Raw genomic sequence first — 544,574 nt, 5'->3', positions numbered from 1 at the left:
TCCCTCCAGCAGGGGGCCCCCAAACCACACTGGCGCCCCCCAGTGGCAAGTACTAGAAGGACACCCCTGAGGTGTCTCTTTCCCACGGCGCAGGGCCAGCGGCAGGGCGAGCTCCCCCACCCATGGGCATCACCTGTGACTCCGGGGGCCCTCCTAGGGTCAGTCTCCATGGCCGATCCAGCCTTGGGCTCCCCCGCTGCTGGCACCACCGAGCCCGGAGGAGCCGGACTGGGAGCTGCCATCTGTGGTGAGCTCTGAAGATGGAAAACCACTAAGCTGGGGGGTGGGGGGCTTCCAGTGCTAGGACTAGCTATGGGCAGCGAGAAACCGGAGTGGGGCTTGTTGGGGCAGAGAAACAGGGACACCTGCCGATGGGGAGGCAAGTGGGCGGACGGAGGGCAGCTCATTTCGCAGCTCGCGGCCGGTCCCTCCTAGACACTTGCGCTCAGCGGTGTCCCGCACATCCCGGCCCTGGTTTCTGGCCCAGGTCTCGAGAGCTGGGCTTGGCCGCTGCCAGCCTGAGCAGAATTCAAGGAGAGCCGTGCGGGCTGCAGGAACGCCCCCCCCCCAGCCCAGGTCACCCTTTCCAACGGCTTCCAGTGCTGACAGGCCGGGGGGGCGACTGGAACGGCCCATCTCAGCTCGTTCTCAGTGGCAGAGCTGGAGCAGGCTGGGAGTGCTGGGCGGTCTCTGGTTTGTTATTGTAGGGTCTCTCCAGGGTGCTGGGGCTTGGTGGTCTCTGGTTTGTTATTGTAGGGTCTCTCGGAAGTGCTGGGTGGTCTGGTTTGTTATTGTAGGGTTTCTCGGGGGTTCTGGGGCTGGGCGGTCTCTGGTTTGTGATTGTAGGGTCTCTTGGGAGTGCTGGGTGGTCTGGTTTGTTATTGTAGGGTCTCTCCAGGGTGCTGGGGCTGGGCGGTTTCTGGTTTGTTATTGTAGGGTCTCTCGGGGGTTCTGGGGCTGGGCGGTCTCTGGTTTGTTATTGTAGGGTGTCTCGGGAGTGCCGGGGCTGGGTGTCTGGTTATTGTAGGGTCTCTCAGGAGTGCTGGGTGGTCTGGTTTGTTATTGTAGGGTCTCTCGGGGGTTCTGGGGCTGGGCGGTCTCTGGTTTGTTATTGTAGGGTCTCGCGGGGGTTCTGGGGCTGGGCGGTCTCTGGTTTGTGATTGTAGGGTCTCTCGGAAGTGCTGGGTGGTCTGGTTTGTTATTGTAGGGTCTCTCGGGGGTTCTGGGGCTGGGCGGTCTCTGGTTTGTGATTGTAGGGTCTCTTGGGAGTGCTGGGTGGTCTGGTTTGTGATTGTAGGGTCCCGCAGGAATGCTGGGGCTGGGCAGTCCGGCTGTTATCCTACAGGAGATGCTGTGAGCCCAGACTCCTTGCCCTTTGTCTCATGCCTGGAAGGAGCTGGGGATACACACTGCGGGATCCCAGCATACAGAACCCCCAAACCTCGACTTTTTGTGACGATTCCCTCTGCCCCCGTGGAGGGGTTGGGGTGACCCCCCCCTGGCAGCGTCCCTCCCTGCTCGGCCGCTGTCTCCATGAGGCTGCATTGCAGTTTCCCGGCAGTGGGTTATAAATCCGTGCATGACAAACAGTGGCTAAATATAGCTGGCGCTGGAACCGTTTTCGACTGACACACACCTGCCTGGCCGGGGGCGTGCGGGTGGGGGGGGCGTGGCTTCCGGGGCCTGTGACGGCAGCCGGGGTGCTGAGGCAGCAAACACAGAGCTACTGACCCACTTCCAGCCTCGCCGGGGTTGTTCCAGGGGGAGAAAATAACCCCCACGCTCCCTGCCCAGAGGAGGTGAAGGGCAGGGCAGGGCTGGGAGGTGGACTCTGTCTCAGAAGCTCCTGCTGGAGCTGGGAGATGATCCCCACTGGGGGGTGGGGGGGCTGCGATTCCACCCCCCATCTCAGAGGAATTTATGGCACCGTAGTAGGGCTGGGTGAAAACGGGCACCGTTTGGGAGAAACCAAATCAGCCCTCACGAGATCCGACTGGGACCGGCCCACATGGCTCCTACCTAACCGGCCCGCTCCGGAGAAGGGGCTCCTGGCTGGGACCGGCCCAGCATGGCTCCTACCAGCCCAGATGGGGGAGGAGGCTCCCAAAGCCATGGGGGGGGGGCGTTAAATGCCCTCAGTGCTATTGGCTGGCTGGCTGAGTGTGGGGGCACTGTGGCCTGGGAGGTGCCCCCCCATCTTCCCTTCCACCCATCCCATTTCACTGCACCTTGTCCTGAACTCTCCACCCCCCCACACACACACGCCCTGCCCTGGCCTGTGGCTCTCGTGACGCCCATTGCTTCAGTCCTTGCAGGGGGAGAAAGGGGCAACCGGAGCCACCACCTTGAGCATGGGGCAGGAACCGTCCCACGGCCCCTCCATTGCCTGCCCCAATCTGTAACCCACAGGCCCCGTCCTGTGCCAGATCCCTGCGCCCTCATGGGCACTCGGCTCACACCACAAGAGCAGCCAAGGAGCGGGCTGGGGCAGGGAGGAGCCCGTCTGTCTCCAGCCTGGAACTGATTCCTCCCACGCTGGGGAATTGATCCTGCCCTGATGGGGGCTGAACCAGCATCTGGCCAGGCTGGTCCCATCTTCGATGACTATGAGTGACAAGGCAGGGCCGGAATCCCCACCCGGCCTGGCCCCCCGCAAAGGGGGTGCCGGGCCAGGGGGGCCCAGCAGCCAGCACCAGGGGAAAACACCAGCACCCTTCCCGGAGCGTGTCACGCCTCCAGGGAGCCTTTCCCGGTCACCAAAGCTGCATCTTTCGTCAAAAAAACCTTTGGATGGAAAGTTTTCAGAGTAGCAGCCGTGTTAGTCTGTATCCGCAAAAAGAACAGGAGTACTTGTGGCACCTTAAAGACTAACAAATTTATTGTAGCACTCCGAAGAAGTGAGCTGTAGCTCACGAAAGCTCATGCTACAATAAATTTGTTAGTCTTTAAGGTGCCACAAGTACTCCTGTTCTTTTTTGAATGGAAACTTCCTCTGTCAGCTGCCAGCCTGCGTGGTTCTGCACAGGGCCAGCAGCAGAACAGTGAGCCATGGGGGTGGGGGGGCAGCTCATGCTCCTAAAACTTCCCCTCCCAGGCCCCATGGCATCCAGTTGCTGTTTGCCCTTGACCCAGATAGAAACCCACCTGCCCCCTTTAGTGCCACCTCTAGTGCCCTTGGAGGTGGCTAGCTTTTCGGGGTGCCCCTAGCAGAGTGATCGTTGGGTACCCATCCCCCAGCGCCAAAGCCCTCCTCCCCCAGGCGCTGACCCAGCCAGCGGGCAAGGGCTGAAGGCTGGCGCTGATCCACCGGTTCGTTTTGGCTCCTCTTGCCATGACAACCGAGACTGGCCCGGTGTCCCTCAGCGAAGGCAAAAGTCTACTGCTGCTGCCAGCTAATGGAGTCACTCATGGGGCAGCGCCTTGGGACGTGGGTTCGAGCCGCACTGATGACCGATTGCGGGGAGGCTCCTCCAAACCCTTGGGGGAGAGGGTGACTGTGAGTGCTGGGGTGCACCACTCCCCGAGGGGGTGGGCAGCATGGTGGGTGTCCTGGGTGCTCAGCGGCCAGTCCGGTACCTGCTCCAAGCACTGAGCTGCCCAATGCCACCCGTTTGCTTTCATGCTAAGGGTAAAGCCACGTTCCTGCCACAGCCCCGAGGGGCAGCGCAGTGCAGGGCTGTAAAGGGAGCAGGCTCACTGGGAGGCCGTGCGGGCCACTGGCCAGATGATCCTGGACGGGGACTTGGGACCACTAGGTTCTATTCCCAGCTTTGACATTAGGGGACCTGGGGCAAGTCACGTCCCCGCTCGGTGCCTCAGTTTCCCCATCTGTAACATGGGGCTAAGGCGCCTGACCTCCGTTGTGACGTTCAGGGAGCCTGACTGATGAAAAGCGCTTTGTGGGTATTGTTCGGGTGACCCCTTCTGCCCTCTCTCCTCCTCCTGCAGGTACTGCCACCCCCTGCCCGGCCAGGGGGCCTCTTCCCAGCCCCCTGCAGCCTGGGGGGGCTCTTCCCCTGCCTGTTCCAGAGGGCTCACAGAGACCCCTGCTGGCTAGATGTGGAACTGGAGGGTAACACTGCTGCATTACACTACAGGAGTAGTGAAGCACCCAATAATCACTGGGCCCCAGCTGGCAGGTCAGAGCAAAGGCCCCTTCTTGGGATCCCGAGCAACTCATGGGCCAGCCCCTCAGCGGGTGCGAATGAGGGTCGCTGCCTTGGCTTGCATGATGCCGGCGGAGGAGTGAGCACAGTGCATTTAGGGGCACAGTTCCTGGGCAGCCCCAGCCCCCCACTCCCAACTCCCTGTCCTGTATCTAGACTGATGATAGGACACCATTTTGCAGGGGTTGGGCTGGCTGCGAACGGTCGGTTTTCTGGGGATATTCGCCAGGCGCGTTGTTTAGCCGCAATTGGGTCTGTACGTGTTACACGGCACCATTTCCGTTCCCTGATTGGCTGAGCCTGCATGACCCCGCCAGATTGAATTGATCTTTGAGTTTTGGCACAAATGTAAACGCAGGGAGTGCCTGCTGGTGACACACAAATCCTCGTGGGACACCAGTGCCTCAACGTGTGAGCACAGCCAGGGTGAACGGGAACAGAGTGCCTGCCAGCTGGGATCAGCCCAGAGACCCAGCCAGTCCTCTTACAGGGTTGCCACCTCTAAGGTCCAAAAGACTCAGTCGTCTGCCTGCCCTCCACCACATACACCCCTGGGTACCACGTATCCCCCGCCCCGGGCCCTGTCTCCCCATCCCACCTCCAGGAGAGGGCACCTGCCCTGCAAGATCCTGCTGCCCCCGGCACTAACCTCGCCAACCTGACTAAATCCACCCTGGCGGATAAAAGGAAGTTCTTCTTTCACGCCAGCAGTCAGCAACTTGTGAACTCCTTACTGAGGAGAGGTGTGAAGGCTAGGACTATAACAATGTTTAAAGGGGACTGGATAAATTCATGGTGGCTAAAGTCCATAAAATGGCCATAGCCAGATGGGTAAGAATGGGTGTCCTAGCCTCTGTTCGTCAGAGGAGGGATGGGGCTGGGAGAGGAGAGAGATCATGATCATTGCCTGTTAGGTTCCTCCACCTGGGGCACCTGGCATTGGCCACTGTCGGTAGACAGATACTGGGCTAGATGGACCTTTGGTCTGACCCGGTACGGCCTTTCTTATGTTCTTATGACCCACCCAGCATAGTGGTGACTGGGCGCTACCAGCCCGGAGCTCCCCCTGTCCTCTTTGCTACTGACCCATCCCCATGGCTCCCAGACACCCTGGAGCCAGAGGTGCCTCTGCACAGCACTGCTGCCCCACCGGCTACAGCCAGTGGGGGCTGGAGGAGCCACCTGGGGTGTAACTGACAGAACCCGGGACTTTTAAGGGCCTGGGCAGACATCCAGATTTCCCAGCACAGCTGTCTAAAAAAGAAGGGCCAATCCTGGGAAAATCTGAATGGGTGATAACCCTATTCCTGTGTCAGCACCCAGCACCAGCTGGTTCAGAGGAAGGTGCAAGAGCCGCCCCCTAGTGGAAAATTATGGCATAACACCCACACCCACCCCCACCCCCACACACACCCCGGGGCCTCCTCCATTGCTGAAGGCAGCACTGGAAAAACAACTCTCGGATCCAAATCCAGATGCAGCTGCTGCCTTTGCTCTGGGAGCATCGCTCTGTGCAAACAGCAAGCGCACCCGCGCCATCAAGCATCAAAGCGCCTTTCCAAGCCAGGGTCCTGGGAATGTCAGCGCTGACACCCAGGCTGGGGGATGCAAACCGGGAAGAGATGACGTCGGGGGGCAGCAGGAAGAGAATGACTAGCTGTGAGCAAAGCTTGCGCTCTGACAGTCACTGGGCGGATGCTGACGCTCGCAGGCAGAGTGAATGAGCAGTAAGGGGCAGAGAGCGCGAGAGAAGAAAAACTGGGCTCTAAGCTACCGTGGCTATTAACCCGTTGGTTGGCCGTTTCCCTCTGGGGGGGGTCCCTGCGTTTTGGTGCCCAGGTATCAGCTGCTGGAGGGGCAGAGCAGGGTGGAAAAGCATTTGCAGACAGGGGGCTCCAGTCTGAAGCCAGCCAGAGCTCGCTTTGCAGGGGGGGTGGGGCAGAGAGGGGTGTCTCTCGCTCCTGGGCCCTGGCCTGGTGTGTTCCCCAGCCGGGGCTCAGAGGTGGCTGGAGGCGGAGCCAGGGGTGACGCTCGGGGTTAAAGGGCAGCCCCTGATCTTTCCACTGCAGGAGGTGCCAGCTCCCCTCTGCCCCTGAATCCGGCTGACAAATGCAGGCACCAGATAAGCAGCCAATTCTTGGGATCCAGGGGAACTCGCCCGCAAGGACGTGGCGGAGTGGGTCCCGCCAGACCGGATGGCTCTCTAAAAGCTGGGCTCTAGCTCAGCCAGAAGAATTTTCTCAGTGGTTTATTGTGGGCTAAGGAGGTTGCTCGTTTATATCCCTGTAATTGACGTGCTGGCACCCAGCGGGAGCTCTCTGTACATTCCCATGAGTCGTCTGTGGGAGTAGGTTGCTACTCAACACAGGTAAAGGGGAGCAAATTGGGGCCCAGGGGGGTCAGATTTCTAGTGCCCAGCATCTCCCCGGTTGTCCAAATCCTGCAGCTTTCACTGTGAGACCCCAGGACTGGCTGGTCAAAGGAGCTCAGGTCTCAGCAAGCAGGATGGAGAATCCCCACGCCCCACAGAAGAGCGGGAGCGGCCAGAGGCTGAGAATCTCACAAATGCTTGCCAGGAACGTCTCGTTAAAAACCTCTTGTCTCGGGGATGACTGAATCGAGACAAGGGGCTCTGGTGCATTTTAATTCCCTGGGCTTTGAAGGATGGGACTACACAGCTCATCGTTATCATAAATCAGCCCTTTGCTCTGCACTGGGGGCAGTGACGCTTGTAAAACACGTCCTCATCCTGGAGCTGCGTCAAACCAGCCCTGGCTGAATCTGCCAGCCCTGCAACTAGAGGCGTGGGGAGGAGTAACCCTCATCTCAGTCGGCCTTGGGGTTCACCCCCAGGCAGCAACGCCAGCCCTCGGAATTCCCCCCGCCCGGCGATTAGTGTGTGGCATCCATGCTCCCCTGCCCTTTGCCCTTTTGATGGGCCGTGGAGCTTCAAAAGGCTGCCAGACAGGCAGCTTCTGGAGGGAGCGGTGTGATGTGGGACGCAATGGGAGGATTGCGTTTTCTGGTACCACCAGGCCTGCGTCGGCATGCGGCTGTGCTGGCCCTCCGCTGACAGGGCTCCGAACAGGCGGGAGCTTCTAGTGCAAAAGCTGCAGCCGATTTCGGTTGGGGAAGAACCGAGATGTGGCCGCATGCCTGTCTCCGCCAAAAAACACCAAATTCTGCTGGGGCAACTTTTCGAATAGCTACCAGGCCTTAGCCAAGCTGGGCATTGGTGAATTGGGAGTGACACCACTTTTGAGAGGGCTCCAGAGGGCTGGTCTACACTTCCAGGTTAGATCAACATAGCTCTGCTGCTGGGGGGGTGAAAAATTCACACACACACCCTGAGCTACACGGCTCTGCCAGCTTAACCCCCAGTGCAGCCACAGCTAGAGACAATACAGGCTGAGATGGGCATGAGGGTGAGCAGATCTCAGGCATCAGCTGATCAGCACCGACGCATTCTTCCGTCGACCTGTCTGTCTTCACTCTGCGAAGTGGAAAAACACCTTCCGGCACTGTAGGAAGCGGCTACACGCTGGCATTACAGCGGCACAGGTACAGCACCATAGTGCCTGGAGTATAGACCAGCCCGCAGGGCTGGGTGGAGGAGCAGAGGTAAATTCTGCACCAGCTCACGCCCCTCCCCAGGAAAGTCAATGAGAGTTAGGTGCTGACACAGCCTGCTGCCCCACGCTCCTCCCTCCTGCGCAGGGTGCCCAGCCGTGCAGGAACGGGCCTGCTGATCAGGGCAGCGAGCAGTGAGAGGCCGGCTAGGGCTTGTGTTCTGGGGCGGGGAAGGGGGAGCGAAGGAGGAAAGAGCTCATTGGTTTAACACATGGTCTCCTTGCATCGGTGTGGAGAACAACCCAGACCCAGTTTGTACTGAGCAGACCCTGGCTTCCCCTCGTGCCCCCGCCCATAGCCGATGCTGCAGGAGAAGGTGACCCCTCCCCCCGGCCCATTGTACAATGCTGTGAAGCAGTGGTTGGGGGAAATCCCCTCCTCCCCCCCGCCACCTCTGTGCTGATCAGCTAATCACAAAATGACCCAGACCTCCCTCTCGTCTTCAAAACCCAGCTGCAACATTTCAGCCTGGGGCCTCGTGAATTCTGCCCACTTGGGTGGCAACTCGGGCTGGGTGCGAGGAGCCGGGGGGGTGTCTCGTTCTGGCTCTATCACTGAGTCACAAACTGCTGGGGGAGGAGGGGCAGCTATTGCAGCTCCCTTCCAGCCCCTTTGCCCCTCAGCTGACCCTGTTGGGAATATGGGGCCGGCGATGCCGAGGGAGGCGAGCGCCAGGATCAGGGAAGGAAGCTCTCTGGGATGCTGGCCTGAAAGGCAAACCAGCAAAAGACAAGGGGGCTGGCTCCAGCCAGCATCTGGCTAGGTTAATATGCTGAGGCATGCTCAGTGGCTCACGCATGAGTAAAGATGGTGGGTAGCCGAGTAGGCCCAAGAATAGCTGGGGTGAAATCATCAGCAGTCTGATGCCACCGGCTTGAGCGAGAGAAGCATGTGGCCGGGGAGGGTGGGGGTGGGAGGAGAGCGAACGATGGGAAGGAGCCAGGAAAAACTGCTCGCGCTGAGCAGCCTTGTGCTCTGCACCGCACAGGGCCCTGCTCCCCGCCGGTCCCCCCATCAATCCAGCGGCTGCAGGCACACGCGGCAGCTGAGAACCTGACCGTGAGCTCATTGTTTGCATGTGTGAGCAGATGTCTGGGAGCTGGGCCTAGCAGGCAGCAGGCTGGGGGGGGGGGGGGGGGCCGGATGCGTGGCAGCATGCCAGAGAGGACCAGTGAGTGGGGCGCAGCGGAGAATGGGTCTTATTCTCGGGGGGGCTGATGGAAAACCACCCACCCGCAGGGGGATGTTAGCGCTCACTGACAGCAGGCAGAGAGGAAAATTCCACCTTAAAAAAGGGAAAATGCTTCCACATAACACCCCCCCACACACACACACACAAATCCACCCTACATGAAGGATCCTGCTTTGCAGCCTTTGCACTATTCCGCTGTGCAAGGCCGGGAGATTCCAACCGTGCGGGGCTGCACGAGGACCCAAGAACGTCGTGGGTGAGGGGAGATGGCGGGGTGGGGGGGGCAGCAGGATAGACTTGGGGATACCCCCGAAAAACCACCTGATCCCACAGAAGATACTGGCACCCCCTGGGGGCAGGGGCACTGGAACAATTTGTATGGGGTTGGGGTTGGGGTGCTGAGAGCCACTGAAGCCCAAAGTGTAACCCCTGGATACGATGGAAACCGCTTCTAGCCAGGGGGTGCGGCAGCACCCTCGCCCCCAGGGCTGCTCTGAAACTGACCAGCTCCCACGGTGCCCGAGTAACTTCCGAGCGGGGCTGGGGCCGGGGAGCGGAGGGGCCGCTCCGCCCCCTGCCGGGCAGCCAATGGGCAGGCGGCAATCGGCCCCCTCATTAGCATAGCCAAAGAACGAGCGAGGTTAATGAACTTCTCGTGAGGCGAAGGGGGCGGAGCCAGGCAGCCTCCTAAATCAAACGTGTGTCCCCCGCGCAGTGCCCGGCACTCTGCGTCCAGCGCCGAGCAGCCCGGCCGGGGCCCGCAGCGTGGAGACGGGCTCGGGGGGTGCCCGGGACAAGCCAGGGGCCGGGGTTTGCTACGCGTCTGGGGGGGGATTTATTGTACTCGAGTTAATATCAGGGGCGATCAAGAAGTTCGATTTCCAAGTGTGGACAGGGGGAGCCGGGGCTGCCCCCCCCTCCCCGGGAGCACCCAGGCGGGGGTTTATTCTTTTTCTGAAAACCAGAGAGGTCGGGGGGGGATCTTCCCCCTCCCTCCACATCTTGACCTATTTGCACCAGCATCATGACGGAGCTAACCGAAAAGGAGAATGACCCGCAAACCCCAGATGCCCAGCGGTCCCCGGGCACCATCTCCAGCCTCCACGAAACGAAGGTAACTCTGCGACCCATAGACCGGGGGGCACGTATGTCCCCACCCTCCTTTGAAAACATTCACTTGAAGTCCCCCCCCCTCAACGCGTCTTGAACGGGCGGGGTGTCAATGCGTCCCCCCCCCCAGCTCGATTTCCAAATGATGGATCCCCAGTGTCACCCTGCCCCAGCCGGCTGTGGGGATGAGCCGCCCTTTTCTGGGGCTCTGGGTGGCTTTCCCTGGCCAGATGTGAGCGCAACCTTGGAATTGGGCTGGAACCCCCCCCCCCCCCCCGGTTGTGCAACCCAAGGGCCAAGCAAATCAGATAAAAGCCGAGGCGGGCTGGCTGATTCCCACACGCGCGCGCTTGCTGCATAATTTGGCTTAAACTCTTCCGGGGGGGGGGGGGGGGAGATTGTTTTGCTTGAAATACAACTGGGTTGTAAAAACTGTCCGGGCGTCCAGGCTGGAGCCTGGATTTTCTCCTGACCTCAGCGATTTAAAAGGCAAATGGGATTTAAATAGAAAACAGCTGGGACTGCTCTGGTGTTTGTGGTTCTCTGCTTTCCCCTGGGTAGGGTGACCCGATGTCCCGATTTTATAGGGACAGTCCCAATTTGGGGGTCTTTTTCTTATATAGCTCCTATTACCCCCCCGCCCGATTTTTCATATTTGTTCTCTGGTCACCCTACCCCTGGATCATAGGTGGGCAGGTGGGTGCATGGGAGAGGGGGTGTCTCGCGTGGCAAGGGGGGTGCCACACATTTGAGGCTGGGGGAGGTGAGGCAGGGGTCCAGAGGGTTGCTGCGGTTTAGCGTGGGGATGTCTGGGAAGAGGCCATGTAGCTCCGTGTGTATCTGCAGCAATGTCACTTGTTCTCCCACCAGCTTAATTGCAGGCTTTGTTGGCATCATCTGTGCATGTTGAGCAGCCGGAGCAGAGAGGCGGGAGCCCCTTCCTTCACTTGGGATCAGAAGCGGTTTGGGGGGAAAGATGAGAACGGATTCAGCGGGAGATTTAAATGTGGGGGTTTGGGGTTCACACAGCTTCAAATTAAATCAATTCAAGCAAATACAGCAGCAGGGTGAGACCCAGAGCACAACCCGGGCCTCTGGATTCCCAATCTGATCCTCTTTGTACCCCCCCAGTTTTGCTTGACATAACTCCTTGGAGTTCAGTGGAGCCGGGTGTGATACTGGAGTAGTGTAATGGTGGGTTGACCCCTAGGGCTTACATCTGAGCTGCAGGGGAAAAGGGGGGTGCAGATTTTACAATGGCCCTTGGCTAGGGGAGCCCCAGTGCCGCCCTGGCATGAGCAGAGGATTGTAATGGGGAAAAGTTCAGGGTGTGATTTGTTTATTTAGCTCTCGCACTGGTATAAATCAGGAGTAGCTTCATTGATGCCAGTGGAGTGGCGCTGGTTTTGCACCCGTGTAAATGCGAACAGAATCAGGCCTCGTTTCCCTTTTGCAAAGGGTGCTGTCAGCAGCTTTGGCGTGTCATGCGATCCGTGGAGCAGCTGCAGGTTACGCTCGGCTCTGGAATCACGTCGGAGTAAAATGGATCGTGTGTGGTTGTGACTTGTAAGGGAGGCTGGGCACACAGCCTAGAGGCGGTGGGTTTGGGAGGGAGGCTGGGCGTGCAATCCAGAGGCGGTGGGTTTTGTGGCGGGCAGAGACGGACTCTAGAGCATAATTTTCATCTCTCAACACAGCAAACTCAGGATTGTGACTAGATCAGATGCCACAGAGATGGGTGCGTTGTTTGCATGGGGCAGGTGGATTCTGGAGCACTAACCTGGGGACTCCCCAGCACCATGGGGGTGGGGGGCAGGGAAGGGGGCGTGGGTGCAGAATCCCAGCAGATCTAGTTATTGCAGCAATGCTCCGTGGCGGGGTGGGGGGGGGTGAGGTCATCCCACTGCCCAGCAGGGGACCCCCAAATAAATGCTGGATTAGTGCTGAATAAATTCCAGCCCCCCACACCTTCAGCCTGGCATTGAATGGTGACCAGCATGGGGGAGCTGCCCTGGGGGATCGGTTTTGGGGTGGCCTGAGGGGCTGCAGTGCCGATGCCCCATGCTACGTTGTGCATAGGGCAGGGAATGGGGGGCAGGGTGGGGAGACACAATACTAAGGCCGGATCTGGGGAAGCCTGGCTCAGTGCAGTGGTGGGAACCCCAGGAAGCTGACCCCACAGTCCCATTGACTCTGCCCCGGCCTTTCCCCCAAGGAGGTGGGGGAGGGGAGGAGGGCCAAGGGATCCATTGGGATGGGGGGCTGGCAGGAAGTGGGCCCCCACCCCAGTGTAAATCCAGAGTAACCCCCCCTCCCCCGCCTTGGACCCCGATGTAAGTGGGAGCAGAGTTTTGCCAAAGGAGAACGACTGGGAAAAGGATCCAGGAATCTGGAGGCCAGTCAGGGGATGGGTCTGTGGGAGGGGGCCGGATGGGGGTGGTTAGAGGCCCTAGCAGAGACCCCTGGCACTTTCCTTTGGGGGCTGCTGGGCTTCTCCTCCCCCAAAGGGCCGGGTGCCTCCACGGGAGTCTGAGGAACTGGGCTCAATGGGCCTTGAAATTCCCGCCCCTTATCCCCAGGATCTCGCCCCCCCTCCTCCAGGCCAGGACTCCTCCAGGCTGCTAATCAGCTCACACAAGAGCTGATCAGTCCTGGGATCTCCGCCCTGATTGTCTCTCCCTTTTAAAATCTTGGATCTCCCCAGGGACCCAGCCGGGGGGGGGGGGCGGCTTCTGCAGCTGCTGCAGAAGGGGCAGGTGAGAGCAGGGTGTGGCAAGGAGCCGGTTGGGCCTTGGGGCTGCTGACCCCTGGGGGCGGGCGGGGGAGATTTCTGTAGCTTATCCCACTGCAGGGAAAGGGGGTTGGAGCTGCCAAATAAACTTTCTTGCCACTCGAATTCATTCTCCATTTAAAAACCTGTCTGTTGGCTTATAAAGATCAGACCAGCTGCCAGGCAGGGTCCCCCGCTCCTTTCCCTGACCCACTTCAGAGCAGACCCGGCTGTGCACGTAGGCAGCCTGGCAGCGTGTTTGGGGAATCCACGGGCCCGATCTCCGGCCACCCTGCACCACCTGCGACCAGAGCACAGAGCAGACACAAAGGCTGCCAGGTCATTTTGCCACTCGCTCTGTGCTGGTCCAGGGAGCGTGGGGACCCTGTGGCCATGTGCGGGCGTGGGGCAGCGGGGCCCCTGGGTCATGGTAGGGCATCAGGCTTCAGGACAGTGGGAATTGGGCCCTGAAATTAGGAAGGCCCAGTGACGAGGGGGGATTTCAATCAGAACCCTCAGTTGTGCACTGCGGACTCAGCTGGTGCCCCGTGCTCTCGGCATTTAGGCGGAGGGAGCTGGGGCAGGGGAGCGCAGGGAGGGCCGCCTGCAGCACGTAAGGGTGGGGGGGCAGCAGGCAGGGGAACTCCCCGCCCCAGCTCACCCCTGCCCTGCCTCCTCCCCGAGCACGCCGTGGCTGCTTCACTTCTCCTGCCTCCCAGGCTTGTGGCGCCAATCAGCTTAGGTGCCGCAAGCCTGGGAGGCTGAAAATGGCAGCCATGGCGTGCTCAGTGCTCATGCTCGTGTGCGGGCGGGGTGACCTGGGGCGGGGTGCCTCAGGGTGGAGGGTGGGGTTGGGGACCTGCCACAGGGGCGCCTCAGGGCGGAGGGGGGGAGCTGCCGTGGGGGGCGCCTCAGGATGGAGGGGAGAGTTGACGGAGGCGGGCAAGGTGGAAGTTTCGCCTAGGGCGCGAAACATCCTTGCACCAGCCCTGGGCCCATCCCCCCGCGGGGCTATGGTGCCCGGCCGCAGCGCGTTCCAGGATCCCTGGAGGGTGACGCCTGCAAATTCCCCCAGCAGCCCACGGAGCTCTGTGCCCCACGGAGGAGCGGGGCAATGGGAGAGGGAGCGAGCACCCAATGAGGGGGATAGAGGGAAGGTGATATTGCCAGAGCCCTGCCATGGGAGGGGGCCGTGCAGTGGGATTGGGATCCTGGCAGGATGCGGGAAGAGGAGGCGACTGACGCTAGGGAGGGGCAGGGCCAGGATCAGCCTCTTGGGGTCCCCTGGTGTCTCGGCCTCAGGATCCCCTGGGGCTTTCTCTGGTGCTGGTTCTGACCCAGATCAAACCTGGCAGCAAAGCTCAGCAGCTGGAGGGGGCCTGATCCTTCCCCTCTCCCTCACCACGGCTGCCAGCTGCCCCTGCCCTGCAGTGGGTGAATCTGCCCCGGGATGGACTGATTAACCCTCTCTGATCCAGGTGGTAAATGTCATGATGCAAAATCCAGTGCCCTGGTTCTGAGAGCTGGCACACGGTGAGGCACGGCGGGACATCCACCCCCTCTGCTGAGCTGAGGTAGCAGGAAAGGAGGGCTGCCCTGGTTCACACTCCTCTGGAGGAACTGGGGCTCCGTGGCGGGTGGGGGGAACGACGTGATGCAGCAAGTCGCATCAGTCTCAGTGCTTAAGAAGGGACCCAATCCGCAAAGCTGGCAGCAGGAGCCGGGTTTTGAACATCTCCCGACGTTTGGATCTGGGGTTTTTAGTCCATTCTGGGGTTGGGCGCCCAGCAGTGGAGTTTGGATCCAGGGCAGGGGTCTGATCCCGGCCTCATCTGGGCCAGGGCGGAGGGCTGGCTGGGGCCGGGTCTTGGCCCCGCAGCGCATCCAATGCCCCAGAAATGAGCTGAGCCGCCTGGAGACAGTCAGCCACAGAGAGCTGCCATTACAGATTTTGAGGGTTAACGGCTATTCCCCTGCCTCCCCCCTACCCCTGGCTAGCCAAGAATCCGGTTAATTTCTCGACGTCATGCAGCACTGGCTGGCTTGGGGCAGCTCCCTCTCCCCTCTGCTGGCTGCCCCAGCAACTGCAGCCAACTCCTACTTCCTCCCAGCCCAATGGGTTCCTCCTTCAGCTCCAGGGGCCGCTGACTCCAGTCCTGCTGGCACCTGGCTGTCTGGAGAACTGTGGGGTGGGGTGGGTGACGCCAGGTCTCTCAGAGGAGGGGCGTTCCCCTCACACCGGGGTACGGCTGCATCAGGGCTCATTGGCCCCCTCGAGTGGCAGGTTTGTGTGTCTGCGTCTCCCGCCAGCTCCCGCAGTAACGCCCCATGCACCAAGCTCTGGGGTTAGCCCCTGCAAGGGGCACGTGCCAGGCGTGGGGGGCAGTTATGTTTCAGGAGGGGAGAGGTTTTGGGAAGGCGTTTGAGGGGGCAGCGCTCTGGGCTCATCCCGTCTCCGAACTGCGGCACCTGCTGCCTTTTCAGCTGCTCTGTGCAGCGGCATCTAGGGCAGGTTAAAAATAGAGCTCGGGGTAGGGCCGGGTGTCAGCGAATATCGGGCTTTATAGCTCAGGGGAGCGGCTGAGGGATAAAAGCGAGAGCTGTGGATGGCTCCCAGCCCTTCCCTCCCTGCCACGGCCTCGGGAATGTCTCTCGCATCCTCAGATGGCGGCTTTGATTCTGGCTTTGCCAGCTTTTTCTGAGCATCCAATTAAAGGGGCACAGGCGGGTGAGGGAGGGATCACCTGGGGGAGGGGGGGTCTGTGTCCTCACTGTCATTTACTATCCTCCCCGAGACACCCACCTGCCCAGCATGGCACCCATGAGAGCAGCCCGACACGAAACAGCCCAGCACTCAGGAGCAACCCTACAATAAACAAAGCAGGGAACTGTGCCCAGCCCTCGCCAGCAACCCTACAATAACAAACCACCCCGCGACCCTGGCACAGTGCCCCCCCCCAATCGCAGCCCTAGGGCTCACCAGAGACTTACCCCCAATCCCCAAAGCACAGCCCAGTTCTGGGGGCGACCCGGCGCTGAGGGTGGGGGAGCTGGGATTGTAATGGACTCAGGGAGATTTCACCGCCCAGAGGTGGAGAAGCTGGGGGACACGCAGACAGTCCCAGCATCACAACCAGCCAGCTGTAGACACCCACATGTCCACGCAGATGTTAGGCGATTAAAGAAAGACTCTGGGGATTAGGGTTTTAACTGTGGGGGGGAGGGATGGAGGATCCGTTTAGTGCTACTGAAAGAGTGAAATTGGCCAGTCACCTGGGAGTGTAGGGGAGTGATTGGCTAACCCCTCCGCCCCCCCACACACACACCTGCGCTCTCAACCCCGTCCCCCTGCAGCTCTGCTGATGCCCCCTCAATCCCGACCTGCAGGGGAAGTCGGGGGGCTTTGGAAAGTGGGGGCAGATCCTGACTGGTGAGCTGCTGTTCCCCTTCCATCTGGGTGGAAATTGTCCTTTCATCAGTGCCGGCCCCTTACAGACCCAGCCCTGGAGCTTCTGGGGCTGATCTAAGAGGGGGCACAGGGTGGTGGGATGGGTGGGTGGGTGAATCTAGGATCCAGGCTGTGTGTGGGGATCCGGGCTGGGATAGATGCTCTCTGATAGGGGGTGGGGGCGTGGAGTAGGTGCCGTGGGCAGGGGGCAGAATCCTGTTTGGGTGCCTGTGACTGGCTGCTGAGCGGGTGGGAATGAGCCGGACTCCAGCGGGGTCTGTTCACACCAACTGCAGATCCAGTCCATGGTCCCATCAAACAGGCAGGCCCCAGAGGGGAGCAGGAAGGGGGGGTGCACGAGGGTTGGGACGGAGTGGCATCAGCAGAGCCTGGGGTTGGGGGAGGCAGGAGGCTTTCACCCCTCCCCTTCCCAGGCTGGCATCTCCCCTCGCTCCAGTCTAATTAAGATCTCTTGACGAGTCCCTGTGCTCATGGTTAATCACCTTTCGTTCCCCGAGGAAGGACCGGGATGCCAGCCAAGCGGCATGCCATTATCCTGCCTGAGAGCATCCTCCCGGGCACCCTGCCCGCTGCTGCCAACGCCCCCCTGAGTTGGGACCGGGTCCGTCTGGAGACAGTGACGGAGCGGACCCTCGGGCCTGCCCACCCGCCTCCCGTGGGCTGGCAGGGCCCTCTGACTCAGCTGGCACGCAGGCCACCTGCCCCCCCCAGCTGCTTTGCCCCCCGGGGAGGGGGAGGGAGATGGGTCGCACTGGAGCACAGAGCTCCAGCTAGCAGAGAGGGAGGGAGATGGGGAGAGTGAGGGGGGGGTCACTGCAGGGGAAAGAGAGACCCCCCCCATTTCAGCCAAGAGCTGCCCCCTGCCTTGTGCCCTTGCGGAGCTCCTGATCTGTCCCCAAAGCATATTGCCCGGGGGGGAGGGCTGTCCCTGCCCCCCCGGCATCCTGATATCTCTCAGCGTGTGAGCCCCCCCAGGGTGTACCCCAGGGCTGAGGGGGCTGGGAGTGCTGGGTGACCAGGGGCGGGGGCATGGCTGCCAGTGCAGAGGGTCTCTGTATGGCTATGATGTGGAGGGGGCTCAGCCCTAGGCCGGGGGTCTATACCAGCGGCTCTGTATGTACCCCCAGCACCTTCCATTTCCCCCTTCCCACCCATGCCAGGGGCTCTGTCTGCCCCCCTCTCCCATACCAGAATCCCCCAATCTCCCCCCCCCGGCAGGGGCCCTTTGTGCATGCCCCCAATCCATCCCCCCATGTGCCCCATTATGATTTGGGGGAGGGCCCGGGGTAAATCATTCAGGGTGTCAGCTCTTGGGAGGGGAGCCGAGCTGAGGTGTGTTATGAGGCGTTAGCAGCATCCTCAGCCAGTTCTTTGAGCTCCAGACCACCGCAGAGGCGCTTGTGTCTGTGCTCGTCAGGCGGCAGGAGCTCCATGTGTCCCCCACGGTCCCCCTTTCGGTTTTCTTCTGTCCCTCCAAACTCAGCAGGGGTCTGGCCACAGATGCCTAGAACATTGCCTGCGATTTTGGAATTGACCAGATGCAGCGGCCAAGAACTAGTGTGTGGCAGACGGAGAAATGCCACCAACTGAGTGCACGGCCCTGAAAACTCAGCCCATTGTTCCCATCTGCATGCTGGGTTCTGTGCCTCCCCCCAGGGGGCGGTGCCAGGATGAGGTATGGGGCATGTCCTGTCCGTTCCCAAGGGTGCCTTGCAAAGCTCCTCACTCGTCTCATGGATGGGGAAACTGAGGCACTGAGTGGGGGAAGGGACTTGTTCCAGATCCCCAGCAAAACAGCCATGGAGCTGGGACGTGAACCCAGAAGTCCTGCTGCCCTTTGCCTTGTTTTGACCAGGTGACGCAGCCCCTTATGTGGCTCTGGTGGTCATGGGAGGTGAGAGGGGACCCTCCCTCGCACAGCTGAGATTCGGTGAGCCGGGCTGGGGACTCCGGAATAGCCCAGAAATTGTGGCTGTGCCAGGTTAGCCTGGTGGCTCCCCGTCCCCCTGGGCATCCTGCGATCCTCGCGCCTTCCTGTCCCAAAACCTGGCCCCGCAGCTCCTTTGCAGTGGTGGTCACTGGCCTCCCCCTTGTTCCCAGCCCAATTCCCCCACCGAGCCGAGCACCCTGCCCTGCAGCCCTATGCTGGCCAGGGTGGGCAGAGAACAGCCCTGGGCCTGCCTCTGGGGGGTGACGGGCGCTGGGACCCCCTGGCCCAAAGATCCCTGCCACAGCACCCACGCACACAGCCTGGGAGCCCCAGCACCTCCTCTGCAGCAACCCCAGGGTCCCTGGGTGGCACGGCGGTGGGAGCGGGCGTGGCCGAGGCAGACGTGTGCTCTGGCGTCCACGGGGGCCATTGCAGCAGGGCTGCAGGGACTGTGCCAGACCTTGAATAAATGAAGGACAAGAGACCGCTCCGAGCCAGTGGCGGGATGGAGCTGGGTGCCAGGCTCATTCAAAGCTGGTCTGAAACCTCAGCCCCAGCGAGGGATTATTTCATGTCGCCCTTGCTTCAGCCACTGTGGCTGTGTCTGGCTTGTTATCCTGTGGCAGCAGGATAGGAAAGGGCCTGTCTATTATATTGAGCTCACAGTTGTGTCTGAGCCCCCAGTAACCCCCACCCGATAGGATCAGCACTGCTCAACCGCGTGTCACGAGCCCTGTACTGGCAGCAGCTCATGGGGATTCCCCCTTAGCTCAAATGGTGCAGGGCTCGGCTCATGGAGGGGTCTCCCCCGACACAGCACGCAGCAAGGCAACAGCATGACCCAGATCTGCGCCGACAGTGACATGATGCCCCTTGTGGCGCCTGCCTTGGGGTGCGGCCGGGGGTTCAAAGCAGGTGCGGTTAGCCTGCGAAGTCTGTGCTGTCACACAGATGGGGAAAGCAAGGCAGGGAGGGACGGTGCCGCAGGGCTAGCGCGTGTGTTATTCACACTGGCCGTTCCTTGGGCGGGAGTCCTGATTCCCAGTCCTGTGCTCCCCCCCCTCGCTGGCTGCTTGCACCCCAGATCCCGTGATGCTGTGGGCGAGCGGGTGATCTCCACACCGGGTCCCTCGATCCCCATTCAGACAGGGCCCTGGGAGCGAGGGCTCAGCCAGAACCGGATCAGCTGGATTCCCACCAGGCTTCCAGGCGATTAGCTCCGGAGCTGGGGCCTCAGCTGGCCGCCAGCAGCCCCGGGCTCTGTGTGTGTGTCAGGTCCTGTCCGTGGCTAATCGCCTTGTGCTTGGTGTCTCTCCCGGTTTATTATCCCGTGGGTTGGGGACCCATGTGCCACGTCCAGCAGCGCTGAGCCCGCCACATGTTCCACCTCCCCGGATTCAGAGCCATGGCTGGTGGTCGGTGCTGGGGGTGCCTGGGCTGGGACAGAGACACCCCCCAACCGTGCTGCTGCCCCCTGCTGTCAGGTGGGCTGGGGCCCGCATGGGGGGAGGCTCCAGGGCCCATTTCCAGTCCCCCACCCCAAGCCTGCTCCAGGCCATTCACAAACACCCTTGAGCGTTTACCAGCTGGGCAGCGACGCCCCTGGGGCCCGTTCCTGGGGGACCCTGGCTGGACGCAGCCCCGGGACGGGGGTTACAGAGAGAGGGAGCTGGGCTGAGATGCTGGGCTTAGGGTAGAGGGTGGGGTAGGGGGCAGCAGCCTGTGCTGCTCCCCCCGTGACGCTCCTCGGGGCTCTGCTCTGCTCCCCCCCCCACCCCCCCAGATGCAGAGGCTCAAGCGCTCGCTGTCCCTCAAGACCATCCTGCGTAGCAAGAGCGTGGAGAACTTCTTCCTGCGATCCAACAGCGAGCTCAAGCTCCCCTGCGAGGTGCTGCTCAGCCCCCCGACGCCCTTGCCGCCCCCGTCCCCCCCGCCGATGCCCACCGAGGCCGTCCTGCCCCGGGCCGAGCACTGCCATCGCCTGCCACCGGACCTGGCGCCCCTCAAGCCCATGCGGACGCACAGCTTCCAGGAGCACGTCTTCAAGAAGCACAGCCCGTGTGAGATGTGCCACCAGCTCATCGTAGGTGGGTGCCGCGGGGACCCCGTTCCCAGGGCAGGCGAACTAACCCAGGGACGCGCTGCTACTTCGGCCTCTGCCGATGCCCCCGATCGCAGCCCCCAGCCCCTGCTTTCCCAGCCTGGGCACCCCATCCCCACCCAGCTCTGCCCCCCGATCGCAGCCCCCAGCCCCCTGCTTTCCCAGCCTGGGCACCCCCATCCCCACCCAGCTCTGGCCCCGATCGCAGCCCCCAGCCCCCTGCTTTCCCAGCCTGGGCACCCCCAACCCCACCCAGCACTGCCCCCGATCGCAGCCCCTGCTTTCCCAGCCTGGGCACCCCATCCCCACCCAGCCCTGCCCCCAATCGCAGCCCCAGCCCCTGCTTTCCCAGCCTGGGCACCCCATCCCCACCCAGCCCTGCCCCCAATCGCAGCCCCAGCCCCTGCTTTCCCAGCCTGGGCACCCCATCCCCACCCAGCTCTGCCCCGATCGCAGCCCCAGTCCCTGCTTTCCCAGCCTGGGCGCCCCATCCCCACCCAGCTCTGCCCCCCCGATCGCAGCCCCCAGCCCCCAGCTTTCCCAGCCAGGGCGCCCCATCCCCACCCAGCTCTGCCCCGATCGCAGCCCCAGCCCCTGCTTTCCCAGCCTGGGCACCCCATCCCCACCCAGCTCTGCCCCGATCGCAGCCCCAGCCCCCTGCTTTCCCAGCCTGGGCGCCCCCATCCCCACCCAGCTCTGCCCCCCGATCTCAGCCCGCAGCCCCCTGCTTTCCCAGCCTGGGCACCCCCATCCCCACCCAGCTCTGCCCCCCCGATCGCAGCCCCCAGCCCCCTGCTTTCCCAGCCTGGGCCCCCCCCATCCCCATCCAGATCTGCTGATGCCCCTCAATCCTGCCCTGAAGCCCCCCTGCTATTCCAGCTCTGAGCTTCATTCCTCTCCCTCCTTGAGCTTGCAGAGGGGGTGCCCTCTGGGTGGGGCTGTTTCTGACGCCCCCCCTTCTCTGCCCCCCCACCCCACACACAATGTACAAAGGACTCTGATCCTGCCCTTTCCTGCCTGGGTCTCACCCCCAAGGTCTGGCTCTGCTCCAAATCCTGGTTGCTCTCATGCCTCTCCCACAGTGAGACCCCATGAGGGATTTTCTAAATCCTTCTCCTGCCCCATCCTCACCCCCCAGGCTGGGACCTCTCTCACCCACCCCCTGTGTGTGCTTGGTGTATTGCAGGCAATTCGAAGCAAGGCCTGCGGTGTAAAACGTGCAAGGTTAGCGTGCACCTGTGGTGCTCGGAGGAGGTCTCGCACCAGCAGTGTCCTGGCAAGACGGTAAGCGTCCGCCGAGCTGGTCCTGGGGGGGGCAGCATCACCCGCCTCTGTCCCTGGCGGGAGGGTAGGTGGGGGCACGTCACTGCCCTCTGCTGGCCGGAACATCACACACACGTGCGTGTCTGCAGACCTGGAACGCCACCACCCCCTGCTGGCAAGGACGGGGGTGCTGGGAGCTCAAGTCCTGACTCCTAGTCAAACTGTCGCCCCCATGTGCCTGGTTGTATCTGTCTGGCCCCTCGGGGGGCGGGGGGAAGTGAGGCTGGTCTGGAGGTGCCTCTGAGTCTGGGCTACCACAGCAGTGGGGTGGAGAGTGCCCCGCTGGCTATGGGGCCACAGGCAGACCGAGGGTCTTGTCTGCCACCCCAGTCACTGTTACATTTCTCTCCCTTTCCTTCCTCTCCTGCCAGGCCACCTCCTTCCGGCGCAACTTCAGCTCCCCCCTCCTGGTGCAGGACCATCAGCAGGGCAGCTCCAAGGAGTCACCCCCTGCAGGTGAGACCCCCCCCCCCATCCCTGTCCCACTGGAGTAGTTGTGGGAGGAGGTCCTGAGCCATACAAATCCTCAGGTTCCCTTTATCAGGATCTACCAAAAGCCCGCTGCAGCAGGGGTGTGTGACTGGCCCTGGGGAGGGGTCTCTGTGGGTGGTGCTGGAGCAGTAGGGGGGACCCCAGGGTTGTTCTTGGGCTACTGATCCCTTCGGGGGGGAAGGGAGGGGGATTACAGCGAGGGTGATCAGATAGCAAAGGTAAAAAATCGGGATGGGGGTGGAGGGGTAATAGGCACCTATATAAGACAAAGCCCCAAATATTGGAACTGCCCCTATGAAATCGGGACATCTGGTCACCCTAATTACAGCACTTGCAAGGAGAGAGGGTTAAAGGGATCCTAGGGCCATCGGCATTAAGCCCCACCCCTTATGTAGCAAGCCCCTCCCTCTTATGTAGTAAGCTCCTCCCCCTGGTGCAGGGTCTCCCAGCACATGGTTGGGTTACAGGCTGGCTTGGCATCCCTGACCCTCCCCCGTCTCTGCAGGCCCCAGCGGGAGGGTGGATCCCATCTACGAGACACTGCGCTACGGCACCTCGCTGGCCCACCTGAACCGCTCCAGCTTCAGCAGCACCTCGGAGTCACCCACCAGGAGCCTGGTATGTGCCAGGCCAGGGCGGGGGCACCGAGCCGAGCCCAGGCATGTCACGGAGCCCCCATGCGGCGCCACTGGGCAGCACAGGCTGGGAGCCAGAGAGACACGCAGGGTCTGTCTGCACCCAGCAGCCTCCAGAGAGAATCTGCCTCGGCCCTTGTTCCAGCCCATCCTGACCCAGCGCTGGTAGATCGTCCCAGTCCCCATCTCGGGCCCGGGTCATGAGACTGGGGTGGGCAAGGGCGACATGCATTCGGCTGGACCCTCTAGAGGAGGGCGGGGACGGCACCCGGGAATGGGAGATTCCTGGGGGAGAGGGGTGCAGCTGGCACTGGGGAGGAGCGGGGGCGGTGCTGGAACAGCCCATCCAGTCTCCGCCCAACCCCTGGTGTCTCCGTCTTCCCTAGAATGAGAGGGACGAGGCCGGGGAGGATGCAGACGGCAGCGCGGAGGAGAGCCACAGCGACAGCGGTAAGCGTGGGGAAGGTATGGGGCGGGGGGCTGCTGTCCCTTTAATAGCGCCCCCGCCCGGCTCCCCCACTCCACGGCCCTGGCCAGGGGGGCAGGGACGAGGGGCTGTCGGGGGAGCCCACGGGGCTGATTGTCTCCCTCTCTCTCAGTGTTCACAGCCCCCCCTGAGGCCGAAGGTCCCAGCTCAGAGGAGAAGAGTCCTGAGCAGCAGGTGAGCTGCGCCCCATGTCCCCCCACAGCTAACCCTGGCCACCTTCCCCCACAGTCGCTCCCCAGGCGCCTCCGCCGCCCCGAGCTGGCTCCCGTGTCCCCGCCGCCCCGTCCCACGTCCTCCCGCCGCCCCGAGCTGGCTCCCGTGTCCCCGCCGCCCCGTCCCACGTCCTCCCGCCGCCCCGAGCTGGCTCCCGTGTCGCTAGAGACCCCCCCCAAGGCCCACCAGCTGCAAGGAGCTGCCCCCCAGACCCTCCCCCCAGGGCCACGGCTGGCTCCTTCCCCTGACTCTGAGTCGGCTCTGCTCCTGTTCCTTGCAGCCCTGACTCCTTCCACTTGCCCCTGGGGTGGGGATCCCCTGGTTCCTTGAGGTGCCTTCGGACCCAAAAGGATGCCCCGACCAGCTTCCTGCCCCAGGGTGTGTGGGTGGGGATTGGGATGGAGCGCGGGCCCTAGGCAATGGGGCTGGAGTGCACAGGTGTAGGCGATGGGTCTGGGGCATGGGAGGCCGCGGGCGATGGGGCGAGAGGCCGCGGGCGATGGGGTGAGTGGGCGTGGGACATGGGGCGCGGGCCGTGGGGTGGGGCCCATGGGACATTGGCGATGGGGTGAGTGGCAATGGGCGCAGGCCGTGGGCGATGGGGTGAGTGGCCATGGGCGATGGGGTGAGTGGCAATGGGCGCGGGCCATGGGCAATGGGCGCGGGCCATGGGCAATGGGCGCAGGCCGTGGGCTATGGGGTAAGTGGCCATGGGCGATGGGGTGAGTGGCAATGGGCGCGGGCCATGGGCAATGGGCGCGGGCCGTGGGCGATGGGGTGAGTGGCAATGGGCGCGGGCCATGGGGCGCGGGCCATGGGGAACATGGGTCCAGCTCGGGCCTGTCCCTGGCTGGCTGTGACTCTGGGCTCGGGGCCCTCGCTCTCTGTCGCTGCAGGCTGCCGGGGGCTCCTCGCGGAAGGACGTCTCCCCCATGTACTCCTACGTGGCTCTCTACAAGTTCCTGCCCCAGGAGCACAACGACCTGCCCTTGCAGTAAGTGCCCGTCCCTTAGGGGGCAGCCATGAGCCTGGGGGCAGAGCGCACTGGCAGAGGTTCTTGCGAGGCAGGCGTCTTGGAGCTGGGGGGAGGGGGGCTGCCCTGAGTCCCCGTGGGCAGGTGTTGGCCCCTCACTGACTCTGAATGGGCTGGCGGGGGCGGTGGGGGGGTGGGTCAGGCCGATGCACCAGGGTCTCGCTCCAGGCCCAGCACAGCGAAACCCACCCTGGCTGCCCTGGGGGTGGTGCTGGTAGGGCACCCCCGGCCACGGGGCGGAGAGTGGGGGGGCACCTGTCTCCTCCCCAGCTGCCCTGTGTGGGCAGTGATGCGGGTGAGAGGAGGCTGTATGGGGCTGGCATATCCCCCCCCCCACACCCTGTCCTCGTATCTCTGTCCCCCCAGACCCGGAGACAGGATCATGCTGGTCGATGACTCCAATGAAGACTGGTGGAAGGTTAGTGAGAGCGCCTGGGGGCTGTGGGGAGTGTATGGGGGTCAGGAGGGGATGGGGGTGGGGGGTCGGGGAGGGTGCAAAGGGCTGGGGGACAGCAGGGAGCTGGGCAGGGAGGGCTCAGGGGTTTCTGGGGTCTTGGAGAAAAAGGCCAGAGATTTCAAAGAGGGGCCCCCCAAGGCCACATCAGCCCCCCCACCAAAGCAACTCCCTGCCCTGCCCCACCCCCCTGGCTGGCCCGGTGGGGAGCAGGGCGCCCGCATTTACTGCAGCAGTGAGGAGCGGCTGGGAAGGAAATAAATGGGGCCATAAACCTATCTCGGAAGCCAGCCAGCGAGATGCTGCAGCAGGCATGGGGTGGGGACTGCAACAGCCTCACATGCAGCCCCGGCACAGGGTGGAGGGCAGATTGAGTGGGGAGGGCGTGGGGAGGGGAAGATGGGGATGTGGTGGGTAGGGACAGATCAAGGGGTTATGGTGGGGAGGTGGAGGGGCAGATTGAGCAGGGGAGTGGAGGGGCAGATCGAGCAGGGGGGCTGGGAGTGGGGGGGGGAGGAGGGAGGGGCAGATCGAGTGGGGGGGAGGGGCAGATCAAGCAGGGGGCTGGGTGTGGGGGGGAGAGGCAGATCAGGGGGTGGGAGGAAGGGTTAACTCAGGACATGGTGACTGGGAACTGGGGTCTACACCCCCTTCACACTGGTGTCGCCTCCTGAACTCGGCTGCGGTCTCTGCCGCCATGGGCTTCACTGGGTGGGATCCCCCACATCGCCCTGGCAGGGCGCGTCCCCCCTGCTGTGCCACGTCCTCGGAGCAGGTGGGCAGGCGCCCGGCTCCATGCACCGGGCGCACGTTGGGCGGCCTCTCCCGGTTGCCATGGGGACGGACCCCCCCAGCTGACGTGGCGGCTCTGAGAGCGTGGGTGCGAGACGCGCGGCTGGGCCTGGCGGCCTGCCAGCAGGGTGGGGTCGGGGGCAAACCCCACAGGCCTCAGCTGGGTGTGCTGCTTCCCTGCCCTTCCTCGCCGGGCACGGCCGCCCCTCCAGCCCACGGGCGTGTTAACGGGTTACTGCGGGGGCAGGTGTGAGGCAGTGCCGGGGGTGTGTGTGTGTGTGTGTGTGTGTGTGTGTAATGGGTGGCACTGTGTGTGTGTGAGATGGGCAGCGCTCTGTGTGTGTGTGTGTGTGTGTGTGTGTGATGGGCAGTGCTGTGTGTGTGTGTGTGTGTGATGGGCAGTGCTGTGTGTGTGTGTGAGATGGGCAGTGGTGTGTGTGTGTGTGTGTGTGTTGGGTGGCACTAGTGTTGCGGTGTGTGTGTGTGTGAGATGCAGCTGAACTCTCCCAGGTGATGGAGCCGCAGTCTAACAACCCCCACATCTCCCCCCCCCGCCTGGGAAGCTCCTTCTCTGGCGCCTGCCCTCTGCATTCCCCCCGCTCCTCCTCCCCTGGTTAAACTGGCCATGTCCCCCTTGGCGGGTGATGCCAAGAGGGACCCGCCAGCGCGACCAGGCGATGGGGGGAGGGGGGGTAATGGGCCATGGAGTTGCTGACCGTGAGGGTGGGGTCCCAGCCTGGCTGGGAATTGGAGCTCAAAGCAATGCCAGCTGGAGCCCTGCCCCATAGGGGCACCGACCCATCCACCCCCCGGCTCCCTGCTCCGAGCCCAGCCAGAAGCTGCCGTCGTCTTGGGGCTCTGCGGTGGGTGGCACCCGCGTGCCACCAGCTCGCTGGCCGTCGGCCCTGTGCCCAGCGCAGGGGTCTCCACGTGGCGGGGCAGCGGGGGGCCGGTTGGCAGGCGCGGTCCGGGGGAGGCGTCGACCTCATGGCCCCAACTTGCCATTGCAGGGCAAGATCGGCGACCGGGTGGGCTTCTTCCCCGCCAACTTTGTGCAGAGAGTGCGCCCGGGCGAGAGCGTCTGGAGGTGCTGCCGGCCCTTCTACGGCAACAAGGAGCAGGGACAGATGAGCCTCAAGGAGAGCCAGGTATGGGGGAGGGGAGGTCTGGCCTGGCTGGGGGGGGCAGTGCGGGGGCCAGAGCAGGGGAGGTCTCGGCAGGGCAGTCTGTGCTGGCAGAGGGGGCTGGGCTACAGAATAAGGAAGGGGGCTGTGCTGGGGGGGGAGTCTGTGATGGGGGACAGAGTGGGATGGGGGTCTCTGTGCTGGGGGCATTGGGGAGGTCTGTACTGGGGGGACAGAGCAGGACAGGGGGGGTCTGTGCTGGGGGGGTGCGGGGTCCCTGCTGGGGGGCAGAGTGGTGGGGATCGGTGCGGTGGGGGGTGGAGGACCTGTGCTGCAGGGATGCAGGTGACCCCAGTGGAGAGGCCAGTGACGTGCTTACATGTCCCCGAGGTCAGTGGGTCTAGTCTCGCCACACACACACACACACACACACACACACACACACACACACACACACACACACACACACACACACACACACACACCAGGGCGCTGGCGCTCGAAGGAGGCTGCTATGGATCCAGGACTGGGACTCTCCATGTGCTCCGGCCTCTCCAGCTCCCGCGGCTGCGCGGGCGGTCGCCCTGCCTCTTCTCAGGGGGATATTGGAGCCGACCCCAGGCCGAGGCAGATCCCTGAGCCTCCCCAAAGGAGGGTGTGTCGCCTGTCCCCATGCGCCGCCTCCTGCTGCCGCCCAGAGGCAACAGCCAGCACAGCCCATCTCTGGCCGAGGTGCCTGCTCAGATGCACGCGGGGCTCAGAGTGTTTGGGCTGGAGACTTTGCCGAGAACTGCCGGGGGGGACAGACCCTTCGGACCGAGCCCTGGGCTGCAATCCAGCTCCGTGGCAGCTTCCCAGCTGATCTGCTGTGGTGGGGAGGGCTGCAGCGGGGCTGAACTCCAAGCCCCCAGGGCTCTTCCAGGCCCGACTGCCGGGACCCTAATAAGGATCCTGATCCCTTCCCCTGTCTGGAAAGGGGCTGCCCCCTCCCTCTGGTCAATGGAGTGAAGCCGATTTGCCCCAGCTGGGGAGCCGGGCCCGGAAAGCAACGCTGCCGGATCTCGTTTCGCTGTCGGGACCGAGTGGGCATTCAGAGCGGCTTGCTAGGGGGACGTTCCTGTCTCTGCCCAGCGCCCACAGCCCAGGGGATGGGCGATAGCCCAAAGCAAGATGTTTGCTGGGCTTTGAGAGCAGCAGCCTCGACCCTGCTGCATTCGTGTCTGAAGCTGTTACTTGGCAGCGGGGTCCTGGGCTTTGGTGGCACAAACTCGCCCGCGCTCAGCTCTTCGCTGGCGTCAGCCGCCTGCTCGCTCCGTTGCTGCAATGAATGAGTCAATCTTGCCAGGCCGGGGTGGGCGAGGGACAGTGTGTGTGTGCCGGGGGGAGTGTTCAAAAGACAGCTCAGAATTCAAAGCATTTCTTCTAGCAGATTCGCTTTATTGTGGTGCCTTCCTCCATTTACACCGCTGAGCGCGAGAGCGGAATTGGGCCCCGGTTACTCCATTTCTCCCCCTGGCATCTGATTGTAACACCCGCCCCTGGGACCTGAACTCCCGCCCTGCGGCGCTCAGAACAGCAATTAGCCTTTACAGCTTGCTCTAAGGACCAGCCCTTGCTGCTGGCTCCTGATCTCTGGATCAGGCACAGATGGGTGGGGGCGGGGGAGGCTGCATGCTACGGGCCAGCAGTGTACGTGGGCCCTGATCTGGCTCTGGCATGTGTCGAGTGTGTCCCGTTCTCAGCTGGCTTGTGCTGGATGCCTGGGTCCTGCTGGCGTCATGCCTGACACGCTCTCTCTCTCTCTCTCTCTCTCCCCCCCTCAGATCTGCGTTGGCGTGGGGAAAAGCAAGGAGAATGAGGGCTTCCTCAAGGTGACCAGTGGCAAGAAACGAGGCCTGGTGCCCGCCGATGCCCTGACGGAGATCTGAAAGGAGCAACTGAGTCGTCTGACCCTCTTTCTCCCGGCAGCGGGGACGGGGCCTCTGGAGCCCGCCCCAGCCCAGCACTCACTAGCCTGCCCCTTGCCACTTCCCTGTGCTAGGAGCACCTCGGCTAATATAGTTTCCGCACTGGACTCAGAGGGGTTTCTTCTGAGGGTGACTACTCCCAGGCTGGCACCAATGCCATCCTCTCTGCCATCTTGTTGGCCAGCAGAGGGCAGAAGCAGGTGGGGGATTAATTCCCACCCTCCTGTCTACGCTGAGCCTGCCTGATCCTCCCCCCTCCGGCTTTGTTTTTGTAGCAGGGGCGATGGATTCCCCAGCAGCATGTGTGTCAATAGCCCTGCAGTGCAGCAAGTGGCAGGAGATTCCCCCAGCTGCATCTAACCCTTCGCCCCATCCCTGTCTCTGTCTTTTCCCTGGCGGGCAGCACTCCCCGGACTGAGCCATGAGCCGGCTGCAGGAGGACAACTCCAGATCCAGCCGGCCGGGATGCCGCAGGGAGGGGGCCTTAATCACTCGTAGTGCCCCCCGGGCTCCTGGTAGGAGGACGCTGCTGCCCACGCCGTCCCGCATGCGTAGAATGTGTGGAAATCCAACGGCTCGGAGGGGCATGGGGACTGTGTGTAGCGTGTCTGTCTGTCTGTGCGTGTCTCCGTGGGTTAGTTTAATTGTGGGACCTCTTCGAAACCACGTGCGTTTGTCCTTTAACCACTCAGGGCTGGAATCGTCCGTGTCAAAGCAAAGGGGCAGGCCTGCGTTTTCTGTGGGACCGAGGGGGGGTGCGGAGGGGGGGCTTTCTCATGACTCGGCTCTGCCGCCCTGGAGGTTTCTTCGGCACTGGTGGCTCCTCCATGGACTCATTTACCCGACCTCAGGAATCTTCGGCCAGATCCACGGGAGGCTCAAAGCGCGAGGGACCCATCCCTCTCTCCAGGGCATTCCCTGCCCATTCAGGGTCATTACCAGCTCCTCCTCCCTCCCGCATGGGCTTTGCCATCCCTGCCCCGTGGCAGGCTGGGAGCACCGTCACCCATTTCCCTGGCCCGAGGCCAGCCCCCGTCTCTGCTCTGCACTCCTTCCATTAGTGCAGCCCCCCCACCCCCGGATCATCTCTGCAGCCCCCTCCCCAGGGCTGTCGTTCAGGTGGGTCGACAGCCCGGCCTCACGCTCCCCCCTGACTCTGGTTGTCGCTGGAGCACCGAGGGGGGCGTTGCAGAGCACGGGCATGGGGCAGAGCTTGTCTCCTGGGTGGGGTGACCCCTTCCCCAACTTGGGGCCATTCAGTGCTAGATTGCTGGGGAAGGGTTCCCAGGCACCGGCTCCAGGCAGATCCCTGGGATTCCCTCCATCCTGGTGCCCTGCGGGGCCCCCTTGGCAAGGTCCCCCGGCACCAGCCATGACCCCCCCCCTCCCATGTGCACACACAATCACTGCAGCCTGACGGGGGGAATTGGGGCAAAGCGGCCTCACTCCCGGATCAACTCACCTAAGCAATAATGTCCGGCGCCGGTCCAGACCCAGCGGCGCATCACCTGTACATAGAGGATGCATGAGAGCTCAGCCAGCGGCCTGGCCCACCTCATTCCACATTAAATGTTACTGTGTTGCATTCCCGGCTGCGTTGGGTGGTTTGTCTCTGTGCCAGTGGGGATGGCTTGCTGCAAAGGGACCCCCCTCTGCCCTGTCAGCCCATGAGCTTGGGACGTGCCCTTTGCCTGCCTACGGCAGCTGAGGCACCTCAGCCACCCTCCCCTCACCAGGGCACCCAGGCTGGGCGGGGAAGCTGAGGCATGGAGCGGCGAGACGGACGTGGGTGGCCATTAGAGCTGGCAACGGTCACTGCGGCTGGCTTGTCTTGCCTAAGAGCGTCAGCCTTCGGAATAGAACCCAGGCGTCCTGGTTTCTAGTCCCCTAGTCTCACCACAGAGCCATGCACCTTCCTAGCCCTGGGAAAAGATGGATTTTTTTCCTGCTTTAATCACTGTCCCAGGCTTTTTCCTGGAAGCTGGGCCTAGAACCCAGGAGTCCTGGCTCCCAGCACCTTGCTATAGCCACTAGCTCACACGCCCCTTAGCGTGTCCCATGCTCCTGTTCTAACCGCTAGACTATACTGCTGCCCAGGTCCTATGCGGCAAGCACCTGGGACTGCCTGGCCCTGGGAACTCTGTCGCACAGTTGTTTTATAGGTAGGGGGAGCAGCGGGTGCTGCAAACCAGGGACCCCAGCGCAGGACTGGCCCAGTGTGGACTGGGACTGGAGGGGCAGGACTGAGGAGCGTTGGGGGGGGGGGAAGAGCCTGAGTTCCAGTCACCTGCTCGAAACACAGATCCTGGGGTGGGAGTGGGGCCCTGGGCTGTGGGTGAGGGGCAGGGGTAGGGGGTGGTCCTTGGATGGGCCCAGGAGCGCGGCTCAGCCAGGAAGGGCCTGAACTCCTAACAAAGCCACGCCAGGGAAGGGCGAGCGAGGCAGGCGGCTGGGGTCAGAGGAGCGATGACTTAATTAGCCCAAGTAATTGGATCTGTTCCAGCAGGGACAGGCCAGCGATGCTACAAACACATGCCCTGGAGCCAGCCTGGGGGCTGCTGATGGGGCCGTGGGGACACCGGAATCCTTAATGGCCTTTGCCAGAGCCGCTGGGCAGCATCAGAAGCCAGTGCCAGCCCTGCTGGTGGGGATGGCGGGGGGCGGGTGGGATCCGCAGGCGGAGACCCCCCAGGGCCTCAAGCCAAAGACCCCCGAGCCCCGTCTCCTCCGTCCCACGGGGACGCTTGGCTCACACTCAGCCACACGTCCCTAGGTGGGTGAGAAGCCCTTTCCTGGCTCTGGTGCTTTGCGGTTCACAGCACTTTGTTACCAGCCATCCATCACTCTGTGATCCAGTGCCCCAGCCCGGCCACACCTGCCACGCTAGCCAGGGCTATAGCTCCCCCTCGAGCTAATCTAACCTAGCCAGCCAGCCCCACACACAGTCCTCTGGCCAGCCAGCCTCCCTCCCTCCACGCCCCTCTCCATCCATCCATCTACCCCCATGCACATCATCCATCCATTGCCCCCACACACACCTCTGGCCAGCCAGCCCCATACACACTCCTCTCTCCATCCGTCCACCCCCATACACATCATCCATCTGTATGCACATTATCCATCCAGCCATTTCCCCCCCCCCCAACACACACACACACACACTTTCCTCTCTGGCCATCCAGCCCCATCCCGCTAGCTAACCTGCCCATCACCCTGGTATCTGCCTGGCATTTGCGCTCACTCATTACCCAGCCCACACTGCTCCGGAGCACTGCTGTTTGCGCTGGCCCCCAGTGGCTGGGCAGGTGGTGGCAAGTCAGCTCTAACGCGCGCCCCATACTTCGGCAAGCCTGGGGGTTCCAGTGACCTCTCCCTTTGTAATGGCCCAGCGTGCCCCTCCCCACCTGGACCCCCCCCTCTGAACTGGGATGGCAGGGCGGGGGGGTTAAAACCCACCTTTGACATGTGCCGTTTGAATTTTCCAGCTGGGGAAACTGAGGCAGCATGCGGGCCAGAGCCCCTGTGACCTCAGGGCCAGGGGATGGGCAGCAACCCCCACAAGCCGTGTCCCAGTGATGCGTGATGATGCGCCCGAGCTGCCAGATGGCTTTGCACGCACAGGCAGGCCATTGGCGCCAGACTAGGGCTTGTGCCCTGTCGCAGTGGGTACCTCTCCCCTAAATGCCCTGCGCCCCACTGAAACCGGCCACCCGCTGAGCCATGGGGTAGGGACTGGGGGTGGGGAGGCTGATTAGCCTTTGGGACCAGCATGCTCGTCCCTGTGCTGCCCTTCTCCGCCCCCCCACACCAGGAAACCCACTGCCACAGCTGGGTGGAAAGGCCAAGGTGTGACTGGGTCGTTGTGCCTGGAGCACCTCCCAGAGGCTGGCGTGGGGCACTGCCCTGCCCTATGGCAAAGAGGCGCCCTTGGCGAGATTGCCTCAGTGAGCACTGCAGCCATACAAAGCGCCCCAAATAGTTCATAGCCCCAGCCCGCCCTGAGCAAAAGACATCCTGGCTCCCTCACTGACGGCTCTGAGGGGCCCTGGCTGGCTCCTTGACAGCAGAGAGCTCGTCTCACTGCGCTGTGACGTGAGCAGCACAGGCCTGGGCATGGGCAGCTCCTCTGGGCCGCAAGATAAAATGGGGCGGGGGGGGGAGCTGGCTGAGGCATGTGCCTGCAGTGGGTGGCACTGGGCATGTGCTGAGTGGCACTGGCCAGCATTCTCTGCCCACTGGGAATCTGTGGGTTTTCCTGATTGGGTCATGCAGGTATCCCAGCCTGGAGGCCAGCTGTGCACATCTGGTAATCACGGGTGTGCCTGCTGTGTGAGCATGGTACTCCTGGGGGTTCCAGCTGGGCACGTCTGCTAATCCTGGGCATTCCAGATGTGTGTGCATGGTAATCCCAGGTGTGCCTGCTGTGTGTGCATGGCAATCCTGGGCATTCCAGCTGTGCACAGATCGTAAACCTGGGCATTTGAACAATGTCCATCTGCCCCAGCTGGGTGTGTGATACACACACACATGGAGAGTGTGGCCTCCAGCCCAGCGGGCCTGATGTCGAGAAGTCTGGAGCCCACTTGCATAGGTGGCCTGTGTGCCGCAGCCCACCTGGGCCTGTATTATGCTCCTGGGGTGTCTGGCTCCCACTGCGGCATGTGGCGGGCTCTGATCCCTGCTGTGAGGAACACCCCGGCTCAGCACGTCCTTTGGGGTACGACTAAGGCACACACGTGTGCAAATGTACATATACAGACCTGCCCACCACACACACAGAGAAATACACCCGCTCCACACACTCAGACCCCCCCCCAGAAGCAGAGCGACCCCCCCCCACCACAAACACACCCACACATGCGATTTGTTTGGACTCAACGTGTCTGTGGCGAGGCCCCCCGTGTCCTTGTCCCTCTTTCCGGAAGCCGGGCGATACACCCCCACATTGTATTCCAGGGTTAACAATTCACCATCCCTTCCCTTTGGCTGTTAGGGCACCACAGGCCCGAGACCCAGATTCAGCTCTGGGTTCAGATTCCAGCCTCCCCGTGGGGTTCTGAGCCGGGCCTTGGACTGGGTAGGTCCCATGTCCCAGCTTAGCGGATTGTTACGAACCTCCCTCTCTAACCCAGTGAAAGCAGCAGGAACGGCTCCGTTTCCCAGCCATCAGCGCTGTGACTCACAGCAGGGAAATGAGCTCGGAGGAACGGACATCGCATTAAATCCGTCTCCGGGGAGTTCAGACACCACGTCCGTTTGCAGCCGCCTGGCCCTTCCCCTGGGCAGCGAGCACAGGGCAACAGGGGCACTGTCTGGGATGGATGCAGCTGGAGCGTGACCTGCTCCCACAGCCCCTTTTCCTCTACCCGCTGGAGGCTGTTGGAGCAGATCCTTCCCCCCTGGAGTCAATGAGATGGAAGCCAGCTCAGAGCCCAGGCAGCCACTTGGCAATTACACGCCACGTCTTTCCCGCTAACGAGGTCGACAGGGGCTGGGTAAACCCCTGAGAGGCTGACTGGCCTGAGAACAGGCACGTTCCTGCAAGGAAGGAGAAACCCCGATAGAGGAGACAGCGCCCCAATATAACAGCGAGTGACAGGCATCCTACAGCAACAAAGCACCAACCAACCATTGGCTCACCCTAGGAGGCAAGTCGGCATCAACATACCCCAGATGGGGAAACTGAGGCACAAAGGTGCCCACAGACACCTGGGAGGCAGGGCTCCCCGTCCACACGCAGTCCACCGGTGCTGATCCGTGCTAGGGTGAGCCAAGCCCAGGCACCGCCCGGGCGGGAGATCCCAGAGATCCACCCGCTCTGCGTACACTGGTGCAGATGGATGGAGACACAGCGCAGGCCTGTGGCTACTGGCCGAGCCTCATGTCAGAACAGGCCATACCCCCGTGCTGGTGTCATGGTGTTGAAGCAGGGGCACTGCTTGGCTGCCCAGGAAGGGGGGGGGGGGCGCTGCTGCCCCCTTTCACCACCCCGCCATGCTGAGCAGAGTGGGAGGGCAGAGACTAGAACTGCCTGCGTGGAAGTGCATTGTGCTGTCCGGAGAGCCAGCCCAGGTCAGGCCTCTGGGGACCCCGGCATCCTGGCCTCCAGCCCCCAGGCCAGGGGACGACATTCCTCCAGCAGCTGCTTTCCCAGCCCCCTGGCTTGCTGCCCTGGGCTGCTCGGCGGACAGCGTTCCCAGCGCCTGGCTGCAGCCAGCCACGACCTGCCCTGGCCCCATTACACCCCACGCCCCCGCCTCTGAGACCTCCTGCTGGCTCGTCTCCACCAGGGGCTGCGGCTGAGCCAGGAACCCCATAGGGGACTTGTGGCTGTTCCCACGGGCTCGCCCAGCCCAAACTCCGGGGGAGGCTTGGCTCTGGGGCAGCACCCAAGCCCTGTGCTTTGGCTAAACCAAGAGCCCCCAGCACAGAGGCCATAATGCCTCATTGCCCTCCACAGTGCCTCAGTTTCCCCAGGAGGCGGCACACATGCCCTGCTCTCTTTGGCCACGCAGCAGGTTTCCCTGCCCGCTCTTGCTTTCTCCTGGCTCTGGGGCTGGCTCGGCCCCTGACATCACCCCCCGCCCCGCCCCGCCCCGCCTCCGTTCTGGCTCCCAGCTTTGCTCACAGAAGCCAGGTGGCCGCTATCCCAGAGTGGGTGGCACATGGGCACCGTTCCCGGGAGTGCAGGGCCTGTTGGGTTGGCACGAGCCGTCCCACGCTACATGGAGAACCTTTGCGGCTCCAGTGGAGCCCAGCCACCCTCCCATCCCCCGGGGGTGGCTTCAGAGCTGGGGGGGGGACCCTCACGGGTGCCAGGCCAGGCGGCGGAGCTGAGGTGGGTGACCAGTAACAAGAGGCCAAGAGCGGGTCTGGCAGTGCCCGGGTGGCCCCTGAGAGCCGGGGGTGGCTTGTGTTTCTGCTGGGGCAGGCGCGTTCCCATGGGCAGAGCTGAGTCAGGGCTGGGTTATGGAAAAGTACCAGGAGCCAGGAGGCAGCAAGGGCCCATCAGGCTGCATTAGCGTCTCCGGCCTGGGCTAGGAATTTTCCATCGTCTCATGTGTCACGTCACATTGATATTTACTTCCACTCGTAGGCCGGGGGAGCAACGCCACAGGGAGGCTCAGGCTGTCTCAGCAGCAGCTCGGAGGGCAGCTCCCGGGGGGAGCAGGTCTGTGCTCCGCACGCCCCAGTGCTGAGGTGGGGACCGGGGTCTGGAGCTGGGCTGGAGCTCGGCAGCTACTCATCCCCGGGCTGCAGCATCCCCTGGTCGGCCATCGACCTGATGGAGCCAGGTGATCTTTGTAACTGTGCGGGAGGGGGGAGGCTGGGTCAGAGTCACTGGGCATGATACGCACTGCGCTGGGAGCCATCGATGTCCCCCAGAGACACGGGGCACTGTACGCACTGCGCTGGGAGCCATCGATGTCCCACAGAGACACGGGGCACTGTACGCACTGCGCTGGGAGCCATCCATGTCCCCCAGAGACACGGGGCACTGTATGCACTGCGCTGGGAGCCATCGATGTCCCCCAGAGACACAGGGCACTGTACGCACTGCGCTGGGAGCCATCAATCCCCCCCCAGTGACACTGCAGGGCACTGTACACACTGCGCTGGGAGCCATCAATCTCCCCGGCCCCAGTGACACTGCAGGGCACTGTACGCACTGCGCTGGGAGCCATCAATCCCCCCGGCCCCAGTGACACTGCAGGGCACTGTACGCACTGCGCTGGGAGCCATCAATGTCCCGTTCCCCCCCAGAGACGCAGGGCACTGTACCCACTGCGCTGGGAGCCATTGATGCCCCCAGTGACACAGGGCACTGTACACACTGCACTGGGAGCCATCAATGCTCCCCCCCCAGAGACACAGGGCACTGTACACACTGCACTGGGAGCCATCAATGTCCCCCAGGAACACTGGGTCCTGTTCACACTAGGGTGACCAGATGTCCTGATTTTACAGGGCCAGTGCCGATATTTGGGCCTTTGTCTTACATAGGCGCCTATAACCCCCCATCCCCTGCCCCGATTTTTCACACTTGCTGTCTGGTCACCCTAGTCCCACCCCCTGCCAGTGTCTCTCCAAGGCACACCCCGGACAGAGGCCAGAGCACAGTGCACTCTGCCTGGGGTACCCCACCGGGGTGAGACGTTTCAGGGAGAGATCCCAGCACTGCAAAAAGAAGCAGGACCAAGCGTGTGTGTGTCTCTCTCTCCCCCCCCCCGCCATTAACAGTGCAGATCACGAGGGACCATCTAGGGCTCTGGGTTTCCAGCCACACCTCAAAGAGCCGGGGGTTGGGATTTCAGGACAGTACATTGAGCACCAACAAAAGAGAGCTCGGCTCAGTTCTGTGCGCTCCACTGCAGGGAGAGGTCACTGGCAGATCCCGGCAGGCTGGCTCTCCGGCTATTAATAACATCTGTCGCTATGCAAGGCGGGGTCAGCTCACGGGGAAGCAGCTCTCAGGCAGCAGGGCACAAGGGGTCAGGAAGGAACTGATGCTCCGGCCATGTGCCCCGCTGTGCCTTTGGCCAGGTGCATTGTGGGTTGTTGTGGCAGAGAGAAGGGCAGCCTTCCACAGCAGCAGCAATTGCCTACTGCTGCAGTCTGGGGGAAGCAGAAGATGGGCCCATTGGGCTGAGCCAGAGCAGCAGGGATGGGGGATACCAGAGTAGATGGGCCCGTTGGTCGGCTCTGGGGCAGCAGGGGCAGGATACCGGGGTAGATGGGCCCGTTGGTCGGCTCTGGGGCAGGATACCGGGGTAGATGGGCCCGTTGGTCGGCTCCGGGGCAGCAGGGGCGGGATACCGGGGTAGATGGGCCCGTTGGTCGGCTCCGGGGCAGCAGGGGCGGGATACCGGGGTAGATGGGCCCGTTGGTCGGCTCTGGGGCAGGATACCGGGGTAGATGGGCCCGTTGGTCGGCTCCGGGGCAGGATACCGGGGTAGATGGGCCCGTTGGTCGGCTCCGGGGCAGGATACCGGGGTAGATGGGCCCGTTGGTTGGCTCCGGGGCAGCAGGGGTGGGATACCGGGGTAGATGGGCCCGTTGGTCGGCTCCGGGGCAGGATACCGGGGTAGATGGGCCCGTTGGTCGGCTCCGGGGCAGGATACCTGGGTAGATGGGCCCGTTGGTCGGCTCTGGGGCCGCAGGGGCACGTGCACGTTGGATCTTGCAAGGGCAGTGCTAGGAGGTAGCATAGCGAGTCCTTCGTTGCAGCACCGAGCGCATACCTGGTGCTCACCCCCTCACCAGCACCAGCCCACCAGCCCCCTGTGGTTTGGGCCCCTCTGCTCACCGGCCTCCCTGGCTGACAGATTGGGAGCAACTGTGGCTGGAGCTGGCCCTTGGCCAGGGCTCTGTGCTGTGCTGAGGCCCGGCTCTTACCTGGGGGCAGCTGGGAAGCGTCCCGAGCTGTCAGGATGGATCACACTCAGGGCTCCGGCCAGGCATGGACATGCACATCTGGGCTGGGCTCCAGCCAGGGGATGGGAACAGAAATCTCAGCCTCGTGCTGGGCTCAGAGGGGGGAGCCCTGGGGGTGGTGACAACCCCTGCCCTCATGGGGGGGGGGGCTTATCCATAGGGCAGGGCTGTACCCCCTCCTCCCAGCACCAGCCTGGAAAGGGCCCCGGATGGAGACAGCCCCCCTGGCTCTTTGGCACCTCGGCCCCACAAGCCACCACTGACTGGGAGGGGAGCGAGCCCCTAACCTGCTCCCTGCAGCACAGCGCCCCCTAGCACCCCACTGGGGCAAGTGGTGACCCCCCTTTCCCTCAGCACAGCACTGGCCTTAGGGCCCGCGCTGACTGCCAGGGGAGAGCGCCCCCTACTGAGCCCCCTGCACTGGGGCCAGCACTGACTGCCAGGGGAGAGCGCCCCCTACTGAGCCCCCTGCACTGGGGCCAGCGCTGACTGCCGGGAGAGGTTTTCCTTGGCGCTCTCCCCACCCAAGGACTCTCCGGGGCCCGTCCTGCTCCCGAGTTCAGCCCTGATCCCGGCCCGCAGCAGCAAACGCCCGGAGCTGGGCAAAACCACTTTAAAAGCCATAACAACCACCTGAAAGCGTCCAATTCCCAGCAGGCGCCGCCTTTAAAAGGAAAAAGAATCCGACCGTGAAAGCAAACAAAGGCTGGAGTAATTGCAGCGTGTTCCACTCCATACGGCGCACAGGGGCCTGCCCGGATCACCTGCCTTTGCATAATGGGGCTCGGGAGCGAATTCTCTTCTGCCCAGAGCCTCTCCGTTTGCTCACCGAGGGCAGGGGCTTCTGAGAGGGGCAAAACACCCCCCCATGCTGAGTGTTGTTACTCTTTGTATTACTGTAGGGCCCACAGGACCCCTGTGTGCTAGGCGTTGTACGTGGCCACGGGAAGGGTATGAGGGTTGTTTGGAGTTATGCGCTTGCCCTATGGATTTGGTGTTGGCTCCTAGGAGCCGTCCACACCGGGCAGACGCGCTGGCGGGCTAAAAATGGCAGCAGAACCCCGGGCAGCAGGTTGGGCTACCTGGCTGCACATGTACCCAGGGGGCTGGGGAGGTTGGTTCTCAGGTGCTAGGTCAGGTGGGACGCCCACACGCAGCTGCCGTGTAGACGTGCCCTTAGAGGCACAAGTGGAGTGAAGCCAGTGGGCTCAGCCCCGTTTCCTCACACCAACCCCGCAGGGCTGCGCAGCCGCCCGTCAGGGCTGAGGCGAGACACCCTGCTGCCTGCCAGTGGCAGCCCCGGCCCCGCCCAGCCAACGCACCTCGATCCTCGCCCGGCTGGAGCATGGCACCAGCGAAGGGTTAAATGGCAAGCCGGCCCCGCAGCCCCTAAAGCCAGAGCTGGGAAGGTGCCAGAGCGAGGGAGGGCGGGACCGTTTCCAAACCACTAGGCAAATGCCAGGCCCATTTGCATTAGTTGCAAAGTGCGGCCCCCCCCTCGGAGCTGCCCCGGCTCCTGCCAAGTGCTGCCCATCACAGGAGAGAGCAGCACTTCCCTGACACCGGGGGGGGGGGGTATGTGTGTGGATGTGCCCAGAAAGCAGCTCCAGCCCTCCCCCCTCCCCCCGCACCATTGCCCGGGGGAGCCACCGAGACCAGTGAACAGGGCAGAGGTGTTGCTACACAGCATGCACCCCTCAGCTCCTCATGCACCCTGCAACCCCCAGGGCCCCCTGCACCCCTAGCCAGCCATATGCACACACACCCCCCAATCTCCCATGCACCCTGCCATGCCCACTGCAACCCCCAGGGCCCCCTGCACCCCACAGCTCCTCATGCACCCTGCCAAGCCCCTTGTACCACCCCCATCTCCCATGCACCCCACAGCTCCTCATGCACCCTGCCATGCACACTGCAACCCCCAGGGTCCCCTGCACCCCTAGCCAGCCATATGCGCACACACACCCCAATCTCCCATGCACCCTGCCATGCCCACTGCAACCCCCAGGCCCCCTTGTACCCCCCCATCTCCCATGCACACCCCAGCCCCACCACATCCTCCCCACACACCTCTCACTGCCCCAGCCCCCTATGCACCCTCCCCAGCCTCCCCCACACTCTCAAACCACACCTGCATACCAGCCCCTGACAGACAAGTGCTCGTCTCTCATGCACAGCCTCCCTGGTCCCCAACCTAGCTCCCTCTCCATCCCCCTCTCACAGTACCCTTGCCCCCATACTCCCCCCTCAAGTCCCCAGCCTCTTATCCCCCTCCCCCAGCTCTTTCTGCTGGTGTGTGTCCAGGCTGTAAGGAGAGCAGGTGCTTGGCATTCACCCTTTCCCTGCACTGACACTACCAGCCCCTTCCATCCTGTCACACCCCACCCCCATTCCACTGCAAGCCCTGCCCCCAAACCCCCACCCACCAGATATGGCCATTCTTCACTTCCTGTCCCAAACAGCCAGGCACCATTGTTGTGCACTGTTTGCAAGCTGCCCTGCTCCAGCCCAGAGGGGGCTGCGTTTCAGCACTGAAGGGAAGCCATTTCTGTGTATCCAGCCCCCCATGGAGTGTTGTGAGGTTGGATCGGTGCCTCTAGAAGCATGCAACACCCTCCCCAGTACTGCCCCCTCAGGCTGGGCACTGCCATGGGGAATACTTCCCTGACACAAGCCCATGGGCCAATTCACATCCGTCCAAAGCCCTGGGGCCCAGCTCCAAGCTGAGAGCAGGCACTTGCTAAGAGCAGGGGGTAGGGGACAGCCCCATGCTGGAATACTAGAGGGCACAGCTGTGGGTCAGGCTGGAGGAGCATCAGCTCTGCACTTCTGCAGCTGTGAGCTGTACCAGGGGAGGGGGGAGAAGACCTCCTAGAGTGACCAGACAACCTCATAGAGGCACCTATACACGCCCCTGCCTCCCCCCAAAGTGTCCTGATTTCCCCACTTGCTCTCTGCTGGGGGGGGGAGTCTCACCCTAGGGGTAGCACTTTGTCCCCTGCCAAGGGGACGGGAAGAAGAGCAGTGCCCAGATACTGCAGAGCAGCTGGGCCTCTTGCTGCAGCAGCCTCCTGGCCCCAGATGGAGGTCAGGTCCCCTCCCTGCCAGAGCTGAGTCAGAGGCAGCCACCCCCACTGCACTGAGTCACCTGCCTTGGGGACTCTGGGGAGGGCAGGCAAGGGGAGCGAATGGACCAGGGCTCAGGGGGATGTGCCCACTGCCTCTTGCTCCAGGGAGCGGGGGTGGGGGGAGAACTCAGCCTACACCTACTGTCCCCCTGGCGCCGGACCCCTCTGTGCTGGAGCAGGCAGGAGGCTGCCCTGCAGCCAGAGCAGCACAAGCCGGATCGCAGACCCTTGCTACAGCAGGAGCAACAATGCCCCACAGGCACCTCCTCAAGGCAGCGCTGAGTCCTTCCCTGGGCCCCTCAGCTCGGCTGCCCTGTGGGGCCGAGCCCCAGCTTAATGGGGCTCCATGTTCACATCAAAGATGCCAGCCTGGCCCCCCCTTGCAGTGCCCAGTGAGGGGGAGTCCTGGGCTAGGCCAGGGAGGGGAGAGCTCGAAGGGGCTCCCAGGGAAGGCTCTGTCCAAGCCCGAGCATGGGGGCATCATTCAGCATCAGGCTCCTGCAATGCACTCGGCCCTCCCCAGCTGCAGAGCAATGCTGGGCATCCCACCCCTCCCCCCTTCCTGCCAACTCAGCTGATCCTACTCACTGCTCAGCAAATGAGCATTTAGGACAGAGCTGTTTGCTGGGCACTCCAGGGACTACCCACTTCAGCTCCCCTCCTCCCCAAGCCGGCCTGTATCTGTGCCTGGCTCCATGCACCAGAGCGGGCACAGGAGGTGGCATGAGACAGCTCACCCATGCTGCAGCCAGGGGCTGTTCCCCCCCCCCCCCCCGATTGCAGAATCCCACTCCCCAGGACCCGTACATGGCACTGGACAGGCAGGAGAGGTCTTGCTTCATGGTGTGTCACAGCTGGATCCACCACCATCCACACCCTCACTGCCACTCCACTGTGCAGCTGCAGCAGCCAGCCTGCCAGCCACTCCCTACCCCCAGAGCCCCTGCCCCGGGAGCTACCCCCTGCCCCAGCATAGGGTCCCACTTCCCCTGGGTGACCTATAGGGGGCTTTACCTGTGCAGCATGGCCCCTGCCTCCTCAGAGGGTGGAGCTGGAGACCCCCCCCCCCCCCAGAGGCTGGGGAGGTGCAGGGGAGTGGCAGGAGAGGTCAGTCTGTACCATTGACCAGAAATGGCTGCAGGTTCTAGCTCTGCTCCACGACCACCCCCCTCCCCAGGGTTTGGGGCTGGCTCTATCCATAGCAGCTCCTGGTAACACTGCCCAGGAAGAGCCCAAGGCAACCCCCCAGCCCTAGGAACACAGCTGGGGGTGTGGTTAGCACCTGGTGCCACCCCACCAGGCCCTGGGGGGGTAAGAGGAGGAAAGACCAGAGGAGACAAGGGCTCAGCTTTCCAGCAAGCGTTTATTGCCCACAGCAGCACCAGCTGGAAGCGCTTGGCCCACCCGTCACACCTGCAGGTGGGCACAGGCCAGGCACCCCCCAAACCCAGCCCGTCCTCGCAGGAAGAACCCCACACACTCACTGGGGTTGGGGACAGCCCTGCCCCCTGCTTAAACTCAAGAGACCCTCTACCAGGGGGAAAAACTCAACATAAAGGGGAGGTTTGTTTGCCCGGCTGGGCCAGTTCCTTCCTGCCCCAGGGAGCTTCCCCCTCCACCCATTCCAGGAGGGGATTAAGAGCTAAAGCAAATACCAGCCAAAAGCTGCGTATGGCCCAGCCTGTGAGCTCCAGGCCCCCTGCTCAGTGCCGGGCCAGGTGGGATGTTGGCTCTAAGCCGCCCCCTGTGGCCCGGTGGCCGGGGGCAGCTGGAAGAGGGCGCTGAGGTTCACCTCGGGCTCCACAGCATGGCGGCCGGGGCGCTCGTTGAAGAGCCCCGACAGGTCGCTCTCCAGCTTGGCCTTGACCCGCAGGAGCAGCATGTGGCCCAGGCGCCCGGGGCCGTCCTCCCTCGCCGGGAAGCCTGACCGGCTGCGCTTGAGCCGCACGTAGAGCTTCTGGCTGAAGAGCCGGCTCAGGTTCTCCTCCACTAGCACCCGCCGCCGGGCGCCCAGCCGCTGCTGGTTCTTCCTGCTGGGCCGGCAGCGCTGGGGCTGCAGAGAGATTAGTGGGGATCAGGGCCTTGTTCCCCCTCAGGCCTCAGGGGCTCCCCACCCCAGGCCCTGCTCCCCAGCTCAGCCACACCCCCCACCCTCTGCAACCCCTGCCTCTCCCCAACAAGCTTCTACTGCAAGTGCTGCCAGTGGAGCTGCAGCCCCAGAGTGCTCAGGGCAGATGCCCCCTGTGGCAGCTCCGATGGTGGTTTGATGCTAGAGGGTCTTTCCCAGCTAACCATGTTTGAGCAATGGGGGGGGTCACACCCCACTTCCCCACTGGGGTAGAAGGATGGAGGCCCCCCTCCTGTTTGGGACCAGACCCCAGCTTAAGTGAGATTTTGCTACTTCAGGAAGGGCCCGTGACTGACCCACTCTGGCATAGGCCAGTTACCTTCATTTTCTTCTTTGTGGGGTCATGGACTGTCAGGTGCCGGATTAGACTCTCCTGCCCAGGAAAGAGTGAGTCAGTCACCCAGCACAGACCCCTGCTCACCCCACTTAGAGACCCCCCCCCCATTCAAATACTTTAGGGGAGACTGGATAGTCTAGTGCAGTGCCTCATGGGAGTTTTAGTTCTATTTCCTCCTGATCCCTGTCTCCACTATGGGCCAGGGTCACCTGCTGAACTACATCTCCCATGAGGCAACTGCTCCCCTAATCTGAGGGGGGGGAAGCATCATGTCATGAAGTGTAGTCAGGAGCCCTGCCTATAGAGACCAATAGGAGCATGAGCATGAGAGACACAACTCCTACTGAGGCATTATCACATTTCCCATTAGGTTTATTTGTTTTTTGATTTTTTGAAAAAAAAAAAAAAAAAAAAAAACTTCCTAGAACTTTCCCATGGAAAAAAGCCCATTTTCCACCAGCTCCATATACAAACCATTCTGCTGTAGCTAGTAGAAATGCCTAGAGCCAGCTCTATGCCCCACAGCCCCCCCACCATCCAGCTCTATGCCCCGTGCCCCCCACCCCCAGTGCCTAGAGACCCCGCTGCTTCCTTACCCGCATGGCAAAGGCCTTCTCGCAGCCAGTGAAGTAGCAACGATATTTCAGCAGCTGCAGATGCACCTTCCGGATGTGGCTCTCCAGGTTGAAGATGGTGGTGAAAGAGGCCTGGCAGTCAGCTTTGGGGCACGCCCACGTTGGCTTCGTCAGTGCCCGCTTCTGCTGGCTGTGGAAGGACTTGTGCCGCCGCAGGCCGCCCGGCTTCTTAAAGCTCTTCGGACACAGCTGGCACTTGTACTCCACTGGGTGGGAGAGCACAGGCTGAGCTCCCAGACAGAACCAAACACCCCATCACCCTGGTGCTTCCTGGGAGTTCTAGGGATTCATACCCCCACCCCCTCCCCAGAGAGGAGGTGCAGGGAGAGGGTGACCAATTCCAGCTCACTCTCAGCAGAAGTTACTTGGGAGTTGAGGGATGGTTGGAGCCCATCTCTGATGGGACAAGTTCTACTGGCTGGAGTGACACAGGACTGCCCCAGGCCAGTGGAACCAATATCCGATGGGGCTCTGGATTCCCTGGGGGCCAAGGCAGGGCAGAGGCAGCAGCTGAAAGCCCTCACCTACCCCAGGAGGGCCACAGGTCAGAAGAGGATGGGCAGGTTGACTGAGTCCTAAGTCTGCCCTGCTGTGACTAATGGTCTCTGCTTGCCTGGGGGAGGCGGCCAATCCCGCTCTTAGCACCAGCCTCCAAAGCGAAGTGGAAGCCCCACCAGGAGAACACGGTACAAGGATGCCAGGTGCAGACAGACCGTCCAGGACTGATGGTCAGCAGGACACTGGGGTTTGACCTACCACCAGGTCCCCCATCATTTGGGTCCACTATGAGTCACCCCCACAAGCTACTCATGGCCCCCACCCCTACGGGTGATGCCCAGAGAAAGGGAGACCTTGATTAGGAGAGAAAGGAAGCCCTGAGCTTCTCAAGTCACACTGCATGGAGAAGGGAGACCTCCCCACCACCTGCAGGGGCTGGGAAGGTGACCTCCCGGCCTACTAATATTACAAACAAGTGATTGGTTTGGGATGCCACCCATTCAGTGCTTGCCCAGGGAAATGCAGGCAGACTGGTATCCAGTACCCAGATTGCTTGTGGGGAAGGGCTCCCCTACACACCTGCCTTACCAGGATGCTGCTGCAGGTGTTTCTGACGCTCCGTCCAGGTGGAGGAGACAGTCCCGCAGTCCTGCTTGGGGCACAGGTATCCTGGAAGATTGACATGGAGGAGGATCAGCATGTGCCGAGAGATGCTGAACTGGGCTGGAAGGAGCCACCCCAGGAGTTTCCAGGTGGCTGCTGAGCCTGGCTTGCGGCACTGGTGCCCTGTGCTCAGAGCCACACTCCAGCAGGGCACCTCCCACCATGGAGTTCAGCCCGGTGCTAGTTCTCCAGGCACTGCCACCCTGCAGCCAGGGGGTGGCTGCGCCAGTGAGAAGCAGGAGCTGGCAGGGATGTCCCCATCCCAGCCTGGGCAAGCTGGTGGCAAAGGTCCACAGTGGACAGGGAGCCACAGACAGTCAAGCCAGCAACCACAGCCTCCCATTCAGCAGGTCCCCAACATTCCCCCACCCACTCCAGGCAAAGCCGCTCACCAGCATGTTTCCTCTGGTGAGCTTTCCTCTTGGCAGCGCTGGCAAACTTCATGGTGCAGCCGGGCTCCTGGCACCTGAACAAAGCACACCCCACTCGTGAGGGGAGGGGGCAGGGCTCTCCCTGTGTCTGAAAGGACACGTCCCAGGCTAAGCCAGAGACCCAGCCAATGGGTGGCAGTGAATTGGGAAGGGGAAAGGCCAGTGGATAGGCTGTGCCATGCTGGAGAAGGCCAGTGGTCCAGCCAGCTTCAGTATCCGGCCCGGGACAGCGCCCAATACCAGATATGGCAAATCCTTGGCACTCAGCAGCCATTGGCACAGGCCAGCTCAGCCAGCCTCTTGCGTTGGGAGGTGCTTGAAGCCAGGGGGAGTCTCCTGTCACCAGCCACCCCCAACCTGAGGGGCACAGGAGACACTCACACAAACGGCAGCACTGTGGTGTGCTCGGTCCAATGGGCCCGGAGGGCCTTCTTTTTCCTGAAGGTGCTTTCACAGCCTTGGTAGCTGCACTGGAGGGGCAGGACAGACAAGTCAGCCAGACCCAGTACCCCCATGATGCACTTCAATCCCCCTCCCCTCCAGCCTCCCAGTGCTCCCCAGCCCAGGGTCTCTCATGCACCAGACCAAGCAGGTCTGGGTGGCTCTGGAAGGGTGTTAGCAGCATGGATGCCCCAGGGGTTGATCAGGGAGCTCTGAGCAGTTTAACAGGAGCCTGTCAACATTTGCAGCAGGGAATCAAACATCTGCCAGTGCCGTTTAGAGCAGCCAGCACAGCGGGGAGAATTTCTCCTCTCTCCACTAGCCATTTTCAGGCAGTTTGAGCCGACCAGTGGCCCTGCAAATGCCGACAGGCTGCAAGGCCAGGCAGGGTCAGAGAACAGACCCGCGGCTCCGGCCCATGCTGGGCTAGGCAGGGGTAACAAGCCAGGCTCGCTGGCCCTGGAAGGGCAGAGGGGAATCAATTCTCCAGGCCTACTGGATGGCCTCTGGGGAGGAGCATTTCACACTCCTGCCAGGGGCCTTTTCTGCAGAGCCTTCCCTTGGCATCTTACAGTGCAGCCAGAGCCATGACCTCTGGCGCCCTCGTGTGTTCACAGGGGGAACAGACTCCCCCAGCCTCAGGAGACCCAGAACCCAGTCCTGCCCCCAAGTCCCACTGTTCACAGCTTGGCTAGTGCTGAGGTCCGCCCCCCCAAGACCCATGCACCAGGAGAGGGGCACTGGGATGATCCCCACCCCCTCTCCCCTGGGGTAGCTCCCACTGCCAAGGCTCACACCCCATCAGGGTCACCCAGCAGATGAAGCCCCACCCCACAGGTGCTGCTCCCACTCACTGTTAGGAGAAGGGGAGTAAGCCCAGAGAAGGGACTTCATTGGCATCACACCTTGTGCCTAGGGGGCTATCTGGGCTACCAGGGCAATGGCCCTCCAGGCCCCTAGAGTGAAAGGGATGGCCCAGGCATCAGCACTGCACATCTCAGACCTGACAGGAGTCAGAGTCCAAGAGCCCATTGGAGCCACCTGTGACCAGAACACCTCCCCCCCACTACTCAGCGGTTCTCCCTGACCCCACCTCATTAACACCTTGCCACCAGCATCTACTACCTGGAAGGACTTCTCTGCACCATGCTGGGCCCTGCAGTGCTTTGGCAGATGGTTCTTGGGCACCAAGGCAGATTTGCAGTCCGCATCCAAGCAGCTGGAGAAATGTGGAGACACAGCTGATAGACAGGTGTTAGCACCAAGCCAGCTGGCATGAACCCAGCTTAGCACAGCCCAGGCCAGTTAGCCAAAGGAAAGGGGTGTGTAGTTAACACAAGGCAGGGATAGGTCGGGAGGGTGTTCTGGGTACTAGCTCAGCCCACAGCCTGGCCAGGTCAGTGGCAGGCAGCCCAGCCTAGTGGGTAGGGCACTGGACAGGGAGTCAGGAGACCATGTTCTACTCCCAGGTCTGCCACTGAGCTGCTGCATGACCTCAGGCAACTCCCTTCCCCATTGTGTGCCTCCGTTTCCCTCTTCCACCTTTGTCAGTCTTGTCATTTACACTTATCCCCTCCAGGGCAGGGATTCTCCCACTATGTGGGAGCGCAGCACCTGGCACCATGGGGCCCAGATCTCACATGGCACCAGGGCAATCCAACCTCCTGCTCCCCTCCCCAGGGGGCTCACCAGCAATGACAGGCTCATTCCTGCTCTGAGAGCCCCACTAGGCATCACCAAGGCCCATTAGACCCCCTTGGGGGGCCTGATCAACAGGAGGGAGGAGAGAGAAAGGACAAGCCACCATCCCCCTGCCCTACCTGTTCAGCCTGGCATCACCCTGCTGCAGCTTGGGCGTCTGCAGGGAGCTTCTGCGGCGGAATCCCTTGCCACGGCCGTCCTGGTCACTCAGCGGAGCCGTCTGCAGAGAGATGCCTTGGTGAGGGACCGCGCCAGCCTCCCCGGCCCCTTCACACTCAGGGACAGGCCACGTACAGCGTTACAATGATTGAGGTGGGGGGGATGAAAGAAGTCCCAGACCAACATGTGGCTGAGACAAGACACCCAATGCAGGAGGGCTGGTAGCCAGGCACTGGGGGTCATCCAACCATGGCTTTGCTACTCAGGAGTGCAACAGCCCAGGCTTACAAAGGGTTAATCAGCTTGTCCCCCCACCCCCCAGTCCCATTCTGAGACAGCTCCTCCACCTGCCTAGATCTTTCTTACTTCTAGGATGAAGAGAAGCAGCCAACCCACCTGCTCAGACAGGTCAGCCATGGGCTGACTCAGGCAGCTCCAGGGCTCCTTGCCACAAGGAGCCCAGGTAACAGGCTCTTGGGAACCACTGAGCAGGGCAGCCCTCTCCCCACCTTCCCAGGGGGGAGGGGATCCCCCTCTTACCTCCTGCACATGCACAGCAAGATGCTTCTGCAGCCGCCTCTCCTTGCCAAACACAGCACCACACTCCTTGTGGGGGCAGGTAAAGCGGACAGAGGCCAAAGCAACCCCAAGGGAGGTGCTGCTTCCCCCAGCCACCTCCTCCTGCAGCCTTGCTTCAGCCATGGGGTTGGGGTTTTGCAGCACCCCTCCCTCTGCCTGGAATACCCTATAGCCCCTCAGTTTGTTGCTGAGCTGCCATCTTTATACTCTCAGCCTCCCAGGGGGCTGCAGCTGACTCCCATCCCATCAATCGGGGGCTGAGCGGGGGAGCAGGGTTAATGTATTCACATCATTAGTGGAAAGCTGGCAGGGGTGGAGCCGGACTCGGCATCCCCTGCAGCAGGCTTGAAAGCAGAGGGCCTGGGGGAGCAGGGGTTTAGGTGGCTTGTTTCCATTTGCTTCAAGGAGAGTTAGGTGCTTTGCCTGCTTTTGAAAACTCCACGAGGGATCACGCTGCACCTATAGAAGCTCCTGTTGGGGGAGATGGGTCCGAAGCAGCACCCCCCAACCCCTCCTGCAAGTTGGTTCTGAGCAGCCCCACCACTGCAGGTGCACATAATCCAAACTCAGCTAGAGATCTAAATGGATCAAATCAACCCCCAGCACCTCCCTGTTCTACCTATTGGGTTTCCGCCCGCCCACTGCTAAAGGATCCCCCCCCTCCCCAGCCTAAGGGGAGGATCTACAGGACCTCAAACACCTCCCTGTTCTAGGGCTGGGGGTTGGACTCTGAGTCAGGAATTCTCAGCTTGGGCCCATCTGGTGTGATAAGGCAGCATGGCCCAGTGGTTAAGGTGACTCAGGACAGCTGCGTTCTATCCCCAGCTTTCAGAGTAGCAGCCATGTTAGTCTGTATCCGCAAAAAGAACAGGAGGACTTGTGGCACCTCAGAGACTAACAAACAAATTTATTTGAGCATAAGCTTTCGTGGGCTACAGCCCACTTCATCGGATGCACAGACCGGAACATACAGCAAGAAGATATTTATAGACACAGAGAACATGAAAAGGTGGGAGTAGCCCTACCATGAGCTGTCATCAGCAGGAGAAAAAAAACTTTTGACGTGATCATCGAGACGACCCATTAGCTTTGCCACTGGCCTGCTGGTGACTGTGCCTTCCCCACTCTGTGCCTCAGTTTCTCTCCCTATAAACCGATACTGACTTCCTTTGTACAGGGCTCCGAGCTACTGGCATGACAAGCCCTGCAGGTGTCGGGTAAATCCCTCTCCTGCTGTTTCTCTTCCTATCTGTTATCCAGCTGGATTGTAAGGCCCTGATCCTCAGAGGTATTTAGGTGCCTGACTCCTATGGATTTCAATGGGAATTAGGCACCTAAATACCTTTGGGGATCTCTGCTTGAGCTCTTGGGAGTCGAGCTGGGCTCTCCCTGCATCACCCAGCTCAACAGAGCTCCCCCCCAGCACCAGCACAGAGGACTCAAGGTGCTAATGTAATACACATCATAGAGAGAACCCTGGTTTTGCTATGGAGACAGCACCCTATGGGGAGGCTTGCCTGCCCCTTTGTGATGTCAGGCTGGGGGGGCAGGGGGAGGTTGTCTCCTGCTCTGCTGGCTGAGGATGAAGGAAGGAGCTGGGAAGCAGGTGCTTGGCAGTGAGAGTGGGAGAGGGACAGGGATTCTGATCTGCAGCAGCCCAGGGGTTAAAGGGACATGGATTGCAGTGCTCAGCGTTCGTCCCACCCTAGTGATCTGAGCACAGGCCCAGGAGTCAGGAACTCCTGGGTTCCATTCCTGCCTCTGACACTGATTCGCTGAGCGACTTGGGGGCTAGTAACACTGTGCCTCAGTTTCCCCACAGGGCTGGTAATGCTGACCTGCTGTGGGCATTAATTCGTTCATTAACGAACAGAGGTTTACAGATGCAAATGGCAGCACAAGTCCCCTTCTTTCTGCATTGAAAACATGCCAATTATTAGTGGGAGGGGATGGCTCAGGCACTAATGGGATCAGGAGATTATTTGCCACTGGATCACCAGCTTGGAACCAGGCCCAGAGCCTGCAAGCCGCCCCTTGTGGGTGGATTCCCGCACACACACAGAGCCCCAATCAAGGCATAACCTTCCCAGGGATCCTGCTGTGCTTGGCCATCGGTGAGTTGGGTGCGTGCTGGCCCAGTGGGCCAGCAGCCCCACCTCCAAAGCTGCCATCAGAATTGCCGCTAACTGGCCACCACCTCGGGACCCTCCACAGGGAGCCCCAAAATGGAATGAGCCTTGGAGACTGGGGCATGCTGCCCCCACGGCTCAGGGGATGGTGCCCCAGCCCCTTTCACTGATCCCAGTCCCTTCTGCAGAGTGAGGATATCGTCGTGGTCCTGGCGTGGAGCTGAGAATCCCGAGCACGTCGCGCTGGACCTCGTCACGGCTGGAGCCCGGCGCAGTGATACAGCCACCATGGAAGGGGAGCTGGTGAGGAGTTGCTTGGACTAAGCTGTGCAGTGGCCATGGAGCCACAGAGGATCCTGGGAGGGATGGAGGGAAGCAGGGGGGCCGTTTACTGACTAGGCCGAAGCCTGAGACTCAAGCATGGGTCGTGGGTCTCCTTTTGTTGGCCCCACTGCGCTGCATGGCCTGGGGTCAGACTCCTCCAAAGTCCCATCAGGCACTAGGCTGGCTACTTTCCTGGTGCCAGCTCCATGCGCCCACCTCCCAGGATTTCCAATACAGCCAGGGGCAGGGGGCAGAGAGGAGGAGGAGCTGGGGATCGCCCTCGTCCTACAGATGGGGAAACTGAGGAAAAGACCCGCCCGGGCCGAGTCAGCGCTGGAGGTGGGGCCGGAACCCTTGTCACGGCTCCCGCTTCTGACTTCGCCTCTCACATCTCTGATGTCAGAGGGCAAAGGTCGTGCCACGGTGGGCCTCAGTTCCGAAGCGTGGCAGCCCACGTAGCAGAGCGAACTTCCCAGCTGCCTCCCCTGCTAGTTCCTCGCCCATTCAGCCTCTCCAGAGTGCCTGGGTCTGAACCCCTTTCTCCATCGGCTTTGCCCCAGCTGAGGTGGAGTGGCCAGGACTAACCAGACGGCTCCAGCTCAGGCCACCACATTGATCCCTATCTTGGCTTTAGGATATTCTATGAGCTATTTCCTAGCCTGTTCCTCATGCCCTTCACATCCTGTTTGCATTCCCAGCTGCTGCTGTGTTTCCACTGAGTGATGTCCAGGTCACGGCCCAGCAATATGTATGAATGGCTCAGACTGGTCCTTCCAACGCTGAAGGTCACCCAGGCAGCTGGGAATTGCTCTTGCACTAGGTCTCAAATCCCCTGAGCTCCAGTGGAAGATGTGTGTGTGTGCACACACCTTGTGATCAGTCACTGGGGAAAGCAGCCATTTCTCTCTCTCTCTCTCTCTCTCTCTCTCTCTCTCTCTCTCACACTCACACACACACACACACACACACACACACTTTTGTGATCAGTCATAGAATCTCAGGGTTGGAAGGGACCTCAGGAGGTATCTAGTCCAACCCCCTGCTCAAAGCAGGACCAATCCCCAATTAAATCATCCCTGCCAAAGCTTTGTCAAGCCTGACCTTAAAAACCTCAAAGGAAGGAGATTCCACCACCAACCTAGGTAACCCATTCCAGTGCTTCACCACCCTCCTAGTGAAAAAGTTTTTCTAATATCCAACCTAAACCTCCCCCACTGGAACTTGAGACCATTGTTCCTTGTTCTGTCATCAGGTACCACTGAGAACAGTCTAGATCCATCCTCTTTGGAACCCCCTTTCAGGTAGTTGAAAGCAGCTATCAAATCCCCCCTCATTCTTCTCTTCTGCAGGCTAAACAATCCCAGTTCCCTCAGCCTCTCCTCATAAGTCATGTGCTCCAGCCCCCTAATCATTTTTGTTGCCCTCCGCTGGACTCTTTCCAATTTTTCCCCATCCTTCTTGTAATGTGGGGCCCAAAACTGGACACAGTACTCCAGATGAGACCTCACTGGGGAAAGCAGCCATTTAACACACACATACACACTCACACACACACACACCTTGTGATCAGTCACTGGGGAAAGCAGCCATTTAACACACGCGCACACACACACACCCTTCTGACACAATTGGGCCTTTAGTTGAGTTTATTTTCCTTGGCGTTCTCCAGGGGAGGCCTTTTCCTTGTATTTCATTGGCCATAACGCTGCCTATTTGTATAGCTTGGCTGGGTCCTGGAGTCCCCGCTCCACCTCCCCACTGGCCTAGAGAGGTTGGAAGCCCTAATGCTATCTCAGTTAACAGAGGTGAAGTCCTTTGTCTTTGGAAGGATAGATTCACTTGTGACTGGGATGTCTCCAGCCTGTAGCACAGACATCCCCGTCCCCTGACCTGTGCTACACACTCGACCCCCCTGCTTCTCCAAGCCCCGTGTCTCCTGACCTGACCTGGAGCTCTGCTCTGGTTTGTTCCTCTCCCTCAGGTCGTAGAAGATATCGAAGAGTTGGACATAGAAAAGGACAAACGCACGGAGATGACGTCAACTGACAGCCATGACGACGGCATTGGGGTGCTGATGCTAAACCTCAGCGGAGAGGAGGAGGAGGAGGCCTCACCCGAAGCAGGCCACCCCATGGTCCCAAAGGCTCCAGGGGAACATCTGACCTGGGTCCAGAATGATGACAGCCTGGAGCGCCTCGTGACGCTGATGTGCGACCTCTTGGATGTGGTGTGGACTTTCGGGGAGCAGACCAGAATCGTGGCCGCCAAGCAGAACGCCGGCTCTGACTCGCCAGCCAGCTGCCGGGGCTCGGAAGAGGGAGTCCCTGAGGCAAAGGGTGCAGAGCCGGCCACACGCTTGCCGTCTGGGACCTCAACCAAAGAGGCCCTGCTGGCCACAGAGGATGAAGCGCAAGCCAGCCTGGCAAAGACCCTAGAGCCCGGGGACCAGAGGAGCTACAACATCATCAGGTGCCTGATAGGGGGAAAGAGCCATTCCAGAGGTGAAGATGACACAGAGGGTGGGTATGAGCGGGACCAGCAGGGGGCGACAGCATCACCCGGCGTGGATAAGAAGATTTTGCCTGAGAACGATTTCAATCAGCCGAGAGAGGACGGGGACCTTCTGCTGCAGGAGGGATGGGGCAGCCTGTGGGTTAGAGACGAGGAGGTGCCACCCTCGTCAGGTAGGGCTTCCCGGTCCTTCCCTCCAAGAGGCATCACCTTCTCCTGGCTGACCGGCTCTCCCAGCTTGGATTTCCCTGGAGCACAGCAGTTCAATCCCTCATCTGAAACCTCTCACGAGACAAGGGCAGAGCCTGGGCCCAGCGGGTGGCTTCGTCCCAACCCTGCCTGTCAGCTCTGCAACGATGACACAATTCATCGCCTGGGGGGCTTCAGGAACTTCGGACCCCCTGACTTGAAGGGGCTGGAGGAGGAGCTAAGGCAGAAGCTCAGCAGCTGTCACAAGTGGGGAGCAGACACACAGGGGACCGTTTTCTCCAAGGCAAAGAGGGTGTTTTCTAATTATTGCCTCTGCCCTTCCGGGGACTCCAGGGCACAGGCCTTAGCAAGGAAGGTAAGGAAACCACTGGGAAGCTGTATGCTTTTCGGCAGCTGCATTTCGAATACGGCCATCACCGTAGAGTCTGGGCAGCCTGTACAAACGTAGCAGGACGTCATTCTCTCTCTACAAAGAACTCCTCTCCCTCCAGCTGTGTCAGGCCTTGGCTGTTGGCAGCTCTCATCCCTGACCAGTAAGAAGAGGCAAATCTATCCCCTGCTAGGGGAAAGGCTGGATTAGACAGCCTTGTGGTTTAGGCTGGGGATCTGGGTTCAGTTCTTGGCTCTGCCCCAGATTCCCTGTGTGAGCTTGGCCAAGTTGCTCAAGCATACTCCGTGCCTCAGTTTCCCCACTTGTAACATGGGGATAATAATCCTTCCTTTTATCCACTCTTTATCTTGTCTATTTAGCATGTGAACTCGTCAGGTCAGGCATTTCCTCTTACTCTATTTACGTACTGCGTCCAGCACAAAAGGATCCCCAGTTTGTGTGCCTCAGTTTCCCTATCTGTAAAATTGGGATAATAACTCTTCTTTTGTCTGTCTTGTCTATTTAGGTTGTGAGCTCTTCAGGGCAGAGATTGAGTCATAATATATGTCTGTGCAGCACCCACCACAACAGGGCCCCAGTCCTATATAAACAGTAACAATCCTCACAGCAGGCTGAAGAGGCTGGACTAGGAATAACATTTAGTGCTTTCATAGCACCACCCATCTAACAGGCTGGGAGCCCTTTGCAAACACTAATGGATTTCACCCACTGGGTCGGGGCTCAGAGATCAGCCCCATTGTACCCAAGGGGAAATTGAGTGCCTCACATAGAAAGTCAGTGATGGGACCAAAAATACAACCTAGACGTCTCCGCTCTGTCCTGCCGCTTCCAAAGTGAATGAAGCTAAATCAGGAAAAGGCATTTTTACTCCAGACTAGAGTCCCACGTGGGGAGCTATTGCGGAATAGTTATTCTGGAGTAGCTATGCCGGTCAATTTCCCCATGTAGACACGTCCTTAGGAGTCTGTCTTTCCTAGAGTCCCAGACTTTAAGGCCAGGAGGGACCATTTGGATCATCTAGCCTGACCTCAAGCCTAGCAGCAGGCACCTCCCTCAATGCATCAAGCCCAGATCTTGTGGTTGAGCTGCAGCATAATGATTAAAAAGGCATCCGGTCTTGGTGCGAAGGCTCCAAGTGATGGGGGAATCCACCACCTCTCTAGGCGAATTGTTCCAATGGTTAATCCCCCTCATTGTTAAAAATGCCTTATTTGTAGCCCAAACGTATCAGCTCCCAGAACCGGTTATGCCTCATCGGCTAAAGAGCCTATTTGACATCTTCTCCCCATGTAGGTGCTTGAGCCTCCTCTGGGACACACTAATAGTCTGATCTTCTTCAGGTCTGTGAGCAATTCAGCCTTCTGAGCTGTAACTGTCTTTCCTGTGGGACTTCTAGGCTGTTCTCCGGGAGATCGCAGTGGCTGCCCTTCAGAAGACGACGCTGGTCGGCACCATGCCCTCAGCCCACCTGAGATGCTCACCCGCCCTCCAGGCTACGACCTCTCAGCACAAGCATGGGGATTTCTTGCCATTGTTCCTCCAGTGGGCTCTCCAGAAGCTGAAGATGTTGGTTAAAAAGACAGCCCCCAAATCCTAGCTGAGACGCTCCTTCCCAAAGATGGCTGCCACCTCTATTAAAAGATCAGCCCCACCATTAAAGTGAATGATCTCCTATAGCATGGGCCTTTGAAGTCTTAGCTGCACTGATCACAGCAGCTGTGACATTAGATGAAATGTTCTCATTGGCTTTTTGCCTCCGGGCCACTAACAGCGGGGGGCGGGGGGAAAGAATCAGTGTGACCCACCCTATGCATGGTGCTTCAGGGTGCACAGAGCACCTAAAGGGGCTGAAGAAAAGTGGCTTTGCTGCTTTCATGTAGGCAACCTGAAATGTTATTTTATCGCCTTAGAAATGACCCTGTCCTGGTCAGTGGGAATCTCCTGTGCAGGATGCAGAGGGGTGGATGAGGAGCTCCCATAAACTTTCAGCAAGGGGAAGAATCTTTAAACACATGTAACTTTCTTCCCATGCTTCAGAGTTGAATGTTTAAAAACCTAATGCTGGGATGCTGAACTCCCGCAGCTTAGGAGTTGCAGGTGCTATAGGCACTGAACCTCCTCTGAAAAACAGGCCCAGAGTTTTATGGGCTGGAAAAAAATATCACTTCCTCCCCCAGTCACGTTTCACTTGTTGCTCTGGTTCTGTAATGCAATAATCCTCCATAGTCTTCCGAAAAGAACAGCGGACATGTGACCTGAATATTTAGTGGCAGGAAAACAGGCAGAGTTTAAACACCTCTCTTTCCCTTAGCTGGTCACCCCGGGGGCCATCTCTAGCAAGTCCAAAGCAACACCCTGGTCTTTGCCCCAGCTGCTTGGTCTCTAAAATGAAGGTCTCCGGCCCTGAAGCTCCTACAAGGGGAACTCCCATGAGTTTGCAAGAAACCCTGATGCCTGTTGTCTTACTAGACTGCACTGCAGAAAGAGGCAAAGATGGTTAATTATATTTGATCTCATCACACGCCCGCTCAGCTTTTCCTAGGGAGAAGTCTTGTTCCTTTGGAGCCTCAGGGAAATCTCTGGCCAGCTGCTGAGGAGCTGAAGTTGAAGCTGAACGGGTGTGGTTTTGAAGGCTACTATTTGGGATGCATACGATGGAAATCAAGGCTGGTGCACTGGGAAGTGCTTAGGCCCTTTCGCTTTCTTCACAGGGGAGGCGACCCAACCATGCAGTCATCGCAAGGAGGAGCTTGGCTGGCATATCCCATCTGCTCTGCATGGATAGCAGGGATCTCATGATGTGTTACTTGGGACTTTGCCCTAGTACCTTTTCCCAGCATTCCCTCCCCCACAGGGAGACACGGGAAACACCACTCTGTGCCATTTAGTCACTGCTTCCTTTTCTGGGACGCTTGGGATTCTACAGGGTGGAACATAGACTCTCCAGATGCCTGTGAAAGAGCATCACAGACTGCCTGGGTCAGAAATATGCAGAATTTTAAAAAAAGGGCCATAAATAGGCTGCAGAAGTGGTGTCATCTGCCGAGAGCTGGGCTGAGCTCAGACCCTGCTAGAATGGGCATTCTATGCACATTTAAAGCTCCTCACTCAAACTGTACCTCTGATTGCGGTCTCCCCCACACTGCCACGCTTTCACGGTCAGGTTAGGGTCCAGAGAGAAAGATGATCCTTTGCATCGCACTTTGACCCTAAAGTTCCAACCATGGCAGGCTGGGATTTCTACAGCTGTATTACTCTAGTGCTCACTAGATGGGCTGCATAGCCAGCCCTGCCAACGGACATGCTCCATTTATGCACAGAACAAGCTCCCACATGCTGCCCCGCTAGCTAGCGCCTAGAAGACATGAGAAGAGATTGTCCTTGGCCTCTAATGAGATTGTCAGTTGGGGCAATTTAGGACGTGGACCCTTCTCCATAGATCAAGACCTGATTTCAGACGGATCCTCACCCAGGAGATGGGGAGGTACATACCGATCTTGCTCAAACTTTTAGGAGTGTTTATGAAAAACATTAGGGTAGTTGCTTGGACCTTTCTCCCCTCCCCCCCCCGCCCCAAGAGACCAGCTCGCCCCCATTTCCTCCCTATATATGGCCAAGGGGGCAACTGCCCCCCATTGCACCTATAACACCCATCCCTGAACAGGGAGAAGGGAAGGAGCAACCCTAGGAGGGCCCTTAATTCCCATGGTTTGTTGTGGGCCTGGACTGCCTTCCCAGGATGATCTTCCCTCCTCCCCTGCAGCACGAGGGTCCGACAGGAGGCAAGCTGCAGCGAGTTAGTGGGGCACTGGATTCCCTGCCCAAGCTTCAGGCTGCATGTTGTGCACTAGCTGCCTGCGCAGACCATGCTGGTGCACTCTAGGTACCCAGAGCATGTTAACAGCCCAGCAGGGTCTACACGGGACTGAAGCTTGGGCAGGGAATTCCACAGCACACCAACTCCAAAGGCAATTGCTGCAGCTTGCCTCCTCTCAGACTCTCACCACGCAGTCTGAGCATGCCATGGGGGTGGTGGAACAGAACAGGCCCCCCATGGCCACAGTGCTATACGGGGTGTTCATCAGATCCAAGCAGTCATGACACTTATTTTGTGTCTACATACACATGCAAAATTAGCTTTGCTTTAAGCCTGAATTAGTAATTTTGGAATTACATGTAAACAAGCAGGATTACTGAAAATTTAGGGAGGCATCTCTGCATGTGTGGTTTTACCTAGACGTGTCCTGCTGCTTACCGAACACCAAATGCTCACAGGCCAAGTGCACATCTGAAGCAAGCCCATTTCCCCGTTCCTCAACAATCAGGTCTGTAACACTGTGGGTACAGATTCTTAACACTCTCCTTTTGTGTGTGTCCTTTACCAAAGTTTGGGGCTGTTACAGGTACCCATCCCCAGGCTTTGGACAAGCTGTATACGTTCAATGAAACATTTTCCCCCTTGGATCATACCATGGGTAATGAATAACTGCTTCCCCCCCGCCCCAGCAGGATTTCTGCACACAAAATCCCAGACTGACATTTGCTTAGGAAGGTGCCACTTGGCTCTAATTTTCTACCTGGTCTGAGATACTAACTACACTGCAGGGATGCAACATGTGCATGGAAGGACTGCTCACACTGGTTGATTCTACTGCATCTTGCCTGCAGGGTCATCTACAAAGGCTTCTCCTTGTAAGCCCATTCACCCCCAGCTCAATGATCTTCTGGCTGAGTGTCCCTTTGCCCTGTTCCTAAACCAGGAAGGAGTCTCTGTACTGACTAGATGCACCCCATAGCCTTGAAAAGTTAAGCATGCTGCCTCCCAACACTTTCAGTGCAAGTTATGAGCAACTTGTCCAGACCTGTATGATAGAAAGTTAAGTTTTACTGTATTGCAAGAGGCACTTGTACCCAGATGGCAAAAGCAACTCAGCACGCTGGAACCCTCAACTAGGAAAGGAAGTTAGACATAGGCCAAAGACTAGGTTTGGATGTGGAACGTTTATTAACACCCTTTGATGGAGAGCACTATGTACACAGAACAGCCACAGAAGGTTACTTCTTGGTTTCCTCCTCCTTGGAGAGAGTCTTGATGATCTCTTCCTTCTTGGCTTGCAGACGTTCTTCACGGCGCTTGCGGGCTTCCTTGGTCTTGGACCTGCGAGCTTCGGCCTGGTCACTGAAGATGAAAATAGGTTTCATGAACACACAGGATGTCAGCCTCCAGCAGCCCAGATAAACCCATGCAGCTTCTACCTGGGCATCATCCCCCACCTCTGACTATTTTTCTCCAGCCTTAGGAAGCCATTGTAGAGAGATGAGGAGCAAACACGCATTTCACAAATGCCTCATGCACCATCAACTGCTTTATAGCTGCTGTTAACCAGGTTACTATGCCCACACACCTCCCCACTAGCGCTTTTCAATGTAACAGTCTTAAGTGCAATTCAATATCTTGTTCAGTGACACGCCACTAACCTACTGAGTAATATAGGCAGGCATCAATGGGAGCTACCCTTGGCCAGGATTGGGACTGAAACAGGTCCTTGGCCCAAACGACAGCACAAGAACATGCTGCTGTCTTTACTCCATCTCCAAGGACACCACACAGCAAACTTGTTAGAGTGCGCCCTTGAGATCTTGACAAAACCGATCAGTCCAGTGATTGAAGTTAGAAAGGGAAAATAATGCATGATCTGCCAGAACCCATTTGTCCTTCAATTGTCTTAACTTCACCCCTTCTTGAGAATGGAGCCTTCAATGGCAAGGTCTTTGGACAACATTCAGCAAGGGAACCTGCCCATCCCCTGAAGATTTGAGTTATTTCCTGTTTGTGTCACGCAGAAGGGCAAAGCTTGTTTAAAGGGGGCATTCAAGTCATACTTGGATTTATTTACACCATTAAAACCAAGCCGTTAATATCCAGATCATTTGTCAACATTTATGAAGTATTATTTTGTATTCCACTCAGCCTTAGGCCTTGTCTACACATAGTAGAACCCACCTAATGTGAATGCAGTTGTGCTGATATACGAGAACTAACACTGTTCTAGTTTATGAGTTTGCACCCATACCAAACTTACCAGTATATAAGTAAATAATCACAGCCCTAACTGACAGAGCTATAGCAGCATAACTGACCAGGCTTGGATAGTAAAGAGATGCTAGTGAATTTCATTTGTTTCTAGTCAGTTTCACTTTACAGGATGCCACAATAGGGTTACAAAGACATTGGTTCTCTAAGTGCTGCAAGCTCACGGAATCACTTGAACTCATACTGAGCACTATAAAAAGCTCACTTGTGCAAAACTTAAGTCTTGGGCCTCTACTAAGCTCTCAGAATCGCTTTAATAATCAAACACTTACGCCAGGAGCTTCTTGCGAGCCTTGTCTGCCTTGAGTTTGTGAATGTGCTCCATCAGAATCCGCTTGTTCTTGAACACGTTACCCTTGACCTTCAGATACAGACTGTGATACCTAACAAAAGGGAAGGGACAGGGTGAAGTGAGAGCTCACTGTGTTGCAGGAAGCAACACTCGTTTGATGGCGCAAAAGAGGAAATACGAACTGTGCAGCTTCCAAGACACCTTGAGTGACAGCAGTTATGCCTTTTCTGCAGTGGACCACACCGTGACCTGTGTGTCCCAGAGTTTTAAAATGAATTTAACCATCGTGCAGCATCTTAATCTACCACCACACGACTCCCTTGTCCTGCCCTCCAATTTCAACAGAGGAGCTAGTCCCGAGAAGCTCACTAACACCAAGATCATCCTGTAGCAGCTTTCCAGTGCCCTTATCCACTGCAAGGGATTTATCATTTACATAAAAGGTGTGTTTAATCTCTCTTGGCTTTCCCCTTTGGCATCTGTGGGTTCAGGTCCAAGTTTATAGAGCCTGCTGCAAAAGCTTTGTGCAGCAGAGGCTGGTGTATCCAGGCGGATGGGCACCCTGTTCCCCACCCAGATACACCCACCGCCAAAGGAGAAGCAAAGCAGGATTCATTTGGCTCTCAGACTTACATATGGCGGTCGATCTTCTTGGACTCCCTGTATCTGCGAAGCAGACGTCTCAGAATTCTCATTCTCCTCATCCAGGTCACCTTCTCGGGCATACGGGCATTGGCTGTACCCTTTCTCTTACCTGGAGGCAAAGAGAAAGGTGTTACAGAGCTAGAACACAGCTAGTTACCAGTGAGCATCCTTGCCAGTGTGCTTAACACCTCTGCTTGCCTCAAAATCCAAGGAGTATGATTAACAACCCAGCTGCATTACAAGGCCCCTCCTTGGTACATAAGGCTGTCTATAAAGCCACCCTCAGCAAAGGTCTCTAGAACTTGACAGATGTTTAACCCCAGTTATCTAGAGTGAAGCCAGCCATCACTTACCGATGCCCATGTGCCTGCCCTTTCGGCGGGCCAAGGTGTTTTTCCTGCATCGGGCACGGGAGTGAACAGTCACAGGCTTGCGGATTATCAAACCATCTTTGATCAGTTTCCTGATCTGCTGACCTGGAAATCAGAAGAGATGTTCCATGTTGAAGACATCAAATGGAACAGAAAAAGGACAGTATGAGCGAGAGTCCAACACCAACAAATTTTCTTTTTCAAAAGGGGTTTTCAGGCTGGATTACAAATTCTAAGTCAGGGGTTCTCAAACTGGGGGTTGGGACCCCTCAGGGGGTCACGAGGTTATTACATGGGGGGTTGTGCGCTGTCAACCTCCACCCCAAACCCTGCTTTGCCTCCAGCTTTTATAAAGGTATTAAATATAGAAAAAGTATTTTTAATTTATAAGGGGGGGAGGTCACACTCAGAGGCTTGCTATGTGAAATGGGTCACCAGTAAAAAAGTTTGAGACACACTGGTCTAAGTCTAAAGGAATTTAAGAAGATTTTGACCTTCTTTACAGAGGCCCCTTAATTAAGTTTGTTTTCCTTAGGCAGTCCTGTTGCAGTCCAGCACAGGCCTGCATGGGAAACATTCTCCCAGTCACTGTTACTCCATTCAGGTCCACACTGCAAACTTTATAAAGATGTCCTTTGGGTCCAGCTTCTGTCTCCATTCTTTCTACCTGCTGGATCTGCCAGCTCAGTTAACACAAAAGGAAGCCTAGTCTGTGAGAAGGGACAAACTGTCTATTTTTCAGTATTTGTAGTGAACTCTCTCATGTTTTTCTGCTCTTCTAATTTTTCAATCCTGAATCATCTGTTCACCCCTAGATATCCCTGTGTTTGGTGTTTGACTAGAAAGTTGTAACTCCTGTCCCCACAAAGAACATCCACACTAGTAATCACATTCTTGTGTGAATTCTTCCAGTGTGGATTTAGCAGAATTCTAGAATTTGGTCATTTACTGCTTCCAGTTATCAAGGGAAGGCAATTGCTACATGCTTGTAAGTCAGCAAAACCTTTAAATAATCTTGAATATATAAAAAGCCTGTGGAGAAGGCAATTCGGTTTAGCTACTATTAAATTAATCTTTCTACCGAGCCTGTAACAAAGACAAACTGAGATCACTGCATCTTCTGCAATATTCAATAATTAGCTAGGCCCACAAATCATACCAGAAGACAGCACTAGCAAGTCACTGAATCGCCCAGTGCCCATGTTGAAGAGAAGTGGTTACTTACGAGAATTAGCATTGGCAATCTCATTGGTCTCATTAGGATCCAACCAAACTTTCTTCTTGCCACAGCGCAAGACGCTGGAGGCCAGCCTCTTCTGGAGCCTGAGCATACTGAACAAACCAACACACACGGCTTAGAACAGGCAGCCCCCAGTTTAGCGCAATGGCAAATCACAACATTTTTCACTGTTCCTGGAATGCTCAAAATGCAGCCTAGCTTTATTTAAATGTATAAAGGGTCTTTCATCGTAGAGATCACAAAGCCTAATGCAAGCTAATTACATATGGCACTGCTGAAATGTCATCACCTCTGAAGCGAAAGGCAGCAATCACGTGGAAAGCTGGCATGTGGCAAAACAGTGCGAGTGGAGAAATTGTGGCCAGTGACGTTGACCAGATTAAACTCTTATGAAGGAGGTTTTCATTTGTGGCGAAAGCTCAGAGCCGAAGGTGGCGGGTGACACGTTAAACAGAAGATGGGATGAAGTTTCAGTGATTCTGTAGAAGCAGCAAAGAATCCTGTGGCACCTTATAGACTAACAGATGTTTTGCAGCATGAGCTTTCGCTGGCCGCCCAAAAATCACCGGCCACTTTGGAAGTGAGGCCTAGCTCTCAAGTGCCGAGCCCAGCAGACTTGGGCTCCCTTTGCCCCTACCCCAGGGGCGGCTGGTTTCCAGACAGCGGGATCCCCGTGGGGTGGGAACGTCGGGGAGATCCAGCAGAGCGGGGACTTTACTGGGGGCGCCATATAGATCAGCCCCCCCCACCTGTGCCCAGCGCGCGCGCGCCCCCCGCTCCATTCCAGGCTCCCCGCCCGCAGCGCGCGCGCGCCCCCCGCTCCATTCCAGGCTCCCCGCCCCCAGGGCGCGCGCCCCCCCCCCGCTCCATTCCAGGCCCCAGCGCGCGCCCCCTCCATTCCAGGCCTCCCGCCCCCAGGGCGCGCGCCCCCTCCATTCCAGGCCCCCCGCCCCCAGGGCGCGCGCGCCCCCCCCCGCTCCATTCAAGGGGGGCCGCTACCGGATGGGGACAGGGGAAGCGGCTCCTCTCAGCCAGGCCCAGGCCCGGCCTCAGGCCCAGGCCCAGGCCCAGGCCCAGCCGCAGGCCCGGTGCCGGTCGCTCTCCGGAGCGGAGGCCCGGCAGCCCCAGCGTCCACCCCGCTCGGGTCCCGGGTCCCTTCAGGGGCCCAGGCGGCCCCTCCGGGCAGAACCCGACCCGCGGCTGGGCCCGCGCCCCGCTCACCTCATGGCGGCGGCGGCCCTAGCGCTGAAAGGAAAGGAGGCCGCAGCGCCGGCCGCTCCCACTATCAGCGCGGGGGGGGTGGGACGTACCATTCCACCCCTCCGCTCACAGCGCCGCCCCTACGCTCCGATCCCGGCTCGCTCCACTACGGAACAGGAAAGCGCTGAAGGGACCAGAACCCGGTTCCGAGGGAGAAAGTCCGGACGGAACCGGGAGTCTGAAACATATCTCTCCACCCCCCGCGTCTGGGAATGGTATGGTCCGGAGTACAGCGGCGCCTGCGCTATGATCACGTGGGAGTGTTGCCCGGACTAGCCCGGCAGAGGCTGCGCCTGCGCAATGGAGGGGAGCTGCTCAGTGTACCACGTGGAAGGGGGAGGGCTGAACGCATGGAGGAGAGGAAGGGCAGGCGTGGGGTAGTAGATGCTGGCTTAATGGGGGCCAGTAAGCTAGAGGCCTTGGGGCAGATCAGGGCTGGGGGGCAGTCATCATGGGATCAGTGGGGGAGTCCTGGGGCTTACAGTGGATCACAAATTGAATATAAGTCAACAACCTGAGGAGCTGGGGAAAAGGCCAGTATCATAGCGGGGTGTATTAACATGAATGCCCTATGTAAGTCCTGGGCGGTCATTGTCCCGCTCCGCTCGGCGCTGGGGAGGCCTCAGCTGGAGTACGGTGTCCCATTCCGGGCATCGCGCGTTAGGAAAGATGAGGACAAATTGGACTGAGCCCCAAGAAGAGAAGTAAAAATGACAAAAGGGTTAGAAACACTGACTTGCGGAGGAAGGTTAAAAAAATTGGGTATATTAGTCTTGAGAAAAGACTGATAAGGGTCTGCAGATAGGCTAAAGAGGCTGCTGATCAATTGTGCTCCATAGCCACTGAAGGTAAAGGGAGTTAAGCTGCAGCAAGGGCGATTTAGGTTAGACGTTAGGAAAAACTTTCTAACCATAAGGGTAGTTAAGCTCTGGAATAGCTTCCAAGGGATCTTGTGAAATCCCCATTGTTGGAGGTTTTTAAGAACAGGCTGGAGAAACACCTGTAAAGGATGCTGTAGGTTCACTTTGTCCTGCCATAGTGCAGGGGGGTGGATTTGATGACCTCTTGTAGTCTGGTCCAACCCTACATTTCTGACTCTATGCTAGGCTGGAGGAAAGCTATGTCAGATTGGAAGTTAGCCATGGGGTAGGAGGTAGGTTAATGGGGGACAGTAGAGAAGTTATGGGATAAGGTGTGCTATGCTGGGGCCCTGAGCCAGGTCAGGTGTGGGGGTAGCTATGGGATAGTCTATGCCAGGTTAAAGGCCAGCCATGAAACAGGAACTAAAGCTATGGGGCAGGCCATGGTCACAGCTTTGCAGGTAGCCATGGGTCCTGTACGTGCTTGTCCTTGAACTGTAGATGGTCACCACTAACCCAAACTCATACTGTGAATCAATGTTAGACCTAGGAATGGCACCCAGGAGTCCTGGCTCCCAATCGCCTCTTATCCCTGCATGCTGGCACTTTGCAAAAATAAATTAATCCTCACAGGCCTAATGTGAGGTTGGTAAGTATCAGTGTCACTGTTGATCAGCTAGGGAAACTGAGGCACAAAGGGGCCTAACTCCCCTCTCATGCCATGTCAACCAGGAGCATCTCCATGAAAAAAGGGGTAATGTACAACCAGAGTCAGTGAGGTCAGATTCAGGCCCAGAGAGAGCCACTGATTTACCCTATGTCCAAGAAAGTCTGATCCAGAAAGGGGCTGAAATCTGTGTGAATTTAGGCTGTTCAGAACTCCAGGATTTCAAAGCTTAAGAATCCTTGGAACAAGAGAGACTATCAAAAATATAAATGTATAAATGGTCCTGTTTCTTTAAACTATAACTGAAGCTCCACTTTTAAAGTGATACAAACTCCACTCAAGCCAAAATGTCACTTTTTTTTTTAATAAATGAGATGTCAAAAAGCACCCAAATCCACACTTTTTGCAGCGTTTAGGCATATTTCCTCCTTTGAAAGTCACGTCTGAAAATTGCAATTGGCTAGAAAATCAAACCAAAAACAAAGGCTGCTTGTTAAATACTCAGAGTAGATTCCATCTCATGGTTCATTTAGAGTCTGGCTGATGTAAATACAACATATGGTAGGAGAAGGAGGCCTGACAGGAACAGATTCTTGGTTCATTAAGCGAGAAAAACACAGATAAACACAGATTTAGGCTGTTTAAAAAACGAGTTGTTGTTTTCATAAAATAAACTCGAAACCTGGAAATACCTGCTACAGGAACGTGTGTTGGGAACTTGGCTCAGACCCACTGGCTCACCAGTTCCAGGATCCTGCCTCTGGCATTTGCCACGCAGCCTGATGTCAAAGAGAAAAGCAAATAAAAATATGCCCCCATAGCACATTTGGTCAGACCCTGGGTCTGTACAGGGGAGGGGAGATAGTTGCTTCCCAGCTCCTGTGGAAGAATCATGTTATGCCCTATGCTATCCAGGGGAATTCCCCTAAACAGGAGGAATTCCCAGGTGGGGAAACCCAGCTGTTTTCTCCCATGGTGCAAAAGCACCAGAATGAAGCCTAGAAATGGGGTTGCAGCATTTACAGAATGCTGTGGTGATGGTGGTGGTGATATTGTTTATGCCCTTATCTCTCCTAGGAAACAATGAAATCTGCCAGAGGGTCCTGTCTATGTGTTTTCAAATGTCTTCCTTAGCATCTTGCACTGGATTTTGTTTTCCAGTGGATCATTGCTCACCAAAGGGACTCTGCTCCGCCCCAGAGGTGGCTACATCTATTTGTAAAGAGCGCTATGGTGGGGAGGATATCATGTTGAGGTAACACCTTATATTGCTGGCATTTAGGATGGGCCTGAGGCCATCCCCTGCTGCCCCACATCAGCAATCCACCTAGGGGCACCACTGGCATTCCACAGTCTGCTCACAGTGTTTACTACTCAAATGTGGAGGTGGTGATTGAGCGTGCCTGGCGGGTGGAGAGGCTCTGGCCGTGTAAAGGGAGATCTGTAATTGCATTATACTCCCATGCAGCTGCCTGCTGTCTGTGTGTTCACCTTCCCTTCTCCAGCTCTTTCCTTTCTGCCCCCACAACCGTCTCCCTCTGCTCACCCATCATCTTTCTCCCCACCCCCACCTCCGCTCTCCTCTCCCTCCCACTCTTCCTGCCCAGCTTCTATTTACTGCCAGGGTCCCTGGGGGGGGATTACGATTGCTGGTGGGTTGTGGGGGGAGGGAAAGGGGGACAAGCTGGAAAAACAATATCCAGGAAACAGCTGCAGCTGTCCAAGATGCTCAGTGAATTGCTCCTCTCAGGACGGTTAGCTGGATGGTCTCTGCACAAACAGGCCGACATGGGAGCGGGAAGCCTCCAGGCTAACTGTCCTGGAGAGGCTGCGGCACTGAAGCCTCAGATAAGACCATCTCCTTGTCCTAGCTGGAAGCAGGATGTACAAAAAGTTTCTGGTCTAGAAAGGTCATTTCAAATCTGGCCTGGCATCCCCATGTCAGGAGAGAGGGATGGGTGGGAGTCACATCTGGATGAGGGGCTGTGCTGTCCCAGTGTGGGACTGCTTTGATATGGGGTTTTGGTCCAAGCCCATCTCTGGGGTCTAGTCTGGCAGAGAGGGGAGAGATGAGAACACAGCCTGCTCCATGCACTGGGAGGGTCATGTCCAGGGGGAGATGCTGAATGGGGGTGGGACTATGCATGCCCATGATCTCCAGCCTCCCTAACTCAGGATCCACCCACTGGTGTCTCATGACATCATGAACATCAGGGAAATGCTGGAACATTGGGATCCTTCTGCAGATGGGAAACCTTGGGAGAAGTCGAGCCCTCTGGGGACTCTAGGATTTTCTGCTTCCAGCTGGGACAAAAATCTCAGGAGAGCAGCCTCCCACCTCGTGGCCTGGATGCTTCGCGGCCAACTGGAAGCAGGAATGGGACGTGCGGTGTGATGGGTGGGGAGAAAACCAACCAACCTTGTATTGATTCAGGGCTTGGTTTGAGTTTGGGATTAAGAGGCCGGGACAGTTCTGATGTCACTGGGACTTGCTGGGCCCTTCCAGTCCCAAGTCTTCCCCATTCCATCTACCCTGAGTTCCTATCTACCAGGCACTCGGACTTTTCCCCTCTGGTTCGTCACCCCCGAAGGTGTGCAAAGAGCCCCCAGGTATCAGTTCACTTTGGTGGACACACTCCACACAGTTTGTGCAGCAGAGACCTGCTGGGTGCAAAAATAACCAAGAAGTTTATTTAATAGAAGAAAAAAAATCACAGATTCAAAGGCGAAACAGGAAGGAAAAGCAAATGCAGACAAGTCACACAGAAAATGAACAAAAAGATGCAACCCCAGGCTTTACACGCCTATATTAGACAAATCCCCTTTTCTAATAGAAGGTACCTGTGGCCTCAGAATGGTTTCCCAGGCCATCACAGAAGGACCCCGCGGGTCAGGGACAGCTTTGCACTTAAAGGCTTCCCCTCAATTTCTGGAAAAAAACCCTCAAACACAAGCTTGGTTTTAAAAGGCTTTTCTTTCCTGACTCATGGGTATTGAGAGTGGGGGAATTCCCAGTTGTCTCCATGTCTTTCCATTAACTCTAATGGTCCACCATTGTCTTTTCCTGGTTGGAGAATGGATGGCTACTTGAAGATGGTTTCCTGTAAACAACTGGCTTGGTGCCCCTCTCTGCCTGATCTTTTCACCACCTGTTGCAAGGCACTGCTGTGTAGTTGCACCACGGTTACAACGTTCTACACATATACACATGCGATGATGCGTAACTACCCTGCATGCAGCTCTGCTGATGCCCAGCAAGTTCAGAACATCACACGCTTTCTGAAAGACCTTCCTTGACTTACTCATCCACAACTACGTTGTATATGACCAGCTAATTCAATTGTGTGTTCTTTGGGGTTCAGACCCCCTTGGGATGTCTGGACCTGGATTGTCACAGTCATCCAGGCTGGATCCCCACCCTCCAAAACTGGGGGAAGGCAGCGTGGTCCTAGTGCAGCTAGAGCCTGACAGGACGGCTGGGTTCTATTCCTGGTTCTGCCACCAATTAGCTGTATGACCTTGGGTAAGTCATTTCTCTCTGTGCCTCATTTCTCCAGCCTGCAAAGTGGAGATTAAATATGATTCGGTGCTTGGGCACCGCAGTCATACCTCAGCCAGTCAGTGACAGATAGGTTCTAATCATGGAAAATCTCTCTTGCATCGGATGTCCAGTGGTCCTGGACAGTTTGTCTCCCAGCTGCACAGTCTGGGTCTGGAGGCCAGGAAGGAGCCAGCTCCCTGCAGCACCAGAGAGGTTAATTTTTAACCTTGTATGGCCTCCCCACAGCTTGGGACTGGACCTCAACCTCCACCCTGGCAGAGGGGATGTGGGATGAGCTGTCCCCTCAGATCCACCCCCTCGCTCTCCAAAAGCAAGCTGAATGAGACGGGATGCAAGGACCTTCAGCAGTCTGCTCAAATCCAGTCTTGGGCAGTTGCGGTTGAAGCCGATTACTGTCTAATTGCTGAGGTGAGATGAGGGCCATGGGTCTCGACTCAATTCTCATTGGACACACGGGCACCGGTCAGGCTCGGCGCTGGCGAGCTCAGCAGAGAAGACAGGCTCTGAATAGGTCCTTCATATGGAGTCAAGTCAAAGTTCCCCGGAGCTAGCGGCTCACTGAACTGATGTGACTAAGCCACGTCAGTTTCACAGCCAATGGTACCCAAGGGAACAGCCCATCTCACCACCTGATGGATCAGGTACCCGTTTTGAAGCTAGGTGAACTGGAGGCAGCTTTGCAGTGTGAGATCAAGGGAGACTTGCTCACCACTCAGCCACCACCACACCTTATAGGGAGGGTTGAGAGCCACAGACGGACCATGTGGCCAAGGGGAGGATTCAGGTTCTGGGGCTGCCCAGTGGGATCCTTTCATTGAGCTGGACACAAGGGTTTATTTGCTGCACTTTGGTTTCCAGAGCGCATGGCTGTGCGTGTTATCTGGGTAGCCAGCCCACCCCAGACCCATGTCCCTTGGGGGTCCCGAGGCTGCTGCCGCTCTCCAATCTGGTGCTGGTGCATGCCAATGCTCAGGACACCTGTCAAAGCAAAGCAGCCGCCCAATTAGGGGTGAGACAAGGGAGGGGGTGGCAAAGCGCAGACCCAGGTCCCCATGCTTCATTCCCACCAGATCCCACCAGCCGTGTGGATTTTCTCCCCTATCGTCTCAGGGACAGCGATGCAGCCCCGTTTGCTGCTTTGCACCTGCCATGGTGCTCCCTCTGTGCTGGGACATAGAGAGTGTACGGCACGCGGGGGACAGGGGGTGGACTCTGAGGATCATCAGGGCCTGTTGGGAGCCCCGGGGCAGGTGGGTTCTCAGGAAGGATCTGGTGGGGGATGGGGGTGAAAGGGGGCTGCAGAGTGAAGAGGGAGCGAGGTGAGAGGTGCAGGGCCTGGGAGGGGGCACAGGGCAGCGGTGTCCTCACCCCCAGAGCACACACGCTAGAGCCCCCTGGGCAGTGGGGAGGGGACTGATCGCTAGAGCTGCCTGCCCAGCCATCGCCGTGGACTGGGGGGGGCCCTGTGTGGGGCAGGGAGGCATGAGGCCACCCCCATCCAGTCCTTCACCCCCTGGGAGTCCCCACTGCAGGGGCGACCTCCCCTGGCATCTGCCCCCCCACCCCCGGCGCTGCTGGGCAGATGGGAATGGGGGGGGACACTCATGTCTCTATAGGGACTGGTTGGATCTGGGGGGTGTCTCTCCTCCTAGACGCCTGGACACCCGCTCAAGGCGCCGCCGCCTCCCTTCTCCAGCCCCCCACCAATCGCTCAGCCCCTCTGCGGGGGGGGGGCGCTCGGACCACACCCCTCCCCCCCAGGGCCGGCGAGCCCCCCCCTTCCGCCCGCCTCGCCTGCGCATTGTGTGGCCGCCGGGAGGGGCCGGCCGGCTGCCGCCCCCACACGCGCCCCCGCCCCGGGCTCCTCCTCCGCCGGGGCTGGCTTGGGACACGAGTCCGGTGCGAGCCAGGCCGGGAGCTCGATGGTTCGGGAGGGCGGCATGGCCAGGACACCCCGCAGCTCGACCCAGGAGATCCAGATGGACGTGTTCGAGAACCCCGGCCTGCAGGTGGGATAACTCCCCCGGGGGGGTCTGCTCCCTGCCACCGGGGGAGGGGGGGCTTTGTAGCCAGAAATAGCGGGGGCGGGGGTGGGGGGATGGATCCGATCGGAACCGGCGCACGGGTGGAGCCGGCCAATGACTCACTGGCCTCTGCTTTTCCCAGGGGTGGGGGGCAGGGTTGAGCGTTGCTGCCGGGGTGGGGGGGAATTGCCCCCCGGGGGAGGAATCTCAGCCTGGCTGCTGCTTTCCGCCCAGCCCAGCCCTCCCTTGGGATCAGCCCTTCCCAGCTGCCCTCAGGTTTCAGCCTTAGCACAAAAGCACCGGGCTCCTCCTCCCCCAGCCAGGCAAAGCGGGGTCCCCTCCCCCCCATGCCCTACATCCTGCAGGACTGGGGAGGGGTGCCCAGAGATCACAAGGGAGGCGAACCCCAAACTTTGTAATGGGTGCCAAAGCCAGCCGAGAGGAGAGCGGGGGAAGGGGGTCTGGGGTGCCTCCCCCGGAGCGGGAAGATACGGCCTCCAGGTTAGCGCAGGCAGGGGACGGGGCATAAGGCACCTGGGTTCTAGTCCCCGCTCTGCTGCTCGCTTGCTGTGTCACCTGTGTCTCCCCATCTGGAAAATGTGGGGAATAATCCTGAGGGGTTTGTGGGGCTGGATCAGTGCTGCTGCGTAGGGTGCCCTGGGCTGCTGCCATGAACGAACGGTCGCTAGCGAAGGGCAGGTGTCGCTCTGGGAAACTTTGGAACATACGGGATAATTTGGGAAACCCTCTCGGGAGTCACCACACCCCTTTACCTCCCCATCCTCTTGCCAGTTGGTACCAGGGGACTTTGCCTCTGCTGGAAACAGGCCATGAGCCAATGTAGCAGGAGGCAGGGAGGCCAGCACAGATGGGCCATTGCTCTGACTACTCAGGTGGGGATCCCAGTGGCAGGTTGGACCTGTTGGCCAGGGCTAGTGAGCGGGGCAGGGCAGGATGGGGAGTGGGGAAGGACGCAGCGGCAGGATGGACCCACGGCTCTGACCCAGCTCAGCGCATCCTCCCATTCACTTTGCTGGGTGTCATCCCCACACTGCCCCTTTTCTATGGCAGCCTGTCCCCCCAGCCCCAGGCGATTTGGAGCGGCAAGTGGGGAGGGGCGCCTGGTTGCACCCAGACCCCCTGGCAGTGCCAGGCCCTCAACACAGGGCTGGGAAACACCGACCCAGCTTCCGCCAGCTTAGGATCTGGCTCTGTAAATGGCCACGATTAATCCTTCCCCACCTGGAGAGCCACCAACCCAGTGCTTAACCCCTCTAGGCGTGGCAGTTTGTAGCCCCGGCCCCTCTGGGCTTGCAGCGTCAGTAAATGAATGTAACACAATTGCTTGCTCCCCGGCACCTCCTCCATTACAAATTAAGCCCTGCACCCGCCCCCTGGATGGGGGAGCCCAGCCACCCACGGAGGGTGCAGTGAATGTGACGGAGGGATGGGCCCTGATTGGAAAGATGGGGGTGGGGAAGAATCCTAAAAATATCAACTCCTGCCCTGCTCCGAGACCACGTGTCTGTGGGCTGGGCAGCAACTGGGCCCAGCTGTCCCTCTGAGATGCGCCTGGCTCATTCCGAGACCTGCCCCGACATGTCCCGACCGCTCGCCCTGTGCAGAAAGGCCTGGGGCTCGCTGGGAGCTTCGGGAGGAACCAGCTGGAAAAGGACTGACGCCCCGGGGCTGTGATGACCCTGCCCCCATCGGGGTGGAGGGGAGCCGGCCTGGGCCTTCAAGGACAGCAGCAGAAAGGTCCAGCAGCAATTGACCTTCTGTAGGGAGCGCTGGCTGCGGGTGGGGTGGAAATCTTAGCTACTCTAATCCCAGCCTCTGCCAGCAGGAGGTGCTGCAGAGCATGGGGCAGGAGTGCTGGCTGTGGGGAAGCTCCCAGCTGCTAGCACCTTCTATCTAAGTCTTTGCCACCAGCCGGGTATTTGGAGCATTTGCCGGGCTCTGAGCCGCTAGGTCATGGGATGACTCAGTAGCAGCAGGTGTGTTCGCTTGCTCCATGCGCGTGTGCATTTGCAGGGCTGCTGGGGCCTGCGTGGGTGTGAGGAAGGAGAGCATCAGAGTCTGCGCACTAGGGGGAGGAGTGGAGGTGAGTGCATGTGCCACTAGGGAGGTGTTTAGAGTGTGTGTGTGTAGTAAATCGGGTCTGTAGTAAGCTCCAATTCGTGGGGATGGGCGTGTGTATAGTAGGTTGTGTGTGTACAGCTCTGTGTGTGTGTGTGCACAGCTTGTTGCACGGAAGTAGGGGTGTATGTGTGTATATACACAGCTGTTGCACAGAGGTAGGGATGTGTATATACACAGCTCTCATATGGAGGTAGGGGTGTATATGTTCACAGCTCTTGTTGCACAGAGATAGGGGTGTGCGTGTGGGTGTATGCAGCTCTTGTTGCATGGAGGTATGGGTGTGTGTGGGGAGTATACACAGGTCTCATTGCACAGAGGGGGTGTGTGTGTACAGCTTGTTGCATGGAGGTAGGGGTGTGTGGGGGGCGGGATATACTCAGCTCTCATTGCACAGAGGTGGGGTGTGTGTGTGGACAACTTGTTGCACAGTGGTAGGGGTGCGTATGTACACAGCTGTCGTTGCACGGAGGTAGGGGTGTGAGTGTGTACAGCTTGTTGCATAGTGGTAAGGGTGTGTATGTACACAGCTCTCGTATGGAGGTAGGGGTGTATATGTACACAGTTCTTGTTGCACGGAAGTAGGGGTGTGCGTGTGTGGGGTATACTCTGCTCTCATTGCACAGAGGTGGGGTGTGTGCGTGTACAGCTCCTTGCACGGGGGTAGGAGTGTGTGTGTGGAGGGTGGGTGTATACAGCGCATTGCACGGGGTAGGGGTGTGTGTGTGGATCACAGCCCCACCCCCTTCACCTTTTGGCAGCTGGGGGCCTCCCCTGGAGGGTCCATGACCCTGAGACTGGAACCCCTTCCCTGGGCTCAGCCTCTGCCCCATGGATCCCACCCTGTCCCGGCACAGATGGGCCGGCTCTGGGCAGTAGCAGGGTGATCTCTGGAGCCCACACTGCCCCCTCCCTGGTTGTGGGGCCGGGAGGGAGTTGAGGGGGCACAGACTGGCTGCAAATCCAATCAGCCCCACATCCTCTCTCTCTCTCTCTCTCTCCATGACCACCAACCGGGCTAATTTAATCCCAGGCCCCTGAGGATGGCCCGAGAGCTGCTCCACGCTGAATCAGTCACCTTTGCTAGGCCCAGTGGAGGTGATGGGTTAAACACCCCCCTTCCACATACAGACTGAGCCCCGCCCTTACCTGGGCACGGGAGGGGTAGATTGGGGGGGGGCAGCTCTCTGGATCTCACTGGAGAACACAACTCAGCCCCCCACCCCCTGTACATCTGTCCAGACCTCGGCCGCAGCCCTGTAGCGCCCATGGGGACAGTTGGGCAGACACCTCATCCCGCCCGTTGACATGGGGCAGTAAAGCTGCTCCCAGGGTGTCCTCCCCACAGGGGCCTCTGACGGATAAGCCACTTCTCTCTTCTGTACCTTGATTTCCCCTTCTGCTAGCTGAGGATTTAGCTGCCGACTCCTCCCCTAGAATATGCCGTGTGATCTATGGTTACCCTATGAACATGCTGCTGTCTGTGGGGTAGGAGGGTGGGGTCCCCCCTTGCAACTCTTGATTCCTCCCCAGAGCAATATGGGGGGCCCGGGCAGCAGCTGGAATAAAGGCCCAGCCCGATCCAGTGCCATTTGCCCTCGACCGGCACACGCCTCCCTGTTTCTATCGGGGTGAGCTGACGTGCCCGGCGTTGCAATTAGCTCCCCCCGGTGATTAAGAGCCTGGCTGTGACGCTGTGCGGAGCCAGATTGGTTGGGAACCCAGTGAGGCTATTAAAGCCCCGGAGCTGCCTATTGATTGGCACCCGCATCAGGTGACTGTGCTGCTTCCCCGGAGAGCGACCCCTCCCTCCGGCCCTGCCTCCTGCACTCCCAGTGCTCCGTGTGAGTGCCAGGGACCTGTGGGTGTCACTGGCTCTTGTGGGGGACTCAGCAGCCCCATAGGGAAGGGGATCCCACAGCCAAGCCAGGCCCAGATGGGTGTTTAGATGGGGACATGTCCTAAGCGTCTGCGATCCAAGGGATTTTCACAGTGGAATAAACCATCTCAGACCAGCGGGATGTTTAGCCTGGGAACCATCTGTCCCCACTGTCCCCAGCTGTCAGCCACAGGGGAAGGCAGCCTCCTTATGGTGTGATATGCTACCGTGAAGGGAGAGATTCCTTCGTGGCCTCAGGAGCTGATGCCCTGATGCCCTGAAGCATTAGGCTTGTCATCCATATTCTAGCAGCTCGTGCTATTCGCAGCTATATGGATGTCTAGTGTGGTTATAGAACCGTTTATAGGCTCAGTTAGAGTGGGGCTCCTGGGTTCTGCTCTCCGCTTTCCCATTGACTTGCTGCATGGCCACGAGTAAAGCATTTTCCCTTTTGGTGCCTCGGTTTCCCCCAGCAGTACAATGGGCAATGATACTCGCTTGCTTCTCCGGGGCAGGAGAGGAATTAAGTTTAATTCATTTGTGCTTGTAAAGTACTTTGAGATCCTCTGATTGAAGGCGTGGCAAAGCAAATGTCAGGGTAACTCCTCCATTAGCTTTAGCAACGTCCTGCAGCAGGGAGTTCCACAGGTTTCTGGTACGCCATGCAGTTGTCTGCTCCCGCCCCTCTGTAAGATCCTGCATGCTCATTAACCAGGCTGTCCCTCCCTCCCCCAGGGGAAATACAGCAAGCGGAAGAGCAGGTTTAAACGCTCTGATGGCAGCACCTCCTCGGACACGACTTCCAACAGCTTCGTCAGACAGGTAAGGACAGCGAGGTGGGGAGCTCACATGGCCTCGGCATCCCGTGTTCGGGAGGGGGGACGGAGCCCCAGGGTTCCCTCGCCATGAGTTATGGGATTTAACTTGCTTTGCACCATTGAGTCGGCAGCTGGGAGTGTTGGAAGTAGATGTAATACAGCAGCATTGGGCAGGTGGTCCTATCGCCCCCTAGTGGCTAGCCCCAGTTGCTGTAACAGTCTCCTCCTTGCTCTCAGTTACTCCTTTAGCTTAAGCAGCAGGGTCTTGAGGGTTCTGGGTTCGATCCCTGCCCAGAGCCACAGCATCGTGTTCCCAGCTCTCGTGCTGTTCCATTTCCATCTGCCAAGTGCCGTGGCCGGCCCCTTTCAGTCTAACGCAGCTGCGGAGAGAGGAAAGGAACAAGAAAGAACTAACGTCAAGTGCCCACGGGAGAGAACGAGGTGTGTGCTTCACCCTTATCGCTGCAGGCCAGCAGAGAATCCACCCTCCCGCTCCCGAATCTACAGTTCGGTTTAATCTGCTGCATTTCTTTAAGGGCAGAAATGGCATCTTAGTAAGACCGATTTGCACTGAGTCTCCCTAGAGAGGGTGGGGTGAGCTCAGGACTGCGGCCCAGCATGGGGCGAGCTACCAGTTGCATTGTGATTGGGCCATGGCACGGGAAGGTGACTGCCTGGGGGAAATCAGTGGCTGATTAGTGGTAGGGGTGAGCGTTGGAGGGTGATGCCGCTGGGGACACAAGAATTGCACGGTTCCCTTCCCCTTTGGTACTCTGACTCTAGGCCTGTAGGAGAGGAGCCTGGGCATCTGGGGGGAGCCCCAGGTCAAACCTGCCTCCCCCCAGGAGCGGGGGAAAGGTCATGGGAGGGCTGGGATCAGAGCCCTGGCGGCTCTCTTCATCCTGGGGCTGATGTGAGCTGTATCTGTGCCCATGGCAACACAGCGTGGCCGTAACCCCTTTACTTCCAGGGGTGCTGCCCGCACACATCGGGTGCCCCTTCAAGGCAGCGTGGGGTGGCGTGGCAGGGCGTGCTTGGCTGGGAGGGGTGGGGCTGGCTGTAGCTGGCAGAGTCGGGAGGGAAGGGCTTAATGCGCCCCCTCTCCGCTATAAGCACCGCTCTGCTATGGCTCCTCTGATGCGTCTCCCATCCCGTTCCTTCTGCTCCTGCCCTGATCCCTGCAGCGCCCCCTGCTGGGAAGACCAGGGCTGGAGTCGCCAGGTGCTCCCCCCAATAGCCAGCCCTCCGGCCCTGCTTCCTACAGCGCCCCCCGCAGGCAGAGGCCGGGACTGGACCAGCTCTGGTTTTCTCCCCATATCCAAGATGCACAAAGGCAGCGCTTCTCCCCTTTCAGGGCAGGGAGAGGAGCTGGCCATCGATCCAGCAGTGTGAGTGGGGCTGGGTAGATCCTGCAGCGTTGTCTCCCCCACTCCCTTTCCTGTCACACCCCCCCATCCCAGCAGCCATCGCTTTGCGTTCCTTCCCCCCCCCCCCCCATCAAACAGCCCAGAAACATCTCCTCAGAGCTGGAAGCAACGTGGTCTCCATAGCAACCTCCTGTGGGGGCAGCGGGGGGGGGGCTGGAATAGACATTAAATAATGAAACAGCTGAGTCCCTGCGAGATGGATAGTTTGGGGGGCAGCATCCCGGGGCCAGGTCTGTCTAGAACCCAAGGGCTGCGTCTGGGCAGGCCCCCAAGGACCCAGCATCCAAAGCTCCAGCCCCTGGAGCTAACGGGGCGATCACCCGGGCAGCCCCCTTACCCGGTCCTGCCCTGCGGGGAGCCAGCCAGTGGGGGAGACTCCGAGATAAGGCACTAGCTGGGCTGGATGGGGCTCGATCTCAGGTGGGGGCGAGGTCCCCAGGGGATGGGACAAGGCCCCAGTGCTTGGGGATGTTAGATCTTGCCCTGGACTGAGCCCTACACTGGGGGGGTGGGGTGGGTTTGGCTTAATCCCCTCCAGCGCTGCCTCCCCCCCCCGCGTGAAGGGGATAAACAGCTGGAGAGAGGGGTTCTATGACCTGCCCCCCCAGTAGAGGGGGGGCGGGTGAATGGTTCCCATGGTGATGACATGGGAAGATGCTGGAGGTGGCAGTTACCGTGGAGAAGGTTCCTGGCGCGAGGCCCCCATGCAGAGAGAGGATTTAAAGGGCCAGCTTGCCTTGCATTGTCACCCTCCAGAGCGAGTGGGAGAAGGCTGGAGAGGTGCCTAGGGAAAGCTCCAGGCCTGGCCATTTCCCTGCTGACTCCAAGCCGGGGCTAACCCCCGTGGCGATGATGAGGCTGCTGGGGTCACAGACCCGGGGCCTGGGGGACACGCACCTGGGCTAGCAGGATTTTCCCCTTGCCCTGGGCTCATTCACAGGCTCCTGAAAGGCCCTCAACCCTCCATCTGCCCGAGGGAGGGCTCTGTGCCTGGAGATGGGCCGAAAGTGGAACCTTCCACCCAAAGAGACCGACCCAGTCCCCATCGCCCCTGAAATCAGGGGCTCAAATGGATCCCGGATCAGAGCCAGCCGAAACCCAACGGAGGCGCTTCTCAAATGCCCCAGGACTGGGTGGGCCCGTTCTCTGTGGTGCTATCACTCATGAGCCCACGCAGTGAGGCTGGGAGGGCTTCGCCCCAGGCTAGTGCAGGGTGGGGTGAGTGGCTGCATGGGGTGGCTCAGATCTGGAAGAGAGGTGGGAAGGGGCAGGAGGATCTCCAGCTCAGAGGTTGAGCCCGGTGGTACGTTATAGCCCCAGCCAGTGAGGCCATGAGGGTGAATCCAGGGGCTGCATGCCTAAGGGATATCAGATGGGATGAATCTCAGCCTGATTCCTGCATCTTGGGGTCCTGGGGGTGCAGGTCCCTGGGGAGAGGCCTTCCTAGCCTTGCCCAGCAGAGGGCAGTGTGGGCTCATTCATGGTAGTGGGGCTCTCAGCTGCCTGCCCCACGGAGCACTGCACCCTTATGTGCATCTAGGAACAAACCCAACCCAATGAGGAGGGAGAACCCCCTGCTGGCTGCGGGGCTGCCCACTGGCAGCTCCCCGGGGTGTAGGGCGCCTGTATAAGAAAAGGCCCCCAAAATCAGGACTGTCCCTATAAAATCGGGACATCTGGTCACCCTAAATGGGATGGAGGCTGGAATGGGGTCAGCTCAGCTGAGGTTTGGATGGGGGCGGGAGAGGATGGTACCTTATGGGGCCACCAAAGAATGTGGAACCGGGGTCCCCCCGCAAGCTCGCACTTGGTGGGGAGGCTGGGAATTGGGTGCAGGGACGGCGGAGGCCTGGGGCGGGGTCTAGCGGTATGTGGGTGTTAGTGGCTGGGTCATTCGTATCTGATCTCCCCAAAGGAGTGTTAATCGGGGGGTTCCCAGCCCCTCTCCCCCCCAAAGTGTGCGGGTGTATGTGCCTGCCGGGCAGTCGCACCTGAAGCTGTGCTGCCCTCTGCTGGCCTGGGCTGTGAATAGGGGTTACAGAGCTGTGCTCTGCAAACCCACCTTCTCCCCTCTCCCGGCTTTTCCTCGGGGCTGAGGTCTGTTCAGGTCATTGTCGGGGAGCCAGGACAGCCTGGTCTGGCCGCTGAGGGGATCAAGGATCCCATCCCAGAATTTGGCCTGGGTCAGAAAGCAGCCCCAGAGCCCTGCTCAGTGCCTCGGCCTCAGATGGGGGTCTGCAGGGATCGGGAGGGGTCTTGACCCTTTGGCAGCTTCCCCCCCCCCCCAAGAGGTGTGCCCTGCGTGTGCTTCTGCACCTCCTGCAGTGAGCGCCTGCACCCACGGGACTATGCAGAGTGCCCCTGACCCTCCAGCAGGCTAGTTTTGGGGTAGCAGGGGGAGGGCTGTGGGTCAGGATTGAGGGGCATCGGCACAGCTCGGCGAGGCCTGGAATAGCAGGGGGCTGAGGGGCACCAGCAGATGGGTGGGGGTGCTTGGCTGTTTTCAGTCCCCTTCTGATCCCCTGAGATCTCCCGTGAGCGGAGAACGTGTGCCCAGGGTGGCTAAACCCCACACCGAGCCCATCCCTGAGGCTGACCCTTGGCTCAGGCCAGCCCCCCTCGCTCGCCCGCCCCTTGCACTGGGCTAAATATACCCTGGCAGGTTGCGAATGTTGCACTGTTGGTGAAACCTGAGCCCCGGCAGCCCAGCAGAGCCGCCCCCGCTGCCCACTTGCGCCCAGGCGCAGCCAGCATGGAGACGCCCAGCAAAGAGCAGCGGCCCGTCTTGGTGAGCGTCACCCCACCCCACCCCACCCCTTGACAGCTCTCTCTCTCTGGGGGGCTGGGGTCCCCCTGGCTGCTCCCTCACCCTGACACTCTCTGGCAGGCTCACTGCCCTTCATCCCTTCCCTTGTGCCCTCCCACAAACACTTGGGACCCCCGGGTATGGGGACTCCCAGCCAGCCCCAACCACAGCGGTTCCAAGGCCAGCTGGGCTGGCAGGGGTTCCCCCAGCTGGTGGAATGTTGTGCCAGACCCTGCACCCCCCACAACCCCTTCCCCCCTACACCCCCTGCTTCTGCCATCCCCCCAGCCTTCCACCTCCTGCTTCCTCCTCGCTCCATTCCCAGCCCCTCAAGAACCTTGTTTCTACTGCAGCTCATGCCCCCCCAGCCCCTGCTTTTTTCCCACCCAGAATTCCCCATAACCTCTCTGCCCCACTCTCCCCGCAGATGCCCCTCTTCCCTCCCTTCCACATTCCTGTCCATCCATGATCTCAGTACAGAGAACCACCCACCCCCCGCACAGGGAGCCAAGGATCTGGGGGGGGGGGGTTCACCCCCCCCCCCAATACTTCTGGGAGGTAGGGGGCTGAGGCTCCAGGTATGGGAGGAGCAGGACGCGCCATGGCACGGGGAAGCGCTGGGGGGGATTCCTGGTTGTAGGGAGCAGGCTGGAGTTGTCCCTCCTCCCAGTGGGTTGCACAATGGTTAACTTGGGCATCAGGGAGTGAGAGAAGAGGGGGTGCTCTCCCTTCTGGGTCAGTGCTGACCCCAGTGCCCCAGGGTGGCACTAGGGGGGCGCCGTGCTCCGGGAGAGGGATGAGGGGGCTCAGTAGGGGCCATCCTGCCTTGGAATCAGTGCTGACCCCAGTATTCCAGCTCGGCACTAGGGGGCACTCTGCTGTTCGAGGGGCTGCGTCTGGAGCTGTAAAACCTAGGTCCTGCGCACGCACAGGGGTTCAGACTCCCCCGTTGCCTGTTCATTGCTGAGCGCTGTTAAACAGCTGCCTCGTCCCACTCCGAGGTGGCTGCATGGCGGGGGGCGGCACGGCTTATAGAGAGCTTGGGAAGCACATTGGGAATCTTGTGCTGTGTCAATGTATCAGTGACCCCCCCTGCCCCTATGAAATTCTGGTGATCTCTGAGGGACACAGCCGTGGGGGGGGTTCTGGTTGCAGATCCGCAACAGACTGTTTGCTGGCTACACATTTACAAAGGAATTAGTGGGGAGAGGGGAAAATTCTTGAAGGGCTGGGAAAGGAAAGGTAGGGATCAGGGTTGTGGTCTAGGCTTCAGGAGATTTGCGTTCGAATTCCGGCTCCGCCGCTGAATCTCTGCAAGACCTTGGGCCTGAATTTTCAGGGTGCAGCACCCACAATGAGGTGGGATTTTCCATAGGGCTACGCACTTGGAAATCTGGTCCTGTGGTGCTGCGCTGTGCCTCAGTTTCCCCCACTGGATCCTGAACCACCTCTTGGAGTTCATTAGCATGCGGCAGGGGCTTGAATAGTCTGCGTCGAGGGGCTGGAGAAGCAAATACGGGCCGCTGGGGAAGTCTGGATCCAGACAGTTCCCTCTCACTCCCCATCCCCTATTCCCATTCGTCTTGGCTCCGTGTGCTCCACGGCTGCGCAGCTCCAATCACAGCTCCTGTTGGCACGGCCAGGGCTGGGTGCCAGGGCTGGGTGCCATCCCCCAATCCAGTGCCTTTGCTCCGGGGCACATCCCAGCACAGTAACTGCTCGCTAAAACCCCGTGTGCCCAGAAATCCCTCTCAGCTGGGTGGGTTGTTCCCCTCCCCCCAGGGCAGGCCTCCCTCCCAGCCCCCCAAGCACCCCCCATTTCACTTTGCAGGGCTTCAGAACAGTGTCCTCGTTCTTAAAGGGCCGGCGATCCCCTGTACACGTACCCAGCTGGGCCACATGCCGGCTCCACTCATATATGACACTCGCTCGGTCGCTGAGCCAATCGCGTCCCGGCCCCCACGTCATCAGCTCCTGGCTCTTTCCAACTCCTGCCTGCCTGTGTCTCCGGTCCGGTCGGAGGTAGGGAAGCCGGGCAGCAGTTCCTCATGAGCTTGACTCTCCCAGCCCTGGGGCAGGGCAGATGGTACCTCTGAGAGATCAGCCCCAGGGCCTCCCACCCACCCCACCCCGGGGCGCCGATTCCCGCTCCCAAAACCCTTGATACTCAGCAAAACTGGGTTGTGGCTTCCCCTCCTTGCCTGCTAGCCTCGTCTCCCAAAGCCCTCGGCCCCTCTGACTGGGGCCCCCTCCCAGCCGGGCTCCCCCCCTCTTCTGTGCGTCCCCCGCTCACGGCAGGATGTATCTGTATTGGCTGGACGACTCAGAGGAGGTGAGTACACTGCAACCTTGGCTTCGAACCCCGTTGGTCTGGGTTAGCCCTGCCCCAGGGCTGTCTGGCCAGAGTTGGGGGGCCAAAAAGGGGAGATCAGAGGGGGGAGGGTTTGCATGTCTCTGCGGGGAGGTGGTCCCCTCGGATCCAGCTAAATCATCTCCACTCTTGACTGATGTTTGCCCAGGCTTGCAAAGATCCATCCATCCTCGCGCAGCACAGGCTGGCCCCCTCAGCAGGGCCCCCCCCCACATTGACTCTCTCTGGGGGGGCTCCTCAGAGGATGCATCTGTGTTTGATTGAGTGAATCCTGCTGGTGTGTTTAAACCCAGCTGGGAGCGAAGGGCACCTGGAACTGCCCTGAGAGGAGGCTGGCACGGTTGAGGGGGGGATGCTCTGTGGGGCCTCTGCAGCGCCCCCTCTGGTTGGCCTGAGAATAGCCCCCTGCCCTCAGCTCCCGGCCCTTCGGGGTCGTTCAGTTATTGGGGTTCCGGAGAAAGCAGCAGGTTTAATTTAGATCCCAAGTGGCTGAGTGCAGAGCCTGTGATTAAAGGGGAACCCCCGTCGGTTCCTCGATCCCCACTGAGCTGCCAGCCGGGGGTGCTGCTCCCCCCATTCCTGACACAGCCGGGGAGGTAGATGAACTCGCTGTGTGGGTTGAGAGCTGACTAATTAGCGCAGATGTTTCGGGGGCTCCAGCAGAGGCAGCTGCGTGGCTGAGGGCTGCCAGCTCTGCCCCCGGGGCCCGGAGACTTGGAAGCTGTCTGGGAACCCCAAGGCAGGACTGAAAGGGGAGGCGCCCCAAGAGAACACAGAGTCCCCGGGCCAGTCAGGGAAACGAGTTTGCTAGTCCTCCCCTTCCCCGAGGATCCCGATACCAACCCCTTTGGTGATGCAGGGTCATCAGCAGCCTCTGCTCCGCAGGGAGCTGGGTCGGGATTCAGGGCCATGGCAGAGCTGGGGGGCAGGAATTGGCATAGTGGGGCGGCTGAGGGTCGGGATTGAGGGGTAGGAGAACAGTGCAGGGGGCCTCTCTAAACTGCCCTTCACGGTTAACCCCCCTTGGATGCCCCGATTTCCTGAACCAACCCGGCCCCTGAGCCCAGTGCCCCATGGCAGCAGCTGGGATGCCTTCTCTCTGGGCGCCTGCTCCCACGTTCACTGCCCTGCCAGGGCTCTCTGGTGACTAGGAAGTGCCATTCATCACGGTCAGGGCCGAGAGCCTGTCCTGTCTCCTCTGCACTGATCCCCAGCGGGATGTGTGTCAGGGTCCACCAGAACGCAGGTGCCTGCCCCCACAAAGGACAGACGTCTCCCATCCCCATGTGGACTCTTCTCCTCCTCCCTCCCCTGAGTTCACTGCCAAGCTCGGGGCCTCAGTTTCCCAACCAGCATCGGGACCCTGGAAGCTGAGGCGCCGGGTGGGAGCAGAGCACTTTGACTGCTTCGTTACCAGGTCTCAGCCTGTGGGTAGGCGGCTCGTGCTGGGGATGTGAGACAGGCCAGGGACCCTATCCCCACTGGATCAGACACCCACTGGCCAGCACAGGGCATTGACCCTTTGGAAGCTGCAATCAGGGCTTCCTGGGAGCCTCAGAAATAGCATGGATGTGGCAGGGGATTTGCTAGGATCCCTTGCCCCAGCCCAGCTCCCTCCTCATTCCTTGCCCCCTCTCCTCCTGCCCCATGTGGCAGGCCCAGCGCGGGAAAGCTCAGCAGTACTCAGCCCTTTGGGTCTAGGAACAAGAGAACGGTCCCAGCCTGGCTCCAGGTGGCCCCTGGGTCTCACCCACCACCCCACTCCTTGTTGGTTCTCCTGCCCCTGCTCCATTAAGGATGTGGGTTTCCAGGCCCCTTACCCCAGGGAGACTGTCTGTTTCTAGGTGCCCCCCCAACTCCCAGCCTGTGGCCCTGTTTCTCTTGCCAGTGCCGGTGCTTTCATGGGGTCTGATGCCACCCCCCAGCCTGGCGCTGCCCTGTCCCATCCCCGCTATCACGTTCCATCCCAGAGCGGTGAGAACAGCTGCACCTCGTTCCCTGCCACTCAGCTTAACCCTCGCCACGCTAGGGGGAACCGAGGCACAGAGAGTCAGCGGCAGGGCTGGGAATGGAACCCAGGGGTCCTGACTCCTGCACTATAGCCACTATGTGGGACCCCGCTCCCCTTCCAGAGCCCCAGAGTCCTACAAACCCTCCTGCCCCACAGGGGCGTAAGGTCCCTTAGGGGCTTATCTCTCTAGCTCTCTAGTTTTACCCCGTGTGCCAGAGGTGGGGGTTGCTACAGCCCGGGACGGGCTGTGCTGGGCAATGGTTTGTTTCTAAAGTGCCCAGAGGCCACGGTGATGGGTGCATAATGAATGAAATCCAACCGCCTCCAGCACGGCGGGCTGCTGGGCCCAACTCCAGGCTGCCCGGCCGGCCCCTGTCCCCGCGGTTTCACAGGGTGATCAGTGCATGGGGAGGTGACAGCATCCCCCTGAGTATCTCCTGCCGCTCTAAATGGGCTCACTCGGCTGTGTGGCCATGGTGCCCCCTCCACAGGGGGGGCTGTGAAGCCCACCTCCTTCTGATGTGGGTTCTTGCTCCCCCAGGGCTCCGCGGATTCCTACACCAGCCGCCCCTCGGATTCAGATGTGTCCCTGGAGGAGGATCGCGAGGCACTGCGCAAGGAGGCCGAGCGCCAGGCCCTGGCGCAGCTGGAGAAGGCCAAGGTAGGTGCCACGGCGTGTGCTCGGGGGCGGGGAGGGGGGAGGTTCCTTCACTCTGGTTCTGTCTCTGAATCCCCTTGTGCAGGCTGCGGGGACCAGGGTCCCTGTCGGTATCCAGCCCACAGGGTGGGAGCTGATCGGACTGGGGGCCCACACAGGGAAACACGGGCTGTCCGGGAGCTTGTGGCTGGCACTTCGCCTTCCTACCTGCTGAGCCAGCGTTGGGGGGTTGGTTCAACTCCTTCTTCCCCAGCTGCGCCTCATCCCCACCCCCAGCGCCAAGCTGCCTGGTGCTAGGACATGAGCCCCCAGCTTTCTGGCCAGGCCCCTTTCCCGTCTGCGACGGAACAGGTTGCATTGCTGTGCCGGTGCCCTGACTCGCAACCCAGTTCCAGAGAGCCCCGCTCTGCAGGGGAAGCCGAGTGCCAGGGAACCCTGGCTGTTCCCTCCCTCCCCTCACCCAATGTACTAGCTGTTCTCGCTGCCGCTGGCCCCGGACCCAGCGCCGCCCATAAATCCCGCCGTCCAGGGACCCCATCAGCTAATTCATTTGGCTAATCTTGATGAAACGTCTCATTGACCTGGGCTGGGCTCGGGAGAGTGCTGGTGCCAAGAGACTGCGGGCTGGCGCTGCCCCGCCTGGCGGCATCCCAGCCCTTCCATTACTGCCCCCCCACAGGGGCTGGCTGCCAGCTAGCCCTGGCTGCCAAGTGGGGGAAGGGCCCCCCACCTCATCCAGGGGCTGCTGCTGTCCTGCCACAGGTTGGGGACAGGGGGATGCACCCTTGTAGCCATATCCACACGGGGGGGTGGGGGTGTTACACTCTCTTCCTCTGGCCAGAGGCCCTGGGATAGGCAGACCCTTTCCCAGCCTGCCCCCACTATCCTGTGGGTCACCCCACTGCCTGAGCTAGCAGGAAGACACCAGGCACCAAAATCACTTCCTGAGGCCTTCCCGGGGCTGGCACAATCAGGGCTGTGAAGCTGACCGCTCTGGGAGGGGAGTGTGGATTAGTGGTTACAGCAACTGGTGTTTGGGCATCAGGACTCCAGGGTTCTATTCCCTGCCTGACCTTGGGCACGTCTCACCTCCCCGTGCCTCAGTTTCCCCTCTGTACAATGAACATCAGGCTTCCCAGGGGCCTGCTGGGACTCTCCATCCCAGACTGAGCCTGGGCGGCCCCTTGGTGCTCACCTCTGCCCCCATGCTCTTCCCCAGCCTGAGCGCACACCTCTCCCCTGCCCCCAGCCAGGCTCCCTGGGAAGAGGGGAGCTGTCGGCCCTGCCCCAGCCCCTGCTCTCCAGGCAGCGCTCACTGGCTGCACGGTCCGGCTGCCATTAGCTAATGAGGCCCCTGTCTCTCCCCGCCCCCCCGGTGCAGTGGGTTTGCAGGCCGTGCAGCCGCAGCACCCCCTCGCTCTGCTGCTGGCAGCTGAGGTGTAATGTCCATTAGGAGACGTGCCAGCCCCTCTCCCAGGCAGGGCCAGCCCATTAGCGCAGCTCTGTGCGTGAGCAGAACCAGGGCTCCATGGAGCCGGGGACAAGGCCAGGGCCCTGTAAGACTCTAGTTACCAGATCTGCAGAGCAAAGGCCTCTGTTTATCACCCAACCAGGCAGGGTTTCCCCATCTCCCCTGGCGCTGGCAGGCCCCTCTGTAGGTGGGTCAGCTCGGTCGCCCAGGTCCTCTTTTGAGGCAGCCGTTGTGACCAAGAGCCCCCCAGCTCTTGGGGTGGGGGTCCACTCCGTTCCTTGGGGGAGGGACCCCTTCTCCTTGGTTCCTATGGTGGGAGGGGAGGAGAGAAAGTTGGCCGGGGCTGCTCCGTGTTCCTGGCTCAGGGGTGAGAATTTGGCCCTGGATTGCTAACTCCCTTCCTGGCTGGTCTCTGCAGCCGCTAGGTAACGGCGTTCTCTGAAATGCCAGAGCAACGCAACCTTCCGTCTGGGGGCTCCGGGCCCCTCCAGCGTCTCTCTCCCCCCTTCTTCTCCCCCCGCTAACCCATCTCCTGAACAGACCAAGCCGGTGGCATTTGCCGTGAGGACAAACGTGGGCTACAACCCGTCCCCCAATGATGACGTGCCGGTCCAGGGCATGGCCATCTCCTTCGAACCCAAGGACTTCCTGCATATCAAAGAGGTAGGGGCCGGGCCGGGCTGAGGCTCTGGGGACCGCAGCGGCAGGGGGACTGGAGCTCGGCACTGTGTTGATGGGCGTGGGTTTGGCATAGAGAGGACACGGGCCCAGCATGGCATTGATGGGACAGGCTCGGTGCAGGGGGGGATGGGCTTGGCGGCGGGGGACGGGGCTCGGCACCTTGTCTCAGGCCCCTCTTCTCTCCGTGCTGCAGAAATACAACAACGACTGGTGGATCGGGCGCCTGGTGAAGGAGGGCTGCGAGGTGGGGTTCATCCCCAGCCCCGTCAAGCTGGAGAACATGAGGATGCTGCAGGAGCAGAAGATGAGGCAAAACCGCCTGAGCTCAAGGTGGAGCAGTCGGGCGGAGAGGAGAGAGGGGGAATCGCGGCTCTTGGCTGTATCCGCATGCAGCCTGGAGCCCTGGGCACCAGAGGGGAAGGCCCCCCTGGGGATTGAGAGCAGTGGGTTATGGGTAACTGAGGCAGGCCCAGCTGTAGCCATCTGAGCAAATCTGCTCCAGTGAGAGACTGGGAGTGGAAGGAGGATCAACGTGCCCTTCCAGTGGGCTCATTACTGCGCACCTTGGGTCATCATTCCCTTTGCTCAGTGGTAAACTCCTGCACAAGGAGCCAGGCAGGGGAGAACCAGCTCCAGGATCAGCAGTGAGGATGCAAAAGGCCTTCCATCCCCATGCTTCAGGGCAGAACCCGAGCGCCGGCTGGGAAGGGGTCAGGAAGAACGTGCAGGAATAGGTGGACTCATTGGTCTGAACTGGCACAGTAGGGAGAATAGCTGGCTAGATGGGCCCTTGATCTGATCTGTTACATCACTGGGTGAGTGGGAGAGTGCTGGACTCTGGCCCCAGTGGTCTGATCCCAGCTGGAGGAGGGGTCTAGGACAGGCTAGATGGGCACATGGCATTGTCCTGGTGCTGCGGTTCCAGATGTAAGTCTCTCTCAGAATCTGGGCATGGAGGGCAATTCCCCCTTGCACAGGATTTGCTGTGGTAGGGCCCTCTGTTGCTTCCCAGACTGGTCCCCCCTGCCCTCCACCCCAGCTTCTCCCCCCACAGGAAATTCCCTATCTCCAGGCACTTTACTGCTCCTTCCCTTTCTGCCCCATGCAGCAAATCCGGGGACAACTCCAGCTCCAGCCTGGGAGATGTGGTGACGGGGACGCGCAGACCCACCCCACCTGCTAGTGGTAAGACCACCCCCTCCCTTCGCTCTTTGACAGTGGACAGTCCCCAGCTGGCAAAGTTCACTGCACCGCTAAGAGAGACTGATGGAGAGGGGCTGATTCTGGCTGTGGCCTTGGCGATAACAAAGGGCTGAGATGCCAGGTCTCTTCCCCCAGGTCTCTTCCCCCCATTTCCCCCAGTGGCAGAGAGACAAGGATGCCGGCCTGGAAGTGCCCAGCTTTCTTCTCAGCAATCCTACTGCAGCTCCTGGAATCTCCGTGCCCCCTGCAAACGCAGGCCAGGGCTGAGACACAGGCGCATACACGGGCGGGGGAGCACATGGCTGTGCCCAGGGTGTCCCACGCATGGGCAGCCGGGCTGATGAGCTCTCGCACTGGGCTGAGCGTGTGGGGCTCACCATACATGCTGGCACGCATATGGAGAGTCACGCACATGTGTGGATGAACAACTGGGCACAGGCAGAAGGACGTATACGCAGGAATGCTCCAGGTCTGCCCACCGGAGCACAGACATCCCCCGGACATGCCCACTTATGCCCACCTCCATGGCATGCAGAAGAAACCTGCTACCAGCTGCCCTGTCGCCCTCGCAGGTCGGGTACCTGATGGTTCTGCCCCCCACTCTGATCCCATCTACGTTGTCTACAGGGAAGCATCAGGTTTTTTCCCCCTCCTTTCATTTTTCTCTTTCGTTTGCTGAATCATTTTTTCCTCCTCCCTTTGGTACATTTTTTCATTCTTTTGTTCTTTTCAGCTGTTTCTTTTTATTTCTGTTTTACTTTTTCTTCCCTCCCTCCCTTCTTTCTTTCTTTCTTTCTTTCTTTCTTTCTTTCTTTTTCTCCCTCTCCCCCATTCTGCGCCCCCCAGGTACTCTGGACATGACTAATTTAGCTTATGACCTAGACGCCCTTGACTTAGAGCTGGAGGAGGCCGAGGGCCTGGAGAACCCCCGTTCCCCTAAGGCTAGCGTCAGCAGTGTCACCACGTCCCCCTCCAACGTCAAGCGCATCCCCTTCTTTAAGAAGGTAAAGGAGCCCAGAGTGGGGCTCTGCATCCACCTGCCGCACCCTCACTCACGCCTGCTGCTAATACCCGTGATTCACCCTGTGTGTGGGGCTCGCTGACCTGGTTGGGGAGCTTTGGATTGGGGGGCAGAAAGGGCCATGGTTTGGACGTGGTCCCATTGTCGTTCAGCCGCGGTGGGGCACACTATGGAGTAAGAGCATCATCTCACAGGCACCAGGGGACCTATAGCCGGGGCTGGATGTCCCCTTTGCAGGCTATTTTGGGTGTGTTCCCCATCACACCAGGAAACCCCATCTCCAGCATGGCCTGGAAGGGGGCAGCCATCGGGGTGCCCCCCATCTATCCCCCCCCCATACACAGATGTGCACATGAGGCATGGGAATGGTATGTTCCAGTGATCACACACATGGCCTATGAGTTAAGAGCATTTCTACCAGTTGACACCCTCCCCACATGAAGCATGGGAATGGAGCGGTCCAGCGCTGCCTTGCCCCTGTGAAACGCGGGAGTGGAACATTCCAGTGGTTCCAATGCCCCCAGCTTAAAGCATGGGAGTGGAATGTTCCAGCACTGCTCCTCCCCCATGAAACCTGGAGTGGAACATTCTGGCAGCTCCTCACACCATGTGAAGTCTGAAGCGCTGTCCCCCACCCCTCCATGTAAAGCATGGGAATGGAATGTTCCAGTGGTGGCCTCCCCTGTGAAATTTGGGAGTGGAACATTCTAATGGTTCTCCAAGCATGGGAATGGAATGTTCCAGTGCCCCTGCTGCCCCCCCAGAAAGTTGCGAGTGGGATGTTCTAGCGGTTCTCCAAGCATGGAATGTGCCAATGCTGTGCCCCCCATGTATACATGGGAGTGGTACATTCCAGTGCACACTCCCCCTCCCTGCCCCCCCCCGGAAACATGGGAGTGGTATTGTCTGTCCCATCCCATCCTACCCCCATTAGATGGTAGGGGGGCGGCTCCTGTTGGGCCCCTGTGGCCTGGAGGTTGCTGGGATGCTGCTTGTTGAGCAGCCCGGGGGGGGCACTAGAGTACACGGGCAGGGGCTGCATCACCCAGGGGTCCCCAGTGATCCACAGAGCTGGGGATCAGTTGGGGGGGGGGATTCAGTGTAGTGCAAGGGGGGCAGCCTGCGGGCAAGGGCCTGTGAGCCAAGGGTGCAAGGGAGGAGGGCATTGCTGCTGCCAAGGGGGGAGGGTGTTTGCAGTGCCAGGGTGTGTGGATACAGGGCCAGTGCAGGGGGGAGCTGCGTAGCACCTGGGGGGCACCTGGGGGAGCCAAGCCAAGCCATCCCCTCCATGTGGTCACACTCCCTCCCTTAGATCCTGCGCCACCCTCCCCCTGATTCCTTCTTGCAGTCTGAGCCAGGTTCCAGAGCCCCCTCCCCTGCCTGTCCCCATTTCCCACACACCGCCGGCTACAGAAACCTCCCCGCTGGCACTGCGTGTCTGCTGGCATGACCTGTCAATAACACGCATGCCTTGTTTATCTTCTCTCGCCTGCCCCCTCCCTGCCCCATTAATGGTGATCACTGGACATAGCCAAGCAGAAGCAGAAATCGGTGAGTAAAAGGGCTTTCCTTGACCTGCCTTTAAAGGGTGGGGGCGGGCCCGGGCCCCCATAATGATCCTTCCCCACCCAGCTTCTCCTCTGCCAGCGGTGATGGGCCGTGTCAGTGTACCAGAGCCAACAGCATGGGTGTTCCCATGCCACCAGCTCCCCTCTCCCGACACCCAGTGCCACCACCCGTGCTGGGCCATGATGGCAGAAAGGCAGAACCTCCCAGCATAGCCACCCAGCCCCCAAGCCAAGGGGGCATCAGCATGAGCTGGGTAGCCTGCGCCCAAGAAGGTGCCAGCTTTTCCCCTGCCCTGCAGGGCACTTGGGTTTTGTAGTGCCCCCATGGGGGTTGGGCCCCCTGGTCCGATGACCCCCTAGGCACACGTCACACCTTGTCTTTTGTCCTCTCCCGGCAGGCAGAGCATGTGCCGCCGTATGACGTGGTGCCCTCCATGCGGCCGATCATTCTTGTGGGGCCATCCTTGAAGGGGTACGAGGTGAGCCCGGGGCGAGTGCACGGGGCAGGGGGGCAGAGACTTGTGCTGCTGGGGGGCAGGCTGGGAAGGTGGAATGTTCAGCCCCTTCCTGGGGAGCAGGTGACCCTTGATCTCATTCACCCTGTTTCACCCATCCCCATCTGTGTCCATCCATCCATCCACTTGGCCATTCCCTCTTCCCCCTCCCCTCCCATCTCACCGATTCCCCCTCCAATCTTGCCCCACTCCACCTCTGCATCTGCCCGCACCCTCCTCTCTCCATCTCCGGGACCCATCTGCTCTGTCTCCCTCTCCACACTGGTAGTATCAGAGAGGGCTCTCTCCAGTGACCAAGCGTGAGGGCCTGTGCCAGGGAGAGCCAGTGGCATCTGACCTCTGAAATCACTGCCCACCCCTCCCATGTCCATTGCTCTCTCTTTTCTAACCCCTCTCCACATGCGCACACACCTTGATGCAGTGAATCCCGACTCCCCCTCCCTCCCGCCCCCCAGGTGTCTGACTCCAGCATCACCCTCTTTCCCCAGGTGACGGACATGATGCAGAAAGCCCTCTTCGATTTCCTGAAGCATCGCTTCGACGGCAGGTGTGGGGACTCCTCGGATAGATGCTGCCAACCCTCTCTCCCCCCACCCCCTCCCGTGGCCCTTTTTGGGCACTAGGGAAATGGTGTTTTACCCAAAATCCCGGTTTCCGGGAGTTGCCCCACGGCGATAGGCTCTGTCCGACAGAGAGAGATCCCAGCGTGTCAGACGCACGCTCTCGCTCCAGCCTAACGCAGGACACTCTGTCTGAGCTAGACTATCTCCCGTCCCATCCCCAGCCCTCTTCGTCAGAGGATCTCCAAGCACTCTGTAAGCACGAGAACCCAGGAGTCTGGCGCTCCCACCTTGCACCCCCTTGCTGGGCGGGCAGCAATGAGCAGCCCAGATGGGGTTGTTCCCCCTGTGGGGATCCTGTCCTCAAGGTGCCAGGGTTCACACCCTGACTTCTGCCCCCAGGGCTCCTTTGGGGTCCTGTTTTCTGGCCTGGTGGGGCAGGCACCCTGCTGGGGGCCACAGCAAGTGCCAGAGGCCCCCCTCCCCCTTTACGCTCTCTTCCTCTCTCTGTCCCTCTCAGAATCTCCATCACACGGGTGACGGCCGATATCTCCCTGGCCAAGCGCTCCGTGTTGAACAACCCCAGCAAACACACCATCATCGAGCGCTCCAGCACCCGCTCCAGCCTGGGTGAGACCATGGTGTCGGGGGGGGGGGGTTAAGGGCGGAGGGGAGCTGTGGATTTAACCCTTTCCCACACCCCGGCCCCGCTTGGTTACCCCGGGCCTGTTTTGGTTTTTGGCTGACTCTCACTTAGACCGACGGCCTGGTTCAGAGGTTGAACCCTTTCAAGCCTGGCTTGGATCTGTATCCACTGGGAGCTGCTCCAGCTTCCTGCGTCCTCCCCTCCCTCACCCCTGGATGGCCCTTGAATGCCCACCGTGCCCCAGGACATCTCTTCCCCTTGCCCTGTCTGGAGGGGCTCTCCTGGCCCATGCTCCCTGCCTCGCCTGCTCCTGGGCAGGGCTCCCTGCCTCGCCTGCTTGTGCTAGATGGAAAGAGAGGCCCTGTGGTGCTGCTCATGCCCCAAGGCATGCTGGGATGCTTGGCCACACCAAGCAGGGCCCCCCCAGTGCATGCTGGGATGCTTGGCCACACCAAGCAGGGCCCCCCCAGTGCATGCTGGGATGCTTGGCCACACCAAGCAGGCCCCCTCGCTACAGTGCATGCTGGGTTGTGACGTGCCTTGATGACTCCCATTCAGCAGGGCCGGGCCGTGTTTCCGGTCTCCTGGGCACTGGTGCTGTCGCGTAGTGGGGTGACTAACAGGGCTCGCGTGAGCTGCGGATGCTGACCCCGCTGGGCTGGGCTGGGGCGGGGCCTAACGCACTGACTCCTGGGATGATCAGTTCAATTCACTCCTTCTTTCCCTCCCCTTTTTTCTTTCCCCCCACTCCCTTCCCTCCGCGCTGCTTCCTTCCTCCCCTGCTCCTGGTACAGATGTCCTGGGTATGTAACCTTTAACCTCTCGGAGACCTGTCCAGACCACTCCCTACCATGCTGCCTAACCCTGTGGGATCCACAGGCGACCTAGGTGTGCTGGGAGCCGATGTGTTACCCCCTGCTCCTACCGCCATATGGACGCAGGGTCACTCCAGCAGGGGCCACGAGGTGGGCGGCGGAGCAAGATCGCTGCCCCGCCAATGCCCCCTGGCTCGGAGCTACAATGAGTTGGTCCGTGTGTGGGGCCGGAATCAGCCAGGGCAGGAGGCCCCTCCTCAGGGGTCTGTCCCCACACCCGGCCTGATATGAGGCCTTGGGATTGAAGATGAGCTCAGGACGCTCATCCCAGGGTCCAGGCACATTGGGGGTCTGGGTTTTGCTTTGTCCCCTGCTAGGCGAAAGGGGTGTGTGGGTCCCTCTTCCCCCACCCTACCGTGCCCCCAGCTCCAGACCCTGCCCCACCTCGTGGCTTGGTGCTGGATGATCTCTAGTCCATACTGGCTGTACGTCCAGCCCGGGCAGCGTTACACGTTGGGCACATGCCAGGCATGGGCTCCGCGGAGCGATCCCACTGCCCAGTGTGCAGCACGGCATGAAGGTACCCGACGTTGGGGATCCAGGAGACACGTCCCTCCCACCCATGTGTCTCGTGTGTGTCTGGGGGGGTGGGGTGGGGCACTGCCTTTGGAATGCAGAGACCCCAGTATGGCACCTCCCGGTGGCTGTTCCCCCACATAGACCCTCCATATCTCCCCCTTTCTCACCTCGCTTTCCCTGTTGCTATCCCTTCTGACAGCTCCCTCACTTATAACATTCTGTGCCAGGATCCTCCCCACCTGGCCCCTTCCCCCCAACCCCTACCCAGGCTCTGCCCCCCACTCCTGGCCCCCCACCTGATCCTTGTCCCCCATCTCTCACAGTCTCTCTGCCTGCCCGACTCCATCCCCTCCCCACAGTCTCCCACAGTTTTTCTGCCCCTGCCCCCCCCCACACCATCCCCTCCCCACAGTCTCTCACTGTCTCTCTGCTCCGACAGCTGAGGTGCAGAGCGAGATCGAGCGGATTTTCGAGCTGGCCCGGACACTTCAGCTTGTGGCCCTGGACGCCGACACCATCAATCACCCAGCCCAGCTGGCCAAGACTTCGCTGGCCCCCATCATCGTCTACATCAAGATCACCTCCCCCAAGGTGGGTGCGTTCCCCCCCGCAGGGGGGTGACCCAGCTCTTGTGTTGCAGCCTGGGGACTCGCTGCCCAGATCCTCCCATGCCGGGAACCCAGTGGGTACCAGAGAGGGGGGATGCCCCACAGACCTTTCCCCCGGGGCGCATGGTTGGGGTATGCGCTCTGCAGGGGCCGTGGGTGTGGTCTGGGTATGTAACCGTAAATCTCTTGGGGACCAGTCCAGACAGCTCCTTGCCATGCTGCCTAACCCCGCGGCATGGCCGGGGCCGATGTATAATCCCTTTCTACCGCCCCATGGCCGCAGGGTCACGCCAGCAGGCGCCATGGGTTGGGGGGAGCAGAACAAGATCGGTGCCCCACCGATGCCCCCGTGCTCAGAGTGGCTGGTGCTACAATCAGCTGCTCCGTGTGTAGGGCCGATGTGTGTGGGGACCCTGATCCATGTGTGGGGCCAAAGTCAGCCTGGACAGCTGTGTCCCCCACCCCCAGCCTGATACGAGATCTCAGGATTGAGGACAAGCTCAAGACGCTCATCCCGGATTCAAATGTCCCCAGGGTCCGGGCACATGGGATCTGGATTTTGGTTTGCCCCCTGGTCAGAGCAAGGTGGGGGGAGGGTTAGATCACAAGTGCAGTGAGTTGTAGGGTCTCAGCCTTGTCCTCTAACATTCAACACAGTAGTGGTTGCTTAAGAGAGGCCCAGGGCTGGGCTGGCAGGGGGCTGTGGCTCGGGATTGAGGGGCATCAGCAGAGCTGGGGGTTAGGGAACCCAGCATCTTAAAGGGACAGAGTTGCTTTCCTGTCTGAGCTCTGGGCCAAGCAGCAATGATACCTCATTCGCCCTGAGTCAGCCCCCCGTGCCCTGCCCCTCTCCTCGGCACTGGAGAAGAACAGAGGGCGGGGTATGCCCCGGGAACTCCTGATCCCTTCACCTGCGCTCACCTCCTGCCCCCTCCCCCTGCAGGTGCTCCAGAGGCTGGTCAAGTCCCGGGGGAAGTCCCAGGCCAAGCACCTGAACGTGCAGATGGTGGCGTCGGACAAGCTGGCCCAGTGCCCTCCGGTGAGTGCCTGCCCCACTCCCTACCCCCCCGTTCTCCCTGCCACACAACTGCCCCACGCCCCCAGCTCAGCCAGTGAGTACCCACCCCACCGCCTGTCCCACCCCACCCCCTCTGCTTGCCACAGCGCTGCCCCACACCTCCAGCTCGGCAGAATACCTGCCACGCCCCACTGCCCCATACTCGCAGCCTGGGCCAAGTCCCTGCCCCCCAGCCAATGAATATCCGTCCCACAGCCTGCCCTGGTCAGCCTGTACCCCCACTACCTGCCCCCGCGGCCTCTCACTGCTAGCTTGACCAAGTACCCTGCTTTGCCCTGCCCTTCCCCACTGCCCCAGCTTGGCCAAGGCCCCTCCCCACACCCCCAGCCGGGCCACCTCACGCCCCTCTCTCATTGCAGGAAATGTTTGACATCATCCTGGACGAGAACCAACTGGAAGACGCCTGCGAGCACCTGGCTGAGTACCTGGAAGCCTATTGGAAGGCCACGCACCCGCCCAGCAGCAACCCGCCCAATCCCCTCCTGAACCGCACCATGGCGACCGCCGCCCTGGCCGCCAGCCCCGCCCCCGTCTCCAACCTCCAGGTACAGGTGCTCACCTCCCTCAAGCGCAACCTGGGCTTCTGGGGCGGGAAGGGCAGCCTGGAGCAGGGGCTGAGCGCCCCGCCCAGGGTGGAGGAGCACGCGCTGTAGCTTTAAGAGGAGGAGGAGGAGGTGGCGCCTTCAATGAACATGAAGGAAGAAATCTTCATGGGAAACCCTGGCTGATTCCCCCCTGCCGCCTCTGCTGCTGCCCCCACGTCCCACTGCCCCGTGTTCTCTGCGGGTGGAGGGGTTCCCTCCGCCTGCCCAGCGTTGTTCTAAGGCTCATGAACTGGGGGCATCGCGTCCACAGGGGGAACACAAGCACTGTAGCTGCATCACAGGGAGCTGGGCTTTGCCCAGGAAGTGCCATGCTGCCATCAGCCTCCCCCACCCCGTCTGCCCCCCAGGCTTCTGCATAAAAGCCTGCTCTGGAGAGCTAGGTCGCCCCCGTCAGCCGACTCTAGCTCAAGATCCTGTTTGCATGGGGCTCCGTCCCGTCACCCCTCTAACGCGGGACCCGTAGCCCTGCTGGTCTCTGCCTTCGGCGCAGTGCATTCTGGGATTCCCAAAGCACCGTTCCCGGAGTGGGAGCAAAGGCCGCTGGGTGATTTCGGAACACGAGGCTCAGCAGTGCAGGATGGGGCAGTGCTGGGGCAGGGGGGTGACTCCCTTTCCACATCAGAGGGCAGCACCAGCGCAGCCAGACCTGAGCCAGAAACCCTTGCACGGCTGTGCGGAGCCAGGCATCCTCTCGGCCAACGGCTTGTCACAAGGCCTTCCCCGCTAGTATAGATGGGAGCCATTAGCGAGGAAGCGTCTGGCAGTTTCCTCACCCTGGCTAGGAAGCTGGGCTCCTCCCATCTCCTCCCCTCGTGCTGTCCCCTGAAGTCTCCCACCCACAAGGCATCCCAAGTCCTGCCTGCAGGCTGCCGCCCCTGGTCTCCGAGAGCACTGAGCTCAGAGGCCTCTGTTAAGGGCACCCCGACACACCATGTCTGTGCCCGTCCCTCGGGATCTGGCCTGCCTGGCTTCTCTGTCTGCTCCCGACTGCTGCCTTAGTGAGTGGCTGGTTCCCCCTGGGCACCACCCCATAAGTGCAAATGAAGATTCTCCAGCTGCCTGGCAACCTGCCCCCAGTCGTGCCCAGCCCTGGTGTGTGGGGTGGGGGGCGGTGAGGGCATGTTTGTGTCGTGGTGTCTGTAATGCTCGTTGGAAAGTGAAGAGCTGTGGCTCATGGCCTGCTCCTCATTCGGGCAGGCGGGAGCCAGGCCTGCTTCTCTCATTCACGCTCCGCCAGCGCCCCTCAATCGCACAGCCCCCCACTATGCCAGTCCAGGGCTCCCCATACACCGCCCTGCCAGCGCCCCTCAATCCCGCCCACAGCCCCCCACCCCCACTATTCCAGTCCAGGGCCTCCCCCCCCACAGCTCTGCTGTTGCCTCTCAGTCCTGGCCCTCAGCCCTTGCATCCCAGCCCTGAACTCCACCTTTGCAAACCATCCCACACACTCAGCATTACAGGTATAACCTCCCCAGGGGCTGGGCTGGGCTGAGACCCCATGCTTTCATCTCCCTTGTGGCCCAGACTGGGATTGGGGGCCAGGGCTCAGCAGGCCAGAGGCTGCTCTCGCTGTCGTGTGTATTAACCGGTACTGATCTGCCATTGTCGCCCCCTGGTGGGCAGACTAACTCTGCCTTGTCTTCTCCCGTTCGCATGGTTTGTCGCTGCTTCTCCTAACCAGGGACCCTACCTAGTGCATGGGGAGCAGACGCGTGAGGGGGAGCGCGCCAGCCTGCACGACTACTCGGGGGAGCTGGTCAACCGCGGCCAGGGGCGGCCAGGCCAGCAGCACGCTCGCCTGGCCAACCGCGGCCTGTCCCGCCAGGACACCTTCGACTCGGAGACCCAGGGCAGCCGTGACTCTGCCTACACCGAGCCGGGCGACTCCTGCATGGACATGGAGACGGACCCCTACGAGGAGCCCGAGCCCCGCGGCGGCACCCCCGGCGCCTACCCCCGGGGCCTGGGCCGCCACCACCTCCACCAGCGCCAGGGGTCCTGGGACGAGGCCGAGCCCGACCACCAGAACCACAACCGGCAGCTGCGGGGCCGGAGCAAAGGGCGCGACCGCTACTGCCCCAATGAGGAGGAGGCCATGAGCCGGAACAAGAACGACCTGGAGGGTTGGGGGCGGGACGTTTACATCCGCTAGGGGATGGGGTACCTGGCTGCCAGGGACCCCAGGGGGTGGGGTTTCGGTCAGCTAGGGGCCCCTGGGATGGGGCATTATCTACTGGGGGGAGGATCTCTCTCCTCAAGGAGCCTCTGAGCATAGCACTCCCCTGTGAGGCTGGGTTGGTTCATGCCCCCTAGCAGGGTTGGCCTGAGATTGTATGATGCTCTCCCCCCTCCATGGGGATCCCTTGCCAGCAGTGCCAGGGGGGCCCCTCTGCCAGTGGTGCTCCCCACTCATCTCCCATAAGATAGTGAAGATTCACTCCCACCGTAAACCCCTCAGGGGACCCGGGGGGAGGGGCAGCCCAGTGTTTCTTGGGGGGGAGGGATAGCTCAGTGGTTTGAGTATTGGCCTGCTCAACCCAGGGTCCTGAGTTCAGTCCTTGAGGGGGCTATTTAGGGAACTGGGGTAAAAATCTGTCTGGGGATTGGCCCTGCTTTGAGCAGGGGGTTGGACTAGATGACGACCTGAGGTCCCTTCCAACCCTAGTAGTCTGTGATTCTATGATTCTTTCCCTGTCCCCAAAGCTGACCAAACTGGGCCCCAGCTTGCTCCCCCCTCACATGCAGATGTGTGGCATGGGGCACCATGCCCCAAGGCTAGGGCACCTCCTCCCCCCAGCCCGGGGAGGAAAGCATGCTCAACCCTGGTATGTAACCGATCAGTCCTGGGGCTGCCTTGAAGCAGCCACCTCCTCCTCGCTCCCTGCCCTGGTTCTGATCCCCACTCACCCCCCCCCCCATCCCATTGTATTTCCATGGTGCTCTCAATGATCCAGCTGCCAGGGGAGTGGGACGCCCGGCGCCTCCGATTGCTGGAGAGAACCGGGGTCCCCGCCCAGTGCCAAGGAATCTCCTCTGCGGTCCAGTGCCTACAACAGAACCCAGCCCTTTGACCACATGGCTCTGTCCAGGCCCAGCCTGCAGCTCCCGCAGCTCGATTTCGCCTGCCAAGACAGAGCGGATGGGGCAGGGGGCGATGCATGCGTGTGGGGTGTGCACTGGGGCCTGTGCCCCGTAAGGGACCCGACGCGGGGGGGCTGTGCTGAATGCGTCCACCCTGCCTGCTGAGCCGGGCGGCATTCCCCGCATGTGAGTGCTGTGGGGTGGCCAGAAGGGGTGGGTTGAGCCCCTGATTTCTGAGAGCTAGGCGGCCCCTGGGCTGTAATGCCCCCCGCTCCCCAAAGCGGGGAAGGGCTGGAGGGGGTGGTGTCTCCCAGCTGGCTTGGGACGGGAGGTGTTAACAGCTTCTCGAGGCTCAGCTCTGGCCTGCCCTGTTCTCTTGCACCCACTTCTGGGGTGGGAACCAGGGCTCATGGCCCTGCCTGTTGGGGCCCTTCACTTCTGGGGTATTTTTAGCCTGGCCAGCGCCTGCAGCTCCCCAACAGGCTTCTACCCAAAGGCCCAGGCCCTTCCCTGCCCTCCCCACTGGGGCTCTGTTCCACCCCCTTCCCCCCCCACCCCGCTGCCTGGGATGGTGGAGGCTGAGAGGAGGGTGGGGTGAAAGGGATCTGGACGGATCCAGCCCAGACCTCTGACTTTCTGGGCAGTGCTGCTTCCCCCCTCCCCCACCCGGTGCCAAAACCTGGGCTGACATGAAACGGCCATGGCTGCCCAGCGCCCCTCCCCTGTCCTGTGCCGTGTCTTGCGTCCCTGTGGCTGTCTGATGTGTGTCCAGTCCTGTCTTGTCCGGCCATGGTGCGTCCGTGTGTGTGTGTGTGTGTGAGCATGTGTCTATCCCCCCCACTGCCACGCACCAGCTGGGACATGGGCAGGGCCTGGCTCTGCATAGCGCCTCTTGGATGTGAGTTCCCCTGGCGCTCTGCCCATCGGACACCCTCCACATCACGTGGGCGCCAGCCTCCCTGCCCTGCATGGCAGCTGTGGATCCAGCCCACCCCTGCTCCGCCTGAAGGGAATGTGAAGCTTTGCTCTTAGAGTCTGTAGGGGGTGGGGGCAACCCTCCCCCAGTGGGGTATCACTGGAAGCTTCACCGGGGAGCCCTGGGAGGCACTGCCTTAGACCAGACCCACATCTGGCATTCGCTGTAAACCCTGATTGTGCTGGTTTTGGTGGCCTCTTGAGGTTGATTGGCAGCTGTCTGATTCCTGCAGTGCCGCCTAGTGGTTAGGACAGGGACCTGGGGTGCCTCAGGTCCACACTTAGCTCTGCCATTTTGTCAGGCCACACTCCTTTTATGTGCCTCAGTTTCCCCTTTCTGTAAACGGGGGGATAACGAACCTCCACTAAGCGCTATGAAATCCGCAAGCTCTAGCCACATCAATGTATTGTAGATTCTGCACTTCATGGCTCTCCGTGCTACTGCTCATAGCTTCATGGTGGTAGCAGGCCTAGGACTCAGCACACAGGCCTCTACCATTTGAACCGCAGGAGAATCTCCTTTGGCAGTATGGGGCCTATGATACACTATTGAACCGAGTAGAGGGTGGCGGGGAGGTGTCTGTGAAATGTACACAGCCCAAATGTGAGCAAAGCCACTTAAAAGCAATGACCTGTCCTGTATTTATGTCATTTAACAAACTATTTTAAAAGCGTATTTTATTTATTTATTATTGTTCATTCGGGGAGGGGGTAACATTATCCCATTCGCTTGATTCTTTGTAATAAATATTTCATTGAGACCTCGAATGATGCTGCTGTGATGGGGTGTGTGGGAAGAACATTAGAGCCATGTGTTTATGAGTTTAATGCCAGATGACTCCCCTTCCACCGTTATCAGTTGGCTACCTCTACAGTTTAGTCCATTTTAGATTGTTTTTTTTTCTTATATGTGACAGATCAGACACGCTCCAATTGTCTCCTCCATCCCCTGTTGTATAATTCGATACTGCTGCTGTGAAAGCTCCAAAGACCCAGCCCCATTACAGAGTTTGTAAAATCAGCCTGCGCTCTTGTTACGTGCAACTCACACTGGCCCTTGGTGGTTCTGCAGGGAAGTGACTGGGAATCTGCAATTCTGGCCAGTCCCGAGCTTTTTGGGGATAAGTGATCAAATGTTTTAATAGCTTTTCTTCAGCCTCACTGGCGTCCTTTTTCAGGCTTAGGGAATCAGGGCTCCTGGGTTCTACTTCTCCCACTGGGAGGGCCCTATGATCTAATGATGAGCGTAGGGGAGTGGGACTCGGGACTCCTGGGTTCTATACTCAACCCTTCTGCGTTTGACATTGGCCCAGAGCCTTAGAGGTTCTCAAACAGCCAGGAAGTGAAGGTTTTGAGGCTCTGGGCCTTTGCAGCCTACGTCAGGAGGCACGAGATGCTACTTCTGATGCCTGTGTGTGGGTGTGTCTCACTGTTGCTTAAGGAAAGGGTCTTGCCCAGCCAGAGCACTACAGTGTGTGTGGGGGCGCATGGTTAAGTTTTGTGAGCCCCTGGGAGCATTGGCCAATGTGTACTCTCTCTGGGGAGGTGAGGGTTAACTTAGGTTAGTGGTGTGTCACTGCCACCTGCCGGCTGTCATGGGCCACAACACTTCAAACCAGGCTACCTGCAGTTTACGCAGTCCTGGGCTCTTCCGGTTGCAAACAGTGTCTACGTCCTTCGCTGCTGAAATGCAGCTGCCTCTGGGGTGTGCTGTGCTGTCTATGCACGAGGACACTGGAAAGAATGCCAGGGGATCTTTAAATCATTGCACGCAATCACAATCTTGGGTATACATCTCATCTGAAAGGCGGCGCGGTGCTTCAGAGAGATGGTCGGGGCTGTTTTTCAGCCTACTTGGGCTCCTGAAGCATTCGTTAAACTTTGCCACACTTTGGAAATTGAACAGCGTGCTGCACTGGACTCAGAAGACTCAGGTTCTAGCCTCAGTTCTGCCAGTGGCCTGCTGAGTGACCTTGGGCAAGTCACATCACTGCTCTGTGCCTCAGTTTCCCCATCTGTAAAATGAGCCTAATGATCCTGACCAGTGTTGGAAAGCGGTTGGAGGCCTACTGATGAAAGTGCTATCCAGGTGCAAGGCGCTCTTGCCATGTTGTCCTACTACGACTGATAGGGAGCCTCATTTGACGACCACTGCCCGTGCCCCAGATTTACTATTATAAGATTCCTGCCTCCAAAGAGCTTGCTGACTAAATACCATCTCCCTGTCCAGCCCCCATTGGCTACTGAGGACACCTTGCAGCATCCACTGACAGCATGGCACCTTTAAACTAGCCAGTGTGGATTAGTAATTCCTCCACAGAAATCTCAAGCAAGAGATTTTTCTCTCAAGACATCCAAGTTAATTTTGTAAGAGCCAAGAGGGGTTGGAGGAGGAGTCAAAGTTCTGGGTGCTTATTGCGGGGGGGGGCAACCCACGGGGTCTCCTAGATGGGAGAGGCCCATCTTTCCAGTGTAAATAGTTCCTGGATATCACAATACTGGCTGCTGTGGAAGTACTTCAAACAGATTAGATTAAGAGACGTAAGAAATAATCTAATCTGACTTCCTGCATGAGAGGCCGGAGCATTTCACCCCGTGAGTCCTACATCCGGCCCAGTAGTTTATGGTACCGCTGGAGTGAGCCATTCACCCTTGATTTAAAGATTCCGTGTTATGGACAAATCTACCACGACCCCATGGCCGGTTCTCCTCAATGCTAAACATTTCCACCTCATTTCCAGCTTGAATTTGTCTTTAACACTATGATTGTCCCTTCCTTCAGCAGCCAGCCAATGGATTTTACACCTTCGCCTGCTAGATTAAAGGGCCTCTACCATAAGAAATCTTCTACCTGGGGAGGTGCTGCTGGATCATGATCAAGCAATCACCATTAGATGATTAGGCAGAGATTAAAGAGCAGGCCCCAATGCAGCCACTTATGTCAAAAGCCTCATCTTGCAAAGAAGTGACCCTGGCCTAGCTCCTCAGAGGTATTTAGGCACCTAACTCCCATGGGAATAATTGGAAACGAGGCACCTAAATAGCTCTGAGGATCTCGTCCCTTTAACCTTGGTGCATTAGATGCACGGGACAAAGGGGTGTTTCCGGACCACTACAGAGCTGCCCGCAATAGCGCAGAGGAAATCCGCAGCCATTACAACACCGAGTAGGTGAACGATTCACCAGGTTCCTGTATTGCAACACCGCTCTGACCGCACAAACCCCTTCCTCCCCACGGAGCGGAGCAAATCGTGTTTCTGCCCAGCCAGCGTTTTCTACACTGTCATCAGCCTGTTCTCAGATGTGACATGGAGGGATTTTTCTCACTACAAGATGGACAGGTGAGGTGAATCATGGGAGCCGTAGTTTTATCGGGGTCCTTTGCTTGTTATATAGAGTAGTACCATAACTGGGCATGGCACATTATAAATATTTAATAACCCAGGTCCAATTCAGTGGATGTTAGGATCCTAAATACCTCTGTGGATCAGGCCCGTAGAAACTACACTGATTGTAATGTTACAAATACCTAGATTAAAAGTAAGGTGCCCTGCTTTAATCCTGATAGGGAAAAGCCTATAGAATGTCATAGAATACTAAGGCCTGCCTAGAGATCTTTTTAAAACCATCCTAGAGAATTTAATAACTCTCTCCCGGCTGTGAACTGCAATCAGATGGTTCCAAAGACCATTCTCTATCAAATTCTGTAAGTCTGGAGAGCAATTTCTTGAGAACCTAACTACATTTCTGTAGCAGCCTAAGGGTTCCTCACTCGTAAATTTGGCAGATCTTTTCCATAAGGAACTTTTAACCTATTTCATTGACAAAAATCTAGAAAGGTTCTGAATTCGCACTAGCAGCCTAACGGCTGCAGACATAGAAAAAGTGATTGGGAGAACTTGGTCCTCATTGTTTATCCTTCACAGCAGAGGAAAGAGATGGAGGGTGAAATTCTGGTCCTGTTTATATTATAGTAAACTGCAAAACTCCCAGTGACTTCCATGTGGGCAGGACATCATCCAGTCAGGTTAAACTAAAATACAGAAAGGAAAACCTGGTTTCAAGGACACTGTTGATTGGGCTACATTTCTGTGTTCACTTTTTCTTTTTTAATACAAAGACAGATGTTTTCATGATTTTTTAAATAAAGTGAAACGGATTTTCAGGGAGGAGAATGTAATTAGTTTCCTGGAATTCCAAGAACACAGTGGATTTGCAGCTTCTCTCTCTCTCTCTCTCTCTCTCTGTCTCCCACACATAAGCAGGAACTGATCATTTTCCTTTTACAAACTGATTAGAATTGTTGCATCACTTTATTTTTCTCAAGCAACTGAGTGTGTGTGTAGGGAACAAGATGACGACTGGAAACTGACTAATCTTTAGTCAGTTGTTTCTCTCTAACGCAGGACTGTGTCACTGGAGTTGCCAATGCGATCAGGCAACCTGACGCTGCAATAATGGACGCAAATGCAAAACCCTTATACAAGTAGACTATGAGCAGTTTGATGGCCTGTTAATTTTTCACAGCACACAATGCTTTGATTCAGCATGTTCTTTGTGGGATATTAAGGGTCTTTGGTGGGATTTCTGAAGTGGGGGAGGGGAAGGGGGGAGACAATGGGAACCCAGCCCTCAAAGTAATTTTTAAAAGAAGCTTTAGGAAGTTTTTCATTAGGAGTGAGAGAACTAGTTCCGCTTGCATCACAGTCCTGAGTTCCACCTCCCTCTGTTGTGCAATGCCGGTCAAAAAATGGAATAACAAAAAGTGCCAAAGTTATTTATGTTGCAATATTTTAATCAATATTGATTTTTTTGGTTTGTTTGCCACAGACTGTCTTTGCTAAACAAGGAAATGTCAGCAATGAGCAAAAAAGTTGTTGTGACAATAGTGTTGCTAGAACTGTCAATTCAAATACCACAATAAATAGAAACTTTGGATAAAGGCCAATTTTTTGTTTGCAAAAGGTTTCTCTTTTTCTTTTTTTAAAGGCCCTATTTCAATTAAGAACTTTTTGTGGGAAAACTTTTCCGCCCAGCTAAACTTCTCTCCTCGAACTGAAGCAAATCTCTTGCTGAGTAATAAATCAATTTGGTTAAAGGGACGCAGTGAGTAATAACGGGAGAGTGGTAATGTGGTCTGGAGGAGAAGAGCCCAGAATATGATTTAAGAGACTTAAATGCTATTCCTCTTTTTCTGATTCACTGTGTGACTTTAAACAAGTCACCTCCCCACTCTGTGTCCCTGTTTCCCCATCCATACAATGGAGATCCTGCCATTTATCAACCTATTTTACAATGCTTTGAGTTCGACAGATTAAAAGCATTATAGAGTCCTGAGTACTATTTAATCATATTAGTAAAACAAATTCTTATCTGTGTAATTATGAACCCTCTGGGGTATTAAAAATCAAAGCTGGTTAAAATCTAATTTACTTTCCATACCTAAAGCTGCTTCTTCCACTTATTGTGTGTAAGCTGATGGTACTTAACTCATGGTCAGTTTTACTTCCGGCTATAGTCAGATTCATTTTCAGGTTGGCTATACTTTTGCAGTAGCCTTTGGGTTATAAAAACATCAGGGGAATATTTAAATCCAAACCAAAAACTGTTTGCACTGGAGTTTAACAACAATAATAGAAATATTTCTGTTCAGCAGAGAACTGAGTTTTTAAAACCTTGTTCTTCCTAAACCTACATTTAGGATGGTGATGGTAAAACACCACCCATAGATAAGTAGGAAACACTCTATCTTGCATCAGATGCTTAAGCTCTCTGTGGTTCAGATCTCTGATTATAAAATGGGGCTGATGATCATTCTTTGGGGGGAGGGATAGCTCAGTGGTTTGAGCATTGGCCTGCTAAACCCAGGGTTGTGAGTTTAAGCTTTGAGGGGGCCACTTAAGAATCTGGAGCAAAATCACTACTTAGTCCTGCTAGTAAAGGCAGGGGGCTGGACTCAATGACCCTTCTGGGTCCTTTCCAGCTCTATGAGATAGGTATATCTCAATATATTAATTAATTAGTTTCTGCCTCCTTAGTCTGGAAGCAGTTTGGGGCAGGGACTGTCTCTCCTCTGTCTGTGCAGCCCCCTGCACAATGGGGTGTTGATCTCAGTTCAGACAGGTAACAAACAGCCCATCTTTGTCTAATCACCACATGGCCTGTGCCCATGAATGGTGAAGAAGACCAAGGCTATGGACAAAGTCCCGGCTCTTTGCAAGGTTGGCTTCATTTCAAAGGAGGACATAGTCCCCTGCTGGCCCAAGCACTGTAGATTTAAAGTCCTCTCACCTCGGCCTACTGCTCTGCCAGTGTGAAAAGGGGATGGATGAAAGTTTTACGGTTCTGTCGGTCAGCACAGTCAGAGAAAGAGCATTTCAGGGAAGCTTGGCTCAGCTTCCAGATCTTTTCATTGCTGTTAAATATTTGCCAAGGGGGAGCAGCTCTGGGTAAATCCCCCTCCGGGCTTTGTTTGCTGCCAAGGTTTCTGTTTCAGGAGCGTGTTTTGAGTGTATCAGTTCCAGTAAAGTAAGAACCAGCCTGGACCTTCACCCCCAGATCAAACATCCCTCCTTCCCAACAGGCACCGAAAGGGATTTCATTCTATTTCCACACTGCTTCTGAGGTTTCAGGTCAAGGGGAGAAACTCCTGAAACACGGTGCGCAAAACTTTGCCAACCCACCCAGAAGCAGCATGTAGCAGCACCCTCCAGGGAGAGGCTAAACCGGAGAAAGCTGCAGCCCAGATCTCTGGACATCAGAAGTTTGGATAGTCTGGATCAGATGTGCCTGAGCATCAGAAATGGGAGGGGGAGGGGAAGGGGGTCTTTCTTGGGGCAGATCCTTTGACCCCCCCACACACCATTGTGGTTTGAACTAGGCTGCCGTGTGTGGGTGTAGTGTTTTGCAGAATTATTTGTTTTGTGGCAGTGCCCACGAGCCCCTGTCATCGACCCGGGCCCCACAGCGCTAGGCGCTGTATTATCAGTCACAGAACCGAAAGAAAGCCCGTCCCCACAGCGCTAGGTGCTGTATAATCAATCACGGAACCGAGAGAAAGCCCGTCCCCACAGCGCTAGGCGCTGTATAATCAATCACGGAACCGAGAGAAAGCCCGTCCCTACTCCAAAGATCGAGGTATGAGACAAGTGACAAGAGGCGGATACCAACAGGGGGAATACAGGGAGACAACGCGGGAGTCCCTCTTTTCCAGTGTAACCAGAGATTGGCCGCAAACTCCAACTGGAGCGAGACGCCCCTCCCGGCTCAGGGGCAGTCAAAATCCGTGGCTGGGATCTTGAATTTTGGGGCTCGGTCCAATCGAACGGTCTCCCCTTTGCCACAGGGGTTGGTTGTGCGTGGGCCTGGGACCCCCAGGCTGGGGGTGGGATTGGGAAGGGAGGGAATGGGGCTGGGACCCCCAGACTGGGGGTGAGAAGGGAGGGTGTGGGGCTGGCGTGGGGCTGGGACCCCCAGGCTGGGGGTGGGAAGGGACGGAGTGGGGCTGGGACCCCCAGGGTGGGGGTGGGAAGGGAGGGAGTGGGGCTGGGACCCCTAGGGTGGGAAGGGAGGGAATGGGGCTGGCTGGAATTTTCTCTTTGCAACCGACATCAATAACCCCCCTCCCCGGGCAGTCAGTGCACAGCGGCCCCACGGGAAACCCCCCCCAAGGGGCGGGGCCAGCCCGCTCCCTGACGTCACGGGCGGAGGCTATAAAGCGGGGGCGGGCGCGCGGCCCGGCCAGTAGCTGCAGGCGGCGGGTTCGCGGCGCGGCGCCGCTATGGGGCAGCTCTTCGCCAAGCTGATGAGCATCTTCGGCAGCCAGGGTAAGTGGGGAGGGGGCTCCCGGGGACGTTGTGGGGGCGCTCGTGAAAGCGGCCTGGGGAAGGGGGCTGCTGGAGTGGTTGGGGGGGTGTAGATTGGGGGCTGTAGGGGGAAGGGGCCGGGGGGGGGGAGAAGCTGCCGGGGGAGGGCAGAGGCCTGGGAGGGGGGCTGTGGGTGAGGCAGGGGGCTGAGCCGAACAACAGATGGAAGAAGAAAGTTTCTTGCAATAAGGAGACCAGGGGAAACAAAGGAGCTGCGGGGGGGGGGGAGCCAGGCTGCTGGGGGGCTCAGCAGTCGGGCTTCACTCCCGCTGGGTGTCCCCTGGCCCGCTGGGGCAGAAAGGCGGAGCTGGGGCCCAGAGCTGCCTCCTGGGGGATTTTAGACCTGGGTCTCTTCACCCCGGGGGGGTTGTATCTGAAACCAGCCCCTGCAATCGGCGGGGGGACAGGGCCGGGCCGTGGGTTTGGGGCTTTGCTAGGAACAGAACAGTGCCTGGGAAGGGGACTCTTCCCCCCCCCGTGCCCTCCCCCGACCCGCTTTCCCCACCCTGCTTTGCGCTGCTCTAACCCTCCTGCCCTCCGGGCTGCCCCCGTCCAGCAGCCAGGGTGGGACGGGGAGCCGCCTCCCTTCCCCGGGCGCCCCAAACCCCGGCCGGCCAGCCGGGCCTGGGCTCCCAGACAATGCAGCCGGGCGGCCCATTGTGTGGGCGTCTGGCCTGGAGCGCAAACCGCTTCTTTGCATTGTGAGCGGAGCCCGGAGGGGGAGACCGGCTGCTCCGTCCGTTTCCTTCCCTTCCCCGGGAGTCCCGCGCTGCACGCCCTCCCCCCCCCCCCCGATATTATTTTTACTCTGGCCTTGATGTGCCTGCCAGGATTGTGCCTGGCTGAAGCAGTTTCAGTCCAGAGCCGCTGCTCTTTGCAGAAGCGGGGGCTCCTCTAGATCTGTGGGTCTCAACCCCGGGGCCCCGCGCAGGTTTTGGCGGCGGCGGGGGGCGGGCTGCCAAGCAGGGCCGGCGTTAGACTTGCTGGGGCCCAGGGCAGAAAGCCAGAGCCCCACCGCCTGGGGCTGAAGCCTGAGCCACTGGTCGTTATGGGCGGCTGTGGCAGGGGGCCCAGCTTGCTACCCCCTAACGCTGACTTGTAGATGCAGAAAAACAGTGGTGGCGTTTTCCTAGCATGTTTTGAGGGGGGGCTCGGGAAGAAAAAGGCTGGAGAGCCCCTGCTCTAGATCCTTCGCCTCTCTTGCATGCAGGGGCTGGGTGCCCCTTAAATCACAGCTGATCCCAGACTTTGCATGGTGACCCTGCGGTGACGCTCACATTTCATACACTGAGAAATTCGGGTCCAAGGATCGGTGGTATCCTGCCCCTCTCTCTCCCCCCCTCCAGCTCCACAATGGCCACTCTCAATTCACAGGCTTGGTTACACACTCGCCCAGCCCTCCACTGGAGTTTATTGGGGTTAGGGTGACCAAATGTCCTAATTTTGTAGGGACAGTCCCGATATTTGGGGCTTTTTGCTATATAGGCTCCTATTCCCCCCCGTCCCGATTTTTCACACTTGCTGTGTGGTCACCCTGATTGGGGAACTCTGCTTCAAAGGGGTTTTGCACTGGCTGGGGTTGGACTCTTGAGAGCACCGAGGTCGGGCGGGGGGGGGGCGGTAAAGTGAACTATGAGATGGAGGGAGTTTGGAGGAGATGTTCCATTTGCACCAAAGTGCAGAATTCCCTTTGCTACCTTGCAGCCGGTCCCCTCTGTTTCCATCGAGCCGGGCTTATTGGCCTCTTGGTTGGGTTTCTCTTCTGCCTGCTTTTAAGATCAAAATCCCTAGTGTATTTGTAAATGTCTGTCTGTCTGTCTCAGATGTGGCTGTCTATGATCCTTCTTTGGCCCCCCATCACCACAGTCACAATCATTAATGTATTCACCCCCCGATTCCCCTGGAGGGAAGGCAGCGCTGTGGTCCCCATTCTGCAGGGAACTGGGGCATAGAAGCTAAATGGCTTTTTGCAGGGGGGTAGGGGTGTGTTGGCAAAGCAGGGGATTGAATCCAGGTCTCCAAGTCCTCGGCTAGCCTCTAACCACGGCACCCACCATTCCCCCCCCCTCGTTAAACTAATTACTAGTTAACATTTATCTTGCAATAGTATCTAAATGCCCCACTGTCCTAGGTGCCGCGCAGACACAGCGTAAGAGAGAGTCCTTGCACCAAAGAGCTTACAGTATAGATAGACAAGACAACATGGGAGGGAAACTGAGGCACGGAGCTGAGCCATGACTGGCCCAAGGCTACACAGCAGATCAGTGGCAGAGCTGGTTCCCAGTCCAATGCTCTATCTGTTAGATCCTTGGAAACTGTCAATCCCTGTCCAGCCACAGTGCTATTCCAGATCTGCTACCTGGGGTGAGCCCAGTCCAGCGTAGACGGGGCGGGCCTTGGAATCTTGCATCACTCGGCTCATGGATTTTTATGTCCCTCGTGTTTAAAACGCTGCTGCTCCGCTCCCCCTCTCTGCTTGTCCCCGATCAGAACCAGCCTGCTCATTGAAAGCCATCTGATTTTCCAAGTGTTGGACGGGGGACGGGAAGCTGGGTTACACCTCAGGTTGGCTGGATTTGCTGGGTGCCTCTGCCTGACTAGCTTGCTCCTGACCTGCCTCTTTGCTTCTGCAGAGCACAAGGTGATCATTGTTGGCCTGGACAATGCAGGGAAGACCACCATCCTCTACCAGTTGTGAGTATTCCCATCCCTTCGTCTCCCATTCAGAGTCAAACCGCCAGCCAGATGGCCGAGGGGGGAGATGATGTATCCCTGCCCAACCCCCTCTGCTGCAGAGCCTCCCCCAGCAGGCAGCAAAGGGTTGCAGCAAAACAAAGATGCCTGCATCCTATCTTCACATTCCAGAAGGTGTGTGTGTGTGGGGGGGGGGTTTAGACTGAAATCAGTTGTGGGGGGTGGTGCTCCACGGGGGCCAGAGGCCTAGTCTGAAGTTGTTTCTATTAAGCCTAGAGGCCCCAGCTGAGATCAGGAGCCCATTGTGCCAGGTGCTGTACAAACCCATAGTAGGAGATTGATCCGAGTACAGTAGAACCTCAAGTTATGAACTGACCGGTCAACCACACCCCTCCTTTGGAGCCGGGAGTACACAATCAGGCAGCAGCAGAGACGGAAAAAACCCCAAATACAGAACAGGGCTGAGTTAAACTTAAACTATCTTAAAAAAAAAAGGGATAGTTAAGAAAAAAAGATTTGATGCGGTAAGGAAACTGTTTCATTTAAATTAAGGTGGCTGAAAGCAGCATTGTTCTTCAGCACTATAAAGTTTCAAAGCCGTATTCAGCCAATGTTCAGTTGTAAACTTTTGAAAGAACCAGAATGTTTTGTTCGGCGTTCCGAACTTCCTCGGAGGTTCTGCTGTAGACAAGACAAATGGTGGGAGGAGGGGGAGTATTACAGGTGGGAAACTGAGTCAGAGAGATGCTAAAGTCAGTTGCTCAAGAGTCTGTGTCAGAGCAAGGAATTAAACCCAGGTCTCTAGGGTCCCCATCCAGTGCCTTAACCACAAGGCCATCCTGGCTCCATGCTCATTTGCTTCTTGGGAAGCACCTGGTGTGCCCCATTCTAGGGGGCAAGGGAGGGTCCGGGGCTGGGTTATGCCGGGGTGGCTCTGATGCCTGGCCTGTGCCTCCCACAGCCTCATGAACGAGGTGGTGCACACGTCACCCACCATCGGCAGCAACGTGGAGGAGATCATCCTGAGGAAGACCCACTTCCTGATGTGGGACATCGGGGGGCAGGAGACGCTGCGGTCCACGTGGAACACCTACTACTCCAACACGGAGGTAAGGGGCCGCATGGGAGGAGCAGCACCATCTCGCTCCCCTCCCGGGCTGGCTGCGCTGGCCCTGTGATGCTCGCCTGGGCTTCATTTGCTTGGCAGATTGGAGAAGCTGGCGGATTTTCTTGTAGTTACAGTGGAAGGGAGAAGCTGAGTGGCCACGATGGCTGCCAGATGTGTGCGCAGATGCTCCTCAGCCCCGACCCACAGCCCATGCTGCTACTCCAGTGCTGGGACCCTGCCTGCAGCTCTGCCTGCTATGTCAGTGTTAGGATAGCCTCCCGCACCTTAACCAGTGCAAAGCAATCCTGACCCACACCACCCCTCCCCGTTGTATTCTTGGGGACCCACCAGCCCTGCCAGTGCGCCTTGGTCCTGACAGGCAGCCCCCCGGCGGCTCTAGTCCTTGATCCAAACACGACTCTGCTGACGCACCTGCGTACTAGTGCCCCCTCTCCTGTTATTCCAACCCTGGGGCTCCGTGTTGCTCTGCCATAACCAAGCGGTGCCATGTGCTACCCTCAGAGCAAGAGGCTAGCTGACGGCCTCCCTCGCTTTCTCTGCCATGTCTCCTCCTCACACCACAGCCCAGTCTCCGGGGTTCCCCTGCTCTGGGATGTGGGCACCCGGCAGCAGCTGCGTCTGCTCCAAGAAGTGCCTTGGAGGTAGCTGCTGGAGCAGGGATGAGTGGCCTCGCGCTGTTAGATTCCCACTGGGAAAGCTGATTTGATCAGTTTCTGTTGCCATTTCAGACTCTTACACTTGCATAGCAGCATCAGATGGGATTTTCATAGGCGCCCGAATCCCCTTGGGTTTGAGTTCCTAATTCCCCACGGCTCCTCTGGCAACCCCAGTTTGAGCGCCTGATCCTGCGTAGCAATGCTTACTCGAGCGATCACTTCCATTGACGTTAATGGGGCTCCTTGTTGGGAGTAAAGATGGCAGGGTCGGACCCTTCCTTTGTAACTTGATGTTGACTATCGCGCCGCTCCTTTAAGGCGAACGGAGCGGGTGGCTTCGGAGAGTGAACAGATTTTTACTAGGGCAGGGCAGGAAGCAGGTGGGAATTTGGGGGGAAGGATCCAGAGGAGGTGCCACTTCTCTAAACAGGGTGGATTTTCCCCTTTTGTCCCAGCTTGTCTTGAATGGGATTAAAATACTGTCCCGGAGGGAAGAGCGCCCTGGCAAAGATCCCCAGCTGTTTCGGCAGCGCAGAGAGAGGCAGGGAGCCGAGTTCAAACACGTCCTTTGTCCTTCCTGCCTGGCCAGCATTCCTGACATAACTCGAGCTGGAATTTCTCTCCCGCTGCCGTCCGTATTTTGTTTCGCGATTCAGAACAGGTCTTGCAAGAGCGCAAGATTGCTGTTAACTTTCCACCCGCTCCAAAGCCCCGAGCCAGTCGAGTTTGGCTGTGACGTTACAATGAATTATTTGTAGTGGGGTAGCACCTAGGACCCCATGCGCTAGGTGCTGTACAGCCACAGAACAAACGTTGGCTTGGCCATTAATGAATGGCTCTGGGGCAGGGGCATCAGTGTCTCTCCTGGTTACCACGGAAAGTTAGTCCATGGGGAGCTCTTCTTTATTTGTATTCCAGTAGGGGCTAGAGGGGCCAATTGAGATTGGGGCATCATTGTGCTAGGGGCTGTACATGTGCATAGTGGCACAGTCCCTGCCCCAGTGAGCTGTAATGTACAGACAGGCCAATCTTGGGAGAAAGAATTATTCTCCACAGATGGGGAAACTGAGGCACAGAGTGGCTGCGACTTGGCCAGGGTCACCCAGGGCATCTGCGGCAGAGGCAGGAATTGACCCCAGGTCTCCCGAGTCCCAGCCCAAGGCCACCCTTCCTGTCAAATGATTGTTTCACTTCCTTGGGGTCGCTGGTGTGCCAGTTCTCCAGTGCTTCGCGGAGCTTCCCAGGCTAGGCGCGAGCTGAATTTCGGATGTCAAATAGCAGCAGGAGAACTTGTTTGTGCAGCACCTAGCGCAGCAGGGTCTGGATCCTAAGAGCGCCGGTAATACACCTGATAAATAATGTGCTGTGCCCACCCGAGCTGGCTCCTGCTCCACCTGCAGCTCTTGAGCCAGGCCTCAGATGTTAGCCCAGGAGCGGGGTGTTTGATCGACATCTGCTCTTTCCACCCCCCTAGTTTGTCATCCTGGTGATCGACAGCACCGACCGCGAGCGGCTGACAGTGACGAAAGAGGAGCTGTACAAGATGCTGGCCCACGAGGTGAGTTAGCGCCAGGGTCGTGGCCACGGCAAAGAGTCCAGAGCAAAGCCGCTTTAGTCTAGTGAGTTGGGAGCAGGTCCTTGAGCGATGCTGCTGGGAACTTTGCAATGCTCCATCCCCCTCAAGAGGGCCTGATGCATTAGCAGCAGGGTACCCCGCTGTTTCAGGCACAAGGCCCCATCTGTAGCATAGGTACCGACTCCGTGGGTGCTCTGCACCCACCAGCAGCGCCCTGCCCTCCACCTCATCCCCGGCTGCACTGCGTGCCTGCTTTTCCCCTGGCTCCCAGCGCTTGCCGCCGCGAAACAGCTGTTTTGCATGGCAAGTGCTGGGAGGGAGAGAGGAAGAGGGGAAATGCGACAGGCTGGGCCGGGGCGGGGATTTGGGGAAGGGGTTGGAATGGGGGTGGGGAGGCCTGAGCACCGCTGGCACTGGGGAAAGTTGGTGCCTATGATCCGTACCACGGAGCCCTAGCTGTGTTATCCCCCGGGCTCTGCAGAAATCCCTGGTTCATTCTGCAGGGAGTCACTCTGCTCAGTGTCTCCATATTGCCCACGTAGGGACCGATGGATCATAAAGCAGCTCCTCGCTTTCCTTCGGCTGCTGGGCGTCACGCGAAACAAGTTTGTCGAGTCTCAGTCCCGTTCTGACTGGTGTCCCGTTCAGAATGGGGTTTGAGGAGTGTTCTGGCTTATTCAGTAGCACCGAGAGGCCCCAGCTGAGATCAGGGCCCCATTGTGCCAGGCACTTACAGCCCCTGTGCTGACGAGGGCACAATCTAAATAGCCACAGGGTGGAAGGGGAAACCGAGGCAGTGACTCGCACAGTGTCACGTAGCAGCTCAGTGGCAGAGGCGGGAACAGAACCCAGGTATCCTGACTCCCAGCCCGGTGCCCGGCCCGCTTGGTCACTGGCCACGCTGCGGGTGTCTGGATTCATCTGGCCCTCATCACTCTAGTGTCAATGCACAGGGCTCAGGTTAACCAGACCTTACGGTTGCCAGCCCAGCACCTCTAACACGTGTGCCAATCTCCTGGTCTTTTCATAAATTGGGAGCCTCTATGGTGCTTTATTCCAGTGCTGGGGGTGGGGGCAGAGGTTTCGCCAGTGCCAGGAACCTCAGCCAGCGATTGCATTAGGAAACCAGGCTGGTGTAATGTTTCCTGTCCCAAGCTGCGTCACCTTGGTACCTAGCACTGCTTCCCTGCTGCTTAGCAGCACCATTGGGCTGGGGGATGTTCGCAAGGGGGGAAAAGGTTAATGGTGGGATCTCTCTCCCCAGGACCTGCAGAATGCGGCGGTCTTGATATTTGCCAACAAGCAGGATGTAAAGAACTCCATGACTACCTCTGAGATCTCCAAGTTCCTAACGCTCAGCTCCATCAAGGACCACCCATGGCACATCCAGGGCTGCTGCGCCCTCACGGGAGAGGGGTGAGTGCGCTACAGAGTAAACTAAGTGGTCCATTTTGGTGCTTAAGTGTCCTGTGGAACTCTCTCCCACAAGACAGAAGTGAGGCACAGAGCTTAATGGCATTCAGCAAAAGGTTAGGGGTATGGCTGGCTGAAAATTTTCTGTCTAAACTGTTTTTGGTGGAGAACTGGAGTTTTGCTTAAAGGATATTTGTTGTGAAAAGTGTTTGCTTTATGCCTGAAAGCCAAAATACTTTGAGTTGGAAATGCTGTCGTTCAGTTGCTTCCTGTCCCCAGTCTCTTTATGGGTCAGGTTCCCAGCTGGTCTACATCTTCTATGATGCACCATGGCCACAGAATCTTACGATGCAAGAGGGGAGCCTGTGATGCATCATGGGAGATGTAGTCTGAGCTGAAACCTTGTCTATAGAAGTGAATGGGAGCACGAGGCTTCTGAACTACAACTCCCATGAGGCACCTGGGTGGCATTTCCAAATTGAAGTATTTTGCAATTTGAATTGCTGCTGAAAATGTACTTTCCCTGGGGAGAAACCCCAGAACCAGCTCTAGGTGGATAATCAGCACATCTGCTGTCTTGTTAGGCTGGGTAGGACTATCTAAGGGCTAGAACCCTCCTGTGCCAAGCCATGAGCCACTTTCTTCCATAATTGTTTGCTGAAGGGTTCCTTGTAGCTTCCAGTTCTGACCACTGTTACGAGACGGGAGACTGAGTTAGATGGACAGCATGGCAGTTCCTGTGGGCTCCCTTCTTCCCTTGCTTGGCACGGGCGTTTGGGGGCACCTTGCAGTTGATTAGCTGGGGAAGTGCTTGGTTTGTGGATACTCATGCAATGATCTACGCTGGCTCTATTGGGGGTCGCGTTGTCCTCTCCGCAGATCAGTAGCACTGAGTCCGGGAAAGAAGCCAATAGAAGGTCAGGTGATTCCTGTAACTGACTAGAACTGCCGGGGTCCCGCACAGCTGGTGCTGGAGGGGAGATTCTGGCAGCACAGACGTAGGCAGAGTCCCCACACATACAGCCCGGGCAGACGCACATCCCAGCCCTGACCTGCAGTGACTTGCGTTTAAATGTTCCAGCCACCTCGAAGCGTCTCTTGTGTGCAACTGGCACCCTTTACCTGTGAGGCGCTGGGTGTAGTGGTTAGAGCAGGGGACTGAACTGGGACTCCAGCGATCATCTGTTGTGAGGGGAGTGGGGTCTAGTGGTTAATGCAGACTCCTTGGTTCTATTTCCATACTGGGAGGGAAAGGGGTGTAGTGGTTAGCGCAGAGGGATTCCTGGGTGCTCCCTCAGCTCTGTCCCTGAGTTAGTGTGATTGTGTGCAAGGCACTTTACCTCTGACTCAGTTTCTCCATCAGTAAAGTGGGAGCCGCTCCTAGGAGTTCATCACTTCATTTTTTCCAAACTCTCTGAATACCTCAAACAAAAGGCAAAAGCCTCGTCTCAGCCCCAGGGCGCGCAGGTAGTGCTGTGACTCACGCAGACAATCCTTCCAGCACCAGCTGTGCTGGCTTCATGTGAGCAGCCTGCGTGATGAGTGTTTGCTCAGTTTGCGGACTCACGCTCTGGGGGCAGGTGCGACTGCCTGGTGCTCGCAGACCTACAGGCTGAGTAGCTGGGGCTTGGTTAACCAATGACTCACTGCTCAGATGAAACTTAATCCACCTTGTCTCTAGCCCCTTGTCTCACCTCCCAGCCTGGAAAGGGGCCCTGCCTTTCTCTGTTCTCCTCAAGGCCTTTCGATAGCGGGAGGCTGACTCAGCTGCGATTGTGGGATAATCAGGGGCTGTCTTCCCCCAAAGTGGAGCCTGCTCATAACCACAGACTGCTGCTGTTTGCTTTGCCAATGATAAGGATACCCTGGACAGTCCTTGGGGAACTGTTGTGTGGAGAAACAGGGACTGGAGCTACTTGCATTTTATTAAAATGGAGGCAGCGCGATCTAGTGGTTAGAGCAAGAGGGGGCTGAGTTAGGATCTATGCTTTCAGCTCTGGGGAGGCAGTGCAGTGTAGCAGTTAGAGCTGGGAGTGGGGTTCTGCGTCTGACCTTTGCAAAGGGAGTGGGATCCAGTGCTTAGAGCAGGGGAGCTGGGAGTCAGGACTCCTGGTTTCTCTTCCTGCCTCTGGTCAGGGAGTGGGTTTTATTGGTTAGAGCAGGGGGGGCTGGCAGCCAGGTTTCCTGGGTTCTCTTCCCAGCTCTGCCCCTGACCTGCTGAGCAGCGCAGGACATTCACATCCGTGCCCCTTGCCTCAGTTTCCCCATTGTGTAACCCTCTGGCAGGTGGTATCAGTGCAGAGCGTGGTTATTAATGCGCGTTCTCTCCCCATTCGTGCAGCTTGCCAGCTGGCTTGGAGTGGATGAAGTCTCGAGTAGCAGCCAACTGACACATCTGGCCAGACATATGACGGAACAGTGCAAAGCTCTCAAGCATCTTATTTATTTTTTTATACATGTGAGTTTCAGCCTGGACTTCCCTTCTAAAGCAGCTGAAGCTGGGATTTTGTACGGACAGTGTATTTCGGAGCCCGGGTCAGCATGGGAGCTGGTCCCTCCTGGATTGCATGTCTGGAAGGAATCTGGATCATATCTGCTGGGTGGTGGATCCGTTCTGGATCGTGTCTCTGAGGGGAATCGGTTCTGGGTCATCTCTCTTCTGGATCACATCTGCAGAGAGGGAAACCAATAGGAAGAAATCTCTCTGCTCCAGGCCTGCACTTAAGTAAAAGCTGGAACAAAGATGCCTGGAGCATGGGAATTTTAAGCACATGCAGGCCCAGCGCCACTTCCAGCAGATTTACCAATAAGCTATGAAAGGAAGAACCTCACCCTCCGGAGTCCGGTTAACAGGAAATGCCTTAGCTCTTCAGATGGGGATTGGGGATAAACTTTGCTAGAGGGCTGGGGAGAGGGGTAATAACCTCTAAACCCCAGTACCCCTCTGCGCTGCCCTTGCTCTTCTCCAAACTCGTGTGGTGTTTGGGGCGAGCATCCGAAACCTTCGGGACACTGACGTTTCCCAGGATTTGCTCTGCGATCATCCCCGGGTCGCTTAGCGACGCATCGACCAGCGCGCACTGGATGTTTCCTACCATTGGTGCTTTCCCTTGGCCCGTCTGATCGAGGCCTTGAACATCTTGTATTTTATATTTTTTAACACAAGCAGGAAAGGGCCGGCTCCGTGGCTCTGTTCCTGAGTATTTCTCTCTTCTGCCGTGGCCCCGGAGCAAGGACACAGATCTGGATTCAGGCCCCTCCTCCAGCACTGTTGGAGGGCAGAGATTCAGTGAGGGTGGGAAGAGCTGCCCCAGCCACGCCCCGGGGAGCAAATTTCCCCCTTCACGACGGTTCATACCCATCTCTTCCACCAGGAGCCACTAATGGGTCAGGCCCAGCAGGGCCAGATCCAAGCGCCACTTGATCCGTGTGGGACCTGGCATCAGGACCAAATCCAAGTCCTGGATCTGGACTCAGGGATGTTTGGCTCTGATCTATCCAGCCCGTGTCCCATTTCTACTGAAGATCGAGTCTCGCTCCGGAGGCAGCAGGAGCTGAGGGTCAGGGAGACCCGCCTGGGTTCTGCTCTTGCAGACTTGCGGGGAATGACTTAGCTCTTCTGTACCTCAGTTTACCCTGTTGGCAAATGCCTGCCGTTGTAGAGTGACCTGGAATCCCTGGATGTGAAGGATGCTGGATAAGCACAAAGGACTTGGGGTGGGGGTGAGGGGAGGTCACTATCGGGGGTTCCACTGTTCTCCGGTGCAGTGCTCTAAACTGGTGTGACCCCAAAACCCATTGGAAAGGTGCCTGTTGAATCCATTGGGCTCTGGATCAGCCCCTTAACTAATCTTCTTCAGTTAAGTGCTTTTAACTAATTAAACTTGTCCCATGAATTTGCATTTGCACAGGCCCCCTGCCAGGCTCAGAGGAGCAGGACAGCGTGTCACAGCTTCCTGCCTTGGGCTCAGATGGGGTTTTTTACAATTTCTGGGATGATCCATTTGACTCTCCAGTTCTGTATTTTTTTATAAAACTCGTGTCTTGTATTTTATACCTGATTAAAGGCTCCGCTATTTAATTTTTTGCACGATCGGGGTCTTGTCTTTTATTAGCTTTTCCATCCTTGTGGATAAGGCGCTGGGCTGGGATCCAGGAGATTTGGGTTTAATTCCTAGCTCTGCCGCAGACTGCCTGTGGGATCTTGGGCAAGTCAATTGGGCCCAGATCCTAAAAGGAGTTTAGGCACCTAACTTCCATGGATTCAATTGGAATTAGGTGCCTAAATAGCTTTGAAGATCTGGGCCTCAGTTCCTCCATCTGTGAAATGGGTATAAAAACCCCTTCCTTCCCCCAACTTGACCCTTATGTGTCTATTTGTTTTCTTTATATATTGTGCTCTTCACAATGGCATCCAGAGCCCCTTCCAGTAGTGCATTAAGCAACATGACTAACGTCTGTCACATGTTTTGTTCTTTCATCTGCTCCCCATGGGGGGATAAGTGTGCGTGCAGTGGAGTGTTTTATTTTGGAAATTTTTTATTAATAGATCTGTGCCTGTTGCTCTGTTTTTATGTTGCAGACGGGCAGGTCAAAGAAATGCACCTGCCACTTCGAGTGGAAGGCGAGGGAGTTAATTTCCTGAGGGGGTGCTCATTTCAGTCTTGGGACGGTCCCTGGGGAAGCTGTCCCCTGCTTTATCGATATTAAGCTCTCTAGGGTGGGAGCTTGTCTTACGCTCAGCACAGGGGCATCCCAATCTCAATCGGGGTCTGTAAGCACCATTGAAACACACCCATCACTGTTCCTGGTTCCAGCACGGAGCGTGAGCCCAAGAGGATTCTATTCATGTTTAATTTTAGCCTTCATTGGTAAGGAAGGAAACCCATGACGTCTGCATGCCAAATTCTGCTTTCTAGCAGAGCGCCGGCTCTGATGTAGTGAAGGTAGCGAAGGCCGTATTGTTCAAAGGACACTTCCTTGAAGGGCACCAACATCCACAGGCTGGCTTGGATTGCCGTAAAATTTAGTGTGCCTCATGGGAGTTCAGGAGAGGATTAGTGATCCAAATTTGGGGTCAGTGGAACAAGGGGTTCCTGAGATACAGCCCCACCCCCAACACCATGTCTTAAAGCTGACACATTCCACCGGCGTGTTTTTGTCTGAGCTGTCCGCTTCTCCCATTGCCTTCGATCAGCACCACAGAAACCCATCCCATTGCACACGTGGCCTGCTGGGCTTTGCCCGCCTTGGGACCCTGGTTGGCAGCAGCAAAGTTCAGTGACAAAATTCCTGGCCTCCGTTGGCCATTTCTAGCCTGCCCTTCCTTGCAGTCCCATTGTCTTCCATTTTCCAGCTCAGAAAGGGTTAATGAGCAGGAGGGGCAGAACCTGCTGCCTTAAAAAGTTTTATTTCGATCGGAAGAGGTTCAAGTCGAGGATGTTGAATAACTTGTCGCCACTCGCCCTGTGGCCTCTTCCTTTCGGGCGATTCCGTGGGTCAATCACCTGATTTGTATCTTGCGGTGCGGTGGGATGAAAGCCTGCCCCGTGCTGGTTGGGGCCAGTTGAGTGGTGCATAGGGAAGTCCCTCTGTACGGGAGCCAGGAGATATGGGGGGCAGGTGCCCCTCTGCCTCGGGCATGCGGAGCCCCTTGCGTGACAGGAGTGGGTGAGTGTTTCTTGGGCACTATTGCCGGTCAGGTGGCCAGCAGGACCAGTCTCTAGCCGGGCCCCTGGGGGCGTTATACGGTGCCGGTGTGGGGTGCGTTCTCCCAGGGGCTGGGCTCACAGGCTCAGCGTTAAAGGCTGCAGGCGACATGGAGCTGATCATTGCTGGCCTAGGAGTTGAGCTGAGTCAGCAGGGCGTTGGGCGGAGCCTGCTTGTGGGGTAATTTTACCTCCCGTGAGAGAAGAGCTGTGCGTGTGTCTGTGTCTGACTGCATGGAAACCCCGTGAGCTCACAGCTGTACGTAGACCTCAGGGAGGCAGCTGGGCCTAACGACATTACAGAGAGACATAAACAGGAAGCACGGGGAGGTGCTTTGTAGGGCAGGGATCTGTGCAGCGGCAGCTGATCATAATCAGCGTGTTGATCCGGCACCGCACCAGATGCAGCGCCTCCAGCTGGGCAACCCGCTGCCCCTCCCTCCGGCGGATCTCAAAGCACTTGCACATTGACTGGCCAAGCCTCCCGTGTGCCCTGGGACTAGAGGGGTGATTGTCCCCACCTCGCACAGAGGTGAGTGTGGGACTAAAGGAGCCAACACAGTTTCAGGTCTTCCTTTAAAAAAAATATTGCCTGGATCTTCCCCCACCCCTGTTGGATTCCTGTCTCTGTGGGAAAGGTCGGCATTGCTGTCTAGTGGGCTGAGTGCTGGGCTCCGAGTAGGGCCGTGGCTAAGTGACTTTACCAAGGTCGCACAGAGTCACCGGGAGACCTGGGAATGGAACCCGGGAGTCCTGACTCCTAGTCAGCCTACACTTAAGTACTGGATGTTATGTGATCTGGAATTCAACTCCTGGGCTCATGCACTAAGGCCTGGAATAGGCCGTGCTCCACATGTTGGGGAAATGACTCTGACATGAGCAATTAGTTAATTAACACAACTCAGCCACTAATAAGGGGAGGGCAGGTAAACAAGCACTGGTGCCATGGGAGAGGTAGAGTGCCCAGTGCCTGAGGCTGGTAGCAGCTGTCTCATATACGCAGGGCTCTGAACTTGTCCTGGACTCTGCCTCGTGCCACAGATCTGTGGTCTAGAATCCCAACGTTAATATTTTTTAAAAAGCATGTTCCTGACTGTGAAGAGAAGCTTCCTGATTTTAATTGCTGGGGCATTTTCTTCCTGAGTCTGCACATGGCCTGAGACAATAGCTTAGAGAGATGTGAACTCTCACATTAATAACAAGGGTGTGTTAACTCTGGAACCTACTGATATTCATTTAATCTCAACACTATTAACCCTTTCACTGCTCATCGTTTTAGCAAAAACATCCAGCAGCCCAGAGCAGGAAGTTAAGATGTTCTATTGTGCCTGCAATAAGCAAGTGGGCAGAAGGGCTGAATTAGATTCTTTCTTTACGTGAACTCTCAAAAATGCAACAATTCCCATTTTAACTTCATTGCTATATTGAATTTCCTCTGCCTGAGCGCCTTCTAGTGTTCTCATGTGTGTACCGTGTCTGCTCCCACCTGCTCTAGTCAATAAGCTTTAGCTACAACACATGAGCCCCGTGCTGCTGCTGCTGCTGCCCCACCTCCTCAGAGAAGCTTGAACATATGACCCAGCACACGCAGAAGGCAAGTCAAAAGAACCCACAAGGACTTAAACATCACGAGTGGTTTTTCTTTTTTAAATACAATCTCTTGATTTTTGCAGAATTGTGAGCACGGGGCTGGTAAGGTTGTTAATCTAGCGGAGATAAGGAGAAAGAGCCAAGGCTGGGAGCTGAAGTTAAGGGGGGAAAAATCAGCCTGAAAGGGGACCGAAGGCCACATCTCTACCCATGAAGGCAATAGGTGAAACTGCTGTAATAGCGCCTCACGGGATGCGCTATGGCTTCTTACTCCTTGTATTTTGGTAGCATCATGGATACCCATTTGTGGCCCAGCACCTCACTGCACTAGACTAGTGTCATGATTTCCAGAGGTTAAAAAAAAGTCCTATCCAAGGGGCACTTGGATTTGAACTAGGGACTGCTTGAGCTGTCGTTAAATGTTCGACCACGGAGCTAGCCCCGCTTTGTACTCAGGTGGTGCTGTGGTGTCCTACAAAAGGTAGCTAAACCTGCATGCTTCCTTTGCACTGCAGCGCTGGACGTCTGGGATATGAAAGAGGCACCTTGGCTCAGATCCTCAAAGGTATTTAGGCATCTACCTCACCAAAATACTTTTGAAGCTCTGGGCCCTTGTGTTTTAATTACGGAATTGCGTATCCAGTGGAACTATGACAAAGTGCTAAAGACCAAAATTCCCTGGTTTCACTAGGGCATTGAAACCCAAGCAGTGGCATGCTCCAAACCACGCCTTCTCTCAGTGCAGGCTCTCTAGGAATCAAACCCTGCCTGCGGATTGCTTTGAATTGCATTTGCCTGCCCGTGCCGAGGGGGACAGCTGCGTTAGCCATGGGGCTACTGGATCTTTGTAACATTGAGCCCTTTTTTGGCTACGCCTGCCCTGATTAACAGAACTATTAGGCCTAACTTATTTGTTCGGAGCCCTGTAACACACTGCATCTCCTCTGCTCACGCTGCGTCAGACAGTCACTAGGCAACAAGGAGATAGTACTTATTGCCAGCTGGCCTTATGAACAGGTAATGTAAGCGGTAAGGCAGCGGGGGAGATGTGTCACTCAGTGGTAGAGCATTTGACTGCAGATCAAGAAATCTGTGGTTCACTTGCCGGTGCTACCTTCTCTCTTTTCCTGGGAGCAGCTACCCTACCTTTGTGTTGATCTCCACACAAAGAGAAATTGAATTCTGCAGGCTACGATAACGGTAATCGAACATCAGGCTTCCAATACTGCACTGATTGCCATGGGGGATATAGGAAGCAGTGTGAGGTCTCCCCAGTATGTGTACACACGCACACAGAGTACAGCAAGCTATGCCCATGCACGCACACGCTATGGGAGAATACAGCAATCACACACACAACGATGTGCAGAAATCTAGGGCATTATTGCAGGGAACAGCCAATGCTTTGAAGCATCAGGTCGTGTTATAGCTCAGTGGTTTAACCTGGTGGCTCAGAGCCGCCATTGATAAAAAGCCAGGCCCCTGAGTGCTGAAGAATCTTACATGTTTATTTGAGAGCAGGTCTATGTACATGCTATTTACAAGGAATAAATACAGAGCTCTTGTCCTCAGGGAAGGATGCACAGTCATCTCCTCTCTACAGCAAGAGCTTCATGCATCTCCAGTCACTTTTATCCTGCCAATACTCGAATGCTTTCCTGGAAGGGACAAGAAGGGAGCGATCCAGGGGTCAGAAGGTGACTAGGCTCAGAACAGGCATTTCTGTTTTGCCCTTCTCCTCCCCACCCTGGAATTGCACAGCATGCATTGGGGGTGGGTGGATAGTATCCCCATTTTAAAGATGGAAAAACTGAGGCACAAAGTGGGGAAGGGACTCGCCCAAGAAGTCAGTGGAATAGCACCCAGAAAACTTGCAAAATTCCCCTACTCTAACCACCAGACCTCATACCCTCAGAGCGAGCAGGATGGAGTCCTGGCTAACCACTAGACAACACTCTCCTCCCAGAGCCTGGGTCCCATGCCCCTGCTCTGATCAGTATAACCCACTATCCCCTTCAAGTAAAGAGCAAGGGCAATGCATCCAGCATTGCCAGGCGTTCACTAATGCCCCTGCACCTCCTGCTGTATTCTGATAGCATGAAAGCCCCTCCCCACCTTATCCCAGAGTCCTGCCCCAGACCAGGCAGGATCTCCACAATATCTCCGGGCCCTGAGCGTGCCCCACACTCACTCTCGGCCAGCAGCCCCAGTCCTGCACACCAGCCCCTCCTGGCAGGGGCAGACCTGGTTGATGCTGAAGGCCAAGCCTCCCTGGGGCACGAAGCAGCTCTCGTCCATTTCCAGCCTCTTCTTGCAGAGCAGCTCGCCGTGGTGGCGGGCGCAGCAGGCAGCCACGCCACAGTCCTTGTCCTGCCGGCAGCGAGCACCTGGGGGCAGACGGGGGGTGGTGGTGAGGGATAGGCAGGCAGGGAGGGGCTTCATCCATTCCCTCCTCCCACTGCCCAGGACCCCACAGCTTGTCTCTCTTGCTACTTTCCAACCCACCCAGCATAGTACCCGGTCCCTCCCATCTTGTTGGTGCAAGAGCCTCCTCCTCTGCAGACTGTGCGGCTGGACCAGCCTCCCAGAGAAACCCCACTCCTCCAGGTGCAGGAGCTGGACCCCCCATGGCTGTGCCTTGCCCCGCCTCCTAGGGGAGGCACGGGGTCAGGGGGGCGTGGCTGGAGCACTCTGCCCTATGGCTAGTCTCTGTCTCCTAGTGGCCAGGTGTAAATTACAGCAGCTGGGAGGCTGCTCCGCCTTACGCCAGGGGCCCCTCCAGGCCCAGTGCTCAGCTTCAGAACAACAGGAGCTCCTCCATCCCGGCCACGCCTAAAGCCCAGGGATGGGATAAGGGTGACTCAGGCCTGGAAAGCGGCTCCTCTCCGTGCCTTACCCTCCTGCCCGTCCGGCACGGTCCTGTGGCACTTGCCAAACATACAGCTCAGGCCCCTGGCACAGTGGGTGTCGCAGCGGCAGTACTGCCCCTCCTGGCGCAGGGGACAGCACAGCCGGAAGTGCTTATCACAGAAGAGCCCGTGGGCGCAGTGTCGGTCCTGGCTACACGTTGTGGCTGCCTGGGGAAGAGATGATGCAAGGTCAGATGGGAAAGGCACGTCCCTGCTGCTTCCTTGGTGGAGGGTGGGGGGGTTGGACGGGGGAAGCAGCCCTCAGGGCTGAGTTCCTAGCACATGAGTTCTTTGCGGGAGGGACCATGTTTTGTTGTGTTTGCCAAGCACTTGGCATCATATAGACCTGGTCTGTTACTGGCGCTCTTAGCACATAGTCAAAATAATGATTAAGTCCTTGAGACCCTCTGTACTAAGCATATGGGTTAGGGCTGCTCAAAGCCAGCAGGCCACTCCTGACAGAGACAGTTTGTATAACTCACTCCAGAATTTATGGTTTGTTTTAAGCGGTTCTGTGTATGAGGCTCTTTCTAACCAAGGCGCTGTTAGGAAGTTATAGCCGGCGATGTAGCTTTAGTAGAAAAAAATAGTTTGCCACAACTAGCAATGTTTCCTTGGTTTTCTTTTATAAAGCATCTGTAAAAACAGGGTGAGGTTTTGTGCAGTTTGGATTTAAACATTGCAATGCTGAGCTAGTGCATGAGAACTAGGAAGTGAAACTTAAACAGAAAACAAAGTGAAACAGATCAGCCACATTTGAGCTGTAACCGGCTGAAAATTTTCCAGCTACATTTTTTTAAACCAAAAAAACCCCAATCCCTTCCCCCGCCCCCTAACATGTTTGGTTTTGCAATGAAAACCTGAACATTTTTTAAGAAACATTTAAATGAGCATGGACAAAAAATTAGTGTTTGCAAGAATTTTTGCGGGGAGGGGGGAAGCATTTCCCAACTTAGTTCTATTTTTAACATTTCTCCTGGATTAGTAACTTGGGGGGGGGGGTGTCTAATAACACAGCTCAAGAACTGATTATGTGATATCTAAGATATATGTGGCTGTTTCCCCTTAAGGATTAAAACACCCAGGCAGGGAAGATTTTAATAGTCATTAACTGCTTAAAGCTCCACACACCTCTTGTGAGTGTCTATTGATTTTTGAGGCCAGAGGGACCCGCTATTACAGTAGTTCTCAAATTTTTGTACTGGTGATCCCTTTCACACAGCACGCCTCTGAGTGTGACACCCCCCTTATAAATTAAAACCACTTTTTTAATATATATTTAACATCCTTATAAAGGCTGGATGCAAAGCGGGGTTTGGGGTGGAGGCTGACAGCTCGCAACCCCCTATGTAATAACCTCTCTATTGCCTGAGGGGTCCCCAGCACCTCTGCTCTATTGCCTGTTTGGATCCATTTGACCTCCTAAAAATGGGCCCAAGAATTCCATACCCATAAAACACCTGCTCCAGGTGAGGCTTGAACTCACAACCTCAGCATTGCTCAGTCAAGTACTGCCTTATAAGTACTATGCGCTAACCAATTGTGCCCCTGATGGGGATTTTATCTGCCTCTGAATCAGGATTGGTGCAACAATGGGTGGTGCTCTTTCAAAGCATGCAACAGTCCTTTCCTCTACCCACTGGGCCAGTGGTTTTCAAGTTTTTTTTTCATTTGCGGATCCCTAAAAAATTTCAAATGGTGTGAACCCCTTTGGAAATCTTAGACATAGTCTGCAGACCCCCAGGCGTCCACGGACGACGGGTTGAAAACCACTGCAGTGGCACCAAACGTACTGCCGCATTGGCTAGGAATTGGCTAGGACCAGCTGCCTAGAGGTCAGCAACGCTAACCTCTATACCATAAATGCATCTGTTTTATAGTAGGGGAAAATGAGGTACAGCGAGATTACAGGGCCTGTGCAGTCAATGAAAAGACGCCTATTAATTTTACGAGGCCCTGATTTGCCATAGGACATGCAGTAACGGGGAGGGATAGAACCCAAGAGTCCTAGTGCCTCATTCTAGCTAATAGAGCAGACACCTTCCCATGATCAGAGAATAGAACCCAGGAGTTCCGACTCTTTCCTCCACCCCCAAAAAATCCCCGGCTCTAACCACTGGCTGTATGCACCCCATATTATACTGCAAAGACCGGCCTGTTAGCTGCAGGATGCACAAGGAGAAATAGAGACCCCTCCCCCACTCTGATGCTTGGTCCCCTACAGTCAAGCCAGGCAGGCTGAAGGCTGCGGAGCAAGTGCCCACCCATCCCTTGCTTACCGCAATCTCCTTGCTGTCGGCCAGGGGGCTGGGGCTTTTGGAGAGGGCGGCCTCGTCTGGAGCGTGGTAGGGCATAGAATACAACCACGCCCAGATGTAGCCGTGTGCAGCAGGCCAAGGCCACAGGAGCAAGGAGAGGAGCCAGAGCCTGGCAGGAGATACCCACATGATGAAGATCTGGCAAATGGTAGGGGGAGGATCTTCCCTTTGGAGTGATAGGAAACAGCGCCAGCCCCCGGGTTTATATAGTCCAGGGCCTATCTCAGCCCCTGCTGCTAAAGCTGTTTGACCATCTAATGGGAAGGAGGAGGCAATCAGGGGTTAAAGGATTAGCATAATCACCGGCCTTCCCAAAACAGCCCCCAAAATAAACGAGCCCCCGGCAGTCTGGCTCTGGGCTCACTGAGCACACGAGGGGCGGCCCCGGGATCCGGCCACCCATTAGCCAGAGTCCAGCCGCTTAATGCCTTCTGAGGGGGATGTGAGTTGCAGGTCTCAGTGCAGCTCCAGCGTGCTGTGTACAAGGGCTGGGACCGCACAAAGCCAATGGGTCATGGGGGCCATGCTGGGGACGCGTCTGAGGCCCTAACACACACTGGCTCACAGAATGTAGGGCCAGGCAGGTGTATTCTGATCAAATTCTCTTCCTCTGTGTCTGTGCAGCACCTTGGGGCCCTGATCTCAGTTGGGGCTGCTAGATGCTCTCCTAACATAGCTAGTAAGTAATAATGGTCATTAACGATCCCATGGTGCTTTGCATAAGAGTCAGGGCGTTGAACCCTGGTCTCCTGGCCAGATTCCATCACGTGGGCTCACGCAAGGGGCGCAGACACTGCCACAAAGAAAACACGTAAATTTGGGTCCGTAAGTGAAACAGAAAACGAGAGCGTCAGTTTCACTTCTCTGACCGGAAATATGTTTGGATGCGGCCGTTCCAGGAAAGTCCCCGTCTTCACTACAGCTGAAATGTGCTAGCCACAGCATTGGTATTATTAGCTGCCTTATCTCTAGGCTTGGAAGGATTCGATTTTTACTGGGAAATGTCAATTTTACGGAACACAAACAAACCAAGGAAGAAAATATTTCCATTGGCGATAATCGAAATGGACAGATAAGCCAAGAAAGAAAAGTGCTGCCGGAGAACTGATCAGAGGTTAACTTGTGGCCAGTTGATTCGTATATTTGGACATGTGATATTGACAATTTGTGCTTTAATGGTTATAAAGCTTTTGAATCTCAATGTCTATTGTCATTAAATAATTTTTGTGTCTCTCCCCCCACCCCCTCAAATTTCCTGCAACTGTGAAAACTGAAATAGAAAAAAGAACAGGAGGACTTTTGGCACCTTAGAGACTAACAAATCTATTTGAGCATATGCTTTCATGGGCTACAGCCCACTTCATCAGATGCATAGAATGGAACATATAGTAAGAAGTTATATATACATACAGAGAACATGAAAAGGTGGAAGTTGCCATACCAACTGTAAGAGGCTAATTAATTAAGACGAGCTATTATCAGCAGGAGAAAAGAATAACAGCAATGCTTAAAATTATGTTTAAAACTAAACACCAATATGATCTGTCAAAATTATAAAAAAGGAATTCTGCCAGGCCTGGGTATATCCTGGCCTTGTAAAGACAGCTCCATCCCTAAAGAATTTAGAGGCTAAATAGACAAGGCAGACTGCCCCCATTTCACAGACAGAAGAACTGAGGCACAGATCCTCAAAGCTATTTAGATGCCTAACTCCTAATGACTTCAGTGGGAGCAAGGCACCAAAGTGCCTTGCCTGAGGTCACACAGGGCAGCCTGTTGCAGATGGAGGGATTGAACGCAGCTCTTTTGAGGTCTAGCAAGCAGGGCGCAGCCGTAGAGTCTGGATCTAGGCTTTGGGGATGCTTGGATGCTGGGCCTGGTTTTCTGCTCATTTCCAGTCAGAAGCTGTTTCTAGCAGCTGTCCAGCCCAGGGTACTTGGGGGGCTAGGCCAGAGGATGGCTTGGCTAGCTCATGACTCTAATAAATTCCAAATCCCGGACCAGGAACTGGGGCTAGTCTTGGCTAGCAGTGGCTGTGGGATGACCAGGGCCTTATTCTGGGAAGGGAGTCACTATAAGGATCTGTCACGGGCCTAGCTGGAGCCCAGTTCCTTGTCCGAGTCTGTATATGCTTCTGTGGTTGCAGGTACATTACGAGGCGCTGTTCACCCCGGTCTGCAAACACCCCCTTGGTAGATCACACAGAGCAAAGGAAGGATCCTGAGCAGAGTCCATGCCCACCCAGCTTCCCTGCCTGTTAGAAACCACCCCGTGGTGTGCGCAGTGCCCTGCTACTTTCTGTCCTGTTTTGGGGCACCAGACTGGGAGTCAGGACCCCTTGGATCTATCCCCAGCTCAGACGAGGAAGGTGGTCTAGTCATGGGAACTGGCAGCCAGGACTCCTAGGTTCCATTTACATTGATTCACTGTGTGACCTCGGAGGAGTCACTCCCTCTCCCCATGCCTCAGTTTCCCCACCCTGATGTAACGGGGCAATCCTTTTGGGTCTGTGCAGCATGTTATTAGCCCCAGCTCTCTAGACTGTCCCTTGGGATAGTTTATCTAAGTGCTCCCGACCTGTCACCTCCTCCTGACAAACCCTCAGGGGGACGTGTTTAGCACCTCCCCTAATGGGTTTGCAAATGACCGTGTTTGCCTGGCGCTGGGAGCCTTATCTTCTGCTCCTCTGGACAAATTGGCCCAGCTGGGGGGCTGAGTGGAACGACCAGCTGTGGGCAAACAAGGAAATGCTCTCCTCTGAGAGGATTCCTCAGGAGACAATGCTGCCTCTGCCTCCCTCAATCAAGAAGGTTTAGCAGTGGCTGATTTTCCCACCCCACACCCCTCCCTCAGGTTTCTGACTCTTTAATATATTTTACAGTAAGTAAAAATACACCCCGAAGCCCCACTGATGTCCTGCTTGATGGCTAGGCCTTGTACCAGCTCTCTGCACAGTGGGTGAATTTCACCCACAGCAGCTAGCTAACCAGGAAGCTTATGGTTATGGTGGGTCATCTCCTTACCCTCTAGGTTTAATATATCCCCAATGCTGAAGCTTCTGTTGCTTCCCTGCATAGACCTCACTTGAATTACGCTGTCCAGACTTTCTTCATTTCCTCTCGTTCTCCCTATTTATATCTTCTCCCACTTGGCAATTCCCTGCCCTCTAGGATAGTTACACCCTATGGTGATTTGGACTCTGAGTTGCCAGCTAATTAGGTTTGGTTTTAAAATCCCAGCTCCTGGAGTCATGTGATTAAGTGAAACTCTCAGGTCTGGTCTATACCTAAAACTTAGATCAATCTAGTTACCTTGCTCAGGGCTGTGAAAAATTTCATACCCTGTGCGACATAGTTAAGTTGACCACGGTAGCATTGCTTTCAAAGTAAGTTTCTGGCCTTCACAGTGGTGGAGGAAAGCGGGAAACATCACACTGCCAGCTCAGAAACCATCAGTCCACTAAACAGAACCCCAGCTGTGTTACTGTTTGAAATCTCGCGATTGGTAGATTGATCTCGTGATTTTAGCACCTGACTCGTGATTTTTGAGGGGGTCAGAATGGACAATGCTGCTGTTAGGCTTATTGCCACTTGGTCGTGAAAAGCTGGGAATTGTCCCAATTTTAATGGGAGCCTCATCTGGAGTATCGCTGGATCCTGCACTTGTGAGAAGCGAAATTAGTGCCTCGCCAGAGGGACTTCCTGCTCTGGGGCCTGCTGGATCCAAAGTGCCACAGCCAAAAAACCTGTCACGCTCGGCCCTTAAGGAAAACAATATGTACATATTAACTAGCTGCCAGTGTAGGGGGGGTAATGTCACTGGGGCCTCTTTTGTCCCAGAGCTTTGTGAAGGGAGCTGTGTGGGTGGGGTGGGTGGTAGGCCAAGGGTGAGCACCAGGAGACAAAAGCACTGAAGGAAAGGAGACGGAATCAGATTCTTTGTGTGATCGTCTCCTTTCCCCTAGAAAGGAGGCCAGAGAATTCTGTGCTCAGTCAGCTGGTCCCATGTTACCCAATTTAACAAGATGCTCTGCTACCGGTGTGGCAAGCTGCCCTGTATTCCTTGCTCTCTCACAGGCCAGCTGGTTGGCCTCAGTTTCCCCATGTGTAAAACCGGGTGATGCTCCTGCCCTCCTCTTTAAAGTGTTTTGAGATCTGCTGATGAGCGGCTCTTACAGGGATTACAAATAGCAGGGTCTCCAAAGTAGAAAAAGGTGTTGTCAGAGGTTGGTAAAATGTGCCCGTGGGAGGGCTTCGCATTGTTTGAGGTCTGATTCCCCCGTCCATTAGTCACTGGCTGATCAGGTGCCCAGTTATTCTGGAGCTTGATGCTAGCTCTGCCAGCCCTCTCCTTTCTCCTAGGCACTAGGGTTGCCGGTCATCCAGGATTGTCCGGGAGTCTCCAGGAATTACCGATTAATCTTGAATTAAAGGTTATGTCATGTGACGAAACCTCCCAGGATACGTCCAACCAAAACTGACAACCCTCCTAGGCACAGAGGTGTTTTGTTTCCATGCTTTCCGATGTGATGTCCTTGATAGATTGAGGGACTATTGCTTGCACATTTCCTCATGTTTGAGACAGTGGAGGCTGAGCATGAAATAAATTGCTAGCTAGCCATGTTGTAATCAATACTAGCAAGCCCTGCAGCTGAGGGGATAGTGTGCTGTGTTTGGCTTGGCATCAAATAAGGGATGGTTTGAATCCCTCTCCTGCTTTGTGTTTGGCAAAATGCAATTCGAGCTGGCCACATATACCTTCCAGAGGATCAAATTCTCCTCCTGTTGAAGTCAGTGGTCCTCCCCAATTTTGTGGGTATAAATAAAATGGGATCCAAATCTAGTTTTAGATTTGAATGGGTAAATATGCCCCTTCCCTTGGCCCCTGCAGGCTCCCCGCAGCTGCACTGGAGCTGTTGCTGGAGCAATGTCCACTAAGGGGACTGCTCACTCGGGTGATTCTAAGAAGTCTTTTGAAAACAGGCTCTGGCAGCAGATTCCTGGCATGGGTAACGGGACACCTGGTTCTATTCTAGGCTCCAGGAAGCAGAGTAGCTAGTGCTTAAGGCAGAGGCTGGGAGTCAGGACTCCTGGGTTCCTCTCAGTTCTACCCTTGATTTGCTGTGTGTTTATACAAAGTCTTAAATAGGAAATGTTTATTTAGCTTCCTAGGGCATTATCACTGATCAGGGCAGTTTCCTTTTATCAGTCTCCAGCTGGGCATTTGTCCCTGTCACATTTGGTCAAGATCTCTGTGAAATCCTGGTCCCTGCTGCATATCAGCTACAACCAGCCATTTCTCTGTTAGCTCCCAGGGCACCCAGTGGAACCAGCACAGCTCTCACTGGGCTGGGCCATACACTCTCCAGACGGGTTAATAATCTCTGCTCCAGAGAGCACATCTGAATCTAACCTTTGTGGGTTCTTTTATCATTATGACTGCTCGAGGCCGGTTTTCCTCTGTCCCCGACGTCTACCATCAGGGTCGGATTTAGGGGCAGGCAACCCAGACGAGCGCTTGGGGGGGGGGCCGGTCTTGGGGTTCTATGTTTGTGGTTAGCGACAAAAGGGAAAATAGAATGTTTGAAGTGAAGTGAGTGCCCAGCTGCGATACTGTGAACTTTGTTTTAGAGTGTAAATGTGCAAGTGTACTTGTGTTTTTAAGACTTGAAGAAGCGTGTAAGTAGCGCCTAATGAAGGATATAGTTAATGGGATGCCAGAGATATTTATCGACCCACTATCTATGCAACAATATAAAATGGGGGGTCACCAAAGACACTCCTCGCCTGGGGTGCCATTCTACATGCGTGAGGTCTTTTAAAAATGTGATTATCTGGACTTTTCAAAGCAATCACTAAGGGGGCAGGTGGGGCGAGTGATGACATATATTTAAAGGATGTAAGCAGTGAGTGGGGGCAAGAAACCACCACTCTTCATGGCCTGGCTTTCCAGGGTTGTCGTGAGTCCCACTGTAAGTCTCTATTTCCTGGCTTTCTGAGGTTTACCTGTGGCCACCTTTGGGGAATGAGGCAGCCCTGGGAACCCTTAGCTCTAAGCTAATGAAATATTTTGGCTGCAGATAACTAGGGACGAAATGAAGTCCTCAGGGAAACATCAGTCGGATGAATGCGTTGGTGGAATTGTCTGTTAAGGAAAGGGGGGGATTAGAACCGCCTTGCTTGGGACAACTAGATTCAAAATCAACCAGTCTGGTACTAGAAGAATGGGGGAAGAGTTCAGAGATTGCTTAAGCTAGAGTGATACCTATTCAAAATGCAACCAGTGCAGCTTCCACGGTCTATATAATTTCACTGACACATCCATTTACCTGCCAGTGAGGAAAATACCAGGGTGGAAAGAGTTAAAGGTCTTGGGTTATTTTCTTCCCTTTGTAAATGCCATGTCATCCAGTGCTTTGCCTCTATAGAGCGCCAAGCGCTTTACAAAGGAGGTCAGTGGCATTATCCCCATTTTACAGATGGAGAAACTGAAGCACAAAGCAGTAAAGTAACTTGTCTGGGTCCGAAACCCATTTCTCCTGAGCCCAGTGCTCCATCCACAAGGACACGCTGCCTTTAAGAATCTGATTAATACTTTGTTCCCTCTCTGAATAGAGGCCCTGCTTCCCTTTGGCTTATGACAGAATGGGCCTGGCTATTACACCCCTGAGTCCAGCCTCTGGCTACGGCCTTGCAACGCCTGTCTTACAGGGGGCACGCCACATACCGAGCAGGTATTGCCCGCCCCTTTCAGACCGCCACCAGCCAGGACCAGTTTTGTCTGGGTCGGGAATATGTCAGCAGCATGTTTTGGTGGCTGCCATTTAACTGATGTCTATCCTGCCCTACAGGTTTCACGGCCTGCAGGAGCTGCACCCCAGATGTGGAGCAGTGTAGACAGCTGTCTACAGATAGATGGATTCACTCTGCTTCATCCAGAGGTGATTAGGTTTAATGCAGGAATCTCTGGGGGGAATTCTCCAGCCTGTGCTATGCAGAAGGTCAGACTAGAATCAGATTAGCCCCAACTCGTCTTCAAAAATGGATAAATCTGCTGCACATCAAGAGTCTTTGTGATGTTTAACATCCAACAACCCAGCATTCATGAAAAGGCTTAAGTCTCCCCCCAGGCTGTTGCTGTTTAAAGCTTTGCTGTGCAGTCCGAGTCATTCCCTGTGCAAACACTCCCCATAGCTCAGCTTCCACCCATTATGTGGGTGGTTGTTTTAGGCGTTGGCTGTAACATATTGCCAATACCCAGTTAAATTTACAGCTGTGCTTGTGCAATCCACTCTATAAGAGAATACTTTCCTCCCTTTTCCTCCAGCAGAGGGGGTATAGCTCAGTGGTAGAGCATTTGACTGCAGATCAAGAGGTCCCCGGTTCAAATCCGGGTGCCCCCTCATTTTAAAAATTTAACAATTTTTCACAGAAGATCCCCACTTGTCAGCAAATGTAATGGGCAATTATTTCTGTAGCTCCTGCAGCATCAGTGCTGGGCTTAAAATTACCCCTCCTATCTCCATTGAGCAGTTTTATTTAAGGGAGTCTTTCCACCCCATCTAAAGATTTTTGTAAAACCAAAGGAGGCTGTGGGGGGAGAGAATCTGGGGAACTGTTTAATCCGTTTCATTTTCTGTCTTTCTCCAGTTCCAGTCCAATGGCAAGAAAGGCAGGGGTTGCTACAGAGAATATGTCTCAGTTAGACTCCTGTGACCCTGCAGTTCTCGCTGTAAGCAGAGTCAGGGTCCAGCTGCCAGCACTGGGATCCACACAGGTTCTCAGGAATTAGTTTGGTTTTTCTTCTTTGTTTAGTGCCCCCAATGCACTGGGCGCTGTATCCAGCATGGGAGATAAAGACAGCTTGGAACAGGGAGGAAGGGGACTCACTTGCAGCCAGCCCAGCCTGTTCCATACCATGGCCCCTTTATGGAGCAGGTGTTTAGGGGAGCTGCAGACAAGATGGGGAAAGTGGCTACCTCCTGAGCAGGATAAAAACCCAGCAGCCTAGTGACTCTGAGGAGGGCAGAGGCAGGTAGTTTGAAGGGAGAATGACTGGTGGGCAAGGATATGCCTGAACTGGAGGGAAGCTGGAGCTGGGTCCAGAGACTGGGCAGGATGAGACTTGGGAAGAAAAGACTCTCTAGGGGCACCAGGAGCTGCAGTGGGACTGACAGTCCCCTGGCTCAGAGGTGAATGGAGGGAGACCTGGGAGCCTGGACTTCTGGATTGGGTGTGAAATTGGAAGCCCCAGAAGGGAAGGGCTTAGCCTTCACAGTGCTGGTGTTCACTGCAATCCCTAAAGGCTTAATCATGGAACTGTAGGGCTGGAAGGGTCTCTGAGACCTCATCAAACCCACCCCCCTGTGCTCAGGCAGGACCACATACACCGAGAGACCATCCCTGGCAGGCGTTTGTCCAACCCGTTCTTAAAAACCTCCAGTGACGGGGATTCCACAGCCTCCCTGGGAAGCCTGTTCCAGGTCTTAACTGCCGTAGAGTGAGAGAGTTTTTCCTAATATCTCACCTACATCTCCTTTGTGGTGGATTAAGCCTGTTACTATATGGAGCCCCAGGAAGGGGGACTTTAGTCTAAGGACTCTAGGCTGTTATTGGGAGCACTAGGAAGGGTGCCCCCAAAGAAGCATTACTGTCTACAGGCCTCGGCCTGCTCCATTGGAGTCCAGGGGAGTCTTGCCACTGACTTCCAGAGCAGCGAAGTCAGACCCGGAGAGACACCTAGACAGGAGATGCATTGGGAGAGCCGGGGCAGTGCCTCGTGGGGCTTGAAGTGAAAGGGGAGCTGTTCTCGGCGACCTGTCGCAGTGGGGTGAAATACAAGGGGACAGGAGTGGGAGCAGGGTGTTCCCCGCTGGCTGAGTGGAGCAGAGGGATCTGCTTTACAATGGCACAAGGGTTCTGGCACAATGTGTCTCTCTGCCCAGCCCGCCTGAGCAACCCTACAATAACAAACCAGGGGGGGGTGGAATCAAAAGCTGGGCAAGACTTAGCAGGCATCTAGTCCCTAGCCTGGACAGTGCCGGGTTATCCCCTGTTGCCAGCATTTTGCTTAGTCTGATTGTAACTGCCCTATGGGATGGGGCTCCCACCTTTCCCTAGAGCAAAGACCCTAGCTCCAGTCATCTCTGCCAAGAAGCTGTTCTTTATATTCACTGTCCCGCTTTCTAAATGCCACCCCCTTATTCCTAGTCCCGCCCTTCCTCTGATTGTTTATTTGCTGGGTGCCTAGGTAGGGCTTATATGGGGCTTTGCCAAGCAGGCTGATTCTCAGCCATGCTGCCAAGCCACAACGCCTGACAGCAGCATTCTCTGAGAATCGGGCCAGGCGGGTCGATCTGGCTTCAGGTGCTTCGCTTTCGAACGAGCATCTGGGCCTTAGCTCTCTTGCTGTCTTCTGCCATCTCCTTTTCCAGTCCCAGGGTAACCTTTTCGCTGGAAAAAGGAACAGATGCATTATTGCTGCTCATGTTTAATATACAGTAGCGCCTAGAGGCCAACGGAAATCAGGGCTCCCAGAGTAAGAGACAGCCCTGAAGAGCTCTCAGTAAAAGGTGGTGCTAAGGCAGGAGGTTCTGGTTTCAATTTCCTGGGAATGGGACTGGGAGAGGGGAAGGGGGAATAGGAGAGTGGGGTGTGGATTATATTGCATGAAAACCACCAAAATAAATGAAGAATGAGGCTTTATTTCCTTTTGTGCCACTAGGGGGCAGCAGGACAATGTGAATGCCAGGAAGCCAGCAGCAATGTAGGCTGGGCTGCAGAGCACTGACTCTGCCTCCTCGCCAGGGGTGTAAGTGAATTGTAAAGCAGGAGGCCGGGACAGGCTGCTTCCAAGAGCAGAAGGGACATTGCAAGAAACGGGATCAGGATGGGCCTCAGGAGCAAAGCAAACGCTTCCTTCAGTTCTTCCCTGAGCCCTGGCTGCTGCTCCCTCCACCCCAGGCCTGGGCAGGGTGGATGACTGACTGGAGGCTGCAGCTTGGCGCAACCTGCCCCCGCTTCCGCCCCGGCTGAGCCAGGTGTCATTCCGTGCAGATTCTCTCCCCCCTCTGTCGCTGACGACCCGGGGGTGTTGTCACAGTCAGTGACCCTTCAAGCTCTGGGTCCCTCCAGTCCCTCATGTGGGGCTGGGACTGGGCAGGGCTTTCCTCTTCCTTCCCTGGTGCACTGGCACCCCCACCTCCGTGGGCAGGCTGGGGGGTGGGACATATCCCAGTGACGATGGCCCAGCCTGTGGTCCTCGGCTGATGGACTCTGAGCATCTCCCTGTCTGTGCCAAAGTGCTGCTCGGAGAATCAGTGAGGCAGGCAGCGGCTTTGTGTGTGTGTGTGTGTGTGTGTGCGTGTGCGCGCAATGGTTGCCTGTGTCCATAAGCAGGATCCAGACAGGGATTGGGGGGGAGGGGATGCTGTGCTGCCACACAATTGGGGGGGAGGAAGCTAAATCCTGGGCTCACAAGTTTAATTGCTCAAGAACTAGGTTAAATAATGGCGGGGGTAGGGAGAGGGAAACAAGGTGCCACGAGTCCTCCTGTTCTTTTTGCGGATACAGACTGACACGGCTGCTGCGCTGAAACCTGTCATTATGCAAGGCACTGAATTTAGCCATAGGGAGTGGAAATCCATCAACTTCATGAAAAAAGGGGGTAAAAGTTTTCCCCAGAGCTTCTAGGAGCATCGGGTGGGTGGACTGGCCCTGCTGTGGCCCTGAAACTAACAAGAAGAACCGGAAGTCCAGTTCCAAACACTCCTGAAGCCTAGGGAGAGAGGGGTCGGATCTGGATCCTAACCTCCTGGCAAAGCCCTCCTGAACTGAATCCCGGCCCAGCCCCGCCTGCCCTCCCTCTCAGTCGCGGCTACTAGCCAGCCCCCTTGCCGGTGACATGACAGAGCGGCTCAGATTGAAGGGATTCTTCATCTGCCTTTTAAAAAAAGGAATTGATTTATGGATAAAGCTAATGAAAAGGGAGCGTCTGATGGTGCAATTGGCTTGCATGCGCCCTCTTGCTGTCTGCAGACCAGACAGGTGTCTGGGTTGCGGGGGAGCTAATGGCAGTCATGTGCTGGCTGAGCCAGGGATTTCCCTACACCCCCCTTGGGGGGCTGTACACCCCCCCTGAATCCTCCCCCCCGCAGTGGTCAATTAGTTACAGTGTTGCTACATTAGTCACTTTCCAACCCCCTGGAAATTCAAACTGCCTCTAATTTCAATTCCTGGGGGAATCCCTGCCTGGGTCAGAGCAAGTTCCAGGTAATCCAGTTCTGTCATCAGAGCCCCATGCATGGAAGAGCGGCCAGGGATGGGTAGGGAGCCTCTCAGACCCTCAGGGAGTCATCTGGGAGGAGGAGGATGGGCTGATGGGAGCATTAGAACTGTGGATACCCAGGTTTGCTTCCTGTCAGTATGTCCCAGATCCAGGGAACTCCAGTTCCGCTTTCAGTGGGGGTTGTCTGAACCAGGAGTAGCGAATGCCTGAGGTCACTCCGTAAACAGCCAGGTCTGGAGCAAGTCACTGTGCCCTGGTGCCTCAGTTTCCCCAGTCAGGGCTGAAAGCAGAAGAGGCTGTGGGTTGGGATTGAGGAGCATCAGGAGAGGGGTGGAGGGCAGGGGAGCCCAGGGCTGGAATAGGGAGGAGCTGCAGGTGGCACTGCTGAAGCAGTAGGTTGGTCTGGGGGAAAGGGGGCAGCTTGCCCAGCCTCTGGCCACGCTTTGCCCAACTCCACCCAGCCCCCTTAGCCTTTGATGCGCCACAAGCAAGAGATAAATTCACCTCACTGCTGAACCAGGGGCTTCGACCCTGCTGCTGGCTCAGCTGAAAGAGGGTTAATTCCCTCCAGAGCTTGAATCCTCTCCTGGGGGAAGGGGGCAGGCGCTGGAGGGGGTGGGAGGTGTCTGCCGGATTGGATCATTATTTTGTTTAATCAAGGCACTGGGACTCCGGGCTTGGCCCAATCCATCTGAGACAGGGCCGGGTTATTAATCATCCTCATCAATTGCTGCACTGGTTCTGGTTGCTGCTCATCTGCCATGTGGCTCTACCCATTCATCTTCTTTCTTTAGCCTGTCAGAGCGTCTCTCACCCCAAGCCCTCGCGCTGCTGGGTTTGCCTCCTGTCCCACAGAGCTGGCGCTACGGGTTTGGGCATCAGGTTTGTCTGAGCGCCACAATCCAGCCCTCAGTCTTCAGGGTTTGCTGGGCTCTGTGGAATCTGGATGGCTGGGCCCTGCTCGGGTTCCCCGAGGGCTGCTGACCGGTCAGCCTCACCTCAGTCCCTGGAAAAATCATGGAGCAGGTCCTCAAGGAATCCATTTTGAAGCACTTGGAGGAGAGGAACAGTCAACATGGATTCACCAAGGGCAAGTCATGCTTGACCAACCTGATTGCCTTCTAGGAGGAGATAACTGGCTCTGTGGATATGGGGGAAGCGGTGGACGTGATACATCTTGACTTTAGCAAAGCTTTTGATATGGTTTCTCTGACAGTATTCTTGCCAGCAAGTTAAAAAAGTATGGATTGGATGAATGGACTATAAGGTGGATAGAAAGCTGGCTAGATCGTCAGGCTCAATGGGTAGTGACCAACAGCTCGATGTCTAGTTGGTAGCTGGTATCAAGCGGAGTGTCCCAGGGGTCGGTCCTGGGGCCGGTTTTGTTCAATACTGTATCCTCATTAATGAGCTGGAGGATGGCATGGACTGCACCCTCTCTGCAAGTTCGCGGATGACACTAAGCTGGGGGGAGAGATAGATATGCTGGAGGGTTGGGATAGGGTCCAGAGTGACCTAGACAAATTAGAGGATTGGGCCAAAAGAAATCTGATGAGGTTCAACAAGGACAAGTGCAGAGTCCTGCTCTTAGGACGGAAGAATCCCATGCACTGCTACAGGCTGGGGCCTGACTGGCTAAGCGTCAGTTCTTCAGAAAAGGACCTGGGGATTACAGTGGATGAGAAGCTGGATATGAGTCAACAGTGTGCCCTTGTTGCCAAGAAGGCTAATGGCATATTGGGCTGCATTAGTAGGAGCATTGCCAGCAGATCGAGGAAAGTGATTATTCCCCTCTATTCGGCACTGTTGAGGACATATCTGGAGAATTGTGTCCAGTTTTGGGCCCCACTACAGAAACGATGTGGACAAACTGGAGAGAGTCCAATGGAGGGCAACAAAAATGATTATGGGGCTGGGGCACATGACTTACGAGGAGAGGCTGAGGGAACTGGGCTTGTTTAGTCTGAAGAGGAGAAGATTTGATAGCAGCCTTCAACTACCTGAAGGGGGGTTCCAAAGAGGATGGATCTAGGCTGTTCTCAGTGGTGGCAGATGACCGAACAAGGAGCAATGGTCTCAAGTTGCAGTGGGGGAGGTCTAGGTTGGATATTACGAAAAACTATGTCATTAGGAGGGTGGTGAAGCACTGGAATGGGTTCCCTAGGGAGGTGGTGGAATCTCCTTCCTTAGAGGTTTATAAGGCCCAGCTTGACAAAGCCCTGGCTGGGATGATTTAGTTGGGATTGGGCCTGCTTTGAATAGGGGATGACCTCCTGAGGTTCTTCCAACCCTAATCTATGATTCTAGATCATTTTCAGATCAGCCCCCCCAGGAGCATATTCTGCCTGCCACTCATGGGGACACATCACTTGTAAATTCCATTCCAGGCTCTGGAGGAAATTCCCAGGAACTTTCCTGAGCAAGATCTCCCTGCAGGGGGAGAAGGCTGGGGTATAGGAGCTGGGTAGCAGGTAGTGCCAACCCTTGGAAAGGCAAAGCCCCTGTGCTGAATGGAACTGACTTCCCCATTTCAAACTGGGGCTTGTCCTCAGAGCTCTGAGGAACTCAGCTGGGACTCTGCTCCAAGCTGTGGTGGGGGGTTGCTGGCCCTGGGGAGCAAGGAAGAGATCCCATCCTAACCTGCACGGGGAGGCCCCGCGCAGTGAGCAGTTTGCACATGCCTGTCAATGGTGCCGAGCCCTGAATGGAGAGGTGGTCTCAGGGAGGGGGCTGCAAGGTTGGGGGCAGGAGGGATCAGCCATTCATCTTGGCAGGGTCAGTGGAGGATTCATCTAGTGCAATGAGGGGGTGTCTGTCTGACACTGCTGACCCCCATACCCCACCTCTGCCTGAATTCAGGCTTACAGAGGCCTTCTGACCCTGCCCAGCTTGAACAAGGGTGAGTGGGCGACGGGGGGAAAGCAGTGTCCCCATAACCTTTCCTTTCCCTTTGGAGCCAAGCAGCATTTGTAGCTGAACCTAGTTCTCCCCATGTTCTGTGCATGAGCTTCCAGCTGAGAGTTTAGCTGACGGAACAAGATCATAGATGTTTGCTGGGGGGGGGCGGGGGTCCACTGCCTGGCTCCCAAGGGGCAGCACTACAGTCTGTCGCATTATCAGCTAGTGCTTTGTTCCTGCCAGTGCTGCTCTGACACCCTCTGCCTGGATCGGAAGCATCCAACTCGCCCACCAAGGGGCTGGCTGGCTCCCCAGAGCGCTCCCTCCTCCCTGCAAATCTGCTGTGGGGAAGAAGCAGGCAACTGCTTTATTTTCACCATCCCTGCCAGTGTAAAAGGACTCTGGTGTCTGGTTTGTTCTCCAGCTGGGGGAAATATCACGCACCATTGCTTCCAATGACACCCCCCGCTCCCCAGCCCTGGGAAGTTGGCGTGTTAGCTATCCCTTGTTATACAACTGGGGGACAGGGAGTAGGAGGCAGGGAGAGGAGAAGGGATGTGCCTGTCATCAGACAGGGACTCAGTGGTAGTACTGGGAGTAGACCCCAACAGTCCTGACTCAGAGGCCTCCCCTTGCTCTAACCCACTAGACCCTACTCCCCTGCCAGAGCCCGCAGAGAACCCAGGTGTCCTGGCTCCTACCTCCCCCTCCTGCTCTAACCCACTAGACCCCATGCCCTGACCAGAGCTGGGGACAAAACTCAGGAGTCCTGACTCCCAGCACCCCCCACCCATTAGAGACCCCACTCTCCTCCCTGAAGCAGGGATAGAAACCAGCTGTCCTGGCTCCCAGCATGTCCCCCATCCACTAGAGCCCCTGCCCTGTCCAGAGCAGGGAACAGAACCCAGGCGTCCTGCTGAGGAAAGGGAGGGGTAGAGAGGTGCCAGAGGCTGCACAGGGGTGGGTGGCTGAGCAGTGGGAAGGGAGGGGGAGCTGGGGCAGGAGGGGTCTCACCCCCATCTCTGGCTCTCGCCCCCCCCCCCACGCCAGCAATGGTACCCAGACGCCAGCAGGGGGCACGAGCGCTCCCTCTCCCCGGCTCAGTCTCTCCAGCACGGGCAGCAGCAGCGCCGGGCGGCTCGTGTCCCCCCGCCGGGCGAGCCCAGCCTGCGTCCCGTCCCCCCTCACCGCCCCGGTCCGGTCCGCGGGGGCGCTGCGCTGCTGAGCCGCAGGACAGGGCGCTGCTCGCCCGATCCCAGCGCTGCCGAGCCTGGGCGGCCGGGGCCGGGGGCCGGAGAGGAGCCAGGGCTGGGGGGGGAAGAGGCGCCCCGGAGCCCGCGCCCGCCCCCCAAGATGCGATGGGGGGTCCTCCTGCTGCTCGCCCTGCTGCGCGAGGCCGCGGGGGAGGCTCGCGGCAGGCTGGAGGCAGGTACGGCGTGGACGGGGCAGAGTGCACCGGCGTGCGTGGAAGTGGACGGGCAGGGGAGGGTTGGGGGCACGAGTGCCGGGGCAAATGCGCGTGAGCGGGCACACGAGGGAAGGCGTGTGTGGCTGAGCGCGAGCGACGAGGGGGGGCAGGGAAGGGAGAGCGCCGCCACGGGTGCCCCCTGAGCGTGGGTGGAGGGGAATTACCCGAGTGGGACTTGGCAGGTCCGGTGTGCACACAAGGGTCACTGTGCGCAAATGGGAGTGTGCACCAGCGTCCCTGCGCGCGTGGCGGGGCTGGGGGGTACAGGTGCCCCACGCGTGGCGGGGCTGGGGGTACAGGTGCCCCGCGAATCTGCTTAGTTTGCAACCAGGGAGATTCAAGTTAGATATCAGGACAGCTTTCTAACTCGATAGTGAGGCGCGGGAACAGGTGACCTAGGGAAGTTGGAGAATCTCCATCATGGGAGGTTTTTAAGGACCCCTTTGACAAGCACATGTTAGGGTTGGCTACACTCAAGTAGGGGATGGATCACGTGACTTCTTGAGGTCCCTTCCAGCCCTACGTTGCTATGATCTATTCCCCTCTCTGCCTGGCACAAGGTTGTAGGTTCTCAGCCTGTCCCCTCTCATCTGTCTCCTCTCAAAGGGAGACAGTCCTGATCCTTGTCTGTCTGGCCCTTTAAGCGAGGTCTCAGAGTGCCGGGCAGCATGGAGGGATACACGACATCAAGCCAGCCTTGGAGACCTGTGGCTTGGCCCAGCCTCCCACCACTTCCTGGCGTGAAGTTATTAGCAGAGGCTGGTTATGAAAGAGGCAGCACTGAGGGAATCTGTGCTGTGGTCTCGACAGTGCCAGCTTTTCCTCTTTATAGAGGGGGCTCCATCCTCGGGTTGGGAGAGAACTGGAATTGGGGAGGGATGCAAGGGGGGATGGCGTGACCAGCAACTTGGACAGAAGAGTCCTGGGTTTGCATGGTGTTTCCACAGTGAGAGCGAGCCAAAGAGCTGGGCAGATGATCTTGGTTTGAGTCCAAGCATAGGAAACAGGTGGCAGTGTGGGTTCTAGAGCAGTCACTGCGATCGGTTGGGTTCTAGATCATACTTCATGCTGGAGAACGGCGCATAGGCTCCAAGGGCTGACAGGAATTGTGGGAAGGGGAGTGGGGTATCAGCCGGTGTAGCGTGGATCCTGTGAAACATGGTCCAGGTTCTAGAGCATGGGTTCCAGAGCTCAAGGTAAAGAGTAACATGCTGGAAGGAGGGCAGCAGGGAGATCATGGCTGATCACAGCAGAAAGGGCCCTCCGCACTCAGAGAGGGCAAAATTGTGGGTCAAAGTGGGGAAACACGGAGAGGAGAAGAGGAGTGAATAGACAGGCAAGATCCCACCCATGACCAAAAAAGTGGCTGAATACCACGGTGATGGGCATACAGAAATGTGCCCAGAGACACTGGATCTATTCAGTGTAACTCAGCTATGGTACTGAATCTAGGGGCCAGGTCCTGACAGATGTAAGTTGCCAGGGTTGTAGCCGTTTACAGCAGCTCAGGGGCTGGTCTTATCTCCATGGGTGTGACCGGCCCAGTGAATGTGGGAGACGTGGCTCGTAGGGATGGGGGAGCCAGCAGTGTGTGAATGAAGCTTGGGATCCAACCCGGAGCATCTCCTCCTCTTCCACTGGTAGCCGCTAAGACCCAGGGCCCTGCTGCATGGGGGACCTGATGAACTGCCAGCATCTCTCAGGCATCAGCCAGGAGGCTGGGAATCTTAGACGCCTGACCCAGCACTCAGGCAGCGTCTCGGTGGATAGACCTACCTCATTCCCACAGACCTTCAGGCCAGTTACAGACTGTCAATAAGATGGGTCCTGACAGGCTGATAGTTAGGGACCCTCCATAAACAGTTCTGTGTTCCCAAGGGCTGTTGCATGCCCACCACCTCCCTTGGGGCAGGGCACAGACACTCCGGCTGGCAAAAGCAGACGGAGCCCACTCTTCCCCCGGGTGGAATCTTGGCATGAAGGTAATGTAAACCATGCTTAATTCGTAATGAAAGAGGTGCCAGGGCTCAAGCCATTTTTTTACATTCATAACTGATGCAGGAAGCCCAGAGGTGGCGGGGCTATGATGTAAGTGGTAAATCTTGGGGGAATCCGGCCGTGGGTTGGCCCACTGGGGTGATGGCCTGGCAGGTGGCATGGCTCCAGACGGCAGGCTCAGAGGTGAATTGCACACGTACAGGGGTGGGGGGTGGATCAGACCCCCACACTGCTGGCTAACTGGAAGGGTCACAGGACACCACTGCCCCCCGCCCACCCCAGCTCCTGGGGGCTTGGGCCAGCTCCTCTGCTGGTGTGAATGGGCACCACCCCATTTGAAGTGGATGGAGCAGCTCTGATTGATGATATCTGAGGCTGAGGGCTCTCCCAGGTCACACTCTGAGATTTCTCTGGGCAGAGCAGGAGAAGCAGGTCAGCTCTGAGGGGCAGCAGCAGGGCTGTGTCTAGACTGGAATAGCAGAGGGTGGGCGGTGCACACAGTTGTTAATCAAATATCCTGAGGCCTCCCCTGCTTCCCAGTGCGTCAGGGGTGTGGGGGGGCATCTGGGCAGGCCCCTGCGGGTCTGTGGTGGAGGTGTCAGTTTGATGGATGGGGAAGCTGTTTGAAGGAATCCAGAGCTGGACGCTGAAGAGTAAACATGGTGCAGCTTGGGGAGCATGATCCGGGGGGTGGGGGTGGAGGGGAGGAGGTTTGGTGCGGGAGTCGGGTACCTCCCTTCACCACGCAGCACAGATTGTGCATCGCAGCCAGGCCCCAGAGGGACCCTGATGGAGGCAGGGGGGTGCCCGCTGCGACTGGCATGGGCTTGTGTGCAGCATCTGGGTTAAGGGATCGGGGGCCCAAGCTGAATGCCCAGAGGCATTTCCTGGGAGCAGTGAGAGCCTGGTATCCTGGCCAGATTCCCAATGTGTGAGCCTAGACATTCCCATCCCTCTATGGTGGGGTCCTTCCCTCGCTTCCCACCATGCCCTGTTTAGCAGCTAGTGCGTCCCACCCCAGAGCTGGCCGCATTTTCAGTGGCGAGTGACGCAATCCCCTCCTGAGGCTTGGGATAAGAGGTGCCGCGTGGAGGCAAATTTCTTCCCAGCACGTCGCCTGTCTGCAAGAAGGGGCATGGGATGGGAGATCCCTGGCTGAGCTGGGAGCAATGGGTTCTGGTGGCTACCTGGGGCCTGTTGTTTAAGATGCTGGGGTATTTTTGGGCTACTCTTGGCTCCCATCTCTAGGGCCCATCCTAGAGCTGTGGGGAGGCTGAGTGTCTCTCTCAATATGCAGTCACGTTGTACTAGCTGCATCTCAGGCTGCTGCTGACATTTACAGATCTAGGTGCGGAAGGAGCAGAGCATGTTGCAGTCGGAAGGGGTTTGTGGAGGAAATCGGAGCCTCCGTGGGCTGCTTGCTCATATGTGACGGTTAATCAAGGCTTGTTAGAGCTGGTCCTAATTGAAACCAAAGCGCGGGGAAGGCTCTGCTTTATGAAAACATGTCGGGCCTCTGTCTGTGAGAAGGGAGTTGGTGATTTGAACCTTGGGCCTGGGTGGGCAGCCCAAGGAGGGGAAGCAGGATTCAAAGCTGGGTCTCCATAGAGGCCACCTCGACTTCAGGGGTGGGATTCAAGCCCTGACTTCCACATGCCATTTGAGAGCACAGCTGCTTCTAGCATAACACCAGCAGTGTGGCCTCAGGTCAGTCATGTCCCTGCTCTGTGCCTCAGTTTCTCCATCTGTAATATGTGCAGTGCATTGAGCTCTGTGGTTGAAAAGCACTACACGAGCTATATATTATTGTTATATATAAGGAGACAAGACAGGTCAGGGACAAGGAGGGCTTGAGGGGTTCTGCTAGTCAGCTAGGTCTCGTAGGGGGCTTGGTGACAGAGTCAGAACCTGTGGCTGGTGCTGTTATAGCAGGAGAAGGATGAGCTTGTGGTTAAATCTCAGTGCAGGAGGGAGAGGCTCTCTGGCCTATGTCACGTCAGAGGTCAGACTAGTTGATCAGAAGCCTCTGCCCCGATCTCTTTGTGTGACCTCTGGGCAACACATCTGAGCTAAAACCCCTTGACCCAATCTCTCTCGATGTCTGGGTGAAGTTCGGATCTGGATCAGAACTTCCTGGCTCTGGCCCATCTCCATATGATGGATCTGAGCCAGAACTGACCCAAACTCTCTCTACTTCAGAGGAAGTCCAGATCAGCAACTGGATCTGAATTTCACTGCTCAGGCTCATCCTGAGGGGAAACTCCCCGGCCAGCAGGGGCCACTGCTGAGGTCCCCTCCACATACACACAAGTAAGCTGGGTGGAGTTTCCCACAGCTAACCAAGGAGGCAAGGCCCCCGTGCGAGGACGTAGCTGCTTTTTGCGAGCAGCCCTGTGCAAGGGGAGTTGAGCAGCTGGGAGCTGCAAAATGCCTGCCGCTGTTTGCGAGTTGGAGTGACACCCTCTCCAGAGCCCGAGGCCACTGTGCGGGCTCGAGGCTTCCCAGGTGCGAGGGCTGGGGCAGAAGCCCTCATGCAAGACACTTCCACAGCCGGGCCCTAATCCCACGGTGTCTGATCACAACCCTCAGCGCCCGCCGCTTTTCGGTACCACGCAGCAAATTACGCTGAGGGGCATCAGCAGAGCAGCGTGTGTGTAGGGATAGTGAAGGAGGGGCTGCGGGTCAGGAGTGAGGGGCACTGATGGAGCTGGTTGCGTGGGGAGCCCATCGAGGGGCATGGGAAGAGGGACTTGGGGGTCCAGCAGTTGCTGCGGTCTGCGTTGATGGAGCCTGCCCGAGTGAATCCTAAATCCAACCAGTGCCATCAGGACAGGCCTGGAATTGGAGAAGCAGAGGGTGCGGGGGGAAGAGAGCTGGCTGCCCAGGCGGGTGGGGGGGTGGAGGGCTCGGTTCGCTAGGGCTGTGGATGGAGCACCTCCTGGTGGCTGTAGGAACTCCCTGCATTGGAGAGGGAAGGGAGGAGTTGGCATCATGCGGTGAGCCCTCCCATTCAGTTTGTGGGGGGGTCCCCTTTTAGCAGTGGGGCAGGGCAGGTGTTGTGCACCACTGGGACAGCCCCCCTTGAGGCCTTATTGACCTCTTGGGGCCCCTGGCCCATGGGACCCAGCTCTCCCCAGAGCTCACGTGGCCGGCTAAGTGCAGGCTTCGCGGAGAAGCCAGACTGCGCCAGTCCCTGGGAGGGGCACGTCCCAGAATAACAGGCTGCGGCTTGGGCCATCGTCCAAGTGGCCAGGGCAGTGTCCCAGCCCGCCCACAGGGCCTGGAGTCAGCGAGCTCGTTAGCAAGTCCGTTAGCTGCCTGACCTCACTCTCTCACTGCCCTACGGCATCCCTGCCCCATGGAGGCAGGGGGACAGGAGCAGGGCTGCTAGGCCTGGAATGCCTTCCCATGCCCGGAGGCTCCAAGGGCATGGACTGTCCAGAGGGGTGTGACTCGGGAAGGACCCCGCGCCCAGTGAAACCAGTGAGAAACTGCCAACACACCCTGCTCGCGCAGCCTGCCCCAGGGTGCCTTTGTGCAAGACATGTCACACCACCTACACTGTGCTGTAAAGTCTGAGTGGCCAGGAATGGGTGTGAATGTCTGTGGGTTTGTATGGAATTCAGTGTTTTGAGGAGGTGGGTTTTGTGGGCTTTTGGCAGGGAGTGTGCGTGTGTATGTCTTGTCTTGTGAGTTGCTGCTGAGTGTATGTATTTTGCATGTCAGTTTTTTTTTTTTAAACAGAGTTAAAGATATACATGTGTTGGGTTGTTTTGCCTGCATCAATGTTTGTGTGTGCTTTGTGTTCCTGTGCGCCAGAGTCCCGTGTAGGTTTGCACGTGCATGTCAGCTGTCTTTGCATTGTTTTTGGCAGTGGACTTGCCGAAGGCTGTATCATTAATGTGATTGTGAGTTTCTGCACTGGGTGTAGAAGTGCATGAGCGTACAGGTGGCTGTTGTGGGTCTGGTTGTGGCACACGGGTGTGAGCGTGCAGGGGGCTGTTGTGGGTCTGACTGTGGCACACATCGGGTGTGAGTGTACAGGGATTGGGGGTCTGGCTGTGGCATTCCCCGGATCTGAGCACTAACCCGTGGGGCTCTTTGCAGAGACTCAATGTCCCGAAGCGCCTTTTGCACTCCTGCACCACCCCCAAGCCCAGCTGGCATGCGGCCCCATGGCTCGGTACACGCTGTCCATATGCCCTGGCTGACAGGGGAAGGGCTTACTCAGCCAGAGGCCCAGGCAGCCTTTCCAGCATAAACAACTACACAGTGTGGGGAGGGGCAGTGCAGGGAACCATGCACCGCCGGGGAGGCTCCCTCCTCCCTGCACCTTTCCAGGGGACCCCCGGGCAGAATCTCCCCTGTGCCATACAGATGGCAACCCTGGGCACCTGTGCTCAGCAAGCCACCCCAGGGCATGGCCCGTGGGCACATGAGCCTCCTGATCACCCGTGCAGAGGTGGCCAAACTGGGATCTTTCCAGGCCCAGCTGGGAGCTCTGCTGCCATCCCCATCACATCCCCTGTGCTGCTGGTTTCAATTGCAGCTGGATCAGCAGCTAGAGGTGGGAAGCCCCTCCCAGGGCAGAGCTGCCCCCTTCCTTCCCCCCCCCCCCATCATTAATGGAGCCACTTTTTGGTCCGCTGCCTGTGGGATGTTTTATGCAAATGACACGGTTGGCTCATTTGCATATCGGCAGCTCCCTGGAAAGGCCGTGTGGAGCTGTCCCTATCCCTGACCTGTCTCCATAATGAAAGAGGAGGCTTGTGGGAGCCAGAGGTAACCAGTGAACTATGCTATTAAGACTGTTCCTCCATAACCCCTCTGACGTCAGCTGCCTCCAGGGCTCCTGTCTGTGCTGACCCAGGGCTTGGCTTTTCGCTGCTCTCCACCCGTCCATAAAGAGCCATTCCAAGACCGGAAAGGAACGTTTATAATCATCTCCTCTGACCTTCTGTATAGCACAGGCCCTCGAACGTCCTCCGATAATTCCCAGGGCAGATCGGTTAGAAAAACATCCAACCTTGATTTAAAAATTCCCCAGGATGAAGAAACCTTGGCAAGTTGTTCCAGTGGTTAATTACTCTCATGGTTAAAATGCTACACCTTCTTTCCAGCTTCAACTGCCAGCCATCCTCTCGGGTTAGACCTTCCTCAGCTAGACTGAAGAGCCCCTGTCAAATTTTTGTGTCTCCCGCCATTGCACCCCTGAGGTACTTGTAGGTTGTGATCTCACCTCGTAACCTCTTTGTTAAACTGAATAGATTGAGCTCCTGGTGTCTATCACTCTAAGGCAGGTTTACTAATCCTTTAGAGGTCCCTAAAGCCCCAACCAGCCCCAGCCACCCCCCCTTGTTCCCTCTGTGATCTCACAGACCTGGAACCTTGTCATGGTTTCAAAGGGAGGTCTTCCCCAGATGACCCCATTACGTCTCCTTCTCCTTCACCACATGACTGAACGCCAGCTGGCAGCGGAGCGCTGGCATGCCAGGAGGTGCCCAGGCTGGGTGTCCAGGCTGCAGTGGGTGGCACAGAAGCTTTTGAGGGCGGGACTGGCTGAAGGGAGGTCCCTGGGGTGAGGTCAGGTGCCTGGCAGTTTCAAGTGGCTCTTAGTCCACTGTGGGTTACATCACTGTAGCCCAGTGACTAGGGCATAGAAGTTGGAGTCAGGCAGGACTCCTAGGTTCTCCTCCCAGCTCTGCCGGTGACCTGGGCCATGTCCTTTCCCTGCTTTTTGCCTCAGTTTCCCTTCCCCACCCATTGCGAGCTCTTTGGGGCAGGGGCTGTCTCTCATTCTGTGCCTGGGCAGTGCCTGGCGCAATGGGATCCTGATCTCGGCTGTGGCTTGTAGGCTGTAGTGTAATGCTGCTGTGAATAGCCAGTGCCTTCCCCTTAGGGGCTTGAGCATTCCCGGGGGTTCTCCTACACTCTGTGTTCTGGGAGGGCGAGGGGGAGGGTAGTCGGGGGAGCTGGTGAAAAGGGCTGGCGTGGCAGACTCGGAGGGTGAAACTGCTTTCTTCACAGGGCAGAGCAAGCCTCCCTGTTCACCACCCCCTTTCCCCAAAACCCTGCCAATGGGCCCCATTTCTACTGCTCTCATCACTGGTGTCCAAGCCCTTAAATTTATCTCCCATAGCCCATTCAGTCCCTGGCCCACCTGCTGGGGGTTAGCTTGGGCCCAGGTGTTCATTGATGATGTCCTCTAAGATCTGGCCTGAGACACCAAACTCATCTCTCCTGGTCACATGACAGCCCCTTTGGGTCATCAGGGTGGATTCGAATCTACAGCCCTGGAGTAAAAGGTGGCATTTGATCCTGGACCTAGACTCTCTACCTCGCTGGCTCCTTCTGCCACAGGCCTGCTGATTCCCCTTCCCATGTGTGCTCCACAGGACACCTCCACGGCCGCTCCTTGGAGCGGGGAGCAGGGACAAAGCTTCTGGGCTGGAGGCGGAAAACTCAGGAGAGTTTGCTGGAGACTGACGGGACCCGCATCAGCCAGGACCTGGTAGGAGGCAGCTTGGCCATTGACACCCTGCCAGATAATGAGACGCAGATTGTGGTGAGTCGGTGTGGGGTGTTGCTGCCCAGTGTCGCGGGGGGTTTGTATTGCACTAAGCTGCTCTCTCGCCCTGATGGCAGGTGGGTGGTTGTGGGTTTGTGTGACCTTAGCATAGCTCATGTGTGTTCTGAAATGCCACATAAGTGGCAGGTGAGGCAGAAGTGAGCCATCGGTTTGAAGAGGGCGGTGAGAACTCCGTGAGAGCCGCACACGACCTGTTTGCAGGTCATGCCAAGAGCCGCGTAAATGCCGCACACAACACGTGTGGCTCTGTCTGAAGGTCACGCGTGTGATCCAGTCGCTCAAGGCTGCCGTGATTGCCATGGGACTCTGCAAAGGTTACCAGAGCCATGCAGCTTCCATGCGACACCCACACATGTGATCCAGCCCCGTGAAGATTGTAACAGGGCTGCTTGTCCCTAAAGGGCCGGGGCCGAGTGCAGAATGAGCCACACGTGGGGGAAAGCAGGGAGATTGCCCTATAACAAGCAGCAGGAGCCTGCAATGTGGGGGAGGAGTTCGTGCCGGAAAGTGAAGAGGGGCTGTGGGGTGTCTGAAGGGCTCCTGCAGGGAAGACCCTGAGCCCAAAGAACCTGGGGGCTCCTCTTTGGAAACCCAGATGGAGTTGGGGCCTAGACGTTTGGGAGCCTCGAGGCTAGTGCCAGAGGGCTAAGCTCCAGGTAGGAAGAGGGGCTGTGAGAACAGACTGGCACAGAAGAGCTCTGGCTGTGAGAGGAGACCCGGAGCTGAGTATGGATTTCTGTGTGGTGATGGACTTTATTTTGGGTTCCTGGGGTTTGTTCAGAACTGTTTTAGTGACTCCTCATTCAACCAGCCCAACCATGTGTGCAGTTCTTAACAGGCCTGCCGGGGGTGAGTGGAAAGGGCAAGGGGGGTGCTCAGAGAATGGCCGCCCTGCTACCAAGGTTTGGGTGAAAGAGGCGTAGCTGCCATGAGCCAGCCGTGTTCCTGCTGTGACGGGAACCATGTCAGTGTCACAGGGGACACCCAGACAGGCCTGTGCACTGAGCTGATGGGCACGTCCGTGGTGCACACGTGTTCTGTGACCGCCCCGCTCTCTTTTCCGACTGGCTGCATCAGCCTGGCCAAGGCTCTGTGGTTTCCCCTTGCAGTTTGGCCTCAGTGGGTTATTTCGGTCCTGGGAAGGAAGCTGGTAGTGGGTAGCTACGCCCCGAGTAAACATAGCAGGAGGGCAGCAGCTGTCATGCTGCAGGTTGGGCACTGAGTTGCCTGCGTTAGTCTGAACAGTTGAGCTTCAATGGGCATCATCGGAGAGGCTGGGCTCCCTAGAGGGGCCCCTCCGGATTTACCCAGGGCATCAGTGTCTCCTCCGCAGCGTCCCTCCTGGGGTTCAGCTGAAAGACATGGGAGGTCTTTCGCTAGCTCTGCCCCGGGCTCCCCGCACACGGCTCTGGCGATACCCTGCACCCTGAACTGCTGCAGCCCCCTGGCTTTCCAGTCCAGCCCTCACCCCCCAGCTCAGAGCAGCCCTGTCTAGAATGGGTTAACTCTCTTTCCTCTGTGGGCACAGTGTGGGGAGTGGGTAGGGGGCATCTCACTGCTCTGGCAATTGCTCTGACCATCCGCCCCCCACTTCCATGGAGGTTTCGGCTTTAGTAGAAAGAAATGAATCAGGTTACAATGCAGCTCTGCAGCTGCCAGGAGTGGAGGGGAATTAAGGAGTCAGCATTTCATTCAGTGCCCCTGAGCTGCTTCCATCTCAATCTACCCCGCCACTCAGAACAATCCACTCCTCTCCCTCCAGCCTGTTTTCGACCACAGCCGGAGGAGTGGTAGCGTGTGTGTGGTGGGGGGGGATCGGGGTCTTGTTCTTCTCCCTCCCTCCCCCCACTGCAACCTCAGCTCCTCTGGCCCCTGCCCTGCCCCCACAGATAGCATCAACCTCCCCTGCATGGCTTGGGGGTAGGAAGGATGCGGCTGTGCTAATGGAATCCCCCTGCCAGCCACCATTGCCAGCAGGGGGCAGCCCTGAGCACACAGGCACTTGTGCCCTGTTTTTGTGAGTGCTGCAGGTGGGCCTGAACCAAAGGGTTTTCCCAGGCCTGGCATTTGTGGGGAGGGCTCAGGGTAGCAGTACCCCTGGTTCCCCCTCTAAGCCTGCTCCCCCATGCAGGAACATTTTCATGGCTGGAGGGCCGGGGGAGGCAGGGCTCTGGCGGAGGACAAGTCCCTGCCCCAAAGAGCTTGCAATCTCAGTAGAAAATGGACAAAAAAGTGGTGTGTTGGGAGGGGTAACTACACAAGGTCTCCCCTTGCACCTAGACCCAGCTGGGGTCTGAAGCGCTTGCCCCATGTGTGGCTGGGGTGGGCAGTGATGGATGGTGTGGGGTGGGCTGGCTGGCTGGCTGGTGTGCTGCCCCTTAGGAGAGGCCCCGGGAGAGATGGGGAAGGAATTTCTCCTGTGTCCACATTTGTGAGAATGGTTCTGCCCCGATGCAGCCACAGCCCCTTGATTGACAGTTTTATTTAACAAATTAACAGCTGGCTGGAAGCGTTTTCTTAATCTGGACAAGTGCTGCGGGCGGCAGCCAAATTGGAAAAGGCCCTGGCAGGAGGAGGGGGATGGATGAGGAGCTTGCAGGCAGGCTGGATCCGGGAGCGATGGTAGGAGCACTGCTGGAGTAGAGAGAAGGGGAGGGTGGCATAGGCTGAGCTCACAGCTGGAAGCAGCATTTCCTCCCCCTCCCCTCAAGTGTTCTGGAGCAGGGAGTGCTGCTGATAATGAAGGGTGTAGCTACAGCAGGTTGCATCCTCAGGGATCCTGCAAGGTTCTCGCATCTAGGGCGAGCTTAATTATCTGACCTTCAATTATCCACAACTCCCTGTTATCTGAGACAGGGTCACAGGTCCCTCAGCAATGAGGAAAATTCCCCCAGTTACCCAAGACCCCTGGGTCCAAATATATAGTCAGGACGTTTGAATAATTGAGGTTAGATACGCTCAAGTCACTTCATCTGGGGCCAAGATGCAGCCGCCTGAAGGGCGAGACGAAGCAGCTGTTTAAAGAGGGATTGCTCATTCATTTCAAGAGATGCAACCGTCTCTGGGGTGCAATGGGGCAGCTGTTCATGCAAGGATTGCTCATTCATTGCTGAGGTGCAGCCACCTCTGGCGTGAGATGAGGCATCTGGTTATACAGAGATCCCTGAGAAGCAACTCTGTGGCGGAGGGGAGTGGCATGGCAGCTACTTCTATACAGGGATTGCTCACCCAGCACTGAAATGCAGCCACCTCAGTGGTGGGACATGGCAGCTGCTTAACAGCCATGCAGCAGCACTGCAGTACAATTTAGAGCAGGAGGCAAAGACGCATCCCCTTGGGGCAATTTAGGCCAGCAGGATTCCTGGGATAATATCCCTGCCCTTGCAAAAAAAGGTTGTGGGCTTATTAATGACCACAGATGGTTGGGTTCTGTCTAGTCCAGGGGTCGGCAACCTTTCAGAAGTGGTGTGCTGAGTCTTCATTTATTCACTCTAATTTAAGGTTTCGTGTGCCAGTCATACATTTTGACGTTTTTAAAAGATCTTTTTCTATAAGTCTGTAATATATAACTAAACGATTGTTGTATGTAAAGTAAATACATTTTTTAAAATGTTTAAGAAGCTTCATTTAAAATTAAATTAAAATGCAGAGCCCCCCCCAGACCGGTGGCCAGGACCCAGGCAGTGTGAGTGCCACTGAAAATCAGCTCGCGTGCCGCCTTCGGCACACGTGCCATAGGTTGCCTGCCCCTGCTCTAGTCACAGCACCTGCTAGCACCACTGACTCCAGGGGAAGAGCGCCCCCTACTGAATCGCTAACTGCCCTGCAGGAAACAGTGATGGGCATCAGTTTGATACGGACTCAGAGGGAAGAGCACCCACTACTGAACCCCCAGCAGATGCAGCACTGCTGCAAGACCCCCGAGGTCTCCCTGCCGATGGCTGATGCTGTTGGGCTGGGGAGAGATGTCCTGATCAAAGCCTGGGGTGGCTCAGCTCCAGGCGGCGGTGGCATTAGGGAGATGGAGTGGGGGTATCCCTGAAGGGAGGGGCTCTGTGGCTTGATTGTGTGGGAGATTTCCAAGCACGGCACAGCGCCCGGATCGATGGCACGGTGTTGGTGGAGCGGGAACTAGAGTGGATGCCGCATCCCAAGAAATGAGACAGAATTTAAATTCATTAAAATCAATAGGGAAAATGTGTTGCACATGTTAATGGAATCATGCTGTTTACACTTCAGCCGGGGCTCTGCTCTCGGGTCACTTCATTTTAAGGCTTTAACTGACATGCTGGAAGATTTCAGCTGCCACTGCGTGTAATATGTAAAGCAGTGAAAAATAGATATGCCGCTCCGGGCTCGGCTCTCTCCTGGTGCTGTGCTAGCAGGCACTGCAGCAGCCTGAGCTGCCTCATGACAGTGCCTTGTCTTTTGTGGGTCCCATTCTGGGGGATCCCCCAAACCCCTTTCTAAAGAGGGGGGAAAACAACCTTATTTAACAGCACCTATGTAATACCCGACCATATTATGTTTGAGGCCCTGACAAAGATCAGAGCATCATTGTGCTAGATGCTGCATATATATGGCTTCTGCCCCAGAGAGTGTACAGTGTAATAGACGAGAGTGGAAAGTGAGGCACAGAGATTTCCCCTAGATCAGTGGCACGGCTGGGATTAGCACAGAGGGCTCCTCATTCCTAGCCCAGCACCCTGTCCGCATTGGACTATGTTGCCTCCATTGAGGTTGGACTCCAATGTGGTGAACTTCCTTCCAGCAGTGCCCTCTCTGTCGCAGAGGATGGCTTGTTGCCTGATGCCGATGTGGGATGGACACATAGCCCTTCTACATCCCGATGGGTGAAGGGATCTCTGTGAAGGGGATGGGGAGATGGAGCAGGAGCTGGAGAAATAAGGAGACCGTCTCAGGTCCGACCCCAGTCATGGAGGGAGGAATGGCTGCTGTCAAACTTTCCAGACTGGGAGCAGCTGGGAGGTTGTGATCAGAATCTTCTCTGTGATGCATCCGCCTCCATCCTTGTCTCTCTCGCCCTTTTCCTCTCGTCCGTCCCCTGTTAGCCTCCATCTTGGCCCCCTCCCCTGTCGAGTAATCAGCATCTCTGAAGATGATTATCTCAACAAATAGCCGTTGGAGGCTATTTTGTTTTGCCTGCCGACACCAGAGCTAGCAGCAGCAGCCTCCTTCCCTGCTGGTGGAGTCCAGGCTGACTCAGCCTTTTCAGGCCGGGATAATGTGGGGGGCGTGGGGGTGTTTGGCTTTGTGTTTAAAGAGCAATAAAAATCCACAAGCTCCTGTGTATTTCAAGGGCCTGATCCCTGTTGTGGAATGTCTCTCTCCCCAGCAGTACTGGGTCTGAGCATTAAAGGCCCCGATCCCCATCCTGGTGCGGAAAGGCTCTGTTCTGCCTTCTTTGCTCAGCCCCTGGGAGCTCTTATCTGTCCCTCTCTAGGGGCCTGATCCTGATATGTAAAATCAGTGGGAGCGCTGGGTGCGCATAGGGGGTCCGGCTCAATGGGGCTGCCCTATAGAGGCCCTGTAGTACCTTGGCTCTTTGAGAGACCCATGCATATTGCACAGGACAAACCCATGCACCGCGTGGTACTTGAGCACCATGTGAGGGACGTAGGGCTCCCAGGTGCTGTGTACCATACTCCAGGGAAGACACATGCTACACGTGTGATGCAGGTGACATGAGACACACATGCCATGGCCTTGCATTTGCACTAACATACAGTCACTGAATCTTGACTTTCCTCTCTAGCCCCATCAGAATGTGCTTATCACTTCCCCCCACATGCTCCACCCTGGCTCCTGGTCTCCTGCAGCCTCCCCCATGGGGGGGGGGTGTTCTGCCAAGCATGCCCACATGTCACACTCTGCCCTAAGGCAGATCTGGCACGTGCCAGATGGAGGCCCACATATATGAGCTGTCACAAGCCTGGTTAATGGGGCACAGGGAGTTTGCATTAGACCTTTAGTTGTCTTCACATTTTCCACTGGCTTGTTTGTTTGTTTTTTCAACAACCCAGGGGGATTTTACAAGGGCAGTGCTGCCAGGGGGCTGGGTTCCTCGTGGCTGATGGGGCCAGCAAGGGGGGAGGGTGCCTCATAAATGGCTTCCGAAGGCAAAAAACCCCAAAAGGTCAGAGGGGGACTAGCCAAACAGCTGTACCTGTTGAGCTGAGAGGGTGCTGGATCGGAAAATCCGGGCTCAGGTTTTGACCCCCTTAAAGGCTGGGCAATCTGAATCTGGGGTGCAGATGTGGGCTGTTCTCTAGCGCTGAGAGAACGAGCTGGAGAGGAGGAGCCTGGCAGAGCAGCTCCAGAGGGGCCTTTCTTGCACTATTGCTCTTACCTACTTATCTGCCCCCCATCGCTGTAGTGCCAAGCCTGCCAATCTCTAGTGCATTTGCCCTATCCGCCCCATTGGATAGATGGGGAGCTGAGGCACAGAGAGGTTAAGTGATCTGCCCAGGGTCATGCCGGGAGTCTGTGACAGAGCTGGGACTCAGACCGGCATTGGGCCCCTGAATCTAAACCTGGGGGCTGAACAACCCCAGCCTTCAAAATCCAGATCCAGATTTTGCAAATCGCCCCCTGGCTTTATGCTGGGCTGACCCCAGACCCAATATCCGGGTGGTTTGGAATCTGGATGCGCCTTCTGCCACTTGGGCTCATCCCTGGCTTTGGGATGCGTCCGTGGCAGGACTTTTCTCCATCCCCAGCTCCCAGTGCCTTGGTTGCTATGGCTCCACTGGGAGGACCAGGGGCAGAATCTCAGGACTAGGATGTCCATCTATAGCTGGCCCCGCGAGATCAGACATTTGGGCAGCAGAGATGGATGTGAACCTTACATCATGGAGCCTCTGTTCCTCTTGGAGGTCATGTAGAGATGGGCTTCTCCCTGCAAGGGACAGAGGGAACACGGGGCAGGGAGTGGGTTACAATCAGTGCAATAGGGTATGTCCGTAGTTAGAGGTGATGTTCCTGTGGGAGCTGATGGAAGTGTTGGGGGGAGGGGGTGGAGAGCAGCTTCAGAACTCTCTGCTCCTGACCTTAGTCTGCCAGGATCCTGGCACATTGCTCTTCAGGCTGGGTGGCATAGTTCCCCTAGGGGAGCAGGTGGGTTAATGCTCCTAGGCAATCAGATGGGCTCTCATTATTGCTGCTGTCATTATGGGTGCATGTTATTGTGTCGCTTTACAGGCAGCTGATTATGTATTTGTTGGAATTATTTTTTTCCCTTGGTTCTGCGTGTTAGGGTGATTGTCAAAGCGCCCAAAGCGAGGAGTAGGCACTCTGGAGGAACAGAAAGCAATAAAAGGAAATAAACTTACAAATGGAATTTGATTCTGTAATGCAATTACTGAATTAAATTCCAGCAGAGAGAGAGGGAGACAGCAACCGATAAAGAGGAAGGGGTAGCTGAAGGAGGAGCAATATTTGAGATAACATTTGAAATGACAGGGAGAAATGACAGAGGGGCAGAGGAGCTGTTCCAGTCAGTAGGGTCTTAATATAGTGAATGACAAATATTCCCAAACAGGAGACAATTACTAAAGAAAGCAGCTACTGACTGAAACATACACAGCTTGAGTTCCAACCTTGTCTCTGGTTTACCAGGGACCACACACTGTTAGGATCTCTATACAACACACAGACACCTAGTGGCTGAATAAATTACTGCAAGCAAACCTATTGTGATAGGCAAGAGCTGTGGGGGAGAAGGCTCTTGCATCAGAAGAGGGTGATGGATGGTGTGGAGGTGCAGGGGTTGAGTGGGGAAGGAAGCAGAAAGGTTAGTGGCATGATTGTTAGGGTCAGCATGGAAGGGTTTCAAAAGGAGAGGGTAACTTTTGAGCTACATTTGAAACTGAACAGGGAACCATGGGGATGCCTGAATATGGAGGGAGATGTGATTGCACTTGTTGGTACCTCCTGGGTAACATGGCAGCAGTTTCCTGGGAGGCTTTCAGAGGGAGGAGAGTCATGTGGTTAAAGCACTGGCCTAGACATAGTTGATCTAGGTTCAGTTCCCAGTTCTAGACTGAGACCCAGGACTCCTGGGGTCTGTTCCCGTCTCTGCTGCAAGCTCCCGCTGAGAGTCACTTAATTGCTCTGGGCCTCCGTTTCCCCACCTGTAGAATGAGGATAAACATGCTTCCTTTGTTCCACCTCTTGTCTATTCAGGCCATAAGCTCTTTGAAGCCAGGACAGTCTCTCACTGGGTACGTGCAGTACAACAGGGACCCAATTTCAGCTGGGGCCCATAGGCACATCTGTAATGCCCATAATAACAGAGGAGATAAAGGCCCAGGTGAGAATTTCAGCGTGGGGTGGGTTGGGGCTGCGGGATGGTGTCTGTAGGCAATTGGGGCTGGGGAGGGCATAGACAAATTAGCAAGGGCCGGGGAGCTCATCAGCATCTCCTTGTGGCATGCAGTCTTGCCCACGGCCCCTGGTCAGGAGCTGAGCAGAGTAGTGTGGGCTGGGCCTGGCAGCCTTTCAGCATCTCGCAGTGAACACTGCCAGCTGGAATACACAGCCTTCCAAACTCGGTGGTGGCTGGGCTTGAAGGAGGCCTGGTGTTTGCCAGGGTGTGGGGGTGCATGCAGTGCCCAGCTGCAAGATGGGGTGCAGGCAGGCCGGTGGATGTCTCATTGGCATGGCCCAGATCACTAATTACAGCTCCCTTCAGGGAAACTGAGGCCCCTTTTCTGCCCTTATTCTGTGTCTCTTCCTACGTATTTTTCTCCTCCTCCTCTGAACTCTCCCGCCTTCTGGTTTTGTTTTCCTCTCTCCATCTCTCCTGCTGTATGGCTCTTGCTTTGGTGTGTCTGTCTTCCCCATGCCTGTACTGTGTCTCTCCCACTCCCTTCCATCCTGTCTCTGTCTTTCTGGGAAGAACCCAAGGTTCCTGGTTGCAGCTGACTGCAGTTATGAGCTCCAGGTAGTACAGGCGAGTCTCATCTTACGCGGGGGTTCTGTTCCGCGGTTAGCACATAAAGCGAAAACCATGTATAGTCAAAATTACATTGAGTTGAATGGCGGGCAGAATCACCCACACTACAGGTACAGTATTAAAATTGTTATTTTTCTCTTTTTTTGTTTTGTTTTTGCCGACCGCATAAAGCTGAAATCACGCATGTTAAATGCGCGTAAGATGCGACAGACCTGTAGTCAGCCCTGTGCTTGCATCTTTCAGTCTGCTGAACACTTCAGCAATGCTCAGCGTTAAACTGCCAGGGGGGTGGCTTTCTACTTGCAGGAGAGAGAGGAAAGATCACGGGCACACACTCTCCCTGCCTACTCTCACACACCAGGGGTGTGCTCTTTCAAGTGCTAAGTGCAGAACTGCATATGCAAAAATATATCTAATAATAATAATACAAACCACATCTGCAATAATCTCAATTGCAATTATCACAACCGAGCATGCAAATTGATTATTTGAACATGCAGCTGCCATAATGTGCTTTTTTTGCACACAGAACTGCACTGAAAATCTCGTGTGTTTGTAATATTCTGCCTCTGTGTGTGAATGATCTCTCTCTGTCTCTCTGCCGGGCCCCTCCCGCCTTCCCCCCTCCATTCTAAAGCTTGTTCCAGCCCAGCATTCACTACGCAGCTGATAGAATGCCAGCAGCCTAGGAGTTAAGAACTCCCATCTGCGGGGTTGTTTTTCGCTTCAATCTTGGCCAACCAGCCTAAGTGACAAGGGCCTGAGTCCATGGGAGAGGGGTCTGCGAGCTGCCTTCTCACAAACAGAGCTGGCAGGAGGGGCAAACATACTAGGCTTGGCATTGTCCCCAGCAGAGAGGGCCTGGTTGGCCTGCAGAAAGCTGCCCCAGAGAGGGAGTTCGGGAGAGGGGGCGCAGTCTCATGGTGTTTTGGCTACAGCTGTGCCAAAGGTTCAAATTAGAAGTGAAAATGTAGAGGCACTCTTTCAAACTCCACCCGCAAAACGAAGTTCTGCCCACAGTACCCAGCTCAGTGTGTGTCCCTACTTCTCTCTGTTGGACAGAGTAGAAACTGTCCATCTGTGTGTCATATATGCTGTACTGCTAGCAGAGATTCTCCTTTAGCTCAGGCTTGGGCTTTTGGAGCAGGAAGATCTGAGTTCTAGCCCTGCAAAGTTCCAGGTGGCTCTGGTCCATGTAGTGGCAACAAAAAATCCTCGGAAGCCATGGAAAAGTTGCAGTTTTTCCTTTCTTTTCAAATTAGCATCTTCCATCCAAGGCCCTTAAATGACAAATGTTAATTAGCTTTGCAGCACAGTCTGGGGCTGAGTTATCTCCCGTTATAAACAAGGGAGAAACTGAGGCACAAAGAAGGGGAAGTGACTTGCCCAAGGCCACACTGTTAGTGGCAGCGATGGGAATAGAACCTACAAGTCCTGACCAAACCCCTCTTCCCCCATCCTGAGCTTTAACCATAAGAACAATCCTTTCTTCTCTTCGATCAGACAGAGAGAAGCAGCAGGGGGAAAATGCCTCTGATCTTGATAATCCCCCTTCCAAAGCAGTGACCCCAGTGCAAAATAAGGGAGAAATTTACTAGCTGCGGCTCCTCTCCTTAAAGGACCTCGCTTTATGATCTTGTTTAACATCCCTGCCCCCCGCATCCTTTTTTTAACCCCGTGCTTATTTGTGCATCCAAAAGTTCTCCTCTTTAATTCCTGCTGTAACCAAAGCAAGGTGACGGATTGGGACATAATAATGATTCAGAGATGAGGTCATGAGGATGGCTGAGAACTCAGCACAGCCGCTGCCAGCTCCCATCCCCATGTTGGCTGTTTATATTTTTTTCCCAGTTTTATTGGGAACACATTGGAAAGGATGAGGGCAGCAGAGCGGGGGCTATAAGGACTCATTTGGCCCCTTCTCCTTCCTCCTGCTTACGCAGTCGAACATCCCTGGGGGTAAAATGAGCCCTTTGGAGCAGGGTCACCTCTGGATTCCTCCGCCCGCCTCCACAGCCTTGCTCGGAACACAGTGTCCCCTGGGTGCTGTGGTGTGTGAAAGACCAAAGCCCAGCGATTTTGGCGACGGAGATGCATGAAGCTTGCCCCACCCAAAGAGAGAGGGAAGCCATTTTCTACCCCCTATCTTGTTGACAAGGCGGCCTCTTAAAGGAATGGTCAAGTTGGCTGGGATCCCAGTTTACATTGGCATAAATCTGCATTTAAGGCTAGTGGGGGTTACTCTGGATTTATGCTGGTACAAGGAGTTTAGCTCCTGGCCCACTGTCAAGATAAAAACCATCCACCAGATCACGGAGTCCTGGATCAATGGCTGAATCCAGCCTGGGAATCCAGGGTGTCTCCCAACTGAGAGGGTGAGTGAGAGGAGGATTCTGCTTCCAGTTACTCTGGATAAATCCACCCGACAAGCAAATGTTGGCACCTTTGAGGCAGCGGCTTTCCCCTCTCTCTGCTGCAGAACGCTGGGGTGATCTGCTGGTGCGTGTTGAGGGCCAGATACTGAGCTGACGTAAGTTGGTGATGAGCGCACTGGAGCTACCTTGATTCATGCCAGCTGGGGATCTGGCCCTCAGAGCAAATCGGGTGGGCTACGCGGATAGACATTGATGACCTAGCCGTGTGTGTGTGTCCATGCGCATATGCAGGTAGGGCCAGCCCTAGGCATTTTGCCTGCCAGGATGGAAAATGTTTTTGGTGCATACCCCTACACCTGGAATGGTTGAGCCAAAAACAACCCCCCCGCCCACACACAATGGGCAGCCAATCAGCAGAGCAAAAAACCACCCCCCTACAAAAGGCACAGCGGTGTGCCACCTCCCAGGAAGTTGGCACCCAAGCTAACCATCCTGCTTGCCTGCCCCTAAAACAGGCTCTGTGTGTGGAGGTTATTTTAAGGTTTAGGATCCCAAGCGTTACCTGGCAGACTAATAATCCATCTAGTCTGGTCTCTGACAAAGGCTCCAAAGGGAGACATATTTTTCGTCCCACAATTGTACCGTGCTCCCCATTGTGCTAAGATTACTCCGGTGATGGTCATATTCAGAACTCCTCAGCATCTCCCACACTGGGAGAATTCTTCCCTCCCCGACCTGATAACCATCTCATCCACCAAGAGCTTATATCCCTGGTTGCTGTACTCCTTGCGAGTGTTGCTCCGATGCAATTCTCATTCACATTAACTTCCACTCCTCCTGCTCAACTGTTTACCTCACTGATATCCTGCAGCAAGGAGTTCCACAGGTTACCTGCATGTTGCATTAGGATATTTTAATTACGTTGCTTTTCATTTGCTATTGTGTGATGGTGCTGGGGTTAGATAGGAGCAGCTGTACATTTCTCTTGCTCTGTGCTAGGCTGCGAGACAACCTGATTGCTAGCAAAAGCAGGGCAAGATCAGCAGTGTGGTGCAGTGGCTTAGAGGCAGGACACCTGGATTCTATTCCCAATTCTGCCAGTATCTCTCCTGCGTGATCTTTGGCAGGTCACACCACTGCTCTATGCCTCAGTTTCCCCTACCACCCTTTGTCTGTCTTGTCTATTTGTAAGCTCTTCAGGGCAGGGGCTGCCTTCCAGTATGTGGAGCCCTGATCTTGGTAGCAACCTCTAGGGGCTACTGTAATAAAACCAGTAAGATCACCATGTGTCCAACTGGCCCCTGTCTTTCCATTGACTTCAACAGGCTCAAGAGCAGAGGTGAGTGGGTTACCGGAACAGAGAGAGATTATGTTTTATGATGGTTAGAACTCAAATCTGGGCTATGTCACTGACCTACTGTGGGCAAGTCATTTCCCTGCTCTGTTCCTCAGTTTCCCCACCTGTAAGATGAAGATGAGGATGCTGCGAGGCTTTGATCATGCTCACAAATCACTTTGAGCTGCTGGGTGGCAGGCACTGGAGAGGAACGAAGGGCTAATCTAGTTCACAAGGAAAGGGCTAGGGGAGCGTTTCACATAATGATGAGGGTGGTTTTGTTCGGTTTTGGGGTTTTTTGTAAAGGAAGTGAGACCATTTTGCTGGAGTTTTGCTGAAGCATGAAAAACTGCATTAGCTGATTTTAATCGAGTTTCTGCCGTGTTCCTCTCCACGTCTTGCAGAGCTACAGAAGGCTCTCTGGGAAATATACCAGACCATTCAAGTCAGGAGTGGTTTTCTCCTGCCATTTACAGGGACACTGTTAATTGTTTTGAGTTACAGATTTTATTTCCTTTGCTTTTCTGCTGCTTGCAAATTCTACAGCCCTCCGTTGTGCCCAGTTACAAGGTAAAGGGGATGGCGGTAAAGACAGCTGAAATAGCAGGATGACAGGCATATGGGGTGCCCAGGCATGGATAGTTGGAGGTGCTGCAGGTCAGAGTTAGGGGACGTCAGCAGATCTATATGGGGAACAGGCCTAGAATAGCAGGGGCTGCCAGAGTTTAGCGTTGAGCACGTAGAAATGCCTATGAGACAGATGCTGGGGGAATCCCAGGGCAGGGAGAACAGGAGGCCAGAACTAGAGTGCAGTGGCACAGCTGTGGCGGGGACAAGATTGGAGTAGCAGTGGGAGGCTGCACTGCAGGAGTGAGGTGGTCAGTAGAGCACCCCAGGCGTGAGCGTAGCATAGTGACTCAGTACACAGGGACTGTAGAGAGCCCAGGACTGGGATAGCAGGAGTGATGTGCGATAGCAGAGCAGTGCCGGGGGGAGTAGCAGAGTGCTGCAGCCTTAAGGCAGCTCGCCTTGTCCTAAGCTTCAACCCAGACCAGATGAAGGGATCCAGACTCCAGGCTGCACCGGGCCCCAGCCAGACAGGTCATGCGAGGGAACTCACATACCCAGGCCTTTGTGCGTGTTCTTTCCTGTCCCAGTAGCCGCTAGGGGATGCTACATTGCCCCCAGAGGAGACTGTCCTAATAGCCCGGCTAGTCCCAGGCACAAAAGATGGCACAGTGGGGAGAAAAGCATGGGCCCCGGAATCAGCAGCTGCTAGGGCAAGACTGTAGTAGGGTCCCCAATGAGCAGCGCTGTCGGGGAATATCAGACCAGACTTGGTGGCAGAGACAGGGCTGCTGACATCTGAGCCATTAGGGAGGGGAAGTAGCTGGGAGGAGTGACAGGGGAAAGAGGAATCTAGGATGGGAGGAGGAGAGACTGCAAAGGGGAACTGTTAGTTCATTGCCAGCTATCATGCCCTGATATCAGTGAAACCCCTGGCATGGCCTCAGAGTGGGTGAGTGGCATCTTCCCAGTTGAAATTAAGACACCTCTGGTTTCACAGAGCGTGAAGCAGCCTCCCTGACAAGAGGCTTCTTCCAGCTGGACTTTGGGTCAGCAAGGTTCATGTGCCGAGCAACTGATTAATTACACCACCTGTGGGGGCAGATTATTCCGCCTGTTCTGCTGCAAAGTCTCCCCTGAAGGGTTGCATAGCTTTACTATGGCCGAGCTGGCCACAGAAGCCGGGAGTCCGGACTCCCAGTACATGCTGTGGGCTGCTAAATGACTGCAGCATTCTACTCCAGAAAACGCTGCCTTTTGGTGCCATCATTTTTATGGGTGGGCAATTGTCCTGCTACAGCCAGGTCTCTGGGTAACTGAACTACAAACACCAAGCCCAGCAGGGGTGTGCTTCGTTTGATATATTCATGATCAGCAGTTTTAGGCGGGTCGGACTCGCACATCAGGTTTCTTGGCAGAGCTCCAGCATGCCCCAGGCCTCTCAGGTTTATCAGCTGTCTAGAGATGAAGAAAGATTCCATTGAGGGGAAGTGTGGAATAGTGATTAGAGTTATGTTCCCAGTTCTTGAATGGAGTGTGGAGCAGAAGGAATGGGTGCCAGCACTTCTGGGTTCTGCCACTGAGATGCTGTGTGACTCGGAGCATGTCACTGAACCTGCTGGGACTCAGTTTCCAAATTTGTAAAATGGCTATATCAATATCTACTTCCCAACGGTGCTATGAAGTTTAGTTCATTATCTGAGAACCTTGGATAAAAGGACCTCTCTAATTACAGTCTGATTAATAACAATGCTTGGTTATCCTCTTCAGTGCTGCCTGCCTGATGCTATTATCACTGTGGCCTAATGCACTGTGCAGGGAACTGGGAGCCAGAAACTCCCAAGGCCTAATACCACTTCCCACACCAATTCCCCCCTTGCAGCCTCTGGGTGCCTCAGTTTCCTTGTCTTCACCAAGGGGATATTAATACCTACACCTCAGGACTGTGGTGAGGAATAGATATGGGAAGCTGAGCTTTGGGGAGAGGAGAGTGAGGTTCATAGATTTTAAGGTCAGAAGGAACCATTAAATCATCTTATCTGACCTCCTGTGTAACACAGGTCAGACTTAGAAGAATTTCACCCAGTTCCCCCTGTATTGAGCCCAATAACTTGTGTGTGATTAAAGCATCTTCCAGAAAGGCATCCAGTGTTGATTTGAAGACATCAAGAGATGGAGAATCTACCGCTTCCTTTGGGAGTTTGTTCCGATGGTCAATCACCCTCAGGGAAAAATTTGTGCCTTGTTTCTAATTTGAATTTGTCCGGCTTTAGCTTCCAGCCGTCAGTTCTTGTTCAGCCTTGCTCCACTAGATCAAAGAGCCTTTTAATAGCCGGTAGGTTCTCACCATGAAGGTACATATATGCCGTAAGCAGGTCACCTCCCAATCTGCCTTCTGCTAAATTAAACCAATTTAACTCTTCAAGTCTCTCAGCGTGAGGCATCTCTGGTTCTCAATTCATTTTCATGGCTCTTTTCCACACCCCTTCCAGTTTTGTAACATCTTTTTAAAATGTGGACACTAAAACTGGATGCAGGATTCCAGTGTCAGTCTCACCAGTGCTGTATTCAAAGGTAAAATCCCCTCGTTGATACTACTCGGAACTCCCCTGTTATACACCCAAGGATCACCTTAGCCGGGTTTGCTCCAGCATCCAACTGGGAGCTCCTGTTGGTTCGAGATCTGGGTGCAGATTTTGTTCCTTGGGGCCTGTCTCCACAATCCTTGTCATCCTCACCCGCTAACCCCATCTCTTCATGCTTTGTGGCTGCAGGAAGACAACCATAGCTACTACGTGTCACGGTTCTACGGGCCAGGGGAGGCGCGCACCAAAGAGCTCTGGGTCGATGTGGCAGAAGCCAACAGGAGCCAAGTGAAAGTCCATGGGATCCTGTCCAACATGCACAGGCAGGCCTCGGTGAGCCCCCTCCCTCTGCCTAGCTGCTGCCATCCCTGCATCAGGCATCTGCCACAGTGCCACGCCAGTGACCCAGGAATGTTTCCCCAGCAGCTTCTCTCTTTTCAGGGATTTCCTGACCTGGGGCACTAGCACCTTGGCCGGAGCTGTGGTGATCTTCCCACAGCTCCCCGTGCCTGCATGGGAGAGACAGGCTAGAGACAAGCTTTGCCTGTCGGGGTATCAGGGGAGATGTGAGTGGGCGCAGCCTGTGCTCCAGCTGGACTCCAGTTCAGGTGTTTCTCCACCTCTCAGGGGCCGCTCCTGGAGCCCATTGTGAATGGGCAGATGAATCCATTTCTGACATTTCTCCTCCTAGCAAGGGCTGTGCCCAGAGTCTATGCCAGATGGGCATGGATACCCCGGGCAGGGCGCAGCATGTCTTGGAAGGAAAGTACACTGCCCTCTAGTGCTGTGTGCCCCTGCATCCCCTCTGCTTTAACCCATCTCCCTGGGAGCAGCACCACCTGCCCCTCCCAGATGCCCATGGTCAGACGTGGCACTTCCCAGTGCGGCTCCCTCACTGATGCTGTCGTCCCTGTCTGTCTTCCACAGAGAGTCATCCTGTCCTTCGACTTCCCCTTCTATGGCCATCACCTGCGGCAGATCACCATAGCAACAGGAGGTGAGTGAGGCCTCGTGAGGCCACATTTACTTAGCTTGCCTGGGTGTGCTGACAGGCAGCATCAGCTGGAGAGGCAGTGTTGCCTAGTGGGGTAACATGGGTGTCTCTAACCAGCCTCCCCTCCCACATCCTAATCCCAGCTTTGCCACTGATGTGTGGGATGGCCTTGGGCAAGTCTCTTCTGCTCTCTGTGCCTCAGTTTACCCCACTGTAAAATGGAGCTCACTCCCACATCACAGGGGCTTATGAGATCAAGTCCATCTTCTCTAATTAGTGCTGAATGGTATCATGACACCTGAGCCAGAACCTGGGATCCAAACTGCCCAGGTCCAGTGTACTTCAGTTCATGCCCAGCTCTAGTCAAGGGCAGTGGTGGGGGGACATCGAGGGTAAGGGGTGGGGGAGAAGCTGGTAGCGGGTGTCCTAGGGCAGTGGGGTGTGGGGGAGGGGATGGGCACATAAATTGCCTTCCCTTGCTGTCGCTCCAGGTTTCATCTTCATGGGGGATGTCATTCACCGCATGCTCACGGCCACCCAATACATTGCGCCCCTGATGGCCAACTTCAACCCCAGCTACTCCCGCAACTCCACCATCAAGTACTTCGACAACGGTGAGCCACTTCCCCTGGCCCGCTAGGCCCTTTGCACAGCCCCGCTGCCACACACAATGCACAGAGCCCCCTGGACCTTGGCTGCTTCTCCGCACGCGCACCAGGAATTCCGAGATCATCGGGCAGCGCTCTTCCTTGCAAGGCAGGGGAGAGGAACCAGCTGAATCAGCAGCCAGGAGTGTCCAGGGGGCAAGGTGCTGAGAACATAACATACAGGGCCTGGTACTGCTTTGGCCTCTGGCATCTCAACTGGGTACACAAACAGTGCTGCATGCAGGACCTCAGAAACAGGCCTGACTTGGGAATTCACATAAGTGCTGAATTTATGCCCCTGCTTTGAGGCTGTGGAGAGAGAGAGTGAGTGTGTGTGTGTGTGTGTGTGTGTGTGTGTGTGTGTGAAAGAGAGAGAAACGTATGTCCATATGTGTGTGATGTGTCTCTGTGCATCCATGTTTTGTGTCAATGGGCATCTCTGTGTCTGACGTGTGTCCATCTGTTCGACATGTCTGTCTCTGTGTGTCATGTGTATGCCTCTGAGTGACATGTCGGTCCATGGGATCTGTCTGTCTGTGTCCCTCTATGTGCGATGTGTGTGACACGTATCCTTGCGTGTGTGATGTATCACATGTGGCCTGGGGGGAGTGTGTCTCTGCCTGTGTGCGGGCTCAGAGGATTAGCAGCAGAGCTGGTATATCTGATAGAGCTGGGTGCACCTTAAGACACCTTTGGCGAGCACCAAAAATCAGGATGTTTATCTGGAGCACAGTCCTGGGTCTGCTGAAAAACGGGCTGCAGACTTCAGGAGAGGAGGATCTGGAGTGTCTCATGTGGCAAAAGAAACGGCCATCTCCTCCATACCATTGAGATAAGGGAGGGAGTAAAAACTTGATCATCCCATCCCAAATGACTCCCACGAGTTCCAGGAACGTTTGGCTCTGGCCAAATCAGTTGTGCAACAGTGAGCTTGCATGTGTGTGGTGCACTGCCAGCAGGGGGGAGAGGTGAGGGTCTGTGGCTGGAGCTGGTGGGTGTGGTTGTGGGACAAGATAATAACTTTTATTGGACCAACTTCTGTTAGTGAGAGAGCAGAGCTTCCGAGCCAAGCAGAGCTCTTCTTCCCTCTGGGAAATATACGCAATCACCGCTAAATACAAAGTGGAACAGATTGTTTAGCATCAGTAGTTAACATGCATTTCAAGGGACAGTTCAAGGTGACGTGGCCAGTTAACAGATTCAGGCTGTGTGAGGTTTGGTTGTGGCTGTGGGCTGGGGTTGTTTGTGTGCAAATGGGGAGTGTGTGTGATTGTTGCAGCTGCTGTGCTGTGTGGGGTGTGATGTATGTGACTGCAGCCAGGTTGTCACAGCGAGTACACCGGCTCTGCAAGTGCCTACGGGATGATCGTTGCAGATGTGCACAGGGAATGAAATTGACCCCTGCAATCCCTGCTGCTCTCTGCTCCATTGTGTCATCTCCTCTCTCCACCAGGGACGGTGTTTGTGGTGCAGTGGGACAAGGTCTATCTTCATGGGAAGGAGGACGTTGGCAGCTTCACGTTCCAGGCTGCTCTGCACAGCGAAGGGAGAATCGTCTTTGGGTACAAGGAGGTGAGTGGGACCAGCTACTTGGGGCGTGGTTACTGCAGGTTCTGTAACACCCGTGGGCAGATGGGAAGAGTGGGATACAGAACCTAAACCCCACCAAAGAAAGACAAAGGAGGCTGGGCTAGTGTCGAATGGCTTAGCTGCCCCCATGCTGAGAACACTCGCTGCATCCTCAGGTCATGCTGGGCTCAGTGAGCACAAGGAAGGTCTCTCCAACCCAGCAGCATCTCCAAGCACAGGCAAGATGGTGCACGTGGGATAGGATGAGGGGGTCTGGTGGGGAAGTGAATGGGGCAGGATTAAGGGGGTGAGGGGCTGGGAATAGAGTGGGAGGTATGAGGGAGGGCTGGATTTGGAGTGAGAGGCACGGGAGGGAGCAAAGGACATGCTGGGAGGGGGAAAGCAAAGCAGGGAGAATTGCTGTCTTCCTTCTCCACAGCAGGGCCAGGTTAGGGCAAACCTCTGTGAGAAAGGGGGTCTGTACGTATAACCCACTGGTCAGTGTGTTATGTGACTCCCCACCCCGGGCTTGACCCACAGAGGGTATGAGTCTGGAACATCTCCACCCACAGACCCTGGCTCTTTCACTGATGCTAGACTCATGCACCTAGCTTAGGAGTTTGCCAGTTCAGTCCCTGCTGTTGTTAACCCAGAGGACGGCCCAACACATGCGCTCCTAACGTCCTGTATGCAGTGCCTGGGCCGACTAGGCTTGTTATTCCCAAGGGGGTTGACTGAGCCTTGGAAGGCCTGGCCGAGGGGCCTAGGGCACCTCCAAACACACATGGGCAAACCCAGGCTAGGCATGGCCCAGGCTGGTCTAAAACAGCAGCCTCAAAATTGCTTCTGGGGTGTAAGGGAAATAGGAGGGGAGAAGACTCAATGGAGCATCAGCTAAGTCATTTCATCGCCCTTCACTCTGCTGCTTCCCCTTGAGACACACGTCCTGAGCACACAGCCTTGGGGGGAACCCCAAGGTTTCATGGCCCCTTCTCTCTCCCTGTTGCAGATCCCCATGTCGGTCCTGGAGATCAGCGCCACGCAGCACCCCGTCAAAGCCGGCCTGTCCGATGCCTTCATGCTCCTCAACCCTTCCCCTGACATTCCCGGTGAGTCTCTGCTGGTGGGGCTGCATTTGCTGACTCGATGGCAAGAAATGGGGGAGGATGGAAGATGTGGAGTGGGGCTGATCACTCACCCATTGGAGTCCTATTGGCCCTGTGCCCACAGCACATGACTCTCAGATGCTAGTATCCCAAGGGCCTCGCTGCTGGAAGAGGAGAACTTTCTTCCTTCATATGATCAAGAAAGAGAGCCGACTGGCTTTGCACTGCTATGTGAGCTGACTGCACAGTCTGTGTTGCCTGCATGTTGTCACATGTGCTGTCTGTGTTGCATGCATGTTTTCACATGTGCTGTGTGTTGCCTGTACCTATCGTGCTAGCTGCGTGTGGTTGCAGTATGCATGTTGCATGCATGTTGTCATGTGTTGTGTGAACCTGTCAATGCAGTGTGTGTGTGTGTGTAAAGGGCTGTTTCAGCCTCTCTCTCATCTTTCTCTCTTGTAATGAGAAACTTGACCATGCTCTCCCTGTGTCCCTGGGAAGGTTGTGCTACACCCGCTGCGGTTGCTGTTGCTTATTTATGGAACTGGCCATATGGTCCTCATTTATTACCCGTTTAAAACCTCAACAGGCCTGCATCATGCCTCTCCTGCTTCCTGCCTTCCCCCAGCTGGGTTCACACTGTGGACTGGGACCATGCCCCTGCTTCCCACCTGCCTGCAAGGCCCCCAGGCTGGTGTGGACCTAGCAGGGATGGGAGGGGCAGTGTGGAGCTGGAAGGAGGAGGTGGAAGAGAAGCATTGTGCCCTGCTTATCCAAGAGTCTCCAAGCTCTGTACGTACAGTGAATATGAGCCAGGCACACAGTTGGATGGAGGGAGGGTCAGCCACAAGCCCAGAGAGGTAAAGTGACTTGGCCGAGGTCACACAGCCAGTCAGTGGGAGAGCCAGGGAGAGACCCGATGAGTCCTGGGTTCTGGACCTCCCTGCTCTGGCTGCTAGACTGAGGCAAGGGGAGGCGAAAAGGCAGAGTGAAGGGAGCAGGGGACAAGCAGCATTGGAAGCATGTTGGGATAGGAAACAGGAGGCTGGGGAGCCCGGAGCAGGCGCCTCCTGCAAAGGAGAGATATGAGTGTGGGGGAGGCTTGGAGTCATGAGTTGTTGCGCCCCAGGTTTCCTGAGAAAGATGCAGAGCCAGATCATGTTGGTTTCAGGAGTATGTAGGGGTCGGGGAGGATGGAGGCAGGACAGACAGCTCCAAACTCCTCCCAATGTGAAGCAGGGAAAACATAGAGAAGGGGGACACCCCTTGCCCCTCTACCAGCACTCCTCCTTTGGCCTCCCTCCCAGCATCCCTCTCTTCCCCACTCCCCTCCCAGCATCTGTGCACTATTATCTCCTGCAGTGATGGCCCTGGGGCTCAGCTGCCAACCTTAGCATTTCAGCTAGGAATTTGCCACTCCCTACCCCAGGGATTCGGGGACCTTTCCCCATCCCTGACGTGATTCCCAGAATGAGCCCAGGTTCTTTGAGTCCCTTCACCACCCCACAGGTCAGCACCCAAGCCCATGTGGGTTGGGGAATGGGGAGCAGGTGGGGTACAATGGGCTTGTGCCTCTGTCTGATGCAGCCCCTTGCTGTTGCAGAGTCTCGCCGCAGGGCGATCTACGAGTACCACCGAGTGGAGCTGGACACCAGCAAGGTCACTAGCGTATCAGCAGTGGAATTCACCCCACTTCCCAGTGAGTCATATGCTGTCTACTGCGTGTCTGCTAGACAACTCTTTTGGTTACAGCCACAGGCCTATATTTTGGGGTTGAAGATCCCGGATTTGATGCCTGATGACCTCTGTGTTTATGGAGCTGCAGTTGCTGCCTGGATTTGGTCCCACCCCATAGCAGTTCCCAAATGCCTAGCACCACTGGAGCTGCTTTGTAGCAGAGATGGGGAGTGGATGGCAGCAAGGCTGCCGTGGTGTGGGAATGGGTGAAGGGATAAATCTGGGGGCACCAATAACACACCCTCTGACTAGTTTTGCAGTCCTGAAGTGAGTGAGAACAACAGACACAATGCCAGCTTCCCCCGTTCTTATGTACCGTGATCCCAAGCTGCAATCCCATGCCCCTCCCAACCTTGTTATGCAGTCCCATCCCTCCCACCTAGCTCTGCCAATGCTTCTCTTTCCTAACCTTCACATCTTACCCTGAGCTGCAGCACCCCCACCCCCTGCTACTCCAATCGCTGGGGACCCCAGCCCATGAGCACTGTTGATGCCTGTCCATCTCAGTTTGCAGCACCCCTGCTATTCTCATTCCAGCCGGGCCAGTCACACCAGTTTGTGTTGGCAGTGTGACTCGGACAGACATTCACAAGAGCTGAGACCCAGCAGCCTAGGCCATATCTACAGTAGGAATGTTTTGCCGATCCCGCCTTATTGCTCTCCTGGTGTGGATGCAGCTTTTGCTGGTATAGCTTATTCCAGCTCCCTCTTTAGCAAGCTAAACTGGTACAAGCTCAGTTTTGCCAGTATAACTACATCTACATCAGGGGCCTTTGCAAGCAAGGCTGTGTTGGTCAGGGATCCCACCTCTTCACACCCCTGACCAACACAACTATGCTGTAGTGTAGACATGGATTCAGTGTGCCTGTGATGCCAGTCTGTATTTGAACGCCAGCTCTGGAGAGAAGGGAAAGAAAGGTTAGTGTATGAAGCAACTCCTCTTCCAGGCCATCTGGCTCCCCTGCCCTTGCAGATAATGATTCTAAACATTGCAGCCTAGTTCCCGAGACCCTTTCAAAGCAAGGTGGAGCATGCTCCTCAAACAAATAATCAGCCCTCCCCCCGTGATATTCACGAACAATCCTGTTAAATAGATTCATTTGGCAGGCAAGGATCAAGGACACTCACGCACAGGAAGAGTTGTCATGCAGTACATAAATACCAGGCAGAGAATAAATCTGTCCTGAGTATGCCAAGGTTATGCATTTAAACAGCATCCCCTGGGTATTTTATAACCATCTTAACAGCAGGCAGAGCTACTGCAAAGCAAATCATAAATAAGGATTCTGTGATTTTAAAAAAAAAAAAATCCTAAGACTAGCTGCTTTGTTTTCCCCTGGCAGCTGGGGGAGTTGAGAGCTGATGGGAAAGTACTAGATTCCCTCCTGGAGATGTGAGTTTCAGTCCTATTTAGGCCACAAGTGGAATGAGCGTGGCAGGGCTGTGACACTTGTCCCCACTGCAGTGTAAGTTCATGTTCTCTGTTAAGAAGACCAGGACTGGAAAGCTGAGTGTGGGGGTGGGGTTGGAGGTCAGAATTGAGGCGTGTCAGAGGAGTGTAGGGCAGGGAGCAGGGGAGCTGTGGATCAGAATTGAGGGGCTTTGGCAGAGCTGTGAGTGTGGGAAGCCCAGGGCTGGAGTAGCTGTGGGGCTGGCAGTTAGGACAGAGGTGCGCTGGGAGAGGTATGTGGGGCTCAGAAGAGGATGAATGCAGAGCCAAATGTGTGCTTGGTGCTGTAAAGTATTAAACCAAGGTTAAACTCTGGAGTGTGCCATGATGCGCTGGATGGATGGGCCTGCCGGGGTGGCCTTGTTAAAACTCTGCAGCCGAAGGGAAGGCTGGGATGCTTTGCCAGCTTCTGGTAGAAGATGGATGCTGTTAAACCATCCTTCCCAGAGACCATGACAAGTGAATGACTCTCTCAACAACTGAAGTTTAATTGGTTTGTGTTCCCTCCCTCCTTGGTTCTGTGTCTAAATAGGAAACAGCATAGGCCTGGGATTGGTTTTATCTCAGGCTAAGTTGGGTGGGAGTCCCTTGCTGAAATATTATCATCCCATTCCTGCTAGGAAGATGCTGACTTGACTTCCAAGCTCTTGGCAGCCTGAAGTCAGAGCAAAGGCTCATGTGTCAACGGTCTCTTTTGGCCACACCCCCTCCCAGCTTTGAGTATATGCTCCCTTGTAACCGATCCTCCTGATGATAGTGTCTTGCTGGCCCATTTCTTCTTTTTCTTGCAGCCTGTCTCCAGCATCAGAGCTGTGACGTGTGCGTGACCTCGGAGCTGACTTTCAACTGCAGCTGGTGTCATGTCCTGCAGAGGTAGCTCAGATGGGTTTCCTCTCTGGGTCCTAGTTGTGCTTGTGCTTCTGCAGCTGGAAGAGAAAGTTGCAACCTTGGGCCTAATCTAAACGGAGACCTGTAACAGTGTCAGCATCTTTTTAGAGTTTGTACGTGGCTCTTGTTAGGAAGGTGCTAATGTGATCCAGATCTTAAGGGTAAGAGATGACTTGATCACTGTCTACAAATACTTGACATTGCTGATAGTAGAGGGCTCTTTAATCTGGCAGACAAAGGCAGAAGGAGATCCAATGGCCAGAAGCTGAAGCTAGACAAGTTCAGACTAGAAATAAGATGCATATTTTTGACAGTGAGTGTAATTAACCATTGGGACGACTTATTTAGGACCCTGGTTGATTCCCCATCACTTGAAGTCTTTAAATCAAGACTGGATGTCTTTCTGAAAGGTCTGCTCTTGCTCAGCCAGAAGTTATGAGCTGGATGCAGGAATCACTGGGTGAGGTTCTCTGGCCTGTTTTATACAGGAAGGCAGACTAGCGGATCAGAATATCTATTAATCTTGGGCTGTGTCTATGCTGGAAACACTACCCCATTTCATGTGAGATGTCCATTAGGGAAGTCCCCCTTCTTTCGGTCCCCCTTCCATGAGCTAGTATTGCAAACAGTTGTCCTGCTAGTGTGGATGGGAGCAACTGAATCTAGCACAAAGTACAGAGGTCCTGAGAGCCTGCAACTCTCATTGGTTTCAGTTGGATTTATGGGTGCTAGGTACTTCTGGAAATCTGGTCTTAGTAGTGCTCAGTTGGGGAAAAATACATGCCATTTACCAACTGGGGAGGAGGTCAGTGGAGGAATCTGAGAGGGCTGCCTGACAGGCCAGCCCCTACTTTTTTTCTGTCTGCTCTTCATTAGCAGGATACCAGCCTGGAGTCAAATATTGTCTCTTTTTTCTGTCCGCCTTCTCCTTTCAGTGGTGTCCCGATCCAGAGTAGCTTCCACAGTGCTGGACCGTTGGCCTCTAACTTTGCCATGGGCCTAAGCAACCCCATGGATCTTACACCCCGAAGCAACTGGGATGGGCTTGGAATCCTAACCTGGATCCAGAGCCAAACTGGGCCCCTGGATCCAACCCCACCCAGCTCTCCATCTGGACTTTGTGGCTCCGGCCCATCTCCAGTACAGATTAGCTGAGAGCAACGTGTGAAAAAGGAATTCAGCCTGGGGGAGGAAGGGGTCGGGGCTGCCCATCACAAAAAACACCCCACCACTGTAACTGGCACTGACAGGGCCCCTTGCTGGCAGCTTCAGCAGGCATGACCAGGGGTGAATGCAGAGCTCCCAGCTCTACTGCATGAGGCAGTTCTGCCTGCCAGTCCTGCTGCTCTATGACCCAGGCGGCCTTCTGTGGACAGGGGCTGCCGTCTTCCTGGCCCTCCCCTGTTTTTAAGAACAGGCCAGACAAACTCCTGCCAGGGATGGGCTATACTTGATCTTGCCTCACCGCAGGGAGTGGGCGGGACTAGATGACCTCTCAGATTCCCTTCCAGACCTACATTTCTCTGATTCCAAGCAGCAGAGAGAGGCCAGTGAGGGAAGGAGGGGAGCTTCCCAGGGCTAACTTTAGGTTTCAGATGGAGGGACATGTGGAGGGTGAATGGGTCACGGAGGCTGAACTCCCCTCTGGTCCTTACAGTTGTGGGCCAAGGGTCCCCTTGGGTCAGGAGTGAGGCATGTTGATGGGGGAACCTGCCTGTCACTGCTGTGCTCATCCTGAGGGTAAGTAGCGGACTCCAGTCTCCAGAGTGGTCAGCATGGATCCTCCAGCATCTGGGGTGGGGAGGAGGTGTGACTTTAGGCTCTGCCTGCCATCCCAGGATTTAAATAGGGGTCTCCTTTCACCAGCATGGTGATAAGGAACATGCAGCAGTTTAATGAGGTTTCAGTGAAATAGGATGTATTTTGAGCTGGTGGCAGGGGAGGGGACCTAGTAACACAGATCCGCTGCTTCCGTGTAGTGATGTTCAAGGAGATGCCCGGCTGCTCAGGGACAACATTCCCTCCGGCACCCTTTTCTTCTCCACTCCCAATAGCGCCCTAGATAGGAGGTGGCTCTGTCCTGCCTCCCTGGCGAAGAGGGGCTGATTGGAATAGGGCTCTGCAGGAAGCTGTGTTCCTCCTTTCTGCCTCTGCTTTATATCAAAGTCCTCCAGGGCTCATGCTCCTGTCTTTTCTCCTCTTTGTGCCATCTCCAGGCACAAGCAAACCTGTGCGACACAGCTGGGGCAGTGAATGGCCCTGACCCACTCCCTCAAGCTAACATACTAGGCAGACATCAATCCTCAATTCATTGCCTCCCGCTGGGCTCAGGCCGAAGCATAACCCGTAGCCATGGGATTTCCTTCTGAAATGACCATCACCCAGTCAGTGGCTTCAGAGGAGAAAATCTTCTGTTATTACCAGTGAGAAAGATGGGTAAAGCTGGCTGTAAAAACAAAACCCCTTCCAACCCTAATAATCTATGATTCTAAAACCCAAACTAAGGCAGATCAGGTCTGGGTCCTGGCTGGTCTGAAACCCTGATGCTCATGGCAATCCTTTTGCAGTCCATCTCTAATTATTGTTGCAGGCAACTCTGGTCTTCCAACCCCCAGTTCACTGAAACTCGGTTGTGCTGTTGTTATTTGTATTACAGTAACACCTAGAAGCCCTGGTTGAGACGCATTTCTCCCCAGGACCATACATGCATATTGGCCCACTAAGAGCTTACAATCTAAATAGACAAGACAGTCAAAGGCTGGGAGAAATGCGGGGAAGCTGAAGCGTGGAAAGATTTAGGGTGGGATTGTCAAGAGGACCTAAGCTAGTCGGCCACTATCTCATTGACTTCCAAAAGGGACTCATCCTCTTTGAAAGATCCCACCTGCTGTGACTTGCCCACCGTCACACAGGAAGCTGGTAGCACATCCACAAATTGAACTGTGCCACCTAAGTCCTAGTCTAGTGCTTTAACCACAAGACCATACTGCTTCTTCATCTGTCCCTTGGCTAGTACAGACTGAATCTTTGCTCTTGCTGAGCTCCTAATTTCCACAGGAGCAACATTTCAGCACAGTGGATCTTAGGAACTCTGTGGGACCTGAATTCCCCAGAGGCCCCCTTCTGCTCAGCTTGCTTGTAGTTGGGTGGGTGCCTTGTATTGGCTGAGCCCTTGATTCACCATTCAGTGATCCCCTGAAACCTTCCTAAGGACAGAGTTCTGCTCAGTTCCCTCTGTTTTTGCAGAGATTTCTCAAACTGGTGTTTTCTTGGTGCTGTATAGTAGTATTATTATTATATGTTGCTTTTCCTGTGCAGATGTTGCTGGAAAAAACACACTGTGGAGTTCATGGCCTTCCCCTGGCAGAGTCCAGAGGATGGAAATTCAAACTCACTATATATATAGAGAGAGAGTCCTACTTCTCTGCCTCTCTCTGTCTTCCACAAAGAGGAAAGTTTGGGTCCTTCCAGCACAGCTGTGTTGGAATCCCAATGTCCATGGGGACCCCCTTCTATCTGATCTTTCCAGTCCTCTGCAGTTGGCTCATTTTGGATATGTATTTGTCCAATTATCTATACATGGTGCCCGTCGTGGTAGCATCTGGGATTCTCAACTGATTACCACTATACATGTGAAATAAGCAATGCCACCCACATAAGGTGGCCACATGACCATTACGGCTTTAACCCCAGCTGCCTTTGCTAGCTGTGTCTAGAAGAGAATGCATCCATCACTGAGTAACATCCCTTCTCTCCGTAGATGCTCCAGTGGGTTTGATCGATACCGTGAGGAGTGGCTATCACATGGCTGTGGCCAAGAGGTGAGATCGAGGGAAGGGTTATTTCCATTGGGCTGACAGTGGAATGATGTCAGTGGCCCCCAGAAAAGGTGGATTCTGCTCACAGGTTACTCTACCTCTCTCTCCTATGGTGAGAGATTTGGCTGCCTCTGGAATTCCCGCTAGGACAATTGGTTCTCAGATCTGTTTGTAGCCATTTGGTTCCTGAGACAGAGAAAGGGTTGAGTTGCATGACACAGAACAAAGGAAAAGAGATTCAGACAACGGCATATGTCCCATCCCTCCAGAGATGAAGACTCATTACGAGCTCTGCATGGTCCCTAAGCACATAAGGACTGCCATTTTGGAACAGACCAATGGTCCATCTAGTCTGGTGTCGTCCCTCCCTGCTGCACTAGAAACAGTGATCCATTTTGTTCAGTATCTCACGTCCCTGCCTTAGAGAAATGATCGATGGCTCATGTAATCTGGTATCCCACCTTCTTGCTATACTGGAAGACACCAGTAGTCCTTCTAATCTGGGGTGTCCTGTCTCTGGCATTGGCCAGTGCTGGATGCTTCAGAGAAAGGTGAAAAGCCTCCATAAAGCACCTGAAGGTGCAATCCCATTGGGGAAATTTCTTCCTGATCCTCTGGAGCATGCTTATTATCCACCCTGAAGCATGAAGATGTTTAGCCCTTGCAGTTTTAATCCTAGTTAGTATAATTATCTCTACACTGCCTGAATGAATCTGTTTGCCTCAGAAAGATCAGCTCTGGTGATACTTCTTGTTGGTTTCCCCCCTCCCAACACCCCCAAAGTCACTGCTTTGTGCCCAGTTTTCTGACTGGGTTGATTTAGGCACAAAGAGGTCCTCTTGCTGGAAGATTGCTGGGAATAGTAGCCTTTCTCCATTTGTCTTTTCAGTCGGACGAGAGGACCTGTGAGGATTGGGCAGAGAGCGACCACTACTCACCGTCCCCATACAGCCCCTTCACGTCATTTGATGAAGATGTCACTACCTCCTCTCTTTTAATTGGCAGCCTCACCACGGAAGGTACTGGCAGCTGGGAACAGGGTGAACAGCTAGGGTAGGGGAGGGCTAAAGGGAAAGCAGTAGCAATGCTCTCCGGGCACATTGCCCCATATGTCTGTCCCTGGAGAGATCTTTCCCTCCAAGGCCTAGTGAAATGAAGTCATAGCCAAGAGAATGTAGTTAACATTCCTGGCTACCCAATCCTTTGGCTCTAGGCACAAGGAGAGGAGGAGTGGGGCAGAGAAAAGGAAGATGAGACTAGAGAGGGGAGAGATTCAGTGTGATCTAGAAGGTAGCATAGGTGAGACCTCCCCATGGAGGGGAATTCACAGCTGCATTGCAGCCGCCTTGCACTGGTGGCATAACATGATTATAGAGGAGCCATAAGGCTCTCCTATCATGGTATCCCCTGTGTGAGGGGCAACCAGGCACAGCAAGCTGGTGTAACATGCATCATTTGATAGGGCTGGAAAAAAGTGCAAGTTATGCTAGACTCATCTCTGAACATGGCCCAGCTTCTCTAGACATGGAGCCACAGAGTTCCTCACCATCTTGATCCAAGTGTTCTCCTAGTTTGGGGACTGTTTGGGCCTGGGGCTTTGATTTAAACTCTTCTCCAAAACCTCCCTTTGGTGTAACCCACCAGACCACAGTGTGGGTCTTTGTCTCCTTCTAATGGCTGGTCCATAAAAAAGGTTAAGGACCCTGTTGGACTTTATCCTTTAGCTCAAGCAGTAGAGATCCCCAGTTCGATCCCGACTGATGACCCATGGCTGGTGGTGCCATCACATTGTGGGTAATAAACCCATAGGCATGTGCATTACCATCTGGTCCAAGACTGGAATTCTCTCTGGTATAAGAAGCCCCAAGTAAAGACCCGGAGTCCCTTGGGACACCCCTGTTCTATTGCCTGTTAATCCTATTAACACATGGGCCGTGTCCTCCAATCCTAATAGCAGGTATCACTTCAATTTCACTGTTTAATAGTCCCTCACGCAAAACACTGATTAGAATAAATAGAAAGGAACATGAGTAATTGTCCTTGAGCAATGGAGAATGGGAGGCGTGGAGAGTGCATGGCTGATGGATCAACTTTGAAAAGAGCAATTAAGGGAAGGGGGAAAAAACACCACAACCGAGATGATTTTCCAACTCACGGTTGAATCTTGGAAGAAGAACAAGAGGCTTTTTGTGACACATTCAAGCATGAGATTAATTTATAATCTTGGACAGAAACAAGCAGCCAGCTGTGTGAGGCAGCAAATTTTATCTGGAGAAGCAAAGCAAAACAGGATCCACCCCTTTGCATCTTCCCCACCCAGCCTGGCTTTGTTCAGTGGAGACCTATGTGAATGCAGCTGACTAGCTGGCCTCCTGTCATTTATTTCAGTGCCTGGGGTAGACGGAGTCCAAGCTAAGCAGCAAAGAAATCTGGGTCAGGATTTTTGCTGGACTGTCTCACAGGTGCTCATGTTAGACAGGGAGCCTCCTATAATCTGTATGGTGTTACCTTCCAGGCAGAGAATAGGTGGAATTGGATTTCTGGCCCCCCATGGAGTGGGCTCTGGGTTAACATCCTTGCCTTACCTATACGAGTGAGCTGAGAGCTAGCAACATATACTGACATGTTGCAGTAAATGGCATAGATTGAATATAAAGAGAGTCTTAAAAGTGATGACCTCATTCGGGTCTGAATTTTCCAGATCTAGGCTTTTGGGGAATTATGTGTATGCACACACTCATGAATCAACCTACCTTTGCCATTCCTATCCACTCCTAGCCAAAGAGTGTGATTGCACATCACACACAAACATAGGGCCCAATCCTTTATACGTTCATTACCCCACACAGTGCTTCCATGCTGAGAGTGCTTATTTAAGGAGAGATTCATTAAGAACTTTGTGCTTCAATTGCACAGGCACTGAATGAGACTGTAAACAAAACTCCTGAAATTTCACTATTGTCTTGTCTTGTTTTCTGGGTGTTTTTTCCCCCACCAAAATGAACGAGGCAAAACTACTCTTAACTGTAACAGGGCAATACAAAGAGGCATATTTTAGGTGTAGAACTTGATATGGGGTGCAGTGGTGTATAGAATGAAGAGCCCCATAAGGGTCTACTAACTTTCCTACCCTTTTCTTGCTTTTATTTCCCTCTTACAGATGACACAAAGCTGAATCAGTATGCAGGAGGGGATGGTAAGTCCTTAACCTTCTCATCACCCAGTCAGATTCTTCCTAAGGGGAATGTGTTATGTGAAATCAAATGCACTGGTTAGTTATGTGAAGTGTTGTAGCCATGTCAGTCCCAGGATATTAGAGAGACAAAGGTGGGTTCAGCAAAATATATTACCTCATCCACCTTGTTCTCTGGCTAGTTATAGTAAGTCAAAGGAGTGGGCAAGAAAACTCCAGATTTAAAGGGATGCAAGCAAGATCAGAATCCTGTTATCCTCACCTGGGTTACTGATACTACCTTGGGATGGTAAAAACTGAGAGAATTGGAACAATGATTATCCCTGAAGCTGTTTGTCTGTATTTGTCTATTTCTCAACCCTGGCAGATAACTAGGCTGCTCAGTTTTCATTTTCTATAAAATCCATTTCACTCTCTGGTCCCCATGCATTCCCACAGGTGAGTTGCCTTTGGGTTTCCTCAACAGTTCAGGAGAATATTTAAATCTTAATATTGTAAAGCAGCCCAGCTATTAGTCCAGCTCTGATTCTCTCTCTCTTTCCTTTATGCCAGTGGTTCATCTCCCGATGTCTAGGTTATCATAGTGCTGTTATGACTGGGGTCTGAGGGCTGACACAGTGCTTCTTGCTGTGATGTATAGTTCACAGCCAGTGCTGTGGCACCAGCATCCTGGACATTTGTGGAAGGGGTATATGTAAACCACAAGTCCATCCCACTTATGCTAAAGTTGCTCATAGAGGTTAATGATAAAATCTCACTGACTATCCTAGGTGCAGGATTGGGCCCCCTGTAAGCACAAAGCCTTTGAAATCTGAGACCTTCTCAATTTCAGCCAAATTGCTTCTTGAATGTCTGGTAATGTCAATACTAATCTGTGCTGGAATCACCCTCCATGACTCTGCTCCCTTCTCCCCTCTGTGTGATTGAATATTCATGGCTAAGAAATGAAAGGAACTGTGGGCAAGATATGCTAAGGACACCAGGCAGCATATGGCTAATGGGTTTCCATCAGAATGAGCATTTTGGTACATGAGGAATATAGATTGAGGGAGCTGTTGCTCATTCGTCTCTCCACCCAAATACTGCCATCCTCTGAAAGGGATTGTAGGATTCGGGAGTCACTCCCCCAACTGCCTGGAGGAGACAGTTTGCTACAGAATTATTTTGGTGTTAAAAAACACAAGAGCGGGATGTGGAGAATGTATTGCAAGGATCACTGTTAAGTTAATCGGCTGCAGGTGGGTCACACACACAGCACTGGGAAGCCGGTAGTAGAAGGTCCTTCAGCTGGAGTCAAGGACAGTAGCACTGGGGGAACTGTCTCTGGCTTTCCTTTCCACCGAGCTGCCCAACTCGCTGCCACCACTATGCACAGGACAGTCAAGAGGTGTATCCCATGTAACTGAGTAGGCCTGATAAATGTAATCACCAATGGGCACTGGTATGCACATCACCGTATCATTGTTGAGGATGAATACTAGTGTGGCTGAAGTCCTCTCTCCTCACTGCCGCGCTGCTGTAAGCTCTCTAGTGTAGCCACTCTAAGCCGACAAGAGAGAGCTCTCCCATCCATTTAATTTATCCACCCCCAACGAGCAGCGGTAGCTATGTCAGCAGGAGAAGCGGTCCACACCAGCATTCAGGTCAGTGTAACTTATGTCACTCAGCGGGGTGGCTTAGTCACACCCCAGAGTGACATAAGTTATCCCGGTTATCCAAGTTACCCAACGGTAATGTGGACAAAGCCTAAGTCTCTCCCCTTGTTCCCAGTTCTGTGTGCTCTCTCTGCCTCTCTGTGATCCCAGCCATTCTCCCTGCATTCCCACTCTCTATCATGATCCCCTTTTCAGGAGTGAGAAATGACCTTCCCACGAAGACAGGCGGGACTCCGATTCACACCGGGACCATCGTGGGGATAGTCCTGGCCGTTCTGCTCATTGCAGCCATTATTCTTGCGGTAATTTACATCAGCAGCCACCCCACCTCCAATGCTGCCTTGTTCTTCATTGAGGTGAGTGGACAGATCTCGTCCCAGGCCAGCTCTCTCTTCCTTTGCTATCATCAACAGAGGTACAGCCACCTGAAAGAGGGAGACGTGTCCCAGTCCCCCAGCTTTTTGCTGGCTTGTTGTATGAAGTCCTCTGCAGGACCCCAGCAGGCTTGAGTACTGATTTAATGGACTTCAGCTGGAGTAAATCAGCATGGCTCCATTGACTTCAGTGGTGTTACACAGCTGAGAATCTGGCCTCTAAATCTATTTCCTTCTCTTATGGGTATGCCTAGCCTCAGCATTCCCATTGATTTGTGCAGCCACCTCATGCTGAGCCATGCAGTTGGATGTACTGAGCCATGAATAAGAAAGAGCCAGTTTACCTCCAGGTACAGCTGCCCTCAGGGAATCCTAAACTTCTGGAGCAGGGGAGGGAGTGTGTCTCTCTCTCACCTAGGACTTGGGAACCGACTATGCATTTAAAGTTACATTTTGTTGCAGTCTGAATCCTCTCAGCAAGCTTGATTCAGATATGTTTCAATTAACCTTGCTGCCTTGCACTTATACTGCATTTGGGGAAGCGAGGAGAGAGGAGCAGCAGGGGACCTTTGATATATTTCAGATCTATGTGTTTCTTTTCATGGTCCTACAATCACAGCTAATCTTCAGCTTCCAGTTGTTGATGTCTAAAACCCAGGTTCTTTCTCTTTCACTCACACACCCAGCTTTTCTCTTTCACTCTCTCATAACCTTTGTCTTTCACTCATTCACACACAGTCAGACTTTCACATGCTCACCCACATTTACTCACACTTTATTTCTCTCTTTCGCACTCTCTCTAACACAAATGCTCAAAACACACACAGATTCCAGACCAAGTGCTCAGCTGGGCTGTAACAAAGGCGAGTTGCTACCTTTTGAGTTGGGTTTTGGAGATTAAAACTGATGGGCTTTCATAATAGATGCCATTCCATCCTCCAAGATGTAACTGATGGTGTGAATGTTTTAAATGCAGATTTTTCATTTCCAAATAATCAGGGGCTCTGATGTTCTCTCTCTCTCTCTCTCTGCTGTTTGCAAATGATTCCTTGGCTTTCACAGGCACCTGGGGCAGTCAGGAGTGAGTTAATTCCAGCATGAGATCTATTTTGGGGGAGGTGAGCAACAGGAAGCTTCCAGCCTTTGTCCTGATAGCCCTTGTTATTCCTTCGTCTGTCTTTTTCCTGTGACATCTTGTGGCCCCTTTTACCACCATAGTAGCTGAGTACCTCACAATCGTTTAATGTATTTATCTTCACAATCCCCGCATGAAGCAGGGCAGTGCTATTATCCACATTGTACAGACAGGAAACTGAGCCATAGAGAGGCTAAGGCCCAGATCCTCAAAGGGATTTAGGCTCCTGACTTCTATTGATTCCAGTGGGAGATAGGAGCCTAAATACTTTTTTGGATCTGGATCTAAGTAACTTGTGCAAGGTCACACAGGAAATCTGTGGCAGAGTAGGGAATTGAACTGGGTATTCCTGAGTCCAAGGCTAGCACTCTAACCATTGAACTGTCCTTCCTTTTTGAAGGACCTGAGGCCTGGTTTCACCAAAGGCCTCATTTCCTCCTCCTCCTCGCTTTAATCATGTTAAGTGATTAATGCATTGGAGTTAGCCTTTTAGGCAATAGTGTTAGCCTACTGGACTGTAGTGATGTGACACTAGATTAAGGCCTGGTCTACACTTAAATTAGGTTGACCTAGCTATGTTTTCACACCCCTGAGCACAGCAGTTAAGCTGGTCTAATCCTAGCTTGTATGGCTAGGTCAGTGGAGGAATTATTCCATTGACCTAGATACCACTGCTAAGGGAGGTGGATGACCTACATCAACAGGAAAACCCCTTCTGTCGATGTAGGAAGCATCTACACTATGGGGCTACAGCATTGCAGTGCTGTAGCTGTGCTGCTGTTTCTCCAGTAGCATAGACATGGCCTCGGCTTTTCCTGCAATAGTGTTCCAGCACTGGGGAATATGAATACATTGAAACCTGTCCTAAGCAGGGTTGGCTCCAGCTTTTTTGCTGCCCCAAGCGGTGAAGAAAAAAAAAAAGATAAAGCTGCAATCGGTGGCACTTCAGCGGCAGCTCTGCTGCAACGCTTCATTCTTCGGCAGCAGTTCGGCGGCTGGTCCTTCCCTCCGAGAAGGACTGAGGGACACGCCACCGAATTGTCGCTGAAGACTGTACGTGCTGCCCCTTTCCATGGGCCGCCCCAAGCACCTGCTTCCTGCGCTGGTGTCTGGAGCCGGCCCTGGTCCTAAGTGATCGCAGATCTACACAAATCAGCTGGTTAATGAAAGTGGGTCTTCTCCTAGAGAAGGAGGGTACTCCGTGACATATGGAGTGCTCTCTTAAGGCAGGAGGTTGCCTTTTTAACAAGGAAGGGTTCTTGTACAGGTTCTTGTACATTGTTGTTGTTTCAGGTCTGGGTTTCAAACTTCCCAGCATGCCCCAAATTAAAGCCTCTTCCTTAGCTTTTAATGCACCTGTGTCTTTGTCCACAGCGGAGACCACACCACTGGCCAGCCATGAAGTTCCGAAACCACACCAACCACACAACATACTCTGAGGTGGAACCTGCTGGCCATGAGAAGGAGGGCTTTGTGGAAGCAGAACAGTGCTGAGCACATTTATTTTCCTTCCCCATCCCCACAACCTCCCTTGTCTTCAGGGTTAGAGTCTCCCGTTATTCTATTGCAAACTCTCTCCTCTGTCTGAAAAGGAACAGGAACCAGAGGAAAAAGACCCAATGGAGTATTGAAAAAAAAATGAATCAGGGCAATGCAAGGATGTGACTCTGCAGGACTCCTCTGGGAACAGCAGAGCCTGAATCAGAAGCAGTGCGTTATAATGTCAGTCTCTACCTGCAGTTTGGTGCCAGAGCTCTGGGGGGTGTCAGTAGGGAAAGCTTCAGTCGAGATAGGGGTTTTTTGTGTGGTGTTGACTTCTTCCCTCCCACCTCAGGCATCTAAGAGGAGCAGTTCCCAATCTGGGCCGCATCCTTTCCTCCTCCACTCATCATCCCACCCCACTGCTTCAAACCCTACCCCTCTCTCCTTCAAGCTAATAGCTCTCCCCCTCTGTCCAGGGAGCAAAGCAGATCTGGCCCGCACTAAGGCTCATGCCCTGTAAAGGAAACACCTTCAGTGGCACTTCTGCAACCATCTGTCCTTTCTAGTCAATCACATTATTTTGCTGATGCCCCTGAGGGAGATATGGGGGTGGGTGAGAGACCTCAGTTCCCTTCCTCCAAACCCAGGTCCTCTTCTACTCCCATCACAGCCGCCAAACCAGATCAGATTACAATGGAAGAGGGTGGGGAAAGAGCATTATGGAAAATGTTATTCTCCCAGAGCTAAAACCTGAAGTAAACTCAAGCAAATTTTTCACTGAAGTCAATGGAAGTTTCACCTTAGTGAGGACAGAGATGTAGAGTTTTAACTCAGTTGCACTGTCATAAATCCAGAGTAACTCTATTGGAATCAATGCATCTAAAGCCTGATTCAAAGTCCATTGCAGACAATGGGAGTCTTTCAGTTTACTTCAGTTGGGTTTACATGAGGCCCCTACTGGGGATTTTCACTGGTATCACATTCTGGCCCTGAGTAAGGACTTTAGCATTAGACCTCAAGAGGTTTTCTTTTTCTTATCCTTTGCAATCAGAACCAAAGACTAGTCTACAGAAAATAAAGGCTCTATCCTGCTCCCTTTGAAGCCAGTTGAATAACTCCCGTTGACTCCAACTGGAGCAGGAGTGGGCCCAGAAGTAAAAAAAGACAGACACCCAAACAGGCTCCAAAAGTTGGTGTGAAGTGCTATTTGCTTTCCCAGAAGAAACAGGGTGAGTTTGTTGTGTTGTTTTTTCATGGTCCTTGTCTATTTATTCTGATGTCATTTTTGGTGCATATTTTATCTACTGGCTGGTTCAGCTGTCACTGGTGGTGATTACTGCCAAAGGCAGGGTCTGTCTAATTAATGTTTTCCGTCTCATGGGCTGAATTTATATAGCCATTAAGGATAAATATGTATGGATGCTGGGTGGCATTTAGACCCTGGCTTATACTTCTTCAGACTTAGCCACTAGGGAAGCTTTTGCTGCATCCGATTATGTCATGAAGACACCAAAATGCTCAAACAGGGTAAGTCAGGCAGAACCATGCCAAGTTTTTATGGACCATCAGCCCAGACATTCTCTCTCCAGGGATATTTAGAAGATAAACTTTAGCTCCAAGCAGGATCTTGAGCTAGAAGGTTGATTTCTCTCCTCTTGCCCTAAGTTGAATAAGTTTAAAGGAACATTGTCATGTAGTATATACACCAAATCTGGCCTTCTTGAAAATGGTTATAATCTGGTAGGAGATTTCCCCTGGACTTTCAATCTCTTTATAAAATAATCACATTTTTTTCACCTGTTAGAGGAATACAGAACATTAACTGGCAATGAAAAGATCAGTTGGGTACTCCTGTTTACCTGTCTCATAATACAAGAGAACATCCAGTGACTGTGAAAGGCTCCAAATGTAAAGCAAATATACTTTACACAATGTATAATTAACCCATGTAACTCACTGCCACAAAAATTATTTCAGCCAAGATCTTAGTAGGGTTCAAAAGAGGATTAGACATTTAGATGGAGAATTAAAACATGCAAAATTGTGTTAAGTAGGATAAAAATGTATAAGTTATATAATAAACTGTCATGCTTCAGGGCATAAACCAAAGGCCTGTAGTCTGAATGCCTGTGGTCAGGAAGAAACTTTCCTTATGAGCAGTTATTTCATAGTAGCCCACTAAGCAGTTTCTTCCATTCAGGCATCTGGTACTGGGTCTTGTCAGAGACTGGATATCACATTAATCATTAAATGAACCGCCAGTATTATCTAGTAATTATCCTAATTTCTCAGCAGTGAACAAAAAAATTTCATTATTGGTTATGCTATGACCATGGTTTTCATCTTTTTAATATTTGTGATTTTTATGTTAATTTGTAGGTAAATTTATGGCTAATTTTCAAGGAGCAAAAAGTTTTATTCAGTGTTAAAAATATGGTTCTCCTTGAACTATAGGAAAAAATCAGACCCTTCCAGAGCTCCACTTTGCTGAGCATGACTTCTCAGCGACACTGGAATACTTGGGGTTTCCATAAATAATTGTCAAAACTGCAAAAATTGTAAATGTTAGGAATTTATCAAAATTGAATTTTAAATTTTTCTTTGGTAGGTTTTGATAAGTTTTAACCTAAAATTGTCAAGCCTTGTCTCTGACTTTACAATACTTCATTTGAGGAGAAAGGATCTTCTGTCTCACCATACGGAGATCATTCTCTACGGTCAGCTGAGAGACAGTGCAGTATGCTAGCACCTGATGGCCTCCTCTTCCGTTCTCTCTCCCTAGAAGGGGACTGGAGTGCAATTCTCCATTATTCACCCCTTCACCTAGATGTCAGCAGACTCTGTACTTTCTAAGCCAACATCACCTAGTTGTTGTGGTTGGATCTAAAGTCACAAGTGGACCACAGAGGGGCTAAAGAAGGAAATCACCAACACAGAGAAAACAGTGTGCTGTGGAATCCTGATGATTTGAACTCCTGTTATCAGAACCTCCCTTTCTATGTCTGCCTGAGGCTGAATCCTTGTCTATTGACTGCCAATTACCTGAACTCCAATTTATTCCAGCATATTTGGTATCACCCAGGCAGTTCAGCTAGCTAAGATTTTTCTGGACAACTCAGAATTAACCCTTGAAGTGTTAAAACAATGCGAGTTCCGAGGGGCATGTGCTTCCCTGCATTTTTTTGGAACCTTGGGCTTCTCTACACTACATGTTATGTTGGTATAACTTACATCACTCAGGGGTGTGAATAACCCCCCCTCCCCATGAGGGACATAAGTTGGTGTGGACAGCGCTGTTGTCAGTGGGAGAAGCCAACATAGCTAATGCCTCTTGCAGAGGTATTTTTATTATGCCGGAGAGATAGCTCTCTCCCATTGGCATAGAGAGTCTTCACCAGATGTGTTACAGTGGCACAGCTGCATCAGCTAGCCCTTAGTGTCAGGTGAGGCCATTTGGCCCGAGTCCATGTAAAAGCCCATGCTTCATGTGCCCATAAGGCATAGAAAGGAGTTAGTCGGTAGCGTTAATTTCAGAATTAAATGCTTATTGGTAAAATATAGGAGCATGAGTGTGCAATGGAAGAAAACAAAGGATCCCAGGCATTCTTTGGTAGTGAGGTCTGGCTCTGGGAGCTCTAAGACCACTTCGAGTCAGTGGAATCAATAAGGATCAACCTTTCAGCATGCAGGGTCTCTAGTTTTCATTGCATGTGGCTTCACAGTGGAACAGCTCTGTATCCTACTCTACAGAGCAGTGGTGGTGATGATGTAAAAGGGAGGAAGGAGAAATAAATGTGAAGGATTCTCACTGCCAACCTACAAGTGCTGCACCATCGTTCAAAGAAATGGAGCTGGGACCAAGTAGAAGGCCATCAACGTAACTCAGCTGATTTGGAGATGCAGGCTAATCCTGCCATTCTCATGTGCAAAGTTATAGGAAGGAATGCCAGCTGTGTGCCTAGAAGCACCTGGATGAAGAAGGTCTTTATATCACCTGGCTTCTATAGCCATTTCCTGAAGTTTCAGTTTAGATCTGGGGTGAACACTTTGGCTGGGCTTCCTCAGAAGCAAATTGTATAATGTACATGTGTTTATTGACCTGTGTATTTTGTAGCTATAAAATGAGCTAGGGCTGCTAGCTGTGCTCAGTCGATTGCTCTGCTGGTTACAGCAAGATACAAAATACAACCAACCACTTATGCCATTCCCAATGTGTCTTTTTAAGGACAGCACCCTTGCAGTTTGTTGCAACTGTTGATCATGTTGTTAGAGTGTAGCGGTGCTGCTTGTACTGAAATGGAGAACAAACATCAGGGCATATATTAATTGACCACTTCTCTGTGTGTTCAGCAGTTGGGAAAATATACAATAGGCTTTATTAAAGACAAACAAAACAAGGGCTTGTTTCTGCTCCTGCTGAAATCAGTGGCCAAACCCCCTTTTATTTCAATGGGAGCAGGACCTGGTTCCAAAATATTTTCTCTCTTAGTAACTAACTGCCTACTTTCCACATACTTGAATTTACAGCACAATTGGACTATTTGTGGGGACTAAAGGCACTTTAGCTGTCTTAATGCAATGTATTTACTATTGATTATCTGCATGGAATACAATGTTAATACTCAACAAAAAAACTTTTTGGACTGCTTTGTTTTCAAAATAAAAAAGGCAAAAGATTATTGGCAATGTTATGCAAACTTCTAAGCATAATGGGAATAGGATTTTATTTATGTCTTGTGCATTGTTTAATAGACACTATCAGAATAATAGACATATAAGTATATTTTTTAAGATTTCCTTCTCTGTGTTACTAATAGCATATTAGATTATTAAAACAGAATTTTCAAAAACATGGGGTGTGATTCTGATCTTATTTACCAGAGTAACTCCACTATCTTCAATGGAATGACTCCTGATTTACACCAACGTAACTGAGATCTGAATCAATCCTATACTTTTATTTTCATTATGCTGTTCATTAATCTTATTTAGATTTCACAGGTTTTTCATCTTGGACAATGAAATTAGGCAGGTCAGTTTCACTTTCTTGGTCTCTGGCATTAGTACCAAGGTACTTTATAAATGAAAAATAGTTTATTTTTTTATATATGAAAAGATCACTGAGGATTTCAGGAATCCCATGGTTTAACCCAGTGCCCTTCTTGTACGGTGAAGGTATAAACAGGGAAGAATTATATCATGGACACATTGTCAGCACCTTAGCTATGGTGTCGAAAGGCCATTGCTGCAATTAGCAACAGTGGGCAACAGATTAATTCTATCAAGAATTTCACTGTGATCACTTTTATACAGAATTGTAATGGATACAAACACAGCAAGTATTTCCCTCAGGCATCCTCAAGGTATATTGCCACAACTGGATTTTAACCCTTTGAATGCTTGAACTTTCCAATTGGAAAAAGAAACAGATCGGGGTGTGAGAGTTTATATGCCCCCCCCCAAAATTGTGTGTGTGTGAAAATAAAACTCTTCAATGAACCTTTATGTTTATGTTAATAGTCTGTCTGTCTGTAGCACTATCCATCCAACAATCAGAAAGCACTGTAATTAATGGACTGAGCTTCACGACATCTCTGGGAGGTAGATATTAGTTCTGTTTTACAAATATATAAACTGAGGCATGGGGAAGTCCACAACAGAGGAAGGATGGTCTTTTGGTTAAAGCATTGATGGTCATGGGATGAGTCCTTACTGATGCCCCTTGAATGTATATGATGATCTGTTTGATCCCATGCACTATCTTTTCAGGTATTTTTCTAAATGATATGCTGTAGTTCAAGCACAGTTTGGGCATGAAGCAGGAATCCTATGGCCTCTTATGCAAAAAGTCAGACTAGATGATCACAGAGGTCCCTTCCGGCTTTAAAATCCATGAATTACTGGACTGGAACTCAGAAGATTCAGATTTAACTTCTGTCTCTGCCACAGGAAATCTCTCTTTCCCGCAGTTCCTCCCTCTGTAAAATTGGGATAATTATCCTCCTTTACTCCAAACCTCCAGGAAGAATTAACCATTACCTTCTGTGCCCCCAAAGCTGCTGGGTGGATTTGCTACTAATGTAACCTATGTACTCCCTAAGTTAAAACTCAAAGCCAGGATCCAGGGTAGCTATCAGCATCTCTGCCAGGTGAGTTGATAGGAAACCTCACATACAACTCCTTTTTCTGCACCCCTAACTAATCTGGCTGAGCTGTAAAATCAGAGGTGCCCTGAGAATCATCAAACTTAGAGATGGCAAAGACATAGTAGGTCATCTGCCTACACCAACCAAGTGCAGACATGTTCCCTACATTGTCCAGTTTCAGGCTTTGTCCATTCTTGTTTCAAGTGGCCCACGCAGTGAGGCTTTCACAGCCTGGAAGATGCTCTTTAAGCTTCTCTCTGTAGTGAACAGCACATGAGACCAGATAAGAGGGAGGAATCCGGTAGTGTGATGGGTTGATAATTATCATTTCATCCTCCAGAAAAGCTTGACTAACCAGTTGAGTCTAGAGGAGCAGAAAACACCTGCACACCTCCCTTTAGCTATATCAAGCAAAGAGTCTCAATGCACTAACCTTCACCTTCTCTCACCCCTTTCTCATTACAAAGGGATGAGGAAGATATTCTGAGTCCATTTCACATATTGGAGATTTTCCAAAGGCTCGGTTTTGGGGGAATTGGGGATGGAATGTATTCCCATTTGGTAAGTAGGTTAGACTAGGCACCAGTTTTCCTTTCTCTTGAAACTGACCTAAATTACACAGATCCCACTCCCTCTTGCTCTAAAAGTCATAACAATAAGTAGGCAGATATGTTATTTTTGAAAACCCAATAAAAACCTAGACGTTTTGGCAGAATGCATGTTAAGCCTTTTTCCTCTGCACAAAAATCCATCTCAGGGTTGCTTTGATAAGAAAGAAAAGCGCATTTATATTCTTTCTTTCTTAAAGCAATGAAAAGAAAAGAGCAGGTTTGCTGTTCTTTTCAGAATAATAGTAGGTTTCATGCTCCCTGACAGGCTGCATGCTAATACACTCTGGCTTCCCCATGCCTGCTGCTATGGGTTAGTTCAATGACTCTACTTGGCTGTGGAGGGATTTGTAACTCTGTCACCCTACAGGCCTACAGAATAATAAGAAAACCTGCAGTGAGAATTTCCCACTGCCTCCATGCTTCCCCCTACTCTTGGCTGAAGGAGGTGGAGGTGCCAGACAGTCCACCAAGGAATGAAAATATATCACAGCTCTCGCTGTTGACAGAAAAAGTAAGTGATGCCTGGTGATTCCCGATGGACCCAATAACAGGGCATGAATTTGCACTTGATCCTCCAAGACGCAGTCTGTGCCACAGGCTTTAGAAATGGAGACAGGCAGGTACTCAAAATTAGGCACCTGGCAACAAATAGTAGAGCAGGAACCTTGAAACGGTAGTTGGGTAATTTCTTTAGTATTTATGACATTTCTTGTTATTTTACTCTCTTGATTCAGCATTTCTAGTATCAAGACTTTACCAGAGGCCAGATTCTCTTCTCACTATTGGCTTACTTCTCTGGAGCTGTGATGTGGTAATGTTGTGGAGAATCTGCATCTGGTTCTGTGTGGGACTGAGATAAACTTGAGCCTATTGTTCAAGTTGAGAGACATGAGTGTATGATTGGAGATGGTGGAATATGTTTAATTGTTAAGAAGATACATGATAATTTCCTCCTCCCGTTGTTGTCTATATACCAAGAAATCCTTCAGGAACTCAGCTTTTTCTAAATCTCTAGAAAACTGAAATCCTACTCCCCTAAAGCAAGAAGATCAGCATCCCAATAATTGTAGGATCTGGTGTTTTTCAGTTAAAAGGAAATATTCAAAACAGGATGGTTTCCCACAAACCTGTCTCTCTCCCCTCCCCTTCCATTGGAAAAAGTAAGATATTTTAACAATTATCTTTATGGTTATTACATTTCTATAGCATCTTTCATTCAGAAGGATACCAAAATACACTACAAATGTTAGATATACAGGAATCATTAAAATGCACCAAACTCTGATGTGGAACATGGCAACTGCTTCGTTGTGTACAGCAGCATTAGACAATAATTTAGGATAGGAGTAAAGAAAAACTGCAAGTTCAGGGGGGATTTAGGTACACAAAACGTAATTCCCCACATTGGAATTTGATAAGGATCTTAAGGGATAGCACTCCCACTTTTAAAAGAAATGCTGTGGTACATTTAATCACTATGGTGTCAGACCCTTCATTTTATATCTCCCTCCAAGATCGGCAACCACAAGGTTTCCTAGCTAAGTTTTGTGTTAACTTTCTGTGATGTCCTAGAGACAAAATCTCCAGCCTCCTGGCCAGAACTTTGGAAGAAATAAAGAAGAGAGACTGCTGCTGAGAAAATCCCTTCCCCAGTTTATTGCAGTGCTACTCGGATAACTCATGCAGTGCAGACATGATCTGTAAAGCTCATAGTTACATACCACACTGTCAAATCTAAGTGCTTTGATAGATGGAGCTCCTACTGAATCGTCAGCAACATTGCCTGCAGAAACAAGATTTTCCTTGGAGATGTGTCATCCACAATGACCAGGCCTACCAACCTGCCTAACTTGAGACAGTGAATAAGACCACAGGCCAAGATGGTATTGGCTGCAGTAAATTTCCTATCCTTAGAGAAGCTTCTGATGGCCTGTACAGGTGATTATCTTCATGTGGTGCTGACAGGTTCCTATCTGTTTAGAGCTGAAGACTACATCTTAAAAAACATCAGAGAAGAAAACAGCACCTGTTACACTTTAGCGGTCTTGCTTAGCTCTTCAGAAATCGAGAGGAATTTTATCTGAGAAGCTAATGAAGTCATTCAGGTCTTTCTTGTAACAATGTCTATTTTTTTGTAAAGCTGAAGAATGGAATGGGTCTGCTTGTGCTGCTGGAGATTGGAAAACATACCTTTATTCTACTAGAGAAGGAGTAGACAGGAAAAGCCAGCTCTTCAGCTGGCATTTATTCATTTTATTGGAGCTGTGCTGATCTGGACTCAGCCCAGAATGTCCAGTGAGGCTATATAACACCAGAGGGCACAAGAAGGGGACTTTTCACAAGCCTGCACCCAATTATCTGACCAAGGCTCTTCCCTGCCTTTCAGTCTTGCATTGCCTCCACTGAAATATCTTAGTTAGAGATGGGGACTAAGGATTCCTGGATTCTGTGCCCAACTTTGCCATTTATCTGCTGCGTGACCTTGAGGAAGTCACTTCACCTCTCTTTGCTTCACTCTGTATCTTATCTGCTTCCCAGGGAGTGTTTGTGACTCTGTGATCCAATGTATCCAAAGCATTTTGAGATTCTCAGATGAAAGGAACTGCAGAAGGACAAAATATTATTAATATCTAATACTGTGATCAGCTTCAGGAAAGAGGTGGGGGAGACCGTTAATTCCATTTCTGCTTTCCTTTAGACTAGGTCTCTCTTCTGCTTTGGTATCAAGAGGATTGAAGGAAACGGGGAAACACCTTAATTGCCTGCGTGCTGATGAACATCCCATTATGTCCTTCAGAAACTTTGAGGTTCCATGGCACTTCAAAAGACTACCACTCTGTTCTGCTGCTGCAGTGTGGACCAGCAGCAAATGGATTAATGCAGCACTACAAAAGTGAGATTAGGAACACTACAGCAAGGGTTAACCTGACAGAATGATCTCAGTGTGAGCCCTGCACTGCAGGACCAAGTGAATCCTCAAATAAAGGCTTAATGCTTAGTCCTTTCCTCTAATTACTTTGTGCTTAATTTTCAATGATCTTTCATTCCTCCTACTGCATCTGATTCAGGTTTTCCTTGTTTCAGTATAGAAGAGAAAAAGGGTATGGAATTTCAGCTATTAGAATGCAGCAGGATTCGGCCTCTCTTCCTTTGAGCACCATGTCAGGACTTGGGTCATGTTCTCTTTGAGAGCTAGGCCAGAACCTGGGTTCTTTGGGCTCCCACCACTCCCTCTTAGATCTGAGCGATACGTCTGATTGCCTGTACATACACTGGAGACACTGCCTATATAGAAATTCTAATTAACCAGAACATAGTGGTTTGAGCCTGAGCTCTCATTAAGGTGATCGTATGATACAAAATATCACCTTAATTTGTTCCACGTGCTAATAGAATGAATAGCAGAGCTTGTGCAGACACAATCTTAAGGCGTATTGTAGATATTTGTCGTTTCATAAAAAGCTTTAAACGGCTCTGTTCAAGTGTAAATGAAAAGATACATCTGAGCGGTTTAACAGCATCTCAGGGTTCCATTTAGATCTCAGGAGAAAACAAGTGTTTGGCAAATGAGGGAGAATTTTTACTTAAACAGAGTTAAAATAAGCACTGAAGAACCTTTACTGCCTTGCTAAGCCTCTGTGTGAAGTGCCATGAAATTAGGTATGTACTGCATTCTTTCTTCCATGTATTATCATTATTATTTATTTTCATTGTGGTGGTGCCCACAATGAACTGGGTGCTGTGTGCATATGTAGGAAGATACTAGTCATGCCACCTATCATGATTTTATTGTGAGTCTCACCATATTTGGTATTTTTCTTAAAGCCCCAACTCTTGGTGTCAAGAGACCATAAGGGAATCTCAGCTTTCTATCGTTCTGTTACTATGTAGCTTTCTAGCTATTCATTACGTTTAGAGTCCTTAGCTGGGGCAAAAAGTTTAAAAACATGAAGTGAGTGTACCGTAAAGAAGGCAAATAAAAAGAACACTTTTTTAAAATCTCATGATCTTTAAGACATGACTTTTTGAGGGGCCTGACTCCTGATTTTTGACTGCTTGGGGTTGGCAATATTGTCCCTGTCCCCAAAAGAGGTCACAATCTAAGAAGTGTTAATGCTCAGAGAGGCAAGCCAAATCTGGGATGAAGAGGGGTAGAATCTATGGCCATAGAAACACTTCTCCTGCAAAAAATAAAATGCTACCATTTGCTAATTTGACCCATGCAATGCAGACTAACTAGACTGCACATTAGTTAAATTGAACCTATAATCATTTGGGTTAGAAGGGACCCCTAGTGGCTCCTCTAGTTCATCATCCTGTATTATAGAAGACTGACTTTCTTTACTCCTACACCATCCCTGACTGATTGGGTGACAGCTCTTAATTCCTGTTCTTGCAGGGTATAGGCCCATGCTAGTTGCTTTAAACCTATTTGCTGCTAATGTAGCAAGGTTCTAGCATGTTCTCCCTGAACAGCATGAACATATACATATTTTTAGTTTCTGAGAACTGTGCAATCTTAATGATACTAAATATTTAGGCCCTGTCTCCACTGTCCTTGCAGCTGAGTTTAATAACCATGCTTAAATAAGGTTTCAGCTACCCTATGTTTCTAGTGAATACAAGGTATCTAACCTGCCTAGGTATTTTTGAAAATCCCAATAGGCACCTAAATATCTTTGAAAATCTGGCTCCATGTGTCTATCCTAGACTTTTCAGTTAAAACTTCCCCTATTGATAGCACTGGTGCAGCTCCACTAGTAGTAGGAAAGTGGGAGAACTATGTTAGACATCTTGCTGGCATTTTAACCCCAAAGTCATCTAACTCTGCTCACACATACAAAAATAAAATAATAAAAAATAATAGTGTAGATGGAGCAGATAGAGTAGAAATATAAGGCACTCATGTGCAGCATTATATATTTAACACTCCAGTAGAATATAGGCTGTTCTGTCAAGTAACTTGCATGACAGAGGGTAGCATGGGTTGCTGTAATAAAATCATATGACCAGCAAATGTTTAGTATTTTTAATTATTTTAATGATCTCACACTGCACCTTTGCTTATAATATATATAATGACTGTACTTTATTTTCCTTAGCAACTTTCATCTCATTATCTCAAAGCAGTTTACAAACATTAACTAAGATTGCAGTGTGCCAAAGGAAGATATATATATATATATATAAGGATTTTCCCTCCCACCATGGGAATTCAGCTATCTCTGGGGTGGAATACAGCAATACAAAGGAACAATGCACATAAGTTTAGAACAGGAAGTGAAAAAAAAGTACTATATGCAATTGAAAGTGCAAATGGAATTCTACCAGATGAAATTTAGACAGAACACTAGGGTTAGCAGCCTCACTCTTGGGAAAAGAGCCATAGGGTATTTAATAAGCACAAGTGGTTAGCATGTTAACCAGGAGGGAACTGGCTTGCTGACAGCAGAAGGCTTAATGAGGTCCCTGGACACAGCAGGTGGGAAAGGTCAAGCTGCAGAAATCCCTGAATCTTCCAATTCTTTTCCTTCATTTGGGTCCTTCCTGCATTAATCTCCATTGCATCCCAAAGGAACACTCTCCATGCCCCATCAAGACACAGCAGTTTTATAGCTTCTTTTAGGGACAGGGTTTGACGTTCACACATTGTCTCTGGAAGACTCCACAGAGAGACCTCTGTAACAATCCTAGCTTTCAAATGTAAGATTTGCTTTTAAAGTACAAGTTGTCTAACCTGACTCAACTATATTGGCAGAGCATGTGGCAAAATATAAGAACTAATTGTTTTACACTATCCAGTTTCCCTATGCAGCAAAATTCCTACAGCACTGTCGCATCATCATGGCATTCCCATTCTGTAGAGTCTGATCATTCTCTTCACTAGGCCTTCATCAGAGGCCACGATGCTTGGGTTTGTTTTTAGCGTTTGTTTTGTGTTTCACTTTCTAGGAGGAAAAATGAAATAAAACAAAAAACAAACCCCCAAAACGCCTGACTTTACAAAGGCTATTTGTGAAAGATCTATTAAATCTATTGCAGCCGTCTACTGCCATCTCCTGGAGACTTTTGTGAGAGCACCACCAGGTGGTGTACCAAAGGGTTCAGTTGCCCCACTCTTGGAAAATCAGTTAATAGTGAGTAACAGTACATTAGAAGCTAAAGTTGCTGCTGGAAAGAATCATTGTTTTTAAGGTTCATTTTCCCAATGACTTTGACCTAATTACCACTCATATTAAGAGTGGCCACTTGTCCTGTTTTTCTGGGACCGTTCAGTGTCACGTATCAACAGTGTGATTTTTTTTTTTTACAGTGTAAGGACCGTGTGGCAACTTGTTACTTCTCATTGTGGCACAACTTCCATTGGAAATATTCTGTGTTGGTGTTTTGCAATGCCTTCAGTGAACAAGACCACAACATTGCTTCAGGACACAGATTTTGTGTTGTGGCACAGTGACTTTGTGTCGTAACATCTTTGCATCACGATATTGTCCGTGGATCGCAGCACAATTAATTTGTGTTGCAACTTCATGAACTTGTATCACAACATTGTGCCTTGACACCATGGTGCAAGAACCTTGCACAACGACAGTGTGACCTTATCTCACAGACCGTTATGTTATGTCACTACATACTGACTTACATAACAGAGCAAAAACTTTGACATAGTACATAGTGGCCTAGGGTCATAGGGCAATAACTTTGTACAACAATATTAATGCTGTGATGTGATAACCCTGCATTCATTAAAAGGTGATGGTGTGCCTCTGACCTGGGGACATTTTGCGGACAGGGTGACCTTGCATCTATGATGCACTGATAGTTTATAGTGTCCTGGTGACCTAGTGCTTGCAAGATGATGATGCCCTGTGGTACCACACCAACCCTGCAACCATAATATGGTGCTGCCCTGTGGTGCCCTGGTGAATGTGTGCCTGTGACACAGTGAGAACCACAGGTATGGCACGCTGGTGCCTCATGGTGCCACAGCAAACTATCTCATGTGACACAGTGATATCTTGTGTTGCCGTGAAAGCCATGCAGCTGTAACATGGTACTCCCCTGTGGTGCCACAACAACCGCACACCCATGACACAGTGCTGTCTTTTGGTGCCCATGGCAAATGGGTGTCCTTAAGATGCTGCTGCCTCGTGGTGCCATGGTGAGCTCGCACCCTTGACATGGTGACACCCTTTGCTGCCATGGCCACCGTGCACCTGTGACATGGCGCTGCCTTAGGGTGCCATGGCGACTGTGGTGCCAGCTCAGGATAAAGCTGAGTAGCCGCATGTGTGGTAACCAATATGGCAGAAGCTTAGCCGAGCTGGGAGTGGGGGCACCACAGGCATGAGGGGCTCCCACCCTCCCCCTCCTGCTGGGGTCACTGCCCTTCCCTCAGAGAGCGGTTCTATCTGAAAGGGAAGGGGGAGCCTTCCCCCCTCATTAATTATTCATAAGAAGGGCGGGGCTGTTCACTTTGAGGCGCGAGGAGTCCACAGTAAATAACCAGGGAGGGCGGTGGTTCTGGGTTAGAGCTCAAATTGAAGGAGGGGAGAGGGCTTGTTAATTATTCATAAAGGGGGCGTGCCCGAGCTGTCGGGAAGGCTGGTCTCGAGCCTGTAGGCTCCGCCCCGCTGAAGGGGGGGGGAAAAGGGCGGGAAACGTGAGGCGATTTAAAAACACTAATAAAGCAGCTGAAAAAACATTTAAGTAATTACCACTGGCATAAAATGTTCGATTTCTGTGGTAATTTGCTGCCTCCAAAAATCTACATTTGCTACTTTTCCGCCCTTCCCCTCCCAATTTCCATGAATTAATTCACTTATCAAATTATCGTATCAATTATTGCTGGAATGAAATTTTTTTTTTAATTTCTGTCGTAATTCTATGTAGTTCTATTCCCCACTCCCACCCCTGTATAAACACATAGTTATTTTCCCCTGAGGAAAACTATTAAAGCCTTCCCCTCAAACCAAATGTGATAAATTTTAAAAAACATCCTGCATACAATATATACTCTTTCATGAAGTTTGAGAAATTTCAGCTAATTCAACGCAATTTCTTTTTTGTTTAGGGAAAGTCGGTGCCCTTATAAATCCAGACAGCAGGGTCTGAGCTCACCCATATCACCCCACCCTCAGAGGAATTTCCCTAGGGGTGAAACAGGGTTTAGATCTGTTCTGTATCAACTGGATCTAGGTTTATTTGGAGGTATCACTCTTTAAAAAAAATCTATTATCATTGACGTGTGGCAGGTTTTGGAGCGTGAGTGCACAGAATGAGGGTCAAAATGTGACCCATAGGGTCATATCATCCAGCCAGAGGGTTAATTACAGCCCACAGTGTTTATTTAGTGAGGCCCAAGGTACAAATGCAGCCCAAGGGGTTCTGAAGTGCAGCAGCCCAATGGTCACACCAGCCAGTGGAGTCATGAAATGCAGACCAAGGGCTTGTGGTGGCCCACAATGCAGCCAAAAGGCCAAACACGACCCATGGTTTCACACAGTGTGGCCAAAGGGGCAAACACAACTTGTGTGATAACAAGCAGATGCCAGCATCCCATCCCTGGGACTGCAGCATGAATCAAAGCACAGACACTTTGGGGTGAAGTCAAAAAAAGCAATGCCTTGTAGCAGGAAGACACAAATAAGAGCTAATGTTAGGATTATCAAGGGCATTTATTTTTTAATCTGTAATGTTATGTATGTTTATGTTAATTTAGATGGCTTTGGGACTGATTCTCATTTACCCTAAGGCCTTTTTACACTACTCTAACAGTGAGAAGCATCCTTAAAGTGGGAACAAATCATACAGCATTTCATCCACTTTAAGGCACTGCCAATCTGGTGTAATCAGGTCCTTTTAATGGCAAATTAGGTGCAGCCCATGGATTGCTGGCATGCTGCCACTTCAGTCCTCTGTGTCACAAAATGTGGTTACCCCTGCTTCAGAAGCTCTCGTGTTTTTAAGTGTGCGAAGGGAAATGGAGAGATAATTCCTGTTTATGTTCTTGGTGATTCATTTATTTATTTGTGAAATGCCTAGGGAGGAAAAAAGACAAAACCCTGAAGCTGCTGTTTGAGGTAAATAGCTGTTGGTATTATACACTTAGCAAAATGATAATGCAAACCCCAGAAAAAATTAAATGATTAAGAAAAGGGTGTATTTATTGGATGAAAATATATGGACTGTTTATAAACAGAAAAGAGTATAGAAGGAACATTGACTGTTGATGGCTTCTGTCTGCCCTATAAATAAATAATTATATACAGAATAAATAAGAGACAATCACTGTTAATTATTATTATAATTAATTTGATTTTATATGCTTAACATTTACATTTCCCTCTTCCAGTCTTGATTAGCAGTTCTCCAGACAGGAGAGATCCACACAGAGGTTGTTGAGGGCTGCACGAAGTTGCTAAGTGAAATCAATCTTGTCATGTTTTTGCTGATCTCCCTGAGAAACATGAAATACATTGAGTGCCAAAAATGGAAGTCAACAGGGAGCTTTGAGTAAAGGGCTCTAAAATGTGGCCCATAACGTAAAACTTCTGTTACATGCTCAGTTTTTATTTAAATTGCCCTGATTCTGCTCCCAATGAAAATAAGGGAGTTTTACCATTGACTTTAATGGGAGCAGTGTTCAGTGCTTTTGAAAATCCCACTCATCATGTTTAAGTGGCTGCTTCTGTACATAATATTTCTGCAGGCTCTGGATGAGATTTTCAAAAGCACTTAGTAGTGATCTAAACTCCATTGACTTCAGTGAAGCAGAGTTAGACCAGCACTGACTGCTTTCAAACAAATAAACAAAAAACACTCTCAGATTATAACTCTATTTCTATTATATGAATCAGCAAAATGTATTGGACTTAGCCAGCCTTGAAAGAGTTTTAGTGGTGAAGAGAGTTATATTTTTCTTTTACTAAAACAGGCCTTTAACTGCCTTTATGTACAAAGTAAGACTTTTTATTGCCCCGCACCTGCAGTTGTCTGTAAAAAAAAAAAAGTCCCACTGACTTTAAATGTGTATTTCTATGCTTTTCAAAGGTGCTGTTACATACATCTATGATGTTATTTAAATAAATATTTTTGTTGTTTTTACAAGTATCAAATTCATTTGCTCTCCTTGGTTGCTCAAGTAGTCAAAAATTGAATAAAATGCTGTAATTTTAAAAGTCATTAAATTTGCTCACAAGCCATGTGAAAAGTTAAGCTATGGATTTCTTTAGCTAGCATGAATTATCTCATAACTAATTTAAAGATGCCTGTTATAAAGTATAATTCCCTTTCATGAACAATTGAAAAATGAATTGAAACATTGTCCTGGGCACAGAGGAGAAAATACTATTCATTCAAACATGTTTGTAATGCTTTAATTAAATGGTCCATAATTTTTTTAGTTCATTCAATATACAATTCTTGCATTGGGATTGTGATAATTCACTATGTTAGGTAAAATGGTTCAGTGAATATGTGTTAGAGAAATGTGCCTTGTTTACTTGATGTTTTCAATTGTTTTTTGCTTAAGTAAATGTAACCTGTCGACTGACTAAGGTGCATCAGTACATTTTCAACCCTTCAAACAATGAGTATAATTAAGGGGAGAAAGAAGTCCACTTGTGGTGTTACCACTGTTGCCAACACTTACAATTTTATTCCAAGTCTTTCAACATTTGGTGATTGTCTGAAAGCCCCAGTTGCTGGAATCAAGAGATTGCATGAGAATCTTAGGTTTAATTTTTAAAAATAAGTTATTAGCCCTCACGGTTACAGAGAAAAGCTTGAAAATATTAAGTGTGTCTCCCTTAAAGATTCAGAAACTGGAAGGCAATTATAAGAACACGTTGTGGTTTTTTTTTTAATTCTCACAATTTTACAGACAATCTTATGGGTTATGGGGGCTTGTTTCATGATTTCTGTAAATCCTGAGGATGGCAATACTGTGCCACATTACAGTACTTGCACATTCTGTGCTGTGCTATTTGTCATTATCAGGAATTAAGCTATACCTCACTTTAAATAGCGCAGGGAAAGTGATAACTTGATGCTTACTTACATTCATAGAATATCAGGGTTGGAAGGGACCTTAGGAGATCATCTAGTCCAAGCCCCTGCTCAAAGCAGGATGAATCCCTAGACAGATTTTTATCCTAGTTCCCTAAATGGCCCCCTCAAGGATTGAATGTACAACCCTGGTTTTAGCAGGCTAATGCTCAAATCACTGAGCTAACCCTTCCCCCCAGTACCAAATCTTAATTTTTATTGTTGTGTACAAGAATACATACAAGTAGAGTGTCTCAGACAGACAAGAGACATACAAATCCTTCGAATGGCCTCCTTAATTTTTAATGCTCTGTTAGTATTAGAAGGATATTGACTTATTTATAATAGCTCCTTAATATATTTTGTGGCATTTCATATACCTGCTACACTTTTATTCTTTCTCTTAATTATTTTTTGAAACCTCCTGAGGCCCTCCCTATCCCAATACTGGTCACTGCTATCCCCACCCCACTCTCCACTTATAACTTCTAATCAGGATACTTTCTTCCCCAGACACGGAATTACAAAGCAAAAATAATTTCTCATACACACACAACACGTATACAGTCTCTCTTTTTGTGCTATATGAAAAAAAAAGAGTGGTTTTACTGGTTATACTGGAAAGAAAGGAAATATAGAACAGGAAATGATAAATATTGATTTGGGAGTGTATTGATGTAATTTTGTTACATTTAAAGTAAAACTGTACCTTCCTACCCATGCAGTAAGACTTTCATATCCAATTATCATATCACTCAATCACTTATTTCATTTTATCTCCCTTATGGGTTTCATTTCCTTCCCTATATGCCTTCTGTGTTTTCTCTGCAGGAAAAATTTATGGGACTAGTAGAAGGATGACATCCACTGTAAGTACCAGCTTCACCTTGATTCCCAACCAGAAATACAGGCGCAGTAGCCGTCGCTCCAAACCATTCTGCAACACTGTGGACACAGATTCCGAATCACTGTCAACTCTCGGGAATTTCAAAGCACTGCCATTAGAGCTCTTTCAAATGGTCTTGAAATATCTCTCAGGTGAGGTTCAGCTTGGGTTCCTGAAGAGCCTCATCTCTCTCTCTCTCTCTCTCTCACACACACGCACACGCACACGCACACACACACACACACGTAATGATAGTACTCAGGGAGCTCTTTGAAGTGTTCTTCTGCCCACCTTATATAAAGATGACAATTTAACAGATATATACAAAATCCTGAATGACCATAATTTGTTGGTAAAGGAATTTACAGTAATGACATTTGTCTCTTACGTCTTTCTGAAGTCTCTTGGCCTCCTTGTACTGAGATGTATAGTAAAGTTCTTGACTACTGAGCAGTTGTGTTTTTGCAATAAAGGTTTACAGGTATACGGGGTTTTGCTTTTTCAGTGAAGGATATCAGCATGCTAAGCATGGTGTCGAAAGCCATCAGCAACTGCCTTATTAATTACATCTCAACCTCATCAGGAAACAGAAGGCTTTTACTGCAAGATTTTCATAACCTTGAGATATCTGGCAAGAGAGAAGGATCCTGTGTATTAGAACACTACAGATCTCTAGGTGACCTTTATAATAAGAATGGTAACAATTAGGAGAGAACTAAAATAAATTAAAGAGCTTCTACTGTGATATTTAGTGATTGATAGCAGTTTAAAATGGTGAAAACGTTTCCTGAAGTGTATAGGTGTTTGTGACCCTCATTGAGGCTGAAATTCATCCTTGTGCAAAGGACCAGCAACAAGGCGCATACACACTGAAGTCTCAATTAAGCTTTATGCATTGTGTGTATTTCATCATGAAAGAATTCTTTCAACATCTCTTAATATACTTTTAATCAGCAACAATAATACATACATTATATAAGTATAGACAAAAATAACATGTCTTTTGCTTCTTCCTTATTTAATTTTTAAAGAATATAAAAGGGCAAGTGAAATATAAAAGAGCAAGGTGAGTGGATCTCTCATGAGAATGAGAATGAAATACAAAGTCAGGGCTGAGATACAATGCGAGAATTGTGCTGTTGCTGCCCAGGCTGTACTATTAGTTTCACCTGCGCAACTATAGCCTAGCATGGCAAAAAATAAATATAGGTCAAAATAATGTGACTAGTGAGTAGCACTGCATATTTTCATATAAAAACATTATTTTCTTTTTAACTTTTGCACTAAATTACTACTGAATCTTGGCAGCCAAATTCCCCTTAATCTCCCTCGCCTTCAATCAAAAGCAATGCAGTCTTTCTTCTCTTTTATGCCACTTGGACGGTATCATTTCTCTCCCTCCCCCCATTCACTGTAATCCTTTCTCTAAAAGAGAAACAAATGAAATCACAATTTGAACAATATTGATATAAGCCTCCTTAACTGATAAGGTCTCATAATTAAATTGATCCTGACAGTAAAACAAAATTATGTCAAGATTATATTCAGGAGCTAACTTTAAATTAAGATTCCCAAGTTAAAAGAACAATGTCAAAGTTAATTAGGCCAAACATGAGTTCCCTTCAAATTTACATGGATTGTTTACAATATCTTACTGATAACTTCAGTGTTTATTTGTTTTAGTTTTAAACTGAAATCTGATTAACTAAATATTATGCCAAAAAATAGTCAGCACTGTTTTGTACATTGTAATAACAAACTTTGTGTTAGAAAAGAAAACTGTTATTTAACTACCGCTGTATGAACTCATCATTATAATAAGCATAGTCATTTAAACATGACATACTTAAAATATGTAAATCAGTGCAAATATCTATCATCTACTAAATGTAAGGGCCCAATCCTGCTCCCATTAAAGTCAATGCCAAAATTCAGTGTACTTCAATAGGAGCAAGACTGGGCTCTAAGGATAAAATTTGCTTCTGTGTAGAGAGCCAGCACAAGGCTTATACACTGCATTAATCTCACTTAAACCCACAGAGTGAAATCTTAGCTACATTAAAGTCAATGGCAAAAAACTCTCATTGGCTTCAATGGGACCAGGATTTTTCACCCTCCAGGCTTAAATTGGACATGAGTAACACACAATTTTTGTGCTGCCCCTCTGCACAGGTGTGAATTTCACCATATGAAAGCAGGCCCAAACCTTTGCAATGGTAATAAAAAAGTTATCCCCAGGTTAACAACTGTACTCATGTTTGCAGATATATTGTGAAAGACATTCATCTGCTCTTTAGGGGTCTGATTACAAACCCATTGAAGTCAATGGAAAGTTGAGTCTTTGGGGGTTTGGATCAGATACCAGACTGATAAAGAAAATTATGTCTGCCATTTAAGAATGTTAACAACATACTTCCAGATTGGGAAAAGAGTCCATTCAAAATCACAGGAAGTGTATAATATACTTTTTGACATCACAGAAATAACATGTTCCCCAGGAGATGAGCAACTTAGAAAAAATTTGAGTACTCTTCTGTAGATTTCTTGCATTATTAACAAACAAGATATATGTGGTGTTCTACCAGATGTTTTTGAGGGGAAAGATTTTTAACCCATTTGCTTTCCATTGGCTTAGAAAAATTGTTGCTTAGCAAACAGCTGTTCTGCACTATAATGTATTCAAGCCCTTTGTATCCTTAGTTCTTCTAGCTTTGAATCTCATGTAGAAGAAAAAAGAAATTCTACCACCTAACTATGTTTTATATTACAACAGTTCAGAATAACTTTTCTGTTTGACAATGTGGTTGGCTTAAAAGATTTTGGAAGCTCAGCTTTTGATGATGTAAATAGAAAACTAGTGCATCTTCTTCAAATGTTACTTATTGTGCCTCTCTTAACTGAAATATTTTTAACAGCTGTAATTAAAAAACCAATATAATAATTTTTTAGGGCTCCAGCTGTGACTCATATGGAATTTAAAGCAACTTAGTAAACAAATTATGTCATGAGAGCCTTGCACACTCCCCATCAGGCTTTCTGACATAAATGGCATCTCTATTACAGAGGCTAGCATACCCTTTTACAGTGCACAGCTCACCATAGATGCTGGAACTAAGAGTGTGAGGGGTGCTGCACCCTCCCCCTCCCCCCCCCCCGGCTTGAAGTGGTTTATATTATATACAGGGCTTATAGTTTGGCTCCCCTCCCCTCACTATAAAAATTGTTCCAGCACCCCTGCAGGTCATTATAATATACCACTTTCTTTTCTTGCAGAAATAGTATGGTATTGTATTGCTTGTGCAGTGTATTCTTCAACTACTCCAATTATTTTCATCATTTGAATGATTATGTATGTGTTTCTTTTCACAGGTTTGTTGCTTAAAAGGTGTACACTACTACTGCCCACAAAAGACAGGCTAAAGTACATACACAAGATACTCTCAGAAGTAAGCTCACGCTCATTGCTCTGTGCTGAATACTTCTAGAATCTTGTTTTGAACTATCACTTGCACCTATATTAACGTTTCAATTAAAAAAATGCTGTTAATGTAATGATTTAAATTAATTCATTTAATTATTGACATATCTGTAATACTCATCAGTGTAATATCATGAATTTACTAACTTGGAATCAGTCTCTTGTTGGTTAAAAATTTTCCTTGGATATTTAGGCTGATATTTCAAATCTTTGGTACCTGAAATTAGGTCCCTAAGTCCATATTTAGGCATTTAAATAAGTGATCTGATTTTTCAGAGATGCTGATCCCCTAAAGCTTTAGACTGAAGTCAGTGTGAGCTGTGGGTGTTCAGAACTATGTCTAACTTTAGGCACACACTGTTTGAAAAATATGACCCAGGTGTAGGATTTTCAAAAATATCTAAAGGAGTTAGTTGCCCAACTCCTAGTGAAAGTCAGTGAGTTAGGTGCCTAATTCCGTCACGTTTTTAAAACCCCACTCTTAGTGAGTATAATCTTCTATAGAAGTATGATTTTTATGTTGAATTTTTAAAACAGGTCACCCAGTGCAAATAATATTTGCCACTTTGTAACAGAATGAGCATAGGTTGAAATTCAGCCCCGTGAAGAGAGCCTACAGAAGGTCTATATTCCACTTAAATTCTGCTTAGAGGGCAAAGTGGTGCATAATGCCTTGGGCAGGCTCTCTGCACATGGTAAATTTTAACCATAATTAATTCAAAACATTATGTTACCAAACTGTATTAGTTTCTGGAGGGGAAAATGGTTATACATAGCAACAGACATTCTTAATAAAATATCACATCTGTCTGAAGACTCTAAGGTGGTCTGAGTGAAAGTTCCCAGAGGACCAATGGCCACATCATAAAAAACATCCCTAATTGGCAACCTTGTTGGGTGTCTCAGCAGAGATGCAAGGGTTGAGTGAATGTAGTGTAGAGAAAGAAATTCCTTATTAACCCTGGAGATAGCCCCTTGGATCAGTGTTGTGGTAGATTAGCCGTGTGGGAAAGCTTCAAGCACAGAAATGAGTTTATTGCCAATTAAGCTACATTGATGAAATGAGGCAACGATGTTTTGTCTTTGCAGGTTTCCTGTTTTAAACTCAGTGGTTGCCCAAGCCCGTTGCATTGCTTGGGATTACAATGCTACGGAGTGTTTTTACAGGTATAGTGTATTTTTCAGAGAAGAAGAAGGCAGGTATCATTAATATAAAAGATACCAAAGTTTGCCTTTTTAAAAATCTATCAATGCTGAAATACTCAGTCTTTTAAAAAGAGTGCAAATAAACATAATCATCATCCAGCTTAGTTATACTTTGAGAAGCAGTGGGCTGAAACTGCTTTGCAAGACATTTCAAAGTTTAACATGGCTTTCAGGTCCAAAAGAATACATTTATTCAGTACCACAGTTCTTTCTGGCTCTTAAAATAGTTAACGCTAAAGAATTTATCAGTCTGGATCTTATTATTAGCCCGTCTGGATTTTAATTTATATTAGCAGTTTATTACCAAAGAATACATAGGGGGCCATTTCAGTACATTACTTCAAACATCAAATTCACAGCACCCTAAACAGGGATTCTCTGATTTAAAGGCAACTGGCCCAAGGTCTGTAATAAAATGGAGGAATTGTTCTAGCTATTTGGGATGCAAATGTGGCCTGTCCATAAATACAGAAAAATTGATCATACATATATGACTATACTAACAAGCATTGTCATTTAATTCTATTTATCTGTCCTTCATTTGGTGTCGTCAGACCTTGACAGCAGGCTGGGATGAGCTAGAATGCCATCGTGTTTTTAACTTCCTCTGTGAGCTGAGCAATCTACCCCGCAAAGTACAGACAGTTGTCAGCAGCAAACCAGGTGAATACCTGAAACAAAAATGTCCTGGAAAATACAAATGATGATGATGATAAGAGACTGTCATGGCAGCTATATCATCCTTTTGCTGTGAGTTCTGGAAATGGATTCAGATTATTACAGAGGAGATGCACCCCAGACTCAAGGATGGTTTGTGCCACATGATCCCTGCAGTACCTGATCCTTTCTTGATCCATATTTATGATGCTTTAGCTGCAGAAATGACAGAAAATGAGTGCTCTGACGCTGGTAACATGCTTGCATATAGCTGAAGGAAAACAGCACCATTAACTGAATTTAGTTGTTTTCTGATGAAAACAACTAATTGACTTTTATCTTTGGCATGTTCTGTGTGGTGAAGTGCATCTCTTTGAGATGCAATTGATTTTGTTGGATCTTATAATTTCAATATGAAATGATATGTAAAATTTACATGCAGTGGACCTAATTCTCCACTGCATTACACCAACACCAGTGCAATCAATGGAGTTACACCAGCTTAAAACTGATGTGGTGCAGTAGAAAATCAGGACCAATATTTTATGCATATCCTGAAGCATTGCTCTAAAACCAAATATAGCCCCTCCAGAAATTCTCCGGCACAGTACTCAGTATTTCACTGGAAATGTTCACATGTGGCCTCCTGCATAAGTGGTTGTAGAAGGCAAGCATGCAATCAACTGCTTCTATTTACTCCTTTTGGCACCATATAATAGAGTCACAGGCAGAAAGAAGCTCAGCAAAAGTAAAAAATAACAGTGTGCCCCTGAAACAGAGCATGAGAAGTGGCAGAGAAAACATTGGGCAGGCAGCTAGAATCAGTGGTTTGAAGCGGTGCAGTGTGTCTATTAGACTAAAGCAGTCATGAGATAGTTATAGCTCAGAATTTCAGGACCTTGTGATCTCAGTTACTCCAATTTAACACTAACTCAATGGGAGCTATGCATCTAGAATCTTAAAAATCCCACTAGGCACCTATCTACATCTGTAGGAGCCTAAATACCTTTAAAAATCTAGCCCTATGTGCCCGTATAGTCTAAAAACCTTTTTCCCTCTCTCTCCCCATTTTTATAAACATGTTGAAATCACCAAAGTGCAATGCCTGATGGATTTATAATATACAAATTCTCTTGTCCTAGGTAGTGCCCGAAAGCTGGAATTACGGATAAGGTTATTCTGTCGCAGTGTCCTGCTAAATCACTGGATTCATCGAAGTGATTCTGCATTTTGGCTGACTCGTATCTTAAAACCATGGCCAATGGTTAATCAAGCCCGGCTGTTGTACATCATTTTTGGGCCAGTCTCCTCTCTAAATGGTGAGTAAATTTAACATGATAGACCAGAATTTCTCCCTTAGAAAACAGGCTGTCTCACAGCCTGTGTAAATAAATGGGCTTTCAGGGGACCAATGTAAGGGTTGTATGGAATGGATTCCCCCTCAGTCAAGAGGTAGGGCTGTATATCCTGGAATGTCTGTGTGGACACTACTATAGACCATAAGTTGTAGTAGGAGCAATAAACTCTCTTTACCCATCGTTGTGAGCTTTTGGGCCAAAGCATATACACAAGTTGTGAACCCATTATTCCCTCTTCTGGTACTCCCCTGCACACCCCACAACAGCTCTTCTGGATTCCTGTGGAGAGAGTTGCCATGGATCTTTTCAGCAGTGTGCAGAGAACTGTGGGGTGCTGTGTAGTTTCTTTGCTTTCTAGCTCCATGTATGGCAGAAACACAATGGTACACTTTGTTATGGGCCTTCTCATAGGCCAGGAAGATTTCACCCCCAGGGGAAAAGCACCTGTGTTTATTGCATTTGACTTTAGAAGGGAACATTTACCTCCTATGCAGACTTATCATTCCTAATAAACTTACTCTTTTTCAAGATTTGACCACACTCAGTTCATATTAATTTGGGCAGAACTTAAGCTTCCAGGTAATTACTTGGACATACTACTGAGAATGTTTAACAATGGTGCTGATTACTCGTGATTTACACCAGTGTGAGAGGGAAATCAAACCAATTAACCTCACTGATGTCACACAGAACATCTTAGCCATTTCCCAATACTTTTTTGTTTTGCTCCAGCTACATTACAGTAAACTCTTGAAGACAGAAACTCTGACTTTACTTACCAGTGTATGGCCATGCACTCCTATGATGTTACCTACAGGTCTGATTTTTCACAAGTTCTGAGCACACACAAATCCTACTGAAATCAAAGAGAGCAACACCACCTCTGAAAACCAGGCCCTTTATAAATAATGAAGTGTAAAGTTTAGAACAATTTACCCCTTACCTGTTTAACATGGAGCTTTTTAAAATTGTTTATATTACAGTTCACGTGAAGAAATTACAGACTGTGTTTTCCCTCTCTGTTTGCCTACACTTGTCATGCGAAGGTAGCCTTAGCATTGAACCAGAAGCATGTGTTATCGCCCTCTGAAATCACATTCTCTTTTTCTCACTTAAATATTAATTCTGTGTTTCCTTAAAGCATCCCGTGATTCTGATTCACGTTGCAGTCTAGACTGTCCCTTCTGCCACAAGTGAGATGAAATAAAAAGCACTTGTACAAATAGGGATTTATGCTTTTGCCTGAATCACCCTTTCTTTTTCCAAGCCATGCTTTGAGGTCCCAGTATAGGTCGTCTTTGTTTAGCAAACTACATTGTCACTTAGTAGTGATTGTGATTAATGTTACCCAGGACATGTGGTTTGGCAGAAAATGATAGAAGGACCAACAGATGAGACCAGTTTAAAGGGTCTAGCTGATGCTATTAAACTACTGTATGACACAGAAGCTAAAGAGTGGACAGCAGATGATGTTATCAGTCTTGTGGATGAATTGTCAGGTATATTTTTGCCTTTATCATAGACTCATAGGATTATATGATCATGTCCTCCCAGACTAAAGAGATATGTGTCAGATAGTAAAAAACTGAAGCACATTGGGAATCTGAGTCCCCCCTAATCCCTTGCAGTAGCTGTACTATACTGGAAGGTCAATAAAACTGGAGGTTATGCAGTAGTCAGAGATGGAAGAGACCAGTGCTGCTTATAAACCAAAGCCTTTTTTCCCAAAAGTGAAACGTTTTAAGTAATAACATATGAAAAACTTCAAAAATAAGTGTTCTGTTATCATGTTCAAGGGACACTATCACACTGTTTTGGTCCAAAATTTAGGTTTTGTTCAAAACAAAGTTTTACTAAGCTTTATATTAATAGATATGTTTTCATTTTTTTTTAAATGGCAAGAAAAATCAATTTTTGTTTGACTTGAATCATTTTTCCTATAGCATTTGTACCCTGGGCATTCTTATTCTTGGGGTTGAGAACCAAAAAGTGACATTAATTAGAAATGAAGGAAACTGTCTAATGTATTTCCATTATCCAAGCTGTCAAATACAAATATAAACAAAAAAGATAAATAGCAAAAAGTTACACTAGATTTTTTTCAAATCTAATGCATGGTGGTTATTAATAATCCTGATAAAGACAACTTTCGTTATCCCCAGAACTGATCCCATCCCATTGACTTTAATGTTAATGGTATTTGGATATTAACTGCTTGGCGTGCCATTTATTGGCAACCCTTTGGAAGAGAGGTTCCACTTGTAATGAATTTGCTGGGTCTGAGTCCGCAGCCCGGAGAGCTCAGGGAGAGGTACCATGCAGTTCCATGGGCCCCCAGTGCTCCCTGTGGAAAGCCCCAGCTGCAGGCAGGCTTGCAGGGCTGTAGCCAGGCAAGGAAAGCACTGGGATGTGCTGAGCCTGGGTCACCAGTGCCAGGACAGGACACAACCTGGAAGGGGCAGAGAGAGGTACTGTGCAGCCCCATAGACCCCGAGTGCCCCCTCTCCCCATGGAAAATCTTGGCTGCAGGGACTCTAATTGGGGCTGCCCATTGGGCAAGGATGCTGGCACCACAGCCCATCACCTCCCATGTGGGCAGCAGGTTCTCGGCCACGGGGCTGCCCCATGCTATTGTCTCAGGTAAGGGCCATCTGCTTATTATTGGGAACGTTTGGATAATGGAAGCTTTATGCTGGGAACCAATAAGTTACTAATAACTGGTATCCGCTGTAGTTTAATTTTTAATACAGGTCAGGACAAATTTTTTTAACGTGTTTTTTTCAAAACCTCTTTAAATAAAAAGTATGGTGGCCTTTACTGAGAAAGAAAAGGAATCCATTCCAAAGACTCCATGATTTCGTAATTTGGTGGTGTTATGTTTTAAGTTTGGTTTGAGTTTGGAGAGATTGTATTATACATTTTATTATCATCAGCCTTAATACAAACAATCCCTATTGGCACCATAGTAACTCCATAGCTTCCAGCTGTGCTGCAGGTGTGTTTGAATGGGCTTTCTTCTCAAACATGTTGGATGGCTGTCAAATGCAGTGATTCATAAATTCAAATACTTCCAGAATTTTGTTCAGACAATTTTCTTTTTAGTTTAATTGTTTAATTGTAACCTACATTTTATAACTTTATATTTAACTAAATTATATTCAGTCTGTTGAATCATAGGTAATGAAAATCCTTTGTGTTTTATTATAAAAGTGGTTCCCCGGGAGTGGCTCATGGAGAATAATGCTCGCCTCCTCATCCTGAGTGGGAACAACATCTGTTTCACCTTCATGGCTAGTAAAGCTGTGAATGGGAGGGTTGTTGAGCTGGCCAGGCTAGTGGTCTTTCTGGCTTTGGTGAGTAGCACTGGATAGAATGTTTCCTGGCATTTTGCCACTAAATCTGCAACTCTGCTTTCCCAGGTCTGGGGCCTGATTCTCCTTCCACTTACACTAGTGCAACGGTTCTCAAACTGTGGGTCGGGACCCCAAAGTGGATCGTGACCTTCTTTTAATGGGGTCGCCAGGGCTGGCTTAGACTTCCTGGGCATAGGCGCCGACTTATATGGGGCTCTGGGGCTTTAGCCCCATGAATAAATCCCAGGCAGGGGCTCTGCCCCACCAATATTTTTTCTCCCCTGCTTTGAGCGCCGCTGCCGCCGCCGCCGCCAGGGCTGCCCAGAGCCCTTTAAATCCCAGCCGCGGCCGGGAATCAGAGGGCTCTGGGCTGCCTGCCCTCTGATTCCCGGCGGCGGCTGGGATTTAAAGGGCTCTGGGCTGCCAAACAGCCCAGAGCCCTGTGATTCCCGGCTGCGGCTGGGATTTAAAAGGCTCTGGGCTCTGCAGGCAGCCCAGAGCAGCCGCGGCCGGGAATCAGAGGGCTCTGGGCTGCCTCTGATTCCCGGCTGCGGCTGGGATTTAAAGGCTCTGGGCTCCCCGCGTTTGCAGGCAGCCCAGAGAGCCCTCTGAGTCCCGGCCGCGGCTGGGATTTAAAAGGCTCTGGGCTGCCCGCCGCAGCAAACAGCCCAGAGCCCTCTGATTCCCGGCTGCGGCTGGGATTTAAAAGGCTCTGGGCTGCCCGCCGCAGCAAACAGCCCAGAGCCCTCTGATTCCCGGCTGCGGCTGGGATTTAAAAGGCTCTGGGCTCCCCGCGTTTGCAGGCAGCCCAGCCCTTTTAAATCTCCAGCTGCCGGATCGATCAGCTGGCTGCTGCTGCCTGCCAGCAGAACCTCCCGGCTGCGGCTCGCGTTTGCAGGCAGCCCAGAGCACTTTAAATCAGCCGCGGCGCCGAATCAGAGGAGGGCTGCCTGCTGCTGCGGGCAGGAAGCCCCAGAGCCCTCCGGCCCGGCCGCGAGGCTCTGGGCTGAGCCCAGAGCCCTCTGATTCCCGGCCGCGGCTGGGATTTAAAGGCTCTGGGCTGCCCGCCGCAGCAAACAGCCCAGAGCCCTCTGATTCGGCTGGGATTTAGCCCAGAGCCCCTCTGATTCCCGGCTGCGGCTGGGATTTAAAGGCTCTGGGCTCCCCGCGTTTGCAGGCAGCCCAGAGCTCTGATTCCCAGCCGCGGCTGGGATTTAAAACTCTGGGCTCCCCGCGTTTGCAGGCAGCCCAGAGAGCCGCGGCCGGGAATCAGAGGGCTCTGGGCTGCCTGCTGCGGCCAGAGCCCTCTGATTCCCGGCCACGGCTGGGATTTTAAAGCTCTGTGCTGGTGCAGGCAGCCCAGAGCCCTTTAAATCCCAGCCGCGGCTGGCTCTGGGCTCCCCGCCGCAGTGGGCAGCCCAGAGCCCTCTGATTCCCGGCCCCGGCTGGGATTTAAAAGGCTCTGGGCTCCCTGCGGTTGCAGGCAGCCCAGAGTCCTCTGACTCCCAGCCGGGGCTGGGATTTAAAGGGCTCTGGGATCCCCGCGGCTGCCAGCAGCCCAGAGCCCTTTGAATCCCAGCCTCTGTCCGCTGATTGCCCCTCCCCAGACCCCTGCCCCAACTGCCCCCAGAACCTCCACCCCTATCTAAGCCCCACTGGTCCTTGTTCCTCCCGAGACCCTGCCCCTAACTGCCCCTTGGGACCTCAGCCCCTATCTAAGCCTCCCTTCTCCTTGTCCCTAACTGCCCCCTCCTGAGACCCCACCCAGGACCGCACCCCTACCTGTCCCTGATAAACCTCTTAGACTCCCATGCCTATCCAATTGCTGCCTGTCCCCTGACTGCCTTGAACCTCTGCCCCATCCAACTCCCCTGCTCGTTGTCCCTTGACTGCCCCCGGAACTCCCTACCTCTTCTCCAACCCCAAACTGCTTACTGTGCCACTCAGACCAGCGTATCTGGCTCCATGCAGCTCCAGACAGTTGCTGCCATGCTCCCCATGGAGCCCACAGCCCTCTCCACCCCAGCACCTGCCTTCCAGATTTGAACACCTCAAAATTCAGGAGTGCTCAAGCTCGGTTTGGGCAGCTTTTACTTCATTTCTCCCAAATCAGTTTCTGCAAGGTGCCAACTGAAGGTGTTGGAGAACAGAGAGATCAGGTGGCCTCCTAATGCCTGGAAAAGAGACAAAGGCCGGAGGAGGAGTGTCAGTGCCTGTGCGGACTTCTGGGAAGTGCACGGTGTGGAAGGGATGCTGTGATGCTTTGGAACATCTCCATACAAAGCCAGTCAGGACTCTGGGGGAGCCTCCTCTCTCGGAGCATACTGTCTCCAGGGCAAGAAGCTTACACCTTCCTGGGTCTGACCTCGGAGCATTCAGCATGCCCTTCCACGTCATGCACTTTCCACAGCGAGTCTGCCCAGGCTGGTCCTGGGGCAACCAGAGGTCGCTGCACCCCAACTCTGCAGTCAGATGTGACTCTCAGCCAGACAGTAAAACAGAAGGTTTATTAGATGACGGGAACACAGTTTAAACAGAGCTTGTTGGTACAGAAAACAGAACCCCTCTGTCAGGTCCATCTTGGGGGGTGGGGAGCCCAGAACCAAGTTCTGGGTCTCTCCCAATTTCCCCAGCCAGCTCCAAACTGACACTCCCTCCTCTGGCCTCTGTGTCTCTTCTGGACAAGGAGGCCACCTGATCTCTTTGTCCCTAACACCTTCAGTTGGCATCTTGCAGGGGAAACTGAGGCACCCACACAGTATTCAGAGAAAATATTAAGAACATTCCCACTTCATCACAACAGATGCAACAAAATATAATACTGTATATTGAAGTAGGCAAGTGCTGCTTCTGACTTTCCACTTTTAATTGACCCTTGTAATCTTGTGGCACTGACGCGTTGTAGCTTCATTTTATATCGGCTTACAGGGCGGGAGCGGGGGGGCACCACCATTTTGGGCCCCACCAAAAATTATACAAACCTGCCGCCTATGTTCCTGGGGTCAAAGCCCAAATCCGAAGGCTTCAGCCCTGGGTGGCAGGGCTCAGATTACAGGTCCCCCTGCCTGGGGCTGAAGTCCTTGAGCTTTGGCTTTGCCCCCACCCACCCGGGGTAGTGGGGCTTGGGCGGGCTCAGGCTTTGGTTCCCCGTCCTGGGGTTCTGTCATAATTTTTGCTGTCAGAAGGGGGTCATTGTGCAATGAAGTTTGAGAACCCCTGCACTAGTGTAAAGCAAGAGTAAGTACATTGAAATCAATGGGCCTGGTTCTCTTTTGCCCTAAGGCCCCTATGCACCGCTTGAAGGTAGCAGCTCTATCCCTAGGGGGAAATTATCCCAGCATAAGGTGGGAATGGAGTTCTCCCACCTTCATAGCACTGATGGAACAGCTCTGCCACAGCACCCTCTCCCTTAGGCCCTGGAATAGATTCCAGAGCAGAACTGAAGTTGACTGTATTATGGGATAGTGCCTTAATTGTCTACTATGAATTTTAATACTTCAACTTGTGTTATTTTGTTTTTTACCTCACCACCATCCTGGACACATATTATAATATTTCTTGTATGTTCTAGGTCTGTGAGAAGGACTTGTACTGCATGGATTGGGCAGTAAAAATGATGCAGAAAGTCTGCAAGGTTTTCAGCACTCCAGGCGAAAGGAATAACTTCCTGCAGAGTGTGGAGAATGCATTTGCTCACATGATCATGGACATGCTACAGTCAGTAATGTCTGGTGAGTATCTATGCCTGTCTGCAACAGGTGAGCCCTTTCAATGAGACATGCTCACTAGCCAAGACTCCACCAGAGTAGGATTTGGGAGCTCCTATATTATCACAACTCCAGCCAGGCCCCCTTCTTAGCTAGCCAGAGCTACCCTGGAATGGAGTTCATTGGAAAAGATGGGCTAGTCTTTTTATAATTATAATGCTCTGTTGTCTGATTGTTTTGTCATGTGGATTGGGTTATTTTCAGCTGGTTTTGTAAAGTGTGTGTGATTAAGATTATGCTAGAGCACTTAGTGGTACAGCATTAGGAGAAGCAGCAAAGAGTCCTGTGGCACCTTATAGACTAACAGATGTTTTGGAGCATGAGCTTTCGTGGGTGAATACCCACTTCATCGGATGCATGCATTAGGAGAGACACTTTTTGTAGGAAGAAATAAATATGCAAGTGTTCAGTGAACCATAGGTGCTCAAAATATGTAACTACATCCAGAGGGTGGGAGTGAGATCTGTATACTTACACTAAGAGACTCCTAGTGGTTTAGATGATGAAACTCACTTCATTTTTTTAAACACATGACAAAAGTTTTATATCACTTATTTGATACATTTAAATCAGAGGTGCCCAAACTTTGCCCAAAGGATGGACACACTTTTATCTTGTCAGATGATAAGAAGCACCTAATTTGCATAAATTCTGACTAATTGCAGATACCCTTTCCTTCTACAAGATATAGGTTTGAAGACACTATGGTCCTGATTCTCAGTTGCCCTGCCTCTCATCCAGGGATGGTAGTAGTTTACATTCATTTTGCACTGTTCTGACATAGTAGCATTTTACACCCAGCTCTGCACTCACTCCACATGGGTGTAAAGCAGGCGCTCTCAACCTTTTTTTTTTCCTGAGGCCCCCACAACATGATATAAAAACTCCACTGCCTACCTGTGCCACAACGGCTGTTTTCTGCATATAAAAGCCAGGGCTGGCGTTAAGGGGTAGCAACCAGAGCAATTGCCCGGCGCCCTACACCACAGGGCACTCCACAAAGCTAAGTTGCTCAGGCTTCTGCTTCAGCTCTGGATAGCAGGGCTCAGAGCCCCAGACTTCAGCCCTGGCTTTCTTCCCCAGGCTCCAGTGATTCTAACACTGGTCCTGTTTGGCAGACCCCCTGAAATCTGCTCATGGTCCCCCAGGACCCCTGGTTGAGAATCACTGGGAGGATGACACAAAGCACAGGGCAACAAGGACTCAGACTCTAGTAGTCCCCATGTGCAGTGTTCCTTCGTAATTCCAGTAGAAAACTCCTTGGAACAAGCTGGAGCATTGTATCTTGGGACCTGGAGTCCTTTTGGTCTGTCCTTCCATTCAAAATCAGAGTGACACAACTAAGTACTCACATCTCAGCCTAAGCAGGCTCTGCTGCCCCTCTGCAGGTTAGCAATAGGCATGCCCCAACCCCTGAGTGCTCCAATCATCCTCCTGGAGTGTCAAGCCCCTGTTTCACTGGACACTCAGTATTCATACATTCACTGCTCCCAAAGACGCGGAACACTCCAACTTATCAGTTTCGCCTCAGATCACTGCTCCATTTGACACCCAGCACTTATATATGTTCATAGTGAAAACAAGCAGAAGTTTATTTAACAAAGAAGAGACTCAAATGATAGCAAGCAAAAGTATTGGACACAAATGGCTGCATATATAATGATAACATGAATCCTAGAACGTAGACTTGTTTAACAAAATACTCTCATGGCTGATAAAGTATTGCTCATCAACGCTTTCTAGCCAGGCAGGCTGTGATCCCTTTTTCATAAAACAAGACACATTGCCAGCTTGCCCCCGAGGTAAAGGATACAAGTGTGTTGTTTTGATTCCCCAGATATACAAATCCCTTCCTTTGTCTTCATTCACAAATGGGATGCCCCCTGCTAGTTGTTTTTTCCTGTATACTCCTTTCTTGCAGATGTTTTGATCTCTTGTCAATTTTGCAATCTGGATTAGTCAGTGGCTCAGTGTGCAAATGACTTACATTGAGAGAGACACAATACACAATGACCAGACAGAGAAATGAGCATCTGCTACCACCTTCCTGAAAACAACCTGACTGAGGCATGTTTTCTCCTGTGGGAAGGGAGAGCTCAGTGGTTTGAGCATTGGCCTGTTAAACCCAGGGTTGTGAGCCCAGCCCTTGAGGGGGGCACTTAGGGATCTGGGGCAAAATCAGTAGTTGGTCCTGCTAGTGAAGGCAGGGGACTGGACTCAATGACCTTTCAGGGTCCCTTCCAGCTCTAGGAGATAGGTATATCTCCATGTATTATTATTAACTCCAAGGCTTTAAGAACATAATTTTCAGTATAGGTTCATAACTTCTCAAATATGGTCAGTGTATACAGTTCACAACAATTATGATGACAAGTGGGCTACTAGCTTTCGGTAGTGACCTTGCATGCTGTGCTTTGGTGAATTATTGTGTGCATCTGACTTAGGGGATCCCTGTTAAACTCTATCCCCTGCCCTCTGCCAATTGGCATCAAGAGGTACCTGGGTCATACTTGGCCTCTGCTAAGATACTAAGTAGTTTCTGAGATCTTCTCCCTACAAATGAGCCCTTTGTTTTCATTAGCTATTGTTAATGTTTCCCTTCTGATGCTTAGGAGATCGTGATGAAGAAGACAGCAGCTTTTTGAATTTGTTCCACCTTGTGAATGCACAAGCTAACTTCCATAAGGAAATTCTGTATCTGACCATGAGAAGCACCTCTACCTAAATACTTCGAATTTCAGGCTTTTAGAGAATACTACAGTGATTCAGATAGGTGGCCTTTTTCTCTGTTTATTTTCTCACACATAGAAAACAGTGTCCACCTACTTTTTAAATTCACTCTTCAGCAGTTGCTTGCAAAGTTTTAGCAGCTACGAAAATAGAAAATATAATAGCCAGTTAAATCTGGAGCTATAACCTCTGCAGAAGATGTAGGAGGCTGACTGGAGATGCTAGTGAAATACAAAGTAGAAGAATTAAACCTATGAAGACATATTGAGGCATCTCTAAGAAACTACAGCACAGTCTGTGCAATACACTTGTCTAAGCCTGTATGTCAGGATGTGCTGAGGAGCCTATCTGTGGCATTCCATGGTTTGGCTGTTATGGGCAGGAATACACACTGCATTCTTCTCCCACTGTGTATGTTTGGATACAAAATAACAATGACATAGTGTTAATATTTGATATACATCCACAAATTAAAGAATGTTATCTTAGTTCAGAACAGAAAATATTTTGCTCTTTTAATGTTGTTTTCTCTTTGGAATCCATTAAGACAAAACCAGTGTAATGAGAGAGGCATGGCCAGGTTTCTCCAGTTCAGCTCACACCGGGTGTCTATAATTCACTCTTACATTCTTTGCTTCAGAACTAGAGATCCTGCATGGATTGTTCATAAAGTTTCATCACAGAAGGAGACAGTCTCTGGAAAAAGTCCTAGTTTTTTAAGGAAGGCAAAAATTAGTTGTTGTTTTTTACAGCACATGCCTTTCAGCCATAAAGCAGAAGAAACTTCAAACTGTACCTTTGTGCTAAATATAATAACTGGATAGTTAAAAAAATTATATATCTGGAACTCTGCAAAGTTGAAGGATGTTTAATGCATGTAGACATTCTAAGATCACTGTTTTTTTATTAAAGTACACAGATATGTATCCTATTTACAAAAAAGTTTTATATTTCTGGTACATAGCTTTAAAAATTGAAAATATTTAATATGTGCTAACAGTATTTATTTCATTTTGGATTAGTTACATGATGGTTATTTTCTTCATATTATTAAAATACCTTTTCCCCCCATCAGAAATATTTCCAAATTATTTAAATATGTGCCAAATTTTGCCCTTTGAGACAGCTGTTCATCTCCAAGAGGCAGATCCACAGCTGGCATAAATTGTGGAAGCTGACAATTAACACCAGCTGAAAATCTGCACCTAATTGATTTCAATGGTAATGAGCTGATAACAACTCCTGATGTTTTCTGTTTAAATAGATCCTTTTTCTGAAACATATCCAAGGATAGAATTGGGCTGTATGTATGGGTGGGAGTGGAAGGTAATTTTTCTTTGTTAACATTCACCTAGAAACTTAATTGTGCACCAATAGATGTCAGAGATGAAGCCATTCATTTAAAAACAAAATATGAAACATACTGGTATGTTAATATTGTTTTTAAAATCCATGTTCTGGATTTTAAACAATATTTTAAAACACATTTTTGTTGTCTCTCACTTTTGTGTAATAATTATTGACCTATTTTAAAATAAAATACAAAATAATGGGAAGGATCTGTACAGTCATTGTGATGCTTGTGCTGTAGCATAGTGAAAAAGATGCAATTATAAATAAGACAACACAAATATGTTGTAGGTCTTACACCAGTATATGCCAATTCTAGAGACCCATGAGTGAACCATACCCGTAAGTGAAGGCACAACAGCAATAAATTGCAGCTATGCAAGAAAGTGGGGCCCTTTGATTTAATAGCAACATATGATAAGAAATACTGACTTCACCAAGTTCATGGGTGTGCCAGTTTGAAATGTTACAATGTTCCCAGTATTATAATGATTAGTGGCTTCTTTTTAATAGATACAATAGCTCAGGGAGTGTTTGGCATTAGTTTCAATTTCTTGGTGCTCCAGCCCTTCCTTCCGGAGATTTTCCTTTCCAAACAACTGAAGTTCACACCTCTTGTCCTGAAACAGGACTTCCCAAATAGGTTTGTTTAAACTGACTGACAGCCCAGGACAGCCAGCTTTGTAGCCAGACAGTCTTGTGTCAGGATCCCATTAGAGCTCCCAAATTTATTATTACTAACCATGTTTATTAAGGTAGTGCCTTCAGGCCTACCAAGAATGGGCCCTATTGTGCTAGGCACTGTACAAACACATAGCAGTAGGTGGCCCTGCCCCAGAGAACTTACAATCTAAATAGACAAGACAGACAGCGTAGGGGAAGGGGCATCATTACACTGATTAAGTCAATAATCAAATGGGAGACTGAAGAAAACCCTGTGTGCTAAAGGAATTGGTGATGATAATTCAGGAGTTGGCACTTTTTCTTCTGAGTTAGTACTGAACTGGTGTCCCTATGATGTTAAAGGGGCACTGAACTCCTAGAAATGCTCAGTGAAATCTTGGCCCTATTGAAGTCAATGGCAAAATTCCCATCAACTACAATGCAATCAAGAGTTCACCCTGAATCTGTTTGTATAGGAAAAGACAACACTTCTGATCACTAAAGATCACATAAAGCAACAAAGAATCCTGTGGCACCTTATAGACTAACAGACGTTCTGCAGCATGAGCTTTCGTGGGTGAATACTTGCATCTGAAGAAGTGGGTATTCATCTGATAAAGATCACATAGTAGTTCTAGAAAGAATAGGGATATTAGTCCTGATATCATGGCTAAATTTCATCATGAGCAATTACATTTCTCCTACTTAAAACTCCCCCTGCAGTTTCAATTGGATAAGGGATTTGTCATTTCCCATCTTCAGCTGTTGTGTGGTGTTGGCAGTGCCTTAAACAGCTGCCACATTCCACTGCTGAATTAGTTGCATTTGGGATATGGCTAAAGTGATTGTTATGCATTGTTGGTTAGGTTGCTAAAGTCCTTTGGGGAAAGAAAGCATTTATGGAAGGATATAATTAGTGTCCCTGGTTTTACATCCAGCTGAGGAGCCATTCCACACATTCCTTGCTGCTCTCTCAGTCTTTATCACTTTAAATTGTTGAAATCAGATATACAGACTCATGAAACTGAGGTTATTGAACATTTTATTTATATTCAAGAGTTGCTTCCCATAACATTTAGAGTTTCCATTTTAACTGCTTTGTGGGAGAGGCGAGAAGAATTAGGTTCCTCATTTTGGGTGTGTCGCCCTTTTTAAAGCCCTGACTGTGACTCACAGTTGGGCCCTGGCAGTGGCATGCTGTGTAATGCAGTTTGGGCTGAAGCAGATGCACTGGAGAATATCAGTTTTGATCCACAGGCAAATATATACATACTGTACTTCTCCCTCGGGAAACTTTGTACTGACAGGAGATTGTACTATGTCAGGTTCTCAGCTGGCACTGATAATTATAATTCCCATCTTTATGTAAACATTTTTTTGTAGAAAGTCTTATCAACAGATATCAATTAATTCTTGCCACTTGTACCCCAAAAGTGCTTATATAAGCCACAAACACTACAATTCAGAGTAAATTTCCTCCTAATTACAATGGTGTCATGTGAGTTAAGGATGCATCAAGCTTTTTTCCATTACAAAACGTCTATTTCCAGGGGTGTATTGCTTCCCAGCAAGAATTAACTGCAGGGGGAGACCAGCCATACAAAAATCTTACCTTCTAGGAGGGTTGTTTTCATTATACAATACAATCTGAAATAAACATTACATGTGATGCTTATTACACAGTAGTGGTTGACTAAGTCTTTCATGTTGTTGGTTTGCATTCCATTTTTAACCCCAGAAAACTGTTTGCATTTGTCCAAAATAAAAAGTGTCTGTTGTTATAATCCTGTGTGTGGACTAGCAGTCTGGAGGGTGAGGAAGAATTAAACATGACTGCAGTGGTCAAGCCAGTGCTCAGATGGATATGGTATACCTGCACCGCTCACTGCTACTGAGTCAAAATTCCTGCTCCCATTCCTGAAGTGTTCTAGCTAGTTGCCACCCTCCACCCCAGAAGTAGCTGCATTTAAGCAATACCCAGTGATAAGCAGTGAGTGATCAGTGAAAATGAAAGGTGACGTGTCTGAATAAGATACTATTGTGATATTCAGATTTTGCTCTAATTTTGTGTTGTTTTCTTAGCTTTTTAAATTTTTTTAAGTAAAAAATATATATATACTTTCTAAAACTAAAAAACAGCAGGTACTTATCCCAAGGGCGGGGGGTATCTATGTGGCCACAGAACAATGAACAGTTACATTTCCTTAATACCAGCATGGCAAACAAAACAACACACTACTCCATAGTGAGGTTTCATTATCACTCCCTCTCTCTGTCTCTCTGTCCATTCTTGAGGCCAGGTTGCTTTGTATTTGCTCTTCAAATGCATTACAACTCAGACATTCGGCCAAGAGCATTCATAAGTCTTGACATCTGCACTGTCCAATGGCTGCTCTTCCTGGGGTTTTCCTCTCTCCAGCTGCTCCGGAAACGAGTTGCTTGCAAAGGGTTAACTCTTTCTCCTGATGGCTCTGGCATTGCTGCTGCTGCTGCTGAGGATAAGGTGACACTTGTATGACCCAGGCCTGAGAGCTGCAGAAACCCCAAACATGCTTAAGGATGGGAAAACTGCACGTATATAAACACAAGTGACAAAAGGCATCAGATTTTTTATCAACTGGGCAGCAAAGTGGGAACATGGGAGCTGTTGCTAAAATGATAAGCGAGGGTGCCAGAGATTGCAAAACACCCATCTGCCTCCATTCAAAGCATGCAACCAGACTCGCTTATTTTATCTATAACTAACATTATATTTTACTTCTTTCTCGGTGGGACCAGAAATCACTAGTGCACATAGCATGGTTATTAAAGGCAGCGGAAAGCCCTTGATTTTATTGGGAGTAACTGATAGATAGAGCTGGAGGAAAATATAATAGATTATATATATTTAATCAGGCTGCTTAAACAAAAAGGTATCTTCCCCCCCCCCCCCCCCACATCAGCTACTGTGCAGGAAACGGCTGCTGTGATGCCAGCAGCATGTCTGGGTCAGAAAGCCTGTGAGAGCACTGGCTGAAAACAAGAGCATTGCAAACAAAACTAACCATCACCTTATTCCCCAGCAATTAAAATGGTTTGGAGCAAATCCTCACCTGGACGATGCTTTGATTGGCAGGATGGATGGCTGCTGTGCTTCATCCTTCCCCTGCACTGCTGTTGGAGCTCCTAGAGCAGGTAGATGATATAGGAGAGGATCACCAGGCCGATGATGGCAAAAAACATTAAGATGAAAATATCCAGCATGGTGGATGTGGCGGAGGCAGGGGCACAGGCTTCCTGTTTGGACTGCAGGGGAGGGAGAGCCTGAGCCGCAGATGCTGCTGCAGTGAGGGAGGCAGGCAAGGTGGCTGTAATGGCAGAGACGAGGATTAGCCCAGATCTCGTTCCCCAACCCCCACAGTATTTCCCTCCTCTCCCAGCCGGAGGACAAGGAGCCATGCCCAGGACAGAGTGAGGATGCCTGATCAGACTGAGCTATCGCTTTTCATCAAGGACCACAGCAGAGTTTAAAAAAAATGAAAAGGAGGGGTGGGAGTGGAGAGCAAAGGTTCAAACTAGGGAGGAGCCCCCCGGTTCCTAAGGATCTGACTGTACACAAAGGGGCTCAGCCCGCAGCCGAGCTAGCAGGAAGAGTTGCTTTGCCACCCGCTGTTTCGAACAGACCAAGCGCCAGGCTGCAGCTGGTTCAGAGGAGGCTGAGCTAAATGGAAGCGTTGCTGCTAATATTTGCAGCTATGGGCCCTGGCTGGGCAGAGTCACAGGTAGGAGTGAGGAAATGGGACAGCCCATTGGGGACTGGTTTTGTTATGGCTCAGACGTTTATTACTAGCGGTCATGTTGTGGGGCTCGCTTTTAAAGCCCAGTCATCACTGCAGCATGTCTGGATCATTTGGTGCCTTTCAGGGCATCCCAATGGAGGCCTGAGCTGCCCTGTTAAGGCATCACCCTTGAACATAGGGCTCGCTGTGTGTTTGCATGGCTGGCTGTAGAGAGACAGTGAGGATGAGGCAAGCCCCAGGACAGCCCCTGGTTGCCTTCCCAGAGCCAGCTGTTTATAGGATGATCCACACAGGGCTCCTCTCTTCACTATGTCATTAGTGGCAGGGGGGGACAGGCTATTTAACTGGGGATGTGGCCTTGCTTTCTGCCTATGAAGTGGTAAATGGGTTCTTAGCGCCTCACACATGTACTGAGCCCTGGGGAAGGGTGAGATAGATAATTATTAAAGTAGGACCTAGAGGCACCAACTGAGAACAAAGCCCCGTTGCGCTAAATGCTGCTCAGACACATCATGAGATACAGAATTAGCTAAGTTCATGGAGGATATGTCCACCAGTGGCTATTAGCCAAGACACTCAGGGCTGCAGCCCTATGCTCTAGGTTTCCCTAAACCTCAGACTGCTAGAAGCTGGAACTGGACAAGAGGGACTAGATCACTCAATAAATCACCCTGTTCTGTTCACAGCCTCTGAAGCATCTAGCACTGGCCACTGTCAGAAGACAGGATACTGGGCTAGATGGACCAGTGGTCTGCTCTAGTCTGACCAGTCTCATGTTCTTATGTCCCAAAGAGCTTACATGCAAGACAGTCAAAGGCCACGAGACAGGGCATCTTATCTGCAGGAGGGAAACTGAGGCACAGAGATTTAAGTGATTGCCCAAGGTCACACAGGGAGTCTGCGACAGATGGAAGAATGGAACCCATATCTTCAGAGTCTACTGGCCACAGGAGTACACTCCCTCTCAGTGACTCACACAGAGTATGTCTACACAGCAAGCAGAAACCTGCAGCATTTCAGAGCCTGGATCTACAGACTGGGGCTCGTGCAACAGTGCTAAAAACAGCTGTGAAGCAATTCTGAGCCTAAACCTTTACACAGCTAGAGTCCCTAGACCCGGGCTCTGAGACTCGCTGCTGCAGGTTTCCACTTGGGGTGGAGACATCGCTGGTGGGTCCTGGTAAGTCAGTTATAGAACTGGGAGCCAGGGCTCTTGACTCCCAGGTTGATGCCTTTCCCTTGGCATGACAAGCAAAGCCATTTTGATGCAGTGACGTGGAACCAGTTTAAAAGGGGACCTGCAAAACTTTTCCTTCTTTGGAGTCTGACGCAGCTACTCCCTGCTACTTGCTTTAATTTCTCTAGAACACTCATTTTCATGGGAGGGAGTTAAAAGTAATGGTGACCTTTTCCCCCCTCATGTAGGTCCATGTAATAGTCCTCTCTCTCTTCTTTCAAGGGGACTTTCTACTCCTAAATCTTTCAGGTATCCTTGAAAATCCCACCTTGCATGGCTCCAACAGCCAAAGTGAAGCACTAGCCACCACCTTCTTTCTGAAAATAGGATTTAGTCACCAGCTGGAGGAATGATGGGCTTTGGGCTACTTAGGAGGTATTCAAAGTTCAAGTGTGACCAGGTACACTGGAACGGGAGTTTTCCCTTCTATAGGAAAAGGTCTCCAATTTGACCAATTAACTTGATGTCTGCAGTGATTGATAATTGCTACAGAGAGGGCATAGAAAGCCAGGAGGTTTTGCCAAATGTTTTACCTTGCTAAACTCACCGACTTCTATCGCCCTCATGACAATGGTATCTGAGAACCTCATTCGGAGATTTATCCTCCCCTCTGTGTGGAAAGGAGGTATTTCCCCATTCTGCAGAGGTGTTGAAGGCACACAGGGTAATGAACAGATATATGGGAGACCAGACCTCCTATGGGGTGCAATGGGAGCTACCAGACACTTAGTGTAGTGGAGCTCTGAAAATTGGGACCAGGCAGCTAAAGGTTTGGTGTAGGGCCCAGATCCTCAAGAGATGTTTAGGTTTGTAACCGATTTCAGTGGAACCTAAATACCTGTAAAGGATCAGGGCCTAAGTGGCATGCTAACAGTCACACAGGGAGTCCATAGCAGAGCTGGGAATGAAACCCAGGTCTCTGGTTGTGCCTGGGCTTTCATTCTCCTCCATAGCAGCAGGGCCGGCTCTACAGTTTTCGCCGCCCCAAGCAGCGCGACGAATTGCTGCCGCTGGCGGCGGGGGCAGTCCATGTGCCCTTAGGGCGGCAGATGCGTTTCCGTGGCGGCGGCAGCTTCTATGTTTAGCTGAAGCTGCCGTGGACAGCTAAACCTAGACGCTGCCGCCGAATTGCCGCTACCATGGAAAAGCGCCTGCCACCCTAACGGTGCACGGACTGCCCCTGCAGCCCACGGCGGCAATTCAGCGCGCTGCTTGGGGGCAAAACAACAGGGACTGTCGCCCCTTGCACATTGCCACCCCAAGCACCTGCTTGGAATGCTAGTGCCTGGAGCCGGCCCTGCATAGCAGGGACAGAAGTGGCTCTGAGCCAGGTAGGCAGCTATTAGGAATAGACTAGAAGCCTGGCTGTTGATTTAGCTCCCAACAGACTTCACTGGGCACCACACTGCGCCCATGAAATCACGTCACTGCAAAGTTGTTTTTAAAATATACAAAAACTGATTCAAATTCATTTCCTTTGTTACTTGCCCTCCCTCTTCCAGCAGCTGGTAACCCGTTTAAAGCCAGAGGAAAATTAAAAAAACACAATTAAGACCACAGCAGTCAGCAGGTAAAAATTATATTTTTATTTTAAATTTGAATAAGAGGATTTGTTGGTTTGTTCCATTGAATGGTTCAGTTAAAAAGGCCAAATACATTTCATTTTCTGGGGGGCGTTCAGGCCCATCGGAAGAAATATACAGACAAAAAACCCACCAATAATAATAAAAAAAAATGATCTAAACCCGGCACTGAAATGCAACTTGGAAAGCTAAGATGTAAGACTTGTTTGTTTAAAAACAAACACACATTAATGAAATGGTTACAATGATGCAAATTTAGCTTTTATCTTTTTTTTTTTTAAGATTTTACTTATTTATTTTAAATACAGGTTTAGGTGCTTTTTCAGCTATGAAAAAAAAGGCAAAAAAGTGCATAAGTCAGAGAGAAGGCAGAAATCAAGCAGTAAGATGTCTGTTTTCCATGGCGGAAGGAAAAAAAGGGGGGGCAGGCAGGAGAAGGGGAGGATAGGGACAACAGTGTCAAGGTAGCATTAAAAAAGTTTTAGGCCCAAAAACTTAAGTTTCCTGTGTTTTCATTTGGTCCATTAAAAAAGGTTTATTCACATTGTTACTTCCCCCCTCCCCAGACAACTGGCTCTAAGAACAGAGTATTAGTAATCAGGAATGTGCACCTCTCCATTCCCCCAGGTCTTGTGCTCACATGTTTCAGCATCACCAAGGATTTCAATTCCCTGCAGCCCATGGCTGTCACTTTTATGCTCTGCCCAAGGCTGACTGCATCTCCTTTCACCCACGCCCCTCCCAAGTCTCCCCCAAGCCCTTAGATGAACAGGAAAGCTGGTTAAACAGAAGGTTCACCATTATCCCCAGCCTGCTGCTAGCTGGCTCGTCCAGTGGGATGGAACAGCTCAGAAACCTTTTTAGTACAGTACATTGATCTGGGGACAGGAGACCAGAGACCCTCTTGCCCATACAAGCTTCAGCACTATAGCAACTACCAGAGAGAGACTAGGAAGTGACAGGTTTCAGGGCTAGCTGCTGCTACCCACCCCTTAAGCCCTCTCACTCAAACATTTCACCTTCAATTCAGTGTCCCTTAGCCACGGTTCTGCCTCTCCATTGTGCTTCTGGAAGTGAAACAATGAGCACATGAGAAAGAGGAGAGGCCATGTGTGGAGTCCTCTTCCATATTTCAGGGGTGGCTTCCCCATTTTAAGAACCTAGCAGCCTGTTTCTCCCTTCCCCCGAAAGGGCAGCACCAAGGTAAGAGTGTACAGAGCAGAAGTGGAAGTGTACAGAGGGGTAAACCCGGAACAGTGCACTGGGATCGAGCAGAGGTCTCCAGTGCGCTCAGTGAGAAAGGGGCACCCATCAGGGAGACTCTGGAAACTGACATGCTTCTCAGCTTAGTCCCCACATTGACTCTTAAAGCCAAATATCAAAACTCAATTAAAAATTACAAAACATTTAGCCAGGCCTGTCTGCTTAGAACTTACAGACCACCTCACCGCATGCACCATAAAGAGCCTCCCCTGTAATGCACCATCAGGTCAGACTCCCCCGGGATAATGAGGGCCGTCATGCTACATGGAATTCCAGTTGAGAGGGAGAAAGGCACCAGGGAGTGGGGGTCTCAGCATGCCAAGGCAGAGAGGGCAGCAGAGCTGATCCACTGGGGAAATGTGGGAGGATTCGCAGCTAGCTATTATCAATGCCCAACTTCCTTAACCAAGGACAACATAGCACCATCTTCCCTGCATACAGATTTCCAGTTATAGTGGCCCCTGGGCCCAAACATTGGCTTGGGTTGGGGATGTGCTTTGAAGTTTTGGTCCCTGATGCGACCCAAGCCAGCAGCAGCCTGGAATGTCTACCACCAGCCTGGACCCAGTGAGAATGCAGAGAAGGTGAGGGTGGAATGTATCTGTTCATTGCCCTTCCTGGTCCCTTTGCCACTGACCCTTCCCCTCCGCGGAGAGAAGGCTGTAAACATCCCAGCTCAAACTGGAATGGAATTGGAACTAGAACTGGCCCTGCTGCCCCTGGGAAAGGCACGGATGGAACTGGCTGGCTCCCTCTCCTCCTTCCAGCTGAGGGTTGGCTGACTGTTGTGTGGGGAGGTTTGTTCTACTGAGAAAGGCACATGCCAGTGCAAAGCAGAAACTAAGTTGAACTTGGTAGAGCCAGTCCCTGGTCTTTGCCCCCCCAAAATCCCCCAAGACACCTCGTGCCTTTTTCACGACATCTCCGCCAGCCACTCATGTGGCAGAATCTCTCCCATGGTCAGCTCAGTTCGTTCATGGACATAGGATGAAAGCAGAGCTAGACTGAGCAGTCAGTGGCTCCAAACAGCCATGGGGCAGGGGGTAGTGAGGGGGCACTAGAGACTAGGAACCGCTCCCCAGACCCTGCTCCACACGGCCATGCAGACAGGGAGTTCCTCCAGCAGCAGGGATGGGAGAGCGAGCAGTGACCCTGGCTGAAAGCTGCTGAGCGAGGTGAGACAGAACCCTTCTATGCAAGAGATCAAAAGGAATTTGCTGCTGCGAAATGTAGAAGCTGATTGGAAGGCACATGGGCCCTTCCCCTCTACTGGAATGGTATTTGGTTCTAGAGGGGGTTCTGGGTATTGCTTTCCTCCTCACCCCCCATGGGGACTCCTGGATGACCATGGGGGAGGCAGGGAGTCACCCTCTGCCCCTCCCCATAGCTCTCAAACACAAGCAGCTCATCCAGCCTCAAGCATAAGCAGCCCATGGGCTACTCCTCACTCCCAGGGCAGCTGCAATCACCCCCACAGAGCGTCAAGAAGGCCCAGAGATGAGATGGCCCAATCCAGGGGAGCTCAAATGGCATGGCCAGGCCTGTGCGATGCTGCTTTTGAGAGCCCTACCCTGTTTGAAGGACCACAGCCCCAAAGCCCCACTGCCTGCCACTTCTGCCTCTGTCCCCCTCAGACCCTGGGGATCCCAGCACCTCTGCAGACAGTGACACAGCCCCAAAGTCAAGGAAAACGCTAGAGGAACAGAGCGAAAAAAGATTAAAGGTTAAATCGATTGATCTTAGATTCTTTGGAACTAATCTTTTTTGTTTAAGTTGGTGAAAAAATGAGAAGTGGAAGTGGGAGAGAGAGAGACTGAATGGAAACATTTAATGGTGGCAATGAGGTGGGAGAGGCGACTGGGGATGGCCCAATGCGAGATCCCTGCAGGCTTCCCTGCTGCCAGCTAAGCCCTCCCTCCAGGTGGGAGGTACTCATGGCTCTAGAGAAGGGGATCCCCACTAACCCCCTCCCCTAACTTGCTGTTAAGGGGACACTCCCTTGTCATTTGTCCCTTGCTGCCCCTCCAGCTGCCTGGCTTGGGCCCCAGCAGAGGTGGATGGGTTTGGTCCTATCAGACAGGTCAGCTGGGATCCTTTCTTAGCTCAGGATGGCAGTGATTCCAGTTGCTTCCCTCATATTCCCTGGGGATGCAGGGCATGCGCCTGGTAGTTAGGCCCCTACCCCTTCAGAAAGATGGGGGTGAAGGGCGAAGAGATTAGAGGAGGGAAGCTGCAATGCTGGGGCCAGCCTGAGTGGCCCCTGGAGAAGGTTCCCCACCTAGTCCCAACAGAGCTATAATAGCTACAAAACAAAGCTAAATTGGCAAGAGAAACCAGAGCCCGCTGCAGAGTACAGATGGGCCAGGGGTGCAGCTCTGATGGAGTAATGGCAGAACGCGGCAGAGAAGGGATGCTGGGCAAGAGAGACATGACAGGGGACCGCGGGTGGGCTGGGTGCTTCGGGTGTCACTCCACGCCCCCTCGGCCACAGCTCAGATGGCCTCCACGTAGTTGGCAGGGAGCATGCCGGTGTCCCCCGTGCGCTCGACCGTGCCGTACATCCAGCCATCATCGATCTGCTGCACGTTAACGATGGTGTCCCCATCCTGGAAAGAGACCTCGTCTTCGTCAGCAGCGTTGTAGTCGTAGACTGCACGGAACCGCTTCTGGGGAGCAGGGAGAGGAGGGTCAGCGACACGTAGGAGCTCTAGCTCCCTCCACAGCCTGTTCATGGCAGCAGCCCCTGCTCTCCTTCCAGCCAGTAAAGCCCCCCCAGAGCAGCTGAGGTTTCTATGGGGAAGAGCTTGCAATCAAGGGGAGTTGAGGAGCATTGAACTTTGAAGGATCCACTCCTGGGCTCTGTAGCAACAGCTTCACTGGTCAGCGAGCTGCGGGGCTGGGCCCAGCTCACAGCATGCCAGTGCAGGCCAGACACTGGGCTGGAGGGCTCAGGAGGCAGAGTTCAAGCTCTTCCCCCACCATGGGCCTTAGTCAGAGAGCAACCAAAAGGCAAAGTAAGGGGAGACCAGGAGCATCAGCCCTGATAATGGCTGCAGTAGGATAGCACAAGGGGTGGGGCCCCCCCAATCTACCTGACCCTCACCCCCACGCAAGAGGGTTTGCAGCAGCTGGGATAGGTTGCATGACTGGAGAAAAATGCTGACCTGCACTAGCGGCCACTACGGGGCTCCCGCCAGCTAGCGTCAGCGCTTGGTAGGTTAGGTGCTATTGCCGCCCTTTGGGCTATACTCACTCCTCCTCCTCCTCCTCCTCCTCCTGAAGGGGCATTACGCTGTGTAGAGGCTGGTGCTGCAGGCTCCTTGAAGCCATAGGACTGAGATGGAGGCTGCTGCTGCTGGTAGGCTGAGAGAGAAAGTCCCAGTTAGTCGTGGCAAACCGCCGGAGTATTAGGTTATGGAGACCCAGAGCCCTGCATCTCTCAGGGATGCCGCCCTTCTTTGTAACGAGCCTCACTCATAGCTTGGGCCGGGGGAGGGGGCTTTAAGGGGCAGCCACAGGTGGGCAGACACGTTGGGAAGAAGGTCCGTATCACTGGGCATGGACTTCAATAGCCCCACTGCAGCCAGCGAACTGAAACCTGGCTTCTTTGGGGCTTCGGCGTCAGAAGATGAAGGTAGAAGGGGGAGGTTGTGCAGGAGACAGGCCGTATCTGTGTAATCAGGGCTCCCCCCAGAGAGCGTTCAGAGCTCCTTACCAGGGCTGCTGGGCTGGACTTGAGGAGGCGGCTGATGCTGTTCCACAGGTCTCCTGTAGTTGGCACCATCCTGGGAGTTCCTGCGTTCCATATCACCACCCTCGCCGCCACTTGGGCCCATCCTGCTCTTCTCAAACTCTTCATGGTACTTGATCTACAAGAAGAAATTTAGAATTAGAACAGTTCCAGGGGGCTCCTGGCCCAGATGGGGGCTCCTGGCCCAGATGGGGGCCTGTCCATGCCAGTCACAAGGTCTGCCCACGGAGAGCAGGTTTTAACCCATTAAGAGTGCCCCCCCCCACACAAAACCAGTTGCATCAGACCCATTAGCGCAGCAGAGACTAGAGCCAGGACTTTTACAATCCCCAGGCAACAGCCCCAGCGAGACCTCACCTGGACCAAGCCTCAGTGCAATTGTCTAGGTACACTGGGCGCTACTCTGGTGTGCCAGGCCCACAGCATGGTGCTGTGTGCTGCAGCTGAAGAGGCCATCTTTGGGGTCATTGATCCCACAGCCCTTTTCACAAGGGGCAGCTAGAATCCGGCCATGACATCCAGGCTACTTACGTTCTGCCCACCTAGGATTCCACCAGGCAGTTTCAATGGTGTAGCCCTCACTGCCTGTCCTGAAGCAGGATGTCAGACAGTTTTGTCCCAGCCCAGAGCTGCAGCGCAGCCACTCCTACACGCTGCCTGAAAAAGGCTGCATTGGGGCCGCTCGAGAACTATGGCTATTCATGTGCCAGTCCAGCAGGTGGCACTGCAGACTCTTGGCAATTCCAGAGACAACCCTGGTTGGGGGAAAGGAGTCAGGCATCCTAGTCCCCTCCGCCCAGCTGGAGGGCTTGACAAACAGGGGAGGCGATGCTCCCCCTATTAACACACACATTAGGTTTGGACAGATTCCTGGCAGGTGACATCCTTTTCCTCCTGCCGCCCAGCATCAGTTCCTCGCCTTTGCTGCACTCTTCTAGGGCCCTTAGCTGAGGGGCCCATTTGTGCCACTGTATGCCACCCAGGTCTTCACGGGAAAGGAGCTTTCCGGCCGTCTAGGCTGCTGGGACCCCCACCCAGGATGCTGGCCAGCGTTGTCACTGTTCTTGTACTCCTCCCCCATCCGGCACTAGCCACCTGCGGTCCCATCTTATGCACGGACTGTGAGCTCCTTGGAGCCCGGCTGCAGTGCCTACAAGGCCCAGGCACGGACCAGGACCCCTTGTGCTAGAGTTCAGCAGTGTACAAACAGCGCCCCATCACCCAACAGTGCTCGAGCAGGCCTGCTGAGACAGCTGGGAAGGGGCAGTGATGAACAACACTGCTAGGCCCAAGTCAGCTGATGGGCGCTGCTGGACTCAGGGCTGGCTCCTAAGCCTCCCTCAAAGGAGGCCGGCCAGGCTCACGGGGCAAGGCCAAGGGGAAGGATGCCACAGGGATTATTCCAAGACTGCAGCTCTAAAAAACAGGTTGTAAATCCTCCCCACCCCTCTCCTGTCAGCACAGTGCAGCTTTCTGGCCAGCTCAGCAATGCTGGGGACAGTAGCTGGACGGTGGCATCCCCTGGAGTGATAGTTGTGTGTGTGTGTGTGCGGGGGGGTGTATATGAAGTGTGCTATAGTGGATCTGCCATAATGGTAGTAAGGGCAAGGGGGATGAGGGGAGAGAAGACTCTGAAGTGACATGATGAAGCAAGGGGCCTGCAGCCCCTTCTATGCCAGTCCTAGAATCCCCCCCGTACCTCTGCTGCTGCCCCTCAATGCCAACCACAGCCCCCCTGCTATTCCAGTCCTGGGCTCCCCATGCAGCTCTGCCAATGCACCTAGATTGTGATTTGCAGCAGCCCTGTCTCTTCGCATTCCCAACAGCTTCTGTCTGAGGGTGGCGGGTTAAGGCCAGGAACGCTCTGAGGTGGTTTATTTGGTTCCAGCTCATTTCCACTTGTGACCAAGGCAGGGTTTGGACCTAGGTCCTCGGAAGAAAGGCTAATGCAATAGCCACCTAGCACCAGCCTCCGCTGCGGCCCACTTCTCTCCAGTCCCCCCAGCATCCTTGGTCCTCACTGACGCTTTGCGAGGGAAGCACACACGTGGAGGGCAGGACACCCTTTTCAGGCTGCCGCAGGCTCTCGGCATGGCTGCACTTTACTGCCTCACACCATGGCAACGCCTCCAAGAGTGGTGAGAAGCTACAAGCCTGCAGCATCCCCTGGGCAAGAGGCCTCAAATCTCCCTGGCCTGACAGAGGCTGCTGAGGAACGTCCACCCCCTCCACCCCCCAAAATCTGGCTCTAAGCAGAATGCAGGCAGGCGTGCCTGCAAGTGTTAGCTTCTCTCCCTCCCTGACCCCTGCTTTGTCTTGTGCTTCAAGTCAGGACAGTATTCAGTATGTGTGTTACAGTAGTACCTAGAAGCCCCAGTCAAGAACCAGAACCCCACTGTGCAGGGTGCTGTACAAATAGTGCAGCTGTGATTGTAGCTGCATTATAGGACATCTTGAACACATCCCCTGATGCTGTGGCAGCAAGTGCCAAGGGGGCTTTAAAGCAGAGAACAGGCCCCCAAACCAACCCCAGACGTGGTCTTCACTCAGTTACATGGAGAGCCTGGCATGTAGCCGCTATGTCCTGCGTCTCCACTCAGAGCCCCAGCACAGCAGGTACAGCCCTTCTGGTCTCCTTCACGCCTCTACTGGGATCTCAGAACTGCTCCTTCAGCAGCTTGGCTCGGAGTTACTTAATTGACACTTAGGCCCTGCTCACACCAAGATTAGAACCATGCTTGAACACAGCTGGCAGGGGTGTAGATTGTGTCCCTAGCTGGTGCAGACAGCAGTTCCTCTGAGAGCCACATTGGCTGAACTGTTAACAACAAAGATATAGGCAGCTTGGGTAGCCATGGTGCCCTCTACACAGTCAGGGAAGCAGGGCTTTGAACTCTGTTAGCAGCAGCGGCTGCTTTTAACAGCTGTCACTAGAATGGATCTGAGGGCTGTGTTGGCTCCCTCGGTCTTCAGGCTGCTCTGGGAGAATCCCTCGCTCCTGGCTTTGGCCTCCAAGGCACAGTGGCTCAGCCTCAGATTCCTGGAACTGGGAATACTCCCAAGCACCCAATTAGGGCCCCGGAGCTTGGCAGCTAAGGAGAAGCAGAGAGGCTGCTGTCCAGGAAATCAGAGGGCAATTACTCCATTCAAATGCTGCAGTATTTGTAACAAAGTGAGACAAACAGAGGGTGTGGGAAGGGAATCCCAGCAGAGGATCTAAACAGAGGGCTACAGATTAGATTCATCTCACCCCACCTCCTCAATTAGGTTCCCCGCATTAACCCTTTGAATGCCAGCTCTCAGACAGCCAGAAGGAGCAGATTATCTAGCCACAGTCTGGAGATGTTTTGCAGTAAGGTTTAGAGGAGGTCCCCGTTACCCATCATGGGTGCAAGAGCCCCCACACCACCCAGACAGCATATGGAGGACAGAGCCAGGGATGAGGCCATGCGCTAGGTGGCAGATTCTCAGTCAGACCAAGAGGGGCAGGGTTAGTCCCCTCTATTGTACTGAAAACACTGAGACCCTGAACCAAGTCAGATGCTTCAGAGTGTCTCAATCAGCCCTCACTTGGCAGACAAGCATCCCGTAAGTGGGAGGCTGGTGCTACTTGTGTCTCCACCCCTGCAGTGATGCTGCATGTGGCCAGCCTGCTAACAGCCCCGCTGCTACAGAGTGGGAGCAAATAACATCAGCCCCAGTCAACTCCCTCCCCAAGTACTAAGCAAAGTGCTTGGTAGATGTTGGTGCTTAAAAGCAAGGAGAGAAGCTGGTGCAAGACCAGGACAGACAGAATCCTTGCTTCCAGGGCACCTACAGCCACTCCTGACCTGCAAAGGCCCCCTTGCTATTCCAGTCCTGAGCTTTTCCTGCTAGGAGCTAAATTAAATCCCACCACACCCGTCTCCTCCCCCATGAGCCAAGGCAGATGTGAAACCTAGGTTCTACGAAGTGAAAGTTTAGCACATGGACCTTGAGGTGTGTGTCACCCTTCCCAAACCTGTCACCACAGAGACCCCCAAAACAAAGTCAAATGCCAAGCGCCCTACCAGAGTTAGCCCTGGGGGGAGAAGGATCAGCATGAGGAGGAGAACGTTTACAGCGGCTAATAGGGGATCTGTCCTACACATCACTGAGGAAGTTCAGCTATGGGAAATCCTCCTAAATAGAGCCCTGAACAGTTAACAGAGCCAGGGAGATTGCTGGGAAGGAACCAACTGGAAGAAAGGAGGAGGCTATTGTATTTTCTAGAGGCAACAGTTAGCCCCCCTGCCCATTAAAGCAAGGATGGCATGTTGCTACCTTCTGCCCAGTTTCAGGGACCTTCACAGTAGAGAAGAGACGTGACTGAATTGCAAGTGAAAGCAAAGGAGACCGCATCCAGCAGCCTGAAAACAGAGCCCATGAGAACCAGCTCCCAGACTTGCAGTCTCTCCAAGCTGGGCCTGGACCCAGTAGCCACAGATGGAATTGCTGGCTGCACTACACTGTCGAGCCATGTCTCCCAGAACACTGGTGCACGGGAGCGTCTGCATTTTAAAGCAGCCGTCTCCCATGGCTATTCTCGCCGCAGGTCTGTGCACAGTGCTGGGACAGCACTAGCTGCAGTTCTTCTAAGTCACTGATGGATCTGAACTGATTGTAGCAAAGGACACGTCCTAGTGTAGACACGGGCCTGGGGCCCACCGCTCAGCTGCATGTCCAACATCTCTCTACACGGTATGTAAACAGGGCAGGGGTGTTCAGGTCATTGGCAGAGCTACCTTAGCCATCTATTACAAACAGGCAGAGTGCGCACACAGGCGTGGGTGGGGATCAACTAATCAAACAGAACCTCAGAGAAAGTATTTAATATTAAACATTCTGTAGCAGGCAGGGGTAGTTTTCAAGGGTAGCCAAGTCCCCTTTTCAAAAGAGATTTAGGCTCAAGTCACTCTTGAAAGTGGCACTGGGGCACTTTTCAAAGTGTTACCCAACATGCTCTGGGCTAGTGGTCAGATGACTCTGCATGCACCTTTCACACTGCAGCCTGCTAATCTGTCGAACCTCTATCCACCACCAATTAAACTGATTTTGGTCTAGAAATCAGAGGGGGTCCTAATCACCGGCTCAGCAGCCTAAGCAGGCTCAGAAGCGTCGCAGCAGATGCCACCAAGACGCACTGGTTGTGTACCACGCTCACAGCCCTCCGTCTCCCACTGCAATCTGTTTCTGCTTCACTTTTGCTCAACGGCAGGCCAGGAGGGCAAAGGGTTAACGTCTGGGCGTGGGTGTAAAAATTAATAGCTACTTGAGTTAATGAATACACAGCCCATGCAGGAAGACACCTGCAGCCCATTTGTTGGCTGGTTAAACAGTTATTTGCTGCAGGACACGAAGCACAGGCAGGAGGGAAAGCCTGGCGCAGAGCTCTGCTTCTGGGAGGGGAACTACTCTGAGCAAAATAGTTTGCTCTGTAAGTCAGTGAAAAAACTGCATCTCCCTTCTCCTTAAGAGGGGTTGAAATCCTGACCCGAGGCAGCCATCACCTTGCTTACAAATCCACGCTGTTGCGTGGTCAGAGAATCAGGACTCTGGGTTCTATCACTCCCCGGCTACAATACCTTGCACCAAGGGTGCCTGGGGCTGTCAATGTTTGCCACGGGCTGCTAGAGCCTCTGGAGAGAGGCACCACTCTATCAATTCATAGAGAAGCTTTGACGCGTGAGGGGGAGGGGCAGGGCAGAGAACAGCATTTGTCATGAGCACCCCCCTCCCCCAACAAGGTTAGGAGAAATTAATTCAACATGCTGGGGGCCAGGCACCTTGCAGCCCAGGTACCCCCTCAGCTGCTAACTCCCTGTAAGCCTTAGAGCTCTGCCTGCACTCCCGGGCTCTTTGTTCAGGGTCGGAGTGGGTGTTTGTATCACTCCCTGGTTGCAGCGCTGGCTGAAACCCCATCGGGGGGGGGGTATAAGCAGCGCTGGCTGACCAGCGCTGCTCAGCAGGTGTGGACACTCACCAGCGCTTTACCTGTCCTCCAGGAATAAGGAGCTATCCCAGAATTCCTGTTCAGCCACTCTGCACATCAGTTTGCACTTGAGCAGATATCAAGGGACATGCTGGATAGGGCCATCAACGGGACACTACTACAATGCAGGGTGAAAGTTAAGAGCTGCGGAGTGCTATTACAAAGCACTGCCAATCCCAGGGTAACGATGACACTTCTGAGCAGGCTGGGGGACTGCAGCCAGGAGCTCTTCTCAAGCCAGGAGAAAGTATTTCTGGGTGGAAATGTTTCTGGAGAGGAAGGGGGTTGGATGTAATCTGCTTCAGTTATCTCAGCAAAGCTTCATGAAACATCTTCCAGGATTAAGTCCTGTGAAAATGTTGGGAGACTCTTTTAGAGAAGATAGGAGATAAGATCATCACCCATCATCTGCATCACTCACCATTTCGTGGCTTTCTGTTGTGTTTTTTTTTTGGGATAAAGAAGCAAGCAATGCAAGTGAGAAGAGAAACTCTCTCTCAGTGTATTCATGTCTCATGGATGGAGATAGTATGCTGCTGCGCGTGTTTGTTGTTGTCATTGTGTGTTGTGTGTGTGACCTTGGACTGCATCACAGAGGCTTCAAAATTTGAGAAAAAATCCCGAAAGCAAAAGAGACACATGAAAAACTGTTTCTTCAGCACTCTGCTAGAGAGAGAGAATTGAAGGCACCACCCTTACCCTCTGCATTCAACCCCCCATCATGCAGCATATATACCCTGAAGTGCAGGATTTTTTCACAACAACAAATCCAGACAATATATGGCAAACTTGACTGTACAGTTCATCTGTCAAGGAAGTTTTTTTTTCAATAAAAACAATTCTGGCTTTGAAAAAACAGTTTACATATTATTATTATGGATAATAGAATAACAGTGTAAGCAAGCAATTCGCAGCAACATTACTGTTGGCTTTCAGCCCTCAATTTCTCTCTCAAGGCATCTCTAATCCTGAAGCCCCTGTGTGGCCTCTCTCTAGCCCTGCCTGCTGCTGTGCATATTCAGCCTCTCAGACTTTTGAACTCGGTGTCCATGCACTCCACAGTCATTCTGCACCGGCTCAGCCTGTAGTTGAAACCGGTCCTGCTCCCTGTCTTCCCTGCCCCTACTGTGATCTTCCTGTCTGGGAAAAAAGTCCTGCCTGCATCTTCCCAGGCCACGCCCTCCACAGTTAGGGAAACCCATTTGTGCAAAGCCATCCACACGTCCTGCACGCCCCAGAGTCACGGTCTTTCTTTTAGGGATGGATGCATTTTTTGCCTTGCAAACTTGCAAAACGACTGTCACTTTGGAGCTGGAGAAATAGCTCGACTGCCAAACGTGTTGTGCTGGTGACACTCAGCAGCCAGTCCTCAGCAGAGCGATTCACAGAGAGTAACAGAAAGACACTCACAATGCGCCAAACGCGCTGAATGAATGAATGGATGTGCTTTATTAAATAACTAGTTTTATTGGAGGACAAGGTGGGCAGGAATGAGGCTGGACAGCACAATGGGGAATCCTTCCAGCCCTGGGGGTGGGGGGAAGGGAGGTGGGTGAGACAGACCAGGGAAAGTGAAAGCTAAAGGCCCAGTGCCCCTCTCCTGAAATCCACAGCAAAAAACTGCTTGAAGCAGCAGGAGCAGGACAGAGCCCCACCCCACATGGCAGCATCGAGCTGCCACACAGCACAGATGGGCTCAGGGCTCCATTGTGGTTCTTGTTCCTTGCTGAATTGACTGGAAGCTGCTGACCTGCCCAAAACAAAGCTATTGTTTCTATTTAGCAGTAGAGACAGCACCCCACACCTGCCCCAGCTGCACGGCAGGGGAGCAGGCTGCAGCGTCCATAAAGCACCTCACCTTGGTGAATGATTCCTCTGCACCCAGATGGCTGCTGGAAGTGCACTGGCCCAGGGTGGGGAGGGAGAGACCTGCCACTCAATCCCAGCTCCCCCGCAGCCAGGGGTTATGTGTTAGTGTCCCAAGGAGATAACGCTGCACCAGTACATGCTGCCATGGCTACCTGCTCTCTCCAGAGGGCTGCAGCTTGCTCCTCTTCTCCCACTGGGTCTTTCACGCCTACCCAAGGGAAGATCCTCCATGTAAAATTCCTCTTGCCCCTTCCCAGGCTCATCCCTTCCCTTTCACTGTTGCAGGCTAACGGGGTGTGTGGATTGGGGCTGGGGAGACTCAATCATGCAGGGGCACCTGGTTTAGCACCGCAAGCTGGAACCCTGCGGAGATCCTCACTAGCTCGCAGAAGCTGCCCTAGAGCATCACTTTGGAAGCTTTGCCCCTCCCCTTCCCCTGGACATTTTCCTAAGTTGGTGCCAGACCAAGTTTGAAGGGCTATCAGAAACAGAGCAGCTGCAACCCGGCTGTGATGCTGTCCTCTGGGCACTGCTGCAGAAACTCTGCATCTGCTCTCTTCCCAGAGCGGGGCCAGGATACTCGTACATTCTTAGGGAGGAGTATCTCTAGCTACAGCTTTACCCCCAGGTTACTGCGGGTAGAGATCCCCCCACCCCACAAAAACCACGGGAAAGGCAATAGTCTGCCCTCAACTTCCTACTGGAGGTGGTTATGGGGCAGGACAGGGGACCCAGCTTCCTGGCCAGGACCCCATCTGGCCACGCCACCTTTACCAACTGAGCTGGGGCAAGGCCAGAATCTTACCAGCCCCTGGGCTACATTAACCTTGGAGGTCCCCAGTTCATCCCTGGGACCTATTTCAGGCCTTACCCCTGGCTAAGGCAGACACTAGATCTGCCCCAACTTGCACCCTGCATGCCATGGCCACCATAAGTATCGTGGCAGCTGGAGAACAGCCAAGCACAGGACTGAGAGGCTCTGGGCTCCAGGGGTATTCTCCGGGGGCATTACAGTTGCTTTGCAGCCTCTGTGCTAGCCCAGGCCTAGGGCATCAGAGAGCCCCAAATCTCTAAAGAAAGGGAAGTGCCTAAATGGAAGCAGGCTGTCAAGTGGAAAGTGAGCAGGCGAGATCCCGTGCACAGCTACAGCACTGAGGGCTGGTTTCACTAGCAGCTTTTTGTGGATCCTGCCCTTGACCACACCGGTTTTGCAACAGCCTCAGTCTGATAAGAAAGTTAAATACACACAGGGCAGCAGCTAAAGGTTAGTTAACTCTGGGTTCTGGAGGAAGCAGATGCTGTGCACCCCCACCCCCAAACCCTACCGGTGTGGGAGATCTCACACTCCCTGCCGGAAGCAGGAGTGACCCCAAACCCAGCGCACTCCTGCGCAGGGCATGGTACATGCACGCACACCTGGCCCTCCCTCCAGCTGCTTGTCGGGGAAGAAACAGTAACGCACTGAGACCGGCTGGCATCACACAAGCTCTGGAACTAGCTGGGCACCAACCCAGACCATTTGCAAGAGGACTGAACGACCAGGTTAAGTGTCTCCCAGATTTGTGGACTTAGCTTTCAGCTCAGACATGAACCTTATTTTTGGACTGGGGCGGGGGCGGTGGGGAGGAGACGATTTAGGGCTAGTTAGTGAGTCAATGAGCATTGGACTGGGACTCCAACTTGAAGGGGTTTGTGCTCCTGACAGTAGCCACTGCTGGGTGAGGCACATACAGGGTCTCTAGTGCATCACTTTAACCCAGCCACATTGCTGGGGATCGTTGCCTTCAAAGATGTCCACTAGAGAGCGTCTTAGAGGCCCTAGAGGCAAGACACTAGGAACTGGGCCCTTCGTTTGCCATCCGAGTGACAAGGCAAAGGGCAGAAGTCCCTTTAAGCCCCTATGAGACCTAGTCAGGCCCCACGACCACACTGTGCTAGGCCCTAGAGAAGGTCCATCCAGGTCAGTGTGTGTTTGGGGGGAGCGGGGGAAGTGCTGGCCTTCTCAAGCTCCATTTGGAGGGCTGCGTCCAGCACGGAGTTTAGTGAGGCAGCTGGCAGCCTAGCAATCAGCACTCTACAATGCCAGGTAGGAAACTGGGTTACACAACCCATCCTGCTGGAGAGCAGCAGGTTCCAGGATTACCTTGGCTACAGTGTCTATTCAGCCCCTGCATGGCCTGAACAGCTGCAGCAAAACCCTCCGGCAGCCAGGCTGCTGGAACCAGCTTTGGACAACTGGAGGCATGGTCAAGTCAGAGGAATCTGGCAGAGGACCCCGCACAGCTGTCTGAGTGAGACACAGCAGGAGGGAGCGAGGTGCGTTGGGCTGAGGTTTCCCGAGACAGCACGGAAGGTGAAGTTAAACTGGAGTCATTCTGCACTCTCGTATTCCCACAGCAGGACACACCATGAGACAGGATTTGTTACTTAGACAGTTCTCCTACAGCCGGGATTCAGTATCTGACAGAGTCCACAGTATGGGGCAGATGTGACTGGCCCATTCAGGGCCATCCCCTAGGGCTCACCCCTGCTTTGTTTCATTTTGCGAGTCCCACCAGCCTCCAAATCCCACAACACTTTGAACCCTTCATGGCACAGTTCAGACTTGCAAAGTCCTGCCAGCTCCTGCTGCAGCTCCCATCATGGGGCATCTGCAGGGAACAGAGGCTTCCCATTCCAGTTGCACAAACGTACAGAAATTATGTGCACTGGCAGGAGGACTGTGCCCACTCCCCCCCCACAACTATCCTAGAAGGAACCAAAAGCTGCAGTAAATAAAGACCCTGTTTTCACACCGTCAGAGTTTGCAGGGCTGCTCCTTTGTCCCCTGTCCCACACCAGAAAGCCACAGGGCAGCACAGCCACGTAGTGCTCTAGGGCACAGACTAAAAAGCTACATACGTTGCTGATCTGGTCCTGAGTCTTCTTGATTCTCTGCAGCTCGGGGGTGTCAGCCACCACGCTGAATCCCTTCCCTTTGTTCTTCTCAAAATCCTCCTTGTAGCGAATCTAGGGACGAGAGATAAGCAAAACAAGCTGTTTTAGACACCATGAGAATCATCCAGAGCAGCCCATGTGGCAAGACCCAGCCTCTGCGCGATCCGCCCTTTTTCCAGCATTGCAGGCTACCCCCACGATAGCCTTTCAGCCCAGCCTTCCAGCAATAATGGCAGGGTGGGTTATTCTTAAAGGGGGGTTACGAGCTCCGGATACAACAGCACTTGTGCGACAAAGTGAAAGTCTACCACCTCTGGGGTGGAACCCAGTTAGGACAATTATAACCAAGTTACAAAGCAGGGGGAATTGTGGGAAGCAGACTATGGTGACCTCGATTTGTATTTGGCTAGTACCTGGGGATCAACAGATCCATTCTGGGGCGGGGGGAAGGAAGGAATGATTTTTTTAAAGGCCCTGAGTCACACATCTCTCCTCTGAGCAGCTTCAGCACCATACAACTATTAGATACACTGACATGCCACCACTCAGACCTACCGAATAGCCCTGAGCTAATCCCATCCATGGGGATTGCCAGCCCCCCCCCACTTGACCCTGACTCCCCCCAGTACAGCTTCACCATTCCCCAGAGTCAGCCAGAGCCCCAATGGCTTCTGCAGAGACTAAAAACCAGCCACTGACTCAATCCCTCCAGCAAGGAAGGAAATGCTCAGACCAGCCTCACTGGATGGAAACTGTGCTGCCTGCATCTCAGAGGAGCCCAGCAAGAGGAGGCGGTCACAGCTGCAGGCCACTTTAATAGCTGGTCACAGTTGTTAGGGAGCTTTCAGAAGCAGAGGGCTTCCAACAGAGAGCAGTGGCAGGAGGTCAAGCAGCACCTTACCCACTCCCCATTTAGGAGGCAATAGTCTGCATCCAGGCCTTCCCTAGCCCTCTGGATCAGCTGCCACCGTCTGCAGCAGAGGGCCAAGGGCCTCCCCAAGGACTACGGGTGGGATTTTCAGGAGTGCCCAAGTGATTGAGGGGCACAAATCTGTGACTGAGACACTTTGAACCCAGGTAAGCAAGTACATAGGAGCCCCAGTGCAAGGTTTGTGCAGGGAGGGTAACAGCTCAGTTTAACTCTGCAGTGGCAACGCACCCTTTGGGATCTGCACCCTTTGATGCTCCCAGCTTATCCCTTTTGGATGCAGTAAAGCCTTCAGAGGAGGACTCTGCTTTGCCTGGAAGATGCTCATTTTAAGGAGCTGCCCTGAGGTTCCCTCAAAGCTTACACAATGCTGCCCTCCCCTGCTTGGGGATCCCACCTCCGCTAGCAAGTGAACCCATGACTAGAGCAGTCACAGGTCACCGCACTCCAGCGTCAAGAAGGAAGGGCAATAACTTGACTCATAGCTATAAGATTACACCCTCTGCACCCCTGTGTGATGCCACTGCATGCGCCACTGCACCCTCTGATTTGGGTCTCTAGCGTCCCAGCCCCTCCCCATGGGAGGTCGGGGCACTCAGGAGGGAGAGCACTCATGCAGCCCTCCGGGGTTTCAGGCACTGCCCATTCTCAACTCCCACACTGGCTGCAGCGGAGAGCAGAGGAATCTGAGCAGGAGGAGTCTTTACAAGGAGGGGGGCTGGGAGGGTAAGAAGGCAGGAAAAGGCAGGGCAAGGGAGCATGTGGACACGTCACTCCCTCTCATTCCCCTCCTCATCTCAAAGCTGGAGCGGGGGAAACGCTCAGAGCGGGGGCCAGACACCAGTGAGTCTAGCCAGCGCCATCAGTTTCCTGTAACCCTTCCCGGCCCACAGCCTGAGAGGATACAACATGACAACTGCAGAGCAGTTAGCCAAGAGGCTAAATCACAGCTAGGCATGCCAGAAAAGGGCTCCTCGGAGCCCCACACCGACCAGGTCTTCAGAGAGTTGTACACACCATGCCGACAACCTAGGCTCAGACCCTCCCGCAGCCAGCAACACTAGAGAGGGATGCAGAAGGAGACACAATCCAGTCCAAGCAAAACAGGATTTTCACAAGAGCACTTGCTTCTCTCCCCCCCTGCCCCTACCCTTCCTGGGCATCTCCTGCGCAGTAAGACTGCATGCCTCTTCTTTGGCCTTGTCACCTGCACACAATGCAGAGGTAAAGCTTGGCGATTTACTGCACGAAGGAGGAACAAGCCTGTGTCTGCCCCCCTCCCACATTCAGCCTAAACCCAGAATCTTTCAAGCTGTCTGGAGAGAACTGATTTTTATGTGCAACTGAACCCAGAAACAGATTTCACACAGAAACATGGCAGCTCTGTAGGACTGCTAATACTTCTCTAGAAACCAAAGCTCTAGGAGCGCCTTCTCTGCCAGGGCAGGTTTCCCGGTCCTTGGCCTTGTCTGGGCTAGAATTAAAGGTTTTAATTAAAGAATTAAATTATAGGTATGATGTCAGCGAGCACATTTGAGAAGTACAGTGTAGGCCGGGCAATGGATAATCTAACAGCAGTTCTCAAACTGTGGGTTGGGACCCCAAAGTGGGTCACGACCCCCTTTGAACGGGGTCCCCAGGGTTGGTTTAGACTTGCTGGGGCCCAGGGCTGAAGCCTGAGCCCCACTACCCAGCTTAGGACAGGAGAAAGCACAAAGGTGCTGGTTTGTAAGTTAAACAAGCAGATATGGGAGGCTGCCATGATTGGCCACCTGCAGACAGGAGCTGATCCCTGTCTTGCTTTCACTAGAAATTGTGTTTTCTAGACTAGGATTTAAAGGCCTGTTCCCTAAGGCCCTGGTAAGGAAGGGAGAGAGTGCTACAGGGCCATTTGAGGACTTGCTTTAACTAGCATTTAAAGATGCAATAGCCAACAGATGCTAGCACAGACAATGCTGTGTACAACTAGCAGTTTAGCACATTAGACAAGGCAGCATGTATGCTACGCTAGGATCTATTTGCGTTTGCTAACGTGCCTTTAAATCCTAGTCAAGACAAGCCCCAAGCTGTTACTCCTTGTCCTACCCCACTCATTCTGCTCTCTAGCCGGCAGATTGCATCCCACCGGGTGGCCATTTCTGGTTTAACTGTTACTCCCAGACTCCTGCAGCACTGTAACAAACACGCTGTTAAAACCAACCCAGGCCTTCAGAGCGCCTTGCTGCTGTTCTGCTCGCAGGGAGCGGAAGCCCATGATATCAGTGCTGAGTTCTCCCGGGCCAAGGGCATCACATTGCAAACTCAGAGCACAAGCAGACAGGGCAGGAACAGGGCTCTAGAGCAGACGGCGAGTTAGCCTGGTCCATGAGTCATTTCATTCATTCAGTCCAAATTACTCTAGCTTAACCGTGGGCTTTGTGACTCCTGCATCTGAACCACAGGCGTAGAGTGGGAGTCTTGGTAAAGGGGCAGGTCTCTTTCAGGACTTAACAGAAAAGGGGAACCCAGCCCTTTAACCCCATATTCCCTGCATCACAGTCAGCCTTTCAGTCACGACAGGTTCTAAAAAAAAAATCTATGGTGTTGAGCTGCTGCAGCAGCTCAACACCCTGCTGTTTTGTTCAATTCTAGTGCTTGGTGTGAGCTCCGGGAGGGTTTGAGAGAGGAGACACGGGCCTGTCAGAGCCAGCTAGACTACAGACCCCATCACTCAGTGTTTGGCATGGCCTTAAGTTACCCAAGCCAGGCGGGGGAAGGCAGCCAGGCGTGTATTTCAGCAGCGAGCCAGGCACAGCGACCCATGGGCGTATGTAGGAAGAGCAGTTTCTCTGGAGCAGCCGCACACAGGGTTAAGCAACGAGCAGGAGAGAAGGGAGGAAGTGCTCAGACAAGGCAGCCTTTTAGTTCTTTCTGCCCTTATATGGGCACTAGGCTGGAAGACGCTGAGCAGCGAGCGGTTGCCTGCAGAAGGCCAGACAGAGTCGGGCAGCCGAGTGCCTTGGTTCCCACATAGGATGGGGGAGGGCAGACAACGGAGGCAAAATGCACCAGGGGGAGGGGGGCAAGCCATGGCCCTCTGACCCACAGGCAGCCTTCACTCCTCCACTGCGGCAGGAATTCCATTCAGCAGCCTGGAGTCCCTGCCCTGTGGATAGAAGAGCTGAGGAAAGCCATTAGTCTAAGCTGGGGCTTGCATGCACAAGTCCCAGACTGTAGCAAACCCGAGAGTGGCCTTCTGCAGGGCAATGGGACTGATCACCTCAAAAGAGGCGTTAGGGCTGACAGGTCTGGGCCCTGCAATGATGAATGGTTTACCAGCTGGCTCCCAGCTCACTTCCCAGCCCAGCCGCTCACTTCAATAGCTCCTTCCAGCCTGGGATTTCAGGCTGTTAATGCTTGCCTAGAAAGATCCTCAGGTCTCCTGCCCCCCCACCCCCTCCCACGTGCATATTGTTTGCCCAACTCTACGGATGCAGAAATGGAGGGGAAGTGACCTGCCCAAGCTCATACCAGAAGTTAGTGTACAATGCCAGAAACCGAACCAGGAGCCCTGACCCGTTGGTGTCCATGTTCCACCCCAGTTCGACAGGCCTCCTCACTACTGGATCTGGTCTCGACTCTGCCAGGGCTCCTTCCCCATCTGAGAGACAAGGTTCTAGCCTTTTCTCTATCACTGTGAAACCAATTCACTCAGGAGGGAAGATTCCTCCACTCTTGCAGTGGGAGGCATAGACCTGAAGACTGCTGTGACGCGGTACAATTTACCCCAGCTACTGCTTAAAGGCAGCTACAGAAGAAATACCCCCCTCACTTGCAGCAGCTTTCAGTTCATGTGCATTAGTGAGCTGGTGTCTGAATGTCCTTTGATGAATGGACTTTCAATGAGACCAAAGCGCCAGCTGCCTTGCTTCAGAAAGGGGTACACGGAGCAAAGTGAGAGACAAAACAGCTACATGCCACCCACACAACAGGTGCCTCCACCCATAGACAGGAAAGGTTGCATCAAAATATTTCTCCAAAGGGGCCAATTTCAAGAGTCTGGGAGGGAAGCCACAGGATGAAAACCCTGTGATTCTTCTGGCATGTGTGGGCAGGAGGCAGGGAGCGAAGGCGTAAAAGCTGTCACTTTGTGGGCCTAGTTTAGCTGCACAAGCGATAATCATCTGCTTCCGAGAGTGACCAGAACAAGAAACGCCTTCTTGGCGAATAGAAATAGAAACCAAGAGATTTGATGCAGATTATATTACCCAGTTCCAGCATGGCACACAACAGAGCCACAGCTCCCCTGTCCACAAGAAAGTTTCAAACTGGAACTAGTAGTTGGAATTTTATATTCAGAACATTGTTTTGGGGGATTAGAATCTGGTCATCTAACAACAGGAACGGGAAGATGCTAGCATCAGCATTACCCTATACTACTGCAGCATTAGAATAGACGTACTAGGGTCCATACACACACGGTTAGATCCAGTATTAGACCCCTTGTGTAGGCCAAAAGCCATTATTGGGGATGTGTCCATTCCATCTCCAGTTTGAAAATCCTCCAGAGCGAAGAGACAGTCCTACCAGTTCTCCCCTTCCTTCTCCAATATAGCTCAGTGCCACCCCCTCCAGTCTCTGGGAGAGGCACACAGAGACTTGTAGACAGCCACAGGTCACTCACTCCCCAGCCCTGCAGGATCGTAGGACACTGCATGCTGGTTGAAAGGAGGGCTCTGGAAAATGTTGGACGAAGCACTAGAGATGGAGTCTCGATGAGCGTCCTGAAGAACACAGCCTGAGACGGTTCACACAGCAACCCCCTTCTTTCCATGCCACTGAACCCCTTCCCTACAGATTCTACAGCCAGGTCTACATTTAAAGACTTCTGCTGGTGTAGAAGGGTCAGCTTGGGGGGGGTGATTTTTTTTAAGTTCATTTTTATACTGGCAAAAATCCTAGTATAGCTATAGTTATACTGGCACCACTTTTGCCAGCTGGACCTTGGGTTTGTCCAGTTGGCCTCCAAGACTGGTTCGCTGGTAGCACAAAGACTACAGGAGTCACATTCCAGACCCTGCAGGGTTTGCTCAGCTCTGGGCAGATTTGGCGGCTATCAGTCTTTGAAGCAACTGTCAGTAAAGATAAAAGTAACTGTGTATTAACTAGAGTAAATGTTTGGTGCTTGGAAAACAGAAGACTCCCTTTGTAAGCAGAACAAAGGCAGATATAAGGAGAGAGGAATTAGGATCTTATCTTAGGCCTGTTTAAGATCTATCCTCCCTAGAGGGTCATGGGCATTTTACTCAGGTAGTTTTCTGCTATTCCATAGCTCTTTGCTCCTCCACCCCACCTCCTCCCCTTCCAGCTGCAGTAAGGCTCCTACTGCCAGCACCCAACAGCAGCCTCTCCTCCCTCAGGCTCAACAATTAGATCTTCAAAAAGAACAGAAGTACTTGTGGCACCTTAGAGACCAACACATTTATTTGAGCATAAGCTTTCGTGGGCTACAGCCCACTTCATCGGATGCATAGAATGGAACATATAATAAGGACGGACACACACACACACACCCACCCACCATGAAAAGGTGGGAGTTGCCCCACCAACTCTAAGAAGCTAATTAATTAATTGAGCAATTATCAGCAGGAGAAAAATAACTTTTGTAGTGATAATCAAGATGGCCCATTTCAGACAGACTAACACGGCTGCTACTCTGAAACCTGTCAATTAGATCTTGTAAGTCACTCTGGCCTGGAAGAGATGCTCAGGGTGGAATCCTGGAATGCACTAGTATAAGTGAACATACCCCCCTTCAGAAGCCTAGTAATTGTTCTCATGTGAACACAGACCTCCTCAGTTGGAGGAGCCATTTATATGCTTCTGCACCAGCCCATTGCCAATCAAATATGCACCTGACCCTTCTCTCCAACATTACAAAAGGGAAGTGATTTACTCCTCTTCAGTTTCTCCTCTTGGCACAACCAGACAGCCCTTCTCCACAGAAGGACAGGTGAACACAAATTCAGGCCTGGTTCATTGGTCACTAGCAAGACCATTCACCCATACTGTTCACCCAGGGCAGCTGCAGCAGAAATCCCAGGCTAGATCTCTCTGCTCATCTGGGCAGGGCTTGAGATGGGGCCAGGAGACATAATGCACTTATTCCTCAGCCAGCTCTTTGAGCCCCCAGCTATGCTCAAATGGAGAGATTTCATTCAGGCCATCAGTCCTGCCACCTTCAGCCAAGCTTGATGAACGTCCTCTTCCAGCAGAGGACAGAGCCCTCCAAGAGAAGTGTCACAGGAGAAGGAACAGTGTGGGCAGGTTTATGGAGTAGATACTAGCACCACTATACGGTGGGACAAGATCTTAATTAAGTAGGATAAGGCCCAGGCAGTACTTTGAGGGGAGGCCTTGGAAAAAAGCCTGCTGCTGAAGGGATTCAGTAGATGTGCACCCTTTGTAAGACATACTAATTCCCAGTTTTAAGGGAAGGGGGGAGGCTTTCGTTGCTAGAGGTGCAGTCTTGAGAAAGAAACACCAGGATTTTCAGAAGTGACCACTGATTTGGGGATTTCCTAGTTTGAGATTAGTTAGACCCTCTCAAAAAAACGACATCTTAAACGGGCACCCTAATTAGTCACTTAATCTTGGATGTTAGTCCTAAAAATTGCTCGGCGATCCCACAGAACCCAGGGTGTTACCCTCTTCCTCAAAGATATTTATATGGCCTACATCACCACAGCACTGAGCATCTGGGAAGTGTTCTCATTGCACAGATGGGCAATTTAGGCACAGCACAGATTAAGAGATTTACCCCAGTCTCTCAGCCTCTGGTGTAGCAGGGAATTGAACCCAGACTGACCCTAGCCACTGGACCATCCTTCCTTGCCCAGCTAGGATTTCACTCTACTAGCCCTGTGCCCAGGCCATTTCCACTGGACTATGCTTCCCGTTCAGTGCTGCTCCGTGCTGTTAACAGCTGCCTCATTCTACCCTGGAGGCGGCATGTCTGTAGTAAATGAAGCAGAGCCTTAGAGAGTTTAGTATTTGCCAAATGACTGGGAGTCTTCAGATGGAAACTGCTGCAGGGATGGTCTCCTCTAGCTCACCTGAACCACAAACCTTCCCATAACAGGGCCCTGCACACACCACTGGGGCAGGAAGCAGCTTTGAGCCTCCCAGTACCATAGGAGAGAGGGGTAGTGCCCTAGTAGGACCCCTCCAGAGCTACTGTTGCTTGGGGCATTGACCCTTTAATCTCTTCTATACCCAGATGTTTGGGTCAAAACAAGAGGGAAGTGGGAGGAGCTAGCTGCCTGCTCCAGCCTCCTAGCGAGAAGTATAACAAGTATCCTGGGGCCCAGACATTCAGCATGACAGGCAACATGCCAGTTAACCTGGCACCCAGCTTGCCTCCCGCCCCCTGCCATGACTACAGCTTTGCTGTGTGGCAAGGGGGCGGGGAAGGGAAGGAAAAACAGCATCTGACATTTACAGCTACAGACACACAGCCTCGCCAAACAGCTTCCTCTGGGGTGGAAGGCAGCAGCTAACCAGCACAACAGAAGATGGCCAAAAATCCCTTCCCGTTACTGTGCAAAGGATGCTGGGACAAACTTCTATTCCTATGAGGAGAGTTGTGGGATCCTTCCTATCTATGCAAGGAAGGAAGTGACACCACACAGTAGAGCGACTCCCCAATATAGTCTCAACCCCTCTGAAACAGAGGGGTTTGAATTTATGATCCCAGAGAATGGCTCTAGGGTTAAAACACCTACTCTCCTAGCCTTCCCCTCCAGTGGCTTAGGCCAGAAAGGTCCCCTGTATTCAGAGCAGTGGCAACAAGAACGGCCCATCACCACCAACAGCTGTATCTGGGGCTGCTGCTGGAACAAATGACGACTAGTTAGTCCAGTCTGCCTGTGACTGCAGAGTCCTGCCTGTCAGGTGGTAAGCTCAGCTCCCGCAGCTGCACGAGACATCCTCCCCCACAGCCACAACTGGTCTGTTTTCTTTAGAGAACATGGCGAGAAAACTGGGGGTTCCAGTGAGGCCACTGGAGGCTGTTTATTAGGAGAACTGGCCCAAGGATGAAGGAGACTATACATTTCAGTTCCAAGGTTTCCCCCAACCTGACCCAGCAGACTAGCATTTGCTCCAGTTCAAAACAGGAATTCAGAGACTCTTTCTATGCCCTGTGTGCTCCAGGAAGTCAGACTAGATCAGGAATCTCAAATTCAAATCACCATGAGGGCCACATGAGGACTAGTACGTTGGCCCAAGGGCCGCATCCTTTTCATATAAAGATACAAAAGCGCCCTCACCTCTTCCCCTGGCCCCGCCCCCACTCCACCCCTTCCAGGAGGCCCCACCCCTTCCCCACCCTTTCCCCAAATCTTTGCCACCTCCTCCCGAGTACACAGCTCCCCGCTCCTCCCCCCTCCCTCCTGGAAAATGCTAAGCACTGCCAAACAGCTGTTTGGTGGCGGGAAGCGCCTGGAGGTAGGCAGAGGAGTGGGGACGCGCTGCGCTCGGGGTGGGGGGGGGCGCGGCAGGTGAGGAGGAGCTTGCTGGCCCCAGGAAATAACTCAGTGGGCCATGTGTTTGAGACCTCTGGACCAGATGATCCCAAGGGTGATCCCTACTGGCCTTATAATCTAAGAATTCCTCTGAGTAGAATAGATCCAGTGAGGAATTGCAGGGACACCAGCGCCAGAGAGGTCCTAGATAATCTTTGGGCCCAATGGGGATATGCTGGAGAACTGCCCCAGGAGATTCGCTAATGGGGAAAAAGAGTAGCACTGGCTGAAGCAACCTGAGCAGGGAACTCTTGGGCTCTCCTGTTCCCCTGGAGAAGCAGCACTTGCCTCCCCCAATAGCTCCAGGAGGCCCAAAGCAAGTCTTGACTCTTCAGGCAAAGCTGCATTTGTGCAAGTCAGAGTGGTTGGGAAACTTGCTGCGAGGAAGGGACCTTACAAAAGCAGATGTTTCAAAACTGGAGCTAAAGGGCCCCTCCCAGAAGATACCCCAGCAGCCAGCATCTGCCCTGTGCCCTAGCTCCCTCCCCCTCCAGCAGGGAAACCGTTCCCAGCAAGCTGCCTTTTAGCTCCCGGCCCTTCTCAATTAACGGGAGAGAGAGAGAAGGAAGGTCACTGTGCTCTTCACAGCCCAGCGGGGAGGGGAACGCACTGATCCTGAATGATGCCTGCTCACCCTGAACACAGCACTAAGGCAAGTCTCGGGGGGTACATCCCTCGCCTGGATCTTTCCAAGCCCAATAGTGCCTCTGTTAAGCTTCTGCAGAGCCAGGCCAGCATGCCTTGGTGAGGCCCTCAAAAGCAGGCTGTTAACCCCTTTTCACCAAAGGAGGGTGGGGAAATAGGGCAATCAGATTCTCGGCACAATTGCCACATTCTCATGCATGTGCGACAAGCCAAAAATTGCTCCTGGATGCATTTTCCTGCCACGGCAGAGTATTCTGGGCACTAATCCGAGGCTGTGTTGCTGCCTCAAAAATCAGAAGCACAGCAGCTCAGGACAGTCAGAGTTCTATAACTTGGCAGCAGCCATGAGATCCAGGCCTTGAGGTCATCTCCTTTGGCTTGGACTCCCCCGCACAGCCCTGCTCCCTACTCTCAAACCTCAGCAGTGCCAAGGGATAGTGAGTAGGCCGAGAATTCACGCTACAGAAGGCCAGCTAGCCAAGCCGTTATTCCCAAACAAGCTCCGCCCTGTTTAAAGGGAACTCTACAGATCGTGATCTAAGCTTCTGCGCTTCAAATGCTGCATATTTCAGTGCTCCAGGCAGGAAGAAGGAAGAAGAGACCTTGGCCCACCTCGAACCCTTAATAGATCTAAAGCCGAAGCCAGTTCCTATTGTGCCATCAGAAGTTAGGGTACTAATCCAGCTCAGAGCTCCACCTTGCAACTTGGGGGCTCTTGATGACCCAGTTCCATCTCTGGACCACAGAATGGGAGGGGGCTGTCCAGACACGGCCCAAGCAAGCTCAGAGATTTGTACCACAGGGAGACTCTTGCACCACACCAGGTCCCATCCCTTCCTCTCCTCCAGTTTTCAGCCTTGGGAGCAAGTTGCCTATCTGGGGGGGAGCCAGCTCACAGCTTCATGTCATCAGGCCTGTTGGTCTAACCAGGAGGGGAAAATGCTGGTATAATGAGAGAAGAAAAACCAGACTGCAGGCCGTCCTGGCTTCTCAGCTCAAAGAGATGCTGGACCATCAGGGCCAGGGTACTGGGACTAGCCTGACCAGTGGCATTGCCAGACTTGATTAGTCCATACAATATTTCAGAAGTGACCCACCCCAGAATAGGCTAGGGGTTGAGGGTCATCAGTGGCACAGTGAGGCAAGCTACGGTGGCCAGGCAAAGGGTCAGGGAAGCCTCGGACAGCATTCTTACCTGGCTCTGAAGCTCGCTCTGCTGCTTTAGGCGCAGGTTCTCCGGAGTGTCTGCCACCATGGTGAAGGACTGCTTCGGGTAGTGTCTGAGAGGAGAAGCAAGACCCTGTTAGCCATTACCAACCCAGAGCCTGGCCACAGCAAACTGAGCTCATGCAAGGGGCCACCCCCTAGGAATACATCAGCCCCACTCCTAACCCCCCACCCCCAGTTCAGTTCTTTGCTTCAGCCTTGAGCTCACCAAGGACTCGACAGGCCCCTAGACCGAATGCCTTTAGTTCTTCAAATAGTTCCTCTGCTAAGAGTAGAGCTGCAGCATATTGTAAAGGCACCGATAGCAGCAGTGTGGCTAGAGGACTGCAGTCTTCAGGGCTGCTAACATGGTGCCTCTTGCTAGAATGGAGTCAGTTTACAAGGAAAGAGGTTTTAACTCTTTAAGAGGAGACTCTTTAGCACCCCCTCCCCTATCCCCTTCAAAGAGGCAGGAGAAAAACCTAATGTTTCTGGAAAGAGCCTATCACGCCTTCCTGAAGCACGTCGATTGTACATTAAGCAGTGTAGTGGTCTCCATGTTAATGGTTGTAAGGCCTGGCCTATGCAGATTTTTGTGCCTGTTTAGCTGTTTCAGCTGAGTAATTTTTTTTTAATTAAATAAACTCAAGTAATTAGAACAGTACAACCAGCACCACTGATGCAGTTCTACTGGTACAAAGGGGTCTTCTGCCAGTGTAGACGATCGGTACAGTAATACAGCTAACCGTTTACCTACATCCGCACTGGGGATGGTACTTCTTGGCTATTCTGGTACAGAATTAGCATTACCACTTGGGTTTAGACAAGCCCCAAGAACTCATTAACATGGGGGGGTTCTGTACGGCAACAGAATGCCGTCAACCTTTGGCAGCTCGCCTAACTGCTATTATCCCCAAGTGCTCCGTAGTAGCATCAGAGTGTTACATGCAGCCTTTGCTGTAGACAACACAAATTAGCACTTAGAGGAACTTGAGTACTGAAGGCAAATGCTGAATCCTGCAGCTGGAAGACAAAAGGATGTTGGGAAGGGAGGCGACTCTCTCCATCTAAGCCAGGAAAGAATTTGCGCGCCTTGGATTCAAGGCACAACTGAGCCACAAGTGATGCAAGAGCCCAAACTCCACCACAGGTACTGTGCACAGGTGACATTCTGAGCAGGCCTTGAACAACAGGTCAGGACTACGGTGTAGTAGTACGGGGTAGGAAAGCTGGCCCAGCACATGCCTGTGCTTTAAAAATACCAGAAAGTGGTGCTTAGTGTGGCTGAGGAATTTGCTCACCACTTCCCCACTGTCCAACAAGACAGGCCCATAAAAGGAACCTGCCTTGCATTTATCTTGCTTTGCTCAGCCAACAAAAGTGTTGCAGGCAGGATTTATACACATGTTGTGTGCGATACACAGATGCTGATTCTTTCTTGGTATGGCTGATTGCCAGTTCTAATTGGCCAGAGGTAAGTATTAACCCTCCGATACCGGTGCAGCCACCACTCTTACACCACTCTCAGGCAATGCACTCTTCTGCATTACAATAAACTCCATGCATTGAAAAGCACAACTGCCACCGAAGTCAGTCTGGTCTTTTCCTTGCCTCCACATCTGGGGAAGTTTAAGGTTGGGGGAAAGACAAGGCTAAGGAGAGGAGAGCTCCAAGACAGGTGCCTCTTCAAACTGCCTTGAAATTGGTTGTCATATGGGATCTTAACTATTTACGCACCAAACTCCCTGGGAAACGTGTGCTGAGGAAACTCAAGCCTTAGCGCTGGTGTAACTGCTTTGTGGGATGGCAGAAGCTAGAAGATCCCACTGCAACACTCAGGTGTTGGGCAGGAGACAGTGAAGAGAGAAAGCTGCCTCAGTAGTTTGTCCTGGGAAACCTCTGATCCTTTCAGGCATGAGACAATGGATAGAGTAATATGGATTGAAAAGCTGAAGAGATGCAGTAGTGCTGTGCGGTTCGACGGTAGACCCAGGAATAGGAAGCAGGGGAGAGCCACTTCCTATTACAGCAAGGCCAATGGAGGCATAGGGTTGAAATGACACCTAAACTCCATGAGGTAAAGTTCTTAAAGATCTACTATTGAAGCAGAGACCTACTGAGGTTCTGTGAAACCTACTGTTTCACGGTCATCTCTAGTGCCTCGGGAAGGAAGCAATTGCCAAATTCTCACGAGAAGCCATGGCATTTAGATGCTTATCAGCAGTCTGGGTTTATAATGTTAAACGCCCCACTCCTCCATGGTGTATTAGCTCTGGAAAGAGGTCATTGTGTCTCACCAACCTACTCCAGCCCCGTTCATGGAACGGGCTGCAGTTGCTGAAGAAAGAGCCACGGAGGAAGGACTAGGTCTTTCTCTAAAGCGCCTTTTGCGATTTTAAGCCTTTTCCTTGAAATCACGACATTCCCAATCCTGCAGGGGAATTTGGGGACAGCGCTGAACATTGGCCTCTTTCTGCAGGCTCCAGCCAAAGTGCCCTAAGCGACAACCAGAGAGGTCTGGTGTTACGGTGTGTTTGACCCCTCACCCAGCAAACCAGATGGAGGCCACAACGTGGGTCCCCTTGTAACTGAATTAAGACCCTGGAGAGTCCATGGTTTGAGTATCCCTTTAACAGGACACCCAGAATCCCATCTACACTGCAGCTTGGGGTGGGGGGTGAATCTATTTTCACTTGTTGTGTCATCTGTAAACTGGGGACCTGAAGAAGTAGGCAGGGAACTCAGAGCACAAAGCAGCACTCTGTGCACACCTCCCCCTGTCCACACCTCTGCCACACGCACCAACTGTGACCCATAAGCACCACATCAGCCTTAGGTGAGAACCACTCGTGAGGCAGCAGAGTCCTAGCTGTCAGCTACTGCTTTTGCACAGCTCAGTCCTGGTGCAGGACAGCAAACAGACTTCTAAATAGACACCCAGCCGCAGGCCACTGCTCCCCTTCCTGCAACAGCAAATACCTGTGAGCACAGCAGCAGTGCAGGAAATTCAAGGTTAAAAATAGGTCCCTACCTTAGGTTTCAGAAAAAAGCCAAAACCCTTTCTAGAGTGTAAAAAGCAACAAGAAACATGCTGTCTTCTCCCCTCCCCCAATCCTGCAGTGCTATCTTAGGCACACAACCCCTCTCCCCCAATCAGCTGTCTGAGAAGCATAGCAGCAGACAGTCCATTCCCCCCACCACACACACCCCTGTACAAATTCCTAGTAGCAGGTGATGTTACAAACAGGCTGTGTCCTGTCAGCAGAGACAGGGACACTCTGGCTTGAGGGTGGGTACAGAAATTATAGCTAAGTGGCCTCTAAATCTCTGCAGAAGGGAAAATATTCTCCCCACCTCCAGCCACATTCACAAGCAGAAAACTACCACGTGCTTCAGGAGACTGGACCCCCACACCACAGGGTGTGGAGCAGAGAGATACAGACACATGCAGACAGGATAAACCTGCTCATCCCTGCACTGCCCAACCAGAAGTCTGGCTAAATGAGAGATTTAGAAGGGGGTGGGAACCAGTTTTACAGCATCTACAGCCCGCTCGCTGCTTAAACCAAGGTTTTGGGTTTTTTCTAAATTCCAATTCAGATTAATCTGATTAGAGTGGATATACATGGTGTGTACAGATGACCCCTGCTGCCCCCCACATCCCAATGCAGACTGCAAAGCCCTACAGATGCAGCTATATACTCGGTCTGAACACAACAGGAGGGTTCTGCTCAGTGGCTATCCCCCAGAACAGCAGTAGAAGGGTGTGGCCTTCAACAAGAAAGCTCAGTTCCCTTTGAGAGCCCTGGGAGCTTCCGGCTGGGTGCTCCACACCTGCCATTCTGGCCACTTAATTTAAACATTAAAAAAATAAATAAAAAAGAACTGGCCTCCCATTTAAAAGTCAGGCCATCAATGCTAGCCAGCAAGTGGCAGCAGCAAGGTGACTAAAATGTCAGTCTAGCCACAATGTCATCTATGCTTGCCCAGGGCAGAGTTAAAAAGCTTGTTAAAAGTCCTGACCAATGGATTTTTAAAGAGGAAAGAAGTCTCGTGGGGACAGCGTGGCTGTTGCTGGCACAGATCTGACCCCATCTTTAGACAGGCCTACCCCACCGTTAGCAAGTTTCCCTGGGCTTTGTGGAAGGGTTTCCACGAGAGAAGAAGAGTTCTACATGGGTTAGATGCCAAACTCGGATAGTATTTGGCTAGCACAGATCTCAAACCTAAAGGTTACTGTGCTAGGGAAAAAAATAAAACAAGAGTCTAACAACTGGCTTTAAATGCAGTTAGCATGGTTTCAAACCTAGCTGGGAGAGGGCCCAGATCAAGACCCCAATACAAGAAATGTGAAAGTTGGCAGGAGCATATGGTTGGGGGAGGAGGGGGAAAGATAGGAGCAAATATGGGGAAGTGGCTGCTAATCAGTCAGTCATCGGTGGTGCAGAAGTGGTAAGGTTGGATATACAACCTGAACCATGCTGCTAGGAGACCCTATTCAGAGCACTGTTGTATCCCAGTGGTTTCCTGCCACCGTTTTTATTCCCTGATTCAAAGGCTAAGCTAGGGACAGGGTTGGTCCTGACACTGTACAAAGGCAGAAGAAATCTCCCTTTTATGACAGGATTCAGCCTGTAACAGGCTCCAGAACATGGTACCGGAGTTGTGACATTGGTACCACTGGTCTCTGCTGTTCCAGGCAGCATGCAGAGATGATGCAAGCCCTCTCCGATGATGCCTGGAATTCTAGTGCACAGTAACCTCTGAAACCCCCAGGGATGGTGTTTCCCCACCCCAACACTGCCATTTCCTCCTCTCTCCTGCCCCGCCCCCCATTCCTTCCCTAGGAGGCTCTCAATGCCAGGAGCAGAGTCGATGTTTCTTCTGCCATTTCAGACTGAAAGTGACAAGGCTGCGGTTCAGTTAGAAGCAGACCCCTGTTACGCTTTTACTGCTAAGTGTTGAGCCTAGCCAATGGTGGTGTGTTAATCCAGTAACGCACGGCCTCAGTGTATTGGGGCAGGAGAGGACAGTTCGGGCCTTGCTCTCCTGCTCTTTTCTCACACTGCCAGGAAGAGGCTGCCAGATTCCAAGCTGCTCCCCATACCAAGCAATTGAGCTACAAGTTTTCCCAAGGCAGACTCCCTTTTCATGGTAACGAGCGCAGTCTAAGAACCCAAAACAGGATCCAAAAGCCAAGCCGGGTTCTCTGTTGGTGGGTTTGAGAGCCAGAAGATTCTTCAGGCCAACCCTGACTTCACTTATAGCCAGCCACCTTGAAGACATTGGGTTGCCCAGGTCTGACACTGCAATTAGAATAGAATAGACCCCAGCTTCCCTCTCCCATGATACCCGTGGGACTGAAGTGTCACCAATATCAGCTGATCTGACTATATGCACAGAGAACACATCTGCCAAGGTGAGTGAGATCAGTAGTCTCTCTTCTAATAAGAGCTATATTAGGATTATGGTTCACTTTTTGGAGAGTGACACCTCCCCTGACATACCAGATCTCACTGATAAATGGAGGGAGGGTAGAAACCCTTTCTTATACATTCAGGCCAGCCAAGGAAGTTGCTGCACTGCAGTGAGATATATGGGTTCCGTGAAGGGGAAATGCAGTTTGTAAAAATCTCACTGGCAAGAATGGATCTGCATTTATGGTTCAGTCATGGCCCATGAGCTTCATGCTATCTGCTAGCACTGAGAGCCTAATCATTAGGTTACTATGGTAACTGCATCCGATGCTCTGGGCATGCTCATATGCGACAGCCAGAACTCCCAACCATGGCCTGAGGGTGTTGGTATGGGAGAAGCGATGGTCATAGCATTGAAAGCAGCAAAGAGTCCTATGGCACCTTATAGACTAACAGACGTATTGGAGCATGAGCTTTCGTGGGTGAATACCCACTTCGTCGTATTCACCCATGAAAGCTCATGCTCCAATACGTCTGTTAGTCTATAAGGTGCCACAGGACTCTTTGCTGCTTTTACAGATCCAGACTAACACAGCTCCCCCTCTGATACATAGCATTGAAAAAAAAGCTTTTACCTGGTGAGGGCATTTAAATCCTTCTCAAGGAGCTGGTTTATTTGGGTTTTTCTGTGCTGGTCTGGTTAAGAGATTCAGGGGGCCTTCCTTCACCAGGAAACACACTTCAAGGGCACGTTTTACAGTTTCAGTCGGGTTCTACCCCCAGCCCCAAAAAGTCAGTTTGTTTTGCTTGTATACCAAGACATGCTTGAAAACAGATCTTAAAGCTCCTGGTAGAGCACATCAGAGGCATTTGCAGTTCAAGTGCAGCATGTACATTCAGCTCACACCAACCCCAATATATTTTGCAGAGAAATCGGATAGAAGAGGTCAGCTGCTATGTATACGTCACCCTCTCAGGTCTGAGAGCCCTAACATGGGACACTCACTGCTGGTTGTAACCTCAGACTCCCATGCAGTTCTCCCAGGGAGACACTGAGCCCACTAAGGATCTCCCTTGTGACGTGCCTGCCAGGATTTTTAAAGACAGGCCTCCAGAAAGGCAGCTAGCCCTCCCAACATTCTGCATGCTCAAGAGGGCTTTACCAACAAGGACTAGTTAACCTAATGCAGCAGATAAATATCTGCACTTTGTAAGTGGGGAAATCAAGGCAGAGATGACGTAGTTTGCCCCAAGGCCAAGGGGAGAAAGGATTAGAATTCAGGACTGTGCAGCGCAACTACTGGACTACCTGTTTTCTTGGTTAAATGCCACACATCGTTTGACAGAAGTGAATACTGCTCTGAACACGGGAATAGAACAGGGGGCAAAGCAATTTCAGGGGCCCCCTTCCATAAAAAAAAAAGTTGCAATACTATAGAATACTATACTCTCATGGGGGGGGGGGGGGCCTGGGGCCAACTGCCCCGGCAGCCCTGGAATAGAAAGCTGTGCGAGTGCCCACGCCACCAGGGAAGCAGTCTGGCTGGATCAGACATGACGATATAAAAGAATAAGCAAGCACTTGAGCCTTCTCCCTAGATTTTACATCACCGCACTCACGATCATAAGCATGAGACAGAAGGGCTGCCTGATTAAGAACAGACATTTAAATCCTTTGTGAGTCTAAGGCAGGGAGTTACTGATTGGCCCTTGCCAGTCACCCACTCACAAAAGTCAGTGCTTCCCAGTATAAACACAGGAGCCAGTATTCTTGGAACAAGGCAGAAAGAATCATCTCATATACATGAGAATCAGCGACAGAAACAGGCAGCAATAAATTAAACCTTAATGAGAAAGCACAGGGTGAGCAGTCTTGGTTCAGCAACAGAACACAAGGCAGCATGCGTGGGAATGACAGTTCTGCTCTCTTCCCCCCTCAACACATCTTCGGGGCTTCACAGGGAAGGCAGGTTTTTCCTCACATGCCATTGGAGGTCTCCTGGTGGGGCGGCGGCGAACCATGGTGTATTCCTTGGCTTAGAGGGCCGAAATCAGAAACCAAGAAAGGAGTGTAGCGGCCAGCATCCCTGTTCCAGCCTTCCCCATCAGCAAGGCCCAGTCTTGGCAGATGAGGTCCCCATCATTCATGTTCCAGAGGGAAGAGACCCTGCCTTTCCCTTCCAAATGCACAGCAAGCAACCCCTCCTGAGCACTGAAGTAGTTAGTTCGGCACAGACAATCCAGTTGCACATGGAACATGTTCCACTGCATCTCCTTCTGGGCATTTGAGGCTCCGTGCGGATATCCTTTAAGAAAAAGGAGCAGCATCCCCCACACATCCAGTCAGTTTCCAAAGAGACTGCACTACGAGATTAACAGCAGTGCACATCTATAAGCCAGGCTACTATTCTCAGGGCCCATTTCTAGGCATCCGTGCAATGCCATGGCTAGACCGTTAACCTCTGTCTGGGCCATAAGTTAAACCTGGCTCCTGGGATACTGAATCTTTCAGACCTAAACTGAGCTGGATGCCCCATCTCACACCCCCAGGAGGGCAACTGGCTAATATTTGCCCTGATTAGCAGAATAAAAGACCCAGGTGAGAGTACCTTGGAAATTCAGGGGGAGATTCACCTTGAGGTTAAGTCTAGACTGTAATACAAGGCACTGCATGGGTTGGTGTACTCACACTAGTGCAGCCAAGGATAGCTGCGTAGACAGGCTTCAGCACAGGCTAGCAACTCCAGTACATGCCTAGGGCCCCTGGTGTGTTTGTACAGCCTGCACTGAAACCTGTGCTGATGCATCTACTGTGCTGCAGTCATGTCTCAGATCGCAGGGGACATCCCCTAAGAGGAAAAGCCAAACCAGAAACCTTCTGGTTCCTTTCTGCAGGTCTTCACTGCAGCTAGGAGTGAGCTGCCCAGCCCAGATAGACAGATTTGGGCTAGCAGGGCTCAAGCGAGTGCAATAAAAATAGCAATGTGGATGTTGTGGCTCAGGGGCTCAGGCCGCCCTGCTGCTACATGGAAAAAGAGGAACACTTTCCCGGGAAGGTTTTTCGACACAGGCAGCTGAGAGGGCGAATACAGGGAAACTTAAGTCTAGTCACTGTGACTAACTGAAAGGAAGTAATTAGTCCCACCCACTCTCAGAGGTGAGGTTTGTGTAGAGTCTGCTGCTAAGTGATAGTAACTCAACAAAAATACTAAACCTTTCAATGACAGACACAGCTGATACATCCATTTAAGTCATTAACTTTACAGCTAGAGTGACATGGAGGCAGAAGCCTGGGTTCAGCTCTGACTATCAACTGCATGTGGCCTCGGAGCAAGTCACTTTGCCCATAGAGAAGTGGAAGAGACTTCCCCTTGTCCAAGGCTCTGGGTGTGCTGAAGGGGCGAAGGCTGAAGAGGGGACTGGAGGTAGTGAATTGAGTCTCAAGCATGAAAGCCATGCAGGGGTCGTGGAACGGAAGTTGTTTGGCGCCACTCAGAAATGCCACCAATTCTGGACTAGTAACTACAAAACCATGGGGCACTAAGAACAAAGTGAGATAAAGCAGGGGCAGCGAGGATAGGAGATGACCGCCCAGCCCGGTGCACACCTGTGTCTCAACAACTGCTTTAGCGGCAATGCAGATGCAGACAGATTTTAACATCCGTGCTGCTGATAAGGAGACAGCCCCAACAGACAGAGCGGGATTTGCCTCACACTTCAGGCCTCTTGGATGGAGGTTGTCAGTAGCTGCTGAGCCTGATTAGAGTTGAATGAATTGACAAATGGGATGCCCCCCCCCAAATCCCCACCACAGGGGGCTGCTGTCAGATTAAGGGAATGGTATTTAAATATGTGGGGCAGAGAGAGACATGTGACCATGTAAAGCCTGAGTGCTCTCGAAGCAGGATCTTCCTTCTCCAGCCTTGTTGTTCAGGACCAACAGCATAACAGTCCCTTTAATCCGGCCCCCTGGACCTAGGGTGATTAAATACTATGGGAGAGAGAGTAAAAACCTCCCACAAACCCCATGCAAGCCACACCCAACATAATCAGCTCAGAGATCTAGGAGGAGGGAGGACAAGCACACAGCTCTGGCAGGGAAAGAAAATCCCCAACCTGACCAGCTTTCAGATGCTGCCGGTCCTGCTCAAGCAGGAAATTAGACCAATGCAGTTGTCGTGGAGAACTCTGGTTTCTGCACCCAGCAAGAAACAGCACAGATCCCTCTGTGGGCTGTCTGTATTACATCTACACATATGGAGAGTCCCCTGCCCTGAAAAGTTCCTTTCTTAGTAAAGAAGATCTCCTCCTAGGAAGCAAGACTGCTACAGAATCCCACCCTAGCCCATAAGACTCCCTATAGGAACCTTTGTAGGAGGTCTGTAAGAGGCTACCACTAGTTCAGCTGCATCAGTGGGAGCCCTAGTATAGACAAGACTCTGGTACATATACGATTTTTAAATCATGTTGAGTAAAACTGGTCAGAGCTATGAAAGTGCACTTTGACTCTACTCTGGCCCTTGCAGAGTTGTTAAAGTGCTATCAACATGAAAGTTGGTTTGCTGCTGTTCATTTCAAATCCTAGGATTACTTGAAGAGATCGCTACATTTTCTGTTTACTTTGTACTGTTAAATGCACTTTGACTTGCTAGGTTTGCAATTTCCCTGGTACAATCAGTTTCTCCTAGCTTTCACACCACCACGGGGGGAGGGGGGGAATTCACACTGGCTCTTACAGAACCATCAAAAATTGACAGTAGAAGTCAGCTCCAGTCCAGGACCTGAGGCTCCTGAAGTAGAGATTGTAAATTGAGCACCTCCTAAGGCTACAGGAAAAGACTTTCCAGTACACTGAGCAGAGGTGGCCATCTCAATTTCACCCTTCTCTTGGGTCAGGTTTACTGGCAACTCATGAACCAGAGAAGATGTGGCTGGGTTGTTTTTTTTTCTTCCCCAGACCCAGGACTGGCAGTTTGCAACACTTGAGTTCAAATCAAGCTTGCTCTCACCAAGGCAAAAGATTTGTGGTCTGTCCCTTCTTCAGGTCAGACCTGCCTTTTAAGACCAATGAGGACAATTCGAGGACTTCAGTAACAAACCCCTAACCTATGTCTGAGTTATTGAAGTGGGTGGGTGAGATTCTGTGGCCTGCGTTGTGCAGGAGGTCAGACTAGATGATCATAATGGTCCCTTCTGACCTTAAAGTCTATGAATAAATCAGGGAGCAGTCTCCCAAAGGTGGAAACTTTAGTTTTGCCACCCAAGATTCTCAAAAGGCATTTGGGAACTTAACGCATTGAAATAGATGGGAGTTGGGAGTTACATGCCTAAATGCCTTTTAGTATCTGGGCTGTCCATGCCGCTGTTCAAGCTGAGAAGTGACAGTGTTAAGACTCTTCCTACCATCATGGCCTCTACTAGCCTAGAACATTGTATTAATGACTAGTTCTAACGTGACGGGTCCATATAGCAAAGTTGGTAGAACCACAGTTGCTGGAATGGGATTTAAACACCAGCGTGGCTGGTGCCTTGGTCAGATCTGAACAGCAAGGAGGGTTGTGGGTAGGGTGACCAGATGTCCTGATTTTATAGGGACAGTCCTGATTTTTGAATCTCTTATATAGTCTCCTATTACCCTCCCCCACCCCGTCCTGATTTTTCACACTTGCCATATGATCACCCTGGTTGTGGGGTTTAATTCCCCCACTATCCACAAACATCTAACCCCCAGCCTGCAATGCAGCGTGTCTTCTCTCCAAGGCGACAAGTCACCTTTTCACAGCTGTATTTAGGCTTCAGTAAGAGTTAAACAAAGGAAGTAAGAGACTGTGGATTTTTGGCAAAGCAGAAAGACACAGCCGCCCTTTCAAAGAGCTTTCCAGAGCTTCTAATTCTTGGGAACAAAAAGCTTTATTTTTGAAAACCTGTTTATTTTTAAAGACACCTCCTCCCCGCTGCAGAGCCTCTAGCTGCACCGGGAGCGGCTGCTTTGGGGAAGGGACGTCAGTTCCTCAAAAGTATTCTAGGGAGAGGCTGCTGAGGTGGCTACGCCAGCTCTCCATGAGTACAGCAGAGCAGTGGCCATTTGCAGCCTGCCTAAGGAACTGGATTCAAATTAGGTAGTTGAGACAGGCAGCTAGGAAGTTGTGAGAGTGAAGCTCCATTCAATGGGTCTCACTAAGATCCCCACTTTTTACCCCTCCTCCCCCGCATCACACACCCCTCTTGGGAACGAGGGCCATGGCACGAGGAGGGGGTATTCTGCAGCAGAATGTTCTCCACTAACTGCTGCAGGGAGCCCCTGTGCCTCTGTTCGAGGGAATGAATCCCCCCCGTTCATCAGTGGCAGATCCAGCAATATTAAGGCCGGAACAGGATTCTTCCTTACACACGTCAAGCGAAAGTGAGTGTTTTCTAGGCTACTCAGACTGGTTCCTGCCCCTAGGAAAAGAGAAAAAAATAAATAAATCAAGGGACTTTCCACTGGGGTAGGAGCAGACAGTGTGCTGGCACCACACCACAGGAGTCCCAGCCTGCGGTGATCCTGATGCGTTTAGGGGCAACCCTGGCCCTTAGTCTCCTGGGCAAAGGGCACGAGCCTCCCAGTCAGGCAGGAGCTACACGGCTCTGCCAGGGTGGCTCAGACAGCTCTGCAGCGAGTACAGACCAGCCCCCTTTTAGAGGAGGATGCATTCCATAATCCTGGAGAAAGGACAGGTAGCCCAGATGAGGAGTCAGTTCTCACCTCCACAGCTTCCAGGTGGGCCTTCAACAAACTACGCCAAGGAAAACTGCCTGCACGAAGGGGCTTCACAACCTCAGTCTCACCCCACTCCCCTTTCATCATCTGACTGGCACTATCACGCTGCACACACCCAGTTGTCCCCACACAGGGAGATGCCAACAGCCTGAGCTGAGCGAATGGGTGGACCAGAGCCAGGAGCGATGGGCCCCTCCACCACCAGCAAGCCTCTGAGGTTACTTATGGGAACGCAATGGGAGCTGCAAAGAGGTTGGATTTTTCCAGGAGTTGTTTTGGCATCAAGTGGGGACAAGGTGGTGAAGCAAGCTCTAGAATGTCAACACACTCCAATGCTCTCCCACCTCAGCAGGGTCCAGGGGAAGGGAGGGGCAGACCGCAAGAGGAGGAGGAGTTGCGAGTGGTTACAAGGAACTGCCAGGTCTCCTGCACTTAGTTCCACCACGGACATGCTGTGTGGCCTTGGGAGAGAGTTGCCACCGTGTTTCAGTTTCCCCTTGCCCAAGAAAGTAGAGACCTCACAAGATTTGGGTCAGTGTTCAAGGACCTCAGGAAAAGGTGCCTGATCAGCAAAGCCGAGACCGTGAGCTCCTTACGGACAGGAGAAAGGCTGCTGCTCAGAGCATCCCATAGTACTGTGCTAACAAGCGAGCTCAGCCAAGCCAGCTCACGCATCCTCATTTTATTAAAAAAAGGGTTTGTGATTGGAGGGTAAAGTGAAACCTGCCCCTCAATCTTTGCTATGCCTTAGTCTTGTTCAGCTGCCTTCTCAAACTGCCACCATGCTCCTCGCTGAGCCAATGGGCCATAGACATATGGGCCCAGTGCCCTCAGGTTACCAGCCTGGGAGCTCTCCCCCTGCAGAGGAAGGCTGCTGAACTTCTCCACCCCCCCACCCCTCCTTTTGCTAGAGCAAGTGCACATGGCTCCCCTCCCAAGGGCACCGACTGTGTCATGAGAGACACTCTCCCTCTGAGGAGTCGGCAGCAACACGTTAGGCCATAATCTCTTGGGCAAGGCCACCATAGGGCTGGCAGAACAGTCTCGCCCCACCAAAGCCAGGGAGCGACTGGGGTGCAAAGCAACCCGCAAGACATGCTGGGCTTCCAGTGCTGCCTTATTGCATTTCAACAATGTCCTTTAGATAGCAGCCAGCTGCATTAGTGACTCAGGTGATTAGATGCCCCACAAAAGAGAAACAGATCTGCTAAGGGAGGTTATTGAGCAGGAGACAGAACAAGGGCCTCTGACAACCACCACTGTTATGTCAGTCAAGATCCCAGGCCAACTCCGCTTCAGCTTTCAAGTTTCTTCCCACAGAGATGGGTAAGCCCAAGCCCCCCCTCATTATGCAGGGAGGTTAAATGCATCGATGCCAAGGAGGACAAGCATGAGGCACAGAGCCAGTCCTCCAGGTGGCACCCACTGTGCAGAGAACTAATGGGTCTGGCAGCTGGGGCCAATGGCTTTATCTGTGAGAAGTCTTGGCTCCATTGAGAGAGAGCACTCATGGGCTTCAACCAGAGAAAATCATTCCGAGACTTCTATAAAGCCAATCCCAGAAGCTCCTAACCACTAATTCAGCCCACAGATTCATTTAGAAGCGCATCCGACTGCCACCTCTCCCCTCCACCCTGAAGCTACTACACCAGAAAACCCCCACCCTGAGCTTTTGCTGCAAGAGGAGGGGGGGGGGGAAATCTGTTCTTGTTTGTATCCTTCCAGTACTCTGCCACCTCACACACACAGAGCCAGGTGTATCGAGGTCCTTTCCCCCACAGCAGCAAATGGAAGTGCCAGCTCCCATTTGCAAGAAGACAGAGAGCATTTGTTCTGAGCCACGTGGCTATGCAAAGCTGTGTACATGACTACAGAGAGACAGTTACTCTGATCCAGGAACTCGGCAAAAAGGCATCGCATAAACACCTGGACTCTGTCCCAGCCGCACAATTCCTCCCTGCCTCCCCACCCCCAGCTTGGAAGGGTCACTTTCGTGTAATATGCTGCTACCAGATGGAGCGATTAGGAGTGCCAAGAACAAAGACTGTTGGCTTGTTTTGAAACTCAAAGCGGTTCTGCTTTTGCCTGCCACTTACTAACTTTTTCCAAGAGAGAAGTTGGCCCAAGAGGTAACAGCCAGTTCGCTCTGAATGGAAAGAAAATTACCAAATTTGCGATTTTCTTGAGAGGGAATCTCAGTCAAGTCTTTGCAGTTGTTCCCTGGAATCAAAGCAAGTTTCAGCAATAAGGACACTGGTCAATTGCTTGATGCAGTGTTATTGCGGCCCTGGAGTCCTGCCTAGGTTGATTCCCCAGCAACCATAAGCAACCGCTGGCTCTGTGTATTGTGCAGCAAGGGTAGCTAGATTCTGCAGTGAAGTGACAAGGTTTCAGTTTCCCACCCTGCCCTGGAAGAGCCGAGAGATACTACATAGGGTAGCCCCACTTTGTTCTTTGCAAAGGGTTGGAGCCCCAAAGAAACAGATCAGGCAAGTGCAGCAGGAGTGACACAGCTCTCCACAACACCTTGGGTAGCATATACCAAGTGCACACATCCTGAGCTCCTTGTGGGCGAGAAATAGCTTGTTTGGTGTGGTATGGGGGGGAGGGGAGGCCAAGACCAGAATAAGTAGAGCAGTCCAGTGCTAGGTTCTCCTTTGAGTGCTCAGCACAGGAGGACGACTGCGGTGACAGTGAACATGACAGCAAACAGAAGCAGTATCAGCGACAGAGCAATCTCCCCTGTGCAAGCTCAAACAAACAAAGGATGCTGCCCTTTTAAGAAGGCTGGTCTGCAGAGAGAACTGCTGCATCCTCTTCCCTGGGGGGAAATTGCTGAGTAACTAGGCCATTCACTTCCTGCCAGCTATTCCACGGCATCCAAGAAATAAAAGCAGCTAGCTCTGTGGGGTGCGTACAAGGCAGAGACAGACAACCCCTCTGATTAGCCACATTCAGGCAGGCAGACTCTACCCTGGTGGATGCATGTTTGCATTGGGCCTCTGGCCAGGTCTGATGTAAAGGAGATTGCTTAGCCTGTTATACCAGCGTAAGCACACATTTGCACCACTAACTTCAACCAAGATCAGGACCTGGCCTAGTCTCTTTTGTAGAGTTAAGATGCTCTTCCCACCCTCAGAGGTGCAGGGCTGTGTGCGTGTGCGGGCAATTTGTCCCAGGCCCTGCAGGGCCCCCCCAAGAATATAGTATTCTATAGTATTGCAACTTTTTTTTTTTAAATGGAAGGGGCCCCTGAAATTGCTTTGCCTCAGGCACCCTGAATCCTTTGGGCAGCCCTGCAGAGGTGGTGTCTTGCCTTGAATGGTGTTGTCAGAGGAAGGAACTCTGTCTTTCCCTGGACTGTGACAGAACACACACACATTCATACAACATCAGTGTAGGATCACATGCACCCAGTGATGGAGGTCGATGGGTGGACTTCCAAAAATTACTAACCCCTCCTTACCACGTTGCAGCAAGCAGTGCTGACAGGAACTCCAGGGAGGGGATGCTGATTCTTCAGTCTACTTTACAGGGTTAAATATACACATCTGAGACCTCAAACAAGCTTTAAAGCTGCGCAGCTCTTTAGAGGTTTGACCAGAGAAGTCAGTTCCACTTAGGGTGACCAGACAGCAAGTGTGAAAAATTGGGATGGGGTGGGGGTAACAGGAGCCTATATAAGAAAAAGCCCCAAATATCGGGATTGTCCCTATAAAAGTTGGGACATCTGATCACCCTAGTTCCACTGCTGGGAGCGGAGGGAATTTAAGAGGCTCAAGGTGGAAAACTGCAGCCAATACAACAGCCCCAGCAGAATACCCATCGTGGCAGATTTAAGCCGGGCCTTATGCTGCAGTGACACCAAGCCTACGTACTGAGAATAAGTATGAGCTACCTGAAATTGCTAGGTCTTCTGCACAGAGCTTTGGGATGTGCCGGATAAGAGGGGATAGGACACTAGTGTCACTGCAGATGCCATGCAAATTCAGGCCTTGGTTGCTAAGGACAGCAGGAACTGCAGAGCTTAGTGCCCAAGTCCCAGCTCAGCAGAGGGAGTTCTGCTACCCACTTGATATTATATGGGCCGAGTAGCTGACTACACTCAGTCCAATAATGCCACTGGCTCCCAATGCGTTTCAGGAGTCGGGGTAACATGTCTAACTTGTCTGAAGCTACCACTCAGGGTCTTGCTTCAATCTTCCTGAGAGACCTGATCTTACTCTGCTTACCTGGACATGGTTAGACCCATGGCATATATTCAGCCTTGTTGACAAGAGCCTTCTCTGCAGCTCTTGCTATCCAAAAAAGCATTTCTGGATCTTACTTCAAAATTACAGCTGAAATCCCGCCCCAGCCTATGCCTCTTCCATTTTTGTTACGGTATTTAAATCTACAGAGCTTTTTGGCACCCAATTTGCATGAGACACTACAGAATAACATAGGATCGGCCAAACCTGCCAACAATGAACAGCTTTTGTCAGTTGCTCTGGTACTTTGTATCAGAAGTCAATGGAGAAAGATTTAACAAAGGAGGTTGGGTGGTTTTTTTTGTTTTTTTTTTTTAAAAGACACTCAAATGTGCTGGGAAAATAAAACAAAGTGGAAGCACGAGCCTCCATCGCTGTGGGGAGGGGGAGGGGAAGAGTCAGAGGGCAGTGTTAAACAGCCAAGCTTTCTTGGAAGGCTGCGTACAGATTTATTACGGGGCAATGTCAGATAGCAGTAGGAAGAAGGCTGGGCTTCCTCCTTGCTTTCTTGAAGAGGGAGGCTTAGGGGCTGGCCAGAGGCCAGCCCAGAGACAGAGGAGAGCCTATGTTAAGGCATGCTTGGAAAAAGCAGCCTCTCCTTGACGGTTGCTTTTCTTCCTTTTGGAAGATCTAGAGCCACAAAGGGAACAGCTTATCATTGGTGGAGGCTGTTTAGAAAGGGTGGGTCCCATCTGGGCTCTCCCAGTGCCAGAGACAGGGTCATATGGAGGCAAAGCTCACCTTCCCTGGCCACTCCCTCCTCCTTCTCCTCCCCAGAGCACCCTGAGAAAGCCACTTGGCTCCAGCTAAAGGGACATTAAAGGGAGAAAGTGAAAGCAGGAAACAAAACAGCTGAACGAAATGTAAGACTAAGATGTAAAGGGCTGGAGCCCAGATTCTGTGGTGATTGGTGCCTTAGACATGGGTTGCTTCTGTCACCTCTCTGGTACTTAGGTCTTACATTACCATTGTATCCAGTCATCTCAATTCTTATGCATTGATCCTCAACACCCTGGTGAGATATGAACCCCATTTTACAGACACATGACTGGAGGCAGAGATTAAGTGACCTGATCAAAGACACATTTGGGGTGGAACAGAGAATTGAACCCTGGTCTGACTAGTGCAGATTCCCATTACCCCAATCAATAAGATAGACATTATGACAGGTGAGGGGCACCAGCCTCAGAGTTGAAGGCCAGAGTCAGAAGGAAGGGGATAGATTCTGCAAGTTACCAAGTCAGTCACCATGTGCTGTCCCCATGTGTCATGCTGCCTAGTCACTGGCAACCCAGAACAGCCCTAGGGCAAACTTCGGAGCATTTAAAGCAACCAGGAGTTCAGGTGTTTACAGGAATCTCTTGGGCCGTGATGGAACAGCTGTCTGATGTGGGGCTCCCAAATGGAACCCAGCCACACAGGACAGAGACAAAGGTTCTTTGAGCTTGAAGTAAAAGATGTAGGACAGTTAATTGCTTTGTTCAAGCCTCTGCATCCATCCCTGATGGACAGAAAGCTGCTTCTTCTCCAGAGACCATCTCCTCAGGTCACCAAAGGGTTAAGATAGCAACTCTGCATCACAGGGAACTCAGTTTCGCAACCCTTTCTGCTCAAGAGGGTTGCGCACACTCCTTGGAATCTCAGGAATTTCCCACTATTATCCCCACTTCCCTTTCACTGAAGGCAGAGTGAGAGGACTCTGGGCCCTTCCTTCTGCTTGGAGCTAGAGAGAAGCACTCCAGGTGCAGGCTCTGGTTCTCACCTTCCATTCCCTGCCTCCCTCCCCCAACCCCACAAAAAAAAAAAAAAAAAAAAAAAAAAAAAAAAACCACGCCAGGAGACAGAATGGCTTCCATGTGTTTAAGACAGAGGATATCAGCCTTGAAAGATCAGTTAACCCTAGACAACAGCATTTACCTTTTGAGGTTTGGCTAGACCCATGTCTGTCTTTGAATCATGCACACAGGGACTCCCAGAAAGCAGACCCTCATCTGAGCTGATCAGTCCCCACCAGCAGAGCTAGGACTCTTCCTAGCCACAGCACTTCTTCAAGAAGAGTTCTGGGAGGCCATGAAATCAGTGGCAAGATGATCACACACTAGGCCTCTAGACCCCAAGGGTCAGGGTTGGGCTCAGCCCTAGAAGTGGGGACTATTCGGTCTTTGATCCGAAGGAACGAACTATTCATTGCTTTGAGGTCTTGTAAAAAAGACTTGCAGGATCCTGTATCTTGTACTGCATTGTGCTGGAAAGCGCCCAGCTCGTCACAATGCTGCACTGACACCAAATAAAAAGTGGGGAGGTCCTACCCAGTTTTCTTTTGTGGCTTCTCTGAAATGTCCCCGCCCATGAAAGAGACCTGGCAAAAGACTGGGGGAGGACGCTCATTGGAGACACGCAACAAGCACACAACCCTTGAATCCAAGTCAACATCCATTTCTACACCAGTTTAGGCATAAGCCTCAATCATCTTTCTGCCGTTTGGAACTAGCTTGTCAAAACGTAGCTCTGTAGAGCAGCTAGCCATCCAGGATCTCATTATATGAGCATCCAGCTTCTCTAGCCAGAGACAAGATGTTTGGGATGAAACTCAGTGCTGAGATCCAGCAGGCATGTCCACTGCTGAACACACATCCTGTCCTGTGTGCCTGCGACAACCTAGAGCCTTCCAGCTTACCAGCAAGATCTCCAACTCACAGCTAGGTCACTGATGTGGCCTGTGTTAAAATCAGTAACAGAAATTCAAGATAAGAGCCTGCAGGACCCAGATTTGATGGCATTGAACAGCCAACATCCAGGGCTGGCAATAAATATTTTCTTTGGCCTGCAGAAATGAAACATATTGGTGCTACAGAAGTTTCCTGTTCTGCCTACATGTTAGAGCCAGAGGTGGAAGGTGCCAGGGACATGACCTGTGCATAGCCGGAGAGAGTTAAGTAGCAGAGTGACTCATTTCCTCACCTCACTGTAGCAATGCATCTCAGATAATCAGAACCTCTAGAGATCATGCTCAACGTGCCTGGGAGCCAGGAACTGCAGTGGTCCACTCCTAGTTCTAACACCAACTCCTGTGGCCTTGAGCAAGTCACTTAACCTCTGGCTGTTGCCAAACACTTTTGGCAAAGATTTTCCTCATTGCTAGAGTCCACGGGGTTGTCAGTAGTCGGGGAAGCATTATGTTAGAGGAGCAACAGCAGCAGGAAGCTTGACAGCACACCTGGTGTAGCAAGGCCTGCACCTCAGTTCTACCCTAACCCCATTTGATAGCTTGTGGGGGGGGAGAGAAGAATACTTACTTTATAATCAGGATTAACGTATTTGGTAAATGGAACAAGCTACACAAATTCTAAGCAGTATTAGCTTAACAGCTCTTAGAAAGAGAATTACTTGGTATATGTAAAGCAGCAATGAAAAATCCCATAGTACAAGCTGCTTTATAGTCATTAGAGAGACATGTCAAATTAACAGTCAAATTCCTACCTATGAATTCAATGGGAGTAAGATTGGCCCCAATGATGCAGGAGCCAGCTGTATATTGCTACCACTATAACCTTAGACATTAAACTGATTTGTCTCTATTCATTTAGCTTTTGCACACTGAAGCACCAGTTTCACTCTCCCCTGCAGAGATTTAAAAATCCAAGACAAAGGGAGATTGAGGATTATGAACAGGAAAAGTGGTTTACAGTAGAACTTTAAACAGGGTTTCACAAAAGGGTTCACTTTGTGTTTTGATCCAAGAGATTAATCACTTGTAAGATACCGTGAAGATTAAGCACCGGAAGTGTTAACGCTTGCTAGTGTTCCATTATGAAGCATCCTGTACTCAAGGCCTCTTAAGAGGAAGACAACACTCCCTGCCTACTGAATTAAGTGGCATGACTACAGGAAGAGGAATGGAAAGTCCTTTTTGACAGCAGAAGGATTGAGAGTAAGCAGTGATGACCAATCAGAAAGCTAACCTTGTGCCAATCCAGAAGGGACAGTGAACTGAATGGCCTCAGATTGAGGGGGTGGAATTTGTGTATTTGAAGAAAGCCCTGGTGCTAGAAAGATGCTTAAAATGAGTTTCTTGTGAGAGCACACACGGTTCAAGCACCTCTCTGCTCTCGCTCCTTTGTAGCCTCGCTGCCCCTTTTATCTCTCCCAGGTACTTTCAGTCCCTGTTACCACAGTATCTGAACACCTGACTCTGGTGGACTTATGACATCCTTGTTAAGTAGGGGAGTGCTATTTTCCTCCTCATTTTACAAATAGGCAAATTAAGTGACTTGCCAAAGGTCACAGGAAGCCTATGGCAGTGCAGGGAATTGAAACTGGATCTCTCAAGACCCTGACCAGCACCCAACCATCCTTATTCTTTGCATATAAAGGGGTTATTTCCCTCCCCCAGCTCAGCACGGTCCAGACTCCTTCCCTGAAGGCGTTTTGCAAACACCACAAAGATCAGCACAGTGCATCCTTGTGATACATGGGAGAGGGTTCAAACACATTCCCCCAAGTTAGAGCTACCCTGTTCAGAGGTCTTGACTTGGCATTTAAGTCAGAGGGGAGGTTTGCTTTCCTGTCTGGAGTGCCCCACTGTGGTACAGATGATAATCTCTCTTGTGTCAAGTTGTGCATCTTTGACAATGTCAGTTTATAAAAAACTTTGAGATGGGACCGGTCTCTAACCCTCATCCCCCTCAAATAAGAGCGGGGGCATCAGGAATGGCTTTTGGTGCAAGCATTCTGTGGGCGCAACGGGGAAGTGACTTCCAGCATCAAGAGACCTTAGCCATGAATGTCCCCTGCATCTGCCGGCATCAGCTGGAACTTCCTGGCAGCTAGGAAGTGTCTAAGCAACGTTCAAGGTAGCCAGAAACCAAGTCCTACAAAGTTTTGCAGAGCCAGCACAGCCCCTGAATGACACTTCCAGCATGGCACTCTCAAAGGCGTTATTAGAATGAGGAGCAGAGACTTACGCATTGCAATACGGCTTCTTCTCATAGCCCTTGTAGTTTTTCATGTTTAGGGTCATCTTGCAGGTCTCGCAGTGGAAACATGCTTTATGCCAGAACTGCAAACAAACAAGAGAACAGTTAATGGGAGACCCTTGCAATTCTAACAGCACATGATTCTTCTCCTCAGATAGGATGTTCTTCAGAGCATCAGGTCCGAGCCTCTTTTCTGGAACTCAATGGCTCCTTCAGCTGACACAGGATCTTTCTGAGAGACTTTTCAAGGCAGAGATTAGATCAAATGTTCCTACCAGCCTAGGACCCTGGGTTCACATCAGGGAGACCAGGCATCTTTACATACTAACAGGAAGAGGAAAAAAAGAGGTATGGTTGTTAGTATTGTGGTTGCACAGTATGAAATAGTCCCTAACCATGACGAGTTTACAATACAAATACACTAGGCAAAGCAGGAGGCTATAATTTACAGGCAGCGTGAACAATGGTTTCCAAGCTCCATGTTAGTGCCATCTTTAATTTTGTGCCAAGGAGGGCTGTTACTGGGAGGGAGTTTGCTAATCAGAGAGACAAAAGGGAGAAGGCACATTAATGGGAGGGGAGAAAGGCCATGAGGAAATAAAGAAAAGCAGGGGGAGGGGAGCATGAAGGGAGCTAGGCTGCAGTGAAGCAAGTGAGGGAGGGAGATAGAGCGAACAGATTGTCTAGAAGAACAGAAAAGGAGTGCTAAAGATAAAACTCAGCAACCCAAGGGTCCCTGCTCCTGGTGCTTGCCTCTGCTCCCACTGGCTAGAGGTATGGATGCACCCCTTGCAGCAAATTTCTTCCCTGAGCTCATATGGTTGGGCAGAGACAGAGCTACTTGAAACCTGGCAGGGGAACCCTCGCCCCCCTTGGGGGCACCTGGGATCAGCTCCCCTCCCCATGGCACAGCTGCACGGGCTGCAGTTGCTTTTCTCTGCTCCTACAAGCAGAGTTTGAGTGGCCCCCCAGAAAAAAACTGTTCTACTTTCATGCCATGGGGAAGCTTTGAACTGGGAAGAGATAGGTAGTAGCTGAATGGAACTTCAGCCTGACAAGGCAGCATTTAACTAGGCTGAAATCCAGTAGCGAGGCATCTTTCTATTTCCCCACTTTTATGGGCACCCCTAAGGATACCCCATTTCCCCCACCCCAGCCAGAGGCCTGTACTCTAAACATACTCAGAGCAGAATGCCAGTCCCAGTTGCTCCCTTACAGACACCAAATGCACATACTTGCACTTAAATTGAGGCCAGAAGAGACATTCCTTGAAATCCAGTCCATGACCCACTTTTCTAATATGCCAACATTACAGGTTATGACATTCAGTGAACACACATCTATCCTGCCTTAGCATCTCAGAGATGCTTCTTAGAAGGAAATATTTGCACTCAGCGTCTGACTGACAGGACAAGCCTCCCTAAGCTGTCAGGGCTCCTGACAAAGTTCTACCAACAGTACAGAAACAAAATCCAGACCTTCCCTGTGGTAACCCTGAAACCAACATCTGGACCAGAGGTGGCCAACCTGTGGCTCTGGAACCACATGCGGCTCTTCAGAAGTTAATATGCAGCTCCTTGCATAGGTGCCAACTCTGGGGCCGGAGCTACAAGAGCACCCCTGGTACATTTGCACACTGCTCAACCCCGAGCTCCGCCCCAGGTCCTGACCCCACTCCACCCCTTCCCACGGCTCTTGCTGTCCACCCCCAGAGCCTCTTGCATGCCATGAAACAGGTGATTGTGGTGGGCAGGAGACACCGGGTGAGAGTGGGGGGAGCTGATGGCAGGGCTGCTGACATATTACTATGGCTCTTTGACAATGTACATTGGTAAATTCTGGCTCCTTCTCAGTCTGGTCACCCCGACCTAGATTCCCATCTCCCAGCCAGACTCTCAGAAACATCTATAGCTACTAAGTGTACAAATTACCCAACCATGAAGAGGTGCTGCAGATGAAACCCTCCAGGCCCAGACTCTGCTCATGCAGTGCCCAAAGGCTTTTCAGTTAGGGCATGGGCATAAAGCCTCCCCACCTGAGCAGAGCTCACCAATGCCAGCATGAGTTTCATCCAGTGTCAGATCACCCTCCTTCCCCACACCCAGAGAAATTCAAGTCATCGTGAGGGCTTAAGGCTAGAGACTTGCAAACCTAGGGGAACATGGTTTAAGAAGAGAGAAACATAAGAATGGCCGTACTGAGTCAGACCAAAGGTCCATCTAGCCCGGTATCCTGTCTACCAACAGTGGCCAATGCCAGGTGCCCCAGAGGGAGTGAACCTAACAGGTAATGATCAAGTGATCTCTCTCCTGCCACCCATCGCCACCCTCTGACAAACAGAGGCTAGGGACACCATTCCTTACCCATCCTGGCTAATAGCTATTAATGGACTTAACCTCCGTGAATTTATCCAGTTCTCTTTTAAACGCTGTTATAGTCCTAGCCTTCATAACCTCCTCAGGCAAGGAGTTCCATGGGTTGACTGTGCGCTGTGTGAAGAAGAACTTCCTTTTATTTGTTTTAAACCTGCTGCCCATTAATTTCATTTGGTGGCCCCTAATTCTTATATTATGGGAATAAGTAAATAACTTTTCCTTATTTACTTTCTCCACACCACTCACGATTTTATAGACCTCTATCACATCCTCCCTTAGTCTCTGCTTTTCCAAGCGGAAACAAGCCATGAAAGTCCCTCTTGAGGCTGCATTTCTACAGCCCTAGTCATGCTAGGGAGTCACTGCTAGCTGCATAGCTAAGCTCCCATCCCTGGATAAAAATCCCCAAGCTCTGGATGGGCAGCTACTGAATTTGCTGCTCTGTTGGGGTGCTAGGAGTACGCTTCAGAACTCTCCCTGCACCCCTTCCCCCCATACACACAGGTTCAGCACAACTGGTGAAACATTTTGGAGATAAAACATGTGTAGACAAGGGCCAAGACAGAGGCTGTGCTACCTGCCCGTGGATACCACACCCTGGTGTATAAACACAGCCGCAGCCCAGCAAAACAGAGCTTATGACTCAGCAGGAGCAGAGGGTGGCTGTCTTATTTCAGTTGCTCAGGGCAACATATTTGTCCTTTCCTTGTGTGTCCCCACATGATAAATTCTTCCACAATAGGCAGGTGTCTGTTCACTGTGGAGTGGAAGGGAACTTCCTTTAGAGACAAGTCAGATTTTTTCAGGCAACTTTGGCTCCATGCCCTTGGCAATGGTATAGTCCCACTTCAGCTAGCCTTGTTCTTCCCACACATCCACCATGGTTCCCCCCCCCGCCCCCAATCTTTAACCCTCCCAGAACTTTGGCCTTGTGGAGGAAAAGGAAGGGCATGGATGGTCCAGTGGTCAGGGTGCAACACTTGGACAATTGGGTTTAATTCCCTGCCATCAGGCTTCCTGTGTGACCTTGGAGAAGTGACTGAAGGGCAGAGTTAAAGGTATTTAGCCTTAGGCACTTTTGAAAATCCCCCTCTGCATACCTTTAAGGCTCTAGCCCTTGGTCTGTGTCTCTGCTCCCCTCTGTACCCTGAGGGGGGCGGGGAACAGACCTACTTGACTGGGGTGTTGCTAGGCTTATCCTCAAACATGTGAGGCGCTCTGGTACTAGGCTAAGGGGGGAAAATCATAAATACCTCAAGAGATTGTGCCACAAGTCTTCCGAGCCAAGCTGGCAGATAACATCACTTAAACGGAGCCTCCTCTCAGAGGAATGCCCAGCCTTCGGCAGCCAGAGGGGCCTGAGAACTCCTTCCCAGCTAGCATGGTTTGGGGAGGTCACCCCGCCAGCATTCCACAGCAGGCATCAGCTGTAGCCAAGCTTATGCAGAGGAGCTGGGCTTGGGCAAGAGCGCACTAGATGCTCCTCCTCACAAACAGATTGCAACACAGTATTGTTTACCGGGGCACTGCTGCAATAATCCACTGCAGGAGGAGAGACTATAACAATCCAAAAATCTTACACTAGCATGGGAAGAGGGCGAGCAGAGCAAAGCCACACAGGTCACTTATGCCCGGCATACATTATCTACCCATCACCCTCCAGCCAAACAGGCCAGGGGATTCCCACAAAGCAGCTACATTCCTGCTCAATCCTCTAACTCCCCCGCTCCTCTCCCCCTAGGAGCAGATTCTAGCTACTGCTGCATTGTACAACTCACTCCACAGCCAGCCTGATGTTTGGTAAGAAGTCTAGCCTGCCAGGACAGGTCCCAAGCAGGCTGTGCCTGCATCCTAAAGAAGAGCGCTACTGCAATTTGCTAGTTCTCAAACGGTTAGTAAATTGTACAAGTGTGTGCCCTGGGCAACAAGCACATCTGAAGCATCTACTCCTCCAGTCAATTACAGTTAGTGGCAAAAATATATTCTCAGCTGTGCTGAGGGGAGCTTAACACCACTGGTATCATCACTGGCCCTTATGCGACTGAAGCCTCAAGTAATGCGTTAATAGACCGCTGCAAAACCTATTTTGGAAACAACACACCCTACTTCAGCCTGTTTGAAATATTCTGAACTCAGAGCGCAGACAGGTACTTGGTCTGCCTTTTTAATCCATTAGAATGAAATCTAAAAAAAGGCAGAACCATGAAGTCACCTCACACCAGCTTTTTGGTGGGTTTATTAACTTAGCAATTACAGCCACAACCGCTAGACCAAGCGCCACTTGCTCCAGTTATGAGACACAGGACATAGATCATTTCCACAACGGATGTCACAGCCTCCTCACATGACATTTTATCTTGAGAGCTGATAGGAGTCCATGAAGAAGGGGGCGGGGAAAATATGCCACAACTGCCACACACAATATGTACTCCCTGAAGCCTCAACGGATTGTCACCTAAAGACTTTTGAATCACACTGTTACCTTGTCAATATCAGTAAAGCCCTGATCCAAACAGAGTCCTTCCCCCCCCTCCACCTGCTGAGCCCTTAGTGCTTAGATTCTCACTTCGCCATCAATTTTTTGCAATGCAGATTTAGAGACACAAGTTGCTTTTTCCTCATTTCCTTGGAGCTGCCAGGTATAGCGCCCGAATTGGAGTGCTTAGTACAGCTGAGATGCAGAGTCCATTCTACTAAAGCACCTGCATTTTGAGCATAACGGCCGCCATACTGGGTCAGACCAAAGGTCCATCAAGCCCAGTATCCTGTCCTCTGACAGTGGCCAATGGCAGATGCCCCAAAGGGCATGAACAGGCAGGTTATCATCAAGTGATCCATGTCCTGTCACCCCATCCCAGCTTCTGACAAACAGAGGCTAGGGACACCATTCCTACCCATCCTGGCTAGTAGCCATTGATGGACCTATCCTCCATGAATCTAGCTAGCTCCCTTTTGAACCCCGTTATAGTCTTGGCCTTCACAACAGCTGCTGGCAAAGAGTTCCACCGTTTGACAGTGTGTTGTGTGGGGAAAAAAAAAAGTGTGTGTTTTAAACCTGCTACCTATTAATTTCATTTGGTGGCCCCTTGTTCTTGTATTATGAGAAGGAGTAAACACTTCCTTATTTACTTTCTCTATACCACTCATGATTTTACAGACCTCTATCATATCCCCTCTTAGCCACCTCTTCTACAAGCTAAAAAGTCCCAGTCTTATGAATCTCTCCTCAGACGGAAGCCGTTCCATACCCCTCATCATTTTTGTTGCCCTTTTCTGAACCTTTTCCAATTCCAATATCTCTTTTTTGAGATGGGGCGACCCACATCAAGGTGTGGTTGTACCATGGATTTATATAAAGGCAATATGATTTTTTCCTGTCTTATTATCTATCCCTTTCTTGATGATTCCCAACATTCTGTTCGCTTTTTTAACTGCCGCTGCACACTGAGTGGATTATTTCAGAGAACTATCCACAATTACGCCAAGATCTTTCTTGAGCAGTGACAGCTAATTTAGACCCCATCATTGTACATCGTGATAGACCCAGGCCAGTTGGGTACAGCAGAATAGCAGAAGGCAGATATACTGGCCACTGGATTAACAGTTTTCTGTTCCCTGACTGACCAGAGCAGGGGCTGCGCCAGGCTAATGAGAACACCTGACTCTAATTAACCTGTAACGAGTCAGGTGAGGCCATTCAGTTAATGTGACCACCTGACTCTAATTAAGGCCCTGGTGATACTATAAAAAGGGCTCACTCCAGTCAGGCAGAGGAGAGGAAGTGTGGCTGAAGGGCTGGTTAATGAAGACACCCTCAAACCATTGTTAAAGGAGCCCTAAGGTAAGGGAGAAGCAGGAGAGCTGTGGGGAAGTAGCCCAGGGAAATGTAGCAACTCTGGCTGTGAAAGGTTGGCTGCCAACAACTGCTACCATTAGGGTCCCTGGGCTGGAACCCAGAGTAGAGGGTGGGCCCAGGTTCCCCCCCAAACCCACCACTACAGGAACAGCTCCTGGGATGGGAAGTCAGGTCCCTGTCAGGACAGGAGGCTGAACAGAGACTGTGGGAGTTCTCTCACCAACCTCCTTGCAGGCCTATGATGAAAAGGGCTCAGTAGACTGTAACCCTGGCCCTAGAGAGAGAAGGGCTACGTGGAGGGTCACAGTGAGCCACTGAGGCCAAGCATAAACCACCTAGAAGTGCAGGACCCACAGGAGCAAGGTCAGAGCTCTGCCACAACATGTATTGTTAGGATTGTTTTCCAATGTGCATTACTTTGCATTTATCAACATTAAATTTCATCTGCCAATTTGTTGCCCAGTCACTCAGTTTTGCGAGATCAGGATGCAGAAGAAAAGAAAGGTGCACTGGCATAGCTCTTGGTGAAACCTAATGGAACTTTCCTATATGCCTCTGCTCCTCAGAAGCCCCTCGGCCTTCATCTTTGGTTCAGTTCCAGCAGCATTAAATCGAGCACCTGGCTGTACGCAACAATTTCTGCCACAGTCACTCAGACCTGCTCGGAGTTCAACTAGGTGGACAGTCAGACACAGGATTTCCAAAAAAGGTGAATGGTTGAGGTTTGTAGCAGATTGCAGCTTACATCAGGCCAGCCATTGAGGGGCAGCATTAAAGGATCACCATAGATGCTGACCTTGATGTAGGGTGTTCTAGCAGTATTAGTTGTGCTGGTGTGGGAATTTGCAATTGCCAGCTCAGAGGAAATTGTTGTCAACTGAGCCAAAACAGCACCCACGGATGCAGGACGCACAGTAGAAGCAGGAATGAAAAATCCTTCTAGCTACAACTCAAACAGGCACATTGCTATGCTTGCATTGGATATTTAAGTCCAATAAGGACTCTAGAAAATACAGCCACTACACAATTAAGACCCAATACAATGGGGTTTGGGCCACAGGAGTTATTTCATTCAGCTTTAAAAGAATGATTCATGAAATAGGAAGAAAGCAACATCATGTGTTAAAAATGTGACCAACAGGGTCCATTGTGACTCAGGAATGCTGTAGCTAAAATATCTGCATTCTCCAAGCTGCTCCTTTAGCTCCTAAACTGGTCATCCCAGGACCCTACAGGCGTGGGGGGAAGTGGAAAAGAGGGTGGAGAAATGCACAGCAGCACAGGATAGTTTATCCACAAAAAGGGGACCCATTAGAGCTGATGGAAGATTTTTCTGGGCAAGTGACAAACAGATTCCAATAACTAGACAAGTATTCGAGTTCTCAATGGAGAATCAACAGTATTAGAGCTTTACTGAGCTTCCCAGCCCTGGTATAAAACACACAGAATCCAGTCACCACTAGTATCAGTTGTGATTTTTTTTAATAAAAAGAGGAATTTGCCCTTTTTTAAAAAAAGCCTCTGAAACTGACATTAAAAGACAAGGTCTTCAGAAACTATTGGTGATGAGAGCCATGCAAGAATCTATATAGAATATGTTTCAATCTGGAGCAGAACAGAAATATGAATTGGAACCGAAAAGTGAAAACCCCATTTAACTTAAAACAGATGAGGGGCTCTCAACTTCAAGGGGAAGAATTAACTGTTTCTTTCCATTTTATCTGTTTAGACACCCAGCTGCACTCCTAACACAGGAAGAAGAAGAAAAAAAAACAGTGGCTACCGTTTCCTTTGCTACTTGCCTTGATGTTCAGAAATGACTTTCTTAAATTATGAAAAGCAGTATCTGGACATCACATTCTGCTGGCCTTTGCTTTTTTAAGCAGGCTCTTAAGAGAGTCTAATGAACAAAGTTGGTCTAATTCAGTGTGTCATTTCCAGACTAACTCTTCTGACCTTCAAGCATTCTTGCAAGAGTTTGCCTGGAAAGAAGTCAGATTCAGTAAATCCCTGTGCCAGATTCAGCCATTCTGGAGATTTTTAAGGAGAAGCTGGGAAGATGTTTTTGTATCCAGCTATGAACTTGTTCTTCCAAGAAGGGCAGAGAGCTGGGCTGGAGTCAGACTTTTTTTTTTTTAAGCGACACCCACAGACTCGGCAGAAAGTTGAACACGGTCTCTCATGCCCTAAAGCGAAAGGGGAAGGTTGTATCCCCGGGCCGGGGCGTGTTAAATTAGCAGCTGGGGGGAGGGAAGAGAAGACGGGGGGCCTGCAACTGTGACATACATCATCTTCTGCACCCCCTGACCCCAAATCCCCTTCCCCTCCTCCCCCCAGAGCCCCCCTTCCCCTACATTCACCCCACCCCCAAAAAGCCCAGCCCCCCTCCAACTCACCCCCCCCCGACGCCCCAAAGCCCGAGCCCCCCCTGGCCGGCTCCTCACCTTGTCCAGGCAGTTCACCGTCTCGGTGGGGTAGACGATCTTCCCGCAGCGGGCGCAGTTGGGGTTCATGGCCGCGCTCCGTCAGTCGCTCGCTCCCCGGGCGGCTGCAGCGGGCTCTGGCCTCCGCCTCCGCCGCGGCGCCCCTAATAAACACGGGGAGGGGCCGCGGGGGCGCGCTCGGGGGAGGGGCCGGGCCGGGAGCGCGCGGAGGGGACTGGGCGGCCGCGGGGGCGCGCCGGCGGGGGGGGGGGGCGGCGCTGCAGGAACACGCGACTCCTCTCCCCCCCCCACCGTACACACACACACCCACACACACACCCTGTCCGAGTCCACTCAGCCCCCGCAGAGACAGCGGGCACACTCACCCACACACCTCCACACTCAGATACACACACACACACAGCTCTCCGAGTCCACTCAGCACCCGCATAGGCTCCGGGCACACTCACCCACACACCTCCACACTCATATACACCCACACACACACACACACACTGCCACTCTCTCTCTCACACACACACTCAGACACACACACCTCCGAGTCCACTCAGCCCCCGCATAGGCTCCGGGCACACTCACCCACATTGCCACACTCAGATACACACTCCCACCACACATCGACACACTCATATACACCCCCACCACACATCTCCACACTGTCACACTCACATGCACACCACTGCCACACTCATATACACACCCCCACCACACTTCTCCACACAGACACACTCATACACACCACACATCTCCACACACACAGATACATCTCCACACAGTCACACTCATACGCACTGGACACACTCACCCCCACCACACATCTATTCACACGAGCCCCCCATAGTCACACTCATACCCCCACCTCTACATAGAAACACACAAATCGCCACATACAGTCACACTCACACCTCATTCCCCATCCAAACACACACCCCACACTGAACACAACTTCTCACACAAACACCTCCCTTCTCATGGTGAAAGACTCACACGCTTAATATTCACATACAACTCTCTTCTGACAGTGCACGACTAACACACTCAGTACACACACACACACACACACACACACAGACCCTTGCTCTAATGCCCAGATTGTTGACGCCAATCTGATCGTTCTCAAAAATCCTTTTAGACAAACTGAGCTCAACGTCGGGGGTATAGCTCAGTGGTAGAGCATTTGACTGCAGATCAAGAGGTCCCTGGTTCAAATCCGGGTGCCCCCTTGAAAGATTTTTGTGAATTCTTATTTTTAATCCTACTGAGAGTAAAGCATAATTTTTGCACGTATTGGGCAAAAGAAAAAAACTAAACCTATAGTTTCTACTGCAAAAATTATTTAACGTCAGTGAGTCAGTTATTGCTGCAGAGAGGCCTTTTCAGCTTTCCTTTTTGCCCAGTAGAGGGGGTATGGCTCAATGACAGAGTATTTGCCTAGTATCTTAAAGGAATGTAGTTAAAATTCTGAGTGTGTGTAAGGAGAGCAGTTTTTATTATTATAAAAAATAAGCTGTCTAGTGCCACACATTTCCACAGCCCTTTACAAGCACAGAGTAATGCGATTTATATAATTTGTGTATCAGTCAGGAGGACCATATCTTGCATTCTCAAGACAACTGGCTAAATTATCCAGTAATAATTTATTTCTGTAAGCTTGCTTAGCCATAGCTCTGGAGGTTTCTGCTTCAAATTGACATGTTATTTGCAGTAAACCCCTTTGAATTCCAGACCTGAGCTGTTCAGAAGTGTGAAATCTAGATGCAAAAATTAGCATTTCATTCATGACTAAAATGAACCAACTAGGACTCACCAAAAACAGAACCATTTCTCTGAACCACATTATATTTTGGGAATTAGGATCATATGAGACCCAGAACCCCTGGTTTTGTGATTGCCAACCAAAGCCCCCACTAGCCAACATTTATCAAAACCCCAGTCAGTTTAAAATACAGTCCACTTTCAGCAAGGTTGTTGGTTTTGTATTATAGTCTCCTATATAATAGCAGCATTGAATGGACACAGAAAAACTTCACACAAAGATAAGTGGAGATTCCTCAGCATGAAATACCTTATTATAATGCATTTTGTGTGCGTGTCCATGAGAAACAGCTGTGTAACGAACTGGCAGGTGCACACACACATATACACACACACACACACACACACATCATCGCCCACTACTGGCTGGAATCCAAACTGGTCATGCATCATAGGACCTGTAATGCTAACAGTTGATGGAGATACTCCCTTGGCTCACTAGCAGGCTATGGTTTTGAAGCAGGAGTATTCAAGTTCTATCCTTGTTACTGCTGTGAAGCTTGGAGTGCCCACGTATGTAGGGTGACCAGATAGCCAGTGTGAAAAATCGGAACACGGTGCAGGGTAATAGGAACCTATATAAGAATGCAGAGGCCCTGGAGGTTTTTCGCCTTCCTCTGCAGTGTGGGACACGGGTCCCTTGCTGGAGGATTCTCTGCACCTTGAGGTCTTTAAACCACAATTTGAGGACTTCAATAATTCAGACATAGGTTAGGGGTTTGTTACAGGAGTCGGTGGGTGAGATTCTGTGGCCTGCGTTGTGCAGGTCAGACTAGATGATCATAATGGTCCCTTCTGACCTTAAAGTCTATGAGTCTATAAGCCCCCAAAATCAGGACTGTCCCTATAAAATCAGGACATCTGGTCACCCTACACGGTATGCAGCAAGAGTGACAACTCTGACGTCCTAGTTAGCTATGTGTTTGTTACAATATTAGCCTTGCCTGACATACATTGCCTTTTGTATGTCAGTTTTCCATATCCATGATCATATGTCATCAATCCTCCATTGCATAAATGAACATTCACAAGTGTTGTGCACCTGCTGACACAGCAGCGGCAGCATGATACATGTTGCATCCAGGTCTCATGGAGTCAATCTCATAAAAAGTTGGCAACGTTTGTCTTTTGTTCTCCCATAAGGATTGGAGAAGGAGGCAGAGTCACTGAAAAAAATTCAATCTTGTGCAAATGTGTCTAACCCCGGATTTAGCATTAAATAAATAAGTATCATTAATTCTGTGCTGGTGAAGGGGTACCAGCCTACCAACATCCCATGTTCCCTAACCTGTACTATCTAACCAAGCCTATCAACATCTTTATAAAATCCCCAATTACAGTGGTATCAATATACACACTAACAGCTAAGGACTCTAGCAACACAGGAGGAAATTAATCACATTACAAAATGAGGTGATGGATATACACTCTTTGCTCCATAGTGAGATTGTCAGTCATGAAGCTTAATTTGTTTTGTGAGGTTTGTGCTGAGATCGGGCTTAAATATTTGAAACTGTGTACTAAAAGGTTAGGCAGTGTCTCCAGTAGTAATTCAATACTGCTTTCTGGGAAATAAGTATTTAATTGACTGCTTATGCAATGAGATCTTCAGGGGGATAGAAAATGTAAAGATTTTGTATATATTTGTAAAGTGCCATGTACTTGGATGACATCATATAAGTGTTTTGTAATAATAACACTATTATTAAATGGACTTTAGCAGAAGAGAAATACTCCAGTGTTCCAATATTTGATGAATAATTTAATCATCTCTTTTTCAAAGCCTGATGCACGTACTACCTAAAACCTCTGTGAATTCTGACAAGCCCTGCTAAATATCAATGACAAAGCAAAAAAACATGCTAGCGCCTGAAATTAGTGTTATGAAATACTGAATGATTGAGCATTAAAATAGTCCATTAATAAAAGATTAGTTAGCAAGTAACCATGCTTTCTTACAAGTCCTGCCTTCTTGCAATTTTTGCTTTAACTAAAATAAATAAAATCACAACAAACTTCTATAAGATTTTGTAATTGCTAACTTCATAATGATTAAATCAGGGTTTGTTAATTTCTCATAAATAGGACATCTGTACAAATATTGGAGTTTAGCTGTTCAAGAGTGGTTGATTTCATTAATCATTAGATATGTAGTTTCAACTTTGAGCAATTACTGTAAGAGACAGAATTATATAGTACTTGCAATACAGCAAAAGCAAATTATGTACCCTAGGAGCACATGGGAGGGTATCTAGATTTGTATCATGGACTACTTGATCTGTAATTATATATGCTACCCTTGAACTATGGCTCACGTCCAAAGTCTGTTTTATTTTACCAGCTATGATTGTGAAATGACTGATGTTAAAGCGACATCATGGTCTGAATTTACACTGATTGTTTTTCCAAGGGGGAAGTGAACTGGAGTCTGAAAACAACAAGGAAAGGTGGTGCACATCTGAATCACAGAAGAGTATGAGCTGCTAGAGTACATTTTTTTGCCACCCACATGGACCTAAGCAAAGAGAAATCTATGTAGTCATAATTTAGAACTGTATCAAAAGCCCGTTGAAGTTAGCGGAAGTTTTTCCTTTGCTGTGCATACAATGTCAGGCAGAAGAGTCAAATTGTTACTCTGTAACTTGAATTTCCGACTGTAGCAAACAAGCTGTCTATGCACCTGATTCAGATTCCAAATGGTCATGTTCACACATACAATCATTCCTTCAAATCCCTTTTAATTTATTTACAATCATTTGGAGAGCCATGTGTATCTGAAACAGCCTGTTGGACAAAAATACTAATCTCCAGCTCCAAGAAGCTGTGGGAGTATAGTGTGGTGACAGAACAAGAGCTGCTGGATTTAAATACATCTGCCCTCTGTGTGTGATTATGTGTTATGGTTTCTTTAAATTAAAGTTATTAGAGTGAATGGTGCTGAATATATACTTTAAACAATTTAGATGAATATATTACAAATACCTATAAAAGAAAATATACGGTCCTTTTGTCAGTGAGATAAATATACAGATATTTAGTGGCATACATTAGAATAATATTCTCGTTTGTCTAAATATATTTTCAAAGCCAACCCTTATTTCTTGAATGATGATGGCCATTCTGAGACAGGCTTTACTGCCAGTGATGCACACTCCCATCAAGCCCGGTCACACGCAGCTTGTTAATTTCAAGATTCTGCTCAAAAATTGACTTCCCCCTTTTTTAACCCCTCCCAGAGCTTGATCTGGCCTTCTTCAAATACCATCCTGTCTCTTATCACCTAGCCCAACACGCCCCAACCCTTTAAAAGCAGCTTAACAAAGCCAGGTGGGCCCCTCCTTTACCCCTAAAGGCAGGAACCACTGCTCTGCAGACACTCCCCACCTAATCCTTTGTGACTACCTGTGGGGCACACCCCATGCTTTGGGAAGCACTGGCCCTTCTTGTCTCTGTACATAACCTCCCTGCTGTTAGAGCAAGAGCCTTCTTCTCTACAGTGCCTGTCATCTGAAACAGGCTGTATCTCTCCACTTCCTCAACTCAGATATCCCCTGAAAGCAAGATCTTTTATTCCATGTATCTTCACTTCTTGGGCTTTCTACTAGTAATACATTATTTTCATCAGCCTTGTAAAATTTTACTCATCATCAGAGAGTGAATAATTTTTTTTCATGGCTACATTTAAAAGATATCATTAAGGTGTTCATCACGGCAAAGGGCAAGTAGATATACTGGCAATTCCTAAAAGCGGCAAAGAGTTCTGTGGCACCTTATAGACTAACAGACGTTTTGGAGCATGAGCTTTCGTGGGTGAATACCCACTTCATCCGACGAAATGGGTATTCACCCACAAAAGCTCATGCTCCAATATGTCTGTTAGTCTATAAGGTCCACAGGACTCTTTGCCGCTTTTACAGATCCAAACTAACACGGCTACCCCTCTGATACTTGTCAATTCCTAACAAATGTTCTATTTTCTGAGAGGACGTAGAAAAAGGCATCCGGGTCAAAACCACGGAAAGCCATTTTGAGCTCAAGAGTCAATACAAATTACAAAATAATAATTAATGGGGTGTGTTTTCCACCTTTCCAGAGCTGCATGGACAGAGGCAGTTATATTTCTCAATGCCAATATATCAGCCTTCTGAGTAAGCTGTCTGCGTAGATTGAAAAAGGACAGCTATTAAGGCCCTACTTAACTTGCTATTGTACAAACGTATCTGGCATACCCATGAGTCTTTTTAACAAGGGAGAACCAAGTTGACATATTTATAACGGAAACAACTGCCATGTCTAGGTGCTTATTAATGCCTTCTCATCTCAGCTTGATTAGGGATTTCACATTTTTAAACTTAAATCTAATCATTTTCCAATTCTGAGAAACCTAGTGAATGCAAAGAATTCTGAATATACTCTAACCAAGGAAGTTTATGTGAAAAATCCCTGCTGAGCTGCTCCTCTCAGCATAGCCTTGGCAAATGTTGTGGATGCATACCATGAACGCCAAGCCAACAATTTATATCACAGAAACTCACATTGCACAGTATTTGGGCTGTGTTACATTGTATTTCTCTCAATTGTTACAAACCACATGTTTATTGTCAGTGGTTAATTTTGTGGCCATGAAATGGCAAGATATTTGTTTGCTACTGAAGTAATTATTTGAAACATATATTTCCCATTATTAACTTTCAAGCCGTCAAGATACTTTGCTAGTATTGTATACAGGGAGGGCTCGAACGGCAGGATAGTTGAACTGTTACACTCAGTATCACTTGTAGTTCCATCCTGAAATTAGGTTTAGACACTTCCAGAATAAATTAAAATAATTTACTGCCACTAGATGAAAATCTCTTTCACAATGTGGCTCAATTGCTTTGAGATTCAAAAAATCACTAGGGCTGAAATATAATAATATTAAGGAAAAATGCACACGAGTTAATCCATTCTGATGACCACACAAGGATTAATTAAAAGCTCAGGCACAACCCTCCTTGTCTTTTCAGCCCCAAATTCACGAGTGCTTTCTGGATCCCTTTAAAAAAGGCTGGGGGGGAAGATATCTGGAGTTGAACCAAAGACAGCTTGATCTGCAGTCAATGTTCTACCACCAGCTATACCTCTCCAGCTGGTAGAAGTGTGGAGAAGAGGGGGTTCCATTGAAAAAAAATTCTAACCAGGAGCTGTGACATTATGGGCCTCATAATTCATATATTTCAAATATACTGCATCCAGCATGTAGCCGTTGAGAAACCAAAATAAAAAACAACTATTGATTGTTACAAATCCCGGCTTATTGGAGGTGCCCCTTATGGCTAAACCTGTGAAATGCTTCCAACATCAGCACCTCTCTGTGCATGTGGGATGCTTCTTAACTGCTCTCTTCTCTCTTTTGGACTCGTCTCTGACCAAAAAGGTGTGTGTGGGGGGGGGTTTACTGTGGGATAATCCACCTGTATTAGCTGTCTTGCTGTAAAAAAAAAACATCGGGGAGGCAAGGGGCTCTAGTTTTACTGCAAGATAAATTAGGCAAGAAAACCCCCATGAGAGGGTGTCACCGCTGGTGTTGCCTAGTTACCTCATAGTATTAGGATCCTCACGCTTTTTACCACACACTGAAACCGCCCCCCCCCCCCACCTTTTTAAGCAGCAAAGACAGAGTCTGCAGCGCCACAAGTGCCTTGTCTCCATGTAGGATTTCACAGTGAGCCTGGCTGGAAGACAGAGCCCCAGGGGGCAAGCCGCAGATCCCCCTGATGAGCCTCCTGCTCTAAGCAGCTCCTTCTCCCCCAGAAGGCCCCCCACCCAGGGCATATGGTCATATACAAAGATCTGATCACGCTCCCCCTGCTGGACATTCATCAGGCTGTAGTATTTGGCTCACATACTGAGCTCTTCTAAGCCCACTGAGTCTGAGCAGCATGTAGGTTCTCCCTCTGGCCTCTCGGGCTCACTCCTTGGATAAAGTATCAGAGAGGTAGCCGTGTTAGTCTGGTTCTGTAAAAGCAGCAAAGAATCCTGACTCCCTGCCTAGTGCGCCTCCTCCGAAGTGAGACCACATGGTCTCTGCCCCCAGATCTGTACTAACCCTACAAGTTTCTCCAGCCTGCCTTTTCCCAGCACTCCGCCCAAAAAGCCACCCTGGTTTACAGTCTAACTCTCTGGGGCAGTGGTTCTCAACCTAGTTACCATTGCGGGCTGCATATGCAGCTCTCTGTGTGTTACGTAGGCCGCATCCACACAATATATACACTACCCGTATGGGTCTGAGGATGTCACATGGGTCACAGCCGTGTGCTGACCGGGCTGCTAGCAGGCCGCAGGTTGAGAACCACTGCTCTGGGGACATGTGACTGTTACAACAAGGAACTCAGAGGCTTTGCAAAGTAACTTCTGAAACGCATGCACACGTTTATAAAACCCTTCCAGCTATATTGAAACATCTGCATTCAAACCCCTTCCCGTAGTGTCCTCCCAACACTGAGAACCCTGTGGGTTTTGATCAGTCCTTTGAGGGTCCCAAGACCCTCCTCTTCTGCTCAAGCTTCAGGCCTTGTCTCTCTGCCCATGCAACAAGCTCTTCTTAGTGTGTTCAGGTCCCATGGCCAAAAGGCTCCCCTTGGGTCAGAGATTTTTGCACAGTAGCTTCAAACACCTCTCCTTTTGTTCTTCTAGGGCATTTCCACAGCCCTCTTGGCGGACACTATGGGGAGAAGAAACAATTTCCAATCTCTTTAGCATAGCCACTGTATTGCCAGGGCAATATTCCCCCTTAACACCACCTTTGATTGTTTGCAGTGTTGTTGTAGACATTTTGGTCCCAAGTTACGAGAGAGATGCAATGGAGAAGGTGAAAGCTCTTTATTGGACCAACTTCTGCTGGTGGAAGAGAAAAGCTTGAAAGCTTGTGAAACAGAAGTCGGTCCAGTAAAATACATTACCTCACCCACCTTGCCTCTCTCAATGTCTTTGATTGTCCTGTAGCTGCTTCCAGACAGGGTGTGTGAAATGTGACATGATCCCTCCAGGTCAGCACATGATGGATTCAAGACACACTAAGGATTAGAGTTATACATAGTAATAGCGTTCATGAAATCAGTCAGAATTCAAGAGTTTTATAAAGGCCAAAAGGAACCATTAGATCATCCAATCTTACCTCCTCTATGTCACAGGCTGTTAATTTCCACCCAGATACCCCAAGACTTTAGTTAGACCAAAGCATTTCAGTCCCTAGGAAACAAAAGTGTATTTGAGGAAGAGAACAACAAAGAGACCCTTAGCCTTGAACTAGGGACTACTACTTATTTGAAATCGCAGCTTCTACCTCCTCTGTATAAACAGATCACTGCCTAAAACTGTCACAACATATAGTCACTCTTTCCCTCCTATTGCCTTCCTGGGGCCTGTTTTCTCTCCACCCCTTCCCCTTCCCATACGACATCAATAATTCTGTTCACCTTGATGACAGCTACTTGTATTCTGCCAGGGAAGAATCAGGCCCAGACGTCAGGCTGGCCTATATGAGGGACATTGTGCAGAGTTATCCCACTGGGATTAGCAATATTGGGAAACCAAGTGTAGATGGAGCATCTACATGTTAAGCCCTGTACTGCTTAGAGCTGCCCTGCATGGGGTTAGATGATATGATGCTGGTAGCTTGACCCCATGTCTTCACTGCCTTGCAACAGTAGAGCTAAAGGGAGGCAGATTATCTATTGAAGGCCATCTCCCCACTATCTTCCCATTTGGGAAATAAGCGTGTGCATTGTTCTGTTACAAGACTCGCTCTCCTTTCATTTGACAAAAACAACGAGGAATCCTTGTGGCACCTTAGAGACTAACAAATTTATCTGGGCATAAGCTTTCGTGGGCTACAGCCCACTTCATCAGATGCATGAAGTGAAAAATACAGGAGCAGGTATTTTTCACTTCATGTATCTGATGAAGTGGGTTCTAGCCCATGAAAGCTTATGCCCAAATAAATGTGTTAGTCTCTAAGGTGCCACAAGGATTCCTCGTTGTTTTTGCTGATACAGACTAACACGGCTACCACTCTGAAACCTTTCATTTGACACACTCCCAGTGTGACATCCTGGGCTCTTCATCCACCAAACCCACCCACTTTGTTACTGAAGGCGAACATCTCTCCGGGGCTCTCACAATGAATAGCAGTGAAACAGCCCTTACTGTGAGACTAAAGTAAAACAGTGATTAAAAGGGATTCATTACTGTCACTCTTTCCCTTGTTCATTTCAATGAAAGATAAAATACAGCATGGAGAGACTGTTAATGAACTCGAGTGACTTTGCATGGGAATGCCGCTCTTATTTACTATTAAGCTGCATTTATTTGGCCTTTCTAAATCACACTGCAATTTGCAACAAGGTAGCACCCACCCAGGTGGCAAGAAACCTTCTGAGCTACACACATACTCTAGCACAGAGACACAGCCCCCCTGCAAGAGCGAATGTGCGGTATGCTGCCCAAACCCTACTTGTTAGAGCTTGTATGTTACTTCTAGCACTTTTCTGTGCTCAAATTACAGAATCTGTGATTCTACATGAGCAAATCAAAATCCATAGTTAGAGTTAGTGGAAAAAGAGCATGTGCGGCTGCCACCTTTGTAAAGTGCTTTGAGATCTGTTGAAGAAAAGTACTATATAAGTGAAAAAAAATTTATTACTTGAACCCATGGTAAAGTCAAAGCCCTGTGCCATTTAGAAGAATGCACCGCTCTGCCCTTGCCGGCATGACATTATCCATACCGTGTGTGGAACATCATTCCAGCTCTTCAAAATGACACATACATCCCCGTCAAATACCAGTTTTGTCACTGTACCAGAAGGGAACAAACCTTAGAAAAGCAGGACTGACTGTTTAAAAACATGAAGGGCTGGCCTACTGCCTGCTGTCTTAGAACTGAGTGAGAAGTCACAAATTCCGCATTGTTACTTCACTCAGCAGGCTTCTGGATGGGAAGATGTGATTGGAGGAGGCAGGGCTGGGAGGAGAAAAGGCTTTTTTCAAAACAAATCTATTTGATAATTAACAAAACTGCAAAGTGAATTCTGAAACCCCCCAAAAAGGGCTTCTTTACAATCCGTGATCCCTAAGTATATGGCAGTTATTTAGGGCCAGATTTCATCCAGATCCTGCAATACAGAAGTCTGCATTGTGGAAAAAAATCTGTTTTTCTGAGCTGCTGACATTTCGCACTGCAGGAACCAAATGTAGTTTTGATTGTATCTAGTCTCAGTTTTGATGCTCTGATAGATGTCATTTTTTCCCCTGTGATTATTTGCCTTCTTTGGCAAGATTCTCTATTTTCTCTCCATGGTTTTAATTTAAGTCTGCTCCAGTTAATTTCCAACTCATATCCTGCAAGATGAGTGCCACAGCCTTAGCTGTGACCTTCTCAAAATTAGGTTGAAATCATAAGGCATACAGATCTGCTGCACTTGATTGGGCCAGCAACCAGGGGTGGCTCTATGTTTTTGCCACCCCAAGCAAGGTAGTCAGGGAGCCTTCGGCAGCGTTTCTGTGGAAGGTCCCCTGGTCACGCGTATTTGGCGGCGGTTCTGCAGGAGGTCTGCCGGTAACGCAGATTCGGCAGCTGTTCTGTGGTGATCTGCCAGTCCCGCGCCTTCAGCGTACCCGCTGCTGAATTGCCACCGAAACCGCAGGACCAGCGGACCTCCCGCACAAATGCCACCGAAGGCTGACTGACTGCCGCTCTCAGAGCGACCGGCAGGCCGCCCCCCGTGACTTGCCGCCCCAGGCATGCGCTTGCTGCGCTGGTGCCTGGAGCCGCCCCTGCCAGAAACACAGATGCTGTAACAAGTAGTGCTGCATGCCGTGATTTAATAGGCAGAGCCTTGAAAGGATACAAAATTTGTATCCGCATCTGATCCGCAAACATGGTCGACGATATAAAGCGGGTATCCACAGATTTGCAGGGTTCTATTAATAGCATGGGTGCCTGCCTCTGAACTGATGCTCAGAGGGAATTGGGGGAGGGAGGTTTTTGTGTTGTTGCACTGGCATTGGATGAAGGGGTGTTTGGATGGGAATAAAACTGAGGTCCTGCCCACCCCAAAGCACGTTATACCAGAGCAACATTGTTACCCCAGGTTTCAGAGTAGCAGCCGTGTTAGGCTGTATCCGCAAAAAGAACAGGAGTAGCTCACGAAAGCTCATGCTGAAATAAATTTGTTAGTCTCTAAGGTGCCACAAGTCCTCCTGTTCTTTTTGTTGTTACCCCAGGTGCCCTGGCCAAACTCCAATGCTGGGAGGATTTGCCTTTGCAAATGCCCCCCTTCTCCATCAACCTACCACCAACCCTTCCTGCCTCTAGTGCCTGTGCCACGTGTGCTTGGTGGGCTAAGGATCTTACATCAATCGGCTGCAGTTCCCCACGCGCCTCCATAGGTGGCACTGTGGTGCACTGAGACTACCAGCGACTGCAGAGACCAGAGCGCCATTCCTTATCGCGTGATGAGGAACTAGGGCGTAACTGCGTCACGTGTCGAGGGAGGTCACCGCCTCCGTGCCGTCGTGTGACGTATCTATTGGGTTTCCGGGACGTCGTGTGACGTAGTAGGCCTTGCGCCGTGCGGGAACTAATATCCCAGCATCCTTTGCGATACTCTTTCTCTTTTTTTTTTTTTGGACCCAAGATGTCCAAGCGAGGTGAGGCCTAGTGAGAGCGGCTCCCACTCGGGGCGGGGAGCATCCGTCGCCATCCTCCGGCCCCGCGGGTCACGCGGTTCCGGGACCCGGGGGGATGGACGAGGGGGAGCCCGAGCTCCCTTCGGGGCCGGGTTTGAGGGAGGGAGGGAAGGAAGCGGGGACAGGCCCGCTGGGGAGGGGGACTGGCGGGTCCCGCTGAAGGGGTGGAGGAGGCCGGGCCTTGGAGGGGGTGCGGAGGTTTGAGGCTGTGAAGGAGCGGGAGGGCCTAGGCCCTGGAGGGGGGGGAGGAAGGGTGGGGGGCTTTCAGGGTGAGGCCTTAGCTTGGAAGGGGGAGTGCTGAGGTCCATGTGGATGAGAAATTAGGGTCGAAATAAGATCCTCGGTGCAGGGCCCAATTTGGGGGTAGGGGCCCGGGGGGAGCTCAGGACCTGGGATTGTCTCATGGCTGGAAACTGCTCCTTGCACCTCGGCACGCGAGAGGAGGAACAAGCCCTGTAAGTAGGAGAAGGAAAAGTGGCAGAGAGATACAGTGCTTTCCTTGGGCTGAGTAGTGTGTTTGATGCCTAGAATCTACAGGGATGGGCAGGTTAAAAATGCATTGGCCTGAGTGGAGCGTTTTAAATCGCATGTTTTAAAATAGCCGGTTTCAATAAGGTTTGAGACTGTTTGGATAATTGTGCTGTGGCAATTTTAGATTAAAACTTATAGCAAATGGAGAGATCACTCAGTACTCTTGTTATTAATGCCCCTGCTGGTAGGGTATTTTATTTGAATTATGATGTGATATAGGCAAAAAAACGAATTATTGCCAGTGACGACTCTGGTGCTGCAAATATTTAAATAGATGTGTAGCTTTATTCACATATAAGCATTTATAGCCTCAGAGACTAGAATGGTATTTTCATTAAAAACCTCTCTTCCTGTAAAATCTGTCTTTTCAAAACAAGACTGTATCATTGTTAACAGTGAAGAATTATTTAGCGTTTCAGTACATTAACAAAGTTGTTGTGAATTTTCTCATATGCCCTGTGCCAGAATTTTCAAAAATAGCTCCAAATTAGGTGCAAATGTAAGCACTTGTGGTTGGGGTTTTCAGAAGTGCCTAATTGATTTAGCAGTCCACTGCTTGCATCCGAAGAAGTGGGTATTCACCCACGAAAGCTCATGCTGCAAAACATCTGTTAGTCTATAAGGTGCCACAGGATTCTTTGCTGCTTCTAATTGATTTAGTAGCACAGTCTTCCAGTGCATCAGAAAGATGGTATCGGTTACAAACATGGCACTGGCTATTTGCTTATCAATTTTGCGTTTGAGTTTGTGTTCTCCTAGTAAGGATGTTAATGTGAGACCTGAGCTTTTCTCTTTCAGTAGATATGAACAGCTTTCCGGGCAAAACTTAGTAGGACCAAAACCTATGTAATTTCCACACAAACGTCACTAACAACAGTTAGGAAACTAAAGAACCACCAGAAAACATCCACTCCAGATTGTAAATTGGGGGGAGGAGGGAGTAAAGAATTAGTAACACAAATAAAAATGTGATTCGGGTTCTAAAAATCACTTTAAATAAAATTATAGTTTAAATAAAATAAATGTATTAATTTTAATCATGATTCATATCATCCCTGACATAGGAAAGAGGTTACAAATACTCTTCTTTTTAACCTACAGGACGTGGTGGTTCGTCCGGTGCGAAATTCCGTATTTCCCTTGGTCTCCCCGTGGGAGCTGTGATTAACTGTGCAGATAACACAGGTCAGTCTGTCTGGCTTCCTTCTGGAGTCAATATCACTTGTTTCTGCTTTAGCAGCCCTTCTGCCTTGTCTGTTTATCTGGTTAGGGTTTGTGTAGGTAACTGACTAAAGGAAACCAGGGGTTGGAAGTTGAAGCCAGGCAAATTTGCACTAGAAATTAAGGTGCAAGTTTTTAACAGTGAAGGTAATTAACCATTGGAACAACTGGGTGGGCTCTCAATCACTTGGAATCTTTAAATCAAGGCTGGATACCTCGCTGAGAGAGATGCTGCTTAAGGCCAAACTGAAATTATGGGCTTGACACAGAAATTACTGGGTTATGCCAGGAACCAGGCTAGATGATCATCATAATGGTTCCTTCTGGCCTTAACATCTGTGTATCTGTTAATCTGCTTCTGTAGAATTTAAACTTATCGCTCAATAATGATGCTAAAAAATGCATCCTACCTCAGAAGCAACAACAGCAGCTTCCCCCTTCTGAGAAGCACTTGCTGGGTCTGTGGTCAGTGACTCAGTGAGTTGTCGTGGAAGGGCATAAAAAAGGCATCGCTTTTGGGTGAGGTGGCGGCATGTGCTGTTAACTTCAATGAGCGGTGTGACAGTGATCCATGAGGGGACATCTATTATGTGATGAGTTGGCTAATGCAAAATGTTTTTTTCCTTGTAGGTGCCAAGAACCTGTACATCATCTCCGTGAAGGGGATTAAGGGGCGCCTGAACAGGCTGCCAGCTGCTGGTGTAGGCGACATGGTCATGGCTACTGTCAAGAAGGGCAAGCCTGAGCTCAGGAAGAAGGGTGAGTGTTAGAAGTGTCCCATGGGCTGGTCTGGAAGTGTCTGCTACAGACGTGCTGTGCTGTAGGTCTAAGAGCTTAGGTGCCCAGATTTCCCTCAAGGCAGTGCTACAAACCTGATTTGTTTCTTTGGGGAGGGAGGTGGGAATATGCATGTAGAGTATGCTGGGTCTAACCTTGATGTACGATGATCGCAGCATTGCAGCTGACATAACAGCATGATCTCATCAGGCCTCCATCTGCTGCTGGACCTCCTAGTCCCTTGTAGATTGCCCTTCCTCTGGGAGATGGAAAGGCTGCCCTTCCACATGGGAGGAGCAAGGCAGTTTCAACATGCCAACAATGATGCTAGAAGTAGGCAGCCTATCTCTGAAGCAGCAGCTTCCCCCTTCTAAAAAGCACTTGCTGGGTCTGTGCTCAGTGGCTCCGCGAGTTGTCGTGGAAGGGGATAGCAAAACCTCACTTTTGGGTGAGGTTAGCAGCAGCATGTGCTGTTAACTTCAATGAGTGGCGTGACAGTCCTGAAAGTTCACATTCTGGTTTGATTATTAGTATATATTTTTTCAGGTAGTCTTAAGTGTTTTCCCTGCTGGATGTCTCTGTGGGGAGTGACCTTGTGTCTGGAAATGTGGCCAGGTTTACCTTACAAAAGGCTGTTTGAGCACAGGGTTAGAACATGAATCTACACCCGAGTGACTGAATACCATTCAAGTGTAATATTGCATTGGACTAGTTTTTTTTTTTTTTTATGGATATATACACACACACACACACACACAGAGCTGGATTTTCCTTCTGAACCAGCACACTGCAGCTCAGCAAAAAAGCAGTCTTAGCCCTTGTAAAACTAAATACCAAAGACTTGCAATCAAAGTAAATGTATGGAGTGGTGTTTAGGGTGGAAACCCGCTTTAAATGCTCGTCATAAATGTAGTTCCGGTGAAAGGCTTTGGCTTGACAGGCTGGGAAACTGCAGACCCTTTTGCTCACAGAGCAGACAATAGCCAGGAGGACTGCTCCCACCTCAGCCCTACTCTTCACAGTTTCTGTAACCCATCCAGTCCTTGGCTTCTCAGATGAAGCCATTAACAAAAACATTTTGTGACATGGATGCTTGGTGGTATCAGTCCCAAAGGCCACTGATGGTAATAACTTTGGTGGCAATCCCCATACAACAGGAAACCTTTACTGGGACCAAAATCCTATATGCCCGTCCTATTGAGGCCTTGCAAGGGTAGGGCTCAGAAGAGGACACTTATGTTGAGCACAACATTGTACCTGGCTGATTCCTTTTGAGTTTCTGCTGTTGGGCTGTATTTGGACATTTAGGATCCTGAGCTTGTCTTTCTCCCTGCAGTGCACCCGGCAGTGGTAATTCGGCAGCGGAAATCGTACCGGAGAAAAGACGGGGTGTTCCTCTATTTTGAAGACAACGCGGGAGTGATAGTAAATAACAAAGGGGAAATGAAAGGTACAGATGGCAATCTATTGCACTGGACAAGAGCAAACTCATAAAGAATAGTGCAGCACAAATGTCTGCATTCCTGGCCCAAGGAGAGCACCACTGTCTTCAGGCAAAAGGACCAATGCTATCCTTAGTGCCGTGAAAAGTGGGTATCTTGGATGCTCCTGCAGAGAAAGTGATGGCTCTGTTGTTAACATGCTACAAGCTGCCTGAACAGCACTCGCAGAAGAAGGATGTGGTCGGAGTGTAGAACATAAGCTCTGACTAGTTCTTAACTTTTTTTCCCTTTCCCACTTTTACAGGCTCAGCAATCACAGGCCCTGTGGCTAAGGAATGCGCAGATCTGTGGCCCAGGATAGCCTCCAATGCTGGCAGCATCGCATAAACCTGCTCCATCCTCGTTGTAAAGATAAAATAAAAGTGGTTGCACCAAAATTCCTAGTGTCTGTGTTGATACTGTAAAGCTTGGAACATCAATCACCTCCCTAACAAACATGGCTACGGTGCTCCTAGCACGAGGGTGTGGCTGCCTGGGGAGAGTTTACCTTTACAGCTTTAGTCATATAGGTATAGTACCCTGTGTGGATACACTTAAAAGTATGACTTTTTTTTGTTGAGCTTAAACGCCTTCCCAAGCAACACAAACTGAACTACAATAAGGCTCTCTAATACCAGAATAAGAGTCTCCAGAAAGGGGTTATATGGGTATACCAATATCTGTTTTAAATCACCCCTAGGGTTATACCAAAATGTCTGTCTTGTGTAGACAAGGCCTGAGGCTCCAATAGGAATATGGCAACTTGGTTTTAAAAGCTGTGACTCTGCACCAGGAGACAGATCTTCATGAAATAACCCATGACTGAATAATGTCCTTCGCATTGCAACGCTACCTGATATTTTTACATTTGGTACTACAGTAGAACCTGTTATGAACTGACCAGTCAACTCACACCCCTCATTTGGAATGGGAAGTACACAGGCAGCAGCAGAGTTAAAAGGAAAAAATAAAAACACGTACAGTACTGTATTCAGTGTAAACTACTAAAAAATAAGGGGGAAGTTTAAAAAAAAAAGTTTGACAAGGTAAGGAAACTTTCTGTGCTTGTATCATTTCAGATGGTTAAAAGCAGCATTTTTTTTCTGCATAGTAAAGTTTGAACATAGTGTGACATGACATAGTATTAAGTCAATGTTCAGTTGTGAACTTTTGAGAGAACAAACGTTTTGTTCAGAGTTGTGAACTTTTCAGAGTTACATACAACCTCCATTCCTGAGGTGTTCCTTCATAACTCTGAGGTTCTACTGTATAAGATGCTCATGACAGACAAGCTTTGCGAGAAAAGCACTGTTTGAGTTTGAACGACAGCATTGGTAATTGGGTCTCGTAGAGTAAGCTCAGGAAAGGAACTTTCTTATTGAGAATGTGCTTAATGTGGACCAAGGGCATAGCAGAGCCCACCACTGTTGGAGGAGGCGATGGCTGCAGCATGTGCTACTAAGCCCTGGGAATGGTGAAACAAGCTTGAAGGTGAACTAAGATGCCTTCTTTGACAAATAATGCCACATCACAAACTGATATGTGCAGACTTGAATTCCAAATACCTTTTAAGGATGAGCTGATGGGCTCTCTAACTTTAAGACCGGAGTTACAGCATTTATGGTAAAACCTGCAAAAGGTGATAGTACAGGCTGCTACATAGTGCAAAAAGCTTCAGTCCTTATGCTGTGTGATGGGACATGTCTTATCCCCAACTTTTTTTTTTTTTTAAGTGCAAAACTGTGGATGTGAGACTGAATGGAATTGCAAATAAATAAATTTTCCTTCTTTATACCAGCGTGTCAGTTAAGGGTGTGGTGGTTTTACCCTATGGTCTTGAAAGTTAGGGGTTGTGTAAGCATATTGGTTATGTCCACACTTATGGAGCAGACACCAACAAGTGGTTTTTCGGTCAGTATTGGAACACCACTTCCACAAAAGATATTAACTATGGTTATGTCAACACTGCAAAGTTGTCGACAAAACTTTGTCTTTCACAGGTACTTAAAAAAAGCCCCTCACGAAAGACAAAAGTTTTGCTGATGCAAGTGGCCGTGTGAACGCAGCTTCATTGGCAGGAGTGCGCTCCTGCTGACGAAGCTACTGCCGCTCGCGGGGCTGGAAGTATTTTGTCTGCAAAAGTGCCGACAAAGAGCGTTTACACACGCTGACTTTTAGCGAAAAGGCTTGACACCGCCTTGTCACTAAAAGCTGCGTGGTGTAGACAAGCCCTATGTTGAATGAAGCACTCTTCCGTCGACATAACCCCCACTGTAGATGCAGCTATGTCCACATAGCTGCTTGATTATGGGTGTGATTTTCACTCCTCTGACTCTTAGTTATGCTGCTGTAACTTCTCAGCAGGCCAGCTCCTGTATGCTGAAAGCATGCATAGGGGTGGGGTTTCCTCATGAAGTGTTGAGGGCTTCACATCTGGATCTTTACCAGGGCCTGTGTGGAGCGGAAAAGTCCTTCAGTCAAATTAAATCATACAATAATACTGTGCCCTGAAAGTCTGGCTTTTCTAGGGCTTTGTAGGTTCAGCCATTGTCAACCCCTTCCCAGTGCAGCCATTCGCTGCACTCCCTGCAAGGTCTGGAAATAAATCCCCGATTCTGTCTTAATTTGCTTCTAGAGCAGGGGTCAGCAACCTTTCAGAAGTGGTGTGCCCAGTCTCAATTTATTCACTCTAATTTAAGGTTTCGCGTGCCAGTCATACATTTTAACGTTTTTAGAAGGTCTCTTTCTATAAGTCTATAATATATAACTAAACTACTGTTGTATGTAAAGTAAATAAGGTTTTTAAAATGTTTAAGAAGTTTTATTTAAAATTAAATTAAAATGCAGAGCCCCCCGGGCTGGTGGCCAGGACCCGGGCAGTGTGAGTGCCACTGAAAATCAGCTTGCGTGCTGCCTTCGGTACAAGTGCCATAGGTTGCCTACCCCTGTCCTAGCGATTGTCCGTTTCTGATTGTGCTAAGCAGTTTGAGTAGCCCTGACTGGACCACTTCCCTGGGGGCTGCTGCCCCTCTCCAAAGGAAGCTTGGACTCTGAGGTGCAGGCACAGGGGAGGGCCTGGCCCTGATTTTCTGGGTGGCTTGATGTGAGCATGAGGGTCTCGCTTACAGCGGTGCCCAGGTGCTGGGCAAGGCAGCAGGAGATAGGTTAGACTGACCCTCGCCCCGTGGCGCTTTAATCTATCCCCAAACAAACCCGCCGCCTCTGATGGGGCTGGTAGCTGGTAACACACATACACACGCAGCCACCTGCGGCTGGCTAACAGCTGACTCCATCCCAGCCCCACGTGGCGTGACGGAGCGACTCGGCTTGGCGCAGCCTTGCGGGGCAGCGGGTCCCGCTCCTGGGGGGGCGGGTGATGGGGAGGCCTGTGCCCCCCCCCTCGGCCTCTCGATTCCCAGCCGGGGCGGGCAGCTGCCCTGCAGCTGGCTCTGGGGAGCGTCCCAGGGGCGGCGCCCGAACGTAACAATGCAGGGAGCCGGGGGAGGGAGGCGGCGGAGGCGGCTGCACGGGCCGGGGGCTCACAGGGAGCCGGGGCTGGCGCCGGGGCGGGGGTCCCGCCGTTGCTCGCCATGGCTTGCCTGAGCAGGCGGTGTCTGCAGCGGCAGAAGGGCTTTATCCTGGACGGGGTGGCCGTGGACACGCTGGCCGGCAGCTACGCGCACATCCCGCCCAAGCTCTGGTCCGCTTTGCCCCCCTACAACGCCCAGCTGGACGGCCACGCCGCCAGCTACTTCGCGTCCCCCGCGGTCAAGGCCCTGCTGAAGAACACGGAGCAGGTACGGTGCCGCTGCCCGTGGCCGCAGCCCGGCTCGCTGGGCCCCAGGAGGGGGAGTTTCAGGGCTCTGGAGGGCGAGGAGAACTGGGTAGCAGCTCGCCTGGGTGCTGAAATGAACGAACCGCAGGGGGAGCCCGTGGCAATGTGATCGTCCTGCTTTTCTCCCTGGTGGGTTGTGTAGCTACCATCTTAGTTCATGAGTCTGTGTCTATGACCAAAAAATTGGGTTTATTTGTAAAGTCAAAAACCGTGTCTGGCTATTAGGTGGCTCAGAGGAGACAGAATTTTACACAGTTCTCCTCCAAAGCAGGCAGCCTGCGGATCAGAAATGTGGAGTATGGGGGAGCTGTTTGGTGAAAGAGGATGGTTGGTTTCTTTGTGGGAAGATTAAGAAATCCCACCATCGCAGCTTGCCCTGGCATATTCAATTGACAAATTTCTAACCAAATTCAGAACTAAAAACGAAATGTACCTTAGACTGTAAACTATTTGGTCACATGCGTCTGACGAAGTGGGTATTCACCCCCGAAAGCTCATGCTCCAATACCTCTGTTAGTCTATAAGGTGCCACAGGACTCTGTGTTGCTTTTTACAGATCCAGACTAACACGGCTACCCCTCTGATATTTGTGTTCTGTTTGTACCATCCAGGCCATGACAGGGGTTCCCAGGCAATACAAATAATAATAAAATGACCTGTAATTAACTTTATTAGAAGTCCATCTCCTCCCCCCCCCTCAAATTTCACCTTTTCCTCTGCTTAGATTTTTGAGATCCTTGCTGTTTATGACCTCACAATGGTTCTTGTGTCATTTTCAGTGAACTGTGATGTCAGAAAACACCATACATGGTCAAACCAGCAAGCGGAAAAGGGAGAAGGAAAGTCATGGATTAGCAAAAATTAGCCATTTAAAGAGAAAACAGAACCATAGACGGACAAATTGATCTGGGTCCTGAAAATGACACAGTTGATAAAATGTTGATGTCCAGATTTTGGTAGAATAACAGGCAGATCTGTGGCGTGTTGGGTTATAACACTGTGGTTATAATTCAAAGAATGATGTGGTATTACCTCAGCCACTAGTGGACAGCATAATTCCCTCTCACTCCTCTTCCCCAGCATAATGTTCTCCCTGCTTAAGAATGATAGCTCCATCCACTTTAGAATTCCAGCTGAAGGTGGGTGTGAGAAAGGAATAATCTCTAAATAATGGTGATTTTGTGTTTCTTTATGTAGCTGGGATCTTTTCTTGGTTGCTTAATATCAGATCAGTTTAAAAAAAAACCAATTTTTTAAATGTTTTGCTCAAAAAGCGAACAACTGTTGCAGTCTGTGTGAAATTTATTTTGTAAAGAAAACTATACAGGGCAAGCTAGCATAGTCACACATGATCTACCTGCGCTGACCTTGCTGTCTATGCTTTCTGTGCTGCTTACAGAAGCTCAGTGCTACCCAAGCCATGGTGAGAAAGCGAGAGAGAAAATGCTCATTTGTATTCTTTTCAGCTAACTGAAATCGCATTTCATCTCAATTTACTGTTTAAGATCTCACCGATGCTTCATAGAAAACTTTTGAAATAATAATCCTTTGCATTTGTATGCACTGCATGAAAGAGCTTAACAAAGAGAAGGTTAAGGGGTAATTTGGTCGCAGTTTATAAGTACCTTTGTGAGGAACAAAAAGTTTGATAATGGGCTCTTCAGTCCGGCAGATAAAGATATAGCAAGACCCAATGGCTGGAAGCTGAAGCTAAACAAATACAGATTCAGGAGGGCAGAGTGGATGATCACAGTGGTCCCTTCTGGCTTTAGAATATATGAAAATAATGTCCATTGTGTCTTTCATTGTGCTTTGTACAATGACAAACCCAGTTGGTGCTTAATAAATAACTTAGACCTGGTTCCTGCAGTCAGATCTGCTAGCATGGACACCGGAAGCCATCATAAGGGATTCCACACTTGCACTGAGGTCTGTGCTAGCAGATCTGGCTGCAGACTTAGGGCATCTTTCACTTTCAAAGAGCTCTACAAACGTTAGCTAGCTAATGCATAACCTGGTACCAGATTTAAGTCACTAGAGTTACATCAGTGATGAATCTGGCCCTGTCGCTTTAGAGGGAATTCTCTGGATATATCTGATATTTTATGTATTTCATCTCATTAGCTATTATTGATTAAAGATATGTTCACAGCAGCAGGATTGCATAGCTTCGGACTCTGGAACAATAAAGATCCTGTTTTCATGCATCCCAGATACATTATGAGTGCATACCCAGAGCTGTTTCTAAATGCAGTGCATTTTCACGCTGTGTTCATGTGTCTTTAGAGACAGGACAAAATCAGGTAGCTGGTTTGTTAGGTCCTGATCCGATGCTACTGAAGTGAATGGGAACTTTGCCATTGACATCAACAAGACTCTTCATGCTGGGATTTAGGGACGAGCCAAAATCTGGCTTTGCTCTGAGTTTTTGTTCTTTCTCTGACTTGCCCCAGCACCGAGGTGGTACATCCAGGGATGGTTGGATAGTGGATTATTTCCACATCTATGGGCCAGGGCAGAGGTACCTGAACAGGAGGAACTGGGCAGGTGCAGGTAAGACTCCCTTCAATAAGCTCTTTTCCAATCATCAGTTGTTCTATGTATCACCGATTGGGTTAAGAATCATGAGATTTTAAAAGAATAATAAATATTGTTTGTTTGATTTTTATTAACGTGCTTTCTGGTTTCATAAAAGTTGGGGTAAAGGTGTCAAGTTTGCAAGTTTTTCTCCTCAGTCATAAGGCTACAAACTTACATTCCTTTTAAAGGAAAGCTGAGTTTTTTGTATAATCACTTGATTCCAGGATTGGGGCTCTATGAAAAAATCCCAGATGATAAAATTGTAAGAGTCAACAATGCTGCATTCCACAGCATCACTTGGCAAAAATTCCTTTCTGTTAAATAAATATAACAGCATCTTTCAATTTTAACGCTTCACAAAGGAGGTAGCTATCATTTACCCCCATTTTACAGATGGGACACTGAGGTGCAGAGACAGGCCATCACTTGCCTAAGATTACCCAGCAGCAGAGCTGGGAATAGAACCTAGGTTTTATAAGTCACAGGCTGGTGCTATAGCCACTAGGCTACTGTTTCTCTGGAATTAGCAAACTTGGGAGCCCTGGCTCTGACCTTACCATGTCCTGGCCCCTGCAGCAGAGAGTACAGAAATCCTAAACAACTCACAAGGGGATGGCAGAAAATACCCTTGGTGTGGGGTGTGGGCCCTCATAGGTGGCACTACTCTGGTCCCCAGTCCCCACTCCGCAAGTTATGGGTCTTGGGAAAACTATTGTAATTTAGGGCAACCCCCCAGGCTAAGTGACACTAGGGCCTCTTTGGTGCTCAGCATCCAGACAGCACCCAGCTGACTTTGCCTGTCTTTCCTCTGAATTGCACCTCCAGAGAATCTGAGCCTGTGTCACCTCACACTTAGGGCAGGACAAATCAACACGTTGCTCTGTCGCCAGCAGCCCCTGGCCTGGGCCCACCAGGACTCCCAGTTGCTAATAGCAGAGCTGAACAGGTGGGGGATTTTGACTAAGTTTTCCCTAACATCGACAAGGCTACCGAGCTTGTGTGTAGCTTGCACACCAGTCCAAGTTCGCTCAGTGGCCTGGGTGAGTCGCTGGATGGAGCACAGCTGGAAAGGAAGGCGCTATAGAGACTGATGGGGCCAACTCTCTTCCCCACAGGCCACTCTTCTGAGCAGGTGGGCGGCCACTACAGCTTCCTGGCAGATGTGAAACCCATGAAGGGCTACAACGGGCGCTTCGGCTATCGTCGCAACACCCCGGACCTGCGGGTGAATTCGTCCTGCTTCGGCGAAGTCACTGTGTTCCCACTCCACTGATGCCGAAAGAGCTGCTTCTCACATACCCCCGATGCCAGCCCCTCCGGGTGCCATGGAGACCTGGAGACACTGATTAGGAGTAAGAAATGGGAGCTAAAATAAAATATTTGTTCTCGCTTGTTCTATTTTAACAGCTTGTTGTTACGGGTGATTTATTCGCCTAGGATACGCGCTGTTGATGCAGCATCTGGGCTCCTGCTTTTACCAGCTGCTCTGGAACTAGGCTGACTGATGGCAGGTGATAGTGCAGGATGACTAGCTCATGCATGGCCTTCTCCATGTGTTCAGAAGAGAATCTGTGGGCCAGCCCAGACCTTCATCCCCAGAGAGATGGGGAAGATACTACCTGTAATACAAGGTGCTTTAATCTCTATCTATAGAAGAGTCTAGATAGATTAAAAAAAACCACATGTATTTGACAACAGATCTTCATGTATACAGAGCATTAAGGGGGGAGAAAAATGGGAAAATATATTGTTCCTATTTGGCCAGGTGGATGACACCTAGTGGGCTCAAGCCCTGGGGAGAAGAAGCAGTTAATATTTTTATGGTACCCAGAGAGATGAAGACAAGGCCCCTGCCTGGAGGACACTTTGAGTGGTTGCCTCGTGTTTGTTGAGTTGTTTTGGGTTTTTTTTTTCTCTCTGTCCCCCCGCACATGCAGTGACATGGGCAGGCTTTTGAGCGATTCAGCAGCAGTGTGAGGTGGGAATACAGTGCTCTAACGGAGTGCGCTAATCTAGTTCCATCTAGGGCACAAGAGCTGTTAACACAGGCCCCCTCATAAGCAGCATGATGGAGTCTCACTTGGGGCTCCGTAGACTCTGAGGCTACCCCAGGGCAGGGGGTGGTGCCATCTAGACTCCCCAGAGGTTCTAAGTTGCGTTATGCATGTTGCAAAGCTGGGCAAGGCCTAATTAGGCAATGCTCTGCATTCTGGATGCTGTGGCTTCTTGTATAGTGTGAAAACAAGGCCAGGGATTATAGGGGCCTTGCCTATGCTAGCATTTGGGGTGGGGGTCTCCCACCATTACACTATCACCACTGCAAGCACCAGTATAGACATTCTGACCATCTCAGACCTGAAGTTCTGTGAAAATAAAACAGCCCTTGCTGCTAATGAGAGAGGTCACACCCAGAGAAAAAGCCCAGTTGTTTGGCTGGAGTGAGGGAGCTGCACAGAGACATCCAGCCAGGAGTCACAGCTGGTCACCTGTCAGGCCCTGATCCTGCAGCTACAGCAATATGGGCAGAACCCTGCAGTTGTATAGATCCCCATTAACTCCCCTGGGGTTCCATATAGGCAGATGCAGCTGTGGGCTCAGGGTCTGGTATTATAAAGGAAGCTGGAAGAAATGAACTGATCCAAATGACATCTGGTAAATTTCAACCAGAAAATGCTTCCGGGGGGTGAATGTGTTTACTTTTTCTTACATTGCAGTGGGGCCCAGAGGCCTCAGTCAAAGTCAGGAACCCCTAGAGCCAAGCGTTGTACAAATCCCTGCCCTCCAGGAACTTGCAATCTAAGAAACCAAATGATATATGAAGGAGAGGGGTATTATAGCTTGACATTTTGTTTATAATAATCATAATTGTGATTCTCATCTCCCCCTTCCTTTGCTTTATTCTATTTGACTCATTACATTCTGCTCCACTAAACTCCTTTTTCATCCACATCACCTTCTTCATCTCCTTGCTGTAAGCTTACCTGAGGTTATTTTGGTGGTGTATAACTGCCAGCATGTTCTGCCCCAGAAATAGCTGTCTTTCCATCAGTTAGGTTGCTACAGAAGTAGATATTATAGTGGGTGTAATCACAAGCGAAGGACTGTGGGGTGATTTGCCAGCTTATTAAATATGGCTTATGTGGTTTCAAGGTGTGCTGGCCATGAGAAAGCAAACACAGGCCATTGAAAAGAAGAGAGATTTTTTGTCATTGGTTTAAAGAAACAGAACTCAGAATTAGAGCTAGAATGTTATTACCTTGGCCCAAGTGAACCCAATTCAAACTGCAGAGACCCTTTTTTTGGGGGGGGAGTTAAATGCAAAATGAAAACTGTGTGGGCACTATGAGAAATAATTACAGGTGCAGTGAGTCTGAGAAATAGCTACCGGCACAATGAACCTATTACAAGAAATAGTGGAGTAACAATGTGACAGAACCAGTATCCGTAACTAGACTTACCTGTCACCTTTTTTTTTCTTTCAGCAGGTGGGGGTATAGCTCAGGGGTAGAGCATTTGACTGCAGATCAAGAGGTCCCTGGTTCAAATCCAGGTGCCCCCTTATTTTAATCAAAATAAAGACTTATTGGTTAAATATTGACTTTTTTTGCAGTCACTGTGGACTGATCTTTCTTTGATTAGGTTTCAGCCAGTGAAAAAGATATAGACCACTAGTGGAAAGTGGAGTAACAAGCTGAGAATCCTTAATGGAAACATGGACATTAATTAAAGTGTATTTCATATTGCAGAACTGAATTATATGGTTTGAGTCAGTGTGACCACTAATTAATACGAAATGATTTCCACCAAATTAATAATAAAGATAAAGTGGGTATAGTTCAGTGGCAGAGCATTTGACTGCAGCGCAAATGGTCCCTGGTTCAAATCCAGGTACCTCCTCTCTTTTATTTATCTGCTTCTGAAAAACAAAACATTACAATGGGTCTGTAACTAGCACTGTTTTAGTAGGTTCACATTTTGCACAGAATTACAAAATTTAATCTCAAGATACTCAGCACCTGTTCATATCCATAATCAAAATGACCCCTTCATTGTTTAAAATCACAAACTAAACAACAAAACTATGCATTTCTGGGCAATATTAGTACTTCTACTGAATGGAAAAACTGCAGGAATTTGACATTGGGTAGTTAAGCACCTGCTTAAAAATATGTTTTAAAAATGCCACTGGTGCAATGGGGCCCTGATGTTCTTGGTCTTAAACCTCTAGGTGCTATTGTAATAATAATTAATTGACTAATTAATACACAGCTCCACAACAGTAGATGATGTACATGGGCTGATGGTTGAAAATGATGTTTTACTCACATTCTTCATCAGGAGATTCACTGTAAGATGTAGCTTAGGACAAGGTAAGTTAGAGGGGCATTCAGTAACATATCATTTGATTTTTGGTAGAATACTTTTTTAGTGTAGGTGGAGGAACATCAAGGATGAACACTGAAGGGTCAGAAAAAGAACTGAGGTCACCCAGATTTGGGCTGGGGAGCCGCTTGATCTTCAGTCAAATGCTGTACCCAGAGCTATACCCACACCAGTAAACATGCTATTGACTAAGCGCTAAAAGAGAATTTTATGCGGACAGCCTAGTTAAGAATAATTCGTTTTAAGAATAATTTGTGGTTCCAAAAATAGAAGCAAATAGAATAATCAACTGGAACTTATTACAATAGCTCCTTAACTATATTGGGTGAAATCCTGGCTCCACTGAAGTCAATAACAAATCTCCAATTGACTTCAATGAAGTCAGGATAGCATCCACTGTATTTAGTAAAAAACCCGTATCTTCTTAAGTCACCTTGCATTAAAATGAACCAAAGCACGTCATATTTCATGCAACCCTCTATACATGGGAAGACCATTCTGAGCTCATCTGCTGTCCTGGCCACATGTAAATCCCCTTTTAAAGTCCTACTGTTACCATGCTGCCTATACTGGAAGTGATTGATTTGTATGAGTTGCAGGTTGTTATTCCTCTTCCCTGACATCTGTTGTTAGACTGGAAGCTCTTTGGAGCAATAGCTGTTTGGAAAGCAACCAGCATAAAGTGGGTGTTAGCACTAATAAATACATTTAATAATAAAAATTAAAATGATTCAGGGATGATCACCATAAACAAGATCACTGATTCCTATCTACCATTGGCAAAGGGGGGTATAGTTCATGAGGCATTTAATTTCAGAGTAAGGGGTCACTCATTCAAATGCATAGGTGCTCCCCGAACAAAGACAGCTTTTCCCGATCTTCTGCAGAAGTCTCAGATACAAAGAAAGGTGAATTTATTAGGTCTCAGGTTCAAATATGGTGCTCTGTTTCTGACCATTCCAGTGTGTTCAGGAGTTGCTCAAAATGACAATGCTTAAAATGAACGTAAAGATACAAGACACCTTTGTAACTCTGGGCTGTGCCTCTTTAAGATTGTGATGCTACAGTCTAATGAGTCCATGGAACAACCAACTGGAAGTTATTAAAAGCTCCTTTTTAAATATGTTAAATTTATTAGATTTATTTTGAAAACCAGCATCTGACTAATGTATCTTTTAGTCAAATCAATGGAGACAATTTGTAGTACCTAGACATAAGGCACAATTTTTTAATAGTGAGAGTAATTAACAATTGGAACAACTTGCATAGGGTTGTGGTGGATTCTCCATCACTGAACATAAGACTGGCCATATTGGGTCAGATCAATGGTCCATCTAGCCCAGCATCCTGTCTTCCAATAGTGCCCAATACCAGATGTTTGAGAGGGAATGAACAGAACAGGCCAATTTACCAAAGTAATCCATCCTGTCATCCAGTCTCAGGTTCTAGCTGTCAGACGTTTAAGGTCACCCAGAGCATGGAATTACATCCCTGACCATCTCAGCTAACAGCCATTGATGGATCTATTCTATACAAAAGGTAGCTAATTCTTTTTTGGAATCCAGTTATACTTTTGACCTTCATGACCTTCACAACATCCCCTTGCAATGAGTTCCACAGGTTGGCTATGAATTGTGTGAAGAAATACTTCTTTCTATTTCTTTAACTCACATCTAATTATTGTACCGTTTATTAAAATGAACAAAGACCATTCGTAGTAGCTCCTTTTGACATTTTTTCTTACTGTCCCCTTCAGTGAATAATGGTATCAGTTCTACCAAATTTTAGTCCTAGATAGATAACGGACTTGCACTGTAATCTCTGGGAGAGCAGTTTGTAAGCCCAGAGCCAAACACTAGGGCTAGCCATACTGCAGTAATAAATCATCCAAGGCTTTGTCTTCACTACATTGTTAGCTCGAAATATAACTTGAGTGTTAACCTTAACCTGACTCCCATCTTCCACTGATGGTTCACAGCATCGTTACCAGGTCGATGAGCCAGCACAGCCACACCTGTTCCCCAGCTCAGTTTTCTTCTCACATAACGTGTGGATTCTTCTTGCAGTCCCCTGATCACCCCCTCTGCTACTGTTTCTTAGGCCCTAAACCCTAGCTCCTACTTCCCAGGCCCATAGCCCCCCCAAACCCTGCCCCCCCCACTTCCCAGACCCATAGCCGGCCCTCCACCAGGCCCCTTCCAAACTTGCCCCCACACTTCCCAGACCCATAGCCCACCACTGGGTCCCCTCCCCAAAACTGCCTCCCCCTACTTCCCAGACCCATAGCCCCCCCCCACTGGGTCCCCTCACCAAACCCGGCCCCCCAACTGGGTCCCCTCCCCAAATCTGCCCCCCAGACTTCCCAGACCCATAGCTGGCCCCCCACCAGGCCCATCCCAAACTTGCCACCCCCCACTTCCCAGACCCATAGCCGCCCCCCTCGGTCTCCTCCCCAAACCCTGCCCCCACTTCCCAGACCCATAGCCACCCCCCTCGGTCTCCTCCCCAAACCCTGCCCCCCCACTTCCCAGACCCATAGCCCCCCCACTGGTCCCCTCCCCAAAACTGCCCCCTCACTTCCCAGACCCATAGCCCCCCCACTGGGTCCCCACCCCAAACCCTGCCCCCCCCACTTCCCAGACCCATAGCCGCCCCCCTCGGTCTCCTCCCCAAACCCTGCCACCCAACACACTTCCTAGGGCCACAGCCCCCATATTAGTTCCCCCCCAAACCCCGCCCCCCCTCGCGCCGGGCGCTGGGGCGGGGCGCAGGAAGTGGCGCCATCAGCCGGGGCCCTGCCGGGAAGGACTCGGCGCCGGGAGCTGACGCGCGGCCGGGCCCGGTAACGGGGCGAGCTCGAGTCTCCGCCGTCATGGGGGGAGGAGACCTGGTGAGGGGCCGGGGCCGAGCGGGGGATCTGGGGCTTGGCCCCCGGGAGTCTCCCCCTGGAGTTTGCCTGGGCGGATTGGGGGGGTGAAGGGTTAAAGTGGGGGGCGGGGGCGCTGTCTGAGATGGGGGAGGGGGTTGTAGTTTGAAAAGCCGTTGCCATTATGGTGCACGCCCCCCCCCCGTGTTTGCAATGACTAAAGCAATGGGGAGGGTCCCCTGTAACTCAGGGGGGCTCGGCTGCATGGCAGCGCCCCCTTTTCACAGCTTTGCTATCCAGGCCCTGCAGCTAGACCCCAGCACCCACCCCCGTCCCGCAAGTGTTGGCGCAGGGGGGTGACTTTAAGCAAGCGAGTTGCCCCGGCGCAGGGGGCTTGAATTTAACCGTAAACCCACGCGGACGTGTTTGCAGGATCAGGGCCCAAATTTGGGCTTGTGGGGCAAAAGTGAGAGGAAAAGGGCTTGTGACCCTTTGTAATCTCTTTGGGGCAGGGACCGTCTCTTTGCTCTGTGTTTGTGAGGCCCTGGTCCGCAGCTGGGACCCTGAGGTGCTACCACAATTCAGATAATAAATAATGATTCCCTAACCCTCTGCCTAAAACACAAGCCAATCCTCCCTTTGTTAAATTGAGGTGGTAAACAAATACCAGTGTCTTGGAGAAAAGGGACCCCAGAAGAACACAGTAGTTTTACAAAACCCCAAAGGTAGAATGCAAAGTTACACCCACACTTTGATGTTTAAACCTTGGGGATTTTTTTCGGCTGATTTAAAATCTGTGTCTTGTTTGCTGCTCAGGCACTTCAAGCACTGGTTTAGGTGAAAGTGAAACTGTTTTCTCTGTTTTTATTGGCCAATCTGATTTAAATCCATCCCCTCCAAGGTAAAGACCTAAGCCTGCTTTGCTTGCATGATTACAGCTCCCACTGAAGTCGGAGGAGTTGAGAGTGTGTGTAGAACGCAGGAGCAGTCCTTAAATTTGCACACTAACCTGCCTTCAGTATTAATCTAAAGCATTCAGAAAGTAGATGAGGAAATATTTGTTAAAATATGGCTTCTGTGCCCCTTTGATTCATCCTCCTGGCGCCCCTTGTGAGAAGCTTGTGTTCCCGTTTCGCAGAGAGGCTTTGTGGGTTTGGGATATTAGCTTTCTAAAAACTGCTTGTACTGGTTCCTCTTCTCTGTAGAATCTGAAGAAGAGCTGGCATCCCCAGACTCTGCGCAATGTGGAGAAGGTGTGGAAGGCAGAGCAGAAACATGAAGCCGAGCGGAAGAAGATTGAGGAGCTGCAGCGGGAGCTGCGGGACGAGCGAGCCCGGGAGGAGATGCAGCGCTATGCGGAGGATGTGGGAGCGGTCAAGTAAGAGTTAGGCAGAGTTTTATGCTAGACTCTGTGCGTGTGCCCCGTCCCTTGAAAGTCCTGTGTGCATCATTTGTACTCGAAGTACTTTATGTCACCAGGAGGAATTTCTGAATGGGGACGTTCTAGTCACACATTTATTTTAGGACTTGAGTCGCAGCTACCAAATAACTAACTTTCCTGGCTGTCACATTATAAACTGTGGGTGCCATAAAAAAATGAAGATGCTTGTTATAATGGGCCAACAATTACTACTTCTGGTTGATTAGAATAGAGCTTTCCATGTATCTTAGAGCTGGGAGATAATTCCATACTGGGAGAAATTTCCTAGCAATGAAATCAATTACCCTGTGGAATTGCCTCCAGTTGTCATTTAAGAATGGACAAGGGCTGGAGTGTAGAGAATAATCCTGCTGTGACAGAGAGATAGATAAGACTTAGTCCTAACAGGTCCCTTCCATCTAATTTCTAAGGCCTTAATCCTGTAAAAAATTTACATAGGCATTTAATTTTCCACCCTGCGAATGGTGACATCAGTGGGATTATTCGCCGCATGTAAAGTTCAGCCCCTGTGTAGATTTTTGCAGGATCAGCGCCAAAGATGGGGGTTTAAGGTCGGCTTACTCTAAAGCATTTCTGTTCATCTTTGCAAGAAAAGTGAAACTTTAGAGCTGCTTGGAAGGAAAACAAAGTAACATGGAGTTTTTGCTTGAAACAGGAAAAAAGAAGAGAAGTTGGACTGGATGTACCAGGGTCCCGGGGGTATGGTGAACAGAGAAGAGTATCTGATGGGCCGCCCTGTGGACAAATACGTCTTTGAGAAGATGGAAGACAAAGAGGCAGGTTGTTCCAGTGAAACAGGACTTCTCCCAGGCTCCATTTTTGCCCCCACAGGTGCCAATTCTGTCCTAGACATGGCAAGCAAAATCCGGGAGGATCCACTTTTCATGATAAGGTACTAAATGGGATATTGACAGGGACAGTTAACCTAGGCAGGTAGTGAGTTGTGATCACTGCTTGATGATTGGCCAAGTGCCGCACATGGCTCATCTGTTTTAAGACTCATATTCTGTTTGTCACCCCGCATGTCCCCTGTCCACTTGTTTCCTTTATCAACCTGTTGTGTCTTGTCTTTCAGACTAGAAGCTATTTGGGGCAGAGACTGTCATTTACTATATATTTGTATGGCACAAGGGGGACCTGGTTGAGACCGTAAAGTACTTCTGCAATACTAATATTTGGTCTGATTGGCCCGCAACTCTTTAGATTTCTCTGCTGACTCTCAGAGATGTTGCATGCTGTGATTTGGAGTCTTTTTTTCTTTTTCTTGCTGTATTCTGTTAAGCAAAAGAATTTGAGCAAGGTACAGTTTGACTTAAGGTTTTTCCAAAAACCGAAGATTGTCTAGAGATCCTTTTCCTAAATGTTACACTATTAATAATCTAGACTCTCCTCTCTCTTCCCCCTCCCCCCCCCCCCCGGGTATGTGTGTCCCATTTCCAAGCTTCTCTTTGTGTTTTTTTGTTTTGTTTTGTTTATTTCAAACTTGTAAATACCAAGCACTCATTTGTTTTCCGGGATAAGAGCCAGATCCTGCAAACACTTATGTGAGTAACTTTGCATGTCTGAATGGTCCCATTGAGGTCTATGAGACCACCCACATCCAGACAGTTACTTGTGTGCTTAGGTGTTTGCAGGATGGGGGCCCAAGATGCATCCTGCTGCCCATGCTGTAGCTCGATGTGTTTGGGATTTTAAGCAGTTGATGCCCTCCAATAAGAAGTTGTAAATTCTAAATCCTTCAGTAAGAAAAAGAGGCTGCATTTTCTGCAAGGCTGTAATGTTACATCTAGCTCAGGTGTAAATGATTGTATCGCAGTTGCATAGAATTAAATTCTGCAGCTGGATTTTGAAAGAGACTGGATAATTTTATGACCAATAATCACAGTTATGCGTGCAAAGGAGTGCTGTATCTCATGCTGCAGGTTGTAAACTGATTGCTCTGTGACTCTAGAAGGAATTTTACTTCCCATGGGCAAGGCTTTGCAATTGTCTGGTTGCATTACATATATATTGCTTTTGGCTGAGGTATCAGGCATTCACCAGTGTCTCAGCCAGGATGGATGGCATCGGGACAAGTCAGTTCCTTGGACAGGACTTGATGGAACCACGGAGCCAATCTGCACAGGGATATAAAACAGTTTCTTGATTGACCTTGCTATTCAGCATTAAAAAAAACCCCAAAGGCCCCGATCCTACCGTAGGATCTGTGGTCGCACTTACAAAGTCTGCCTTAAGCCCATGTCCAGCCAGTGCACACATGCTTAGCTTTACTGCCTTAAATAGCCCCGTTGATTTCAATGAGAGAACTCCTGGTACTAAAGTCAACAAGTGCATATGTGTTTGCAGAATCAGGCCTTGATTCATGCTTTGAATTAATATTTCATCTTTGATGTTATGAATGTTCTTTGAAAACCCCAATGTTGCTTGTTTTTGTTAGGAAAAGAGAGGAAGAGAAAAAAAGGGAAGTTTTGAATAATCCTGTAAAAATGAAGAAAATCAAAGAACTGGTATGTATTCTTTAACAGAAATCAGAAGCAGAATTTGCATTGAATTGAATGAGAGCAGAATTGGGGTCCAGAAGAAACACTCTCAACCTTCCCAGACTACTGGACCCCTTCCAGGAGTCTGATTTGTCTTGTGTCCCCCCAAGTTTCACCTTACTTAAAAACTACTGGCTCACAAAATCAGATGTACAAATACAAAAGGGTCACAGCCAGGCTAGTACTGAAAAGTTGCTGACTTTCTCATTTTTACCATATAATTATAAAATAAATCAATTGGAATATAAATATTGTACTTGCATTTCAGTGTACAGTATATAGAGCAGTATAAACAAGTTACTGCATGAAATTTTAGTTTGTACTGACTTTGCTAGTGTTTTTTATGTAGCCTGTTATAAAACTAGGCAACTATCTAGCTGAGTTGATCTACTCCATGGAAGACCTCTGTGTCCCCCTGGTTGAGAACCACTGCTTTAGAGAGAGGAATTTTTCTATTCCCTGCCTCCTTTTGGATAAGAACAAAATAAGCTCTTTCATATAGAAAGTCTCTCAGCAACTTTTTTTTTTTTTAAAACCCAACCCATGGGCCATGTTATCTTTCCCCTTTCACTTACTTGTTACATTATTGTAACAAATTATTTTCATTCTGAATTCTCTTGTCACAGATCAGCTATGCCAAGTCACAGAGACAGTGAGGAGGACTCAGTTGGGCTCCATAGTAAAAGTCCCTTGCCTCCTCATAAGAGATTTTGAAAAGTGTGTGTTGTCCTGAGACTCTTTCCATACAGAATCTAATCTTTGTGAAGCCTCCCATGATGGCGACTGTCTAACGACTGTGTGAGCAGCAATGATCAGCCCCGAATTTGGTTTTTTTGCATTATAGTTGCAAAGCAGCTTGGAAAGAAAGGAAAAAAAGAAGAAGAAGGAGAAGAAAAAGAAGCACAAGAAACGCAGACATCAAAGTTCTAGCAGTGAAAGCACCAGCAGTGACGACGAGCAGAGCAGAGCGAGGTATGTTTGAGGGGTTGTGTTCTTTTAAAAATCTCTACCCAGTCCGTTGGGTATATAATATAATGTGCATATAATATAGGAGGGAAGAGAGTTCACTCTGTGACTCTTAAGGTCCCCAAGGCAGCTTGCTGAGCTCTAGTTGACTGCACAATCATATGCGTTTGAGCGGAGCTGAACGTAAACCTCCAGGTCCTGTTTTAACAGGAGTAGTTGGTATACTGTAGTTTGCTTCCCTTTTTGCTATGCCAGCCCCAGGTGCCATTAACGATAAAGATCACTGTTAGCACGAGATGAAAATTGCTAACCAAAATGTGACTGCTGAAATCCTCTTCTTCACCCTGCATTCTCATCCCATCCCCCCAGTCCTTTGAATCCCTGCTCTGCAATATCCCCACCTTACTGCAAGTCCATTCAAGTGCCTTACCCTGGCCCTGCACAGTTTTGCCACCGCCTACATCTCTGTTCTCACTTCCTATACTTTCACTTATACTTATACAGTCCTCTTGTTTTATTACTCCATTCACCTCTCTTGTTGCTCTCATGCTGCCCCTATGCTTGGAATGATTTCCTTCTCAGCGGTCAGTCGTCCCCCCCCCTTTCAAATTCCTTTTTAAACCCCATTTTTATGAATCTGATATTTTTCATCAGTCTCTGCACAACTGACCCTCCCATCCCTGGCCTGCCGTCTCATTTCTTGTGCTTTTCATTTACCTTCTCTTTCCTTGTCCCAAAGAGCGTATAATTTAAGAATGTCTTATTCTGCTTTTGTAAACCACTCGGATCGTGTTGTGGTGCTGTGTTATCTTTAGTTATAACATGGTGATTTGGGGGGGGATGATACACGACCCTCCAGTATCATTGAGGGGACTACATTTTATTATTTTTTATATTTTCTGTAGGAGAAAAACAAATTGGGAAAACACACTCCAGATACACACCTGTCATGTTAGACTGTTGGATAAACTCTGAAAGGTTTAATGGCTACAGTGGATAGAAAGAGAGATTGTATTCTTAGGTTTTTCCACTCCAAAGACTGTACTTTAATTTTTGCGTTTAGATCCAAGAAGATGGATAGTTCTTGGGAACCTGTTCATCCCAAAGTCCCAGGGTACGGCTTACAGGTAGGCATATGTGCTTCTCACAACTTGCTGTCTGTAGAGTGTGCCCATGTAGCTGTTAGGAGAGCATGGCTCTAGAGATTACGCAGTGGTGTTAGGCTCTGGAAGAGGACTGTGAGAAAGGAGGTGGTTTTGTGGGTAAGCTCCCATTGGGACCAGAGATTCAAGTCCCATCAAGGATTTTGTCCTTCCAACATAGGTGCTGGAACTGGGGGGGCTTTCACACCCCCTGGCTTGAAGTGGTTTCCATCACATCCAGGGTTTACAGTTTTGGTTCAATGGCTCTTAGCCCCCGCACTATACAAGTTGTTCCAGCACCTCTGCCTTCCCAGGTATATAAGTCCAGTTCCATTCCATTTACTGTGCCAGGGTCATGTGTTTGTCTGACTTTATATCATGCTATTTAAGCACCTGGGGTGATATAGTGGCTCCACTGAAGACAAGGATAAAACTCCCATTGACTTCACTGGATCCAGGATTTATAGACTCATAGACTTTAAGGTCAGAAGGGACCATTATGATCATCTAGTCTGACCTCCTGCACAATGCAGGCCACAGAATCTCACCCATCCACTTCAATAACAAACCCCTAACCTATGTACAAACCCCTAACCCTTGTCTTCCAGAAAAGGCCTTAATAACCAAGTTCTTGTGTGCCCGCTAAAGATCTAGTGGGGCTTTTCACAAGAGCAAGGATTTGCCTCAGTTTTCTTGACCAAACTTTCTTGTCCCCTTACTGTTCTGGTTAGCTGCTGCACGCCACACCAGAAGTGGCTGTATTTTTGGTGCTCTGTGTAGTAGTAGTAAGTGTTTTGGGATGCAAGGCCCTATAGAAATATATGTTCAATATGTCTAAAACCACAGCAGTGGACTATGTACAGAGAGACCTTGTGAATGGATGGAGTTGTAGATGATGCCTTTAGCCTCTGTCCCATACATATGCATGCATTTTGCCTAGCCTACCTCTTTCTGCCTCATCAGCACCGCGCCGGGGCTCCCATGATTTGTGCATTTAATTGCTCTCTGTTGAACGATGGTCTCTTCCTAATTCCAGAGTAGAGACCTTGACCACAGTCACCGGCCTCGGCGCTCTCCAGCTGCTGGCCAGGAAAGAGCCACCCACAAACACCGAGACCGCGCTAGGTCAAGGAGCCAGTCCGGGTCTCCTAAGAGAGACACTGGCAAGAAGAGTACAGGGGAGGAAGAGTCTGAGCGCAGGAGGTCAAGATCTCCTCCTAGGCATGGGGAACAGTGAGTGTGAAATTTTAATCTGTTTCAAAGTGAAGATAAAGGGCATGCATGGCTTCTCTCAGGGGAGGAATTCTCAGAAGTCAGTTGAATGCTCAGCAGCAAAATTCCTCCTATTATCCCATCGGCCGACTTGTAACTCTTTCCCAATGTTTCTGCAGCGTTAATTTCTCACATCGCTTTATCCCAATGACTTGAAATTAAAGCTGGTGGAACTACAGATGCCTGGCTTTGCATCAAGTGCAAGGGGCTGCCTTTGTAGCTGTTGTAGAGATCTCCCAAACCACAAACAGGGCTTGGGAAGCATTTGATTTTATTTAGTAAATAAATTGTAATCTGTGAATTGTCCCTTTATCCCAGAAATGAACAAGGAGAGACAGGGTAGGGTGAGACTAGGGTGACCAGATAGCAAGTGTGAAAAATTGGGACATGGGGTGGGGTGGGGGGTAATAGGAGCCCATATAAAAAGAAGCCCCAATATCAGGACTGTCCCTATAAAATTGGGACATTTGGTCACCCTAGGTGAGAGACACCATGCATTAAAATTTACAGAGAGAAGTTGTTTAAATTTAATCATGGTGGAAAGTTTTTCCAAATATTTTCACATCACTGACACTCCCTTCTACTTCTAAACCCCTATCAACCCTTCCCCCTCAAAAGGAAGTTTAATAGAATCGTAATCAAAATTCCTACCCCAAGCAGAGTTGTGACCCCATAGAGGGAGAACTACCAGAGACTCCATGAAATCCACTAAGGACTTTGCTCTTGCTATCAGTTTTACATGGAAGGAGCTCAGATACAAAGATGATGGGTGACAGTATAAAACCCTAAAATAGATTGTTAAAGGGACATTGACAATTTGGAATCTGGTCAGTTTTTTTACAAAATATTGGCAGCCCCTGGTCTCCTTGCCACTCACACTTTTGTATTCTTTAAAACTTTGTTTACCCTCCCATTGCTGTGACTAAAAATGACCCGTATAAACAAGCAAAAGGGGAGAGCAATTATTTGGGAAATCAGTGAAAGCAAGTTTACTCAAAATGCAGCCAAATGCACAAAATAAACAACCGGAGAAATTTTTTTTCCTCTTGAATCTCTTTCTATTATAGTCATTTTAGGGGCTTTTTGTTTAAAAAAAAAAAATTCAGGCAGTGTGTGGTTTTTTTTGTTTTTTTTTTTTTAAAGTTGATAGTGTCCCTTTAAAATATTGTTTGAGGGTTAATAGGATGTCACTGGCTTTAAGAAAATATTTGGTACTGTGAGATGCTCTGAAAAATGGTATATGAAGCAATTATTGTTATGAATCTTTACTTCCACAGTCATTAAGTGTTGATAAACCTTGGATACTAGTTATTCCCTGCCAGTGCAAAAACTTAAGTTGGGTAAAAATAAAACAATAAAAAAAACCATGAAAATAAACCAAGTATAAAAATTAATTTTTAAAAATAACCTCCATTCTGCTGAAAGTGACAGGTAATGCACTGGAACTATAGGAGAGCTCTTATTGCAAAACGCCAGCGACAGTCCTTGTGATCTGTTAGATATCTGGTTGATACAGGAAGGGGCCATAGGTGTGTTGATATTATGTGCATGTGGTGTTAAAAATTCTTTCCTGGGTTACAGGTACAGCACCAAGGTGGACAGGAAAGAAAAGGAAAGAGCTAGGAGCCCTTCCCCTAAAAAAGGATACCGACGACAGCATGCTTCAGGGTATACTAGGTAGGCAAAATGTTGCACATGTGGCACCTTCATAAGGAAGCTGTCCAGGCTGATCCTAAAATAATAGGCAATGAGTAATGCAAAAACATAATTATATTAACTAGAATGGACCAAAGGTGAATGGAATGAACCACAGCAGGACAGGTGAACAGTCCGAACAGTGTTTGATATTTCTGAATGTGTTGTATTTTACCATCTCGTACTGCTTCCCATTGCGAGGCATGTTCTCTTCCTGACTACCAGTTGTTCACCTGCCATGTACCAGCCTGTGGGGGCGAACATGAAATCGTCGTTTTATCCCACAGGCTGGTAGCTAGAAGCATTCTATATCAAGGCCATCTGGATAATGTGATGCCCCTGTTGGTGTCCTCTTACCAATCAGTTTAAAAAACAAAAAGGCTTGGATCTCCTTCCCTCCATGGCCCAGTGAGAATAGTGAAGATCAAAACCCAAAAGACATTCCACTTAAGTATGTGCTTAAGCACTTAGTTGAATCAAGGCCCGAAGAAAGCTGTGTCAGAATGCCAAGAACTTGAGGATCAAACAGCGGTTATGGAAAACATCCAGGAGATGGGTGGCTGTGCTGCCCATTTCTGCCTTATACGGAATGAGGGACCTTCTTGAGAATGTTCATACTTCAGAGCCTCAGCAAACAAGGAAGGTCTCCTCTGGGATTGCTGTGTTCAATAATGTAGTGGATTGTGTCCTTGCTATGAATAACTTCTGCATTAGAGTTTGGGGAGGGGGAAGCTATCATAATTAACAGCGCTGTTTCTGCCTCTCAACAGAAAGCTCTCCGCAGAGGAGCTAGAGCGTAAGCGTCAGGAAATGTTGGAAAACGCCAAGTGGCGGGAAGAGGAAAGAGCAAACAATGTCAGGAGACACCGAAAGGAGGAGGAGCGGGAACGAGAACTGGAGAAACTCAGCTCCCGAGATGGAAAATTCCTACAGTGAGTGTCTTGCTAGCCCACTCCTCTAGATGAGTTAAACGCAGAGAATAGTCTCCCAAGGGAATAGGGGAGACATTTAAAATTAGACTCGACAAAGACACTGTAGAGAATAATCCTGCACTGGCTGCAGGATGGGACGAGGTAGAACCTGATGGAGCTTCTCCATCTCTACTGTCTGATTCCACATTGTACAGTAGAACTAAGGAGGTTTAAATGTTTTGTTTGTTTGTTTTTAACCTAACTCTCTAAAAAAGAGTGATCAAGACTTTCATGGCTGCCTAGTCATTCAGTGCAAGTGATTTGTGGAGCACTATAGAATCACATGGTGTTTTACAAGTAGATAAAGAAAAAATCCCTTTTCTCAGAACAGGCAATATCAAGGCCTGATCCCACAAATTCCCTGTACACAGACCTCCCATGGGAGCCTATGTGCAGATGGCTTGTGTGATTGGGCCCTAACTAGATCAAGAAATAACAGACCATGCAGGGTGAGAGGTGTTATGAGAGAGAGGCATCTGTGAACACAAGGGGTGAGATCCTCCTCCCTGCTCCAGGCTCTTTATGCTGGGTAAGAGTTGGAGCGTTGTAAAGTGGCTTGAAAGCCCCCTATCGGGCTGGGGAAGGATTCTCCCAGCATGGAATCTGAGGAAGACAGCTGTGTAGGTGTTTTCTGAGGACCGGCTCACAGACCTGGGTATAGGGGGTGTGGCAGGAGTGGTGTATACAGTAGCCCTGCCTTATACAGTGCTTTAGCTCAGGGAGCCCCTGTGAACTGTCTGAATTATGCTGGAGGCTGTTCTAGCCCCTGGAGAAGCCCAGAATTGAGAAGGTGCAAAGTAGCTTAGAATCACCATAGACAACCCTCCTGGGCAGAATCCAAAGGAGGAGGGTGGATTCCTCCCTCCCCCTCTCAGAGCAGATGAGTAGACAAATTTGGCATTTTGTGCGTTACTTGAGGGCATGGGATATTGTTTAATAATGCGGCTTGAGTCTTAAAGGTGATACGTCAGGGATCACAATTATCCTTTCTTGTCTGTAGCTAACATCACAATTTACAGTATGAGCTGTACCTATTGGGTTCCCAGAGGAGCACTGCCCTGGTTTGGGGACAGATTGCTTTTCCCTCTTGTATGCTTCTCAGAAAGCAGCAGAATCTCCTGTGACAGATACATTGGTAATTAACAGTTCTGTTTGGAAGGTTGAGGAGTAATTGGGAACCTCTTAAAATCTATACAGAGAAACACTGACTATGCATATATGGTATTTAGTCTGTCACAGGCTAAACTGTAGTTATTCAAATGTTCCAATGCAGACTGCATTAGGAAGCAGCAGCCTGTTTCCTATTCTAGCTCATGCATGAGAGTCCAGGAACAATGAAGCTTGACTGGAAAGCCAGTAAAATTTAGACGGATGATCTGACTTTCTTTCTCATTCAATTGTTCTGCAGCCACATAAAACTGGAGAGTGCATCCACTTCTTCTGTAGAGGATCGGGTCAAACGCAACATCCACTCCATACAGAGAACACCAGCTGCCCTGGAAAAAAACTTTATGCAGAGATGAAACTTGCTCTCCTCCTGCTGATGTGCTGGCTCACGGGGGCTTTTTCAGAACAGTTCACAGGACACTTCTTCTCAGAGGGCAGCTGCCCCATGCACAGAGGAATCCTCCAACAACCTGCACAGATTTCTGCAATGATACTTACTCTGTGAAAGGGAGCTGGACTTCTCTATAGCAGCACAGAGTTCCTTGGCCTTCTAGCTTTGTGAAGGCATTTATACCTAGAGTATTAAATTGCAACAAGCTGTTTGCTGGAGTCACCCTCCACCCTTATATTCTATTTTTAACACTTTGCCAGATTCTGCTTCCTGTTGCCCACCTAAACCAGCATCCATTTTTAATACTGTTCTCAGACACAAATTTCTGGTAACTAATTACCAGACTCATTGGGCAAGTTGACCTCTTTTGATGCTTGAGAAAGGATCTATTTTATCAATACTCTAGAATCGGCCATGGGAACAAATTCACCTGTGGAGTAACTCTGCTAACTTCTGTGAAGTGACACCAGAGACAGACTTAGCTTGATTAGTATTCAGTGTCAGCAGTTTAGGAATAGGCAAGGAGGGGGTATGGAGTTAGTTTCAGACATACCTGATCTGTGAAATAGCTGTAGAAATATGCCAAGTTGCTCACAGGTTTGAATGATGTGTGTTAGCAAGGCAGAGACTTGAGTGAAAGGAAGAATAAACTGAAGCAAAACTCAAACAAGATGCAGGTAATAGAATAAAATATTTCTCTGGGATTTTGTACATATACATGGAGTAATGGGCATAAGTACAGGTGTGTATCTGACTAGGCTTTTTTTTAAAGTACTTTTTAAGAAATCTGACACTTTTCCAGAAAAAAGGGTTAGATTCTAATTGCAGAGAGCACTGTCAATTAATCATTTAGGGCCAATTAGCAATTAGTGCAGTAGGTTACAGCAGCCTTGGAAAACTGTCATAAAAATGTCCCCTCCCCACATTGATGAAAATGGGTATTGCATCCAAAAATAAAACTGTTGTGTTGATAAGCAGACAAAATATGCAGTGCTGAGTAACAAAATTCTGTTTGCTCATGTGTAGAAGAGGGAAGGGTCATTATTTGAAGGCTGAGGGTAGGAATGTGAGACTTAATTAGGGATTTCTCCATTTTATGAGGGGTCAGGCAAATACACTTTGTAGCTCAGAGAGCAAATTTTCATGACAGTTTTGCAAAGCTGATTTAAGTATTCTTTGAATTAACCACACTGTATAAAATGTTTTCCTTTGGCAGATGATTATTGCTCTATAGTAGCTTACTGCTGGGTTATTCTAAAATTAGTGCAAATAGGAGGCAGAAATGAACCCATTTACTTTTAGGTATAATTTTTAAAAGTTGCTTAAAAACACAGTATTTCTCATACCTCCCTTTGTATATTACCACTGTGACTCCTTCATCCTTGCTGTGTTACAGCAATGGGTTCTATTAAATGTTGTGTGGCCTGTTTTACAGCTGTGTGTTCAGTCTCATAACCACTTGTCACAGAAACAACAGGAGGCACTAGTAGAAAAAGCTCTGCTTTGAGAGAGAGAATTAGAATTGCACAGAGTGACTGAAAAAGGCCAGACCAAAACCATTCGAGGTCTCCTCAAGTGTAAATGAGACTTACACTAAATGAGTAGCCAGCAACCTTAAATCCTTATAGCCAGGTAAGGAAATAAACCAGCCAGCTGCCATTATTAAAGAATCAGAGCTGGCTAACAAACTACAGATGTGTCCCTCCTCGTAGTTGCTAAGAAAAAGCCTGGGCTTCCTCTCTGGAAAAGCCACGGGTATTTTGCCCCTTGGCTTGTGTCGTTCGGGGGTGGGAGGGGAAAGAAAGCCTCCCCTGGGGGAAAGTGACATGCTCCCCTCAGTGTAGGCTGGACTGGGAGGAGAGTAGCAGGTCCTAGGTTTCCCCCTTCCAACGCGGGGCTCTTGGAGGGGGAGCAAGGGGGACCCCTGGCGCGGCACGTGGAAGATGAGGAGGGAGGAAGCTGCCAAGCGCTACCCCCCCATGTGCAGCTGTGCCCCTTTCGCTCGCCCTTTTAAGTGTGTGGTTACATAGATAGCAGACCATTCATAATTCCAGGCGCCTCGCTGATTATTGGCTACAGCCGGGAGGGGTGGAGCCTGACGTAATACGTCACTCAAATTGGGCGAGACCATCACTGGCGAGAGAAGGAGGGAGGCATTTTTTTCCGCCCCTTTCTCTACCTCGCCCCTTCTCGCGGTCCCCCCATCAGCCCAGCATGTCGGACGTATCCTTAGGGATCCTAGGGGAACTCGTCTGGGACTAACCCTGGACCAGGCAGTGGCTCCCCGTCCTTACACGCCTGCTCTCAGTACCCCTTGCCAGGGTGGGGAATGGTACATCCCACTCTCCTCCTCCTCAGGCCTCCGCCATCTTGGCACCTCCTCAGTGCAGGAGCCGGAGCGGGCTCGGCCGGCTACAGCGGCTCCTCCTTAGCGGTGGAGCGAACCACTGCAAGGACGAGCAGGAGGGAGGGGGCAGCTAGCGGGGCGGACGGAACCATTGTGGGGAGAGGGAGAAGCGAACGGGCCGGGCCGAGCTGGCCGGGGCGGACCGCTCCATCGGGCGGAGGGTGTAGGGGTTCGGGCGGAACCACTGTTTTGGGGTGTAACGGGCCGGGGCGGAACCATGCGGAGGCGCTGCTAGGGAAGGAGGGGGGGGGGCGGATCCGCCATGGCCTCGAACTGCGCGGGGGGCTCGTCGGCGGGGGGCGCCGGGGCGGCGCTGGGGGCCGCGCTCAGCGCGAGCAAGACCAAGACGAAGAAGAAACACTTCGTGTGTCAGAAGGTGAAGCTGTTCCGGGCCTCGGAGCCGCTGCTCAGCGTCCTCATGTGGGGGGCCAACCACACGGTGAGGCGAGCCCGGGATCGGGGCCCTTCCCCCCCCCCCCCCGCCCCGGGACCCCGCTCCCCACCCGGCACCTGGGCCTCCGAGCCCGCCCTCGGGGGTGGGGGCAGCCGCACGCTGAGGAGACCTCGGGATCGGGCCCCCACCCATCCCCTCGGGGACCCCCCCCCAGTGAGGAGCCCTCAGCCACCCCTCGCTGGGGACACCCCCCCCCATAGCCTGGGCTCTTCCCGCAGTGCCCCCATGGGGGGGGCAGCTGTATCCTGAGGAGACCCTACTACTGGGGGTGTTTCCCCATCCCGCTGAGGGTACCCCCCCTTCCCCAGGACACCCTCATCACCGTCCCTCATGCTGGGGGGGCATCCCATGGTGAGGGGATCCCAGGCACCTCCCTGCCTCAGGGACGTCTTCCATCCCCTGGGATCAGGGCCCCCACCCTGGACACTCCCACCCCATCCCCCTGGGGATAGCTGCACCCCAGGAACGGCCCTTTTTCCTTGGGCATCTATGGCTGAGGTCTCGGAGCTCATCCCGTTGTTTTCTTCATCCCCTCAGGGCTCTGACACCTCTCAGCCCAAGGACAGGGCCCCCCCATCTCCCTGGAACCAGGAGGTCCTGCTTGGGGGGTGGAGGGTAACAACATGGTGGAAAAACCCAGAGGGTCCCCTGGGATTCCCATCCTCTCTGTGAGAGGCCAACTATACCGTGAGATCCTGGGAGACCCTGTGTCTCTGGCCTTCCCATTCCCAAAGATCGTCCTGCTCCTCCACATCCTTATGTGGGAATCTACCCTCAAGTGGTTAGCCAGGAAGGACCCTTGGCCCCTCCCCTCCACTCACACACACATGGGAGATTCCCCTAATGCTAGGAAACCACAAAACCAGCCTTAGCATCCTCATAGTAGGGTCAGATGCACAATGAGGAGATGCCAGGATCCTGTTCCCATTCATTCTTCCCATGGAAACTCTTATCCCAAACCTTGGAGCCCGTGCTGAATGTTGACAATCTGGGGGTCATGTCCCAGGTGAGATCCCAGGGCATTGGGGGCCATAGATTTCCCACGGGGATGGAATGACACCTACCTCAGGCGGAAGCTGTGGGGGTTGACATGAATATCTGTGAAGCACTCTGAGCTCCTCACCTGTTGCAAAAAAAAAAAAAAAAAAAAAAAAAAGTACTTGTGGCTTAAAGACTAAAATTTTTTTATTTATGAGAGCTTTCGTGAGCTAAAGCTCACTTCTTCGGATGCATAGAATGGAACACACAGACAGGAGATATTTATACATACAGAGAACATGAAAAGGTGGAAGTATGCATGTTGCAGTCTCCTTTGGATCCTGCTTCTGACAGCTTCATACCGTACTCAGTAAACTTCTTCCCCCAGCTGCTGTGATTGCACCCAAAATCTTGCACTGTTCTCCTCATATACCCAGATGGGATGGATTGGAAATGACTGCCTCATGGCTGTGGCAGATAAACTGCCATAGCAGCAGTTAAAGATCTGAAATCCATCATCCTAGTAGAATATTCTTATGATCATGGAATTCCAGAAACCTTTCTCTCCTCCTGTCCTCACTTCAAATTTAATGTACTCCTTTTCAGGGCTGGGAAAACATTATTCCTTCTCATGGAGTGAAAGGGCCTAAGCTATCCATTCCTGCAGAATTTACTTTGCTGATTATTATTATTATTTATAAAGCTTTCTAGCTCATATGGTGGTGAAGAAAACCTCCCAAATATGATGGGATGCATGTTGTCTTCCTGAGTCAAAAGATGCTCAGGTGTTTCTGCTGCTGCTCAGAACTTTGCCAAGAAGCAGTCTAATGAAATTAACAAGACTTCTGTCAGCCTCACTGCCTCCATTAGAAGCTGGGAAATTAACAAGATTCTTATCAGTTTCACTTGCTGCCTCATAGTCACTGGAGCAGTTGCCACTTGGAACTTCTTGGTGGCCCTGGTCCCTTTTTTATTGGCCCTTGGCTGGTATGAATTTGGAAACATTTTCAAAGCTTGAATTGTTACATTGCAATGGAAATTATTAACTCTCAGAACACTTGGCTGTGAAATATTTACTCAGAGGGAGGCAAGGCAAAAGTTTGGTGCGAACGCCAAGCTAGTAATGTGATTATATCAAATATATATTATAATGAAACTGCAGCCAGAAACTGCAAAGCTGCATCCTGTAGAGCCAGAAAAGGGTTTAGAAAATATCAGTTGTGACCCCTCCCCCCGACAAACATCTGCGATTTCCTAATGAATTGTTGTCAATTAATTTTTATTTTACTTTGTTGCCACTGGCCTTGTTGCCGAGAAGGCATTTAGGTGAGGCTAAAACAGTTGGAGCCCAGTTCCACCATCGTGTAAAGCAGATCAGAGTCTAAATTATTTGTATTTGCTTTACTAATGAGCAGTTGCTCATGCAAGTCTGTGTTTGAGGAGTCCTCAGAATAGGGCATCACAGAGTTATTTGTATATGAGGTGGAATCGCTTATGTGCTACAAACAAATGAATTAGGCCAATTCTTATCATGCTGCAACTGTCTGTAAACAAGGTCCATTGCAAATGAAAAAGAACAGTTGAACCTGTTTTACAATTGGCCAGCCCTGAACAAATATTGACAGGAAAGCACCTTTTTTACTTTACAATTAGAAAAGAAACCTGCCCAGCTCTTAGGATGACAAATAACAGAAGCTGCAATGAGGGTAATGCTTTGAGAGAGTCTTGTCACTGCCCAGTGCATGGACTAGCCCAGTTGGTACGTGTGCTTACTGAGAGCCCCTGAAACTAGAGAGTGAGGCATATAGTTATGAGTTTTATTGATCACGTCCACTGCCTGTGTATTTATGCCCCAGTTCTACTTCAAGTTCCAAAGAGCCTGAACTGGGCATGGTATAATATGTAGGAAGGATTCTCTGCAACCCAGTCTCTCCTTTGGTTGTTCCAAAGGCTTGGTTAGAAATCTGAAGGGATTGTCCCCAGGAAGTTATAGATCACGCATGGAGTCCTATCTTCCTATCCAAAGGTATTGAAATAGACTTAGTGTTTGAATATACTAGGCTTGCATCCAAGCACAGCAGTCGTCCAGGATGCCTTACTGGGCACTGGTTGTACTGGCTGGTATATCTCAGCTTCTGCTGAATCGATCCAGTGTGAACGGGAGCCACGAGCATTGCAGCTGTACTTGTGCAGCCAATCTTCTTAATTCCATGCTATGATGCATTGTCTCTCACCTGAAAATGTACCCGAAGCTCCTGCTCATAGGCAAGGCCCCGTAACATGGCAAGCAGAATCTAAATTCTGCTCCACGGTCCCTGGTCTCTGAGGCACTGTAGAGGAAATTCTGCAACAACTCCAGATGTTTTGGGGGTTTTAAGAGATTTTTATGAAATATAAAAATGAATAATATTGTTCCAGTAGCCCCGTGGCATTTATTTTGCAACTGTGGAATAAAAAAAAAATAGCTGGAGGTTTGCTTCAGTGATGAGCAGTGAGAGTGTTAACAGTGTTGTCAATGTCACTGCCATCTGTAGGTTTCAGAGTTAACTGCTTCTTGCGATGAATGAGGTGGGTCACACCTCACCACTCCTATTCAGGCTGTGCGCTCTATAAAGTTTAAGTATATTTTCAACGTTATCTTTGCAACTATAAGGGCTAGAGACTTTTTTTTTAGAAGCTTACATTCTGGAACCCATTTTTTTCTGCGAAGAATGCACGGCCCTATCGGATAAACCCTTTGGGGGAGTGCCCGAATTTGTTTGTACCATCATGATTGTGATGGTTGTGTAAAAAATAATTATAGTTGGGCCAAACTGTTCCATGGACAAAGGAGACAAACAACCATTTTATGCAATCCGTCTGCTTGTTTTGTAAAGATACACCCTGGGGTCCATTAGCTTATTCTGGTAACAGCTAGGCCTCCCTTGGGTTTAAACAGGCTTGCTGGCAGCTGATGCAAATACAGTGCATGGTGGGCAAAAGTAGATGATGTGTCTGGAGATGTTAGTGCATGGAGATTGGGAGTTATTTTTTACACCAGTTCAGGCTATAATTCTCTCTAACACTGTCTGACTTCATCTGTACTGGCTGTGCTCAACCACATTTAAGTTGAGTGGGTCTGAACTGGTTTTTGATTGTACTTTGATACTTTGTGGCGCTGTGTAGACAGGACCAACAGTAGTGGTGGTTGGCAGCTGAATCTTTGAACCTGAAAGCTGCAGTGGGGGGAGGAAGCTTGTTTTCGCCTCCCTTCCTCCCTCCACCCCTCCCCCCAAAAGAAGTGTGAAAAGTTGTGCAAATAGGAGAAAAAGAGAGAGCTGGAAAGATTCCGAGTCCCATTTGTGAATGGCTTGTGAGTTGCATTGAAGAATTAAACCATATTAAAGATGGCATCCTTTGGCAGCTCGCCACAGATGCTGTTGTCATGGCTTTTGGGGGAGAATAGAAGATTCAGGCTTCTCATTGCTGGCTGTACATTTAGTGTCCCTCCCGCACATCACTTCATAGCCTGATTGAAAGTGTTTGTGTAAGGGGTGGAGGAGAGGAACACCAAGACGGGAGGTGAAAATGTTAAATTGTGATGAGATTCTTGGATTCTTGAGATTCTGTGCACGTGGTGAGACCCTAGTTCTTGTTGTAAGGGATTGGTTGTACCAGATGACAGGATTCTAGTGTTTGCCAGTGGTGGTGAGTGTCTCTCCCTGTTTCTACATGTTGAACAGCCATGTCTGTGCAGATCAAGTTAGCCTTTGTTCAGTGAGATGGTAGCTGTAGATCTGTGGCCTTTGGTGGGAACAAAGGGCTGGCTTCTGATCTGGTGTAAGCGGGTGCCCCTCCATTTAAATCCGTATCTTCGTGATGCTGTCTCGGTGGATCTTGCTAATGGCAGCATTCTCTCTTCTTGAATCTCCATTTATCGAATGAGGCACCACCCAATCTCACAGGATTACTGGGATTTTGTGCTCAGCCAGTACAGAAGGCAGCTTTTTGGTATTCAATCCAAATAGTAAAACTGGGATTGGCAGCATACCATTGTTTTTGGCGTGCCATATAAACTCTGGCCACAGAGATGCATCTGCTATATACTGTTTTGAAGTCCACTAAACTGATGCACTCAACCTACCATATGCCAATATTCATCACATCCCTAATGTTGATTGTTTCTTCCGGGGCTGTAGTTGACCATAGGGAGTGCGGTGTATGGCAACAGGATTGATAACCAGCATCAACGACCTTTGCCATGCCGTGACCCCATGTTGCAACAGAATGTATTTTGGAACCTTCTCTTGAGATAACGAGGGGAGAAATAGTCCAGTGGGCTGGATACTGACCACGGTTCTGCTCCTCGCTCTGCCATAGATTGACTTTGTGACCTTTGGTAAGTCACTTAGTCTTTCTGTGCTTCAGTTCTCCGTTTATGAAAATGGGAATAATAGCACTTACCTGTTTCATAGGGGGCTTGAGAGGATAAATACGTTAAAGATTGTGAGACAGTTACTGTGATCGGGGCCATGTAAGTACCTAAGATACATCAGGAAAACTCAACTGGGTGATCTCATGGCCTGCAACCCTAGCATATTGGGCTGCGATTCCACCACAGCTCACTAGCTATTCAAGATTGCGCCAGGTCAGTGAAGATCTCTGAGGTGCTTCGGGAAGGGGTGTGTTCAGTGTCACTAGGAGATGCTCGTCCCTTAAACAATATCCAAGGGTGGTGCTGGGGCTGTTTTCCTGCAGGAGGTTCCATCTTTGGGATGAGCTGTAGAACCAAAACTTTCCTGCTAATGGTTACGAAGAGTTCCATGGCATAATCTGTCTAATTAATCACACTTCAGCTCAGGAAAACTATATTTTCTCAAACCAACCCACACTTAGGGTTTCAATTGTGTACACTATTCTTCTTCACTTTCTGCCCTAAACCATTGTGCTGGATTGCGGTCTGCAGTTGAGCGGTTGTATTCTGCTCCAGATGTGGTCAGATCTCAGTGCTGATGAAAGTGAGCCCCACATATATATCCTTTACCTACCTCATGAGGGTGTCGTGGAGCTTGATTAATGCTTGCAAAGCTGTTTGTGTTCCCTGGCTGAAAGGCACTAGAAGGGAACAAAGTGTTTTTATTTTCTGAGCAAATTCCTGCTCTAAAGAATCCTGGAGAATAGACTTGGATACGCCGTCATTTAGATCTTGTTTGTAAACAAATTGTGTTGTCCCATCAATTTACTAATGGTAATTGCCACTTTGAGGCTAGAGTCAGGTTTTGAAATGAAATTATGCTTTTCCTGTTTATCCTGAGAACAGCTGGCCCTGAAGTGCACAGAATATTGATGTCTTATTGAATAAGAAATCACCCTTGCTAATAAGGATGAGTTACCCACTGCAAATAAACCTAGAATCCTATTGATTACTGCTGCCTAAGAATTCAAGGCACTAAAAAACACCACAGCTTGCCCCACCTGTGTATTTACAGAGCAATACGAGCCATTTTTACTTTATCTTGTACAAATGAGGAAATTGCATGTCCTAGTTAGTGGTATTGTGCTTGCACTCAGGTGAAACCAGAAGCGGTCGCTCCTTGTTGCGGTGACTTTTCCATTTGAGATATCGTCAAATAGGTCGATCTAAAGTGTGACCTGCTGCTAAATTCTGTAATCTGCCCTCCAGGTTCTCAGGTATCTGGTGGGTTTTGTTTTAAATTGATCATGATGATGACTGGCATGTGTCATCTATTTAAATCAGAATTCTGGGGAAAGGGATCGATGCCAGATTGACCAAACCCTGGCAAAAATGCAAAAGACCAGGTACAGAATGGGCAACAGCAGCGTATGCCCCTCTTACCGGCACTCCTTTACTGACCAGGGCTGGGGGGTTGAGTGTCCCATTTGAGTCTTTGCTTTGCTGGGGTCTTGCCTGGAATGAGAATCGAAAGTCCAATGGCAATTTAAAAAAGGCACAATGGGCCCTGTAAAGTGACAGTTTACTGATTTAATCTAAAAGGTCTTTTTGGTGGGAGGAGCTGAGGGGAGGAGAATGGTTGGAAACAATTTGTAGAGGGCAACAGTGTGCGAGGCATTTTACAGTCAGGGATGAAGGCATCCCTGCCCTGAGTGCTTATGGTCTAGGACGGTAGATAATGTATCGATGGGATTAGATTAGTCAGCAAATGCACGGACTGAAAGGTGAATCTCAGTGTCTCTTTAGCGAACATAAGAGCGGCCATATGGGGTCAGACCTGAGGTCCATCCTGCCCAGTGTCCTGTCTTCTGTTCATTCCCTCTGGGGCACCTGGCATTGGCCACTGTCAGAACAGGGAATCATCAAATGATCCATCACCTGTCGCCCATTCCCAGCTTCTGGCAAACAGGCTAGGGACACCATGCTACGGCCAACACATCAGATCTGTCCCCTTCTCCCTCCACTGGCTTCCCACAGAATATTGAGTCAGGTTCAGAGTTTTGGTTCTCGTCTCCATGGCCTGGGCCCAGGGTATCTAAAAGAGAGAGTGTGGCTGATGACGTCACTCCTCTGGCACAAAGGGAGCTTCTGCAATAAGGGTAAAGCTCGTCTGTGCAGGAAACAACTTTCTCTGGGGTTGGCCCAACACACTAGAATGAACTGCCCCAGCAGCCAGGGACCATCACAAACCTCACCACCTTCTGTGCCAAGCGCACTGGTCTTTGATTTTGCGTTCTCTAATGTGAATTCATAGTGACGTGCGTCTGCACACACTCCTCTCCTTGGGGAGCGGATGAAAGAACAGACACGACAGATGTTAGTCACCTTGCTTAATGCGCTGTTGGAAGGCACTCGGGTACTATGGTGATGAGAGCAGTATGTACTATAACATGCCTTTGTAGTTCCACCTTTATTTGGTCAAGATTTAACATCTAGTGTCTCACTCCTCTGAAAGGACTATGCTTAGCAGGCCCTTTGGAAGACATATGGTTGATTGGGCTTTTTTGGGGGGGACTTTTAGAGTTCAGTGGCTATTAGCCAGGATGGTTGGGGTGCAAGTCTGTGCTCAAGGTGACCCTAAACCTCTGACTGCCAGAAGCTGGGAGTGGAAGACTGGGTGGATCGCTCTACAATTGCCCTGTTCTGTACACTCCCTCTGAAGCTTCGGTGCAGGCTGCTGCCAGAGACAGGATCTTGGGCAAGATGGACCTTGGTCTGACCCAGCAGGTCCGCTCTGATGTTCTTATGACTTGGTGGGAAAAGATGGATGCACTGAAAACCAGTAGTAATGGTTCTGACTTGAACTTTGAAAGGCAATGTGAGGGCAATAGGTTTATTTCCTGTCCTTCAAATCCTAAAAAAGGATGTAAAATATGGCAGCTGTCTGTTATAGTAACACGGTATGCGGGTTACACTAGTCGAAGGTCTGGGATTTGCTATATTCAATCCTGGACTGGTGCCAAGTGGAGACCTGACATAGTTTCAGAGGCAAGGGAACAGCAGGGACTAGAAACACCTGGTCAGCTCTTTATTCTGTTGATCACTTTGTAAGGTAATGATCCTCTGATGGCCCTCTCATCTCAGGGCAAGTCACTTCCCATGTTCAGTATGGGATTGTAATACCCTCCTTTCAAGGGAGCTATGAAGCATAAGTAACTCAAGAGCTTTGAGATCCCTAGAAGGAGCTATAAAAAAGAGTGGGAGGGGGGTGTTAGTGAGGCACCAGGAGGGTCTTAGGATCTTTAACGCAAATCAGCGTCAATGGGGGAAGGTGCTTGGGTTTAAACATCCAATCCAAAAAGCAATGCTTATAATAATGCAACACCCCAGTACAGCACCTACCCTCTCGATACTGGATGGCAGGAGTTCACATCTCTGTCTAGAGGGCAGCATGAAATACAGGTGTCTAAATGTCTTACCACATCATTCCGATGGCTTTAGAGGTGGCGCCATGCTACTCACGGTGTGACCGCCTGGCGCTCATGAGTGGTTGAACTCTGCTCCAGTGCCATCCAGAATAAAATCACACCCCGTTAACGTCCAGTGGCTGTTCTCCACTGACCCTCGACTCAGTGTCCAAAAGCTGGTAGCGGGGTCCAGTGAATGCAGCTGGCTTGGGGAGGAGGCTGCCAGCGAAGGATTTTCCCCTTGGACGTTGATGCTCTGATGGGCAGGGCATGCTTTGAATGAGCATTGGAGTAGCCCCAGTGCAAATCACACGTGTCAGTCGAAAGGGCTGTACCATGGAAAGCCACTGTGGCAGTAGCCAGGAGAGACAAAGGTCAGGCTGAAATCTTTTTGCCTCCCATCAGGGAGCAGTTCATACGTAAATGTGAGCCATCTCCCAATTCCCTTTTCCTCGCAGCCACTGGCTTTGGATACCTCTGTGGCTTTGAGAGCACTGTAGTGTTGCCGTTGGCACTCTGTCCGAGATCTGGTCTAGAACAAGCAGATTGTGGCTTGCCAGCTCTCACCATGGCGCAGGATAAAAAAGGGCTGAAAATGGCTATGTCTCAGGAGAGGCGATTTAGTAGTTCCCTCCTACTAGGCAGGCTAACTTGGAAGCCGGGAGCAGAACCTCTTATTAATGCAGAATTGAGGGTCTGCCGCACCTCCCACTTGGGTCATCTCCTTTCACTTTGCGTGTCTACACCCAGCCCTCAGTGTCTGCCTTGTCCGGGATCAGGCTTTCAGCAAATGCAGTGAGAGTATCAGTCTCTTCGCTCCATTGCAATTTACAAATGATAGGCAGCGTGTAACATTATTTATTCATTTGTCTGTAGGGCACAACAAAGCACTTTATGTAAGTGGGTACCATCCCCTGATGCTTCTACAGAGTAAATACTAGGCAGTGCTTTAAAGAGCTTCTGCTTTCAAATTTTAACCAGACAATGGCCCTTTTACTTTCTTCCCTCATTGCTGATTCCGAGGATTTTTCTCTTTAATAGTTCTCTTTTCACTTGGTAACGCACCTGATTTTGCAGTGAAAATGCAGTCGTGTTTGATTCCCCAGTTTATGTGCATTTCTTTCATGGGCAACAATGGGAAAAGAGATGTGAAAAATACTTGTCTGTTCAGTGATTGTGTGCTAAGATATTAGAATGGTTTAGATAATCCCCTGGCTATCTCTCTAGCGCCTTCCATCAGCATAGAATATCAGGGTTGGAAGGGACCTCAGGAGGTATCTAGTCCAACCACCTACTCAAAGCAGGACCAATCCCCAGACAGATCTTTACCCCAGTTCTCTCAAGGATTGAACTCACAACTCTGGGTTCAGCAGGCCAATGCTGAAACCACTGAGCTATCCCTTAGATCTCCATGTTCTTTGCAAACAATGAATTAAACCTTGCAGTCTCCCCAAGAGGTAGAGATATATCACCCCCATTTTACACATGGGGAAACTGAGGCACCCTGAAGTTAAGTGACTTATCCAAGGACTCTGAAAGAGTCCGGATCAGAACCCAGGTCTCCTGACTCCCAGCCCACTGCTTTAACTACCAGGGCAGGCTGCTTCTCTTCAAGTATTACCGAATTGTTACAGGCACATTTTAAAATAACAATGGTAATTGAATTGTGGTGGAATTACTTTGTAAATCCACTGTGTTAATACCAGATCAGTGAGTTGGGACTGATGTGGCCACTCTGACTTCCAAATTAACGAATAACGATTGGACTTGTCGTAGTCTGAGCAAACGTTGGGGTTTCGGTAAAGCTGAAGTGGATGGCATTGCTTAGCTAGCCATGCTTGCAATGAATGCTTCAATGCGTCACTGGGGACAGTCACGCTTTGATATTTCTTATCACGTTGGTTCATTTAGCATATTATAGCCACATGTAGCCCTCCCGTTGTTTTACTACAGGCTGTTTCAGTCCATGGTGCAACAGACTGAATGTTCATACATGGCTTTCTCAAAAGTTGCTGTTCTGCAGTGTGGCAGCCGAATACCCAATCGCCTGTTTCCATGTATTCCTGTGGTTGCCACACATGAACAGAGAACAACAGAGAGCCAGTGGAGTGATTCATCCTTTGGGGGAGTGTGGGATAAGAACTCCAAGAGACAGCCAAGGAAGGAGCTGGTATCACTGAGACAGCTGTATTGGCTAGAGAGAAGCAGTCCAGAACCTCCGTCACTGTCCAACCCATTATTTATACCAGTGAGAACTAGTTATGGAGTTTGTTGCCAGGGCAGCTTTTGACCTAAAGAGAGAGGAGTGTAAAAACAGAAAATCCGAGTGATGCCTTGCAGGCCATGGTTAAATCTTCGTTCTCGAATCCTATCATGGGTGATCAATAGAAGGTTAACAAACTGTAGCTGCCTTAGAATAATGCAGAGCCAGAGGTTGGCTGAAAACGTACTTGCCACGTCACTAGCAAGTCTGTATAATGCCCTTTTAAACTTGAAACCACAGCACTTTCCCGGATCTGTCCAGCGCAGAAATATGCTCTAAAAGTTGAATGAATTGTATCGCTTCCAAATCCGTTTCTAGCAAGTATTCAACAACATCCATAGCTTTCTGGGGTCACCAGTAAACCCACTGATAATGACAGGGGATCATGATTCAAGTGTGAGTCGTGTTGCTTTTCCTTTCTCTTACAGATCAATGAGCTAAGCAATGTTCCTGTCCCTGTCATGTTAATGCCAGATGACTTTAAAGCCTACAGTAAGATTAAGGTGGACAATCATCTTTTCAACAAGTAAGTAGGTGTGGTTTCACCTCCCCCTCCCCTTGCTGTTCATTCTGTCGGTAAAGAGCTTCTGCTCTCTCTGAGGATTGGCAGTGACCCCCAGTTCAGATGTTTCCATGCGCTGTTGTAAAGAGAGAATGTGGCATGATTTGAAATATGCCAAACCTGCGAAGCAGGGAAGTGGGTATTCTGACAGTACCTGCCAGGCTGTCTTGTGGTTTGGCCTTGGTCACTCACTTGGTGATGCAGAGGTGCAGTCAGGGCTGTGATCACAGAGGTGTAGTTGCTGGATTGGGTTGAATTTGTTTTAGTGTTCGTGGAGGGCAGTTAATCCAACACCCTAAGGCTGAAGTTCTCTCTCCTCCTCCCACCCTGCCTGACCTGTCTTCATCAAACCTGCCCCAGAGAGACCCCCTCTAGGGGAGAGTGTGTGTGTGTGTGGGGGGGGGGGGTTCATTCTGCATGACCCCTGTGGTTCTTTGCCTCTCTGCTGAGGTTGCTGACAAGGGAGCCAGTTGCTCTGGGGGGCTTTGTGATGTGGATTCTTGTCCATGGGAACTGGACGGAGACCACCAAAGATCCTGTGTCTGGAAGTGCTCCAAACCAGTAGATGTAACTGATATCGGGAGTCGCAATATGTTACCTGGCTCTGAGCCTCCCGTGATGCCTCAATTGAGGAAGAGGACTATGCGAGGGAATCTTGCATTGTGTATTAAGAGGAGCAAGACTGGAGCAGATTCGTCCACTCTCCTTTGTCTCCTGACCATTAACCACTTGCCAGTAACTGACCTCCTCCTTACCTTACTTTATAAGTCCCGAAGGTCTGTTCTGAAACTAGAGGACTGGTTTCCCCAGCTTTTCATCTTAAACAGTCATGATGCATTACAGGGTACATCTGCCCAAATTAGCCTCCGGGGACCAACTGGTTTCTCTAGACACGTCTTGGACTGTACGTTCCGTTGCTTGAAAACCTTGTTCTGGATTAAGGAAGCTGTGCTGGGCAATGGTTAGAGCACGGAAACAGAAGTACGAGACCTGGATCACTTACTCCCACTGTGCCCTTGAACAAGTCATTCCACAGCTCCACGCTTCAAATCCCTTACCTGCAAAATGATGAAAATGATGCACGCAGCTTCTAAAGCGTTGAGAACAGAAGGGCATTGTGCTGTTTATTGGAAGTGCCACAATACAGTTGGGAATGTGGACTCTGAGCTTGTGTGTGAGACCTTTTTTTTTGGCCTTTGAATAGAATCCTACTATGTTTTTGGATTAGGCTTTCAGAATCATAGAACTGAAAGGGACCTCGAGAGGTCGTCTAGTCCAGTCCCCTGCACTCCAGGCAGGACTAAGTATCATCTAGACCATCCCTGACAGGTGTTTGTCTAACCTGCTCTTAAAAATCCCCAATGATGGAGATTCCACAACCGCCCCAGGCAATTTACTCCAGTGCTTAACCACCCTGACAGTTAGGAAGTTTTTCCTAATGTCCAACCTAAACCTCCCTTGCTGCAATTTAAGCCCATTGCTGCTTGTCCTGTCCTCAGAGGTTAAGAACAACAATTCTTCTCCCTCTTCCTTGTAACAACCTTTTATGTACTTGAAAACTGTTACCACGTCCCCTCTCAGTCTTCTCTTCTCCAGACTAAACAAACCCAGTTTTTTCAATCTTCCCTCTTAGGTGATGTTTTCTAGACCTTTAATCGTTTTTTGTTGCTCTTCTCTGGACTTTCTCCAGTTTGTCCACATCTTTCCTGAAATGTGGCACCCAGAACTGGACACAATACTCCAGCTGAGGCCTAGTCAGCACGGAGTAGAGCGGATAATAATGATTAATAAAAGCACACATCACTGAATTTACACAGTCCTTCGCAACCATGTAAGACATACACCTTCTCCTAAAGAGCTTGCAAACTAAGGACCAGATCCTGAAAACACTTACCTACATTAGTAACTTTTCATGAGTTATTATTTGTTATAGGTATTATCATAGTGCCTAAAACCTACAGCATTGAATATGACCAGTTGCACAGTACAGGTAAGTGTTTGCAGAATGAGGCTATTAGGGAACACGCAGAACAATAATTCAGGAAAACACAAAGCTGAGAATGGAGGAGAAATGGGGAATTGAAACACTTCTGGGGCTAGTGGTGAAGTAGTAGGAGCTTAGAGCAGGAAAATAGCTTTGAAAATTGTACTACGGAGTTTGCTGTGCCTGAATAACGTCTTGCTGTCTGTCCTAGGGAAAACTTGCCAAGCCGTTTTAAATTTAAGGAGTACTGCCCAATGGTGTTCCGAAACCTCCGCGAAAGATTTGGGATTGACGATCAAGATTATCAGGTACGGGGGAAAAAAAAACCCACTTGTGGAGATTGCGAGAGTTTAGATATTTGCAGCGTTGGGTTTTGCAGGTTTCTAAAAGAGCCGCAGCGGAAAGGAGGTGTGTCGCGTTTGCAGCTTTGGGGGCCTCTTCAACGAAGTGAATGCGCCGAGTGATTATTTTTGTACTAGGGTTTTGTACAAGATGCTCTGTGTTTGGGACCTGTCCTAACAGCACAGCTGTGACCATTCAGACCTGTCTCAGATGTGGGGGCAGGGAGGGGAACGGCCCAGTGTGTCCTGCAGTTTGGTTTAAATCTGGTTGTCAGAGTGGTTGCAACTCTCTGGGATGTAACAGAGCCTCCCTTCTTATTTGTGGTTTTTAGCTCTAAAGAGGTAGCAGATACTTAACAGGCAGGGAGATAAGAGGCCCTTAAATTAGATAAAACAGATTAAAAAAAGAGAGGCTTTGATAGCAGCCTGACCTTTAGCAGTATGAGTGTCAGGTAATTAAAACATCTTATCTTTGCAGCTGTGCAGCAGTGGATAACTGTTGGCCTCCTGCCAGCAATGGTCTGCTGATGCGTATCTACATATTCTTTGAAACCTGCAGCATTGGGCCAATGTATTGATTAAGCCTGATATTTGAGTGTGTTTTCGTGTATATGATCTTGTAAAAACGCTCTCTCCCCCAGCACTTCACCCACTTAATGTTTTCTGGCATCCTGGCAATATTTTTCAGAAAGATCATCACAATTCTCCCTAATTATGTCTCAGTTATCACCCACCCTCCTCCGGCTAGTGTAATGAGATTTGTTTTCTCACCCCAGACAGCATTGGAAGCAAAGGTGCAATTGCTATTATTATTCCTTCGGATGACAGCGCAGGGCTCATCAGGAGGGGGATTGCGAGCTACTCAGTCCAGTTTCTAGTCTCCTAGTTCAGGAGCCCGGAGGGGAGCATATGTCAGTAAAACACACGCTTGGTGCTGCTTTGACGCATTGTTGCCAGCATCACCAAGAGATGACGCATCGAACGGGCCATGGAACATCCCTGTAGAATGGATCTGTCCAGATTTGTGTTGATATATTGCCCCTGGGCATCACGGTGGAGGTCTGAGCAGCTTGTGTTGTAGCTGTCCTTAGTCCTTCAGTCTTCAGAGCTGTCAATCCAGCACCTTTCCTTAGCCTTACATTGGTTACCGTATTTTCCGGCGTATAGGGCGACTGGGCGTATAAGACGACCCCCTAATTTTCCAGTTAAAACATAGGTTTTGGCCTATACTCGCCGTATAAGACTACCCCCCCCCTTCCGAGGCAACACCATTTAATAACATCAGATTTGATTTAAATAATTTTAATTAAAATGGTTTTGACTTACTGGTACTTACAGGGAGTCAGAGGGCTCTGGGCTGCCCGCTGCAGCGGGGAGCCCAGAGCCTTTTAAATCCCAGCCGCGGTCGGGAGTCAGAGGGCTCTGGGCTGCCCGCTGCGGCGGGGAGCCCAGAGCCTTTTAAATCCCAGCCGCGGTCGGGAGTCAGAGGGCTCTGGGCTGCCCGCTGCGGCGGGGAGCCCAGAGCCTTTTAAATCCCAGCCGCGGCCGGGAATCAGAGGGCTCTGGGCTGCCCGCTGCGGCGGGGAGCCCAGAGCCTTTTAAATCAGCACAGGGGCATTCTGTATGTAGCCAAAGCTACAGTATGTTTATACCCGGCGTATAAGACGACCCCCGATTTTTTGGGGTTGTTTTTTAGTATAAAAAGTCGTCTTATACGCCGGAAAATACGGTAATTTGTTTTAAAGGTTTTTCCCAGTTATTTTTCTGTTGTAAGAGTCAGGTCTCAGTTTCTACAGCAAGGTAGCTTCATGTCCTGTAAGCCTTATTAGGAGCATGTTGAGAAGAGAGACAGAGTGGTTACAGAATGAGACTAGGAGCCAGGGGAGCCTGCGTTCTGTTTGTCACTCCGCTACTGTCTTGCTGTATGACCCTGGGCTTGTCACTTAACCCCCTGCCTTAATTTCTTCACCTGCAGAATGAGGTCTGTGGAGCACATTGAGATCTCTGGATGGAAAAGGCTGTGCTCTTGATGAACTTTATTTTGAGTTGTTTTTTTTTCTATATTTCAGTAGAAGCCTCTTTCCCAATACCCTTCCCCCCCACTTGTTAGACTCCCTTCTAGTCTGCTGCCTTATTGCACACCCAGTCAGAATGGACACACACAGGATGTTTTCACAGAGCAGAGCAGATTTCCTATGGCAGAAGCAACAGTTTTCTTTGCTTCTCTTCTGCAATAGACTGTTCATCACAGTGAGAAATAAACAGTGGCTGCAGTTCCATGGTCACATTTCACCCTGCTGGCTCTTGTGACAGCCCGTCCGCTGCTTTGGAGATGGAGCAGAAGAGACTATAAAGAGCGATCCTGTTGGAGGATGAGGAGGGGTGTGTGTGTGTGTGTGCGTGTGCGCGCACGCACATGTACAAGGAGCACACTGGATACTTCACAGCTACAGCTGAACGATTAGCTCTGCTGCTTGTGATGGAAAATTCCTTTCATCTTATCTCCTGGACGTTGTGTTTTTTCCGGTGCACGTGCTTTCTTGAGTTTTGGCCCTTGGGAGAGTAGACTGGGACTTAGGAGATCGGCGTTCTATTTCTGGTTCTGCCATTGGCCTGCTGGGTGACCTTGGGCAAGTCACTTCACTGCCCCGTGCCTTAGTTTCCCCATCTTTAAAACAGAGATAATGATACTACCCTCCTTTGCTAAAGCACTTTAAGAACATCAGAGTGGCCACGCTGGGTCAGACCAATGGTCCATCTAGCCCAGTATCCTCTCTTTCGACAGTGGCTGGTGCCAGATGCTTCAGAGGGAATGAGCGGAACAGCTTAATTATTGCATGATCCATCCCCCGTCACCCTGTCCCCACCTCTGGCAGTTGGAGGTTTAGGGACACCCAAAGTTTGGAGCTTTGAGATTCACGGATGAAAAGTGCTCTACAGCAGACGCTTGTTTGCAGCAGCACCTGGGAAGAGCAACCGCCGCTTACGAGCACCATTTCCCCAGGGACCGTTTTCCCTACTGCGAATTGTTGACGCTCCCCATAACAGCAACAGCTGTTGAGGAGCGACACAGCAAAAGGCCTTGATATGTTGCTACCAATGAGCATCTACTGTATCGGTTACACTGGGTTCCATCGCAAATAAGGAATTTCTCTAACAAGGTGCTGTTGGGTATTTTTCATAACTTTTTATTTACTACGATAAGCTCTAAAAAGGCTTGCAACAGAAACCTTTTCGCACACCCTGTGCCCCCACTCTGCTCGCACTTAATCTCTTGCCTGCACATTGGTATGAGAAGCAATGGAGTCAGGAGCAAAAGGCAGGTCTCCTGCACTCAAATCTCAGCTCTGCCACAATTTCACTGTGTGAACAGGAATTCTTGCGTACATCTTAGTTTCCCCATTGATAAAAATGTGGATATTCTCAAACCACCCAATGAAATCCCTTAATGTTGGTAAGGAATTTTGAGATCATCCGGTGAAAATCAGAATATGTGTAAAGTGTCCAGGAATCCTTGGCTACCAGTATTACAAAACCAAGTGGAAAAAATTGCGCTAAGGTCGTTGACGTTGCTTTTTAAATACTAAAGATGGAAATTCCCTAGTGCGTCTGCACGCTAATACTGGACACAACTGCATGTCGTAGTACTGCTAATGGATCCACGTCAGCTGAAATATTTGGGGGCTGTGTACTCGGAGCAGGAGGATCGGAGTTCTCTCCCTGAAGTCGCTGTGAAGGTCTGAGTGGCTGTGATGTGCAACCTAACGATGCGTGTCAATAGGAGGCCATTGATTTGTTACAGTATCATCTTTGGAATCTCGGTGACATCTGGAGAGAACCCACATAAGCCAGTCACTAGAGATGACTAGTCCCTCCTTTCAATGGTATGGACTATGCCAGCCTTTATTTTTTTCCCTCCTGCCGTCAGACATTCTCTATACAGTGATTGCCTTGTACTGGCAGAGGAAGTGCCGCTGTCGCCCAGCCTGTTGGCATGATTTCATGCCAGGCTTTATCCAGATCTTGAGGCGGAAGGTTGAACAAAGCTATCCTAACTCTAGCTGATGTGTAGCGGGTTGGCTGGAAGAAATAACTGTGTGGGTGTTGGTTTCACACAATTCAACGTGCCTCTTACATCTGTTTATGTGAAAGTTAGCTGCTTTCTCTCTGATGTTATTTTTGTCCTCTGGCTAATCTGCCTTAGCATATTTTTACGTAGCCTAGATGCTCTTTTCTTAGGAAGTGATTCTGAGTAATACAACGTAACCTATCTGGGAACACCACTATTGCGTCACTTTCCTCTCTTGCCTAATCTGTCATTTATGTAGTGCCTGTCACTCTGCAAGAACCATGTCTCCCATCTCTGGGGTGGGACAGTGTCAGCTGTTTAACAGCACTCCACTGGACTGAGGCTGTGTAGGACAGGAAGTAAAGAATGCTGCATTCAGCTGAAATTTCAATGGGGTTTCAGGCAGGTAGAATGTAATTATTTGAGTGGGAATTGAGCCAGGAAGCTATATTTTAATCATCCCTACTCTGGGGGGAGAGAGAATAAAGTAAATCGGAGCGTCACGACAGGATCTCTAAATGACCGCAGATGGTCAGGATTTCTGCTTCCTGTCCCCTCTAAAAGAAGGGAAATCGGCTTGACGGTGGCAACTGCTCGGTTTTTGAGACGATGCGTGTTAGCCCACACAGCACCTACTAAGCTGCAAACGTCAGCAAGAAGCGATTCCCCCGTGTCCCTCTCCCTCCCCCACCCGCGCTTTCCCTGATGGTTTCTAGGCCATTGGCAGGAAGTGAGTTTTTCCCCTTCTGCATTAAAACGAGGTGCATTTAAATGCTTCCTTCTAAAATGAAAACTCTCTCCTCAGCTTATTTTTTAGTTTGCAACTGGAAACCCCCTTAGTTCACAGCAGGCTCTGTTTGCCTACATGTCCCATGCTTCACAGGAGCAGAAAAGCAGGCTCCCTCTGCTGGTATGCTTTCAAAAAGCTCCATGAGTGGAGAAGAGACAGCAGAAGTAATTACTGGCGTTAAAATATGTGATGTGTGTAACCGGGATCCAGAAAAGCACACGTACGTTTGGCGACATAGCAGCCTTCATCCTGATGTGCATTTCGAAGCACATGTACAGGTGTAAGGATTAGCTTGTGTGGGTAGATATAAGGAAATAGCAAAATAAAATGGAATGCTTCAGAGTCTAGTAAAATGATGATTTTGCTCCTATCCATAAAACAATGTCCAGGGCTGCGGGGGAGGGGCTGATCTTTAAAAGAGGAAGGATGGCCTTGTAGCTAGGCAAGAGATCAGAATTCAGTTCCTGGTTTTGCCACAGAATCTCTGTTGGACCTTGGGCAAGTCGCTTCATCTCTCTGTGCCTGAACTGCCCAGCTTGTGAAATGGGGAGGACAATCCCTCCCCACCCTCTCTAAGTAGCAAGTTCTGTGGGTTGGGTACAGTCTCTTCCCGTGTGTATGTGCAGCGCCCAGCACGTGCACATGGTATGATAATAGAAGCAGGAAGGGGGCAAACAAACTGTTCTTGCAGAGCAGTTGCAGCAAGGGGAGGCTGCAGTAATGGGTAAGGGCAAAGTGACAAACACTCGTTGTGTTAATTCGTTATGGATTGAGGAGGATGTCGCTATGACAGCTTAGACCAAATGCTCAGCTACAGGTGTGCAGCAAAGAGGGATGGGGAAAGATCAGAACAGACGCTTACAATCAGTTACCTGCCAAAGTTGCTTAGACTGCAAGTTCTTTGGGGCAGGGACTGTCTGTCTCTTTTTGTGTTGGTTCAGTGCCTCGCAGGATGGGGCTTGGGCCTTTAAGGTGCTACCACGATATTAAATCATGATCATAAAGACACCAAAGAAGCTTTTTCTAAAGGTTTGACTACACTAGACTTCTAAAAATGTCCCACTGGTGCAGTAGTGGTGAAAGTGCTAACGTAGACCATCCGCTGGCATTTTGACCACCACATCATATAACCCTGCTTTCCGTGTATAGATGACATGATGATTAAAACTCTAGCAGCCGCCAGAACACTGGCTGTCCCAGAGCTGTCCCCCACCTCAGCTATCACCAGCAAAACTGGACTAAGATCACAATGGTGGGAATCCTTAAGGGGCAGTGAAAAAGCGTAGAATAGATACGTCTTCTGTGGCTACTATGTAAATTGCAGTTGCCACATTTCTAGCACTCCACTGTATTGTGTTTCATCAGGACTTGAGGCTGTTCATTAAGTGGTGTGGTCAAAGGATGAAACAACTTAATTGCAGCCTTGTCGCAGAACCCTATTGTCATGGATTACTCTACTCAGCAGTTCAGTTTGGATTTTCCAATCTTGCAGTGAGGATTGAGAGAAGCTGCTGCATCTTATTCCTAAGGGTGGGGACAGGAATATAAAGGAGAGCCCCTCTTGCATGTTGGAAGAACAATCGATATTTCTGTTCTCTAGGCCCTTTGGTCAAACTCCCAAGAACAAGAATAGCAGAGAACGGCTTTTGGTTCAAAGGTGACCTGCAGAGGCTTTCTAAGCAGTTAGGCTTGTGCCAGTTTTTGCTGCGTTATGATGGATCAAGAAAGAGTGACCTTTTTTAAAAATCCTTTATTCCTACTTGTTTTTATACCCTGGACGTATCAGGAATGTCCAATCTGGCTGTCCTTGGTTTTGCTGGAGGAACTTGAAGGAGTCTCTGACCATGTGTATTGTGAGCCCTTGCATCATCACTGAAGGGGTGAGAGATGATGAATCTTTAGCGAAGATTTCCTTGCTCCAAAATGTGTGTGAATCACGGGCATTGAGTATGTGTTAACAAACTGATGGGCAAGCTTTTAAAGATGGAGGCCAAAAATCAAGGTGCTGGATCCCAGATCTGGGCACCTAAATAAGTGGCGCTGCCTTCAAAAGCGTTGAGCATCTGAGAGCTCCCATTACACCTCTACCCCGATACAACGCTGTCCTCGGGAGCCACTGGAGCGCATAGCCCCGCCCCCCTAGGGTGCTGCTTTACCGTGTTATATCAGGTCGCGTTATATCGAGGTAGAGGTGTATTCGTATTAGCATAGAGTCTAGGCGGTCCAGTCACAGACCAGAATATTAAGTACTAAGTGCCGAGGGGCTGTACAAACACACAATAAAAAGGCAGCCCACTGAAATCTGTTTGTCCTGTTGAGAAGCTAGAGAACTGCTGGACCTGTTGAGCTGCTGCCTTGGCTTTAAAAGGGGGGGCTGCAGCTCGTTACCATCTCCTTTGATGAGATCCCACCTCTTCTCTCCCCCTTCAGAACTCCGTCACACGAAGCGCCCCAGTGAACAGCGACAGCCAAGGTCGATGCGGGGCCCGTTTCCTGACCACCTACGACAGGAGGTTTGTCATTAAGGCAGTGTCGAGCGAAGACGTAGCAGAGATGCACAACATACTCAAGAAGTACCATCAGGTACGGTGAGTCTAGAACCCTGAGGAGAGGGTGGCGGATAGCGCCTTAGGGGCACGTCTGATGCATTGCGGTGGGAGCCTGATCAGTTGAGACTAGTCCTTGGATTCAAGTGGAACGGCCATAGCTTCAGCTACAGCGCGTGGCAGCTTTTGCGCGGGGGAGGTTGTATGGTTAGAAACTGGGTGTTGCCAGTGGCCCCAGGTTGTCTTCTGTTCTTTTGGGAAGCACAATGGGATTTTTAACTTCACCTCTCCCCCAAAGGCCTGGCCCTCCTACAGTGTAAATATCCCTGCTCTGCAGGCTTGCCAATGCTTGAAAGCTATAAACCGAAACCTCTTCCTAAGGTTCCACGTTGGATTAGAAAAGCTTTCCAGGTGGATAAGGAGGGGAAAATGCTGTTTTGCAGAGTGGGGGGGAAATAATCCGGGTCAGCTGCTGTGCATAGAAATGGCTGCTCCATTCTGCTGCTCCGCTGTGTTTTAATGTGTCCTTTCGCCTCCCTTGAGCAGAGGTATAGGATGACCATTAAAAAGCCCCATTCTCAGCTTAGCTTCTTTTTGACATTGTGCACTACCGGAGACCTGTAGTGTGACGTCCTCTCTTTCCCTCCTCGCCCTTTCAGTTTATAGTGGAATGCCATGGGAACACCCTTCTCCCCCAGTTCCTAGGCATGTACAGACTCACCGTGGACGGAGTGGAAACCTACATGGTAGTCACCAGGAACGTATTTAGTCACAGGCTGACTGTGCATCGGAAGTATGATCTGAAGGTAAGGGTTTGAAAGCGGCCAGGACCTCTCCCTGTATAGGAGCCCCTTCCTGTTTCTTTATGGAGCGTTCTTAAATTGTTTTTTCACACTAGATCAACAAGGTCCTGACTTCCCTTTTTCCTGAAGGACTTTGTCAAGCTTTGGTGGACCTGGATGGGGACATCTCTTGAGGCTGAAACATGAGTGGCATCTGTGCCAGCCCCTAGTTGAAGAGGGAAGAGATACTGAATAAGTCCCATAACTCAGATCCAGGACCTTCCTCTTCCGCTAAAGCTTGACAGTTACTCCAGCAGTGCAGTTGGGACCTGGTACTTCTAATATTGAGGTTCCCTTTATAAAATAAATAAGAGTAGAAAAGGGCAGGCACAAGGTATTCTTGCTTTGCAGTTCACTTTGAAAGAGCCTGATGGTCGATTTCTGTAGCTGCTGAGGCTAGGGAGTTCTAGGCACAATGTGTTTTATCTCCTACAGTTTGTGGCCAAGACAGGATTACCTTAAGAGCCGATCAACACTGAACCAAAGTATTCACTTTCCTTTTGTTAGCATGTCACTTGGGTTCATTGTGTTTCTTTTCATCCTGCCTTGTCTGCGCTAGGAGAGATGCATATTATTGAGATAAAACCCACTTCTTCATAGCGTAGCATGTGAACTGCATTTCATAAAGCAAAGGTCAGAAGCTTTTTGCAGCTGTGTAGTTCCTGGAGGTGCTAATGCAGAGAGAAACCATGTGGTCTGTTGTCATGGATGTGAGAAAGCTGGGGCAGGATTTCATCTTCACTGTTCAAAGCATGGGTTGTAGTGAGAGAAGGGTTCATGTAGGGATTCAGGTATGGGGCCATTTAGCCCAGATTCCTGTCTCCTATAATACCCAGGACCAGAGGATTCAGAGGAAGGTGCAGGTCTCTCTCCTCTTGATCAGGTATATTTTTTAAATCGGGGCAACACATTGCATTGCTCAGATTACTGGATATAGTAGAGAGAGACCGCAAACGAGGGGAAAGGGAACACGTTCTCCAACCAGCTCAGACCATTGTCTGACGCCTTTATATTGTGTTTTTAAAATATATTTTTGTGAGGTTACCTCTTCATCAGGAGCAAAGAAGCATTTAAAAAAATTAACTAAGTCTTGTACATTTACCCCTAGTGATGGTCAATTTAAATTCTGCTGATGGCTGCTCATGGTGAATTATGTCCCACTTCTTTTGTTCTTATCAGGGCTCAACAGTCTCCAGGGAAGCAAGTGACAAAGAAAAGGTATGAATGATACGGCTGCTTTGCCTGTCCAGGAACAACATTTCATTCCCTGTGGTGCTTACAAGGAGTCTAGCCAGCTAATTGTGTCTTCGTACCAAAGGGTTAATGAACAGCGAAACCTGGTGACAACCTAAACTGCTGGTTCAGTAGAACGCTCCCTTTGTCTGTGCCGAATTCCCCATTATAGCAACTGTGTGTTAAGCCATTGCACAACCTTTTGGGGACTGTCTTGTTGTTGTACAAAATAAAGTCTTAACAAAAAAGCAAAGGGCTTGCCTGACAGTCTAGGTGTGGTACAACCTGGTCCCCTTGTTTGCCAGGCTACTGCCAGAGGAGGTACCTAATAATAACTTCATATAAGGTACATTTTCAGTGTGACGTAGGCTCTTCCAGGAATGTTGCCCATTAATACCCACAGCGTGCCAGGTAGCTCGCAGACCAATCTGAAGCCAAAGGGCCAGATTGGGAGTTAAACATCTAACTGGGATAGGCACTTTGGTAAATCCCACTAAGCATTTACCTACATCTTTAGGTGCCTAAATCCCTTTGTAAATCTGGTCCAGATTCCCTTCTCTAAAGAGTTTCCAACCTAAGGCTCCAGTCCTGCAACCCCCCTGTGCCCATGCTTAACGTTACTGCCATAAATAGTACTATTGAAATCAACGGGCCTACTCATAGTAGTAAACTGAAGCACATGCATAAGGGTTTGCAGTAGGTATAGTCCAGGGGGATGAGACATACCAAACAGCAAAGCCACTTAGTAGAGCTGAGCACACCTTGTTAAGGCCACACTTTTTTTGTTTCAATTTTTTGGAGCTGTCGTGATGATCTAAGGAGCAGCACTTCACTCACGCTGGAAGGCTGGATTGGTTGCTCACAGGATCTTTGAGTGGAGAAATTGGAGGGATCCTGAAAGGCTTCCTCTCCTGGCTACACACTAGCCTCCCAAAAAGTTACAGATCTCTTGCCCAAGCCATAGAGAATTCCCTTTTCATAATTAAATCTCCAATACCTGGGCATAATCTAACCCCACCTTACAATTGCCCCGTTGTGCCTGGTTATGTGGGGTTACTTCCTAACTATGATTTCTTGCCTTACATGGCTTTGTCTGGCACCACATAATATTTAAATAAATTGCCATGGATTGCCATGCCACTCTAAGGATGAAAGCATGTAATTCCCAGCTGTACATGCAAAGGGTTTGTGAAACTTAATTTCTTTAATATCCATGAGAAGCACTTACATTGCAGAAACACTTGGTCCCCACTACAAAGTCCTCAAAATGCAGTGGATTGATTTTCATGTAAAGACTGGGGGAGGGGAGCACTTGTCTCAAGATTTTCTAATCTGAAAACAACCACATGGATTTTTCTTGTCTTTGTGGGGTTGGCTAGCTCCTCCTTGGCTGAGACTGTTTATCGAGCTTTCAGCCCGAAGCAACTATTCTTGGCAGCCTTTGAAACTGAGCTGCTGTCGGTATCTCTGTTGCCGCCTCCTCCCCCAGCTGGAGCCAAGCAAACGGACCTGCTGATAAATCCAGGTGCTTTGCTCCATGCCATTTGCAGGCGTATGGGAATGAGCGAATCTCTTTGCTTTAGAAGACTGAGTCAATGCAGCATCCTCGGTTTTCCATTTGCCATGTTGATCCAGTTGATATTTTGCAAAAGAATGAAACCACCAATAGCTGTGGCCATTGGCTTTAGGCTCAGGACACCTAACACAGTCCTCTCTCTCATAGGCCAAGGATTTGCCAACGTTCAAAGACAACGACTTCTTGAACGAAGGCCAGAAGCTCCACGTTGGAGAAGAGAGTAAAAAGCACTTCCTCGAAAAGCTAAAGCGGGACGTGGAGGTAGAATTGAAATGGGGCTCAGCTTGTTGCCATGAACAGGTCTCCGACAGCTGGGCTTTGTGACCCCGCAGTCCCGTCCGTCTCCCCTCGTCCCCCGCACCCCCTCGGCCAAATGGTACAGTAGCTGCATTATTTTTGAAGTATCCATCCTCTATTGCAATTGCGATGGAGGAGACTGGGAAATGAGGAAGAACAGGGCAGGCAGAATCTCTTGTCTCCTCCCAGTCGGAATGCATCAGAAAACACCTTCGTGAATACATGGGGTGCTATAGGAATACTCCTCTGCCCCAGCAGCCCAAGGCCTGTGGTTCAGCTATTTTGTTATCTTGTCTCTCACTGTGTCCAACACTAGGTGGGCCTCTTGGCTCAGACAGTATTGCCCCAACTCTGTGTGCGTTTGTGTATCAAACGCTGGCCGCCTACTGGATGCAAATGTTTCAGCAGTCTCCCTGGAGATCCATCTTAGAAGGCTCCACTGGCTGATTCCACGTTGGTTAGCTGGCTTAGCTTTGCCCGCTGTTATCTTTTCTGTCATGATCCTCTCCCCATCCTGATGTTTTCTTCCTTCCTTTCTAAAGTGGCAACACCCCTCAGTCCCTCTGGCTCGCTATAGGTAACCAAGCACCTGTATCACACATTGCAAACATTTGCACTGATTTCCTGCCAGATGGAAGCAAGTGCAGCATCTATCCCCTGAGTGTCTGAGAGATGAGAGACTGACTGTACTTGATCTGTCTTTCAGATGGCCCTGAACAGAAACAGCAGGCCAGTCCCGGGGCTGCAGTCCTTTGATCAAACTCACTGTGACGATCGCTGGCTGTCTCCGCTCAAAATGCAGAGGTGTTTTCTCCTCTCCATGTTGATGATGCAGCCAGTTGGTTTTATCGCGGTTGGGTATCTTGATGGGATCACGTTTATATGGACACACTGCTAACACCCTTCTCCAGCTGCAGTAGCTCTTCTATAACTCCTTTCCAGGCAAGTCCCTCCAACCAATGAAACCATTAGAGCTAGAAATGGTCAGAACAGGGGACTGAGGGTCAAGATTCCTGGGTTCTGTTCCCAGCCCTACCGCCAGCAGGTATACGTCCTTGGAGCAAGTCTCACATCATCCCAAAGCCAGATATAGAACCAGACTCTCCCCTCTCTGCTCTAGTCACAAGACCAAGCTTGCTGGAGGCAGCACTTGCCGAGGTTTAGGTAGTTTTGGCTCATGAGATGTGCCTTCGCCAGTTGAAATGTCCCTATGTTTTTGTTGCTCCGTCCTCCCAGTTTTTAGCTCAACTGAAGATCATGGACTACAGCCTGCTGGTGGGCATTCACGATGTTGACCGGGCAGAGCAGGAAGAGATGGATGTGGAGGATCGGGCCGAGGACGAGGAGTGTGAGAATGATGGCATTGGCGGGAACCCTATTGGCTCTTACGGGACCCCACCTGACAGCCCCGGCAACCTCCTCAACTTCCCGCGGTTCTTCGGGCCTGGGGAGTTTGACCCTTCAGTCGACGTATATGCCATGAAAAGCCATGACAGTGAGTGAGGAGGGCTCTTGTTATGTGGAGGGGTAGGACAGCGTGTCCTGTTTCGGGTGGGGTATGTCCAGCAAGAAGTAACCCAGACCCCCTCCTGGGAACCGGTCCACTTGGATGTTCAATTCCCTTGTTGTAAATGGTAAATGTTTAAACTCCATGGAAACAAGGCTTTCAGTGTGGGATGTAGATGTTTCTAGAGGGTATGTGGGTCTCTGCTCTGATGTTCCCGGTAGTTCCTCTGTTCTCTCTCTTACAGTCTCCAACCATTTACAATCTGCTTCTCCCCCCTGCCTGTTAATTACATTAAAGCAGATTTACATACTCTATTAATAGAGGTGGCTGCAGGTGGCTTTTCAAGTGCTGCTGATGTAGCTTGGGGGTATGTTAAAGAGACTTTTGTGTCTTCTCAGGTGCCCCTAAGAAGGAGGTGTATTTCATGGCCATTATAGACATTCTTACGCCGTACGATGCAAAGAAGAAAGCTGCACATGCTGCCAAAACAGTGAAACATGGGGTAAGCAGGTCTCTCCTCTGACAAGTCCGGGTCTCTCGTTTTGTTTGTGGTGCTGACTTTTGAATAATTGCTAAAACCAGTTTTTCAGGGGCCTGGAAATTTCCCCACTGCCCATGAGATCCTTCCATCTGCAACAGATCTGATCCGTAACCTGGTGGTATCCCTCATTAATCTGTTCACCAGGGCTGAGCCTCCTGTCCTGTTGTCGCTGACTCAGGGAGCAAGGACTCAGGTCTCCCCCTCTTAGCAATACAAACAGACACTAAGCTACTGGGCCAGACCACTGAGGGAAACTTTCATGAGCCAGATCTCCTGCTCTTTTCCGCAAGTGACTAGTGCTGGGCAAGGTGCCAGCTTGCCGGCCCTGAGGATTGCAGTCTTCCATCCCCAGAACAGTTACAGAACAGCCAACATGCCTCAGCATTGACCTGGATAGAACCGCCTCTAGGAGGAGGAGAGGAGAGATCAAGCTCCTTGGCCGATTGGCTTCTCCCTCTCTGCTCAGACTACCAACATGTGGGCCTGCTGCTGTGGTGCCTGGTGACCCTGAATCTCTAGAAAGTGGACTGACACCCAGCAACTTGCTTTGCCTAGGTCACCAAACAGCCATGAGGCAATAACTTTAGGACACCACCAAATAGGGCTTTAAAGGAGCTGGCGCCTTTCCACGCATTCATCTCCTGAGTAGAGCCCCAGACTTAGACAAAGTAAATTCCTTCAGGTCCAGCAGTCGTGGAGCTTGGAACCCATGTGACTTGTGGATTCTTGTTTGTGTGATTTTTGTTGCTTAGCTGTGCTGGTGCAGTAACCTCCTGCTGTCTCCTCACTCCCCGGGGCTTAGCCTGCAGTTATGAACAGTCCCCTGCAGCTGCCACAGTGCTGCCTTGTAATCTGTCCTTCGTGCATTGCAGGCCGGGGCGGAGATCTCCACGGTGAATCCGGAGCAGTACTCTAAACGCTTCAATGAATTTATGTCCAATATCCTGACATAGTCACCTTCTACCTTGAGCCAGAAAGGAAGAGAAGAGGGGCTACTTCCAAGCAGAGAACACGGCCTGTGACACTAAAACAGACACTGTAGCAGCACGTGGGGTATGAGTGAGTGTGAGCGTGTGGCACTGTATGATTTACAGGAAACTAATCTAGGTGCATTCTCAAATATTCCACTTGACCCAGGTGGAAAAGTGGCTTTTTTCCTTTTGTTACAGAAATGCCCAAATAGAGATTTGAGGCTTTTTTAAAAAAGAAAATCTAATTGCTGCAGCGATGCTGTTCATAATGACATTTTCTCTTCTCTGATCACGAGACGCCAGTAAGGATTCCACGAACGGCTGTTTTAAAAGGGGGAGCTCTAACCTGTAGCTTGTGTTAAATAAGAGGAGACGCAACGCCTAATTCCACAAACTGCTGTTCTTTTTAATGGACAGCTTGTTTGTTTTTTAACAGAAAGCTGTACAAACCCTTTTATTTCCTTCTTGGTAGGAGTTGGGGGGGGGGGGAGTAGTCTGCCATTTCAAGGATGAAAATGTTGAGGAGCTGCTGAACCTTAACTAGGTAAATTCAAGCTGGGAACATTTCTTTTGGGGGGGGGGGGGTTACAAAATTATTTTACTTAAGAAATTACCTTCACAAGAAAGACGAGGGAAATGAACATCTACCAAAGCTGGTCACTTAAGGCATAACTCATAGAAGCTAAAAAGTAGTATGAAAAATACTGGAGAGCCACAGAACCATCATACTTGGGATAGGCGGCCTGGGAAGATTCCCTTGAAGAAGAAAATCATGTTAACTTATTCTGCAGGTCTGGGGTTACATTTGGCTGTCTAGAAAAAATGACAATTGTTAAATCTCCCTGCCTCTAAAATAGAGCCGATGCATGACAGTTCTGCCAGTGTTAATCTAGCTAATGTTCAGTCTTCCTAACTCGTCCAGTCCTGTTACAAGTACTTGAATTGTTGCCTGAGAGAGGTTTAAAAAACCAACCAACCAAGTCAACATGACGTGCATCTTGAGAAATGTAAATTGCTGTCAGTTTGGAGTGTTGGTAGTTGTGACTGTGTCCCCAGTTCCACTGCTCAAGAGGACTCCGAATTTGAGCCGTAATTGTCTACGCTCTGCTCCAGGTCCATAACTCTAGCTGGTAGAGTGAGTCAGTGGGCATAAATGACTGAACGCTTCCTCCAGATATTTCCCCCTAAGGAATTTGAACTGATTTGCGTGATTGAATTATGTCCTATTTGTCTCCAGACCGCTTGTAATATTTTTCACAGCCAAGCTTGTTGAACTTGCTGTAAGTTTAATTAGTTCTGCTGCACAACAGTTATGTCTGTCTGTTTTTTTTAAGCAGGATTTAGCTGTTTAAGAGACACCTTGCAGTTGACATAAGTTGCTTATCTGCCTTGAAACTGTTTTCACAAATGCCTTTGTTTCAGGAATACGCTGTTAGAATGTTTGTGTCCTGTGCTATAATATGTGCTAGTTTGCTCTGTCAGTTTGGTCCTGTTTGAGAGAGAGGTGGTACCCATCGTGTCCTGGTAACTAACTAGACTAATGCTAGCTGTGATTGGATTTTGAATGCGGGATGACTTTTTTTTTAATCCACGTTCCTGATGTGATTTCACAGCTCTCAGCACAGGGGAATGACGGGGGATTTGTTAAGACTGAAAAATAGGCTTAGAAGAGTACATTGTAAATATTGTTTAAAAAAAGGTCTAAAACAAATCATTGGTTTTAATGGGACATGAAACTTTTTGTTCATTCATGGGTCATTCCCTTTGATGGGGACAAATTTTTTATGCCATTGTAATCCATTGTCTTGTCTTTGTGTAAATTTGGGGAACTAACATGCTATTGTCTGACACCCTGGTAAGATTCTCGTACATCTTAGGGTGTCTGGCTCACAATACCACAAATCAGGTGCAGATAAGAGAAAACGTAGAGGGATATTGGTTGCTTTCCTCTAAACAAAAAATGCACTTATGTCTGCTGTGAAATAGGAATTAAATATCGATCGCGTTTTACTCTTGACAGTTTAAAAAGTCCTGAATCTACAATTTTGGCCTAGTAAGTTTGCCACTCTCCTTGTGGGAAATTAGATGAAACTTTAGTGTGCTAGACTTATAAATACGCAATTATTTTTTTTTTAATTGTGGTAAATAGGGAAGTAAGCTGCAGCCATTCTGCAGTGGGGTATTTTTCAGTGGGCAACCCAAGGACGGTCAAAGGAAGACGTTTCTGTAACTTGGGGCAAAACACTGATTCCCCGGAACTTGGTAAACAGCTGAAATCAAAACGAGTAGTTCCTGCAGCCAATGTTACAAAACACCATGACACTAAGGATTTAAGACCTTGTCATTTCTTTTCCCACTCTAGATAGGGAGCAAACAATCCTCTGTTAGACCCCATTTGGTTGTCTCAATGCCTCGAGTGGTATAAAAGCCCTAAAATATCTATTCACTTTAGCACTTACCCCATTTTGCCATTTTTGTTGCCATACTGTGTGTGTGTATATATATAAAAAATAACTAAATGCAATTTTATCATTTAAAGATGTATTACCCAGGTATAACTTTGTTTAACATAAGGAGTTTGTATATTGTTTACATTTTGAGAGGTAGCATGTTAAAAATGCTAATTTTGTTTCTAGACAGTATTTTTTTGTTACTATAAGAGGTGAAGCTGCAAATATTTGATTTGTTTTTAAAAGGGACTTTTGCTTTTGTTTTTAATCTTGATCTAGAATACCTTTATTCTCTTGAGTTCAAGTATTTAACGCCCCTTCTCCCCCGCCCCTGCATTAATCCTGTTTTTTTTAAACTGCCTGTAATAACTTAATCTAGTTTCAGTCTGACTTTGTGTTCCAGGTTGCTGAATGTTGATATACTTCTGCCCATAGCATGTGCCCTCCCAGATCACTTTACACTGAAGTGCATTGCAATTAAAACCATAGCTCATGTGGAAAAAGATGCAGTCTTCAGAGCTGTACAAAAAAAACTAATAGCAGGTCACTTAAGAGACTCCAGCCAAATGGCAGGAAGGTCTCTTTTCTAACATGCTATATTTTTTTTTCTAGAGAATGCTGGGCAAAAAGGAAAAAAGCTAGGGTGGAGCTGGAAGGGAAAACATTCCCTAACTCTGGGAAAAACTAATCAGGGCAGGAGCATCTCGCTCGCTCGCTGCACTGGGCCTAATCCTACCTGGCCAGTTTCTGGTTTCTTTTGCGTACAGACTGATTGTCTGTCCTTGTCATACACCTACAAGAGTGGCAGCAGGGGAGGTTATGGAATTCACTTCTCAAAGAAGACGTGTATGATTCTGTTTCCTTCCTCACTATCAAATTTTTTCTACTTATCAATCACTTAATACAGTGCCTCTAATGACACCCTAGTTTTGATTGTAGTTGCTTTAGCTAATTATGAAGCTCTAGGGGGTGGGAGTGTACTTAAAAAAGGTCAACTGGTGTTTGACTTAATCCCAGAGGGGTCAAACGTCCTTGGAATTTTCAGCTGAAAATACTGGATAGGACCAAGGACGTTATGAAAATATTCAAGATGTTGCCATTTGTTTAAATATGGGATGGCATGCAATTTTCTTTATGTAAGACAATGCACTTTTGAGGTGGATACAGACTTTATAGCATGATGAAGGGCCTGCTCTTCCACTTCCAGGAAATCTAACTTGATTTAATTTTTACTGTCAGTCAAAATTAAGTGTTTTTAATAATGAGGGGTGCTTGCTCTTTGCCCATGTGGGCAAAGAATGACTGCTTTTCCTGCCAGTGGCTATCAGAACTGCCTTCAACTTCAAGTGTTCTAACCCCAGGTAAAACTAGAGGCATAAAACTGTAGTGTGATTAATTATGGAGACAGTCTTTTGCTCGGTGATTTATATTCTGGCCTAAATGTATGAAGGACTCCTTATCCTATACTTACTGTGCAGAGGTGCCCCACTTGTTGCTGTAGAAAGGTTGGAGTGTTTTTAAACTTGAGGTGGTATAAACAAACATTTCAAAGCTCATGGTGTGTGCGCTGAAATTCTGGTTGCACCATCCTATAACTAATGATTCAAAACAAATTGCAATACCCTCCCCTCCTGCTTTCAATGCACCATTTCCAACTTGCCTAACAGTTCCTGTCCTCCTCAGAGAGCTTATTTTCCAGCATCCATGATATTAGCCAAGACTGACTTTCCTTGACATGTGTAATGAATTCTTGTGTAATAGCACTAGTAAAAGTAGGGGAAACCCAGCTTTCAGTCATCTATGATTAGAGTGGGTTAAGTTTACCACTCTGATCTTGTGCTGTTCTTTTAGATGTATGATAAATGCAATTGAATTGAGCTGTGTTAAATGAGCCTATTACACACAGGTCAGGGGTGGGGCTAATCAGTGCAACTGAAAAAATGTGAATAAATTAAATCAAACTAAGAAAAAATGGAGCATTCTAGATTTTCACTGCTGTTTCAGTTTTTTTTAAATAGGAATCAAGTCCTCTGTGCTTGTCTGTTTGCTAGGAGCAATTTGGAAACTTACTGTTTTGAAATGCATGCATGTTACAAGATGAGTCTCAGCCAGAAAAAAATAAAATTAAAAGTTTGTGTACATCATTGTCTAAAGTTCTGATCTTCCTGGTGTGCCTGTTTTTACTGTAGCCAAGCCATGCAAAAATCAGATTCCTAGCCTCTGCTACTGCTGCAATTCCAAGTACAGTTTTACAGCTATAATCCCAGTTGAAAAAGTAAATACTGTTTGCTTCTGAACAGGCCCCTACTACCTGTTTTGTAAGAATCTCACTTTGAATGTATGCACTGCCGCCTACCCTGAAAAGCAATAGCTTCAGCAGTTTACCACTACTCTTAGTATTCGCCAGCTTGGATGATAGTGAACTCAGTTCTAACTATACAGCTGAAAATCAAGCCGCCTTATTGTGGTGAGGGGTACTGCAGAGTGAATACATCCAGATTCTCCTGTTGTGTAGTTATTTTGTAATAAGTGTACTTGTTACATCAGGCCTGCCTTCTCTCCCTATAGCGTATTGACTCAAGAACAAGCAAGCCCCATACAATAATGGAGAGAGTTTATTTAAAAAATTCAAAATAGCCTGGCATGTGAAACAAGCACAAACTTCTGCGGCTAGTCCATGCGTGCTTTCAGTGTCCTGGTGGTGATCTTGTCTTTTTCACTGCAAAGAAAGGAGACACAAACTACGACCTCATCCTTCCAAGTGGATGTTGCCTTACAAAAGTCTTTACAAAAAATGAGGTGGAATGTTTCTATGTAATGCAGTAACTCATCAACATCCCCTCTGATCAATTCTAAATTTCAGGAAATGTTCTGGGTGTTAGAGGTGAGAACCCTATTGAGCTGGAGAAAAATGGAGCCCTTGCCAGCTGTTTTCACACAGCCCAAGCTTCAAGCAGCTCTGCAGTTGTCTATAGAACAAACTACTGGTTGATAGCACCAATTATTGCCTTCCAGCATAATACCTCATCTCTGCTCATACGCCCAAAGAGAGTTTAACATGTTGACACCCTGACTCTGGTCTGAGGGATAAGAATGGTGGGGAAGGGTAGTCACAGGGAGTCTCAGAAATAAGAGGGTAATGGGAAGCTGGCACCCAGGGAACTTCGAGGGAGACAGGGATGCAAGAAGCCCCTGCTCTATGCCATGAGCTTGGCCTACAGCTGCTACGACATAGATTTTAAGGTCAAAAGGCACCATTGTGATCGTCTAATCTGCCTGCCTGCACATTGCAGGCCACAGCGCCCTGAGTTACTGAAGTCCTCAAGTCATGACTGAAAGACTTCACATTACAGAGACTCTGCCATTTGCAGTAGTTTAAACCTGCAAGTGACCCGAGCCCTATGCTGTGGAGGAAGGCAAAACCCAAGGGTGTCTGCCAATCCTACCTGGGGGAAAATTCCATCCTGACCCCAAAGATGGTGGTCAATTAGACCCTGAGCACGTGGGCAATGCCCCAGTTTGAGGTCTCCCTACTGATTGGAGACAATGTAGATGGGATGCTAGATGTCCATAAATAAATGGCTCCCTACCACGAATCCTAGCACTAACACCTGTGCAGAGAGACAGGTTTGAAATAGGTCATTGACACTTCGTTCTCCTGCAGGGGTGAGCCCTAGCCCCAGCTCCCACTGCAGTTTCAGATGGAGCTCTGAACAATAACAAAACTAGTTTTATTTCCTAACACAATAGCTGGGACACTGCTGAGGACTCATAAGGGTCGGCCAATCCAGCAACAAGGCAGCTTTTAGTTCTGCGTGGAAATCTTGAATTCCACAGTGGCATCTCAGTGTGAAGTAGTAGCACTTCCTGGGTGCAAATAATCATGACTGAAGGGGGGGGGGGGGAATGCTGCTAACAGCAGCTATACTAAACTCTTAATTTACTATCACTGGTGCTGCTGCAGCAAGGTAGGTTAGCACTCATGGGAAATTTAAAGATCTAGGGTAGACAAGACCTTACTAAAGAACAGCAGAGGTCACACCTGGTAGCCGTTCCTTCACTGACTTAAGGCTCTGTGTTTAACTCTGCCCCTTCTCTCCATGGGAAAGAGACTGCGTGAGGTGTACTTACATTATATGCACTACCACACCCATGCCAGACACAGCATCTCTGTCCACTGCATTCAGCATAGCCTGTGAGATCGTTTCAAAGAGGTGGTCTGGCTCCTGAAAAAGGAGGAAGGGAAACTCTTTTAGTGGGCTTCTATAGCTGAGCTACTAGGGGTTGGGGCAGTTCACCAAACTGTAACAACCCGACCCTCTCCATGCCTGGGGGAGGGCACTGGACCAGCACACGGGAGACCCAGTTTCTATTCCTCACTCCACTCCAGACTGCTTGTGTAACTGTGGACAAGTCACTTTGCCTCCCTGTGCCTTAGTTCCCTATATGTTAAAATAATGCTTCCTTACCTCCCAGGGGTGTTTGTAAACATAAATACACTAAAGATTATACAGGGGTTTTCATCAGTAGTCTCAAAGCACTTCACAAGGTAGAGGCATTATTATATTACAGGAGTAGCCTGAATTCCCTGAGTCCAATTTAACAGCAAAGGATTTAAAAAAAAAAATCCAAGACGACAGATCTTGCCACCTCCTCACTCACCATGTCAGGCTCCCAGAGGGACTCACACATGCCATACATCTGCTCTGAGCAGGTGCCACTGACAACGAAGTCATCTGTTATCATGGGACAACCAATCAGGTCCAGAGAGCAGATGAAAGGTTCATAAGTTATGGGGTCCAAGCCAGCAATAACTGGCTCTGTGTAATAGGGTCCAAACCTGCGAACAGCAAGGCATAAGTTAGAGCAGCCTAAGGATGCATAAATGTGACGTAACAGCAGAATTCTAACTCGGTAGGTATTTAAGGAAAGTGCTTATCTTGGGTGTTAGTAGGAGCCTTTCAAATTAGTTTGGAATTACCCAGTTATTCTTTTAGTACCACCTAGCTGTGAATGGACTTTTATTTCAGTGTCAAAAAGACACACTGAAATAATCTGCTTCCCCATTGAAGTCAGTTTCAAAAGCTGTTTACGATTTCCAGATTCTGGTGTTTAGGCAAATCATTACTTGTAGGAAACAAACATTTTTGATCTGGGTTCAGGAAAAAGTAAGTGGTCCTTATATTTCAGAAACAGGTGTCCTCTGCATCCAAGAGCACATAACCATCATGTTTTGGTGTTTTAAGTGGTAGGGGAGAATCTTTAGATCCCACTGGCCTGCCTCCAAACAGCCTTCAGCAACAGAAATGTGGTACAATTGGAATTGAGTGTTATTTAAAAGTATCTTACATTTGTTCTGTTGGGGGTTGATCTAGAAGAGAATTCCAGGTCATTTCAGCACGTTAATTTGCCTAACTCAGAACACCTGATCTACGAATCAGAGTTTACTTAACTTAATTCCCTGATAATAGTCTATGCTTGATTCAAGATAGCAGCTTCCTGTTCATTAATTGTCACTCAGTGTGCAACTCTTCTTTGTGATAGTAAGAATCTAGAAACAACCAAGCTTTCCTTAAACATCGGACCCAAACTGAAACCAATTCCAGGGACACAATTTCATTCCAAAAACACTTCCCCTCTATGCTGTAAACGATTCATCTCTCTAGTGAATGCTTCAGTGACCTAGCTCTTAACTATTGTATGGGTGTCGTACACCAAAGACTTATGTCTCCATTAAGGTTTTCCCATTACTGATAATTGGTGCTGCCGAATATAGTTTTACTACATGTGTAGACAGGACTAAGCCATGTTCAGCTCCATTTCAGAAACTGGCGGAACTGTGCTCAAAGTATGATTTATTCACTGTTTGAGTCCATCTATACATGGAGTTCAGCACTCTTCATCTCCAGTTCACCTACCACAGTCAACGTAGATAAATCGTCTTTGCCAACACTAGGAAAATGAACATGCCTCTTGACTCCTCTGGAGTCGTAATTTAACTCCATTAACCATGCCCTGATTTCAGTGATATCTGTGGAATGGCTCAGCTGTTTGATATTTACCGTTTCTCATAGAGTAGGTTGGCCACCATACTCATGAGAGTTTGGGGCTTGATCTGTCTGCCTTCCTTCAGCTCATAGAGATTCAGCCTGAACTTCAGCCGCTGGGCCCTGCAGATGAGATCAAAATCCATATTAAAATCACATGCATCAGGACCTCTTCCACCCTCCTAATGGTTAATACTTGCTACTAGAGATTAACACAGGGATCGGCAACCTTTCAGAAGTGCTGTGCCGAGTCTTCATTTATTCACGCTAATTTAAGGTTTTGGGTGCCAGTAATACATTAACTTTTTAGAAGGTCTCTTTCTATAGTCTGTAATATATAACTAAACTATTGTTGTATGTAAAGTAAATAAGGTTTTTAAAATGTTTAAGAAGCTTCATTTAAAATTAAATTAAAATGCAGAGCCCCCAGACCGGTGGCCAGGACCCGGGCAGTGTGAGTGCCACTGAAAATCAGCTCACGTGCCGCCTTTGGCAAGAGTGCCATAGGTTGCCTACCTCAGGATTAACATCTGATGGACACATGATGCAGGCATGTGTATTTAGAATGCATGCACGTATGCATTTCAAATGTGGACATCTAGTTCTCACTTGCCATGTGCTCTTAAGAAATCAGACACAGCTTTGATTTTGGAACACAGTGGATTTTTTTTTTTTTTTTTAAAGCAGGGCACAATTAGTCAACAACCAATGTTGCTAGTCTTTGGCACTGTGGAGGAAGCATGTTTTCAAAGACTTACACTGTCTGCACATCTGTGGCAAGCCCAGACAGTCCGATATATAGTCTGTCTCCCATGGGGAAAATCTTCTGAAAGTCTGTGGTCACCATCTGAGCCTGAATTCCAAACCGTCTGTCCGATGCAATGGCCACACAGTTTTTCCCCTTCATGGCCATTACAGCCCCTCCATTATAGGACATAATAGACTATAAAAGAAAAAAGATAATTTTAGGGTTCAGTGAACATTTATAGTACATTAATTATACTACAAGAACTAGTATCAACTAGAGCCATGCAGCTTAGCCAAGACAAGTCAAATAACACCCCCTGAATTGGTTACACTCTATTACACTGCATTTGCTTAGGTCTGTCTTGTACAGTCTGTGCTAGATCTTTAGATCATTTGGTCAAGTACCTTCTAGAACAGGGGTCAGCAACCTCTGGCACGCGGCTCACCAGGGTAAGCACCCTGGCGGGCCGGGCCAGTTTGCTTACCTGCCACATCAGAAGGTTCAGCCGGTCCTGGGATGGCGAACCGCAGCCAGTGGGAGCCGCGATCGGCCGAACCTGCCGACGCGGCAGGTAAACAAACTGGCCCGGCCCACCAGGGTCCTTACCCTGGCGAGCCGTGAGCCAGAGGTTGCCGACCTCTGTTCTAGAAATACCTGCAGGTCCTCCCAGGGCAAGTAAGCCATTATCTAGCTGGCCTCACTGCTACAGAAAAGAGTCAAATATCTCATTTCCTTTAACAAATGCCAGCTACACTGACCATATATAATTAATTCCTCATTTGAAGTCATTTTCCCACTGGCATAGTCATCTTAAAAATAGCATTAGGTTCTCCAATTTTTAATTCTTATTTTCTACTGCAATAAGGTTTACTGCAGTACCAACTTAATTACCCGATCGCCTCATGCACATGCTGTATGCACTTTCTATGTATAAACAAGATCTTCCTGAGACCGAGTCTGTGGCTCCAAAGGAAGCTTCATGTCCAGGACCACAGATAAACTCTCCTCAACATTCAGAATACCAAATAAACTCAGAGGGCAAAGCCCTTCTCTCCTGCTCCCCCTCTCTAAAATATTCTGTTGCATGCAAGGCCTAATTCTCCTTGATGACATTGCAGAATGTTTGTATCCTGCTATTGCTGCGCACCTAGTCTGCTGTCCATCTGATTAACAGAGAAGCTGATCAAATGTATAAAGTCCACAATTAAGACACTTTATTTCCAGTATAGCTAAACCCAGAACTTCTCTGGTTTACAATTAATTTCACACTTAAATTCTGTTAGTAAAGCTCCCTCCATGAATTGAGTAGTAGCAGTAATCAATAAATAAATACCGGCAGCATCTTTTCTACATCACGTTTCATCAATAAAGCACTTTACAAAGGTGGTAAGTATCATTATTTCCATTTTCAACAAAAAACTTCCCCAGCAGACTTAAGTGGCTTATTAAAACAGTATTTTAAGCAATTCATCTAATGCAGGGGTTCTCAAACGGTGGGTCAGGATCCTATTTAAATAGGGTCACCAAGGCTGGTATTGGCCTTGGGCCGCAGCAAGTCTGAAGTCCAAGCCCTACCACCCAGGGCAGAAACCCTTGGGCTTCAGCTTTGTCGGGCAAGCTCGATTTTCAGTCCCCCGTCCTGGGGTCGTGTAGTAATTTTTTTTTTTTTGTCAGAAGGGGGTCAGAATGCAATGAAGTTTGAGAACCATTGATTGAATGTAACAAAGCGTAAAACTCTCTGGTGCTTTGGGGGCAACCATCACAATTGAAACAGCATCAATGAAAAAGTTTAAGTATCCTAACTGAGGACATGCAGTAGGAAGATGGGAGACAGTTATTGGTGTGTAACAAAACACAGCAGACTGATCTTGACTGTGCTATACGCTCTGTGAACACAGAATAGGAGGCAGTCCCCTGCCCCCAAAGACCTGTCCTCACAGTCCTCGTTATAGGCAAACACGGCCCTATTGTAGCAGAAAGTAACAAGTGCTGCAGGGTTCTACACACTAGTTTTGCTGTAGCACCATCCAGCCAAGAATCTCAGTGCAATTTACAAACAGCAGGCCCCTTGGTCACTTGCTGAGCACTGATCAGGGAAGCATCATCTCCACCTAAAAAGGGGTAAAGCGACTTGCCCAAGAGCCAAGACAGAAAAAGAACCCAGGACTCCCAGATCACAGATCATATCACTGGGCCACTAAACACTCCAGGGTGGCCACTATCCCCAAGCTGCCACTAGGGTCTCGTCCTCCCCCACACCCAGACAGGGCCGCCACCTAGATCTTCACCCCACCTCGCCAGGCCAGCCCCGTCCCCAAAGCCCCCCAGCCTCCCTCCCAGCAGCAGCAGATGCCCAGAAAGGACCAGCAACCAGGCCCCTCCCCAGCTTCCAATCCTAAGTGTCCACGCCGGCCCCGGGTCCCCCCGTCCGCTCCAGGGTCCCCCCCAGACTCCAGCCCCGGGTCCCCCCAGACCCTCCCCAGGGTCCCCCCAGACTCAGGTCCTCCAACCCCAGATCCCCAGCCCCGGTCCCCACCCCAGGGTCCCCAGACTCGGGACGCCCAGCCCCCCCACTGGGCCCCCGTCGACTCCAGCCCCAGACACCCCCCCCCGGACTCCCCTCCAGCCCCGGGTCCCCCAGGCCTCACCATGGCGCCGGCTGACGAGAAAACCACCACCAACAGCAACGATTCTCCCCCGCACCGGCTCCTTCCTGGCTACCGCGCCGCGCACCCAAACCCGCTACCGCTCCGAGACACGCCTCCCACTCTTCTCATTGGCGGGCAGCTCCAGCCCCGGGGCCGCTGCTTGTTGGAATTGGCGGACCTGCGCCGTCAGTCACGGGGCGGGGCGGGGCCAGGCCTAGCGTTAATGTTAAGGTTGGTTGAGAGGAGAAAGGGGCGGTATGAAAGCGAGAAAAAAATGAAGAGTCATAGCGAGCGGCGCCCGCTGGGGCACGATGGGATCGTGGCGGACTCGGCTGAGCCTGCAAGGGCGGGCGCACGCGCGGCTGGCTGCATGCATTGAAGGGTGCATGGCTGCATTGCACATGTATGTGGCGCTTCTCCACATCTGGCTGGCTACATGCACTGGTGCTTACGCATCAGTCACCGGCTGGCCAACCGCAAATGCTCAAAAATCACGAGGCAGCCCCATTCCTTCCCCCGCCCCCCCACAAAAAAGATGGATTTATAAATCATGAGATTAACATGATATACAGGGCTCCTTTCCTTTGCCTTCAGGGGTCTCCACTTTTGAGGTGCGTTTGCTTCACATTTTCAAACTTTTCTCTGCAACTGTAAGGGCTAGATAGTTACTTTGCTTTCAGATAAAAGCTGAGATTCTCACATAACCCACTCAACTCCAGGAGCTGGTGTTTGAAGAAAAACACTAAAACTCACGATACTCACAGTAAAATCATGTTTCAGAGTGGTAGCCGTGTTAGTCTGTAGCAGCAACACCCATTTTTTTCATGTTCTCTGTGTATATATATCTTCCTACTGTATTTTCCACTCCATGCATCTGATGAAGAGAGTTTTAGCCCACAAAAGCTTATGATCAAATAAATTTGTTAGTCTCTAAGATGCCACAAGTTCTCGTTTTTTTAATAAAATCATAGAATATCAGGGTTGGAAGGGACCTCAGGAGGTATCTAGTCTAACCCCCTGCTCAAAGCAGGATCAAGCCCCAGACAGATTTCTGCCCCAGATTCCTAACTGGCCCCCCTCAAGGATTGAGCTTACAAACCTGGGTTTAGGAGGCCACTACTCAAACCACTGAGCAAGTTATGAACACTGCAGTTATGCCTCACTACCTGTATGATGTAGTATAGCTGGCTATCCAGCTGGCTATCTACAATGTTTGCTGCTGACTGCTTCATATATTTCAGTATGATTGGCAGGATAGAGGTCAGGTCCTCTTATATCTGGAGGTTGCATAAAGAATCCAGAAATATCTGAGAGAGAGATTTCACATAGTCTGCTGAAATGAAAGGCCAGGACCCGAAGAATTACATTGTGATAACTGTAAGAAGTGAGACAGATAAACAACACCCAAACCTTTACAGCCAGACAGCTACAGTTATATGGGTTCCATTGGGTTGTACAAACAAATTCAATTAGCTACTAAAATAAACATTTAATATAAATACAGAAGCAAGAGGAAAATGAGTCTCTGGATAAATACAGGTACCTTTCTAGGGCTATTTATTATTTACATGGCACATAAGCATGTTTCTTCACTTGAACTTGATCCTGGAGACCTGCCTCAGTCAATATTCCCCTTGAAGACTGGGCATATATTCAACCCTTGATGGTACATTCTTGTCTTTCAACTATGTGATTTTGTTAACAGCATTCAACCTGAAGGGGCTATAGGGAAGGCTTCTCTGGCTCTGATGCAGTTTATACCCTTCTCCACACAGGGCTGCCCAGGGGATTCAGGGGGCCCGGGGCAAAGCAATTTCAGGGGCCCCTTCCATAAAAAAAAGTTGCAATACTATAGAATACTATATTCTCGTGGGGGCCCCTGCAGGGCCTGGGGCAAATTGCCCCACTTCCCCCCCCCCCCGGGGTGGCCCTGTCTCCACATTTTTGGATTCCGCTAAATCTACCCTTTCCAAGGTGTCTTTTCCCTCTTGCCTCTTCTGATGAGCAAAGTAGCTGCCTTTGGGATGCACCAGATTATTTTAAACAGTAAGTATTTTTTAAAAGAAAGAAAGAAAGCGGATTCCAGAGAAGGGATCCCTAAGATCCTCCGAAAAAGATATTGGCCCAGATCCTCAAGGTATTTAGGTCAGTGCCTAACTCCTATTGACTTCAACATGATGAGCATTAAGCACCCAAATTGCTTTGAGGATCTGGGCCTTTAACCTCACTCTGTGTATCATTTACTTCAAAGGCTGTTTGGATTCACAAGCGGTTTGGAATACAGTTTATTTGGTGACCTTGAAATACAGTGAATTAGATGGGGGTAACATTGAGCCAGAACTTTCATAACGCTCTAGGATCCAGATTTTCTCATGAGGGCCCTAAACCACAACTTCACAAAATCTTTCAAAACTTATTAGTGATAACTTCTCCAGCTGCTCCTGCACCTCATAGTTCATGTACCTATGTTGCTTCACATCATCTTTTGAGCCTGCTGCTGTGGGAACACTTGGAAACATTTGGGTTGGAGCTTTTGTTTAAAAAAAAAAAGACTCTTGTTAATATTGAAGTGTGGCATGGAGATACAGAGAGCAGCTTTGTTGGAGACTAAACAGAAAACACTATTTCTCACCCTATGACTGCACTGTTTTCCTTTTCATGTCAGCATCTATTAAACTGCAGGCAAAATGTGTGGGTTTTAAAACATTTCTCATGTAGAATTTCCCCTCTCCCTCTCTTGCCTCTGGCATTTCCTTTCAATGTTGCAAGCAGCAGAGCTAGTGGGCTGAATTCCTGCTATTCCAACACTAACTCTCTGTGGCTTTCCACAAAGAACTTGGGGGCACACTTAGCTCCCCTGAAGGCTACGTCTCCATTTGAGCAGGGAGGTGTGATTTCCAGCTCGTATAGATGTACCTGCACTAGTTCTGCTCCAGCTAGCACCTAAAAATAGCATTGCACCCATCAGGGCTGGCTCCAGGCACCAGTGTTATTGGGGCGGCATGTCCACGTCTTCGGCAGCAGCTTAAGCACCCCACTTTAGTCTTTGGCAGCAATTTGGCGGCGAGCCCTTCGCTCCATCTCTTCCTCTTCTGTGGCACTTTGGCGGCAGCTCAACTGGGTTTTTCTTTTTCTTTTTTTCCTTCGTTGCTGGGGCGGCAAAAAGCTGGAGCCGGCTCTGGTACCCATGGCAGTATGGGTGGCAGTTCGGCCTAGCTGCTCCGAGTACGTACCCAAGGCATTGGGCAGGATTGTACTGGGGGCAGCTTGCCCAAGTGGCCACCTGTGCCACTGTGGCCACTCTGCTATTTTTAGGCACCAGCTCTGCTCAAGCTACTGTGAGTGCATCTCTGTGAGCTGGGCACGGCACCGCACAGCTCAGAGGTAGATGTAGCTTTAGACACCCAGATAAATGGTCAGATTTTCACAAGTGCTCAGATCCTATTTAGGCACCTAACTAAAGTGGCTGGATTTGCACAAATGCTCAGCGCCCTGCAGCTCCCAGTGAGAACAGGGAGAGGTACCGCGTGCTGAACTTGAGTGCACATGCAGCTGTTTCATCTAGGTGCCTGCACAGGATCCGCACATGTTCGAAAAGCCATCCCTTGGTTCTTCTCGCTTCTCCCATCTGTAAAACCCGAATCCTTCCTGCACATCAGATGTAACTTGAGGGCACAAACTAGGCTTTGCCATGCCTGTCCGTCATGCTTCTTGCCAGAATGGCTACCTTGTTGTGTCCCTATAATGTAACTAGTTTAGGAGGCCAGGTTATTGGTCTGCCGCACAACCCCCAACCTGGAGGGCTAATAATGCACTGCTTTTTGTCTGCTCCTGTCCAGCTTGGCTAGCCCTCCCAGCAGTTAAAAAACCCATTGGCATCACTTTTGGGGACATTGGACCAAACAAACCTTCCCACCATGTCAAGGTGCAGACTTCCAGGAAGGATCTGTAAAACAGGGGTAATCATAACAACCCATCTCACAGGGAGTTGTGAGTGTTAATCAACCACAGTAAAGCTGGAAAGTTGCTAAATATGAACATTCCTTCAGGCTCCTTCCTCAGCCCACAACCAGTGATGCTCATTATTGAGGTTTAATGCCCAGGATAATCTCTGTACACCCCACTGCTTCCAGTTGTGTCTGAAGAGTCATCAAGACTGTGTTGATTTGGATTCTAACATGCCATGACAAACAATCTTCAAGGACCTACAAATTAGTGTCAGAAAGGCCAAAGTGTGTACAAAGTTACTCAATATTATGCAGTGAAACAGCAGCAGATTGGCGAGGCCTCATCCTTTATATAAATGATAACTCACAGCAAAATAGTGTGACGCATGCATCTGACGAAGTGGGTATTCACCCACGAAAGCTCGTGCTCCAATACATCTGTCAGTCTATAAGGTGCCACAGGACTCTTTGTCGCTTTTTACAGATCCAGACTAACATGGCTACACCCCTCTGATACTTGACAGCAAAATACTGATGCAGTAGCCAACTTTTCCTTCGTAAAAACTCTTCAAAATCCAAGATTTTTCCAGAGGGGTCTAACTAGCTCCTGGAAGGTTATTTGATTTTTCAAAGAGCAATATCCAGGGGCCCCAAAATACCCACTCACTCACCCCTCATCATGGGCTCCTGCACCAGACTGACCCTATAAGGCATGGGATGCTTTATGGGCTCAGGTGAAAGATTGTTTGGGGGCTTCCTGCTTCTCCTGAACCTTAGCCCTGAGCTCTTGGTTATGTAGGTTGGATATTCGTCTTTGCACCACCGGGAGGCAGCAGCAGCAGCCCTTTCTCCCAAGCTCAAGCGACACTGCTGGGGGCTAAGGGGTTGGCTGTTGCCATGGCGTTTTGCCTATCGGATGGAACAGGGATTTGTTTGCATCAAGGCTCTTCTTGTCCAGATGACATATGTTCACTCTGTCTGCCCCGCCACCCCACCCCAAAGGCGAGATGTATTGATCGGCTCGCAGACACGAGGCGGTAATAAAGTCAAATGCTGGAGGGGGTGGAGGGAAACCAAGGCACAGCCTGGAGCAGTAAAGGGAACAGACAACCTTGCAAAACAAACACGCCACCAGGGGAGGGGAAAGCGACCTTCACTTTCCGTTGCATGCGCCAAACCTCAAAGAAAATACCAGCCAACCCGTGCAAGTATTGATGAGCGGTGCAATTAAATCATTGCAATACACATAGTCTGCTCCGCTGTGAAATGATACTCGAGAGGGGCTGGCTCCTGCAAGGCTCTGAGCACTTTGCCCCCCCCCCGCACCCCCTCTTCCAGCGAAGCACAGGCTTCATTTTAGGCTCATCTCGAAGGCAAGTTTTGCTGGATTGGGGCCAGAGCGCAGAGCTCTCTTGAGGCTGGAGAGACCTGGCTGAACTGAAACGTAAAGAAAAGCGGGAGGGTCCTTTCCCAATCCCAACGGATCTGTCTTTCACCTCGATTTAACGCAGCTCCCCCTCAGGGATCAGTATTAATTTTTCCTCCTTGTGTGTAAACACATCGCCCTGTCTGCAAGATCCTGCACAACCGCTGCGTTTGGTCTATGTCAGGCTGCTACTTAATACTACCCGAGGTCGGCATTGAAGTGTACAAGTGTTTGTGTTTCATTTAAAGCCTGAACAAATGTATGCACCGTCTTGGGGAAGACGTTTCCTACCCAACTACGCTGATGTGTCAATGAGACAAAAACGACAGTATTTTTCCCCTGAACGAAGACTTTTGTTTATAAAGTGCAAAACTACAACCATGGGATAAAGCTGACTTCTCTTTATAAACCAGAAAATATGGATGTAAGATCTGGGACCATTGTCCAGCGATTTTATATAAAATCATTAATCTAATCTATGTATCGATCCCCACACAAACACTATCTAATCTATCTATCCCCACACATTCATCTAATCTATCTATACCCCGTACACACCCCAATATCATCTATCTATCTATCTATCCTCATAGACATCCCAATATCTATCCATTTATCTATCTATCCATCCCCACACATTCATCTAATCTATCTATACCCCGTACACACCCCAATATCATCTATCTATCTAATCTATCTATCTATCTATCCTCATAGACATCCCAATATCTATCTATCTATCTATCTATCCCCACACATTCATCTAATCTATCCCCACACACTCATCTAATATATCTATCTTTCCCCAGACACACCCATCTAATCTATCTTTCCCCAGACACACTCTATCTATCTATCTATCTTTCTATCTAGTTATAGAGCCTCTTGTTTGACCAGATCTGACTTTTGGGGTCCATATTTTAGGGGAGGATCGGGCTAGGTATATGAGAAGACAGTTTTGTTAAACTATTTGATCAAATCGCTGGATAATGCACCTAGGTCTTATATTCTTGACCTCCAGGGCTTCCCCCCGCCCCAATGGGTTGTTAAATTAGCATAATATTATTTTCTGTGCCGATATTTATGCAGTGAATATTGAGCTCGCTAAATATTTAGTCTAAAAACAGGACGGATGCTGCAGTCGCCACTGGGGTAGATTTGGGGGCTTGGTCTAGGATTCATCGATGGATGGGAGAAATTCCAGGAATGGTTTTAGGGGATGTGATTCTTAGCACTGAATCCAAATTCCCAGGGAGGGGGCTCGCTGAGCCGGTTTCATCATTGATTTCACGCCACTTCCTTTGCATCTCTCGCGTGTCAGTCGGTGGCTTAGGTTCTCAAGGGTGCCCCAGCTAGCAGGGAAGAAATGTGGTTTGTAATAATCCCCTGGGCCCGGAGCTGCGTGGCTTGAACCCAAGAGGAGAACTCGGCGTCTCAGATCTTTTGTGCCTTCGCTGGCAGCGGGGAGCGAAGGCTGGGAATGAGGCTGAAAGCGGAGCGGCAGGACTGGCTGGAGCTCAGGTTCAAGGTTTGAGTGGGATTGTGCCGCAAACAAACTTCACGCAGGCGCGTAGGAGCGGGACCCTGCTGAGTATCCGGGCCGTGTCCTTTATGAATGAACGGGAGCGCGAGGGTTCGAACGGTCGCTTCCTTGAAATAATCATAATAAACAACCCCAGTTCCAGGTTCTAATTCTCGCCAGAGGGTAAAAACAAGGATCACAAATGTCCTCTGAGCTCCTTCTGCCTGGGAGGGGGCCTGAGGCGAGAGGGGGCGGAAATGCAATGATATAATCTATGATTTGATACATTTAATTCTATCCTGTCCTTTCCGGGGAGGGGGAGGAGAGGACATTGAATTAAATGAACCAACAATGTGGGTTTTTTTGGTTTGTTTTTTACAAAGCAGCTGAGAAAATGGGAGTTTGCGCTCAAAGCCCCCAGAAAGTTCGGATGAGAGAAGATGGCAGAAAACATGTTTCCAGGAGGAAACAATAAAAAGTGTCAAGCTAAAAATAGTCTTCATTTTAAAGGAGGAGTACTGGATAATGTCAGTGTCATTATATCAGAAATTTATTGTGACACAGAGGGACATAGCTAGCTATTGGGGAGTGTATGGGGATAGATGGATAGATAGATAGATAGATAGATAGATAGATAGATAGATGGGGTGTATGGGGATAGATAGATAGAGGGGGTGTATGGAGATAGCTAGATAGATAGATAGTGGGGTGTGTATGGGGAGAGAGAGAGAGAGAGAGTTAAAGGATTGGGAAATAGCAAATGCACAGCGAAAGAAAGGAATCCCAGCAAGAGAACTATAGAAACCTGAAAGAGACTCAGAGACAAATGAAGAGATGGATGGGTAGGTACAGCCAGACCACGCATGGGGCCTGATCCGAAACCCAGTGAAACCAGTGGCAAGATTCCCCTCGACTTCAAGGAGTTTGGGATCAAGCCCTTAGTAACAAATTCGCAGAGGTAGAGAGAGCGCAAACAAAGAAACGTGTCTATAGGAGAGAGGGGAGGGCAGATCAAAGGAAGCTGGATAACAGAAAATGTAAAGTCCCCGGGGGGAAAAATCCCAGATTATTTAACTCTATGTTGATAAACCCACCTTGTAAAAACAGGACTGATCCAGCCCCGAGCAGGGAAACCGGTTCAAAATAGTCCAGAACCTGGACACAACTCTCATTGGGAGAGCTCCGGCTCGGGCCAACTGGATGCCCCTATATATGCCATGCCTGTGTGTGTTTGCAGAAGGGTATGACTTGCGCCAGCCACACACGGATCCCTGCACGGGCGAGGTGGGGTGGGGGCAGGGAAGGCCGCAGAGTGGACAACGAGAAGGACAACCTAAGAAATAGCAGCTAGGTCTAAGGGCCCGATCCTGCCGCCTGCCCTCCCTGGGGATCTCAATGGGAGTTTTGCCTGAGCAAGGACTGGCAGGCTGAGTAGCTGTAGATAGGGGAAAGGGAGACGTGAGGGGCAGACAGGAGGCTGGGAGGATGATGGAAACAATGGGGGGGGCAGGGGGAGAGATGGTCAGGAACAGGGAAGACAAAGTGGAAATTCAGATGATCTCTGTTCCAACAGAGCCAACAAGGTGTCTATCCTATAGGGTATGCAGGGGGCTGGGGATTACACCAACATCACCTATGGGCAGAATGTCTGTATAGGGGCTATGAGGATCTTCTCCAGGACATCCATCTTTCTTTCTTCTTCTTTTTTCTCTTGCTTCCCTCTGTTTCTTTCCTTTCTACATATTTTCTTCCTCGTTTCTTTTCCCTTTCTTTCCTTTTCTCTCTCTGTCTTTCCTTGACTCCTCTCTGTTTGTATGTGGTTACTCCAAATATCACCTTAGGTCCCCATCCTGCAAACAACCCTACATGTGCTTTGAAATTTACTACAATGAAGCTCCTGAATCCTGGCAAGTATCAGGGGGTCGCCGTGTTAGTCTGTATCTGCAAAAACCACAAGGAGTCCAGTGGCACCTTAAAGACTAACAGATTTATTTGGGCATAAGCTTTCGTGGGTAATCCTGGCAGTCAAGTGTTTGCAGGATGCGGACCCTCGTATTCAAAATGAAGGGTTAAAATCCCCTTCTATGTGAAAGCCTAAAGGCCTCTGCCATGGGAAAATAGTTGTCTCAAAAAAAAAAAAAAACTCCTTGGAAAACAAATGCACAATAATATGCATTTTAAAACAATGAGCCACAGACCACTGAGGGGATTAAAAAAAATCCTTGTAAATGATGCTGCCGGATTTCTTTTAATGCACAAGTTAAAGAGAAATTTGCTTCTCTAAAGGGTATTGGGTTTCTTTATTCTCCCCCCTCCCCCCAGTTCTCCAGTGTTCTGTAGGAGACAGGATTAAATGTTTAATATAGAGGAGTGATGTTGTGCCAAACGGAAAAGGATCCATGTGTATAAAACTACCTCAAAATGCACAACAGATTAGGCAGCTTGGTTTAAATGAAAACTTCAGGCCTGTTTATGTTCACACTGCTGAAGGGGACAACTCTCTTAAAGGGACAGGCCCCCCACATCTTCTCTTTTTCTTTTCATTTCAAAGCAGGTATGTAAAGTGTTTCCCACTTTAAAGTGTAGCTCCCAGACTGTAATCTAAAGGCCACAGTGTATCTGGGACTGGGAGGAAATCCCATACCTTAATGCAGTTCACTGAGAAGAGGAAAAGCATCAAACGCAGAGGCAGCTAGATGGAAATATTTTGTAAAGCCAGACTTAAGCAGGCCCATTGTTCCTCCCTTTTGCATATTACTGGGCCTCTCTGTAGGAAAATATTCCATGCTGTAAACTGAAGAAATAAACAGAAATTGTGATTCCCTTCCTGGGGAGTTGCTTTTCTCTTTGCTTTGTGAACAATATTTCATAGAACCTGAAGTCAGAAGGGACCATTCTGATAATCTAGTCTGACCTCTTGGGTAACACAGAATTTCACTCACTAATTCCGACAATAGAATGAATTGTGCCTTCTTACTTTGAAATATTAGTTTTGGATTTTGAATAGATTTATCTCTTCCTTCTTCCAAAACAACAGAGATTCCCCCTGCAAGGACATTGCTGTATTTCAGGCCCTTCATTAAAACACGAATCTTGCCCTATTAGTTTCAATAGTAAAAAAACAAATCAGGTGAGGCAGAGGTTGGCTTGTTTTAAGCAAGCTTTAGGGGGGGAAAAGATGTTTTCAAAATAGGACACTGGAATTAGATAAGGTTGGAAGCTCCATACCCTCTGCTCCGTGTTCTTTTATTAAAAATAGTTATTGCTTTCAGGTCTCTGATCATTTTTTTTAATATCCTGCCACTCATCTTTTCTTCTTTGCAGATGGAGATGCTTATTTTGAGGGAACCACATGTTTGTATGACATGCTAAATGGTCTCCAGAGGCCAGATTTCCAAGCACTCAATGCCTACAACCAGGGACAGATTTTCCAAAGAGCTCAGCTCCCAGTTCTGCAAACACTCCAGGATGTGTGTAGCACCTGCACAGTCCCATTGACTGCTGTGGGCCTTCTCCAGGCCTGATCCGGCGCACACGCTCCGCTTTAATCCCAGCCGTAGACCTGCCGACATTACAGCAAAGCACAGGGGTAAATGCTGGCGGGATTGGCTCTAAATGGGAGCTGAGCTCATTAGAACATCTGCCCCTGCCTGGATTTTGGCAAATTTAGGCTCAGATTAAAAAAAAAAAGGCTTTAGGTGCCTCTCTTCCACTGATTTCAAAGTTAAGAGCCTAAATAGCTTTGTGGATCTGAGCCCTAACCAGTGATGAGCTGCCAAAATCTTAACAACGGGTTCCCTATAAAAAGTTCTGATTTAAGGGATGTGCGACAGCATGTATTTTTTGTACCAATAGGGTTACCATACGTCCATATTTTCCCAGGAGGTGATTAAGAACCGAAAAGCCTGACATGTCCAGGAAAATACAGATGTATTTTAACCCTACCTAAAGTTCTTTTTTAAAAAGATGGGGCTGAACTAGAAATGAGCTCCGTTTCACATGTGTGGGTGGTGATCAGGGACAGTCTCAATTTTTGGGTCTTTTTCTTATATAGGCTCCTATTACCCCTCACCCCCGTCCCGATTTTTCACACTTGCTGTCTGGTCACTCTAGGGTGTGCACATGTGTGGGTCCCAGCTGCTCCTGCCCTCATTAAAGCAGGTGTGCAGGGTTACTGCCCTGGGAACTGCAGGGCACCAGTGGATGTGGGGCTAGCTGCAGATAGGGGCATGGGGCAGGGCTAGCTGGAGGCAGGGAGTGACACGGGCTGGCTCTGGGCAGGTGATGCAGACGGGAGGGCTGCGGGTGGCTGCAGGCAGGGGGTGGCTGCGGGCGGCTGTGGGCAGAGGCTGGCTGGGGGCAGGGGGTGGCTGCGGGTGGCTGTGGGCAGGGGCGGGCAGGGGCGGCGGGTGGCTGTGGGCAGGGGCTGGCTGGGGGCAGGGGTGGCTGTGGGCAGGGGTGGGGCAGGGGCGGCTGTGGGCAGGGGTGGCTGGGGTGGCTGGGGGCAGGAGCTGGCTGGGGGCAGGGGTGGCTGGGGTGGCTGTGGGCAGGGGTGGGGCAGGGGCGGATGTGGGCAGGGGCTGGCTGGGGCAGGAGCTGGCTGCGGGCAGGGGCTGGCTGGGGTGGCTGGGGCAGGAAGGCGGGGAGGCGCAGATACTCACAGGGGTGGCTGGGGGTGGGGGGCAGGGGCTGGGGGCAGGGAAGGTGGGGGAGGGGCGCAGACACTCACAGGGGGGGGCGGGGCTGGGAGCAGCCGGACGCAGCCGGGGACTCACCAGGCAGCAGCAGGAGCCCCAGGGCCAGAGGTCCAAAGAGGAGGAGCAGCAACAGGGCCAGGAGGCAGCTCACATGGCTCTTGCAGCACAGCGCAGCGCCCCCCGGCGGCCGGGAGGAGGAATTACAGGCTTCCCAGGCAGAGCCCATCAAAGCTTCCCTCGCAGGGAAACTAGTTAACAAGCGGTTCTAAACCCGCTTCTAAATTTAACAACGGGTTCGTGCGAACCGGTGCGAACCGGCTCCAGCTCACCCCTGGCCCTAACCCCTGTCTCCTAGCTGGTCCTGCCCTTTCCCCCCAGGCAGGCCTGGAAACAACTGCAGTCAGATTTTTTGGTGAAGTCCCCACCCCCAATTTTGTTATTTCCTTGAGAGGAGGGGGATCATAAATTCAAGGGGGTTGAATGGGGTAAAAGGAACCTGAACAGCAAGGCTAGTCTCTGTGACAGCCTTTCCTTCCCTTCTCTCTTAAGAAAGAGGCACCCATGTGCAGGGCCGGCTTTAGGAAGTGCGGGGCCCAATTCGAACATTTTCGGCGGGGCCCTGGGAGGGATGACTAAAAAAGAGTGTTAAAAAAAAAAAGCCTCTAATTTCTTCCATGTACTATTTGCTTTCCATAGCTATATAAATGATAAAATTATATATTATGTACATTGCATCATATATGCTGTTGACTGGTTATTAATGACGGCCCTGTCACATGTGTGGGTCCCCACCACTCCCTGGCGGTGTGCACATATGTGAGTCCCAGCTGCTCCCTGCCCCCCTCATTGAAGTAGGTGCTTCTAGCCAGGGAAGAGATTCTCACTGGGCATGGGGCCCTCTTAGACGCGGGGCCCAGTTCAGGGGAATTGGTGGAATAGGCCTAAAGCCGGCCCTGCCCATGTGGGGCATTGATACTCACAGGAAGTGCTGTTAATACCGACCAGAGTCGCTGGTCAGAACTCTCCAGCTCCCCTCCTTTCCTGGGGGTATGGTGGGCAGCTAAAAGAAAACCATCTGTGGCCCCTCAAAGCCATGGAGAAACTCTCTGCACACACCAGCTTCCCAGCCCCCTCTGAGACTTGCATTCATTCATTGTTGATTTCAGCCTAAATACCTTGGAGAATCCGGACCTGGATGACTGGGACATTCTGTCCCCAACCCATTACACAAGGGATACCTTGAACTCACATCACTCACCTCCCCCTACTCTCTTTGGCTGTGTATCTGATTGCAGGACAAGTCCGGTTCGCAAACGCAGTTCTCCGCTCCGCGTCCTTTCAATGCAACGCAAATAAAATCAACCCCCAAACGGGAGCCAAGACTGTACACAAAAAGGGAACCACCTCCCCCCACGTCCCTGGGTGGGCTCGAACCACCAACCTTTCGGTTAACAGCCGAACGCGCTAACCGATTGCGCCACAGAGACTGGGACGGGAGCGGGCTTGGCGGCCAGTGGAGTCAAGCCATAGCAACTCTGCCGCTGGCCACTGGGGGCAGGAGGGAGCCAGCAGAGGCGCGCGAGAGACAGCAGCTGCTTGCAAAGCAAAGCAAAGCAAGGAAGGCGGGCGAGCAAAACCCAGCAGAACCGGGGGGGAATAGCCTTGAGCAGCTGGACTCCCGAGGCGCAGACGGTGCAGCCCAGGAGAAGGGGCGAGCAGGAATGTGCAGCCCCCCCCCAGGTGGCTTGCTCCTTGGGACCTTGCCTAGGCATCTAAGAAGCCAGTTTCCTTCTGCCCCTTAAGGGATTTAGCAACCGAAGGTGGGGAAGATTCTCGAGAAACGTGTGTTGGGAGGAAGGCTCCTGCCCCCGACAGGGCGTGGGTGTGCTGTGTGTCCCCCTGCACATTTCCATCAGGGGTGTCATTCTGCACCATGAAACACTGGCGGGGGGAGGGGAGATTTTTAGCAGAAGTATTCGGCAGTTTTCATGGGTGCAGCTGTCACCCCTCCCGTCACACGCTCATTGTCAACACCTTACAAAGTTAGTCGCCCCTTCCATGGCTGCACTGTTCCAGGGGGAAAGAGAGTCGCAAGACACAGGGTAGATGTTTTACGAGACAGATTCCTACCGAGATTTCAGTGGCATGTGCTGCTGGCCTGGGCATCTCCGAAAGGTCTCGCTAAACACCCTCTCATTTACACCCCAGAAATCTCTCTCGTTACTTTCCGGGAAGAGAGCTCTGCTTTTGGCCGGGATTCTGCCCTTGCACGACTGGAGCTGAGTGACAATGTTGGTTTCGGACACAACCCTCGGTTGCAGCTTGACTGTTACCTCGGCAGGCGTTAGTAAAGCCCAGAATCACGCCACTGTGTTGTGCCACTGATTAATAGGCAAGAACTCCCCAATGAAGTCAGAGAAGGAGCTCTGCTTTAAAAAAGGGGGCTTGATTAAAAACCCATGTGGAGACAGTCGATGAGATCGTTTCACTCAGGATGGGCTCCCTACAATATCCTACCCAGTTTCCTCCAGTCCAGCCCAAACCCGCAGACTGTTGCATACAGCAGAGCACAGGAGTATGGGGAAACTGAGGAAGCAGGCAGCCAACCAATCCCTTTACGGTTGCCTTCTGGGTTAAAATCAATCAATCGATGGTCATTAGGTCGCTTTACAAATAGCCCCGCGTTGCAGGAGGAAAGGGGCGTGCGCTAACCCTTGTATAAAAGCCCTAGGTAGATGTTCTCCAAAGAAACTTGAGGCAGGATGATTTGGGATCTTGGCTTGTCCTCGGGGTCAAAATATTAGTCAGCACATCAAAGCAGGCTCTTCAAGAGAGGAGCGTCCTTAAAACAGAGCTCACTGATGTTTTGGGAGTAAAAAGAGCTAATTCCATGGGACCTGATCTTCAGAAGAGCCCAGTTGTTGTTTAAGCACCCGTTTTTGAAGAGCTCAGTACATTGGGGCCTGAATGCTGTTGAGAATCAGGCCCTAAGTAAGAGTTGAGCTGCTTTGAAAATCTGACCCCTCAACGGTGGGTGATGAGGACTTGAAAAATAGGACTCTGCACTCTGTCCTGCAGGCCACAGCCCTTTAAATAAAATCAATGGCAAATTAGGAAGTAATGGGCCACCAAATTCCATTGTGACAGAGGGAGCAAATCAGTCTGAAACCTGTCACATACTCAGGTGGTTTTCTCCATATTGTGTACAAAAAAAAAATTGTGGTTCTGGGTTGTAGACTTCTACTAAATCCAAAATTACTTGTTGTGACCCTCTGCAAACTGGAGCTCAGAACAGAAAAATGATGAATACATATTTTAAAAAAGACCTAGTCATTCTCAACACTAATATGACACTTTTCATCCTCAAAGCTCCTGGTAAGGATTAATTGGCTAAGCCTCACAGCGCTTCTTTTGAAACGGGGGAGTAGTATAATCTCCATTAGGCTGAGAGGGGAAACTGAGGCATGGAATTATTCCGCGAATTGGGTCAAGATTACAGAGATGCGGTCTCAAAAAGCCGCTGCCGTTTGGGTTCGTACGGCTGGCACCCGGGGGAGGGGGAGATTCGATTTGTAAATAAGAAAAATCAAGATTTGTTTTGATCTGAATTGATTCCCCTTACACACATTCAGTTAGACAGAACAACACTCTTGTCCCTCTAACCTCATTCCTGGAACAACTAGATACCCTCAGTCCTATTGGGACATACCCGAGGAGGGGCCAGTTTGTGCGATTTTTAATCAAGCTCAGCTCCTTTGCAAGACAAAGGACTGGCCTGGTGGTTAATTCGGTTAATTCTAGAGTCCTCTGATTTTCCTATTTAAACGGGGGGTCACCCTCCAGTTACACAGTGCAGGGCATTCACCTCCCTGGGCATATTTCACGTCTGCAGCGTAGGTGTGACATTTCAACACACTGAATAGAAACCAGCCTTTTGTTGTTATGTATCAGCAGAAGCCCACTCATCTCACCGCTGCTCCTTATGAAACCAACAAAAATACATGGCACATCATTGACTATCCCTGTGTAAGACAAGTAACCCCACAGTCCCGCTCTTTTTCTTATTGCCATTCTGCAAGTTTTGTTTTTTTTTCTTACCATGGGAAGATTGAGTAGAATTAGAGGCAATTTAAATGCACGTTTGGTGCTTAAAACCTGTTCCCATTGAAGTCAAAGGAAAAATCCCTTTGCTTTCAATACTTCAGAACCCTACATGGGGACGGTCATTACCTGCCAGATGAAGGCTGCTTGATTTTCATGGTTCCATTGGACACTTTCTGAGCAGACCATTGCACAGAGATGCATAATTGCACCCCAGTTTAAGAACTCTTAAGTCGCCTGGAGACAGGTTGTTAACAAGTTTGTTTAAAAATAGTTGCTAACATTTCCAATACAGAGATTGCTGTTGATCTATCATAATCAATCTTATCAACTCTCAATCCACACACACATAAATACGACATGTATGCATAGACACAGATAGCTAGACAGACTGACAGAGATGTGTATGTAGGTAGATACTTATATTACCACATATATACAAACACACATATATAGAAGGAGAAAAAATATTATTTCTATACTCCCAGCTAAATTCTTCAACATGCACAGAGAGGTGATTATTTGACTGAAGATCTGGTTTACATGTCCTTATATCTATAACGATCTATTAAAGATTAATTAAAATTAAGATCTGATTAAGATTAGCATCAACTCCTGTGTTCTCTAGATGCAAATTACACGGGTCTGTGTGAACCAAGCAACACAAACTACCGTTCTTTGCTTCATCTAATTCATATTAATTTGAGTTACAGTATTTTATTTGCAACTCAGGAGCTCAGGGCCAATATCAGTTTTAGATCGATCGATCTGAAATTGGGATTAGTTCTGAGTTCCTGATCTATCTGTCCGTCCTTCCACGTGTCTATGCAAATATCCGCAGTGGACTAGATAGATTCCATAACAAATATGTCCATGTCTATGGCTTGCTAGGCACACAGTGTGCGCACGTACAAAGCAACTCTTTGATTCACCCTTTAGAATTGCTCTGTATATTTTCCTAGCAGGAGGCTCCCGCAGAGCATCCGTTTCCCATTCCACCAGGGCCCAAGAAGAGTGAACAGCCCCACGGCCTCGAGACGAATGGCGCGTGATTCCAATCAAATGCGCTTTGCCCGCGTCCGCGCTTAGTTATTCCTCAGCCAAGTTTTTATTTCAGAGCGAGGGTGAAATTAAAAAAAATATATGAAAAAAAAGTAGAACGCAATGCGTGTATCTCCATTGTGTTACCTTTGGATTCTCCTGGTGCCTTTAGTATGGATCCTGGTTGCAGAATGGGATTGGCCCAAGGGATTTAGGCTCTGATCCATGTTTGCACACTTACGCACGTGCTTAACTTTACTCGCAGCGGTAAGCTTAAGCACGTGCGTAAAGGTTTGCGGGATCGGGGCTTTAGACAGTATGTAGAAAACGTGTTTATGTGCTCAGAGCAGACACACGCATACACACACACACACACCTACTTGGATAACTCACTCTGTCTGGGAGACAGGCTGCAATAACAGGAGATGACAGATCCATTTTTTCGTCTGGGCTTTATTTCCTGAGTATGTTGCTGCCTATTTAGATTAATTTTGACCTCGTTGCTTTCTTATATACGGATTTCTTTCTCTTTCAATTCGCCTGCTCCTGGAACCTTACCCAGATTCCGTACTGACTGAAACATATTATGGGCCCGATCCTGAAATCCTGATTCAGAGAAAAACTCCCACGGAATTTTGCCTGGATATGAACTAAGAAATGAAGCCCCTAATTAAACACAATTAAGAGCCCTTTTTATTTATGAAGTAGATTCTGTTCTATCCATTATATCCCTCCAGAGGGAGCGGTCAGGGAGATCAGGAAGGAGATATAAGTACATTCAAATATTTTTTCTAATTAAATAAACACTCACACAGACGATTAAGGAAGTATATAGAATACATGATTTTTCCCCATACAGAATGGGAAGTGTGGTATAGATGCAAATAACAAAGGTTTATTTAAAATTGAGTTTGACAGAATAATTATTTGTAGATACAAGAGGAAGATGGGTCAAGGTGAATGATATCTTGCGCCTATGAGGAACCAGATCTCTCTGTGATTTACACACACCCCTCCACGTTGAGTGAAATCCTTGCACCAGTTAAGTAAGTGGGAAAATCTCCCACTGACTTCAGTGGGTCAGGATTTCAACCCTAGTGTTTGTTTCCACGGTGTTAGTAGCCAAATCCAAATCTTGTCTTCTCTCACACCGGTGTCAATCCGGAGCACTGTAAGGAAAGCTGGAAGAATCTGTCCCAGAGAAATTGGCATATTCTCCTCCTGCTTGTGGTAAACAGGATATGAAAGAAGTGACCCGATGCTCATCCTGGAGACCGTATAGCAAATATTTCCGAGACAATCCTTGAAAACTAATTCCTGCGAGAACCTTGAACAATTGAATGCACACACTCACAAGGACACACACGCACATCAAACATCAACGCACACAAATCATCGACTCTGATAGACAGCCCATAAAACACACGCCCAAACATACACAAAACACCTCAGGCAGACACAGAAATATACACACACAACACAGAAACACAAACACACACGCAAAATCCCACACAACACACCACCATACCCCTACTCCTCCCATCACACACCCCATTAAGAAAGTCCCCTCAAAGCTCATGAATGGTATTGGACTCTTTGAGACTCGGTGGGAAAGTCTGAGAAAGGATCTTCGGTGGCTTCTCTTGCTTCTGATAGCTGAAGCATCGAAGTCATTAATTCTTCATGCATTGGCCTTGTTGTTTCCCTCCCAAATTAAGAGAGAGATCAAATATATCCGCCTCTTACTATCCACCTTAATGGGCTGTTTTTTAAATTCACACGTTCTTCCTTTTCAGCCAGCAGGCAGCAGGAGTGAGGAACAAAGCGGACTAGCAGCAGCCACTCGCCTTACAAAAATAGAGCCATATTTAGTAAGAGGAAGCGCCGGTTCCAAGAGGTGCCGGCTCTTGGACCCTGATTGGGTGGAAGGCTGCATCGGCGATCTAAATTCAGCCAATGGGCTCCTGCGATTGAATGCGCATTTTGCCAGCAAATAGGGGAATCCTGGGCAGAGAGATTAGGGAACCGAACAAAAAGCAGTTCTGCTCGTTTATGATGTTTTTTAGTGAGTGACAGAGCCACAACAGGAATTAGTTGGTTGGGAGGGGGGAGATAGGCAAAAATGATGCATATAGATACACAAAGATGTGTTAAATATATCGTGTCTCGTAATCTGAGCTAGTTTTCTGTATAGACAAATACATAGCTAGATAATGTTATATACACAGATACATAAACTTGATGTGTGTGTACTTAGATAAATATCTGTTTGATAGATAGATACATACATATGATGTACACACACGTTCCTTTTCTATATATGTGTGTGTGTATATAATAATGTACTATATATTGTAGACATCAATGAAAGCAACTGAGAATCTTGACGATCCACCTGCAAACATTTGTGTGTGCATAGGTATAGCGAGATGATTAGAGACAAGCAAACATGTTGTAACATGTAATTGTCTAATTGTAGCTATTTGTCCATCTAGCTAAACTGGATTGGAAAACAATGATGTACATAGATACACAAAGATGTGTGTGCGTGGACATTATAAATATAGTTGTGTTTCATGTAACCTGAGCTTGCTTTCTGTGTAGACAGATATAGAGCTAGATAATGTTATATACACAGATACATATACGTGGTGTGTATAGATAGATAAGATATATGTGTACAGATAAATATGTATGATGTATATACACACTCACCCTTTCTATATATCATGTGTATATCATATACACACACATCAGATATATTTATCTAAGTACACACATCAAGTTTATGTATCTGTGTATATAACATTATCTAGCTATATATCTGTCTATACAGAAAGCTAGCTCAGATTACATGAGACAATATCTTTAACTTGTGTGTGCATAGATAAATGGATAGTTATGATGTGTGGGTACAGACTCAGAAACACACACACACACACTCCATTTCTATATATGTGTGTATATAATAATGTGCTAGATACAACATACAATATATAATATATACCAGCACCACTTAAAGCAACCAAGGAAGCTTGAAGATCCATCTGTAAACTTTGATAGGTATAATGAGATGATTATATATAAACACACGTGTATGAAACGTGTTTATATCATTGTCTAGTTCTATCTATTTGTCCATCAAACTGGATTAGATGAGATCACACCCACACCCCTCAGCTTAAACATAAGAACATAAGAAAGGCCGTACCGGGTCAGACCAAAGGTCCATCTAGCCCAGTATCTGTCTACCGACAGTGGCCAATGCCAGGTGCCCCTGAGGGAGTGAACCTAACAGGCAATGATCAAGTGATCAAGCTTCCTGAAGGATGATTGCTATTCAGAAGCTGGAGGAGAGCATTAACAAGGAGACTGGCTGGATGGGTGACTTTCCTTCCAGGTTGTCTCTGCCAGTTTGCAGTGATGGGAATAGATCGATGAGGCCGACTTGCCAGAAGCCACCAAAAATGTCGAGTTGGCAAATGAGTGGGACCCTACCAGCCTCTTAGGAGGAAGGACTGGCTTGAATGGATCCTTAGTTCATTTCGCAGCAGGCCACCTGCAGGTGCCAGTGCCTTTGAGATATGACCTCGCAACTGTATGTGGATATGTGTGTAACGGAGAAAGAAAGGTGTGTGTGTGTGTGTGTGTGTGTGAGAGAGAGAGAGAGAGAGAGAGAGAGATTTAAAGATTTCTGTCACCAGATCAGGAAACCCTTGTTTTTCATTTTAATCTCTGTGTTTTCCGTAGGACTTTTCAAAAGAGTCATTAGGGTTTCGTTCCCTTGTCAAATGGTGAACCCTGCCAGGGGGACACTCTCCCAAGCAGCTGGTATAACACCCCATTGGGTTCGGAATAAGCCACTGAGAAGGTTTTCATTTCCCGTTTGGAGCCCTGGGTCCAGAAGAAAGAGGGCCTCGATCCTGCACCCATTGAATCCAATGAGAGTTTTGTCATTTACCTCAATGGGAGCAGGATCTGGCCCGGACATTTGCACATTGGGCAATTGCTTTATTTCGATTTACCTCCTGAACAGGCAGCTGGTGCCCTAAAAGAACCAGAACATGAGAAGTGGAGCATCGTGCCCAGAGGCCACGTGGAAAGGGCTCAGGATTACCTGTGACACCACCCTCCCCGTGTTCATGTCGTGTCCCAGCCAACTTTACGTGCCAGCCAGCTTTTTGCTGAGTCTGGGGTTTCCTGTCTGTCCCGCTGATTTTCTTGATGTTGGCAGGCTGAGCCCAGGTGCATTGTGGGCGGATCTGTACTGTGGGCTTGAACCAAAATCAGACGGGGCTGGGTAGTACTTGTGTATGTGTTAAACATCCGGTCTGCACAGGGAAATATCTGTTCTCAAGGGAAAAAAAAAACAGGAGGACTTGTGGCACCTTGGAGACTAACACATTTATTTGAGCATAAGCTTTAAGATCTTTTTAAAAAGTATCTCACCATCGAGGAAAGTAGACTCCAAAGACCGCGTATCGGCAAGGATCCCAGGCAGAGCTTTAATTCAGACTGACCCATGCTCACCTGAACGCGAATCTGTTTCCGAACTGCCCTCTCATTAAAGCAGGATGCCCTTAAACAACGTTACGGGGCGACAGCGTTGTGATGTGTTTCCTGTCCCCACGTGTACCCTGGTTTAGAACTATCATCTAACCGGTCTAACTTGGTCGGTAAAGAAAGAAAAAACCAAACCACTGCCTATAAATTGAGGGGTTGATACTTAAGTCGCTTTAGCAAGAGGTAAGGAATGTGCGTGCGTGGCATGTTCACGCCTGTGGGATAACGCCTGTATATTTATATACGATGGACACAGGTTTGTGTACACCCAGATACAGCTCTGCTCTATGAAATATTCATAGAGGCAACAAGGGAAAACAGTATCGTTAGCCTCCCCATCTCTCCTCTGACTCCCCGCTCCCTCCGACCAGTCTCCGACCCCTGTTTTCCGAGTGACAGCGGAAGGGGAAAACAGCTGTCACCTAGCTACGATGTTTTGATGTTTGTTTCCTTGCTTGTTTATTTCAGTGAATTTGTTTATTTCATACAAACTCTCTGGGCCCCGCCCCCTTGTTCTCATCCGCTGAGGTTCTCAAGGGAAGGCACTGGTAGGTTTGCCTCGGTGGAAAGTTCAGGGTTGGGGCAACCAACCCCCACTTTGTCCCGCTGCTCCTGCTTCTCTTCGCGGACTTTCATACCTCCCAGGATCTGGCCAAATGCCTTTTGCAGATCTCTCTCTCTCCCCTCTCCCACTCCCTCCCCCCATGCATCCCATCCCAGCACCTCTCCCTGGAAGAAGACATTGCAGAGTCGCTTTACGTGCAGCTTCCCATCTCAGGGCACCAGCTCCTCAAACTGGGGAGAAATGACGTGGACAGCAGGACCGAGACTAAAACCTTAGTTCTTGGCTTCTTTCCTGTGCCCAGGGTCTCTGTGTCTGGCGGGGGAAGGGCGTGGGGGAGATGAGAGATCTGGGGATCTTAGCACCTCTCCAAAGTATGGATGGAGTTAAGAAAATAGCAAACTATTTAAAAAACGACTCGCGTTGCTGACCAAAGCCCCCAGGATTCTGGGTTCACGGCACCGCGGAGAGCAGGAGGGGAACCGGCAGATGTGGGACTCTGCTGCCTCTGGTGCCGTCTGAACGCACCCCGCTTACAAATCTCCCTTTGAAAAGATATTTTATGCCGAGCGATTTATACTATGTGGATGCAATTTAATCTGTGTGTGAGAGAGCGAGAACAGACAGTTCCCACATGAGGGAAAATTAATCCATTTAGCAATTTAGGAAAGAAAAGAAAGAAAGATAGATGGGGGTGGAGAGAGAGAGAGAGAGAGATTCACTACAAACATACAAAGCAACCTCTGGTTAGATCCTCAGCGGGTAAGAAAAAATTTTTTATGCCCGTTTACACTAGCTGAGGATCTGCCTCCCTGTGCAGCACACGGGGTGCCTACTGCCGCGTCCTAAAAACGGTGTTGTTTGAAATCAAACTGCAACAAGCGCAGGGCAATTCGGGTCTCTTGGGGATGGGTCTGCCCCAAGCCTGGCGCCTCTCGCAGACTAAGGAGATGGACACCGACTGCAGAGCCCGCTTTCCCTCTTGAGCCGTCTCTGGATCTTTCCTTGGAACCGATTTCTGTTCCGTTCCCCTCCCCAGCGGGGACCCCTCACCCGAACGCCAACCAGCCACCGCAGTCTGTGCTTGTAAAGAACCGAGCCCGATTAAATGCCGTGTTATGTTTTGCTAATTGTGGCGGGGCTGCTAATTGAGATAATGGCCAATCAAGGCATTTCATTGTAAGCGGAGCCCGACTGAATCCCGCGGAGCCTCCGAATTACAACCCCCTCCCCGACACACACGCGTGACTCCACCACACACCAGCTATTTCCCTGGACTCAAGAACTGACTCGGCTAAGACCTCCCAGAGCCTCCTCCCTTTCCCCACCAGCCATCGATGGGGATGGAGGGATGAGGAAGACCCAGAGCCTCACGTCTCTATATAATAATCATAATAATCAATAAAAACCAGACACAGCTTTGGCCAGAGCTCTCGGGGAACCATCCAGCGAGGCAAAAGGAAGCCGTTTTCTGTAGCCCGGGCAGGCTGTGAACAATAAATCACACAGTTAGGGTTTTATTGTCTCGCTTTTCTATCTCCAGCCCGTCGCGCCAACCAGCAGCCTGCATGTGTGTGTGGACTCCAGGGTGCACGATCCAAAGTTACAACCCGATCTGTTCCGAGAGAGCGAATATCCGCGGTAGCGCCTGTGGCTTTAAATTGCAACCAAGGGGCTGCTTTGCATGCAGGTCAGGTGGGTGCGCCAAGCCGCTTGCACGTGGACAACGCACGTGGCAGGCAAGCCCAGTGGCTGAGTGATCTCAAGGCGTGGTGGGGTGGTATTTGCAGGGTCTCTGTAGCCCAGCACAGATTTCAAAGTCAAGGGCGCTTGTGCCAGCAGAGCAGGGGATGTGCGCCTGGGGAAGCGGCTGTTAGACAAACCACGAGCTAGAAGAAGGATTCTGTGTTTCATGAAACGGTCAAGATACACACAGAGAGTCAATGTATTAAAGAAGCCTCCATTCAATGTGCAGCTCCCACTGTGTGGAGAACCGCCCGCCCCCCCCCCAAAAAAAAAGAGGGAGAGAGAGAAAGACTCCACCCCAATAATGCATCTTGTGGATACAACCGAGAAAGTGAACATGACGAGATCTGTATCTTTCTCCGCACGTTTCTTTTCTGGCAACCCCTAGAGACGAACATGATTTTCCACTCTCCCCCCCAAATACTAATGACAGCAATAAAAGGTGCTTGCAGCAGACGCCAGGCTGTTGCGCACCTTGGTTTTTTTTTTCAATCCCACAAGAGATTAATGCTAAAAAAATAACCTACAGTGTCTCTGTTTATTGGGGGGTGGAGTGAATCCGCTAACTTTCTGCGGTCCTATGACCAAAAAAAAGTGTTCTCCTCTATAGTGAGCTGCACATAGATATATGTAAAGGGCGAGAGAGAAATGCATTGGCTTGTTGGTCTCATTAGTTAGACAAATGCAAGAGAAACCTGACGAGAGAGGAAAAGCACCTTTCCTTTAGAAAAACAACAAGGAGTCCGGATTTTGGGGATACAGACTAACACGGCTACCCCCTGAGACCCTTTCCTTTAGGTCACCCATCAGAGCTTAAATGATAACGCCGCTGAATCTAACGACCAGACCTGCAAACCAATGATAATTTTCACAAATAAAATAAGAGGCACGAGCAGTGTATACTACGGATCTGACACAGAGGTCTGATCACAATAGCTTTCCATTTAGCCTGCTTATTAAAATGTCATATGGATGTTGGCACTAGCTTCCTCTTCCCCTCCCTAAACGCATGTGACGTCAATATGTAAATTCCCTTACAAAGATCCTAAAAAAAATCCATCCCACTGATCAGGTGCCATGCCATGATTATTTGTACCGGGGCTAATTTGACAAATGAATTATATTTCCTCCCTTTGCAAGATAAAGAAAGCAGGAGCTGTGGGCTAAAGTAGGTTAGATACTGTTTTGAGATAATTGCTGCCTCAGCATATTATTTCTCTCTGTCATAAGTAAAAGCACGAGAGAATAAAATAAAATAGATGTGAACCAGTTACTTTTAGATTTTAAAGTTTATTAAAGAGTTAGCAACAAATGTATAATTCTATGCAAGTTACTAATCTGGTGGGTTTGGCCAACCAGCAAAAAAATCCTTTGTTATGGAACTGACCTTAATTAAAAAAATATGAGTTTTATTCCGAAGTACTTTCTCGTCCAGAATATGTTCAGGAAAAGGACACAATGCTAGATGGTGGTGCTAGATTCTGCAATCAATCGGGACGTGTCGTTCTAACTTTGCCAACAAAAACTTTCCAGCTCGTAAAATGTTAAAATGTACTCGTGTCAATTTATTTCTTTTTTTTTTTAGGAGTCGCGGGGAGAGGAGTTTGGGGGTGGGGGTGGGGGGTTAGACTTTATTTTCTGAATCTTTGCTTTGTCCACTTAGCCAAAAGAGGTCCCTGCTGATTGCAATAACTTCATGCGTGTGGCTTCATTGCCTCTTGGAAATATACTCCCCTGAACGAATCAATTTTTCCTTCCTCCCACTTTTTTTCCCCCTCTTTTGGCTGCGTTTCTTTTTTAAAGTCTTCTCCCGCCTGAGAGCACCTTGAAGTGCAGAAGAGACTCGATCAAGAGCAACATCAGCAACAGAAAACCTGGCTGCCCAAATGAAAAAAAAAGGAACAACAGAGAGAACTTTTGAGGTTTTAAGAGGCAAGATAAAGTTACCACAAGGCCCAGAAATACACTTAGCCAGCGTTTGGCGCCTCCTCACAGCAAACTTCCGCTGATTACAGCTGCAAAATAGAAACCGATGATGCCTTCAGGTTTCAGATCGAAAACCAAACACCCCATCTGACAGCACGGGAGTCACTGCCGGGGAGCGGCAAATAACCATGGGAAATCTAGAGCCAGTAAACAGGGGCAAATGACACTTTTTGATGCAGTGGGAATCCCCTAAAAATGTAGCAAGACAATAGGCTGAAAGTGGGTATCCTGGTCTTCACAGGCACTTCATGTTCGCGGGTTTAAATACATATCGCCGGCACGTGTTATGTGTCTGCATCTTCGGGAGTGTGTGTAATTCTGGAGCTTGATTCGGTTCTGCCCTTCGCCTCCCGCCTTCGTTTAAACCCCCAGCACATATACAGTCACTCTGCACTCCTGTCAATGAAGACACGAGGCACAGAACAAGGCTAAAAGTGACCCCGGCGGCTTGAGGCGCAAGCAGGGGTGGGGATGAAATTGACAAGGCAGGTCGAAATCCTGCTTCCCCTTGGGTAACCCGCTCTCCCTCGCTCCCTTTGGCAAAGGAGGAAATGAAAGGAGAAATCAAGGAGAGGAGAGGTCTTTAGAAAACCCACCACGAGGCAGATCTAACAAACCAAAGCGAATGGGAATATTTGAAAATCTGGTATCGAACACAGGGATGGTGGCGTGGTAGTAAGAATTATAAAGGGTCAGTGAAAAGGGGCACTGGGGTGGGGGGGAGGAGAAAATCTAAAGTCCTGCCCCTGTGGTTTAAAAACAAATGCAGGGAAGGAGACGGGTTATTTGTCCCTGAAGGCTGGACTTTCCCAAACTCCAGCGGAGATAGTCTCCAGAGAAATCACACGAAGTTGTCGACAGCGGGTCTTTGTGCTTGGAACTTAATGCGTTGGGTTTGAATCAAAATGTTCGGGGGGCGGGGGTGTGTGGAGGGAATAAAGCCGCGTCCTTTCCCAACAAATCCCTCAAATTGTCTCATTTCATCCCTGGCTCCTTTGCTTCATTTGATTTGATTCTTTTTATTTGTGAGCCCTGATTCTTGTTTGAAGAGAGACCGCAACAGTCCTCGGGGAGGGAGAATAAAGACGGGTGTGTGTCTGTGCAGCACTGGACAATCTGGAATATCCCCGTGTGTCTGCCTTCTAGGATATGTCAGCGCCTTTTAAATCCATTTCTCTTCATGGTGCACTCTAAGCAATGCCTGGCTGGTCTGTAAATGGATACAAAGCGGAGAGCGAGGGGGAGACATATAGATACACACACGCAGATATTTTTCCTGGTGCAAAAAAAAAGAAAAAAAAGAAAAAAAATCGTTTGCTTCGAGACTGTAACGAAACAGAACATAACTTGCTACGACACTGGATCATCTGCTATTTTTTTTTCACCTTCCCCAGACATGAACGGCAAAATCCGGGAGCAAAAGGGCCGGGTCTCATCATCGACCCCCTCCTTCCCACCGATTTCTTCCCGCTTATGATTCCCATTGATTGCCAGCCCCCTGCCCCTCTTTTTTTCCTCCCCCCATGGAGGGAAGAGCGTAGCTGCTTTTGTTCCGATTGGAGCCTCATGTTTCGTAGCTGCCCCGGGTTTCGCGACTGCGGCTGGGTCCCCGGGCAGGGGTTTGCGCCGGCGGATGCTGCTGGTTCTGTATTGTCAGGATGCTCCGGGGGGCGGGTGCCGGGGGGGGACGAATCTCAGTTTTTGTCTCCCCCCCTTTGCACCTCAGCCCCTTTGCAAACACCCTAAAGGAATGAGATCACGTGAGGCAAAAGGGGGCGGGGCCAATCTCTTGTCTGGAAGGGAAAAAAAGCCATTTTGTGGGCCCCCCCCTTCATATCCCATCAGCAGCTACACAGACGCGTTTCTTCCAGCTCCGACACTTTGGCACAAAAAATAAAAGAAAAGGAGAGAAAAGGGGGGGTTTGGGGGAGCTCGCTGTTTTCCCAACCCTGCTCGCCCCCCCTCCCCGAAAAGATCCGGGATCAGGTAGGGACACACCTCCCCCTACAATCCCTTTTGCTCTGTGGGGTGTTGGGGGGTAGAGGGGGAGGGAATAGATCTCTCCCTCCCGCCCCCCTCCAGGGAAGGGCTCTTGTCTGCGGTCCAGGCTGCGAGCTCCCTGCCTCGGCTTCTGTGACATCTTCTGTCTTTCGGGGGTTGGTTTTTCTTCCTTCCTTTTCTATTTTTCCGCTCTCTCTCTCTCTGCTTTCAAGATGGCCGATCGGTTTATTTGGTATCCATCTCCTGCCTGGCTTCCTATCTTTCTCTTTGTGCCGCTGCTGCTGCTGCTGCTGCTGCTGGTTTTCTGGCAGGGTCCGGAGGGGGGGGGGAGAATTTGCATGAGATCCCCTCCCCCCCCCAGACATGGCAGTTCACCCCCCCCCAACCTCTCCACTCTCTACCCCAACCGGGGAGGGTGTCTGCTCCCCCGTGCCCGCTCTCTTGGCTCCTTTCTCTTGGCAGCCGCCTTCTCTCTCTCCAATTGGCACGCCTAACTTTTTGGATCCCTTCTCTCTCTCCCCCCCCCAACCGCTTTTCTTTGGCCCCGACGCAGGGAGGCTGGCAGCCGGGCGGGGGCTGCCCCGGTGTGTGGGGGGCAAGGGAGACGGGGATCTGGGGAGAGGGAACCGGGTTTGACAGCACCCTGGCAAGCCCGAACCCCGAACCCGCCCCCAAAGAGCCCCCAGGAAATACCCCACCCCGGGGATGCCACATTGTAGGCGCGCGAAGGGCAAGGGGCGCGCGAGTCCTGCCCAAGGGCGCATGGACGTGGGTGGCGCGGGGGGGTGTGTGTCTTAGGAACTGAGATGTTGGAGCAATATGGCGCGGTTTCTCCACGGTTGGACAGAAAATGAATGTGGAGAAGGTTGTGGAGGGGGCGAAGACCCCCAAGTTGACGAGACAGCGATTGTACTGTGCCGATGCGCCCCCCTCGGGCTGGGTGGGGATTCCAGGGTCTGGGATCCAACCCCAGAGGGGACCGACAGAGAGAAGAGGGGTGGCTGTGGAGAGAGGAAGGGGGTCCTTGTTTTCCTGTCATTCCCGAAGTCATCTGGGTCCCATCCGCTCGTGTGAAAACAAATACATAGAAAGCAACATAATGTACCACCCCCACCGCTCCAAAATAAAACAGAGGGGGCCGGCAGGGGTTTGCCAGGAGACCCTCGTGGGGGAGGGGGTGGGAGTGAAGTCGTTGCAACAGAGTCGAGGGGAGCTGCGGGGGGAGGGAGGGGGGCATCTTTCATTTGGTTTTAATTGTCGCGATGTTTTGCGAATCAATATGGAAGTCCAACGAAGCTATCTGAGTGGGGCTGAGTCTCCTACCGCAGAAAGAGCGAAAGGAGAGGTAGGAATGAAAACCCACTTTGCAATTCATCTCACCCGCAAACAAACAAACAAAAAAATCCCCATTTAGATCCCGCCAGGGTCTTTTTTCTTTTCTGTCTTTCTCCCTCCCCAACTACGTGTGGACACCTCGCAGCTAATTAGCGCGGATCGCCCCTCCATGCCTGATGAATAATAGATTGCAATAGAATCTCAGAATGAGCCCACAGCTCGGCTTGGGGGCGGGGGGGAGGTTGGCAGGAAAGTGGCTCTCCCTCTCCCCACCCTCTTTTCCATGTCGCCTTTTTTCATTCAAGCGGGGCCATTCTTCTTACTTTGGGACAGAATAAACAAACAAATAAAATAAAGACTTCCCAACCCCCCCAAGATGCAAAGAGAAAGAGCCTCTCCTGCTGTACCTTTCCCTCCAGAATTAAAAGGAGGGAGTTCTTGTGTATGGATACAGTTATATATATTCCCCTGCCCATGAAAGAGTTACTTTCTCTTTGTCTATGGAACTCTTTCTGGAGGGCATATATATATTTTTGGGAGGGGAATGTGTGGGACAGAGGGAAGGTTTTATAATTATGGAGGTCCCGTTCTCCTTCCCCAGATTAGCCATCACCTCTTCCATAGAGCTGGATGATGGAAATATTCCCCCCTCACCCCAGATTGTATTATCATCATTATTATGGAGCGTCTGCGCACAAAGCCTGCTTTGTTTGGAGAAAAAGATGCATGAAATAACCCTTGTGTAACCAAAAAAAAACCCCAACCAACCAAACCAACAAAACAAAACCAAACCCATCACTGCAAAGGGATTGCTGTTCTGTTTGATATTGATGAGGTAGGAAGGGGAGAAATCTCGTGTCAAGGAGCTTTGGTAGCAGTGAGCCAATTCTTGAGGGGAATGGACCGGTTTTGCGCTTTGAAATCGGGGCCCTGAGTTCAAGGTTCTCCATTCTTTGCCGTGTCCAGGAGTCGTGCGCGTGTGGCTGGTCTTCAGGCGGGATGGATCCAAGTTGTGAATGGGAGGGACCCCGTTCCATTATACAACGTTGGGGCCGGGGAGGTGTCGGTGTATTTGTTCTTCCTCTGCCGCGGTGACAACCCACGGGGCTTTTCTCGCGTGGGTTCGAAGGGCTGTCTTAGGACTCAGGATGGAAGGCTCCATACAGGGAGCTGAGACCGGACCTAGGAACCTCCCGTCACCCCCTTGCGCACACTGGAGTCGGTACAGGAGGATATAAACTTCCACAAACCAAGACCTAGCTGCGTTTTGTCCCGGCGATCGATCCCTTTGTTTACATGTATCGACAAGTCCCTGCGAGCTCCCTGAGTGGGGGCTGGGGAAGAGACAGCACGTATGAGCCAGCGAGCTCCGCTTCTTTGCGAACAGCGGGTTTGCGCCTCGGCTGGTTGTTCGCAAGGCTGATCTTGTGCAGTGGGCGCTGCTTCGCAGCTTGAGGGGTTGTGTGGGTGGGTGTCCTGTGCCCGGGGGATTCCTCCTGCCTTGGAATATTGTACCATTGCTGGAGGGTTCCCCGGCTTACTGGACAAGTGGTAGAATGATATGCAAACGGAGGGACGTGGGGGTTATTTCTTAGCTGGGGCAGAGAGGAGGGAGGGGATGACAGCGGTCGAGAAGTTATGGGGGACTTTGAAATGTCCTCCTGCTCCCTGCAAATTCGGTCTCCTTTCTCTGCAACGGCTGGGAGTGTCACCCCTCTGCCCCGGCGAGCTTGGGGCTCCCGGAAAGGTGAAGTTCACCCCTTGGGTTGATGTGCACAGACCACCTTCCCCTGCCTTCCGGGGGTGCGAATTGCCATCTGGGAATATAGACTCACCTTCCCTTGCGCTCCTCCTTTCGGATGCTGGCCACCCACACACCTGAAACCCTGTCCCCAATCGCCCCTTTCCAATGTGTATTGGGAACAGTTTCCACAAAAGAACCCGTAAAGTGTCGCTAATTCTCAAGGCCCAGTGGCTGGAACAGTCCCGCTGGGGTGCTGTCATTCCCAGGCCTAGCCGGCTTCTGCCTTCAGAGCTCCTGATCTGTTAATAATGATTAACTATGCGGGCGTGGAAAGACAAAACAAACAACTAACATCGTATCACAACTAAGCCAAGATCAGACCTGGACATTCATTTTTAAACAAGCATCATTAGAAAAGTTCTCCCGGACTAGGAACCTCCCCGTGAAACCCACCGAAAAGCTAGCCCACCCCTAATAATGGATTGAAAAGTGACGAGAGATTGAGCAGCTCCTGAGAGCACTAAGAGGGGTGGTGATTCCCTGCTACCACTGAAACGCTGAGCAGAGCTTTGCCATCGTCTTCCATTGGAGCATCACTTCCTCCCCCGTCCATGTCTTCCAAAATAAAAAGCGAGTTTACTCCAGATACCTGTATCTACCCTCACTGCACTACTAGCCTGGATTGAACGCCCTGCGCCAAATTTTCAAAAGAACTCTTCTCTCATGGAGGCACCAAAATAAGCGGCCAAATTGTCATGCTGGGTGCTGGACTTCCCCCCGCCCCCTTTTGTTATTGTTGAATATCTTGCCTTTATTTGGATGCTTAAAGTTGAGCTGGGCTCTTTGGAAAATCTGGTGCTGAACACTTGAAAATCAGGACCCCTCATCACCTCTTTTGAAAATTTGGCACCACTTCTCTGCATGCCAGTGATTTACACAGGCAGATGGACTGTGGGAATTTGCTGTCAGTCATTGATTGTGGTGTCTAACACAACTCAGCCTCCAAACCTCTCCAGACTGTTGCAGCCAATATGCTTGTCACCAACAGATGTGATGCCAAGGGGTTTTTCACTGGAAAAATACTTAATTACTAACAAATACATGTTGCCCTGGATTCCCACAACTGTTTCTGGCAGGGCTAGATTCTGTAGCAAGTCCTCTTCTGGGGCTGGAGAAACCTGCAGCAGTCAGAGGAGATTTTTTTATTGATTTTGTCCTGTTCTGCTCTGTTGACTAAATAAAGCACTTAAAAGGGAAAGGGGGAAGGAAGAAAGAAAGAAAAGGAAAATGACACCTCCTCCCTTCAACCGTGAAGCTCAGAAAAGATCCAGGTTTGATCTCTTGGATTTTTTAATACAAATTCCTTGGAAGAACTTTAGAGAAAAAAAAATGTGAAGAATGAAACAATCCCCAAACAGCATGTAAAAAATCGTAGTGAGGGGGCCCGATCCTGTTTGGGCTAAACTGGAGAAGTCAATCGAAGCTTTGTCTGGGGACATGATGGAGAATGGGGCTCACTGGTTCTGACAAAGTCCCCTGCTGCCTTAGACTTCACCGCTGGGATTTTCTGACAGCATTTCCATGAGCTGCTCTTAAGTCTTAATTTTTGCATGTTATGGACAAACCCTAATTATCCAGATATATGTACACTCTAATATCAGGGGTTTCTGAACTGCTGCCTGTTCCCTGAAATATAGAAAAGCTCAATTCCATTCCTCCAAATCGGTAGCAACTTCACCGACTGGCTTTGCGTTTAGACATGGGTAAATTAGAGCAGAATCCGGCCTTTGAAAATAGTTGCTGAGTCCTAGTGCCGCTCCATTCGCCCTGAAGGACAAGGGATGGTTAACCTAGCATGGAGTGCTCTGTTCAGCTGCGTAGGGGTACTTGGTGGATGGTTTATTTTTTATTTATTGCTTCGAGAAAGCAAGGAGGACTAGCAGGCTAATGCTGCTCTGACTGGCTTTTCCACTCAATTACTCACTGTTTCCTCTCCCCCCCCCCCCACCGCCTCAAATTCAGTTTTGGGGCCAGTCTGTGGAAAGGCTTCTCTTCGCCTGCATAAAGCTGCATTCATGGTCAGATGCTGCCTTGAATGTTTCCATAGGAGATAAAAACTGTGCACAGTTGCAGTGAATTTGGGAGGTGTGTGTGTGTGAGAGAGAGAGAGAGAGATCAGCCACCAATGTTTTGGTTACATCTGTACAAATATTTTCCTGGTTTTGAGGAAGGGGGCCGCACCCGCGTCTGCTTAATTCTCTGAATGACCCCATCGTGGGGGAAGGGGGGAGAGAAAGAGGGTGGAAATACCTTAAAGGTGCCCTTAACATTGAGAAGTTGGTTCACGGGTCACTGGTAGGTCCAGAGGCAAAGATCTATCTAATTTCAACTCTCCTGTTATGGAGGTCGGACTAGTTCTAAAGGTCCCAGGCGCCCCTCTTTCACACGTGAAAACCATCTCAGACTGGAGTCTTCTGGCTTATTAATTAATTAATGATCGTCGTTGTTGTTGCTAGTATTAATCTGCGGGGGAAAGCCCCAGAGAACATCATTTCTGATTTGACAGAGGGTGTGTGTGTGAAGGATCTTAAAATATATAGACTCTGACGTGAGGGGAGACAGAGAGAAAGGGGTTAGACGTTGCTTTTGTAGGAATACTGCAGAATCCAGAACATTTGGACTCTGGCTTTTTAGCAAAAAGTTGTGGGTTTTTTTAGAAAAAAAGAAATTAGGAGGATGTTCACTCCAAAAGTCCCTGGTCGGGTGAAGACTTCTTGACTCTACACTGACTTTACCTGAGATTTTCAAGTGTTTTTGGGTGCCTGACTTGAGATACTTTAAAAAGGGTCTGATATTCAGAAAGTGCTGGGACACCCCCAAAATTAAGGCACCCCAAATCTCCAAGCACTTTTAAGATTCTTAACTTGTATTTTCTTGGGAGGATTTGAGTTTCTTGGAAGGATTTGAGCTTCCTCTCTACATTTTAAAAGCTCTGATGCATCTTCTTCTAAAACCAGATCAAATGTCAGGGTAAACGATCAGAACAATTCATTTTTCCCCTCCCTCTCCAAATCTGTTTTTAAAAATGAAAAATATGTGTAATGTCTTCTGTTCATAGAGAGTGTGGAAACTTTAAAAAAAAAAAAAGGGAAGCAGGATATACGTGTATGTAATAGCAAGATGCATAACCCACAGCGTTTTGCAGGAAATCAACATGCAAAATAATTTATTTCCATGGGAGGAATAATCTGTGTCTCGGAATTATTGTCTGCTTTTAAGATGTTTTTTCTCATCCCTTTCAAACTGGGATGGTTGCACTATCGCCTTCTTGCGAGGCAACGGCAGCAAAGCAAAATTATTTGGTAATAGCAAGGGAAAACTTTGGTGATCTGGAAAGATAACGTGTCCTAGGCACAGACTGAGGGAGGCTGAGAGAGAGAGGGGGAAAAAAGGGGCGATTGATCTGGTTCTGGAGCCTTGTCGAGATTTTAAATCCAGACCCACATCTGAGGTCACGTGCCCTCTTGCTTTGTGTAAACCCTCCTCTCGCTTGCTCCTACTGTACTTTGCAAACCCGAAAGGAGAATTTCCTGTTGTCGGGGTCTGATGCCTACTGTAACTGCTAGCAAAGACTACATTAACCCAACACGTCGCGAGTCTCTCTTTGTGAAATGCAGGCGTGTCTATTTTGCAGCAATAAAATTATATGGCATTATTATTAATTACCACTATTATGATAAATAATAATAATATTTTCTAATAAGCGTTTGGGAACCCGCATAACCAGCTGTGCATGTCTTGTCTGGTGATAAATGGTGCCTCTCTGATATTGCCCATCGATATATTGTTGTCCTGCCCACACCCGTGGAAAGATCCGGATCTTTCTGTTCAGAAAACTTGCCCCAGAGGTGAGGAAACTAGCGAACCTTAGGGAAGGTAGCAGGAGGGGAAGTGGTGAATCCTGGGGGATCTGCGCAGGAGTGGGGTGTACGTTTGGCTTTCTGGTGACTGTGTCCTGGAGGAGAGACACCTCCAACGGTGCCGTTTAATCAAACGATAAAGCGACGTGCTCCACTTTGATATAACGCTTTCCACCAGAGGATCAAGAAGGAGCCCATTACAAACATGAAAGGACTCAAGCTTTGCAGCATCCCTGCCGGGTGGGGGGAGGCATCATTCCTCTAATTTCGCAGGTGGGGGAAACTGAGGCAGCAGAGAAGGAAGGCACCTTGCCCAAGGTCATTACCAGAGCTGGAGTGGGGGGAGGAAGCAGATCGCTAATCTCCCAGTTACATCACAGACCATCCTCTTTCAGGCCCCTAAGGAGTTAATATTTTAAAGGGAACAGGGGTCTCTGCAAAATTAAGCCCAAAGGGGGCAGTTTAAACGTAATCAGCTCTGGGTTTGAAAGATGCAGCAGAGCTGTTTAAATAGGTTTTTTTTTAAGGGGGGGATAGACAGGGAGGTGAGTGGGTGGATGGATGCCGGGAGTGGAGGAGGATTGAATGTATTTATTTTCTGGGGGTGGGGAAAAGGTCAGGGCGGTGGAGGGTGTTTTTTTGGGGGGACGGGGGGTGTTTTAAAAGGAGACCAGCGCCAGCCCCATCTGAGTCATGAAATCAGGATGATTATCATCCGGTTTATTAAAACCGGTTTGTGCTGGCGTCTCGGGCTCCCCCTCCCCTCCCCTCTCCTTTAGAGACCCATGACGCCATTTGCTAGACTGAGAGGATAACATTAAAAAAAACAGGAGAGTCTTGCAGGGAGCAGGGGACCTGCAGAACTCATTGCCCGGCGAGAGCCCGAGTCACTGGAGGGGGATTGGATTTCAGGTGCACCAGGCAGGCCAAAGCTCCCCCCCCCGCTTCGCTTGGCTGTTGGTGTTGGCATCTTGCCAGCTGTTACCCTGCAGGTAACTATAGAAACCAGCGCACAGGGAGCCTATCAGCAGCCCCAACGTCACCTGCGCCTTGTAAAGGGGTCTGCGGGGCACTTCACTACCTTGATGATGCTGAGGCTTGAAGGGGGCGGGGGGAGGGAGACGTGCTGCTATTAAGTGTAGTCAAGGGGTGTGTGTGTGTATGGGGGGGATGGGAGCAAACAAGCCGGAGGACCCCATAGGGGTGTGAGACGGGCTTTTGCCTTGGGAATCTACAAGGGGAAATGGGGCTGGGAGAAAGGGGGGGGGGATGACCCAATCCAGTCCAGAAAGCAGAACGGGCGTTTCCCCAAACCCACCAGCCTCTTTCTGACCCGCATCTGTTGTGTTGTTGGCTTGTTTGCAAACCACCCCACAAATGCTTCCCAGCGGGCAGGCGCTAATGCTGGGTGGCAAACGGGGCTCTTGCTCCCCTGAGTTGCCTGCGCTGAAGGGGGGGCGGGGCTGGGAGTGGTGGCTTTAGCCACCGCCTGGAGCAGGATAGTCCCAATTTCTCCTCGGCCCCCTTCCCCCTTGACACACCCACCTCCGTGCTTAAGTTTTGTCCCACAGTCTCACCTCTGTGGCTTGTCTACTGAGGCTGGGGGAGTGGGGGGGCACCTTTGCCTTGAAGTTTGATCAGTCACTGTACCGATGGGGGGGTCTTTGATTGGTACAATATTGTGTACAGCTTTTGTGAACGTTAAACGCTTTCCCCAGCGTGTGTGTGTGTGTGTGTGTGTGTACACACACACTTCTGCAGCTATCCTTTGCAATGTTTCTCCATCCCAAGGGTAACCCCCTCTCCCAGGCCGCTGGAGGAGTTTGCTGCGCTCTGTCCGATCTAGATTAACGCCCGCTCTGGATTATAATAGGTAGATAAACTTCCATTTTTTTCAAATCAATCCCCTCCATGCTCAGGATGTGGAGAACTTGTCAAGAAGCAGCTCATTTGGACTAGCCGCAAGAGGGTGGGTGTTTTGTTTTTTTAATTCAGTAACAAGGGTTTTACATAAAATAAAATAAAAAATACCCAGAGAATGGCTTGCAAGGGGACTGAATCTGTGTGTGTGTGTGTGTGTGTGTTCCTAACAGTCTGGCCCCCACTGACGTCACGCACAAACTCATTTGCACAGAAATAGATTTTAGTTCATTCCCCCCACCCCTTCTCCCCTCCACCTCGGATGGTTGTAATAATATTCTGGCTCCTCGCCAAGTATAGGAGTTACCATAGAAACAATAAAACTGCAGCGATTCAGGGCCCCAGCTCGAACGTCTCCTATAGTAAATATTAAAGTAACGGGGAAGGGGGAAGGGAAAGGGGCTGGGGGGGCAGCAATTACATTGACATCTGCGACTTTCTGCATCTCTCTGCACTTGATTGCATCGACTGGTGATGGATTTCCCAGAGGGGCTGGATTGTAACCCCACTTTATTTAGTGTTGCAAACGTCCTGCTCAGAGTCTCAAACTTGGCAAAACCCCTTTCTTGTTCCTTTCCATGTTGCTTCTTTCGTGTGTGTGTAGGGGGGAACTGAACCTTGCAGACAAGTTATGTTTTTCCGCGGCTACAAATTCTGCCCGGTGCTTATCTGTGTGCCTAGCCCTGGAGTTTTTACTTCAAAACCCTTCTGCTTTCCAAGCAAATTATCCCCCCCCCTCGCTCTCCTGGGGCGGGCATACGTAGACACACACTTCAAAAAAAAAGTCTCCGAACTGCCCCTCCCCACCCCCCGCCTCAAAGCACATATATTCATTCTAGCAAAGGCGAGCGACTGTTTTTTTTTTCTATCTATATTTGGGTGCCTGGCTGTGAAAAGCCAAAGCACGTCCCAGATTTGGAAAAAAAAAACCCCAACCACCCCACCACCACCACAACATTCACGCGCGTGCCCGCGAATCCAGGTCCGATTGTTAAATTCATCTCCTGTCTCAATGAGGTGTGCGGCCGTGTGGCTTCTGTCACGGGCAAGGAGCCAGCAGCCGGCTCTGGAGTCACTATAGAAACCACGAGGCACGAGCGGAAAATGCCTTTGACCATAAAACAAAACGCGCTCGCGTTAAAACATATAAATACCCGGGGGGGGCCGGGAGGCAGACAAAAGGCCAAGTTCCCAGTCGCACCAGTTGAGGCTTGGGGAGGGGGGCGATGGGAGCTGTGTAGGAGACATCTCAGCAGGGACGGTCTCAGTCCAGATTTCTTGTCCTGGGGGGTGACACACCAGAAGTCCAGGAGACCCCCCACCCCACACACACACGCACGCCCCTTTCCTTGCTTTTGACAGCGATTTAGGGGAGGCGGTTCATCGCTGTGGGTTTAGGGCGGGATCCCACTGCCCGCTCCCACTGCCTAAAAATCCACACCCAGGCCTGCAGAACAAGCAGGCGATGAACGGCCCTCGCCCATCGGCCTGGAGGCGAGTGGATCCAGATTTCTTTGGAGGAGTGTGGGGGGGCATTTAAGCTGGCACCAATCGCTCCCTTCCCCTTCCTAGATTTCCCCGGAGGCAGAGCCTGTTCCTTTAAATGCGGTCCCGCAGTCTATTCCCCACCGAGTCATATGTATCCATCTATTTAAATACCCCCCCTCCGGGAGTCGGTGGCTCTGATTGGGGGGAGAGGGGGGCTGGTTTGCCTGCATGCAGCAAGGCCCTGGAAAGGGGCGGCGCTGCGCTCCGGCAGGCGGAGAAGGAGCCGCGGGGGAGACAAAGGTGCCGCTTCGCACCTTTGCCAGGCTGGCCAGCCCCTCCAAGCCCCCGTTTTCCGCTCTCCCCGCCCGGAGCCTTGGTTGTCAGGCGGGTGAAAGGCGAGCGGAGGACCCGGAGCCTGGTAGCCGCCGCCGCGGGTTCCGGCTGGGAGATCGCAGCGGTGAAGGACAACAAGGAAAATGTGGGTCCGGGGGCGCTGAGGGTTTCTTGTCTGGGCACCTTTCGATCCGTGCAGGGGAATCATTGTCTGCGGCATGTGCCCACGCTGCGCCGCGGGGCACAGGGAATGGAGGGGTGGGGGTGTGGAGGGGTTTTTGTGTGCGGGGATTTGGCTGCAATGAAACAACCCCACACTGTGTGTCTAGGCCTGGGGAGGTGGGGGAGGGCAGTAGATGTGATCTAGAGACGCGGTAGAGATCATCGGAGTCTGTTTCAGGTGGGTGTGGCATGACATGACAATGCCACGCGTGGGTGTGGACGGGTGCTCTATATTCTTCCATGTGCTAATTACAGCCGGCTTTTATGCGTTATTAGATGGGCCTCCTAGGACACTGGGTTGTGTTTGTAGATGGAGGTGTATTTGCAGGCTGCATGATGCCATATGGACCCGTTGAACGTGTGTGTGTATATTGCAGTTATGCATCCGTTTACATCTTCAAAGTACGGTACCAATATGATAGATAATGTCAGCGCGCATGAAATAAAATATAGACACACACTGATTACAAAATAAGGCACAAAGAACATAATTGTTGGTGTATCCATACTCGGTATGAGTGGACAGACACACACTATTCATGTGTATGTAATGGAGGCAACACTGTGCCTGTGTGTATAATATTCCAGCGCTTTGAAGATGTAAACTTCTGTATGTGTGCAGATGATTCATATGCACCCAGACACGCCTATTGAATGTGTATTGGGTGGTGTCTATTCTCTGCATATTGTTTATGTGCCTCTGTAGTGTTCATTGAGAAATGCATGTGTGATGTGTGTCATAGGGTCTGACACGCCTGCCCTTCCCCTCTGTACGCGCAGGTACCCAGGGGCCGTGTAAAGCGATCCTCAGCAGAGCGTCTCACGTCCGGCTTTCGCTGGACTTGTGCGCTTAATGAATTGCATGTTAATGTTCAATTAGACCATTTATCTGATTTGTTCCGGCCCATTGCCCTGCTGGAGGGAGGGGGCTGGGAGTGAGGGTGGGGGCAAGACCAGGAAAGAAAGTGAAATCTCCCCTCGGCTTTGTTATCTGGTGTCAGCAGCAGGCTGGGGAAGAATTAAAGAGGACATGTGGAGAGCCAGAAGCCGAGGTGAAGCCGTTGCAGCTCCTAGCTGGGTAGGATTGAAATGCCAGCAGCATTTCGCCTCACGGGCTGCAGGCTTTGCTCGTCTCTTCTCCTTTTCCTTTTCCTTGAGGTTTGCCCAAGTAGCGCACCCAAAAGGAGGGATTTCTTTGGCCATAGTTTGATTGCAGATGATCCTGTAATGGGTTACAGCGGAGGGAGAAAGAGGCAGGGAGGGGGGTGGTGTGTGTCCAGACTCTGGTGGGGCAGAGGTCCACTTGGAGGAAGAGACTATTGGGGATGAAGGAGTTTATTGTTAGCTAATGATGAGCAACGAGGCTCTTGATTTTTATTTGTGTTTAAAAATATAATTTAGAGGGGTTGGGGGCATTCCCTGTGAAGGGTCTCCATTTCATAAAAAAGTGTTCCTATAATAATCTCCATCCTTGCATCTACAACGCGTGCATAAGCCTGAGTGGACAAACTGGGCTGTGCCTGTTAGGTTTAGCCCTATTATTTCTGCCCAGCTTCGAAACACACTAAGGAAGCAGCTATACAACCTGAAAGCTGCATGTTGGGTCGGTTTCTTACCTCCTTTACTACCCAAATCTATACAGATGTACCAGGCGCAGCACTTCTTTATACTCAGCTGTGCTGCCTGGTGGTTTCTCTGAATTGATTTGTCTCCATTTAAAAAAAAATAAAACCACGTTACTAAATAAATTCTTTATCTTGTATGGGTTTTGGTCAGGATTTGGGAGTGAAAAGAGAGATTCCCTATATAATGTAAACTGTAGGATCACTATGGGCCAGATTGTAATACTCTCGGTGAGTTATATCTTCCCCCATGAGTATTAGTATTCTCTTACATTTATATTGTGGTAGCACCCAAACAACACAACCAGTTCTGGGCCCCTGTGTGTTAGGTGCTGTGCAAACCCGTAGCCAGTGAGTCTCATCAACATGGTTACATTTGGAAAGGGTGCTACCCATCCCAGTCGGACTCTATGGGGGCTGCAAAGGAGGTGTTTTGTTTTGTTAAAATACAAATACTCAGTCCTCCATCCCTTCTCTCTGTATTATTGCAATTTCAGATGCTTTGCGAGGCCTGACCACAAAACCCAGATTACAAGGTGTGCGTGTGGGGGGAGGGGGAATAAATCCTAAAACCAGAGACTCCTGTGGTTTGTAACCTACTGAGCCATTTGCTTCTGGAATGTTGCCTTCACTAGCTCCAGCTGATGACTTAGTTCTGGTAGCTGTAATATTCCAGGAGGGGTGATGACCCTGCAGATGCCGCTAACTTGATCCTCGGGGTGTGTGTGTTTGTTTCCAGAGAGGATCTGCTGAGGCCCTGATCCAAAATGCACAGAACCACCAGGATAAAGATCACTGAGCTGAATCCCCACTTGATGTGTGCTTTGTGTGGCGGCTACTTCATAGATGCAACCACCATAGTGGAATGTTTACACTCCTGTAAGTTTCCTCTGTACCTGGGGGGTGGGGGGAGCAGGGGAAATCAGCTGTTCCCAATGAAATGCTCTTTTCTTTCATTCCACCAGGCAGATCTCCTTTTTGAGTGTTAAGCTCAGAAGCCAGCTGGTGGTGATGAGAGATTCCCCAGCTGCTCACCCAAATATAACTCAATGGGCAAAGATTTTTCCAAAGTGGCTAGTGATTTTTGGGTGCCTAACTTGAGATACCTTAAAGAGGCCTGATACTAGTTTTTCAGGATGAGCAGAGCTCTCCCTTTCTGGAAACCAGGGCCTCCTTGTCATGTGAGACACCCCCAAATTTGAAGCACCCCAAATCCCTAGTCACTCTTGGCCTCTTGATTACTTGCTCAAAATTTTGAGGTGAATTGGGGAGGGGGTGGTGAAGCTAGAATCCTACCATATTTCCAAGGAAAACTGCTGCATCCCTTTGGGTTGGAAACACCAAAGGTGTGGATTTCCTCAAGGGGACCTTCAAAGGTGGGAAAACTGATACATGGTAATATTTTTTCATGTGACGTGGAATTAAACTGTAGAACTCACTGCCACACAAATTCACTAAGGCCAAGAATTCAGCAAGATTCAAGACATTTCTAGGGTTGTCAAGAATAGCCAGAGTTATAATTAACGATGACAAACATTTGGGAAGGGACATTAACCCTTGTGCTAGATAGGGTTTAAGGCAATCTCTCACTATTAGAGATCAGAATGAAAGCTATGTGTGTGAGAGGCAGATGATCCCATATCTACCTGCTTATGGGTTCTTCTACCTTCCTCTAAAGCATCTAGTTCCAGCCACTGTTCAAAGACAAGGTCCTAGACTAGCTGGATTCAGGGTCTGCTCCAATCTAGCAATTCCTCTAATATACCTGCGGAGAGAAGCAAGGTGTAAGGGAAACCATGCCGTGCTAAGAGGGGAATGTGGAATAGCCCCTGCTGGTGGGATCCCCCTCTCATTGATACCTGGCTGCTAACAGGTGGATTAAATGGAAGCAGTCACAGATTACCTTCCAATCAGTGAGGGTAAAAAATTATCTTGCTCAGAATGTCTAAGCAGTTGCCTGTTCACTGCGGGTCAAAGCCAGCCCTGTACAGAGGGCCAGGGCAAGTTATGCACCACGTATATCCTGCTTTGGCATCATTTATGTCCCTTAAGCAGGATATAAATGGAGCTGAAGTGAAAATTAATACCTTGTCCTGAAGTGGCACCTAGGCCTCGTGCTGACTCTTTGCCCAGGGGTGATGTGCACCCTGTGCATCTGTATGTTGATTTCACCCTATTTATTTTTGTCTCTTTCTTTCTTTAGTCTGTAAAACCTGCATTGTCCGCTACCTGGAGACCAACAAATACTGTCCCATGTGTGATGTCCAGGTGCATAAAACCAGGCCCCTGCTCAGCATCAGGTGAGGGATCTCACTGTTCTGGTTCTTGCCCCCAGCCCTAAATATGTGATAACACAGAAGTTGGGAAGCATCAGGCTCTGGATTTCTGCTGTAGCATGTCACTGAGCCCTCCTGTCACAGGGAATTCTCATCCCTGCTTTGCGCAGTTGGGAGATGGATATTTTGGCCTAACATTTCCAGAGCCACTAGTAGTGATTTTGGGTGCATGTATTACTGGGTTTTTTTTTTTTGAGAGAGAGGGGCGGCAACTTGGGGTGCCTGAAGGGGCCCTGATTTCCAGAAGGTGGATGCACAGAATTAACAAATAACGAGGTCCCATTTTAAAATCCCCCAAACTGGGCACCCAACTACTATTTACTTTGGAAAATGGAGGTCTCTGTATGTAATTCTGACCCTTATTCAGCAAGGTATGTTCCTAACCATCAGCATGTGGGTAATCCATTGTCTCCAATGGGACTAATTTACTTTCTTAAAGTTAGGCATGTGTGTGGGACTCAGGAGATCTGGATCAAATTCCCAGCTCCGCCACAGACTTCCTGTTTGTGGAAACTTAGGCCCAGAGCCTCAAAAGCCTCCACCCAATGGAGTTAGGCACCGACCTACCTTTGAGGATCCAGGCCTTAGTCTGTATGTGACTCAGTTTCCCATCTGTCCAGTGGAGACAACAGCACTTCCCTACCTCACAGGGATGTTTTGAGGATAAATCCATTGACGATGGTGAGGGGCACTAGACAACTACCTTAGTTTGCTGACTCAGGGCACAAGCAGCAGAGAATCATAGACGTTTGTGCTGGGAAAGACCTCTTGCGGTTTTCTTCCTTCAGCCGCTGCAGTGGATGGTCTATAAGATCAAGAGCATTATTTTCTACTAAAAAGAATAAGTATCTTTTGTTGAAGCCAAGTGTAATCTGCTGCCCCGGAGGAACAGGACTTGCACACTGCAATTTTATACCTTATAGCATAGGTGCTGGAACTGGGGGTGCTGCCACACCCCCTAGTTTGAAGTGGATTCCATTATATCCAGGATTTACAGTTTGGTTCAATGGGTCTCAGCACCCCCACTGTAAAAATTGTTCCCGAACCCCTGCCTTAGTTTACTAGAATAGCCTACTAGGCTACATCTGACACCTTATAGTCTACTGTATGTAGGTTATTTGAATGTTGACCCAAAGTCTCTCTTATGTCCTTGAATGCTTGTGGGGAAGGAGAGGAAGGAATTATCAGAATTAGAGCATCCTAACTTTCATTTTTCTCATAACAGCTGCACAGGCCAGGGGATTCTGTACACGGTCATTAATTTGTGTTTGATGTCATCATGGGCATTCCTGGGGTGTTTGACATCATAAGCAAAGCCATGGCGGGGCTGTGATGTCAAGATAGTCCCACCTCTTCAGCTTCCAGCGTCTCACTCACTGCAGATGCAGTGCCTAATGTAACGAGGCCCCACTCTCTGTGTTGTATAATATCAATGAGATCTGAGCCGGAAGGGCAGATGACAAGCGTCATGATGGAACAGACAGGACCAGGAGCGTCTCTGAATTTTCCAGCCCCCTTTAATGATGTTGTAAAGAGATCGGGGTGATTAATTAGCAGGGAAAGGCCCAATGTGAGTTACATCCTCTGTCAGTTTGGACCGAGTACCCGAGGTCATCTTCAGACAGTGCGCGGACCGCAGACGTCAGGCTTTGAAGCCACGACAAGAGAAATTTAACCTGAGCCCGCTTGTGGTTTATAATTCATTGATCCATTTGCCTTGGAACGATGCTTTCTCCTCCCAGCGGAGGATTATTCTGCGTGAGCGTGTGGCTGGCCGTGTCTCAGCCGCTACTATTTTGGGTGGGTGGGTGGTTTCCAGATGCCTGTTCCATGCCCAGAACCACTAGGATCAAACTAATGCAGTTGAACCCCCACGCTTGGTGCATGCTTTATGCCGCCCCATTCGTCTGGGTTTGGGGAAGCCAGACATGTCTTGTCAGTCGTAGAATTAGCTCTGCAGGTGGTTGGCATAGAAACCATTAAGGCTGCAATACATCACTAGGGGCTTTTTTTAGCTCTTCCATGTAAATCCGTTTCTGTAGTAACACTTCTTTTTTTTTTTTTTTTTTTTGGTTCCCTGTGAAATATTTACACTCTAACTCCCACGGACCTTTCTGTTAAATATCTCTGAATGTGTGCACAGACCCAGCCGGAGATGCACTCTGCCAACACACAGACAGACGCGAAGCAGCAGGCTAGAATTGCACTGATTTTCCAAGCTCTGAGCTATCACCCAGACCTTACTTTATCATTTGCATTGCAGTAGCTACTAGTCACAGACAACCCCTCCCTCCCCCGCCATTAGGCTAGCCACTCTCCCACCATATCTTTGCATCCTTGTCCGATCAGACCCCAATTTTCATTGGCACTAGGGCTCCTTTACACCACACCATGATTGTGAATGAGAATCAAATTCACAGTCTTCTCGCGCTCTATTTTTATCAGAGTCGGTCAGCTGAGGCGTAGACTTGGGAATCAGACTTGGGGGTGGGAAATCTGTGTCAGCCTCTGGAAGAAAACTTGTTCAAGTCACGTGGGTAACCTAACGCCTATTGAAATCAATGCAAATTAGACACCTAAATACCTTTGAGGATCTGGGCCTTAGACCAAACGTTTCTAGGGTGGATCCCTAAACTACTTCTTAAACAAGGTGGCTGAGCTTTTCCCAGAGATGCCCACATCTCTCATTGCATGTCAGTCAAAGTCTATGTTTGGGCACACAAACTTCAAAAATGTAGCCATAATCTCTGTCTCCCTTGGCTTCCCCATCTGTAAAATGGGAATACTGATCTCAGCTTGCCTCACATGAAGGTCTTGGGAGATTCGATTCACAGAGGTTAGCAAAGCACGCTGAGAGCTTCAGACGGAAGGGCCTAAAGATGAAAAGGCCTATATCTGAGCAAGGGATCTTTATTACATTATAGAAATCATTTTGATATATGATCAGGGACCTTGATGTTCCCATTTTTTCCATTTGTTCTTGGAACTAGAGACGGAGCCCTGCTTTTTGGGCCAGATCCAAAGTCCTCATGACTTCCCTGTTTGACTTCATTGGGTTTTGGATCGGACTCTGAATTTGCATGGTCAGTCACTTTCCTTTCCCTTTTCCTTCCCCCTCCATCTGAGTTGCATAATACCCAGCTGTGTTGTCAGAAATGTCAGTCATGACTCTTTTAAGGACTATGGGTTCAATCCTGCCAGGTGCTTGGCACCATTCAGCACCAAGTTTCGGGATACCAATAATATCCAATGGGGTTATGACATCCCAAACGCACCTGGGACCTCGAGCTATTGGGTGAAATGGTTATTGACTCATACCAGCATAATGACTGGCTTGTAATTAACCAGCCAATCAAATGACAGAACTTGCTCTTTCATTTGCTTGCTGTAAATTACAAAGCAAATTCGACCTGTACATGTAATAAATAATGGCAGAGGGTGGTCTTTCAATCCTGTGATGACATCAGCAAGGAACTGTAGATTAAAGGGACATGATTAGACTAAACACATCATTTTCAAGACTAGCAAATGACTGTCCCTTTTGATTAAAGGCCTTCTGTTATTAAAACAGGAATAATTGCAAATGCGATGGTCATCATTAACACATTTGTTTTCTTCTGACACTTTACTTATGGTAATTTTTTTGAAAAGCGGCTATACAATTTTAGGGCAATTTCTGTATACGATTCAGTGCCTATAGAGGCAAATAGATACTTAATGGTATATACCAAAGTGCCTAAATGAGTTAGATGTCTGCCTCCCTTTGAAGTCCATGGGAGTTTGGAGCCTGTCCTTCTTAGGCACAACTGTCAATCTCATTAGGTGCCTATTCACATCTTTAGGGGTCTACATGCCTTTGGAACTCTGGCCTCAAGTCACTTTTGCAAATGGGACTCAGGGATGGAATTCACAAAGGTGCCTGCTTGCCTAATTCCCATGGAAATCAATGGAAATTAAGCACCTCGGTACTTTTGTGAATACCAGCCCGGTGTCACTTAGGCGCTTTAGAAAATGTTACCCTCAGACGACCAAAAGGTAGAACTGGTCACTTCCTGCTTTGGTTTATTTTATGTTTTGCTGAGTAGTTTTTATGTCCCACAAAGCAGCAATATTTGGAGCAAATACTGCGGAGGGATGCCAAAGCCCAAACAAAACATGGTATTGTTGTAATTAAAACAAAACAACTACTCATGGAAACATTTCTATTGATCTTAAGAGATTTGTAAAAGCTGATTCTTCAGTATTGCCAGTGCTAAGGGTTCAAAAATCATGAGCCAAGCTCCCCACATATCATGATTAAGGCTACAAGTTGGTCATGGAGGTCACGGATTCCAGGATTTTAACGTGACCTCCACAACTTCAGGCTCTGGCTTCCATGATTTATTGTTTATCGCCCACATCCTGTCCGTGAGTTTTACTAAAAATACTCATGACAAAATCTTAGCCGTACTCATGATCAGCTTAACAATCATTTTTAGGATATTTTTAGGAGCTGGGTTCTCTGAACTTGCTTTTCTGTTTAAGCTTTTAGCGTGCACGTGAGAGGCAGTGTGACTTAGTGGGTAGAGCACTGGACTGGGATGTAGGAGGCCTGGTTCTAGACTGTAAGCTCCTTGGGGCCGGGACCAAGTTTTGATTCTGTGTTTGCACAGCACCTCACCAATGGGCTCCTGGTCCTTGACTAGGGTTCATCGGTACTATGACAATGAAAATAAAATAATAAGAGTCCTGGTTCTGCCACTGGCCAGCTGGGTGATATTGGGCATGTCCCTTCTGCCTCAGTTTCCCCATCTGTAAAATGGGGATAGCCATACTGCCCTTTGTAAAGCCCTTTGAGTTCCACTGATGAAAAGTGCAATCTTAGAGGAAGGTGGTGGTTATTATTTTCCAGCTTTTCTGTGCAATCACAAAGGCTAGAAATGTAATTTAAAAAAAACTGAAATGACATTCTGATGTAATCACTGAATTTCAGGCATTCCATAAAACACCAAATAGCACAAGAGTTGGCAAAGACTGGATTGATTTTTTTTTTTTAAATAAGGCGACTTGCAACCTGTGTCCACTTCCCTCAAAGTCAATAGGAGTTTTACCAGCAATATTTAAATTGGCGCAGAGCCTGTGCAGCGTGGTCTTGAATTCCTCCGACTGTGTTCCTTTGCAAAGGACCAGTGCAATGTCTGTGCACTATTTCAGTCCCACGAAAGCCTTGTTTTGAGGGCTTAACTGGTGCCTGAGCCTTGTGCTGGTCTTTTGCACAGGAGTGGAAGGTGCTCTCTCTTGGTTTGGCTAGAGAACGCAAACAGGTGACTGGAATGGATACGGAAATAACTACACTGACCCTCCCTGATTAATTCGTATTTGTGTCTTTCAGGTCTGACAAAACCTTACAAGACATAGTCTACAAACTGGTCCCTGGGCTTTTCAAAGGTACAGCTACAGACAACAACACTCAGATCAAGTGATAATGGTGATGATTTGGGGGTAGTGCTCTGTGTTGGCCCAACTCTGCTCCTGTTGAAGTCGATCCCGTTACGTCATCGGAAGCGGGGTTAAAGGGCTTGTGAAATTGCCACCCTTACGCCCTGTGCAAACACAGAAGTTGCACCCCTTTCACTACACCGGGTTAGTTACAGTGGTACAACCTGCTTTAGTGTGGACGCAGTTATGTCGGTATAAAGGAGCTTATACTGGTGTAGCTATTTCCATAGGGGGAATAAGCTATCCCAGTATGGGACACATTCAAACCAGTATCGCTGCATCCACATGAAGGCTTATACTGGTATAACTGTATTGGTAAAACATCACACTCCCAACTGGGCATAAATATGGTGTAGACCGGGCCTTGAGCTTCTATTCTCCCTCTCTTTTTATTCTCTCTTTCTCATCTCTTCCTTGCTTTGATTTATCTTCTCTTGCAGATGAAATGAAGAGACGGCGTGACTTCTATGCAGCCTACCCCATGGCAGACGGTAAGTGTCTGCAGACAGGAATAGCCTCAGCGTTTCTTCCTTTCGGTTCTCTTCTCCTCTCTGTCTTGATGCTAAATACATTTTGGGAAGGGTTTAACGTCTCTCTTCCTGCTCCCTGTGTAGTTCCCAATGGGTCTAATGAGGATCGTGGGGAAGTTTCCGAACAAGACAAAGGGAACCTGACAGATGATGAAATTGTCAGCTTATCCATAGAGTTTTACGAAGGAATGAGGTAAGATTTTGTTGCTGTTGCTTAACTTCTTCTGTTCTGAGTCAAAATCCTGCCCTTTCTGGCTACCTCTAAGATCTTATTTGCGGGAATGGATCGAATCCTGAAGACTGTTCTCAGTGTTCTCGGTCTTTCTTTACTCAGGTAAAGCTACAGTTCAGGTCAGTGGGAGTTTTACCAGTATAAATACTCAGGTGGGAGATGTATGCCTCTCCGTAGGGCTGGCACAAGCCTTAAATACCTTAGCTGCTCATGTGGCCCCTATTACCATATAATCTGAGCACCTCACAAGCTAATGTATTTATCCAGCACCCCAGTGCGGCAGAGCGGTGTTGTTATTCCCATTTTTACAGATGGGAAAACTGAGGTACAGCGCGGCTAAGTGACTTGCCCAAGTCGCAAAGGAAGTCTGTGGTAGAGCAGGGAACTGAGACGTTCTAGGCGAGCGCCCTAACCACCGGCCCATCCTTCTTCTCCAGCCTGTTTATCCCTTAAGTCTCCCTTGCGCTTGCCGTCTACTGAAAGATGTGATTCATCCCTGCACAAAGTACAACCCAGTAATGGCTAGACAGGTGGTGAACTGTGATCGCTCCCATTGACTGGCTGCCCACCTGTGTCTGTCGTCTTATACTCAAATCAAGCTTTTTGAAGGAGGGACCAGAGGCGCCGACTCCGTGGCTCCAGGGCTGGAGCACCCACGTGGAAAAATTAGTGGGTGATCAGCACCCACTGGCAGCCAGGCTCCCCCTTTTCCTCCCCCCCGAGCACGCTGAGTCCCCACTTCTCTGCCTACCTCCCAGTGCTTCCTGCTGCCAAACAGCTGTTTGGCGGCGTTAGCACGCTCTGGGAGCGGGTGGGGGGAGGAGCAGGAACGTGGTGCGCTCAGGGGAGGAGGCGGGGAAGAAGCAGGGCCGGGGGTGGGGATTTGGGAAAGGGGTTGGAATGGAGGCAGGGAAGGGGCGGGGCCTCATGGAAGGCGTGGGGTGGGGACAGGGACAGAGAAGGGGAAGTTGGTGCCTATGGCAGGGACCATATTTTTTTTTTGGTTGTGTGTTTGTACAGCAGCTAGCACAATGGGTCCATGGGTCCGTGCTCAGGGCTCCTGGGCACTAGGGCATTGCATCCTCTTCTATTTATATTACCTCAGCTCTGCACCATGCTCCACTTGTTTGCCTCGTCCGCCTGTTACCTCTTATCTCGTAGACAGTGACCGATGAGGCAGGGACTATCGTAGGTGTGTACAGAACCTAGCACAGTGGTGCCCAACCTGGCTGTGATAGCGACACACATGTTAGGCAATAACAAATCATCTCTATGAAAATACTGTCAAATTTAGCAAGAGCAGAGCTGGGCAAATAATTCAAACAAATACCGGGGGAGAGAGGATTTTTTCTGTCGTCATTCGCTTTGGTGCTGCTCATGCGTCACTTTGTCTTTGTGTCATCAAGTTTTACTGGCCCAAATTCTCCTGCAACCTTGCAGGTTCGAATGCTTCGTTCACTTTCCTGGTGCATTCTCTCCTCGTACTTTGAGACTCTTCTAACCATAACGTCTGAGCAACTCACTGACATTCAGGGAATTTATCCTCACAACACTGCTGAGAAGTAGGGACAAGTTAATGGATACAATTTCCCAAAGTGCCTAAGACCCAGTAGTATTTAGGTGCCTAATTCCCATTGAAATGTGAGCATTGGGGCCTAACAAACTTAAGAAAATGTTGCTCTTTATCCTTGTTTTCCAGATGGGGAAACTGAGGCTGGGGAGAGATTAAGGTTTATTTTTTTTCCCCAGCTTTCATTTCGCCACCCACACAGAGTGCTTAGATTTTTCCAAAAAGCGCTCAGCCCCTAGCAGCTTCCAGCGAGAACACTGAATGCTGCTAGCACCCCTGCACAGGGGGAATTTCAGCCAATCAGTTTGATTCTCCACTCCTTTGCATCCGTTTCACATGCCACTGTCCTCCCTGGGGTGACTTCTGGCTCACCCTGGTGTTAACAAGAATCGGATCTAGTCTATTTAGTTCAGCGGGGTGAGGAGTGGGTCTGGTTGGTTTCGAATGGGACCAGATTAAAACTTGGCCAGGTATTTCAGCAGCCCCCCTTGTAGAGATCCCACGTATCTCCAGCACGGTGGCCTGATCCAAAGCTTATTGTAATCAAAGGAAGGACTCGTGTTGGCTTTGGAGTGGAAAGGCTCTAGCCAAAGTCACCCATATACATTGAAGATGCCCCATCCAGGGGTTAACTATACACTCCCGGGTCCTGTTTCAATGGGCGTTAGGTACCTAAGCACCTTCCTGAATCCCAGCCCATGTGATTTATTGACTTTTAGGGCTGAAAATAAACCCTGTGTATGGTTTGGGAAGAGGCTTTGAATACTCTTGTTTTCTTCAGTAGCAGAGATCTTGAGTAAGATTCTGGATCTTGACGTCTAGTGGGCAGGATTTCCCCCGAGCGCTTGATTGCCCTGGAAAGGTTTCCATGCACTGCATAGAAACTGCTTGAGTTGGCAGGGAAGATAAACCTCTAGGCTGTTCTTTCATTAGGACCTGGACCCTATAGTTCTATAGTTGATTTAGGCATTTGGGGGGGGGGGGGAGTGTCGATCTAAGTTACGTAGGGTGACCAGATGTCCCGATTTTATAGGGACAGTTCTGATTTTTGGGTCTTTTTCTTATATAGGCTCCTATTACCCTCACCTCCTGTCCCAATTTTTCACATTTGCTCTCTGGTCACCCTAAAGTTACACAATTTCAGCTACGTGAATAACATAGCAGAAGGCGACGTACTTAGATCGACTTACCGCGGTGTCTTCACCGCGATGAGTCGACTGCTGCCGCTCCCCTTCGACTCTGCCTGCGCCTCTGGCGGCGCTGGAGTACAGGAGTCGACGGGAGAGCACTCGGGGGTCCATTTATCGCATCTAGAAGAGATGCGATAAATCGACCCCCGCTGGATCGATCGCTGCCTGCCGATCCGGTGAATAGTGTAGCCATACCCTTAGAAATGGTCGTGTACAGACTATAGAGCCTCAGGTGTGTTGTGGGTGTGCAGAGGCTAATTACGCTTATGAATGGAGGGCTCGTCATGTGACCTGAAGTCATCTGTGTGGAGCACTGTAGCTGCAATACACAAGCGAAAACAAAGCCCTGAGTCGACGGCATCCAGAATGGCAGAGCATATTGCAGTCACGAAGCCTTTTATACGCTGGCTCTATGGCTTAGCTGGAGATGATTAGATGGAAAGTGCCTCTCAGAAAGAAATTAACTCTTGTGTCATGACTGCCTTGGCAAGGTTACTATCCCCTCTCCGTGGTTAAGGGGGCGACTTTATTTTCTGTTGCTTTTTTACAAACATGCTCATTCTGTCCCTTCTTCCCTAGAGATGAAAAGAAAGGGACGATTGAAAACGGGGATGCGGAGAAGGAAAAGGTAAGTGCTGCCAGGCTGATCGCCTAGAGAGACCTGCAGGTAAACAAAAGAGGTCCCAGTCAGTGTGGGGACTGGGCAGGAGGTAGCGGAAAGCAGGGCTGATGCTTCCTGCACTGGGGCAGCTCCGCTAGTGCTTGCACTAGGGTCTGTGCAAGCTCCAAAGAGCTTGAAGCGGAAGCCACATTTTGTTGCTTTTGGCAGGGGGGATGAGACAGCAACAGATGATCACTTCTTTCCCCTGGCCTTTGAGCTGCTGCTCCCCCCACCCCAATAATCCTGTCTCCAGCCCTCCGCGCGGTTTTACACATGGCTCCAAATAAAGAATCAAACTCACTCCAAGAAATGGCGTTTTACGAAGGTTGGGTGCGGTGCAAAGGCCTAGGACTGATCTAAGCATTGGGGCAGATAGGTAGGAACTACTAGGATCATGGTACGGGTGGGGAATCTGAGGGGCAGAAATCAAGGCCCACTTTTTTAAAGGGGGCCAGTGACTTCGGGTGTTTCAAATTTTGGATGCCCAACTCCTGATGGACATTTTGCCCAGATCTTCAAAAGGTCTTTAGATGCCTAACTCCCAGTGATTTCAATCTGAGGCTCTGGATCTGACTTTCAGAGGGACTGAGGCCCTGTAGCTTTTATTGATTTCAACTACAATCTGGGGTGGTCTTTGCTATTCACATAACAATCAAGGAACTACACAGACACAAATTCTCCGTCCTGTATTATGCAGGAGGTCAGACTAGATGCCATAATGGTCCCATCTGGCCTTAAAATCTATTAGTCTAAATAATGGCGTTTACTGTATATTCACCCCATGCAAGGATTAGCTATATAGACGCTGTGGCGCTTACTGGGTTCTGGCAGCTACTAAAACACAACGCAGTGAGCATCACTAGAGAGCTCACAAACTATTTAAAAGGACACCACCCTATTCCTGGGCACTACAAGCACCCTCTGAAAGGCAGGCCCAAGATGTCTCCAACTGGACATCCAAAAATCCGTGGTTGCTTTAGGAAATTTGCGCTCCCAGTCCCACAAAGCACATCTGTCACTTTAAGGACAATTAGTTCTAATTCTTTGTTGGGCCAGGGCCTGAGTGAACCTTGCCCAAGGGCCATAAGCAGTCTGCTGGATGAGGTTAGAACTCAAGCCTTCCTGGCTCCCAGCTCTGTGCTTACAGCAAATGATCCAAGATAAATTTTTTTTTCTAGAGTTTGGCACTATTAATCCTGCGAATTTCAATTTGAGCTCATCTTCCTTCTGAAATATTAGTAAGGAGGAAATCAACACAGACACACGTGTATAATACGTTTCTCTGTATAAATATATAAAGACACTGTTAGTTCTCTGGTTACCTCATTCTGCTTACACCGTGCAGCCCTTGAGAGATCGAATGATCTGATTTTTAGTCTAACCAGTTAGCAAGATATTTATTTTGGTCCTAGTTAATGGGGTGTGAGTCGTTTTATGTCCCAGAGGCCTCCAAGTTAAAAATCAGTCGAAGGCATTTTTCTGCTGCTGCTGTTTTCTCTGTGAGGCGCTTTACCCCCTGCTCCCCCCCTTGCGTTGCAAAACCAGAACAGTATAGATTGCAGCAGAGCCCTTTGCGTGTGACCTGCAGGGCTTTCACGCCCCCCCTGCTCTGTTTGTGTACGATAGATTTACAGCTGCTCCTGTACGTATTTCATCCCCTCTCCTGTTCCAGCTGCTCAGCTCTCAGTAACACTCTTCTCTTCCCCTCCTCCCCCTGCCTTCTCTCCGGTCTGGCCCCAGAAGAACGGTGTAAGGTTCCTCCGGTGTCCTGCTGCCATGACAGTCATGCATCTGGCTAAATTTCTCCGCAATAAGATGGATGTTCCCAGCAAGTACAAAGTGAGTAGCGAGCGACTGGCAACCGGTCCTCGGTCACGGCTTGATCTGCTGACCTCTGTCAAGGTCCCATGCAGTGCGTGCCCACTGGGGCAGTGCCCCTTAGGCCGGCTGCGTTTGGATGGTCGCTTGTTACGTCCATGGAAGGTGTATGAGCATTTAAACGTTGTCCCTGGGGCCTGCTGGCTTTGAACTGTCCCTTCTTACACCCCTCATTCTAAATACACACTGGGGTCCTCGCTGGGTTCAAAACCCGCATGTCCCCATTCTCTTTTCAATGCCGTTATTGCTGGAGATACTTCGATATTTAGCTCTTTAGGCCGGACCCTGACTGAGGCACTATTGCAATACAAAGCTGTATTATATATGATGGGCATTATAGTAGCACCTCAGGACCCCAACCAAGATTGCAACCCACCATTGCCTAGCACCGTGGTTCCCAAACGTTAACAGCCTGTGAACCCCTTTCACTAGCACGTCAAGTCTCACTAACCCCCTCCTAAAAATGAATATTTCCAGGGATTTTCTCCTGTACCCGAGTATAAATGATCAAAGCAGTGATCTTGGAAATATAACATTTGGTTTTATGGCATGCTTATTACACACTATTTATTATTAATTATTTATCATTACAGTATTTTTTATTACATTATGAAAACGGCAACACTCTTCCAAGATCTCACTCAAAACAGTTCCTCCTACACAAGCATTCAGGTCTTGAGCGGTCCAGGCAAACAGCACACGTTACAAAAAAGCTTAAACTTGTTCTTCATCATAATTTAAAAAACAAGACTAGCTGCCTATTTAATTTTAAAAACAGCAACAAATATCCACCTCCCTTTCCATTTCTTATAAGGAGTCTTGGCGTTTCAATCTCCTCACTGTGCTAGATATGCTTGCTTTGATCTGCTTAGCTCTTGGAAGTCCAGGGGCTCCGGGCTGCTGGCTCTGTCTGCCATTAGGGAATTTTTCCCCGAGAACCCCCTGTAACATTTCGTGAACCTCCAGGGGTTCACGAACCCCAGTTTGGGAACCACTGGCCTAGCACAATGAGGCCAGAGGAACAGCTGGCGTCAAGTTGCATCACTCCATTTGAAGTCAACGGCCTTGATTTTGCACCGGCAGAGGCTCTGCCCCCATCCGTTTCGGAAGAAGAGCGTATCTCAGAGAACCCCCTCCTTCCGCCTTTCCCCCAAAATAAAACCAAACACATTCTCGACACTCCGGCAGCCCTGCACCGGTGCTGGAAATTCCAATCTCCGAGACCTCCCCAGATTTTTCCGAAGATTTATTACGTGTTTCTCTTATTGAAAACACACACTTGTTTAAAGGCTTGGCAGTTGTCATACTACTACTTAGTACGTATTCACCCTGCTGTACAAACATTTGCTAATTAAGTCTTGCAGCCCTCTTTTAAATAAGCATCCGCCTCCTCATTCTGCACCCCAGGGGAAGCTAGACGTGCCCAGAGCCATTCAGCAAGCCAGCACAAGGGTTAGAACTCAGTCCACTAGACAACCCTCACCTAGCCGGTCTACCCAACAGGGCCTCCTTCAGAATGATTCTGACACTGATTCCCAGGGCCTACCAGGAGGGGACCTGACACGGGTCCATTGGACCCGATTCACTGCATTTTGTATAGAGTCACTCTGATTTGGTAGCATGTTTACATTCATTTTGCGCTGGTGTAAGTGACTGGGCAAAGTGTGGAGCAATGGTTAATCTCGCCCCGACTGCCCAATGTTCAAAAGAAGCTTAGAACCCCCTTCGGCGCAAAAGTAAGTGGCCAGATTTTCAAAAGAACGCAGCTCGGTTGGTGTTGGGCTCTTAGGAAAATCTGGTCTAAAGTGAGAATGGGGCACCGTGGAAATTATTTAGATGCCTAAATGGGAGCTGAGCTCTGTTGAGGAGGAAATCTGACCCCTTCTGTCCAACCATGGATTGGGAAGCAAGTTATTTTATTTTGTCCTTAGGACCCCTGGGGTCACTGGAGGGGGAAAGATTCACTGTGGTCTGTATTTGTCAGGTGGAAGTTCTCTACGAAGACGAACCTTTAAAGGAATATTACACGCTTATGGACATCGCCTATATCTATCCTTGGAGAAGGGTGAGTAAAAAACTCCCTCTTCTGTGCTGGAAGGATCTTTGTAATTTATTAAGATGCAGCGTGGTCCAGTGGGCAGGGCAATCGCCTGGGATCTAGGAGACGTGGGTGCCAGCCCTGGCTTCGTGGGTCACTTCCCTGTTTCCCCTTCCCTTGTCTGCTTGGTGTCCCATCTCCAAAGCTTAAAGTCTAGAGCAGAAGGCCTCTGAGTTACTACAGAGAATTCTTTCCCCAGTGGCTGGCTGGCAGGTCTCGCCCACATGCTCAGGGTCTAACTGATCACCCTAATTGGGGTCAGGAAGAAATTTTTTCCCCATGGCAGATTTGGTACAGACTCTGGAGTTTTTTTCACCTTCCTCTGCAGCGTGGAGGCACAGGTCACTTTTTGGTTTGAACTAGTGCAAATGGTGGATTCTCTGCAACTTGAAGTCTTTAAATCAAGATTTGAGGACGTCAGTAACTCAGCCAGAGGTTATGGGCTTATTGCTGGAGTGGGTGGGTGAGGGTCTGTGACCTGTAATGTGCAGGAGGTCAGACGAGATGATCATGATGGTCCCTACTGACCTTAAGTCTGAGTCTTCAGTACTGGGTTTCTCTCTTTATGTTCGCACAGCACCTAGCATAAGGGAGCCCTGATCTCTGCTGAAGTCCATAGATGCTACTGCAAGACTCCTAATGATTAATACCAGTTAATCAATACTAATTTTCAGGCAATAACTCAGCCTCTTTTCAAATGAAATCTTTTTGTGATGAGCGGGTGTTTTTTCAGTGGTAGATAATAACAATAGTTAGGGGAAAGGTTTCAGAAGGAGAGGTTTATTCTTCCAAAAATATCTTGGACCTCAATTTTCTAGACATGCTGGGCACCCACCACTCCAGCTGCAGCTAATGGGAGCTGCAGGGTGCTAAGAATCTTGCCAATTTTCATGATTTTATAAAATGATTCAGTCTAAACTAGCTGTTACCGCTCAAGAGAGAGCTCTTGGAGTCACTGTGGATAGTTCTTTGAAAACATCCATTCAATGTGCAGCGGCTGTCAAAAAAGCGAATAGGATGTTGGGAATCATTAAGAAAGGGATAAAAAATATGACAGAAAATATCATATTGCCTCTATATAAATCCATGGGATGCCCACATCTTGAATACTGCGTGCAGATGTGGTCGTCCCATTTCAAAAACAGGCATATTTGAATTGGAAAACATTCAGAAAAGGGCAGTAAAAATGATTAGGGGTATGGAACGGCTTCCATATGAGGAGAGAATAATAAGACTTGGAATTTTCAGCTTGGAAAAGACGTGACTAAGGGAGGGGGGGGATATGATTGAAGTCTATAAAATCATACTGGTGTGGTGAACGTAAATAAGGAAGTGGTGTTTACTCCTCATAGCACAAAAACTATGATTCAATTAAAAGGCATCTGGTCTAAAATAAACAAAAGGAAGAATTTCTTCACACACCACAGTCAACTTGTGGAACTCTTTGCCAGAGGACGTTGTGAACTCTGTTATGGTCTTGGCCTTCAAAAAAGAACGAGGTAAATTCATAGAGGGACAGGTCCATCAATGGCTATTAACCCAGATGGGCAGGGATGGTGTCCCTCGCCTCTGTTTGCCAAAAGCTGGGACCTGGCGACAGGGGATGGATCACTCAATGATTCCCTGTTCTGTTCATTCCCTCTGGGGCACCTGGCACTGGCCACTGTCAGAAGACAGGACACTGGGCTAGAGGGACCATTGGTCTGACACAGTCTGGCCGTTCTTATGTAGAGGGACCATTGTGAGTCTGACCTCCTGTATAACATGGGCCGTAGAACTTCCCACAGATATGTTCTAGAACATGGTTGTGGATAAAAGCCTGAAAATGTGACCATGAAAGGCAAAAAAAATCAGAAGGCAAATTAAAAAAAAAACAACAAAATAAATCCAGTTTATAAAAATCTCATGATTTTGGGGGCTTCACTTGCGATTTTTGACACTCCCCCTCCCCCCAGTGTTGGCAATACTGTGTTCAGCAACTCTGGGAAAAAAACCCAGGCCCCGACTATTACCCGCTGCCCCCACACCTGGAACAGGGGTGTGGCTGGCGCTTCCGAAGGGGCATCGGCAGGAGGGGAAAGTGCAGGGTTTGAAAACCGAGAGCCATCAAAAAACATGTTTCCCTTGTTGACGCTTTCTCTGCTCGAGCGTTTAATTAGAACCAGGTGCTCCGAAAAGCCTCGATTCACTCTCCCAGCCCGCGGTGGGGTGCGGGGGCGAACTTCCAACAACCGTCCTCTTCCTAGCCAGACATAGCTGCCTTGCACAAATCCACTGGTTTTTGTTTGTTTTTTAAAGGGGAAAAGGGTTTAACGTTACCCTTCTAAGTGATCGTTTCAAATGAACGCCAGCAACTCTAAATTTCCCCTTTTGTGGCTCGAGTCTTTAAAGCACTTCAGTTCCAATTCAGGAAAGCTCAGAAGGACCCAGATCAATGGGAGTTAGGCACCTAAATACCAGTGAGGATCTGGGTTAAAAGTACTGTTGAAGTCAATGGGACTTCATCACATGATTAAGCTCCTCTGTATTTAAGGTACTTGTCTGGCCCATAGCACTGTGATATCTGGGTCTCACAATCTTTAATGTATTTATTCTCAGCAGCCCTGGTAGGGAAGTACTGTTGTTCCCCTTTTACCGATAGGGAACTGAGGCACAGATGTTCAAAGGTATTTTGGTGCCTCACTACCACTGAATCACCATTTGAGGATCTGGACTTAGGCACCGAAATACCTTTGTAAATCTGGCCCAGAGAGAGTAAATGTCTTGCCCAAGGTCACACATGAAGTCTGTGGCAGAGCAAGGTCTTGAACCTTGGTCCTAGGTTTGGGGTCTAACATCTGGAACATCCTTTTTCTCCTAACATAGACTCATTAGATTGGCCACAGATCTAATCTAGTCCAATATCCTTTCTCTGACAGCAGTCAGTAGGACATGCTTTAGAAGAACAAAATTTCCTAATTGCTAGTAGTTAGAGATTGACTTAAATCCTGATGCATTTAAGCCCTTCTTAATGTTAATATATATTTTGGAAGAGAAACTACCTACTTTTTATCTATCAGAGGGGTAGCCGTGTTAGTCTGGATCTGTAAAAGCAGCAAAGAGTCCTGGGGCACGTTCTAGACTAACAGACGTATTGGAGCATGAGCTTTCGTGGGTAAAGTGGGTATTCACCCAGGAAAGCTCATGCTCCAATACGTCTGTTAGTCTATAAGGAACCACAGGACTCTTTGCTGCTTCTACTTTTTATCTGTGGCTGTTCTTGTTATCTATGTAAACATCTAGTCCTTGTTTGAATCTTGCTAAGTTTTAAACCACCATGACACCATGTGGCAATGAGTTCCACTGTTTGGTTGTGAAAAGATTATTTTCCTTTCATCGCTTTTGAATTTGCCATCTTCTAATTTTATTGAATTGTTGTCTGCATTTCCTGAAGTGGGGGCTTAAGCACATGCTTAACTTTAAGCAGACGAGGAGTCCCAATGAATGTGAGTCTAAGGGCTGTGCTGGACCAGTGCTCAACAGTTCACGTGATAAAGTCCTGGCTCCTTGAGAGACCAGCTAGGAAATTTTAGATGGTTTTCAGTAGGATATTTTTCACATTGCCACTTGCCAGTGGGTGGGTTTTAAGATGCATCTCATTTGAATTCCTGAATCCTTCATCACTTATTTCTGGAAGGCAGCCTGAAAATCTTTTCCACAGACTGGCTTTTAATCTTTCATGAACATCTAAATTCTTGAGCCAACTGGCTGAATTCCTGGAAAGACATCTCAGAACTTGAAATTTTACAGGTGTGCCTGGAAAGAGCCATTGGAAATTCATATGAAAATAAAACAAAACAATAAATCCTATATCCAAAGGATTGTGCACTTGCACAATGGGGCCTGGTTCATCAGTGCCTGCACCTCGTGTAGCCATTCAGACTAGTGGGTGTTGAACACCACGATTCTGGTGTAAAAAGCTACACAAAGTGCAGGACAAGGGAGAACTGTGACCATCAGATTCAATCCATTTCCCACTGAGAAACCAAATGGCAAATCTTCCATTCCAGCCAATGAAAGCATGTTGATGTCCATAATTTAATATTTCACTCATTCTGCCCTTCACTATTCTAGCCAAGTGCTGAGATTTTATTTGAGACAAAAATTTTCAGACTCTTTCAGTCCTGTGTTTTCTCTCTAGCATCATTCTTAGATCATAGTTTGGATATCCAGGCAGCCTGTGGGACGCAACGGATTGTGTATTATGGAGAAAGAACATAACGTCCTATAACAAACCATTTAAATGGTTAAAAGAACAAGGAGTCCTTGTGGCACTTTAGAGACTAACAAATAAATTAATAAATACATTTGTTAGTCTCCAAGGTGCCACAAGGACTCCTCGTTCTTTTTGCTGATACAGACTAACACGGCTACCACTCAGAAACCTGCCACCATTTAAATGGTTAGTTAATGAGATGATGCTACAGTCCTTTGGCAGAACTTTTTAACCACCATCATTATTACCCCAAAACTTTGTCAGGCAAGATATTTTGAAAATGTTTGTCAGAACTTAGAACCTACCTGTTTGCAGATGTTTCTTAATAATACTTAGTGCTTTTAATTCCTAGATCTCAAAGCATTTTATAGAGGGCTGGCAGTGTTTTAAAATGACATTGTCACATAGTTTTAGGTCATGAAAGGAGAAAATTTTAAACAGATTAATATTAATGGAAATAGTCTAGGTCTGAATTAAAAACAAAACATGAAACAGATCTGGGTTAGATGTTGAACATACCCTGCTACTCTCCCAAAGCATTCTGCAACCAGAACTTCAGGACTCCTAAACTTAAACTGAAACTGACCAGTCTACTTACACTGCTGAAGCAGAGGAATATGAGGGGGAAAAAGGAAACATTCATAAATGATAAAGTAAAATAAAAATTCATATAGTTTTAATAAAGAGGTGTTATTAGCAGCACAGGTAAGGACATGCAATTGGTTTAAGTAGGATTTTTAAACTGATACATTATTTTTTAAAAGGAACAGTATCTCCATTCCTCTCCTATGTATACGTCTAGCTTGAGAAGCCGCTGGCATGAACAATTTAGATTGTACTTAAACTTCATATTTTGTTTTGATGTTTGCCATTTTGAGACTTTTACAACATAAGCTTGTGGTACAAAGTTCAGTTAATTCAGGAGAATTAAACTGAACTCGGGAGTCACAACAGCAACGCCCTAATAAAACTGGGCTTTAGACGATCAGTGTATTGGATTGAGCTCCAAGCTAGCAGAGGACTTGGGACAGATTTAAGCCTGGGTTTTGTTGAATGGGGGCCCTGGTTGAGTTTTTAAATATGAAGTTAAATGCTATGCCATTGCATGCTCTGCTGTCAAGTCAGTTTATTTACACTGATGATTTGAGGGGCAACGTTCCCAGGAACAAACGGCAGTCAGATGCCTAACTCCTCTTGGCAGCTAATGGGAATTAGGCACCTTGGCTACCCCTTTATGCATTTGAACCTCTCCCCTTTAGCTTTACGTCTGAGTCCCAAACTGCCGTTCCAGACCTGAAGAAGAGCTTGTGGGGCTCAAAAGCTTGTCTCTGTCATCAACAGAAGCTGGTCCAATAAAAGAGATTATCCCACCCACCCTGTTTCTTTAATATCCTGAGACTGACAGCTCCAGCTACCCTACCTATGTCCAGACTAATTGGTGTAGATATCCGTGTGATTGTCTCTAAAAACACCCATGTGAACACCTTTTGTCTCCCTTCTCCCCACTGTAGAATGGGCCTCTCCCTTTGAAATACCGAGTGCAGCCAGCTTGCAAGAGACTAAAACTGTCCCAGCCTGCAAACTCTGAATGCACCAACACCAGCGGAGCATCCGAGTGCGAATCCGTCAGCGACAAAGCCAACAGCCCTGCCACCTTGCCTGCCACCTCCTCGTCCCTGCCAAGCCCTGCCACACCTTCCCACGGGTCGCCCAGCTCCAACACCACCACGATAAGCATCCCTGCCAACCCCGGCACCATACTCAATGGCACCTCGAACTGCCACCAAATGCCACCCTCCGCCAGCAGGGGGCGCAAAATGACTGTGAATGGCAGCACAGCATCGGCCTTGACCTAGAAGGGACCCCTTGGGCATGACTTTCCATTTTATATATAAATATATATGTGTATATAGGAAAAAAATTATACATACTTATTTTCTATTGATTGACCAGATTAATTTAAAATGCAAACAACAGACACAAAATGTGGTTGAGTATTTTTTAATGATTTTTTTTTTAAACTTTATGGAACTTGCATGCCATGAGCCCAAGTTTAGGTAAAAGCTGCAGCCCCTTCATTTTCTTTACCTTCGGTCACCCCAGGAGCTAATGGACTCACTAGTAGCGGACACACAGGTAATGGCAAAGCACATGGACCGAACGCCTCAATCCTCAGTGTAAGTGCATTTGTGGTTCTGTCACTTTCTTCCAAAAGGATGAGTCTTGTCCAGGCATTTCTTAAGAGTCACGTCTGATGTCATGCTTGTGTCAGCCTCCCCTACCCCCTTTCCTGACTGGTTTAGGGATGAAGAACCTAAAAGCAGGTGTTGAGTGTTTTGTGCATATGGACAGGCCGGAAGTGGGGCTTCGAGCTTTGTAAATCCTGCAGTTCTTCCACTATCCAAACTTTCATGGACTTTAAGTCAGAGGCTTGCCTGGAGTTAGGGCCATTGGCTAAAGTTTTCAAAAGTACCTAAATAATTTAGGAGCCCCAGTTCCACTGAAAGTCAATGACCTATGTGATTTAGGAGCCCAAATGACTGTGGTGCCTTTGAAAATGTTGCCCATAGGGTGTTATGTACAGAGCAGCCTAGGGGATTTAGACACATCTTCCATTAATTTAAAGGGACGAGTTTGGTCTGATTCCTCCCCCACCCTCCAGAGTGCATACAGGCCCAGCAGAAGCCAGCAAGAGCTGCAGGTGTTGGACACCTCTGAAAATCAGGTCCCGTGAATCACATTTTTCAAAAGAAGTCAGGGCCAGATTTCTGGGAACATGCTGAAGTGTGTTGTTTCCCTCCCCCTAAATCTTGCCCGTATGCATCTACATCCCCTCTCCTGCTTTAAATTTCTCAGCCAGAGGCTCCTTTCCTGGCTCCCTTTAGAATGACAGCTTTTCCCACTGCCGTGTTGCAATGTCTTATCTGATCATCTTAATCACTGGGTAATCTCCAAAGAGAATTTCCATCCCTCTGTAAATACATCCCTGCTCCCGTCTTCTCTTCATAAGGATGTTCCCCCTACATTTCTGTGCAGTGGGGCAGGAAGGGGGAGAGATCTCAGCTTTAAGGGCCACCAAAGCACATTCCACTTGGAGGTGGTCTTGGCGAAGGGATCTAAAGAACCCAGGAACTGGCTTTGCAAAAGGATGTGGCTTTGTCTCCCCCATGTAAATTTTCTTCTCCTTTGCAGAGAAGCTTTCTAATGACTATTTGAGGCTTCGATCCTGCAAAGATTTAAGCATGTGCTAACTTGACACACTCCAAGCAGTTCCAGTCATTAAGCATGTGCCTTAAAGGTGGAATGTTCAAGAGAATCTAGGCAATTTAAGAGCACAAGTCATTGATTTCCCCTCCCGCCCTCGCCGCAACCCCAAAGGAGGCCGAGGGATCTAGCCTCTCATGTCAACAGAAGTTGGGAACCTCTCCTGGGCTCCTTAGTCATTTCGGGCTCTTTTGAAAAAATCCCATTCAGACTTTGCAGGAAGGAGGCTTTAAGTAACCAACACCACCTTCAAAACAGGTAGTGCTCACGCACTGGACCCATAACAGCATTTCACGTAGCCTCAACGTTCATGAGGGAAAGGAAGAGAGTTAGGGCCTCTCTCACCCAGGAAACCAGCGTTTCAGTCCTTCCACGGTGGTGATGGTTACCAGGAGTGTGGTTTCTTTGGTGGGGTGGCCAGGGATGATGCTAAAATGAAGAACCAGTGTATTTCCCCATCACTCTGCTCTTCATTTCTTCCTCCTCAATAGCTCCTTGCTTGCTAAAAAGATTAAATTCAGCATTTCAAAGCTTCATTTTAGTTCAACCCTGTCCCACCATCTCCCCTTCATCCTCCTCATGCTGGATTTAAAAAAGTACAGTGCCTTTAGAAAGGTGGTTTGTTTGTGAAGGGGACAAGGTAAAAAAAATGGGGGGGGGGTGTTACTATGTTTTCTTTAAAAAGGCACGTAGCTTTATAGTGTGTGGTGCTGCATTTTGCTTACATCTTGTGTTATGAAATTGTCCCCATGCAGGGGGGAAAAAAATGCACAGGTCCCATTGCAGAGAATTCTCTTGCGTCATCCGCTAAAGCTTTCCTTCCAAGCCGCAGTGATACTTTTCCTTTAAGGTAGGACTGTGAGTGTGAGTTAGAGAGCGGGGGGCAGGGAGTCTCTGCATTCTCATAAGCACATGTTCTCTTGGGCCTCAAGAAGCTTATTCCCCTTATTTATTTATTAATTCATTCCACCAGGACTGAATAAGTGCCTGCAGATCCCAGGAACAGGAAAATTCCTGCAGGGGACAGGGACGAGTCAAGCTGCTAGAAAGGAGCTGGGGTTTTCTCTGCAGGGGCTGCGTGTGGAGTGGGTGGGAAATCTTGAAGGCGTACTGAGACCGCCAGGAGTGGGGAAGGGAACTGCGTATACAGAGCCTGACTCCACAAGGTCAGCAAACATGGGTTTAAAAACAAAAAACACTGAAGTATTCTCACAAAGAACTGAGAGGTGTCTTGGCTGGGAAAAGCCAGCATGAGCAGAGAGCCCTCTGTGCAAGTCATTCGTGGTAAGGCTCTAGGAAGCTGGGTAGGTTACTGTTCAAGGACTTTCTTCCTCAGAATGCTGCGTAGGGAGAGGTCCCCACTGGGAGGCATTAATCGGTGCTATGCAGTTCAGCGTAGGGTGAACTGGTTAACGCTGAATTAGGCGGGGCTCGGGACCTTAACTTCTTAGAAACCTTTGAGAACGTTATCCCCAGCAAGAACGAGGGAGCTGATGGGCAAAGAGAACATTCACTTTTGTTTTTTGGAGGTGGAGGGTGGGTGGGCCATCCGAATTTCCCCTGGAAGCAGCCAAAGTGGGCAGAACGCGTCTTCGGTTGGGTCATGGTGGGCAGGTGTGTGTGTGGGGGAAATAGGGTGCAGTTTGCATGGATTAAAGATGGCTCCCTTTTGCCCTGCATTGTCTCATGGGAGGAGAAGGCACCAGGTCAACTGCAGGGTAGAGACACCTAAAAGCTGCCCTTGTTCTATGAGTCTTTCCCATTTCTGTTTCTTCCCCTTCTATTGGCTGAGGCTGGACTGCGAGCTCAATAGTGTTTCACGGGGCTTCATGGGTTGAAAATATTCACCAGACTTTGGTCTCCCTTCTCCTTGTACATAGGCCAAAATGGACTAAATGAGGCACTTCCACTGCCTAAATTTGGGGGTTTGTTCTCCCCCACCCCCAATATGGTAAAAACCAAATTGCTCTGTATGTTTGCATCCTGTATGATGTTTTAATGTCCAGTAATATATTTGGATATTCATATATCGTTATTGGTTAAACATTTGTATAACTATACAGCTTTGTAAATGTAATAAATGCTGCAGATTGTCCTTCAACTTGTCTGTGTGTGCAGATCTAGCCATCAGCCTGCCTAGCCTTTCATCCTGCCTATATATGTCCATCTACCAGCCTGTCCATCAATCTGTGTATATCCATCTGCCATCCTATCCTTCCCCCATCAAGCTGCTCTGTACATCAGCCTGCCTAGTCTTCTACCTATCATCCATCCAGCGCCTCTCACTCTCATATGCAATATACAGCCTTCACCCATGCATCTGAGATGCAGTGAGGTTTGACACATTCATGTTCTTTTAAGATTTAGTCACTTCAGGTGACTAAAGTTACCCCTAGCTCCCATCCTCCCAGGTCATAGAAAATAGGGTGACCTGACAGCCTATGTGAAAAATCAGGACAGGGGTGGGGTAATAGGCACCTATATAAGGAAAAGCCCTGAATAGCAGGACTGTCCCTATAAAATTGGGACATCTGGTCACCCTAATAGAAAAGAAAATGCCACTCTTCCCTATCCGTCCCTTCCCAAGTGTACCCCTGTTCTCCCCTTCCACTCAGCATGTTAAAAGCTCTCCCTGATTCTGATGGTCATTTTGACCAGGTTTATCACACCTCCTTTATTCAGCATTGCAAAGCCAGAGCTCAGTGGCATTGTCTTAAGTAGGGAGAAGGTTCTTTAGGGAGGCAAGATGGGTTAGTGGTGTGGCAAAGCTCCGACCTTGTCCCTGTGGGTCCCGCGCTTCTAGGCGGTTTATGCTAGTGTCAGGGGCTCACTGTGACCCTCCACGTAGCCCTTCTCTCTCTAGGGCCAGGGTACAGGCTACTGAGCCCTTTCCATCGTAAGCCAGCAAGGAGGTTGGTGAGAGAACTCCCACAGTCTCTGTTGTCCCTACGGGACTATTCAAGAACAGTTGAGTCTCCTGTCCTGACAGGGGCCTCTCTTCCCTACCCAGGAGGTGTTTCTGTAGTGGCAGGTTGGGGGGAACCCGGGCCCGCCCTCTACTCCAGGTTCCAGCCCAATGACCCTAATGGCAGCAGTTGTTGGCAGCCGACCATTCACTGCCAGAGTTGCTACATTTCCCTGGGCCACTTCCCCACAGCTCTCCTGCTTCTCCCTTCTTCACCCTTACCTTAGGGCTCCTTTAACGATGGCTTGAGTGTGTCTTCATTACCCAGCCCTTCAGCCGCACTTCCTCTCCCCTGGCTCTCCTCTGCTTGACTGGAGTGAGCCCTTTTATAGCATCAGAGGGGCCTTAATTAGAGTCAGCAGCTTAACAGCCTCACCTGACTCTTTGCAGGCTAATTGGAGTCATGTGTCCACCTTAGCCTGGCGCAGCCCCTGCTCTGGTCAGTCAGGGAACAGAAAACTGCTTATCCAGTGGCCAGTATATCTGCCTTCTACTACTCTGCTGTTCCCAACTGGCCTGGGTCTATCACAGTGGATAAAGCACTAAACTGGGACTTGAGACCGAGGGTCTATTCCTGTCACCACCACCAGGTCACCTGAGACACGCCCTGCCATCTCCCTGTGCCTCGGTTTCCTCACCTGTAAAAAGGGGACAATGGTGGCTGATGATGCCAACGATAACTTCACGACCCTGTGTAAAATGCTTTGAGATCTCTAGATGAAAAGTGCTACGCAAGAGCGAGGTATTATTACATGCTGGGCTTAGTCACCATGAGCTGGCTAAACCAGGCCTAAACTCAATCACTTTTCCTTGTCTAGACAAAGCCTAAGTAGATTTAAGGGCATTTATTTGTGAAATCCAAAACGATCTTGGCTAGTCTATTTATCTGCAGCTGTCATGACCCTAGTGTGTAAGGCCCAGATCCTCCAAGCCATTTCGGTACCTGCCTCCCACTGAAATCCCAAAAGTGACTCTCCCAGGCCGTCTATGGCAAAGCAGAAAATGTAACCCAGATCTCCAGGTTCCTCGTCTAGTGCTTTAGCCACAAGACCACCCTCCTCCGTTAACTTTATTTTTTTGCGGGGTGGGTGGGTGGGGAACCCCTCCACACATCTTTTCCCAATGAAAGATTATTTTTAAAAATCAATTTTGTTCTCTCTGCTGCCTTCTCCCCCGGTTTGCCAGACAGTGACAAACCATAGTGTCCTCACCAATACAAGGAACCATTCATCACTGCAGGGCGGGCGGGGCCAAGGGGGATCTAGTCCATTTTTTTAAAGCTAGATGGCACCGTCCCTGACACGAATGCATCTGGGAACCAACCTTCCCCCTGTAAAACTGCAGCCACTTCCCCTCTCCGAGCTCAAGGTGAGGGGGTTACTCGCTTTCAGCTCTGGACTTTCCTTCCACCACAAGTCTCTCCGGCAAATCGCTTTGTCCTTGGGACGTGGCAGCAAAGGAGTGGAGGGGGCAGATGATCAAAGATTAGCCTAGCAAAGAGCTACATTATAAACCATTTGGTCCCTGTCCTTCTCCATTAAAGAACATATAGGAGCCATTTTAGTTCCCTCTCCTGCACGCATCTGACCTCTCTGCAGGACAGCAGGGCTTCTGAGTCCAACCAACAGGCTAGGTTTTCCTTCTTTTTTTTTTTTTTCTTTCAGAAATGCATCCAGCATAGTTGATCATAGGAGGGGGAAAGTCCCCTGCTTAGCCAGCTCCTCAGTGCTTCATTATCAGATGTGTGTCACTGGAAGCTTGATCCAGAATTCACACGGGGCTGGGGGCGCTGAAAGCCACTGACCAAAGCTGCCCGCAGTGTCTATGATGGAAGCCATGCATTCATTCGGTGGCTATTGCTTCAAGCTAGGGGTGCCACAGTGCTGAGGCCTGGGGGCCAGACTGGCCTGGACTCGGCCCCCAAAGCAGGGGTGAATATTTCAAGATTCCTCAGCTCATTTAAAGCCACCTAAGGAAGGGCCAGATTGGCCAGGGAGTTTAGCAGCTCTTGCGAGCCAAATCCTCAATCCTACAGGAAAATCCAGGCTGAGCTTTCAGCGGCTGAAGTGATCACTTGAAGCAGGAATTCATCCAGGCAAGTCCTACAGTGCTGTGCAGGAAGTCAGACGGGACAATCATAACGCTCCCTTCTGCCTTTAAAAAATTATGAATAACCCCATTGGCTTCAATAGGGCTACTCTCCTGCTTAAAGTTAAGTATCAGGGGGTAGCCGTGTTAGTCTGTATCCACAAAAACAACAAGGAGTCTGGCAGGAGCGCCACCAGCTTTTTTGCCACTCTAGGCGGCGGAAGGTCCCGCCCCTGAAATGCCACCCCCGACAGAAATAAGGCAACATTTTAACAGTGAGAGTAATTAACCATTGGGACAATTTCCCAAGGGTCCTGGTGTATTTGCCATGAGTGACAATTTCTAAATCAAAAGTGGATTTTTTTCCTAAACGATCTGCTCTAGGAATTTTTTTGGGGGGGCAGGGCAGGGGGGAAATTCTCTATACAGGGGGTCAGACTGAATGATCACAGTAATCCCTTCTGGTTTAGAATCTATGAATAAAGGAAGAAGATTTCTTAAAAAATATTATTTTAAATGCAGAGATGAATAGGTGAGCAGACTTTATGTTGTTATCAATGAGGGTTTCAGAGGGGACACAAGTTTCCTCTGTAGCCTGTGGTCTGGGAATGTAACAGATCTGATTTAGAAACTAGATTTGCTGATGATGGGATCAAAACTCAGCCCAGTTCTGGGAGGAATATGGAAACATTCCCTGCCCCGTCGTATTATTATTTTAAAATTCTGCTCATTTCATATCTAATGCGAAATCTTAACATGTCAAAACATTATATTAAAAATAAAAATGTAGGCCAACAATTAGCAACAGCACATGCTTCAAAACTAATTAACAAGGAGAGAGCCAAAAAATCTTCACCCTCTGAAAAAGTTTGGATTGAAACAGCTGGGTAAGTGAAGGTTTGGCTTAGAAAAGCGGCAAGAGGGTGGATTAGTGGCTTCCAGGAAGGCCGTTGGTTAGAAGCCCTCGAAGGGGAGAGGCTCGCAGAAAAGGGAGGCCCCGGCCCCACACACTCGCTCACCTGACAAACCCAGAGCTTGCAGGAATCAGAGCTGCAGCTAAAGGAACCTGGACAGGGCTGCACATCTACCCACTCCGCGAGCTTGTTTGCTCCAGGAGACGCTTTGCAGAGATTGGAGGCAGACGCGTGTTAATTCGAGACTACACAGCTGGGAAATCACGAGCGGCCCCAGCCCCACGAAAGCGAGTGGGGATCACGCTGGATTTTTCACGGGTGCAAATGGGAGCAGAATCCCAGCCCCAGAGTTTGAACCAAGTCACCCGCAGCACTAACGCGCGGTTAATGTCATTACAATTCAAACCCCGAGGGTTTTAGACCCCCCCCCCCCACCGGGCAGCTGATAGGAAAGGCTATACACGTCCCAGGACCAGGCTGCGAGCTGGGATTTATCTCCCGCATAATGCACTGGACACAGTGTAGGGAAATATTTCGGGGGGGGGGTCTATTTAGTCTCCTCTATTCTTCCCTTTGCAGTTCTGGGGGGATCAATGCAAATCATCTCGGGAGTCACGTTTAACTTCCCTTTCCCCACCCCCAAACAAAACAAAACCCCGCCTGGTAGTGCCCCGTAGAGAGATTGCAGGAAACACGCTTTCTCTGTAGCTGTTTTCTCCCCCCCGGTGATTTATTTCGGATCCGGTTCGATTCCTTCTTGGTTAATTCCAAAGCGTCAAAGAAGCAATTAGCCGGCGGCGCGCTGCCGAACCGAGCTCGCGATTCCGAGCTTTCCCTTGAACGCCTGAGGTTCTGCTCGAGTTCTCCTGCCTCAAAGGAAGCGGAGGATCCGTTTCCTTGGGCCGCTCTTTCTCGCTTCGGTGTCACTCCGATTTCTGGGGAAATACGCTGCGGATTGAGTTTGGGGCTTTTAAAACACGATCGCCTTCCCGTGCACAATCGCTGGGATTTTAAACCCACGGGTTCAAGCCAAGCCCGTGAGCACAATTGCATGGCGAACCACGCTTCGTTGTGCAATTACCTACCCGGGGAAGTGGCTCAGGCGGTTCCGAGGGGAAGGAGGAATCCAGCTGTGGAAGGCACGCGAGGCTAACGTTGGAAATCCCTTCGCATTTTGCTGCGATCCAATCAGAACAGGATGTTTCCTCTCCGGCTTAAAAGAAAAAAATCCCAAGCGATTTTACAAGCTCTTTTCTCCTCTCCCTATTTCCCAGTCTCGCTCTGGTCTTTTAAACCCCGTTCACGAAGGACAAATCCAAACGCTGATCGATTTTTGAACCGAGTCGCTTATTTGGTGCTAACCATCTCCCTATCCATGAAGCCAGGCAGGTTTTAGAGTGAGGGCTCGACGTCTCCCCTTTCCCCTCCTCCCACTATTCATTTGTTTTTTTCAGACAACTCATGGGTCGCCTCCTACCTTAAACGTTCCAAGTGACCTGCTTGTTAATTTCAGGTACACACTTAACCCCCTCATTATAGGCACAGCACCTGACCTGGGGGGGGGAGGAGTTGCTGTAAGGTGTCTCCTCCTCAGAGGGGTGGAACTGCTTAAAGACACAAGCCACCAATGGCTTATGGCTGCAGAAACAGCCTTCTGAAAACTGACAGGTAGGTAGGTGTCCAGACATTGGAGACAAGCTCGGAGCAAGTCTTGGGGGCTTCTTAAAGGGACCCCTCTCCCCACTTGTTATGGGGCGGGAGGGGAACAAGGATTAGAGGGATTCCCAGTGTAGACAGAACTTGATTTCTTTTTCTTTCTGGCCTGGCAGCTATTGAAACACAAAACTTTAGGGGTGGACGGAAAGTTAGTTTAGTCACTTCTGCAGTTTTTGTGTGAGGCAGATCTGGGTCCTGTCCCAACCAATGAGTCTTTGGAGGTAAAGGGGGAAAGCAAAATAAACATTGTGTTTTTAATTAAAAAAGCAAAAACGGTGCCCCAGGTTCGAGAGAAGCCAGGGCAGAAACAAAAAGCAAATTACCCGGGTGCTACTGGCTGCAGTTGGGATTCCATTATTCCCACCCGGGGGGAGCTTTTGTTTTCTAATGAAGCCAAAATTGAGGCTGTTTTCTTCAAAGCTCCAGTTTTCTCCTGGCTGCTGCAAGGTTTTACTATCGGATTGTAGCCGGAGGCGCAGGAAAGCCCCCTGGAGACCCTGGCTCTGTCGGCCCTGGAAGGAAATCTCTCAGCCCGGTTGTCTGGCCGGCAGGCTGCGTTTCAGGTGAGATCCGGAGGCTGGGTCTCTCTGGAAAGCAATTCAAACTCCTGCGCCACCCCGTCTCTGCTGCGCCACCCGGGAAGCCGGATTTTACTGATTACTTGGCGCTAGTAATCCACACGCCGCCTAGCATGGGCTGCAGGAAAAGCCAGCCCCAGCCCGCTCTGTGAATGGCTTGGGTTTTTTCTTGCTCCCTTTCCTCGCTGAGCTGGCACCAGCTGGTGTGTGTCTGGGGAGGAATCTCCTGGCTGGGTGAAGCGTGGGTGCATCTTCCGCACCAATCCTCAAATCCCCCTTCAAAAATGTCAACGGGTTTCTGCGTAGCGGGCTGACAGCTCTGTGATGCTGATTCTTTGTTCAAATATACATTTCACTAGCCCCAAACCAAACACATCTTGCAGGTTCACTTGTCTAGAGCATTCAGGGCTCTGCTCGCTGAGGGCTTTTTTTTGTTTAAAGCTGGTTCTTTCCTCTCCACAATATGGCAACTTATTTTTGGAGAGAAAATAATCTGGTTTTATAGGGACAGGGAGGGGGAAAGAAAAACCAGTCAGCTGCCTTTAGCTGAAGGTAAAGCAACCAGCGAGTGATCACAGGAGAAGGGACCAGACTCTGATCTGTTTCGACCCCAGTCAACTCAAACGAAGTCACTCTGGACTGACACCAAGATAAGGCAGGAAGCCTGTTTTGATGGATGGCTCCATCCTACAGAACTTTAACCGTGTGGATCTCTGTCTCCTTCTACTGGCCGGACCAGGTATAGGGTCCATGAGTCTGATACTGCCTCCAGGCTAATGGATTTGTTTATTTGACTCAAGGAGTAGCAGTTCATGGTTTTAGATCCAGAGATTTAGGGGTCAATCCCCACTAATGATCTATCCAGGTGATCTGCTTCATCTGTGTCTAATATCTACCAACAGACATTTCTGGACAGGTGGAGGGATTATTAAGAGAGGCAAGCTGGGAAAACTGAGCCACAGACAAGCACAGGTGTTCCTTCGTCTGGTGTAATTCACAGCCCCCAAGGGAACATAACTTTTCCAAACCCTCTTTGCATTGCTAACTTTAAAAGCAGGCTTCTCCCTTCCCCCAACCAGACCCCACTGAAGTAGGGCTGGGACGGGGAACCCCCAGGTTCTGGGATTTTTTTTTCAAAATGAAAGATGCAGAGCCATTTAGCGGGATGTTAATATTTTATTAACCATTTCATAATCAAAACAACCATTCAAGAGAAACAGGGGTCCCTTGCAATCTCTCGAAGCCCTGACCACCTGAGTTGTTAGAGTGGACGCTATGGTACAAGAATAAGTCACGTCTCTGTGTGACAACCGGGTTTGGTTTATTATTATGGCAGCATCTGGAAGTCTCTGGGGTTTGTGCAAAGAACTCCCCCATAATGGCAGCCTGTTACAGGAGCAATTGCCCTTGTACGTTGGCAGAAATAACCTCCTCTGGTTTCCAGATAAACCAACTCATAGGGCCTGATAGACAAATGCCATTCATAGGTACCACGCACATCTTCTATTCTGAAGGTTTGGCTAATTAAGAAGGGCCTTTTCCATGGCCCTGGTGATTTTTACCATTGTTCACACGAGTATAAAGCCAGCATAAAACATGGTAATTCTGATCCGGTTTCCAACCATGTCACTCGGATCACTTGTTTTGCACGGGTGTAAATGACGGTGTAGCAGAGAACCAGGCTTGCGGGGTTACAGGTTTAAAAGCGCCTCAGTGACTTAACCCTTGTGCACACACACACAAGCAGCACTGGTTTAACTTGTATGCTGCTCTAATTAAACTGATGCAATCTGGTGTGTGGACACTCTCATCACCTTTTAGTATGCACAAGCTAAAGCAACGTAAACCAGTTTGTTCCACAGAGAAAATGGTGCTAGTTTAAATCAGACCTTTTGTCAAACGGATACAACTTTCTGTGTAGATCAGCAATAAGGGCCAGATTCTCCAAAGGCGTTTAAATGCCTAACTCCCACTGATTTCAACGGGAGGTGGGTGCCTAAATATCTTTCAGGGTCTGCACCAAAGTCCCATTGAATTCCCACAACATCGGCATTTTTTTAAATTTTTTTACCTGTCGTGCCTAAACAGAGGTCAACAAAAAAGTGGCGGTTTGTCAGTTACAGCCCTCCCCATCATGTCCAAAACCAGCTGCCCTGTAAGAAACCCCTTGTGAGAACAAAGACAGGAGAGGAAAGAGCAATTTGACTGTTAAAAAATGACCTATAAAGAAAAAGAAATGTGGTTTTTTTACTTCTTGATTATGAGTTAAGAAGGCCTGAAAAGTTGCTTTTTTGTTACTTTTTCTTCTGCTTGTTTTGTATATATTAAGGCCTCGGCTACACACAGATTTTGTACCTGTATAACTAGTACACTGAAGGGTATGATTTTTTTAACCGATATAGTTATACCAATACAATCCCTAGCAGTTACACTGGTATACAAAAGTGCCTTGCAGAAGTATAACTTATTCCTCTTCCCATATGGGAAATAGTTATACCAGTATAAGCATCTTTATACCAGTATAAATGGATCCACCCATATAGTTAAACTGATACAACTTGGGGTGTGTAGACAAGGCCTTAGAAATTCAGATCTTGTCTTTCCTGGGAGAGTCTATGGAAAACTTGAACGTGTAGGTTTATGGCGGATAGCAAGGAAGTGACATGTCATTTCATTCAGAAGAGAAGTCCTGACGGTTTTCAGTCCAACTGCTTAAACCGGTGAGGCTTTCCAAGTTCTGAGTGAAAAGGAGTTCACAAATAAAATCTCTTTGAAAGGCTTTGACACCCCTTCTGTTGGAGGGTTGAGAAAATTCCCAATCTGCATCTTTGAGTCCTCCGGGGAATCTGACACCAGAAACAGAGAACTACACAAAACCTGACATCCCCGAGGAAAGAGGCAAGCAGAGAAGGAAAAAAACCCCCATCATTTCCAAACCCAAACCTCCCAATTCTTCTGGTTCTTTTTATCTATCATAAAGAAGAAAAACCACACAAGCCTATTTTTTCCCTTTGCAGGCCACCTTTAACTTAAACAATTGGGCCCTGATCCTGCAACCACTTGGGTACGTGCTTCACTTTACTTCCACGAGTCATCAAGTGTCAGCGCAACGAGGAATAATTCAATTGGAGTCGGGGTGGGAGGGCGGTGGGAAATCTCCAGCATGAACTGAAAACAAAGTCATCAAAGAAACAGGATCCAGCTACAATCAGGCGGGGGACAAGGCAAACGGGAACAGCTGGGCTGATAGGAGCAGCAGGCTCGCTAATCTGAAGCCTACAGAGTTCCTCATTTTTTTACGGTTTACAAGGGCTGCTGGGACAGCCAGAGGAACCGGTGATAGAGCATGACACACAGTTTTCCTCCTACAACATCTGTGCATTGGGATCCCATTTGCTCCCATGGGCTGGAAGTTTCTTTGCAGAGAATCTATGAATGAGCCACCCAGTTGGCTCTGTTCTTGTAATGCTGGGAGTTATTTTATAACATGGAGCTGCAACAATGCAGACCAAACCCATCTTTCTCTCTGTGGCAGCAACGTGAAAAAGGCCTTGTCGCTTTTATTTGATCCTTCCTGGCAGCTGGATGAAGCCACCAGGCCAGTGCCCGTGTGTTTGACAGGCCTGGTCTGTACAGAACTTCATTTACAGGGAAATAAGAACAGAACCTGGAGCTGTTCGGACAACTTGATCCAATGCACCAGAGAACACTGAAAGTCTGAACATCTTCCCATTCCTGCAGCCCCCCCGCCCCTCGAAACAGGCTGCAAGGGCTCCCCGCTTGTCTCAGGAGAGGAAGCCCCCCATCAGGGCTGCCCAGGGAGCTCTGCTTTCTGAATGAACTCCTCCTTGTGGGTGCCGTCGCAGTAAGGAGGGGATTTGGTGTGTTTGCACCCACACAGCCAGGCGCTCTTGGCCTCCTCCAGCTGGAACCTCAGGGGAGAGAGATCTGGGGCTGCTGTTTTATGGGATCCGTCACAGAAAGGCTGCAGAGCAAAAGAAACAAAGCAGTGGTTTTACTTGGCGCCACTGTGCAAAGAGGGGGTGTGGCAGGGCTGCTGGGAAGGAGCTGGATTAGCTCCATCTAGCTCAGGTATTTATCCAGCCCCCCATCACCATTCTATCTGAGCACCTCACAATCTTTAAGGTATTTATCCTCCAGCCCCTGGAGGGCAGAGCACAGATGGGGAAACTGAGGCACAGAGAGACTCTGCCCCATAATCAGGTAAAGATCTGTTTGCATTTCCAAGCAAGAGGGGAATTAATACTGGCCTCCCCATTTCCTCCTATGCTTTCCTTCCCCCACACCAGCAGAGATCACCAAAAAAGCCGAGGAAGCATCAGTGTTTTAGGCCCCACTCAGTATCCAGAGAGCCAGATGATCGGTGACAATGCAGCTCACAACACGTCATGACGTTAATTTCACCTGCTGGATTTTGCACGGGCTCCTAGCTTGTACGTGGTGTGTGTGTGACTAAATGGAAGGCATTTTCCCCACGGCCTGACAGAACGTTACGAATGGGTCAAACCCACGTTTCTTTCAACCCCTCTTGTCTCAGACAGACTGTCAGCCCTTTGGGGCAGGGACTGTCTTTATGTTCTGTCTTTGTACAGCACCTAACACCATGACTGGGGCTTCTTGGTGCTACCGTAATACACCTGATCAATAAAGTATTTAGGCTCCATATGTGTTGCACATCACACTCCAGTTATCTGCCAAATCAGGCCTCCCGCTTCTGCATAATAATAAACCTGATTGACTCTTCCATTATTCCAGGATTTAAAGGAAACACTATAGCAGAAACCTCTTCAGTCCCCCCACAAAACAGGTATTTCTCCAAGCGGGAGATAGCGATGACACAGGCAGACAGGGAGATATTCCTAGTAAGAAATGTAATGTCCAGAGGGAGAACAGGATAGTTGAGAGCTGACTCCCATTTTTGGTTGCTGTCTGCTCGTAAACAGTCCCAAGCAAAGTAATGTACCTTGGAAAAAAATAATCCCAACTATACACGCACACAATGGTGGGATCTAAATTAGCTGTTTTACCATTCAAGAAAGATCTTGGAGTCATGGTGGATCGTTACCTGAAAATACCTGCTCAGCGTGCAGCCGCAGCCAAAAAAGCGAACAGAATGTTAGGAAGCATTTGGAAAGGGATAGATAATAAAAGAGAAAATATCATAATGCATAATGTTGCTATATAAATCCATGGTACAACCACGTCTTGAATGCAGTGTACAGTTCTGGTCGCCTCATCTAAGGGGGGATATGAGAGAGGTCTGTAAAATCCTGACTGCTGTGGGGAATGTGAATAGGGAAGTGTTGTTTAGTTCTCCAGATAACACAAGAGCTAGGAGGCCCCTGATGAAATTAACCGGTAGCAGGTTAAAAAGGAACGAAAGGAAGTACTTCTTCACACAGTGCACAGTCAACCGGGGGAACTTGTTGCCATGGGATGTTGTAAAGGCCAAAAGTATAACTGGGTTCAAAAAAGAATTAGATGAGTTCATGGAGGACAGGTCCACCAATGGCTCTTAGCCAAGATGATCAGGGACGCAACCCCATGCTCTGGGTGTCCCTAAACCTCCGAATGCCAGAAGCTGGGGCTGGACGACAGTGGATGGCTCACTCGAGAGTGCTCTGTTCTGTTCACTCCCTCTGAACAGCAACTGCCAGAGACAGGATACTGGGCTAGATGGACCATTGGTTTGACCCAGTCTGGCCAGCAGTGGGTGGGAAGCTGCCTCTCCCTAACTGATTATCAAGTATTTCACTTGTTGCCTTTCAGTGCAGTGTCTGGATGCACTTGGAATTTGTGACCCAGCAATCTCCAAATCAGAGCAGCAAAGAGACCCTGGTTTCCCACAGACCCCTGGCTTTAGAAGGGCAGAGAAAGGCGAGTATCTAGCCAGATGGCTCAGTGCCTTGGCACGTCATAGCTCACAGCTGGGCGAAGTCATGCTAACATGGGGCCACCTTTTAGGCTTCAAAATATTTCCATTAGAAGCACCTTGCAGAGGCATGGGCCCGATCCTGAGAACACCTTGTCTTTAGCTACCACCAGCTTCAACCATGGGACAGTTACTTAAAGATAATTTAAAACATATATTTTAATATAATCATGTTAAGCTTCATGGCACAAGGCAATTAGAACTGATAGGAGATAGGGAGACAACTAGGTTATCCCAGCCATGTCCACTGGGGGGAGGTATTTCTTGTTCCTTCCTCTGAAGCAGCTGGTGTTTGGAAGCCAGACCTTGGACTAGGTGAAAGGGTGTATGGAAGTCCCATAGTCTTCAGAGTTTTGCATAAATGCCGAAGGAGGCCAATGAAAAATGCTCCTGAGCTGGGCGAATTGCTAAGAAGCTCGGGGAGTGCGGACGTGAAGGAGAAACCACAATGATTTTGGAAGTTACCTGTTTCTTGCTGTGGCCACAGGCACACCAAGCATAACGCTTTCCTGCCTTCAAATCCACTTGGTACGGGTGTTTGGCTGCAATTGCTGGCCGGGAAGGGGATGCAGAGGTACCCGAAGAACTCCTTACCTGTGGAGAGGGAGGTATGGTCAGGGACAGAGATCTGTTGTAAAGGATCTGTCCTATTAGGTTAAACTCAGCCGAAGAATCTTGTTTTTATAAGATCTCATTGTGTGTAACACCTGAGGACTGGGTGAAACTAAAAATCTAAGCCAGGAGCATAACAACAGGGGGTGGCCAGTCTACTGCCTAGGGCACTGGACTGGGAATCAGGAGAGCTGGGTTCTACTTCTGGCTCTTCTGTGCTTGTCTATTTAGACCAGGGGTCGGCAGCCTTTCAGAAGTGCCGTGCCCAGTCTTCATTTATTCACTCTGATTTAAGGTTTCACGTGCCAGTCATACATTGTAACGTTTTTAGAAGGTCTCTTTCTATAAGTCTATAATATATAACTAAACTCTTGTTGTATGTAAAGTAAATAAGGTTTTTAAAATGTTTAAGAAGCTTCATTTAAAATTAAATTAAAATGTAGAGCCCCCCAGATCGGTGGCCAGGACCCGGGCAGTGTGAGTGCCACTGAAAATCAGCTCACATGCCGCCTTTGGCACGCGTGCCAGAGGTTGCCTACCCCTGATTTAGACTATATGTTCTTTGAGGCAGGGAATGTCTCTTACGCTGTCTGTACAGCACCTAGCACCCCGAGTCCCCAGTCGCACCTGAGGCTACTATAATATTACTGTGTGAATAAGTTCCCATAGAGAGAGATTAACAGGGTTTTTCTGTTATCAGTGGGAGATGCCATAGCAAAATGTTTTCTTATGTCAAGACATCTCGCAGATTTAAAATATACATATTTTACTGCCAGTGACATGAGCAGTTTTATGATGCCTGAAGCCCTAACGGCTTGGGAAAGGGGTTTATTAGCCTGAGCTTCTCGAAAGTAATAAACTCCTTTTCCCACCACATGCAGAGCCAGACAACAAGCAGCAGGGCTGAGAGAGGAGGAAAACACACTCCAGGCTGGCTTAAGAGATCATATTTGTCTCAGCAGAGAAGCACTTTTGAGTCCTCTCAATTTAATATTGTCTCTTCTTTAAATTTTGATCTCTCACCAGCCAGACAACAGACCGGTCCAGTGGGCTGGGCACTGGACTCGGGAGAGCTGGGTTAGTCTCAGCTCTGCCTTTCTGTGCGGCTTTCCCTCCCATCCCTTCTGCATCGAGTCTATTTCAACTGGAAGCACTTTGAGGCAGGGACTCTTGAGGGACACTTTGAGGCCTCTCACTGTGTGTCTGGGCAGCGCCCAGCACAACGGGCCCCTGACCTTTGGGGAGCCTCTATTCACAGAAATAATCACTGAATTTATAAGCCCGCAACCAGCTCCCCAAAGAACCGGACTCTCATTGCACAGCTTGACTTCCCCACCGCCCTGCTCTGCTAGCATTGTGTACCCACTCGACACTGGTTCAAAGGACTACGCAAGCCAGGGTGACAGAGGGATCCGATCCTCGGTGTTGCTATGCATTAAAAAAATCATTGGATTTAAAGAATAAATAAATGAATTGGGAGGTTGAGGGTGATCTGATATTTTGTAGAGGTAACTTTTTAAAGTTATGTGTTGTTGTTGTTTTAAATATAAAGGAGTAACACCTACTACAACCACCAAAGCAGTCTATCCCATACATACACTCACATACAATAAACACCAGACTACCACATACATACATGTTATATATCATAGGCAGAGATTTTTCAACATCCCAAATATCTTAGCAGCACAAATCCCGCTGAAAGCGAATCAGTCTTGTGCTCTTAAGTCATTGCATGGGCGTCAGTGTTTGCAAGATCGAGGCCTTTGGGGCTTATGATTCCCACCCCTAAAGAAAAGCTGGTCTCCCTTCAGGGCAGTATAACCTGGTGGATAGGAGACTGGGGTTCTATTCTTGGTTCTGCCATGTGACCTTAGGCAAGCCATTTCCCCTCCCCGTGCCTCGGTTTCCCCATCTGTGAAATGGGGATAATGACACCGAGACCTCCTTTGTCAAGTGCTTTGAGCAATACAGAGCGAGTTATTATATTACAAGAAGTTGATCAGTTTCAATACAGGTCTCAGCCAATAGTTTACTCCTTTGTTTGCTCTAGGAGAGTGCTGGCCTGGGGGAAAGGGGCATGTTTTTGTTTTCACAGGCGAGCAAAACACAATTAATTCCCCCCCTCCATCACCACGGTAAAGCACGCTCCAGCCCTTCCTCCCGCCCTTTGTCTAGCTTTTTCACGTACGATAGGTCTATGCTTCAAGCTGGACTGGATACATAAATCCCCAGCTCGACGTCCTCATGCTCGCTTGGATGGCGCTAGCGCATGACAAACAAGAGCGTAGCTGCAACGGAGCGAGTGGCGGGGGAGGCCGCTAGCCGCACCAAGTACGGACCGGTCTGAAATGCCGTATAGCCCCTCCTGCAGCTCATGCCTTTGTGGCTACACTCCATTTTTAGCCCACCGGCTGCTGGGGTGGGTCTCCTCAGCAATCACCCCCCCAACTCACAGCACAGATGTGCCCTGAGGGGGCGTCCACACTCCAAGCACTGCCGCTACTCGCTGCAGCTATTTACTATCCCTGCAGTAAATCCATCCCCTGGGGCGATGGAAGAATTCTTCCGTCCACCAGCGGTGACTACGCTGGCCTAGACTGTCTTAACTACACCTCTCGCTGTCCCAGGGAACAGGGCATTGTGGGACAGCTGTACATGACCAGATGTCCTGATTTTATAGGGATGGTCCCGATTTTTGGGTCTTTTTCTTATATAGGCTCCTATAACCCCCCACCCTCTGTCCCGATTTTTCTCGTTTGCTGTCTGGTCACCCTAGCCAGCTGCTGGAAGGCTGCCAGGGTTGACACCGGTTATGCAGTGTTTACACTGGGTCTGCCTTGACCTCAGTAGATTGACCGCGCCGTTCAGGGAGGTGGGTTTTTTTTGTTTTTTTGTTTTTTTAAACTGCGGCACCGTAACAGGGCACTCGGGCTGGCCGGAAAGAAATCTGAGCGTAGACACATGCACAGACAGGCCAAGGCCACCGCGGCGACTTACGTAGCCCAACCCTCGGGTGTGAAAATTCACACCCCTGAGCGACCCAGGGAGACCGACCTAAATTTGAGGTGTGTTTGCACCCTGCATGGAGGGGTCTCGGGGGGGAGGGTCCCTAGGTCCTAGCCATTAATCAAATAATCCCTAATGATGCGTGACGGGCAGGCAAGGGGGGGCTGTTTTGTCAGGATGACGCACACACATTTCAGTCTAGCCTGGAGCCCAACCCCCTGGAAAAACACTAACAAGTGGGGCGCTGGGGGGCTCAGTGAGGGGGGTTCCCTCTTTCCCCGCCCCCAAAGAACCACCAGCAGCCCGGCCCTGGCCTCTGCCCCGTGCGCTTACCCAGCAGCCCGCCGCCTTAGCGCAGGCTCCGCTCACCAGTGTCACAAGAGCAGCTGGGCTCTGCAGCGCCGGCATGTTGGCCAAGCGGGGGCGCGCAGCCGGCTGCCCGGTCACCTTCCCCGCTCCGCAGCCGAGCCCAGCCCCGCCCCGCCGGAAGGCGCAGGCAATGCCGGGCCGGTTTGCAGCCGGGGAGCTGGGCGAGCGGCACAAGGGTTCCACCGCTGTGCACGGCGGGCGGCCAGGCCTATAATGCAGCCAGCCCGTTGCAATGCAGCGTCGTGTGCAATGCAATGCAGCCAGCCCGTTGCAATGCAATGTCGCGTGCTGTGCTGTGCAATGCAATGCAGTCAGGCTGTTGCAAGGGCGCAGGCTTGGAAGCTCCCCTCCTTTTGTAGTGTGGACCCCCCTCGTCCCGCCGCAGCTGCGCCCACTTCCTCTGGGCTCCAGGCTGCTAATGGAGCGAGCCTCGCTGGGGGAGCTTTCCTGCAGGTGCAGCTCTTGCTGCCTCCAGGAACTGGCTGCCCACAACCCCATGAGGAGCTGCCAAGACCGCGGGAGGTTTTTATGAACTCCTACCGCCCAGCAACGGAGGCTTGGGCTGTTGGGGATTGCGTCTGGCTGACTTCACCCTTGGACAGCCCCTGGTGCAATTATCTGGCCAACAACCTGCTGGCCCAGTTAGTAGGGGCACCCGAAACTCGTAGGTGGGATTTTGCAAAGTTGGGTGCCTAACGTGAAGGCTCCTCCATCCACACACAGCCATTCCTGCCCATCCTGGCTAATAGGCCAGCCTACCTATCTTCAATGAATCTATCTAGCTCCCTTTTGAACCCCATTGTAGTATTGGTCTTCACAACTTCCTCTGGCAAGGAGTTCCAGAGGTTGACAGTGTTTTGTGTGAAAAAAAAATACTTTCTTGTGTTTTTTTTTTAAACCTGCTACCTATTAATTTCATTTGGTGGCCCCATGTTCTTGTATTATGAGGAGTAAATAACACTTCCTTATTTACTCTCTCTATACCACTCATGATTTTACAGACCTCTGTCATATCCCCACTTAGTCGCCTCTTTTCCAAGCTGAAAAGTCCCAGTCTTATTAATCTCTCCTCATACGGAAGCTGTTCCATACCCCTAATCATTTTTGTTGCCCTTTTCTGAACCTTTTCCAGTTCCAGTCTATCCTTTTTGAAACACATCTGCACACTGTATTCAAGGTGTGGGGGTACCACAGATTTAAATAGAGGCAATATGATATTTTCTGTCTTATTATCTATCCCTTTCTTGATGATTCCCAACATTCTGTTTGCTTTTTTAATTGCCGCTGCACACTGAGTGGATTATTTCAGAGAACTCTCCACAATGACGCCAAGATCTTTCTTGAGCAGTAACAGCTAATTTAGACCCCATCATTGTATATGTATAGTCAGGATTATGTTTTCCAATGTGCGTTACTTTGCATTTGTCAACATTAATCAATCATCTGTCCATTTGTTGCCCAGCCCACCCAGTTTTGTGAGAGCCTTTTGTAGCTCTTCGCAGTCCTGGGATTTAACTATCTTGAGTAGTTTTGTATCTTCTGCAAATTTTGCCACCTCACTGTTCACCCCTTTTTCCAGATCATTTATGAATATGTTGAATAGGACTGGGCCCAGTACAGATCCCTGGGGGACACCACTCTTTAACTCTCTCCGTTCTGAAAACTGACCATTTACTCCTACCCTTTGTTTCCTCTCTTTTAACCAGTTACTGATCCATGAGAGAACCTTCCCTCTTATCCCGTGACTGCTTATTTTGCTTAAGAGCCTTTGGTGAGGGACCTTTCTGAAAATCTAAACACACTATATCCATGGATCTCCTTTGTCCGCAGGCTTGTTGACCCCCTCAGGGGCAAACTGCAGCCTGAAGTGACCACTCATCACTGCCAAGGGTTGGACCGGCCCCTTTCCAGCCCCAGCTGCCTCCCCGCAGCATAGGTACTTCCCCTGGCCTTTAGCAAGGCCTCAGCCTGGGCACTCATCAAGCCAAAGCACCTCAGCTCTGCCTGCCTTTCCCCAGCCCTGCCCTGCCCTGCCCTGCCCTGCCCTGCTCTGCTCTGCTCTGCTCTGCCCTGCCTCAGGTACCCTGCTTGATCTCCCCAGCAGCTTAGTCTGCTCTGCTCCTCAGCCAGAACAAGAGTCTTCTCCCTGTGCCTCAGCTGCTCTTTTATCCCGGCCAGCTGGGCCCTAATTGGGTGCAATCACACCTGTGGCTGACTACCCAACCAGCCTCCCTTGGCTGCTTTTAACCTCTTCCTAACCGGAGCGGGGTGACCGTCCGGCTACAGGATGGATTCCCTGTTCTGTTCATTCCCTCTGGGGCACCTGGCATTGGTCACTGTCGGAAAACAGGATACTGGTCTAGGTGGACCTTTGGTCTGACCCAGTCTGGCCATTCTTAGGGGGTTCTGAGTCTGGGAGTATTGTCATAGCTTCTAAGGCCTGAAGGAACCACCTGGCTCATTTGGGCTGACCTCCTGTATAGCACAACCCGTGGAATGTCACCCACTTCCCCTGGATCCAGTGCCATCACTTGTCGGAGTAAGGACTATTTTCCAGACAGGCTCTGAAGCCATCAAAAGATGGGGAATCACCCACTCCCCTGGAGTTTGGTCCAATGTTTAATCATTTTCACTGTTAAAAAAATGGTGCCTTTTTTTTCTCATTGGAATTTCACCGGCTTTAGCTTCTGAACTGATTGATGCAGCGTTCGCACATTGGTCTGGTTAAAGCATAAGTGGACTTCCCTGTATGTCTCCGTCTGTTGCCTCTTTTCTAAAGTTCGATTGTAAGGACTTTAGGTGGGGAACTTTTTGTCCTGTGTTTGTGACTAGCACAGGGAGGGCCTGGTTCATGATAAGGGCTCCTGGGAGCTAGGGAAATACAGATAAATACATAATAGGATGGGGAGTCAGTACTCCTGGGTTCTTTTCCTAGCTCTGTTGCAGGCTTAGTGGGACGACCGTGAACACTGTGTTGTTAACATCCATGGGACCAACCAAGAGCTGAAAGCTAAGCAATGTGCTTAAGGATCAGGGCTGGAATGTTCATCTTAGAAAGGAGCCCTTAATCCAGACTGTTGTCTGATTACATCAGAGCCAGGAACAGAAATAGCCCCCTTTTTTTGCAGTCATTTTGTGGGATTTTTTTTTAATGCTATATCTGCTCAATACAATAGCCACGTGAACTCCACGGCTGTCGATACATGAAGGGATTCTGCTGACCTAATAAACCATGAGACAATTTCATCTTAACATCCTCCGACGGTGCTTTCCATGAGCTCTGCGGATTTCCCCCAACCGGAACATCAGAGCTGAAGAGGGAATTTAGCCTCTTTGCTACCCAGGACTCATCCACTTCCCTTTAATGAATATTTGAAGCGTCAAAGGGTGTTCTGGTTTGGTTTTTTAACATTTACCCTGGGGAAAATGTAACTTTTTGACAGCTGTGATGATTTACCTTGGGCAGATGGCTAAGCACTGAAGGGGCCAGGAAGATTGCTGGCTTAGTCTGTCTTCCAGAGGAATCAGATGACAAAACATGTCAGGGCATTTCTCTTCTGTTCACTCTGCTGTTGTCCTACTCCTGCTCTCAAGAGCACTCATACGAAAGAGAGGGGTTAGAGATCTCACCCAACGCTGGGAAAAAATAAGCAGATGAAGTGGCCTGGGCCTTTAGTAGTTAGTCCTCTTACCTGATTCAGGAAAACCTCCCTCATCAGGAAAACATTTAAGCATGTGTTTAAATCCCACTGAAGTCAATGAGAATTAAGCACGTGCGTAAGTGCTTTCCTGAATCAGGGCCGGCGTCAGAACTGAACCACTGGGGCCCAGCATGGTTTTGGGCGATGTATTGCTGCTGCTGGAGCTGCCTCTTGTTGTTATTACGGATCCTCAAAGGCATTTTCCTCAAGAGAAGCAGGAATTGCTGTACCAGATCAAATCCATCGTCCATCTAACCTTGTTTCCAACTGGCCAGCTGCATCCCAACAAGATGCAAGAAACCCTGCAGCTGGCAGTTTTGGAATAACCTAGCCACAGAACAATTAATCCCTAACTCCAGTTAGACATATAAGAGTAGAAGTGTTAACCTGAATCAGGTAACTGTGTAACTATGTTCTGCCTCTCTAAAATCCCCCCTTAGTTTCAATTGGATAGGTCACCAACCTTTTGTGCAGAGTAGCTGTGGGCTGTTAAACAGCTGCTGTGCTCCACTCCAGAGCTGGCTGCATCTGAGTAGTCGTGACTTTCTCTAGGAATGCTTTATACAATGTAGATGCTGCTAGAAAGACACCACACTATAATTATTCCTGGACTGTTCGTGCTGTGTCAGAAACGACAATTAAATGAAAAATAAAATAAAATAAAATACAGAACTCACTTTTTTTTTGGTCCTACTTTTTATTTTTTGGAAATAACTCTTTTAATAAAAGAACAAGGACTGCAACAATTTCCTGGTTGTACAAATACATTAATGATACAAAGACGCTCTTATCTGCATATTATACAACAGAGAGAATATGAGGCCCACTGAATTCTTTTATCACTGATGGCAGAGGAAGGGTGAATAGGAGCAGTTTTCTGTCAAAGACGTTCCACCGCTATTTAGCACCTGAAGTGGGGTTTTGTCCATAGAAAGATTTTTTTTTAAAAGAGTGTCATCCCAGTGAACGTTCTCCAAGCAAAAATGGAATATGCCTGGTTGATGGCAGTCATACAAACATTATAAGAAAGCTAGCACGCTCCTGGCTATGACTCTGGACCTAAAATGAAAACCTTTTTTAGGGAAAAGAATCACACAAATATCTGCTTATGGTTTAAGCTTAAGCATAAGAACATAAGAACGGCCATACTGGGTCAGACCAATGGTCCGTCTAGCCCAGGATCCTGTCTTCCGACAGTGGCCAATGCAGGTGCTTCAAAGGGAATGAACAGAACAGGTAATCATCAAGTGATCCATGTACTTGTGCTTAATTTTAAGGATATATTTGAGTCCCACTGAAGTCAAAGGTCAGCACACACTTAAGGGCTTTCCTGAACAGAGATGGATAAGCATGTCCTTATATGTATTCCTGAATTGGGGCTTTTGCCAGCAATGGAGATATAGCTGGTTGGGGTCTCAAATTTGGATGGACACAGACTGTAGTATGCAATGTGATGTACAAATAAGGCCCTGTCTACATTTAAAAAAAAATTAAACCCAGAGTAATTCCTAGATTTTAAAGCCAGCAGAGACCATTCGATTACCTAGTCCAGGGTTTCTCAAACAGGCCCGGAGCAGCAGACGGAGCAGGCCAGTGGGAGCCGCGATCAGCCGGACCTGTGGACGGGGCAGGTAAACACACCGGCCCGGCCCGCCAGGGGCTTTTCCTACACAAGCGGCGACTCCTGTTGGAGAAACTCTGATCTAGTCTGACCTCCTGTATAACACAGCACATGGGATTGCACCCACTCACCCCTGTATCGAGTGCAATAATTTGTGTTTGACTTAAAAAAATAAAATAATCTACAAAGGCATCCAGGCTTGTAGCTGTAGCTACACCAGTGCAAATCACACCCTGATAGATAGATACCCTGACATGGTTGACTTGGTTAGATTAAACCTGCTTTTGTGTCAGTGCGAATGTATCTACATTAGGGATTTGCCCTGTTGTAACTGCCTCAGGGAGATTACAGCAGCCGGAACTTCCTTAGTGATGTAGGTGGGACCTAGACTCAGGGCCGGCTTTAGGTCGATTCCCCCGAATTGGGCCCCGCGCCTAAGAGGGCCCTGTGCCCACGCCTTAGGCGCCTTTTTAATTTTAATTTTTTTTTTACATACCCGGGTCCGGGTCTTCGGCGGCACTTTGGCGGTGAGGGGTCCTTCACTTGCTCCGGGTCTTCGGTGACATTTAGGCGGCGGGGGGTCTGGAGTGAGTGAAGGACCCTCTGCCGCCGAAGCACCGCCGAAGATCCAGACCACCACCGGGTATTCGAATCGGGCCCCACAGTTCCTAAAGCCGGCCCTGAAATGTCTGGGATCAAACCCAGGCCTTAGCGTTGGTCTACACTTTTATTTTCAGTCGTATTTTCACATGTTGACTAACCCCACTGTCAATTCCACTGTAGATGTGAAACAAACATTTGTTCCAGGACCTGAGATTTATGAATTTTCAAAATTTAAAACAAAAATTGCAAATTTTTCTGTTCCCATTTTTTTCAGCCCACGGTAAAGCTGGTTAAAATTGTTTCAAAGTCTGACGAAATTTAAAATTTAAAAATAGTTGAAGGGAAAGAAGTGCCAGGAATTTTTCTTCCCCAGTCGTGACCCAGTGTTTGTGCCCTCCCAGTCGAATGCAATTGGCGGAGATGGGAAACCAATGTTGCAAATGCAGCTCACGGACTTCCCTGTGGGATCCATTTTAGATGGACTTGAACCAAAACTCTGTTTCACAGCTCAGGGACCTCTTGGAACAAGTTTCAAACACGAAATACTTGTGTTAATTACTTTACCCTTGCCCAGAAAAAAATGGGAAGGCGAAATTTGGGAGGAAGAATCTCAGGAAAAACAAGCTATCCATTTCTGAGGCCTTGGCTACAGACAGCTGATTTAGTTAAACTGGAGCAAGAACCCTCCTGGATGCCCTTATATTGGTTTAAAACTGGTTGTATGGGTTGAGCTTGCATCTGTAAATTGACATGTGCAAGCTAAATAGATGTAAGACGGGTTTGAACTCCTGTAAGAGTGTTCACAAACAAAAAGACACCGGTTTTATGACATCGGTATAAGATCACACCTTCAGTTACACTGGTCCAACTTTGTGCCTAAAGTAGGCCTACTCCTAATTTAAACTGAAATAAGAATGTCCACACTGCATTTGGCACCAGTTTAACTAAATCAGTTTAAAAATCAGAGTATGTCTACACTAACACCACCACAGTGGCACAGTTGCTTCCCTGCATAATAGACACTCACTACATCAATGGAAGGTGCTCTTCCGTCACTGTCATAAACCCACTGGGGGGGAGATAGGTCGATGGAAGTATTCTTCCATTGACCTAGCGGTGTCTATACTGGGGTTTAGGTTGGTTTAACTATGTCACAAAGGGCGTGAAATTTTTCACAGCCCTGACTGGTGTAGTTTGGCCAACCTAACTTTGCAGTGTAGACCGGGCACCCAGTTCTGTGTGTGGCTAAAGCTTTATGGCAAAACAGACTTGGACTTAAGATGGTGGATTCGATGGGCGAGCATGAAAAGCAATGATAGAGGATGGGGGTGTGTGTGTGTAAAAGAAAAGAATAGGAAAACTCTGGGGATAAGAGGACAGATGACATAGTGGCTAGGACTTAGGAAAATGAGGACCAGTTCCCTGCTCTCACATACGCTCTGGGAATCCTTGGGAAAGTTCTTTGGCCCAGATCCTCTAGGGTATTTAGGCACCTAGCTCCCCTTTAAATTAATGGGGGTTAGATGCCAAAATACCTTTGAACCTCTAGGCCTCAGTTTCCCCATCTGTGCAAGGGGGATAATAGCCGTGCTCTATCTCAAGGGGGTGCTGGGAGGAGACAATACATTGCAGCTTGCGAGGTGGTAAAGGGGGACTAGATTAGTACCATAGAAGGATGAACACTGTGGAGACCACAAGCGTTTGGGTCTGAACTATCCTCCCACTAGAGTGTGTCTAAGTCCGGAGGTTTGTCCTGTGCAGACACAGGGCTGGATATGCACAGGCTCTGCCCCCACCATCAGCACCAGATTTCCTAAGAAGACCAGTCCTTTTAGAGGCACTGAAATAAGCAGCCAGAGCTCAAGAAAGCGCAGCACCTGACGCGCAGGGCTCTTTGGAACAATAGGGCCATTTGTTTCACTGCCTAACTGGAAGCGGACCCCTTTGGAAAACCAGGCATAAGGGCCAGATATGGCAGCAAGGCCCATCCCTACTGGTTTTAGGCCCATCCCTACTGGTTACAAAGACATCTTGAGCCCAGGAAGCGACTGCTCTTTCTTCTGTGGGGACTGGTCCACCAGCGTTGGACCGGGGGTGGTGGTGAAGGGGGCCATCCCCCCACTTTTTAACAAAAGAAACGTTAAGTACAGAATTCATGTCCCCACCAGACTAAGATTCTGCTGGGGAGGTGCCGCACAATTACACCTTTCGCCCACCAGGGGCTGCTGTGGCACCAGAAGAGAGGGCAGCTGGTTCACTGCAGGAGCTGCCAGCTGTGGAGAGGGAGGGGGCATTTTGGTCTTGCCCCCACCCTCCCTCTACAAAGGCTCTGGAGCCTTTGACTGGGTCGGAGTCAGGCTGTCTCCCTCCCCAGCCAGGCGTAAGATTAAGCCCGCAATCTCAGGACCACATGACTAAGCTGCACTCCTCTTTGCTAGGGGACAGTGCCCATTCAGTAGGCTGAAGCTTTCCCAAGAAGGCGTGCTCATTTTGGGTGCTTCCATTTTGGAGCTCCCAGGGTTAAGACACCTCAGATCCGATTCTCCTGAGGACGCCAAGAAGCCACAGCTCCCCATCACTTCACCTGGGTGCCTGTGGAAACCAGGCCCATTGCAGCTCAGGGGTCAGCACCCCACTAGCCCCAGTAAAGGCCGCGCTCCCAGAAAGCGTCCCATATTCGGGACAGTGCTTAAGCAGGTGTTCAAGTCCCACTGTAGTCAATGGAACTTCAGCACCTCCGCTTGAAGTTAAGAACGTGTCCAGGTGCCATCCTGCAGAGGGATGGACTTAAGCATATGCCTAGGTGCTTTCTTTAATTAGGGTCTAAGACACATTGTAAATCAATGCAAAAGACCCCCCTTGATTTCAACAGACTTTGGATCACAACCCCAAAGACCCCATTTGTCACTTGAAAAATTCACCCTTAGCTTTTTAAAAAAAAAATTAACAATTAGCAGACATAACATTTTGGTCATACTTTATAGTAAGGTTTCATTTATCAATAGTTCGTAAGCGGTGTCAGAAGGATGAATAGCATGTCTTAGAGAGGGTTATAAACACACCAGTAGAAGGTGCTACAGCTGGTCAGAAGCAACCTATTAACTCACTGGACTCTAAAACAACCAATAACAATTGATTAATCCATTTATTAAAACATCTATAGAAATGGAACCTTAAAATAAATTAGGAGCAACATTTTTTTTCCTTTTACACGGATGATTCAGACACTGTTGGTAGCTTTAACGGAAACGAAGATATTTTTATATTTCGCCTCTCCAACACACGACCCCCTTCCTTAGTTAAAATCTGAAACCCTAAATGTATCAAAAAGGTCTTCAATATTAATATTAATATTATTTATTATAATAAAGAACAGTCAAGCAGCGTGAAAAAAATATATCTTAGCTACATTACCTTAAATTGCCAAAAATATACACATTTTTTCTCTTTTATTTAATAATAAAAAAAAGACACATGCAACATACTAAATGTGACATTAGCCTTAAAATGGGTAAAGAACCGTGTACCCCAGTGCAACCAAAACACAGATAATCTTTAGCTTTTCTATTTTTTTCTCCTCTTCCTCCTTTTCACGCAGATACAAAGTTTAATGTCAACCTTCCAATAGTGGCCCTTTAACTCATCCTAATCTCCTGACAGGACCAGGCCAGGAGCTTACTTTAAAGGGACCAGGTGCTTTTGGAAGAAGCCAGAGAAATCTTTTCTTTAAGTGCTATCTGTCTCTTCCTTCCTCTTATCCTCAACCTCGCCCATGTCTGATCTACGAAGCTGCCTTAGAGCTCGGAGGCTTGGTATGCCAACAAAAAAATATGTGTCAAATACGCACAGGGGTAGTTAGGAATCCACCGAACCAGGCCTTGAATGGAACCAACACCAATGGAGATGGTGGTTGGGAACCAGACTCCTTGGATTCGCTTTCATTTATCCTGGAGAATGAACTTATTGCATCATGAGCAGAACTGGCTGGAATGAAAAAGGGTCCGGGAAGTGAAATGCTCCCCCCACTGCGTTAATGGACTGTTGTCCTAACAGGGGGGTAGATGGCAACCCGGATCTGGAGTTCTACAGTAAAGGAACAAACCAGCTAGGGTGACCAGACAGCAAGTGTGAAAAATCGGGATGGGGGTGGGGGGTAATAGGAGTCTATATAAGAAAAAGATCCAAAAATCGGGACTGTCCCTATAAAATCGGGACATCTGGTCACCTTATAACCAGCCCAGGACAGCAGCTGGCAGAATATTTCGGGGCCGGTTTTTGGCGCAGCCAGCCTCTGAAATTGCAATTCTGCATGTGCAGCTTTTCACAGGTGGGATCCCACAGGCCCACTTGGATCCTCCTACGCGCACGCCAGGTCGGCATTGGATCACCCAAGCCGCATGTGGAAACATGGTGCCCTGTATCACTGTTCCAGTGGGGGGAGGGCTGGCAGGAGGGAGCCCCCCACTTGCAGAGGGGAAAAAAATTACACATAAAAAAGTGCAGGCACAGAATCGTGCAACTCAGGGTCAGGGGCAAATAAAAAAACCATCAGGCGAGTGAAAACCGGAATTCAGCGTTCCAGGCTGTGACGTGTACCAGGCCGATGGAAGTTTGGCACAGCTTGATTCTTAACTCACTCAGGAGGTGGCTGGGGAGAGAGAAGGAACATTCACTCGAATCACATTTTGCAGCCTCTCCTATTGGTATTGCAGAGACCAGAAGGATGACAGCAAAACTACTCTTTTTCCCATTTTCACTTTTATAGCTGCCATCTCCATCCTTCCAGGAGCTTCTTCTTGTTTTTAAACAATAGCTTCAAAAACCCCAACCCAATAGCTTTCCGAACAGAGAGCATTGTTCTGCCCGGTTCACAGAACAGAGAGCGAGACCCCTGCGGGGGCGCTTTCTGCTGTTAGTTCTGCTCAGCCGTTGGGGCAACCATCTTTAAAATCAAATCAAAGAACAAACGTGAAATGGGTTTAATAGATGGAGTCGAACGGTGATGAGCTTTTCCACCGGCATCAGCACAGACCCACCGCTGACAAATTTGAATAGTGCAAACCAGACGAGGCGGTGGGAGTGTGCTGAGAATCATTTGTATCCAGTAAGGTCTGAAAACTCTTTTAAGACCCTCAGTGTTTCCAGTCGCTGGAGTCTTGACCTCTCCCCTCCCCCCCCCCCGCCTCCCCGAGAGATCCAGATTTAACCGGGGGAGGGGGAATTCAAACGTTTGACGCGGATTCCCCCTCCCCGAACTGTCCTTCAAAAAAACCCAATCCTGCATTGTCCAACCTTAGAGGAAGCAGGTTTCTTTGCCACAGGACCAGGTGGAGTTAAAACCAGGCAGTGTGAAGCAATGAAGCTATCCAATGCCCTAGGCTGGGAAGACTGGCCACATTTCCGGGGCCTGGGCAATCCAGTGCCAGCGAGGGGGGAGAAAGTTCTCTGCCAGAGTAGCCACATTCGGGAGGTGGGTAAGGAAGCAAAAGTAACAGATTTCAGACCCTCTCTCCCTCTACCTCCTTGGTGCCGTTTTAGCCCCGGGAGAAGACAGCCTGGTTAGAACTCACCCCCTGCGGCGGGGCAGGCAGTGGGCAGTACTGGCGTTAGCCCTTTTCAAGTGGCAATGCTGGGCCTGTAGACCCTTGGAAGGACAGAACGAGAGAGAGTGTGAGAGGGAGGAGTGTGCTTCTCATGTGGAAGGGACAGCACCCAGCTGACCAACCGGCGTCCGCCCTGCAGCTGGCGTAGAGGTCCCAGTAGTGTCTTTAAGGTTAATCTTCAGCAGAGGCACCCACCACAGAGGCTGGGGTAAGAAGAAGGTGGCATTCACCTCTGATGCCCAATCCCCTTCCAGAGCTCTGCCATCCACGTCTTCCCAAGCTGGATTGGGATCTGGTGGTGTGCTGGTTCCCGATGGCAGAACATCTCCTGGAGGGGTCACAAGGCGACAGGCAGGAGTGAAGTCCCTGCTGTAGGTTTGTGGCAGGGTTTTCACAGTTCATATTCCTCTTAGTTTCCTCATGTGATGGGACAGAATCTTGACTCCCCCCACCCCCATGGCCCCACCCCACTTTTCCAGCCGCGTCATATCTTGGCATCCCCCTGGAGGGCGCTGCAAGCTGTCTGAATCTGTGCAGAAAACAAGCAGAGATGACTCTTCAACCACAGTCTTGGCCTAGGATACTCTGTGGTCTTGGTTCGGGGCCCCATCCCGGAGGCCTCACGCCCACACACACTCATACACACACACACACACGCACTGGAGAAGAGGCCGGGAGGTGTCAGGGCACAGGCGAACTCTCGCCCTCTGCTTAGCAAGGAGAAGTGTAACTTCACTTCGTGCAAGTGCGCCACGGATCAAACCGGCAGGGACCTCCCCCTGCCCCATGTCTCCTCTTAGAAGGGCACCCAATACCAGGTCTTGGCCGGAGACACGTTATCTTCTAAAGCACCACCGGGCACTTCCCATGGTCGGGAAGAGCTTCTCAGAAGCCTTGTGCTCATTGCTCTAAAGTATCCAGATGTGTGACCACGGAGAGCCGGGTCCCTGGAGCAGCGAGGAGCGGGCCGCTGGTCTGCTTGGGACGGCTTAGCCCTTGTCCTGGGTGACAGCCGCTCCCTTTTCACTCATGCTCTTTAAAAAAAAAGACACAGAGAAGAGAGTCATCAGACAGGCAGCAACCCGCAAGTGAGCAGAAACGGAAAAGCCCTGCCACGCTGCCGGCCTGCCCTGCTGGGGCACGCAGCCTGAATGAGGAATCTCGCTTCTCCCCTAGGCTGAGATCAGCAGAGACACTCGATCTGGAGATCTCCCCGCTCCCAGTTTAAACAGACTCCTTGACTCTGGCATTTGCTCCCCGGCGCTCCACCAGGCTGGGCCTGCTAGGCCCTGTCTACAAGGCAAGAGCTGGAGGGAGGAGGCGAGTTTGACGGGGCTTTGTCATCGCACATCACACCACTGGCCTCTCAAATCTGGAGTCCTGCCTCTGACAGCAGCCAATACCGTCCTGTTTTCTCTGTGCCCCTGACTCCGCGTGTGCATCCCCTCTTGACCCCTGCCGCTCAAGAAAGCAATCCCCCTTGTGTTTTACCACAGGAAGCCACGAAGGTCAGCGCCTGGGGACAGTGGCCGATTAGCCACTGGGCCAACAGGGCCCGTGCCCAGGAGCCCCAGCCAACTGGGTGCCCCTGCACCCTAACCCCCTCTGCCCGCCCGGCGCTCCTGCTGGGGAGTGGGGTCAGGGCACGGGGGCTTGCTCCGCTCCCCCCGCCTTCCCGGCACCCCAATTTCCATCAGCAGTGACGGGTGGAGCAGGGCCAGCCCCCGCGCCCTGCTCCCGCTCCTTGGCAGGAATGCCGGGGGGAGGGGAGAGTGGGGGGACTGCAGGCGGAAGGGGCCCCCACTTGCTCTGGCCCAGGGACGGCGTTCACCTTTCGAGGAGGGGAAAGACCCTGTTTGGACACAGACTGGTGCCCCATCCAGGTGTCATGAGTAAGGCTCTGTTTTAGTCATGGGCATTTTTAGTAAAAGTCACGGGAAGTCTCCATGACCTGTCCATGACTTTTACTACATGCCCCTGACTAAAACTTGGGCAGGGGGCCATGGGTGCTCTGGGCGGGCGGTCCAGGGGCGCTGCGGGTGCTGGGGGAGATGGCCTGGGACCCCACTGATGCCGGGGGGAAGGGCGCCGGGCAGCGGCGCACAGCCCAGGACCCCTGCTGGTGCTGGGGTGGGGAGGGTTGGTGGGGCTGGCAGGGGCTTCCTACCCAGCTCCACATGTCTCTGCAGCTCCTAGGCAGCGGAGGGGCCAGTGGGCTCCCCGTGTTGCTCCTGCCACAAGCGCCGGCTGCGGGGGTGGGGCAGCGCACGGAGCCTCCTGGCCCCTCTGCCTAGGAGGAGCTGCAGGACCATGCTAGTGGGAGCCGGGGAGCACTGCACCCCAACGTAAGCATCCCCCCCACAACCCCAACTCCCTGCCCCTAGCCCTGAGCCTCCTCCCACACAAGCAAACTGCTGCTGCTGCAGAAGTCGCAGAGGTCATGGGAAGTCACGGAACCCGTGACGTCCGTGACAGACTCGCAGCCTTAGTCATGAGCGACGGAGACAAATCCAGGGGCCTCTGTGCCTGCTTCTGCAGCTGGCCTGGCATGTGCGGGGGGAGGTATCTCTGGGGGCACCTTTGCTCACACCAGCGCCCTGTCTTGACCCCACTGATGTCAGGGGAGGTAGGATCAGACCCACCTGGCTGGCTAATGACGGAGGCGGATGAGCCCGAGAAGCAGCGTCGTCTCGTGGGTAGGGTACGCTCTGCCACTGATGCGTTCTGTGACCCTGGGCAAGACGCTGCTTCGCTCTCTGCCTCAGTTTCCCCTATTTAGACTGCATGTTTGTTGGGGCAGGGGCCTGTCTCTTATTACACCCCTGTACAGAGCCTAGCACAGGGGGACCTTGATTTCAGCTAGGTGTTACCGTAATACTCCTAATTTACGCACCGTTCCTTTCTGGGCACTGCTGTCCACCTGGAGGTTGAGGAAGGGGTTGGTTTGTGTGGAAAGGACTGGTGGGACTCCCGCCCCTGAACTCATCAAGCTGTTCCCCGGAGCACTCAGGGGCGAGGCTGTCGGGGTCCCCATCAGGCTGTTGCCGGGGTTGAGCTGCTGGGGGGAGATGGACGCCAGGAGGGAGCTGCCGCTGGGAGGGGGCGGGGCGGCGGAGGTCATCAGGGCGGTGGCGCTCGAGTGGAGGAGGGGCGTGGAGGTGGCCGTCAGCAGATTGGTCATGGGCAGCTGGGAGGTGCCCGTCATCTGAAGCCGCTGCAACTCCCTCTTCTGCTGGATTTGCTGCATCATCTGGAACACCAAGGCCTGCTGCTCCTGGAGGGGGGGAGAGAGAGTCAGGCTGGATAAGGGGACAGGGCACGTGGGAGGCTCTGCATACATGTACCTCACAGCCGATTCACTGACACAGCCGGTGGATTTGCTTGCCTCTCTGCCCCTCTTAGCTCTTATCCCATGGCTCCTCCCTGGTCTAGCGATGGTCTAGCGATTGTACCCACTAGGTTAATCACGACCAGCCGGCACATTTTTAAGCACAACGAATCCCTGTCCACATTGGGTGGCTAAGTCATGTTGAACATCTTGTGTTCGTGATCACGTTTTCTAACATGATCCATTTTTCTAGAGTAGATATGGTCCTGGGGAGGGAATGTGCTTGGTATCCTTCCTGACCTCTTCAGTCAGCACCAGGCACCCTGAAGCATGAGATTGGATGACTCCTGTTTTAGGATCCCTACAAACACATTGGCCCACAAATGTATCCAGCCCCGTTTCAATCTATCTGCAGTATTTAATCTGATGTCCGGCAGCCTGTGGAGTTCCTTGCTATGAATTCTCAGACTGGCTTTCAATTCCCCTCCCTTCCCCGAAACTCTTGTTATATTTAATCTCCTCTGGTGGAATTAATTACTCCAGGTGAGCTGAATCCTGGGGGGATGGAAGGGACCCAACTCACCTGGAGCTGGCAGAGATGTGCTCCAATCAAATTAAACCACTTTAGCTTCCATGGAAACCATCGACCAACAGAGCACACCCGTGGAGCTAACTACTAGTTCCCACACACAAAGGGAGCAAGGGGATGACATGGTGACATCAGCTAACGTAGAAGAGAATCCCCTTGAAAAATATTGTTCTGATTATAAATAGTTAAACTGGAAACCTGTGTGTATCATGTAAGACTGGCACCTAATGGGTGAGATTCTAAGCTGATGTAAAGCTGCATAGCTCCATGGACTTCAATGGAATTATGCTGATTTACACCAATTGGGAATCTGCCCTGAAATATTTTACACACTCACAGATCCTGATTGTTAACCCAGGATTAACTCTACTGACGTTTCATGAGTGTACAGGAAATAGGAACCAGATCAATTATGTCCAGCACATGAGGACAGGGTTGTTTGTGGTTTATACGAGTGCCAGTGAAACGTGGGGCCCGGCTCGGCAGTGACGTGAACGAGGCTGTAAGTTACACACCAGCTGGCCAGAGAAACAAGTGAAAATGGAGAGGCCGTGCAATTCACGCTCCTTTTTGCACACCGCTGGATGCCAAATTGAGGCAATGCCCGGCGAAACAAATGAGACGAGATTGTAAGGTAAACAGTCTCGCCCCGCTCCTACACAAGGCCAGATCTCATTTACACCAGTGTAGAGCAGGGCTGTTCCCCAGTGGAGTCAGTGGAATTCAACTGGTGTAAGTGAGAGGAGAATCAGGCCCTTGTTAGGCACGGCCTTTCCCGCTTCACCAACTTTCCAGGCTTGACGTGTCAACTGCACTGGTTCTGCCACCTACCAAATGCCAAGTCGGCGTGCGTTGCATTGTTTTTCCATTCATGGCACATGGATGCCTCATGTATCTGCTGACATAGGTGCTGACTCCGGGGCTGGAGCACCCATGGGGAAAAATTGGTGGGTGCTCTGCACCCACCGGCAGCTCCCCGCCCCCTACTCCCTTCGCCTCCTCCCCTGAGTGCGCTGCATGCCCGCTTTTTTCCCACTAACTAACAGCGCTTGCACCACGAAACAGCTGTTTTGCATGGCTGGGGGAGGAGGGATAACGCAGCGCGCTCGGGGAAGAGGCGGGGCCAGGATGGAGATTTGGGGAAGGGGTCCAATAGGGGCAGGAAAGGGGCGGAGTTGGGGCAGGGACTTTGGGGGAAGGGGTCCAATGGGGGGGGAAGGGTGGCGTCGGGGCAGGGCCGGGCACGAGCATCCACCGGCACCGGGGAAAGTTGGCGCCTGTGCCTGATGACGGCTCCCTGGGACCTGATCAGCACACAGAGGGCACATCTACACTGCGATCCGAGCTGTGACTGCAGCATAGGTAGACATTATCGAGCTACCTGTACCTGAGTGATTGTCACTGCTCCAAATAGCAGCGTAGGTGCGGTGCCACAGGCTAGCAACGCCCTGGGTTCTGGTTTGGCTTTCACAGCATGCGCTGAAATCCACACGGCCGTGTCTACACTGACAGACCCCGGTCGTCAGCAGGTGGGATCGAACCTGGGACCTCTGAAGCTTAGTGCATGAGCCTCTACTGCATGAGCTAAAAGCCATGTGGCCCTTAGCTAAGGCCGTAGCAGAGTCATTAAGTGATTTTGGTGCCACTAGAGGGGACGGAACACCACACCCAGGAGGTGTGTGGGTTACACAAACATTGGCTTCGGTTTAACTAAGGTGTGAGTATAAACTGAGTTACTCAAAGTGGTGGAACTTTGTGTGTGACTGGGAATCAGTTTAAACTAACCCAAAAAAGAGCCAAAATGAGCGTGTCCACACAGGGGGTTGCACTGGTTTAAGAACTGATTTTAGGGCTGATCTCCACAGCATTGGTCCCAGTTTAAAGACGTGTAGATAAGCCCACCGTTAAATTGGTGCAACTTGTGCATGTAGACAAGGCCTTTAGCAAACATAGCGCCGGATGCGCCGGGCCATGGTCAGTCTTTCTTCACTGGACTAAATCTCCCCCAATCCAAACTTCAGGCCAGGCCCTTGCTGGAGGGGGCAGAAATCCAGCACAGGGACACTTACCGGATTAAGCGGCTGGGACGTCAGGAGCTGCTGCAGCTGCTGCAGCTGGTGTTCGTGTTGGTGCAGGACGTGCCGCTGCTGCTCCGTCAGGGGGCTCAGGCCTGGCACGCTGCAGGGAAGACGGGATGTTAGCATAGCCTGCTCCCTTGCATTCCTGCTGAGGTATTTCCACACCCCCCACGCCCAGCCCCGAGGAGAGCAGCAGCACAAACTATGAGCCAGGCTTCTCGGTACGGATACACAGCTGAAGTCATTTAAGCTGAGCTTCCCTGAGGGGTCAAACTAAGCTGCCTCTATGAGAGGCAGTGCGGTCCAGTGGGCAGGACGCTAGCTCTGACACTGACCACTTGTGTGACCTTGGGCAAGTCACCTGCCTGCTCCGTGCCTCAGTTTCCCCTCCCACCTTTTGTCTGTTTCTATTGCAAGTTCTTCAGGGCAGGGACTGTCTCTCTCACTAGGAGCACACATGTAACTGAGCACAGTGCCTAACACAAGCAAAAACGGTCATACATGTGTTCGTATGTACTGTCACATGTTGCTTGGTGCATGCTTTGGGGAGTTAATGCACCCATAGGGGTTTGTGTGGTCTGGGATGCACATGTTTAGTTTGCCGTGGACACACGTCATTTTGTGAGCATGCCTGTTTTCGTTTGCACAGAGAGGCTGCAGTTCTGGAGGAAGGAGGAAATGAAGGGCCGGGGGTCATAGCCCCGCAGGGAGACAGAGGCTGTGCCGTGGGGAGGAGGGTCGGACATGCAGGGATGATGGTGCTGCTCCCCCTCGGGATACCTGGGGGGCCCCTCTCACCTGCTCAGGCTGGTGGAGAGCTGCAGGGCGGGGGGCCCGCTCGCCTGCGTCAGAGAGTTCTGTGGCTGGGCGGCCGGAGCTCCGTTCAGATTCCCCAGCATCCCATTGATGGGCACCTGCTGGCCTCCCGCCAGGTTCCCCAGCAGGCCATCCACCCCGGGCCCTGTGGACAGGCCATGACTGGCTGCCGCACTTCCCCCCAGCGAGCCGGCCGTCACCCTGGTCAGGCCGTTGACCTGCTGCTGCACCCCGGGAAGGGGCAGCGAGGTGGGGCTCTGTTGCAGCAGCGGCAGGGGAGGAGGGGTGCTGTGGAAGGAGAGGGACGAGCTGCTTCTGCTGGGGCAGCCGGAGTGCGGATCCTGGGGGGAGAAGCAGAGAAACGGAGAGAGGGTGAGAACTGAACCTCGGGTGCTGTTTACTGGCCGCTCAGCTCCCCTCACTGCAGCTGGGGTGTGTGCCCAGCTAGGGGCAGGAATGCTGCATGTGGGGTGAGGCTGCCGGGCTCTCACATGCCTGGCTGGAAGCTGACACCCAAATGCCCGATCTCTAGGGATGCAGAGTAAATTGTCATCATTCTCGCTTCCCTTTGTACAGCACCGAGCGCATACCCACCACCACGGCCCTCCACGCCCTGGGTGGGGGTGGATGCGCCATGGAGATGAGTCAGCCCCCTGTTGCCCAGTCCTGGCCTCGGTTTCCCTGACTCCACCTGCAGAAAGCCAGTCCCTTAGATCACAGAACACCCAGGGCGGTGGGTACGGGCTGGTTTCACCCTGCCGGACCCTCCCATTCAGTGCAGGGGGTCTGGCCATCGCTGTGTGCTGCTGATGGGGAGCAGCGATATAGTGGGGGGGGGGAGTCCCTGGGCCCCACTGCAGGGTCTCGGCGGCCACTGTACCTCGGAGGAGGTGGAGAGGGAGTTCTCGATCCCAAAGCTGTTCTTGCAGGGGGAGTTCTTGTTGATGCTCAGGGAGTCGCTGTTGCACACTGCAGGGGAGAGGAAGAAGTCAGGGGCGGAGCCCAGCATCACCACAGTGACGCAGAGGGACAGCAGGTGCAGCCAATGGCTGGACCCGGCGTGGTTTTATGCACCATGATAAAATCCCTCTGTGCCCCTCTGTGGCAGGCTCCTGGGGTGGCGGGACCGTTACGAATGGGCACAGGGGTATCCCCCCCAGTCCTGATCCCAGAGGCGCTGGGCGAGGGGGCCCCTTACCATTGGCAGGCAGGATGTACTGGGCGTGGCCGGAAGGGCCGTTGCTGGTGGTCACCACCGGGAAGGGGACGGAGAGCTGGACGTTGAGGAGCTGCAGCCGCTCCTTCTTAGCCGTCAGGGTCATGATCTGCTCCTGCAGCCGCTGGTTCTCCTTCTGCAGGGAGTGTAGGGCCTTGAGCATTTCTACAACTGCGGGAAACGAAAGGGGGGAAGGGGGACGGGGCGGGGGGGCAGAGAGAGGAGGGGGCAGTGGAAGAGGGAAGGGAAGGGAGGAGGGGTGGGAAGGAGAAGAGGGGGCACACGGGGGTGACACAGTTAGAGCATCTACTGTGCAGGGACAGGGGCATACCAGCCCCCACTGTCCTCTCCACCTCGGCACAGGTTAGCATGGAGCTCCCCTCCCCACCCGGGGAAGGGCTGTCTCAGCACCTCTCTACCCACCCCGCCAAGCCCCCTGTCTGCAGCCTCCCCAACTCCTTACCCCCAAACAGAGGGGAAGACGCCCACCCCCGTGCCAGGCATGGCTGGCCATGAAGCTGGTGGCAGGTCCTGGGGGACCCAGCCCCATGGGGGTCCCCCAGCCCGCTCCCCGCCCGACTCACTGTTTACGCCGGCTTCCCCGTTGCCTTGCTTCTCCAGGAGCTGCTCGATGTTGGGGGTGGCCTGGGGGACGTTCTCCAGCTGCCCGCTGCTGCTACAGGACACGGTCTGGTCGAAGAGGGTGGGGAGGCTGCTGATGGGGGACCTGGGGAGTGGCCCCGGGAGAAGGGCTGTCAGAAGATGGGACTCAAATCCTTCACCCCTCTCTAGTCCACACTGGGAGGGGCTGTCTCTGCACCTCCCCACCCACCTGAAGACCCTCTGCCCCACATTGGGAAAGCCTGTATCTGCACCTCCCTCCCCACCCAAGCCCCTCTCCCCTGCCCTGCCCTGGAAGTGACTGTCTCTGCATCCCTCTTACCAGCCCACGCAGGGAGGGTCGGTCTCTGCCCCTCTCACATCCCCTTTCCCAAGCCCTTCTGCCCCACACTGGGAGGGGATGTCTCTGCATCGCTCCACTCCTTCCTAGCCCTCCCACCCACACTTCTGCCCCACACTGGGAGGGGATGTCTCTGCACCGTTCCACTCCTTCCTAGCCCCCCCCACACACTTCTGCTCCACACTGGGAAGCGGCTGCCTCCCTTGCCCACACCGTGTTCCTCAGTTTCTCCTCACCCACTGGTATTGCCTATAGCTCACCCTACACCCTGGTGGAGCCCCCTACCCCCCGTGTCGGAGGACAGCCAAAAGGCACTCACATGGAGGAGAGGCTTTCCTGCGGGGAGGTTCCTCGGCAGCCAAAACTGCAGTCTTCCAGGTCGGGCTCTGGGAGGGGAAACAGAGGCAGACAAAGCATTTCTCCTCTGCCTCCAGCAACTATTAGCCTGGGCCAAAGGGCTGCCAGGGCCACAGCCTCCACTAGGTGGCAGCACAGAGCAGTTTTCCCCCACTGTCCTTACGTAACACCCCGTTAGCCTGTCTCGTGGTCTGGCAGTAGAGTCTGTAGGCTGGCCAGGTGCCCCCGGAATCACTGCCCCCTTCACTCTTCTGGGTGGGGAAAGGGGGGGTGGGGCGGTTCAGGGAGCTGAGAGGAAGGAGACCGGTTAGGGCCCTAGCCTGGGACTTCAGAGAGCTGCGTTCAATTCCCTGCTGGCCCCCCGACTCGCTGTGTGATGTTACCCAAGTCGCTGTGCCTCCGTTTCCCATCTGTACAATGGGGATAATAGTCCTGCCCTGCCCCCCTTCACCCCGAGGCGGGGGGTTGGGAGGGTAAATACATTCGGAGAGTGTGATGTGCTCAGATGCTGTACGTACCTAGGAGAGACAGGGCTCTCGGATATATTCTAACCTGGAGCCACCCCCTTTCTGAGCTGGACGAAGCACTGTGCATTATACCTCAAAGGTCACTGCCCAGGAGCACGACCCCTCCCTAGGAACAGGGGCGAGCAGAGCCAGATGGCCTGGCACTCAGAGACGACAGAGAACAGCCTGGATAGACTAGATAGGATGGATCCAGCCAGCAGGGATTGTGGTGCCTGTTCTAGGGCAGACTGTTATTATTATAACAAGGCCCTCCTGGCCCAACCAGTATCGGGTATCCCTATGTGCTAGGCACTGTCCAGAGAGCAAATGGCAGCCCCTTACAGTCTACTGCCTTGGTTGCTAAGGTCTCTCTCCAACAGACTCATGGACTGTATGGCCAGAAGGGACCATTGTGATCATCTAGTCTGACCTCCTGCATGTCGCAGGTCACAGACCTTCACCCACCAGCTCCTGTACGAGACCCCTGATCTCTGGCTGAGCTACTGAAGTCCTCAAATCGTGATTTAAAGATGTCAAGTTACAGGGAATCCACCATTTACGCTAGTTTAAATCTACAAGTGACCCGAGCCCCATGCTGCAAAGGAAGGGGAAAAAAACCGCAGGGTCTCTGCCAATCTGACCTGGGGAAAATTCCTTCCCAGCCCCAGATATGGTGATCAGTTAGTCCCTGAGCATGTGGGAAAGACCTCACAGCAGCCACCCGGGAAAGAACTCTCTGCAGTCACTCAGAGACCAAACCGTCTCTTTAGATCTCAACCTGTCTGGGAGGGACGCGTGGCCTAGGACTGACAGCTCTGAGAGTCAGGATTCCTGGGTTCCTTTCCTACCTCTGCTGGTGGCTTGCCTGGGATTCCTGGGTTCCTTTCCTACCTCTGCTGGTGGCTAGCCTGGGATTCCTGGGTTCCTTTCCTACCTCTGCTGGTGGCTAGCCTGGGATTCCTGGGTTCCTTTCCTACCTCTGCTGGTGGCTTGCCTGGGAACAGCCAACAGCCTTGATCTGTAAAATGGGGCGTGAGAGTTTCCTCCCCTCAAGACTCTGTGTGTGTGGTGTCCCCAGCCCCCCAATAAAAAAGCAGAGTATAATCATCAGCCAGGAGCTTTCTCTTCCCCACTCCCATGTCTGCCTCTCAGCCAGCATATGTCCCCCATCACGCTGGTATGTGTCAGATGCTGTGAGCACCAGCCTGTGCCAGCTGGCCTCCTTGCGTCTCCTCCTCATCTCAGGAGCCTTTCTTGCACGCAAGGATCCAGGACCTTTCCTGTGGGAAGCGCTGCAGGGTGGCAGGGGCGGGGTGATTTATGGTCTAATGCCCCAAGCTGGTTACTGACTGCAGCCTCCCAGGCAGCAGCCCCGTGGAGTCCCCTTCGAGAGGCCCCACCTGGAATGGGAGGTAGAATGGAAGTCCCACCTTCCCGTACAGATAGGAGTCCTTGACTGTCAGTCAAATTCAACTGGCTCCTCCTCGTTGGGGAGACGCAGCCATTTTCTGAAGGTCACTCTAGAGGACATGAAGACATTTGAGCTACCAGAGAAAGTGCAAGACTGAAGAGGCGATTCGGGAACAGTTGCAGCAGAAGGCGGCAGTTGGGTCTAACGCATCCCCAGAATGCAGCATCAGGAGGAAGGGTGGCCTGCTGGGCAGGGTGCTAGCCGGAGACCTGGTTTCAATTCCCTCCTCTGCTAAAAGCCTCCTGAGTGACTTCACATGAGTGATTTAGTGTCTCCCTGGCTTGGTGCCCCAGCTGTAAGAGGAAGCTAGTGGCACTGCCCTACCTCACAGGATAAATAGATGAACAATTCCTAGGTGCTCAGCTACAACAAACAAATACCTAAGACCGATCAGGAGGAGATGGGGACAAAGAGATGACAAAAGGTGACAAGCAAGAGGTCCCTGTGGCAGCTGCTCTAAGAGGAAGTGTTTAGGGCCCTGTGGGTGAAGAAACAGTTCTGGGATCGTGCAAAGATCTCGATGAAGCAAAAAGAGCAATGCCGGAAGCTGACATTGAGAGTCAGATTTTAAACAGAACTCAGGATATCGGAGGACCAAAATCGAGCCCTAAGTGACTTGTCCAGGTCTCCCGAGTCCCAGCCACAAGACCATCCCTGCAAGTGAGCTCTTCTCCTTCATCCTTCCCCACCTGGCCAAGTAACGGCAGAAGGGAGCGGATGTGCCGCTTCCTCCATCCCCCATCATGTTAAGAGGAAACACACCTTCCTGGACCATCCTTTTCCCCCAGACCAGCTCTAGACAGGTGCTTCGCAGGAGAAAGGATTGTTGCATTGGGCCTTTAACTCTTGAGTTAACGTCAGCACCATTGTTACGCTCCTCATACACTCAGGGTACGTCCAACCGTGGAGCCAGAGGGGTCATTTCCAGCCCAGGTAGACATACCCGTGCTAGCATGCTAAAAATAGCAGTGTTAGGGTTAGCCGCCCCAAGCACGTACCTAGGTTTCAGATGGGATGGTACCCGGGCAGCTAGCCCATCTCACCGCCCACGCAGTCGCGGCTACATGGCTATTTTCAATCAGAGCTAGCGTGGGTATGAGAACTAGTGTGACCACAGGAGCTGGAAACTACACCCCAGCTCCAAGACAGACAAACAGCTCCCAAGGCACATGGACAGCTTCCCCCCCCACCCGCTACCCCTACTCCATGGCATGCACATATACGATATACCTTCTCCATGGGCTTACGAGTATGGAAACACAGGAGTAAACGTTGGTACATGCTCCTCACATAGGCATGCGCTCTCACGCAAACTGACGTGCCGCACACACGAGGGGCCCAATTTTCAAAAGGGCTCAGGGCCAGATATTCAAGGGATCAGCATCGGCAATGGGGTTCAATCCCCCAGCAACTCCCCGCTGTGACACTTACTGCTAGATTTTCCCAAGAGTTCAGCATCCAACGTACTGAGCTCCTGAAAATTCTGGTCCCGAGGAGCGCGAGATGGTCACAACAACCGAAGGCAAAACCAAAGGCTGGAAGTCAGGAGTGTGTGGGACCCTTTTTGTGCATTTTCTTGCAAACTACAAAATGGGCCCTCTGGGTTAGAAACATTCACTGCAATGCAGGCGGTTTCCCCCTCATGAGCATGGCCCTTTCTCAAAGCAAATGAGCCTGTTTTGCAGGGGGGAAATGAACCATTCCAAAGTCAAATTCAGCACCAGAATATTTTCAGTGTGAACATAGCTGGTTTTGTTGCATTTCACGGAGAAGCCAGAGTCGAAGGGGGACAAAATCACCCCAAAACAAAAGAGGAACATTTGTAGTGCAAAATTTTGTGCCAACTTTTCCAAAAAATGTTCACTACATTTGCGCCGCTCAAGTGTGTAAAATGACAAAATCACTTCGGTCACATTTTTTCACCATCCTACTACACGCCCAGAGACACAGAGTCTCCCACGGACAATTCAGCATGTGTGCTCTCATCACAGGACCACCCCCACAGCTTGCTAGCTTCCCAGCCAAGTGCTCTGCTAATGCAGACATAGCATGAGCTGACAAAGACGCCACTGATCTCCACAGTTCATTCTTCCCAGCACACCCCCTCGGCCTTCCAGCTCTTGGGATGGGGAGACAGCAGGGGAAACAGAGCTCAAACTGTGGACCTGGTTGTCTCAATTCTTCCGGGGAGACTCTTTCTGAGTTCTGAACTCACAGACCTTCTGATTCACGTACCTGCCCGGCTGCTTTCAGACTGGTTCAAAAGAGGGTTCATAGACAGGCCAGAGGTCAGGGGGCTTCCGAAAATGTGCGAGGAGGGGAGGCTAAAGGTGGATCCTGCCAGCGAGAACACCTGCAGGTGGGAAATTAACAAGAGAGACAGAAAACTTGCTGAACAGCCTGGGGAACCCGACGCTGCGTTCCCACGCCTCCTCTGAACTTCCAACAGGGAAAGTATTAAAAGAGAAAGGCCGGGAGTATCACGAGAGAGCCTGCTCTTGACTGAGCTTCCCAGTGCAAGCAGTTCAGATGAACAGCTGAGTATCAGGCTGGTTTCTGAATGTAGAGAAGCAATGCCTTTGGTTAACACATCAGACAGCATTCCTGGCTAGGACTTCCTCTTTGTCTTAGGTACTTATATGGTCCCCATGGCCATAGCATCTGTAGTACCACGAACTAACATTTTTATCCTCAGGCAGCGCAGGGCTATTAGCCACATTTTACAGATGGGGGAAACTGAGGCACAGAGCGGCTAAGGGAGTTAACCAAAGTCACACAGGGAGCTTGGCAGAGCACTGGGGCTCCCAAGTGCCAGGCTAGCCTCCTAATCATGGGATCATCCTTCTTCTGATCCCGGGTGGTCTGTGAAGGAGGAAGAAGGCCACCAGCAGCGCACCACTGAACTGAATCCCCGAGTCAGTGGGTGCTGGCAAGATGGATCTCAGGGAGCAGCGGTGCAGGAAGTGAGATCTCCCACATGCTCCCGCCCATCTGGTTGTGCAGCAACAGAGGTCCCTCCTCAGTACTGCTCCTAAGAGGGGGAACCCCTCCTCCCCTGGCTGCATTGCACTGCTAGGCTACTGGGCCAGTCCAAATCACCTCCTGTATTATAACTCCCCCTCCCTCCCTCCCTCCCCAGCCACATGCTCTTACCTGGGTGGTGGACACCGCGGAAGAGGAGGAGGCCGGGATGGTGCTAGCAAAGGGGGAGCGGTTGAGCTGTGGGAGCGAGGAGGTGCCTTGGTGTGCGAGGAGGCTGGAGGAGAGGGGGGTGCTGCACACGGCCCGGAGCACCCCGCCCCCATGGGAAATGGGGTCCTTGTTACTGGTGTAGATCCCTGCATGGAAAACAGAAGAGGGTGGAGCAGTAAGACTTCCCTGCTCAGCATTCAGAGCTGCATGGGGATTAAGGCCAGAAGAAACCACTAAACCATCTAATCTGACCTCCTGCCTAGAACAGGCCAGAGAACTTCCCCCTGTTTGCCCTGTACTGACCCCCATAACTTGTGCTGGGCTAAAGCATCTTCCAGAGAGGCATCCGGTCCTGCTCTGAAGGCCATCAAGCGATGGGGAACCCACCACTTCCCTTGGGCGTTTGTTCCGATGGTCAATCACCCACAATGTGAAAAATGTGCGCCTTGTTTCTACTTCAAATATCTCTGGCTTTCACTTCCAGCCGTTTGTTCTCGTTCGGACTTTCTCCCCTAGATTAAAGATCCTTTTAATACCCAATCATTTCTCCCTAGGAAGGCACGTATACACCATAATCAAGTCACCCTTTGATCTTCCTTTTGATGAGCTAAATAGACTAAAAGCAGCAAAGAGTCTTGTGGCACCTTATAGACTAACAGACGTTTTGGAGCATGAGCTTTCGTGGGTGAATACCCACTTCATCGGATGCATGCGACTAAGAAATAGATTAAGTTCTCCCACTGTGGTGGTCTATGACTGCGCCCCGCCTGAGGAAAGACAGTCAGGGGGCTGGAAGGTTATTGCAGGCAGCTTAGATTAGAATCCTCCCGGCCCCAAATCAAGTGGGAGATAAGCAAAACAGCCCTATCCAGGGACTTGGAACCCCGTTTTCATTTGGGGCCTAAAGTGTTTGTGTGTCCACTGATTTTGGGTGCCTCCATTTTGGGATCCCCCCCCCGGGGTATGATTTTTCAGAAGGGGTCAAACACCCTCAGCACTTGTCAATTCATCTGGAACTCTGGGGGTGCAATGCCCCCTGAAAACCAGGCCTGAGGTGTCTCCAGCTGGGCTCCCCAAAACCTAAGGCACCCAGTAAAGAGTGGACACTCGAAAACTGAGGCCCAAGAGTGCCCCCTGCTGCCTGAGACCAGGTGCACTGAGCACCTTGTTTACTCTCTTGGACTCTAGAATGGAAGGGAGGGGAGACCTTCCGGCTCATGGTCATATACAGCCAACCTTGGCATCTCCAGCCCCGGATTGCCATGAGCACTGGTGCCCCTTCAGCCCTGGCACACAGAGTGAATAGTGATGGAGCTCAGTCCTTCCACCTGAGGATGTCAAAAGTCTTTTGCAGCCTCATGATGCTCCCATTCTACAGACAGATAAACCAAGGCACAAAGGCCCAGAATGGCTACTAGAACCCAGGAGCCCAGACTCCCTGTCTCCTACTCTCGACATGTGCCCACGCTCCCATGGAGAAAAGCCAATGTGCGCCCCAGCTGACGCCCAGACGGCAAGGTGCGGTGAAGCTGGATAAATGAGGTAGAAAGGTGAGGAAATGACTGTCAAGGGAGGGGTTCCCTCTGCGGCAGCCAGTGGGCCCCAGGGCTTGGATCCTGCAGAGCCCCTGCCAACATCCTCTTCCAGGAGGAGGAGAAGGAGGTCAGGGAATGAGCGAATGAGAGAAGGGAGCCTGGCAGCCATTCCCCCAGCTCTGAACCGTCTACGGGGGAAGAGGAGAAATATCGCCCAAGGTTATGGCTATGGAGGCTGCATCAATTCCTGAGAGCTTCTCCCCAGACCACCGCCCCAATTCACCTCCCCACCACAAACTCTCTCAGGCAGCCCAGACAGACTGAGCCACTGCTCCCAAGCACATGCAAAAAAAATCCGCCCCCATCTAATTTGACCTAAATAGGAGCATCTGCAAACAACCCACAATAGACTGACTCTGCTGCCAGAAGTGTCAAGCCTCAGAAGCAGGCTTAAGCGCCAGGCCCCTCCTCCTGCTCCCTTGCCTTAACCCTTTCCTGCCACCGCTCAGCACCGCTGCCCTCCATTCTGGCAAGGAGGGTTGTAGGGCTGGGCAAGGCGACTCCAGTTTTGTCTACACATAAAAGTTGCACCTTTTAAACTATACCGGTCTACCCCTAGTGTGGGCTCAGTGGGACTGGTTAGTCATATCGGTTAGTGAGAGGACTGGTTAGCCAGGTTATACTAGTTAGGCGTGTTTATGCCAGTATTCCCATAAGGGAAGACGTATAAGCCAAACCTTTCTATCAGTATAACTTCCTCCAGGCCGCTGTAGCGCTTCAGTGTAGATACTTACTACAGCGACCGGAGTAGTAAATCCATCGCCCTGAGAGGCGGTAGCTAGGTCAATGGAAGAATTCTCCCGTCGGCCTAGCGCTGTCTACATGGGACTTCAGTGTGTGTAACTACCCCGCTCCCGGGGTGTGGGTTTTTCACATTCCGGAGCGACGTAACGGGGTCGATCTAGTGTACATCAGCCCTCGGTCAATTAAAAAAATTCACCTCCCTAACTGTGTTAAGCAGTTAAACAGGCCTCAGTGTCTAGCGCTTACTCACCCCGGGCAGCAGAACAGGCATTTGCTAGTTTAAAAAGTGCCTTTGCTCTAGAAAGGAGGACAGTGTAAGATCTGTTTATCGATCCTCAGTCCGGCGCCCGGATCTCAGCTAGCTCTGGTTTTGATGGTGACCATCCCGTCCCTTCCCGATCTACCCTCCTTTGTTTATAAGCTCCAGTCTGGTTAAATCTGATGGCACCTGTGCAAATGTGGGTGTGACATGCCCATTGGGTTGGATTTGCAGGAGGAAAACTTGGCCTGGATCCTCCTGCTCACCTGGAACGGATCCCAGGTGATGGATGGAAAGTGGGGGGGGGAGGAAAACCTGAACTGGATTTCTAGGGCCTTCTGGAATGGATGCAGGACAGCGCTCCTGACTGGAGATGAACCTGACATTGGATTAAATCCTGTGCTCACCTGGGAGGGATTCTGAACCCCGCCTCAGAAAGGAGAAAAAACCATGAACTGGATTTCTATGGTCATTTGGAATGGATTTGGGGCACAGGCCTGGGTGGAGCAGGGGGGGCTGGAAAGAAGAGAACTTGAACTGGATTTTTATGGACATCTGGAATGGATTCACACCAGAGCCCCCTGAGAGGAGAAGAACCTGAAGCTGGACTCCTCTGTTCACCAGCCGCCAACGCCCAGATCCTCAAAAGATATTTAGGGGCCTAACTCTGACTGATTTCAATGGGGGCCAGGTACCGAAATACCTTTGAGGGCCCTGGGAGGAGGGCCTCATGCATGTTGTACAGTGGAAAAGTAGGTTGAAGGGAGCCACGTGCCCCGGGACGGGTGCTGAGGGGAACACACCTGAGCCCAGCAGGGGGGACTCCAGGCTTAGGCTGGGCAGGGTCCCGGTGTGGCTGAAGGACCGGGATGAGTTGCCGATGCTGGAGCTGACGAGGGAGCCCCCGGAGAAGGGTGAGGAGGAGGTCGACGTGGACCCAGCCAGCTGGGTGCCCAGCATCTCCTTGTTCTTGCCTCCCTTCGGCCTGCCAGGCCCGTGCTTGCTTTTCTTGCTGCCTTTGTGCTTCTTCTCCTTCAGCACCTCCCCGTCCTCGATGCTGAGGGAGGGCATGCGCTTGTGGCTGCCGCCGCCCGTGCCACCGCCTCCCCCCGAGGGGCCGCTGACTGGGTTCGAGGCCTTGTAGTCCACGGGGGAGGCAACGCGGCCCCGCTGCTGGCTCACCGCCGAGGTGGAGAAGCGCATGATAGAACCGAAGCCCGAGAATATGACCTTCTGCTCGAAGATGTCCCCTTTCTGTCCTTCGTACAGCGGGGAGCAGTGGGACGAGGAGGAGGAGGAGGAGACGGGCTTCCGGTACTTCTCTTCTTCCTGCTCGAGCTTGGGGAATGTCACAAAATCCTGGGAGCCCTGCAGGGAGCTGCATGAGGTGCCTAGGGGGAGCAAAGAGGAACAAATAGTTGTGGGGGGAGGCAATTCAGAACTCAAATCCTCCCGCTGCAAAAGCCCGGATGCCTGAGCTAAAGGAGGATCGCCATCCGCAGTATAGGGTATAGGACACACAGTGCAGCAGTCCTCTCCAGCAGAGATGTGTGCTAGCAGGCTCATTACAACAGTAAAGATCCCACTACCTTCTTCTGTAAGAGTAAGGAGTTTGTCCCCAATTCCTACTCCCGTCATGCAGGGCACTGTCTGTGGGGAGGCGACCGCCCCTCCAGCCTAGTTTGGGGTCCCATGGGATAAGAGGCGCTAGAGGAAGGTATGCTTATTACAATGGTTCTGGTGAGGTCAGAACTCCTGAGCTCAGATCCAGATCCAAGGCTCAGGGTGTCTGGATGCCGGGTTTTGGTTCAGGCCCACCTCAACGTTAAGGAGGGGACACCACTGACTCAAGGGGGGAAAGGGCAGGTGCTGCACAGGCCCCCTCTGTGCATTTTCCTTTTCCTTCTCCCTTTATTCTGACAGATGGACCTTCCTTTCCTTGTAGTGAAGACAGGCTCATTCAAGAGGGTAACTCCAGTCCACATCTGGACCTGATTATTCCCTCCCCACATGGAATTAATAATAGTAAAACCCTGGTGGGACCTCAAGGGCTTTTAGAATCAGTAATTAATGAAGTTTTCTAACTCCCGCAGAAGGATAATTTTAGCTGGGGGGAAACTGAGGCGCGGGGGGACGGGGAGCAACTTGCTCAAGGTCACCCTGGGCAAAGCCAAGAATAGAGCTCAGGTGTCCTGACTCCTTTGCTTCTGGCTAGATCACACTCCCTGAGTTTTCTGGCTGAGGGGGTATTTTCACTTGTGGTGGGGAGCCTAAGCCTGTATGGACAGGGGTTCTCAGTTTGTATTCAGACAGCAACAGGAATTTAATAATGGGGCCTCGGTTCCCCTCCACCCCCACCCCACTGCTGTTCATTTCATTGAGCCCAAGAAAACTGCTCCCCTGAAGCCATGGAGCTGCACCAGGGATGAGTCTGACTCTCTGTTGCTTTTAACTCTTTATAACCCGATCCACTCTGGTCACTGGAGGACCAAGGACTCTATGGGCGTATCTGCTCTCCGCACTTTATATGCTGGACTTATACAGTTCCTTCCTGCTTTGCCTTGTGAGCGATCCTTGCTCCTTTTGCCAGCTCTCTCCTCCCTCAGTCTCTGCTCTCCTCTCTCCCTGCCAACTTTACCCGCACACCCCCTTACCTGCAGGCTGGAAAGTGCTGCTGGAGGGAGCTGAGGTGAAGCTGGTGGAGCTTTTCCCACTTCCCGTCTTTTTCCCCTTGTGGCTGGTGCCATGGCTTGAGGACTTCTTGCCTTTCACCTCTGACCTGCTGACCTCCGAGGTCTCTTTGCTACCTTCATGGTGGCCGGTGGAGCCCTGGAAAGCAGACAGACACGGGGGCCAAGAGTCAGGCCAGATGTGCACGCAGCTGGCTCTCTCTTTACCGATTTTCCATTGTATGTCATTCATTCCAATAACGGGATAGTTCAAGCATAGCTCATGACCAGTTCTTTCACCCCCCTCAACACCAGGGAGAAGAGCAATATTCTCACCGTTCAGCTATTTTGGGGGCACTTGTTTTGAGAGTCCTAGGACTTGATTTTCAGAGGCGCTGGATATTTGCAGCTCCTCCTGACTTCAGCTGGACTTGTGGGTGCACAACCCCCTCTGAAAACCAGGCACCAAAGCTAGGATCATTTGAAAATCTGGGCTTGTGTGACTTCCTCCAGGTCACACTCTGCGGGCCAAATTTAGAGGTGACGTGTAAGGTGGCGTAAGTGATTGTTATTAGCAATATAATAATATTAACATTTTATTATTGATAAGTATTTGTTTTTATCCGTGTCGTGGACCAGCACCCCACTGTGCTCGGGGCTGTACAAACACAGAACAAAACGACAGTTCCTGCCCCAGTCCAAGGGTGAGAGAAGAGAGAGATGGACACAGCCAGATGGGGGAGCATAAGGGAGCAATGAGACAATACTGGCCTGCTCTTAGCTGGACTCCCTTAACCTTGGTAAGGCTCCCTTAGACTTACAAAACCCACGCTGGCGTGTGAATGGTGCCAGGGCATCTTCCGGAGCCAAAGGGATCTATTCGACGGTAACAACTCCAAGAGGCTCAGAACATCCCGAGGCCTTTTGTCTCAATCCCAGTTATAGCCACGGCTCAGAACTCAGCAGCACTGTCCCTACATGCCACGGCCAGAACAGACATTATGAGCACAATAAGAACCTCTGGGGCGATAATTATCTCGTGTTGATTTGCAATCGGTGGGGCTGACAGCACTCAGAGCCATGGACGTGAGAGATGGGGCATTTTAGCCTTTCCCTGGTGGAGCCAATGCAGGGCTGTACCCTGTTGCATGTTTTCTAATGCTTTGTCCAACCTGCTATTAAAAATTCTCATGGATCGGATTGCCCACCACTGTCTTGGACAGACTCTTCCACAGCTTCACAGTCCTTGCTGTCGGGAAGTTTGATATTAAGAAAAGGGAACGTCCCATTAGTCCTGGCTCTGCTCCCTTGTAATCTAAATAGCCTCTTCTTCCCTTCAGATGTTGGGAAACTTGCGGTCTCGCTTGGCCAAGCCATGTGCATTTAGGCTCGGATATTTCAAAGGGACCTATTGAAATCCAACGGGATTTGGTCATCTAACTTCTTTATGCACCTTTGAAAATTCCAGGCTCAGGGCTTTAATTTTCAGAAATGCCGAGCAGGCCCCAACTCCAGCTGGAGTCCACAGGATCCGGGCACATCTCAAATTCAGCCCGTCAGCCCTTTCGTCTCCCCAGTCCCTTAGACTTTTCCCACGCTCTTCTCTGAGCGGGTAGCCATATCGTTCTCGCTATCTAGGTCCCCGGAACTGAATGCAATATTCCACATGATGCCAGGCCTACACAGGGTGGGGCTATCAAGTCCCTGCTCGGTGACGTGATACCGCTGCATGTCAAGCCCTATGCTGCTCATCCACCAAGCATCCATTAATGCAGCTCCCTTCATGCCTCCATTGCATTTTGTTGCTACCATTCTGCACCAATGTCTGGTCTGCCCAGGAACCCCAGGCTGGCTAACCTAGAAGATCACCTGGAGCCTTCCCATTGTCTACAGTGGAGAATGTTTTTGCAAAGCTAAACTGGCAGGGCAGCTTTCTATGCTGCAGTGACCGATGCTAGAGAAAAACCCCAGAGAGAGAGAGAGAGAATCTGAGGTGTCCATCCACGTGGAATGAAACAGACTAGTCAGATGCTAGGGAATCTGGGAGCTTGGAAGGATGGGCCAGGAAATGCAGTGGGCTGAACAGGAGGAAAGTCTGGTGGGTCGGGATGTGGTGTTTTCAACCCTTCTCCAGTTCGAAGGCAGCCGCAGACCAGTAATGTTTGAAAGTCACTAAGTGCAGGATGCTACTTCCACGGTCACTTTTCTGGCCACCACTGCAATGTGACAGTCCCAGCCCAAAATAAAACACCTGTGACGCGACTGCAAGCTCCTTGTACTGCCCCAGAGCTTGCTGAGGGGCAGATCTGAACAAGATCTTGGCTCCACGCTCCCCGACTCCAGGGGACCTCCTCTTGGAAAAGGTAAAAAATAGGCCTGTGATGCAGACACATGGATGCTTGGATGAAAATCTATCCCTATTTCCCCTGCTTGGTCTAATCACTCCACACAATGCAATGGCTGGCAGCCTAATGCGGGCCAGATGTGTTGGGAATATGAAAGACAGGAGGAAGGGAGTGGTGGAAATTGGGAAAGGGGTGGGGTGGGAGCATCTGTGTTTTCTCATCACTAACTTCTGGATGTTGAAGATTAAGCTCTCTTGATTTATGATCACAGAGGGAGCAGGAAAATCTTTCCAACCTTCCCCATCTGCGAGCTGAGGGCAGACGGAGAGGAGGAGGGAGAGCGGAGTCTGGGAGCAATGGGATGCAGTGAGGCCGTTCCAATGCCACAGGGAAAGCACACCTCTTGTCTCAAGCAGCTCCACCAGGATGCTGACACATGCCCCTTGAAACAGGAGTCAAAATGGGTGCAAAGCCCTCAAGACTGCCTCACAAATCCATCTCTTCTGATCCTCCCACCAGGTGTGCCAGGCTACCAAGGGGCAGAGAGTGGGGAGACAACCCATATCAAAGAGCCTTCTTTTTAATCTAGCAGGCCAAGAAGGGAGTGCGGGGAGCATCATGGATTAGCAGCACGGCGGGGTGAAATCGGCGCTGGCAAACGAATCTTGGTTGCAAAATTAAACACATGGATACAGTTAACAGAGGGGCCGTGCTGGCTCAGGGGACTGGCAATGGGCTACGGAGCCGTTCACCTGCAGCACTGAAAGCCTGGCCCACAAGGAAGTACTGGATATTAGGAAAAACTTTTCCACTAGGAGGGTGGTGAAGCACTGGGATGGGTTCCCTAGGGAGGTGGTGGAATCTCCTTCCTTAGAGGTTTTTAAGGTCAGGCTTGACAAAGCCCTGGCTGGGATGATTTAGTTGGGATTGGTCCTGCTTTGAGCAGGGGGTTGGACTAGATGACCTCCTGAGGGCCCTTCCAACCCTGAGAGTCAACTCCCATTGACTTCAGAGGGGCCAGGGTTTCCCACCAGTGCGCTGGATGGTTACTGGCAGTACTGGCTGTGTGTATGTGCAACCAACTGGTGGTCGCAGCCCAGATCAGAGCCGTCCATATCACCGAAATAAACCTTCCGACCCGCCCCCCCCCCCCCCACACACACATAGGAGAAGTCAGGAAACCTGGGCTCTGTTCCTGACTCAGCTGGGTGACCGTGGGAAAATCGCTTCCCCTCTCTGTACCTCTGTTTCTCCTCCCCACCTTTTGTCCACTTTTAGACTGTCAGCTTTCTGGGACATAGAGTGTGTACGTACAGCACCTAGCGCAACGGGGCCTCGATCTCGGCGGGCGCTACCATAATACAAAGACTGAATAGACCTTAGAGATTTTAATCCCCTCTCATTCCTAGAGGTGGTCTGTCCTGCTCAGCCCTGAGGCAGTTTGAGGGTGGGAAGATTTCCTTGTTGCTGTCCGCTCTGTATCTGTCCTGTTGCTACACAGAGGCCTTCAGGCTCCAGGTCTGTCACCTTTCCCCCAGCACTAAATTCACCAGAAGGGGGACAAGGGGGGCAAACTCCATAGGATGCAGAGAGAGTGTGTGTGTGTGTGTGTGTGTGTGTGTGTGTGTGTGTGTGTGTGTGTGTGTGGCGTGGCAGGAGGAGCACGTTGTGGAGAGACACCCCACAGGGCTGAGAACGTGACAGATCCCTCGCAAAAACTCAGAGGTATTTACATTTTAAAAGGCCTGTTTAAAAAACCCACAAGGGAGAGGGGTCTCCCAGCCCAGCCGAGTCCATGAATCTTACGAGGAATCCAATTCCGCGGGTCCGTGAGCCGGGAGATGGAAGGACCAGACCAGACCCATACACCACATACACTCCCAGAGCCACATGCTACCCCCCTCGCAGCTGTACCTGTTTCCCGGCCTCCGTCTGCCACTCTGCAGCGCCTGAGCTGTTCATTCATTAATTTATTTATCGGAAATCAGAAGAGCGTCTCTTTGCGCTCTGATTGGTGGGATGAGCTGCTAGAGGGAACCACTGACAAGGAAGCAGGGGGAGGGGTGAAAAACACTTGTACCGAACTGCCTGCCTTGGATTAAACTAATACTGATGGGGGGTGAAGGAAGGGAGGATGGGAACAGTGAACAATCCAGTGACAGCAGCAGCTTCTCCCCACCCAGGCCAGACAAAGGGATGCAGGGAAGCAGCCACCCAAAAGGGCCAGCAAGAACCAGTTGCCTGTTAGAGATGGAGCTTTGGCCCTGGCAGCGAGAGCCTTCTGCCTAAGGTACATGAATGGCTCCATCACCACAGCATCGGCGCCTCACAGTCTTGAATGGATGTATCCTCACAACGCCCCAGTGAGGTTGGGCCATGCTGATCTACCCATTTTACAGACGGAGAATAGAGGCACAGAGAGACTGAAGGCCCAGATTTTAAAAGGTATTTAGGCTTTGCAACACCTAACTGATTTAGGAGCCTACATCGCATTTTCAAAGGGATTTGGGGGGCACACAGGAGCCAGAATCCCATTGACAGTTGATAGGATTTAGGCTCCTAAGTGCCTTTTGAAAACGAGACCTGGGCTCCTAAATCAGTTAGGCAGTGCAATGCTGAGCACAGCAACGCCGAAATGCCTTTAAAAATCAGGGCCTAAGTGGGTCACACAGGGAGTTGGCGAAAGAGCAGGCAAAGTCAACCCCCCATTTTCCAAATCCTAAATGAACCCCCAAACCATTGCCCCATCCCTCTCCTTAGGAGAGCTCTAATGTGGCTGCTTAATAATAACAGCTGGGGGTGTCCCTCAGTGCTCTGTTCCCAAGTTCCAGTGGGACCCAGGCACTTAGCTCATTCAGGCTCCTTTGGAAAACCTCAGGTCATAGTAATATGTTGCATTTCTGGAGCAGCTCCCCTCTGAGACTCTCAAAGTTCCTTGCAGCCGTCAATGAAAGACGCCATCTGAGGACACAGGTCAACTCAGCCTTGTTACCCCATCCTCAGGAGGGGAAAACTGAGCAACTGAGATGCAGGGGCTGCTCTGATGACTCATGGCAAAACTCCCACTGGCTATTTCTACCCTGTCTAGGTTCTTGTACCACACCCATCACCATGCTAACTAAGCGCCTTCTGGGCGCGGAATCGCATTGCTCAGTGCAGAGCTTCTCAACCGTTTTCTTTCTGAGGCTCCTCCAACATGCTGTAAAAACTCCACCGCCCACCTGCGCCACAGTAACTGGTTTTCTGCATATAAAAACCAGAGCCGGCATAAGGGGGTAGCAAGCAGGGCACTTGCCCAAGCCCCATGCCGCAGGGTCCCCGCCCGGAGCTACATTGCTCAGCTTCGACTTCAGCCCCGGGTGGCAGGACTCAGGGCCCTGGGCTTCAGCTGCATGCAGTGCGGCTTTGGCTTTCTGTCCTGGGCCCCAGCAAGTCTAATGCTGGCCCTGCTTGGCGGACCCCCTGAAACCTACTCATGCCTCCCCCAGGGAGTCTTGGACCCCTGGTTGAGACCCACTTAGTGCACGACTGGAAGGTGCTCAGATACTGCGGTGCTGCATGGTACAAGAACAGACTTCAGGATCAGGCCCGAAGTGACGTGTACCGGGACCCCAAAGTGCTCCCCATGGGCTGGGCATCACGTTTGCTGGGGTCCCTCCCCCCGTCCCATTTCATTTTATTTACACAGACATTACAGATGTTTTTGGGGGAGGGGGCGGAGCTCGGTTTCCTGGTTCAATTGTCCCCCCTTTGTCACCCTCTCGTCAGCCCTGCTCTAGGTTGCAGAGGAGAACCCACTTCTCCTGACTTCAAGCCATGTGCTTTTATGCTTCAGACCAAGGGAGGGTGAGAGGATCCTTACTGCAGGCTTCTAAGTGCTTAATTAAGGCTTGCTCTGATTTCCAGTAGGTAGGGGGGGACCATGAGCATCTCCCCCTGCCCCCACTGCCCCTCATGCAATCGCAGGGACCGCAAATCAAGATGGAACAGGCCTGGGGCAAAATTTCCCAGAGCTCTTCCAGGATGGGGCTCTGGCTCATGACAGACTCAGGCCTGCTGGTGTACAGACAACACTGGGAGACCAGAAAGCTGCCCTGCCTCCTGGATGGAAATGTCCAATCAGATGCTTTCCCCTCCCCAACTCCCCTTCCCAGCACCTGACCTAGAAGGGTGGGTGAAGGGGAGGCCTTGGCATGGATGACTTGCTTGGATTGCAGAATCCAGAGCAAGCCGGCCTTGCCTGCCAGATGTTGCAGCCCGAAGCATGTGCGATTGCGTGTCAACAAGTGATCAGGATGTCTGCAGCTGGTGGGAGAAAGCAGCTGGGGCAGCCAGGAATGGCGGCAGATTTACTGCAAGTGCACTAGGCAGGGCCAGGATGGCTCCCCAGGGGCTTTTGCAGGCGGAGAGGAGAGACACAGCCGCCGTTGTGTACCAGGCTTGGATACCTGGGACCGAAATGGCCGGGCATCTGCTGCAAGACGAGTTTCTGGTCACACAAACCGCCCAACCGGCTCCTAAATACGCCAACCCTGTGCCTGGATCCTCCCCACCACAATTTCCCCTCCCCTAGCAGCCTGTACGCCAGCCCAGGAACACACCCGGAATCAGCTCTCTGTGCGACTGACACGGCCCTCCTCAGTGAGCTCTTTATCCTAGTTATCCTCACGGGGAGCTCGGCCAGTGCTCTTCCCCCCCTTCGACAGGTGGGAGGTAAAGGTACCGAGTGACTAAGGGTATGTCTACACTGCGGTTAACCCCCCACAGCTGGCCTGGGGCAGTTGAGTCGGGCTGTGGGGGCTGTTTAACCGCAGTGTAGACCTTCAGCCCGGGCTCTGGGACCTGTGAAGGGGGGAGGGTCCGGGCTCCAGCCCGAGCCTGAACACTGACACCACAATGAAACAGCCCCGCAGCCCGAGCCTGAGCCGGCTGACACAGTCCAGTCACAGGGGTTCAATTGCAATGTAGACACACCCTCCAGGTCAGAATCTCAAAGGTATTTAAGGTCCAGATCCTTAGAAGGCATTTAGGCTCCTAACTTCCACTGGGAGCCTGATACCTTTGAGAATCTGGGCTGAAGTGCAGGTCGGCACTGGATTTCCAGGCTGCCTCGAGGAGTCAGGAGCCCAACTCTGATCAATTTAAACGGGGATCTTGTTCTAGGTGGCTTGCCCAAGGTCATACAAGGCATCCCTGGGCAGAGCCAGGAACTGAGCCCGGGTCTCCTGAGACCCAAACTTAGATGCGACACGCTGGCTTGCCTAGCCACTGCCCAGGGCTGCCCCCCTGCACCTCCACTCCCTGCTGCAAGAGGCATCGGGTGCTAATGGGCTGACTCTGCAGGGGAGGAGGTGGCAGCAAAGGAGAGGGTCAAACTTACTTTTGGTCTCCTCTCACTCACCCCCACCATCCTCCTTATCCCAGTCTCACCAGCAGCTCCCCCACCCCCGACTCATGAGATCCGGTGGCTAAAGCTGCTGGGAAAGAGTGTGGGACAGACAGACGGAGGCTTTATGAGTTCGAAAGTGTTTGCTCCTCACGCTGCTTCCTTATCTCTGGCACCCAAATATCGGCCTGAGTTAACAATTCCCCGCCTCCTTCTCCTCCCCCCACAACTCGTGCACTCATTGAAAACGCTGACAAGCTTTGATCCTGCCTGTCTGCATATTGGGACAGAAGCACAAATCCCATTGGAGATGTGGCTGCCTTGGCAACCATGCTACCAGCTCCCGCTCCTGGCCAAGCTGAAAGAGATTAGCTGGCAGCCTCTACCCTGGGTTGGATGCCAAGGGCTGCCCCTGTGCCCCTCCCACGCGCAGGGTGCCAGGAGAGAGGGAGGATGCTGCCGTCCTTGGAAAGGTTCAGATGCCTGGACGCAGACATCCGGCCCTCTTGAATTCAGGCCAGCCCAGGGTTACAAGGACAGCTCCTCTCCACATTGTTCTCCATTAGTCTAGTGACTTTAGGGTGACCAGACTGCAAATGTGAAAAATCGGGACGGGGGTGAGTACTAGGAGCCTATATAAGAAAAAAACCCAAAAATTGAGACTGTCCCTATAAAACTGGGACATCTGGTCACTCTAAGTCACTTTCCCTGGATCACACAGAAGGGTGATCACCGGAGAGCCTGGTTCTTTCAGACCTTGCAGGCTTTTCGAGGGTCCCTAAGAAACCCTCTCACTGGAACACCAGGCTCCATGGTCCCATCAGACTCTTGGCTTCCCTGATGAGACTGCCATGGAGAGGCCCATGTGCTGTGGCAGTGAAGAAACCCACCCAGCTTGCAACTTGGTCTGGATTCAAACTGGCAGCCAAGCGGCAAAGGGCTCCCCGTTGCCAATGCCCTAGAGACATCCAGCTCAGTTACTGCTGAGCCAGCCACGCTGCTTCCTGCTTTAGCCCAGAGCCTGCTCTCCCCCCAGTTAGCTCTCTTCACCGCTGCTGGACAGGGTGCGGTCTCTGTCCCCAGAGCCATGGAATGCTTGGAATGTGGTGGGTGACCCCCCAGCTGCCGGGATAAGAGCCTGAATCCAGGAGGCCGGCTAGGTCAGCGGCTGCAGGAGAGCCTGCTCTGGCCCCAGCAGGGAGACTCTTACAAGACCTGCCAGGAGTGTGTTAGGGCTGCAGGGAAGGAGGAAGAAGTGAGCCCCACTGCCTTGGGGAAAGAGCCATTCCATGGGTAGACTTGGCTGGGGTTTGACGATAAGCGTGCAGCACGGTCGCTGTCTCTTCCTCTGGTTCTACGCCGTGGTCACGAAGCATCTCAAGGGAGGCAGTGCCACTGGTGATATCACAGTAGCACTTAGGGACCCAACTGAGATCAGGACCCCCTTGTGCTAGAGTCGACACTGGACAGACACACAACCTCAACAGGCCAGAGTGAGGGAAACTGAGGCACGGAGCGGGAAAACAACTTGCCCAAGGTCACTGTCAGCATGAGGAATAGAACCCCACTCTCCTGATGCTTAGTCCCATGCTCTAACCACTAGCCTGCCCTGCCTCTCTCCCTATAACTCTAAACGTGATGACAAAGCTCTACCAACTAGTCCATCCACAAATACTTTTTAGTTTGCCACCCGCCCCCACAGATCTGAGCACTTAACTTTGTCCCAGACAAAGTCCAGTTGGGATAATTCTACCCATCTCCACCAATCAAAGGTGCATGCTGGGAGCTTGGCTCCTATCTCCCAGAGATCCCTGCGTGAGTCATTTCTATTATCCCACAACACATTGCCAAAATTTCTCAAAAGGCATTGCGCAGGACGGCGGCCCGAGGGACACAGGGATTCCTACCCATGGCGGACTGCACTTTGCATTGACACCAGCACTGCTGGTGAATACGTGCCGTGCTGATGCAAGCAGCCAAATATGCACGCACACCAGCGATATACTAACTTTGGTGGTTGTACCGGGATGTAACTTACACTGATCTAAGTTTGTAGTGTAGACATGGCCTAAAGCCCTATGGGGGTTATTTTTGCATTACATCAGTGCACACTCCATGTAGTTGCACAGCACTGGTGCAAGATGGAGCTTGCCCCAGTGTCATGTATCTCCGTTGGGGGTTTCCAGCTGTGTAACTGCACTCGTGTCATCACACCAGTGCCAGTATCTATCACGTACCCTTCTGCAGTTTCAAACAGATTTTCCACTTCCAGTCCTGAACTGTTGTGCAACGCTGCAGCGTGCTGTTAAACAGCTGCTGCATTCCACCCCAGAAGTGGGTGCATTTCAGTAGCAGAAAGCTTGAGCAATGCTTTAGGATCTGTGCACAGAAGGCACTTTGGGAATGCCACTCATTGTTATGAAGATTAATAACAACACCCTGTGGAAAGACTATGGCCTCGTCACTCAGCAACGGCCAGCGTAATCAGGATCACCTGAATTTCAGCTTACAAAGGTCCCTGTATAAATCGAGTTAGGCCCTTCCCCCCATTCGTACAAAGGTCTGGCAGGACCCGGGAGGAGACAGTGGGCAATTGTCTAAGAGGCACTCTCGCTAGTCGGGAGCCAGGTTTTGAATTTCGACATGAGCTTGGAAATAATCTTCTTAGTGGATCAGTCCCCGGCAGCTCTGCAAACTGGGGGGCTCTGCCGCTCAGGAGAGCACGTCTAACTGCACTAACACTGGGCTGGGAAGAGTGCAAATAAGTGGAGTGCGGGATTCCATGCCCAGCTCAGCTGGGGCACCTCGATCGTGCCCACCAGCTATTCCAGTTCTGGCCCCTGCACTCTGCTGCCGCAACTCAGTTCTGACCCGCATCTCCCCTGCTGTTCCAGCCCTGAGCCTCACACGCAACTTGGATAATTCCCTTCAATCCTGACCTGAAACACACCCGCTGCTATTCCAGCTCTGGGCCTCTCACACCGTTCTGATAGCTCGCCTCTGTCCTGCCCAGCTGCTATCCCCTCCCCACAGAGTATTCCTTGTGTGTAGATGCCATTAGCGCAGGGTATACACGCAACCACCTTTAAAGAGTCTTTCTGAGGGGGGCTGGCGGGCCGTGTTTTCTATGGGTTCTAGCCAGAGTATAACTGTATAGAGCAGGCTGGCCTTACCTCCAGTTACTTTGGCATTAGTGAGAGGAGAATCAGGCTCTGGGAGTCAGGATGTCTGGGTTCTAGTTCTTGCTGTGACGCTGGGGCAAAACATGTCACCTCTCTGGCCCTGACTCTGCTCTGACCAAGGTCCACCACGTCTATGCCACTTATTCTGGGGCTTGGCCCCTGGCACGAATTAGAGCAGCCTCAGGGCTGTTCTAATTTACACTCGGCTGCAACAGCCCCCTGTGGGGCGCTGCATGCCCCCAACACTGGGGCTGGTGTAGAGCCAATGTAGACAGTTCTGCAGCATCCAGGGAAGCCCCTATAGTAGGAGTGCTCCAGAGTAGGGAGCTGTGATGTCTTTTATGAAGGGGCCTTAGGGCAGTAGGGACTCAGCCCCTCTGTGCCTCAGTTTCCCCAGAAATTAAGGAACTACAGTAACTGCCTGTCTGCCCTCCTGGGGTGCTTTCAGGCTTGGCTGGAAGGGCTTAGAGAAAGGCAAAGTGCCAGGACCTTGGTCTCCAGTTGTCCCTTCCTACCCTGAAATGGAGGTACCTGGGCTGCCCACGCTGTTTACAGCACGGCTGCAGAGAGGGCAACCCCTGGATGTTTCAGCTATTGTACCGGAGCTTTAAACCCAAACATCCGCTGCCAAGCAGGCTAAGACCTGCCGCTCAGCCACTGGGGAGTTAGGCCGCTGATCGGGTCCTCAGTGCCGACAGAAAGCGAGAGACAGCCGCACGGTGAAATTCCCACCGTGGTAGGGGGAGGAGCGAATAAGGGCAGAATAATGTGAGAAAACAGGAATCAAAATAAAGCGATAAAGCCCCTCTTGCCCATCACTTCCCAGAGATAGCCCCCACCCAACAGCACCTCACGAATCCGGTACCTTCTCAGCAGGGACGGGCACAGAGGACGGGGCGAGGCTGGTGGGAGACTCCGGATGTTTTTTGTGCTTCTGTTTAGGTCTTTCTTTGTCCTTCCGACTCTGCAAAGGAACCGAGAAAAGTGTTGAAAGGACAAGTTTTCCGCCGGGGTGGTAACAGAGATTGCAAAAGGGAAAAAGAGGAGGTGGTTTGTGCTGGGGTGGATTTACAGCTATTCATTTATCTTCCTCTCTCCCCCACACCAGCCTCGCCTCCTCACACCCACTTCTGGGAGCGTCCTACTCCCACTATCTCTCCCCCAGCTGCAGCCTACATCTGGCATACAGAATATCCACAGGATCCCCCGAATCAGTTTCTGGTAAGATGATACAGGGAACGGTTTAACATGCCCTGGCTGATTTCAAGAAACTTAAGCCCTCCTCCTCTTCGCCCACAGGGGCTCTGTGCCCCATCGCTTCAGCCCTATCCCCTCATCAAAGGTCTCAGACTCGCACAGCACTGCAGTTGGTGGAACAGTCCATCAAACTGTTCTCTGTACGGGGACACATGGTTAACGCGATCAGCAGGCCAAGGGGGTGACCCAGGTGGCAAAGCTCAAGATCCAAAGAGATGACAAAGGGGGGATATGATAGAGGTCTATAAAATCATGACTGGGGGGGAGAAAGCAAATCAGGAGGTGTTATTTACCCATTCACATAACACATGAATCAGGGGCCACCCAGTGAAATTAAGAGGCAGCAGGTTTAAAACAAACAACAGAAAGTACTTCTTCATGCAACGCCCAGACAGCCTGTGGAACTCCTTGCCGGGGGATGTTGTGAAGGCCAAAAGTATAACTGGGTTCGGAAAAGAATTCGATCAGTTCATGGAGGATAGGTCCATCAGTGGCTATTAGCCAAGGTGGGCAGGAACACAACCCCATGCTCCGGGCATCCCTAAGCCTGACAGCCAGATGCTGGGAGCGGACAACAGGGAGCGGATCAAGTTATCGCTTGATAACTGTCCTGTTTTGTTCATTCCCTTTGAAGCACCTGGCACTGGCCACTGTGGAAAGACAGGACACTGGGCTAGATGGACCTTTGGTCTCACCCAGTATGGCCGTTCCTATGTTCTTATTCCCCCCAGTCTGCTTGGTTTGGGCCCCTCTGTCAATGACAGCTGGATTGTTCAGGGCAAAATCCATCCTGGTTTCCATCCCCTAAAGCCCCAGTGAAGTCAGTGGGATTGTTTGTACAGGCTGCAAACCAAGCAAGGATTATGGCCCGAGAGGTGCTGAGACCTTGCGGCTACCACAGACTTCCATAGGAATAAGCTCTTCTTAGGCACTGATCCTGGCAAGATAAAATAACGAGTGCTATACAGAGAAGACCAACTGAGCGTCCCTGTTGAGCCTGTACAAGGGGACACCACCTCTTTATTAGCATTACTATTTATTAGGGTAATTCTTAGTGACCCCAACTGAGATCAAGGCCCTACTGTGCAAGGTGCTGTACATACACATAGTAAGTAACAGTCTTTGCCCCAGAGAGCTTACAGCCAAGGCAGACAAAGTGTGGGAGGGAAACTGAGGCATAGAGCAGGGTAGTGACTAGCTCAAGGTTCCACAGCAGGTCAGTGGCAAAACCAGGACTAGGACCCAAGTCTCCTAACCCCACGTCAGTGACTCATACACTAAACATGCTGCCTCTCTCTATCAACTTGAGACAGTACCATTAACTGGCCTCTACCATGAGAGCATTTGATTTTTTTTTACTCTGCAGTTTGACACACAGTGATGATGGTTATTTCTCATTCATTTTTCATCAGCCTGATTTGTTTGCACTAGCAGGGGTTTAACAAAACAACCACCCTCAAATCCTGATGATAAAAGATTCAAAACTGAATGGTCCTGATTCTCCACGCAGACAGCCACGCACACCTGCACCAGATGGCTATAAAACACCAGCATATCAGAGTTCTCCACTTGCTCACTCGCACCAGGGGCAGGCACCGGTTTACAGGTACAAAGGATGATACACAGTCCCTGCTGTAGAAGGCACTTCCAGGGGAGATTAGGCAAATCCAGTGTCTAGGAATATGACTCCACGGTGGGGTAATGCGCTGTAGAGGGGTGTGATTTTTAAATCACACTAAGGTGTTGTGCACTAATTGGTCCGTGTAGACCCTGCTGGTGCGCACTAAAGGTTCCCTACTGCGCTTTACCATAGTACAGTTGCAAACAGTGGTACATTAAAGTGCACCAGCAGGGTCTACATGAACCAAATAACGTATAACACGTTAGTGTGGTTTAGAAATCACCCGCCCCCATAGAGTGCATGACCATACCATGTACACAAGCCCTGACTCTCTTTAGGAAACTACAATACCTTCCTCTTTGAAAAAACCTTTCCACTCTAGCATGAATGACACAATCTCAGGAATCTCTTCTATCCAACACCTTCCCCTCAAAACCCACCATGAAACAAATAAATGAGATTCCTCAAAAAACCCTACCCCAAGCAGTTTTTACCTCAAAAAGGGAGACATGACAGACATTTCATAAAGTCCATTAGGGACTTCACTGTTGCTAATGATTTTACACTGCAGGTGCTAAACTCCTACAGTGATGGGTGGCTGAATAAAACCCTAAAACAGATAGACAGACAGACAAGGCAGGGGACACTTAGGCCCTGTGATTCCAGGAGCCCAGATTTTTAACAGATTCGGAAACAATATCATCTTATTTGATGATAATGGTTCATAATAAATTGAGCTGGTTGGAAAAATTTAGATGGAACTATAGTTTTGGATTATGCAGTTCAGTCCAAACTGAAATGCTTTGCAAATCAGGTCAGCTTTGCTAGAATTTCATTTTGCAAATACACTGGGGGCGAAAAGTTCTGATAATGTCAAAAGGTCTTGTTTTGACATCTTCCAAACAAAACGTTTCATTTATTTGTTATGAAACAACTTTTTGTTTTGAAATTTTTTAAATGTATGATTATAATATAATTAGGGCTTTTGACTTTTGGCTTTAACCGATAAACACTGATAAAACACCCCTGATTAAAAAAATAAAAAAGAATTTGGTGGTTATGCAACAAACATTGCAAAAACACTGGAAGTGGTTACTTGTCTCTAAGGGCTTGTCTACGTACGAAGACTGTGGGGGTGTTATTTCTAAAGTGCACTAACTTGTGGCAGATTGATTGGTCCGTGTGTAGACCCTGCCGATGTGCACTAAAGTGCACTTTAACATAGTGTTGTTTGAAAGAGTACTACGGTAAAGTGCACTAGCGAATGTTACAAAGAGATTACTCATTATTGTGTATACTGCTGTAATGAGTAATGTACATAATACTGCAGTATATACACAGAGATAGCACCAAAACCCCTTGATTTTTGGACATCTACATAAAACGCAAAAATTGCTCAAAATACGCCCCCCCCCAATGAAATTAATAACACCCCCCCACAACAGATGCCTTAAATACAATAAAAAATAAAAAAGTTGAAATTGAATTGAAACATTTTCATTGACCTGAAACAAACAAAAAAAATCAGATTTTTCCTTTGTGACGAATTTCAAATTTTTCATTTTTTGTTCCAATTTGGCTAATTTTTGAAAATTCAAAATATTTTGTGAAACAGAACTGCCATCCTCTGCAGAGCTCTATTAATTATAATAATTTATTACTGATTGCCACGGATAAAGCTGACAGCTGAAAAGGGAACTATCTAAAAGTGTAATACCACCCTATGCTGCTATCCTCCCCTGGTAAATTGTTGTTGCTTGGGGAACTCACTGCTATACAGGGCCGCTCTAGCTTTTTTGCTGCCCCAAGCAAAAAGGGGCGGCTGGGCTGCCGAAGGAAAAACAAAACAAAAAAACCTCCTACTGCCTGCCAGACTGCCGAATTAAAAAAAAAAATTCAGCTGCAGGGAGCGCATGGAGGGCAGTCAAGGCGGCTCGCAGGGGGGTGAAGGGTGGCGCTGCAGCCCGCTCGCAGCCGGGCGAGAGGGACTCCCCTCTCTGGCCTTGGGGTGCTTCTCCCGGGGCTGCAGGAGGTGCTGGCTCAGCCGCTCCTTTAAAGGCAGCTCGGCCGGGCCGGGCCCAGAGCTGCACAGGAGGCGGAGGCCGGTGCAGGCGGCGGGGAGTGGCGCGTCCCGGGGAGCCCAGCGGCATTGTGAGTGGCGGGGATCGCTAGTTCCTGCCCCCTGGGCCGGGGTCTGTGCCCCGGCTGGGCTGGGACTGGCAGAGCACGGGGAGCCGGCTGGGGCCTCTGGAGCTGCAGACCGGGCTGCCAAAGCAAAAAAAAAACCACAGCAGGGCGGCCGGAATGTGCTGCCCCAAGATTGGCCGGAATGCTGCCCCTTACAATGTGCCGCCCCAGGCATGTGCTTTCTCCTCTGGTGCCTGGAGCCGGCCCTGCTGCTATAGGATAGTGAGGCCAAGAACTTAACAAGATACAAAGAGGGACTGAACATTTATACAGAGAGCAAGAATATCCAGAGTCATAACCGTTAAGGCTACCTTCCATTTTGGAAGGGATATTAAACTTCATGCTTAAGCAAATCTATAACTACTACAGTGGAGGATGAGACCTAATGTAAGGGGCAGATTATCCCACATCTGCTACTGCAGGGTTCTTACACCTTCCTCTGAAGCATCTGGTGCAGGACATTGTCAGAGACAGGATACTGGGCTGGCTGTACCTTGGGTCTGATCCAATCTGGCAGCTGCCAACATTTAGGCCTGAAATGAGCTTCATGTGTGCGGACCCCTGTGCTGCACAGAACTCAATGCAGGATCGGAGGTCTAGGGCTTACAGTTGAAACTGGTCCGTAAAGACCCTTGGATGGAAGATGCTTCTGTGTTTGCACAGTGCCGAGAGCAGTGGGATCTTGCTCTTTGACTGGGATTTCCTATGTGCTACAGTAATACAAATAATAACTGAGAATTACTTATTATTACTTGGTATTATTATTATTTAAAAGGCAGCAAGATTTAAATATTTAAAGCAACACACTTTTTAATGGAAATAAATGTGACATATAATTAACCCTGGAGAACTTACTGCTGCAGGATATTGAGGCAAATAGCTTAGCAAGAGAAATGAATGCTTATAAAGTGCCATGAAGATGAAGAGGGCTGTCTGTGGAAGCACCAAGCACTGTGACTAGGAATAATATTATTTTTAAAGGATGAGATTGCTGGAAGGGTAGAGGCTCCCCTGTTCCTATAACTTCTGACTTTCTAGGCTTCCCATTCTTAAAATCTCCCATGCCAGGAGTAAAGCTACTCTGAAGAGCAAGGTTCTGATCCTGTGGGTTGCTGAGAACTTCCTCGGAGGTGCTGTGCACCCTTAACCTCCAAGGAAGTCACTAAGCCATGGAGACATTCGGTACCTTGCAGGATCAGGCCTGCAAAAGAACTGTCTCCAGCAGTCAAGCTCATAGCTCTCTGCTCTTTCTGTTGTGTATTGATCTTGGTAGAGGGTGATAATTATTTCCTTTGTGTTGAGTGTTGTGTGTGATGAATGCCCTGGGGCCAGATTCATCCCTGGTGCAACTCTGTTGAGGAAGCAGCTGAAAAAAGAAGGCATGAAATTGCATCTGCCATAAAAGCTCATAAACAGAATACTTATTCCAGAACAAAGAGGCTTTTATTCACAGAGTATCCACAGGGGGAGCAATTCCAGAATAGCTATACAGGTTGATTCCCCCTGGTTCTCCAACCCGAACCCCTGGTAGCCTTCTGGATGTGTGAGTCACATGGGACACTTGCAAGCTGGTCATCTGAAAACAGAGCTACCCAAAGAGAGTGGTGCTGTAACTATGTGACTTTCCCAAGGCTAGATAATGAGTCATAGGTATCACTTAAGAGCCGCAAACAAAATCAGGGCTCCGTTGTCCTAGGCAGGAGCGGCAGGTTTGTAGAAATTTTGGTGGTGCTCAGAACACCCAGAGCCTGCCCCTCCCAACTCTGCCCCCCACCTGCCTAAGGCTCTGGGAGGAATTTGGTTGGGGGGAGGAGGTCTGGGGTGCAGGCCCTGGGCTGGGGCAGGGGATTGGGGTGCAGGAGGGGTGCAGACTTCGGGAGGGAGTTTGAGTGCAGAAGGAGGGAGATGTTGGGCTCTGGGAGGGAGTTTGGGTGGGGGAAAGGGTGCTGGGTGCAGGCTCCTGGCAGGGGGTGGGGGTGCAGGAGGGGATGAGGGGTGCAGGCTCTGGGATGGAGTTTGGGTGCAGGATCTGGGATGGAGCAGGGGGTGGGGGTGCAGGAGGGGGTGAGGGGTGCAGGCTCCAGGTTGGGACGGGGGTGGGGGTGTAGGCTCTGTGAGGGAGTTTGGGGATGGGAGGAGGTGTGGGGGGATGGGGTGCAGGCTCTGGGAGGGAGTCAGGGGGTGCAGCACTTACCTGGGGCTCCTAAGCAGGGCAGGCTGGGGGGCCTCTGCATGCTGCTACCCCCAGGCACTGCCCCTGCAGCTTCCTATTGGCCGCAGGGGCACTTGGGGTTGGAGCAGCACACGTAGACAGAGACACACCCCGGCCAGGGGCCGCAGGGAGGGACCGGCAGCCACGTGGAGCAAGCAGGAAGCCGGCTCAGCTCTGCTGCGCTGTCAGTGGTGGATGGGGGCAGGCCGTTTTAAATTCTCCAGGAGAGGCACAGGGGGGAGTGTCCAGAGTGGAAGGCGGGGCCGAGGGAGAGACCTGGCCTCAAATTTGTGTTTGAATATTCCTGGTGCCCAGGCCCCACGGGCCCATATAACTCGCCACCTATGGTCCTAGGCACAGTATAGTGAGAGACAGTCACTGCCCCAGTACTTTTAGTCTAAACAAAGGAAGGATCCACACGCCTATTTTAACGGTGGAGAACTGAGACCCTGGAAGATCAAGTGCCAGATTTGCAAAGGTATTTAGGAGCCTAAATATGCAGGCAGGCACCTAGTGGGAGTTTCAAAAGCACCTAAGTGAGTTAGATACCTCATCCCATTGACTTTCAATGGGAGTTAGGTGCCTTACTTGCTTAGGCGTATTTGTCAGTCCACTAGGCACTGAAACCCCTTTGTAAATCTGGCCCTAAGTGACTTACCGTAGATCACACAGGGAGTCAGCAGCAGATCCAGAAACTGAGCCCAATTCTCCTGACAGGACAGTGGCTCAACCACAAGACAATCCTTCTTTCCGGCAAACCAATGGCTTCTGGCTCCAAGCCATGAGTTCAATCCATTTGACCACAGGCTTGGTTATAACCAACCATAACATCTGTTCCTCTCTCTATCTATCCATCCCATACTTGTCATCTTATTACCCAAACACTCTTTCTTTTCCCCTCATCTCAACCAACTGGCGGGTCTGATGTGAAAACTCCCCAGCAAATTCGCTATGGACCCCAAACCGAACGACTCCAACCCTGAGCAGCAGCTGGACAGGTGTGCTTTGGACACAACTTCTAGGGAAGGCTTTGGAAGATGAAAACTTCATAGGAAATAAAGTACAGGGAAGAAGAGACGGTAAAGGCATCACTCCTTCCATCATGGCAGCCCTGAGGTCAGGGAAGGAGACCCATCATGAGCAGAGAAGAAGGCAGAGTTGTAACAGCAGCAGAGAGGCAGGAAGGAAAAATGGCATGTCTGCCTCCCCTCCCCCACCCCGATGCCATGCATGCCCACAACAGGAGTCAAGATGGAAGGAAGGAGAGAGAGGATTTCACACATGAAGAACAGAAGTGCCTTAGCTATGGGGCATTTAGGGCTAAAAAAGACTTGACGACACCAGGGTCCTGCCCGTAGGTATCACAGAGAGAGGCAGCTCTGATGCTGGAAATGTCCTTAGCTTCCCCCATATCCTTCTCATGAAACAGGTGGGTTCAGCTGGGCTGCCCACATGAGAGGAGTGCACCTCGCCCCAAACAAATGGGTCACGTTAAAAAAAAACCCAAACAGTTCTCCATTAAGGGAGGGAGAGCTCAGTGGTTTGAGCATTGGCCTGTTAAACCCAGGGTTGTGAGTTCAATCCTTGAGGGGGCCACTTAGGGATCTGGGGCAAAAATTGGTCCTGCTAGTGAAGGCAGGGGGCTGGACTCAATGACCTTTCGAGGTCCCTTCCAGTTCTAGGAGATTGGTATAGCTCCAATTATCATAAGTCACATGGAGTGGGAATACTGTGCTCAGCAATGCCACTAGGTATTTGTGGTGATCCAGGGACTGCCTTGCACGTTACAAACACCTCGGCCAATGGTTTGAAGCCTGAGTGCAGTGCTGCCAACTCTCCTGATAGTTATGTTGTCTTAAAGCCCCAGCTCCTGGAAGCAAGGGATTATGTAAGAATCTCAGCTTTCACTTAAAAACAAACAAACATTTCCACCTCTTGTGATTACCAAAAAACGCTTGCCAATGTGACCCTTAAAGATTAAAAAAACAGAAGGCAAATTAAAAAAAAACTATTATATTAAAATCTCATGATTTTTCAGAGCCTGATTCATGCTTTTTGAATGCTCTGTCTAGTAATACTGCAAACATTAATTAATCAATTAAGCCTCACAACCATCCATGTAGGATACACAGATGTTACACTCACTTTATAGATGGGGAAACTGAGGCACAAGGCGGGTAAGTGACTTGCCCAAGGTCATGTTGTGCATCAGCGGCAGAGCTAGGACTGGAATGAAAGAGTCGTGACTCCTATTCAATTTCTCTAATAAGAAAAATAAGCACTCATTTAGTGGCTTACAGAAGAAGTTTTCAATGTGCTTGACAAGGATGGTTCAGTATATCTCCATTTTACACATGGGGAAACTGAGGCAAAGAGCAGCAGGGTGACTTTGCCTTAGGTCTCACAGGAAGTTAGGTAAAGAATCCAGGCATCCTGACTCCCAGTCTCCAGCACTAACCTCCCCGCACCACTCATGACACCTGCAGAAAATGAAGCTAGTATGGGTCCGGAGGGGGGGGTCCATAGGGCAGGGAGTCAGATGCATGAGTAAGAAGCATTTTACCAGATAGCTGCACCAAAGCGGACCCTGAAACTCCATGACTGCCATAGGTCATGTCCTGCGGCAAATCCCAAATTTATTTCGGACACTGCGGTGCAGCGTTACAATGTGACGATGCAAATGCTGCACGAGACAGCATTGTCATGAATTTATCCCACAGGTCATGGCAAGTATGGCACAAGCCAGAGCTAGCATAGTAGCAGTTGTGACAGATCTCAGAACTTCCTGCTCCAAAACCACAGGTCTCTCCTGTTTGAAGTCCTGGAGAATCTCCTTCAGTTGTCAGCTCTATAGAGGTTATGACAAATAACGGAGCAGTGCATCTGGTTGCATCTAGGAATGTATATATATATATATATGCACACGCACATCGCAAGCACTCAGCACTGGGACCAGATTTGTCAAAGAGCTCAACTCCAATGTAGGCACCTAAAATAAGTAGCCTGCTTTTCCCAGGGCTGCCCAGAGGATTCAGGGGGCCTGGGGCAAAGCGGGGGAGCAGAGGCGCTTGTACTCCCCCGGCGGCGATCTGGGTCTTCAGCGGCATTTTGGCAGCGGGGGCTCTTCAGTCGCTCTGCATCTTCGGCAGCACTGAAGGACCCCCTGCTGCCGAAATGCCACCAAAGTCCCGGAGCAACTGAAGCCAGGGTCAGGGCTCGCAGGGCCCCTGTGGGGCCTGGGGCAAATTGCCCCACTTCCCCCCCTGGCAGCCCTGGCTTTTCCAAAGAGCTCAGCACGCTGGGTGCTCGGCTCTTTTGAAAAGGTGGCCCCAAGTGCAGGTGCTGAGCAGTTGAGAATCTGGCTCTGAACTCTGGAAAATCTGCTCTGCTGAGGCCAGACTTTGAACCCAGCTTAAACTTACCCAGCAGCCACTTCCTGCATTAAAACCAGAGTGTTGCAAGGAGACCAGAAGTGGAATTGCAGTTCTGCTCCAAGCCAACACAAAGAGCTCCGGGCCATGTCCACAGCCACCTCCTTCTCCTCCCCTGCTCAGTCAGGAAACACTTCGACTTTTCAGGCTTCTGCGGGTCCCTCACTCCCTCACTCCCCTCTTGGTGGATCAGAAGGCCAAATCGACCGGGTGGAACCTCAGCTCCCAAACCCCTGCGCTTCCACTTTGCAAGTTTCAGGATGCCTGACTGCTCTGAGTCCCTTAGTGACACCCCAGGAAATGGACAAGTCAGGTTATTTCCTGATACTTTAGTAGGTCAGGTTACCCGGCTACTACCTGGGGCTCTGACACCCAGAGGGGTCAGGTTACCTGGCCACCCAGGGGCCTTGGCACCTAGACGTGTCGGATTACTCAGCCACCCAAGGGCACTGGCACCCAGAGGGGTCAGATTACCTGGCCACCCAGAGGGGTCTGGCACCCAGAGGGGTCTGGTTTCCCAGCCACCCAGGGGCCCTGGCACCCAGGGGCCCAGGTCCCTAGTTACTCCTGGGTATTTTAGTGGTGCTGACAGACCTCCAGACAAGCTACCCTGTTACCTGCGAGCATGCTCACGCACACCCAGATCCTGCAGCCCTGCCCTGTCTCCACCTTGCTCCATTGTGCTGCCCACGCCCAGCTTGGCAGGCAGCAGCCCCATCCCGTGCCATCCCCCCAGCGCTCGGCCCAGGCATTTAAACGTGTCCGTTCGCTCTGGGGAAAGGGAGGGGACGAGGATCACCGCTGCTCTGAATGCTTCCTGCAAGAGCCACCACTGACTGCACCGCCTGGAGGGGAGCGAGCCAGGAAGGGCACAGCCGGAGCCTGCTCTGCTTGCCAACCCATGTCCTTCGGTGCCCAGCACCCCCTTCCCCTTCCCCTCCACACAGAACCCCCTTTTGCAAATCTGCTTTCCAGGAATCTTGGTGTGCAGCCCTGGTGAATCGCTGCCAGTGGTTCCTGCCTGCCTGGGGAACCTGCAGTGGAGGGGGCAGAAGTGGAGGCTGGCAGAAAGCAGCTTCACTGGAGAAGGGGGGAGAGGGGGAAATATATGAACACTCCCCCCCCCACCATACACACACACCTTGCATCAAAAAACAAAGTACCCCCCTACCTTCCAGGCACTGCACGCTCCCTGCAGGGCTCTGGGGCGAACATAGACCTCCCCCAAAGCAACCAACTTCATGAACAACACATTCTCCCCAGGCAGGATTTAACAGCTGGGGATTGGCATCTCTGCATGGAGCAGCTCAGAGACTTGACTGGGGAAGGAGGGGGGAACTGGGCTCGCATAGCGGGGCGGGACTGAGACACACAATCCAACTTGTAGCTCTCCAACGGCAGGCGGAGTGAAACAAGATCCCTTGGCTGCCAAAAAGGGTTTCTCTGGGGCGTTTATTCCCTCCCGCCTCCAATCCACACACTCCACTCCCTGCTCTGAGCCCCACTCCTAATCTGCTGCTGGGCACGAGCAAGCGGACCATGAAAAGCAGCTTGGAATGGGGGAAGGAAGAAGAGGCTCCTAGGGCGGTTGGGATCTGAGTTTGGAAGAGGCGAGCGGTCTCTGGTTTTTACTCTCTAATAATCCAGAAATCAAGGAGGCCAGGATATGGGTGCAGCAGCAGGAAGAAGGCAGAGAAAGGAAGGAGGAGTTTAAAATGTTGCCCCAGTGAAAGCTACAGCCTCATCCTGCTCTCTCTTCCACCAGTAAAAAGAACAGGAGGACTTGTGTACGCCACGAAAGCTTATGCTCAAATACATTTGTTAGTCTCTAAGGTGCCACAAGTCCTCCTGTTCTTTTTGCGGATACAGACTAACCCGGCTGCTACTCTGAAATCTTCCACCAGTGTCACCCTGTTCATGGCAGTGGGTTTCCAGTGTCAGAGAGAGGGGAAGCTAGCCCAGTGAGTGCATAGGGTATAAGTCAACCCAGATGGCTCAGGTGAGCTGTTTATCCATGGGTGCGAGCACCCAGATGGGTCAGGTGAGCGGGTTACCCCCTGGATTTCACTCAGAGGCAGCATGATAGCAGCATCTGCTCTTCAATTGTTGCTGCTCTATTTATTTGCTCCAAAGAATTTGCTGGGAGGGGTGGGCCAGACAGTGCCCCCTAATGAAAGGCCAAAAGGGGTGTCATTCAGCCTGGGATCTGGATCAGGGCTCGGGGTGCTGGGTTTGATGGTGAAGCAGGCTTGGATCTGACCGTACCAAAAATATCCCGGATGCTGATCTCACAAGTATTTGGCTGCATTAAGAGGAAGAAAGAAGGCTGCTCCCCTCTTTGGATCCAACGTGGAAACAAAACAATCCCTGGCAGATTTGGTGCTGGGACAGATCGGAACACTAACACGTCCACCAAACATAAAGGGGTTTGGATGTGAAATCTCACTGCCTCCCCCCTTTCTAACACATGCTGGGACCTAGATATACTGGACTAGATCCTTAGCTGGTATAAACCCCTATAGATAAGCAGTGTGGTCTAGTGGTTAGACCACTGTTTTACAACTCGGAAGGGAGCTCTATTCCCAGCTTTTAACACTGAGCTGCCATGTGACTTCGGGCAAGTCATTTCCTTCCTATATTTAGATGATAAACTCTTTGGGGGCAGGGACTGATTCTTAATATATGGATGTAGAATACCCAGCACAATGGGGCCTTGACCTGGGTTATGACAACTAGGTAAAACTGCAATATGAATAATAACAACAGCAGTGACTGAGGATCTGGCCTGTTATATATATATTTTAGAATGTCCACCACTTCATAGAGGAAGCAGTCTCTGTTTCCATCCATTCCTGGGAACTTCAGGTGCACAGAAAACTTCAGCATACAGAGCATGGCTGTTTTTTAAAGTTTCACAGCCGACATACGGGAGATGGGGCGCGGGCGTCTGTACCTCATTCAACATCTGGATGTCATCCAGCATTTTCTCATCACTTAGCATTGTTTTAAAAAAATGCAAACAGGCTCTGGAAGGGTTAAGCAATGAGCAGGCGCTTTGGAAATGCCAAGGCAAAGAAATAAATGTTGGTGCTTTTGCTAAGGCCCTGGGTGTGGTTGGAGAAAAAACCCAAACTGCCTTAAAACAAGAGCGACCCATTTTTGGAACAGCACAAGAGAAAGGAAAAGTTTGGGTTGCTGAACCCGCGAGCGCTTGGAGGTTCCTGAGAGGGACAGGCACACAGGCTAGCAGGGCCACACCATCAGCGTCTATTGTCCCAAAGGGTATGTCTACATGGCAAAGAAAACCCCGTGCACCAAGTCTCAAAGCCTGTGCCAATGGACTCAGGCTTATGGAGGTCAGGCTGCGGGGCTAAAAATAGCAGTGTAGACATTGCCACTGGGGCCAGAGCCCCAGCTCCCAAGCGGGAACGTCTACACTACTAGTTTTAGCCCCATGGCCCAAGCCCTGTGAGTCCAAGTACATTGACTTGGGCTCTGAAACTCAGGTGCTGGGGGCGGTTTCTTTCCAGTGTAGTGAACGCTCCTTACAAACTATGAGCCCTTCTTTAGCAAAGCCCAGACACAACCCCTAACAAATTCAGCGGGCTAAATCCTGAGCTCCTTATTCTCTCTCGACTCTGTTTTGACTCCCTCTTCACTTCAGTCAGAGCTTTGCTTCTGTAAAGACCAAGTAAAAAGTCATGATGCTAATGTTACAAACCATTGCTGCTGGGCAGTGAAGAGTCCCCTACAAAGCAGTGGGATTAAGCACATAACAGGAAGCACCTGCAGCTTTCAGACCTATGTAAGGATCTTGGTGTATGGTCCTATGCACATACAGCTCTGCTGAAATGCAGCCATCTCTGGGATGGAAGGCACAGCAGGGGAAAGTGGAGAAAAAGGAAGGAAGATTTTGCCCAGCAAATCCCATTTACTCTGAAATGTGCCGTGTGGCCAATAATGACTATGCAACAGCTGACAGGATCCCCTCCTTTTAGGATCTCATCTATGAGAGCTGCCCCTAGTACTCAGTGGTCAAGATCCACTTCTTGTGTAATTTTGTTGAAGACTACGGACTCCAGGGAAATTACACCAGGCACAGCTGAGTCGAACCCGTGCGGCTAAGGTAATCTAGCTAGTTCCAGCCCCAAGCTACGTCCAACATGTGGGCCACTGCTGATTTCCATGAGTCCATCACACATTCATAGGACAGCAAGAGTCTCGCATTTTTCTGGGGCACCCCAAAGCAGCATGACCACAAAATGAGGCTGTGTCGTCACGCTGTGATGTAACGTGTTGCGACATGACTTCCTCGGGGCTTGGAGCAAGCGTGGGTTGGCAATGTGATCAGGGCTGATGCAAACAAGGGGAAACCCTTCTCCTAAATCTGACTGGGGCTTTTCATTTGAGTCCTTCCTGTCCAGGGCCTCCCTACTAAGCTAAAAAGTGGGTAATGGAATTAAGGCTCCATATCACTGGCTGCCATGGGTACAAACTCCATAGCAATATAACGTCTACTAGGGATTTCGCTATTGCTATCGATTTTACATGGAAAACACTCTGGGCTTGGCTACACTTACAAATTTGCAGCGCTGCAGCAGGGTGTGCCCAGCGCTGAGTGTAAGTGTAGCCAAAGCCTCAGACACTAGAGTGAGGGGCAGCAGTATAAAACCCTATGCTAGCCAGATAATTAGCAATAAAGGATGAACCCAAGGTCTACCAGGGCTTCAAATCCTCTCCTGAAGGCCAGAGGGGAGGGCAGGACAGCTGAAGGCTTTTACCAGTATAGTAAGGTATAACCCTAATAACACCCAGATCTCTTTCATCCAGGCTCTCACAGAGCTCTGCAAACATGAATCATTTCACAATGCTCCCTGGGAGACAGCTCAGTCTTTCAATGCCTGTATTACCAGTGGTTAAGAAGTGGGGGGAAAGTGACCTTGCCCAAGGTCATCTGTAGAAGCAGGCACAGAATCCATGAGTCCTGAGAGCCAGTCCCCTGATCTAGCCACTAGACGCTTGCTGTGGAAAGGTTCGGGGAGTAACAGATCTGAACTAGCGCATTAGACACTCTTTAAATGGTTATGGTACCCACACAGTAGCAATTCTTTCAATTCCTGCACCTTAACAACTAACTGGGGCCGGACCTGTATGTTGCTGAGCACCCATGACTCACACAGACTTCAATGGGAGTGGAAGGGCAAGGCCGGGTGCTTCATGACCATTCTCATGTCAGCTGCTTCATCCCCCCCGAGAGAGGAGGTTTACACTTAGCCCTCTTGGTGCCTCAGTTTCCCCATCTGTATTGGGGGAATGATTACGATTATGATTATTTATTTGCATGGCGGTAGAGCTCTAGGAATCATGGGCCTGTGCCCTATTATGCTAGGGGCTGTACAAATGCAGCAATGATCCCCCCAGGGCTGGGGGGGAATTGTGGAGCCGAGTCCATCCATGTTTGTGAGGCACCCAGACATGACAACAGCAACAAGCGCTGCCGAAATGCCTGTAAACAAACATACATTCCTCCTGCTTTGGCGTCCCCTCTGGTGCCAACCTGTTTTCAAGCCTCAGCCTGGAGACTGGCAGAACCTAAGCTCCTACCTGCCACGCACATGACAATGATCCCGCCCCTTCCACCCCCGCTGCCAAAGTCTGTGTAAATATAGGAACCGTCTTACAGTCCCTGACCTTCGCAGCGTCAATCAGTTATAATTCCAGCTGGGATCTCCAAAGCTCCTGTCAATCACACTGATCCCATCCCCCTCCCCCAACCCCTCTGGCTGGTGCTGGCTAAAAATAGCACGTTCCATTACAGCTGTTTACCCTGTGCCAAGCTCCAGCTCTCTCTATCCATGAAACAGAGGCTCTTTCTCTCTTCCTCCTTCCCAGCAGCTGCAACTTATAAGAGGAGTAAATATATCCCAGTGCATCTTAGCTTCGTCTACACTAGGAAATTTGCCCATTCAGAGTCAGCAATTGGGTGCATATGAATTTATACAAGCATCCCTGGAAACTGACGTCTCCCATGTTCGACTACAGATCAGGTACGACACGGTGCTCGCACGTACTGGCCGGTGTGTCTCAACCCAGATCTGGAGGGACCCCTCAATAGGGACGAGAGGGGAGATGAATCTTCACAACCCACTCAGCCCCTCTCGGCAGGGGCTGTCAAGAAGGAAGTCAGGTGGCATGTTCACTGCAGCCATGTTGCTTTTCTAAGGTGGACCTGCCTGCCCACTGGGAACTGGGCTGAGACCCACCCAACTCATTCCATAGAAATCACCCAACAAGCCATCAGGGAGTTCTGGAGTTTGGTTATTACCAGCTTGTGCTGGATTTGAATTGCTTTGTTTATTTATGGAGGGCTGCAGTATTAAAACAAGACAAAATAAAAGCTAGCAAGCCAGATATCCCCAGACACCACCCATGGCAAGATCTTAGGAGTTCCTGCTCCAGTTTGCATGGCACCATCAGCTGCATTTGTGCAATGAGCTAAATTCTGCTCTCGGTTCCACGGGTGCAAAGCTGAATGACTTCAATAGAGTCACTCCAGATTTACACCAGGATAACTGAGAGCAGAATTTGATCCATAAAGTCTCAGAAGACATCAATGTGGACAACAGGAGAGCACATAACTGTCTCTCTCGTTAACATGTAATACTGTCGTGATTTCAGTGAGCACATCTTATTCATTTAAATAGCTATCATTCCAGACAGACAAAGAGTGTGACATTCTTCAGAATAATCATTTAACCAAAATGAGATATTTCCTTGGTTAGTTTTGCACCGCAGGGCAGGATCCATGTGACTGTGCTTAATCTGACTAATTATGCACCTTCCTTGTTATTATGAATTATTTTATTGTTTACAATTAACAACTTGGCCAAAGTTTTATGACCCATAACTTCTTGGTCCTTGAAAGCAAAGCCTCCAAAGTCTGTGAGCATAACAACCTCGAGCATAAGTCACCAGCTGCATTTGAACCCACTGCTTTTCAGCACCACAGCACAGACTCTTCCCACTTGAGCTAAAGGAGTAACTCTGCTAGCGGGCAGCAGCAGTAGACTGTTGTCCTCCATATGTAGCAGCCGCTGGGAAGGGAGGGGAAGCATGCTACATGGGCACCTCTGCTGGCACGTGTTCCCTTTGTACGTGCAGCGTTTCACATGCACCATGGCTATGCTTCCAAATTTAGCAGGTATTTCTAGAGTGCGATTTGAAAACGCAGCCCAACAGGCAAATCTCCAGCTGTGAACACCTCTGGATGGCAATGACACCTCAGACAGGATACCGATGTCCTCCACCCCGTCTTCTCCCCTCTTTCACCCCATATGATCAAGTCCTTGCTCTCTCAATGCACAGACGCATACCCAGGGGAACATTACCTTCTTTGGCCTCTCATGGTGGGTGACAGGCTTCTCCTGAGTGGGTGACACAGACCGGCTTCTTCTCCCAGCGATGAAGGAGCTGCCTCCAGAGTGACGCAATGTCTTCTGAGATAAGCAGGGTGGGGGTGGGGGGAGGAGATGGAGAATAGACAAAAAACAAAGAACCAACGGTGAGTTTAGGGCCAAAGCTTCAGCACTACAGCAAAATCATGACTAAGGTCTCGGCTACGCTTAAAATTTAGATCGACCTAGCTATGTCGCTCAAGGGTAGAGTGACCAGACGTCCCGATATTTAGGCGTTTGTCCCGCCTCCCAACCGATGTTCGGTCAGGACTCAATTTGTCCCAATATTTCGCATTCCTGCTTTTTTTTTTTGCTCCGCCCATGGGACTCCCCACCCTTCTCACCCCCAATGTGTCCCGATATTTTCTTCATCCTATCTGGTCACCCTACTCAGGGGTATGAAAAATTCACACCCTTGAATGCTGTAGTTAAGCCGAGGCAACCCCCGGTGTAGGCGTGGCTAGGTCAACAGAAGAATTCTTCCCTTGTCCACTGCTCAGAGAGGTGGATTACCAACAGGGACAGAAAACCCCCTTTTGTCGACATAAAAGCATCTTACACTACAGCTCTACAATGGCATAGCTGCAGCTGTGCCACTGTAACACCCGTAGCGTCGACATGGCCTAAGAAAGTGGCACATGATCCTTTGCTGGATCTGCACATGTTGGACCGGTCTTGGGAAGGGAGGATGGAGGAGTTTCACCCTTTCACTAGAAAGAAGATTACAAGCAGGATAATGTACAGCTTGCCAACCTCCTGGGAGAGCTGAATGAGAACAGGAGATTAATGAGACATGCTTTCCCTTATTTCCCCTCTCCATCTGGTTAGATGGACAGGCCTCCCCACTCCGCTTCTTATATGTGGCTCCACTTCACATCCCTCCTCTTGTGTCTTTTTCCCTTTACACAACAATAATGGTGTGAAGAAACCATACGGGGAGCCCAAGTGCGTTTAGTACACACAACTGACATGCCAAGCCTAGTTGCACATGCATACTTCTGCTCTGAGTGCCACTAGAGCAGGAGTCAGCAACCTTTCAGAAGTGCTGTGCCGAGTCTTCATTTATTCACTCTAATTTAAGGTTTCGGGTGCCAGTCATACATTTTAATGTTTTTAGAAGGTCTCTTTCTATAAGTCTATAATATAGAACTAAACTATTGTTGTACATAAAGTAAATAAGGTTTTTAAAATGTTTAAGAAGCTTAATTTAAAATTAAAGTAAAATGCAGAGCCCCCCGCCCCGGTGGCCAGAACCCGGGCAGTGTGAGTGCCACTGAAAATCAGCTCACGTGCCACCTTCGGCACGCATGCCATAGGTTGCCTACCCCTGCTCTAGAGGGCTCACAGACTGCTTCAAGGGATACTATCCAATTCCTGTATGCCACATAGCTAGGGTGACCAGATAGCAACTGTGAAAAAACGGGACGGGGGTGGGGGGTAATAGGCACCTATATAAGAAAAAATCCCCAAAAACGTGACTTTCCCTATAAAAACGGGACATCTGGTCTCCCGACACATGGCCAATGCACGAAGACACGCATGAGGCGGAGGAAGTAGCTAGGCCAAGCCTGGGTGTGAGAGCTTTGTAAGCAAGGAGGAGAGGAGCTTACCTATGAGGAGGAGGTGAATTGTGCCAGCAACAGCACTCTGACCTGATTTGTACCACCCTAAACCCTTGCTCAGCTCACACGGGTAGATATATATAGATAGGCCCAAACCAGACCCGACCCCCCCCCGCTTGGCTTCTACATCCAGGCCCCCTTCCTAGATAAGGCCAATGCTCTTGAGTAAGATGTTGGGTGAGGGAAGCTCTGTTCTCAGACCCCTGGTGAGGTGGCTGCTGGGGAGCCCTGCCACCTATCAGAGCGTCGGAAAAGTAGATACAGGACCATGGTTGCCCTGGGTGATGAAGGGACCCACATAGCAGGAATGTGGCCTCTGGTTTGACTTTGGGGAGGAGGCCGGAGATATTAGACACTGAATGTGACAGCCCTGATAAGCGGGAAGGAGATTGGGAAAAGCCAGCAAACAAAGGAGGGGCCGAGAGCGCAGGGGATTAGGTGTCCTTTCCAGTAGGGTTGGAGAGAGGGGTCTCTAAATTGGGAAGGGTCCTTCTCCCTCCTATTCCTCTAGTGATGTAATGAGGAGGAGTCCATGTTCCTCTTGCCCCAAATCTACCCTGAATGCCGGGCAGCGTGCCACCCTCCTCCCCAGAAGTGGCTGCATTTTGATGGGGCTGTATATATAGATAGGGCCAGATTCTGTGCCGCGTTTCCTGGGTGGCTTCATGCCATCTTTGGGCCACCCCAGATTCCAGGCATACATTAGGGCAGCTCTATCTTACAGCAACATCTTCAGGAAGGCATATCGTCTGGACAACAGCTCAGAACCCCCTTAGTACCAAGAGCCCTGTAGCACCACATCCCCTCCTGCCCCGACACGTCCCCTACTGGTCCCAACACCACCACCTAGGCCAGAGCAGTAATGGGCAGCTTACATCAGCCCTACCCTGCTCCTGCACCTGGAGAATTTCTCTCCCTCCCCCCGGCCCCTTAAGGCTTATTTACAGCCCTTCAGTGCTCCCAAAGTGCCCTACAGGAACAGGAGCAGGGGGCCAGAACCAGCTCCATAGTTTTAAAGTGCTTTGGGTCAAAGGTCAGGGAGGGTAGCCACTCGCAGGCTCTGCTAGCCCTGTCGGAGCAAGAGAACCAGGCAGTCGTCCATGGCACAGGCAGACGGTCTGCCCAAAATGTCCTCAGATCCTCTCCTGCTGCCAGGCATTGGGACGATCCAGGGTCAACCCCCAAGACGCTGCCTCCCCTTTCAAGCGGGAATAAGCCCTACCAGCGAAACAAAGGGACTCACCATTTTGTTGAAGTGATACTTGCAGTAGCCACAATATTTGACATTGTCGACTTCCAGGACTTCCTCTTCACACAAGAGGCCCGCCATCTGGGCACTGAAATACACAAGATTGGGGGGCAGGGCAGAGCATAAACCTCAACAGGCCAGGTGCTGAGTGCTTCCCATCCTGGCCTGTTCAATAAATGGTTTGTGATGGGGGGAGGTGGGGCAACTTTAAAAACGGTGGGAGAAAATGTTAACCAAAATTCGACACTTTGGAACCATTTCAACCTCTCTCTAAGCTGGTGGGGAAAATTTTCGCAAAATGTTTTAGTGGAAATGTTGAACATTTTCTACCACCTCTGTTTGTAATTTTTGCATTTAGCTGAGGCCTAGTCTGAGCAATATGTGATTATTCCAAGGGACAAGATCTCATAAGCCAGGCTGTTCCCAGCACAAGGCAGGGAATTCCAACCTTCCCGCGATCGACAGGCTCTGAGGGTACATGATAGATGGGACCAGGGTGACCACATGTCCCGATATTTGGGGCTTTCCTATTACCCCCCACCCCGTCCCGATTTTTCACACTTGCTATTTGGTCACCCTAGATGGGAAAATCACATATTTCTGATTAAGCTCTTCCAGGCCCTGTGCTTATGAAAAAGCATCCCTGGGTTGTGAGGCAGCCTCTCTATCATTGGATTTCACCCAGTCCTAGGGAATTCCCCGTCACTCACTGCCCCGCCCTGGGAATGCCTCCTTCTTGTGAAATTTCACACAACCCTGGGGAATCTCCTCCACCTCTGGTAGTTGTGGGGGGGACCCCCCCCCCCAAATATAAAGCCAGTGTTATTTGCCCAGTTCCCCTTGGAGTGGGGTCCTGTCTGTTGTTTAACATGGCCTCAAGGCTGTGGCAGACAAAACAGCGGATGGTGGCTGTTACCGCGGCGACTCACCAGGTGACATGGAAGGCTTGCCGGCAGCCATGTCGATTGCAGGTCATACAAGCCCCAGAGGCTGCTTTGCTCTCCCTGCCCTGCTCTTCGCAGATATAGCAAGTCTGGGGAAAGGAAACGGAGGGCTGTGAGCCATCCCCCTAGCCCCATGGAGGCCATGCAATGGGCAGCCAAAGGACAGGCCTTCCCCATCCCACGCACACTGTTCCATACGCAGCAAAGACCTTCCCAAACTCCTCCCTATTGGGCCGTGTCAGTTCCTTCCTGTGACACTGATACTGGTTTCTTTTTCAGTATTCCACTCAGCCTCAGCCCCATTGATCCCAATAACAGCCTCCTTCCCCTTCCTCCCCACACATGTTTCTCCATAACCCATGAGTCAAAGAGAGCTTCAGCCCACAAATTCCCCATAACATGTGGGTCAAAGGGAGACCCATCCCCATTCTCCCTGCAATGCTTGAGGTAGATAAAGCTCCATTCCTGCCATCCCCTAATAATACGGGAGGGACAGATGCAGTCTAATCCCACTCATATTCTTCCCCTCGTCCAATAACAAGTGGTTCACACCACAATATGGGGCATTGCATACATACACAACGAGAAGTGTTCTCTGGGCAAGGGCCAGGTGAGAGCAATGGGAATGCAAAGGCACAAGTCAGAAGCTGAGCCATGACAATGGAGGGAAATCAAGGTAACTTGCCAGAATTGCCACAGGGTGGGACAAGAGGAAATGGATTCAAACTACAGCAGAGCAGATTTAAACATCAGGAAACACTTTCTAATGGTAAGCGCCGCAGGATAATGGAACAGGCTGCCTAGAGAAGTCATGGAAGCACCTTCTCTGGAGGTTTTCAAAAGGAGGCTGGATAGCCATCTGCCAGGGATGGTTCAGACACAACAAATCTTGCATCTTGGCAGGGGATTGGATTAGATGACCCGTGTGGTCCCTTCTAACCCTGTGATTCTAGAATTCTAATGAGATTTCACTTTAGTATATGTTTTTGAAAGGGAATAAAATACCTGGAAATGAACCCAAAGTGGACAGGAAATGCAGGGAATTACAAAAGGCCCAACAAAGACCATATGGAGGTGGGGGCATCTGGAGTAAAGGGAGAAAGGACTGACAGAGACCTCCTGGATCATAGAGTCCGCCCTTATGTCACAGAGTGGCTGGCCCCTTTAAAAGGAGGCATTGCCGAGTCTACCTACAAAGGGCTTCTTTAAGGAGAATGAGCCCAGCCCAGCCCCCCGTCAATAATTAACCCCCTTGCACCTGATAAAAAGGTAAGAGCTCAGCTGAGGGAGGGTGCGCCCAGAGAAAAGAGGCTCTCATGGAAAGCAGCATATAGAGATGCTAGCAGGAGGTAGAAGTCTACCTGGCTGAGTGCACACAGGCCCAGGTGGAGACTGTGGGAGGAGGCCTGTCTGAATTAGCTCCCAGAAGAAGGGTGGATTTGAGGAGCTAAGGAGTTTGTACTCTGTGCAAGAGTTAATAAATAAGCCTCCTGGGGCTGGGGGGCGGGATCTTGGTCTAAGTACTCTGGTCTACTAGTAAATCATTGCATGACAAGAGGAAGAGAGAGGAGAGGGCACCCAGGGCTTAATTTGTAATGAAAGAGGTGCCAGGACTCAAGCAATTTTTTTACTTTCATAACTAACACAGCAAGCCTAGAGGCGCCAGCACTGAGCCTGGGCACGAATTAAGCTCTGGGGCCATGCCATGCCACAAGGGTGTGTGCTCAGAGGTTGGCAGGCTGTCATATCATCCTGTTCATAACTATATCAAGCTCCATTTTAAAACTAGTTAGGTTGTTTGCTCTCCCCGCTGCTCCTAGAGGGACTCCTCTGATGGTCAGAATCCTTCTAACTTCCAGCCTAAGTTTATTCATGGCCAGTTTAACCCCATTTGTCCTTGTGCCAACCATATCTTTTAGCTCTAATAACTCTTCTGCCTCCTCAGACAGCCTCACCTTGCTGAAACGGTCGTGAGGGACGTACTGCAGGACAATCGGCTCCATGGTCAGCACGTTGGCGAACTGCACCTCAGGGATGTACAGAGCACAGACGACATGTGCCCAGCCTGGGGAGGCAAACGGGAGAGAGAAGATCACAGCAGGCCCCCATGAGATGCCAGAGACCTGGGGAGAACAGCAAACGGGCAGCGGGATGGAATCAAGGTTCGGAGGAGGCTGGAAGGGAGGGAACTAAACTAAATCACAGCCTGGCCTTGAGATTTTGATTGTGAAAATTTTGTTAGGAACTCAGATCCTATGGTGATGATCAGTGGATGGGGAGAGAGAAGGAGAGACAGATAGGACTGGAAGGGACCTCAAGAGGTCATCTTGTCCATCCCCACACATTGAGGCAAGATGAATTATACCTAGACCACCTCTAACAGGAGGTTGTCCAATCTGTTCTTAAAAACCTCCAACGATGGGGATTCCACAGCCTCCCTCGGTAGCCTGTTCCAGTGCATCATTATTCTTAGAGTTAGAGATGTTTTCCTAATATCTGACCTACACTGTCTTACTTCAAATTAAGCTGATTCCTTCCCGTCCCACCATCGGTGAACATGAAGAAGAACTGATGGCCATCCTCTGTAGACAGACAGATAGCTAGATACCACCTTCAAATATTAACTAAAGGGACCGAGATTTCTTGGGGAGAGCAGGTTTAGAATGTGCACTCCTCCCCACAAATGACCGACTCGAGATCTGAAGCCCAGATCATTGCAGACCAGCCAGAACCACCAGCCACCTGGGAGAAGGACAACTCTCCACAAGATGCGGCTGGGACAAGTCTGGAGGAAAAGTCCCCCTTCATTTCAGCAGCCCCTCTCCCTCCCCCAGCTTGATTGTTAAATTCCGAATCCTCAACGGAATCAGATGCAGAAGCAGAATCTCCACCCTGCCTGGGACAGCATTAGCTCAGCGAGACAGTTAGAGTCCCTCTCTACTAGCTAATCTACCACGTTGGGAGGAATCTTGGTAGCACACAGTATGGTCTGGCCCATGTAGACGGGACCAAACTCCGTTGTTACGGGATCATCTCACCGCCCTGTAAGCAGTGGGGCTGTCACGCTATCCAGTGACATGGTTATAACCCTTCTAGTTCCTGTTGGCACAGCCCAAACGACATCATAACGTTAGTGGAAGAAGACTATCATGTTATCACAATACAATCCCCCAACGTGGTATTTTGGCTTTTGCAGTTGTGCCCTTAGCCTTGTGGCAAGGCAGCTATCGTGTAGCTGGCTCTACCTAATGGTCCCACCACCTTTAAGGTCCCTTCTCTGCAGCTCAGGGGCCCTCGTGAGCTCCTTCCCTAAACTGGGAAGACATCAGAGAAAAGCTCTCTCCGTTTGATCCAACTCCCTGATGGCCTCAGTGCAACCCAGGGGCAGGCTCACCAGCACTGCAGGGAAATAAGCAGCTTTGAAGAAGTAACAGTCACTCTGCAGAGCTGATTACATTGCTGGCTGCAAGCCGTGAGCATTGAGACCAAACTCCATCATGCTTCGAGGCAGCAAGGGGCTGGGGACGTCTGATAATGGGGAAGGAAACTCTGCAGTGTGGGACAGCTCCCTTTGCTTCCTTTCATCTCTCATTCTGAGGCTTGTGAAGACCAGGGTGGGCGCTGTCCACCCTGACTGATCTGAGGCATGCACCATCCCACCCTGCCTGCTCTGCATCCAAGGGGGAAGACATTTCTCATCCAGCCTGCTCTGGACCAGCTGCCTCTGGGACCAGCATTACCCTCCCCATGTTTTGAACAGGTCAGCTCTGGACAGGCACTGAGCACCCTACCAAGTGCCTGTGTGGGAAGACTGGACAGCTGTTTTTCCCCTCTTCCCACCCTCACCCCTGCCTAGTCATTTGCCTGTCTCAGCCCTGCATTTCTCATGGCTACTGCAGCCCAGAGAACAGAGCAATGATGTTCTGTGGGAGCCTATGCTATTGCCAGTCTGAAGGATAGCCAGCAGGGTCTGCTATGTTCCAGAGGTACACAAATCCCCTACACCCACTCCTTCCAGACCAGAGAACTCTTGTACCTGAGCCACAAATTTCTTGCAGGTCAGGACCATGCTTTGCCTTCCAGCCAGCAGGGGCAGCTCATCCAAAATGAAAACATTTCACCTTAAAAAGAACTGAACTCTTTCAGGTTTAGCTGACTGGCTCAGACGTAGCCTAGGTGATTCGTAGGCTTGGCAAAATTAAATTTTTATATTTTCATAACGTCAATATCTACTATCTATGTTTATTTTTAAGCAGTTATTTTCAATTATCTATTAAAATTTTCATAATGGCGGGACATTTGGGGGGGGACAAACAATAGCGGAGGTCAGACAATAATTATTTAATGACACTAGGCACTGAGATTCATAGACTTAAAGCTTACTAACCGTTCACACAAAAATTGTCAACATCACATCAAACTATACAAAGCAAATATCCTTAAATCAAATTCTAAGAAGTTCTCAAGCAGCATTTTTCTTACTTTGCATTTTAATTATCGATGGAAATATTTTTTCACCAGTTTGTGTGTGTACGGTGAAATCAACATTTACTGACATTTACCAATAAAAAACTCAGCCTTCCACATCTATTCATTAGTAACTGCTGCCACCTGAGGGCTCTTCAGTTGTCTCTGTGCAATGAGTTGCAGGGTCTCAGTCCAGTTTCTTGGGGACAAGTACCCAAGTTGAACCATCATCCCAACAGCCACTAGTAATGATGATAAGAATACCTAGCTCTTATTCCTCCACAGATCTCTAGGCATTTTACCCAGGACGTATCATTTTCCCTATTTTATAGATGGGGAAAAACTAAGTTACAGGAAGGTGACGTGATTTGCCCAAGGTCACCCAGAAACCCAGTGACAGAACTAGGAACAGAACCTCTTCTTTATCCACTAGGCCATGCTGCCTCCCCACTAACTGACTCCTTTGCTGAAAGTCTCAGCAGAGAGGGCAAGGATTGAATAGCTCTCTCAGAGAATCAATTCCCCTCTTATCCCTACTGGGAGGTATTCTCTCCAGCATAATTAACCTTTGTAACTCACTGCTACAGCATATGATTGAAGTAAATAATTTAGTAGGTTATATATTTATATGAACAATAGCAGCATCTGCAGTGACACTAGCTTAGGTGAAAATTACAAAGCCCATCCCCATGCTTCAGGGCATAAACCAGAATATCAGATGGGGGTCAGGAAGGATTTTTTCCAGATAATAGTTTTGCCTTTGTAGGTACATTAGGAGGCACATGTGTGTATGATAGGAGAGATGTTACTCCTTCCTCTGGAGCATTCAGTATTGTCCACTGGTTGGCAACCTAGACAGCATCCAGCACTGGCAACCTAGACGGACAATGAGTGCAGTAATTTCTGGGTTGTTAACCACTACTCTGCATCGGGAACTGGTTCTGCCATCACCCCAGCAGACAATGCAATGAGAAAGCAAGCTGGCTACTCTGTGCAGGGGCATTTACCTCCATTGTCGGTCCGTTTCAGGGCTCCGTCTTTGTGGGGACACAGCTCACATCTCTTGAAATCAAACAGAAACAATGAGGTTAGTATGATTCCTGGTAGGGGATGGGGGACAGAGATGTTCTCATTTAGCACATGGCTGGATTATGTGGGATGATGTTTTCTTCACTGAGAGGAAGGGGGCGGGAGGGGAGAGAGGATACTTGATAGCAGAGCCAGATATTGTCCTGTCTGCAATACGAAAGTGTTTTAAGTGTTGTAGCTGTGTTGGTCCTAGGACATGAGAAAGGCAAGGTGGGGGAGGTAACATACTTTATTGGACCAACTTCTGTTGGTTGAAGGTATGAACTTTTTGAGCTACACGGAGCTCTTCTTCAGGTCTGGGGAAGGAAGTACAGTGTCTGAGTCACACTGCTTCCTTCCGTCTGAGCTGTTCGGCTTCCTGCCCCCAACCTGAAGAAGTGCTCTGTGTAGATCGGAAGTTTGTACCTTCCTCCCCCAGAAGTTGGTCTAATAAAATGTTACCACACTGACCTTATCTCTCTAATACCAGAGTGCTGCATTTACACCAGAGGGATCCAGTGCGTGATTAAGAGCCCGGATCCTTAACCGGTGTAAATTGGTGTAGCTCAGTGGCTCTCAACCTTTCCAGACTACTGTACCCCTTTCAGGAGTCTGATTTGCATACTTCCAAGTTTCACCTCACTTAAAAACTACTTGCTTACAAAATCAGACATAAAAATACAAAAGTGACACAGCCTACTTGTACTGAAAAATTGCTGGCTTTCTAATTTTTACCATATAATTCTAAAATACACCAGCTGGAATATAAATATTGTACTTACATTTCAGTGTATAGTAATAGAGAGCAGTATAAATAAGTCATTGTCTGTATGAAATTTTAGTTTGTACTTTGCTAGTGCTTTTTATGTAGCTTGTTGTAAAACTAGGCAAATAACTAGGTGAGTTGATGTACCTGCTGGAAGACCTCTGCGTACCCCCAGGGGTTGAGAACCACTGGTATAGCTCCATAGATTTCGGTGGTACTATGGTGATTCACACAAGCTGAGGATCTAAGCCAGGGTCACTTTTCTATTTGCCTCATTGTGATAATACACTTGGTGGAAGGAAGCTAGCTCAGGGGATACAGCGTCTTTCATTTCTAGGTCACTGGTCCAACCTCAGTCAGTAGTGAACAAGGAGCAGATTTTTAAAGCTATTTAGATGCTGCTGTGGTCAGCATTGCAACACCTAAATCCTATCAACTGGCAATGCAATTTTAGCTCCTAAGTGTCTCAATCCCTTTTGAAAAAGAGATTTAGACTCTTAAATCAGTTAGGCATTGCCACACTGAGTGTGGCAATGCCTGAAAGCCTTTACAATTCTAGGCCCAAGAGTTATATTAATGACTGTGAAATGAGCTTGGAGGGTTTCAGCTCAAAGATGGGCAAAGCATCCACAAGAAACAATTAATTCAAAAAATCCTGCACCTTTTTCTGTCCATGGTTTATCAGGGCCCAGGCACCAATTTTTATACCTGTAATGGTTTTATGCAAAGATATTTCACATAATATGAGTTGGTCATAAAGTGCTCTCAGTAGCTACCGCTTTGAGTGTAAAATCCAGCAGCATTCCCAACTCACGAGTATTTATCACAAGTCTCACAATGTTTGATGTTAAAATCCCAGCTCCTGTAGTCATGGAATTACATTAAACTCCCAGCTTTTTTTTTTAAGTAAATTTCTGGCCCTTGTGGTTGTGGAGAAACCAGGACTCAAGAAGCAGCAGGCAAACAAAAAGAACCCAAATGGGCTTTAAAATCATCTCAGGATTTTTCAGCCAATTGTGTGATTTTAGTCCGGCTCGTTATTTCTGGATGCTTGGGGCTGTCAGTGCTGTGCGCAGGCTAGGCTGACCAGACAGCAAGTGTGAAAAATCAGGATGGGGATGGGGACGGGGACGGGGGGGGTAATAGGAGCCTATATAGGAAAAAGCCCCAAATACTGGGATTGTCCCAATAAATCAGGACATCTGGTCACCCTAGCGCAGGCCCTCTGCCCAGGGCTGTAGCTCAGGGCCGCCCGGGGGGGGGGGGGGGGGGGCGGGGGGCAATTTGCCCCGGGCCCGGCAGGGACCCCCACGAGAGTTTTTCAGGGCCCCTGGAGCGGGGTCCTTCACTCGCTCCGGGGGCCGCGGAAAACTCTCACGGGGCCCGGGCCCCCAGAGCTTCTTCCGCTCTGAGTCTTCGGCAGCAATTTGGCGGCAGGGGGTCCTTCCGGTCCGGGACCCGCTGCCAAAGTGCCACGAAGACCCGCAGCAGGGGGTCCTTCCGCCCCGGGACCCACCGCTGAAGTGCTGGGCCTTCGGCGGCAATTCGGCGGCGGGGCCCCTGAATCCTCTGGGCGGCCCTGCTGTAGCTCACCCTGGCTGCAGGCTTCGGACTCACCAGGATGCAGAGGCCGGAATTCCAAAGGGAGCCCCGCCCCAGCTCTCCTTCTGACCAATGGCTGGAGCCCCCCGCCCACCTTTCGCCATCTTCCCTCAGCCGGTCACTGAGGGGGCCTCAGTGGGCGAGGGCCGGCTGCCCGCTGTGCAGAAGGGAAAGGGGCAGGCAGCCCAGAGAGTGAGGAAGTGGCCCCAGAGATAGTGCAGTGTGGCGGTGAGGGGGGCTGGCCCCACTGAGAGAAATGGCCATGGTGGACGGGGAGGAGACAAGACCCAACTCAGCCCCGGGCCCCCTCCACAGCACCACCAGCCCCCGAAGACCAACTCCCTGCCTCAGACCAGGCTGCGGGTCCTTCCTGGGCCTGTTTCCCATCTCCACCAGCCTCTCCGGAAGCAGGAGAGGGAGCCCCACGACCAGGGAGGCTGCTGGAGCCAAAGGGGGCTGAGGAAATGCCCTCCAGTTGTGAGGGGAGGCAAGACCTGCCCAAACCCAGCCAGCCCCCTGCAGTTCCTGCAAAGGAAGCCGCCAGGAGGGAACAGACAAGAGCCTGGCTCAAGAACACACACCTGGCTGCACTAATTAAAATGGCCGGAGACTCGTTAACACACCCTGCCCTGGACATTGGATCCACCCAGTACCTCACAGCAGATGGTGAGTCCCAGTATTAATTCTTTCCACACTTTTTTGTATCACTGGCAATTTGTAGCTGACTATTTGTGACAGGTGAGGGCTCACATGGTATTTTTCCTGCTCCCTGGTTGGACGACCCCAACCCACAATGAGCTTTCAAGATGGCTGTGCCAATACTGGCGTGGATTCTGCACCCAAATGTGTATTCCCAGGAGCGTGTCTGATGCTGGCAAACTCGTGCCTCCAACCTCGCACTAATGTTTGTGAAAAGAGGCTGCAGGAGAGAATTTTTTTTCCTCCCCGGAAAAAATTAAAGGCAAACAAAATGTATTTTCTATTTTTATTGACATTTTTCTTTTAAGTTTTTCAGGTTTGGGAAGAAAAATCCAAACCCTGAAAATTTTCAATGAAAAACTGATTTTTTTATTATTATTTTTTTTGCAAAAATGTTCATTTTGTTGAAAAAGCCATTTTCTGTCAAAAAAAAATGTTTCCACTGAAAATTTATGACCAGCTGTTGTTATGGGGGCCATCAACATGAGTGGGGGGGGGAGGGTAGTGGATGTGGGGCCCTTTTTTGGGTTATGTGTATGTAACAAGCTCTAGAGATTCCACTCCTCAGTGGAACAGTGTCCCGAGTTAGAAAAATCACCATCACAGTTAGCAACAAACAATTGCTCCCTTTTGGCATTCTCGACAAAAACATCTATAGTTGAAGGGGCCATGGAGATCCAACTCCTCTCTGCCCCCTGGAGGTAACCTCTTCTATAGGCTTGAGCTCTTTTCTACAATGGGGTGTTAGCGACTGTGCAGATGTGCTTTATGCTGGTGGGTCACACACAATATGCCCCAGGGCAGATTAGACCCATTTCAAAACAGAGGAAATTATGCTGCACCAGCGCAAACTGTGTCTACAGGAGGGGTTTGCAACAGGGTAGCTGCACCAGGGCCTGATTTTGTATCGCCATGCACTTTGCACCAGTGCAAACTGGGCATCAGATCCTACCACTCCGATTTGATAACGTTTCACACCCACTTTGCTCTGGTGTCAATGACTGCAGAAGATGCATGACAATGGAGAATCAGACCCTTATTCTGTAATCATCTTGTAGTTGTATGTGAGCAGCCGCACACATGGTCTCTGATCTCTAGTGCAATACACATTAATATGTGTATATAATATAAAAATAGCCTGAGAAATTATTGGTCATGGGCAGAGTTTGGGAAGCTTCTGCTCTCCTGGTCTATGCTGTACCTGCTCTCTGGATAAATAAGAGACTCAAGTCTCATGGGTTGTCAAACAGGCAACTTTCACCTGCGCTAAATAATATTAAAAATAATAAGAAATGTGGGGGGAAATGGCAGAGTCCATCAGGAACTCAGCAGTCAGCCCCCACCCCCCCGCCCCCTGGCACAAGAATGAAAGACACTGGGTATTGCTTTGGCATTTGAATAGTCATGGCTGCATTGCACACTTCTGCTGACTGGGCTGGGATTGCCAGGGAGGGCACTGGAGAGCTGCTCCCATGATCCGCATGGAAACTCCAGAAAAGCCCAGAGAGAACAGAGTAAACTGAAGCCCTGTAATAAGAAATTTGCACTTGAAAAGGCCCCTACACTCTCCCCTCCAACCCTTAGATCAAAGTGTCTCTCCCACCATGCGATTAGCAAAGCTCTGATCATAACAAGAGGGGTTAACAGTCCCACACAAGACTTTTAATAGCCCTGCTTCTAAAAGACAGCTAAAGCCGCCCTCCGGGCCATTGCAGCTCACTGGGCTTCCCAGACAATTTGATTACAAAGTGGAATAGGTTTTCAGTTGCTTACTGTAAGCACACTAACGTCCACAGAATCCTTTAGGGACCTGCGAATTTGAGGAGGGGTTCTGAGTAGGGATTAGCAGTACTTCTTCCTTACATTCAACCTACACGGTCTCTAGTTTAGCCTCCTGGGTTCTCCTTCCAGCTCTGTGAAAGGAACAGAGCCTAAAAGTTAGAGCGGGGGGGCCTAGAAGTTAGGAATTCTAGAGCAGGGAGTACAACCTAATGGTTAGAGCCGGGAACTGGGAGTGAGGACTACTGGATTCTCTTCCCAGCTCGAGGGCGTGTGGTCAGAGCAGGGGTATGGAATCACAAGATCTAGGTTTTAAAACCTTGGGCAAGTCATATATTTCTCTGTGCTTTAGTTCCCCCATTTGTAACAAGGCTATAAATATTCACCCAATTCATGTTTTGGGGGGAGGTAAGGTTTAATCTTTATAAAGTGCTTTGAGATTCTCATATGGCGAGAGCTATGTAAATGCAAAACCTTATCAGAGGCTGGCTGTTATTTCTCAGTGGAGTTTAGCTCAGAGCCAATCACTGCAAGTGAGATATGGATGCCAATGGATCCTACCACTGGGATACTAAGAACATTTTGCACTTCTACAGCAGCGTTTTGCAACCAAGGCTACCCAGAGGCAGATAATTTTCCTCTTAAAGAGGAGGAAACTAGGGCACAGCAAAGCCACCAGACTCTGGCTGTGCCAGGAACACAACCTACGTCTTCTAGGTCTCAGCGTACTACCCAATCCACTGTGTTGTGGTACACAAGGCCACATAGTAAATAGCTAGCAGAGCTCAGCATAGAACTCACAAGAGCTGACTCAGTCCCTCACTCTGATCACCAGATGCACAGCTTCCTACATCAAAGGACTAGACTCTTTCTAGGTATTTACCCATCTGTGCATCTGCTGTTAGGACTGCTGGCGTCTAACACACATAAGGTAAGAGATTTAGATAGACAGTCACCCCCTGCTCTTCTTAGGAAATAAGATTATCACTGTCCGGTTATTATGGAGCCAGGATTGAATGTCACATGAATGAATGGCATGACTGAAGCCCACTATGCATTGTCCAACAGATTTCACCGAGGGTGAGTTAAAAGAAGAACCACCTGCAGGGCCATTATTCTCCTGCTATCTTGAAGGTAGATTGTGGGGCATAGTCTCCTGCTGAAACATTACAATCCTCACCAGGTTCACAGGTGAGGGCCCCCCCCCGAGGAGGACTTGCATGTGCGTGTATATTATTTCAGCTTAGACACTGTTTGCATTGTAACTAATGCAGCAGGGTGTCCTTCCCTCTGCACAGGCGACGGGGAGGAGGGGCATGAAATCCAGATTACCATTCCTGTCCTGACTCTCTGTTAGGAAACTATTTGCGTGAGATAAAACTACCTTCAGGCACATTCCATACTCTTTACCACAGTGTATATAAAAGAAGCATTTCCCAATGGTTAGAGAAGGGTCGGGGTCTGGGAGTCAGGTCTTGTTTGCAGTCCTGGTTCCAAAAGGGGGTGGGATCTAATGGTTAGAGTTGGGGTCTGCAAGCCAGGAGACATGGGTTCTCTTCCTAACTCTTCCACTTACTACTCTGCAGTGTAGACAAGCCCTTAGCATGAGCTCTTTGCCAACTCACTTCACTTCTGTGTGTCCATCGGAGAAACAGCTATAATTGTATTTCCAGGACCCCTACAATCCCCAGCTGAGACAGGGGGCCCTATTGTGATAGGTGCTGCACAAATACATAGCAAGGGTTTGTATACGTTACTTTAACTAAAGCTGTGATTTAAAATAATGTAGTTAAACCAGTGAAAAAGGCTGCGTGGGCACTCTTAAACCAGGCTTATACTGATTCTGGCCTTGTCTATACAAGATGGGTTTGATTTAAATCAAGCAGGGAATTTCAAAGGGAGTTAGGCACTCAAACCCTATTAAACTTCAATAGGAGGAAGAATATTTGAGTAACTTGGCTAAGGTTATCATCAGAGCTGGGATGAGAACCCACATCTCCTGAGTTCCACTTCCCACCCCATTGGACCACTCCTGGGGAGTAAACGGGGAACAGAATAAACTATTCAGCGTAAAGACAGGTGTGATTTGTACTCACCACCCTGGCGGCTCTCTCTTGAGATTCACATTTTCGACAGAACCAGGGTCCGGTGGGAACCTGGACGATTCCATAGCAAGCTGTGAGGGGGAAGCAGGAGAAAATTCATTCGGCTTTTTCATTGTTTGTTTAAATTATTCAGATTCATACACAAACAAAAAAAAGGGGGGGGCTGTCTCTCCAAAGCTATAGGCAGCCAGACTTAAATTACAAGAGCCAAAATTAAAATTAAACAGCAGCTTATCCTCCCGACTCCCACCACCAAGCAACACAATACAATACAACACAACACAATACACCCACCTCTCTCTCCCACCCCCACCCCCAATCTGTTGTAGAACATCCTCTGGCTCTGGTCAGACCTGCAGACCTTAGTGCATTGTAAAAAGAGAGCCAGTCTGAAGGCCCAAAGGGACCATTAGATCATCTAATTCTAGTCTGACCTGCAGCATAACACAGGTTGTGGAGTTTCACCCTGTAAATACAGGCACAAGGTAGCAAACTGACTTGCCTTACTGGCAGAGTGGGGAATAAAACCCAGGATTGTCTGGCTCTCAAACCTAAGGCCTTAGGTAAGGAACATTCTCCTTAGATCCACAACTGGGGCCAGATCTTCAGCTGAGCTCGGCACTTAAATAAATGACCAAGTTTTCCAAAGTACTCAGCAGCTTCACTGTGACACTTCAGGCCAGTTTCAGAAGAGGTCAGCACCCAACATGCAGAAAGCTTCTGAAAAATCTGGCCTGAATGAAAGCTGAGCTCATTGGAAAATCTGACCTAAATGGAGTGGAGAGACAACTCCCACAATCCCCAGCCAATTTCAAATCCACCCGGTTCTGCTTTATTTAGATTTAAAATAATTAAAAAGACTCCTATCCAAGGCTCTAGGTGCCCTAACCATCATTAATAATACAGTAAAATCACAGCAGCATTAAAGCAATCGTTTCACCAGGAACTTTGCCAGCCAGACAACTATAAAATCCCTTCTATCTCTTCGTCACTGTAAAAAGCATGCCCTTAGCCCTCTCCAAAAACCCTGTCAAAGAGATGCCTTTTTCAGCATGCCAGGAAGGTCACCAGATCTGGGCTATTTTGGACCAACGTGGGGAAGAAGCTCCACTTTAATGTAACAGCCTCCAGCTAGCATCCATGAAATCTTCATATTTTCACCCTACTCTTATCAAAATGTTCCCCTCTCTTTGCTCTCCCAGCATAACTGATTGTCTCCAGCTCCCTCTGTGTCAACAGAAGCTCTCTCCTTTATAATCGGCCTGCTTCCCTTCTGCCATGGGGCAAGCGGACATCCTGGCCATTATAATCCTTTCCAAGGACTGGCGATGTCACTTGAGGATGCCCTACCTCCTTCAGCAGCAGTGCCTCTATCTAACCCATCAAGGGATGTACTTGCTGGATTTTAAGAAAGTGTTGCTGACTCTGGAAGGATGCATGTGGGTTTAAAGCAACAGAAGCAAAGAGAAGACGGGGTAGGGTCATTCATGCTCCAGCTAGGATGTAGGGACCCGTCAGCAAAGAACAAATTACATCCTCCTTACTCAACCTTCAAAGCTGAGCTGACAGTTGGAATGGAGTCCCCACCATTGAAACTAGGTTGGACAAAGCATCTGAAAATATAATGCTGGAAGCACTCATGTGATGTTCCCTGGGGATAGACGGGACAGGGCCACAATAAGTTTTCTCCATTTCTCTAATGTCTGAGGTTTTATGTGAGACGGGGGGGGCGGGGGGAGGAATGGGGGTGGTGGAGTTAAACTGAAAAGGCTGGCTCACTCCAGGACGAGCCAAGGCATACACATAAGAAAATAGAAACTATATAAAAGCAATGACAGAGGAGTGCCTTGGGTCCATCTTTAGCAATGGGCTTACGGCCAGAGGCAAGCACTCAGCTGAAGACATGATTAGTTTCCCTGCCTGTTGCTTGAACAAGAAGAGAGAAAGAAAGAAAATATAAGCTGGACATGGACCAGAGTTGAAAATGTTCTTAATTTGCTTTTGAGACTTTTGTTGAAAAATGTAATTTTGAGTAACAAAAAGGGACAACATTTTAATGACATTTTTCACAAAAAATTGCATTCCATTTTTTGACCAGCTCTAATGTGAAGTTTTAATGTAAGCTCATTTTGGGCTCTATTTTATTCATGCAGTCAAAAGCTAAACATGGTTTACCTTTGCTGGTGTTGAAAAAGCCCAAAGAGATAAATTAACAAAGTAACTCTATTTGGAAGAGAAAATTTAAAGTATGCCAAAATCATATTCAAATGCCATGTTTATAGGTAGTGCAGTAAGGGAGGGTGGCAAGGTTTCTGGATATCAAATAGGATGTCCCTTAAAATTATTATAACCTGAAGGAGGCAAGTCTTCCAAGTCTAAATATCTAGTTTGTAGGATACTTTATGCACTACTTTATGACTCAGGCTTTTATAAACTAAAAGTTGGTTTTGTAGGCCCTACCAAAACAACGTTCTGTGCCTGCTCTGCTGTCTCTGCAGCAAGTAGTAAACATATACAGTCCCAATATAATTGCATTGGCTTGTACACAAAGACATTTCAGACTCATAAAGCACTGTAAAAGTGGGAACAGTCCTAGTTACCAATTAAAAGCATATGTGTTAATGTTCAGGGCCGGGGGTGGGGCACAGAAGCCAGTGCCCTTCTTCCCCCCATTCCCAATAATCAGTAGTGAAGAAAAATATCCTCAAGTTTCTGGTATTACAAAAATAGGAAGTAGAAGAGTTACATCAGTGACATTAAAACAACAAGCCAGTGTCATTTCAGAGTGACCAACTACATGCTAACAGATCATTAGAGGCATCCTGGAATAAACTCTTTTATGACAGGAGGCACTGCATCTGTTTGTGAGGAGAATTCCCCTGCACGCTCTGCTTCTTCTGTTCAGGGCTGCCCAGAGGGGGGGGGGCAAGTGGGGCAATTTCCCTCATGAGAATATAGTATTCTATAGTATTGCAACTTTTTCTTATTAAATTGCTTTGCCCCAGGCCCCCTGAATCCTCTGGGCAGCGCTGCTTCTGTTTAACTTCCCCTTGCTTGCCTGGTTGCAAATGACCTCTTTTTACAGGTGCAAGCTTGGCATATAAGCCACAGAGGAATGCCCAACTTCCCAATCACAGCAACCTGTATAAGAAAGTCTAGAAAGAAAGAGAACAAGAGAAAAAGAAATATTGGGGTATGATAGATATTGGCTTATGTATGATAATGATGGTTATTGGCTTATGTATAATAAGGAGAAAGAGAAACCAGGTGAGTGAGGTAATGTCTTCTGTTGGTGACAGAGACAAGCTTTAGGGCTTCCACAGAGCTCTTCTTCAGGTCTGGGAAAGGTAAGTGTGTCACAGCTAAATACAAGGTGGAACAGATCAGGAGTTAGCACACGTTAGCACATGTTGCAAGAGACCATTCAAGGACAAGTGGGCAGTCTTCACCTCTGATGTCCTAGGACAAAGGAGGATTAGTGAGTTACAGATTGTTGTTATGAGCCATAAATCTGGTGTCTTTATTAAGTCCGTGATTTTTGGTGTCTAGCAGAGATACGAATTTAAGTTCCGAGGCTTGGCTTTTGAAAGTGTTGGGCAGACTTCCTTTGAGGAGGACTCAGAGCTCAGATACAAAGTGATCACTTGGGAGCAGCGTTTGCCCACAAGTGAAAGACGGTTTCTGTCTTTTTTTCTGTCTTTTCATTTTGCTGTGTGAGTTCATTGGAGAGTGTAGTGACTGTCTGGTTTCACTCACCTCCTTGTTATTGGGGCAGTTAGGGCAGTGCGATAGATAGATAGATAGATAGATAGATAGATAGATAGATAGATAGATAGATAGATATTGGGGTGCGTATGATGATAGACAGACACCAGGTGAGACCAGGATACTTTCTATTATTAAACAAAAATCATGTGATAATCTTATGCTTCTTCAGCTTTTCACCATCTCTCCTGCTGCTGGGCTTCCACTAAAACAACTATTTCCCACCGATCTGAGGAGGGCAACATTTCCAGCTCGGGTGTGTGCTGCCCTGTCTGTAAAGTCATGTACACATGCAAGTGATCCTTATTGGGGGTGGGGGGCGGGATAAGTGGGGCTGCCTCCCTCTGCAGGACCCAGCCTGTGAGAGGGTCCCGGTGCTGCCCCTCGAAAGGGTTAACTCATTCCAGGGAAGCATTAATAACCCAGCCATGTGCAGCAGGGAGCTGAAGAAACACTTGCCAAGAGGGGTCTTTTAACCCTCTTCGCAATCCTGCGGCCCGCCCGCTCCCACGTTAATAATCTGCTAAAGCAGCCAGCCCCGGTCCCTTTCCCTGCCTTTCTGTCACCTCTGCAAGCCCCTGCCCCGCCTGCAGAGCGGGGGTCTGCACCTCCCATCAGTTCCCACCCCCACAAACACTGTCCCTAAGGAGCTTGCCCCCACAGACGTCCCCCTACCCCGGTCCCTCCTAATAAACACACGCTCCTCCGGAAGGAAGCAGGGGAAACGCAGCCAGAGGTCACTGCTCCCTGCTAAGGACTCCCAGAGTGTACCCTGCTCCTAAACATAACAACAGCGAATAGTAAACAACCCGGGAGCCTCCCGTTTGTGTGCTGCAGCTTTCGTGAACCCCCCCCGCCCCCCCCAAAAAACAGCACTCGAGGCTAAGAACCCACTCCCCACCTAGCGCCCCTCCCTCAAAAAAAAATCCCACCCCCCCTTTCACTCCCACCCCAATGGTGACACGCACCCGGGTCCCCAAACCGCTTCTGCTCCTGCCCCCTGCTCCGCCACCTGGGCATAGTCCCCTACACCGCAGCAGGGCCCATCAATAATACCGTTATTTCGAACAATAGGGATAAAGCAAAGCCCCCCCCCACATTTTTCTTTCTCCCCCCTCCCCCCAGCTCGGGATGGCTCAGAGCTTCCCATCACTGTTCTGTGCCTGGAAAGGAGGGGGGCGGGGATCTGGGTTTTCCCCCCCTCCCTTCTCCCCACACCCCTTCCACTCCCCACAAGCCAAGCCCGGCTCTGGGGAGAGGGGTCTTCCCCTCCCTGCCTTACCTTGATGTACAGCCACGTTGCAACCGTGTCCATCGCAATAGACCAGCGGGTTCTCTGCCCATCCTCTCTCGTCAGAACAAACACAGCAGCCTCCCACCATCTCCTTCATACTTCCATGAGGGCTTCCTTTTTTCCACCCCTCCTCTCGCTACGGACACACTCCTCCTCCTCCGTGCGTTGCCCCCTTCTCGCAAAATCTGCCTTTCACACGGTTTGCACAGGCGGGGACAGGATTCTGGGACCCCCAGCGGAAACCCACATTGTTCCCTCAAGGAGACAATCAGGCGCTGGCTAAGGGCTCAGGCAGGCGCTGGAGGGTGGCACAGTCCCATACACACACATAGGCGCACACACACACACACACACAGTCATACACGCACACACACACACAAGCTCTCCAGTCTATACAGCAATCATGGCTACGTAGAAGCTGTAAAAATCTTAGGTTCAAAGACAGGAGCCTGATGGGTAGGGAGCTTTTTTGTTCTTCTTCTCCTCCCCTCCTTCCTCCCTTTAGCGTCTTTCCCCTTGGAAACTGACCAGGAATCTAAATGTGCACCCGTACGTGTGTGCAAAACTTGGGATGCTTCCCCACTCCAGTCACTTTGGATATCTCCGGAGTGATCAGCTAGGACCATTCCCCAAATCCTATTATCTACACAATTCCTTCTTGACAGATAGGGGCACCGCCAGCGCCACCGTCTGGCATGCACTGGCTCCTAAAAAGCTAAAATAATTATTTGTTAACCCATTGGCACCTGTTAGAAAAAGCATCTTGCCAGGGGAACAGGGAGGAAAATGGCCCTGCCAGTTTCACATCCATTGCGTAAGGATATCTTGACATTAAATACTAAAAGTGTAGCTGGAAAAGCATAGTGTAAGAAGCACTATTACAGTACACTGAGTTAGATTATGATGACACTAATCGGAGTTACCAACACCAGAGTTAGCAACTGACCAGTCAACCACACTCCTCTTTTGGAACCAGAAGCACATAATCAGGCAGCAGCAGAGACAAAAAAAAGAAGAAGCAAATACAGGACATAAGAACATAAGAACGGCCGTACCCGGTCAGATCAAAGGTCCATCTAGCCCAGTATCCTGTCTACCGACAGTGGCCAATGCCAGGTGCCCCAGAGGGAGTGAACCTAACAGGCAATGATCAAGTGATCTCTCTCCTGCCATCCAGCTCCATCCTCTGACAAACAGAGGCTAGGGACACCATTCTTACCCATCCTGGCTAATAGCCATTTATGGACTTAACCACCATGAATTTAGCCAGTTCTCTTTTAAACACTGTTATAGTCCTAGCCTATAGTCTATAGTACAGAACTGTGTTAAATGTAAACTACTAAAAAAATAAAGGAAAGCAGCATTTTTCCTCTGCATAGTAAAGTTTCAAAGCTGTTAAAGTCAATGTTCAGTTGTAAACTTTTGAAAGACCAACCATAACTTTTTGTTCAGCTTTACGAACTTTTCAGAGTTACAAACAACCTCCAACTGCCCATAAAATATGACAGTCTACATAGTCAAAGGGTGGGGAAGAAACTGAGAGCAGGAATAACTTGCCCTAGTCATACAGCAGGTCAAAACCAGGTCTCAAGACACCCAACCCAGTGCCCCATGCACTAGGCAACACTGTCTGTCCCAGAGAGTAAAGCACTAAAAAGTAGACTGGACAAAGCAATAGAAAAAAGTAGAGTGTAGGGACAATACTGCACTAGTTTAGGAGGGGTCTAATAGGTAGGTGTCCTTTTAAATTGCTCAATTCTATTCCTGTACTAGTAGTACATGTTGCATAAGAGATCAGAGCTGGCTGAGGAACAGAAGAGGGTAACCTCAATAAAAAGAGGATTTTAAAGTTGGATAGTTGATATTAAACATACTTCCCTTCCTGTAAATCTCAGTTGTTCTTGTTGTTGTTTTGTTTTTAAAAGAAATCATGTAAAGAATAAGAGAATGCTGCCTCTTGGATAGAAGCTTAACCAAGAAATCACTGAACCATATGGGATCTTTGCTTGTTATTTAGTCTTTGGTTGGTTGCTGAGCCATAAGGACAGATAATCTTGAAAGTTCAGCAACTTCAGAGAAGGGAAAAAAACAAACTTTATCTCAACTTCCACAAAGATAGACACACCTAAAAACTTTTGCAGCCTGTTATGCAAACTTGAATGGCTAGGAGGTCAGCTATTGTTCTGAAGTCAGTCCAGGGAATGGCTGACATTGCTGAGAAAAATAGCCAATCTGAAATGCAACACAGTGGTCCTGATTCCCCTCTCACTTACACCCCTATCACTCCATTGATTTCCCAAGAAGTATTCCTGATATACAATGCCACAAATCAGGACGAATATCTTTTAAATGGTCAACTTTCTTTTTCTGTGCAAACATAGTATTCCCCTTAGAAGAGGTGATCTGTAAAAGGCCGGTATATCACTTAATACTGTGCCTTTAAAAAATATTCACATCAGACAGCAGAGAGGAAACCTTTTCCAACAGCCCTAATAATCACCAGTTTAGCATCCTTTATATTGCACCTGTTCAAGCGTTACATCAAGGGGCTGGAAGGCAGACGGCTCCCCTAGAAGTTGCCTGCTGGGCTGCTGTCTTCCTTTTATTACATTCTTTTGAGAGTCACAGGAGCAGACAATATGTTTGCCACGTTGCTGGAAATTCACTGAGCCTTAGCTCACTTTTCTAGGAAGGTTTTTTCCCCCCCTTCCCTTTTATCTATTGTATTATGAATTTGTTTAAAAGGAAGAAAAATCTGGTCGGTTGCCTTTATAACTTGACAGAGACCTTTATAGTTTAAGGAAATAGGGTAAAATGCGAAACACCCCCAGTTTCTTCATGGTTTTGGTTCCAGTTGGCCATGCAAACAGGCACTTGGACTTGAACTGCAAATTTGCCTTTAGGGGATTAAGTTCCAATTTACATAACTAATCCCTTTGGTGCGGAAAGGATAGGCCAGGGAAGAAAGAGCATATCTGTGTCTTGAGCAAAATCAGGGGGAAACTGCAGCCATAAAAACTGAGGCCCGAAAATGTTTCATTTATATTGTGCATTTGTTATTTCCTATGATTTTTAAAATGTGGTTGTGCTTAGAAAAGGGGCTAGGTAGAAATGGCACATACAGGCACAAGAGAGCAGTGTAGTTAAGTCATAACTGCTGACGTGAGTTACAAAAATGAATTGTTACTACTGTTAGTTCTGAAGAAGAGGGAGACAGATTCTACTCTGGCTCAGGCATCATGAATAGAATTGTTAACAAAGTTCCAATTGCAGAATCATTTGTACTGGTGGTCATGATCCCAACTTGACTGGCAGAATGTACTTTGAGTTTGAAAGTAGTTACAAAGAAAATAATTTTGCTTGTAGACTGAATGACTTCATCATGGAAGCCATAAAGATACAATAAGCACGGCACCTTACAAGACCGTAGTTTCAGGGTCACTATTCAGAATATAACTGCACATTAGTAACATTTTTCAGATTGCTCATACTGCAGCTACTTTATTTTAAAATATAAATAAATAAAATAAAAAATGGGAAAAAAACTTAGACAAGAATCAAAGCTTCTTATGCATGATTGTAAATTATACCAAATGCTCCAAGAGAACATAAAACTTTGTCTAGATTTAAAAATGCTTGAATTTAGGTCAGGCTTAGCTAATGGCCTATGTGACATTGCAAAGTGTTAGAGCAAGGATGTATTGAGCTTCATGTATTTAGTGAGTTGTAATGATTAGACTCACATAGCTGCATGGCATCTTAGTCTTTTCTTCCACCTCGTCTTCTAAAGCTCTTCCTTATATCTAGTTTTGCCACTAATACCTGCTGCCTGCACCATTCCACTATGGAGAACGGAGGTTAGTAAAACTAGCCCATGAAATTGCCATTCCGAGTTCAGAGCCAATGGTAAGGATGTATTGTAATGTATCTGATTCCAAACAGGGCAGGACTTGGGAAAGAAAACCTGTGCCCCTGGTTAGTGAAAATGCAACTTGAAAGTAGCTCCTTCTTTCAGAGATTTTGCCTACTTCCCCAGATGGTGGGGAGGAAGGGAGTCCTTGGATTTTAAATTGAAGTGTAATTACCCCGAGCCATGACAGAATCCAGGAACTACCACTTCAAAGCATGAGCTAAAGGCTTTTGGGGTGAGGCAATCTATCTACAGTACCTAGCACAATGGGGGTCTTAGTGCATAACTAGGGCTCCTAGGTGCTGCTGATAATAATAAAGGGGTAACTCCATTAGCTGGTAGCAGTCTGAGGCTCTTATCCTCAGCCTGGACCAGCCACTACGAGAGAGGCACAGTGTGGGCCATGAGGATGTTCTGCAGCTCTAGAAGTCTCTTTACTATTCTCAATCCCTCCCTTAAAAAGGGTATTCTTCATTTTAAACCCAAACTCACTTCCTTCCCAGCAGGATCTGGTGGTATCTGCCTCTCTTTTGTTACTATAAATGGTTACTAGCATGAAGGAGTGAGTATAGGTGTTATTTACGATGAAGACATTAATCTGACTTCCTTTAAAGTCTCGCATATGATTATTTCCTTCAGATCCCTTGTTTTGAGTCTCATTATGTCCCACATTCAGCAAAGATGATCCAGGCTGCCAGCTCCCAGACCTCTCAAGTTTACCTCCTTTGAATTAACATGAGCATCCTTTGTAGGCAAAGAGGCAGTGTTGGCTCCTGGCCACGACACTTTATTGGGAATCAGGAGAACCAAGCCCTATCCCCAGCTCTGACACTGACCTGTTGTGTGAGCTTAGGCAAATCACTTCACTTCTCTTTCCCCTTTTCTTTCTTGTCTGGTTTCATGTAGGTGTTATGGGCAAGAACTGTCTCTTAGAGCACATTTGTAGGATGCTTAGCACAGTGGGGCCTTGATGTCAGAAGGGCCCTCTCTATGGTACTGTAAAAATAATTAAGCATTGCTTGGTTCTTTGTTTCAGTGAGACTTTTAAAACCACACTCCATTTTTTTTTTAAATCTCTCTCCCTTTAAATTGTCCCAACTGGGCAGTGCTGAACTTTCAGTTTCCTGCCCTAAAGTCAATGATGCTTAGAAACCTGCTAGACAACATGTAGGTATTTCTAAAAGGTGTAATTTCCCCTCACCCAAAAAACAGTTTTGTTCCCTGGTAATAAATGGCGTGCACCCCTCAAAGCAAGGTAGGAATGTTAGCAGAGGGGCAGGGCTGGAGTGTCATATCCCACCCTGACCCACAAAATGGGAAAATGGAGATACCCATCCTCCAATATGGTGAGTTCTCCAATGTAATGAGCCGTAGGTTTTAACCTGTTCCACTCCACGTAGGGTCACAGAACACGATTTTCCCCACTGAAATCCACATGAGCTTCTAGTATCCTGCAGGGGGGAAGTTGGGCCCTAGACAGCAATCAGCAAAGTCAAAGTCTCTGTTTCAGTAGGAGCTTCTGCTATCTTTGTAGTGTGGTGCTTTAAAAGGAGAAAAACAAGAACTTTGCCTCTGCTTTTCCTCAACTCCATCCATCAAGAAACAATTCTTTCTTACGTCTCTGTCCTTCTCCTGTCCCAAACAGGAAACGTGTTACCAACACTGCCGGATTTTCTAGGAACACCTACTTTTTTTTTTATTAATAACATTTCTTCTGCAAAATAAGAGGCAACTGTACACTAAAACAGACCTCTGCACCAGTGTTTATATCTTATTAGCAGGTTTACTTCCATGCTTGACAGAGCATAGGTTGGATCCTGCATTCCTACCATCCACAAAGCTAGTAGCATGGTCAAGTGGTAAGTGTTTGGAGCTATGAATCACCATAGATGGGTACTAATGACGTGGACAAGTCTTTTCATCTC

General features: G+C 50.7%; 18 protein-coding genes, 4 long non-coding RNA genes and 5 other non-coding genes across 63 annotated transcripts; 17 read left to right on the top strand and 10 right to left on the bottom strand.

The window, feature by feature from the left end:
• The first annotated feature begins 9,701 nt into the window (after window positions 1-9,701).
• Window positions 9,702-30,473, top strand: STAC2 (SH3 and cysteine rich domain 2). Its single transcript, XM_039516283.1, has 11 exons — window positions 9,702-10,102; window positions 20,051-20,354; window positions 21,555-21,652; window positions 22,063-22,147; window positions 22,689-22,801; window positions 23,205-23,268; window positions 23,418-23,479; window positions 24,415-24,512; window positions 24,918-24,969; window positions 26,808-26,945; window positions 28,745-30,473. Exons 1-11 carry the CDS (start codon window positions 10,013-10,015, stop codon window positions 28,847-28,849), a joined length of 1,209 nt encoding a protein of 402 aa, XP_039372217.1. The 5' UTR covers window positions 9,702-10,012; the 3' UTR covers window positions 28,850-30,473.
• Window positions 30,474-42,471: 11,998 nt separating this feature from the next.
• On the bottom strand, window positions 42,472-50,409 carry LOC120392015 (P43 5S RNA-binding protein-like). Of its 3 annotated transcripts, none has more exons than XM_039516290.1 (9): window positions 50,049-50,409; window positions 48,405-48,505; window positions 47,710-47,803; window positions 46,525-46,613; window positions 46,105-46,178; window positions 45,629-45,718; window positions 44,513-44,757; window positions 43,899-43,952; window positions 42,472-43,504 (listed from the first exon to the last, which is right to left on the bottom strand). In XM_039516290.1, exons 1-9 carry the CDS (start codon window positions 50,049-50,051, stop codon window positions 43,184-43,186), a joined length of 1,071 nt encoding a protein of 356 aa, XP_039372224.1. In that variant the 5' UTR covers window positions 50,052-50,409; the 3' UTR covers window positions 42,472-43,183. The 3 variants fall into 3 exon arrangements, with proteins under 3 accessions (XP_039372224.1, XP_039372222.1, XP_039372223.1); XM_039516288.1 differs by lacking the exon at window positions 50,049-50,409 and adding an exon at window positions 48,985-49,223; XM_039516289.1 differs by lacking the exon at window positions 50,049-50,409 and adding an exon at window positions 48,985-49,223 and having other exon boundaries at window positions 45,638-45,718.
• A 129-nt stretch (window positions 50,410-50,538) lies between these two features.
• Window positions 50,539-53,607, top strand: LOC120392016. Its single transcript, XR_005591546.1, has 3 exons — window positions 50,539-50,629; window positions 51,341-51,455; window positions 53,458-53,607. It is a non-coding gene; the product is annotated as an uncharacterized LOC120392016 (long non-coding RNA).
• On the top strand, window positions 53,608-56,264 carry LOC120391999. The gene is made up of 2 exons (XM_039516268.1): window positions 53,608-54,552; window positions 55,985-56,264. The coding sequence occupies exons 1-2, from the start codon at window positions 53,608-53,610 to the stop codon at window positions 56,183-56,185; spliced, it is 1,146 nt and encodes a 381-aa protein (XP_039372202.1). The 3' UTR covers window positions 56,186-56,264.
• Window positions 56,265-59,570: 3,306 nt separating this feature from the next.
• RPL19 (ribosomal protein L19) lies at window positions 59,571-64,603 on the bottom strand. Its single transcript, XM_039517041.1, has 6 exons — window positions 64,452-64,603; window positions 63,216-63,322; window positions 61,973-62,095; window positions 61,608-61,728; window positions 60,955-61,065; window positions 59,571-59,767 (listed from the first exon to the last, which is right to left on the bottom strand). Exons 1-6 carry the CDS (start codon window positions 64,541-64,543, stop codon window positions 59,644-59,646), a joined length of 678 nt encoding a protein of 225 aa, XP_039372975.1. The 5' UTR covers window positions 64,544-64,603; the 3' UTR covers window positions 59,571-59,643.
• A 6,886-nt stretch (window positions 64,604-71,489) lies between these two features.
• On the top strand, window positions 71,490-99,551 carry CACNB1 (calcium voltage-gated channel auxiliary subunit beta 1). Of its 9 annotated transcripts, none has more exons than XM_039516821.1 (15): window positions 71,490-71,588; window positions 76,357-76,443; window positions 85,596-85,715; window positions 87,724-87,846; window positions 88,058-88,194; window positions 88,973-89,049; window positions 91,620-91,639; window positions 92,055-92,135; window positions 92,660-92,718; window positions 93,252-93,361; window positions 94,172-94,180; window positions 95,211-95,362; window positions 96,323-96,418; window positions 96,817-97,002; window positions 98,744-99,551. In XM_039516821.1, exons 1-15 carry the CDS (start codon window positions 71,502-71,504, stop codon window positions 99,212-99,214), a joined length of 1,815 nt encoding a protein of 604 aa, XP_039372755.1. In that variant the 5' UTR covers window positions 71,490-71,501; the 3' UTR covers window positions 99,215-99,551. The 9 variants fall into 9 exon arrangements, with proteins under 9 accessions (XP_039372755.1, XP_039372753.1, XP_039372759.1 ...); XM_039516819.1 differs by lacking the exon at window positions 91,620-91,639 and adding an exon at window positions 89,914-90,071; XM_039516825.1 differs by lacking the exon at window positions 94,172-94,180.
• Window positions 99,552-108,808: 9,257 nt separating this feature from the next.
• ARL5C (ADP ribosylation factor like GTPase 5C) lies at window positions 108,809-120,541 on the top strand. 3 transcript variants are annotated; one of them, XM_039516991.1, is made up of 6 exons: window positions 108,809-108,944; window positions 111,617-111,677; window positions 112,639-112,786; window positions 114,937-115,020; window positions 116,312-116,454; window positions 118,793-120,541. In XM_039516991.1, the coding sequence occupies exons 1-6, from the start codon at window positions 108,899-108,901 to the stop codon at window positions 118,839-118,841; spliced, it is 531 nt and encodes a 176-aa protein (XP_039372925.1). In that variant the 5' UTR covers window positions 108,809-108,898; the 3' UTR covers window positions 118,842-120,541. The 3 variants fall into 3 exon arrangements, with proteins under 3 accessions (XP_039372925.1, XP_039372923.1, XP_039372924.1); XM_039516989.1 differs by having other exon boundaries at window positions 116,303-116,454; XM_039516990.1 differs by lacking the exons at window positions 108,809-108,944; window positions 111,617-111,677 and adding an exon at window positions 111,701-111,851 and having other exon boundaries at window positions 116,303-116,454.
• A 4,775-nt stretch (window positions 120,542-125,316) lies between these two features.
• LOC120392006 (dickkopf-related protein 3-like) lies at window positions 125,317-134,502 on the bottom strand. The gene is made up of 4 exons (XM_039516276.1): window positions 134,389-134,502; window positions 126,646-126,826; window positions 125,941-126,136; window positions 125,317-125,407 (listed from the first exon to the last, which is right to left on the bottom strand). Exons 1-4 carry the CDS (start codon window positions 134,407-134,409, stop codon window positions 125,347-125,349), a joined length of 459 nt encoding a protein of 152 aa, XP_039372210.1. The 5' UTR covers window positions 134,410-134,502; the 3' UTR covers window positions 125,317-125,346.
• Window positions 134,503-136,306: 1,804 nt separating this feature from the next.
• Window positions 136,307-136,378, top strand: TRNAC-GCA. The gene has a single exon. It is a non-coding gene; the product is annotated as a tRNA-Cys (tRNA).
• Window positions 136,379-144,435: 8,057 nt separating this feature from the next.
• On the top strand, window positions 144,436-198,626 carry PLXDC1 (plexin domain containing 1). 5 transcript variants are annotated; one of them, XR_005591642.1, is made up of 16 exons: window positions 144,514-144,589; window positions 153,022-153,191; window positions 169,245-169,388; window positions 169,983-170,052; window positions 170,541-170,663; window positions 172,150-172,268; window positions 173,275-173,374; window positions 174,975-175,070; window positions 177,350-177,431; window positions 181,207-181,267; window positions 182,154-182,283; window positions 184,425-184,460; window positions 186,308-186,468; window positions 188,996-189,163; window positions 190,155-190,332; window positions 191,712-194,521. XR_005591642.1 is itself a non-coding variant. In XM_039516969.1 (14 exons), exons 1-14 carry the CDS (start codon window positions 144,514-144,516, stop codon window positions 189,113-189,115), a joined length of 1,488 nt encoding a protein of 495 aa, XP_039372903.1. In that variant the 3' UTR covers window positions 189,116-191,700. The 5 variants fall into 5 exon arrangements, 1 of the variants encoding a protein (XP_039372903.1); XR_005591640.1 differs by having other exon boundaries at window positions 188,996-189,343; window positions 191,712-194,519; XR_005591639.1 differs by having other exon boundaries at window positions 144,436-144,589; window positions 188,996-190,332.
• A 4,513-nt stretch (window positions 198,627-203,139) lies between these two features.
• On the top strand, window positions 203,140-225,900 carry FBXO47 (F-box protein 47). Of its 8 annotated transcripts, none has more exons than XM_039516837.1 (13): window positions 203,140-203,155; window positions 203,935-204,071; window positions 204,906-204,943; window positions 207,741-207,947; window positions 208,301-208,471; window positions 211,165-211,241; window positions 212,363-212,440; window positions 213,034-213,142; window positions 214,279-214,455; window positions 215,847-215,993; window positions 217,705-217,847; window positions 221,419-221,578; window positions 224,227-225,900. In XM_039516837.1, the coding sequence occupies exons 4-13, from the start codon at window positions 207,767-207,769 to the stop codon at window positions 224,337-224,339; spliced, it is 1,356 nt and encodes a 451-aa protein (XP_039372771.1). In that variant the 5' UTR covers window positions 203,140-203,155; window positions 203,935-204,071; window positions 204,906-204,943; window positions 207,741-207,766; the 3' UTR covers window positions 224,340-225,900. The 8 variants fall into 8 exon arrangements, with proteins under 8 accessions (XP_039372771.1, XP_039372770.1, XP_039372776.1 ...); XM_039516836.1 differs by lacking the exon at window positions 203,140-203,155 and adding an exon at window positions 203,279-203,358; XM_039516835.1 differs by lacking the exon at window positions 203,140-203,155 and adding an exon at window positions 203,503-203,606.
• Window positions 225,901-233,215: 7,315 nt separating this feature from the next.
• Window positions 233,216-290,364, bottom strand: LASP1 (LIM and SH3 protein 1). 2 transcript variants are annotated; one of them, XM_039516635.1, is made up of 7 exons: window positions 290,208-290,364; window positions 281,521-281,615; window positions 260,119-260,203; window positions 248,751-248,858; window positions 237,935-238,088; window positions 237,473-237,582; window positions 233,216-236,885 (listed from the first exon to the last, which is right to left on the bottom strand). In XM_039516635.1, exons 1-7 carry the CDS (start codon window positions 290,274-290,276, stop codon window positions 236,712-236,714), a joined length of 795 nt encoding a protein of 264 aa, XP_039372569.1. In that variant the 5' UTR covers window positions 290,277-290,364; the 3' UTR covers window positions 233,216-236,711. The 2 variants fall into 2 exon arrangements, with proteins under 2 accessions (XP_039372569.1, XP_039372570.1); XM_039516636.1 differs by having other exon boundaries at window positions 237,476-237,582.
• LOC120392121 lies at window positions 287,689-289,897 on the top strand. Its single transcript, XR_005591602.1, has 3 exons — window positions 287,689-287,748; window positions 288,330-288,472; window positions 289,493-289,897. It is a non-coding gene; the product is annotated as an uncharacterized LOC120392121 (long non-coding RNA).
• Window positions 290,365-291,358: 994 nt separating the features above from the next.
• TRNAC-GCA lies at window positions 291,359-291,430 on the top strand. The gene has a single exon. It is a non-coding gene; the product is annotated as a tRNA-Cys (tRNA).
• Window positions 291,431-298,413: 6,983 nt separating this feature from the next.
• Window positions 298,414-300,956, bottom strand: LOC120392268. 2 transcript variants are annotated; one of them, XR_005591630.1, is made up of 3 exons: window positions 300,877-300,956; window positions 299,179-299,252; window positions 298,414-298,725 (listed from the first exon to the last, which is right to left on the bottom strand). It is a non-coding gene; the product is annotated as an uncharacterized LOC120392268 (long non-coding RNA). The 2 variants fall into 2 exon arrangements; XR_005591629.1 differs by having other exon boundaries at window positions 300,788-300,916.
• A 1,604-nt stretch (window positions 300,957-302,560) lies between these two features.
• On the top strand, window positions 302,561-307,158 carry RPL23 (ribosomal protein L23). The gene is made up of 5 exons (XM_039516954.1): window positions 302,561-302,711; window positions 304,383-304,466; window positions 305,133-305,261; window positions 306,616-306,729; window positions 307,026-307,158. Exons 1-5 carry the CDS (start codon window positions 302,699-302,701, stop codon window positions 307,106-307,108), a joined length of 423 nt encoding a protein of 140 aa, XP_039372888.1. The 5' UTR covers window positions 302,561-302,698; the 3' UTR covers window positions 307,109-307,158.
• On the top strand, window positions 304,937-305,069 carry LOC120392320. Its single transcript, XR_005591671.1, has one exon. It is a non-coding gene; the product is annotated as a small nucleolar RNA SNORA21 (small nucleolar RNA).
• A 3,125-nt stretch (window positions 307,159-310,283) lies between the features above and the next one.
• C27H17orf98 (chromosome 27 C17orf98 homolog) lies at window positions 310,284-314,579 on the top strand. Its single transcript, XM_039516953.1, has 3 exons — window positions 310,284-310,557; window positions 313,049-313,148; window positions 314,291-314,579. The coding sequence occupies exons 1-3, from the start codon at window positions 310,351-310,353 to the stop codon at window positions 314,446-314,448; spliced, it is 465 nt and encodes a 154-aa protein (XP_039372887.1). The 5' UTR covers window positions 310,284-310,350; the 3' UTR covers window positions 314,449-314,579.
• A 2,083-nt stretch (window positions 314,580-316,662) lies between these two features.
• Window positions 316,663-316,734, top strand: TRNAC-GCA. The gene has a single exon. It is a non-coding gene; the product is annotated as a tRNA-Cys (tRNA).
• A 3,556-nt stretch (window positions 316,735-320,290) lies between these two features.
• On the top strand, window positions 320,291-333,761 carry CWC25 (CWC25 spliceosome associated protein homolog). Of its 2 annotated transcripts, none has more exons than XM_039516325.1 (10): window positions 320,291-320,448; window positions 321,630-321,802; window positions 322,521-322,757; window positions 324,303-324,372; window positions 325,250-325,377; window positions 326,435-326,498; window positions 327,550-327,746; window positions 329,367-329,462; window positions 330,251-330,412; window positions 331,860-333,761. In XM_039516325.1, the coding sequence occupies exons 1-10, from the start codon at window positions 320,431-320,433 to the stop codon at window positions 331,972-331,974; spliced, it is 1,260 nt and encodes a 419-aa protein (XP_039372259.1). In that variant the 5' UTR covers window positions 320,291-320,430; the 3' UTR covers window positions 331,975-333,761. The 2 variants fall into 2 exon arrangements, with proteins under 2 accessions (XP_039372259.1, XP_039372260.1); XM_039516326.1 differs by having other exon boundaries at window positions 320,380-320,400.
• Window positions 333,762-334,671: 910 nt separating this feature from the next.
• Window positions 334,672-367,855, top strand: PIP4K2B (phosphatidylinositol-5-phosphate 4-kinase type 2 beta). The gene is made up of 10 exons (XM_039516324.1): window positions 334,672-334,855; window positions 346,400-346,497; window positions 348,729-348,825; window positions 356,148-356,300; window positions 356,923-357,069; window positions 358,285-358,323; window positions 360,062-360,175; window positions 361,448-361,706; window positions 362,117-362,220; window positions 363,132-367,855. Exons 1-10 carry the CDS (start codon window positions 334,679-334,681, stop codon window positions 363,210-363,212), a joined length of 1,269 nt encoding a protein of 422 aa, XP_039372258.1. The 5' UTR covers window positions 334,672-334,678; the 3' UTR covers window positions 363,213-367,855.
• Window positions 367,856-368,277: 422 nt separating this feature from the next.
• Window positions 368,278-375,275, bottom strand: PSMB3 (proteasome 20S subunit beta 3). Its single transcript, XM_039516327.1, has 6 exons — window positions 375,124-375,275; window positions 372,486-372,670; window positions 371,743-371,850; window positions 370,343-370,520; window positions 369,812-369,906; window positions 368,278-368,399 (listed from the first exon to the last, which is right to left on the bottom strand). Exons 1-6 carry the CDS (start codon window positions 375,124-375,126, stop codon window positions 368,351-368,353), a joined length of 618 nt encoding a protein of 205 aa, XP_039372261.1. The 5' UTR covers window positions 375,127-375,275; the 3' UTR covers window positions 368,278-368,350.
• Window positions 375,276-377,505: 2,230 nt separating this feature from the next.
• LOC120392011 lies at window positions 377,506-385,092 on the bottom strand. Its single transcript, XR_005591545.1, has 3 exons — window positions 384,996-385,092; window positions 384,663-384,812; window positions 377,506-377,653 (listed from the first exon to the last, which is right to left on the bottom strand). It is a non-coding gene; the product is annotated as an uncharacterized LOC120392011 (long non-coding RNA).
• Window positions 385,093-388,128: 3,036 nt separating this feature from the next.
• On the bottom strand, window positions 388,129-388,202 carry TRNAN-GUU. Its single transcript has one exon. It is a non-coding gene; the product is annotated as a tRNA-Asn (tRNA).
• Window positions 388,203-402,544: 14,342 nt separating this feature from the next.
• On the top strand, window positions 402,545-437,530 carry PCGF2 (polycomb group ring finger 2). 6 transcript variants are annotated; one of them, XM_039516961.1, is made up of 10 exons: window positions 402,545-402,700; window positions 416,039-416,178; window positions 417,503-417,599; window positions 423,007-423,062; window positions 423,554-423,604; window positions 423,728-423,836; window positions 427,215-427,263; window positions 429,040-429,135; window positions 431,159-431,239; window positions 437,039-437,530. In XM_039516961.1, the coding sequence occupies exons 2-10, from the start codon at window positions 416,067-416,069 to the stop codon at window positions 437,381-437,383; spliced, it is 996 nt and encodes a 331-aa protein (XP_039372895.1). In that variant the 5' UTR covers window positions 402,545-402,700; window positions 416,039-416,066; the 3' UTR covers window positions 437,384-437,530. The 6 variants fall into 6 exon arrangements, with proteins under 6 accessions (XP_039372895.1, XP_039372890.1, XP_039372892.1 ...); XM_039516956.1 differs by having other exon boundaries at window positions 429,037-429,135; XM_039516958.1 differs by lacking the exon at window positions 402,545-402,700 and adding an exon at window positions 413,353-413,600 and having other exon boundaries at window positions 429,037-429,135.
• Window positions 437,531-448,214: 10,684 nt separating this feature from the next.
• On the bottom strand, window positions 448,215-457,212 carry CISD3 (CDGSH iron sulfur domain 3). 2 transcript variants are annotated; one of them, XM_039516259.1, is made up of 3 exons: window positions 456,996-457,212; window positions 453,471-453,599; window positions 448,215-451,037 (listed from the first exon to the last, which is right to left on the bottom strand). In XM_039516259.1, exons 1-3 carry the CDS (start codon window positions 457,032-457,034, stop codon window positions 450,858-450,860), a joined length of 348 nt encoding a protein of 115 aa, XP_039372193.1. In that variant the 5' UTR covers window positions 457,035-457,212; the 3' UTR covers window positions 448,215-450,857. The 2 variants fall into 2 exon arrangements, with proteins under 2 accessions (XP_039372193.1, XP_039372192.1); XM_039516258.1 differs by having other exon boundaries at window positions 456,960-457,202.
• Window positions 457,213-468,098: 10,886 nt separating this feature from the next.
• MLLT6 (MLLT6, PHD finger containing) lies at window positions 468,099-539,227 on the bottom strand. Of its 5 annotated transcripts, none has more exons than XM_039516794.1 (20): window positions 538,728-539,227; window positions 533,672-533,751; window positions 526,669-526,723; window positions 523,150-523,259; window positions 521,180-521,283; window positions 520,245-520,338; window positions 517,314-517,421; window positions 500,083-500,181; window positions 488,290-488,464; window positions 486,439-487,026; window positions 482,999-483,183; window positions 482,081-482,198; window positions 477,831-477,897; window positions 477,135-477,277; window positions 476,533-476,721; window positions 476,215-476,303; window positions 475,317-475,675; window positions 474,510-474,618; window positions 471,417-471,797; window positions 468,099-469,557 (listed from the first exon to the last, which is right to left on the bottom strand). In XM_039516794.1, the coding sequence occupies exons 1-20, from the start codon at window positions 538,834-538,836 to the stop codon at window positions 469,513-469,515; spliced, it is 3,207 nt and encodes a 1,068-aa protein (XP_039372728.1). In that variant the 5' UTR covers window positions 538,837-539,227; the 3' UTR covers window positions 468,099-469,512. The 5 variants fall into 5 exon arrangements, with proteins under 5 accessions (XP_039372728.1, XP_039372730.1, XP_039372729.1 ...); XM_039516796.1 differs by having other exon boundaries at window positions 476,533-476,715; XM_039516795.1 differs by having other exon boundaries at window positions 517,314-517,418.
• Window positions 539,228-544,574: the final 5,347 nt, after the last annotated feature.

This window comes from Mauremys reevesii, linkage group 27 (assembly GCF_016161935.1).
Source record: "Mauremys reevesii isolate NIE-2019 linkage group 27, ASM1616193v1, whole genome shotgun sequence".
NCBI classification, from domain to species: Eukaryota; Metazoa; Chordata; order Testudines; family Geoemydidae; genus Mauremys; species Mauremys reevesii.
The sequence above is the reverse complement of the archived record's forward strand: the minus strand, read 5'-3'. Positions and strand labels throughout refer to the sequence as shown.

Excerpts from the sequence above, each read along its gene's own strand:
- STAC2 (XM_039516283.1), top strand. The coding sequence starts at position 10,013 with ATGACGGAGCTAACCGAAAAGGAGAATGACCCGCAAACCCCAGATGCC. Across the intron at positions 22,148-22,688 it reads CAAGGAGTCACCCCCTGCAG|GCCCCAGCGGGAGGGTGGAT; the intron begins GTGAGACCCCCC and ends CCGTCTCTGCAG. Across the intron at positions 26,946-28,744 it reads TGAGCCTCAAGGAGAGCCAG|ATCTGCGTTGGCGTGGGGAA; the intron begins GTATGGGGGAGG and ends TCCCCCCCTCAG.
- LOC120392015 (XM_039516288.1), bottom strand. The coding sequence starts at position 49,146 with ATGGCTGAAGCAAGGCTGCAGGAGGAGGTGGCTGGGGGAAGCAGCACC. Across the intron at positions 47,804-48,404 it reads GGTGATGCCAGGCTGAACAG|CTGCTTGGATGCGGACTGCA; the intron begins GTAGGGCAGGGG and ends ACATTTCTCCAG. Across the intron at positions 44,758-45,628 it reads GCAGCATCCTGGTAAGGCAG|TGGAGTACAAGTGCCAGCTG; the intron begins GTGTGTAGGGGA and ends TCTCCCACCCAG.
- LOC120391999 (XM_039516268.1), top strand. The coding sequence starts at position 53,608 with ATGGTCCCAAAGGCTCCAGGGGAACATCTGACCTGGGTCCAGAATGAT. Across the intron at positions 54,553-55,984 it reads CACAGGCCTTAGCAAGGAAG|GCTGTTCTCCGGGAGATCGC; the intron begins GTAAGGAAACCA and ends TGGGACTTCTAG.
- RPL19 (XM_039517041.1), bottom strand. The coding sequence starts at position 64,543 with ATGGTACGTCCCACCCCCCCCGCGCTGATAGTGGGAGCGGCCGGCGCT. Across the intron at positions 63,323-64,451 it reads AGGGCCGCCGCCGCCATGAG|TATGCTCAGGCTCCAGAAGA; the intron begins GTGAGCGGGGCG and ends TGGTTTGTTCAG. Across the intron at positions 61,066-61,607 it reads AAGAAGATCGACCGCCATAT|GTATCACAGTCTGTATCTGA; the intron begins GTAAGTCTGAGA and ends CCCTTTTGTTAG.
- CACNB1 (XM_039516819.1), top strand. The coding sequence starts at position 71,502 with ATGGTTCGGGAGGGCGGCATGGCCAGGACACCCCGCAGCTCGACCCAG. Across the intron at positions 87,847-88,057 it reads ACTTCCTGCATATCAAAGAG|AAATACAACAACGACTGGTG; the intron begins GTAGGGGCCGGG and ends TCCGTGCTGCAG. Across the intron at positions 89,050-89,913 it reads ACCCACCCCACCTGCTAGTG|GTACTCTGGACATGACTAAT; the intron begins GTAAGACCACCC and ends TGCGCCCCCCAG.
- ARL5C (XM_039516989.1), top strand. The coding sequence starts at position 108,899 with ATGGGGCAGCTCTTCGCCAAGCTGATGAGCATCTTCGGCAGCCAGG. Across the intron at positions 111,678-112,638 it reads ACCACCATCCTCTACCAGTT|CCTCATGAACGAGGTGGTGC; the intron begins GTGAGTATTCCC and ends TGCCTCCCACAG. Across the intron at positions 115,021-116,302 it reads ACAAGATGCTGGCCCACGAG|GACCTGCAGAATGCGGCGGT; the intron begins GTGAGTTAGCGC and ends CTCTCTCCCCAG.
- LOC120392006 (XM_039516276.1), bottom strand. The coding sequence starts at position 134,409 with ATGATAAAAGAACCCACAAAG. Across the intron at positions 126,137-126,645 it reads CGTGCCGGACGGGCAGGAGG|GTGCTCGCTGCCGGCAGGAC; the intron begins GTAAGGCACGGA and ends GTCTGCCCCCAG. Across the intron at positions 125,408-125,940 it reads ACTGGGGCTGCTGGCCGAGA|GAAAGCATTCGAGTATTGGC; the intron begins GTGAGTGTGGGG and ends TGTCCCTTCCAG.
- PLXDC1 (XM_039516969.1), top strand. The coding sequence starts at position 144,514 with ATGCGATGGGGGGTCCTCCTGCTGCTCGCCCTGCTGCGCGAGGCCGCG. Across the intron at positions 169,389-169,982 it reads ACATGCACAGGCAGGCCTCG|AGAGTCATCCTGTCCTTCGA; the intron begins GTGAGCCCCCTC and ends TGTCTTCCACAG. Across the intron at positions 173,375-174,974 it reads CCCTTCCCCTGACATTCCCG|AGTCTCGCCGCAGGGCGATC; the intron begins GTGAGTCTCTGC and ends TTGCTGTTGCAG.
- FBXO47 (XM_039516837.1), top strand. The coding sequence starts at position 207,767 with ATGACATCCACTGTAAGTACCAGCTTCACCTTGATTCCCAACCAGAAA. Across the intron at positions 211,242-212,362 it reads TACACAAGATACTCTCAGAA|GTTTCCTGTTTTAAACTCAG; the intron begins GTAAGCTCACGC and ends TTGTCTTTGCAG. Across the intron at positions 212,441-213,033 it reads GCTACGGAGTGTTTTTACAG|ACCTTGACAGCAGGCTGGGA; the intron begins GTATAGTGTATT and ends TGGTGTCGTCAG.
- LASP1 (XM_039516635.1), bottom strand. The coding sequence starts at position 290,276 with ATGAACCCCAACTGCGCCCGCTGCGGGAAGATCGTCTACCCCACCGAG. Across the intron at positions 238,089-248,750 it reads CTCAGGACCAGATCAGCAAC|ATCAAGTACCATGAAGAGTT; the intron begins GTATGTAGCTTT and ends TTCTTCTTGTAG. Across the intron at positions 236,886-237,472 it reads GAGGAGGAGGAGGAGGAGGA|AAGCGGTTCCGTGCAGTCTA; the intron begins GTGAGTATAGCC and ends CCTGCTCCCCAG.
- RPL23 (XM_039516954.1), top strand. Across the intron at positions 304,467-305,132 it reads TAACTGTGCAGATAACACAG|GTGCCAAGAACCTGTACATC; the intron begins GTCAGTCTGTCT and ends TTTTCCTTGTAG. Across the intron at positions 305,262-306,615 it reads GCCTGAGCTCAGGAAGAAGG|TGCACCCGGCAGTGGTAATT; the intron begins GTGAGTGTTAGA and ends TTCTCCCTGCAG.
- C27H17orf98 (XM_039516953.1), top strand. The coding sequence starts at position 310,351 with ATGGCTTGCCTGAGCAGGCGGTGTCTGCAGCGGCAGAAGGGCTTTATC. Across the intron at positions 310,558-313,048 it reads TGCTGAAGAACACGGAGCAG|CACCGAGGTGGTACATCCAG; the intron begins GTACGGTGCCGC and ends GACTTGCCCCAG. Across the intron at positions 313,149-314,290 it reads GAGGAACTGGGCAGGTGCAG|GCCACTCTTCTGAGCAGGTG; the intron begins GTAAGACTCCCT and ends TCTTCCCCACAG.
- CWC25 (XM_039516325.1), top strand. Across the intron at positions 322,758-324,302 it reads GATCCACTTTTCATGATAAG|GAAAAGAGAGGAAGAGAAAA; the intron begins GTACTAAATGGG and ends TGTTTTTGTTAG. Across the intron at positions 329,463-330,250 it reads CATGCTTCAGGGTATACTAG|AAAGCTCTCCGCAGAGGAGC; the intron begins GTAGGCAAAATG and ends GCCTCTCAACAG.
- PIP4K2B (XM_039516324.1), top strand. The coding sequence starts at position 334,679 with ATGGCCTCGAACTGCGCGGGGGGCTCGTCGGCGGGGGGCGCCGGGGCG. Across the intron at positions 348,826-356,147 it reads TTGACGATCAAGATTATCAG|AACTCCGTCACACGAAGCGC; the intron begins GTACGGGGGAAA and ends CTCCCCCTTCAG. Across the intron at positions 361,707-362,116 it reads TGCCATGAAAAGCCATGACA|GTGCCCCTAAGAAGGAGGTG; the intron begins GTGAGTGAGGAG and ends GTGTCTTCTCAG.
- PSMB3 (XM_039516327.1), bottom strand. Across the intron at positions 371,851-372,485 it reads GCCACAGATGTGCAGACAGT|GGCCCAGCGGCTGAAGTTCA; the intron begins GTAAGTCTTTGA and ends TCTCATCTGCAG. Across the intron at positions 370,521-371,742 it reads AACCTACTCTATGAGAAACG|GTTTGGACCCTATTACACAG; the intron begins GTAAATATCAAA and ends TGCTGTTCGCAG.
- PCGF2 (XM_039516956.1), top strand. The coding sequence starts at position 416,067 with ATGCACAGAACCACCAGGATAAAGATCACTGAGCTGAATCCCCACTTG. Across the intron at positions 417,600-423,006 it reads AGGCCCCTGCTCAGCATCAG|GTCTGACAAAACCTTACAAG; the intron begins GTGAGGGATCTC and ends TGTGTCTTTCAG. Across the intron at positions 427,264-429,036 it reads GGGATGCGGAGAAGGAAAAG|AAGAACGGTGTAAGGTTCCT; the intron begins GTAAGTGCTGCC and ends GTCTGGCCCCAG.
- CISD3 (XM_039516258.1), bottom strand. The coding sequence starts at position 457,034 with ATGCCGGCGCTGCAGAGCCCAGCTGCTCTTGTGACACTGGTGAGCGGA. Across the intron at positions 453,600-456,959 it reads CTAAGGCGGCGGGCTGCTGG|GTAAGGAGTTCTTCGGGTAC; the intron begins GTAAGCGCACGG and ends CCCTCTCCACAG. Across the intron at positions 451,038-453,470 it reads GTGGCCACAGCAAGAAACAG|CCTTTCTGTGACGGATCCCA; the intron begins GTAACTTCCAAA and ends TTTGCTCTGCAG.
- MLLT6 (XM_039516794.1), bottom strand. The coding sequence starts at position 538,836 with ATGAAGGAGATGGTGGGAGGCTGCTGTGTTTGTTCTGACGAGAGAGGA. Across the intron at positions 526,724-533,671 it reads AAGAGAGAGCCGCCAGGGTG|AGATGTGAGCTGTGTCCCCA; the intron begins GTGAGTACAAAT and ends TTTGATTTCAAG. Across the intron at positions 487,027-488,289 it reads CAGCACTTTCCAGCCTGCAG|GCACCTCATGCAGCTCCCTG; the intron begins GTAAGGGGGTGT and ends TGCTCCCCCTAG.